This window comes from Aedes albopictus, chromosome 2 (assembly GCF_035046485.1).
Source record: "Aedes albopictus strain Foshan chromosome 2, AalbF5, whole genome shotgun sequence".
NCBI lineage: Eukaryota > Metazoa > Arthropoda > Insecta > Diptera > Culicidae > Aedes > Aedes albopictus.
Window position 1 is genome coordinate 459,099,223 of NC_085137.1, and position 576,716 is coordinate 459,675,938.

A 576,716-nucleotide genomic window follows, 5' to 3' on the forward strand; every position below is an offset into this window, starting at 1 on the left:
AATTTTGCTGCTACACATTTTTTGTTCTGGGTGCAATGGGAAATCGCTCATCTGTTTTGTTGGCCGTTTTTTTTACTGTCCCTCTATGATTCCGAGAAGAGAATGTGAAATTAGTTGTTTTAATCGCCGTTTGTGGAATACATCTATTCATTCTTGTTTTTAAATTTTAGTAATATATTTGAAACAAATTGATGTTTCATGTTTTTTCTTAGATTTCTCACAAGCACAAATCAAACGTCAATGAACTTATCCACCGATGAACAAAATTCACTCTGTCCGAAAGTTTTGACACTAGAACGGGACCATTCCTAATCAGATTTGTTCAGTTCAATTCTGATTGGGAATCATTCGATTCTGATTGGAAGCGACCCCGCTCTAGTGTCAAAATTCTTGGACCACGATGGATTCGGTTCATCGGTGGAAAAGTCCATGGCTTTATCCACCGAGAACCGAATTCACTCGGTCCGAGAATTTTATCACAAGAGCGGGGTCGTTTCCAATCAGAATTGGAAGATGAATGAATTCGGATCATTGGCGGATAGACTAATGCCGTTTTTCTTTTTGAACCTGGGTTGGAACTGGACTGGCGGAAAATGTGTAAACAAACAACATCAAACAAACTTTAGTACAAGTGAAATCGAAGTCGGGTTGGGGTTGAAACTGTGATCTGATCCAGTTCCAACCCAGGTTGGAACTGGATAATGAAGAAAAACGGCATAAGGCACCGATGACCCGAATTCATCGCGGTTCGAGAATTTTGACACTAGAGCGGGGCTATTCCCATTCAGAATTGTTCAATTCTGATTGGACATCGTTCAATTCTGATTGGAAGCGGCCCCGCTCTAGTGTCAAAATTCTCGGTCCGCGATTAATTAAGTTCATCGGTGCACTCGTCTATGTGCTATGGCCTTATCCACCGATGAACCGAATTCACTCAGTCTCGGTTCGAGAATTTTGACACTAGAGCTGGGCCGTTTCCAAACAGAATTGGATCATTTTGATTGAAAACGGCTCAGGTATCAGAAAGCCATCTCCAGAGACGCGTTATCCTCCATTTGGGACATTTGTGTCATCGCAATCAGGTTGCAATCAGAGCCCGAGAAAAAAAGCTGCGTTGCGTGTGTCTATCCAATGCCGACCAGGAAGTGCCATCAAGTGACAGCATTTTTTTTTTTCGGTGACAGTTATGCGCACACGGACCCGGTCCGGTGTGCGCTCCAACTGTGTCTGTGACGTGCGCGCGCAAAATCGCCCAAAAATATCATTCGTCACCAAATTTCTGTCCATCTTCGCCCGCCCGAAACTCAAAGCAGGAAGTGCGACGGTGCGGTGTACCGTTCGCTGTGTAGTCAGTCGATACGCATCTTTTTTTTTCGACCCACGGTATATGTTCATTATCGGAGCAGGAAAAAAAAAACAAACAAAGGGTTAGCGAACCCCGAAAGCATTGCGGCGCGCACGCGGCAACACGCAGTAGGCCGCGATCTGGCGCTGCGCGGCAGTGTTGTTTTGGCAACACGACGACGACAATCGGCGGCAAACAATATTTTTTTCCGAGCGCGTAATGATCGTTTTCAGTTGTTTGAACTTGCTCGATTCCTATATCTGCGGGCGGCGAAACATTGATCCACAACGACTGGAATCCGCCGCCCAACAGCAGTGTTTGCGCACAGCAACCAACGATCGGAATGACGTCGATCGATGTTTGAAAAATAGCGCCGTGTGTTTTATCCAACAATTCCGGAACAATATAAAGTAACTGGGAACCCGGGTAGAAGGTGAACGGACCCACCATACAAAAAAATTAAAAATTTCAAATCAAATGCTTAACCTACAAACTGGCAACACGGCCAAGCCAACAACAAAATGTCCTTCAGCGATCTGATCGCAGCAAACGGGTATCATTTTCGACTGGTCTCCATTTGACAGTAAATTGGTCTCAAATTGACTGATTACATGTCGCATCCTCTCCTAAAATCGACGCATCATTTTGACAGCTAGCGATGCGATAGCTACAAAGTTGTTGCACTTGGAATTAAGCCGCTTGGAACAATTATCGAGTGTCTACTCACTGTAATGAAGTTTACAGATCGCGTGAACAAGTCCACTTTTACTCGGGCAACCAACAACTCAATCCAAGTAGGTTTTCCACGATTGTTCATTCGCGTCGATCGGAACCGTGATGTTTTGAATTCCGGTCCTCAAACATATAGCAAACAATTTTGGAGGCAAGAACCCCCTTGCTAGTACATGAACGGAAACAGAACGTGATTGTTGGGTGGTTTTGGTCGCGAAATTTTCTTCTATTTTGATTTGGGCACATGACTTAAGTAGGAAGTGGGTATACGATTGGGTTGTTTTAGCTGACGATGTTCGGTTGGTATGTGGACCTTCATCAAGCAGGGCAATTCGCTGTTCATTGACCGGGTCTGATGAGTGATATCTATGTGAGTGATGAGTGATTATCGCTTTTAGTAAGAATGAGCCATTTTACGAGACGTTTCGGATCAGCTGATCGCTCATTTTATGAATGAAAATTTGACAGGAGGTTGCGCCCAAGCCCGTGAGTGTTAATATCAATGAGCCATTTTACGAGACGTTTCGGATCAGCTGATCGCTCATTTCATGAATGAAAATTTGACAGGAGGTTGCGCCCAAGCCCGTGAGTGTTAATATCAATATCAACACTGTTGTCGTTTCGTAAAATAGACTATATCAACACTGTTATCGTTTCGTAAAATAGACTATAGGCCTTTTCATTTGACAGGTCCGTGTATGCCACTGTTTACAACTGCCAAATAATGGCGCAAAGACAGAGCTGTCATTTTCAAAGGAGAACTGTCAAAGGCCAGATAAAGGACTTCTGATTAGTTATGGTCGTCCAATTGTGAAATGACGGTTGGAAGAATAGTCCGCAGAAGATGGTCGAAGGCCAGCAGAATCGACCGAAACGTCCGGACAATCTGGTAACATAAAGTTTATCATTTCTCGCCGAAAACCAATCAATGAAAAGTTAGCATATCAAATCGCGGCGATCGAACAATTGGTACCATCGATTAGGACTATAGGATATTTATTACAATTTGAACGCAGAGCAAATTAATCCACCCATCACTAGAAATTGTCTAAATGATATTCTAAAATGGAACAATTTGCATTATCTTGAGAAGACAATGTTTCTACACTGTTTATCATTTTTTTACCATCGAACAAAACAACAACATAACAAAAATACTAATCAATGTATATTTCCAACTTATCATTTCAGGTAACTACAGTTTCTCGCCGTTTTGCCATGGATGGCAAACAGGTGAGTATTGATGTATCCTTCATACACAGCTCTGCAACTTTCGGATAACAATTACAATCGAAATATTCCCTATAAAATCTATCCTCAAGACTGATTTGCAGTTCAGAAACAATTTCTCGTCTATCGTAACCCCTCCCAACATTTTATAAAGCTTCTGTCAGGATCGTGGTCAGGATTTAGTCCGAAAAACTCTTTCTTAAAGCGCAGTTTCGAGTTCGAAAGGAATCGCTCAAGAAACTTTCTCCGGTGACTGCCATTTGAACTGTCATTTCTTCGCTACTGCGTACTGCGATCGAAGAAAACCCGGTTTCTTGAGCGATTCAGGCAAGGAATTTCCCATGCATCAAGATAGGCTGAAAAATTCCTTCTTATCTGCAAACAGCGCTTAAACGTCAAAACTACACGGCCATTTGTTTCCCGGGTTATTTCAAAACATTATTGCGGATTTTTAGAAAATTTTCTACTCTGCGGTAGCCGCCGAGTTCTACCGCAGCTGTCAAAGTCCTACCGCAGCCATGAAAATGATCGTATCATTGAAAAGTTTGGTCAAATCAAAGCATGCTTGCAAAGTGAAATGTTCTGAAAAGCAACAACAAACAATGATCATCGGCGTCGTATCCAAGGCTTGATCCAAGGTATCCTTGGACTGATTGATGATGCATTGGTGAAAATCATCAGTCTGACAGATGCGGTAGCTTTTCAATCTTCCGTAAAGTGGAAAGTTTTCTCTAAATTAGCAATACCAAGGTTACAATTACAACTTTGTTCATGATGTGGAGAATCATAACAATCCCTTTGAACGCTTGTAATATTTAATCGCTACTGCTTCAACTTCAACAACTGCTTCGAACGCTACTGGTTCGATTTCAACAATCCTTTGAACGCTGCTGGTTCGATTACAAAAATCCTTCGGATGCTTCTGGTTCGATTAATCCTTCGAACACTGTTGTTTCGATTACAACATACCTTAGAACGCCGCTGGTTCGATTATAACAATCCTTCGAATGCTGCTGGTTTGGTTTCAACAATTCTTCGAACGCTACTGGTAAGGATTCAACCATCTTTCGAACATTGATAGTTTGATTTCAATACTCCTTCTAACCTCACTGGTTTAAATTCAGAACTCTTTTGATCACTGCTGATTCGCTTGTAATCTTTAAACGCTCCTGGTTCAACTTCAACAACTGCTTCGAACGCTGCTGGTACAATTGCAACAATCTTTCGAACGCTGCTGGTTCGATTACAAAAATCCTTCGAATGCTTCTAGTTCGATTAATCCTTCGAACGCTGTTCGTTCGATTACAACAATCCTTTGAATGCTACTGTATCAAATTCTATAATCATTTGAACGCTGCTGGTTCGGATTCAACCATCTTTCGAACATTGCTAGTTTGATTTCAATACTCCTTCTAACCTCACTGGTTTAAATTCACAACTCTTTTGAACACTGCTGACTCGCTTGTAATCTTTAAGCGCTCCTGGTTCAACTTCAACAACTGCTTTGAAAGATGCTGATTCGATTACAACAATCCTTCGAACGCTTCTGGTTCGATTACAACAATCATTCGAACCCTCTTTTTTCGATTACAAAAATCCAACGAATGCTTCTGGATCGATTACAACAGTTCTTCGAATGCTGTTGGTTCGATTACAACAATCCTTCGAACGCCGCTGATTCGATTACAACAACCCTTCGAACGCTGCTGGTTCTTTAACAATAATCCTTCCAACGCTGATGGTTCTTTAACAACGCTGCTTGTTCGATTACAGCAGTCCTTCGAAAGCTGCTTGTTCGATTACAACAATCCTTCGAACGCTGCTTGTTCGATTCCAACAATTCTTCGAACGCCGCTGGTTCGATTACAAAAATCCCATGAATGCTTCTGCTTCGATTACAACAATCCTTCGAACGCTGCTGGTTCGATTACAAAAATCCTTCGAATGCTTCTGGTTCGATTATAACAATCCTTCGAACGCCGCTGGTTCGATTACAGCAATTTTTCGAACGCTACTGGTTCGATTTTAACAATCCTTTGAACGCTGCTGGTTCGATTACAACAATCCTTTGAACGCTGCTGGTTCGATTATAACAATCCTTCGAACGCTGCTCTAGAAGTGCATCTGGGAGTTACGGGAGTTTTCTCTGAGAATTCCTCCGGGAATTCCTCTAGGAGTTGCGTGAGTTTCCTCTGAGATTTTTTCCTGGAGTTCGTCCGGAAATTCTAGGAGTTCCTTCGGTAAGTCCTCTAGGAGTTCCTCCGGAGATTCCTCTTGCAGTTCCTACAGGAATTCCTCTAGGAGTTTTTCCGGTACTTTATCTAGGAGTTCCTGCGGCATTCTTCTAGAAACTCCTCCAGTAATGTTTATTTGCTCCGGGTTTACCTCTAGTAGTTCTCCCGGGAATTCTCTAGGAGTTCTTTCATGAATTCCTCCAGGAGTTCCTCCGGGAGTTCCTTTAGGAGTTCGCGTAATTCATGGCAGAGCTCATAAAGTTATTCTCGATAGAACTTCAGTGGAACTCCAAAAGGATTTCACAGCGAAACTTGTTTAGAAATTCCTAGTAAAACTACCATAAGAATTCCGAAACTCCAGGAATTCCCAGAGCAACATTTAGAGGAATTCTTGGAGGAACTTCTAGTTGGATTTACAGAGAAGCACATGGAAGAATTCTTGGAGGAACTTACTGAAGAAATACTTAGAGGAACTTCTAGAGAATTTCACAGTCGATCTCCAAGAGGACGTCCCAATGAAACCTCTGGAGGAATTTCCGGATGAACTCCTAGAGGAAATCCCGGAAGAGTTCTTAGACGGGTTATCGGAGAAACTTCTTCAGGAATTCTCCAAGCAATTACTCGGTGGAACTCCAGGAGAACATTTTAAAGAAAACGGCTGATATTACCAGAGGAACTTGTAGAAAAATTCTCAGAGAAACTCTTAAAGAAATCTCAGGAAGAACTTCTACACTAGAGAAACCTCCTGATATTCTTTGAGGAATTTTTAGAAGAATTCCCGGAGGAATGCCCTAAGGTACCCTTAGAGAAATTCCTGGAGGAACTATTAGAGGAATTCCCGGAGAAATTCCTAAAGAAGTTCCCGGTAGAACTTCTGAAGATATTTCCGCAAGAACTCCCACAGGGACACGCGGATAAACTCCTGGAAGGACGCATGAATTCCTAGAGGAACTATTAGACGTATTCCCGGAGGAACTCCTAACTCCTGAGGAACTACCAGAGGAATTCGCGGAGGAACTTCTTGAGAGATTTTTGGTGAAACTATTAGAGGAACTACAAGAGGGATGTTCCTCCAGGAATTTCCGGAGGAATGTCCGAAGAAACCCTTAAAGAAATTCCTGGAGGAATTATTAGAGGAATTCCCGGAGAAATGCCTAAAGAAATTCCCGGAGAAACTCTTAGAAAAATTCCCGAAGAAACTACCAAAGAAATTCGCGGAGGAACTCCTTGAGGAATTTTCGAAGGAAATCCCTGATGAAGGAATTAAGGAATTTCCTTTATTTATCACTAGTTCAGTTTCAGAGGCACGTTCTTCTCTATTAAAATGGCACTCTCCGTAGAAAGTATCTGCCAAAAATCATTCAATAAATACTACATTCCACAATGTTTCACTTACAAGCATTCATGTGTTTTTGAATAAGTTAAATATCGTTGATTCTGTTCGTTGAGTTCTGAAGCTAATCTTACATACGAAATCATGAAAACCCGGCCTTTGGGTGATCGAATCGAATCGAAGCGTATGGGACGATATCAGATCCACGAGGAGAACCGATGGCGTTTGTTGGAAACAAAGACGACATGAAGTTCAGGCGTGCTACCTAAATATGCGGAAAGAAAAGCCATCTTCAAAAGGATTGTTGGAAGCAAGATAGGAATGCGAATGTGGCAAGTGATTCCAGTTCCAAAGCGGACGTTTTCATGGCTTACAGCGACGTTGCCGAGGAAAAGTGAAAAGAGGTAACTGGACTCCGGAGCAAGCGAACACCTGGTGAGCCCGAAGAGATATTTGCCGGCATTAGGAAGCTTGACGAAGCCTGTAATTATCCACGTTGCCAAGGAAAGTCGAGCATTGCTCGCAAATCAAGATGGAGTCGTCGACGGAATAAGTGACCAAGGAGTTGACCTGCAAGCACCAGTCGTGAAAATTGCTGAAGGTCTACGGGATAACCCATATTGATAAGCAAGTAAACCAAGACAGGCGTAGAAGTATCGTTCAACGAACAGGTAGCAACGTTGAAGAAGGGCGGACATTTGATCGCAACGGCCTACCTCCAGGGCGACTTGTACGAGCTGGAGTTCAAGATACTTCTGGTGGTTGCAAGAGCGTCTATGAGCCTACGGAGACAAGAAATAATGATTATTCTTGTTTTCTGCAAAGTGGGAAAAAACTCGAGCTTGAGGACGAAGCAGATGATGTTCATATGTCGAAGAAGTCGATGAATCATATCCAAAAAAAATGAAGAAGATGATGATGCTGTACCGGTAAGTTCTCAATCGTAGAATGCCATTACTGCTGATAACGATTATGCTGCAGTAGATGCTCCTATGAAGGTCATTGTGGATAAAGGGTTTGAGTAGTCGAAGCCAGTGAAATTGAATATCCTAAACCCTGGACTGGTTCGGATGTTTTACTCTTAATTACCGCCATAAAATGTAAAATGTTTAGGTTCCAAATTAACGGATCCACCCCACCCAAATTCATTGCAACTCCTCTTTCGGAAAAGCGGCTAAATTCCAAGACATGCTCGCCTTTGACCGATTCCATTGCCGAAACATTTCCTTCCAAATGGAAAAATCAATGCCAGCAGACATATTTCCTATTAAGACAGCTGATATTGCACAGGCCTTATTTCCCACAATCCTCGCACTTCGCCGGACTAAGCTCATTATCGACCCCAGCTTCTAGTTGTATCACCACCTCGTACTCGCCTTTCACTACCTAATCCCAGAAAATTCTCGCATCAATCAGACCCGAACCAGAACGGTGGAAATTCGTCAACCTTTATCATTGCATAAGCAACCACCAATAAGCAGAGACATTCCACCTGTCGCGTTCCCTTTGCCGCGCTTCGTCTTCTCCATTTCCTTCTCCGCGCGCGCTTGGATTTACACTGAAGTTTTTTTTTACGCGGTTTTTTTTTACGCGGTTTTTTTTTACGCGGTTTTTTTTACGCGGTCCGTCCTAAAAAAAAACCGCGTTATTTCAAGACCCGTCGTAAAAAAAAACCGCGTTATTTCAAGACCCGTCGTAAAAAAAATCCGCGTTTTTTCAAAAACACGCGTAAAATAGTCAGCACCACATCTAACGTGACTTGACTTTTTTTACGACGTTTTTTGAAATAACGCGGTTTTTTTTTACGACGGGTCTTGAAATAACGCGGTTTTTTTTTACGACGGGTCTTGAAATAACGCGGTTTTTTTTTACGCGGTTTTTTTTTACGCGGGACCATTACCGTCGTAAAAAAAAACTTCAGTGTACACAATTGCCGATTGATTCATCGGTAGTCGCTTTACCTTTACGACAAATGCCTTCGCGTGACGCTTCCTTCATTACCCATCCGCTACGCTTCCCAACAACACCGTTCGGGAACAAAGAAACCAGCGACTGCTACGGAACTCGTCGCCTCGTCCACCAGCACCGTCACCACCACCGCCACGACCCCCTCAACATCATCGATGAATAATTAACTTCGCAGCGAAAACGCACATGATTCATTTATCTCATAATTTGCTTTCCTCTCGATTTCGTTCGCTATACGGTCGCGCTCGCACGACCCGAATCGGCACGCAACACGCCTCTAGAATGTGTTGCGTTGTGAACGCAACGACTCGAGCGCAAGCTGTGCTGTGTGAAGTGGGGAGCACGGCTTCCAGAGAGCGAGAACGTTCCGCGCGACGAACGGCGACCGATGGACGACCGAGAACGCGCTTCCTTTCGTTTGTGTGGTGTGTTGATCTGTTTCCTTCGCTGTAGGCGCTCCAGTAGTGGCAGTGCAGTGTGCTGTAATGGCAACTACAGCAGCAGCAGCTTGTACGATGAGCGAGGTTGTGTAAAGTATCCGCCTCCTTTCCTCCAGGTTTCTTCCATCCAACTGCCTGCCTCGTTGCCTAGCTCAACCGGGCACGACTTCGCGTCGCATCTAGTTGCCTAATCAGGATGCACCACCCCCTCCTCTCGCACGAAAGACTGCGCGACCGACCGACCGACCGACTGTTCTCTCGCTCTTGTTGGGTTGACTTTCATTCTCTTCTGCTACCCACTTGCAACGTTCTTGTGTCGTTCACTTCACACGTACGCGCAGCACATACACACGCAGATGTCATTATTATCCGACACATGCTTGCGGATTGCATCCGATTGGAAAGTCCAATTGGAATGGATCATCTTTGGGTTTGAAGATTCTGTGACCCCTGTTGGACCCCCATTCGGTTGCATCACATTCAACCGATTCCTGGAGACCCAGGAGATTCACCCGTTTTCGATGCCCACTACCCTGCAGCGAACGGGTGTGTATCGGAATCCCCTTTACGAGCCCGACCGTCTCTCTCTTCTTCTCTCGCTATCTGACAACCCACACTACTGAATTGTGTTGCATTGCATTCACCAAACGACCAGACGTCGTCGTTCCTGCATGTCTACCACCGACCGACCGACCCGCTGCGCTACTGTGTAAACGCGAATCGACAACGACAGCGAAGCGAGAGGAAATCATATGTTTACAACCCGCACACGCGTCTGCCGTCGCCACCCTCACCAGCCCTGTTCTATGCGGCAACATCACCGTTTGGGTGGCGACGCGCGGGACCTCGGAAAACAGGGGGTGTTGTGACGGAGATCAGGTTTTTCGCCCGTCCTCTTTGTGCTGCTATTCGGCTTGCGCTCTCTCGCGCTTCGCTCATTCTCTCGCAGTCGGCGGTTGCGCCAGTTTTCGATTTCGTTTAGGCCCCCCATCCCTACACGAACGAATGCAGCCGCCGCCGCCGCCGCAGAAAAGAATGCAAATTTTCCGTGTACGTACACGGAAAGTTTCGCTTTTAATACACCAACACTGATTGGTGTGCGCGCGTGTGTTGCGTGCGAGAGCGCGATGGGCGCTGGTTCCGCCTGGTGCATGACGGCCGTCGCGTCGGGCTGCGGCTGGTCAGTGCAACGCGAACGGGATGTGTGCTTGCTGGGATTGCAAATCGTTTCGCTTTTTGCTGCGATTTTCGTCTCTCTTGGTGTTGGTGGAAGAGAGGATTCTCATTGTTCGTTCGGCGGCGGCTCTCTCGGGCTGCCGTCGGGCGGCTCTCGCGCAACCAACTACCGTGTGCTGCTGACGACTGCTTTGGAAAAGTAGAGGAAGGTCGGAGTACAGAGCTGTCATTTCTTGTATCGTTTCGTCATTCCGCTTCGAGAACGGACCGCGTGAATACGCGTTTTGTTTTATATCGTTGTTCAAAACGATTTTTATACAATATTTTCCTCTTTAGTTGTTTGAAGAAAAAAGAGAACCTCGGGACAAATTTTGTCACGGTAACCGAAGAACAGTGCTAGAACCGTGACTTCGCGAGCTGTCGCAGTTCTGAAAAGAATTTCCCATTCGTGTTTTTGTTTTTTCCTTGAATCTTGTGTTTTCGTTCAGGTGCAACTAGAATCAATCCTAACCAAGTGACCAAACCTCGTCCAAATCAGAACGGACCGAAGAAGAAAATCAGTGGTTTCCCTAAGCAAACACAGAAAGCTACAAAAGAGTCTACCTCAGAAAATATTAATCAGAAACAACAGTGTTTTTACCAAACCAAACCAAATTCTCGTAATCAATACCCCCCGAATGTTGTGGAAGAAAATCGAATTTTCCCCGCGCACTTGACGTCCACGACGGGTGTTCTCGGTATCATATGACTCTGCTGCTGAAGCGGCTTGTTGAAGTGATCAGACAGACATCGGGCAGACGTTGAGTTGCCATCCAAACCGCCCCATCCCAGTCAGGCGGCGTGGAGGTGTGGGACTCTCAAGAACACAGTGAAAAGTGAAATTTTCCTCTGCCTTTGCCAACCCCGAGAGTTGGTTGGCCCAAGAGGCGCACGCAGACACAGACAGAAGCCCGTGAGAGCCGCGACCGAACCGAAAGTGAAAAGGACGACGTCGGATTCTGTCGGTGTCCTTAGCGCGAACTCGCCGCCGCCGAACCCAAGTTGAAAGTGAAAACTCTGGAAAATCGGGTGGACGGGCGTGAAGCCTTTGGCAGTCCGGTGTCAGTGCACAAGTGAATCCTAGTTCCGTCTCGCCGTACCACACGGCAGACGATATAAGTGTGAGGTTGAAGAGCAAAAAAAAAACAAAAAAGTGTAAAAGGATTATCATCGTCCTTTTTGGGGCGAGTGTTGGGCGGGCGGCCTATTTTTGGGGGCGGCCGCGTGTGCGTGTGCGAACGAACGAATGTTTTGTGTGTCCGCCGGCAAAACCGGAAGAACGGTGAAAAAATTATGATGAATGGACACACTTTCCGGTCCGCAAGTGAAGCAGCAAAAAGTGTGTCTCCATGACTCAGGGATTGTGGAAACAGCCATACAGTAGTAGTCCACGGAAAATCGAAATGACACAACCAGAAAGTGCTGCCGTAGCTCCGACTCGTCAATACAATAATTACTGAACGTGCTAACGAGGCGCAACCAGAAAGGTGTGAACGCGGCAAATGAAGCAAAGTGGTGCCCACCAAAATGCTCCACTTAATTGCAAGTTTATCGACTTGACATAATAAAGAAAAACAGCGGAGTATAATTAAAGTTATGTAGGAAAATGAACACCGTATCAATAATCGACCCCATAGTAGAATCATTATCTCTAGCCAATAGTGTTTGTAGTTAAGCAAGAAGAATGTTGTAGCCAATTATTAAACAGAGCCTCTACTAGTGAAAATTTATCTGTTGTAACACAAAAGTTTGTTGAAAACAATAGTGCAAAGTGTCAGTTCAAAAACACAAAACCAGAAAAATAGACCTATTTACAAAAAAAACGTATAAAATCCAATAGAACAAGGCAAGCAGTGAGCAACCAGTGCTGCCATCAGCAATGATGATGCTGCAGCATATGTCACCCCATTTTGGGGGTGGCCAGCAACCGGCCGCGGACCACGGTCCCGGATCGTCGCCACGATCCACAACTCCTTCACCATCAGCGCAGAGTCCTTCGCCATCGCCACCGATCCATCAGACACATCTTCCCGTCGAACGAGAATACCCGATCGAAGAACATCCATCATCCCGAATCATGTACCGTCGACCATCTTTCCACAGCGAAGATCTGCCACACTACAAACGGGAACCCCGCTCTCGACCAAGCACTCCACCAGCAACCTACATCGGACATCACGATCGCGAAGCCTCGCCCGAAGTGGCCGACTCCTACTACCGACCACGCTCGCAGACGCCTCCCATCACTCCTACGCACCATCAGCATCACCGAATCACGTCAGTAATCCAGGAACGGAGCATAATCCGATGCATCAAAGAAGAACGCCCTCTGCGTCGGGCGTCGATCGAAGAAGATCAACAACAGGTGGCATCTCAGTATTATCGCGATCACCACGCCCTTCGCTATGAGTCGCACCGCGACGCCGACGAAGACGAATACGATCGGGAACGGCACCACTACCTGCGCCGACCCCCTACGCAGTACGACGACGAAGCCCCGGAAGAGGATCGTCACCATCACTACAGCAGTAGCTACCACCGGCGGAGGCTCTCGGGACGGCGCGACAGCCGCCACAACGACCCCGATTCGGACTACAGCGGCGACAGTCAGGCTGGTGGCGCCGCCAGTGGCGATACCGACCACTACCCCAAATCGGAAGATGAAGACTGCGGCGGCGGCGGCGACGGTGACCGGGACGATGACCCGGACAGGCCGCTCGATCTGTCGATGAAGATCAAGCAACGGGCGCGGAAGGACTCTGGCGGCAGCGAATCGGACGACTCGGCGGGACCGGACTCCGACGGAGTGCACCGGGACCGGCAGGGGCGTGCGTACAAGAAAAGTCTGATGAAGCGATACCGTAAGTACCCTGTTGTCGTATCTGTCAATTAGAGCTACCAGTTTATTGCGACTAAACCGAGCTTTATAATTCCCTGAAAAGGTGTAACGAGCGGCGAAGCTTCGCTAAGTGAGAAAATAAGGTATAAATCCTTTAGAATCAAAGTATCTTGATAACACAGCGAATTCGGTTTACATGCTTGAAATGGTTTCAAAGGCCTCAAGGATTGTTAACACACTTACTTTACTCCAATTCCCCAATTTTCAGTGTTTTTTTTATTGAATTTTAGACATTTCATAAGCGGAAACTACTGTAAAATGTTAAAATTCCATAAGTTATGCTCAATTATGTCATAACTGGGCTTGTTAGTTGAATAATAATTGTTTCATTTAAATCAAAAAGTTCATAAGACACTAGAAATAGTGTGGGCAACACTATTTTGACTAAGCACACTTCTGAGGAGCTTGATCAACTATACTGCCGTGAATCGCATATCTGTCCCATTTGCATAGGATATCCAGCAAAGATGGGACTGATATGCGATACACGGCAGTATAGGTTGATTAGGTAGAATCTAACTTAGATGCTTGCCCTTGACGAAGGTCAAAAGTACAGAGTAAGGACAATGGGTATTTCAAAAGACTTTTTTGAATTCCGCAGATCGTGCTGGTTATACTAACTTTAATTGTATCCTTTTGTGATCAGTTAAGACCAACACAAAAGTTTTAATCATTTTTTTTTTCACATTGTTCATTGTTACTGGGATTGACATAATATACCATGGACTCCTCATCTCCTAAAACTCTCACTGTTTACATCTTATCCATGATCTGATTTGTTCAATTTGCTTCTAATTTTCTGATAAACTATTTAAAACCTAACTTTTTGCAAAAGTGACGCTGCTCAAGTTACCTTTACTAGTCAAATAATTTCGAAGAGGTCTTTAAAAGCATCTCAAAATCAAAATAAAACGAACTAGGTTTTATGACGGTTAGGAAACCCTTCCTAAAACTAATTGGATTTTTCTTAGTGGTTATGAATCAGTTTGACACATAACCAGTGCTGAAAATGTCATTTGGCTTTTTCGAAGGTAGTCCGTGACATTCACCTTAAAAATCGAAAAATAGCGTTTTTTTCGTGACTTGTACAGCTGGTCTAGCCGCACAAGTTTTTCATATACCATACTCTCAGGTCCAGCTACTAAAATGAGCTGTAGGTTGTTGAATTTGGAAATGTCGAAATGACATTTTCAGCACTGCATATGAAACATTATTAGAAATATACTTTTCAATCTGCAGCCTCGTTTTCAGGGATACTTAACAAAGATTTAACTTCTCAAAACAAAGAATTTCAAGTTCGAAGCTTTCGACTGATTCCATAACGAACCTATCGAGAGCTGGTACAAGAATTACTTGCCATATTGAAGCCTTTTGGCCATCAAAGGCGTTCAACAACTCACGCTGGCCATTCCCAATGTTCAACATTCTTCCGTTCCCAACAGTTTTCCGATACTGTTCAAAGCTTGCGACAATCGTAGCACCCTCTTATGACCCACATTATTTCTAACTATGTATTCCCCTAACCCACATGGTTCACTACCCGCTGTGCGCACCATCAAAGGCTTACGCACTCACAAAGAGACGCGGCTCCTTTTAAAATCGGCAATCCCTAATTGAAGTCGGATATCGTTGTTTGCCGGAAAACAACCGTGCTCCGTGAGGGGTTCCACCACTTACAGAACGCGAAGCAGCAACCCTCCCGGAGTTGTTGTGAACAATTTTTCGCATCACCGAATCAATCAATCGATGACGGCGACGAGTGGCATTAGCATAATTGATACTTTTCCGCATAATTACATCGGTAAAAGGATCCGCACGCCATGAGAAGCTTAGATACAAGTCGATCCGGCTTCCCTCGGAAGAAGTGACCTACTTCTAGCGTTGCGCGGTGGCTGCCACGCCCTGACAGGCCTTCCCGCACATCAGCTTCAGTGTTTACTCACGACGCCACTGACTGCCAGGTTCGGAAGGCAGGAAATGTGATACATCATGTCTTCTCGGATGATGATGCCTCCCAGCTCGGAAAAGTTCTGTCTCCTCTTTCCGCTAGACCTGGCAACACGCGCACGGTTGAACAGCCGGCATCCGTCCGTCCGTCCGCCGGTAGCCGTGGTGGCAACTCTTGAGCTTTCAACTCCGACAGTGAAAAATCAATAGTCGTCGAGAAATTTCTGACTGCGAAACCATTTCTGTGTGGCTATGACAGTCACCGGAAAACAGCGGAAAAAGCCCCCCAAGGGTAAAGGAAAATCTTCCTAAACTTTCCTGACACACTTTGGGCTACGGCAACTAAAAAGGAAGCCGGCCACGGCTACATGAAACATGCGGTACAACAACACACACGTACGGAACACATAAGAAAACCGTAAATAATCTACGAAAATTCCGCTTCCTTGCTTCCGTTCCGTGTCAGCCGCCATCGCCGTCGCCGCCGCGTCATCCTTGTTCAGCCTCTGGAAGCACAACTTCCTACACATCAACGTTGTATGTTGAAACCCACCTTCTCCCGTGTACACGGAGAGCTCTCCACGCCACACTCCTGCTATTGATCTGCCTTGGTGTGCCCATTACACAACCCAGGGCTGCAAGTTTAAAATGCCTTTCCGTCTTTTCTGTTTCCTCTTCGCCGTCTCCCGTGTGCTGCCTCCACCTTCGCTTCGCCCGCCAAACCCCCTGAGAAATCCGCACAAGAAAAACTTGTCCGTCTTCTTGGGATTTGCATCCGCCGCTCGTTCGTCTTTTCGTTCGTTGTCCAAGCATTTGCCCCAAGACACCTTGTGCGTCCCTTCTCCAACGTCCACCTCTCAAACAATCGTTAGAGGTTTCTGGTCCCAATCGTACGTCTCGTAAATGTGTTGCCATTTTTTTTCTTGTTTCCGACGTCCCGTTCCCTTTTGCATCACCTCCCCAAACTGGTCCAACAACTCACATCGGTCCCCACCGCCCCAAACGAACGAACGCGAGAAAGTGTGTATGCGTCCGTCCGGCCTCTTGCCGTATATGCTTCTTGCCTGCCGGTTCCTCGAGAGAGAGAGCGCGCGCACAAACGAGAGATTGTACCGTCGTTTCAAGTTCAAGGTCTTTTTCATTACAATAACACTATCGCCACCGCGCGAAATACACACACCCAGCCGAAGCGGAGGCAGAAAACAGCGCAAAACTTCACTCATCGTCGTCCGTCCGTCCGTGGACGCTTTGCCGTCATCGCCTCTATTGGCTGTGCGTTCGTCCCGGCCGTCCGTCCGTCCGCATCCGTTGCTGGCTGTCGGGAAGACGGGAAGAATCGCCAACGTTGTTGATGCAGCAACATACACACAACAGTCGACCGAAGAAGGCGGCGAACCGAGCGAACGTTGATGACCCAAGTAGGCGCAGGAAAGCCAAGAAAATGATTGCTTGTTTGTTTGTACGATTATTCTGTTCTTCCATCGAAACGGGTTATTTCTTACGAGCCCCCATCGCCGCAGCTCCTGCTGGATGCTATTGATAGGACGCTCGAACACTTGTCTCGTTATCTATCTTTTCTTTGTCGTCTTCAAGAAATTTTAACAAATCGCTTACCTGCCAGCAGCCTCCACCACACGCGTCCCAATCCTTCCTTTTCAAAATTGCATGTCGGAATTCCAACGCTCCTTTCAGCGTGCACTTACTATTGTAGAAAGACAGTTCCGCTCGGTTGACGGATCCCCAACTATCAGATTTCCCCCGCGCCAGTTGTTCCGCACCCAACACCAAACCAAAAAAAAAACGATGTTTTGCTCCTGAACGCACAGTAGCGGAACGCGCTCTTCAAATTAATCTCGCAACGCAACTTTGCGAACGACCGCCGCCCAACCACCCGCGGCTGCCAATAGGTGTCCGGGCGGCTGTTTGCCTACACATAAACAAAAGGAGCGAACTTCGAAGAAACCCACAACGAAAACAAGCACAAAAAATACTCACACGCATTGATCTGCTCCATGTGCGGCCGATGAAGGGCGGCCGGTTGCGACGGCGACTGCGGCGGATGCGTCTTTCAACAATTTGCACACATTCCATCGTCGTCGTCGTCGTCGTCGCCTGCCTTCTGATGAACTCCGTGTGTGTGCGTGCGTGCCTGCTGCTTCAAACGATGTTTTCATTTCATTATTATTTATTCGCTCCAATTCTGGAAGTTGTTTTTGTTTCAACTTCTGCTGCTGCTGCCGCCTGTCTGTGATGATTCCAAAGCCTGTTCGGTTCCGAAGAATTACTGCTGCTCGTCGCCGTTCGTTGTTGTTGCAATCGAAACAGAATTTTGTCATCGCCGCCGCGTCGCGCACAGCCCGCAAGAATTGCGAGAAACCGTAAAACCGGGTCTTTGATTCCTTCTCTTCGTTTCTTTTATTACCAATTGAGCCAGTTGTTCACTTTTTTTTTGTCGCCGAAACTGTCGCACCAATTTAATGTGAAAAGATGTCCCGTTACGGCGGTCTGTTCGATGGCTGTCGGTAACAGTTAGATGATTTCCTTTTCTTTCGGCAACCGACGACGCAAACGCAACGCATACTGTGTGGCTTGATTTCGATTGGCGTCTCGCCGCCCTAAGCTCGAATTACCGGCGATGATAAAGAAGAATGCACCGATCGAATTTCGCACCTACAATTGCAAAGGTACCTGAAATGAAAAAAGCTGAGCTGTAAATGCGTCGAAATTCACGGCTTTGCATCGGGAACAGCGTTTTCCCAGACAAAACAATGGATTTTGGAAGTCTCAGATGAAATCGACCAGGAAATCGGGTCCGGAGGAAAGGAAAACCGAAAAGCGATCAGGTTTGCTACCGCCACCGTCTAAGCAGGTATCGAGAAGCTTAAGGGGATCAATGGTTAATCAGATTAAACAGATTCAGCTTCTGTTTTTTTTTTCTACATCGTTCAAACAAACTATCAAAACGTGAAGTGTAATAAGCGCGACGGTAGGAACACAAACACCTCAGGTGACATAAACATCACGTTCGGCTATTTTCCCATTTGGCATTTATTTACCCATTGGCCTCGTCGTCCACCAGGGGCCTACATCGTCGAAACCAAAACATGACGCTGAAAGCGAGCGCCCATCAGCATCGGATGGACGCCGACGACAGGAACATTCACAACAACATCCAAGCGCTTCGCTTCATCCGTTCTTCTTGTCGCTTTCTTCGACGCAACGACGGGCGGCGGTTCATTTTCACACCGACTGGGCTTCAATTGAAATTTTCAAATCATCTAAGATGTATGTTTGCTTAATTTTTTTATGGGTAATAGACTATTTCAGTAAAATATGCATAGCATACATCAACATTACACAGATTTGTCGGTTGTTACACTCATTAATTGAGTTACAACAGAGAAATTCATTTGATGTCGAACGAGCGTGCGTGAGCTTGTGAGTGCGAAACAAAGCAGCATCTGCGACGGCGCAGCACCGTCGGTTCATCGGTGACGATGACAGTCGGTCTGGGCGACGACGACGGCGCCTTGCTTCCATTGACGATTGAAAACATTGTTTACAAACTTCACCTGAAAATTTCAATTGAAATTGAAAATGTAGGGCCCTGTCGTCCACGCTCCTCCACCCAGTAATTTAGTTTTCTTTTTGCCCCGGACAGAGGGCGGACACGGAGAAATTTCGCGACATTTACGACACCCCCGGCGGCGGCACGGTGCAAATCGTGTCGCGTTCGGCTCACGTGGCCGCGTTCCTCCTTGAAGTTATTTTCCATCGATGTTGTCATCATCGGCAGCACCCCGGACTGCGCGGTCCGGCAAAACATCTGATTAGTAAATTTTAACACGTACCGGAGAAATTGACATTCGTTCGGAACAGAATATTGAAATGCTCGCTCACAAAAAAGCACACAATTCGTGTCGATGAAACAAGCGAGCGGCCGCCCGAGCAAGAGGTAGGTCATGGTCGATGAGTTAACAAATTAATTTGTGTGTTACGTATTCAAATTTTTCCTCATCGTCGTTTCCTCCATCCGCTGCACATTCGGCCTACTACGCGCCGGTTGACGTCTCCATTGTTCCACATATTCGTTGGTTCGGTTTCTTCAGTGGAGCATCTTTCCGCTCGAAAAATTAGAGCGACGGACGACATTGCATAACCCGAACGCAACGTGGATTGTGTTGACTTCCCACATGCATCGGCGACCGTAGCGGATGACCTGGCCGGTTGCCGCAGCACAGCGCCGTTATGACATCCGACTGCTCGGAGGCGCTAATTGATTCGGCAGGCTTCACTTACCTGCCGCTGAAGCGTAGCCGTTGTCCGCGGTGAAATGGCGTAATTTGATTCTGCTTTGGCTCGCCTCGAACGATTGCTTCTGTTCACAACGAAGTGCTAAACGATCGCCCAAATCTTGCCCGCCTACTTACTAAGCGCGCTGTAGCCAAAACTGTCACTTTGACCTCTAAACACTGAACGTAAACAACGGTTAGCTTTCGATTTCATTAGACCGATTATCGGGAAACTGGATTGGAATTTCAATCTGTCAAATTGACGGTCGCTTCAACAGTCAAATTCTCCGAAACGTGCGTTCACTCGCATCACTGTACGCCGCGCCGAAGCGGATGAGACGAATTGAAATGACATTAAAATGAAAATGAAATAAAATTGCCGTAAAAGCATGTCGCCTTATGTGGTAGCGGGCTGGCGAGCGGCTTCCGTTGCTGCCGCTTCATGAATTGTAAATGTTGTACATTCGCAGGAAGCGTACTATCTCCCGGGCCAGCGTCACCAGACGGTGGATTTCTCCGGAAAACTTCTGGTGAAAGTTTTTCTCCGATGTCGGGAGGATGGTCTGGAAATCGCAGTGAAGGGTGTGCATTCCAGGTAGCGAGTGTGGCATTGCCGCCAGCGCCAGCTTCGATTCTCGGTACCGATCCAGAATGATGTCGTCGTTCTAACCACTCTCTGGTCAGAGTAGGCGCCGGCACTCAGCGCGTTTCCATAGAGTGTCTCGTGCTTCTATAGTGTCGTTATATAACCATACACTACTTGCTTTTCACGCTAATAAAAACAATCCAGGACAAGGTTGTTTAACTTTTATATAAACATCACACGGCCCAGCAGCAGTGCATGAATGTTGTCTCGTCGCTCTAAGATTGCTGGTGCAGAAGCACACAGCGAAAAAAAGCGTTTACTCACTTATTTTGCACACAGGGAGGCCTCTCAGTATGTTCTCTCCGCGTCGTTACCGACCGTCGCCGTCATCGTATTCTTCTCGCTTGCACAGAACTGCATCCGACTTGCGTCTCCTCCATATGCCGGCGAAGTCGTTGTCTGACAAATATCTTATACAGTCGCTTTCCGATAATCTGACTTTATCGACTTCGACGCGAATCAACAAGTGGAAGTGTGTTATCAGCTCACTGCGATCGAAATGCAAATTCCTCCACAGACAGCACTTGCTGACAATGTCACGTGTCGAACTATTGGGGACAGACTGTACCAACTTCGCCAGAAAACGGTCGTCCGGCTCGTTCGCCTTCACACACCGCGCGATCCGGCGACCAACTTGTTGTAATTCAATTGTCATCCTTGACGCTTCCTACCGTAATCTTTCTTCCGTTCCGATTATGAAGAAGGAAGAAAAAAACTTTAATCAAGATCCTTCGGCTGCCTCACGCTTTCTTTGTGTGAATCTTCCCGCTCGTAGTAAGTTGGTTTCCTGAGGATAGGAGGAAGTCTCTAAATCTTTATTACAACTCGTTGCAAGCGGGCAAGCCGCCACTGTGTAAAAAAAGAAAAACTTCCGAACCCGGATTTCACTTTCCACCGCTGCTAGCGCTCGTCGGAAGGTTCTTGATATCAAAAAGCCATAAAAAAGGTTTCAAAAACAAACGAAAAAACTTTGATTCATTCATCTAGTGGAGACTTGCGCCTTTCTCGTGATTAGGTTCTTTTAATGTGTGTGAAATTGTTTGAACACACATTCTCAAAAACAATAATCTACCTTCTCACTATTAAATTTCACCAGAGAACAAACACTTTCACACGCGTTAGCACTTTCCGGGTGACGTAGCACCAGTCAAATCATCAGCGGCATCACAAAAAAAAACCGAAAGGAATGCGAAAAGTGGTCTGCTCGCGGCAACGCCTACTGCGCTGTTTTCATCTTCTATTGAAAATTCGAATTACGTTGAAACTATGGCCTTTCCTGTCAGCTATATCACACGAAAAAGGTAAAACAGTTGCAGCCACTGTCCTCGGATCCTTACGGATTCATCGTGATTTCATTACACGCGCTTTCTTCGATGGGATCCGGTACCCGTCTCAGGAAAACAGTAAAAAACATAACGTCTCAAACATCCTTAAGCATAATAAAAACATAAAAATATTTGTTATTTTTATTCTTACCCGTTTCATGGCTCCATTCACGGTCGCAAGTACAAGCCTGCTGGCTGACTGCAACGACAACGACGGTGGCGGCATTGTCCCCGACCACCTCAACGTCACTCGCCTGCTGGTGGCTGCAAAAGAAACAAAAGTCATAAATATTAAATATTTAGTCATAAAACCTTTTCCTCCGCCGCTCGCAGTGCTGCCTGCCGTTTATCCCGCGCGATCATCGCCGTAAGCCCCGAAAAGGAACTCTTTCCCCGCCGCACTCGAAGCAGTCGCAGCAGGCCGCAAGGAAATTGGAAACTGCACTGGATTAAAAAGCCGTTACAAATTTGCACTCGACTCAGCAACAATTAACACACTTTTTATGCGGCGTTGCTTACTTACCTACATGTATGGGAATTCGTATCCTCACACTTGAGATTTTATTGTTTTTCGTATTTTAACAATCCCCCGAAGAAACGGCCGGAGCGCTCAATTTTACGACCTTTTACGATCCTCTGATCCTGATGGCTTCTGGAACCGATATAAATCAAACAAACGGTGAAGGAGAAAAGCTCTGTTTTTGCTACTGTGCCGGTGGCTACTGCCACCGGTAACGCAGGGCAAGATGTCATGTAAAATATGATAGGCCCATAAACGCACTTGGGACGGCCTCACGTTCGTTCCCTACTGGGCTCGGAAGTTGTTACACGGTAGCCTAATTTTACGACTGTCGTCGATTGCGCGCAGATTTACCGCGTACGAGACTTTACGATCCGATCCGGAGTTGTTTATTCTGGTGCGAACGGTAAAAAATCAATTTTGACAGTTGCGTGGCATTTATCCCGCCGTAAATCCCGCCCTGCGTGTTGCGGCCGCACGGATGGCTAGACGACAGGAAGCGATCAAATTTATTCCAAGCCTGTCACGTCCAACCAACCGCAGCAATCCATAAATTCTGTCGTGGAATCTTCGATGAATTTCACATTCTTCCGCTCAACATTGCGCGGGTTGCGACAGAAATTGAATGAATCACTCACTGCGGCGCTCGCTTCGGAATGCGCTGCGCTTGTGTCTGTGTTCAGCGTGTTCAGGCTTCATGTCCCGTCCCGTTCTGACAGTTGTGCGTCTGAGGCAACTAACGAGAGAACCGCTGCGAAATGATCCATTGATCTTCGCGCTGCGGTGATTTTTCCGCCATGTCTTTCGATTGCGCAAAATCAATTCATGATTGAAAGCTAGCACCGCGCTCGTCGGCGACCAAAGCGAATGCGCACGCTACGCAGAGGGCCCTCTCAAACCGGATTAATCTGCATGTAGTTGCTCGCCACGGAGCGCAGCGCAACTCGAGAATCCGGTCCGATTGCGGCACTCGAAGCGGAAATTTACGCCACACACATTGGTCCGATTATCAAGAGCAATTGAGATCCGATTAGGTTCGGTTGTGCGCTGCCGCCTTCCGCTAATTGTCATTTCGGACCATTCCCACAACGGGCGACCCAGATTCAGCCCACGCGGGTGCCATTAAACCCCGCCAGAGCCCTATACCAACCAATCGTTTGTCGTGATTTGTGTCGTCCACGCACACTCGCATATTGCCAGTACAGTAGAAAATTGCATAATATCCCGCTAGGCACCAGCGCAGCCATTCGCGCAATCCAAATCAACAATCGTCGCTCGTTTTTCGTGTGTACACACTCCAACCGCGCGCATACCCGTATACACACAAAAAAGGTCCAAATATTTCGCAATTCTTTCCGCCACAACAGCGCCGCGCAGACCATCATTAAAACCCATCATCGCTGTTCGTACGCGCTCCGCTCCCGCTTCTTGCCCGCCATCCGCCGTGTGACGCGACGCGACGCGTACATGACGTTAAAGCATAAACTGTTTTACATAACCCCACGAAAATTACCTGCCTATATCGTCGTACCCGACCCAGCCGCGAAGCGACAAACGATTGTCTCTCAGAACTGGGCAACGAAACTTCCAAAACAAGGCGACCAGACCAACAGAGTCATCGCAGCAATCAGCCACGCCACGGAATCAACGCGCAGCCAGCCAGTCAACGATTGTTTTGTTTGGCCGTTCACGACGGAATCCCGCACTCTTGAGAATTATTGACGAAAGGACGGGCGGACAGGCGGGATTGCAAAATCGCCCCCCTGTTGCCACTTGTGGCGCGGTCCATTGAGGCGGTTTACAAGGGCGGTGTGCGGCAAATCGATCAAGTACGCATTGACGCGCGATGCACTCTGCACTCGCGCCTGCTCACCCGCCGGCTTCCCCCTCGAACGAACCGTCCGACTGACGACCGGGGTACGTTTAGCGATTGTCAACGGTTGGTGGGCGGGGGCGGGCACGACGCCGGCAGACACTTAATCATATTTTAATATATTTGCGCCACTTTCTGGGTCAGTTTGAATGTGGTGGTGCCGCTGTGATTCGTACATACAGCCCTCGTCGTTGTCTGCTGTGGTGATGAGATGATGATGCGAGATGCGAGCGACTGCGACGGTGGCGATCGCGAATACGATTGCGGATGCGCCAGGGAACATGAAGGGCAAGAGCCGCAATGGCGGCGGCGGCTCAGGCGGCAATTTAAATTTTGATGGATCGAGTAGCGATCGTCGTCGGCAGCGGCGGCGGGAAAATTCGGTAATCGTTCGAATGAAATCGAAAGTGCGAATTACCGCAGCAACGCACTGTTGTTGTTGGTGCCGGGTGATTGGGGCGAGAGGAAATGAGCATTTTTGATTGAGCGCAGACAAACAATAGGAGTCAGAGACTGGCCCGCCGGCGGGTTCGTTCGTTCGTTGCGCGCCCTCTGTTTTGGTAGATTTCCGTTTTCACGGGTTGCTTCGTCAGGAGGTTTGTTTCGACATTCTTCTTTTTCGCCGCCGTCTTTGGCGACGGATGAGGGGCAAGTTCGCGGACGTGATGTAACTACCGAATGAGTGATTGTTGTCGGGCAGATAAAATCTTCGCGAGAGTCCGTCACTCAGCGGATGACCGCCATTGACTGGAGTCTTCGTTGATGAAAAAGGCATATCCTGTGCGGTTAGGTTTCGTAACGCCGAATCCAAATTGGTAACGAAATGTTATTCATCCCCCAGGGTAAACCCCGGTAGGGAAATGGTATCTAGAACTGCAGCTCCCGCTGGTTATAGTTCATTCATTTCAGTATTCTCATCGACCAGCACGACATCCGTAAAATGCACTTGCCCGCCTGTTTGTGCCGTGTGCTCTGTGCGACCTGCTGCAGTAGCAGAGGGCGGTAACATGCGCCAGTCAGCCAGCCAGCCAGTAGTGCTCCCCCAGTGCGAATGCGAGGGAAGCATTTTTAGTGAATAAAATAGTAAATAAATTGAGGTAAGTAGGACATGATGCATTAGTTGTATTAAAAATAAACGTGCACGATTGTGCCGATGCGAGCCAGAGACACAGAGGCAGAGGCCCCGCCGCAAGAGCATATGCATATCCTCACAGAAGCGGTCGAAGTCGATGCAAAGTCAACGACGACGCGTTTGCAATGCAGGCGAGGAAGTGCCAGCGGTTTGCCACTGCATATTTTATTAGGCTTTTATTCGCACTGCTACCGGTTTCAAAGTGCAACCAACACACAGCGAACGATGGCCCGCCGCAGAGCTAATACCCCAGACAGACATGTGATACGAGTGTGATTCCTGTACAACGGTACGCAGTGTCAAGAAAATTCTAACAAGACTGACTTGAACTGAGAGAATTTTCAGTATGGCACTCATTTCAAGCGCAATTGTACAGTGATTCTTGTATCACATGTGTGTCATAAGTATATTGCTTATCCAGAGAAATCTTCCAACCTGGCGGAGTGAAGAAGACAAAGAAGACCTGTTCCGCAAACGTCAAACTGCTGCACACTTCAAAAAGTATGCACACAACCTTGAAACAAAAATAAATAGTTGAGAAACTAAATTATGTTTAATGGCGTACAGCTGTATACTAAAGTACTAAAACTACACCTAATATAGTTTAGAAATAAGTTAGATGTTGTGGCAGCAATTGCGATTACATAAACCATAAATGAAACAATTTTCATTATTTTTTAATTTTATGGCAACCAAGTGAGTGAGAGCTTTTTAGCGTGAACCGAGCACTTTTGACGTTTGCGGAACGACTGCGGCGGTCGAAACCACCGCAACCCCGTTGGATTTTTTCTATTTTACCGCAGTAACTGCAGTCGGTGGCCTGTACGATTGACAGCATTTATAGGAAGTCGAGCCTGGTGGCGTTTCACTTTCACGACAACGAAAGTGACACTATCTGCGTGCACGGTTGAGCTGAGAAGAAGGGAGCTGAAGAAGAGCGCAACGGGTATCGTTGTAAAGTATGTCACTTGGTATCTTTGCATCGCGCTCTGCACCCGCCTTCTACTACAATGTTTACCGATGGTGCATGTAACCGAACGCTCGCACGTACTCGACAACAGCTCACGCTCGCAGCGCTAGCGGCAACTGCTTACGTATTCTCAGGGTCAACGAATCAGTAATTCAGAAAATCTTGACCCGTTCTGCTGAGCATCGCTGTCGCTGCCTGCCTGCAGCAACTCATCTAGCAAGCCCGGTCGATGAGTGTGCGTGAGCGTTTGGACTCTGATCACAGCCCATCATCCAGAGGAATCTGGGACACGTTCGCCGATTCTTTGTGCGCGCACCAGAACACAAAGATCCATTTAGGCAGCGAACAGCTGCGAGCGTTGACACTGTCCGGTCCGGATTCTAAAAATCCGCTTCCTCCACGCAGTGATGCGCTAGGTCCCTTTATTCGCGCGCCGCTTCGAGTGTCGATTGCAAATTTCAAAACAACCGGTTCGCGGCACCAACAGCGGGCGGGCAAAAACGAAGAATTTTAATTTTATTACTCACTATGACGATGATGGCACTATAGCTAGCGTCAACTTTATAATAAAGTGCAAACAACAATGGCCGCTAGTGGCGTTGACAGAATCGGAATGGCGACATCTCTGCCCGCATTCTATTCGAACGATGCTAATTGAGGGTTGAACGACTTAGGGCATTAATCACACCGGTGTGGTGACGATCGTGACCCACGGAAGAGAATAATGAATCGCGCCTGGCTTAAGCCAAAGCTTGAGGTTTACAAAACACTGTCGTCAAACTATCGAGTTCAACGTGCCCGCAATTGGTAGCAAAAATGCAGCGAAGCTTCATCTTTGTTTGAAATGTCAAAACATTTTCCGAAAATGACATCCTTTATCCCGCCTCGAGATATAAACAGGAACCATCTGTCGCTTTGGTGTTTAACTATAGCCAGATGACAAACTTGACGAGTTCCTATCGTTTACTCAAGCGGAAATAATGCGATGAAATTGTTTGAAGTGGGAGATGCATTGTCCAGCGTCTGATTGGTCTGACTGTTATGAAAATGACAAACCAAGATTGTCAAGAGTGAAACTAACGCATCGAGATAGGGGCGACTTACACTTTCACGCGCCCCTAGCTTCCTTCGATCCCGCCTTGGATCCCGCTATCAGCCGCCGTTGAATCACCACGCGGTCACAGCCTACTTGCTGGCTGCGTCGACTTAAACGGCCGTAATGGCGAATATGGGTCAAAGTATGTTGTTTTGACAATCTCCTCATGGTTGCATCTCTTTATTTACATTCGCACACTGACGATGCCCGCCCGGTGACTGGTGGCAAGTGACGACAGACGGCTCGGTTTCTAACCTCGCTTGCCTCCGTTTGCTCTGTGTGCAACTTTCCTTTTTCTATGTCGCATGACGACGACGGTAGAAGTGAAAACATATAATTTAATGCAATTGCATCTCTTGCTCCTTGTCGGCTTCTTCCTCAGCCGGTGAATTGCATTTCTACATGGGCATTAGATTGACTTTTTACTCGTCGCAAAACCCGACACGGTCCGTCGAGTCTGCAGCAGTGATCACCATTATCGTAAATGACCCCAATCATAACTTATCCTCGTTTCTGCTTAAATTAAATAAACTTCGGTATCTGCAGTCTACCCAGCCGCGACCAACCAAGGACTGTCTCCATGATATTTTGGATCATGGCTAACTGCGATAGCGCCGTCCAATGACTAGAAAACCCGAACTGTCACTCCGGCGGCGACATTTCAATCATGCGGAAAAGAAAGCCTCGCTCCAATGACAGCACATTTACCTTATTTCCTTTCCCGTGCGCAATCGGTTCGTAGGAAGTAAAGAGGAAAAAAACGTCAACCAATAGTTCCAATCACCGGTTCGTCTCTGGCACCCAATCCCTCCTTCTCTACGGATTTTTTCGTCGAACTACTCATCGATTCAACGCTATTATTACTATTCAGCCACCGCGCTCACCAACCTGTTCCCGTGCACAGCTTGCTCAACTCCACCGCGCCACTATCTTTCTCTCTTTTACTGCTATTATTTATGTATATCTTGCTGTAATACAATAAGCCTTGACCCACTTTGTAGGCTCGACTCACGCGGCTGATGCGAGCGACGGCGGCGGCGGTGCCGCCAAGCCGCCCACCCGCTCTCGTCGCCTACTTTGCGCACTCAACCCGTCATCAACTCGAACTCGACTCGACTCCACTGTGTGCGATGACTGGCCGGCTGACTGGCTGACTGACTGACTGTTTTCTTCATCTTGCTCTTCGCACTCTTTCGGCCCGGTCACTTCATCCCGCATCATCGTAGGTTTTTTTTCGGTTTGTTGTGTGCATTCATATTCATCAGCAGCAGCGTTTTTGATGTAATTTAATCAGACACTTCCACCCGCCGCAACCTCGTCAGCGCGCACGATCCGGACGCCGTGTTTGTTCGTCTCCGAAAAGGTGAGAAAAATCTGCCGGCTGCTGCTGACCAACAAACAACAATCACACCCATAAGCGCCGGAGTCATCCGCCAGAGTATAGGATTCTTCGACCCGAATAGGCACGATGACGAAATAGCGGAAAACGACCGCTGCTACCCCGATCCGAGCGACTGATTCACGCTTTGGGAACTGACTGAACTGTGTTGGAACTTGTTTCGCAGCTCTGAATTTGCATGCACCGCGGCGGCTGGCTATTGCCTTCGCCGCCGCAACATGGTCTCCTTGGCGGCAATTTGTCACTTTTAGAGCCGATGCACACTAGCGTTAATTGACGCCGCGTGAATTCACGCTGCGTCGCCGCAGCGTTCCTGTGGAGCATGCGGTGACATTGCGTGCCGCACACGGTGCGGCGCGGTTGCGGTGCGGTAGCGTTGCGTTCTCGTGTGCATCCTCCCATTTGATTGTGTGTAACTCAGGACGCACTTGCGTGCACGCTGCGTGGACGCGCCGCCCGTGTGCATCGGCTCTTATTGGCCATCAATTGGCCGTCCGGGTCTGTGGGCTATTGTTTTGTGGCTCAACGAGAACGCAATGTTTACAAACTTTACGGGTTTGGCGAGATTTGACAGTTTCTGTGGGGTCCAATTTAAAGAGAAAAATAAGGAAATTCAATCGAACGATTAGCAGCACCACCAAATTATTCTTTAAAACCAACTTGCACTTCCAAATGACACCTTTGGTGCACCTTTCTCGACCTTTTTCCATCTCCGATGGTTACCGACTACTGTGATTGATTTCCGCTTACTAATAACGACGGTGACATGTTTCGGTACACCGAAGTAAATCATCAAGTTGATATTATAGACATACATCATCAAATTTAAATTGCTATAGTTTTCGTAGGAATTTTAGTCGTTGTCATGACAACTGATTGATTTCGAATGTCTGCTTTCCGAAGGGGACCAGCGTAATCAACTCCGCCATGTGGCGGCCCTTTTCCCACGCGCGTTCCGTTGAAACAAAACCAAAATAAACTATCACTTATCTCGGGTAACTGCCTGCCCGTCGGAGATACAAATGTGTAAAATCTGTCAAATGCAACCTTGGCCTAGATTGGGGCCTCACTTATTTTGAACTAACAAACATAACATAACAAACGTACGCCGAATGGGCGTCTATTTCCTAATCGTAACAGAGCCGTGAACGCGTGCGACTCGTCACGTGGACTTAATTTTTCCCGTTCTTCACCCGCGGCCAAGTTAACAATATTTTAAATTCAATTCTTGACGAAAAAAACAACTGACTGAAAATTTTCACGGTTCTTCACCTTTGCCTCGAACCAGCTCCTTGGACCACAGATGGATGGCAGTAGGATGAGAACCAACCCGCAAACAAATCAAACATTAATTAATTTTCTGTTCAAGCTTTCTCGCTTCGTATTTCAATTCCCTGATGAAAGCATTCACATTCCGGACCCCACCATACCCGTGAATCCCTTAAAACCAGATGCTCGCCTACTTGGGTGAAGTAGCCAGCGTTCATTTACTCCCCAATAAAATGGCAAACAAAATGGCGTTCGCCAACCGTTTCACTTTCCTAACAACAACATCGTAGCAGACAGCTCCAGAGCACCAAGGAGAAAGAAGCATAAACGTCTGCTTAATTAAACACTGAATAAATAATTAAAGCAAACTTTAATTCCTGCTCCGATCCGACTGCCAGCCAGTCGGGCTGCATCGGTCCTGATGGGTATTTCCACCGAAAAGGATCTCCAGAAACCACAGTCACTCGCCTCCATTTCTGTCAGCGCTTAACTTTCACTGTCAGTGGGTAGTGGTGTGAGTAAACAAGGCGTCATAACGAACTCAAAACGAACCACTCGCCTGTTATGATGGCGATGACTTTTCACCAAAAACTAAGCATACATTTTATGCATTTTGCTTCGCCCTTGCTGTAGCTAAAAGCGAACACAACATAACGTCTGGTTGTCGGAAAATTGCATCTACGGTTTATGTTTCTCGTTGCAGCACTAAAGCTAAGGAGTACACACCCCCTCCGCCGCCCTGTCAACCCAAGCAGAAAAACAGCATCGTTATCGTAAAAAATAATCTACAATATTTTCTCTAACCTCACTTTTCCGCCGTCGCAGCAACCGACGACGACGAACGAGAACGCATCGTCCGTCGTCCACTTTGATGCGCTCTCGTCAATGTTTGCTTTGATGCCGGAGCACCACCGATGTGTTATTTTTCACTGGGACGCCCTTGTGCGGCGCTGCCACTGGCTGGTGTCGTAAAGTGGGGTGTGCGAGTGGGCGATTCCGTTCCTGACCTTTTCTCTGGTGACGAGAATCGAACGGCCGTCGCCGCCGGATGGATGGAATTGTTGCCGCCCGAGTGGATTCTCGGTATCAGCTCCTCCTTGCTCGTCCACCAGCCACGTCACGCCAAACGAATCGATGTAATCCTTCCGACCGAACGAAAATCCGTCACCTTATCGTCAATCAGCAAATTACTTAGTGTGCTCGGTCTTTCCCTCTTACCTTTTCCCACTACAGAAGCTCAGCGACTCAACACGGTAATCCTGAGGAAATACCCCCGCTATTAGTCTAGTGGTAGATTGAGAGGAAAAGGTGATAACTCAGTCAATCATTGTCATTCAGCTCGGTAACAGGAGCGAGGTGGTCGCTCAATATCACTTTTCTCAAGCTGACGAAGAAGCAAGATGTCTTCTCACATCTCCTTCCACGGTTGCATCTCGAAATACGCACCAAAAACTAGCTTTTGGTCGGCTGCCGTAATGTCTCTCAGTTTCCCAGAGTAGTATGAGGGTATGGGCCCACACATGCACACGCCAACTGAGCTAGTTGGCGTTCCTCTTCGCCGTGCAGTGGTCGTCTTCCTCCTCGTTGCACCAGTCTAGCCATATTGATCCGTTTTCCACTCGGTTCTCCAAAGCTCTCTATCATCCGACTCAGCAGTTGTAGTGTGCAGTAGTGGTACCACCAGCAGCACCAACCATCAGACCAGCGTCAGCTTTCCCAAATGGAAGGATTTTCACTTTCCTCGTTAGTTTTCCACGGATGCCTCTCGGTCGTCGCTTCCACTACCGCCGCATCGCGTGCTCAGCTCATGCGATGGCAACGGAGAAAGTGTATTTTCACTTTCACCGCTCGCTACTGTGGTGGTGGTGGGTGATGGCACCGAACAACACCCACCCTCACCCACTGGAGAGGTGGCGACGGTAGGAAAAGCTTATCGCGCTCCTTTGCCAATCGTCAGCAGAGCACACCACTGCTACACCGTATGTTGCAAAGCGCAACGACGACGGTGGCTAATCCTTATTGTCCCGGTGTTAACTTTTCTTCGCTCTATGGGAGGTACTTACCCGGATGTTCACGTCCGTTCGGTTTCGGTGCGATGATTGTGGAATTGTGTTTCGCGAGGCACATTCTTTCAGACTTCTATGGGTGTGAACCATTTCGCTTGTTCGTTTAACTTTTAGTTAAAATTTGACACTTGGATAGTTATTTGCCATCGAAAAGTTAAAAAATAACCACGACGGTGGCCCATTTGAAATTTGACAGAGGAGTAGTTATTTGGAACAAAATACAGTACGCAGCCAAATCATTGCGAACAAAAAATAACTATCGAACTGTCAAGACTAACCCTGCTCGCGAGTAGGGTTATTTTCAAAATAACTATCGAAAAGTCAAATTTTAACTAAAAGTTAAACGAACAAGCGAAATGGTTCACAGCCTATGAACACTTTTCAAACACGACTTTTATCGGTTGTAATTTGCGATCAAACTTGTCACCGTCGATCAAGGAATCTTCTTTATCGATGCATTGCAATCAGCTGTCAAAAGCGATAAGGTACACTGAACCAAAAAGTCATTTCTAACTCAGTTTAAAATTAAATTAATATTTTTATTTTGACAAATAGAAAATTCAAATAGCACTTGCATGATTCGTGAATACGACGAAAAAGTTATTTTGACATTTCAATAATTTGCAATTCCCAAAGAAACCGCTGAAATGTGTTACCGAGTCTGTTACACTCGATAAAACAGCACCACTTCACGATAACATCTTCTAGGTACAATCATCTTCCTCGTCATCTTCTTGTCCCCATGTTGAGCAAATCGGCAAAATAATTTCCGACTCACTCGATTAGAAGAAGAAATTTCCATGCCCAATTCGACTTATCCACTGCGCTCGCCTGGAAGAGCATCGCCTTTCGAGTTGAAGTTCACTCGCCACGAAAGGATTCAATTCGATGATTCAGTCGCCGGACGTCCTGTGGCTTTTGTTTAGTCCTGCCCACCATCAAGAGCAGGAAAACGGAAATGAAAAAGCTATCGATTTTCCTGACAGCCGACTCCGACCAGTGGAAGGACAGCGCAATAGACCCTTCCCGATGAATCAATCGCTCGTTTTTTACTCGAAATTTGATAATTGACGTCTTCATATGTGTTTGTATGATCCTTTATGATATAAGATTTACGAAGATTTCATACAAAACTTACGATTTTTTGAATGACTTTTCTAACATAATCAAGATTTGTAATTCAAACATCGGATTGTCTTGAAAAATCACTTGAAATTTAGCAGTTCTTCTCTGTTTTTCATTGTGAACCATTTGAAAAATCGGGATTTTTAAATAAAAAAAATGAAAACCAGAACAGTAACGAAAAATTGTTATAACCAGAAAAAGTGGGGGTTTTCATCTTACCGGAATGGCCTATTGGTAGTTGTGGTATTCCCACGCCCTCCTCGCCGATGATCAATGCTTGCAATGGATCGATGTCTCCCGTGAAGCTTTTAGTGGCTTTTTAACACATCGTAGTTTTTCTCCTTCGTTTCGTCTTGTCATCGACGTCGTCCTGAGCTTGGTCCTGATGGAGTACCTGTTCGGAAGCACGACGGGCGGGCGGTAGCTAGCAGAGACGCCGGCCGACGACCTGTCCCAAACTTTTTCTCCCATATATTTTATTTATTATTTATATTGCACCATATTGTCGTCGTCGTACTCAGCTCAACACAGCGACGGATCGACCGGCGAGTTCGTCGACGTCAACGCCGTCCGTCCGTCGCGTGAAGCATATTTCCATATTCATGAATAATGGGGAGCAGCTCCACATTGGCGGAAAAAAGGTCCTCGCGATTAGACGGCGCTGACGTCGCCGTCGTCGTCATCGTCCTTGCTCGCTATCGTCTAACGACCATAGCGAACGGGGTCTACTTCCCCGTCGGGTTTGGGTTGTGTATACACAGCTATCAGGAAAAAAAAACGTCTGGATATGGCAAAAAAAATAGTATCGGACCTCCATATTGGAATGGTAATTAAAATTTGTTACAACGCCAGAGGGCGATGGGACGTCTGGGGAGGAAAAATATGCATGATTAGACGGGCGAGACTGTGATGGGTTCGATGTTTCTTGCACGGTGATTAATTTCACGATTTCCATATACTGCTGGGACACGTTTGCATGCTTTACGGTTCAAATTTTCTGATCAGAGTTATTAGGACATTTATGGCTCCGTACAGCATAAAAACGATTGAGCTTCAAACTTCGCTTCAAACAAATGAATAAAAATGAAAGTTAATTGACATTTATTTGTTTTAGTATAAAAATAAAATTAGACAATTTCGCTCAGTGTACTCAAGTTTCGGATGAAAACATCGGTAAAGTAGATTTTGATTCAAACGCTCTGCACACTAAACTAAATTCACTATTTTTCTTCCAAAATACAAAACACCGAAATGTTTTTAACCGAATTAATTTTCTTTCTGTCGGTTATCTTTACATTCAGACAGCCACTTTACCTGACCTAGTCCAACAGTCCCCGAGCAATCCAATTATGCCCAAACTTCACCGAAAATTGATTCCGAACAATTTCACACCCAGCCCCGTCTGGACTAGTACTCCGATCCCGCCTCAAACAAATTACTAAGCCCTGCTTAATTTCCATACCAACAACGGCGAGTAAAATGATCCCCAATTATCCCACTAATTGCAAACCAATTTCCATCGTTCAACCATCATCGAAGGAATCCTCGTCGGGTTTTCATCTCTCGCCAAACATCCGCACCGAGAGGCCACACTTCAGCTTGGGCGCCTCCTTTGTCCTCGTCGCGGCTTCTTCCTTTTCGGGAAAAAGACTGTGGAGGTCATTTCCTTTCTCGACGGAGCATTTTATTTTCGGTTCATATTTTCCTTTATTGCCCCCTTCCACGTGTCCCACACCGCACCGGCTGTCTCATCCGTCGCCGTCAGTTTGTTGGGTCGTCTGCTGCAATGATTACGCGACAGAACCAGGACTCGGAGACGCTTCCTGCAGTGAACCCTAGCCTAGCTTTATGTAGCTGATGGAAGGACCTTCCTGCGAGGCAAATCGCGTGTCGTCCCCAGTCGAAGCGAAAGCTCTCAAAAAGTCACGAACTTGTTCGCTTTTATTACTAAATAATGTGATGGCGAATAAAGTGAGAGTTTTGGGGGGGTGGGGGTCAGGGTGAGCGAGTGAGGACTTTCTTGGTCGTCCTGACGAGCGCACAGTATGTCTGTCAGTCTGATTGTCGTCCTGGCTGGGTCGTCTCTGCTAAAGTGTGTGTCGTCGCAGCAATATGACGGATGCAGTAGCAGTGATGATAAAATTTGATGATAACGATAATGGCAGAATGAGAATGATGTCGGAACGAGTCAGAAGATTGCGCAGGGAGGGTGATTTTCACTTTTCCGGCGAAGCGAAAACTTGTTCGAATAAATCAAAGGGGTGTGTCCGTCCATGTCTGTCTGATCCGCAAGCTGCAATTGTGGACTAGTCCATAAAACTGAATCGCCGGGAATCGGTGTCTAGACTGCTCTCCTATAATAAGGTTTTTTCTTTCTATCCTCTCGTTACAGTGGATACCGAGATACCACTACCGCCTCAGACGCCAAGCCCGCCACCTCAGCAACGATCTTCGTCACAATCCCACAACCTCCTTCACCACGGCAGCAGTCATCACCAGCAAACGTCCAGCAGTCTGCTCGTCAGTAGTCTCAGCCAATCGTCCCAACAGTACAGGCCTCTCCTGCATGGACTACTCAGCGGAACGCACATATCTCAACCGCCCTACCACAGTAGGGGCTACAGCACGTCCAGCACAGGTTAGTGTGATCCAAATAGTGGCCACTTCGAAAAAGGCCCAACTCATAATCGTACCTCATAATCGACCAACGCACTTCGCCACTTCTGTTTCCGTTCCGTTCCGTTTCGTTTTCCATCAGCACGCCACGCGCATGACGCACTTCGATTTCCCACCAACCATGCGGCCGTTTTTCACGCGACGCAACGCAGTTCTGTTTATTTAAAAGCAAATTTAGGGATTATGAATAATTGAGCTGCCCCTCCTCGGGCAGCTGTCAAACGGCAAATAGCCCCCGGGAACAACCGAGCGATGATTGATGGTTCTTCTGCGATGCCTTCATAAGAAGATAGAATCGTCAACTGACGAACCCCAATTCCAAAACTGACCATCCAAACGACGGACCACATCAATACCTAGTCCCACAATAACTCATCACCCCTTGTACGATCCAATTTCACCCCTTAGTAGGCTCTGAACCGACCGACCGACCGACCGAGATATCGCTGCTGGCCACCTCGTTGGATCTCCTTCGGTTCGGTTCGCGCGCGCACTTCTCGATAATAATCCCAAGGACCTCTCGTTCGTCCGTCAAGTTTCACGCACCGTTCCACCGGAACAATAACCGCCAGCCAGCCAGAGAGTCCAGCAACCGGCAGCAGTGGTTCAGGACAATAAAAATAAAAACAAGCTGCAAACTTTCTTCCAGCCCCTTCTTTTCGGCTCATCTTTCGTCGTTTTTTATGAAGCCAAACGATGACACTTTTGCGCTTCCTATCTTGGTCCCAGTCGACCGAACTCCGCTGCTGCGACCTCTTCTCTCCTCTCCTCCTCTCGGCTCGGGTCGGCTTGTTTATTATGCGGAATTATTACATGCGACGAGTTGTAATTATAAATCCCCTCGCACCGTTCCCTCTCCGTATCTTCCGCGGATGGCATGAGGACCCGGGGAAAGGTAACATGCGGTTTAATCCCGGTGCGCGAAGCAAGTCCAGCAGGTCCTCGGGTATGTAGATCTCGCGGACTCGCGGTGGTGAAAACATTAGGAAGCCGCCGCTCTCGGTGCGCTTCTTCAGGCGCAGGCACAAAGGAATTCCCTTACGTAATGGTTTCAACAACTGGTTCGCTGCCGTTGCTTTGCTGATATTCTCCGGGTTTTGTGTTTTTTTTTATGATTCTTCTGTGAGAGATGTAGAAACGCGGAACAAGATAATGAGCGGTCAACGCAAAGGCATCAACCGCGCGCTGCGATTTGGATGTGAATTCAGCTAGCAAGTCACGCACGGCAAGGGACGGAGGGTGCCGAGGGATACAAGTCCTGGGGAAAGGGACAAACGGAAGGACTAAGAGTGTGAGCGGTTGTTGAATTTATTTATTTTTATATGAGGAAATGAAAATAAAAGGGTTTGACGGAGCGTATCATCCTTGTTGTCCACCAACGAGGTCCTACTCTGGAGGTAGCCGAGAGCAGCGCAGCTCATTGAAATGCGACGTGCCAGTGTGAGTGAGTCAATTGGGTTGTTTTTCTTTCTTGATTTGAGCAAAGGGAAACAGGAAGATCTTCAAGGAGCGATGGGAATCGGAGATAGGGATCGGTTATGAGGAATTTTACGGGAATTTGCAGTACAACCTGTTCTTAAGATACGATTTGCATCCGTAGTCATACTTTGGTAGGTTGATGAGGGTTGATGAAACCACTGCACTGAAGCTTTGGTTGTCGAAATTCTACTGTAAGATTGTCATTTTCCACAATGAACTTTTGGCGTTAAAACTTTACTAAGGAGATTCAGAAGAAGTAGTACGATTTCTACTACGAATTTTTAGAACATTTTGTTGATAAGCATCCTAATAAAAAATACCAATTTTCAGCAGAAAACTATTTACTTTTACAGTTTTTGCTGGCATAAACACTTCACGACACACACGAGATGTAACGCGAGAAACACATATCACTTATCGTTCTTACAATTGGCTTCTTTAGCGATGTTGAGATAATTCCATATTCTGAATGTACATGCCAAACTGGGCCGAAAACCAAATTTTCATGAATTTTGGTGCCCAGGAACCTATTTAAAAATCAATTTGAAGTTTGTATGGGAGCGATTTGATGAATCACCCCTCGTCGGATTTTGTACTGGGCGGAGCTGTCAAACAGTTGCCCAGCTGTCAAAAGGTGATTTGAAATAATTTTAGGTATCAAAATAAAGTTCTAAAAATCTGAAAAAATCATAGTGGCTCAGAAAAAAGTGCTCTTTCATTTAAAAATATAAAATCATTGATTTTTTCTTAATTTAAAAACCCTATAGTCAAGAAAAGATTAAAATTACCTTTACGTCGACCGGTTTCGGGTGTGCCGAAAATTGTTCTATAGATGTGCCAAATCATGCCCAAAACCAGTCGGCGTAAAGGTAGTGGTAATCTTTTCTTTAAGATTGTAAGAAAAAATAAATTTATGTCTTGTCTCGCGTCACGCATCGTGTATTTCAACAGAACAAGATCTTTGTTGAACTCTTGGTAACATAATAACTTGGACTGTTCAAAATTTAGGTGTACTGAACGTTTTTCTATTGTATTTGTCTCAGTTTTACTAACATTTTACAGCCAACTTTCGCTCGTTGGGCTACGTTTAGGTGGGCTACGTTTAAACTGGGCTCCCGTTAGATGAGCTATAGCCCAACTAAAACGAAGATAAATGTCACTTTTTGACGTGCAGCACGATTTGTCGAGGTTGCTAGCCCTGCATTCTTATTGATGATCAAACGCAAAGCTAAATTTCGCAGATGGCGCTTTAAAAAATTATTTTTGTGTTACTTAACCTACCATTTGATCGTCAATTTTTAGAAATTATTTGACAGATAAAAAACTCAGCCCAGTTAGTGCAAATCTTTCTCTAAATGGGCTAATATTAGCTTTGTGCAACGAACGAAACTTGACTGTAGTTATCTTTCAGGTTTGATTCTGGAAGTTTGTCGAGAATTGTGCATTTAATTGCAAAATTATTCGGTTTCGCACCTTAGATTCGTGATCTAGATGATCGTTTTAGTGAAATTTGCAAACATTTCTGGCATTTGATTTCAATAGGTCGAATCTGCATTGGAATCACCGAGGGAATCACAGCAAACTTAGGACCTATCTAAATCGAATGTCAGATTTGATCGGTAAATAAGTTAGAAGTGCATTAGAACCACTCTAGCGAACTCAGAACGATCATCCAACTATTGTCGCACCGCCACCAAACCGGACGTCGCACAACTGAGTCGCGACGCGACCCGACTCGTGACGTTGTCTGAATCATTTTGGGAGAAGTGCGCATATATCTCGTTGTTATTAGCAACACAGCGCACTAGTCGCCACAAAGTTGCGACACTTGTGGACCAAGAAAATGGCAATTTTTGATTAAATGTCTGTCTTGATTCCAAGCTGATTGACAATAGTTTTAATGTTATCAAATCTAAATGTCGTTTGGAAACAGTGTTTTTTCCTAATCGCCGTCCGTCAAATAGTTCCGAATGCCCGAATATTTAATCTAAATCTGAGGGATGCGGACTCAACTTTTTTAGTCATTCAATTTGAGCACGTATCTTTTCTTCCTGTGCTCCCCGTTGTTGAGTTGCTTATATCTATGGAGATCAATTTTACAGTGCACGCATGAACTACTCCACACAAAATTTAAACATACTCATTGCAGTAAAAGTTACAATTAAACGTAATTTTGGGTAAGTTTTACACGTGATTTTCACACGTTTCAAACGTTTTTTGTATATGATGACAAAGTTTGTGTGTCATTGAACGTTTCACTTGCTTTAGCGTGACTCAGCAAACAACTTGTGTATCCAGGCACACTCTGATCATTTTGGAGGTTTGGCAGCAGCCAGGCTGCTGTCAAATTTCAGTCCGCAATCCTCAGAACTAAATGTCGTTTTGAAACCTGTAATGCTCTTTTGAGCTACTTATTGTCTATCCGGTTGGAATCAGGACAGACATTCAATCAAAAAATGCCATTTCCTTGGACCACAAGTGTCGCATCTGTTTCGCATCTAGTGCGCTGTGTTGCTGACAACAACGGGAAGGATGCGCACTACTTTTAACATGATTCAAAAACGTCGCGAGTTGGGTCACGTCGCGACTTGATTGTGCGAAGTCCGGTTTGGTGGCGGCCCGACAATATTTTTAATATTATGTTTCCAGTTCAAAACCGAATTAGCGACATTTTTCTTTTACTTCCGCTGCTTTTGACTTGCGTTAAACACAATGTCGGAAGTGGGGCGCTGTTTTGTACACCTGGTATTCTATACAGCGCCCCATTTCCGACATTGTGTTTAACGCAAGACAAAAGCAGCGGAAGTTAAAAAAAAATGTCGCTAATTCGGTTTTGAACTGGAAACATAATAAATAATCTCTTTTCATTTTGTAAGCGATAAAGTTTGAAAATTCACTTTTTGTGGAAGAAAATTTTAGAGTGTCAGTGTCATCAGGTCGATAAAGAAGTTTGATTTGAAGTGCACTGAACAAAATTGTTCAGTAAATTCCAATGAAAAATGTTATTTTGTTTTTGAATGATTTTTTTTGCGAGATTATGTCCATAAAGAAGAATATTTGATGTGCACTGAAAGTAATTGTCATATAAACTTCAATAAAACTATGTAACATTTTATTGTATCATAGTTACATGTAAAGCAAACTTTTTTACTTCAAATCCCCGTGAGAAGTGTTCTCACCCATCACCCTTCTAACGCAGCACATTATCATTTTCGTCTTCAATTGACCACGAAAATCACTTCCTACTGGATCTTCTTCATAAACAGCTCGCAAACCTTCTCTGCTATTTCAAACAACATTGTATCATTCATTCGACAGCCAATCCTTTCCGCGTCCACGTCCAAATTTAAGGCTGCCATCTATTCATGTATAACCCCGAAAAAAAAAGGAAACTGATGCCATCATTTCAGGAAAGCGTATCTAATCGCTCGATTTGATGGACTGGTTTTCCTCCAAAGCAAACCGCTTTTATTGCGCGACTATCTTCAGCAAACCGAAATCTATTTGTCGGTATTCCCTGACGACGACGATTTTTGCATGAAGATTTTCGAGGAAGCTCTGCTTCTACCGCAGCATCCCCTTTCTTCTTTTTCCCGTGTGTTCCCCCCTCTCGTATCTATACCGTCGAAAAAAGAAGGAAGTGAAATCCTAGCTAAATAATAGTTCCAGTCCAGTTGCAAAGGAAAACAACTAACCAGATAGAAGAGGTACCTCTGATGGTAACGGTCAGTCTCAGTCTCAGAGCCGGATAGGGTCAATAAATTTATCTATTTTCATTTCTCACGAAAATCTTCCAGTCTTCCACAGAAGCACAGAAGAGATGTGTGACCATCATTTTCGTCACCCGACTGACCAGGACTCTCCCCGCCCCGCTCCGCTCGCTCACTCACTAGTCCATCCTCGCCCCTTGAAGGTGATTTATTTATTTAGTGCACTCTTCTTGTTTTTGGCGCTGCGCGGCGCTTCGCGCTACGAAAGGATTAGAAAAAGGACACCTCACGACGCGAAACAAAAAGACGCGCGCAAAGGCGAGCGAGGGAATTATCTGTCGCGCTGCACCCTCCTCCCGAGTCGAGTCGGAACGCGCATTATTTCCGATTCCGTTGTTGGTTTGGATTTGATGGCCAAGCAGGAAGAAATGTCACCATAATTTATTGCTTTTCGCTTGATTTGCATCGGGGCTTCACTTATTCGTGTATGTACCTACTGCAGCGCCGCGGTTAAAGAGCGGCCTCGCATACAAAGTTGTGTTGTCCTTCCTTTGACGGCAGTTGATGGTCAGTTTTAATGATGATTTGAACCCAGAAGCCAGTGGTAGCGTACACGGGAATGTCGAAAAATACTGCGGAAGAAAGTGGATTTCTTGTACTTGTGAGCACATTTAAATTCAGAAGGGAAGAAAGGGGTACGAGCGACGAGCGGTCGTAATTGATTCATCTGTCATTGCGACCTGGCTGGGCTCCGATGGGAACTGGTTGCCAGGAGAGGTCCTTTGTGTGGCAGCTGCGATGCTCTGGTTTGTCTTTGATGAGCTTGACTCGGATTTAATTGAGACAAGCGTGAAAAAGAGGATGTCCATTTCCGTTGGCTATTATTGGGACACGACTACAATGTTTGGGGCGACCCTAGAAGCGTAAATGTTTGTGTAATGAGTTGACAGTTGACATGGACAGAATACAGTTGGCAGTTGACAAAACCCAACAAGAGTTCCCATTGCGTTCGAATTTCCGTTTGGCTGAATGTGCAAATTTCGATCGGGGAACAGTCGCAACCCTTTGATTGAGCAACAGCTGCCGCTTGTATTGAATTTTCGTCATGTCATTCAATATTGCCTAAGCTTCCACCCGCACATGTGAATAATCAGGGTCCGAAAATGTTGTCGATTCATCCCCCGGTGTCAGCTCGTCCGGCGCAACAAATGTGGGCAGATGCCCGAAGTTATTATTTGCCAAACAGTTGCAAAATCCATCATCTCTGGTTGCATCGGAGAGGACCCTTTTCTCAAAAATCCGACAAAGGTAACCGGAGAAAGGATAAACAGTCCAATTGTTGATCCTTTGACCCCGAACCAAGCCTGCCGAAAAATCCTCTTTTGCCTCACTCTCGGTTCGACTCGAACGGCGATGATGACTCAATACGGTGGTACAACACGTGTCCTGATTGGTACATTGATCCACCTCTTTTCTTCCTTTTCTCTAGTCAATCAGTCTCGCTGAGTGAGGCTGAGTCTCGCTCCTCGTCAATGGGGTCGGAACGAAAGAAGCTTAGCTTCTAATCCTTTCCATTGTGTTCCCTTCTATCTCCGCCTGGCTCCGGGTTGTATAACGATGAATGACAAGGATCATCGACGCCGTCGTCGTCGCACACTCGATGAAGGATCAATGGCCAATGCAAGGGATACCCCGAACGCTCCTGAAAACAGAAAAGATTCAGAGTGTTTCACAATATAAGGGTTAATTATTGAATAACATTTGTGTCCTTTTCTATCCCAATTTCGGTATGCATCAGTTTTCGAGTCACGCTCTGGCAGCATCACCGGCAAGGTGGTAACTCCGACAGATGCTACGCCCGTCAATTTTCATCTCTCGCTCAATACAGATTACAAGTCTGCCCCGACGAAATTATGATTGCATCCATCATTCCATTGAATCACCCAATCGATTCAATCCCGCAAAGCATTGCCACCACCACCACAAGGTGCAAAAGTGTGTGGTTTTGGAACCCTTCCTTTGTCCATCCGCATCCTGGTGAGTTGCATCCAGCTTGCGACGAAGTACCTGGCGAATCCTTTCTTGTATCTGCGCTAACTACGCTGAGGCTTTTTGCTACTCGATGAGGCGTTGGTCAAAGGGGTTAGCATTGGTTCTTCTCAATCGTTGTGCAATTTTTCATGTGTAAATGAGCAAATGAGCTCCTAAAAGTCTTTCTAGATTCTTGGTTCAAACCACAAAATATAATCCAAGAGTGCATATCTACTCATTTTTTTACATTTTTACTGACCGTGGTTGAAAATATATAATTTTCAATTATTAAATCTTTTGCCCCGCCCCTAGCCTATAACACATATTTTGAATGATTTTTTTCACCGAGTATGTCAGGTTGGAACATTTTTGCATCCCCAGTGCGGAAAATGTCGAGTTCCATCACGTCAAGGTCGACCTCAAATGTCAAACTAGAACTGTTTACCATTTTACTTATTTCGAATTTCCTCATTATTCCTTCGTTTTTTGAGTTCGAGTAAAGTACAATAGGGTCTTAAAATTAAAGACGAAATCTCGCTTACATTGAATAATACGATCAAGCATGGTATTCTAATCGGAATTGTACTTTACTCGAACTTGAAAAACAAAGGAATAATGAGAAAATTCGAAATAAGTAAAATGGTAAATAGTTCTACTTTGACATTTGAGGTCAACCTTGTGTGACTGAGCTCAACATTTTCCGCACTGGGATTTCAAAAATGTTCCTATCTGACATACACGGTGAAAAAAAAAACACTCAAAGTATGCGTTAAAAGCTAGGGACGAGACAAAAGGCTAAAAAAATAAAAAATATATATTTTCAACTATGGTTAATAAAAACGTCAAAAAATGAGTAAATATGTACTCTTGAACCATATATTATGGTTTAAAACAAGAATCCCGATAAAACTATAGGAGCCTATTCCGATTAGAATACCATGTTTTATTGTGTTATTCAAATGCGATATTTCGTCTTTAATTTAAGGACCTGTGTCGCCTCTCGATTTATTTAGAAATGTTCTTCGAAATGCTTATGTTTTGAGAAAACACATTCTGATTTTTCCAAATTTTTCTTCAACGCGACAAATTGGTTCATTTTTGAGGCTGTTTTTGAGCATAAAACGTTTAGCGCTGATGAAGTCGATAAAGAAGAGTGATTTACAAACGACGGTACACTGAAAAAAGTGCTCAATGCACGTCATTATACAAGACAACACAGTTTATCAAAACTGAATTTCTTGTAATATTTCAGTGTTCCATTAAGAGTGCTCTGTTCGTAGAAAAAGTAATCCATTTGATCTATGCTACCCCACCTCACAGTAGCCCGAAAGGATTTCTGCTTAGCTGTTAATGTAAATATTTGAAGAGCAAACCACACACATGTGCGTCTCGTCCTCGGGGTCCTTCCTTCGCTCGTTCACTCGCTCGTAGCCACCACCGAGAGGCATTAGAAAACCTGAAAGCACGAAACGAGATCCTCTTCCACGGGTGCCCGTAGCGCACCTTGGCAATTTACATAAACACATAATTAAACTAGTTTTCCTCCGGAGCCGGAGCCCCAGCAACCAGTGTCCACGTCCTGATGGACGACCGGCAAACTTTATGGTTATACCGTGCGGCGAGGAAAGTGCGTCTTCCGGGATGTTTTGCTCTAAGTTCATTAAATTTTCCGTTTCACTTTTAGCATCCGGTTTTGTTGCGTTTCAACCGGACGACCTTCGGGGTCTGTTGGCTGTGCCAATTTTCCTCCGCCTACAACGTCCGTTAGCGTCCGCATCCTTTCGGCTCAGTTCTGTTCTGGTCCTTCTGTTGGAGAAGGAAATGAGGAAATCATTTATTCATGGAATGGCCTTCGGGTAACGCAAGAACAAGGCACCCGTGTGCTGCTTGCTTACTTGGCTCATTCTTTGGGTGAAATATAGAAAATATCGATGTTTCGCCGGAGCCGGAAAGTCCTTTCTGAAAAGCGGAAGTCGTTCCCCATCGCCGTCGTCGCCGCCGGTAGCTCGCGCCATTGTCCGGCCCGGAGATAAACCAAAGACAAGATAAATAATGTTTTATGCTCTCGTTCTTTCGGGGAGTTTTCGACCCAGACCGGCCTACCCTTGTAAATTTTTCAAGGAAATCCATTCTGCTCGGGTTGGAAGGAGAGTCGAGTGTATCCAGCTCGCAAAATGTTTGCCCTCTGGCGCTGGTTTTGTATATCGGCGGCCGTAACGACGACAACGACCACAATGGCGAAGGACGTTCGGAAACCACCAGCCAGAAGCCACGTGTTTGATCCACCAGCTGAATCCACTCAGAATCCACCCATTCCACGAACTGTGATGGTGGTGACTCTGTTTAAACAGACGCGCACAACCTTGAAGATGGGCTTCTTTCAGCGAAATTGACAGACGGAGCACGGGGAATTGCAAACTTCTCGCAAACGAAATGCAACTTCAGAGAACCCACGCGGAACCGCGGATCCACCCAAACTCGGAAGTATTTCTGGGAAAATTCGCTGATGCGCTCTGTTCAACGGAATTGCCAAATTGTAATGTTATCATAGGGAGATTTGACTTAAATTTTTGACATGAGTTCTTGTGTTTTTGATAGTCTTTCAAGATCTGTTATGTTACCATCTGTAGATGAACTTCTAGGACATAGCCGTTACCGCACATCTCCACGAGACAGAATTGATTTGTCATCTTGCTGTCATTACAGAAATGTTCAACAGCGTTTCTTTTCTTGCAAACGTGGAGACAACATTTTTGTCTTAATACATCTGTCAAGGAAAATGTCAAGACATTTATCTGTTGTGGAGGCGTCGGGTAATTAACATGATCGACTTTTGTTAATTCTTCACCTCTGCTCTAAATAATAGAGTAGAAATGCAAATTCGATTGTTTTCATTTGTTTTATGCTAATTAATCCATTATTCTTGAAACATCGTTAAATATTTCATTCAAAATTAAGGCAAACATTTTCCTCAGTGCACGCGAGAACGCGCGACAGCTCGGCTCTTCTTTATCGATCTTCAGAATCATCGCGATGCACACACTGAACGAAATCAACATTTTCAATCGATTGCTTATTCTCACCATTATTCAGTTATGCAAATCATTCAATTTTCGCATCAGAAGTTTCAAATCATTCACTCAACACACTAAATTCCCATAAAATCGAAACAATATACCCACCACCCGACCTCGCTTCCAATTCGCAGGCGGTACAGGCACCGAAGTGGACGATGACGGTTTCCTGGAAAACATCCTCCATCTGCATTCGATGGAGAAACTGAAAAAATCGCATCGCTTCCTCAGCCTGACAAGTACGTATCCTAGCAAATTTGACAATTTTGTCCCTATTTTTTTCGTTCGATTTGGGATTTAAAATCTCCCCACGTCAGCCCATCGATCGGAAAATATTATAATTAATGGTTACTTTCCTGGCTGCGATGGCAAACCGCACTGAATCAAAGGGTGTGGGAACGTTCCCACACTAGTTGCAAACAATGGGAAATGTCAAGTCACGTCACCACCGGGGAAAGGATCAAAATTTTCTGATTTTTCTTCGACTACTTTCTTCTGGGTTTCGAAAACGACAGACTCCTTTCGCTCCCACACGCACATGTTGCTGCTGGCATTACCAAGCATAAAACTCCCTTTCGGTTCCGATCCGATCCCACATCGATGAACTAATTTTGCAAACCTTCAATTAATAATATGAGTTCTTTAATACAGCAACAACCCTGAAGAAAAGAATTCCATCCAGGGTCAAAATAAATATTATTGCAATTCCAAACCCCGATCGCTGCTACTGAATGAAATCAATCAGCTGCCTTCTCTCGTCCTGAATCGAAAAGGAAAAAAATCAATTCACCAAAAATCGAATTGAATCAAGTAGCTTTTTTCGGCCTACTCTTTTGTATATCAAAAAATGCGAAAAACTTCGAACCCAGCGTCGGTCGATCCCATCCGGCCTACTTCGGTGATGATCCCTGTGAGAGAGTTTGCGCCCGCTTGCTTTTGCAATTGTCGTCGTTTTCGTTCCCGCTTCATCCCACGTTCCTCCACCGCGTCAACTTTTTTCCCTGCGATCCTTCAAGCTAAAAAAAAATGCTAGTTTTTATATAAAACTGATATCACCTGTGCGGAGGTTATACCCTTCAACAACGTGTCCCTGTGCGCTGTGCGAATCCGGGAAAAGGATCGGTTTTGATCGTATCTGGAGCGCAGCATGCGAACAATCGAAATCCTTTTTTGCGTTCCTTCGTTGCTTCATCTGCTTCTTCGCCACTAGAGGGTCAATCCCGATTCCGCCGTGGCTTTTCCTTTGTCCTTTGCTTCAAACTCCCCGGGCAACTGCATACTTTCCGACTCCATCCAACAACCCATAACCTCTAATTGCCATTGTTCGCCGCGCGTTCTTCTCTTCTAATGCGGAAACTCTCCGCCAGGGGCGCACGTAATCCGGCGATGCACCCGCTGCGATTGGATGGCTGGCTATTGTTGTTGCAGTTTTGCTGCAATTTTCGATCCGAAACTGTTGTTATTCCATCGTTGAGGTTGGAACCTGCAGCTTTTGTTCGTTGGCAGAAATGATTGACGGATTAGGACCGGGATTCGCGGGAAATAACCCTTATTAGTGCTCTATGGCAACCAGTAGGCTGGGAAAGAATTTAATTTTCCTTTTTTCGTTCTTTATCTTTTTCTTGTGTTTGTGCAGGCTCACTACCTCCAAGTCCCGCCGACAGTGGTGTTTCGGATGTCGATAGCTCCAGTAGCGGCGGGCAACCGGCCTGCAGCGACGAACTCAAAGCCCGCCTTGGAATTCCACTCACCAACGGCGGCGGCGCTGGCAGTGGCAACGGCAGCAGTAATAATCCCGCCAATTCCGGCTGCGGTACAGTGTTACCACCGGGAAGCGCAGGAGGCGATGGGGGACTACCATCGCTCAACACCTCGTCCTCACCTACGTCCGGTCCCTCGTCCCTGTCCTCATCGGTGGCTCTCTCGGCGGCGGCAGCAGCAGCGGCGGCCGCTACCCAGCAGCATCTACAGCAGCAAGCACAAGCCCACTTACCGCCGGGAACGTTCCTGCGGCCCAACTTCTACCATCACAACTCTCCACCACTCAGGAATATCTGGAACCAGCGGAGCGTACCACGTAAGTACTCACTTCTTCCTTCTCTACTCACTACAATCATGTGTATATTTGCAACGGCTTATCAGCGCGCAGAAATTTGCATAATCGCTTATCAGTAGGCCTGTGCAGGAGTTTTCACAGCGACGCGACGAATCGCGATTGCAACGCCTCGTGCGATCAATGGGCTCCATTGTAGGAGATGGGCCATTCCATTCGGTCAGCAGACGGGAACAAGTTTTTGGCTGTTTGCCCTCCTAATGCATTCGTCCGATCACTTCGCTTTCAAAAAATTGCACTTAGCTCGGCAAATATTTACCCAGACGGCTGGCATATCGATCAAAGATTTCCCGATCGAACGCAACCCATTCTATTTTTGGATCACCCTTCCCCGCCACTGCGATGCTTATCAGCCCGCCCCATCGAACCAAATTCTTTGACAATTCTAACGGCATCCAAGTGACCTTGAGCGCCACGCGAACGCCAAAACGTGTCCCGGTGATTAAAGAATCGTTGCACTCTTGTTTACCACGCTAAATACTCGTGAGCGGTTCTAAATGAACGAATGCGTTCCTCATTCGATGACAGCATCGTCGCGCAGCTCATTCGCCCTGATTATTATTAGCATGCCATCGTGAAAATTACCCGCGCCATCTCCGTCCTATTCCCCGCCCACCCGCGGTCGCGGTCAGCTGAGCCGGCGGCGGCGGGATGATGCATCATCGAGGCGGGATTCGTTCTCGATACCCGTTGCACGCTGCTGGCCTGCCTGCGCAAGTCGCTTGAAGGCATGCAGTGACATAAATTTCCCGCACCTCGAAAAGCGGAAATGTGACTGACATGCCTGCGATTTTTTTCCCCACTCGCTGCACTGTCGAAGAAAAGAAAAATGTAAACATTTGTTTGGCAGGGGCACTAAACTGACAGCGTGAGCCGCGAGTAAGAAAAAGAAATCCACTGTTGCACGCATCACCGTGTGCATTCTACCGCAGTTGGCCAAAAATAAAGATCCTGTCATTTCGGCAATAATAGAAGATTAATCTCGCCCGTGGTTCGAAAACATGCACGCAGATGCACAACGAGCAGGACGCGACGAACACGGTGATTAAAAAGCAATCTCGTAAAAAAATTCGCGCACAGCCGCTGCTACTTGCAGCGGCGCGGCAACCGCCAGAACGCGAAGCTCGAATGGGCTATTTTTAGACCCCCCGTTCTCAGTGCAGTGCAGTGTGCGCGCGTCGTCGTCGTAGCCTACTGTTGCGTCCAGGAAGGAAGGCAAAAAGTTATAATTTTGAAGCTGATGAATGTCAGTTCGCAGCGCATTTGTTCCTCTTGTTTGTGCGTTCGCGCTGGAACGCGCCAATGCAATCAGGCAGAGGTGTCTGTTTGGAGAAGAGGCATTCTTTCCATCATGGAGGGGATCGCGACAGGCAAAGCAAACATGGCGCCCGTTCGATGACCCCGCGTCATCGTCGCCACTGCGCTGCGCGCTTATCGCTCATTTTTTTTTCTAAATCGGTGAGCTCGATGCAATTTCTCGAAATTGGTCGTCAAGCTCGCCGCGCTTGCTGCGCTGCCGCCTAGCACACAAAATTGGACTTCCTCATTGTCCAGCGGCTTACTATGGGGCCACACATTTTTGTTTGTGTAAATGTGTGGCGAGTCGGTGTGCATTTTACGCGATTGTCAAAAAGTGACGAGCGGTAATAATTCAATTTGATACGAGGGACCGAAATGATAAGCAGCGAGTCGTAGTCGTAACTCGCCGGCACGGAAAAAATGCATACGTGACGTGCCAAATGGACGTATTATTCCATTATGCACTCCCCGAAAAAAAATCAAATCAAAGAGGGCGGGGAGGCGGGCTTGTGCGGCGAGCTTGGTCGCCCGTCGACGGAGGGAGAGGACAAAAGTGCAAAAGATTATTTTTCGTATAAACACACATCCGCGATAACGGGCGCCTCCGTGTTTGAAAACCGAATCGCACTCGTGCGGTGTGAGGCCACTCTGGACCGACCGGGTGTGTTGATGCAGGGCACTTGTACGCATTCTTTTCTCGGTTATACAACTAGCACAGAGATGCTGATTGTGCATGACCGGCGAGGGTGAGGTCGGCGAGAAAATTCGCTGGCAAAACATCAGGAAAACGAGTGGTGCAATGGAGGGTCGTGACCTTTGTTGGGGGTAGTTGTGCTTCCTCCTTGTTGTGAAATGTGCAAGCGACTGTCAATGTCGAGGTGGATAAACAATGAGTTACAACATTGTTAGGGTTTTTAGTCTTTTCTGGTAAACAATAGAAACACTTACAATACAGCTGACCATGGAAGATGACCACACTTTAATTTTGGGAAACCCTGGAAATGTTATGTGTTGCTTAGCATTTTGCTGGATCAATCTGAAGCACTTTTGCACGATTTTTTGTCTTTTAGGTACGTTTCTGATATATTTTGATAGTAGCTCTATGTTTTTAATAGGCTCCTAAAGTCGTATCGGGATTCTTGTTTTAAACCACAATATATGGTTCAAGAGTACATATTTACTCATTTTTTGACGTTTTTATTAACCAGAGTTGAAAATATACAATTTTTATTTTTTTTAGAATTTTGTCTCGTCCCTAGCTTATAACACATACTTTGAGTGATTTTTTTTCACCGTGTATGTCAGATTGATTGATGCACAAAGCGAAAAGAAGAAGAAGTTTTGACATCCAAGCGGTGTGCCGTCGATTAGATCCTCGTCGCTGATTGGTCGATGGATGTAAACGGCACACCGCTTGGATGTCAAAACTCTTCTTCTTACCGCTTGGTGCATCAATCAATAGGACCTTTTTTTAAATCCCAGTGCGAAAAATGTCGAGCTCAGTCACACAAGGTAGACCTCAAATGTCAAAGTAGAACTATTTACCATTTTACTTATTTCGAATTTTCTCATTATTCCTTTGTTTTTCAAGTTCGAGCAAAGTACAATTCCGATTAGAATACCATGCTTGATCGTATTATTCAATATAAGCGAGATTTCGTCTTTAATTTTAGGACCCTATTGCTCTAGATTGTAGTGTCGTGCCCCTTGGACGTGCCCAGGGCAAATCTTACAAAAACGTCATATTTTGTTTGACAGATGTGGAGGAATCGCAATACTGAAGTGTCTCGAGTATGCCAAAGTGGCGAAGTCTTGTCAGTTTGACAGGCCTCCTGCTCGATTGGAACTACGTGGATGTCAGAAAGTTGACTCTTCCGATAGGCTCTTAAAACCTTATGTAGATTCTTTGTTTAAACCACGAAATAAAATCCAAGAGTGCATATTTACTCATTTTTGACGTTTTAATTGGTAGTGGTTGAAAATATATAAGTCTAGATTGAGTTTAAATAAGGGCGAAAGTAACATGAGAGAGTTCTCTTCATCGACTCTCTCTTCTGCAAATTAAAGTGACAAGATGCAAACTCAATCGAACTTTTTTACACTTAGATGCTTGATTGCATTGCAACCTAGCGATTTATGATTAAAAAGTGCAACCATACTTGCATCTTGTCACTTTAATGTGAAGAAGAGAGAGCCGATGAAGAGAACTCTCTCATGTTACTTTCGCCCTTATTTAAACTCAATCTAGAAGTTTTATGTTTAAATCTTGTATCCCGCCCCTAGCTAATAACACATACTTTGAGCGATTTTTTTCACCGTGTATGTCAGATAGGAACTTTTTTGAAACCCCAGTACGAAAAATGTCGAATTCTATCACGTTAAGCTCGACATCAAATGTCAAACTAGAACTATTTACTATTTTACTTATTTCGAATGGTTTTATGGTTTCTTCGGTTTACGAGTTCGTGTGAAGTACAATTGATTCGGATTAAAATACTATGCTTGATCGTATTATTTAATTAAAGTGAGATTTCGTTGTTAATTTTGGAACCCTATTTTGACGTTTCTCCTTTTAGTTTTTTCCAGGCTTATTACGCAAAACAAACAATTTTTAAATTGTTATAGAACACAGTTTGAGAGGAATTGATTAATTTCGGATTTTGTAGTGAAATGCCCAGTCTTAAAACAATCAATCCCGCCCGCTCGTCATCTCTAAAGCTCTAGCTCGGGTGGGCGGGCTTTATCGGAATTCCTTCACAATGACCCGCAGGAGTGCAACAACCCACTTGAGCTTAAGAATGCCGTTGTCGTTTCTTCATACTGGAAATTTGCAAGCCTAAACCAACACCAACTGGGGGGCGAAACCTCCGCTGAAGGTCAACTTCGTGTACATATGGCCACTGACTGACTAGTGCCGCTGCCGCTGCGGTTTATGCACCTCGCTTGCGGAAAGAATTGTGTTGATGACTATATGGTGGCGGCGAAAAAAAAACGGCACCAAAGCAAAACATATGTAACCTCGTAGACCAGCACTGTGCCGCGCCAGCCCCCGATAGTGCAGTAGTAAACAAAAAGGTACCCGTGTTCTGTATGACGAACGATACGATAGAACAATCCCTCGCGAGAGGGCGGGCAAGGAGGCGGGCGCTTTATTGCAAAACTAAACTCTTCCGGTCCGGTCCACCGCGCGCGCGCGCAGTCCGTTTGTCTCTATTCGAATTCGAGCAGGCCGGCCGGTCGAGGCAGCTAAAGGGAAATCGAGTTTTATGCAACCACCGGTCCACCGTCGAACCGGTGTTTGTTTGGGGCGACTGGCAGCGTTCGTTGTACTCGCGAGTACTCGACCGACAATGATGAAAGAGATTCTTTTGTTTGGCTAGAGTGGGCACCGAAGCGGAAGTAGTCGACCGATCTGAATGGCTGGAACCGCGGTTTGAGACGTGTCTGTAAGCGGGCCCACGTTCGCGGACGCAATCTTTCCCAATCCGAAACTAATTCGGGTGCCACCATCGTTCGATGAATGGTTCATTAAACGCAAGAATAGACCATAACCTATTCAGCGTGTTTGGGTGATTTATGTCCCATTTTGACAGTCGCGCATCGAGCGTACGTGGTGAAATGCATCCGCGCGCGATGACAAAACGTGGGGAGAACACACGCATCGCGCTCCGCTGGCGCTTCATTCGGAATGCAAAAGATGCGATGCACCTACATATGGATTTCCGTTCGTAATCATAATTCTAGGATGCACATTTGCGCGGCACCTCGGTCCCGGTATGGCGTGCATCGCGCCATGTTTCAAAACTGACGTTTCCGCCATATTGACGCACACAGTAGGCGCTTGTCGGCGCAGGCGGGCACAATGACCCCGCTTTCTTTAAACGGTTTCACGCGGACTTCTGCGGGATGCGCACAAGAAATCGTCAAATTGACTCAAATTAAGTAATCACAAAAAATCGTCCGAACAGACTGGGCAGAACCGCAGAAGGCAGCAAACAGCAAGAGAAAAAAAAATGAACGCTCGTTCTAGACCGTGCACAGTCGAGAATTTTTATTAATGACAGTTTACCCCGCCGGTGTTTGCCTCGGTCGAGAGTCATCAACAAGCGCACAAACAGATGAGGATAAAGCGAGCGAGTTAAGCGAAAAATTGCCGAAATGACAGTTTTATTTACGTCTTTCAGGAAACAGGCGACCGGGACGAAAGTCATAAAAAGACAAATCAACTTGCACTTGGGCCCGCGCCGGAGCTCTTCGTTCAGTGCCAGTTTTTTTTATCTCTCTGTCCCAGCACATGTGCAACACAACAAGCCTCTCCGTAAGTGTGGGCGGGCCTTAATATTTTCTCAAATTAACTTTTTTTTTTTGCCCATCTCAATATGTTAAAGATCTTGGCAAATTTGTTACGGCTCGGGTTCCCGGTTTCGGTGCACGGGAACAATAATGCATTTTTCCCGTTTCGTCGCTCCGCTTGACGGCGACGCGGAAGCCATTCAGTGCGCGGTGATTTTTGCGCGCCTCCTACGACTTCCTGTTTGCGCTGCCCGCTTTTCCTTCACCGCCCGCCCGCTATCGATTAAGGCACCTTCACATCAGGCAGGAAGTATCGCGGGCGGGCAGCACACCCGTTGATGGCGGCTCCCGAAAATGGTGCCCGTGCCTTCGCCAGCTCAACTCTTCCACGATAATCGCGTTCCATATTTGAAATTTCGGACTGCAAGGCCATAAAATCGCACTGAATGTCCCTTTGTCATCGGCGCTTGAGAAGCGCGTGCCCGGTCGCACACGCCACGCGGGCTTCATTACAATAATTTCGCGATTTAATCAATATCAATGTGCCGATTTTTCTCTGTTTCCTGAATAGGGTTCTGAAGTCCTGTCTGGATTCTTGGTTTCAATCGTGGGATATCGCTTGTTGTTAAAATAAATATGTTTTTTAATTTTTATTTTGTTTTTGATCTTGTATCCCGCCCCTATTTTCAAACTCATATTTTGATAGAATTTGTTTTACCGTGTATGACAGATACACTGAAATAAACTTTGTTGAACTTTCTCTACCAAATTCATTCGTTTTAGTGCACGAAATGAAATGCAATGTTGCGATCAGAATATACTTTAGGGCCCAATTGAACGACCTGAATTGAACAGACGACGCGACGCACTTCCTTGTTTCCCCAAAATTCTTTGCCAAACGCCTGCTTTGTTGTCACGCTGTTGCGCGCGACAAAGTTTCCAGCGGAACAATCACGCGTGTCGTGATTGGCGGCGGTAGAGGGGAAACCATTTTTCGCGCGAAACAAAACGGACAAGGGCACTAAGTTAATTAGCAAAATTCAAATTAGTAGGCCGGATCATCTGCTTGCCCCTTTCGGTGGCCTCTTTCGCGCTACAAAGTGGTGTGCCCCTCTTCCTGTTTAGGTCTCATAATTTGATTACGCAACCCACTGATGGCGCTGACGAATGGCGGTCCTCATAGTTGTTGCCAGCAACAATGTAAGTGCGCCTCAACGAACCCACAAGTCGCCAGCTTTTCCCGTCTAGTGCTGCCAAACCCTGGTAATCAGGTGACAAAGAGCTCCAACCGGCGTCGCGTGGTTCTTTGCCCCCACTTTTCCGCCATCCTCGCGCCATTGTCGCGCGCAGTCAAACCACACATCAGCAGAGATTTGCTCTCTTCTCTTCCGCTTTCGCCTGCGTTCTACGTATAGCGCTTCCAGTCGAGTACCCCTCGCCGCCACACCACCATACTAGTAGCGCGCCCCTCGTTCAATGTTTGTTTATTTGTTATACACGGTTAGATTGAAAAATGCTAAAATGCATATAATTCACACTAAAACCATATTCGATCTGCCCACCCCTTGTAATGCATATTTTGAATTTATTCAAGCAATATATTGATGATGAAGGCATTGAAATGCATATACCAGAAATATTCGAGGTTGAATGCATATTTGATTTTGTTTTTGTTTTTTCTCGATTATCAAAACAAAAATAGAGGAAACGATAACTTTAGCTCGCAATAAACAAAACGGGAAATTATCCTTTTATTTCCATCTCCTTATTAAAATACAATTTAATATTAAAATAGAATTCACTTAGCACTTATTTTTATTAATCGACGACGTCGGCGATATGCATAGCCCATCGATGGGATGTACCGGATATTCCGTGTATGGTTCCTCCACAGTTTCTTGTTGTTCTCACTTCTCTGGAATAATTCAGCAACGGCATCTGGAACGGCATCCGTAAGCATGTCAGGAAGTCTGCTGCGCTCGCTGCTACGGAAATAAAGCATTTTAATTTCTCCTAGAAAAATGTTCAACTTATACTTACTTAAATTTAATAAATCACGTTCGGTGATAGTCCACGGTCTTCCTACAGTGTTGATGGTGGATCATGTAGTACACCGTCCACAAATTGAACTTTTGAGCACACTTTATGAAAAAATCGCGGACAAGGAGAACAATTTTGAACGACGCGATGGCGGCAGCTGTCGGTTGGCCGATTAAAATTTCAATTAAGTCCAAAGTGTAACTATAATGACTTGATATTCATCAAAACTGTAATAAATGCTAGATATCCCAAGAAATGCATAATAAAAATGATGCTATGCATAAATTTTATGCATTGCAACGGTTAAAACAGCTAAATGATATTTTTGTATTATATAATAAGCTAAAAGGCATATTCGGTTTTCTCCGTGTACATTTTAGCGAGCGCGCGATAGAGAGGAGGCCCCCCCTACCGTGTCACTGTTGCACCAGCTCTGTTGTTTGGCTGACGGCGATGGGGCAGCTGCATCTATACCGTTTTGCTTTGGCTCTGACTGACTGTTATTTGTTGGCCAAGAGCAGCAGCAGCGGCAGCAGCAGCAGTAGTTGTGACCTTCAAAAAATGCACCAAAGACAATGTGTCGATGACCACAGCAGCCGAAGTCGGTAGAGCTTTCGCGTGCCCGTTTGTTTTTGCGAGATTTGTTGCTGTCGGTTGTCGACCGTTTGTTTGATTGAGGACAGGAATGGTCAGTGCGGGAAGGAGTTGTGAATGGATTAGCTGGGAATGCTGAAATTTTGGAATGCAATTACTGTTGCCCCTTTTTGTGTACTACGCCCATGTAATTCAAGGGAGTTCTTTCACAGTTACAGAACAAGGCCAAGAAACGTCAAAATCCCATAAAAAATCAGAACAATTCAGTGCCCTATAGGAGCAAGGAAGGCTGTTTTCGCATCATTTATTCGAACATTCTGAATATAAACGTCAATAGTCTATTTCATGAAACAACAACAGTGTCCTCCTGTCAAATTTTCATTCATGAAATGACGGATCAGCTGATCCTAAACGTCTCATAAAATGGCTCATAACGACCTACGGTAGGATATGATCGAGGATGTTACAACTCTAATATAATAGACGTTCGATAACTGCAACAATGTTACGTTTCACTTTGCGAATATAATTTGATAACAACTACTGACAGACGTCAAAAGTCTGTCCCCCGTAGACTTTGGAGGTTTATATTAAGCACTATCCAGAAATTTACGAGCGCTAATGGCCACCTGAGACGAGACCGGACAACTGGCTTCTTATTGATCTTCTTTTCTTCCAAAATGTTTGTTGTTTATTTACGTTTCGCTCCGATCGTCGTTCGGGCTAGTGTTGCCAAACATTTTATGTTGCTTCAAGATTCAAGTTTTTTACGGGTGAAACATGAATGCCCATAAATTTTGTCATGAGTTTAGGGAGACGGGCAAATGAAGGAAACTTCCATAATTAATTATCCATAGCGTGTTCAAAACTAATGAAGGATTAGTTGTAAATGATATTTGTAAACATAATTCTTTGGAAAAAAATACCTTAACGCTAAAGCTAGATTTTCTTCAAAATTGATCACGTATCACGATTTTCATACAAAATAGTCACCGTTGAGATGCTGTAACTCTGCTTCCTGGTGAAAGATTAGGCTTACATTTTGACGAGAAGAAAGGTCTTCGTTTTTGATTTAAAATAAATATATTTTTTGAAGCATCAGCTTCAAAACAAACAAGGTCAAATTGTTCACTCCCAAATTCATCATCGAAAAGAAGCGAGAAGGCACCGATTCATTGCCTTCTTTTGGTCTTATTATAAGTGCTTATTCCTAACAAAAATACAAAAAAAAAGTGAACATAACAAACCGTGCTTCAATCTTTCATTTTGAGTAGGATTGAATTGATAAAGCAACAGTCGAAACAATCTCCGTAATAACAGTTTTTGAATGTTGAATTTTTTGTTAAATTTTCAATACATTTAATTAATTATTACGAATGAAAAAAATAATTCTCTTTCATTACTATAATGCACTTTTACCATAATGAAAATGTATGCGGGCCGTATTTTCCATCGCCTTTGACAACACTGTCCACACGTGGTCTGGAACGGCCGGATGGTTTTTGCTTTTTTCTAATTGGCTTTCAAGGGCAAAACAAAACATACTGTTACCCATCTTTGTTTCGGTAGCGCAACTACCGAACTGATGATGTTTACCTCTTTTTACATACCTATCAACATAATCTGTTGGGGGAATTATTTTATTTTTCCTACTTACAACCCACATCCGACAATTTTTTTTATGTGGGAATGGTAGAACTTTTGATTCCCTCGGTCGCACGTACATTAGTTTTGCATTTTGTTCCACCATTTCCGTGAAAAATGAGATCCGGCTTGTGCAAGTGAGGAGTTGAGGTTAGAATTGTAGGATATTCTAGGTTAGATTTGCTATCCACTTCGCCTGAACGATTTTCAGACCCAGAAATATCGTACTTCTAATTAGTTTTCACTGCCGTAAAAAATACTGTTATGCTCAGAATAAACAGTTATACCTTCGGATCACACTCATTCACTCGTAAATCTCAATCTGACTGTAAAAATAATGAATTTCTTTCCAATGTTTTGAAACCCCGAACGAATTTGACATTGCTTTCGGGAAGCATCATCACGACGACGACAACACTCCCAAGCGGTCGAATCGTCGTTTTGGGGGCGAATAGCATGAAGTCAATCAATCAGCAGCTGGTCCGTTTTGGCCCCATATCAAGCTACCTATTGACTGGTCTCGTTTCAGATGGCCACCACATTCATACTCACTTTCTGGTAGGGGTAAGCCGATCTGTCGTTTGACTTGTGTCATATGGCAGCTGGTCGATAAGATCGATAATAAAACTTATCGATCAGCTCTCAAACGACACAAGTCAAACGTTAAATTGTTAAATCCCCTGGCTGAAAATCTCGATAATAAAGATAAAACTAATATTTGATAATAAATGATCTTATCACTACCAGAAAGTGAGTACGATTGTGGTGGCCATTACCGCTCATAAATAGATTTCTAAAGCTCTATCAAGATTCTTATACCACAAAATATAATCCACGAGTACAAATATACTCATATTTTGACGTTTTTATTGGCCGTGGTTGAAAAACACATTTTTTATTTTTTTTAATCTTTTGTTCCGCCCCTAGCTTATAACAACACACACTTTAAGTGATTTTTTCACCGTGTATGTCAGATAGGAACATTTTTGAAACCCCAGTACGAAAAATGTCGAATTCTTTCACGTCAAGATCGACCTCAAATGTCAAACCAGAACTGTTTACCATTTTACTTATTTCGAGTTTTCGAGTCATTATTCCTTCGTTTTTCGAGCTCGAGTAAAGTACAATTCCGATTAGAATACCGTGCTTGATCGTATTTTTCAATCAAAGCGAGTCTTTAATTTTAGGACCCTATTGAATAAACAGCTGCCGTTAATTCGTACTAAACTCGTTCATTGCAACGATTTTTAGTTGCAAGTCCCCTAATGGATCACTAAAATAACTAAAACGGCCGCTATGAAATGAACAGATAGCGCCACCGTAGCCTTGTGTGTTTGACGTAACTCGACTGCTGTCACTGTGTTACCGTCCATATATGGTGGCGCTTTTGTTTTGATGCGGTGAGTAGCGGAAAAGTCGGCTTCAATGATCCTTTGACAAGCTTTTATCAATATTCTATATGAATATCAATATTGTGCTGTCAGTTATGCTGCCAATGCATTTCGATACAGTTTAGTGTCAAAGTGACGTTGCAATGTAAACGATCCCATAAGTTGCAACGAGCGAACGGTCGCTGTACTCCAGAACAAAACAAAAAAAAAACTACTAAAAAAGTTATACCGCGGCTGTTCTCTCGTATTTACGTGTTTGCATTGCAACGAGTGAATGCCAATCATTAATTGAAATGCCAGTTTAACACTAAAATTTATCAAAATGCACTGACAGCACAAATTTGACACTTGATTGCTTGCTTGATTGCTTTTCAATTACAAAAACGTGTCAACTTTTGTAATGAACCTTTTCATTGACGTCTCAAAACAGCTGATTTTTCGGACCTTTGACAGTTCTTCTTCAGATGACAGGTTCGTGTTAGCACACACTGACCTGTTACATGAAAAGGCTTATAAGCGGACTTGCAACTGAAAAGCCCTTCACGCAGAAAAAAAAAACTATGTTAAAATCAAAAATAATTGAGGTAAATTCAAATAAATTGTCAATTTGTTCAGGCCACAAAAATAAAACTGTTTGGAGGAAATCGAACGTCACATTTGAAGCAAATTCAATCCATGTTTGAAACAAAAATGCATGTTCTGACAGATTATGTTAGAAATATGTACATAAATGTAAATATTTTCGTTTTTTTTTTTCTTTGTGGCAGGTCGGCACTACGGAAATATTTGTTTTCCCATTAAACTTATAAAGTCATTTCCTTAAAACTCACCTCCCGTGTTGTAAACCTTGCTTTTTTGCAAGAGGAAATCTTGTTTGATGATGCAGCTGGAGCTTGTGAGTTTTGTTTATGTTCTCGACGGCAGAACGGGGGGCTCCTCAATGGGTATTGTCGAAATAAATGTGTAATTGAGTTAGTTTTAAAAATTAAAATTTTAGTTTTAAACATTTTATCAGTTTACCGAATAAACATGATTATTTTTGTTTCAAACGAACGAAAGCTGTCTCCGTGTTTATCAAGCGGGTTTGTCGCTGCAGATTGACGTTTGAAGTCAACTTTGGCGTTTTTTTTTATATGAATACTTTGATGGATGCCAACGAACCCATTCATCGTTATCGATGAATCACCCCTCGTTCATTTTCATCATTTTTAGATTTTCAACGATTAACAATTGCAATTTATTTCCAAAACAATACTCAATGCAGCCAGTCTAGTGCGTCTACACAATCAACAATGCACAATCGCCCCTCTCTTCAAACACCTGTTCGACCGATAAGCCCTGGCTATCGCCGCTGCCGCCTTATAGATGGACAGCCCCAGAAGTTCCAAAATAAAACAATCAGTCTATATCGCGCGGAAAATTGCTGACGAAAGCGGCACCACAACGGCCCCAATCTAATCTCGGTTGCAAATGCAATTTTTGATAAGCCCCTGGCACTTTGTTACCCGCAGACGTGGGCTGTCAAAATGCAAAATGATAACCCCCTCGCGCTTCCTGCCCCTGACTGATGTAACGACTCCAAGCGGGTACGTGGTTTGAATCCCACGGGCTTACGATTAGAAACAAGCGCTCCTTTGTCTGCGTTCTCCAACCCCGAATTCAAGGTGACACTGCAGCTGCATCGCAGTAGAACGAACTGCAAGAACTTTCCCTTTTTCCTGCGCTAAATTGCCCTCCCTCTGCTTCTGTTTCTCTCGTTCTGTTGGTTTTCCCATTAAAGGGCACACAAGCGCCGTCGAAACCTCGGTCGAAACCGGGAAAGAACAACCAACCCAAACAACGGCACAAGAAGAACACAAAGCTCCTCCCCATACATTGTCCCTCTCTCGCTCTTGTTTTCTAGTTTTCCTAAACTTGTTCTACACGCGCTTCCTTACTCTCGCTTTTTCCACCCCTCCAAACAGTCTGACTGTCTGTGTCACCAACAAAGCAGGCCTCTCGCTTCCCAGCTGAATTCCTATAAGAATGAAGTCGCGCCAACAATGGCGCCTCCACCACCCTTCGATGCGCTTAGAACAAGTTCTGGCGGAGTATGGGCCCACACCGCCTAGGTTTCGCCATTGCGCAACCACCTCATCAGATGGCAGCACCGCGGCAGCGGTCGGCGCTGATGCTTCCTTCATCATTTTCCGGTTAAAAAACCACAAAGCCAACACGACCCCAACCACAAAACATAAAAGTAGCTTTTTTTAACTGCTCTTGGCTTCGGATGGCGCGCGGATTGGAAACGAGAGAAAATGCATAAAAATAGTTATTTGTTGATGGGGAGGCTTGCAGCCATCAGCCAGCAACGACGAAGGCGCGCGCGACCCGAACAAAAACACCGTTCCTTTGCTTCTTGTTGGATGTTGGTTGGAGCCCTCTCAACCTGCCTGCCAGCCTGGAGCTCAAGAAGTGTGGTGCAACCGAAGAAGACCCGACCGACACAAAGAGGCGCGAGAGGCACACCAAAACCAAAGCGATGACGATGACGATGGTGGTGCAATGCAAGCGGAAGACGATTTGCAATCTCCGGCCTCGGGGCTTCTCCCTGACCGCGAGCTTCTCCTCCTCCTCCTCCGCCTACTTCTGCAACATCGCTTTTCATAGTTGCATATTGCTGCAGCAGAGCGCGATGCAGCAATAGCGCAGCACACCGTCACTGCTGCACTGGAGCGAGCAGGTATTAGAGAGAGAGGCCGAGAAGACGGTCGGTGATGATGATGATGACGATGAATATTTATGGGGCAACTCTTTCCATCAAGCGGTTTTTAGACTTTAGAACATAGTCCTCTGAGGTTAGATTCGACGGAGGTTGTCGTCGACTTCTTGGAACCACCGCTGCATCCGGAGAGCGCGATGAAAGACGACCCGAAAAGAAGGAACCGGCAGCAAGCGGAATCGTTAACTGCGATGGGTGGCGGTAGGCTGCCGAAGGGTGCTCGGCCCCAACGACGAGAGGAGGTGGCGATGCACAATTTCAATAGAGCGCAACATTGGCTGATGGCTACAGTGCACCGTGCGCTCGGCTCTGCACATGCACAACGATAGTTCAGTGGATTTGTAGGGTGATCGCTCGTTTAGAAGGTCACCGGTGTGTAATTTGGTTTCGCTCTCACTCTCGCTTGTTTCCACGTGAAATTAGCATAGTTTTTCCGCTCGCGCGATAGTTGCATCGCAACCGAACCACGCGGGTTACTATGATGCGTGGCAACACCGCGATGGATGCACTCTTCTTCAGGTGACAGCGTCACAGCTGTTTGCATTTTAACGCGTCTAGGCGTGCTCCGATTGGAGTGGGGCTTTTTCTGCGCTTCAAATGGCAAACCTGTCAGCGTAGACCTGTGCGACGTGGAAGTATGGCGACCATTATTCAATTGTAGCCAATTACTGGCGCGCGGTTAGCTATTTCTAGATTGAGTTTAAATAAGGGCGAAAGTAACATGAGAGAGTTCTCTTCATTGACTCTCTCTTCTGCAAATTAAAGTGACAAGATGCAAATTCAATCGAACTTTTTTATACTCAGACGCTAGATTGCATCGCAACCTAGCGATTTATGACCAAAAAGTTCAACAATACTTGCAACTTGTCACTTAAATTTGAAGAAGAGAGAGTCGACGAAGAGAACTCTCTCATGTTACTTTCGCCCTTATTTAAACTCAATCTAGATTTCTATTTTTCCTCCCGCGTATAGATCTAGCTGAGCCGCATTGTGAGCGCAGACTCACAAATCATAGCATTAGCGGTCGCTTCTTTTCCATCCAGCCGCCACAACCGAAGAAAGTCTTAAAACATCGCTCCCCGTATCACTCCACTAAATGCCATTCCGGTGTGTTATCTGCCGCTCGCGAATCCATCTTCCGCTGCCGCCGCTGCCACCAGTTGACGCAAACTGGTCTTTGAACGCTCATCTCACACGTACACAAAGACACGGTACGGGAGCCATCCAACAGCAGGAATCCCAGATGCAACCGCAAAGATTAAGATAATGGCTTTTAAGGCATAATCGTCGAACTCCGCTGCAACAGCTTCCCTTCGATTCGCTCCCTATAGTCCCTAGAGATAGCGCACAGCCCTTTTTCCCCGCCCTCCGTAAACCAACTCCCAACGCCAACTTGGACCGAAGAAAGAAGATGCGCGCATCCTCCGGTCCGCGGACCGGAGGAGCAAACAACCTAAGCATTTGAAGGTCATACCTGACGATGTCTGTTTCCTGGTCATTGGCTGCTGTTGCATCTGTTATGCACCAGCCACTGGCTGGGGACCGCGCGCGAGTGCATCAGGTATTTTTTCCTGGATCACGGGACTCTCGTAGTCGTCGTCGTCGTTGCCGTTGCATATGCAACGGACGAGCAGCGCGAACGCCAATCCAGTCCTCCAGTCTGACTTGTTCAATAAATTTGCTCTTCCGCTCGCACCTTGCGCGAGCGTCCTCCATTCCTCCCGCCGCTGGCGGGATTACGACGGGATGCGATGAATAGCGATTAGGCAAGGAACAGAAGAGGAAGATGCGCGAGCGAAACTATCATCATCGTATCTTCTCGTTGTTCGTCCCATCGCGTCGCGTCGCAACGTACGGAGCAGAGGGGGAGCGGCGGACACAACGCGGTTTGATGCACTCTCGCGCGTCGTCGAGTCGTGGCTGATGGTGAACCGAAAGCGAAATGCATTTTGTTAGGCAGCGAGGCAGAGTTGTGTGTGCAATGTGCATGCAACCTGGTCGCGACGAACCTGGCAATCTTCTCGTTCATTATCCTTTGCTTCCTCTCCGGTTCGATTCTGGGGGCTGGGTGCGTTGTTTAGCAATTCGTTCAGGTTTCGTTCGGGTAGCAAGGTGATTACACTTCTTTGCAGTCAGCGTTGCAAGGCACCAATTCCTAATTGTTTTTGTAGATACTGCTGAGAAAAACTTGCATTATGTCCAGAAAACCATTAAAATGCGATCGAAATTCAAAACTAACTTTGAATAGCCCCTCGGTAGATTTTGGGTCGATTTGAAAATCAAAGCAGCCCTTCCATGTCTAGAGACTGAGATGATGAGTGCCAGCCAAATGAGTTACCCTCGATATTCAACTCACAAAGAATGCGTTCCATTCTTGAGCACAGTATCCCAATTTCCATCCTGCGAATACAGGATATGTTCGACCTTCATTGCACCACGATAAATTCTCCGAAGGGATTCTAATCCATTAAATTTTGCTTCGCCCCTCTCTTATCATCAATTGATACCCATGCGCGCGCGGAAACAATGCCGGCAGTTTGCGGGTGGTGTCAATAAACGCTATAAGCTCTTTTTCTATTTTTTCCCCTCTTCGATCTAGTACGTGTGTTGCTACTACATGTGTAGGTACCTACACCTAAATATATGCATCCGATGCACCGGTTGTAAAGACCGCCCGCCCGTTCGAGATAAGCCTTCCCCCCATTTACTGGTGCTCGTGCTTTTGGCTGCTACTTACTGATAAAAAACGGCAATTTCCCCTTATCATCATTGTTGCATTGTTGTTACCGCCACGGCCACCACGAGCATCGCACTAAGGCTGAGCCTCATCAAATGCATACATTGTATGGTGATGAGCAGTGCAAAATTACACAATACTCTTCGGGGCAGCTTCCATGTTGGGTGTTGAAGTCCTATAGGGCGTGTATTAGGCCATCCCTATTTTTGTAAAAGTTGCAAATATTAAGATTAATGGGATTTCTCCAGAAGTTCCTCCGGGAATTCCTCCTGGGGTTCTTCCCCCAGAAGTTAGACCAGGGATTTCTCCAGAAGTTTTTCCTGAGATTCCTCTAGGAGGTCATCCTGGGATTCCTCCAAAGGTTCCTCCTAGGATTCCTCCAGGAGTTTCTCCTGGGATTCCTTCAGGAGTTCTTTCTGGGATTTCACCAGGAGTTCCTCCTGGGGTTCCTCCAAGCGTTCTTCCTGGGGTTCCACCAGGAGTTCCTCCTGGAATTCCTCCAGGAGTTTCCCCAGAAGTTAGATCGGGGATTTCTCCAGTAGATCCTCCTGAGATTACTCTAGGAGGTCATCCTGGGATTCCTACAAGAGTTCCTCCTGGGTTTCCTTCAGGAGTTTCTCCTGGGTTTCCTCCTGGGATTCCTTCAGAAGTTCTTTCCTGGGATTTCATCAGGAGTTCCTCCTGGGGTTCCTCCAAGCGTTCTTCCTGGGGTTCCACCAGGAGTTCCTCCAGAAGTTCCACCAGGGATTCCTCCAGAAGTTCCTCCTGAGATTCCTCCAGGAGGTTCTCCTGGAATTCCTCCAGGAGTTCCTCCTGGGGTTCCACCAGGAGTTCCTTCTGGAATTCCTCCAGGAGTTCCCTATGGGATTCCTCCAGAAGTTCCACCAGGGATTCCTTCAGAAGTTCCTCCTGAGATTCCTTTAGGAGGTCATCCTGTGATTCCTCTACGAGTTCCTCCTGGGATTCCTTCAGAAGTTCTTTCTGGGATTTCACCAAGAGTTACTCCTGGGGCTCCTCAAAGCGTTCTTCCTGGGGTTCCACCAGGAGTTCCTCCAGGTATTCCTCCATAAGTTCCTTCTGGAGTTCCTCCAGAAGTTCCACCAGGGATCCCTCCAGAAGTTCCTCCTGGGATTTCTCCAGGATGTCCTCCTGGAAATCTCCCAGGAGTTTCTCTTGAGATTCCTCCAAAAGTTCCTTCTGGGATTCCTCCTGAAGTTTCTCCAGGAATTCCTACTGGGATTCTTACAGGATTTCCTGCTGTGGTAGTGCTCGCAGGGTTCTTCCAGGAGGGTAGTTTAATACCCATATTTTGGGGTGCATTCTACCCAAAACAACTTTCAATGGCCATACATATCGACTTGACTTTGAAAATGATAAAGTTCAATACCAATATAGGTAAGCCTAAGGTTATGCACTTTTCACAGAAATGGATACTTGTGGCCTCGGAGGGTCATCAGAGCTGCCCCAAGGATGGTAATTGCACTCCAAGCAACATCCATAATTCGACGTTTATGTATCATGTACACCTAAACTACCTAAAAATGAACATTTTGACCATTTTTTGAGATCCCTAAGGAAACCTGCCATATTTTGTTCGATAACTCAAAAACGAAAAGAGATATCGCAACTCTGAGCACATTTTTATATTCTATACTAAAATCATCGATTTTAGTATAGAATAGTGCTTTTTACGTCGAAAAAAAAATATTATTTTTCAGACCCCATACATTTTTTGAGAACTTTAGGCTCCGTGGGAAACCTCTTAGCCTAGAGATACGGACTTCAAATTTTGGCATGATGGTTTTTTAGCTAAAATTATCGTTTTGCAATATTGAACTTTTAACATTTTCAAATTTTGCAAAAATAGGGACGGCCTTGCGTGTATGCTTCCTTTTGGAATACCAGGAACTCATTCGGATGTTTCATTATGGTTTTTTACTATAATCTTCTTTAAATCGGATTTTTATTCTTAATCACTTAACCTAATTTACAGCTCTATTGTCCACTGGGGCACTACGTGAGCAATTTCAATTGACAGCTGCACTTATATTTTTGTACAGCGCCTAGATTCTATTCTACTTTATCGAACTGGTTGTTTTTCTGCTGCTTTCACTTTTTCTACTTTATACCTAGTAGAATGATGAGCACAAGGATGATGATGGATGGCCGTTGTTCCTTTCCAGTCCGATTGGGGGTCCATTATGAGTAGCAGTTCGCCGATGTCCAGGTATCCGGGTTCGTTTGAGCCATGGGGCTCAGAAGAGGGTCAGTGTCAGTTGCTCTCGGGGGAAACGCAACGAAAAATTGCAAGTGCCGGGGCTGGGAATCAAACCCACGACCTTGCGCATATGAAGCGAACGTGTGACCAACTACGCCACGGGCCCCGGCTGAAATCGGATTTAACGGCTACGCAGTCTTAATGAATCAAAACGAGTTGTTATCTAACCCAACGTTTCGACACTTTGGATGGTGTTCTTCTTCTTCATGACCTAACGTCCTCACCGAGACAAAGCTTGCTTTTCAGCTTAGCACTTTCAGAGTTTTTTAACTGAGAGTTTCTATCACAAGCCAGTTGTCGCACACAGTATGAGCCCTTTTCTTGAAAACCTTCACTAAAAGATGCCTTGCATCCAGTCGGGCGGAAAAGTCGCGGTGTGCCAGATAAATACACAACAATTGATGTAACATTTGCTGATATGCGATTGACCCCAGTAGCCGCGTTGGACTTCATGTTTGCGATAAATGTTTTTATCTCCTGCAAAGATGAGACTTTGTCTATGATGAGACCTTAAAGTGATGTGCTGCGTCCTAGGCGGATCATGCCTAGATGTTGATGGCAAGGATGTTTTCGATCACTTGGCAATAATCGTTTGACTCATTTGTCTACAACTTACTACAGAAGCCTAATATCAAAATGTGATGTTCGGCAAACTTGTTGGTTAGTATTTTTCCTATAAATTATCACCAGTGACGCCATATTCTAACTCTCATATATCCGGCGCGAGAGCACTAGTATCACCTACTCATACTAAACGATAGAAAAATCCGATAGTGTTAGTATAAGTAGGTTGTACTAACACTTTCACGCCGAAGATACACACTTAAATTCAGAAATTGATCTCGGTAAACGGTTTACCGAGAATCTAACAGCTGATATCTCGGTAAAATATTTACTGATTCTCGGTAAAATTTTTACCGAGATTTCGGTAAACTATTACCGAGTATCGGTGAACTTTTCCGAAATCTCGGTAAAAAGTTGGATTACCGAGATCTCGGCAAAGTTTTAACGACATCTCGGTAAAACTTTTACCGAAATTCAGTGAAAATTATTACCGGATTCTCGGCTGTTGGATTCTCGGCAATCCGTTTGATGAGGTCGGCGATTTAATTTAAGTGTTTATGAGCGTTGGAATATGGCGTCCTTGATGATAATTGTAAGAAAAACACTAACCCACAAGTTTGCCGAACATTACATTTTGATATTTGGCTTCTGAAGTGAGACAAGTGAGACGTTCTGACAAATGAGTGAAACGATAAATATTATATTAGCAAAATGATTCTTCTAATAAAGTTAAATAGAACTCCTTTTTATAGTTCGCACTAGAAGATGTCAAGTCCATCATTATTCAAATGCGCTTTGAGAATTTTCCAGAACGGATTGGATAACTTTTCATATATAGGATCGCCCACGTCTAAATCTGGGTAGGCTCTCATGCCCCTTCTGCCAGATAACTGATGGGTTTTGCAAACTTAGCATTATTTGTGGCAACACTTTGAGCGGCATGATGGAGCTATGCCGAGCGCGCTAAGTGTTATTAGACCACTAATGTAGTTGCATGAAAAGGGTGACAAGGTGCATAAGTAACATTAGAGAGTGCCTAACCGTTATTGCAACATTTGAGGCATCCGTTTGATTAAAGCTTTGAATAAATAACAAACTTTAACGTCATATTATATGGTAGTTTAGTCAGAGGTTAACTCATGAGAAAACTGTCAAGTTCGATCCAAATTTAATGTGTCCCAGGCAAGGTTCCAGACTTAAAAAGCGAACCTATTTGGTGTATTTTGTGTATGTTAGTTGGCCTTTCAATAAATAAATTTACTTTGAAAATCCTAATTACAGATGTGAAATGAATTGAATTTAATTTTGTATGAGAACTTATTGGACACGGTGTACAGACGAACCTACAGTGTATCAAACAATTGTCCGTACAGCAACTTTTTGGTCAAAATAATTTTTTATTCAAATGTTCATAACTTTTTTATATGTCAATCAAAAACGCTGAAATTATGACCAATCATGAACCATATATCAAAGCTCCATTGGTAACATTTTGAGCGAGATCGAATAAGTTTTCTGAAAGTTTTAAAACTTTTAGAAAAAGTTGTAAGATTTTCGAACACATTTTTAAAACAATATATATCAGTATGTACTCGATGAAACTTTTTCAATTTTTTTTTTATGATACAGCTGATACCTAAGGCTTTCATATGCAGCTACTTTAGAGGTTTTATATTCACTACAAAAAATATGAAAAATGTGCTTATGTATTTGACAATGTTTAAAAAATTACCATATTTTGCACATATAATCTGCCAAACATTTTCCACCACTAAAAGTGCATTAACTGAATGAAAAACACATAGGACCTACTATTTATATGTAGTTTAGTAGGTCCTGTATAAAAAAATTACATTGAGAGTTTAAAAACGTTGAAAACACTTGGCACTTTTATTGATCAAAATATGATGAATTTCCAAATGACACTCTGAACGTATACAGATTTTTCATATCTTTTGTAGTGAATATAAAATCTCAAACGAAGCTGCATATGAAAGTCTTAGGTATCAGCTGTATTATAAAAAAAAATTGAAAAAGTTTCATCGAGTACATATTGAGATATAATGTTTTAAAAATGTGCTCAACAATCTTATAAGTTTTACTAAAAATTCTATAACTTTTAGAAAACTTATTCGATCTCGCTCAAAATTTTACCAATGGAGCTTTGATATATGGTTCATGATTGGTCAAAGCTTCAGCTTATTTGATTGATGTATAAACAAGTTATGATCATTTGAATGAAAAATTATTTTGACCAAAAAATTGCTGTACGGACAATTGTTTGATACACTGTATATTAGAAGTCATTTCAGTGTCCAGTCCATATGCTAAACATGGCTCTATGTCGAAGATAAATTTTGTCAATCGCATTTGATTCGGTTATGTACCCTAAAATGTAAATATAAAAAGGTTTAATCTTATCCAATCGATTCACGGTAATCTGATTTATGTGTCTTTCTGGATTGACCTTGGGATTGACCTTTATGCGCTTTCCTCTCATCGCACACTACATACCTTGCCCACCATATCTTTTGTAGCTGTAGTTCTCAGGGAATCTGGCTTATCACTTATTACACATTTTATTGAATTTCAATCGATTTTTAAACTGATTAACGTTTTCACTTAAACAAAACAAAAACTCTAAATTGGAAAAAAAAACGAAAAAAATCACCGAAAAAAGAGAATGGTTCAAACGTAAAGAACACAGTATAATATTTGATTAGGTACATAAAAAAGTGTTGTAAAGGTCGAGGTAAAGGTATAGTTACAATTACAATACATTTCATTGGAGATGGTACACTGTATAGTGCAGGAATTGTTTTCACCAAACATCCTATGGTTAGTTTTTATCCGGGTGTGATCAGCGCTGTGTTTACCGAACAGAAGGCTCCTTTTTCCATTTTCGTCTGATACAGATGTGATTGATTTGGTTTCCAGAGACCCACGTGACGTTGTACCGTTGTACACTGGTCGATGGGGAACGAAAAGATCGTTGTTGGCACAAAATGCTACAAACAGCTCTCCGTTCTCGCTCATTTCTCCAAGACCATGACGATGGTCCATGACACGCTCATAATCTGTGTTGTCGGAGCCGATCTCTGCATTCGAGTCGCGATATATCCCATTGGAACTTACCACGATGCTATAGGGTACTGCACTGTTGATTTTCTACTAGATTTTGACGTTTCTTGGTCTTGTTATTTACAAAATTTCTGAAAGAGTGAAAGAGAAGGAAGAATTAACGGCGTCGGTGGTGTTGTGGGGGTAAGCGTGGTTGCCTCTAATCCCAGTCGGAGTAGGTTCAATCCTAGTCGACGCCGTCAGTATTTCTGAGACAAAAATATTTGATCACCCCTTCCCTAGGATAGGAAGTAAAGCCGTAGGTCCCGGCCCATGTGTTGATGGGTTCGATATGTAGGGTGTCAGGTGTGTGTGTGGATGTCTCTCTGACCGTCCGTGTTTAGGATTAGTACCAGAAATAGGCGGACGTTAAACTAGAGCTGATGCCAAACGGTGTCGATTCACCAGAAACAAGAAGAAGAAGAAAGAGAGAATTTCCTGCAGTGTCAGGGCTACAGGTTCCAAGAATGCTGTTCAGGTCCTTCTTCAATTCCTTTTAGGGATGTCAGAAAAGATTTACTCCAGTTGTCGAAAGGACAACCAGAAATTATACGGACGTCTTCCAGGTACCGAATCTGCTTCAACTCCTCCGTTAGGTCGTGGTACTTTGTTATCTTGCCGGATAACGTTGCTTGAACATTATGGTTCAATCACAACGGTAACAACGATTTCGACGAGAGTTATCCGCTTCAGCCTTTTGTCGTAAACGACAATATCGGGCCTGTTGGCACGAATAAGTGCGTCCGTAATGATATCGGCTCGGCTGACAGAAAGCTCCTCAGAACACAGTTGACACGAAGCAGTAACCTCCTTAATCGCTGTGTGGCGAATACCTACCTCTAAGCTGCAGGAAACCGAGGTATTTGTACCCTTCGCCTTCAACCATATTCAGAATCTCGTCCTGTTCATTGACGCGGAAACAAGTGGCATCCACTGTTTGACCCTGGCGAAGATGGACTGATCGATATTTGTCAATTCCAAAATCCGTCACAAGCTGCAACAGTTGAAGCAGCGTCTGTACTGATTCCGCAAACAGCTTCAAGTCGTCCATAACGAAATGTGGGTTATTCTTGTGCTCCTTCAATTCCTTTTCAATTGATAGTCATAGTTATATTGGTTGAATGCTCTGCTGAGGAGGTTCATTACAAGACAGAACCATAGGGGACGAAAGGTATCGTCTTGAAATATCCCCCTCCCGATGCTGAGAGTTCGATGAACGTCATGCTCAGGTTCCTCTGCTTATCGGTAGCTCGACTCACAATGATTGCATCTACGATGAGCTGATCTTTGCAGCCTTGAGTGTTTCTTCTTTAGTCATCATTGTTGTTGGCATCGCAGTGGTCTTGTATCCTCCTCGTTATTACCGACGACAGCAACTTGTACATACTCGAAAGGCATGTTATTGGTTTTCTTTTGGCTGGATAAACTGTGTTTTTGGTCCTTTGGCAGAAGATAAGGGGGCACGTTCGGTGTCGTACTAGATTTGTAGTAATGAGCTGAATTTTTGTATGGTGAGAAGTTCAACTCTCCGTTTCTGCAATGAAATGGTGCAAAAAGCGTGGGTATTATGATTCCTTGGATACTTATGTTGTTTATGTTGCAAGAAATGGAGAAAACAACAACAACACTGTTACCCAAAGTTTTACTCAAACAGCATCAAATTAGGCAAGGAATCATAATACCCACGCTTTTTGCACCATTTCATTGCAGAAACTGAGAATTGATCTCCTCACCATACTAAAATTCAGCTCATTACTACAAATCTAGTACTACACCGAACGAGCCCCAATGATACCAAATGGGCCATGAGGCCAAAAACAAACTCAATCATTGTTGATCGATTCTTAATTAGACGGGAATTAGATAAAAAAAAACCCTAGTATAGTAGTTTCTCGAATGAATTACCGAATGAAGCTCTTAGGTGCAGTAAATTCAATGCCTCCGATCAAGGACTTTCTGCCCTTATGGCGACGAGGAACTCGCACGCCCCCACCTACTGATAACACGATTACATGCACTGTTACCAAACCATCCGACCCACTCGAGAAAAGACTAAAAATAACCACCTCGTTTATTTCCCCCTTCTATTCTCATTCCAGTGTCCGACAACTATCACTACCTGCACACGATGAACGCGGCGGCGGCGGCCGGCTATCCGTCGTCCCATTTCTCCTCGCCGGCCCCGTCGCAGCGGGTACAACCGCTCTCGTCGGCCGCCGGCAACGGAGCAGGCCTCAGCGTCATGAGCCAACATCACCTGCATCCGCACCACCCGCATCCGGGCCAGCATCCGGGGGCACACGTAGGGAACGCCATGGCCAACGGGCTGGTGAACGGCCTGCATCACCACTCGCAGAACGTTTCGTCCAGCTGTCCGGACGAGCTGTCCTACATGCTGGAGCTGGGCGGATTCCCGCCGCGGAAGCTGAAGAAACCCAAGAAGCCCAAGCTGGAGATGGGCGTCAAGCGCAAGTCCCGCGAGGGCTCCACCACCTACCTGTGGGAGTTCCTGCTCAAGCTGCTGCAGGACCGCGAGTACTGCCCCCGGTTCATCAAGTGGACCAACCGGGAGAAGGGTGTCTTCAAGCTGGTCGACTCGAAGGCCGTGTCCAAGCTGTGGGGCATGCACAAGAACAAACCGGACATGAACTACGAGACGATGGGCCGGGCGCTGCGGTACTACTACCAGCGGGGCATCCTGGCCAAAGTCGACGGCCAACGGTTGGTGTACCAGTTTGTCGACGTACCGAAGGATATTATCGAGATCGACTGCTCGGCGACATAGAACAGGTACGAGAAGCGACCGGCCGCGGCGACCCGGTCGTTTCTGGAACGATAAGCAAGTAAAAACGTGTTCATACATACACAAACAACTACAACATAAAATGACACTAGTCCGGTTTCCGCGGGCTGTTGCCCGTGTTGGGGCAACAGTCCCCCCACGCCCCCTCCCATCGCGGTCTGGCTTCGAGATGTTGAAGCAATGACAAAGCGTGGGAAAATCTACTACTTCCCCCGAAAGTTTTTGTTTTACGCTCCCCCCTTCGTGTACATAAGGATCTTCTGTTCTTTTTTTTCGGTTTTTATTGCGATATTTATTTTTAACAAACGATCTTCTCTTTAGTTAAGTGTAAACATTCTCTGTATCATATTAGACCAGGTAGCCGTGTGTATAAAGTTATTTTGTTCCCCACTTTTGTAAATTATAATTTATTTAAGTTATGTGAAGAAGGAAAACAAGGAAAATGAGAATCAGAATCATCTCCCTCGGCAGCGCAGAAGACGAGCAAGAGGGAAGTACTAGATTAGGAAATGGAAAATGGTTTGAAATCGCAAGAAAAAGACAATAAAAGGGGATTATTTTCTTGATTGCCGGACAAATTGAGGTCAGATGGTGTTGGAATTTGATGAGAGCTTAGCGGAAATTCAGACAGGCATATTTAGCGATTAACTTTTAAGAATTATAACCTTCATGGTAAAGCAAAATGTAAACCTTTTTTCAAAAGTTTCAAAGAATAGATTCAGTTAAATCACTTCAAATTTTCAGGGAATAAAACAAATTAATCGTATGTTTTCTGTTAAACGGAAAAAAGTGAGACCCTTTGACCTATTAAGTCCGGCAATAAAGAAAAAAACCCTATAAAAGAAAACGAAAAATAGCTATAGAAAAGGACCACCTTCCGCTTTGTTTTGTTTGTTTTTTAATGATTGATGATTTTTTATGACAAATGATAAAAAAAAGTTGAAATTCATTTCGGTTTGCAACCGCTCGCTTCAGCCGAAAACAAAAACAAAAAAAATACACAAGAAACAAAAACGAGAGAAGTACAAATCAAACACAAACAAATCAAATCAAATTATACACATACATACAAGGCAAAGTGCAAAGTTTGCTAAACAACCGTCAACCTCGCGCTGGCAGTACTAGATTATCACTAGAAAAAAAAGCGAAGCGACTCAACGAGCGGTTCTCTCCTCTGTCAGTCGGTCCGTCTCCATGGAGTCGGTGCTGTCGACGACGAGAATCTAGTACCTCAGTAGTGAGCGATACTTTTTTTGTGCGTGCGTGTATTCTATTAAGGCGAGTGTATACATATATGTAAATGGTTAAAGCGAGATAGTGTTTTTTTTTTAAATAAGTTTGTTTTATTATTTAAGAGGAACATATTTCCCGGCTAAGTTAAGGACAGGACGCAGCAGCAACTGTACTACTGAGGATGTAAATTTTCGTGTAAATTTTTTGTACTAAATTTTAAGAGCTAGGTTTTAGGTTATGTTTTTTTTTAATGAGCTGCTACATGCAATCAGCTGTATAATCAAGTGTAAAAATTTATCTTATTTTTAAGCAAAAGTATTTCGTGTTATTTAAGAGGTTCGCTTTCTTTCGTAAACCTTCTTTTTCTATTGTTAGACGGTAAAAATGCTATTTTATTTCTCTTTTTAAATCTAGACTACCTACTTTTTTTATTATAAACGAGAACTACTCACTGCCCTTCCCGTGTCGTAAGTGCTGTTTTAGTTTTACCGATTTGTGTTTTCAAATACTTTTACCGCGTAAGCCTTCGTTCTTGTGTAAAAAAATGTAAGAAAGAGGAATGTTTGTCCAAACGACAAGGTGATATAAAGGAAAAACGGAAAATCAAAAAGAGCTAGGAAAGAAGCAGAATCGTACCGCAAATGAAGACACTCACACACTACTCACTCATACAAAGCGAAACACACACTCACAAACACACATACACGACCACACAAAATCGACAAGAATTTTGAAAGAGAATAAAGGAAGTTTCTTTAAAATCTTGATCTCATTAATTTATTGTTTATTGATGCAAGCAAAATCTATTTTTGAAGCGGAAAATTGTATGGTTTTCTCCCATTAAGTGTAAATATGCTTGGACATTGAATTTTTAATATGATTTTTACATTGTTTACGTGTTACCTAATGTGATCCATGGGATTGGGTGGATGAACCAAGCGAAAGGAAGTACTAGATTCGATCAATCGCCTTTTAGTAGAATGAATTACTGCTTACCAATTGAATCCACTGCCATCTACATGTCAAAACAGAATAAAGCGAAATGAGAGTGAAGAAATCCGACAAATTGGGTGCATTAAATCAACTAGTTTAGTCCAAATTCATTGAACCATTGTGCTAGTACAAAAAAAATCTCGCCACCATATCGAATCTAGTACTTCCCCGATGCACTACCCCCCATTCCTTCAAACAAATTCGACCACGCATGTATTTCTCGTGCTACAGTAAGCTTCCCTTCCCTGGGAAGCTGCAAAATTCCACCACCGCACATCAACACCCGAGCGCCCCCCTTCCCTCTCGACTGCCTGTTCCCTCTTTGGATTTAGAATGAAATAAACGCGATGAAACAAGGACAAGAAAGCAAACATCAAAACAACAAACCACAAACAGCTGCAATCTTCTTTAGTTTTCAAGTGTAAAATGATAAAGCAAATAGATTAAATATTAAACTATAGAACAGTGTAAACAAATGTGCAATGAACCAAACTCCCGGTGGCGGCGCAAGCGGTAAAAGCTCCGCTCGCAGAAACGCGGACGCCCTAACCGTGTGCCGTATCCAACGTTCTGTCCCCGACTGTTCTCCGAACAGGAACGGGCGAAGTACTAGCTTTTCAGAAAATCGCGCAATCACTCGTAACAAATGTGTAGCTCTACAATGTCGATGAAACAAAAATTCTGAACAACTGGGAGAGTCCAAAAGTAAAAACACAATGAAATGAATTTCAAAACGTTGCGGTAGAAGATTTTTTCACTGGGCAAACGAAAAACAAAAAAAAAGAGAACTAAAAACCGATGAACAGAAGCGAAGAGAAAAGGTAAAAAGGCGAAACATAAGAAAAAAAGAAAGGAAGAAAGAGAGAGAGAAACACAGATAGACAGACGGACAGACACACACAGCTCTAGAAATCATTTGTTATGTGTATTATACTTTAAATGTTGCAAATTTTATATATAAAATTTATAAATCTAGGAAAAAAACGAAAATAAAAATCATATAATTTAATTTGAAAAACTTTTCAGTTTGTTTATTTCTTTTCCCTGAATTTGTCCCTTTGAGTTGGTTTCCCTTATTTCACACAATTTTCTTCTATCTCTTCGTTATCTTGGGTTGGATTGAATCTTGGTTTGATTTAAGTTTTTGTTTTTCTTGATTACATTTCATTTTATTTCATATCGTTGCAAACAAACTTTTGTTTTAGATAATTTCTGAACCAACATGTGAAAAGGCAGTAACAACAATAGGAGGCAATCAGTGAAGTACTAGATTGAAAGTAGTGAGCTGGATTTTTGTATGGTGAGATGATCAATTCTCCATTTCTGCAATGAAATGGTGCAAACAGCGTAGGTTATATGATTTATTGGCTAATTTGATGCTATTTGAGCAAAAGTTTGAATAACTGTGTTGTTGTATTATTTTTTCCTGCAACTTCAGCAACACAGTTATCCAAACTTATGCTCAAACAGCATCAAATTTGTCAATAAATCTATACCACGCTGTTTTCTATACCTTCTATACCTGTTCTATACCACGCACCATTTCATTGCAGAAATGGAGAATAGGGCACGTTCGGTGTAGTACTAGATTTGTAGTAATGAGCTGAATTTTAGTATGGTGAGAAAGTCAATTCTCCGTTTCTGCAATGAAATGGTGCGAAAAGCGTGGGTATTATGATTCCTTGCCTAATTTGATGCTGTTTGAGCAAAACTTTGGATAACTATATTGTTTATGTTGCAAGAAATGGAGAAAACAACAACACTGTTACCCAAAATTTTGCTCAAACAGCATCAAATTAGGCAAGGAATCATAATACCTACGCTTTTTGCACCATTTCATTGCAGAAACGGAGAATTTACCTTCTCACCATACTAAAATTCAGCTCATTACTACAAATCTAGTACTTCACCGATCTGTCCTATTGATCATCTCGCCATACAAAAATCCAGCTCACTACTTTCAATCTAGTACTTCACTGATTGCCTCCTATTGCGAAATTCTACCTCTCTTGCCTTTGCTAGGCGTATTTCTAACAGGACGCAATCAGTGAAGTACTAGATTTGAAGAATTGAGCTAAAATTGTGTATATGATACCATCGGAGGAGTACTAGATTTGTAGTAATGAGCTGAATGTTGTAGAAGGTAAATTCTCCGTTTCTGCAACGAAATGGTGCGAAAATTGTGGTTTTCTTGCAACTTAAACAACACAGTGATCACCTCACCATACAAAACTTCACCTCATTTATACTAAAAATTTTGTACTTCTCTGATTGCGTCGTATACTCATGTAATCACTTACCAGTGACTCTTCTCTATCAGTTAGCGGGGAAAATGCAAGAATAGGACACAATCGGCGAAGTACTAGAATAGTACACGTTGGGTGTAGTACTAGCACCGACGAACCGACGTGACAGCTAGAACAAATAAATTCAAATTTGTTGTCCCCGACGCCATGATGAAAAATAGCCGAACACTACCGCCTCCTCTATAATGGTTCGCGTTGTTTTGTTAGCTTGACTCCAAACCCCCGTGTATTCATATAGGAAAAGGTTCGCGCCTGTGCTGATTTGACAGAAGCGTTCGCTCGCTTTGCTGGTCGATCGTTAAATTTAGGGGGGACACTTTTGAAACACCACTGTCACGTCGGTTCGTCGGTGGTACTAGATTTGTAGTAATGAGCTGAATTTTAGTATGGTGAGAAGATCAACTCTCCGTTTCTTCAATGAAATGGTGCAAAAAGCGTGGGTATTATGATTCCTTGCCTAATTTGATGCTCTTTGAGCAAAACTTTGGGCAATAGTGTTGTTGTTTTCTTCATTTCTTGCAACATAAACAACATAGTTATCCAAGGTTTTGCTCGAACAGCACCCAATAGGACAGATCGGTGTTCTGGCAGCACTGCCGAAACCCTAACGCCTCGCGGTAGGCGTTTGGCCGATGAGGAAGTGTAAGTGTCTGTTGATAGGTGTCAAAATGACAGGTGAGTAATGACAGAGAAGATGACAGAACGAAGAGAGACGGAAAGCCGTCAAAGGTTAGTTTGAAAGGAAAACAAAAACAAAGGAAGGATAGGAGACTGCTAGTTGAGATCGAGAAGAATATAGTGGAGAAAATTGAATTGAGTTGAATTCCGTAAAGAAATTTTGTTTGTTACTATTCAGGGAAGAAGTGAGTGGGAAATAAATTGCCGGTTAATTGAAGTTAACGACCACCACGAGCAAGTTGAATAGGCATACAGTGAAGGTGTCCGGTATTAGTACAGACGTACGGAAGATAACGGTAGAGGAGACAAACTTAACAGTTGGACTGGACAGATTGACTCGGACTCGTAGACGGGACTATAGCCACTCTCGCGGAATAAGACTGTAAGTAGAAACTTTATTGACGACTATCGAATGGAATTTGTAACTGGTGATAACTAATCATGATTTGGTAGGAGCTCAGTTACCTTGGAAGAGACGGAAGAGGAAAGTCAAGAGAAAGTAAACAAACTAAAATGTAAGTTATTTGAAGAAACTGTTATGTTTAATTTATCAATTTAATGTTCAATTTGTTTATACATATTTACAGTTTTGATCTCCCTGACAAGGTAGATTTACAGAAACGGTTTTGTTTCTTCCTGATCCGAACAAAATCAAAAATTTTAAGATCGGATTCTTCGGAATGGCTTCCTCACCCTCCAAGACCGAGCAATGTTTGTTCTGCTCGATGTCGGAGTCGATGTCTGAGGACGTAAACTGGGTCCAATGTGGGAAGTGTCAACACTAGGCACATTTTTCTTGCGCTGGTGTTGATCAAGGGGTTGTCAACAGTGATTGGCGGTGCCCACAGTGTCTCCCAAGTAGTGCGCAGCAGCTGAAAGTTCCGGATGCAGCGGCCAAGAAGCGGAGCAAGAAGTCCGGCCAAAGAAGCGATGGAGGGTCCGAACTGGGAGCTAGCTCTGATGTGGATCCGATTGAGAAGCAGTTGGAAGAGGAGCAACTCGCCAAGGAGAAGGCCTTTGCAAAGCAGATGGCGGCGCGGAAGAAGCTACTTGCCCGGCAGAAGGCATGGAAGGAAGAGCAGCAGAGGCAAGAACAGGAGATGCGTGAGCTGGAACTCCAGGTTCAACGCGAAATGGAGGAGCAGCAGTTGGAGCACGAACAGAAGTTGCTGGACGCCCAACTGGCAGCAGAGCAAGAGTTCGTGAAGAAGCGCGAAGCGATTCGAAGGCAGTTTACGAGCAGCGTCAACCGAGTCAACGCGCTGAAAGACCAAGAAAGCGCTGTTGGCGAAGCTTCGGAGGACCATCCGAAGAAGAGAGTGAAGGAGTGGCTGAAGGATCAGTCAGTGGCAGTCGACAAGCCGTCGACCGCGGATTTTCGGGGAGCGTACCCGAAAGGAGACGAACCATTTGGAACGGGATGCTCGAAGCAAGTTGGCAAGCCAAAGCCAATGTCGAAAGTGCCGGTGATCACGGAATTTGAAGATGGCTCAAGTGAGGACAGCGACAGTGATGGCGACAGCAGCAGCGACGAGTCGTTCAAAGACGTTCGTGCGGAGAGCAGCCGACGAGGCAGTCTGCGAAGGAGCAGAGTTGCTGACGGGCCGGGGCCAAGAGTTGGCCGAATCTACGGAGAGCAGCTAGACGATCGAGCGGAAAGCAGCCGGCATAGCAGTCTGCGGAGAAGCAGAGGTGCTGAAGGGCCAGGGCCAAGCGTTGGTCGGATCTCCAGGGAGCAACTAGCTGCTCGAAAAGCAGTGTCGCAACACCTTCCAAAGTTTCGGGGAGAAGCAGAAGTCTGGCCGCTGTTCATTAGCAGCTTCGAATACACGACGGCGGCGTGCGGATTTTCGAATCTGGAGAACCTGAAGCGGCTACAGGACTGCTTGCAAGGCGACGCACTGGAGGCTGTGAGAAGCAGGCTGGTTCTACCAGACTCAGTTCCGGACGTGATTGCAGATTTACGGAACTTGTTCGGCAAGCCGGAGAAGCTGCTGAAGACGCTGCTGACGAAGGTGAGGAACGCTTCAGCGCCGAGAGCCGATCGGCTGGAAACCTTCATAAGTTTCGGCATCACCGTAAAGCAATTGTGCGATCATCTCGAGGCGGCACAGCTCAACGACCACCTCAACAACCCGATGCTAGTGCAGGAGCTGGTCGACAAATTGCCGCCGAGCTACAAGCTGGATTGGGTCCGGTATAAGCGCGGCAGAGTGGACAGTCCGCTGAGGATGTTCACTCGATTCACAACCAACATCGTTTCCGACGTCTCCGAGGTGACGGAGTTCTCAACGCTGTCAGTGAATGAGCGAGCGCGGCCTGGGAGAGAGAATCCGAGGAGAAAGGAGTTTGTACATGTGCACGAATCCGAGCGGAAGCAGAGCGAAGGTTCTCGCAGCGAGATGGCCAGCCGGCCATGTTGGATATGCAAGCGAACGGATCATCTCATCCGTAACTGCAATGAGTTCAGACGAATGAACGTCGTGGAGCGGCTACGTGAAGTCGAGAGGCAGAAACTTTGTGGAATCTGCCTGAACAAGCACAGTGGAGGTCGGTGTTCGTCGAAGATCCGGTGTATGATGGGGAATTGCCGGGGCGGTCATCATCCTCTGCTGCACCGAGTGGAAGAATCAGTGCAGCTGCAAAAAGCGAAGTCGGACTGCACGGTTATTTTCCGAATGATGTCAGTGACGCTCTACGTCGGCAAGCGACAGTACGATACCGTCGCGTTTCTGGACGAAGGTTCGTCGGCGACGCTGGTGGATGATGCAGTGGCAAAACGGCTGAAGGCAGGAGGAACACTCGAGCCGCTGATAGTCACGTGGACCGGCAATATCAACCGGTTTGAGAACGAGTCTCGGACCGTAGAGATTTCCATGTCGGCGAAGGGCTCGAAGGAAAAGTATCCGCTGTTCAATACGCGAACGGTATCAGAGTTGCAGCTGCCCAAACAGAACATTCGGTACGCAGAGGTGGTCAAGCGATACTCACATCTCGCGGGAGTGCCGGCAAAGGACTTTCCCTCAGGTGTGCCTACGATCCTCATCGGACTGGATAATCTGCATTTGTTCGCGCCGCTGGAGTCACGGGTTGGAAAGCCGAATGAGCCGATCGCCGTTCGGTCGAAGATGGGCTGGACGATTTACGGCTCCGAGAAACGGAGGCCTACTGCGCAGACGTATTTAAATCTTCACTCCGTCACAACGGTGAGCAATCAGGAGCTCCATGACCGGATGCGGGAGCAGTACGTGCAGGAAGAATCGCCAAATACAGCGGTCGCCGTGCCGGAGCCGACGGAAGAAAAGCGGGCTCGACCGATTTTCGAGTCAACGATGAAGCGAGTAGGCGATCGTTTCGAAACGAGTCCAATGCTGAAGGAGAACGTGTGTCAGCAGATAGAAGAATACCAGTTCAAGGAATACGCTCACAGAGCAACTGATGCGAAGCTCTCGAATACACCACAAGCAACTGTGTGCACTTGGGTGCAAGGACAACGGTTTCGGTATGAGAACGAGGAAGATTGGCCGAGAAAGAACTTGCCACCGACGAACACAGCGAAGGAGCTACGGGTGCACCTACTGTTGCATCATGTGAAAGTTGCAGCGATTCTTGTGGATGCCAGCCGCTTTTCGATGTGGACGACTCTGGTGCGAATAGTGGCCTGCGTGTATCGATTTGTGTTGAACTGCAGGCGAAGGAAGGAAAGGCTGCTGGCTGAAACACCGCGAGCAATGAGTGACCAGCTGAAGGTGTGGATGGCATCCTCAGGTGCGTCGGTTCGCATACCATTGAAGCAAGAGGAGTACGAGAAGACGGAGCGGTGGCTCTTCGAAGCAAGCTTCGAGGTAACGCAGACGGAGAGCTTAATCGACGAGCGGAAAGTGCTGTGGAAGAATAAAGACCGACCGGTGGACCAATGGATGGCGATCGAGAGGTCCAGTCCGCTGTACAAGCTGACTCCGATGATCGATGAGGATGGATTGATTCAGATCGAAGGCCGAACCAAGAGGGTGGAATTTCTGCCACTCGATATGCGATTCCCGGTGATTCTACCGGATAACCACCGGATTACTCAGCTGATCTTTCAGGATTATTATGAGCGGAGTCACGGATACCACCAGGCGGTGAAGAATGAGTTGCGGCTGCTGCGCGTAGATGCTGTAGTCCGGAAAGTGGCAGCTTCCTGTGTATGGTGCAAGGTACATCGATGTCGTCCGGAAACTCCAAGAATGGCGGCACTGCCAGTGCAGCGACTAACGCCGAATCTACGGCCGTTCAGCTACGTCGGAGTCGATTACCTGGGGCCGTTCGACGTGACCATAGGGCGCAGAACGGAGAAGAGGTGGATCGCACTGTTCACCTGCATGGTAACACGCGCAGTTCATTTGGAGGTGGCGTTTGGACTAACGACGCAGTCTTGTTTGATGGCGATACACCGGTTCATCGGCCGCCGTGGCTGGCCGGTCGAGTTTTTCTCGGACAACGGGACGAATCTCCGAGGAACCAGCAAGGAAGTAGTTGAGTCTGTGCAGGGCATCAGCGATGACTGTGCAGACCAACTGACGAACACGAGGACGAAGTGGACGTTCAACCCCCCGGCCGCACCGTACATGGGTGGCGTTTGGGAACGGTTGGTACGTTCGGTGAAGGAAGCGCTCACCGCGCTCGATGACGGAAGGCGATTGACGGACGAGATTCTGCAGATGGCGATCGTTGAGGCGCAGGACATTATCAACTCCCGTCCGCTGACATACGTGTCGCAGCAGTTTGGTGAAGCAGAAGCGCTTACTCCGAACGACTTTCTGAGGGGCGTACCTCCGAACCAGCCGTGTGTGACGGGGCTACCTCCCCAACCAGTGGAGGCTCTTCGGGACGCGTTCCAGCGTTCGCAGCAGTTAGCCAGCGTGATTTGGGAACGGTGGATTAAGGAGTACGTGCCGTCATTGAATCAGAGGACGAAATGGTTCGGCGAATCGAAGCTGTTGCGAGTCGGGGAGATAGTGTACGTGGTCGAGGGTGCTTACCGGAAGTGCTGCGTCCGTGGAGTAATCGAAGGGGTCATCGCGTCCGGCGACGGAAGGATCCGTCAAGCGTGGGTGCGTACCAGTACTGGAAGGTACAAACGTGCGGCAGTGAAGCTGGCCAGGATGGAGATCGACAGTGGTAACCCTGAGCCGGAAGTGGCTTCCGGGACAGAATTACGGACCGGGGAATGTTCTGGCAGCACTGCCGAAACCCTAACGCCTCGCGGTAGGCGTTTGGCCGATGAGGAAGTGTAAGTGTCTGTTGATAGGTGTCAAAATGACAGGTGAGTAATGACAGAGAAGATGACAGAACGAAGAGAGACGGAAAGCCGTCAAAGGTTAGTTTGAAAGGAAAACAAAAACAAAGGAAGGATAGGAGACTGCTAGTTGAGATCGAGAAGAATATAGTGGAGAAAATTGAATTGAGTTGAATTCCGTAAAGAAATTTTGTTTGTTACTATTCAGGGAAGAAGTGAGTGGGAAATAAATTGCCGGTTAATTGAAGTTAACGACCACCACGAGCAAGTTGAATAGGCATACAGTGAAGGTGTCCGGTATTAGTACAGACGTACGGAAGATAACGGTAGAGGAGACAAACTTAACAGTTGGACTGGACAGATTGACTCGGACTCGTAGACGGGACTATAGCCACTCTCGCGGAATAAGACTGTAAGTAGAAACTTTATTGACGACTATCGAATGGAATTTGTAACTGGTGATAACTAATCATGATTTGGTAGGAGCTCAGTTACCTTGGAAGAGACGGAAGAGGAAAGTCAAGAGAAAGTAAACAAACTAAAATGTAAGTTATTTGAAGAAACTGTTATGTTTAATTTATCAATTTAATGTTCAATTTGTTTATACATATTTACAGTTTTGATCTCCCTGACAAGGTAGATTTACAGAAACGGTTTTGTTTCTTCCTGATCCGAACAATCGGTGTAGTACTAGATTTGTAGTAATGAGCTGAATTTTAGTATGGTGAGAAGGTCAATTCTCCGTTTTTGCAATAAAATGGTGCAAAAAGCGTGGGTATTATGATTCCCTGCCTAATTTGATGCTGTTTGAGCAAAACTTTGGGCAACAGTGTTGTTGTTTTCTCCATTTCTTGCAACATAAACAACATAGCTATCCAAAGTTTTGCTCAAACAGCATCAAATTAGGCAGGGAATCATAATACCCACGCTTTTTGCACCATTTCATTGCAAAAACGGAGAATTGAGCTTCTCACCATGCTAAAATTCAGCTCATTACTACAAATCTAGTACTACACCGAACGTGCCCCATAGGAGGTAATCAGTGAAGTACTAGATTGAAAGTAGTGAGCTGGATTTTTGTATGGTGAGATGATCAAATCTCCATTTCTGCAATGAAATGGTGCAAACAGCGTAGGTTATATGATTTATTGGCTAATTTGATGCTATTTGAGCAAAAGTTTGATTAACTGTGTTGTTGTATCATTTTTTCCTGCAACTTCAGCAACACAGTTATCCAAACTTTTGCTCAAACAGCATCAAATTAGTCAATAAATCATATAACCCACGCTGTTTGCACCATTTCATTGCAGAAATGGAGAATGTGGCACGAACGGTGTAGTACTAGATTTGTAGTAATGAGCTGAATTTTAGTATGGTGAGAAGGTCAATTCTCCGTTTTGTGCTATGAAATGGTGCAAAAAGCGTGGGTGTTATGTTTCCTTTTTTGATTTGATGCTGGTTGAGCAAAACTTTGGATAACTATGTTGTTTATGTTGCAAGAAATGGAGAAAACAACAACAGTGTTGCTCAAAGTTTTGCTCAAACAGCATCAAATTAGGCAAGGAATCATAATACCCACGGTTTTTGTACCATTTCATTGCAGAAACGGAGAATTGACCTTTTCACCATACAAAAATTCAGCTCATTACTACAAATCTAGTACAACACCGAACGTGCCCCATACCCACGCTTTTCCCACCATTTCATTGCAGAAACGGAGAATTGACCTTCTCACCATACTAAAATTCAGCTCATTACTACAAATCTAGTACTTCACCGATCTGTCCTATTGATCATCTCGCCATACAAAAATCCAGCTCATTACTTTCAATCTAGTACTTCACTGATTGCCTCCTATTAGGCAAGGAATCATAATACCCACGCTTTTTTCACCATTTCATTGAAGAAACGGAGAATGGACCTTCTCACCATACAAAAATTCAGCTCATTACTACAATTCTAGTACTACACCGAACGTGCCCCATTCAAAAAAGAGCAGCACGTTTTGTGCAGTGTGAGACATTTCAGAGTAAGATCGATACAGCCTTGGAGTAGAAATCTTTTAGAGTGGCTGGCGAATGTGCGCGAGTGATCAGAGTTGCATACTTTTGGGCTCAACTAAGAGGATTACCCATTAGCACATTACCTACTACAGGTAATCCATGGATTCTGCAGAATACATGCAATTAAATTGCATAACCAAAGGCGCATATTATTTGGATAGTGATGCACAGCAGGAATAAACCAGGTCAAAAAACAAATCAGTTGACTCAAGACAAAAATGAGAGGGCTTCAGAGTGAGTTGACAAAGCTGGTTATTATCATCGGAGTATCTTCATTGTTCGTGAAGCATGAGCTTCGAGGAAAGCACAAAGACGCTTGTGTAGCTTGAAAATAAACCAATCAAAAAAGAAACAAAAATTACAGTGGTTCAATTAGATAACAGTTCGTTTTACACTCGGAAAATGTCTCCTGCACTTTTCCTTGAAGCGCTTCGTGAATTTCATCAAAAATATATGAAAGCAAGGAAGTAAAGTTTCCATTCTATTTAATACATTATGTTGTTTATTTGTATTACGTAAACAATATACAAAAAATAACAAGTTTGTGTTAAAATTGAAACAAATCGAATTCAATGACTAATGATTAACGATCGATAGGCCGGTACAAAGTCAATCTATTTTCTAGATTTTCAAGACTTTCTTCCTGTCCATGTCATAGTAATAATAATCTCTCTCTCGACATTAAGAAAAACGCTTAAAATTAATCGATGATGTTTCCAAACCGAATACACCAATCGAGCCTTGCCTCAAAAGCCTCCCCCCTTAACGCATCAAATACTGATTGCTCTCCACGACCTGCGCCAACTCCCCCTCGAAGCGCACGTCAATCGTTAACGCCAGCTCCTTGTTCATCCGGTGGCCGGTCGTTTTCATCGCAAACCGCCCGCAAATTTCCTCGCCCTTCTTCGCGGTCAGATACTCGTCCAGAAAGAACACCGTCTGCTTCCAGTGGGTGTACGGCGATTCCGGCGAGGTGCTGAAGCCCAACCGCTGCTGGCACTTGGTGAACTCCACATTGAAGTAGGTGATCAGCGCCTGTACGAAATCGTTCCTCTTGGCGATCAGATGGAACGTCGATTCAAAGTCAATGTCCTGCCGGACCACGGTGTACATGTCGATTTCCTTGATCAGATACGAACTGGTGACGATCTGCCGGGGATCGATCACGTCCACCAGCGGTTCGTTGATGGCGTCCTTCCGGATGGCACTCATGTTGAACCCGTACACATCCTCCCACCAATTAATTCGCTCGTCCTTACTCTGGCGCTCTTCGATGGCCGTCACGAACAGGGTGCACCGATCCGGAAACATCATGCCCCCCTTCGGCTTTAGCCACTTGTTGCGAGCGTAGATTACCGCATCCAGCATCGCCTCGTGGAACAAGCAATGCCCCATCCACTCCGACAAGATTATATCCACCTTTTCAATTCCGTGCGGAAGCCGATCAACGGCTTCCACCTTGGACCGAATGAGTGTAATCACATGATCAAGATGGTTCGCCTCCACAATCTTACGGGCATGGTCGATGATGTTCGAGCAGTCGATGGCGATGACCCGTGCCGCTCCGGCTCGGGCCGCGAACAGCGACAGAATACCCATCCCGCAGCCCACATCCAAGACGGTTTTGCCCCGGAACAGATGCTTGTTGTGATACATGGCGTTCCGGTAGGTGAGCGTTCGCACCTCATCCTTCAGGGTTTCCTCGTGGGAACCGAAATGGGCATACGAGTCCAGATAGTATTCGCGAGAGGTCATATCTTCCGGTTTCATCCCAGTAAAAAACTTTTCCGGGTCATCATTGCGGGCGGACGACGACGACGATGACGATGAAGTAGATGGCTTCATGGCCGGTGTAATTTTGATGTTCTGCTGAGAGAATATATGCGGTAATCTGGAGGAATTCAGTAGCCAAGAGATAGTTTTGCATTACCTTAGACAAGAATCACGAAAATAATCGCGGAAAAACCTTTTTTGCGCAGAATTTTACGAAAAACAATCCCAGGTTTAAAAGAAGATCAAAGAAATCGACGTATGTAGTAAACAATCGAACTGACAGAAGTCAATCAATGCCCACCATACACTGGGCTAAAATCACATCTCGAAACTGAGACAAATATTCTCCGTGCATCAGTTGAAACCCGGAATTTTCAACTAGCGAAGTTGCATTTTTCTCAAAATCCGTACGTCGGACCTAACTTCGGAAGTGATGCGCTGTAGCGGATCAGGTTTACTATACAGCGCACTACTACCGAAGTTTGGTCCGACGCACGAATTTGGAGAAAAACCCAACTTCGCTATAGTCGAAAACTCCGATTTTCAACTAAATTGAGATTTCCTAATGAGCCATTTTACGAGACGTTTCGGATCAGCTGATCGCTCATTTCATGAATGAAAATTTGACAGGATGTTGCGCCCAAGCCCGTGAATGTTAATATCAATATCAACACTGTTGTCGTTTCGTAAAATAGACTATTCAAATTTCGATTTTAAGGGAGACGACACATCTCTGGAATTGGCTTCTTTAGTGGTGTTGAGATAATTCCATATTCTGAATCTGCATGCCAAACTGAGCCGAAATCCAAATTTTCATCAATTTTGGTGCCCGGGAACCTATTTAAAAATCAATTTGAAATTTGTATGGGAGCGATTTGTCGAATCACCCCCCGTCGCATTTTGTACTGAGTGGAGCTGTCAAGCAGTTGCCCAGCTGTCAAACGGTGATTTCAAAAAATCTCTTTGATATTGATTTTAGATACCAAAATAAAGTTCTAAAAATCTGAAAAAAATCATAGCGGCTCAGAAAAAGGTACTCTTTTGTTTAAAAATAAAAAATCATTAATTTTTTCTTAATTTAAAAACCCAATTGGATTAATATATATTAATCCTCGGATATATCAGAATATTTACTGAAAAACTGTTTGATGTTGAAACTACTATTCTGCTGGATCAATTTAAATACATAACACCACTAAATTTGCGCAGACTGAGTTTCGTTTTAATCAACAGATTAATGTGTTCAATTGGGTTGTTTAGTGAATAAAATATTGCTATTTTCTATAGCCTAATCGAAAGAGCTCTCTTTTCTGAGTATAACGTGATTTTATTAGATTCCAATACCTTAGTTTTGATGGTTAAATTAACAAAACCGTTTTCATTTTTGTGGATTGAATGACAGTTCAATCGATAAAGTGACAGTTCGACCCGAACAAACTTTAAATGCATTTTAAAAATAGTTCTCGGACTCTGAAAATTATGAAATTTTGGATTTCGACTAATTAAATATTGGGCGGAGAATCCGATTATGAAATAATCCGGATACCCCTAAAGAACCCAATTCCACCATGGATCTGATTAAATATCAATTGAAACAAGTTTCCATTAGCAATCGGATTCGAACCATGAACCAGGGGTGGAAAGCATCATGCGATTGTTGGATTTTTGCTTCACATCGAATATAAACTTTGTACTCGTGCTCGCGAACACAAAAAGTGAGAGCGGTTCACGGTTTGCCGAAGCGAAGAACCGACACAAAACAAATGTCAAACGAGCCGGATCGCAGTTGGTTCGCCAGAAGGATCGCAATTTGCTCACACTTGGTTCGTTGCCTTTCTTTGCCCCTAAAGATAATTAATTTGGTGTTTTATGATTATATTGGACAACTAGGGTAAGAAATCAAACTTTGAACTAGTCAAATTGTAATCTTAATTTGAACCATTTCGAAATTCATTAAAAAGACGTACTTTTTAGGCAAATATTGTCCCGAAAAAGATGTTGAACAGCTTTCCGTAATATAACCTGGTAACATGGACTTTAAAAGCATTGAAAAAAGCGTTTTTGTCATGGAAAACAGGCAATTGAAAAATCACTGTGATTTCACCTTTTTCCCCCCAGAGAAAGCCCATTTTCGGTGCACCCGTACAGCTCATGCATTTGTATCACTCTTAATATGTGAACAAGTTAAATGAAAGCTTATTTATCGTAGAATCGACCAACCGAATAATATTCCGCATTATTTGTCATAAAATTATCAAATTTAAGTGATTCTTACTTGGAGAATGTTATCTTAAGTTGAACCATTTGTAATCTAAATTTGAACTAGTAAACGGGGGTGAGCTTCTAGTGTTGGCCTGTAGATTGCGCTAGTGGTTGCTTTGTTTACTCTTGGGGGATGAAAAATTCCAAATTTAGTTTCCAAATTCCTAAAGAATTTCGAACATTCTGAGGTGAGATTCCACTGCCTAATGAAAAATAGGTATGCGAATTAGCAGATTCATGTGATTTTTAATTGTTTAGCATGGAATTGGCTGTTTTGTGAGTTGCTCGAGCTGCTGCCGCCAGTAGTTCAAATTAAGATTAAAATTGGTTCAAATTATGATTACGATGGTTCAAATTAAGATTAAAATCACTGTTGACGAATAATCAAATTTTTCAATGAAATTCGGTGCAAATACAAACTTTTTACCATTTAACAGAAAGCTTATACCCGTGGCTTTCATGTACATACGATTTTGCCGTAGTAAATTATTTCCATGTGGGAGAAAAAATCACTTGAAATTTGCACTGCTTCAGAAAGCCGCAATTTGGTTCAAAGTTTGATTACCTACCCTACCATTCCAATAAATCATATCAAAGCATTGGTTTGTATTTTGGTCAAATGTTTGACCCTATGTATATTAACATCATAACACTTCAAATCAAACGCTTCCGGGTTAGAGTTGAGCTTAGAGTTCTTCACTGGCCCGCGGATGTAGATGAGCCGCCTTTCTTTTGGTGAACCGAAAAACTGTCGTGAGCCGCTCCTAACCTGGAGAACAAACGCTCAGACTTGCAAAAGCAATCCCTGATAACCTTCTAACAAAGTCCCCACTGGGGTTGTTTACCGATTTCTCTTAAGGTTGCTCGCAGTCGGGCTGGTGCCATAGTGCCGTTCTACGCCCGATTGTCCCATGCTATATTGGAATCCAATCATGGAACCATGGATGTTTTCCATCACTTGGCAATCGTTTGACTCATTTGTCCATAACTCAGTTCAGAAGCCCTATATTGGAATGTTGTATTCGACAAATGTTTGTAAGATGTTGCCCAAGTAACCACGAAGCCGTATATTAGTGCATCAATATTGCTATATATTTATATTTAAAATTGTGTATATAATGCTGCATTACTTTAAACACCTCATTGAAGCAATATTAAAGTCGAAAAGGGCCCCACTAAAATCAAATTAGTGCCACACATTGCAGCACGTTGACAGCCATTGCTAAAGTGACATAAATGCATGTGCTGTACATTTGCATTTGCACATGCTTAATACGTGCAACACGAAAAACCAAAACAAAAATCTATTTTTAGCACCGTTTCGTTATCGACGGTGACTAATGCCCCCCACATGAATGTTTTAACCATCATTTTTTTTTGTTGCCGGGTCGGGAGTCGAACCAGAAGTGTTGAAGACCGCTAGATGAGTTCCATGCGCGCTGGTGCCGTGGACCGTTTCTGCTGCAGTGATAAACAACAGATATTTCATTAACTAAAAGGAAACTGTTCTTCTGTCTCAATCATTGCTGTAGAGGGCAAAACGACTATGTCATATGTAATAGAATCTCTGTAATTGCATTCTGATAAATCACTGAAAAATATATAATGCATTTTGGAATACATTTATTCAATATAAGAAAATTAAAACACCCTTCGCACACTACTCATATGCTAATTGTTATTTCCAGCATTAGGGACCATTCATAAACCACGTAGACTTTTTGGGGGGAGGGGGGGGTTCTGGCCAAAGTCTACGCTCCATACAAATTTCAAAATTTTTGTATGAACGAAAGTCTACGAGGGGGGAGGGGGGGTCTGAGATGACCAAAATTTGGTCTACGTGGTTTATGAACAGCCCCTTATTGGCATGCGATAGCAAGGAACAAAAAAGATAAAAAGTTATCTCCAAAAAGGTTTTGCTGAAGAAAGTCGTGGATCGGTGATTCAAACGGGGATTAAGTTGATCGGGAGTCGAACCAGAAGTGTTCAAGACCGCTAGAGTTGACCGAAAAGTTGTTCACTCTTCTTGATTTCATTTGTTTACCATTAGAGTCAAGCTTTAATAATTGTATTGTTAGAGCAACCTTTGCTAGTTTGTACATTGCATTTATTCAGTTTTTGAAGTGTTGAATTATTGAATTATCGTATATCACCTTTTAATGCACCCTAATGTAAAGAAAAAATGTAATGCATCAATACATTGATAATGCCAATCTAAAGGATTATTGCATGAGAAGTGTGGAATTACTGCATTTTGCATTGCAAAGGTTGATGTTCAGTCTAATTCGTGCAATGATATAATGCTTGTGGTTACTTGGGTGTAGATTAATGTTTTTCCTACAATTATCACCAAGGAGGCCATATTTTAACTTTAATATTTACGTCGTAAAAGTGTTAGTACCAGCTACTCATGCTAAACGATCGAATTTTTCGATCGTCTAGTAGAAGTTATAGACACTATAGATTCCATAGACTCGCAGAGGCGAAGACAACTGTAGCCAAACGAACTGTCAGTTCGTGTAGCCAAACGAGCATGACGTCACGATTTGAATAGCGACAATGGATTGCGTGACGTCATATTTACTCGGTACACTCTAAATTCATGGTAAAACACACTAAAGTCGTATTGCTCAACCATGTCTCCGCGAGTCTATGGAATCTATAGTGTCTATAGTAGAAGTAGGTGGTACTAGCGCTCTAGCGCCACATAGGGTAATTCATGTATTTTGGACAGGCTGAGGACAACGTTGGAAGCATTGTCCCCTAAATTCCTCAGAAACCAATTGAATATTTTGCGAAGTTACTTATACGCTTATAATATGACTGTACTTTGCATTTCTGGTGACTAAAACTTTAACGAAAGCATTTTAAGCTGAGAGAATCACAATTTCCAATCGCCTGTTAGAATTGCAATTTGAACACCGAATATATGTTTTGGACACCCTCACCTCTCCTCTTCTTGGCGTAACGTCCTCACTGGGACAAAGCCTGCTTCTCAGCTTAGTGTTCAATGAGCACTTCCACAGTTTTTAACTGAGAGCTTCCTCTGCCAATGACCATTTTGCATGTGTATATCGTGTGGCAGGCACGAAGATACTCTATGCCCAAGGAAGTCAAGGAAATTTCCTTTACGAAAAGATCCTGGACCGACCAGGAATCGAACCCGTCACCCTCAGCATGGTCATGCTGAATACCCGTGCGTTTACCGCCTCGGCTATATGGGCTATATTGGACACCCTCAGGTAAATATAATTTGGACAGCCCGCATAACCACAAACTGTAAATGCAACGTTTCTCATACTGTATATGACCATTAGCAATTGTCATTTAACCATTTCTCAGACTATCGGAGATAACAGTAAGCTAACCATTCCATGTACATATTTGCCTGTTTGACAAACGGTAATCCGCCAAAAAACAGTATGTGGAATAGACGGTTAAGATAGGTTACCATAAAAAATCGCTCGTTTTCTCGAACAAATTTTTCGCAATACAGTAAAGGATATGGTCAATATATTATCCAGTTTTTCAGACAATTCACTGCATAACAGATGGTTATAGATCAGTTTAACAATAAATCTAGAAGAAAAACGAATACCGTATGTGTTACTATTGATTTATGGTCTTCCATTGTATTTCAAGCTTATAATATATGGTCCGGCTACATTTGAACTATTAAAAAATAAAAGCTTTTGTGCGTTCATTGGATATTTTTTATTAAACAAATCCAACGCCCTTATGCTGGGCTTGTTAATACCTACGGCGATTAATCGAACATCTGGAAATTACTGTGGTGAGAGTGCATTTTTAATTGCAAGGAGCATTGAATTTCCGCCCCCAGCAGGGCGAATCTTTCGCTGCTCTCTTTTGCGGGACCCCTCGCACAGTCAGGCCGGATCAGGTTCCTGGGATTGAATTGAAGTTTCGGCATCCTGCAAATCAATTAGTATCCGATGAGATATAGCACAAAAATTAAATTTATAAGTCGTGCAAAACTTACCCTTGTTCCATCCAAATCGCTCCAAGCGCTTCAAGCCATTTTCCGAGACAAGTTTTTGGTTTGTTGTTCACTCAACTCGCGGGCGAAAGATTTTGTTTTTTTTTCTTCTATATGCAAACTGAAAAGTTCGATCGGTACAGATACTAATAAAAGCTACTATTTGACAAACTGTTGAATTCAAGTGGCATACAGTGAAATGCACATGTGTAAGTGTGTTGCGCAAATGAAATCGCAAACCGTTTGAGAAAAGGTCACACTGCATTGCCACCATGCCTCTTGAGTTTTTAGTACTATATTGTTCGATAATTTCTGCACAATATGACAAATTGTTACAACTTGATATGGTCTTCATAGACCGTTCTTTATGGTCGGATGCTTTGAGTTTCAAATTTTCAACAGAGAAACACCTGTTCGTGGTACAGTAACAGTAAGTGGTAAAGGAGACATACTGTGTGGAGATTAACACAAACAGTATTTTGTTATGCGGGAGGGCCATTATCTCAAAATTTAGCCATGATTAATGTTAAATCATGAAAGTAGTATAAATTAAAAAAGATTTTCTTGTACATAATCAAATTTCTTCGTTTAACAGGCATCTATTTCGAAAATTAATGCAGTTTTTGTTAAAATCGAAGAATTACCGCCAGACCCACATAAAACGCCTCCAAGTATGCAATCGCACGGCATCCCCATAGGGTATCGGGATGCTTCGTTGGCATAGTCCCCTCGTTCGGCCTATCTCAATGTAAACCAAAAACACAAACAAACACGCATAACTGGATATCGGAAGAGCTATGTGCAAAACAACTGTAACATTTTGTTTCAATTTTAGCACTTTGGAACATTACAATTGAATGAAAATGTCAATTTGTTTAGCTTTTGTAGACGCCATGATTCTTCGGCTTAGTGGGTAGTCTATACACATCCCAAGAAACAATTTCTATACCTTCTGCTCTTAGACATTATTTATCAGGGTTTTGTTATGGATGTGGTAAAACCTTTTTGGTTTAATGAAGTAGTTTATTTTGTAAAACAGCTTTAGCGACACAAGCAACTTTATAACAGTTTGTAGATACTTACAAGTCTATAGAATAAAACTTACCTGTTTGCCTTTTTGCCAAGCAATAATTTAATTGTAAGCGAACTGTTAAGTGCTTATTAAAGCTTGATCATAAAACTTCTTTCAGAGTCGTATATATGTCATATCTTATTGGTTTTTAAGCCTAATGGATTGCATATAGTCATGATAAAGTAATCATAAACATTTTTGGAATTAACACTGAAGTATTAAAACTGGCTTAAGAGTAGTACTGAAATGTGATCTTTTTTTGTTTGACATGCTACACAAACCAAAAAGTGTTAAACCAAACATATTTATTTTTCATTCTATATGAAGGAAACGTAATCAGAACAATCTAAGATGGATAAAATTTGCCATTCGAGGCAACTTAACTAAACTTCCCCCCGCCAGAGTCCAATTGAGACCGGGGTGTCCAAAGGAAATTCTGAGTGGTAGTGAGCGCATCGTTTGCACAGGTTTGCACTGGCTCCGGCATCATATTTTCATTCGCCCGCAGCCACAGACGATGTAGCAAGATCCTGTTTTATTATCTCTTTATACTTACCAAACGCTTGAGCGGATAAAGCGGCCTCGAAAACCTCGAAACACAACTAAAATACAACAAAAATGCAAACCTTTCTGTTTGTTTACATTTTTGACGGCTGCCGGCCAAGCAGCGAGTTCTTAAGAGCATTTAGTATGAATCCGCATCTACTTAGGGCCAAACAGTTTTTGAATAGCGCATATAAGTATGCGTTAAGGATAAGAAGGTTTATATCACTCTTTGCATCGCATCGATAAAGAATAAACACTCTGGATCATGTTGTTTTTACTCCAGCTTATCTTAAATAATCGCAAACAAAACCAGGAGGATTTAACTTGGCGGCATTCATGATTTCCATCTCGATAATCAATTTCTGCTAGTAAATTCTGTGCGCCATGTTGATATTCGGAAGCATAGTTTTGCAAGCAGGATCAAAATTGTTATTTTTGGTATGCCAAAAAGCTCAAAATGACGTGGCGGTGCGCTTTATTCAGGAAAAATGTATTAGATTATGCCAGTAATTTTTTTTCGGCATGATTTTTTTTTGTCATAGTAGCCGAGTTCTTCTCCGGTGGAATTTTCAACTAAATCTTATTGACCTGGATGATCGACTTTATTATTATTAATTATTTTGTATTTTGCTGCCGCCAGTTAATGTAATGATTTTAGTTTCAGATTTGTTTTAGGATTTTGGTTTTAATATTTCATTTAAGGTAGTTTTCGAACTTCAACACGGCATATTGCTCTTTTTGCGACCTACACAACATATCTTATTCATGCTTTGTAGTACACTACAAGAACATGTCACAAAACTCAGTAGCATACATAATGTCTTAAGAAATGGTTTTAACAACCTCCTGTAGGGTGGGCCCTTTCGGGTTTTATAGGGTTTTATCGCAGTTTTATTAAAGCTGTTAAGATTAGTAACCTTTAAAATAAGTTTTATTGGTTAGACCGTAACAACAGCTTGTAGGCTATAAGAAAACTAAAAATGTTACTTGGGATGATCATAAATGGCATGATTCTGGAACATTTCGAATTGACTTTTCAATAACTGAACATTTGATGCGACGGTCAAAGACGCTATTTTGAGCTTGTGTATTTGTTTTCTACGAATAATAACTATTTTACAAATTGAATGTGGGCCGAATATTGAGGACATTTTTTTTCACTATGTACCCAAATCTTGGCCCATCAGTAAAGTGACGTCAAAACAGCGATAAAAAGACGTCAACAACATTTCCTGCGTAAGAACCAGAAAGAACGAACAGGAAGAAAGATTTTGTGTGCGGTGACTATAAAAATATAACACAATAATAGGGTTCCGTTGTTTTTGTTACATAATTAAGAAAGAACTTTAGTTTAAGTGATTTATTTATAGTTTTTTGAAAATTTGGCTCCGAAAATATAATTTAAAAGTTAGATTGGTGAACAAACAGAGATGATACTTCAGCAGAAATATTGAAAAAATGAGATAATTAGTGGTACTAGTGCATGGAAATCAATAGGCCAACGTTGTATCCACTAATAGGCCAATTTGTGTACCATAGACCAACGTTGCATACTATCGCATCGAATCTTTTCAACTTAATTAAGTAAATTCTTGAATATTTAGGTTAGTTTTACTTTCAGTTGGTAAAACATGCATTGCCTAGAGTGTGTAATAGGGTCGACATATTATTTCTAGTGCTATTAATTCATGAGTTATAGTCAAAATTGTCAAGGTGGCTTGCAAATTAGGCCAAGGAATGGTACATATACCCTATGTAGTTTATCAAATGACCAAAATATATCAACAGCAGAAAACCTGTAATATATTTTGGACACCACTAATTTTAAGCGTTTCAGGTGAATGATAAGCGATTGGCTGCCGAATTCTTCTTTATTGAACATTTCTCATTGCAATATGGCTTTCAAATTTCTTACAATTATTAACTCAACGGTTTTGAGTTGTATATTGTATGTGACGGTAAAGTGTATGTCCTCTTGCATACCTGCGCATTTGAGGGGTTTTAGTGGCACAGTTTACATTTTCGATAATTTTGAAGTAAATGCTTAAGAATTAAGTATTTTGAACGTAAATCAACAGAATAGGGTCTAATTGATCCAATAATCGATATTGAAAAGCATCAACTTTTATAGGCTCTTCGGAACAAGCCAAACATCACCGTGCCTGTCCAAATTACATACATGTCCAAATTATATTTTTTACCCTATATAAAAGTTAGAATATGGCGTCCTTGGTGATAATTGTAGGGAAATCACTAATCTACAACTTTGCCGAACATCACATTTCAATATAAGGTTTCTGAACTGAGTTATGGACAAATGAGTCAAACGATTGCCAAGTGATCGAAAACAATTATGCGTAGAACGACAACATAGGAGGTAGATGTGGGAATTGCTGGTGAAAGGCTAAATTAGCCTTCAATGGTGTTCCTACCCTACCCAGCCTTTACCGTACTAAAAGAAAAAAGAAGTCGTTATGAGCAACAATAACTCACAATCACCACTGCTACAAAATCGTCACCATATTTGAAGCTCTTAGCTAACTCAAGCAAATCATTTAAATCAGAAATTATTTTATATTTTGATTCATGTTATACTTAATCGTTTATTTCATAGATCTGGAGTGAAGGGTATACCCAAAAAAAAAAAAACTAAAACCATTACACAAGAGGAAAATGGAAGACTTGAAAATGAAACTATACTAAATCTTAGCCCTTTCGGCTATAAACCTTTGTAAAAAAATGGTCCGATTTTTGGTCTAACTGTATTTATCTGGTCTCACCACGTCGATGATTATATAATATACGTCTCATTCGAGAATCAACCTCATTAGACATATGGAAATTACAATACTGTGTAGATCTTATTAGGTAGCATAAATAAATTGGCATGCGTATTGACAGAATAAAACAGAAACTAATTAATTAATCATTTCATAAATTAGAAACAAGCAAGAATCGTTAATAAGGTATAAGTCTCTCTTTCTGTAAAATGCCCCTTAGCAAGGAAATGACAGAAACCCGCAAAAAAACAGGTGATGGAGTTAACTTTTGGAAAGATGTGGGAGTACAAGTATGCCTCATTGGCAAAATCGTTAGGCTGGTGTATTATGTTTTCGTTCTTCATTTGATATGTGGTTAGGGAAAAATTGGCAAATTATTCAACTAGAATCGTTTCACCATGAAAAAAAAATGGAACCGGGATAGAAAGTTGAAGACACACGATTGGCATAAGACTGACACTAAAAACCAAACATTAGGCAAATCATTAAAAAAAGAGCTGAGTTTTAGGAGAAGTAGATGAAGAAGAAGAATCAAACGATCCAAAACGAACTGATTGGCTGTGTAGAGCGAGAAAAATAAGCAAAATTGGCTAAAAGCTAAAAGCAAAACCCAGAAAATTAAATCAAGGTAAATGAATGTGATAAACGTTTAACTAAATTTGGTATCAAAATTGTAGGCTAGAGAAGAACTTTTGTTTTAATTTCGGATCCGGTTTTGATTTCAGTTTCAACAAGTATCAGAAGAGAAGCATAAAGGTTTCGAGACGAAGAGAAGAAGAATTAACTCCACACCGTCAAAAAGTTTCATCGTAGACTGCGCATTGTATCCGTGAGTAAAGATAATAGATCAATTTCTGTCATTCGCTACTTCTAAGTAAGTTAATCCCAATAAAAAGAAAAAAAACTCATCGCAATAAAGAAAATTACAAGGATAGACGAACAAAACTTCATTTGTGTGGTCCAATAAAACTTATATGAATAACATGCCATCGTAAAATGATTATGGATAGAGCTTATCCACGATGGTAACTGTTACAATTGTAAATAGTTTTACTCTTAAACTTAGTAAAACAGACGAACAGCATTGTACGTCGAAATCTTGAACTGAATAAATCCGCTCTCTTTGTGCTGTTCTTAAAATTAATCGATTGGTCAGACATTGTCATTAGGAGTACGGAAGTCTAGGAAGATTGAAGACAGAGTTTCTAACATAGATAAATTTAATAATTAGTTCTGCAATTAGTTGAATTTTATTAAGAAAATATTTCATCATCGCAAAAGCAAAGTTGAATAAAATGATTGATAGTAAAATTGTGTATTCATATAACCTTACAAAAAATCTATTAAAACTCTGATCATGTTACAAAGAAAATACAAGAACCATAACTATATAGTCCAATTGAACGTTTACAAACACTTACAAAATGGCAAACGGAAAGTACACAAACGCAACGATTCCAACTGAAACAAAACAAAATAGATAAACTCAAAGTTACAAAATGGCCAGTACCTCACAACCACAAAGGAAAAACAAAACATAGATGTAACATTTAGCACAATTATCATGATTTTTTTCTTCTATATCAAGAAAAATTACGAAAAACAGAAGGTGGGACTGCCGAAGCAAGTCAGACGATTTTTATAGCCACTCTATGCTCTAAACAAGAAATACAAAGTATATTTTCCATTCGATACTTCTGTTTAAAAATCTGATAAAAATAGTAGATGCTTCCACTATTTGCATGATCGCTACTTTGGCGTAGCTCTTGTCGCTTTGAATTACCGTTTCCCAAAAACAACCAAGGATGCTATTATCAATTTACTATGGTTTTTGGTCACATGAACCATTTCTATCCATTGAACAGAAGTTTATAAGAAAATTTTGCATCTGCACAGGAAATAATTTTGAATAACAATCTAGGTCGAAACCAAGAACTGATATAGATCTATAGGACCGTACAGCGTCGTGTGTAAGTATGTATTGTACGACACCTTGTCTTCGCAAAGTCCTTCCTTCTGCCAGTTATTATTTCGTTAACGTAGTTTCTGACGGAAATAATTCTACTGATTTTTCGAAAAAAACACTACGGTGTAGAAGAGCTAAGGATTGGAAGCTATTTTCATTCCATTACATCTAGTAATCCACAGCTCGACCTATTTTTGATTTCTTTTAACATGTCGTCAGTGACGCCATAAAACCTAGCCTACTCAACAAGCCATGTATCCATCTCGGTATCCATCAGAAACTACATATGCTGAATTTTACACAAACATTAGCAAAAAATCTGTTTAAACCGATCAAAAGAGAGATAACGTATATCATCTTCTATCTATATGTCTCAAGACAAATGTTGTATAGGAAAAGAAAACATACAAAAAAAAACAAAACAAAACAAAATGAAAAACGATGTACATCTTTGAAAATTACCTCAGAATCAGAAGTTTCACTAAAAACAATTAGTCAATAGTGCAAAGCAAGATTTAAGCGTTAGATATTCATCTAGTCGTATGAGCATAAAAAAAACAAGCAAAAGCTAAGCAAAAGGCAAGTTTTACATCATCCACACCAAGCCAAGTAGACATAATAAAGCATAAACATTACTTGGCTAATGTTTGCCCGATTAGTGTGAATTGTAAGAAGATGAAATTTGCACGAATAGAAGCCATCTACAGTTAGTCAGTAGTTAAAATGTATTGAAAACAGGAAAAAAAGTGTTGCGACTTTATAAAAGTAACATTTTTTACTAATCTACTTTTTCCTATGATATTACTTTCAGTTAAAAGCAAGGGCTCAGTTATAATCAAGCACGAGAAATTATGGCAAACTGTTCGAAACTTTTGTATGCGATAATTATACGAAAGCAGACATCAAATCAAGCAAGCTATGCGAACGTCGTCAAGCCCCATGATAGCGAATGAGAAAAGACTTAAATAAATTTAACCTTAAATCAAAATATACCTTATACCCTAAACCGACACATAGCCGAAATGCATGAATGATGTAAATTCATTCCAAAACTGAAAACAAAAAGACAGAAAACTAAATTATATTAACTATTCAATAAAAACATTTACAGCAAAACAATTCTAGCATTGCTGGAAAGCGCGGTATATAGATAAAAGGTTGCAAGCAAAATGTGATGGATTGTTTCGGTTCAATATTTTATTCAAACCCACTGTAAGGTAAAATATACTTAAAGCAACTGCATCATATGTTTCTTGCATTTTTTTTTTTTAAATTCAACTACAGATGTATCTCTATTTACAAACTGCAATGTTTCTGTTATCGATGTTTCACGAGGTAAAACAATAGAATGAAGATAGTCTATATCGGATTCTCACGTTGGAATATGTTACTTCATATCACATTATAGTAAATCACTGAACAAACTAACATGATAACATTTATGATACACGTTTGTGTAGCGTCTAACTCTATCGGTATGCTCTGCTGAACCATAGCGTAGGCAAGCCATAGGTCAATCCGCGCTTCAATGAAAAAAAAACTGCCAACAGTGGGATGGATTGACACACGTAAGCGACGAAGTGATATTTACTTTTAAGCACATCCTTTCGTGAGCAAAGCATGCGAATTCATCTTCTGTTTTAGTGAAGAACGAAACTTATCAATTCAAAAAACGTAGCAAAATTAGTTATCCTTTTGGCAAAACCCTAGTTTAATTACGATCACCGAAAAATGTAGCGTTATCATAAATCATTAGATACTTTTGCTAGACTGCGAGTCAAAAAAAACACGATCAAATCGGTAAAATGAGCAATGAAGAGCTGGCAAAACGAATGAATCATTCAAAAAAAAAAAAAAACATTGGTAAAGTTTATATCAAAAAATATGAGCCATACATTTCACGTGAAGGGAATAGCAACATGTGAAGCAAAATACATACACATACACAGACAAGACTAGCATTACCGAGAAATTGGTAAATTTAAGCAGGCAAACATTCTTACATGAAAAAAAATAAAACAATTACGAAATTATCAGGAATAATATACATCTAACGTCATGTAAAATACATAATTGAAATAAATTACCAAGAATTAAACTTCTTAACAAAAAAAAAGTTCTTATGCGTTATCGACCTGATGACAATATTCTTTTTGGGTGAGTGAATGATATTACAGTAGACGTTCGCTCGGTGCAAACACTTTAACTGCAATGCTTTTCAACTGCAAGTCCGTCAAGTGCAACAATTTTGCAGTTACTGCACCGCTATCCTTCAAATCAAAATGTCAACAGCAATGCGATGTTTTTCGCATGCACTTTTGTTGCAGTGCGGTGTTTCCTGAATGCACATTGGCTGCATTTTGCAGCAACTGACAGTTCTTTGATGTCTGTCAGTTGTTGCAGTTATCGAATTTCATTCGGTAAGCGAAACGTAAACATGTTGCAGTTACCAAACGTCTACTGTATAAGGAAGAGTACAGTTCCAGTTTTATTTATGGCAGTTATTGAGCTTCTCGAGAATTTTTAGCATTTCGACAAGTTTCTCTTCGACCTCTTGGTTGCGCGCTAGGGTATAATGTGTGTTGTGCACTTTGCGACGATTAAGGTGTCATGATGCATCACTGAGCTTTCAAACGAATCATTGACTTTTTGCTTTTCAATGATTGTTTTCCTCGCGTTTTTAAAGTGATAAAAAAATAATAATTCTGCAGTAACGCAGCTGAAAAAGTATCATCGCAACCATTGCGAGTGGGCATATGGGATGATACTTTTTCATACGAATATTCGCTTTCGTGGCTGAGAACTATCACTTTGAAATTTCGAGCCACATATCCAACATGGCTGCCGGGGCTGATGATGCCGTAAAAAGCCTTAACTCAAATCCACACACCAGTGCACAATTTGCGCGCCGATTGCCTACGCGCCAAGTTTTTCACTAGCTAAATCACTATTAAAAAAAAAAAGACACTACACCGTCTTCAGTGCCCGGATAAAAAAATACCATTCATTACATGGTAAATATTATTAACATATGACTGGTTTTATTGTTCACAATAAAACACATAGTAGAAATATTGTTACTTTTTACAATAGAAATCAAGCACATATAGTTCGTACAATAAGTGTACATTAGCTTTATTAGTGACTAATTGATTCGATTGTTTTTCAATGGTTCTGTAATAATTTAAAGTTAATATCAGTAAAAAATTAATTTAAGTTGTTTTTAGTTCTAGTTTTCTAGTTTGTTCTAGTTGCAAAAGTGCCTGCAAAGTTCTCATGGACTTTTTATTTAAAAAAAGTTTATTTCTCAATTACACTTAAAAACAATTCGTAACATATAAATAACAATAAATATTGTTGCTTGGATCATGTTTGTATAATCAAATACAAAAACACTTGATATATTTTTTTTTTAGTTTTCGTTTTAAATTTGAGTACAGTAGATGTTTCGGTTTTCGAATGTTATTCGCTAAAACTTCAACGACTGACAGACGTCAAGCCGTGTTGGCAGAGGAAGCTCGCAATGAATAACTGAGGAAGTACTTATAGAAAACTAGCTGAAAAGCAGGTTTTAGCCAAGTGAGGACGTTACGACAAGAAAAAGATGAACAATGATTTTCTAATGTTTTCCAATAAATTAAAGGAATCTATAGTAAATAGTAAACTACCATTGATAAACAATACAAATACAATTAGTTTAATGGGGTCAATTGAACCGATGTAAAAATAAACATGCAATAATATTTGTTGTTATGTAAATAGATTTCGCCTTTGAAAAACCAAAGAATTCATATTTCTCGGTAATATTTTTCTCCAGCATTTACAGATACTAATGGCCACATGAATTGTGAACGATTTATGGTATATGGATCATACGACCTGAGGTCTGACTTGTGACATTTGACAGTTATTTGAAAAGATTGATGATAGATCTTATCAACAGCTGCCAAGCAATACATACGAGACAGACATCAGAGTGTTTGATTCTTATCATAAAATGTGCATATCATTCTGGCGGCCGTTAGTGCTCGTAAATGCTGGATATAAATGTTAGCGAGAAATATAAATTCTATGGATTTTCAGAAGCGAAAACTGCTTACAAATAACAACAAATATTATTGTTCGAATGAGTGTAATCAGTTTCGTGCCTTTTAATTCCGCCCTATGTTGCTTATCCTTTGACAGATACGCGTATTTCGACTACCACTTGTAATCTTCCTCAGTGTCAGTTATCCAAGTGACGGTACAAGAAATATTATTGTATTTTTATTGTAACAACGATTCATTTGACGCCATTCAATTAATTATATTTGTATTGTAAGAACAATGAAAAAACATTAAGATACATTGTTTTCTTTCGAAAATTGCCCTAAAAATGTCTCATAAAAACACAATACATTCTATTGTTTTTCGTGAAAAAGTGTATTTTTATGGTTAAGATCCATAACGACCACCATTTTTTATTGTAAAAGTGCCATTTACCATTCGCCGAATGGTATAGAACAATAGGGGTGATGGTGAGTGTGCCGTGTAAATTACAATACGTTTAATGGTGAATATTTTTCGAAAAAATGGTGTTGTAACAATAAAATTTATCGTATTTTTATGATATTTTTTATCAGGGTGGTTTAATGAAGTAAAAGCGTTGTTACCGTCAATAATATCTTTGTTGTACCATATTTCCAGACATAAGGAAGTTCAATGTTTTATGTCGAATTCGTTTATTCCCGACGGTGCACTGCACCGGTGTAGCAATTGACACCGGAAAAACGAACGGTTTCGGTGCAATTTGTTGACAGCTTATGATGGTATTAGTAAGAGCGCGTGAGAGCGCCAATGAAAACAATAAAGGATATCAAAAATAAACATAATCAATGTTTTCATGATTTCCGTGATGAACAAAATTATTTTTATTTTTTACTATCTATATCCAATTTAACAATTTCAAAAGTTTTCAGTAATCCACTTGTACATGATAAACTTGTAATAATAAATGTTACTTGAAAATTGTTATCCAATGTTTTAGCACTCCTACATTATTTATCTTCTTCAAATTCTCGTAATATCATAATTTTTCAATTAAAATCAACTTTTTAGAATTTAACAATTTTCGTTGCCTAGTAAAAAAGGATGCTAACATACAATTGTAAACGATCTACGTGCACAAATTTAACACAAAAAATGTTAAAGGTAGTTCAATAGAAAACGTTTAGCTACAACGTAGAAGAAAAATAAATAAACGTATTTTAGAATATAACGTTATTGAAACTGTAATGTTCAAGCTCACAACCGATCAAAATTTAAAATCTCTACCGTCAGCATTGAAGCATCCTAATAGAAGGACTGCCTCTTTTCTCTTAGCCATCAAAATCAGGTCAAAATTTCTCACACAATACACTACCCCTCAGAGAAAAAACACAAAGTTTTGTACTATAAAACTAGAGGCAAAACAGCATTTAGACTCATTAGTTTCCAGTCTTTGGATCGAGCGAAAGCACCAGGGAGCAAACAACAAAAATCGTGGACCGTTACCCATATATCCCAGGCAAGCCATCGATTAGCAAGCAAGCAAGCGAGCAGCAGAGTGGATGATCGATTCCCCGGGTAGACTTCAACCGAACGGCCCGCAAGCGTGGCTCGAGTGACTCGCCTCTTGCAAATCCGTACGACCCGTAGTGCCAGGCCAGCCGACCTGAAGAAGTCGCATTAGCTTGCTTGATCGCATGTTGCTTGACTGCCAATTGCAATTTTCATTGCAACTACCCTGCCACGTCTACTAAAGAGTTTTTTCCTATCGGCTCAAATCTGTGCGCTTTGGTTCCATCCAACAGACCGTAAGTGCAGTGTGTCGAATTTCGACAAACAAGTCTAAAGTTTTTTTCCACATGCAGAAACCGATAGTACCACAGTAGAGTGCCTAAAAGCAGTAGCCGTATAGAAAGTATCACCGCGTGTGCCGAGGAAGAAGAAAAACCGATGTAAGATGTGAAGTCTATTGTGCTCGCTGCTAGAATATTCTAGTAATAAATATCGTTCGTTTCGATAAATATAGCTCCCACGTGAGATCGGTTTTTTGGTGATACGGTTTCATCGAGAGATCAGCAGTGGTTGGCGCGCAAAATTGGCGGGAATCAGACTGCACCGACGTCGCAGCGGATTGGATGGAGCAGTGACCAATAGCTAGCTAGAGTCGCGTGTGATACAAGCCAGTTTCCGACGTCCAGTGAAACGGTTTTGGGACAATAGAATGTGCACATGAAGAACAGTGATCGATCGAACTTTTGAACAGTACTGGCCAGTGCGTATGATAGGTATATTGTAGGAAGTTAGGCATAAGCTGTAATCTAGGGGTAAGTGATTAAAAACCATACTCTCGGCCGAGATTCTGACAAGCGAATAAAATGTTGGTAGATAATAAAAGTTTTGAATTCGTTTTCGCCAAATTTAGTGTGTGAGATTTGTTGATTTGAGAATTGTTCTTTTAGTTTTTATTTTTATTTTTATACTGAATTTCTTTTCTTTGGTGGTGGTAAAATTTTGGAATTTGATCGGTTTTCTATTTATTCATTTTCGAACCTGCGACTTACCGGCGGGTGTTGCCGGGCAAAAGTGTTTGTGCGTAACAGGAAGGTCAGCATTCGGGAAAACCCGATTGGCGCTTAAGCTGAGTTTCAAATAACGAGAACGATTAAAATTTCGATTTAGAATCCACACGTTGGTGGAAATTTCAGTGGCCCACCTGGAGAACGTTACAAAACACAACTCAAAAATGCTTTAACCATCCTTTAGTAACATTTGTTTGACTTTCAATGTAATTCAAAAAATCAATATTTGTTATAAGAAAAAAAAAAGAATTTACGGTTTTTAAAACTGTTTGTACCTACAAAATGTGACTTCAGTAATATTTCAGTCCAATTTAAACGAATAGATTTTTATTCTATTGTGGCTTACCAAAACTTTATTACGTCTATTTTTTTCATAATTAATAGATCACCATGCGACAGAAAATTCTAATGATTAAAATCATTAAAAGTAATCCACATATTTGCGATAATCAAAAAAAAAAACCCAAATTAATCCACCTAGCGGTGATAGTGCCTTTCTCGTCGAATATGCTCTCACGATCTTTCCGTCAGTGTAAGCCAAAGTGTACTGAATCCTGATAAAAGCAAGCATTTTATCAAAGCCATCATTGAATTTACTTAAAACTTATTGATGGTACATAGTCCGACGTTATGTTCAACGTATAAGCAGAGCTCAGTTGACTGCTTGAGCATCTTCACTAACACTAAAGCCGATCAGTATCAAGACGATACTTACAAGCCAAGATATAACTTTTTACACAATCACAGATCACTTTGCGATCTTTGCCAATGTTTTTTCTGCACATTTTAGGCCAGGCTTGTCCGCACTGAGCGCATGAAAATTCTGCTCTTTGGATTTAAACCATCAAACACATCATTGATTAGAAATTTTTTCATCTTATCAGATAGAAGGATGTTGAAATATGCTAAATGTCATTTCGAACTGTCAAAAAACCGCACCGCAGAGCCGCACGGGCCGTTCAAAATGAAATTCACTGGAGTGTTTTCACCCGGGTGAAAATCTCTTTGCGCGCTCAGTGTGGCTCTGCGGTGCGGTTTTTTGACAGTTCGAAATGACATTTAGCATATTTCAACATCCTTCTATCTGATAAGATGAAAAGATTTCTAATCAATGATGTGTTTGATGGTTTAAATCCAAAGAGCAGAATTTTCATGCGCTCAGTGCGGACAAGCCTGTTTTAGGCTATATTTTATTATCATATCAAAGGTTACAAAATTCATGTAAAATTTGACAAAAAAATGCAAGCATGTGCAATTTTCCATGTAAAATTCAACCACTTACAGAGCGCGAGGGCGCAACCAGTCCATTAAAATTTTACCCAGTAATTTTATACTAAATTTTCGCGCCCCAGATCACTTCGAATTTCAATTGTGCGATTTGATGAGCACAGCACAGATAAACAGACATATCACTTGCAACAAATTGCGATCCGCTAGCTAGACGGCGGTAGTGAATAAACGTCAAACAGGAGCACGAACGTTTGTATTGATTTTGTTCACCGGTAGTCTCTAATGTGGTGTGAGCCTATTTTATAGCTAACCGTTCCTCAGCTTATTAAAAAAAAGCTGTGGTTTGATGTGTCGCACGGTACATTTGGTCAATTTCGGTGGGACACCCGAAACTGGTTCCGGAGCACTACCGGAGTCTCCCGAGTATTTTTTTCCCTGTAGGGGTACACAACCCTGCGATTGATCTATTGTGGTAAGACCCAGTTGCTTTATGCAGTACATTAGTACACTTACTAGTATTAAGAACTCCCGAATATAGTCTGAGACCATTTCATTGCTTATGTTCATTAGGTTACTTAAAAAACCACGATTTCATGTATCGCGTGCATGGGTATGGATCACTTCTACGTTTGACCACTTCCAGTGGGACACCCAGAACCGGTTTCGGGACACTACTGGATGTCTAAAATATGGTCTTACGGATCGATCATAGATCGAAAAAGCTACTATTTGATGTACTGTCAAAACAAACAGGCGCAAACAGGGGGAGGGGGGAGTATGGCCGAGCGATACGGCCCATACAAAAATTATCGGGTTTTCATACAAAAAAGCGTTACGGAGGGGGAAGGGGGGGTCGAAAAATGTTGATTTTAGCGGTACGTAATAAATGGTTGCTGCCTTTGTTGCAAATTCTTGCTTTCTCACACACACTATGCCCAAGGAGTCGAGAAAATTTTCCAGATCGGAACAGGAATCGAGCCCGCTGTCTCCGGATTAGCGATCCATAACCATAACCACTAGGATTACCGGAAACCCCAATTGTGAATCAGTTTTCCTAAAAAGTCGCGAATTGTTGTACCGTATGCATGAGTGTGGTTCATTTTTGCATTTCGTCAGTTCCGGTGAGACACTCAAAACACATTCCGAAACTCTACTGGTAGTTTTAAATGTGACCTATTTTCTTGCTGACCGTTCTTAGCGTTATCGAAGAAGCCGTTATTTAATGTGATGCGTGCATGCGTTTGGCTTCGTTCTACATTTGACCACTTCCGGCGGGCCACCTGTAACCGGTTTCGGCACACTAATTGTATTAAAAGTTATTTTATATATCGCATTTATGGGTTTAGTTCTCCTTTACATTTGACCACTTGCGGAGGAACACCCGTAGTCGGTTACGGAACAGTATCGGTTGTCCCAAATATTGTCGGAAACTTTTTTTTTGCTAAATCAAGACACTTAAAAAGCCAGGATTTGATGTGTCGCATGCATGGGGTTGGTTAACTTTTATATTTGATTACTTTCGGCGGGGCACCCGTAATCGATTCCGGAACAGTACCAGTAGTTTCTGATGTTGGCTGAGCCAATTTTCTTGCTAACCGTTCATCAGGTTGTCTAAAAAGCCGCGGTTTGATGTGTTGCATGCACGAGTTTGGTTCAGTTTCTTATTTGCCCATTTCCGGCGGGGCACCCGGAACTGGTTTTGGATTACTACTGGTTCAGATAAGTTCTGAGAATATTTTCCTGCTTACTGTTCACAAGAATATCGAAAAAGACGCGGTTTGATATGTCGCATGCATGGGTTTAGTTCATTTTTATTTTTGGCCACTTCAGGCGGAACACCTGGAACCGGTTCCGGATCACTACTGGTTCCGATATGTTTTGAGAATATTTTTCTGCTTACTGTTCATCAGGATATCAAAAAAGCCACTATTTGATATGTCGCATGCATAGGTTTGGTTAACTTTTATACTTGGCCACATCCGACGGGACACTGGAACCGGTTCCAAAACACAACCGGTTCAGATATGCTCTGAGACTATTGTCTTGCTTACCGTTCATCTGGTTTTCAAAAAAGCCGCGGTTTGATATGTCGCATGCATGGGTTTAGTTTGCTTTATGTTTGGCCACTTCCAGGGAAACACCCGGAGCCGGTTCCGGGACACTACCGGTTCAGATATGGTCTGAGACCATTCTCCTGCTTACAATTCATCAAGTTATCGGAAATGCCGTAGTTTGATGTGTCGCATGCATGGATTTGGAGCGTTTTCATATCTGGCCCCTTCCTGGGGTACCGGTCCGGAACACCTAAATGGCCATAACTCCGGAACGGCTGGACCGATCCGAACCATTTTCAATAGCAAAAAATGGGACCAGATTCCGCGTCGAATGAAACGTCGGTCATTGAAATCGGTTGAGGTTTACTGCCAAAAAGTGATGTGAGTTTTTTTGTACACATACACACACACATACAAACACACAGACATCACCTCGATTCGTCGAGCTGAGTTGATTGGTATATGTGACTTGACCCTCCGGGCCTCCTATCAAAAAATCATTTTTGGAGTGAACATATAGCCTTTCCAGTACACTTGGTGTACGAGAAAGGCAAAAAATAGTAATGGGAAAAATATACGTTGAATCAACTCTTTGAAATTTCATGTTACCGATAAATTTTGAAGATTCCTCAGAAGTTGATTGAAAGACGTGATAATCATCGATCAAGTTTAAATAATTTTTTAAACGCACAGATTTGCTGTTAAATGAATAACCAAGAAAACTGTTTACCTAATGCCGAAGAGAAAATCATCATTCCTACCAAACAAACAAAACCACGATACAAGTCCAGCGATATGCATGTATTCGTAAAACTAGCTTTGTACCTGCTACACCGCGCTCAAACTGGGTGTAGCATTTTCTTGCACCGGTGCCAATCGGGTGTCAAAACAGAACAGTACCTGCGAATAAACGAACGGTTTCGGTGCAAGTTTGCTACACCCGTTGGCATAGCGGTGCAGGCGGTGCAAATAAACGAATTCGACATTAGACAAAACATGGATCCGAACCCTAAGAGAGATAGTGCTCTTGGCGCGAACCATTTTGACACTTGTTTATTTACATTTTGTATGGCGCACAACCCGGCGCATGGGCTGTCGGCGCACAAGTTGTTGGCTAGTATGCGAATTTCAGAAAAGATTCGCAATACAAATTACACTCACATATCAGTCTCGTTTAACTTTGCATCACGTTTGGGTTAACATTATGCTACAATTCTACATTGCCAGTTGGTGTAAGAAAAATACCAAATCATGAGCATCCCATATCAAAAGCACACTTCAAAATTATTCATTCGTCCTAATTCGCATCGCGGTGGTAAAGGAGCTGTTTTCCATGTCCAAGTGTACTACACCTGAAGTGGAAGGAGGGGTTGATTGTAGTCGCCTAGTAGAATATGAACATCACCGGCTGGCGGCCTGGCTGATGCTACTGTATTGACGGCAGATCAAGTTCGATCACCGACACATCACTGGACATGTGGAAATGTCTGAAGGTAAGTACGTAAATACAGGTAAATACAAGTACAAGTTAACGGTTAACGAGAACTATCCGTTAAGCGTTAAGTTGCGTTTGCCTTTCATAAACCGAAAATTAAAAGTTCAAATTAAACTTTTTTAACCCTCAATAGAAAGGTACTGTTGGGGTATGCAGTAATCTTCGGAGCGGTAAACCAACTATCGAAAGCAGCTTCCTGATAGCAGCTTCAATGCTAAAATTAATTTATTTAATCTATATACACACATTTACAACTTATAATAAAACTTAACTTACGTTTTGGTATTCGAATTGCCGCCTTTTCGAAGCACTACCTATTCGCCCAACAATATACAATTTACTTCTGCTCTTCTTACTAATCAGTGTTGCCAGTTCCACAGAGAATGCTAAGTCACCACAACATACCCCCACCCATGAAACTGGTAACGGAATAAAAAAATATTTACAAATCCAAATTTATTTTGTTACTTAATTTGCATGGAATTGCTACCTCTACCTCAGTGCTATCTACACATGTAGAAAATGGAATGTGAACAATCGCCACTACTGCGTGTACATAAGTACACAATCCATTCAGATGTGTACCGCCTGGATCGAAAACCACGAGTATAATTGACGCTGCTACTCTGCGCTGCTACTATGGTCCACTGCATGAATTTAGGCCAGCCTGCTTACTCTCACAGAAAATTTGACGTTTGAGCGGTGCCGACACTTCTTAAACGTCAAATTTTGTGTGAGAGTAAGCAGGCCAGAATAAATTCGTGCAGTAATCCATTGTTGTATCGGAGATTTCACAATAGGGAATCGCGCCACTTGGGCGGTGATTCTATATTCGTCTGTTTTCCACAATATCTCAGTCAAATTTGAACCGATTGGCACAACTTTTGGAATGTGGTGAGATAGGTATAGTATTTACCCGTGTACAACATTTCAAGTCAATTGGTTCAAAATTGACTGAGTTATAGTGGCAAACAGACGAATATAGAACCACCGCCCAAGTGGCGCGATACCCTAATTGTTATTCATCTCGTATTTCAAAGCGGCATGCAATCCAGTGTTTGATTTTTGACCATCATTAGTCCCGAGCTTGCGATTAAATGGAATTTGGCTGGCCTGTTGACCACTAGGAACCGATGATACATGAACAGTAAGGTGGCCCACACTTATATGAAAAACAAAAAATTAAAAAAAATGCCAAGTCTTACCTCCTCAATCAGTTGTTTTGGACTCCCAGAAGCTACGTTCAAAATTTGAGCAAAATCGGTTGAGCCTAAGGGGGCGCTCAAAACGATTGAAGTTTGTATGGGAAAACTTGGCCAAATGTATGCAGAAATTTTAAGTTTTCGAGCTTTGCCGCTAGGTGGCGCTGTAAGCGTTCAATAATCAAACCCTTTGGTATTATTGTAGGTGACTATATGCCAAACAACTTTGTCGAAGACCGCAAAGTGACCCAACGTCTGTGAAAAAAGTTCTACCCTAGTTATACTGCCCATAACCGCATAACAGTAACATTCGACAAAAGTAGGCATTGGAGAAAATGGAACCCAAAGTTGCAACTTTGAATAGTATAGGAATGAATCGAAATTTTAAAAAAATCTCATAAATTTGTCATCAGTCGTATAGCAATCAAATTTTCTACAGCAGTTCCTGTATGCTGGGGGAATTGTCAAAAAATAAATCGAACCTCAGTATGATTGATGTCACGCTTTAAAGCCAATCTATTTTCCTAGTGTGACTGTTATGCGGTCACATTGCTCAATGAGACAAAATGACTTGGTATTTTTTTCATAAATCCTAGAACAAACTTGATTTTTTTATTCAGGTGGTCGAAAGCACTTGTGATTTGATGATGATCCCCGATATTTACTCAATACCAGTAAAATATGCAAATGTTACAAATATGCAGTTATGGGCAGTATACCCTCTGCTCTTCCACAGCAGTTTTCTTTATTGTGGTCATGGCGCCATTGTTGTTTTAACTTCAAAATCATTGAAGTTTGTTGGGGTATGCAGTCATCTTCGGAGCGGTAAACCAACTATCGAAAGCAGCTTCCTGATAGCAGCTTCAATGCTAAAATTCATTTATTTAATCTATATACACATATTTACAACTTTTTTTTGCTAGGTTTCTAGCTGCACTCTGAATAGAGTTGAAACCTCTACACTAGACCCGAAGATAGAAAAAAAGTACGTAATCTTTCAGAAGCAGTTTGCCAGCCGTACGCGGAAAATGATATCCATTAGGACACTGTTGCAAACCGACTCAAAAAGTTACGGTAGAAGGTTGGAAAGTTTTCAATTGGTCAGTCAGTCAGAATTTGCCTATGCATAGGCGCCAACTTAGGGGGGGCAAGCATGGTTTTGCCCCCCCAATAATTGACGATTTTTCGATTTTCCCATACAAAAAATCAGAAAAATCAGGCTTTGCCCCCCCAATAATTTGGCCAAGTTGGCGCGTCTGTGCCTATGTAGTGTTATGGTCACACGGTTTGTGTTTGTCTTCTTGTTTGATTTTGTGGTATGGTTCCGTTCAATATGTATTTCTCCTCGTTAAGTCAGTTGTAGTATGTTTGTTTTTTTCATCAAATCAATTGAACCCCGTATGCTAAAATACAGTCGATCCTGTGTTAAATTGATTTCTTGATTTCGCTAGTCGTTTTCTACTTCTCTGTGTTCATCTCTTGTGTTCTTAAGTTGTCATCGGTCCAAAACCCACAGAAACATAAACTGAATGAACTGTTGGTGTCATAATACCAGCTAAGAGACGTCAACAATGCGTTTAAGTGTTCGCACGTTAGCTTCGAATCTATCAGCACAATTAAGTGATGCAAAACTCCTTCCCATTACTTCTTCGGTCGATTTTAATTGCTTTATTTAAAGAAAATAAGACCAACTAACATTCTAAAAATTCGAAAAAGCGACTATGACATTAATAAATTACTAATCAAAATCAACCGAGAAACGTGGGAAATAGAGCCCAAACAACATTTTGAAGTCAGCTGGCTGTAAAAGGTTCCAAAACCTGTTACAAATCCTACAATACTTTTATTTCCCATACAAACTTAAAGCGGTGGAGCGGATCTGGTTGGATGGTTAGAACACTTGACTATCACGCCGAGGACCTGGGATCGAATCCCACTCCCGACAAACTCACAAAATGTGAGTTCAACCTTCGGAAGGGAAGTAAAGCGTGGGTCCCGAGATGAACTAGCCCAGGGCTAAAAATCTCGTTAATATAGATAAAAAAAAAAAAAAAAAAAAAAACTTAAAGCGTTTTGAGCGCCCCCTTAGGCTAAACCGATTTTGCTCAAATTTTGAACGTAGCTTCTGGGAGTCCAAAGCAACTTATTTAGGTGGTAAGACTTGGCATTTTTCGAAATTTTTGTTTTTCACATAAGTGTGGGCCACCTTAATCCTCACACAAAAAATAAATAAGTAAATAAATAAATGGTTTGACTTACCGAACTGTTCTGCCTCTATGCCGATGACAGTCGATAACCTATTGACCGGGTCGCTTATTTTACCGCCGACTTCGTTGATTGGCTCGTCATCGTGGGATCGCAATGACGGTTGAGTAGACCTTTGCGATGGCAGTTTCTAGTTGTTGAGAATGCCCAGCTGGTCAGTTGCCGATCCAGCAATTGGACCTCGTCCATTCGAAGGTTCCCGGGCCTTCTCGGACTGATATGGTAACGGATACGGCTTGGCCGTTGTTCATCGCCTGTTGAGCAAGTAAGATGTCGCTTGGTCGCGAAGATCTGCGGATTGAAGCCCGAGCTGGCGGGTCAAAGAATTTAAGGACTGGCACAACGAGCCCATTGAGAGCACGATTTCTCACCTTGTCTTGGAGCTTTCTTTTTTTCACAATCGCACGCACACGCTCTTTGCCTACTATGGAACGAAACACACAGATTAAACTGTTAAACTACATTTAACATCACCTATTTTTGGTACACAAAATACCAAGGTTGCGATCATTCATTTGCAAAGATTTACATTCATTTGCTATTATCTCAGTTCAGAAGCATCTATCGAAAAACAATGTAAGGATAAATTTAACCTTGTAGTTTTATCTGAAAGTTTGCCGAATAACATTGCACACTGGGCCACGAGCGGGATCTAGCAAGTAAAAACCTCTAGCGTTTTGGGAGTACATTTTTTTGAGTTAGTGTCTTCTGAGACTTATATTAATTTTACCTGTACTTTTATGTGGTGAAGAAATTTAGTTGGTAATTTTGCTGCATAGGTGGCGCTGCGATACTAACTTTTTTGTCTTACGTCCTAGAGGTTTCCCGTCTTCTGCAAAGTTGTAGAGCGTGCAAAAATAAGTAAGGTTGCCGAAGACACCAAAGTTGTATGACTTCAAACAACAAAGTTATATTAAAAATAGTAAAATTTACGTGAAAATCACGTTTTTATGACTATTTTGAATGTTTATCGCAAATTTATCAATTTTAACTCATCACACGTGTTAATCAAAGTATCCTGTGTCTGATGATACCAGCTTTACAATTTTTCGGGATCTTTAAAATGGTTTTTTGAGCAAAATAGTAAAAATTACTATGATTTTTACTAGCAGTTTTTTCAAAAAGCTGCAAATTTCGGCTAAATTTGATGCTTGCTTCAAAATATACCACTCAAGATCTATTAAATCTGAAAGTTTGCCGGAGGTATAATTTGGTGTTTTTGAGATATCTTGTTTTAAAATAATGATGTTTTTAAATCTGAATTATTTTGAAATAGAAGCAATTCTTTATTCCGGAGTTTTTTTTGTTGTATTAACGAGATTTTTAACTCTAGGCTAGTTCATCTCGGGATATTCCGGAGTTGTCCTGCCAGTAGATACTCATGGATCACTTTTCAGTTAAGTGTTTTATGTTTACCAAACGCCCTGATCACTCAAAATTAACGTTTTGTGTTTTATTGTTTAGTGTTTCAATTTGTTGAATCAACAGTACTCATATATTTATTGGTATATTGAAAGAAAGAAATTATAATGGTTTTTGGCCCTGTGTTAGCGACTCACACAAGTGCGAAGTTTCGTAATACCAATCCGTGTGGTCAATAATGATTTTCAGTTACCTCAACGTACAAACGTAAAAATGAATAAATTATTGGTTATATGTATTATAAAAAATACCTTCAGCTCAAGATGAGATTTGAATTCACGACTCTTATACAAGTGCTTTACTTACTAAGTCACAGTGCCAATTAATGACATGACAATTAATGATAAACTAAGTTTTTTTCATAATTTCATCAATATCCATCTAAACATAGGGTCTGGGACCATTTGGACAGGAGCACCTATTTTGGGAACTTGCTGCTGTAACTCAGTCAATTTTGAACCGATTGGCTTGATTTTTGAGACACGATCAGCTAGGCACAGTAGCTAGTCATGTTTCAAAATTCAAGTCAATCGGTTTGAAATTGACTGAGTTATAGCAGCAAGTGCCCAAAATAGGTGCTCCTGCCCAAATGGTCCCCAACCCTATGTACGTTGAGTTAACTGAAAATCATTATTGATTCCACGGATTGGTTTACCGGAACTTTGCACTAACGTAAGTCGCTCACACAGGATCAAAGAGCATTATATTTTTTTTTCTTTCAATAGACTAATACATATATGGGCATTGTCGATTCAATACATTGATGCGCAAGACAATTGAACACAAAACGTCAATTTCAAGTAATTAAGGCGATGGGTAAACATAAAACTTTTTATTTAAAAGTGATACGTGAGGATCTAATGACAGGACAACTCTGGAATAAAGAATTGCATCTCTTTCAAAACAATCTATATATATAAAAATGCAGTGGAATACGTGGGACCGCGCATAACTCGCGAACGGAACGTCCGATTTGGGTCGCCTAAGTTTTGTTCTGTTAGTTATCACTCAAGGAAGGTTTATGAACCAAAAAACATGGGAAAATTGGGCGTCTTTGAAAATCGGGTTTTCATACATTTTGAACGGGGACTTGGGCTTGGATAGGGACTTGAAACGTCAAAAAACGCAGTAGGCAAGACAAAGTTTGCCTGGTACAGCTATCAAAAACATCAATAGGGGTACTCACTTAACAGATTAAATGGCTGCGTAAGCCATGATTTTCTGCTTATTTGAAATGTTTCATGATTTTGCGAATGAAATAATCAAAGATTGCCTTGTTAATCAGTTTACGCTGTTAAGTGAATCCCCCTAATATTTTAAAACAAGATATCTCAAAATTACCAAATTATACCTCCGGCAAACCTTCAGATTTAATAGATCTTGAGTGGTATATTTTGAAGCAAGCATCAAATTTAGCCGAAATTTACAGCTTTTTGAAAAAACTCGTACACAGCTAATCGCGTTCGGTAATTTTTACCGAAATCTCAACCGCTGAGCGTTCGGTAATGGGTTTTTAACGAAATTCGGTGAAAAATTACCAAATTTCGGTAAAATGTTATCGTTTATCTGTCAAACTCTAACGAATTTCGGTAAAAGTTGCTACCTTTACCGAATTTTTCCTGTAAAACAAACTTAACGGTTGCGATTTCGGTGAAACATTACCGAAGTCGGTGATTTTTTCTAACTGTGTAGTAAAAATAATAGTAATTTTTACTGTTTTGCCCAAAAAAACATTTTAAAGGTTCCTAAAAATTGTAAAATTGGTATCATCAGTCACAGGCTACTTTGATTACCACGTGTGAAGAGTTGAAATTGATAAATTTGCGATAAACATTCAAAATAGTCATGAAAACGTGATTTTCACGTAAATTTTACTATTTTTAATATAACTTTGTTATTTGAAGTCATACAACTTTGGTGTCTTCGGCAACTTTACTTATTTTTGCACGCTCTACAACTTTGCAGAAGACGGGAAACCTCTAGGACGTAAGACAAAAAAATTAGTATCGCAGTGCCACCTATGCGGCAAAATTACCAACTAATTTTCTTCACCACATAAAAGTACAGGTAAAAATAATACAAGTCTCAGAAGACACCAACTCAAAAAAATGTACTCCCAAAACGCTAGAGGTTTTTACTTGCTAGATCCCGCTCGTGGCCCAGTGTGCATTGGGGTCGCAAACGTATACCAAAGTCGTAAGCGAGCTGTGAAGGCAACTCTCCACGCGATGAATGTAAATTTCATTCACGCTGTGGAAAGTTGCCTTCACAGCTCGCTCACGACTTTGGAATGCGTGTGCGACCCCAATGTTATTCGGCAAACTTTCAGATAAAACTACAAGGTTAATTTCATCCATACATTGTTTTTCGATAGCATGCTTCTGAACTGAGATAATAGCAAATGAATGTAAATCTTTGCAAATGAATGGTTTCAACCTTGCAAAATACTCACAAACGCGGACATTTTCAAGTATTTTAACTATCATGGACGAAATGGTCGAGTCTTTGAAGCATAGATAAGGGAAAGTGAATCTCACACCCGGTACACACCTGGAAGTACGTCATTTCCCGAAATCCTTCGTGTTATCTCGTGACTATACCGCTATGTGGATAGCTTGGACGATAATCGTGCTGCTTTTCCTTTCCATCCTTAATCCTTATCCAGAAAACAAATGGCCTCGACGTAGGGAAGCGTGCGCTAATGGATGTCTTTTACGTATTGTACCGTGGGGTGCCCTAATTTCGTGCGGGCCCAAACTTCGTTAACTTCTGACATCTGAGAGCATAATTATCTAATTAACAGCGGAATCATCCAAAATTAGCTAAAACCTCAAAACTGCAGTTGATCTCAATTCAATTCACAAAAAAAGAAATGAAAAATTTGATTTATGTCAAAGATTGAAAAATAAATTGCAAATGTATGCAAATAGCAGGTGCCATATTCAGAGATACGAGAAAACCAACACTCACGGAAGTGAACAAATATTTCGATCTCTATCAAAGGTAAATATTCCAATTTATGTTTGATTATTTCAATTCAATATGTTTTATTATAATACGGAATAAAATTACTTAAAAATGTTATTTTCTTATTTTGTTTCAACATTTATGTTGTTGGCGAAATTAGGAACCCACAATTTATATGGGTCCCTAATTTCGTGCACTCTTTTTTATAACTTTGACTATAAAGTCATCGCATGATTCGGTTATTAATAATAGTTCTAATAACTATTTTGATTGGTTTCAAATTAGCTAGGGACTGCTCATAAATTACGTACAAAGTGAAAAAAATAAACAAATTTTTAAATGTGGGAATACTAAGTAAGCTCGGGATGATTTTATTTACCCAAACATTGGGAGTAGTAGCTCACAGCCGCTAGTTTCATTCAAGTAAATTATTGCCGTAAGCCTTATTGCCAGAACACAAATTTGGAATACGACACTTTACTAGCCTCCCGAGGAATGTGCCTATTAATGGCACATAATAGAAAGGTAAAAAGCTACAATTAAAAAAAATGAATTGATTCACATTACTGACCATCAGTAAAGTTAGTGAACATTTGATTCAAATAGCAAACAATATATTGTTTATTTTAGATTTCAATAAAAGAGCAAAACAAACGTCAAAAACAATAACCCTTAAATCTACAGAAGCATTTTTGGAAAACGTAATGTAAATATCCGGGACAAACATGGAAAACAACAAATATTCACTCATATTTCGTCACAGACATCGATTTTATCTACACGTTATGGTTTCTTGGGTATTATACGAGTATGCTATGTTTTCAAAATTAATACATAGTGGCGAATTTTACGTCTTTTAGAGTGAGCGAAATTTGGACCTTTTTTGAACGAAATTTGGAACCCGTGCACGAAATTTGGCACTTTCAAACAAATCAAAACTAATGCTGTAACTATCTTGTATAATGTGAAGTTGCCTAATTTATATTTTTCTTGAGAGCTACAGTGCCAGCACTAAACATTATTGAAGAAATTAATCTGATATACTTTATGGTAAATTTTCAGTCGTTTATCAAACTTCGAGAATTCTTAAGTGCTCGAAATATGGGCACCTCACGGTAACAATGCTATAACTCGGCTGAATTTTCATCATTTCCGGCAGTAATCCAATATATTACTTTACTGAAACTATTAGCACAGACCACAAAATATTGGAAAAAAAGACGTAAACGAATAAACAGATTTATGTTTGCGTGAATCATGTATATTAGGCTCTTTAGGATTTTTCCCATAAGATCATAATTATAATTTAGCAAATTTTATCGATGAAATATACAATTGAAAAATTTATAAAGATCACAATGATAGACAACATTACAAAATAAAAACATAAATAATCTTCTGAACATCAATCACACATCTCTAAATGTACCAGCTCTACACAAAAAAGAAACTTATTGCCGAGCCACTGCCACAGGAGCACAATTTACTTGAATGTGGATCAACAGCTTCGGTCGGTGCTAGACTGCAGGCTTACCGTCGATTCACCACTTTCAGCAGCGGCAACTGGAGCTTCAACGATCGATACAGCGCCACTGCAATCGCCACTAGCTACTACTATTTCCACCGTCTGTGCTACTTCACCACAACCTTTCTCGTTGGCCGATGAACAACTTACCACAGGGAAACTTACATTGCTAATATCCGAAGAGCTAGTCGGAAAGCTGCTGCAACCACTAGTGCTGGCACTGCTTTCTGACGGTTGGGTCTCGTCCATCGACGACGATACACTTAGGTTCGCTGATTGGTTGGGATTGATTTTGGGACTCGATGCAGCTACCGGTTGTTTCCGCTTCACGCCAGATCGACGAGTCCTCAAAGCTGGAGTAACCGTTTCTCCGTTCAGTACGAGCTTGCAGGCACTGTTGCATCCGGCTACTGAACTGGCAATATTCGCAGGAATGGCTGATCTGGTATTGATGGTTAGGCATTTCAACTCCGGCAGAGCTATTACGCCTCGCAACAAGCGGAAGTTTGTCTGAAAAAAAAAATACGGTATGACAGATGTGGTGAACCAAACCTCAAATAACCACACGGTTGAAGCTGTACGTATTGGCAGGGCTGCACACCATTCGAAAGGTTGATCAAACCTCGTGTGGCCAACGACAAACTCGTTCAAAGGCCCGGAAACCAACTAGTTAACGAAGAGATTGTGAACGCTTGTACATGCTCGCGTTTTTTGACTTACATATTCTCTAAACCAACTCCCCATAAATGCCCAACAAGGGTATACAACTCGAGTCTTCAATTGCAACTTACCCTGGCAATCATGTGTGCATCGATAGTGAGTTTCCTCAGTCCAACCAACTGTTGCATGTGGTTTACCATTTCGGGCGTGACACGACCGATATCAACCGACAGTTCCTCCAACAGCGGTACCGTTTCGTGGATAGACTGTAGCTCATCGCCGTGCATTCGGAACGAAAGCGTCTTCAGATTCGGAAATCGTTTCAGAACATCGCTGAATCGGTTCGGTCTGATGAATGAGCACACTGAAAATTTTTCCACCGTCGGCATCGGCACGATACGTCGCTCCTCTTGGAAAAGGAGCAAGCAGTGCAGTGAGAGATCCTGCAAGTGAAATTGCATGCTAATTGGTTATGTATCTCGAGAAACACATCTAACTTACCTTTAAAACTTTCATACGTTCCATTCCGTTCAAAGAGAACCGTTCGGTGGCTAAACCCCCAGAAAGCTGTAACTTTTCGACCCACGGAAGATTGGTGAATATGGTGGTTAACAGATGCTGGTCGTATTCACAGCGAAACGAGAGTAAAGCAGTCTTCAGCATACCGCAACCAAGTAAGAATTCTCCAAAAGATTTCGCTTGGAATGTTCTCCTTTTACGCCACTGTTGTTCCGGCTGCAATAGCGTCAGATCTAGGTGCTTCAAAACTGGCAATCGCACGCCCAGAAAATTGTTGATTGCATCGCAATAGACCGTCGCTTTCAGGCTCTGCAGGCGAGGGGCCATCCACACGAGCAGTCCAAGATCTAACGGACGATATACGACCATTTTTAGCTTCTGTACGTTCGGAAACATTCGCAGGAATGCCATCTCAAAGCTGAACAGATTGAACGTCGAGACGTAGTTCTCGATATCAAAACTCAAACATTGAACCGCCTTGAGGTACGGCCCAGGTTCGTAAAGGGTTTCGTCGCACTCGAAGTATTTGGCCTTGATTTGCAGTTCTGTCAGTTTTGTGCACATCGGCAACAATTGCACCAACGTCTGACATTCCAGCGAAACCAGTTCCAGCTTTAGGGATACCAAATTTGCAGCCAGCTGTTTAACAGTATCCAAAAGATAGGCCGGGCTGTCCAGCTTGAACGACTTGAGGCATAGATGTTTGTAGTTCCTTTCCGGTATCATACCAATCCCTCGTCTGGGATACTTCCGCTGATCCAAGTCGAAGCTCAGCACGAACCGATGCGACATGTGTTTGAAAACAAGACTGTTCCAATGTTTGCAAACGAGCGACAAATCGCGCAGTTGAGGCGTGTCCACTTTTTCGAAAATCTCGAGCCATACCTGATTGGATGGAAATTGAAAGAAAGCTTCATTAATTCTTCTAGTGCTGTGATGATTAGCGATAGGTGGGAAGACGTTTGGAGACATTTGAACTTTATTGAAGACAGTGTTAGTTTTGTGAAGATTTGTATAAACGAAACTTGAACTAAACCAGACGAGTAGATTCTAGTTTAGTTGAGGCATTGTTACGTTCGTAATTTGTGAACCTTTTATCAGTTAATTTTATGAACTACACTGTGGTTTGTATATCTGTAATTGTAATTGTAATTGCTCAGTCCACACCCAGGCCGACAACTGTCAGCCCATCTGCTTGTAGGCAGATGTGGACCTACTAAGCCACCCCGGTAACATGTCCTACACCGAATTAGCACACCGGGATCCTCCACAGGCAGGCGCTGGCGTTACCAGTCCCAACAAGTGTCAGATACATTAAATAGATGGGGTAGAGGATGTAAGAAGATGTGGGAATAGGATGGGAAGAGGCAGAAATGAAGAGATAGTAGAGAGGTTTCGATTTTGTTGCTGAAAAAACAAAAAAAAAAAAAGAAAGAATGATAAAGAACATTAGCGATATGTTCATAGATTTTGATTTGGTCGATAATTTCTCATCTATTTTGTTTCCATATCGTTGCATCGGTGACCATTTTCATCGCCTTTCTAGTTTTTGTTAGGGCCATCTCGCGTTTTTTCGTCATGTGCTCTTTGCCGGTTGGCGATGCTCGGGATGTAAGTAGAAAAGCATGCATTTAATATGATTAGTACGACAGTAATTGTGATTGCTCAGTAAATCCAGCGCATTTGTCCGCAGTACATATCAGGCATCCCGTTTTAACAAGTCCTACACAGAATTAGAAACCCGGATCTTCCACAGACAGTCCTAACTAGTGTCAGATAAGTTCAATTGAGGATAGGAAGCGGCAAAATAAGAAGACAGTAGAGAAGGTTTGGTTCATTGGTAGCTGTGTTCATGTGATGTTTGTCTGACATTGAAAAACTATTTTTAACTCTCCACCCCAAATTTACTACCGGAAAAATATCTGATGAGATGTATAGTTTGGCAATTCTATGTCCACATTGAAATGCTTTTGTTAATACATCTTTTATCAAGAAGGGATAATGTTGTTTACTGTTATAAAATAATTCAGTTAAAGGACAGCTAATGTATTGTAATCCAGAATAAACCTACAGAAAATGCCTCAATGAAAAGTTAACTCTAGTTCAACTAACTAACTACACAAACTAAAAAGTGTTATAACATGTTGCCAATGATTTCATCCTAATCTTGACCCTAACATAGTTATGCGCTTAGTATAAGTGGACGCCGCTTATGATTTTGGTTGGACAATGACCAAAAATAGGGTTGTTTCGACAATAGTCACATACTATGCCCTACGACATTGACGATTCTATTGTCTATGGCTCACCTATTTAGCGCCACCCAGCAGGGACTTGGTCTGGTACCCAATTCAGTATATCCGCTCCACGTAATGTACCGCACCTCTTTTGATTTGTGATATATTACGCGGAACATTACTCTCTTCATTCGGATAGCGGCTATGTAACCCATTGGATTAAAAACCTCCATCAAACATGAAGCGATTAATCGGAGACTGAAGACTCTATACCAAATTTGGGTCAGAGACAGGTAATCAGTGAGGTCAGTTTTTTCTCGTTTGTCAGAGACGATTGATACGTATTAAGACAAACTTTCCACTGCATCTGCCAGCAATAATCGGTGATCGATCAACATTTCGAGTACCCCAATTTACACAAAAATGCCAAGGATCACCGCTCATGGTTCACAATACAGTTGGAAAAACTAGAACAACACCTGGCCACAATGATGCATAAAGCACTAAAGCGGACCGGAAGTGTTGGTGAGCCAGCCCTACCAACTACACTGTGTTTTGTATATCTGTCCCTGAAATCAATTAGCATTTACAGTCATGACCCGCTGGTTGGGGGCTAAATAGTTGGGTGGCTTTTTAGTTGGGGCTCCGTTAGTTGAGCTGTCAGCCAACTAAAAAGTACCTGGATGTCATAATTTAATGTCAAACTGAAAATGACAACCAATCTGTAATTCCGAGGGGCGAGCTAATGAGTTTTTGGTTTCTTAAACTTTACTTTTAATCGAGAAGAATTTTTATTCCATATTTCATAAAAAAATAACAATATGTACAATTACTTGGAAACAAATGCAAAACATCGGCAATCTTTATTTTGTCGATCATTGAAAGCGTTTTGTGCTTGCATTTTGGTCCGGGTGGTTTCATAAACATCTATATTTTCACTTCACCGACTAAAAATGGGTGAAAATAATTATTTCTCGCATTGGCCATATATGTGTCTTGCAAAACGTATCAGTTTTGCTCTAAATGTAACACAAATTGAAAAATTTTGCTCTTTACTTCCAACCTAAACATGATTTAAAAAAACAATGCGCACGCCCCTTGTGCTGCTGTCACTTCACCCAACTAGCGAATCGATTTCGTTGGTTGGGTGGAGGTTGTGACTCAACGAGCGGGTTCCGACTGTACCTATAGTCAGGCAATTTCGGGCGGGTCTGTGTCATTTGGCATAAAGTCATTTGGCATAAGGCCGTTTGGCATAAGGTCATTTGGCATAAAGTCATTTGGCATAACGGTCATTTGGCATAATGGACACTTGGCATAATAAAGTAGGGTGCATTTCGGTTATGCCAAATGTCCATTATGCCAAATGACCGTTATGCCAAGTGACCTTATGCCAAACGACCTTATGCCAAATGACTTTATGCCAAATGTCCCGCTCCCGTTTCGGGCAACGGTCCAGTGCAAACACGCAAGGCATAAGCTTTCCCCTAGCACGGACATCAAAATGTAGACGATCTTATAAAATTTCTGCCCGAATCAGGATGTCTCCTGAGGATGACTGGTTTGGTGGTTTGAGGCGTTGCAACGAGCGGGTTTGCAACGAAAGAACGGCCGCTGTTTTAGGTCTGATGTGGATACATACGATTGCAATCATCATTTCCTGCCCCTTCCCCACATTGATCTGCAACCTGACGTGGCAGACGCCATTGTCGCCTAAAAATAGAAGATCACCAACGCTCACACACGTTCGCTCGATATGAATCTCTGAACAAGTGTCACAGATCGATAGAACCGAAAGCAAAGCCGAACAACATTTAACAGATCACAACCACGATTTTTTTGCCTGTCTAGGGCTAGTAGTCATCATCAAACTACTAGTACCTAGCCGTTCAACACGAGAACGTTAGGCAAAGGGGTCGTCGTTGTGATTGTGTTGTTCAATTATGGCCCTCTGTTAATTTTCAACTTCTATTCAATTTCTCTCGTCGCACACTTGCGATTCTATCCACCGTTTCTTTCATTACTTTCGTTACTCCCTCCTTCTTTGAGTAGTATTAAGTTCACCGAGAAAAGCCAATAAAATTCAATTATGAATGTTCCATTTTGTTTTTCGGAAATGCAATTTTCTCATTTTTTGAGCTGTTCCATTTTAGTTCAGTTTTGTGTGAATCTTGCTGATTTTAGAGTAATTTTTTCTTAGCGTGCATCAAAGTTCCCAAATGTGGGGCTCGATACACACTCAGCCAACTAAACTTAAAATTTTCATAAGACCTAACTTATGAAATAGCCTTTAAATTATTTATAATGATTAGAATGAATTTCATAAGGTCGCTCTATGACGCAAAATCCCAGAGCTTGGCTTTTATATATGTTTAGCAACATGGTACAGCATCCGCTCGATAAATGGCTGTTGTTTAACTGGACTGCTTTTTAACTGGGCGCTCGACAACTGGGCCAAAGTTCAGTTAAAAAGCAGTTGTCTGTCAAAAATAAACGAAATCTGACCTCACATTTTGCAAATTGATAAACAAAACAAATTATAACAATAGCCTCCGGCTCCGGAAGCTTAGTTCAGTTATCGAGCGACGCTCGCTAACTGAACTGTCGTCAAAACCCAGTTATCGAGCGGAAGCTGTATTCTCAAGCGTCGGTAGCCGAGGGGGTTATAGACGAGCTTAGTGATCCCAACGTCCATGGATCGAATCCAGTCTGCATCATTTTAAGATTTTTTTTCATAACAATATCTTATGAAATTGTCATAACCAGTACGATCAATTTTCATAAGGTATTCTTATGACACCCATAATTTTTACTTATAGCAAAAAAACATAAGGGCCCATTCAAATATTACGTAACGCAATGGGGGGGAAAGAGTGGGTCTAGCGCTGTGTTACACTTCATACAAAATTTCAAAATCTTCCATACAAAAGTTATAACGTGAAAGTATAGACACTATAGATTCCATAGACTCGCGGAGACATGGTTGAGCAATACGATTTTAGTGTGTTTTACCGTGAATTTAAAGTGTACCGAGCAAATATGACGTCACGTAATCCATTATCGCTATTGAAATCGTGACGTCATGCTCGTTTGGCTACACGAACTGACAGTTCGTTTGGCTACAGTTGTCTACGCCTCCGCGAGTCTATGGAATCTATAGTGTCTATAGTCTAAAGATGTCCTATTTTGCATTACGTAATATTTGAATGAACCCTAAGGTATTTTGATAAATTTCGTTAGTTTTTTTCGCTGAATGCAGAGGATGAAATGAGCAATAGTAAGGTTCTAATTTACTTCGGTTATATTAACGCTTAGCGTGAAGCGCGAGGCATTTGTAGTGTTCCGCCACTTTTTTTTTTGTTACAGCATTTCTAAATAAATATTATCGATGTATTGACAAGGCTGGCGGTCTTTTGCGCTAAATACTGTTAACAAAAATTAAAAAAAAATAAATTATTGCAAAGGATTAATACATCACGACACATAGAACCTTACAAATGCACAAATTAGGAACATCACAAATTGACGCAGCACAACACATAACATAAATGTGCCCTGTTATCCAGATGGATAACATCTTTCGATCACATGATGACGAGGTTTCATGTATTGGTTTCTTGAGGAGTTACTTTAGGATGTTCCATTTCCAATCCCTACAAACTTCTGAAAAAAAAAAAATTATATACTTAAAATACTGAACTCAGTGAAAAATTACTGAGCTGGAACATCTGAATCTTAGTGTGTGGCATTTAAAAAAATTGGAAATATTGATTTTGTATCTTGTTACAGCACTGTATAGCTGCTGATGGGAAAAGTGCTGAATTTTTTTATAAAGAACACAAACAAGTTCAACCACTACAAAAGCCTATTGATATAAGTAATACAATTGCTTTCAAAAGTTTATTTGTAAGTTCTTGTGTAGGGGTAGGCGGGCATTATGGACACCTGGGGCAGAATGGACACTAGGGTGGCCCACACTTATATGAAAAACAAAAATTTCGAAAAATACCAAGTCTTACCTCCCAAATCAGTTATTTTGGACTCCCAGAAGCTACGTTCAAAATTTGAGCAAAATCAGTTGAGCCTAAGGGGGCGCTCAAAACGCTTGAAGTTTGTATGGGAAAACTTGGCCAAATGTATGCAGAAATTTTAAGTTTTCGAATTTTGCCGCTAGGTGGCGCTGAAAGCGTTCAATAATCAAACCCTTTGGTATTATTGTAGGTGACTATATGCCAGAGAACTTTGTCGAAGACCGCGAAGTGATCCGACGGCTGTGAAAAAAGTTATACCCTAGGCAAAGTGAGGCAAAGTATTGAGATTTCATTATTGATATTTTTCCTTTACATGTATTGGAAAAATAACAATAAAGTTTATCCTCACTTTTCCTAGGGTATAACTTTTTTCACAGACGTTGGATCACATTGCGGTCTTCGACAAAGTTGTTTGGCATATAGTTACCTACAATAATACCAAAGGGTTTGATTATTGAACGCTTACAGCGTCACCTAGCGGCAAAATTCGAAAACTTAAAATTTCTGCATACATTTGGCCAAGTTTTCCCATACAAACTTCAAGCGTTTTGAGCGCCCCCTTAGGCTCAACCGATTCTGTTCAAATTTTGAACGTAGCTTCTGGGAGTCCAAAACAACTGATTGAGGAGGTAAGACTTGGCATTTTTTTGAATTTTTTGTTTTTCATATAAGTGTGGGCCACCTTAATGGACACCCTCAATATTTTGAAATATGCGAACTTTTTTGAACTTTTAATGAATGGAGAATATAGTCCATTTGTCTAAAACGTAGTTTCAGGAAATAAACATTCAAAATTAAAATTATACTTGATTTTACTCGAAAAAATTGCGTCCTCCGTTTTTTGTGCACGGAAATTATAATTTTTACACCATCTAAAATAAGATTTAGTGATTAATTTATTACAGGTCGATTAAAACCTGATATTTCTAGAACACATGCAAGTAGTTTTGCTGTATCTACATGCTTAAGGTGAAACATCAAGAAATCCTTTTGCAACTTTTCATACAAACTTTAGAGGCACAAATCTAACGAACAAAGCATCGAGCCAAGCCGCACTTGTTTTTCCTGGCTTTGCTCACTTCCAAAAAGAGGCAGCTTTTACTAATCGAGAGCATATGTTTACAAATTTTCAAGATTGGTGCTCTTGAAAACGTGAGTAGGGGTCCAAGTCGGCCATTGTGGCAGCCATGTTTGTATTCTCTGAAGTTTCTCCTTAACATGTTTATATTTTCTTCTTTCTTATATCAAAAATCAAGTTTGGAAATATCTTCTGCTGCCGGGGCAAAATGGACACTCACCTTTTTGAAAGAAGCGGCAAGGGAAAAATATAACCTAAATCACAAACCAACCAAATTCTTCGATTTCAGTATATTTTCGGTTAAATGTTCACTATAGTAGACATAGGGTGAAACAAATTGGTCAAAAAACGACAGAAGTGGAAAATAGTTGTTCTAGGCACAGCTGTACATGCCGAGAAAAATGAAGCTTTATCCAAAACAGCCTGAATTTAAATGATCTGAACAAAAATGAACTACTTCGGCGTATTATTCATCCATAATAGTTGTTTTGTAATGAAATGACTTTATAGGTGTAGATAATGTACGAAATTCGTAAAAGTCTCATGGTGTCCATATTGCCCCATGGGGGTGTCCATTCTGCCCCGTATGCTTGAAGACGGTCATGAAAAACTAACATTTTTCATAACATTTTTTGAAGTGGATAAATCATTTTTCTTCCTGAGCATTCTTATGCAATAGATGCTAAATAGACTTTAAAAGGATACATGTATTAAAAAACTAAACTTTTTTTACATCTTGCCAGGTAAAGTTGGCAAAAACCTTAGGGTGCCCATATTGCCCCGCCTACCCCTATATCAGACATCTGCAATGGAGCAAGAGATTAAAATAACACTTTTGGCTTCAAAATTGACATTACATGTCATTAGTACGAGAAATTCTTACAGTTTGACTTCAAAGTGTCTTACAAATCGCTCCCCGCTACTCCCCGCGGGGAGATTCCGTTCAAATGCTCGTTTATGTATGCAGAATCGGTTAAAAAAAAATGCAACTGCCAAGAGCTGCCAACACAATAGCGCCATGATGATATGTGTATATAGTAAAATTGTATGAAAAACATCAATTTTGTTTGAAGAAATTACATTCATATAGGCTAAAACTAGCAGACTACTATGATTTGGCCATTTTTGCCAGGTATTTTCAATTCTGGACCACTGTACAACGTATACGTAGCGCTGTACAGGAATCAAGCTGTCTGTCGACGGAATAGGCAAAGACAAACAGACGAAATTAGGCCAAACATGTCTAAAGGTCCAATCTGCAGAAGAGAGGCTCTCTTTGGTTTCTCTCTCTTTCGTTAGTATCTCAGCTGTTTATTTGTATTTTGATTGCCTCCTTGCATTGAACGATGGTCAAAACAATCGTCTTTTGATTTGTACTGCAAAAATAGTTTGAAAAGTGTACCATAACATTGCAATAATTGAAAGAGAAAGTAAACAAAGAGAGCCTCTCAAATGCAGATAGGACCTATTGAAATGTTCGGCCTGAAATACTGCGTTGTGCAACGGAATACAGGACTAATATGAACGTTTTTAATGATCCTAACAAAGTAATGTGAAGATGTTGAAAAAAGATATTGTTGAAATGGATGAGCCATACAAAGACAGAAGGATGTTTGTTTGCAAAAGGACAGGCCCTTTTCAAATGTTAGGCCAGATGTGTATACATCCATCACACAATACGAGAGTTTACTGTATCCACAGAGGCCAGCTTATTTTCATAATTTTTGATAAATTATAGAAAATTAAATGAATGTCTGTCAAAATTAAAGTCCTGTCGACCATTGGTCATTCGACCGGTCTTTGGCGAAGTTACCCCAGTTACCCTCCCTTACCGAACCGAATCATACCCTAGCAGTCATCGTGAGACGAAAGCCCTCATTTTCGTACTTACTTCATTTGGAAGCTGGTAGAACGGTTTCCTAGCATTGTCGCACTCCATTTAGGCACAAATAAAATAGATTTATTACGGCAAAACAGGAACTTTTTCACTTGCAGAATGATAATTTTTTGCCACACGGCGCCTTGCCTTGCTTTTTCTTTTGTTAATTTTTTATGTTGCCTGGAAACAGAGATACGGAACGATGTGGCTGCGTTCTATGATGAAATATTTCAAAATTAGCTTGCGCGCATCAAAATTCTTCTACACACGCTTGCTTAAAACTACTCCATGGTGTTTTCGTTTTTGCTTAACTTTTGTAATATCACACAACTCTAGATTTAAATAAGGGCAAAAGTAACATGAGAGAGTTCTCCCCGAATAAAACGGTATTGTGGATTTACCGGCTACTTGTATTCTACCGGTTACTTAAGTAGCCGTTACAAAGTAGCCGTTTTCATATAAAAATCAACTTGATTGTCAAAAAATGAATGTCGCTGAATAGCTAGTGGCAACGAGGAATAGCGCATACAATAAAAATGTTTAAAAACATTTTTAAGTTACTCTTTTTATAAAACGGCTACTTTGGAGGCCATACTGAAGTGACCGGTAGAATACAAGTAGCCGGTAAATCCACAATATCATACATAAGTTATACGGGATATCATTTTCTTATTATTCGTGTAATCATAAACTGGATTATAAATCGATGATACAATTAATCATATCGATACTACCTGTTATCATTTATGGAGTTTTAATGATAGACCCAATGGGTTGTTAAGTATCGTTACCATTCAAAAATGCCATTTTTCTCGAACAAAATTTTAGCAATATTATTCATACTATAATCGCTTTATCATATTTTTTACGATACAGTGAATAATTAAAACAAAATGGAAATATTTCATGAAATTTTCTGTCGACCAGAAAAAATACACCCCTGCGAGCATTTGCTGGGCACTGTCAAGTTTTTGTATCATTATATGAATCGTTGTTTACATTCGTGGTGTTTTTTAGTTTGCTGGATCGGGAATCGAACCGTGTTGTTAGTGCTTGCTTCTCGCGCGTTGCCTCGGTGTCTACATACTAGACCAAATTGAATTGGTGGTCGCGAGTATATCAAAGTAGTACAGGTTCAAGAAGTGAAAACTTCGATCAAAACACTTCCGAATTTATAAACTTGTACGTGGGAGGCCGGACAAGAGGAAAGGATCTTCCTAGATTACGTTTCACCAGCATTGACCGCATTGGGAGGTAAGTTATCAAGTGACCTGTAGTGATTAGCTGGTTGCAACGGCTCACCGAAACCAGTAACGGCAGCAGTTATCAGTCGTCATAACTAGATACTGAAACTGACAGCGCTACAGTTAGTTTCGTGATTGTGGCATTGATTCCTAAAATGAATAGAACCTGCTGCTGCCAAGGGATTTTGGAGCTACGCTCGCGGTCGGGGAAGTGCTAGTACATGCACGTAATCGTGGTGGATAAGAAGTGATACACATGTTTGTGCCAAAAATGCTAAATTACGGCATTGAAAATAAGATAACAATGAATAATAACATGATGATGTCTTAATTTAGCCATTAAATACCAAATATAGTGAAAAAAATAGCCGAAACGGTATTTTTGTCGCTGTAATTTTGATTCACCCGATTATTAAAAATTATTGATTCGTCATTCAACGTATCATTATGATCTGTTCAATGATACTAGAACAATTCTGAATAATTTGATTTTTTCAATCCTTATCATTTCAGCATAAAACGAATACAGATTGTATTGTTATCATTGCATCAATGGATATCGTATAATATGAACGATGCCATGAATAGTATTTTTCTATGCGGGTCTTCATCAACTCTCTCTTCTGCAAATTAAAGTGACAAGATGCAAATTCAATCGAACTTTTTTACACTTAGACGCTAGATTGCATCACAACCTAGTGATTTACGACCAAAAAGTGAAACCATACTTGCATCTTGTCACTTTAATTTGAAGAAGAGAGAGTCGATGAAGAGAACTCTCTCATGTTATTTTCGCCCTTATTTAAACTCAATCTAGAACTTTTCCATCAGGTGATGATATTGACGGTTTCCCCCCTTATCGAACGCGACGATTTGAATTCGTCGCGGATGAAACCGTCGCCAGAGCCGTCGCAGCCAATCAGCAGTCGTTTCTCTGATCTCACTAACACAAACAGCAGCTGAGGTGGTGATTGATTCGTTGCGATGATTCAGAAATGCCGACTGGAAGTTCGCAGCGCGTTTTGTTATGAAAGCAACACATAATAGTATGAACTCGATTTCTCCCAACGGGCCAACCCCCTGAAGAAAGCGTTAGTTCGTGAAGCCGCCGCCTTTGGTGGGGCGCCACAGGTTTGTTTACGAAATTTCAGTCTGCTGGCCAATCTGCTACGTGCGGAAGCGAACTTTGTCGTGCGAAGATAAATTCGTGAGCGAAAAACGATCATTTCCACATAATTGTTCAATGGGTTTCGTGTTCTTTGTTAAATTTACAAGATGCACAAGTATGAAAATACATTTAACCCATTTAAAACAACACTTAAGTCAATTAAATTTGAATGTCGCACCTGCTCCAAAAGAAAAATTCACTGTGTTTTCAGCCTTATGCAACCGCCGATTCAAATTAGCACCACGTCCAGCACCATATTTTTGGCTTCAATCCAGTTGTATGTGGATGACAGCCGTTTCATGGGGTTGCTCTTAGCCACCAGCTTTTTGCGAAGACATGTCCAAATGTTAGGATCTACAACGGATTAAATGTTATATCTATATCTATAGATACAGCTACCTATTTGAATATTTATTTATATGATTCGTAGATGCTTACCTTCAAGGGTGGCACTTAAGGCGAAACTGGATCCATTTCCTCACTTTTTGGTTTTTGATTTTTTATAAAATAACGAAGCAATATTTTCAAAATCAGTTTTCGTGCACATGTAGAGTATGGATCAAGGTATCTCCTGATTTTTTATCGTGGTGGAAAATGTTTTTCGTTTTCGCAGAAACCATTTTTGAATAAAAAATCACAAAAAATGGTTTCTGCAAAAATGGAAAACTTTTTCCACCACAAAAAATTCAGAAGATACGTATCTATCCTTGATCCATCACATCCTTGGTACCTTGATCCATACCCTACATGTGAACGAAACCCGATTTTGAAAATATTGCTTTGTTATTTTATAAAAATCAAAAACCAAAAAAATGAGGAAATGCTTCCAGTCTCGCCTTAATAGAAAACTCACTTTTTTGCACTTTCAACGCGAACGTACATTGCAGTCAGCCATGATGATAATGATCGAACGGCTGTGTTGACGATGAAAAAATGTAACAAACCAAAGTTTGGTTTGTTCGAATCAACTTTCAAACTATAATATTAGTTGTTTTTTCTCCAACCCAAATGTCATTTTGATTCAACCGCCACGATTGTTAAACTAACGGAATATGCTAGTTGTTGTGTATATTTGTAGGAACAACTAATTGACTGGTTTGTTTCAAACTGAAAACGTTGATTAAAAACAACAAAACTATAATTTGAAACAACTATTTTTTTAGTTTGTAAATCAACAAACGCGTTTGTTGATTTAAACTGCCCTGATTTATCTCCGTGTATAGGAAGAGCTCATTTTTCTGAGTATAACGTGATTTCATATCGTTCCAATACCTTACCTAAACAAAACAGTTTTTATTTTTGGGGATAGAATGACAGTTCAATCGATAAAATGATAGTTCATCCCGAACAAAAAAAAAAACCCATACAAACTTCCTATTTGCATTTGAGAGGCTCTCTTTGTTCACGTTCTCTTTCAATGGACTACCCGCTTTGCGCGCAGCCGCAGTTGTTCAGCAGAAATCAATTTAATTTTGTATGGCGAAATCAGGCCAAACATTTCAATAGGTCCTATCTGCAATTGAGAGGCTCTCTTTGTTCACTTGCTCTTTCAATTATTGCAATGTAATTGTACACTTTTTAACTACTTTTACAATACAAATCAAAAGACGATTGTTTTGACCATCGTTCAATGCAAGGCGATAATCATAATACAAATTAACAGCTGAGATATCAACGAAAGAGAGGGAAACCAAAGAGAGCCTCTCTTCTGCAGATAGGACCTTTAGACATGTTTGGCCTGAAATGCATCTAAACTTGAACTACTTTAAATACGAAGCTTTTCCCGAAAAAATATTTGGTAGGCTTAATAGTGGTCACCATTGTGCACAACCACTACCAAATATTTTTTCGAATAATGTGTTCCACTTTGAAGAATTTGCCTTTAGATGGTATTCGCCATACAATATTTTTGCGATTTACTTTTAGCGATTTTTCGCGCATAGAAGCTAGCGCCACATTGGTCGATGCGGAGAGTAGGAAAACAGCCGATGTAGTTAATTCATTATTGCAATGTAATGGTACACTTTTCAACTATTTTTGCAGTACATTTCAAAAGACGATTGTTTTGACTATCGTTCAATGCAAGGAGTGAATCATAATCAAGGGGTGGATCACTCTTTGGACATCTGATGCATCATCAAAATTGTTTGCATTCAAATGCATTTGAATGCATTCATTCATTCATTTAATAAATTGTCTACCCATGGCTTACTACAATGATTGACTGTTGGCAGTTGCCTGGGCAGTTGTCAATATCGATCTTCACGAGTTTCAAATAGTGCTAATTGACTAGCACATCGACACATCAATTTACTTTTGCCACCCAAAGATCTAGTAATATTCTATAAGCGTTCGATAATACTATTGGCAGGACGGTTATGTACTGATAGTAATACGATAATTGAAACAAAAACCCAGGCAAAAACCACCGGGTTTGTTTAGCCCGGCCGGTTCCTCGAGGGAGAAGAAATACAGGAAATTAGGCAATTGCTAACGAGCATTGGTGGCATGCGCAAATGAGGCATATTTTATTCCTTCAGATAAACGTTACCCAGCATTTTTCGTGCAAACTGCAGACCTTTTAGATGATTCTGTCCACAGGTATCATGTATCAGGTGTAATAAATTCCCTATTAGGCCGAATCATGTGCTCGGCAATTATGCTAGTTCAGATATATTATCAAAGGCCAATTGAATGGTAAGCAAATTGCCAAAATGGCATTGACTTTTCCGAAGTAATAAAACAATCTTTCCCTACTGCGTGAAGAACTAGCCTGATGTTCACTTAATATTAAAAGATTCTATTTTACTGTTTTATTTTTTGTTCAATATTACTTCTCATTCTATATATGGTTCTTCAGTTTAACTCCAGTTTAAGAGTTTCTATGTTCTCTGAGAAAGTTGCCCCAGCCAGCAGGTCGCAGCCAGACCCTCCCTGGACGTCCAGCACTACAGTCGGAACCCGCTCGTTGAGCCACAACCTCCACCCAACCAACGAATTCGATTCGCTAGTTGGGTGAAATGACAGCAGCACAAGGGGCGTGCGCATTGTTTTTTTTTTAATCATTTTTAGGTTGGAAGCAAAAAGCAAAATTTTTCAATTTGTTTCACATTTAGAGCAAAACTGATACGTTTTGCAAGATACATATATGGCCAATGCGAGAAATAATTATTTTCACCCATTTTTAGTCGGTGAAGTGAAAATATAGATGTTTATGAAACCACCTGGACCAAAAGCAAGCACAAAACGCTTTCAATGATCGACAAAATAAAGATTACCGATGTTTTGCATTTATTTCGAAGTAATTGTACATATTCTTTTTTTTAAAGAAATATGAAATAGAAATTCTTTTCGATTATCATTAAAGTTTAAGAAACCAAAAACTCATTAGCTCGCCCCTCGGAATAGGCTCCTAAAGGCCTATCTCAATTTCTGCATAATTCGATCAAGCATTAATTAAAACGACATGTTTACTCATTTTTTAAGTATTCCCGAATAGATTTTTACAATTCGTGGTATCGTGCATACTATAAGCTTTCTATTCACTGAATGATAATCATACAAGTAATGATTGCCCAATGATTAGATGATGTAAACTATAAAAATAGGATTTTTGAATATTGTTCATATATCATAGAACAAATGATAATGACACACTCAATGATAAATATACAATTTTGAATGGTTCGATTTGCCCAAATTTACTGGTTTTGGGTAAACAGCTTGGGTTAAACGGATGCAGAGGAGTTGCATAACAATTAGTGTATGCTATGCGCATGGTAGTGGTCATGGAAACCGCACAACGGGCTGCAATTCGATCACTCCGCAGCATATTTTGTCGCCCCTGTGTATCGTCTGCTAACTAGTAACTATCTCTTTGTACTGCAATAATGCATTCCTGATTGTTTGCAGGTCATCACCTAAGTATAACTCACCTTTCATGAAACAACAAAGTAGTGTGCGACCCGCATTGAGGCCCAAGACAAAAGTACCATCGTATCGTTCTCTGCATACTTCAACTTTTAAACTTTACAAAACTACCTTCTAAACACTCGCGAGCACATTGTCGATGTGGTCCAACAAGTAAAACACCTCACGAGAAAATAAAACGGAGTCACCATCAGCCCAGCAGCAGCCAACAGTTCAATTCCCAACTGTGTAACAAAAAATTCCTGCAGCACCAAAATAAACACAACAGATGACGTCACGAGCTTTGACAGAAGATGGATCTGCAGCAGGGGTGTATCATTTTTTAAGTCGGTAAAGCAGAGCTGTGGAATATTTCAGTTTTTGTTTTCATTATTCAGTGTATCATAAAATCAATGATAAAGTGATTATAACGTGTATAATTTGATGAAATTTTTGTTCGTGAAAATTGCCGTTTTTGAATGGTAACGATACTTAACAACCCATTCGGTCTATCATTCAAACTCTGGATATGATTCCTGGTATCATTAATATCATTCACATAATCATCAGTTTATGATCCATTTTCTGATTCCACGAATAATCAGAAAATGATTTACTGTATCACAGTCGTATGATATCGTTTTATTCGGGAGCCTAGTTAATACTCACGATTGTGGTCCAAAATTCATGTTTGAACTGCAAACAATAAATTGGCAAATATAGATCCTATGATCCTATCCATCACAACGGAGTTTTTATGTTTTGAACACTTTCGGTTTGACATTCGCGTATGTATTTCAATGCTAAGTTGATGAAAAAACATAAAAATGCATTTTCATGCATTAGATGCAAATCAAATGCATATGCAAAGAGTGATCTGCCCCTTGATCATAATACAAATAAACACCTGAGATATTAACGAAAGAGAGGGAAACCAAAGAGAGCCTCTCTTCTGCAGATGGGACCTTTAGACATGTTTGGCCTGAAATGCATTTTATAAATAGTTCCCGCACAGAAAGAAGTAATGTAATATGCATCGATGTAATTGATGCCGATGTACCGATTCACCGATGTAAGCGTGATTTTCAGATACAAAATCACACAAGTTCGATGCTATTTTACATCGGACTAAATATTACACATAATCAGAACCACCAAGCTCCTTTACACAAAATCTGTGTAATTTTCACATCAAGTGAATGTGAATATTACACACAAACAGCTGCAACTTACGCTGACTGTGTTGAAAATTACACAAAAAGATGCCATATCACAATCATTTTCGTGCAATATTAAATCTAGCAACACTTCCAGTCTTGTTTTGATTGTTTGCTCAAAATGGCAGCCGGTTGGTCGAGTTGAAGTTTTTCCGAATCTTTGGTAAGTTTTTTAGCATAATATTCTTTTGAAAGAAGTTTCAAACTTGCAGAAATTCATAAATTGTGTTATTATTCAACAGATGCGTCCACTGCTGCCCCGATAAAATCAGCAAAAATCAGCAAAATTTTTTTTTTAGCTGTGAAAAAAGTTTAGGGTGTGGTACGCTAATTAAAGTTTGATCCATAACAAGATGTTTCAGTATTTTTTTATTTGACAAAATTTTGTCCAAAATTTAATAGTGGACCCTGTGTACTAACAGCTTAAATTTACCGTGCACCGTTTACCGAAATCAATCTCTTGTCCCAACGATTGATTCGTTCCATGTCTCTGAACAATGTCCATACATTTTAAGGTCAGCAATGTAATGAGACAATCATGACGTCATTGCTTTGTTTTTGTTATACGATGTCACAAACACATCCTAGCGAACTGTCAAAATATAACACGCACACACACCAAGCGCATCACGAACAACGGACGGACGGACGACAAAACATTGATTGCGTTCGTGTAGTGAAGTGGAGAAGAAAATAACAACTCCCGTTTATCGGTTTGTTTTTCGCAAAAATAGTGTGTAAAAGTTAAGCTTATGGCTGCCAATTTGTTCCGAAAAGTAAGTGTGCAGTGTGGCGATCGCAGGAACTGTGAAATTCTACGGATGAACGCCCATTTCATGGCCGTATTCTGCTAGTGAAAATCGTCATCATGTGTGTGAGGAAAATTTTCATCTCGCTGATGGACGGTCGATGTGTGCCTGGCCTGCACGGTCTGCTCTGTAGGTGGGGGGTGGCAGAGCCCGAAACGGGATCGATACTGTTTTGTGTTGTTATTTGCTACCCACCGTTTCGTTTTGCTGGTTTCCGACTGAGGAGGATGTGCAGATGTGGCTCATGGGAAGACGGATTTATCAGTATTTATACTGTACGAAACTGGAATGTTGTTTTGCTGTTGACCTCCACTCAGTAGCGATTCTGGCTGTGACGTCTAGATGCAGACTGGGAATATTCAATTTCATTAGTTCAATCGATAGATTTGAGATTCAGATTTTTATTTTCGTTTACGTAATTCAAAGATAAAGCTATTTCTGTAGAATGCAGATGATAGTGCAGTGCTTTGGTCACATGCAATAATCTTCCGATTTTGGACTGGTTTGCGTTCACTTTGAACAAAGAAAGCTTGTGTTCTATAGAAACAGTGAGTAATCACAATCTTCACCACGGGAAATTGTGATAAAGTTCGCTCGCAAACATCTTTGAAACTTCTCCTTCGTTGCGTACTATGTAGTGTTGTTGTGTTGTGAAGCATAGTTAGTTCAGCTTGCTATATCATTGAAGGTCGATAGAGATTAATCCGATTGTGCGGCCATCTGCATGTGCGCTATTTGTAAACAAGATTTTCAATTACTTTCCTGGTTAGGCATTTCCAGTGACCTCATTCCCTCAAGGATGTTTGTATTCTGGTCGAACTTGCTCGTGTTTGCTTTCTTTCAGCATTCACCTGACAGGTGTAGGTATCGGTGCAGTGCCGTTTGGCAAACAATCCGCCGAGTGTGAGCACTATCGTATCAGACAGTCCCTCGGTGTCGTTATAATGTTTGTGTGCCTTTCCGTAAAAGTAATAAAATCAATATAAAACCGTCATCAAATATGAACGTGCATATCGGTGACCGCGACCACCGAGGCACCGTAATTGTTTGCATTACATCAGCAAGTAATCATTATACTCGAGTAGGTACCTACATCAATGGAAACACATTAGGAAGATTCTTACATGTACGGTGATTTCTCTTAGATTTTTTTTTGCAACGCATATTGTTACAGAAACATGATAATTTCTTTGTTGACAACAAGAGTTGCAGGTTTCTGATATTTGTGTGGCAATATTTAGCCATGGGCGAGACATAAAAGTGCTTTTATTTAAGTCATTCTCAGATTTTTTCCAAGATCTTCTAAAGAAATTCCATCAACCCTGCAGGTTTCCTACACGGAAATCTTAGAGAATTGTTTGAAAGAACTCTTGCAGCATTCCTAGAAAGAACTTCTGAAGGATTCCCACAAGGAGCTCCAGGAAGATTTTCAGAAAACTTCTGGAAAATTCCCAGAAATAACTCACGGAAAATGTCTATAAGGAACACCAGGAGGGCTCCACGAAGAACTTTAGGAGGATTTGCTTAACAAAAACTGGCAGATTCCTGTGAGCAACTCCTCGAGGACACTCAGAAGTAGTTCCTAGAGGATTCATAGAATAAATTCTTGGAGGATTCCTAGAAGGTATTATTGGAGGAAACGCAGTAAGAAATCCTGGAGGAAATACCGAGACAAACAAAATCTAGCAAAATTGCTTGTAAGTATTTGAAACCAAAGTTTTAGAAGGAACACCTGCTGCAAAATTTTGGATGAGTCCCAGAAGGGTTTTATGGAAAATACTAGAAGTACCTTACCTTGATACCTTGTTGGCTACAAAGTAACTTTACTCCAACGCCGAGCGTATAGCAGAGCACCATCTTCGTCGGTCTTGGGCGATGTTCGTCCAGTTTCCCCGAACGTAGGGATCGTAGATCTTCTTCAATCGCGTACAGCCGGCGAGTTCTCGGCCGCCCACGAAGTCGCCTATCTCTACCGGGTTCTCTGCTGAATATTGTTTTCGCTATTCTTTCTTCCGACATTCGCACTACGTGTCCAGCCATCTGAAGTCTGCCGTGGTATTTTATACGTTTCGCAATATTCGCATCTTCGTACACTTGGTACAACTCGTGATTCATGCGTCTGCGCCACACTCCATTTTCTTGTTTCCCACCGAGAATTGTCCGCAGCACTTTGCGCTCAAAAACTCCTTTAACGTCCACGCTTCGTGACCGTAGAGGGCAACCGGAAGAATCAGCGTCTTATACAAAGCGAATTTTGTTTGCGTGTGCAAGTTACGGGACCAATCACTAGGGTCCTAAAATCATCGGTTTTAGTAGAATGGCGTATTTGTTTTGTCGAAAAAAAATTCATGTTTTTTTGGTCCCATACCTTTTTTGACAATTTTAGGTCCCTTGAGGAACCACTTAGTCTTGAGATACGGACTTCAAATTTTGACACGATCAACTTATATCATTTTTTTTTTTGCAAAATAAGGGACGGCCTAATCCTCCTGCTTCAATCCATCCAAGGTCCCAAACGACGTAGACACTTCGTCCGCGATTCGAATACTTGATTTGATCCATCTTGCGTTGCGCGTATCAGCCTAATTAGTTTCGCCGGAAAACCATGTTCTGACTTTATCTGCCAAAGTTCATTTCTTTTCACTGAATCGTACGCTGCTTTAAAATCAATGAACAGATGGTGAGTCTGCCTGATATATTCCCGAAATTTATCTAGGATTATCCGCTCCGCAGGATAAACATTTGATCCGTCGTTGATCGGCCGTCACGAAAACCAGCCTGGTATTCGCCGACGAAGGACTCCTCAAGAGGTCGCAGTTTGTAGGACACGCGACAGCATCTTATACGCCGAATTTAAAAGAGGAATCCCTCTATAATTGGCACACTCCAGTCTGTGCCCATTCTTGTAGATTCTAGTGTGATTTTATGCTGAAAGTTAACATTATAAGTGAGCATCATGTGTACCATTTGTAATACATTAAAAATTTGTAACTATCAATATGTATATGATAGAATATACCTCCAGCAAGCTTTAGCACAAGCAGATGGAGGTGATCATTGCGATACACAAACGTGAAAGTGTTTTGAGTTATCAAATAATCCTTATTAATCTTCACAACATGTGCATTTCTTTGCATTGCTCAACCAAAACTCATAAAAGTTGTCAAAAAAAAGTACATCCCTGCATGTCTGCAAGCTGAATTATTGTTATATTGTAGATTAATATCATTCATTCTTGCTAATAGATAGTTTCTGTAGTATAGGAAAATTTTACCCATTATAGGGTGTCCCAGAAAGTATGGGCACAACTTTGCAGCTCTGCCATTTGGGAATGGATGCATAAACAAACTTTATTTTCACACATATCCTGCCTTAATATATCAACATCAAAAGCCAATCATTAAAATTTGCTTTTCACACTTCGTTTGAATGCGGTAGAACATTTTCTGAAAGACCTTTTAAAGTTTCTGCACAAATTTCTATATTTTTCAATAACATCGCTTAACAAATTGTTTTCTACGCATGAAATTAAGCTCGATAAAATTTTCAAAAAATATATCCGTGTATTTCTACATGCGTATCTATTATACAACCCTTAGTTCGAATTGAAAACAGATATGTTTGAACCTGAAAAATAAATTTAAACACCAAAATCGATATTTTTGAAAACCCGTTTTTCTAAAAGTTGTAAACAAGCTTCTGAATACATATCACAACATGCAGAAAATTACATTTTGATTTCACTATAAGTTAAATATATTCTCCAGCTTTATAAAGTGTAGAATGAATTGTTTTTATTCTCGTCAAAACATGTTTTAAAACTCGAATGTCTGTGGGCGTGTCTTATCCAGAAATAGAAAAGGCGAATTTTTCAGTTTTCTCAAAATTTTGATTTACCCGTACGCACAATCAAAACATATTTTTATTAAAAAAATCAATCAACCATCTGAGGAAACATGTTTTCGAATGTATCATGTGAAAAAAAATCGAAAAAAATGTTTCGAATTTGGATATTTGGCAAAACCGTAAAAAAAGTAGTTTGTGCAGAAGTTTTAAAAAATGTTTTTTCATTTTAATCATTCTGCATATAGAAACCCTTTTTAATGTATAAACTCTTCACAGGTGTCAATTAAAATACTCTGAATAATTATACAAAAATATAAAAATTGTTGTTTGTTAAGAAAATGATTGTATTTTCGCTATACAAAGTTGTGCCCATACAGGGGCATTCTGGGACACCCTATATACTAACCATGAAAAATAAAACTTATAAAACTCATGTCAAAATAAATTTCATATGTCGAAAACATCACAATAGCATATAGAAGCAAAACGTGTGAAAAATTGGCGAAATTTTGAAGTTTCAGAATTAATTGCTAAGTGGATCTTTTTTTCTATCGTTCACAATTTTTCAGCAATTCCCCCAATATTATCAGAAACACTATTCCTCAAAAGCCAAATATTTTTTAACACAGATTACTAAAACAATGTAAAATGCATGTAGTGCATTCATTGAAAGGTATATTTTATCATTTTTGCATGTAGCTTCCATGAGAAACTGTTACCACTATATGGTGGGTCTTTTTTTGTGCAGGTCACTGTATTTTTCGTTACAAATTCAGTTATTATTTTTGTTCTTTTAGCTCTTATTCCCAACAAACCAATAACAAGTTTTGCTATTTAGCTTCTAATGGCAAAATTTGATCTTCCCTAGTTATTTTCTATGACAAAATAAAAAAAAAATACCAAATAACTTATCAAAACCAACCCGGGCAGAAAAGAATTACAAAACAATTGCAAGTTTTACCATTCAAAAAGAATTACTGAATGGTAAAATTTGCCATTGATTTGTTTGAAATAAGTGACAAAAGGGAGAACATAATAACTGACATTGTTCTATTCTATGAAATAACTAAAAAATGTCAAATTTTGACATTACAATGGCAAACCAAGAACAAAAAAATAAGGTTGAGAATTGCAAAATATAATATTATTGAGTTATTCGTCTGTCAACCAAAAAAACTATCTAAAGTTACCATTAGAATAACCAAATTTCAAATTTTGTCATTATGTTGTTCTTAATAAGTACCAAAACTGCGATGTTTCATCAAACTCGTAAGAGGTCAACAATATCTCACCAATTGCAAAATTTGTTATGGTAGCAAAATAAGAAATTCAGTAGTTATTCTTCAAAAATTGATAAATGACAAGCGAATGGCATATTTTGATATGATATCATATTATGCTATTGACATTTTGTTTTAAGCTCTTCATGAAGAACTCATGGATGACAAAATAAGTTATGACAATAAAATTAGCTATTTCTTTGTTTTTGGTTTGCCATAGTGGTTTCGCAGCGCGGCGTCACGAGCACTAATGCAAATCTACTGGTTGAAAATAGGCCCATTTGATTTTGCTGGAAACAGCTGATTTTTGTTTACTATTTTCAACCAGTAACTAAGGTAGTGTTCGTGTAATGCAACGTGTACGTACGCGCAACACTACTAAAAGCAGAAACCACTATTCACCTCTACCCGGGAAAGTAATGACATATATTGCAAAATATGCCATTTAGATGTTATTTTACTTACACTGCAAAAATATCAATATTTTTTTATATGTGTGAAACCTAATGAAAACCTATAAAACCCTCTTCATACGCCTCATTAGCGAAAATAATCTTGATTTAAGAGTACGAGTTTTTAAAAATATGTGTGAGATCTTATAGTAAAAATCCATAACACCTCACACATAAAATTGAAAAATGTTGAAGATACCGTTGATGTTCAATACCAATGACGAAGCGGGAAGAAAAAAAAACATTCAATGGCAGTTGAAAACAGTTTGTTTTTACCAGGCAAGATTGAAGATAATACATTTCAATGAACTTTTTCAAGTTTTTTTTAATCAAACTCAGATCAAACTCATTGTTCACGCTTCACAGGTAATTCGGATGTAGATTGTTAAGTGCGTCCGTGAATATTCGATCGGTAAGTTAACATTGTTTATCGTATTCTCTACTTTGCGTTTTACCCAAGTACTCGCATTTCAGTTTATTATTGAACAGCATCGGACCGGAAACTGCAGCGCAGCCGCCAAACGCCTCCCTTGGAATTCAACCACACGGAAGGATTGCCCCATTTCCAAGGCAGATCCAGTCACGCGGATGAGATACATTTTGTCAGGAACTTGATCACATGCGGAAAGTGTGGTACCGGAAGGATTATAGCTGCACACAGGAGCTGGGGCACCGGACCGTTGAATCACGAGGGGAATCGGACGAGAGCCATTTGTCGTCAGCATAGAATCCGAGATAAAATCAAAGTTAATGGTAAAACGTGTACTTGATCGTGTATTGTGTTGCTAATTTCAATTTCAAATAAATTCAATGACAATAAATAAGCATTTTTGAAATTTATAATATTTGTAGAAACTTTTCATTTCTATAATTATTTCTTATTTCTGCTAAAAATAAGCCTAATAGTAAGTATAAATCAAAACATTAAAATTTTATGTGTGAGACTTATAGATGTTTTATATGTCGTACTTATAAAAAGTATTGCTGTGGTTCTATTGCAAATATCTATATCGCTCACACATAAACCCAATATGGATTTTTTTCTCAAGGATGCTCAGAAGAACTCATTCTGCTATGATTGCATATTTTGCTATTAAGGTATGCACACAGAAAAAACTGGCCAAAGAAAATCAAGCAGTAATAATTCATTTCAACTTGTTCCCAAACCAAAAGCAATTCATCGTAAAAAAGCATTAATTTACTTTAAATCAACATCAAGACATTGCTGATTTGACTTGTTATATCCGTCATCTCGAGTTTTGAGCTTGAGCCCTTCCGTAAAGTTTTGCACAGTACCTTAGACCGAATGCCAAGAAATTTTTACCACCTTTGTGTCAAAATCAATCTTATTTTTCGATGAAAGCTGTCATTCTTGACATTTTTTGAAGGTTCCAATTCACGGTCACTCAATATTTTTCAATTGGGTTGAGTTTTGAAGTGTATGAGATTTTACGTTTTTTGGAAAAATGCAGTTCAATTTCTACATAGTTTTCTGCATACAAACGCAAGCATTCTCCGCCAAAAACAGGAGACAAAAATCAATTCAAATCAATACACAATATCTAAGCTTTTGAATAAGGGGTGCCAGCCATTTTTCCCGACATTTCCCGTAGTGAAAAAGATGATTTGCTGTACATGTATTTCTAAAAGTTCGGTTTTTCAAACCACAAATTCATATTGTTGACCAAACTATGTATTTCTTGCCAAACTTCGATTTTTTCTTGCTCTTAAGTTGATCTGCAATCTTTCCAGGTTGTAATGATGTATAGAACCGAATACTTGAAAGCTAACTGAGGTCTGCGGGGACGGTCGCTTTAATGTACATTGTCAGATTTTCAGCACGTTTGTGCAAAAACTTTTCGAGGACTTCTTATTCCCTTGACTCTATTTTAAACACAATGTCAAAATATATCCCGAAATAAATATTTTTCGATTCCTTACACAATAAGCTTTCATTTGCGCCAGAGATTGCCACGATTCGTTGAAAATAGAGACATTCCTATCCAAAATGCGGTGGCTAGATTTTGCTGTGTGCATACCTTATTCAGTTATAATAACTCAGAAATTACAACTTTAGCAATAGGAGCGGGCCTGGTTGGATGGTTAGAACACATGACTATCACGCCAAGGACCTGGGATCGAATCCCACTCCCGACAAACTCGCAAATATGTGAGTTCTTCCTTCGGAAGGAATGTAAAGCGTAAGTCCCGAGATGAACTAGCCTAGGGCTAAAAATCTCGTTATTACAGATAAAAAAAACTTTAGCAATAATAACATTATTTCGCCCCCTTAATGCTAGAACTAGGTAACTCGTTTTGGATAGTACGAATAAAAATGGCTGATAAAACATATCCTGCTATAGAACAAACACTTTGTTAGTCTTAAAAGAAGAATCATTATGTGTTTTTGTAGTTTCAATCGACAAACTTTTGTTTATTGTGGTGAACGTTCAGATGTAAACAAATTGCTCGCGATTTCGCAAAACCAGTTACCTAGTTCTGGCATTAAGGAGACGATTTGTTCTTAGCGAGTTATTTAGTGCTATTCATAAATAACATAAGAATAATAAAATGAGATACGATGGCAAAAATAGTTATTATTTTATCCTTGGTTTGTTCTTTCAGGATGTCGACTACCTGAAAAAAAACCTGGAAAATCAGGGAATCTATTTCTGGACCTGGAAAGTCAGGAAATTTGGTTTATGGTCAGGGAAAATTTTTCACGATAATCATAAAACGATGTAGGTATTTGAGTTATACAAGTTTCTACCAGTTATGAAATTTGAAAAACTAGCTAAATTGTTCCTTTAAGCTGTTGAATCCATGGTTCTGACTTCAATGATCAAATCAATGTAGTATAGTATTCAGTTAACGTAATTCTGTTCTGAATTTTAGCATGAAACCTTATTTCATGTTAAATAAGCAAAAAATAATGATAATGAATTTATTGGCGGGTTCAGTCTTGAGAGACATTCATTGTACAGACCACTGATGTTTTTTTTTGTTTCTGGAGAAATCTTTGTTGAATCCTCAGTAATAATCTCGGAAAAATCTTCCGAAGACGATTCCCTAGCTCTTCTCCTGATCCATTCTGGATCTTACCTTACCTTACCGATCAGGCTAAGGCCAGGGTGGCCTCTGCTGTACATAGTAGCCGTCTCCATTCCACTCGGTCCATGGCTGTTTGTCTCCAGTTCCGCACTCTGCCTAGGGTTCGCAGATCGTCCTCCACTTGGTCGACTCACCTAGCTGCGGATGACTCTTGAGAACCATTTTAGTCGGGTTGCTGTCCGACATCCTGACGACGTGACCCGTCCACCAAGGCTCTCGATTTTCGATGGTTGGCTCTCCCAGTAGCTGTTGCAGCTCGTGGTTCATTCGCCTTCTCCAAGTCCCGTCTTCCATCTGCACTCCGCCGTAGATGGCACGCAACACCTTTCGTTCAAAAACTCCAAGGGCGCGTCCTCCTCACGTAGTTTCCATGTTTCGTGACCATAGAGGACGACCGGTCTAATCAGCGTTTTGTAGATAGTTAACTTCGTATTACGGCGAACTTTATTCGATCGTAGAGTTCTGCGGAGTCCAAAGTAAGCACGATTTCCTACCACAATGCGCCTCTGAATTTCTCTGCTGGTGTCGTTGTCGGCGGTCACCGGTGAGCCCAAGTACACGAATTCTTCAACCGCCTCGATTTCATCACCGTTGATATAAATTCGGGGTGGCGGGCGCGGGGCTTCCTCCCTGGAGCCCTTTGCCATCATGTATTTTGTCTTTGACACATTAATGACTAATTCGATTCGCCTGGCTTCACTCTTTAGTCGGATGTACGTTTCCGCCATCATCGTCTCAAATTTACGAGCAATAATATCAATATCATCAGCGAAACCAAGCAGCTGAACGGAGTTCGTGAAAATCGTTCCACTCGTGTTTATCCCCGCTTATCCCAGCAAGCACGAAAGATCACCCATCACCTTGCCATAACCCTCTGCGAGATTCGAAGGGACTCGGAGAGTCGAGAGTGTCCCTGATACTCGACCTACGCACATCACTCGATCCATCGTCGCCTTGATCAATCGTATCAGTTTATCCGGGAATCCGTATTCGTGCATAGTCTGCTATAGCTGCTCTCGATCGATTGTATCATACGCCGATTTGAAATCGATGAACAAGTGATGTGTGGGCACGTTGTATTCGCGGCATTTCTGCAACACCTGGCGGAGGGCGAACATCTGGTCCGTTGTAGCGCGTTCACCCATAAATCCAGCCTGATATTGCCCCACAAACTCTCTTTCAATCGGTGATAGTCGGCGGCATAAAATTTGAGAGAGTATTTTGTAGGCAGCGCTCAGTAGCGTGATCGCGCGGTATACCTATAATTGCCGCAATCCAGCTTGTCGCCCTTTTTGTGGATGGGACACACGATACCTTCCATCCGTTCCTCCGGAAATACTTCCTCCTTCCAAATCTTGGTAATGACCCAGTGAAGTGCTCTCACCAGTGCTTCTCGACCGTATTTTAGAAGCTCGCTTGGAAGTTGATCTGCTCCAGCGGCTTTGTTTTTTTTTTCAACCGGCCAATCTCCTCAATGTCTTGGAGGTTAGGGGCTGGAAATCTTTCGTCGTTTTTTCCATCACTACTGAATACTAATCAGACGCGGTAGTCACTAAACCATCACGTTCGTCAACAATATTTTTGACGTAATAGCACAATTTGACTATGCCAATCATATAATATTATCATATTATGCATCTAGTGAATAGTATTTCAAAGTCATTGTGGCCATGCAATGGGCGGGTGATTCAACGTTAGTTTTGCATTATTAATCAATGTTTCTAGGCTGGCCTAATTGCCCTATTTTACTCTTATCCATATGATAGTTTTGATAATTATTCCGTTTCTTCAGTTCACCAAATTTTCATGATTGCAGAATGTTTCCAATATTAATCAGTATGGAGCATAACAGCACACTGTGTTCGATAATCGATATTTCTAATATTTTTGCAACAGAAAAACATGGTACAAGCTTTTTATCCTCTATAGTCATTAGAGTGGGTCATCGTTTATATGGAAAAATTAAACATTCAATGGTATCCCATCAGATCAAAGCTTTTTTGATCCCATTTCAGGGCCCAAATAAGTGTGCAAAATTTGGGCACGATCGATTATGTCTACTTTTTGCGTATCGCGTTTGAAGTTTGTATGAGGTTTTACATGGGAAAACACACTTTTTTGCATTTCTCTTATAACAAGCTCGATTTTTTTCTAAAACTCCCTGCCCTTCGGTTCAGAAAGGGGTATGGGCGCGTTCTGCCAACTTGGTCGAGGCAGATTTCTTGTGAGAACAAGTTGCATACGGACATTCAAAAGTGCCTGAAAGATGCTAGGTACTTGTGAGGATCACTTGAAGATCGGATGGAAGATCATTCTTTTTTTTTTAGAATATTCGCGTTCGTCTATTTGTTGCTCTTCGTGTTCGTATATTTTAAGTTTCATCCTCAACTGAATTGATGAACGCTGCTAATCAGCAGGGATGATCTTCGCATCTGCATCCGTTGAACCATTCTGAATGGCCGTCGTGAAAGTATCACCAAAAGCGCTACTAACATTTCTTTTATATTTTCATGTATCTGAGTGTCATGAGTGATAGCAGTGAAAAATGGAAGTAATGCAGTACGACGGTGGTGCGATGCTGGTTAAAAATATCGCTGGAGATGAGCGTTGTTTGTACTCAGCCATGTCTAAGACTCTCCGAAGTCTCAGGAAAGGAAGCATGCATAAAGCACTAATCTACAAAATCCCGGGAAAAAGTTGACAGACCTTATTTCACGTGGAAATCCGGCGGTAGACAAGAGGTGGATATGGACGGATGTTCGTTGGAATTGGAAGGACATTGGTAATGACAGCCGAATTTAAGAAAGCGACGAAGCGATTGTAGCAGGAGATAGTGAAGTTGGACTACGAAGACGATTTGCTAGAAACCGCAGACAGCAAATGACATAGGCTTATCGTATTTCGATGGAGATGGCGATGAGGACAAAGCAGCATTCCAAGAACATAACCAAAATTTAATCACAACTACCTACCACAAAAAAACAACACGATCCAACGAAAATAGGAAAGAGCAACCCAGCAAAACCAGTATGTATGTTCAAAACGCTTACCCCAAACAAGCGACCCAAAGGTAAATTACGTTGACCATTTAACTAACAACACATTCCCTTACAGCTCAACACACCACATCGATTTCCCACCTTTCCCAATCCTTAAGGCCACGCAAAACTTAAAAGCCGCAGAGCTAAAGAGGTTGCTATGCCTACTCCCAAATTCAAAGGTGTATTATGGACAATGCAAGTTCTCGGACTTGCATTGGAGACTTGGCCCTATGACCCCCTTGTGCATCAATAAAAAAAAAAATAAAAAAAAAAACTAGCTCGATTTTTTTCTAAAACTATGTAAACGATGAAGTAAAAACATAGCTTAGGGTGTCCTGAAAAACTTTGTCGAAGACCGCGAAGTGATCTGATGCTTATGAAAAAAGTTATAGCGTTGGCATTGCTTGGCGAAACAGCATGATTTTGTTGCTGTTGTTATTCCTTTACATGTTAAAACATAAACACATGCATGCGGTTCGTATGATTATAACTATTTTCACAAGTATCGGATCGGTTTGCGGTCTTCGACAAAGTTTTTCAGGACACCCTAGGCTATCATTTTACAGTATTGGTTAAAAAGTTTTAGACAAACTTTTTCAACTTATGATAAAAATGCAAAAAAGTATGTTTTCCCATACAAAATCCCATACAAATTTCTATTGGAATGCGCAAAGTGTAGACGCAACCGATCGTGCTCAAATTTTGCACAGACACTCAGGACCCGAAACGGAACCAAAAAAGCTTTGATCTGAGAAAACGGTTCCGATGACCCACACTAATAGTCATTATGATAAAATCTCAAACTTTTATTGTCTCTTATTACATTTCAGACGGCAGATATAAAAAATGTGAAACCTTAAAGTGAAGTAAAATACTCTTCAGGGCGTCTCTCAAATAATCTTCAGAATTGTAAGAAGTAACACAGTATCGATTTGTTGATCTGCTGCTTCACTGAAAATAAGATCAGAACCTATACAATGGAAAATGTCCCAACAACTGGTTCCAGTAATGCACCGGCGTCGATGGCAACCGCTGAACTAGCCATCAGCCCATCTAAAGCGGACGATAATCTCAGCATAAAATCTTCCGATTCGGTGACCACCAGTGGCGAGTACGAAATCGTCCCCGAAGCGCCATCCCCCATGGATGCGGTGGACGGTTCCGGTCCAATGACGCTTCCCTCGCCGATAATGAACATTGTCAAAATAGTTCCCAGCTCTTCGGCAGGAGGTGGCGGATCTAGAAAGTCCCAGAAACAAGAGAAGGCCACTTCCGACCTTGGAGGTGAATCTCTGTTGAATTTGAGCGAATGCTTAGACGACGAAGAGGAAGGAATGGTAAAGCTGGTGGTTGCGCCTGGGAAACAGAAGCTGGATGCCATTTCGCCGATACTGAACATCGAGGGAAACGGAAATGTGAAGGATCTGGAGAAGAACATGGATGAGGTCATACTGGAGCTGGATGAAGAACGCACGCTGAGTGCTAGCGATGGCGGTGAGGCGAGTGGCGGCAACGTGAACAAGGGTAAGTTTTGGAATAGGGGATAGGGTGTATTTAGACTTTTGATTTTAGTTAACAATTTACGTTTAAAAAGAATTAAATAATGCGTGTAAATAATTTAGCAACGCTGCAGTTTTTACAGTTTTATAAGTCAGGTAACGTCCAAAAATTACATTACGCAAAAAGTAGGCATTTTTAACCATGCTCCCATGTTCCACTGAAACCTCTGAAATTTGTGTATGGTTCGTCACTCATTGAAGAGTAATGTAATTTATGGACGTTCCTCATTCGTAATTTATAGACGTTCTCGACGTAGACCCGCTACCTGCTGAGAATCAAATTAGTGTATTGTTTGTGGTGATACTGTAGGGTAAAATGGGGTAGTTTGGCCACCCTAAGCAAAAGTCGGTTTAACATGCAGAAAACAACGATAAATCTCTCGTTTATCATATGATCATAATGATTCTGATAATACTACGCAAGATACATGAAAATATCAAAGCCAATTCGTGTTTATATGCCAAAAAATATTTTTGAAAAAAGTTGGATTTTTGCGTCGATTTTAAACCGTCGGGGTAATTTGAGCACCCTATCTTTAATAAAGATTTTTTTCGCCTAATGTAACACAAACCTAATATGCACCGATAGACATTGAATTGTAGTGTATCAACTTGATGTATACAGAAAATAAACTAATTTTAAAGCTATCTAATGTATTTGAACAACAGGAGTCTTATGTGGTGTTTTTATTCAGCCCTCTTCGGGGTAATTTGGCCAACGTTTTTCAATTTTATTTTTCTAATTTAATGTGGGCTTAAACTAATTCGTTCTAACATTTCAATGGCTTCCATATGAGACCAGTAGTAGAACTGTAAGGTTGGTTTGTTAAAAATATTAGATTTTAGATGATTTTTATGAGGTGCTCAAATTGCCCCATTGGCCAAATTACCCCGACTACCCCTAAGCATTGAAAATGTTTTCCAAACTTTGCTTCTTCAGGTCTCGAAAAGTGAAACAATCTACCAGCACTAAACCCGGTACCAACTTATGCGTTGTAATATGTTTCAATCCATATCGTTTAAACATTCGCCGTAGATGTAACACCTGTCCTAACAAACATCCTCGCTTGCTCTCTTTTCAGACGTTTCGACAAATAGCAACAGCGGCATCAATCGAGGTTTGGTATCGCAGTTGTCCTTACGTGGCCTGAAGCCGCGCAGTACTCCGGCGGTAATCGTAGCCGGCAGTGGTGGGCCACCAGCTGGGGACACACCCAATGTGCAATCCCCGGAGAATCGCGTCGGACAATCGGTGTTCTACGATTGTCTAGATGCCAGTCCAATGGTGGACAGGAAGATGGACAAATCTCTCGGCTGCCTCGCGTCGGAAACGGACGAGGATTTGTCCGATATCGATCAGGAGTGTACCATCTTTAGTGGGGTGACGTATTTGGGAGCCACCCGTATTAATGCACCCAAGTCGGAGAAGGAAATCTTGCAGAAGGTAGCGGAAATGAATGCTAGCTCGAGCGTGTCACCCCTCGGGATGAAGGTGTCCGTCAGTATTCCGACCCGGTCCGAGGGATTGGTTGTGTAAGTGATTGTGTACGGGAAACGTTTTCAGAATCCTAATCAATAACGACTTTCGCAGGTTGTACGATGGAGAAACCAATACCGTTGTGGCGACTTACGAGGTTCATCGGATTTTATTCTTCGCTCGTGGACCGGTCAAAACGGCCAATCAGGCGTGCTTTGCCTTTACCTGGTCCCACGGGGAATCGCAAGAAACTGCCACGCACCAGTGCCATGTCTTCAGATGCACCATCCCGGAAGCGGTCACCCAAGTTAGCGGTTGGTATTCAACTGTTGTTTCAGTAAAAGTTCAATTATAAAGCAACGTTCTTTCATCCACTCGAATAGCTTGCTTCGCGAAAGCCTTCCAGCGTATTCTTCCGCCAAGCGTTCCACCCATTATGACCACCTCGCTGGCGGACAGTAGCGCCAACGTAATGCTGTCCTCGATCACGTCGGACATTGGCGGTAATCCGATCCAGTCGGCCATGTACGAGTTTAGCATTTCGCTGGAGATCAAGGAGAAGGAGAAAAGTGGCTACACGACGGTTCCGCGCGACGCTAAGTCTAGCTTTAGGCTACGGTGCAACACCGACAAGGAGGTGTGCATTGTGGTCAAGCAGATTCCCTCGGAGCAGTTTCCTCCGTTGTACATCGAGCGGTGCTTTGGCGTGCTGTTGAGCCCCGGGAAGATTGTACGGCAAGCCGATATGCAACTGCTGGATATGGTATGTACGGCATATTTTTTGATAAGCATTGACGTAGGGCTACGTCTCTGCTTTCTATTTCCGTTGCCATTTTCATTTCCGTATTTTTCACATTATTTTTCTTGGTATTCATATTTGATTTTCTCCCGGACATTCTTCCGAATTCCTATCGGCATTTTTTAAAGCTCCGATCATTTTTTTTCGGTATTCTTCCTTGAGAATCCTTGATCCTGAATTCCGGCAGATTTGTCCTGGAATTTTTCATGAGAATCCAACAGAATTTCTCCCGTTTGGATTTTTCCCGAAATTTCTTTTTCGTTTTACCCAAAGAAATTTCCGGATTTACCGAAAGGTCACATTGGCGACAAATACCTCAAATACCTGAAGAGTAAGAGCGGTTTTGCATCAGGTCGAAAAGGGTGCTGGTGCACATACCGACTAACACTGTTAGGTAGTCGTCGGCAAAACCATAAGTAGGAAAACTGCTATTATTGAGTTGCCTCAATAGTGTATCTGCTACGAGATTCCACAAAAGTGGTGACAAGACTTTACCTTAGGGGCATTCACAAATACTCAATTTCCTAATCGCCGCTTGACGCAATGTCGAGAAGAGATAACGGTTCCAGATTGGTAAGCATGGTTCACATGACCGAGGCACATTGACCAGATGAACATCACGGATCACCGACAATGCGTTCTAAGCATTTCAGAAGAAAAGAAGTCAAACTGATAGGTCTGAAACTCTTTGCTTCGTCATACGACGCACGGCACGACCCACTTTCGGAATAGACTTCACAGTAATATCCCGCCAGGATTTGAGAATATATCCTGTAGAAAACTGTAAACAAGTAGTTTTTTCAAATCATGTTTGAAATAATCAAATCCCTTCTGAAGCAAAATAGGATATGTCCCATTTGCTCCAGAAGATTTGAAAGGAGCAAAGCTATTTAGTGCCCACCCAATCGGTTCTATAGTTATGATACTCTGATCCGAAGCTAAAGAATCATAACTACAAGGAAAGACATCATTGCATAAACATTCTAAAACTTCCTCATCACTTAGAAATCCTTAGATATTGCAAGGATTTTGTTCAACCGACTGACTTCACTCAAACTGGAAACATTTTTTCCAGCCGGATCGTTCAGCAGACCGGAGAGCTTTTTGGTAGGCCCTTCGAGCTGACCTAAAAGTATCCGATACAACCGAACGTCGTCTGTTCCAACTCTTTCTACATTGTTTCCTGAGCTTGGCAAGATCTGAGTTTCCACCTTGTGATCTTCACAGACCGTAGAGGGCAAGCTTCTTCAAAAGCTTCCATGATGAGGATTCCAGAATTCCGACCGATTCCTTCTGGAATTTTTCACAGGGATCCTATAGATTTTTTTTTCGGAATTTATTCCAGAGGATTTTGTCGGTATTATTCCCTGAGTTCCCCTCATGGATTTTTTCCCGGAGATCATCTTGCGTTTTGTCCAAAGAAATTCTATTGGGATTTCTTCCAGGGTTTATCCCGAGAATTTGCTTTCAGAGCTTTTTCCAGGCATTTCCTCATAGTTGTTTACTGCATTTCTTGCAGTGTTTTTACAGATTTTCCCAGTCGTTATTCTCCGAGCTCTACCTGGAATCTTTAAACACCTGAAATTGTCCAAAGATTCTGGATGCTCTTTTTGGCATTTCTTTAATAGATGCTTCCAGGGTTCTTACAAGAGTTTTTCCAGGACTCTCTTTTTCAGAATGTTTTCCGGATAAATATCAAAGGAAGGAATTCTGCTGAAAACTTGTGAGAACCCCGCAAAGATCTATAGGAGTAGTCTCCAGGGAAATTTCAGAAGAAATCCCGCGTGGGACCTTGCGGAAAGAAATCTGGCAGTTATCACATGAGGAACTATCAAGAAACTTCAAGAAAAAAAAAACCTGAACACCCTTGAGAGAAATCCGGGAAGGACCTACGAAAGAAATCTCGCGGGGAAATCCAAGATAAATGTCGTAAAACAATTTGGAAGAAGTCTCTAAAAGAATTTCTACAAGAACCTCATCAGAATCCCGAAAGAAACTGTCGGAAAACCACTAAAGAGAAATTCCTGAAGGAGCTTTGGGTAAATTTTAGAAGGATTCAGCGAGAAACTCTGGAAGCATCGGGCAATCCTCTGGAAGAAATCCCGGGAGGTACTTCAGCAAAGACCCTGGGAAAGACTCCTGTAGAATTTCTTGGAGAAACGGTGATATAAATCTCAAGAACAGCTCTCGGAGAGAACTATTTATGGGAGCAAGTGCGTTAAAATCCTCTGGATAAAACCTTGGGTGAACGGAAGAAAGCCAAAAAACGGCAAAACTCTCTGGAAAGAGTTCTGTGAGAAACTGCGAAAGAATTTATAGGTGGAATCTTAAAAGGAGTTCAAAGGAGAATCATGGACAGAGTTTCGAGAGAAATCCTCAAACGAACTTCGGAACGAATTATGACAAGATTTTTAATAAAATTTCTAAACGAATCTTTATTTTAGAAGAGCTTTTTAGAAGTATTCAGCGTAATGTCCAAAATAAACGGTACCAATTTTTTTTTTATTCAAAATGTTTGATTTCTATAGTTAAATCCCAGTCTTTCATTTGTTTTTCAGCTAAATCAAATTTTAGAGTGTTTGCATGGATTATTTTTTTGAAGAATTTTTCGGTCGAAACCATTTTTTTTACAATTGACTTAAAAGAGCTCTAAGAAAAATTTAGAAATATTCCTTTATCGAATTTTGTTTTATTTTCGAAGGAGTATAGCATAAAAAAAACTTCTTACAAGAATTTAGCCATTTGGTGGTACTTATTTCTTAAATAACAAATCTTACACATTTTCCCATAAGATTTTTACATTTGGTAATATTTCTGAACTATTTTTTAAATGAACATACATTTTATAAAATTTGGGCTATTTGTTTAATAATAAACTTCCCACTTTCCCACTTGGAGAACTCCGGGAGTTTTATTTTGTCTCCAGTAGACACGCTATTATTGTTCCCCGCAGAGAAAAGTTAACATTACCTTAGGGTCGAAAACTCCCGATGCTCTTTGACATATCTCGTAAATTTACCAACAGTCAGCCGCACACTTCCACATTGGACAAATTCGACTGGATCTCATCCTTTTAAGTTTTTTTTTTATCTGTATTAACGAGATTTTTAGCCCTGGGCTAGTTTATCTTGGGACCCACGCTTTACTTCCTTTTCAAAGGAAGAACTCACATTATGTGATTTTGTCGGGAGTGGGATTCGATCCCAGGCATGATAGTCAAGTGTTCTAACCATTACACCAGGTCCGCTCCCATCCTTTTAAGTTGGCTCTCTCGCTATGCTCGTCCTTTCTAACAGTATCACTGTTTTCAGCTTTTATAAAGTCTTCATAATAGCAACATCACTCAGTGTTGGTGAAACACTTGACCGCAATCATCTATGTGATTCCCGTACTTTTGCACGCCTCCGTTGCAATCATTCAAAAATCATCGAGGTGTTTCTTCTATATGTCATATAAATTTCCTTCCCGGTCTTTGAACGTTGAAAAGACTGGCGCAGTATTGCACCGCATACTAGCGAGATTTGCATAAAACCTTCGCATATCGTTCCGATCCATACGTCCTAACATTGACCTATGAAAGCAGACCTTCAATATTGAATTATTTATTCATTCTTTTTTTTTTCTCAGGTTACCATGGGCTACATCAACACGGATGTAGCAGCACCGCCACCGGCACCGAATCCCATGACGGCTTCGATCACATCACTCGCGACGGCAGTCAGCTACGCCCAGTTGCCGTACCAGATCCGTGCGGAGTGGAAAGCCAACGACAAGGCATTCGAACAACTCAACACCGAAACGCAAAAGAAGTCCCTAACCGTAGCGGTCGATCTAGTCATCAAGGGTATCCAGGAGCCGGTACGGTTCGTAATCGAAACGTCCGTGATGATCCTGTCGCAAAGCGAGCTACGAATTATGCAAAATCTGTTTACGAACAAGCGACTTCTGGTGATGCACTACTATCTAACGCTGAAGGAGAGCGGCGAAGGCAACTGGAAGGTGGAAGCGATCGATCACTCGGATGAGATCGTCGAACCTACTCCGCCGGCGTCGTTGTCGTTGAACCTGAACTTCAAGACCTGGACGACGTTCAAAACGTCCGCCAGTGTGCAATCGATGGAGTTCGATGACTCCAGTCCGGATTACAGCTCGGACGGGGATGAGCCGCTGCTCAGCGGTACCGGTGAAGTCTCCAAAGAATGTTCCACCGCGCTGCTGGAAGATTGGAACGAGATACTGGTCGAATGGAATCGAGACAACTTGGACAAACGACCGAAGAATCTGGCGTACCTGGTGCGCAGCGGTATCCCGGACATACTGCGGGGTACAATTTGGCAAAAGCTGGCCAACGTGGAGAACAAGACGGAAATGGCGGACTCGTACCGCATACTGATTACCAAAGAGACGAGCTGTGAGAATGTGATCCAGCGAGATATCAACAGAACATTTCCGGCACATAGGTACTTCAAGGACAGCGGTGGCATGGGGCAGGACAGTTTGTACAAGGTTTCGAAGGCGTACGCAGTGTACGACACGGAGGTTGGCTACTGTCAGGGATTGAGCTTTATAGCGGCCAGCTTGTTGCTTCATGTAAGTATTTTTTGCGTTTCTGGTGTAAAATGGGTTAAGAACCAAATTGGATTTTTCTTCCAGATGCCCGAGGAGGAAGCGTTCTGCGTCCTGGTAGCACTGATGTACGACTACGGACTTCGCGATATGTACAAAATGGGTTTCGAATCGTTATACCTGCGGTTGTATCAGCTGGACCGACTGTTGAAAGATCAGTTGCCGGATTTGTACGAGCACTTCCTCAACACGGGAGTCGAGTCGCACATGTTCGCCAGCCAGTGGTTCCTTACGCTGTTTACGGCCCGCTTTCCGCTGTATTTCGCTTTCTCCATTCTGGATGCGTTTCTTCTGGATGGAGTCACGGTGCTCTTTCAAGTTGCCCTCACATTGCTCTCCGTGTGCAAGAAAGATCTCCTGGAGCTGGATTTTGAGGGAATGCTGAAATACGTCCGTGTGACACTGCCGAAGAAATGTCGAAGCGAGAATCAGGCCAAAAAGATGATGAAGCTCTCGATCGAGTGCAAGGTGAAGAAGCTGAAAAAATACGAACTCGAATACCTGGCCAAGAAAGAGGAAAGCGAGCGTAAAGAACGGGAGCTGAAACAGTATGAGCTGCGCTTCCAGGAGGAGCGGACCAAACTGCAGCAGGAGATTGTGACGTTGAATGAAAAGATGGAAACCCTGGCCAAGGTGGACAAAAAGAACAACGGTATTATTGGAGATTATAAGCAGATCATACAGCGACAAGAGCACGAGAACAACGAGCTCCACCAGATGTTGGAGGATTTGACGGTGGGAAATATTGTTTCATTAGCTATAACATAGACTCATAAAAACTTGCTTCACAGAAAACCGTATCCGGCTGTTCGAAATGTTCCTCCAGTATACCGAAGTCTTCTCCGTTGCATAAATCGTACGGCAAGAACCTGCAGCATGCCAACAACGAGAACAACAATGACCAAACTACGCATCAACCGGAGAGCAATCTCGGCCCGTTGGACCCCCTATTGATTGCCAAGCAGAGGATACTGGAGCTGGAGCAAGAGCTAGCTCAAACCAAGCTGGCCCAAGTGGAAGCCGAATGCAAAAATCAGGTTTGTTCGTGGGATTGCTACCTGAGAACCGAATAACTTTCATCTCGTTCTCTCATTCTCTGTTTCAGGATCTTCATCATCAACTTACCACCACGTTGACCGAGCTCCAGACCAATCGTAGCAGTTGGCAGCCATGGTTTTCCAAAACCCTGAACTCTATCCAGGAGAAAGTGGTAACGAGGCGCGATGTCAACGCTCCGATGGCTACCTTCCAATCTTACACGGATTCAAGTGTGAGTATTGCTCGTCTAGTGGGCCACTTTTAACCTTTGGGGAATAAAGACTGAAAAGGATTTACACCTAGAAACATTTTCAGTTTTATAATGGTCAACGGTCAAGAACACTGGTAATTTTCGTGACACTGAGTCGCTGATTGAGCCGTCCTTAACGGAGTTGATCCATAACTTGTTTGGAAAACTCAATTCACTTTCTGTAATAACACAAAGATAACATCAACGAAGAGAAATCGATGTTATTCTGTTATTGTTCTGTGGCGTAGTTGGTTAACGCGCCCTGTCTAGCAAATTAAGGAGTCGTGGTTTCAAATCCTACCAGAACTCCGAAGATTTTTTTTTTCGAATTTTTTTCATTACTATTGATTGATTGTCTAACGAGATTTTCAGATTGTACGTATGTTCCACTAATCAAAGTTTTTATTACCTACGTAGGTAAAACATCGTGAACATTCCCATACCCTGCCGGCACAGACGCAACTGCGGAACAAGCTGAACCAACGCCACAGCCTGGGCCAGGTGGGTTTCGAAGCGGCATGTGGCGATGATCTCGTTCGTCCGGCGAATACCGCAAGCAGGGGCGCCGCCGGCGGTGATGGCAGAGGATCGTCAGGTAATAAAGAGCACCTCATATTTAGGGACTCGGCACAAAGGTGTAACAGCCTTAAGTAGAGGTGGTAATCTTGGAAAACAAAAGTCCAGCCAGCAGCTAGTCGTCGTGGACCAGACACTGCATTAATCTCGCAACAGTTATTAATCTCCACATAGAAGGCAAATTTAAAACCACCCATGACTGTCTTAAAACCAACCAGAATATACCAATACCTAGTAGCAGCAGAACAGACTTGGGGGAGTCATGATATTGGATCAGTTTGCCTAGCATTGTTTGGTGCTTAAGCCAGCGGCTTTCGCTTAATTTGAAAACTTCGGAAAACAGCACTCGATGCTTAGACGTAAGATTGATCGTTAATATTTGGTTTTATCGTACTGTGTTATTACTCCTAAATATCCTAGTTTTTATCGGCCTTCAAACGATTATCTCTCTGTTTTCAAAGGTAAAACACATTCTTCATTGCATGTGAACGTATTCATCAAGTAAACCCTGTTAATGTTAGTAAAATCCCTGTATTTCGTGGGTTTAAGTTATGTATTTTATATAGTGCTTTTGTTTTCAAAGCAATACTCCATTTATTCAAGCAAATCTCTGCAGAACAACAAGAAGTGGAATATCTCTGCTTGAATTACAAAGAACATTGCATTTTTGTCACTAATTTCCTAGAATATACGAAAAGGAACAAAACAAAATAATGCTTAGTAGAAGGCAATAGGTAAAGCATACACAAACTGAGGACAGCACTGTTTCAACTTTTTATATCAACCATAGTATACAATATTAACCGGTGAGGATTTCCTGATTTCTGTCCTTTCTGCGACATTTGCGAATGCATACCAAGCCTACCAAACTACGTAGAACGAATTTAGCGAAATTTTAAACCGTAAATCGACCGACTTCAAACTAGTCCGCCTGTGAGGAAGTTCACCCGATCTGCAGAAGTTCTTACACAATATCCTCGAAATTAACTTTGTTCGTCATCATACCTACCACTACCTAACACCGTTGTATGCAGGACTTATCGAGAATCAGCTGCTAAGATATTAATAATCGATTCTGAATCCAAGTCGTCGTTGGAGGTTTATTTACGAAAGAAAATCCCTGAGTGTTATGTTACAGCACGAGATCCAAGGGAGATAATATCACATTACAGAACTGTTGCGTTTCAATTTTATCTTTGCTTTACTTGTGTCTTTTACGGAACTAAAGAAATCCATCCTCAATTTTTCACAACCAACAATGAAGCTTGGATTGAAGAGGTATGTTCTTCTTCTTCATGGCTCTACGTTCCCATTGGAACTTAGTCGAGAAAATTGTCTCGACCGGAACGGGAATCGAACCTGCCGTCCCCGCATTGGCGATCCATAGCCTTGACCACTAGGCTAACTGGAGACCCTAAAGTCTGGAACAGGTCTGTCTCTTTTGCATTTCTTGCATTTTAAAGAAGTGTATCTAAAAGATGTTCACAATAAGTTGTGTACGTGCACATAAAATTTCAAGTTTTTTTCAATACCCACCTTGATACCTTGTTGGCTACAAAGTAACTTTACTCCTACGCCGAGCGTATAGTAGAGCACCATTGGGTGATTTTCTTCCAGTTTCCCTGATCGATCGCAGATCTTCTTCCACCGCGTACAGTCAGGGCGTTCGCAGCCGCCCAAGAAGTCGCCGACCTCTACATGGTTTCCCTGCTGAATATTGTTTTTGCTATTATTTCTTCCGACATTCGCGCCACGTGTTCAGCACACTGAAGTCTGTCGTATTTTATACGTTTCACAATATTCGCATCTTTGTACACTTGGTAGAACTCATGATTCATGCACCTGCGCCACACTCCATTTTCTTGTTTCCCACCGAGGATTGCCCGCGGCACTTTGCGCTCAAAAACTCCGAAAGCTTTTCGATCTACCTCCTTCAACGTCCACGCCTCGTTACCGTAGAGGGCAACTGGAACAATCAGCGTCTTATATAGAGTGAATTTCGTTTGCGTTTGCAAGTTACGGGACCCAAGCTGGTTACACAAACCGTAAAAGGCCCTTTTCGCAGCTGTAATACGCCTTTTCACTTCACGGGAAACGTCATTGTCACATGTCACAAGTGTTCCAAGATTCTTCAACTACTTCAAACATGTCGCCATCAATCACTACCTCTGCACTAACACTACTAGTCCTGCCTCTGTCTCTACCCGCTATTATGTACTTCATCTTGGTGGAGTTGATAGTCAAGCCTACCCGGGTAGACGAGAATATCTAAATCATATCTCAAATCGAACACTTTTTGCTGTCATAGCTCGATGTGATTTTGATGAGTTATTCAAAAATCTAGTGAATAGGGTAAGTGTACCAATTATGGCTATAGTACCAATTATTCGCCATAGTTGATTTTCACCCTTTAACGATGTCAATCAACAAGAAAAAAATTGTGAACAACAGATCACGTTCACAAAAGATGATCGCACTCATATAAACTCCACATTTTGCTCAAATGATGGTAGAAATAAATCATTTTCCTTAAAATTTCGGCTTCCTTGCACCCTTTTTCGCCATAGTGTACCAATTATGGCTAACCCCATAAGGAATGCATGGAAATAGTGCGAAAAGGAACCGAAGTTAAAAAATGTAACCATAACTGGTGCAGGGTTCCTATCATTGGCACACGCTGTAATAAATACTAAAAGTACTTTTGGCTCCGTTTCTATATTTATCCTGTAAAGTATGGAAACTAAGCTATCTTTTAACATATTGATGACATTCGTTGGTCTTCTTCTTATTTTTGTATAAATAGCTTTCCTTAGGTAGTGCCATAATTGGTACACTTACCCTATCTCACGAATAGCTCAAAGTGATATGGTATCAGTTGTTATTCTTGTCGAAATAGCTGAAAATTTCTACATAAGAACAAGTTTAGCTCTTCTGCACGAAATGGAACACATACACCCATAGAGATGGCTCAATGTTAGTGAAATGCCATGTGCCCCTTTCTGAGCTGTGGATACGAAGAACCGCATGCTCTTATTCCCATGTCATTTACAACAGCGAGCCACAGTTGAGTGGTAAGCATCGCCGCCTGTGAATCCTAAGGTCGTAGGTTCGATGCTGGATGCTGCCATTTTTTTTATTTTTTTTTTTTTCTAGAAAAAAGTGACAAATCTTGTCTGCTATTGTTTTGATCTTGTAATATCTTAATGAGCTATTATTGAGTATTTCACCATATTAGATTTTGCTATTATTCCTGTTCTTTTACCTCTTATATCAATCAAACCAATATCAATGTTTGCTCTTCAGTAATTCAATCAATCATAACTGAATATTAGGCCTGTCCACCTTTTCGAAAATTTTCTCTGATTCTCAAGTCCACCCTCATATTTTGATTGACATCTTAAAAGAAGTAACTGGTCAGAATTTCAGCCAAATCCATTGAAATTAAGAGGTGCATCAAATCAATTTTGTGTTTTTCGACTATTTTTGAACTTCAAAAAATCATAACTACACTAAAAATTGTCAAAACTTAATTCTTCAGGCAGAAATTGAAAGCTATACTTGTTTGCTACAACTTCTCCGAACAACGTGTGCCAACATGTGGAAACATGTGTAATCATCACATTTGTAATCAGAAAAACCTTAAAAAGTTGATTTTTTGATAGATTTTGTTCTTGAACACCCTAATATACGTTATAAGTTGGATTTTTCATAACGGCATCATATTCTCCAATGTTTTTTGGTTATTTGCTTCTCTGACACCAATGCTGTAGGAGTTGAGCAAAAATTACTAAAATTCGTGAAAGCCAAATGTGGCCCAAAAACTAGCTTTTCGGGTGCAATCACGCTTTGGCGCGCAAAAAGTGGCATCGCGTCAGCACTGATATGATAGCCAACACCTGTCATCACGCTTGTTTGTTATCACCCGTGGTAGGGGGTAGCCAAGGCAAAGTACAAGGAAGCAAAGCTACTACGCTCAGTATAATTTCGCGCCACAGCGTGATTGCCTCCAAAAAGCTAGTTTTTAGGCCACATTTGGCTTTCCCGAATTTTAATATTTTTTGCTCAACTCCTACAGCATTGGTGTCAAAGAAGCAAATAACCAAAAAAACATGAGAGAATATGATGCCGTTCTAAAATATCAAATTTATTATGTACAGTATCGGACAATAAAAATGCACCAAAACCGTTTTCCCATACAAAATGGTCAACTTTTGATTGCCATATCTCTGTTATCTCTCAACCGATTGTTTTCATTTTTCTGTGACGAACTACAAAACATTTCAATTCTCAAAAACTATTCAAAAAGTTCAATGATAACTATTTATACAAAAGTTACAGATAGGTTGAATTTTGACAATAAAAATGCACCAAGTCAAAAAGTTTTATAGCAAAAAATTGTTACGTCATATCATTATGGTATCTTCGGCAAATATGTTTCTTGTGTAATGACGAATACATTTGCTAAAGAGACGAACATTATATGACTTCATCATTTTTGCTATACAACTTTTTGTCTTGGTGCATTTTTATTGTCAAAATTCAACCTATCTGTAATTTTTGTATCAATAGTTATCACGGAACTTTTTCAATTGCTTTTGAGAATTGAAATGTTTTGTAGTTCGTCACAGAAAAATGAAAACAATCGGTTGAGAGGTAACTGAGATATGGTAATCTAAAGTTGACTATTTTGTATGGGAAAACGGCTTTGGTGCATTGTTATTGTCCGATACTGTATATTAGGGTGTTCCAGAACGATATCTATCAAAAAATCAACTTTTTAAGGTTTTTCTGATCACAAATGTGATAATTACACATATTTCCTTCAATTTTATTGGCACTCGTTGTTCGGAGAAGTTGTAGCAAACAAGTATAGCTTTCAATTTCTGCCAAAAGAATTAAGTTTTGACAAGTTTTAGTGTAGTTATGATTTTTTGAAGTTCAAAAATAGTCGAAAAACACAAAATTGATTTGATGCACCTCTTAATTTCAATGGATTTGGCTGAAATTCTGACCAGTTACTTCTTTTAGGATGTCAATCAAAATATGGGGGTGGACTTGAGAATCAGAGAACATTTTTGAAAAGGTGGACAGGCCTACTGAATATGCTATTCATCAGATTTTTCCACCTACTCGGGTATCCTCGCTGTCTCTCTATTCAGAGGAGCATAGGCCTAATAAGGATGAATATGGACACATTTCCCTAATGGAGGAGAGCGTGCCTCTGGGGCCGACCTACTGATACTGTGCTGTACATATGGATGGAAGCTTCTATGCAAGCCTTATACCAATGAATCTGGCGAACTTAATCCACATGTATATGCTGTGCGAGCAGCTTCTATGCCACCAAGTCATAGCTTTCCATTGGTTCCATTGCTTGATCGTCATCCATTATGGTAATCCTGTTCCTGGATGATCCTTCACTGCTACCATTCAACAGATCTTCAAAGTGCTCCTTCCACCTGGCTGCCACCATTGTTTTGTCTGTCAGCAAATTTCTTTCCCGTCAATTGCACATGGCGGGCATTGGCGCAATCTTGTGTCGCGCACCATTAACAGTTGCATAAAACCTCCGCATATCGTTCCTGTTCATACTTTCCTGCGCTTCAGCAATCACAATCTCTTCGTGCTGCCGTTTTTTTTTTACTGCGGTGGATTCGTTTCTCTGCTACTCTTGTCATCCTGAAACCGCTCTCTGTTGAGCCGATTATCGGCCACTAGCATTCGACTTCTGGCGGCATTCTTTTCATTCGTCACTTGTTGACACTTCTCGTCGAACCAACCATTACGTTGGCGTTGCTGAGCTGTATCTATCACCTCCTGCGCGGTTGTTATTCTTGCTTCATGAATAAATCCCAAACTTTTGACATATTTAATACACATTGTATTTACTAAAGCTATTGAAAAGCTACAAAATATTAAAAAAATCAATTTGTGCAAAATTGTGGTTTTGTGAGCTCACCAACTAGCTGATTAACCGTAATTTCAATAATACTAAACATTTTCTGCACCCTTTCAGCATGATAAAACATGATTCAATTTTGAATGGTTTATAGACGAACCGAAATGAAAAGATCAATACGTACAGCTTCGAGAACATTGCTAAATAACTACTTTTCTATGTAAATAGTCTTTTTAACTTCTCATTAAGGATGAAGAAGTCGTCATTGATATAAAGGTTATCATTGAACATTAGAAAGTCGTTTTCTAGTTCAATGCTAAAATGCTTGGACTGAAAATATACACTCTGTATGTATGATAGAATTTTTAAATTGTTTTTTTTTTCTTATTGAAAAAAAAATACATTCCTTCACATATTTTTGGAACATTTGCTAACATTCAAGGAAATCGTCCCTAAAACTCGCCAATATCTTGAATTTCATCAATCTGACGCAAAACCTACCTTCAGATGATCGAATGGTATTATATTCAGCTTTTAATTTATGGAAAAAGATTTGGATTAGGATGAACAAAACGCAAAATCTGGAGCAACATTTGAAAAGGGCATACAAGCATTGGTAAACAATGACTTCACACGTCGCTCCTGAGCCCCCATCAGCTTATTCACACAAACTAAGACCGTTATTAGATAGAGCGAACATCGATCTTTCGGTGTTCATTTGCGTTCATTTGCGGAGCTTTTTCGAAAAAAGACACAAGACCTCTTGGGCCCTTTTCAAATGTTGCTCCAGAAATATTTGAATTTTAGTAAATTCCCTATTTTGAAAAGTTGTGAAACTCGATATTGAGCTGAAACTCAAAAACTGTTCTACCTAAAAATTTTTGACGTGCGGTTACGAAATCAGCGCTAAATTGTGCTTCAAAAACTTTGGTCGTTGATAGCAGTTCACGACTTTCGTTTTATTATGCAAACTAGTGTAATACTTCCATCCTTAAACACACAAACGAAAAATGTAGTTAATATTAATCAATTCCTTTCTTTCCTTTTCCTTTACCTCTAGGGATCCGCAAATTGCTTGTGACACGTTTCTGCTGCTGCAATTTAGCATCATGTTCTTGTACGAAACGAAAATAGTTTTTATGTACTTTGTCAAACATTCTTAATATGAATTCTTCAAATTCAACATTCCTTAAATTAAGTAAAAACTGTACAACTCACTTAACAAGCAAAAACTGGACAGTAACTTATCGAATGATGCCACGCTATGTATCCTGCAAATTTCGAATAGGTAAAATAGGGTAGTGGAGGTATTTTGGACCGGGCAGGTATTTTGGCCCACCTAGGGAGTTTTATGATATTTATCACATAATCTCTACTAAATCTTGGTAAATTTTTATTGAAACACGAAAAGTATTCAACTGTGTGATGACCTTTATTTTGGATGTCAGTTAAATATGCTGTTCAGTATCAAACATAGAGAAAATGTTTTCACTTCCAATGAAACGCACGGAAAAGCACCAAAAACAAAAGAGGTGACAAATTTGTAGTCGGCTTCGAAGAGGTATTAAATTTTACAAATAAATATTTGTTTCATGTGAATGTAGTTAGGGCCATGTTAGAACTCAAAATAAACTGTTCTTAACCTCGGCGGAGCGATAATATTCAATAAAATGGTGGTTTGAGGTATGGCCAAAATATGTTCAACATAATCAGATGTGGACATATTTTGGACCACCTGCCAGATCCATCTCTCCAGTTCCTTCTAAAGGGAGTAAACATTCATGCCAATCTAATGTAGTCCGAAAACAGATGAATAGAATAAGTTGGGACCTCCCGTGATCTGAGTTGTTATACGTTTATTTCACAATGAGATTGTTGTGGGTTCAATTTGTTCTAACAAATTTTCGCCAAGTTGTTTCATTTCGATTCGATTTGTGCCCTAACAACTTTTCGACAAGTTGAAGTTTTCAGGTGTTCAGTCGTCCAGTTTAGAAAAGTTGTCCTTTTCGGCAATTAGTTGATGACTGAGACACTGTGTTATCTATTGTATGTTTGACAAATTATGTATCATTCAAATTTCTTTATTTTTGATGGCCTTTCCACTCATTACAATATGTGTGGAACGCCTTTATATTTAGCAAAATCACTAGACTTTCACACTTCCTATGAAGCGTTACGTAATTTATACATGGTGACTTACGTCATGAGATAGTTATACGTTTTGCGTAACATTTTTTATGAAACATCATACTACAATGCGTAAAAACTGGCAATAGCAACAAAATTTCATCTTTTTTTACCGTTACGTAATTTTTAAACGTTCCCTGCCTCAAAAAATGAATAGAAAAGATGTAATCGTCACGTAGTTTTAACTATGTTTAAATTTTTGCTGAGGTGGCTTTCATTTCATCAATAAATTGAAGTTTAATTTGGTGGGCCAAAATATGTGCACTTGGTGGTCCAAAATAAAGTCAGGTGGTCCAAAATAGAAGCCCGAGATCCTTCAGGAGTTTTGATATTTCTTGTATTTACTACAACAATTTTGAGTTCTGTTTGGCCTTTTTCGACAGAAAACATGTTGCTCTACGTAATGCCTACTGAAATTATCCATGTTCAGAAGTGGGGACCTTCTTTCTTCGCTGAATTGTTCATCCACTTCCTAAAGCTGTCCAAAATACCTCCCTTACCCTACATGTTACAAGTTTGAAACATAAAAACTAAAGTCTCTGTCCTGTAGTCCAGTAACGACCAGTATTTATACCACTGCGCTGTAGGATCATTATCATATTTCGCCCGGTACCTAAACGACAAAAATGAAACCTCCGTAGGAAGATATTACAAGTTTGAATATGTCAACCAAGAATATTACAACCAGGGGCCTGTAGCATAATCGGGCTAATAATATTAGCTACAAGTTACAAGTTACAATACTAATAATACAAGTGCTAATAATTTGTGTTGCATGAAGGCTCAAATTTCCACTAATATTATTAGCACTTGTAATATTAGTGACCATGAAAATACAAGTTGTTTTGGTTCATTTACCTGTCAAAATTCATCCGACAGTTCACTATTAATTTGAAATGGCAGTTGATGTTTGTTTATTTTCTGCATTTTCCGTGTAACATTCGGAAATAACTTTATTTATTCCGAAGTTTTGCATTATTTATACGATACATGAAGAAAAGCATGCGCTGTTTGGATCATTTTCGGCCGCTCTGACGAAATATTTTTTTACAAAGTATGGCACTGCAAGTATTTACCTAGATGTTTAGTTAAATGTCCCAAAGATTTAATAGTACTGGTTGAAAAACAATGTATAAAGATTTAGCAACATGTATTATGCTTCTTGTTAAAATCAGAAGTGATCTGGGATGCAAAAATTGAGCTTTTGCCTACTTTTATATGTCGCAACTCGATTCGAGTTAGTGTATGTATATTGTAGCGTAATGATGCGCAATACAAGCAATTGATTCAAATTTATTTCGCATCTGCAACTTTACCTGTGCTTATGCAGTGACCATAATATATAACTTTACCAAGAACCTCCAATCAAAGATGGGTATTGTAGAAACTTTGGAGAACTTGAGAGACTCAGCAGAAATTATATTTTGGATACAAAGTGTACATCAACGCAATTTTCTCTTCAATGAGTTTCGAACACATATTGCCAAATTTAATCGTCGAAAACTGGAATGAAAGGTTGACATGTTAGATAAATAACATCTTTTGAGTTCATCAAAATGGTAAATCGATATATTCAGAACTAAATATGACTTCTGCAATACTTTAAATCTAACTTGTAAATTATTCTACAAGACCTTTGAGACTTGTAATCAAAAGTACAAGTCATAGCTAATATTTTATACTTGTAGTTTGTTTATGCAACATACACTTGTAGATTCTACTAATAATATTAGTCCAACCGACTTGTAGTATTGGACTTGTAACTTGTACTTGTAGTATTTTTATGCAACAGAAAATTATAAGTTGCAAGCTACAAGACTAATATTATTAGTAAAATTTTCATTATGCTACAGGCCCCAGTAGGTACAGTAGGACACTAAAATGTCTTTGAAGGTAAGGTGCTGCGAACGACACCGGTCGGTAAATAAGAAAAGGGCACTTGAAAACGTTGAAGCAATCACGAGTTATACTAAGTATATGAATATGTGGATCTTATTAAGCTCATCGAACAAATGGCAGAAGAACAACAGGTGACTCTGGGGCATGTCGTGCATACGATGGCTGCTGGCGATTGAAAAGGACCTAAGAGCACTTAACGTTCAGCTCCAGGGTGTCTAGAGGCGACTGGCGCAGGACTGGGCCCAGTGAAGAAGGATTCTCCATTCTGCGTAGATTCAACGGATCAAATTATAGCTCACTTGGTGCTAGGTAAGTACCGAAACAACTCATGGTACCGTGAGGTCGCCATTCACCGCTCACTATGGGTCACTCATACAAAAACTATCAAAAGTTCGTGAAGTAGTATAACAAAAATGAATGTAACATCCCGAATAAAAAAATACAGTAGAAAAACCGAATGTTGTATTGTAACCGTACTATTTATAACCATATTGTTACAATAAACACCACTGTAAAAATAAAAAATACAAAAACAATAAGATTTAATGTAGACACCATACAGTGAATTGTAAATAAGATTTTTACAATATACTATACGGGTTGTTAAGTATCGTAACAATATAAAAAAATATTTTTCTCCATATATATTTTTTTACAAAACCATACATTTTATTGTAAATGAATTGTTAGAAATACTGATACGTGGGCTTCAATATACCGTACATTGTATGGTACACGTATGGTTTAAAACAATAAAATGTACCATAAATATATTGTTTTTAATTGAATTTCTCTACTGGTTATAAATTTAATCATGGTTTTGGAATGGTTCTCTTTTGTTATGTTGTATTGTTTTACATTAGATAAACCATATAATGTTATATTATCTCGTCATGTTCCTTCGTTAATGGCAGTTCTAGCCAAACTAACCTAAACTCGTCTAAGTCTGAGTAGCCTCTGATTGTATTAACAGTTGAAGCTTAAGCTCCCATGTCCCACCAGCCAAATAACTGGGTTTTGCAAACTAAGCATTATTTGTGGCAACACTTTGAGCGGCATGATGGAACTATGCCTAGCGCGCTAAGTGTTATTAGACCGCTAATGTAGTTGCATGAAGTGGGTGACGAGGTACATAAGTATCATTACAGCGTGCTTAACCGTTATTGTAATATTGAGGCTCCAGTTTGGCTGAACTATGAAATATGTACATAACAACTCATGAGAAAACTGTCAAGTTCGATTCAACTATAAGTTAGGTTAAAAAGCGAAGACGAACTTATATCAGAAGTCGTTTCAGTGTCCAGTCCAGTCCTTATGTTAAAAATGGCTCTACATCAAAGATATATCGCATTTAATTCGGTTGTGCTACAAGGCAAGTTCACATGAGAGAATAAGAGAAAGAATAGTGTTGAACTCATCCACTGATTTACGGTAATCTGGCCTGCGTCTTTCCGGGTTGACCTACATTCGTATTCCTCTCATCGCACTCTACATACCTAGCCCGCCATATCTCTTGGATATGCAGTCCTTAGGACACCTGGTTTACCACTATTTAAACATTTTATTGACTTTAAATAGATGTTTCAACTTATTCACTTTTTTCTCTTTCATTTCCTTTGCAACAAAAATGTCACGAACATGAACAAAACAAAGCACGGAAAAAATCATAAACTGAATAAATAATTAAAAATGCACGGGAAAAGATTGGACCTGATTACGAGTGTCACTCCACGGTGAAAACAAAAAAGTGACACCGGTAATAAGGACGGTGAAAGTGATTCCCCTATGATCAACCCACAACTTTTTCACCGTGGATTCGCAATGTGCAACCGTGATCGATTTTCACCGTGAAGTGACTCATAATAAGGGCCTGTTTCGGAATAGTGAATGGTTCAAACGTAAGAAAAACAGTATAATATATTGTTACATAAAGATCGAATGTAAATGTATAGTAGCTACCAATGTGTACAGCTTTTAGCGAACCATTCCATTACAATACACTATATTGTAGCTAGTACACTGTATGGTACAGGAATGGTTTTCACCAAATACCCTATGGTTATTTTTTATCCGGGATGTTTCCACGCAAAAAACTTTAATTTCTTCAAGTTTTAATATGGGCGTACCTCAAATCACCTTCTTAAAAAAAATATTTCTCACACTGTGCCATAGGGCAGCATGGGATGCCTGGAACTGTTCAAGACAAACAACGGGGAAAATATTCAACAGTAAACACATAAAAGATTTCATTTTGACAAAATATAACATCGTGATTGAGTAAATAATGATTATGTATTTTGTTTTTTATAAATCAAAAGTTTATGTGCAACATGCAAAAATAATGCAGTGAACGGTGGATGGATCCATTATAAGCGGTTCTTTCTCAATTTTAAACACAAATAATGATGGTATCGAATGTAATAATAGAGAATGATAGTTCGAAGATGTCATTAACGTAACAATATTGTCAACTCCGCCCACGGCAACATTTCCTGTGAAATCGGTTAACTCAATTGAGCAGACCAAATCCCAGTTTGTCGATAACAAGGAAACAATCGCAAAGAAACATAGTGGAGCAGGGCATTAGCGCTTCAAAATGCTTGTTGGTAGGAACAAGTAGAGCAGAGGCTTATTGATTTCTTCAAATTCGACTTAATGCCTAGGCAATCATCAGCATCGGCAGCCATGTAGGATATGTTACTCGAAATTTCAAAGTGATAAATGTCACTCAGTCTCTAAAGCGAATATTTGCATGCAAAAGTATCACAGTGAGTGGGATGATGCACGTTGACTGCAGAATTACTTGTTTTTTATCACTTCAATAACGCGAGGCAAACAATCATTCAAATCCGAAAAGTCAATGATTCCTATGAAAACTTACTGATGCACCATATCACCTTAATCAACTACATTTGTCGACGACTGACAGAGAAACTCGGACCCAAATGGTTTAAATATAAGCAGCAATTCCAGGGCTGTTACAACAGTCGCAGAATTCGCGGTTTTTGCGATAATCGCGATTTTCGCGGATTTGTAGCGGATCTATGTAGCCCGACGTGGATTTCGCGGATCCAACAAATTTGGTCGCGATTTTCGCGGATTTGTCTGAATTTTGTCGCGCATTTTGCGGATGCTTATATGTATGGCTTTGTACAATTTAAAACCGCATCGCAGTCGCCTTCCAGCAAAGTTGTTTTTTAATTTCTCTCAATCGCATTTCCTTCGAAGCTTCTGTCAAACATTATCTTGTGCAGCTTCCATGTAGGGTAGGGTATGTGTATCATCAGTAATCTCACGCTCCCAAATCCATCCTATAGAACTGTTATAAGGTACACCGGGGCAAGTGCAAACGGGTGGGGCAAGATGAAACGCGAAGTTTTGAAATAGATTTCAATACAATTTGGAAATATATCCTTCGCTAAAAGATTGTTTGAATCAAAAACTATGTGTAATGGCGATCGAACTGTTTATCATCATTAGAAAACATCATGTCAACCCGCTGTTTCATCTTGCCCCACCCGTTTTAACTTGCCCCGGTGTACCTTAATGGAAAACAAGCGATTACGGCACCAATTGATTCCGTTCTTTTTGTTTTCATGCGTGCTAACTTCTAACAAAAATACAAAAATATGAAACAAAACAAACCTTTGTTTTTCGTAGGAAAAAAATGGGAGCCACACAGGATGAAATACCCTAGTTGATGTTCCAAAACTAAAAAATAAATTGAAATTAAAGGGAAAAGTTTTCTAAATTGGCTTCTTTGACGGTGTTGAGATAATTCCATAATTCTGAATCTACATGCCAAACTGGGCCGAAATCCAAATTTTCATGAATTTTGGTGAACGGGAACCTATTTAAAAATCAATTTGAAATTTGTATGGGAGCGATCTGATGAATCACCCCTCGTCGGATTTTGTACTGGGCGGAGCTGTCAAACAGTTGCCCAGCTGTCAAAAGGTGATTTGAAAAAACTCTGACATTTATTTTAGGTATAAAAAAAAGTTCTAAAAATCTGAAAAAATCATAGTGGTTCAGAAAAAGGTGGTCTATCATTTAAAAATATAAAATCATTGAATTTTTCTTAATTTAAAAACCCAATTGAATAATAGCAGATAATACTATTTTTTTGCGAAGAATAGGTCACGCAATTTTATTGAAACGATCTTATGGCTTCGAAGAAAATACAATGTAAGCAGATAAGTGGTATCTCTGCCATTTCTCGAAATGGTATTTTTCAGAAATTAGGGGTAGGCGGGGCATAATGATTTCCTTCAGCATGTTGTCATCAAATAAAGTAAATTAAGCGAAAGTAATGTGTAATTTCAACGTCTACTCCTCATTTGAACCTTAAGGCTTTTTACGGCATCATCAGCGCCGGCAGCCATGTTGGATATGTGGCTCGAAATTTCAAAGTGCTGCAGAATTTACAGTTTTTAATCAATTTAAAAACGCGAGGCAAACAATCATTGAAAAGCAAAAAGTCAATGATTCGTTTGAAAGCTGAGTGAGTGACGCATCAAGACATTTTAACTAATAAAAGCTAATCGTTGAAATCCCAGAAAAAGGTATAAACATTGCAAAATTTCATGTTTTTCCAAAACGTAAAAAACCGTGAATTGCGTTTAGGGGGTGGAGCATAATGAGCTCCCTAGGTGGGGCAGAATGATCAATCCATGTTTTTACATAACCAAATGCTAATTGACCATTCTTGTCAATGATAAGGCATACCTACAAAAGCCCATGAACATTTGAGGGGATTACGGGGTTTGATTTGTAGGGAACTGTGGGGTTCCAAAAAGTCTACTGTTAAGGAATTTCTATACGGCGATAATATATAGAAACTGATTTTTTCAAGCTAACAAATAGGAAATTAATGACAAAACCTTATATGCCTCAAAACAGAGAAAATCAAATCTGAAATTCCTTTGGTTGAAATGTTTACCATTTTCATTATTTTTTTCACTAGTTGCTCAATTTACCCCACCCTACTATGAAGTTTTTAATGTATATTTTTCAACAAAATATTTATATAATACATTTCATTGACCCAGAAAATATCAATAAACTTGATAAATAGCCAGTACGTTGTTATTTCGGTTCCCAAAATCATATTTTAGTTTTTTTTTCATGAATTTCGGTGCCCGGGAACCTATTTAAAAATCAGTGTGAAGTTTGTATGGGAACGATTTGTCGCATCACCCCTCGTTGCATTTTGTACTGGGCGGAGTTGTCAAGCAGTTGCCCAGCTGTCAAAAGATGTTTTTAAAAAAAATCTCTCTGAAATTGATTTAAGGTGCCAAAATGAAGTATCAAAAATTTGAAAAAAAAACATAGTGGCTCAGAAAAAAATTCTCTTTCGTATGAAATCAAAAAATCAATACATTTTTCAAAATTGACGTCAAATATTGGTACCGTAGATTTCTTTGTGTTAAGTCATTAACATCATATTTGATAGCGTTATTTAGTTGTTCATGCATTATTCATCTTAGTACATTACGATTACAGCTCGCTAATGAATGGTTTGGGTTAAGAATGACCCTTATGCACAAGAAGGATATAAATATTGCTACAAATTTGAAGAAAACTTTTTGAATCAGTTTTGATTTTCATCAACAACATTTCACCACAGACAACAGACGTAAAACCTTGAACGATTTTCATGGAAATCCATCGCCCAGTTCACACTACCATCACCTGGTGGAAAAGTTGCACGAATCACTGTGTTGTGCAATATCGTCAACAGAAGGCGCTAGTGTGAAACGTCAAACGCATAAAAAAAACGATGCTCGCGCCTCTGGTTGTGAAAGCGACAACTATGAGAATTTAGAATGATCGTTAAAAGCGTGGTCGATGGAAATTTTGCAAGTGTTACGTCTGTTTTTTCTGTGAATGTCACCATCAACATTAACCCATCCAACTACCTGTGTGGTAGTGGTTTGTGTTCAAATTCTCCTTCTTAAGAATTTGTAAGAACATCTTTTGTTTCTCCGTATATGGGTAGGCTTCCAATAGGTATCGTGAGGTGAGATATAATTTGGAAAACTATAGCGTCGAACACGTGGGTATTCAGTACAACTATCTTAAAAGTAACTATTATCAGTGGATCTTTCGTTATAAACGAACACCATATATGGACCGTAATGTAGACGGGTCAACAATACCGCATACTGTTCGAATTGTATCCCGAATGGGTGGTTAAGCACGTTTTATGGTTAAGCCTGGAACACATAGCGTCCGTTCCGTCGAGGTTTGCGTTTTTTTGACAGTTTTCCCATTGGAAATCTGTCAAACTACTGTCACGCACACGCAAACGTATGCATTGTGTGGGGCACTTTATCGTTTATGCGGGTACAAATATTCTGATTTTGACTTCCTTGGCCAGTGTCGCCTTTTGCACTGATTTTGTGGGTTCTACTGTGCGTAGCGGACAACCCTATTTTAACTGCCCAGCAGTGCTGCATTATGTTAGTGTCCTACTCTGACAGTGAATAATATTGTGTAGGAAGGAAAAAGGAAGATACGCTTTAGACCCTATGGGCTTAGTGGGCTTCGTTTTGTGATTGATTTTTTTTTATAGTGAGTATTGTAATAGTCCATTTTACGAGCCGATTTTATGAATGAATTTTGACAGGAGGTAGCGTCCAATAACCCGTAAAAATCAATATCATCATCAACATTGTTGTCACTTCGTAAAATGGCTCATTGACAAGAAAATATTGCCCGAAACTTGATTTATTTTCGAATTATTCAACAGATCAATACAACTATGAATTTGAAAAACGTGCTCCTTTTCAAGCTATGAAACCACAAAATTGTTGATATTGCTATTGATATCCACGTGTTAGGACGCTACCTCCTGTCAAAATTTCATTTTTTAAAACGGCTCGTAAAGTGGGCTAATCCATCAATATTGTTGTCGCTCATTGTAGAACTGACACGCTCTAAATCCTATATCCATCGAGTAATATCCCTATAGGGTAGAAGCATCAGTTTTGGCCGGTCAGGTGTTTTGGCCATAGTGCGCGTGTTGCAAATTAAATTAAATTTGATTAAAAAAATCAAGAAAAAATAATTTTTCTTAAAAAATCAGCTCTTATATGTCTGTTTTGGCCAGGGTGTTCTAATTTGGCCACTCCAGTAAGAAATACATGTGATTAGCCAAAATAGAAATCAAAGTTGAAAATATGGCCAAAACTGACGCAGTGCTTCTATTACTGCAATACTGCAAAGCAACAGTTTTCACGAAAAAGTCATTTCGTTTTTTGTGCTTCGATATAACGTACACTTGCGCCGATTGCGGAAACAAGGATAATTATGCAACAAACCATTGATTTGAGTGATTTCGTAGTTTATGTGGGGGTTATTACTAGAAATAATGAAATTTTTCAATGTTTCACGTTATATCTAAGCAAAATGTAAGTTATATCGAATTCACTACGGGAGAACAAAAATGTTATTTAAGACAGTTCTTACAAATTCTTAGCACGGTGAATTTGAACACGAATCACTACACCACAAGCATTTGGATTAGACAATTAAGTTTATATTGAGTTCTCCAAATTTTATCTCACGAAACCTATCACAAGCCTATCCATATACGGGAGAACAAAAGATGTTTACAAAGTTCTTACAGTTTTTTATGCACGGTAAATTTGAACACAAATCACTACCAGGGAGGCTTTTTGATAGGTCAATATTTGAACTTGAAATTCAATTGAATAACGGCTTTAGAGCAATTGGGTTGTTTAGTGAATAAAATATTGCTATTTTCTGTAGCGTAATCGAAAGAGCTCATTTTTCTAAGTATAACGTGATTTTATCGGATTCCAATACCTCTGTTTTGATGGTTGAATAAACAAAACAGTTTTAATTTTCGTGGATAGAATGACAGTTCAATCGATAAAGTGACAGTTCGACCCGAACAAAAAAATTTCCCCATACAAACTTTAAATGCTTTTTAAAAATAGTTCCCGGATTCCAAAAATTATGAAATTTTGGATTTCGACTAAATTTTGGGCGTAGAATCCGATTATGAAATAATATGGATACCCCTAAAGAACCCAATTGGTGCTCTTTCTTTCTGTCAGGCAAAATTATTCAAAAACGTTACTGCTCGGAATCGGTCAACAAATTTCTTAAGCGATTCTTCTTAAACACAAAACCGGGTTTATAGTAGGGTAGCGAACCACTTGGGCAGCGGCCGGCACTCTGAAAAGTTTTCACGTCCAATCTACATGAAAAATCACGTGGACGCCATCTTGCACTCACTTTGCCCTTCTTACATGATTCATGTGACTCTTACGTAGAGCCACGTCAGAGTCACCTCGATTTCACGTACCAGTTACATGATTATCATGTGTGAAAAATTGAGTGGCTGCAGAAAGTTAGTACACAACATGGCGGTCATCATTGTTTACCTACTAGTTTTGCTCGTTTTGCTACTCGTTGATTTGATTTTCTCGGTAAAAATCGAAATTAAAAGGTATGTAATAGATAATAAATCATACACACAATTCAAAAATTAATATTTTGAAAAAGATTCTTCTTATTAACTGGTATTTGTTCTTAGAGATAAAGTGAAGCCATCGGACATACCTACTTGGAGCACAAACTCAGTCGACGCTTGGAGCTGAAGCATGAACGATGTAAACAAACTAATCAGTGAATTATTTGTATTACCGAATTTTTGCAGTTTTTACGTATAATATAATATGTATTACATAATTGAAGGATAGCAAAAATAAAGTGGCTTTTTTCTTGATTGTTTGAAAGAAATCAGCAAAAACATTCAAACAAGGCACCGCACCATCGCCGTAAAGTTCACGTGATAATCATGTAACCGTGAGTTCCTCATTTGTGAGTGCCGCCACATGCTAGTCAGGTCATTGTTACATGAAAAGTTAGGTGGACGAAAACTACCAATGTTTTCATGTAACTTGGACGTGAAAACTTTTCAGAGTGGGTATTTTGGGCACTCTTCGCTATAACTCAGTCAATTTCAAACTTCAATTCAACTTACAATTGACTTGAAATTTTGCACACGGCTAGATACCTACTATACGTATCTCATCGCGTTCCTAAAATTGTGTCAATTGGTTCAGAATTGGCTGAGTTATAGCAGAAAAGTGCCCAAAATAGGACCCCTGCCGAGATGGTTCCACTTCCCTATCAAGTTAAACAAGTTATAGTTTTTGCATAATTTTGCCCCACTGTACCTCGACTATAGAGGCTTGTAGCAAAAACCTAACCTCATCGAATTTTCATACGATTTGTAAACATTGCCCACAAATTTTTTTTAGGGCAAGGACGGCTTCATGGACCGCCGCCGAAGGAAAGAAAGAGAAGGAGATAATGATGACGTCAGCGTGCAAGCACTCATCGCTTTAGCATGTCTAAAAATAGCGCGTGACTTAAATTCCCGTTTTCATTCTTTTCCCGTTACTTTGTTTCATTCATGCACTGGATTACATCGGCTCGCTCAGTCTTCTGTGTAGGAGTGAGCGAGCGTTAACAATTGATATACCATTCGAGAGCGACGCCCTTTGATGGTGTGGGTGTCGCTGCACCACTATCATTATTCGCAATCGTAAATACGCGCAGAGTAATCGCTCGGCTCGTAGTAAAATCCGTCATCGTGTCGGCGGACGAACGGTTCAACACTCGGCAAAATCAATCCATTGATTAGACGATGGTTACACTTGGTTCACGTCGTGCGCGTTTTCCGTGTTCCCTCTAGCAGACCTCAAGGTTTTGGATTTTGTTTTGTGTGCTCAGTGCCAAAGTTGCTGATTGTCGGAAGAAAAATATTGCTGCCCGTATGTAGAAGAAAAGAGTGCGTTAAAGTCTATCTCGCTGTTCAGCGTGGCATTGCGGATTATCGTTTCTGAATCAGTGGTCCACAATAAAAAGGTGGAGAAGGTGCTAATTTTTGTCCATTCGTATGCTTCAATTGATGCGAGACAAAATTGAAAAATAAGTGACTCGATGAAGAACGAAGAAGACGTTGAACGGCGAAATAGAGCACACACGCGGTTTTTTGGTGGATTTATTGTGACTTGACCTCGGGAGTTTCGGTTCGCTTGGAAAGATTTTATGCTGCTTGTGGCATGTGAAATTCATAAATGCAGGAAATTATACCCGGAAAAGCTACAAATATACCATGTTCGACGCCCGAATAGCAGTGTTTCTTTTTAATTAATACGTAACCAAAGCGGTGCCGCAAAGTGTATCTCTTCAAAGACTGATAAGGCGTTATCGCGATTTTGAAGTGGAATATTTCTCGTTTCGAACAAAAAACGAAACTTCATCGCAACAATTCGTTTTGCCTGTGTTGAATGCGACAGCGGTATTGAATAAACTTACGAACAATTTGCGATCTGTTTCAATGCGTGGCGGAAATCGACATCGGCACCCTATAAAGTTTTTGCCAGACATCCGCAAAAAAGCACTCCGCGAAGAGACTGACAAAATTGTTGAATGTGGTCGGTGAAAAATAATATGTATAGCACGATGGCACACATTTCAAAAGAGAAGTATCACGCGGTGTCTCTATAATAAGTAGAATTTTAAGTTAAATGGAGCATTCTCAAGAATAAGAGCTTTGGTCCCATTTTTGAGTAACCCCAAGTGTTCCATATGATTGTTTTAGGAAGACGCCCTACAATATGATAAAAAGTGTATTATATACCCCTCGATCGGATCTAGACTTCGGTTTTAAACCTGAATCAGAGCTGACCCTGACTAGCAATAAACGAAAGAAAACGAATTTAGCTCCGACCCAAATTGGGTCCATAATTGTTTGTATGGATCGTAAAGCTAGACTTGACTTCCCCTTCCCCCTTATGCGTTTTGTAATTTGTATACGATTCTTTAGCAATTTACTTGTAGACAAAAAAGATCCGAGATCTTTTGTGGATTGTGGAAAGATCTTGAAATCCTTGCAACCCGTCTGAGCTCTTGTATGGTGAGAAGGTAAATTCTCCGTTTGCGAATAAATAGTGCAAAAAGCGAGGGTATTATCATTATGATTCCTTGCCTGATTTTATGGTGTTCATGCAACATTTTTTTTACTGTTTTGTATTTTGCTCAAACACCACCAAATCCTTGCCTCATTTATAATACCCAAGCTATTAATCACTTCTATTGAATAGTCTCTTTCTATCAATATTTGCGCTGCAAATCCCTTCCCAGGATTTCACTTGGGTCCATTATTTCCAAGGATTCTAGCAATTAATAACATATCAGGAATTGATCAAGTAACTTTTTGAGACAACAGAGATTCCTGCAATTCTATAAGAAATAAACTAGGTGTTGCAAACCAAGATATTTTTCTAGTGTCGTATTTCCTACAACGAATGAAAAGCTCGCTCACAGGTCGTTTTATTTAGAGAATTATTTGAGGAAATATTTAGTAAATACCAAATACCAAGGTATTCAAATCTCGGCAGTACAATTCATACGTTTTCTTGCAACAAATTATCAACTAGAATCATATGTAGGATAAGACAGAGATGCATGTTGCAAGCTCATGATCATTAAGCGTTCCGAAATTATTCCAAAAATGATCATGTGTTCATGTTCAGTTCAACTGAACAAAATCCAGGCGACTAAATTGCTGGCGGTGTTCAACAGAGACGTCCATTTTTTCTGGATTTCGTAATCATGTTATGCCTGGTTTAGACTGCATCTGCGTTGCAAACTTCTCAAACTTGTTCAATCCATGACGTGTTTAGACAGAGCAAATGACTTGACTGTCCACTTGCATGCTCTTAAGGGCTGTTCGGGCTCGTTTGGAAGTTAACCATCAATGTAAACTTCTTTTCCCGATCAGCCTAGATAGCTGTGTAGTGTCGGTAGCGGTTGTCTCAATTGGCTACGAATAACACTACGGACCGCCTGATCCAGTGGTAAGAGTCCACTAAACAGGTGACCCCTAATTCATGGTGTTATGCGGCTTTATGCTTACCGTGCCAAGGAATGAATGGTTAGGGGGGTCTAATAAAAACCTAACCACAAACGGAGCCTGTGGAGAATTAAGGTGTCCTCCACAGTATTACGCCCTTACTGCGCTAACCGGAGCAATGGCGCAGTGGACCTTGCGTTTCTCCGAGATAATCAGTTGCCCTTCTTAAGTCTCAAAATTGAGGCTAAATAAGGGCGAGGTTATTCAATTGTTGTTAAATAGCTTACATTAATACCTATATGGGTTCGCTTAATGCGTTTTCGCCATTGGCGTTTTTCAACTGACACCGATTTGGTTCGTCGTTGATGTTTCACAACGACAAAATGCTGTGATTGTGAAGAGTGTAATCCTGTCTAGTTTGGGTAGTGGCTATGGCAGGGAAACCTCAGATCAATTTTCAGCGTAAAAAAACGTGTGTAGCCCAAGTGGATCTACTTCAAAAACTTCAGCTTTGTTTTTTTTATTATAGATGAAGTGTCGTGCCTCGAGCATGCTATATTTTAGAATAACGTTAACAGTATGTTTCAACCTTTCCTTATGGATGCCTTCAAGCAAGCTCTTGTTTTCAGCATCTTTTTGCTGATATTTGGCAGTATTGCTACGATCATTATATCATCTGAAGTAGCTCCAACATTGATTTGAGATGCTTCAGTTTGATTGAATACTTAGGCAGTACTGTTCATGGGTAACTTAACATAGAATTGCACCTAACGCAACTCTGCATGAGCAGAATTTGTCATGAGTTGACTGATTGGCATGTGTCAGATGAGGAATCTCCATTTGACCTTCTTTGCACTTTTGAGTGTTCCTTCGCAAACTTTGCGTATTCAGGCGTCCCTGCTCAACAAACTAGGGCACCTGTAATAATTGGTTGCGATCTCATTTTATGGATAACTCGCTTCCATTGCTACTCCAAGAGAGTTTCATTGTGGTTTTGTACCTACAACGCACTTCATTGTGGTATACCATAGCTATTGCTTTGAACGAAGCTTGTCCTCTGCGGTCTGTGCGGACCGCAAGAGATATTCCTGAATGGAACTTGGACCTGTTCCAAGCTCTAAATATCTTCGGTTAAACCAGTCTTTTGTATTGCTACGAATCTTTAGCTTCTACCCCGAAGATTGTAGCTATAGAATCGATTTAGTGAGCATTAAAAGCTCTGCTTACTTCAAATCTCCTGGAGCGAATGGGGCTTTGTCCTATTTTTCTCCAGAAGGATTTGAGTTTTTCAAACATGTTTTGAACTCTTGTAGTTTTCTATTGGGTATTTTCATGGCGTGAAATTACTCTGTAGTTTTATCCCGAAAGGGTGCGTGCGTTGTAAAAAGAAGGAATAAGTTCCAGATTTATCTGGTTACCTCGTTCTTTCTGAAATGCTTGAAACGCATTGTCGATTATCACATCTGTGATGTTCGTCTGGCTAACATGCCTGTTCATGTGAACTCACATGTCTCCCAATTTGGGATGTCCACAGTGACTCTTTACACAATGTTGTATACGTTTTCAAGAAAGCACTCGCTCAAACGTAGTTTTTGCTTGGGTGATTTCTTGAATATTGAGGATGCTTTTGATGACGTGCCTTTCTATGTCATATTGAAAGTCGCATGACGTCGCAAGCTACCTCCAATGAGCTATAGGCTCTCTTTCGCTTATGCGTTTTACAGTGTCCTTTTCAGGGCACTGATTAACCCCGTTGTGGTATGGGCTATGAGCTCTCGTTGCGCTTATGCGTTCATTCCCTCTTCTAGGGCATCCCTTCCTATTTCATCACCCTTCCCGTTCCCAATTCCCATCCCTTGTCCCATTCTCCCTCAGGTAAATGATGAAATAGGCTCATATGTATGGCGATGGCACAAATGTCCCAAATGGAGGATAACGTGCCTCAGGAGCCGGCCTTCTGATACCTGATACCATGCTCTTGAATGCATCTCGGTTGAAGCAAGTTTTACATTGTTCAACTCGTGCGGCGCGTAAGCAAACTGAATTGAATTCATCTAAGTTGACAGATGCTTGAATTCAACTCACATGAACCGCGGGCTTAGACGAGGCAAGTGAGATGATTTTGTTTGACTTGAATGAAAAAGTTCAACATGTTCAACTTTCGTTCAAGGCAAGTCAGTTGCTCAAGTGAGATGAATGGTGGTGTTTACACGTTCAATTCGCATTCAATTGGGCACTTTCCATCAGATTGAATCAAGTCACTTGCACTGTCTAAACCAGGCATTAGACTTCGATTGAAACGGAGAAGGGGCCCTCAAATTGATAAATGCTAATGGCTGACGATTTACTGCTCACTATCAAACACTTGTTTACCTGTTGATCGAGCACATCACAGAGCAAAGACATATGCAGTGATATTGGATGGTACAGAAAAAGCTTTTTTTTGCACTAGACAGGAGACGTAATAGATTCTAAGAAAAATATAAAAGTTTCAATATGAAACATCAGTGAATACAAATGTGGCAGCCACAAGGCCGACTTGAATCCCTATAAGCGCGGATTACTCACGCACTAATCTTGAAAATTGGTTAACAAATGCGCCTTCGTGCAACCAAACCAGGATAAACAAATGCAGCTTTGATCGATCGCGTTCAATGCTTTGTTCGACAGATTTTTGCTTCTAAATTTTGTAAATTGAAATTGGTTTTCATTTTCATGACTTACAATTTGAGAACACCAAACAAACAAAAATTATAAAGAAATGCTTCAATTATTGCCAATTGCAAATCTTCAAGAGTTTAATTGCGAATACATAGTCTTCAGTTTTGGAACTTTCTTGTTAAAGATTTTGGATTTGAACGCTTACCGCTGTTACTTACTTTTCATCCTAATTGTTTTAGAATGTTTGATGCTGCGCTTGTTGTGTACATAAATTGAAATCATTTTTTGTGAATTTTGCAACTTGTTCTACTCAGGTCGTTGAACAAACTTGGTTGCATTGCGACCGAAAATCTAAATAGGAGCTTAAACTTATTTTTAACAAATTCCCCCTGGCTTCTGTGCTTTATGGTTACTTTTTTATTTTCTTGGCTACTTTTTCAAGTATTGTGTTGGGTGCGAGATTTTTTTTTTTCCTCCCCTGTTGGGGAAATTAAGCCAAGGGTGAGAGATACTTGACATATTGCTAGAAAAATGTGAAAAATTGAAGTTATCTCAGCAAGAATCCAAAGATATTTTTTTAAACTAGCTTAGAAAGTCACCAAAGATCTGAAAGATTTTATCACACATTTTGAGTAAAACATGAAAAGGATTTAGAACCACCAGGCTTTTTTGAAAACTAACTTTTGTTATCAATTGGGGAAAATTACAATGTCAATTGTATGAAGAACTAGCTTTGAGTTAAAGTTCATGCAAATTAAAATAATTAAAAAGGAAAGTCAATTTGTCTTGTTTGGAGATAATGAGAAACAAGAATTCTTAATCATTGATTACTGCTCATTTACCCAGTTTTTTATATGTTGCTTCATTGTTAATTGAACTCTAAAGGGTAAAATTGCACGTAAAATACAGTTCATGAATACATTTTGGAAGAAATTTCTGTCAGAATACCTGCTGAACTGCTCCTGCTCATGTAATAATGAAATGGTTGAAAAGCTATAGGGCACTGCATGAAATTATTCCCTTCTCTTTCACTCTTACAGAAATTTTGTAAACAACAAGGCCAAGAAACGTCAAAATCCCATACAAAATCAAAACAGTGCGGTGCCCTATAGAATGTTATGGTAGATCTTTGACACCTCTTTCTGCCTCGTAGACTCCCCATTTCTCCCTTTAAATGTTGCACTTTTTTGTGGTTTCTCCCAGGACAATATGTTGCAAGTTCCATACGTCCACGTGATTCATGAAATCTCATACAAATTTTTATACATACTCAAAGGCACAAATCAAACAAATAATGCAACGACTTGCAAAAAGAGTCAAATTACCCAAACTAGGCGCAGTTTGTTCACAAATTGTTCGAGTTTAGTGCCCGTGAAAACATGAGTAGAGGTTCAAGACAGAATCCGTTCACATATTTGTCCAGGAATATTTGGAACTGATTAACACTGGGAGTTTTTTTTTCAAATTTTGTTCACATCAGAGACACCGCGTCGTGATAGTAAAATCTCGCGAATGCGTGAGCGCGAATGTGTGCGTACTTCACAATGAAAAACAGTGCTCTCCTTCTCTATCCTGTTCACCTTCTATCGCCGTCGCTCTCCCGGTCGCACTCGCACTCTCGCGAACCCTCCTCCCATTCGCGACTCGCGGCGGGTGCTGCATATGTGTTTGTGAGAGCGACGCAACCGACGACGGTACTGTGACAGCGACAGGACAGCAGCGGAAGAACGTTTTTGACAACGCAAAAAAGAAGAACGAAAACAGCCTTCGTTCGTCCGTCCGCGCGACGTCGTCGACGAATTTCACCACAAACAAACCGCGCCATTATTGAGAGCAAGACGTGTGTGCTTTTTCGGCTCGGTACGGGAGGAGATTCGCATTCAGAGTCAGTCAGATCAGAAGTTGGTCCGGTCGGTCGTCGGTCAAGGAAAAAATCGAGTGTTCAATCAGAAAAAGCAGGAAAAAAAACTCAGGTTTTGTCCGAGGGGAGGACGATTCAGGTGTGTTCATTAACGGCATTTATTTTGATATCAATCTGTAGGATTTTCGCCTGGAATAAGGTGTTTGTAGCTGAAAGTGAAAAATCATCAGTAGAACTTGTTTTTATCGGGCAGTGGGAAATCCCGCATTGCTGAGCTGCTGTGGATTCCCGGAATTTTTCTGGTGGCAAAGTGCTGGTGTGGAAGCAGGAACCGCCGAAGGAATGTGAAATTGCGGAGTTAATAAACTAGTGATGTGCTTGAAGTTAAATTTTTGGTTCGTGAATTCAAACTACGAAAAAAACTCACTAAAAAGCAAGGAGATTGAGTGAAGAAATCGGTGTTGTGGAATCAAATCAGTGCGAAAGAAAGGAGAATATCGAAAAAATCTATAAATTACGCCTGCAGGAATTTACCTCGGAGGCACAGTGAATAAGAAATAAGAAAACAGTAAACACAAGGCGGCGACACCAAAATGGCTGGTGTGTTCGATTTGGAGCTGCACGATGAGGATAACATTCGTGACTCAGACGATGATGTGATCGAGGTCGATGATGTAAGTACCTGCACTCTAATGCTGGATTATAATGTAGCTATAGCTCTTGTCCCAAATCCTATGTCCCTGTAATATGGGAAATCAGGTACCTGCTCTATCACTGTTTGATATTTTGTTTTTACTTCGTACTGTATTGACGACTCCTCCAAGGCCAAAGAAAATCGAGCTTCGGGAAAACAATGTCTTCCTTTTGTGGGGGTTGTTCGTTGTGGCCTCGAGTTGCGGTATTAATCCGATTCGGGTAGAATATCATGTAGGGGATTCTGGGGTAATACGCACCACTTAAGGAAGATGCGTCCAAATGCATAAAAAAGGCAATAATTTATTGGTTTAATGCATGCATTCATTGCATATACTTTCATTCTAAGAGAAACCAAACAAAATTTCAGCCTTAATACAGTTCAGCTCTTGAAAATAACGTTTTTTGTAAAGACTAACATTACGGCTTCGTATGTTTATGCGGGGCAGTATGCACCCTTGCTCGGGGTAAAATGCACTACAACAATGGGGCAGGATGCACTCAAACAAAGGGGCAAGACGCACCACAACATTGAGGCAAGATGCACCGTTGAGTTTAGAAATCTTTTTACTTCTTAGACAAAATGCATGTTTTATAAGGTTTTGAGACAAAAAATAGCTCAATTTAGTTTGCGATTACTTACAGAGCACTCATAGATATTATTACAGCTTGTTTTCTATAGGTGCGTTTTGCCCCAACCAATGGAGTGCATATTGCCCCAATCAATAGCAAAAAATAAAATAGTTTAACACATATAATTTACGTAGATTACTGTTTAAGTTATTTTTCCTCTGCTTAGCATTGCCCTCAATGAACTGAATAAACACAACAGCATTAGATGTTTGGTCGGTTTTCACCATCAAATCATTCGACAAACGATCGGGGAAATTACATCAGAATCGTGCTTTTCAATTTTATTCATTTTTCTCACTAATTACGTAACGCAGAAATGTAAAATTTTCCAGATGCTCATTTTTGAAGACGTTCTATTAGACTGATAAGGTTTCAAAGCTCTAAAACCGATAATCCCTGAAAAACAAAGGGGGTGCGTTTTGCCTCGACAGTGCGTATTACCCCAGATGCCCCTATGTTGCTCCTACTACACACACATATTGCTGGTTTATATGGTTCCAGTTCGGTCTTACAAAAAAAAATTTTTTTTGACCCACTCGCAATGTTCTGCGTATTATGATTGAACCTTTTTTACAAAATGAAGTTCAATTGACTGCAGCTAAAGATATGCTGTCACTCTCTCGGATTGTAATTATTATTGAATTTATTGATCGAACGAACATAAGATCGGGTCAAGGAATTTCAATTCTGATTTATGATAGGAATTTCCATGACTGTGAAAGAATTTTCTGACTATTTCAATGAGTAAATTATTACCACTATCCATGAAACAACTTTTAGAGAATTCTTGCTGAAATCTATAGAGGAATCTGTAATCCTAATGATTAAATGATTTCTGGAAAGTATAGTGCATGTAGTTCACCACTGGACTACCGCACGAGTTTTCAAGAGTGCGAAAACGTAAATAAAAGTGCGCGATTGCAACAAATCAACTCAGTGTGTTCAGAGCACTTATTCAGCTTAAATCAAAGAAATAGTGCGCCGAAAACATCAACTGGATTTGACTTTTAATGAGAATTACACAATTGAAATATTCGAATGTGTTTTTAAGAAAAAAAAAAACTCTGAGAAGTCGAAAACCCAACGCCAAACATCATAAGGATGTAAACCTAGATCGATGATGAATGATTCTGCGGAAGAATTCGACAGGGGCTTGTGTCCCACGGACCAATGGCGATCTACTTCAGGTAATCAGGGGTCATGCTATGCTCAGTATGATGTTTGTATAGTACAGCATCGTAAAAGAAATCGAAAGAGAAGTGTTCGATATTCCGAAAGATGAGGGCTGGCAGGGGCCCGTAAGAGGCCTGTCGTCTTCAGCGGATCGGCTTGGGATCGATTCCAGGCAGTTAGACTCTATAGCTACCTTCAGTATGGTACAGTATTGTTCGATAGATTGCCAAAAAAGGGCTCGCTGTTCTGAAAGAGGTTGTCACAACAAGTCAACAAGTTTTGCAAATTCCTATTAGAAAATTCACAGTAGAAAATCTGGGTAAACAGTACATCCACCCAGATCGGAACAATTTTGTTTCTTTCTTTTTCCTCAGGAGGTAGTATGTTTATATCTCAAATATTATATGAAATAGGAAGCCAATTCAAAAGTTCTGAAATAACAAGTAATTTAAGCTATTTTAGAGTGTGTATGTAATGGCAGCTATATTATCAAATAAAAAAAAAACTTGAACGGGTGCTTCTGCGTTTTTGAATAATTTACAGGTACCACGGTGAATTGAAGTTGCCATTTTGTTTCATATTATGAATATTTACCAAAGGTAGACTTTGAATTGGAAAACCGCCACCCAAAGTTTGTTTGCGACGCAAACTAGTGATCAAAGAACAACAAAAGGGGCCCGGTAGGGGCCTATCGTCTCGATCGACTCCAGGCAGTAGAGGCTGCAAGCTACCTCGAATACTGTGTACAGTACAGCACAATATAACATCAGATACGATTTCCGTAGAATCCTATTATTACAAAACTACGTACTAAACATGTCCGAATTTTTCGCCACCACGGAAATTTTTGGTTGGATTTCAGCGTTTTGAATGTTCGCCTTCAGAAAGAATTAATTAACAAAATTAGATAAAAAAGGTAAACTCTGCTACTCCTAGAAAATTCGATGAGGTTTATGTATGATTTTGCCTAATTGTTCAGGTATTTCTTCACCAGATTCATACAAGTAAACGAAAACTGTGACAAAATAAGAAAATGACATTTGTTCTAGCCTTATTACAGAAAGAAATAACATAACTTTTGCGATAAACTAGTAGTGCCAAGTTGAACTATAACAACGCTGCAATGATTTCTCTCATTGAGCTCTTTCAACTGTTTTTTTTAACAAAGGAAATATTCTTGACTTCCTTAGGCTAAAGTATCATTATGGCAAATGGCAAAGAAAGCTGCCAATTCATAACTTTGGAAATATTCATAGATCACTATACTAAGAAGTAGGCAATAGGCCGTATGAATAAAGTTGAGTAAATGCTCTTTACTAAATCTATGTGAAGCCGTAGAGCAAATCTCTGTGAATCTTCACAGAGATCTGAGTAATGAGTATTTACTCAGCTTTATTCATATGGCCTAATGTCTCAGTTTTAGCATAACGTCTAATGCAGAAGAATAGGGCACTGCATTGTTTTGATTTTGTATAGAATTTTGACGTTTCTTGCCTTTGTTACTTACAGAATTTGTTGAAGAGTGAAAGAGACGGAGAGAATTCGGCGCTTTCTATGATAAACTTTTCTTTGCCGTTTGTTGTTTACAGTTTGAACCTCGGGAAATTTTGCTGATTTCTAACATTATAGCGTGATTGAAGTCGGTCAAAAAATGAGGTGAAACAGGTTCCCGAAAATAAACAAATAATAAATAAAGCAAACCATTGATCGTTCTGGTTACTAGCGAAGAATAGAAAGTTGTTCCTAATACAGCTCATATAAATACCATACACTGATAGGCAAAATAAAGTGCCCACCCCATCATTTTTAGAATTTCTACCATTTATTTGGTTGAAATTAAAGTAAGCACACTGCAGTTTTTTTTCTAGAACTTCTTTTTAATATTCTTTTCAAGTTTTACTTACAGAACAATGATTAAAAAAAATTAGACTCAAAGAAAAAAAAATCAATTTGTATTATAGAAAAAAAAAACAGTGACAAAAAAGTGCCCACTTTATTTTGGCTCCCGCGAAAATAAATTTAAGTAAAAGAAAGGCGTTTTAATAGTTTATGTGTCCTCCTTTGCTGCAGCAATTCTGCAAAGTGACGTAAGCGACATTGAAAGTTTTGGTCCATTTTTTAGTTATGATGCATAAAACTCTTACTTGTCCTCTAAGTTTCTTTTCATAGATGATAGATTACGACTAGATCTTGCATTCTAATACAGCAGGAATACCACAGTGTTATTCTTTCCCCAGATATTATATATAATATACCCGAAAATATCGAAATTTTGAATGGCGTCTATGTCACTATGCAGAATTACGGCAGTTTGGCCTTCAGGACCAGCCGCAGGCGCTTTGGGATGCTCTTCACTAGGTTCGTTCGGTGCTGTGGATCAAGCTCTTCTTAAGAGCTTCAAAATAGTTGGACTTGTTAGTAACGCCAGTTTTGTCAACCCTGGTATCTAGAGTCGTCCACAAATTCTCGTTGGGGTTGAGGTCCGGGCTTTGTGGAGGCCATTCCAGCGGTTTGATCCGGCAAGACCGGAAGAAAGACTTGGTTTTCTTGGCAGTATGCTTCAGGTAGTTGTCCTGCTGATATGAAAACTTCTCTTCAAGGTCCGTCTGGATCAGCGAAACCTCCAGATTTTCCCGCAGGATGTTGATGTAGGAATCTGCAATCATTATCCCATCGATTTTCACGAAACTACCCACTCCACTCCAAGAAAAACACCCCCAGACCATCACATTTCCTCTTCCATGCTTCACCGTGCCTTGGATGTGGCGATCCTGAAGCTCTTCACCCGATCTGCACCACACACAAACCGGCCGCTTCCGATTGAAAAGCTCGAATTTCGATTCGTCCGTCGTCTAAACTCCTCCTACTGAGAAACCCTCCTTCATCCAGAAATTCCTCTTGAATTTCTTCTATTGCTCCCCCACCCTGAAATTTCACTAGGAGTTTCTTCGGACATCCCTCCAAGAATTTCAACCGGATTTTTTTCCTCCAGAAGTTCATTCCAAGACTCCTCCAGAACCTCCTTCCGGGATTCCTTTAGGTATTTATTTCGGGCTTAACTCAGATATTCATTCCTAGATTCTCTCAGGAATTTCTTCTGGGATTTTTCCAGGACTTTCATCCATAACTTCTCCACAAGTACCTTCTGGGATTTGTACAGAAATTCATTCAAAGATTCGTCCAAAAGTTTTTCTAGTGATTTCTTAGGAAGTTCCTTTTGAAATGTGTTCCTATTCTGGAATTCCTCCTTTTGAGAATTCCTCCTTCTGTGAGTCCTGCTACAAATCTATCCAGGATTCATCCAGGAGTTTCATCCGAGTTTGATCAGGAACTCCTTCTGGGTTCACTACAGAAATTCCTTCTATGATTCCTCCAGGAATTCCTTCTGAGATTCCTCCAGGTTTAAGACTCCTCCAAAAATTACTTCCGTGTTCTCTCCAGAGTTTATTCGGGATTGTTCCAGGAGTTTTTCTCGGGATTCCTCAAGGAGATTTGTTAAGAAGTTCCATCTGGGATTTTTCCAGAAATTATCTCCAGAAACTCTTCACGAGATTCCTTATAGAATTTCTCTAGGAATTCTTTCTTGAGGAGTTCCTTATACAATTCCTCTAGAAGTTCCTTCAAGGACTGCTCTACAAGTTCCTTCTGAGATTTCTCCATACTTTTTGAATGTCATCAGAATCAGATTTTTTTTGGGAAGATACTTCTGTTCTACAAAACTGTTGATATTTTTTGAGAACTTGGCGGAGGAATTCCTCAAGAAAGTGCTTTAGGAATTTCATTATTACGAACTTACGAGAGAATTACAGATGGAAATCTTAGAATACTTCTAAAGGGGTTTAAAAAAACTGCTTTTGGATCCCCATGAGAAACATGTAAGAGAATCAAAACTGTTGATATTTTTTGAGAACTTGGCGGAGGAATTCCTCAAGAAAGTGCTTTAGGAATTTCATTACGAACTTACGAGAGAATTACAGATGGAAGTCTTAGAATACTTCTAAAGGGGTTTAAAAAAACTGCTTTTGGATCCCCATGAGAAACATCTAAGAGAATTTCAGAAAAATTCCACCATAATCGGCAGGAATCCCGGAAGAAGTTCCCGGAGGAGTTACGCAATTAGTTAATGAATAAATCCAGGAAGGAGTTGCTGGAGGATTACCGGAAGAAGTTCCTAGAGGAGCCCAAGACGGAATCCGGCAAGAAACTCTTGGAGGAACCCCAGAAGGATTTCATGGATGAATCCCAGTAATTATTTTTGGAGAGTTCTAAGAAGGAACTTCCTGAGGAATCTTGAATTTAGGAGGATTGCTTAAAGAATACCGGGAGCAAGCCCTGAAGATACTCTTTTCTTTAATAAAAATAAAAAATAATCCTGAAGATACCCCGAAATTAATTACTGAAGCATTCATTAAGAGAACTTCTGAAAAAAAAAATCGGAAGTCATCTCGGGTAAAATTTACCCAGATGTCACTGCTGGTGTAATCTCAGAAGAAAATCCTGATGGAATTGTAGAAGGAACTATGAGAGGAACCCGTGAAGTAACTCCTGGAGGAATCCTAAAAGGAGTTCCTGAAGAAATCCTGGAAGAAATTCCTGATGGAAATTTTGTTTAGGAGAATCTCTTAGTACATTCCTGAATATGTTTCTGGAGAAAGTCCATTATGAACTTCAAATTTATCCCAGAAGAATTCCTGCGGGAATCTCGGAATGAATTGAGTGAATCCCGGAGAAATACTTTAAGGGATCTCGGTAGGAATTCCTGACGGCATCCTGGTAGGAACCTCTGGGGGGAATTCCCGAAGGTCCTGCGTTTTGGCCAAAGACATTTTCATGGGATTTCTACCAGGATTCATCCAGAGAGCTTCACAAGAAATTCTCTACACAGCTAGTCGCGTTCGGTAATTTTTACCGAAATCTCAACTGCTGAACGTTCGGTAATGATTTTTTACCGAAATTCTGTAAAAAATACAAAATTTCGGTAAAATGTTATCGTTTATCTGTCAAATTTTGACGATGTTCGGTAAACGTCACCGAATTTTTCTACAGGAGTTTTAGCTAGGATTGATGGATTGATTTAGCTATTATATTATACAGACTTTCAGCCCTTGGCTGGTTCGTCTCTAGCTTTAGTTAGGATGTTTCCGAAAAGTTCTTGCGGGATTTCTTTTGAAGTTTCATCAGAGATTTCTCACGGACTTTCAGATGTCTCTCAGTATTTCTAATTTTAGCTTGTACTTCCTTCTAAGATTTTTTCGGAGTGCCTTCTGGAATTTCTGCAGGAGCTATTGCTGATGTTTCTCATTGATTTCTTTCAGAGATTTTCTAGGTTTTTCCTCATAGTTGAGATTATCCCAGATTTTCTCAGGAATATTTACAGAGCTCTTTTCGGAATTCCTGCTAGAAATTGTCCCGAGATGCTGGATGCTCCTTTGGGATTTCTTAATTAGTTGCTTTCGAGGTCCTGCAGGAATTTTACCAGGAGTTTCTCTTCGGAATGTCTCCTGAAATTACTTACCGAACTCCTTGTATGATATTCAAATAACGGAAGGAATTAAGGTGAAATCTGGCGAGAAATTCCACAAACAAAATTGAGAGGAACTTCAGAAAAAAAAATCCTGAGATCCCCGCGAGGAAATCCAAGAGGAATATCGGAAAACTTTTTGGAAGAAACCTTGGAAGAACTTCTACAAATCCCGAAACTGTTAGAAAGCTATCCCGGAAAACCATTAAGGACAAACGTCTTGAAAACCCTGCTCAATATTGCACCAGAACTTTCGATGCACAAATCTCAAGCAGTGAACTTCTAACGATAGTGTATTTTTTATTTTGATCTTGTTCACTTGTAATAAGCTTAAACAAAGACCCGGTACGCTGGTGTGATTTTCAATGGGATTTGTGCGCTCAAAAATTGTGAGTAGGTGAAAAAGTCGGCCATTGTGACGGCCGTCTTGGGATTCTAACGAGTCTGTCCTTAAGATAAATTTCTGAAGTAACTTTTGATAAATTGTGGAATTATCTTCGAACGGCATGCAACGATTAACTCTGGAACATTATACGGTCCAAAGATGATGATTCTTGATCCTGCTTTCCAAAAGTTGTTTCCGAGACAAGGGTCTTTCATCAGTGATTTAGCATATAGAACGATTTTCCTTATTGAACGCTACTACTACTTCGTAGGTTCAACATGGCACGGTCAGTCGAATTTGATGGGAACATGATTTGAGTTTGAGTGGGCAATTCTGCCCATCCATTTTTCCTTGACCATATTGTCGGTTCCCCATTTTCTCTGACTGACAACGTCCATTCGCCGGCATTGTAATAATGCTCTCGAAAAAAATGATGAAAATTTCCTCCTTTTGGATCACGTACCAGCTCCCGACTACGCACGGAGACTTCACCCGAAGTAAGCAAATGACAAGTGGCTCTGAACGAATTTCTGAAAATTGCATTTTCCCCCTTGAATCATCAACGTCTAGCCAACCAGTCAGCCGGGGTTCCTTCGTGTGCCGGACCGTCATGCATCCATTTTCATTTCTGTGCCAAAATACAAAAAGCGGTCCGGTGGCGGTGATTCAACTTCGAGCTGAGCGGGGGCGACAGCTGACTCGGTGTGGAACGAAGACTGTCGCCGTCATCGTCATCATTATGCTTGAATGGGAGGAAAATATGGAAAGCGGTCGGCCGCGACAGCCAGCAGCGTTGTTGAGACGACACGAGGGTTAAGTTAAGAAAATGCAATCATATTAGTCATTATTCAGTCTCTCTCAGACACAGGAAAGTCGGCTGGCTGGGATCTTCCCAATGATTTATTGGATTTGCGGTGCGGTGTGATGGTAGGGAAGTTGTATTGTAAGAAAAGTAAGTTCAAACAAGCACCGCCAAGTTTTTTTTTGCTTCACAGGATTTCTTTATTGATGTTTTTCTTATGATTTTAAAAAGATCTTTTTCAGATATTCAAACAAGGAATCTACCATAAGTCTTGTCAGTAATGTAGCGAAGTTCAGCCTTCCCAAACCTGGCATGAAGACATAATTTGAAGTTTATGGCAACATACCTTAAAAGACACAAACTACAAATCATGCAGAGTTAAATGCAGGCCTTTGCCTATGTTCTCGTTAGGAATTCATAAAAAAATACCAATAATTGGCTTCTTTAGTGGTGTTGAGATAATTCTATTCTCTGAATCTGCATGCCAAACTGAGCCGAAATCCAAATTTTCATGAATTTTGGTGCCCGCACGGAAAAAAATCCATTCCCAGGACCATGAATATGACTCATAGTTTCCCGATATTTTTATGATTTTATGTTATAAATATACACCATGATTAAATTTTATGATCTTATCACCATAACGCTATGCACCCGTTATTGTTTTGGCTTTCGACGACCAAAAATGGAAAATATAAACATGAAGCTATGATTATATAAGCTGGGATCATGAGTAGCATTCATGAAGCCAAGAATAATTTTCATAAACCTGGATTCAGATCCTGATGCTTTACCACCAGATTCATAAAATTATGGTTTCGTGAGGTAGAACCATGCATAGAATTCATGGAATCAAAAAATACTTTTATGATTCCGTCGTCGTCGGACCTATGTGCTTCTCAGTCAAATTCATAAAATCATGGTTGAATGCATAGAATTCATGGAATTAAGAATTACTTTTATGATTTCGTCGTCGTCGGTCCCAAATGCTTTTAATTAGATTAATAAAACGATGCAAGCTAAAATCATAAGAAAATAAAATACGTGATATCAGAGCCCATTTCTATGATTTTGGGACCTATCCATCATCCTTTTTTCTATGAGCAAGCAGCACTTTTTAGTTGGCCTCTTGTTAGTGAAGATATGTAATGTTCAAATATAAAAGAGAACAACAATGATCGAACTCACCGGATAATCATATTTAGCTGGTTTACTATTTTTGTCTTTGGCTACTACATCCAACAGGTTAAGTATGCCCTCCAAACCACATCAATTGTTCACTAGTTCACATCACTTGATGAGTCTCCGAAGTCGTCGAACGATGGATAAACCGGAAAAATAGAGAGAATTACCGAAAATTAACGCGCGATTCTCACTTTGCTTCACCCTCCGTACATAAACTCGTAACTACGACGGATGGCACAGCGAAAACGCGAACTGGGCACTGTTTACTTTTTGCGCGTTTACTTTTTAGTCAATCAACTCCCAACAAACTGCCGAATCTTACGGGCACACTGTTTCGATGTTCTATTTCCTCATATATGCACATTTATTACTCTAACCAAATAAAAACTTTGCAAAAATAGAAGGTTCAACTTTTTCCACATGTCTGCGATTTATATGACCGCGCGATTTATATAATTGCATATGGCAGATAAGTGTAACGCTACGAAGCGACCATGAATATAATTTATGAAAATGCTTGTTTCTAATCATATTTCTGGTCAACTCATTCATGATATTATGAATTTTAATTATGATATTATGAGTTGGCAGACATCATAAGAACATGATTTTTTATTCATGATGAGGGGAATGGATTTTTTTCCGTGCGGGAACCTATTTAAAAATCAGTTTGAAGATTGTATGGGAGCGATTTGTCGAATCACCCCTCGTCGCATTTTGTACTGGGCGGAGCTGTCAAGCAGTTGCCCAGCTGTCAAAAGGTGATATCAAACAATCTCTTTGTAATTAATTTTAGGTATCAAAATAAAGTTCTAAAAATTTGAAAAAAAAAATCATAGTGGCTCAGAAAAAGCTGCTCTTTCGTATAAAATCAAAAAATCAATACATTATTCTAAATTTAAAAACCCAATTGCAATGAATCTGCTCAGAACTCACTCAGCATCCCGAAAGATCTTGTGCGGAAATTTCCAAAAAAATATCTTCAGCTAAAACATTACAGGCCGAGTAATCGGCCACCATAGTTACAAGAACTGAGGATGTGATTAACACTTTTGAATTGTTTAAAATTATTTTTTAATTGCTATTCAGCGTTTCATGGGTGTTTCAGGAGGTTTCAAAAGACCCCATGGTCGTTCCAGAGAGTTTCAGGAGCGTTCCAGGAGTCTTCAAGGACGTAGATGAACCTGGGCGTGTTAGTGGAATATCTGTAAGTAATAGAAAATCGGGCTAAGTACTGTCCCTTTCAATTCTACTAAAAAAATTCATCCTTTGACAACTACAATAGGTGAACTTACGTATTTTTGGCCGTTTTGTTCTCTTCGTCATAGGGGTTTTTTTGAAACCTACTGAACTCAAAGTTGGCCTCAAATCTTTCCCAATCAAGCTGAATGATACACACTCAGTTGAGCTCGGCTAATTTACATTATTTTGCCGAGATTTGCACAGCCGAGCGCTCGGCAATCGAAATTTAACTGAGATATCAGCAAAAAGTCAAGTTTATTCATAGCAGCACCCATGGGTGGAACTTCCAGGTCACATTCGCTCCCGAAATCAACGTAATTCCTGGAAATTTTTCCAGAAATTTAACATTTTCGCAGGAGGGAAACTTCTTCAATCTTGCAGTGTAAACTTGTGAGGTTTGTTTATGTCCTTGGTGGCGGAGCGAGGGGCTCCTAAATGGGTATTGTAGAAATGTTGAGCTAGATTTAAAAATTAAAGCTTTGGTTTAAACATTTTATCAATTGAAAGTATATACATGAGAATTTGTGTTTCAAATGAACTCGGAGGCATCCCAGGGGTTTTCAGAGACGTTCCGCAGTGTTCCATTGGGTTCCAGAGGGTGTTCTAGGGGTATTGAAAAGATTTCAGTGGCGTTCTAGGGAGCTTCAGTGGTATTCCAGGTTGTTTCGTGGATCCCAGAGAGGCGTTCCTAGGAATTTTAGAGGGTTTTACGGACGCTCCTGAGTGTTTCAACGGGTTTCAGGTGCGTTCTAAAGATTTTCAATGGGTTTCAGGGGCTGTTACGCGACGAAAAAAAAAGAAAGTTTGTCCAATTCAACAATTGTTTCCAACTACAATATTGAATTACTATAAAAAAAACATCAAATTTATCAATTCCGTCGTTAACTGCCTAAATATTCCCTAGGTTTCAGTGTTTGTTCCACTAAACTTTACGAACCACTAAACAATAGGAAAAAATCACTTTGCCTTTCGTTGACAGATGCATTCTTCTCTTCGTAGAAGCCTTTGTTCGCTATTTTGCTTTACATGATCATATCGCTAGCCAGCGGTTTAGCTTTCAGAGGCGTAGCCGTGGCCGAAATAGGATATTGTTGCATAAGTTGTCGTGGCGCGCGCAACAGGCGCGTTCCATGGGTTTTCAAAAAGTTTCAGGGACGTTCTAGAGGTTTTAAGTGTGATTCAGAAAGTTTCAGGGGCGTATATGGGGCTTCACGGAAGTGTCACGATGTTTCAAGAGCGTTTCAAAGGTTTTCAAGAGGTTTCAGAAGCGTTGTAAGGAGTTTCAATAGTGTTCCGAAGAAATTTTCCGGGATCAAAGGCTGTTTCAGAGATTTCTTAGGGGTTTCTGAAGCGTTCCAATAAATTTGAAGGAGTTACAGGGGTGTTTCAGAGAGTATCAGGGTGTTCTAACGTATTGCAGAGGGTTTCAGGAACGTTCCAGGGGTTTCAAGGGTGCTCCATTGTATAAATCTCTGATATCACCTGAAACCTTCTGCAACACGCTGGAACGTCCTGAAACTTCCTGAAACACCCCTGAACACCTTCATGTAATCCCCTGAACATTCTTGAAACTCCTATAAAACATCCCTGAAACCAGCTTAGAAGCCCGAAGGAACCCCCAGGACCACCGGGAACCCCTCCGAAACCCTTCTGAATCTCCCATTTAACATGAAAATGAAAATATGATAAATTTGTAACCTATAATTTAAACTTCGACTTACGGAGTGAACTGTTCAACAATTAACAAGAATGCTCATTAGAATTTAGCCAGCTTAACGATGCGTTCATTGTGTGTTTTTTTTTCAGTCATCTTGGAATTATAAAGACACGGACAACGTCTTCAGCTTTCGACTGTACAGACTGTTTTAAACTTAACATTAGACAACGGACAACGGAGCATGCACCAGTGGAAACGGGGAAGGAACTATTCTCACGAAAAGTTTCAACGCCCGAAACGGGAATTGAACCCTCACCCCATAGCATGGTGCGATTATAAGCTTGGTGACCCTAACTGCACGGCTACGAGGCTCCACAATGCGCGGAAAAACAAATTCAAACAAAAAAAATCAGTTCTAACCGTTTAAGAATTGACGAATTATGGTTCTTCTTTGAGGCTCTACGTTCCCACTAGAACTTAACCTGTCTCTCTGCAACTTCGTGTTGTTTAGGTACTTCCACAGCTATTAATTGAAGGGTTTCCTTTGCTTGCCATTGCACGAACTTGTATATTGTGAGGCAAGTATAGTGATGATACACTATGCTCAGGGAAGTTGAGAAAAGTCTCCGGATTGACGATCCAAAACCTTATCCACAAGGCTAAGCTGTTAGTACACAAGGTCAAATATTTGTCCAAAAAGAAACCTATACTCAGATGTTTTTTCTTGAGTTCTTTCCTTGTCAAATATTTGACCTTGTGCACTTCAGGTCTAACAGGAGACCCCAATTATCCTATATTGGTTAAGATACTTTTTTTGATTAAATCAGATCAAAAAGACTCTTAAAAACCAGGTACCAACCAGGTTCTCAACGATTTCGAACGCTTTTGTATTCCCTCTCAATGACAAAGATAACAAAAAAATTCGTTTAAACAACCCAATGATGCAATCGGGTGATTGTCACTTCGGATTCAAGGGCTTCTTGACGCCTGCAGCAGGTGTCCTTCGAAGTTCGCATACTGTCGCCACGTGCTTTGTTTCGAGGAGAGATTGATAACTCTCGTCAGCACAGCTGATCGCCCCGCAGCTCAAGGCTCAATGAGTTGAAAAATAAAAACAAGAACATTATCGCTGGTGATGATGTGAGATGGTGACGGTGCAAGGTGCTGCTGAACTGTGAAGCCAACCTGCGCGCCTGGTTAGTCCCTGTGTGATCATTATAAATGTTGAGGAGAGGTTATCAATTTATGACAAGTGGACAAGATTCGCTTTCTTGGTGATTTATGTACAATTTCGTTTGATTGAAATAATTACTTACCAAGATGAGTCAGTAAACCATAGTTAGAAAATGTGATTTTATGGAAACAACTAGCAACAAGCTAAAGATCAATCAATCCCGAGAATAAAATCTTGGCGAAATTTTCAGATTGTTGCGAGTCAAAGGCGCAATTGAAGCGTTACATATGCTAATTTACGTTCGATTACATAAGTTGAGATCTCATCCTAGCAACTTCAGACGTAATTTGACAACATTTTAACTTGTATATCAATTATAACAATATCACGTTTTGATCGTGAATACTTCACTTCTTCTCTGGGACAGACGCTCCAATGCTACCTACATGCTACCTTGTGAAATCAGTCAATCTTTAAAAGAGTCATAATGCTACATTTTTCTTTGGTTCACAATTGTAACGAGATCAAACTCCCCGACACACATAGATACGATAAGATCCTGACAGCCACCAATCGTACCGTGCACTTCGCATCATATCCAATTCACATCCACTGCCAAAATGTCAATGACCGCATGGCCAAACACCCCTCCTGTTTTCTGGAGTATCTACTGTAGTAACTACACTACATCCATCCCAGAATGCACACGGGCTCGATGATGTTGCGGCGGTGGTGTGGTACCGAGCAGCGCAGTTACAATCGCTCAGCTCACTCCTCGGGCAAAGGACGGTTAAAGTCAGAGTTACGGTTGGAAAATATGAAACCATGGAGGAGAGACAAAAACCGAACAACCTAACTAGGTATATTGGGAAAGTCAGAAGGGAACAACGAGATTGGATCCGGAATCGTGTGTGATATCATCACCGACGAACCGACGTGACAGTGGCGATCCAAAACTGTCCCCCCCTAATTTAACGGTCGACCAGCGAAGCGAACGATCGCTTCTGTCAAATCAGCGCAGACGCGAACCGTTTCCTATATGAACACACGGGGGTTTGGTGTCGAGCTATCAAATCATCGCGAGCCGTTATAGAGGTGGCGATAGTGTTCGGCTATTTTTCATCATGGTGTCGCGGACAACAAATTTGAATTTATTTGTTCTAGCTGTCACGTCGGTTCGTCGGTGATATCATCGCGCCCACACACACGATATGGTTGTGTCTATTTTTGATGTGATGAAAGAAGGGGGCTCGCTCATGTGAGCAGCGGTTGACTCAATTCGGCACCTTCCTCCACGGACAGGGTGGCCAGGAAGGATTCCTGATGAAATTCTTGATTGCCCAGAATCATTGAAGAGTTTCTCACAAAGTCACAGAGAATTTCGGCTCAGATCTGTGGAAAATATTTGACAAGATTTGTTAGCGATTCTCTTGCAAAATCCTTCAAGGATTTCAAATGTATTTAGAACCAGGTCGTTGTTAGACCTGTAATGAACTTCTGGCAATTTCTGGAGAGGTTCATTCAAAGCTAGGGTAGTTTAAATCATAAATTGTTTTAAAGTTCAAACTCCCGTAGCTTCATTACAATATTTGCTGCAATAGCACACTGAGTCTTGTTAAAATTTCAATCATTTCGGTGGTTATTTGAGGTTCCGCAGCTTAGCACCTGAAATAACTCCTGATGAATTACATAATTCATAAGGCGCTTAAAGCGTGAGACATTAGTCGTCATTACATTACAAGACAGTTGACAGTATTGTGATGTCCTCGGAAAACGTTTTCCAGACTCCTTAGCATAACATTCAATCGTTGTTTGACGTTTTTAACAAATCATTTTTGCGCAGTCTACATTTTTTAGTTTATTTTTTGCTGACGCCGACCAAGAAGTTATTTCTGGAATTTGTCTATGTTATCTCGTACTGCAAAGTTATCTCTTGGAATTCGATGACATTTTTTCGAGGATATAATTTCTAGCCCCTGAGATTTCTTCAGGTCTTTCTTTTTCATATTAACCCAGATGTCCCTTTTCAAATTTATTTTTCATCGGGGATTTTTTAAGGAATTCTACCAGAAATCGGACCAAGACAACCTTTTGTAGTTCATTCAAGAGTTGCTTTTTGATTCACCAAGATTTCCCTTCTGCTATTTCTACATTTTCAACGGGAATTCATCCACGATTATTTTCTGATATCCATCAAGACATTTGTTCGGACACGGAATAGACGTACTAATTTTTGGAGCAGCGCGTGTTCAGTAATCAGCTCAAACTAGAAGAAAAATGTATTTCAGTGGGGTTTCATGGTACATAGTATTTCAATCTTACAGATTTAGTATCTTCCCGTATTTGCTACTTGTGAAGTACAACTGGGGATCTCGCAACCTAGCCTAGAAATCTATTAGTTTTGCCGGTTAAGATTGCTAATAAGGCACTTATAATCGTCATTCTAACTTACGTAGGAGTAACTATTTGCGATAGGAGTAAGAATTCGTCATACATAGGACGTTCTGAAGCGGACAAATGATAATATAACCTAAAATGTTCACCGTATTATAGAATTATGGCAATTAGTTTTAATTTACGTCACTCTTCATGTAATTCATTTACCATACAGCTCAATAAATATCACGAAGCGATCACTGTAGTTTACAGGCATTTAAAGGCGCACAAATTCAATAAATAATCGCCTAACAATTTTCCCGAAACCACGTTTGCGATATCAACCAGCTGCTATCATGGATTCTTTGATTCTGCTCACAATAGTAGCCTTATAATAGATGTCAAAAAAGACTCAACGTAGCCTACACCGCAGGTACGCGTGCATCGACGATCGATGGTAGTGGTTGTAACAACATTATTTCAAATAATCCCCCAGAATTTCCTTCTCTCGTTATCCTTCAAGGATTCACCCAAAAACATTTCTGGCACTGTCCATAAACTACATAGACTCATTTTTGACCATCTCATACTCCCCTCCCCCTCGTAGATTTTTGTTCATACAAAATTTTCGAAATTTGTATCGAGCGTAGAATTTGGCTCTTTAGATTTCTCCTGGAGCTCCCTCTGAAAATCATCCAGAATTTTCTGCTGGGGAACCTCTTGGTGTTTCTTATGGAAATCTTCCGGGAGTTCCTCAAGGGATTTCTATAGAAGTTCTATCTAGAAATGAAATATACAGGAGTTTTTTGTTTTTTGACGAAATCCTTGAAGAGGTGTTGGCCTGTCTTACCGAGGACCCAGGATCGAATTCCACTGCCGACATACATTCGACACTTTTTTTTAGCACAGGACGCCTTTTTGCTATAACTTAGTCAATTTTGAGCCTATAGACTTGATTTTCAAAACACGAAGTAACCGCCTCTCCCTGTGTAAAAATTTTCATGTATATTGATTCAAAATTGACTGTGTAAGTGCAAAAAAAAGCCAGTGCAAAAAAAAACAAAATTGTATGTACTCTCAAAATGTGAAATTTTCTTTGAGAGGAAGCAGGCCCAAAGTAGGGCCAAGGGAAAAAACAAACCTCAATAATACAGATAAAAACAGATTCTTATGAGGGGTTCAAATTTGTCTTAAATCATGCAACGAAGGATGTGGAATTTGAGGGATCTGATCCTAGAATTTGCCGAAAAACTCTGTCGAAGACCGAAAAGTGATCCCACGCTTGTGTAAAAAGTTATACACTTGGTACTTTTAGCTAAAAAGTGAGATTTTGTAATGTATGTGCTTAACATGTTAAATTTCATCGATTACATTGTTCAAAATAAATGTGAGCTCATACCACAGATAACAGATGTTTATCCAAGTTCATTTTTTTCAAATTCTGTGTGAACTAATTTATATATAAAAAAAATGCTGTAAACTATGTTGCTGCAGCCATTTTTACAATGAACTGTTGCAATAACTGTTATATGCAGGGATGGCAAAAATACGTTTTTCTCTTTTCCGTTCATCGATACCGACAGTAAAATAAAAACAAAACAACGGCAGCACCAATACCTACCATCAGCAGCCGCGCCGTCGGCAGTCAAGCTGGCGCTTGATAGTTTTCGCTTCCCCACAAAAATATTTATGAGCAGTCATGCCGAGGCGGGTGATTGCGAAAAATGTCAAATATTTTCAACTGCTAATAACTCACTTGTTTTAGTGAATAATTTGAATCTGTTTGCACAAATAGCTAGAACACACTCCTAGCTTTGTGATGCATATAAAGAAGTTTGTCTAGAAGCGGTTTGAATCGGAGAAAAATGCGAAAATGGGAGAGACAGAAATTTCTGTCGTCGTTGTGCTCGAGTACCGGCGCTCTCGCGCTTGGAAACCGTTTCGAGGAAGAAGGCTGCTGGAAAAAAAAATGTTATGACATTTATTTTTCGAACAGTTTGAGTTTAGCTGGGCCTGTGATGTTCGTGTGGAAAAATGTCAAATGTGCAGCCGGTAACCGTTTTTTCCAGTACATTTCTCATCCCTGGTTATATGTAGCCACCAAGTTGCACGCGCGACATACTTGACGAGACTTAAGTTTGTTATCTATGCTACACACTTAAAAAATATTCGCGGGCTCGGCTTTCCGCGCACAGCCGACTACTCAGCCAACTCAAAAACTGATATCTCAGTTAAAACTGCATTTGTTAGCTGATTCTCAGCAAAACAGCAGCCGACACTCAGTAATGAACTGTCAAAGTTGCCGAGATCTTGGTTATGTTGTTGTTTGCCGAGCGCTCGGCTGTGCGGATCTCGGCGAAAGTTTGAAAAAAAGGCTGAGATCCCGACATTTCAAATTAAGTGTGTATGCTTCTCGTTTGTTTTGTTTATTTGCGACATCGTTTCATCGCTGTCAATGCTAGAGCATATACAACACTAATTTACACACTACATATCCATCTCAATCACTACACTTTCCAATAAAATTTCTTAAACTTCATTTGTGATTAAATACAGAAAAAATGCTAGACTATTTCTGATTGCCAAAGATCTTGCATTCCTTAATAAAATGCTTGAACAGTTCTGAGGATTTTATTGAATAGATCAAATCAAACCCCAGAACTCAAAAGAAATATCATAAATCCCGATATATATTTCTTCAATATATCCACCAGAGCTGTAAAATATCAGTCTTGTCAGTTACCTACTGATATTGCCAACCACTGTCACTATCACTCTAGGCCGATCAATATCAAGATAGGTATCGACTTGATTCAGATTTTCTGATATATTGGTGATTGTGAAAAGTGAGCCGAAATTCAAAATTTTTAATGATTAACACTTATAATTGGGTTCTTTAGGGGTATCCGAATTATTTCATAATCGGATTCTCCGCTCAACAATTAGTCGAATTTCAAAATTTCGCCATTTTCTGATTTCGGGAACTATTTTTAAAATGTATTTAAAGTTTGTATGGAGATTTTTTTTTGTTCGGGTCGAACTGTCGAACTTTATCGATTGAACTGTCATTCTATCCACAAAAATAAAAACTGTTTTGTTAATTTAATCATCAAAACAAAGGTATTGGAGTCCAATAAAATCACGTTATACTCAGAAAAATGAGCTTTTTCGATGAGGCTATAGAAAATAGCAATATTTTATTCACTAAACAACCCAATTTGCTATGTTGTAATACATTAAGAAATATCATCACGTTAACCCTTTATAAGGCTTGCCACCTTATACACATATTTTTTTCTGTTCGTTTAGAAAAATTTTACAACTTCTGTTCTAACTGATGGACACATCAGGCCTTTTTGAACACTCATGATTTTTTTGAGCCATAACAAATATAAATGGGCTTTTTTAGAACAAAATGTCTCTCCTAAAACTGCCATTTTTGAGTGCATGAAGGTTTATAAGCTCGAAATTCTGTTGTGGTGAGCGAATTGAAAATTAAATGATGGGGAATGAAAGGCCTATGTTCCTTTTGCTTGTGGACAAAATTTCAACTTGATTGCTTCATAGAAACTCAGCCTTTTGAAAAATGTACTATTATAAATGGGCATGTACTAAAATTGCAGGGCTGTTACAGGTGGCGCGGATTTTGCGTTTTTCGCGGTTTTTGCGTTTCGCGCGGATTTCGCCCGTTTTTGTTAATTTTGGCGCGGTTTTTGCGGAAATGGTTTTCAACTTGGTTTTCAAATGCTCTTACCTTCAATATTTAGACATAAAGCTTAACACAATTAGAAAAAAAAAAATAAAAAAATGCATATTGGAGTTATGAATTTTGTGATTGAGTAAAAATAATGTTATTAGTCTCTGGCTTGGAGTGCTAGATCACGCTCAGTTTGTGAAAACAGAGAAGTTCCTCTTATTCTCGAATTTCTTTGTCAATCATTTTGAATTTAAAATTTTGGATAGGGTTTTTTTATGGAATTTATACAGTAATGTCTGCGGTTCGAAAAAAAAAACAATGAATTTCATGGCTAGATTTCTGAAAAAAATGCCAAAGCTTCTTGCTGATTCTGAAATCTGTTTTTGTGGAATTTGCAAAAGACTTGAATAAACATTCAGTTGAATTTCGTAGTTAATTTAATAGAATCTCGTAAAGAAAAATCATTGGTCTTGTAGACTGTGTGTGTCGTGAAATATTAATCTGATTGGTTCTCTGACACAGTATGTCTTAGAATTTCTGAAATTTTTGGAAAAAATAGACGGTAATGATAAGAAATTTCTAGCGTTTTTAACATTCAGGTTTTTCTTGGTTCATTATAGATGAGTTTTTGAATAAGGAAATTGGCGAAATTCATGAATCAGTCACATATTTGTAGAATTTCTGTCGAATCGATTTCTTTTAGTTGAAAACGATGATAGAATTATCCTAAAAATACGTAAATGTCTGCTCAAGTAACCAAAAGTTCAGATAAGAGGCTAAGCAGCTTTTTCGAGGTGGCTCATTAGCCTTCTAAGCAGCTTCATTTTTAAGTAATTTTGGAACTTGAAAGTTCACATAAGGTAGCTAGATAGCATTCTAAGCAGCTTCTGACAGAACTTCAACAAAATTCATGCAGAAACAAAAATGTATTTTTTAATCCGATCGTTTAGTATGAGTAGTTGGTACTCTCCGTGATAGTCTGCTGACTTACCGCTGCGCTGCTGAAGATACTTGACAAAGTCAAGCTAACGTCAGTACTGTACAAGTGTGCAAAACAGCTTTTCATTCAATCTTAACTGTAGTAACGTGGTAGAGCGTACGTCTCTCACGCAGCGACTCACCGTTCGAATCTGGTGGGTGACATATTTATTGATTTAAGCCTAATATTTATTGGTTTCATAAATTTAAATTTGTATTTTATTTCTGTATGCTCAACACAGTTATTTTCTGCAAAAAAAATACATTCAATATTTATTGAAACACAAAACTACTGAACTTTTATGAACTTGAAAGTTCCGACAAAGTTCCGAGTAGCATCTTAAGAAGATTTAAAGTTCCATGAAGCTTAGATAAAGTTCCGAATGGAACTTTCTGGCTGCTTAAGAGGCTAACTATTAGCCTTGCCGGAACATGTGACCGAAGTTCCCGCAAGGTTCATCGTTAGCCTCTTAAGCAGCCAAAAAGTTCCATTCGGAACTTTATCTGAACTTCACGGAACTTGAAAGTATATTTTGTCATGGGAAGCGGAACTTTTGTTTACTTGGGTGTTGTCATGGTAAAATTTATCTTTGATTCGCAATCAGAGCGTTCGTTGATAGGAGAGTTGAGAGTACAGTTAATAGAGGGTTTCTTGGTAGAATTTCTGGAGGATTTTTTTACAGAATATTTGAAAACTTGAAGCTTTTGGAATCCTATGGAGGATACATTTGCTGAAATCTTTACTAAATATCCAAGATTGTGGTGTGGCGAGAAGCTCTTCTAATAAATTAAAAAAAAAATAATACTTTTCTACATACCTTTTTCTCAAAGGTCAGATCATTTGCCAGACATTTTTTTATTAAATGTTTCCTTTTTAATGAATATCTCCCTTAGGAATAAAATGTATTCATGACTTTCTTAATGAATAAATTATGCTAGCATCAATCACTCCATTTGTATCTTCACAAAATAAGTTTCTGTAGAGAATTATCCATGAGTCTTCGAAAAAAAAATGAAAATTTCCTTGCAGTTTTCTCGAACGATCTTTTGAAATTTACTGCAGATTTTATTTCAGGATTTCTACAATGATGTTAATTATAAATTATTTCAAAAGATTCGAAAAGATTGCTCCTGTTTCGGAATTAGATATCTCATTCCCGTAAAATAATAGTTGCCTTTATTGAGAAGCAATCAATGAACTGTTGATCCAAAATCTTGTAACCGTTGTTACAAGGTTCATATCAGTTTTTTTAAATTTGCGCCATGTTAGTCGAAGGTTCAGATACGTTACCAAACTTCAGCGATTAGAAAACCACTGGGCTGCAACCTAAATCTACAGCTAAACATGGCGTGACCCAAGTCATAGATGATGACGTCACGGAACTTAAGAGATGGCTGAAGGGTTCAAAGGACTTTCAGTGGGCGGCCATCGTCCACTTTGAAACAGGCGAGCGTGTAGATCGGATGTGCTAACTAAAGTAATTGTGAAGTGTTCGAAACAGTTGATTGTGCCAGAAGTGAGGTGTGCCAGAGTTAACCAGCATTCAGATAACTAAGCCCTCGAAAATCCTGATGGATCTTAACTGACCCTGGAATGTCCTTCAATAGGACCTTTTTTCGGTTTCTTTAAAAACCAGCCTTCCGATTGGTGCGTCCGAGTATCGCCAGTGCACGCAACGGTTTGGGTTTCTGTAAGGTGCCCAAATCTAAAAGTAAAGGATTACCATTGTTCCTCTGGCTTCGGGCCATAACCACCAAGGAGGACAAAGCTCTCGGGCAAAAGCCCTAAATCCCAAGGAGAGATTCCCTTCTCGGTCCGACAAAGGGCGGCCTTGCCGTCGTCGACCGACTAAGCTTGAAGGAAGCGCCTGTAGTCCGGAACCATCTCCACACACCGCCATTCCAGTCATTCTCCAAGCGCCATTGTACGTTCCAGACGTCGCAGATCGTCGGCAGCTGTTCCGCCATCTTGCCACAGGACGGCATCGAGTCCAGTCAGCCATCGCTGGAACAGAGGTCCCGCCGCGAGCGCTCGCAGGTTTGCAGTCAGCCAAGGTACGTGCCGTGAACCAGTGACAAACTACAGAACAACAGACAACTGAATACACCGTAATTTCGAACCGCTTTAGTGTAGTTTATTTGAATCTTTGAGCGCCCTAATAGATCCGCGAAGCCCCTCCGGTTGCCCGGTAGCGCGCCGACCCTGTGACTACGTCCGAGTCTCGCGCTGCTGAGTTGTTGTCGGGCAGAACATTAGTTTCAATCTTTTATTCCAATTTAAAAAAACTGTCCTGTTTGCAACATTTGTGAATTCTTGGTAGGTAGGTGTAGAAGTTGCATTTTATGTCATTGATTAATAATAGTTAAAAATCAGTTTCAACATTAGAAATCTTCATCTGAAGTGCAACAAAAGTCATGAATAGTTGAATTTTTTGCTTTTTATGAGTTTGAGTCATCAAATCCATATGTTTTTGTACTGACGCAGATTTGAGGACCTCGGCGCGGATTTCAAATGGCTTGTCGCGGATTTTGCGGTTTTCAAATCGACACTTTTGTAACAGCCCTGAAATTGCCATATCGTCCAAAATAATCGACCAATCGAGTTCAAATTCACACAAGTTACTCATGAATATTAGGGCAATAACCTGTCAAAAAATCAGCATGATTGAAAAACGCATCACAAAATAACAACATTTTAAACTTTGTTGACAAAAAGTTGAAACTTAGACCATTTTTTTTCATACAAAATCAACCATCGATTTTTTTGAAAATAAAAACGTTTTTGTTCATTACTCCACATGTACTTTATATTCCAATGTAAAACGAGTGGATTCCGTGCCTAGTTCTCTCGGCCTTATAAAGAGTTAAGTCTTCATTTGAATTTTTAACGAATTTTAAAGATGGCCTATTAGTGATTTGTGACGTTCATTTTAAGTAATTTAGTATATTATTGACAAGATTTTTGATAAAAAAAAAACATTAGATTTAGGGTCTTGTACCATTTGGGCAGGTGTACCTATTTTGGGCACTTGCCGCTATACCTAAGTCAATTTCAAACGGATTGATTTGAAATTTTGTATAGAGTTAGGCACGTACAGTATCTAACTCTATACAAAAACTCAAATCAATCGGTTTGAAAATGACTTAGTTATAGCGGCAAGTGCCCAAAATAGGTACACCTGCCCAAATGGTACAAGACCCCATTCTGAGATTTGAAGATTCATTGCAGATTCCTTGTAGGATGCTTGTGACTATCTATGGCAGTGGTCCTCAGCCTTAGTGTCTATGCGGGCCAAAATAAATTTTTACATGGGGACTGCGGGCCGCAAGAATTCAAAATTCATTTTGAACCAGTTTCATTAAATCTTCGATAAAATGGCGATCTACAAATACCCCTTTTCTCTGAAAGTCTGTTTCCAAAATTCACCATTTCTTTAAAAAGAGCTGTCGCTTACCACAAAATTCAGTCAAGGATCAATATTGTATGTTGCTTTCATAGAAAAACGTGCTGCTAACTTCCATTTGGCATTTCTGAATCATCGCGACGAATCAAGAACCACCTCTGTTTGTGTTAATGAGATCGGAGAAACGTCAGACTCCCGCCTGCTGATTGGCTGGCGACGACTCTGGCGATGGTTTCACCCGCGACGGGTTCAAATCGTCACGTTCGGTTATTCCCCCTTATCGAACGCGACGAATAATATTTCGAAACAAAAAATGGTCTAAGTCAATTTCAGAAATAATAATACTAATTCAGTTGAGCTTTGTAGAAAATATGTATTGTAACAAATCATAAAAAAAAATAGAAAAATGTTATATTTGGTTATTCAATGTTTCAGCGGGCCACATTCTGACATACTTGAAAATCAGTTCGCGAGCCGCAATAAATCACCTCGAGGGCCGCAGTTTGGTGATCACTGATCTATGGCGAGTTCTTGGTAGAAATATGATATGAATATGCGTGAATATTCTGATGTGCCGCGGTGCGCTTGTCATGGCTTCGCGATGCACGATCTAAAAACCCCTGATTCAGAGGTTCCGCCAGGGTGATTTTTGAAAAACTATTTTATGAAATTTCTGAAAAAAATCATTTTTTCGTAATATATTTTTATTTTTTGATTGTTTTTTTTTTTTCAATATTGACTGCCGTCAGACGTATAAATGTCACATGGTACATTTCGACATTTTTGAAGTTTTCTTGTGAAATGTCATATTTTTATACGTATTTTTGGAATGTTTTGTCAACATATGAATTTATATATGTTTTGATAGTTGAATTGCGTTGAAGTCAATCAAATACGAATTGAAATATTAGCAAAACTGTACATATTGGAATATGATATAGTCTTTGTGCAAGATTAATTTGATTTGACCATCTTTTTTAATGATTTGCATGGCTGCGGTAGGGCTTTGACAGCTGTGGCTGAACCCTGCGATAATTACAGTGTTCTTTTTTCTAAAAATCCGCAATAAGATGACGGTAACACAATAGAGCGTGCGGCGACTTGAATCGCATTTGGCCTATCAACATCGGCGAGTAGCTTACCAGCGATAGTGACAGAACCCAACTCTAGTTTCCCGTTTCCGGAAATCCTTCAAATCTTCAAGAATTTTTGAGAGAAATAAACAAGAATATTCAGCCTGAACTTTGGAACTTTTCATTGTAAAGAGTTTTGGATTCATTCAGGAGTTCCTCCAAAATTCAGGTGGATATTTACTTGAACAAGCTAAACTGATTATTTCAAATGAAAATTATTCAACCAGTTTTACAGGGTGTTTAAAATTTCACAAGTTCCTGGAAAGATAGCGACAAGTTCTTTTGCGGCAGGTAGAAGTTCCTATGTTGAAAATCAAATCAAGATTTTTTCTTGTCTCACATTCTAATTTGTGGAGTGACATTTAATGGGGACTACTGTAATTCGGGGGCGTGGGGCCAAGGTCCCAAATCCGGGCTTAAACGTAACTCTATATATCGAAAGAAGGGTTGGTTACGGATGCAAACACAAGTTCTGAACTCCAAGGTTATCCAAATCAACCTAAAACAAAATGGTTTCAAAATGTTTTTTTTTTTTATCTTCTGGAAGGTTATTCGAACATGGTAGAACATACACTACCCGTCATAAGTATAGACTTACGAAAAGTATTGTATGAAGTATAACAATATTGCTTCACATTGACTGACTCCGATATCTCCAAAACCTAAAGACTTACAAAGGTGCTGTCTTTAGCAAAGTTTTTCAGAAGCGCAAAAGCAACAACGAAAGAACAGCCTATGATTCAAAAAAGGGAAAATCTTTGATAAAATATTGCCAGTTTCAACGCCATCTAGTTCCCGAATGTCAAAACTAGAAAGAATAGCCTATGATTAAAAGAAGAAAATATTTCTGAACATCGTATTTCTAGTCAGAATGTCAAAAACCTCCTCTGAATTCATTTGATCATAATTCGGCCAAACGGCATTCGGCCAAACGACCCTTTCGGTCAGTTGGCATTCGGCCAAATGGCGTTCGGTCAAACGACATTCGGCGGAATGGCTGGACACCGAAAAAAGTTACTATAACAGCTGTAGAATTTATGCTCCGAGCTCAAGAACAATTTGGATATTTTTGTTATTGTGTGTTTTTTTTTTGGAATTCGTAAAATCCACTTTCGTTATGTTATAACAGCTAACTCTGACCACCCTAAGCTCTGCGAACCCCACCTCTGAGAATGATGTTGGTCGAACTTGTAGATGAGAGCACCCCGAGTTCATTCCGGCGTAACGACGATTCTTCGGGTTTGTTATTGTTTCTTTCGTCGACGTTGTCCGGTCAGTGGCCCGGCCGGGCAGTAGTAAGTAAGTAACCAACAACGCAACGCAAGGCAGGTGTCAAGGAACTCTCCTGCTGCACGCACATTTCGCCATATCATACACACCTTACCTTTGTGAGTGGCGGCTGCCAGGGCTGGTTGTTCTTTCTGGTTTTGTTGTTTCCCAGTTGGCTGGTTCTTGGTCGGCGGCCGCGCCGTCCGGCTTTTGGTATTTAATACCTACATCCTCCTCATCATCATCATCTGCTCTTGCTTCATTCAGTTCAGTCAGACCGAGGAGAGACCGATCGGTCAGTGCCTTCTCGGTTCGGTTCAGTTCGATTCGCATGCCGTTTTAGGTTTTAAGTCCATTCAGTTCCGTCAGTCGCCGTTGGCGTTGTTGTTGGTGTTCTTGTTGTTGCGAATTTATATATGGCTTGTTGCCTGATGCCGGCCAGTCGATGATGGTAATGGTGCTGAGCCGATGATGAGTGCTCTTACTTTCGATATGAATGTTTCGCGCGTCGCGGTCGTTGAATTGGCATCATCGTGTGTTTTTGCCTTTCATTCGTAATATATAGGTGGTATTCAATCATTCCTCGGTTGTATGTCTATATAGGTACCTACCTACGTGCTGCAGCAACCACACGCAAGCAATAAGAGTCCCAATGTGCTTCCAACTGTAGCAGCAGAATGGTTACTTAGAACAGCGAAGGAGAATGGGGATCATTGCCCTCATTGCCAAATGATTACAGGTGCGCGAGTTGTTGAAGGCGATGTGGTACGATGACCGAATCAGTTCAACGAATGAGTTTGTGTTGATGTTGATGTTGTGAAATTCGCGAGAACTGATTACTACCGGCAGGGAACGGCTTCATATGAAAGACGTGCATTTAAACTTGTTGGTGTTTCTAGTTTTTTTTGGTATCAAATTTTGAAAACGGAACTTCAAACTAGTACAAGATAACGAATCCGAATCTATTTATGCTATTCTTAAAAATTTCCAAATTATTCAAAGTATCTGGTGAAACATCCTCCCAGAAAATCTGCCTAATAAGATTTCAGTAGTTAGCTTAACTGAATGAATTTTCCTTTGGGAATTTCTTCAGTAAATCCTTCAATTTAGTTTTAAACATTTTGCACTTCTTTTTTTCAGGTAACTTTACTCGCTATCCGCCGCAGAATCGCCCAGGTATTCGAACGGAATTTTCGCCAAAAAGTTTCGTTAAAAATTGCTTCACGAGTTATTTTTAGCGAAACTTCTTCGTAAGGATAAGGACACAGTAGTTAGAATCGAAGGATGGCCTGTTCGATATTTTAAGAGTACAAATCTGAGTGTCGAACAGGCCTGCCTACAAAACTGTTTTTTTTTATTACTTCCTCACTTATGATATTCACTAATAATATTACCGTGCATGAACAAGGAACTTCCAAAGTTTGTTTGTATTGTAGTAATACTGATTAAATTTGATGATTTATTTAGGATTTCCCCCAGGAGTTTTTTCAGGTATGTATTCGGAAATTCAATTCAAAATGAACAAACTCAAAATGCGCCGGCTCAAAATACCACATGTCAAAAGGTTCGATGGGCCCAGCTTAATTTAATTCTAAATGATGTCACTTTCTCAAATTTTCATACAAATCCGATAACATTTTTGCGATGCTATACTCATTTGAAGTTTGTATGGGAAATCAACAAAGAATAATGGCAATAAAATCGCGCCGATTGGGCATGCAATGCCTCGGGTATTATTTTTTCATAAACGCCCGATCACTTTTCGGTCTTAGAAAAAGTTTTTCGGGATATCTTAAATCTTAAACTATAGTTCTATATAACATAAATTTTAACGGCAGTTCGGGCGCTAAAGAAGTTGATCATCAATATTAATTTCTATTCCCGATCAGCCTAGATAGCCGTGTAGTGGTGGTAGCAGTTCCCTCAACTTGCTAAGAATATTACTACGGATTGCCTGACCCAGTGGTAAAAGCCCACCAAACAAGCGACCCCTAATTCATGGTGTTAAGCGTACCGTGCCTAGGAATGAATGGTTAGGGGGGTAATAAAAACTTAACCGTGAACGGAGCCTGTGGAGTACCAGGGCACCCTCCACAGCATGTTGCCCTTACTGTGTTAAACGGAGCAATCACGCAGTGGACCTTATTTGTCTCCGGGATAATCGGCCACTTTTCTTACGTCTCAATTCCGAGGCTTAATAAAAGTGGGTAAATGAAATTTTTTATGGCAGGAATTAAGTTCGTACAGGTTAATCTTCATCACGCAAAAGGTGCTTCTGCTGTGTTGAGTCGAAGGTTTAAAAAAGAAGGACTGGAAGTGGCACTTATTCAAAAGCCATGGTCCAATAAACGAAAGATTCTTGAAGTTCTGACACAAAATAGTAAACTATATTATGATGAGCAACAAGATTCTCCCAGAACCGCTGTCTTAGTAGGGTAAGTGTACCAATTATGGCTATAGTACCAATTATTCGCCATAGTTAATTTTCACCCTTTAACGATGTAAATCAACAAGAAAAATTTTGTGAACAACAGATCACGTTCACAAAAGATAGTTGCACTCATTTAAACTCCACATTTTCCTCAAGTCATGGTAGAAATAAATCATTTTCCTTAAAATTTCGGCTTCCTTGCACCCTTTTACGCCATAGTGTACCAGTTATGGCTAACCCCATAAAAGAATGCAGTGCGAAAAGGAACCGAAGTTAAAAAAATGTAACCATAACTGGTACAGGGTTCCTATCATTGGCACACGCTGTAATCAATACTAAAAGTAGTTTTGGCTCCGTTTCTATATTTTTCCTGTAAAGTATGGAAACTAAGCTGTCTTTTGACTAATTGATGACATTCTTTGGTCTTCTCTTTATTTTTGTATAAATAGTTTTTCTTAGGTAGTGCCATAATTGGTACACCCACCCTACGCAAAACGTTAAAATGCTATCCTATTACAAAGTTTATCAGAAAAGGACATTGTTGCGATCATGGTAGAGGTACCAACCACTAGGGGTAAAACTGAGATCGCTGTGGCTTCAGCTTACTTTCCTGGTGATGTTCCTGAGGTACCTCCTCCTGAGATCGCATCATTTGTTCAATTCTGTAAAGAAAAACACAAATCGTTTATCATTGGAGTGACGCCAATGCGCATCACACGGTTTGGGGTAGTACGGATATTAACAGTCGAGGTGAGTCACTATTAGAGTACCTGTCTTCCAACAATATAGACATTTGCAATAATGGTGATAAACCTACTTTCTCAAATGTAATCAGACAAGAGGTCTTGGATCTAACACTGTGCAAAGCTGCAATCTTTGACAAGATCACAAACTGGCACGTGTCAGATGAGATTTCTCTATCTGATCATAAACACATAGTCTTCAATTGGAGTGGTGGAGATTATTCTAGAACCGCATTTAGAAATCCCAGGTGGACAAACTGGGATCAATATGTAGAATTGTTGAATACGCATTCATTTACAATGGGAGAAACTATTGATTCAACCCAAAAGTTAGAATCATTTTCTCAAAGGGTAAATGAAAGTATCATCAATTCCTTTAACAGTAGTTGTTCCACCATACAATCGTCTTCTACTAGAGCCGTGCCATGGTGGAATTTTAAACTGGATCGCCTTAGAATTTTTTTTTCGTAAAATGTTCAATAGAGCGAAAAAAAACGGGAGATTGGACTCAGTACAGGAAAGCCCTGACTGATTACAACAACGAAATACGAAAATCGAAAAGAATATCTTGGATGCTGACATGTGAAAACATAAACAGCACTCCTGTAGTTGTTAGACTACAGAAAACGCTTGCAAAAGATCATTCAAATGAATTGGGAAACCTGAAGCGCGACGATGGAGCTTTTACCAAAACTCCTCGTGGAACTTTGGATTTAATGATGGAATCCCATTTTCCAGGTTCGGTTCTAAGTGTGGATTCCAATGATACTATATCTCTGGAAGGTGAAGGATGTCCTAGTATAAGCTCTTCGGAGTTAACTAGTACAATAAACACCGCCTCAGATTTAGCTGATGAAATCTTCACGAAGGCCAGAGTGGAAAATGCAATTAGATCTTTTCAGCCTTTTAAATCTACAGGAGTTGATGGAACAAAATGGAGAAGCGGTGTTGGTTCCATCACTAATTGTAATGTTCAAGGCTAGTTTAAGATTGAATTTCGTTCCATCAAAATGGAGACTTGTAAAAGTTATCTTTATACCAAATAAAGGGGAAGCGAGACAAGACGCATCCCAAAGTATACAGGCCAATTAGTCTTTCTTCAGTTTTGTTGAAGCCTGTGGAAAAGGTTTTGAAGGATTTTATCAATTCTCCTTACATAAAAGAGCATACCCTATCTGACTTCCAGTTTGCTTATCAATCCGGTAAATCATCGGTTACGGCACTTTATTCGCTAGTAACAAAGGTGGAAAAAACGTTTTCAGCAAAAGAAATAGCTCTATGCGCCTTTTTAGACACAGAAGGAGTCTTTGATAATGCCTCCTATTCATCTATGAAGCGTTCCATGGAGAAGAAAAACTTCGACCAATGTATCATACATTGGATTTATACTGTGCTTGCAAAAAGAGAAATCACCTCTGAGCTGGGAAGTTCTTCTATAACAGTAAGGGTCCATTTCTTCACCTCGGCTTAACCGGTAAGCCAGTCTTACCCATATAGTTGAGCCTGGTTTAACGCTTAAGCCATAAGGGCAACGAAAGGTTGCCCTCAAGGAGGAGTCCTCTCACCACTAATGTGGTCCTTAGTTGTGGACGATCTACTAAGAAGCTTGAAGGAAGAGGGTTCGAAGTTGTGAGCTTTGCAGGCGATATAGTCATAATAGTGAGAGGAAAGTATGACGAAACTGTTTCGGAGAGAATGCAAAGGGCCCTAAACTATACACATTCATTGTGTATTAAGGAGAGCCTTAGCATCAACCCGTCAAAAGCCGTATTTGTCCCTTTCACTAGGAGAAGGAAGATCAACCTAAAAGCTTTTCGGCTTGGAGGAGTACAAATTTATCCTAGTGATCGAGTCAAATACTTAGGTTTGATACTGGATGCTAAACTGAACTGGAATGCTCAAATTGAGTCCGTGAGTAAGGCAACAAGTGCGTTCTGGCTATGCTCCAAAACTATTGGCAGGAAGGGGGGCTTGAAACCAAAAATGATAATGTGGATTTATACTGCCATAATCCGCACAAAAGTGACGTATGCTTCGTTTGTCTGGTGGCCAAAAACAAAAGAGGCTACCATGCAATCAAAGCTTGCGAAAATTCAACGTCTTGCGTCCATTGCTGTTACAGGAGCGATGCGAAGCACTCCATCAAAAGCTTTAGATGCGATTCTCAATCTCAATCTATCTTTGCACGAGTACGTGCAATTAGAAGCAGAAAAGGAATTGCTGAGACTTGAACGAGTTGAAAAGTTTATGCCAGGTGATCTTGTAGGTCACCTGAGCATTTCACAATACTTCCAAAATAGGCCAGTAATGAAAATGATTAAAGACTGGATGAAACCTGTGGAGAACCATGATGTTCCTTACAAGTTGCACGAAACAACTCGTGCAGATTGGGAAGTCGGAGGTCCCACTGTTCGTCAAGGATCAATCAAATTCTATACAGATGGCTCAAAAGTTGGAATAGAAACGGTAGCAGGAATCTACGGCCTTGGAATACAAATTTCAGTGGTGATGGGACACTATCCTATGGTGTTTCAAGCACAGATTCTTGCTAGGGTATGTGTGCCATCAATCATCTCATGCTCCTATATTCATCCTATTCGAAAACAAGCGATTACGGCACCGATTGATTCCGTTCTTTTTGTTTTCATGGGTGCTCACTTCTAACAAAAAATACAAAAATAAGAAACAAAACAAACAGCGCCTCAATCCTTTGTTTTTCGTAGGATGAAAATGGGAGCCACATGCTTAATAAGGGAACCAATACCCTATTTTGAAATGCGCAAATATCTGCCTTGAGAGAAAATACAGATATGCAAATATTTGCATTTTCTCAGACAAGGATGGGAACACTCACTTGCAAAGAGTTACACTCACTTGCTATTTGCTCAGCTCAAAAGCGTGCAATCAAGAAACGATGTTTGGACGACTTTTGCCTTGTGGTTTTGTCTAAAACTTTGCCGAATAGAGTAGGGGTCACACACGCATACCGAAGTCGTGAGGGAGCTGCGAAGGCAACTCTCCACGATGTGAATGTAAATTACACTCACCTCGTTGAGAGTCGTTTTTACAACTCTGTCACGACTTTGGTATGCGTGTGCGACCCCTACTCTATTTGGCAAAGTTTTAGCCAAAACCACAATGCAAAAGTCTCCATACATCGTTTCTTTATTGGAAGCTTCTGAGCAGAGAAAATAGCAAGTGAGTGTAACTTTTTGAAAGTGAGTGTTCCCATCCCTGTTCTCAGATAGTCAAGCTGCACTAAAAGCATTGTGCGCTTACAAATGTAATTCAAAGCTTGTCTGGGAATGCATTCTTTCACTGCGAAGGCTGTGCCAAGGGAATTCAGTAAACTTATACTGGGTTCCAGGTCACTGTGGCATTGAAGGGAATGAAATGGCAGGCGAGCTTGTTAAACGTGGTTCCAAATTACAGTTTGCTAGCCCAGAAACATTCTGTGGTATATCAAACTGTACAATTAAAATGGACCTGAAACGCTGGGCTGAGCAGAGGGTGATATCCAATTGGATGGATGTCAAAAATTGCAATCAGTCAAAACGATTTATAACACCAAATGCTTATAAAACCAAAAAGCTTTTAGAGATCAACAAGAGAGCTCTATGTACATACACTGGCCTAGTAACTGGACACTGCCCGAGCAGGTATCACTTGAAAAATATTGGCCATATTCAGAGTGATATCTGTCGTTTCTGTAATACGGATCATGAAACCTCGGAACACCTGCTTTGCAGTTGTGGTGCTTTATACACGCGCTAACAAAGATTTCTAAATAGTGGTTGCTTGCAACCCAGTGAGATCTGGTTTGCAGAACCTGGGAAGGTCTTGGAGTTTATCAATTCCATTGCACCTGACTGGGAGACGACGCGCCGTGGCTAGATGCGAATATCAAAACGGGACATGCCACAAAAGTTCAGCCTATTTGACGCAGTGGCTTACTTTCCCCAACAGGGGAGGAAAAAAAAAAGATAAATTTGTACTGGATTTCTTACAGTTAATTCCAGAGTTTAAAATTTTCATTTTCAATGAGTGAAATTCTACGTGAAATTTGAAAATTCTCAACTAAGGGATCAAAATAAAATTCATTTTGATGAATGAATTTTTTCACCTATTCAATATTCATTCATTTTTCTGTCACTGACAATTTTCACTGAGAAATATAACTGGACCGTAATTCCCGATTATACTTCTAATCTCCTCAAAACTTGTGTATAGTAGTTAATTAGAATATTAGTTATCATCTCCATTCGTCCATTAAGTCGGATTGTGCGTCTGTTAACAGAAATTGGACATTTTACGACGTGCGAAAAAATATTCGTGACAGAGAATTGAATGAAAAAAAGAGAGGCATTCAGCTGACAATGAATGTGGCCAAACGCGAATGAAAAAATGAGAATGTCAATCTTCACTTTCAATCTTCGAATTTTTTACTCTCTTGTTAATTCTGCTAATATTCCTCGAGCAATGTCTCAAGTTGCTCTAGATAGGATTTACCCTCCCCCTGGATATTCGATCTTGACGCGATGGGAGGGCTTAACCCATTAGCACTTTAGCGCCAGTTTATTCACCATCGCTTGGACTTTGAGCTAGATATATCTGGTTTACGAGTTAGCGCAAGTGAAGGAATCGGCCGTAAGTGCTAATGGGAACCAAAGGAGTATCCGTTGTGCATTTATCACAAGTTATAATTCAGCTTGCATAGACCTACTCTTTGCATTCTTTGAATTTTTGAAATTTAACAATAATTGTTAAATTTTATGTAACGCAAGAGTGGGTAGGGGAGGTCTCTGCGTTACACTCTTCATTCATCACTTGAATTCGAAAGTACCGAGGACAGGGGACGCTAGGATAAGTTGACTTACAGCCTTACAGATTAGGTTATGTGAACAATTAAATACATTACCATTAGAAAATTATGGACTGATTAGGTATAGACTAAACTGTTGATTTTAGAAATGAGTTTATATTTGTATTTCTTATTTTTATAGGTTTTGTAGGGATGAATATATAAAACTAGACAAACAATCTTTATCATTTTAATTTTTGACACAAAGATCAGCTGACTGAACTTTTTTGTTTTTATATCCTAGACGGTATTATAACACTGATCAAAAAGAAAGCAGGAATTCAGTTACATGTTTCTTTAGGACTTAGGACGGTTGACAATGTAAAGGGTTATGGTGGATATAAGAATACTTTGGACTGAGATGATCACAAATATGCAGAAGACGACTAGCGAAATCAAGAACACAATTTGACACATTATAGACTATATTTTGACATATAGGGTTTGACTGATTTGCAACATCGAATGGAAGCTCAAAAAGTGTTATCTAACACTAATATGAAAGTTATTTGGGGATGATGCTGGTGCTGTCAATGACCAACATCGGTTATTGACACTATTGGTAATCAGCTTGAAATAATTTTCAGAATATATTATAAAATAACTTAGGATATTATTTGATTGTTGTTTGGAGAAGCTGTCAGAAAAACTAGTTGCCCATATCGGCAAAAACGCTAGCTCTGGTAGGTAGCTGTCTCCGAATAATTTTCAGAAATATCAAATCATTAAAAATTAGCTATGACATATATTTTTTTGCTCTACTTTGAAGCGTTAACATAGACAGCCTTTTTACTCTCTGAATGTTGTCCAGTGACCACGGAGATTTTCGATTATTGAATTATTGTTCAATTATCAATTCATCTTTGGAGCTTCCATTCGGGCAAAACACTAGTGCGATGGGAATAGTTAAAACAGAGCATTTTTTAAAAACTACTACGACCCAATACTAATTACTACACACTTTGCTCAAGTTGACGACATCGTCTAGTCCATCGTGAGTATTGGTCGTAGTAGGGGGAAAGTTGGGAAAGGGTCCAGGCTTTGCTATCAGCTGTCCTGCAGCTCCACCTGGTCACTCTTCAAAAAAAAAAAAAAAAAAAAAAAAAAGTTGCTCTAGATAGGATTTCTCCAGGAATTTTTCATAGGATTCCTCCAGAGATGCCCACTGAGAATTTTCCAGGGATTTCTTCGACAATTCTTAGGGAGTAATCCCAAGGAAAATCCTCCATGGATTATTTGAGATTAATTCCTTCAGTGTTTTTCCCAAAAATTACTTATGTAATTCCTACAGAAATTCTTATCGGGATTCTTCTTGTTATACTTGCCCGGATTCCTCCAGGAATGCCTGCTTAAAATGCTCCAGGAATTTTTTCCGGTATCCCTAGGTATCACTGTTTATGAGATTTCTCCAGAAATTCGTCCTAAAATTCTTCCAGAAATTCCTATAATTTCTCTAGGGGTATCTCCTAAGATAGCTGATGGGATTCCTCTAGAGTCTAGAGATTCTTCCAAGGAATTCTCCCAGAAATTCCTCCAGTGATTCCTCCGTAAATATTTGATAGAATTTATCTAGGAATTTCTTTTAAGATCCCACCAGAAATTTCTGCTGGAATCCTTCCAGGAATTCCTGATAGCGTTCCTCCGGAAATTTATGATTGGATTCCTAGAGCAATTCCTGCTCGGATCCCTCCATTTTTTTCCTTGGGATTCCTCGAAAGATTTCTCCTGCAATTTTTCCAGGGATTTCTTCAAAGATTGTGTGTGGAATTTCTCCTGTTTCTTTTTCGTTGATTCCACTTGTGATATCTCTAGAAGTTTTTTATAAGACTCCTCCTTGGATTCCCGCAGATATTCCTCATGTTACTCTTCCAGGAATTCCTCCGGATATTCAGGAGTTTTTTCCAGGAATTTTCTTCATGTTCGTCCGGGAAAATCTAATAGGATTACTCCCGGAATTTTCCTGGTGGTTCATGCGGGTCCTTTCCAGGGTATTGTGATGAAATTCCTCCAGGAATTCCTGCAGTTTTTTATTCAGAAATTTTATATGGGATTCATTTCAAGAATTCATCTAAAGATACTTTTGGGAGGTTTTCTTGGGATTTGTTCGGGTTTCGTCCAGTGATTCCTCAAGATATCGCCTAAAACACAATCAGGAGTTCGTGATGGAGTTCCTCATGAAATACCTTCTGTCATTTATCCTGGAATTCTTTAAGGAGTTCCTCCAGAGATTTTTTCCAGAAAAAAGGGGTTTGCCACATGCATTTAACGATAAATAAAAAAAAATCATTTGATTTCTGCGATTATTCCACCAGAGGCGATGTTGAATGATACAAACGAAGATAGTAGTGTAAAGTTTTTTTTTGCGCGGTTCTACCAATAGGTGGCAGCATATCATGAAAAAGACAAGGGCAAAATTTGTAATTTTCAAGAGATACATCTGTTTGTCTGTGCTTCTACGATTCCTCCATAAATTCCTACTGGGTTTTTTTATTTGCTAGGATTTCATGCCGCGAGCCGGAATATGCAGGAATAAAGAAGTAGGCCTCTTGACAGACGGACGTGAGGTGATCGAAAGGTGGAAGCAGCACTTCGATCAGCACCTGAATGGCGAGGGTGACGTAGGCACGGGAGGTCACGGCAACGGAGGAAACGACGGCGTCAGTGCAGCGGAGGACGGAAATGAGCCAACTCCAACACTGAGGAAAGTTAAGGATGTCATTCACCAGCTCAAAACCAACAAAGCAGCTGGTAAGGATGGTATCGCAGCTGAACTTATCAAGATGGGCCCAGAAAATTTGACCACCTGTCTGCACCGGTTAGTAGTCAGGATCTGGAAAATCGAACAGCTATCAAAAAAGTGGAAGGAAGGAGTAAAGGCGACCATTGGGAATGTGAAAATTTCAGTGCGATCACCGTTTTGAATGCTGCCTACAAAGTGCTATCCCAGATCATCTTCCGTCGTCTGTCACCTAAAACGAATGAGTTCGTTTAGGCGTTTAGGGGAAAGATGACGGAAGTTAACTGGAAGCTAGCTGGAAGCTACACACTTAGAATAAATTACAGTATTCGGTGAAAAAATCACCGAAACTGGTCTGTAAACAAGCAAACTACAGTATTACGGCGAAATCGATGAAATTGCAGGAGAAAATCGGTGAAATCTAAGAAATCACCGAAGAACCGGTGAAATCAGACAAATTTACAGGAGACCTGTGAATATTTTACCGAACAGATCGGTGATGGGACTATTTTACCGTACTACTGTAAAATGCGTTTGACAGCCACGCCGGCAGCTTCGAGCATCAGTTCTATTAGAATTTGCGCATCATCTCCAAGCAAGACTCTCTTGTACAGTGGCAGCAAGTGTTGTTCCTGATCAGAAGGTTATATATTCAATCCCATCATCGACGTTTTTATGAAAATATTGTTTTTTTCGCTCGCATAAAATCGCCGTAAATTTGTAAAATTTACCGTACGTTCAGTGATATTGAGAATTCATTTGTAAACAAACATACCGAACGTTCTGCGATTTTTACGGTAAATTTGTAAAAAGTACCGAACGTTCCGGTAATTTTGACAGATGCATTTTCCTGAGATTCGCAGTACGTTCGGTGGTTTGGAAAATCACCGAACTTTTTACCGTACGTTCAGCTGTTGAGATTACGGTAAAATTTTACCGTAATCCGTCATTTTTTATAAGTGTGTAGTTGGAAGCTAGCTGGAAAATCATGGACGAAAACGGCTTTCCTGGGAAGCTGACTAGACTGATTAAAACAACGATTATCGGTGTGCAGAAGTGCGTAGTAGTTTCGGGTGAACTATCCAGTTCATTCGAATCTCGCCGGGGACTGCGACAAGGTGACGGACTCTCATGCCTACTCTTCAACATCGCTCTGGAAGGTGTAATGAGATGAGCCGGGCTCGGGCGTAACAGCCGGGGTACGATTTTCACAAAATCCGGTCAATTTGGGTGCTTTGCCGACGATATGGATATTATAGCCAGAACATATGGAACAGTAGCAGAACTGTACACCTGCCTGAAACGCGAAGCAGCAAAGGTCGGACTGGTGATGAATGCCTCAAAAACAAAGTACATATTGGTAGGGGGAACCGAACACGACCTGTGGGATACCTTCGAGGTGGTGGAGGAATTCGTCTACCTTGGATCCTTACTGACGGCTGACAACAGCGTGAGTCGTAAAATTTGAAGGCGCATCATCAGCGGAAGTCGGGCTTACTACGGGCTCCAGAAGAAGCTGCGGTCTAAAAAGATTTACCCACTCACCAAATGCACCATGTACAAAACGCTAATAAGACCGGTGGTTCTGTACAGACACGAGACATGGGCCATGCCCGAGGAGGACCTGCAAGCACTCAGGGTTTTCGAGCGACGAGTGCTAAGGACGATCTTCGGCGGTGTGCAGGAGAACGGTGTGTGGCGAAGAAGGATGAACCACGAGCTCGCTGCACTTTACGGCGAACCCAGCATCCAGAAGGTGGCCAAAGCCGGAAGGATACGGTGGGCAGGGCATGTTGCAAGAATGCCGGATAACAACCCTGCAAAGCTGGTGTTTGCTACTGATCCGGTTGGCACAAGAAGGCGTGGAGTGCAGAGAGCACCATGGGCGGATCAGGTTGAGCGTGACTTGACGAGCATTGGGCGTGACCGAGGATGGAGTGCGGCAATCACACACCGATTATTGTGGCGTACTATTCTTGGTTATGTCTTGTCTTAAATGTGATGTTGAGCAAATGATTTGATAAAACCTGGAAAGAAGCTGAAAAATCAGAGAATTTTATTTTCATAAACAAGTAGACACCCTGTCTTTACCGCTCAACCCCAGCTTGAAACTAACTTTCCTAATACTTTTGCTTAATAATACCAACTGCAATATGTATGCGATTACATTCAACTCATTCGCAGCATTTTCTGCCGACACATCGAGCGTGGCGTCAATTTGTCGGGCACATTTGTTGCGTTCTTTGTTGTAAAATTACAGCACTCTTCAGCGTCAGACAGGAAGATAGTCCACATTGACTGACTCTGTTCCCCAACATAAGAGCTCCATCGCTCCATCCTACTACAACCAGCAGTGGCTCGATGTTGAACTATTACAAGGAAAGTCACTCTTGTAAGTCCTATCTGTACTCTGTAGTAATGCTGGAGCTGCTGCAACACATTAGACCAGTAGACAGTACTTAGTGGATGGCAAGAGAAAGAAAAGTACTCTGGCTGGCGCTTGCTGGCTGAAAGTATTTCATTTTAGCTTCAATGCAATATACTCTTTATGGTACAGTGGGAAGTCGACGTTCAGAATCAGCGCCGAGTGGCGCCTCTTTCTGAGAGGAAGCGCATTTCCGCCTCCCTAGTGCTTGCGTTACTTGTAAATAGATACTTACATATAATCCGTTTGATGTTTCTGGGAAGGAGTCTGAATTCAAAATTCATGCTTCGTTACTTAAACCTAATAAACTAAACAGTCGCGACAAGAGCTATATTTGACTTAACAAACTTCCCACAATCTACTAACTCGATTCGAATATAAAATGTTAATTGATTTAATCATCTCCATAAGTTTACGCAATTTCGGCAATTGATTTTCTTTGCCTCATTAGCGAAGGCTGATTCAACTTTGAAAGAAGGACATTTTAAAATAGAGTGCTGATCACCGAGTCCGGATGTGGGTGGATACGTGAGCCTACCCAGGAACACTTGACGCCTCGGCCCACGCCGCCGCCGGCCGGTTCGCCGGTATCACCGAATAAATTGACCGACCGACGATGATGGTGACAAAAGTTTGCCAATCTTCTTCCATCACGTACGCAGCCCACGCGAACCGATATTTAACAGGGCGGCCGGTTGGTTGGTGGTAGGGATTTCCTTCGGATGATGGTTATCGGATTTAGCAGTCAGTCAGTCTGTTTTGTACGAATAACCTTTTCTAGACATCCTAACCTTCGAAAAGCCTGTGGAATGTTCCCGAAGTCATCTAGCGAGTGACAATCACGTCTAGTCTGGCGCTGTTGTCATTCCCGATCAGAGTCAGATATTTAAATATTATCAAATTGGATCCGGCCATTTGGCCGAACGCCATCTGGCCGAAAGGGTCAATTGGCCGGATAGGGCACGTTCGGTGTAGTACTATATTGGTAGTAATGAGCAAAATTTTTGTATGGTGAGAAGGTAAATTCTCCGTTTCTGCAATGAAGTGGATATTATGTTTCCTTGCTTAAAGTGATGCTGTTTGAGCAACAATTTGGGTAACTGTGTTGTTTAAGTTGCAAGAAACTGCTCAAACTGCATCAAATTTAACAATGAATCATAATACCCGCGCATTTTGCACCATTTCATTGCAAAAACGAAGAGTTTACCTTCTCACCATACACAGATTCAGCTCATTACTACAAATCTAGTACTTCACCGATCATGTCCTATTATGACGTAAAGAATTTAAAGGCGTGGACAATTTCTGGATAGTATTCTAGTTGCCATTATGATCATCAGAAATATTTCTTCTTTTAATAATAGGCTATTCTTTCTAGTTTTACCATTAAAATATAGGCTGGCGTTGAAACTGCGAATATTTTTGTCAAAAATTTTTCCTTTTTTGAAACGTTCTTTCGAGTTATACTGATATTTAAGTTCATCATTCTTTTTTGGCGAAACGACATTCGGTCAAACGGCGTACGGCCAAATGACCCTTTCAGCCAAATGGCGTTCGCCCACATTGCATTCGGCCAAACTACCCGGAACCCAGACAAAGTTATACCAAACTAGCTGTCCCCGGCAAACTTTGTCTTTTCTACTGCATTTGTTTGACGTTCCAGATCCAAGTCTCCGTTCAAAATGCTTGAACAAACACAAGATAAGAAATATTCTTCTACACTCTACATCCCACGTCTATGCGAAAAGCTATCGAAAATGCTAGACAAACAAGACATTAAATTAGCCTATCAACCACGTAATAAAAAACAGACAATATTTAGTAAACTTAAGGACCCAATCACGAAAGGAAAGACAAATGTTCGCATGTTTTTGTTCCGATTAATCGATTTTTGAATCGATGTTGAAGCCCCACTTTTTTCTCAAAATGCACTATAGAATTTAACCACTAAAAATGTACATAAAATCGGGGTAAAATGTACATAAAATCGAGGGTCCATATAATATAGGGTCCACTAAATCGAGGCATACCTCTCTATCAGGTTTCTTGGTCAATCTCTCCCAGGAGTCCAATTGGGTCTTTCTCAGGGTTCTAAAGGAATCCTCCTTATGGTCTAGACTCTAGAGAGTCCCTTGCAGGGTTCTAGCGCATCCTTCTCAAGATTCTAGGTCAGTCCATCTCTGGATTCCTCTCAGGATTCTAGAAGAATTTCTTTTAATAATGTGGAGCAGGGGTTCTCAAACTTTTTCAGCCTGCGACTCACTTTTGATTTTCAATGAATTTGGCGACCCACAAAGCACGAAAATTTGTAAAATAAGTCATTTTTGCAAATTTGGACTGCCTTTTTAAATAAATAAATTTTATCACTTTCATAGGTTGTGATAAACTTACGTTACGTAGCCCTCAAACTAAAAAAAAAAACTTTTTTCATAGTGCTCTTTCAGTTTTTTTTTTGAAAAGTCTAAGAAAGGTTATGGTACCCAAGTTTGCAGCATCAGTTGATTCTTAGTCTTAAAATTTGAGATAAGATTCCAAGTTTCTAATATTCTAATATTTTTATGCTTCTGTAGAATTTCAGTCTACTTTAAAATTTAATATCGGTTGAAAATGCTATAGATATTCACAGCGAGTGGGTGAACATCAAGTAATTTTAAGAATTATAGTACTGCTGGATTGTCAGATGAGTTCTCTTGAAATTTTTAATGATGCCCTTCATGCACACTTATTTTATTTCCATTTTTATTGAAATCACTTTTCAGTTGTTCCGTTTAAGTTCAGATTATCGAAATCCATCTGAATTTTATAGAAATTTAGATTTACTGAAGTTCGGTCGAAGTTTGAAATTTTTTTTGCTGATTTTTTATGTTTCTATTTTTTTGGATTTCAACTGCTGAAACTGGCGTGTAAGTCTAACAGAAAATGCTAACTGTAAGCAACAACTTGAACTCATTTTTTTCCAGAACACAAGTAAAATCTAAAATTTTAACCAAACTTCCTATTGAAAACTCATAGTTTTTGAATCAAATTCAGAACGAAGACAGTAGTTTCAATATTCAATATACTCCAGACAAAACTTATAATACAAAATTATGAATAAAATTTAGGAGAAGCCGAAATTCTAGAAATAGCTCTTCTGGAAATGGATTCTCAAAGTGAAATTTAGAAAATGGCTGGCAATAACAATAGCAATAATTCGACATAAGTTAATAAAGACTTCGCGACCCTCCAAAAATCAGCCCGCTACCAACTAGTGGGTCGCGACCCATAGTTTGAGAAACGCTGATGTGGAGAATCCCTCTCAGGGTTCTTGGGCAATCTCTTTCAGGATTCTAACGGGATGTCTTTCAATACAATACTGCAGGAGAATGCCTCTCAAGATTCTGGAAGAATCCGCCAGGGTGTTCTGGGGATATCCGTTTAAGCATTCTGGGAGAATCCCGAGGAAAAACTTCTCTCAGGTTTCTGAAGCAATCCAGGATTGCTGCAAATGCAGGATTCAAGGAGAATTTATCTCGGGAATCTGAGGAAATCCCTAAAGATTCTGGAAGAATTTCTATTAAAGATTCTGAGAGAATCCATCTTAGAAAACTAGTGTAATCTCTCCCAGGATTCTAGGGAAATCTTTAATAGAATTCGGGGAGAATTCCTATTGTAAAAGACTTTCTCTCTTTTCCAGAATAAGGTTTCTCAGGATGCTGGTGTGATAATTTTCAACATTTTGAAGTAATCTCACATAATTTTAAAGGATTCTTCACAGTTATGGAAGAGTCCCTTTAAAAATTCTGAAGGAATATTTCTCAGCAGTATTATATGAGAATACCTATCAGAGTTCCTGGGAATCTCTGGATTCTGAGGGAACTTATTTCTGGATTATGGGGTTTCTCTACCAAAACTACCTATTAAGGGTGAAATTCCTTTCAGGATTCTGAGAAATTTCTGGATGATCTGGGTTTATTCCCCTAAGGATTCTGGAAGACCCTCACTTAGGATCCCACTCAGAATTCTGAGAAAATCTTTCTCAGCATTCTCAGGAACTCCTCTCAGACTTCTTGGAGAATCATACTCAGCATTCTCAGAGTTGTGGCGAAATTCCTCTCAGAATTCTGGGGGAGTATTTCTTAGGATTCTGGAGGAATTCTTAACCGAATTCTAGTGATATCCTGCTCAGGACTCTGCGTTAGATCCTTTTAAGATTCTGGGGGAATATCACTAAGTAATCTGCGGGTACTCTTCCCAAGATTTCTGGGGTAATCCCCGTCAGGATTCTGGGGAAATTTTTCTCAAGATTCTGGGGAATTCCTTGGAATTCTATGGCTATATTTTTCATGATTAATTGAAGAATCTCTCACGAGATTCTGGGCAGAATTATCAAGAGAAATTTGCATTTTGGAGAATCCCTCGCATAGATTTTGTGATTCCTGTTAGGGTTCGGACGAAACCCTTTTAGCATTCTACGAGAATCCCAGTAGAATTCTGTTTTCTGTATTATGGAGCAGTTGCTCCCAGAAACCCCTTTTAAGGATTCTGGGAGAGTCACTCTTAGTAATCAGGAAGAATCCCTGACAAGATTATGGAAAGATTCTTTCGAGATTCTGGTGTAATAATTTAAAGTATTCTAGAGGAATCACTCTCAGAGTTCTGGGACAATCCCTTCCAGGAATTTAGGGGAGCCCTTTCAAAGATTCTGGGGGAATGTCTTTCAGGAATCTGCGGTAAGTGTTCTGTTTTATGTGGGTATACCTCTCAGAATTGCAGAGAATACTTCACAAGATACTGGGGAAGACCATTATAGAAGTTTTCGTAATCCCTTCCAGGAAAAATCCTTATCAGATTTTCGGATAAATTCTTCCTAAGTTTCTAGATATATTTCTCTTAAGAATCTGGAAGATCCCTTCATATGATCCCTCTCAGGATTCTGGGGGAATCACTCGTTGAGTTCTGGGGAATACTTTTCGGGATTCTGGCAAAATTATTCTCAGCAATTTAAAGGATTCTAACCAGGATTTTTAGGGAACTCTGGGAGAATAAAAAGGATTCTGGAGGAATTCTTCTCAGGATTCTGAGAGAATCCTATCTCCTAGAATTCTGTGCGAATATATCTCAGGTTTCTTTGGCAATCCTGCCCAGTATTTTGAGAGAACCTTTCTCACGAAACTGGAGTAACCCATCTTAGAATTCTAAGCTCCCCTTTTCAGTATTCTGGGTAATTCCTTTTAAGTTTCTTGGGAAATTAGTCTTAGAAATCCGAAAATCTTTTTTGTGAGAATTATTCACAGTATTCTAGATGAATTTATCTCAAGAATGTGGAAGAACCGCTTTTGGAATTCATCTTAGGATTCTGGAACATTTTGGGAGAATCCCAAGGGGAAGCTTCTCTTAGGATTCTGAGACAATCTATCACATGATACTGGGAGAATTCCTCTCGGGACTCTGAGACAATCCGTCTGATAGATATGGAATAATCTTTCACAGAAATCTAGGAAGAATTCAGAGAGAATTTCTACCAAAATTCCGGAAGAGTCTTGCTTTTTTTAGATTATGTCACTTAGGATTCGGTTGTAATCATTTTTGGCATTCTGAAGAAATCTCTCTCATAATTCTAGAGGAACTCCTTTCAGAATTCTAGAGAAGTATATTTAAAAATTCTGACTCTCAGAAGTCAGAACTATATGGGAATACTTTTCAGAGTTCTGGGGAATATCAGGATCTCAGGATTTTTCTTTCGATTCAAAAATATTAAGTTTCATTTTTTTTCAGAATTTATTTAGACAAGTATAACATACCATGAACTTGAACTACATGCAGCAAACGAATCATTTTATAGTTTTGCAATATTTTATAATATCGAATCGATATGAAAACATCGATTCAAAGCATTCGATTAAATCGGTGAATCGATTCTGTTGATCCGATTTGAATCGATTCACAAAAATCGATGTCTCAGTCAGATTTGCCCAACGCTCATGCGGCTCGGACAATGGAGAGATTTACGTACGTGGGACAAACAGGTAGGATGTTGGAGACGCGGCTAAACAAGCATAAAAATAACATAAACGAGGCTAAAACAGTGCTAGTACAACACCACATTGAAGAAGGACTTCGAGAACACCGAGATCCTAGAAAGAATTGATAACCAGGAGAGCAGACAGATCGCAGAGGCCTTCCATATAAAGCACAACATCACTCTATAAACCTACAGCACGAGTGTGGTGGTATAGGCGCAGCGTATAACGGACTAGTGTGCAAAATACGAACGTTGTCGATGCGCACACATTCGAGAAGAGCCGAATGCCGTAATAAGATGAGAAAAACAAGAAAAAAATGTGAACAACAGATCACGTTCACTAAAGATGATTGCACTCATTTTCGCGTATCACATGCAGATGAATCAGCTTGCTGAATATTCGCCATGTGATAGCTGAGTCGGCAGTGGCCAGTCAGTACTTTGACCAGCATGCTGCAATTCTGCTTTGACAGATTTGTTAGATACTTCGCCACCCCTAGAGATGGCTCAATACAATACAATTTTGTTTGACGACATGACTCCAATATTGTTTGTGCTGAGTGGCAGCCCAGGTGTCAATCTGAAGCTTTACCCAACACTTGGATACCGGAATAGCTGGCTCAGGGCCAATTAAATCATGTAATGCTCTAGTGCGATCTAACTCATCGGCCTCATTTCCTGTAATGGAAGAATGGCCAAGTACCCATACAAGGTGTACAGCGTTTGCTGAATTCAGCTCCTCGATTTGAGTTCGACAAGCGATAACTATCTTCGATCTGGGGTTGGCCGAAGCAAGTGCTTTATTAGCAGTCTGGCTATCTGAACAGTTGTATATCACTTTGCCCATTACGTTTTGTAAGTACTGATTGTGTATAACAGCAAAGATATTGACCTGAAAAACGGTGCAGTGGCTACCAAGTGAGTAATACTGATGCAGCCTTATTGTTAGCTCACGAGAATAAACACCAGTACCTGCTCGACCTTCGAGAAGGGAGCCATCAGTGTAACATACGATGCCGTCTGAAATACTTCTCTCCAGATATCCAGATGTCCACTCTTCCCGGGAAGGGATTTTCGTGGAAAATGTCCTATATGGAAAATTACAAGCAATTGTAATATCACTTGGAGCAAGGACAACTTTGTCCCAATTCACCAAAAGTGGAAACAACGAGGTGTGTGTTGAACTGCGGTTCACAGGAGTTTCCTCTAGTAAACCGAGTACCCATAGGCGGTAAGTGCAAGAAAGTGCTTCTTGTTTGAGATGAATGTGTAGTGGAGCAACGTCAAAGAGAACTTCGAGCGCTGCCGTGGGAGATGAAGAGAACGCTCCAGACATCGCCATTAAGCACATCCTTTGGAGATGGCGTAATTTCGATTGAACCGTTCTCATTTCACCCTTCTGCCAACACACAAGACATCCATAGGCCAATATTGGTCGAACAACAGTTGTGTACATCCATTTGATATACTTGGGTTTTAGACCCCAAGTTGTACCAAAGGTTCGCTGGCATTGCCCGAAGGCCATACAAGCTTTCTTGATTCTGAACTCAATATGAGCTGTCCAGGAAAGGTTGGAATCAAGAATGATTCCAACGTACTTTACCTGTTCAGTCACATTGATTTCAGAATCAAAGAGATGCAAAGGTCAAACACCATTACGGTTTCGCTTTTCCGTGAAAAGAATAATAGTTGTTTTATTCGGATTAACCGAAAGGCCATATTGGCGACACCAACCCTCAACTACCTGAAGAGCGTTTTGCATCAGGTCGAAAAGGGTGCTGATGCACATACCGACTAACAATGTTAGGTAGTCGTCGGCAAAACCATAAGTAGGAAAACCGCTATTATTGAGTTGCCTCAATAGCGTATCTGCGACGAGATTCCACAAAAGCGGTACTAAGACTCCCCTTTGGGGACATCCACAAACACTCAATTTCCTAATCGCCGCTTGACGCAATGTCGAGAAGAGATGTCGGTTTTTTAGTATTTGGTGAATCCGATTGGAAATCATTGGAGATATACCATGACACCGTGCGGCTTCCAATATGACATCGAAAGGCACGTTGTCAAAGGCACCCTCGATATCTAAGAAAATACCCAAGCAGGATGCTTTTGAGCGAATGCCTTCTCGATATCGTAAACAACTTTGTGTAAAAGAGTCACAGTGGACTTTCCAGATTGGTAAGCATCTCAACTGAGCAAATCTCAACTGAGCTGTGTATTTTTTCACGCACCCCTGAAGCTGGCCTATTGATACCTGGTACTTCAAAATCATTTTTATATAATTTGTTTTAACATTCCGCTCGGGTTACGATTGCGTACTACCGGTTAAGGAAATGAGAAGGAGTATTACCTATCAACATCGGTTGTGATGCAGTGTGTACTTTGGACCGGGATTTTGCATCCGTTCGTAAGCAGAAATTGCGACAACGGATAGAAGGGGTAGTTTGGTCTATTTTTAGGCAACGGAACGTAAGTGAGAGTCTATTCCTGTCGTCATTGTTGGTATGACCTTCCACTTCTCCGAACTGAGTAGAGTTGTGAAGCGATGAGTAAAAGTAGTAAGAGTCGAGATTACGGTTCATTTCCATTGATTTGTCTAGTTTCAAGTGTTGTAGTATGAAGTTTGTATTGTCAAATAGTTATTAATAGAAATAGTTCTCAGGTAGAAGTGAAATACTGGCGATAAAATAGTGATGTTATACATATATAAATGATATTAAAGAATTATTCCTGCAATATCTTAACAGAAATAAAATTTGACATAAAATAAATAATCCTTTGCGATTTATTAGAGAGCTGCTTTGAGATGAGAATGTTCTAGAAATAATTCTATAAAGTAAATAACTAATTATAATTTGTATCTCTTTTATGCAGTAAACTTATGCAACACCACATTTTGATCTTCATGCCAAATATACTACAATTGAGCTTTTTCCATTTACCCGGGTGCTGTGTTGCTTCTAATACAATTAAAACTTTAAACTATCGGAGAGTCACTGTAGCCACCCTACCTATTGTAAAAGGATACCCGCCGGTGAAATGCATCCCACAACCTCGTTTGACGTCATTTCCCTGGAAATGAAAGAGCAAGCTGCTCTGCCGGGAAAAGGCTGCATAATCGAATAATTGAGCTTTTCAACAGTGCGGAAACTTGATGCTGCATTGGTTAGCTGCATACAGAAAAAAAACTCTGACGTCTATTACTACGATAAAAAAAAACCCTTCTCATCCATCGCACCGCGTAGTAATACAAACACAAACAAATGGCGGTAAACACATGCCACGTGTTTGACCTACATTTATCAATGCGGCCGTGCCGCCGCCATCGACAATGGTGCAGAGTGCAGTAGGTACCTACCTAAAGGTTCGCATACTTTTCATTCATGAATTCTTCGGGCAGGGGAGGAGAATAACGGCATCATTAATAAGTTGTAAACAAACACGCGCTGCCGCGGTGGGCCGCGCTCGGCCCTTGTGCGGCACCACCGATGATAACTGCAATTGCAGCAGTATGGTGCATTTTTCTTGGAAAAGTGCTAGGTTGTTTGCTTGCTGAGTTACTATGGCTAATAGTGATATGTTGGGCGAGTGGAGTGTGCATCAGTAGTGTAACTATGAGGCGGCCATAGGTTTGAAACGAGTCAATATTAAAGTTTGCATTTCCTTCCACAAGGCTCTCATACTATGTTTTTGTAGATTATCACCTGAACCTCAAAATTATCCTGTTATCGCTCGGGAGGGATTAGCAAGGCTAAGCTACGCCTCTGGAACCCACTACCATTGAATAACTCATTACGGATGAAAGGTATGCATGTATGAAAGTATGCAATGACACGCCAAATGGTCGTTATGCTGTTGCTGCTTCGCAGAATGGAATTTGCACTAACTATTTGATCGTGGAATAGTTTTTCTCAACACTAAACAGGTGCTGTCCTAATTACGACTTATTGTTTGGCGTAAAGGATAAAAAGATTGTGGACAAATATCCCCAATTTACTGAACGTCAGACTCAATAGTTTGGTTATGTTATTGTTAAAATTTACCCCTGCCCTTTTTAAAGAACAAACGTCTTGAAATTCCGCTTCTACAGGGTTCCGGGTCATTTGACCGAACGCCGTTTGACCGAACGCCATTTGGCCGAATACCGTTTGGCCGAAAAAGGAATGATCAACTTAGTGATCATGCAATTGTTCTCTACCGCAGTATAACTCTAAAGAACAGCCTATGATTTAAAGAAGGAAACATCTCTAAACAATATTCGTAGTTTCAATACTAATTCTTTAATGGTAAAATTAGAAAGAAAAGCCTATGATTAAAAGAAGGAAATACTTCTGATGATCATATTTGCTTAAATAGCAAACAGTTTCTATAAATAGTTTTGAACACAATTCGGTCCAATGGCCTATTCGGCCAGATGGCATTCGACCAAATGGTGTTCGGCCAAACGGCATTTGGCCAAATGGCCGGACATCCTTCAACAGTGCATTAGAACTTCAGACGCACTCAAGAAGCAAGCTTCAAAAAACAGTGAATTTTATTATTCTAATCTTGCTCACTTGTAACAAGCTTAAAATAAGAAGATCATTTGCGATCGAAATCGTGAGCAGGTTCTAAAGTCGGCCATTGTGACGACCATTTTGGGATTCTAACAAGTCTGTCCTTAAGTAGTTTTGTTCAGTAGTAAGTGTTGTCAAGCCTTTTTCTGTATTGATTCTGTTTTTTAATCAATAATTGCATTAATTGCACTATGATGGTTTGGCCTAGCATTCTGAGGGGAGATAGAAAACTCTGGCTTTTTCTCGATGTTTTGGTCCGTTGAGAATTATTTTCAAGGATTCAATTCTAAATAATTAATATCTTTAAAAATGAGTGTGGCTTCGTTTTATAATCACCTTAAACCAAGGCTATTAAAAATTCATGTTATAATAATCATTTGTGGGTATATTGTAATGGATAAACATAAATTGAGTGCAAAATATATTCTGAGATTCTTATTATTTCTACATTATTGTTGGCGAAAATGTGGCCAGATATGCTTATTTTATTTTAAAAATCAAAATTATAATTATAGAAAAAACGTCAACTGAAATGAGGATCATTAAATAGAGACATTTTAAACTTCAAGTTTGTGTTGTTATCCATTCCAGTATACCCAAAATTGATGAACTGGCAACACTGACACATTTATCTTCTTTATATATGAAAATGCAGTGGCATACGTCGGACCGCGCATAACTCGCAAACGGAACGCCCTATTTGAGTCGTCTTTGTCTTGTTCTGTTAGTTTCCACCCAAGGAAGGTTTATGAGGCAAAAAACATGAAGAAACTCAGTTTTTGAAATTCGATTTTCTATGAATTTTGAACAGGAGAGTTGACGGGGGCATTGACTTGAAGCGTCAAAAACGTAGTAAGTAAGACTTACAGTTAGTTTTATTTAATTTTCTATTTAAAGCATTTGAATTCAGCTAAAATCACCATAAAATTGCATCGGACGGTGATCCGATTTGCATTATATTTTTTTTCTCTATTTGGCGATTTGGCTCAAATAGTTTTTTTTTTACTTTTTCTCGGTCACTTCATATGTAATAATCCATTACCGTTTTAAATTAGCAATGAAACAACCAGAACTCTCAACAGATGGCGTTCCATCCGATTAGTAGATAAGTAAACCTGTTGGTAGCAAGGCAAAAGTTATGACAACACTGGCCATTTTTCTTACCTACGATGTCCGCTTATCATAGATGTCGCCATATTGAAGAATCAGAGAACATCCCAAGTAATCAAAAGTTCGGATTAGAGGGTGCTCTATGAGCTGAGCAGCTTTCTAGAGGTTGCTCTTTAGCCTTCTAAGCAGTTTCATTTTTAAGTAATTTCGGAACTTTAAAGTTCACATAAGGAAGCTGAATAATCATCTAAACAGCTTCTGATGAAACTTTCTCGTAATGTACTTTTCAGATTCACCTCAGCCTCTGTTTTTGGCTTGCATTGCGTGAAACATGACCAAACTTGCTATGCCATGACACTCTCTTATGAAGATTTGAACCGGGTCCACCTGCGTGATAACCTGTTGTCGTACCGCTGCGCTACTAAAGACTCTTGATATGATGAGGTTAACTGAGCTACTGTACAAGTGTGCAAATCTAGCTGTCGGCAGAGCATTGATTCAAGTCACATTTCACCCGATGTGTATTTCATCGCAATTGTGGTGCTGGGGTAGAGTATAGGGTTCCAATCCTGTGGGCGTTATATTTTTATATGCCCTCCAATTCATTGATTTTAACTCACCCTGCTACAACAAACCATCAGGATCATTTCCTTTCGGAAAGATTCTGCAGCCATAGGTAATCCTTGCGCTGATGGTGGGTACACTTTCATCATCATCAAGTATAAGAAAGTTGCTAACTGACAAATTGAGAGATGCCTTTGTGAAAAAAACGCGTTCTGGTAGATGATTCGAACCCACGACTTCGTATTCGCTAGACCGGCGCTTTAACCAACTAAGCCACAGAACAGGAATAGAAAGTCAAACTGACTCCGAGCCCAAACCATGAACATTCTTTTTTTCACAAGTAATTTTTAATAAAATAAAAAATAAAAAAATCTTAGCACATCAAGTTACTGAATTGTACTTCTAAGAACTTGAATGTTCCAATAAAGTTCCGAGCAGCAACTTTAGCAGATTTCAAGCTGCACAAAAGGCTAACAATGAGCCTTCTCGGAACTTATGTGCGAAATTCAAGCAAGGCTCATTGTTAGCCACTTAAGCTTCATTCAAAACTTTGTCAGTACTTACTTCGTTGAGCTTAAAAGTGCATTTTGTCATGGGAAGTGGAACTTTTGGTCACTTGGGTTGATATCGTGATAAACTTTGCCGAAGATGGGATTTTCCTATTAGCTCTGAATCTCAAGATACCAATTCAAAAGGAAAACTTGGAGGAATCCTAGAACAAATTTTCGGAGGAACCCCAGCAAGAATCCCTAGAGGAATTGTTGGAGAAATGTTTTGAAAAATCCTCTTGAAATTTCTCCAGGAATACCTAATGGGATTCTGCTAGAAATTTCTGCTGCGATACTTCCATAGATTTTTCCAAGGATTCCTCTGTAAATTGCTCCGGTGATTTCTTTAGGAATTCCTCAAGAAATTCTTAAAGGATTGCTTTATGAAATTCGCCAGGATTTCTCCATGCATTGTTACTCAGAGATTACTTTAGCATTTCCAGATGGTATTTCTTCTCTAGGAGTCCTCCTGGGTTTCCTGGAGGATTTCCATTAGGAATTGCAAGAATCCCAGCCATACTTCTTGGAGGATTCCTACCACGAATGCCAGGAGAAATCCCAGCACCATTACAAGAGCAATTTCAACAAAAATTCTCAAAGGAATCTGAATACGAAAGAATGAATACGAAGAGAAATCCATAGAAGATCTTAAGAGAAATTCAGAAGGAATCCCTGGAAAAAAACTCGGGGTAAATTTCTAGTGAAATCCATAATCCATAGAGAAGTTACAACAGGGATTGCTGGATGAATCCTCTAAAAAACAATTGAATGAATGCCAGCAAGTATTTCTAAAGAGGTAATTCCGGAGGAATTGTTTGATAAATTCCAAGAAGAGTTCCTGGAGGAATCCTTGGGAAATCTCTGGAGGTACGAAATGACGAATATTTTTTGAAAATAAAAACCCCCAGCAGGCTTTCTTGGGGAGTGTTGAAATCTTTTGGAAAATGCCTGTAGAAATCACAGAATGAACTTCCCTAGAGGAATCTTGGACTCTTGGAGAAATCCACGAAGAATTGCCAAGCAGGGAGGAATCCATGGAGATATCTTTGGAAAAAATCCTCTTGGCATTCCTCCATAAATGCTTGATGGGAAATTATTTTTGAGATTGTTCCGTTCTGTGAATTCTCCAGGGATTCCCGGAGAATCCCAGCAAATCTCTCTGGTGTGTTCCATCTGAAATTCCTGAATGAATAGCAGCAGCATTCCTGTAGCAACGCCCCGTAAGAATTATCAATTAGGTTGCCTTTACCAGTTATCGCCCTATCCAAGAAGAACTATTTCTACAAAAATAAGAAGAAGTCCTTCGAATGTCATCGATATCTCAAATGATTGATTAGTTTTCATACTTTACAGGAAAAATATAGAAACTGGTCCAAAAAAACGTTTAGTATTTATTACGGCGTGTGCCAATGATAGGAACCCTGTACCAGTTATGGACAGATTTGTTAATTTGGGTTCCACTTCGCACTATTTACATGCATTCCTTATGGGATTGGCCATAACTGGTACACTATGGCGAAATAAGGTGCAAAGAAGCCGAAAAATACGAAGAAGCCGAAAAACGTGATCTGTTGTTCACAATTTGTTCTTGTTTATTTGCATCATTAAAGGTTAAAAATCGACTATGGCGAATTTGAGGTGCTATAGCCATAACTGGTACACTGAGCCTACAAGCTAGAATTACTGGATACATTTCTAGGGGTCGCCCACAAAAAAACGATACAACTCTTAAAATTGAGAAAATAAGGTAATGGTTTGTTCGGATAACTTTCCATTCCAACAATATATTTTCCTGCAATTTTGCAGAAGATATCAAGACTCTATCTTCATTTATGAAAAAAAGTCTATCGCACCTTTAGGTGGATTAGTCACAAAGGTGGGAATTCCAAAATAAAGAGTTAAGCTTGGAACTTTTGAATTGGGTTCGACTGTAGAATGAACTGTTTTCGGGTGGCTTTTTAGTTCAGCGTAAAAACAAGACAAGCGCTAGGGAATCGCGCCACTTGGGCGATAGCTTCTATATTCGTCTGTTTTCCACTATAACACAGTCAAATTCGAACCAATTGACACAACTTTTGGAATGTGGTGAGATAGGTATAGTGTACAACATTTGTACATTTCAAGTCAATTGGTTCAAAATTGTTATAGTGGAAAACAGACGAATATAGAAGCCACCGCCCAAGTGGCGCGATACCCTTTTGTTTAATTCCGTCGTTTCGGCCATTTGACTCAGCCTTCCTCAGGCGATATTCCTGGACACCGCATTTGGTTTGGTTTTGCGGTTGCGTTGGTGGATAGTCGTACGAAACACACGAAAACTAAAAACCCTGACTAGCTACTATGGCACAAAATGGACACTCAGACAAGTTTCATTTTCATTCAAGATTTACAACCATTAGCACTTTCTTCTACTTTAATGACTATTTATAGTATGAATAGTTTGTTAATGTTTTTTTATTTCTGTTTCTTTCCAGGTACGTATTATAAACTACGATTATCATTAATTTTTGTGTGAGTAAATCCGGTGTTTGCATACATTAAAACAACTAACACAATTCTGCCTTAAAAGTAAGAAATGAAGTTATGGAAGCTATCCGACGAACTTCCTCTTCTAATTGAGTTTTGTTTTAGTGACTTTTTTGAAGATGCAGATGATTCCACAATAAAGCCCCAGGTTCTATTGGTTAGATATTATTATCATGACATCTACAGTATTTTCCCAACTGCAAAACTGTTTGACGATTATTGATAAAAAAAAAATATTATCTTTATGTAACTCCGATACCAAATCTTAAATCGAAAGTCCCTTTTTCCCTAATGATTTTGACTTCGGAATTCACAAAAAAAGACGTAGACGTCTACCGTTCGCGAAACAGCATACCTATAATTTCCCAAAGCTCAGACAGTGCGCGTGAACCCGGAACCATCCTCCCAACGCTGGACCGAAACAGACAATCGCACGCTTTTTTTTGCGAATTAGAAACCTCCAAAACGTCTGAAGGCTCCTCAACCCGCAGCCGATCACCGGCAAGTTGACCGCGGCTAGCCAGCCACAAACATCAAAAAAGTGAATGTGGTGTGACGTCTTTGGCTGCTGCGTCTGCATTCCATCATCGTCATTCGCCCATCACACCGCACCAACAACCAGTGCGTCCGTCATCGTGAACGTGACTGGCCTTGGTTTCGCCGAATTCGCACAAATCAAAGCTCGATACGTTTCGCTTTGCCGGGTTTACAATGGTTCCAGCAGCAGAGTTTAGAGCACGAACGTGACGTGCGCCCTGCAGCAGCAGCACCACCCGGCCCGGCGGCGGCCGGCCGAGGGTATTTCCAAGGCTTTCATAACGGCATCTTACCTAGCTACGCGCAAGTCCCGTTTGGGGTACGCTCGCTCTCCAACAAACCTCTCAAGCTCCACACCGATCCTATCCGGTAAACCGGTTTTTCGCCTAGACCAGCCTCCACTTTCATTCATCAAACTCAAACTCGTGGAGGGCGTCTACTAGTCCTCTCCAAACGCCGCTTCTGGCTTGGGCAGAGTGCTTGACTATTGTCTGTCTGCTGGTCGATTCATCAAGCAAGCAAACGGTCTCACGGCATGCCAATTTCCATATAAGGTTTCCCCGGAAACCGTTCGCCAAATGCGGTGCGAGTGAATTTTTCAGCTCTGGCGAACGAAACTCCCACGAACGATCTACTACTGTTGTGCGAGAAACCATGTGGTGTATCTTTGACAGTGATCTACTTTCGTTTTCATTGGGTTCACACAACTGAGTGTGAATATCCAAGATCAAAATCAAGGACTTTAACAAACTGCCCGTGTATCAACGGGATTACTTCACTACATCAAATTTTATATAATATTTTTGTGAAGTATCATTTAAACATATGATTACAGAGCGAACATGTTTTGCTCCCCGAGCAGAAGATAATATCAACGGCATAATAAAATATGTTATTTTGACATAATAACTGAATAATGGAATCAGTCATTTTTATGGTATTACATAACATTCCTACGTTGAAATCTTGTTGGCTACAAAGTGACTTTACTCCAACGCGTTACGAAACGTTTCACAGCAAAATCAAATGAGTCTGTTGGACACACTAAACAAAGCCAGCAAGTGCCCTATAGTAGAACACCATCTTCGTCGGGCTTGGGCGATGTTCCTCCAGTTTCCCCGAACGTGTAGGGATCGCAGATCTTCTTCAACCGCGTGCAGCCAGCGTGTTTGCGACCACCCATGAAGTCGTCGATCTCTACCTGGTTTCCTGCCGAATATTATTTTTGGTATTCTTTCTTCCGACATTCATACTACGTGTCCAGCCCACTGCAATCTGCCATATTTAAGACGTTCCACAATATTCGCATCTTTGTACACTTGGAACCTTGCCCTACCTTAACGGTCAGGCTTAAGGCCTGAGTGGCCTCTGTTGTACATAGTAGCCGTCTCCATTTTACTCGCTCTATGGCTTTGTGTCTCCAGTTTCGCACTCTGCGAAGGGTCCGCAGATCGTCGCCCATCTAACTCGCTGCGCACCACGTGTACCGGGCGGATGACTCTCGAGAACGCCTTCTCCAAGTCCCGTCTTCCATCTGCACTCCACCGTAGATGGTACGCAACACCTTCCGTTCGAAAATTCCAAGGGCGCGTTTGTAGATAATTAACTTCGTGTTACGGCGAACTTTATTCGATCGTAGAGTTCTGCGGAATCCAAAGTAAACACGATTTCCTGCCACAATGCGCTTCTGAATTTCTCAAACGAATTCTTCAACCGCCTAGATTTCATCACCGTTGATATAAATTCGGGATGGCGGGCGCGATGATTCCTCCGTGGAGCCCTTTGCCATCATGTACTTTGTCTTCGACACATTAATAACTAATCCGATTCGCCTGGCCTCACTCTTTAGTCGGATATACGTTTCCGCCATCGTCTCAAATTTACGAGCAATAGTATCAATATCATACCAAGCAGCTGAACGGACTTCGTGAAAATCGTCCCACTCGTGATTATCCCCGCTCTCCTAATTACAAAAAAAAAAATGTTGAAAAGCAAGCAAGAAAGACCATCACCTTGCCGTAGTCCTCTTCGAGATTCGAAGGGACTCGAGAGTGTATCTGTTACTCGAACTACGCACATCACTCAAACCATCGTCGCCTTGATTAATCGTATCAGTTTATCCGGGAATCCCCATTCGTGCATAATCTGCCATAGCTGTTCTCGATCGTTTGTATCATACGCCGATTTGAAATCGATGAACAAGTGATGTGTGGGCACGTTGTATTCGCGGCATTTCTGCAACACCTGGCGGATGGCGAACATCTGGTCCGTTGTAGCGCGTTCACCCATGAATCCAACATGATATTGTCCCACGAACTCTCTTGCAATCGGTTATAGACGGCAGCATAAAATTTGAGAGAGTATCTTGTAGGCAGCGCTCAGTAGTGTGATCGCGCGATAGTCCCCGCAATCCAACTTGTCGCCCTTTTTGTAGATAGGACACACGATACCTTCCATCCATTCCTCCGGTAATACTTCCTGCTCCCAAATCTTGGTAATGACCCAGTGTAGTGCTCTCACCAGTGCGTCTCCACCGTATTTTAGAAGCTCGCTTGGTAGTTGATCTGCTCCAGCGGCTTTGTTGTTTTTCAACCGGCCAACCTCCTCCTCAATCTCTTGAAGGTCAGGGGCCGGAAGTCTTTCGTCCTGTGCACATACTCCTAGATCTGTTACCACGCCACCTTCGGTACTTGCAACGTCGCCATTGAGGTGCTCATCGTAATGCTGCCGCCACCTTTCGACCACCTCACGCTCGCTCGTGAGAATATTCCCGTGATTATCTCGGCACATGTCGGCTTGTGGCACAAATCCTCTGCGCGAGCGGTTCAGCTTCTTGTAGACTTTCGTGTGTCCTTAGCTCGATACAGCTCTTCCATCGCTTCGCAATCTCGTTCTTCCTGCTGGCGCTTCTTCATCCGGAAGACTGAGTTCTGCCTGTTACGCGCCTGTCTGTAACGTGCCTCATTCGCTCTCGTACGGCGTTGCAGCATTCTCGCCCATGCTGCATTCTTCTCGTTTTTCAACTGTTCACATTCGCCGTCGTACCAGTCGTTTCTGTGATTCGGAATCGCGAAGCCTAGTGCTGTAGCCGAGGTACTACCTATGGCGGATCGGATGTCCCTCCAGCCATCTTCAAGTGTAGCTGCGCCAAGCTGTTTTTCCGTTGGTAGGGCCACTGCTAACTGCTGCACGTAGTCTTGAGCCACTTCTACGTTACGCAGCTGCTCGATGTTGAGCCGCGGCATTCGACTTCGACGCGTGGTGATAACTGTTGAAAGTTTTTAGCGCATGCATACAGCGACTAAGTAGTGATCCGAATCTATATTCGCACTGCGGTATGTGCGGACATTGGTTATATCCGAGAAGAATTTACCGTCGATTAGAACGTGGTAGATTTTGTTTTCTGTTTGATGGTCGGGTGACCTCCAGGTGGCTTTGTGGATAGCTTTGCGGGGGAAGAAGGTGCTTCGGACTACCATACCTCGGGAGGCTGCAAAGTTTTGTACACTTGGTACAACTCGTGATTCATGCGTTTGCGCCAAACTCCATTCTCTTGTTTCCCACCGAGAATCTGTCTCTATCTCTTCAGATGAGCATAAGCTTCCTTCACTCTCCTACGATCGATGCCGATGAGATCAACATCGCAAAGCCGAGGAGCATGTGCGACCGTGTGATGTTAGTGCCATTCCTCTGCACGCCACACCTTCTAATCGCTTCTTCGAGTGCAATGTTGAACAGCGAATTTGAAGGTGCATTACCCTGCTTCAATCCGTCCAAGGTCACAAACGAGGTAGATACTTCGTCTTTTTTTTTATATAGAATGAGAAAATCTGCAACAGATACCCAAGAGGTGGTTCCTCGGGTGATGTGGGGATCGACCCACTAAAAACTCATTCTCTCTCTTCCTTACCTTCGCGGTACGCCCGTTAGGGATGACTTCGAGGGGACCGTACATAAGTACAATCTAATAGTAAGCGTTCCACCAGCTACCGCCTTAAGTTGTTCACTCTCCCCTGGAGGCTCGGGTCCTGGCTAGTACTTAGACTACCCGTTGAAGTCAAGCTCCTGGATGGGGAAGGGGGGCCAACTCAACTAGCTGTTGTTCGGCTCGCCATTTACTCTGTAGTTCAAGTACGATTCGAGAAACCGTGGAAGTAACGGAGTCCCACTTGTCCGCCCCATACACATCCTTTCAACAATGTTGTCAGGCGTGATATCTCTACCGCATACCTCCTGCATACTCGACCCTTGCTCCACGAAACGTGGACATTCAAAGAGCACATGCTCCGCGGTCTCGTCGCAGTCTGCACACTCCGGACATGCGGGGGAGCCTGCGTGTCCGAATCTGTGCAGATACCACCTAAAGCACCCATGGCCTGACAGAAATTGAGTCAAGTGAAAATTTACCTCGCCATGGGGCCTGCTCGTCCACTTGGACACGCTCGGTATGAGCCTGTGTGTCCATCTACCCTTGCTGGAGGAATCCCATTCGCTCTGCCACTTCAGCATAGACGAGGTTCTGGCGATACGCCTCGCGCCTCTTATGCCGCGTCGCTCGAAGCATTCTTCATCCTCTGCCACCACTAAAGCTATGGGCATCATGCCCGCTAGCACACATACCGCGTCTTTTGAGACCGTGCGGTACGCGCTCACCACCCTAAGGCACATCAGCCTGTGGGTACTCTCAAGTCGCTTCACGTTTCGATTAACCACTAGCACCTTCGACCATGCAGCGGCGCCATACCGTAGTATGGAGACCGCTACTGCCGCGAGCAGCTTACGCTTACTCGAGACTATTGCCGAGCTGTTTGACATTATCTTTGACAATGCCATTATCGCCATGCTTGTCCTTTTGCAGGCATATTCTACGTGGTTTCCGAATTTCAGCTTATCGTCGATCATGACCCACAACTTCGTCTGTGATCCGAATATGTACTTGATTTTGATCCATCCATCGTTGCGCGTATCAGCCTTATTAGTGTAGCCAGAGAGCCATGTTCTGACATTATCTGCCAAAGCTAATTTATTTTCATGGAATTGTACGCTGCTTTAAAAACAATGAACAGATGGTGAATCTGGAAGTTATATTCCCGAAATTTATCTAGGATCAGTGAAGAAAATTGTCAGACAAAAGAGGCACAAAACAAGCAACAAAGAAGGCGCAGCGATTACTCTTTATCCCAACTGGTAACAGATAATGACATGATCTCGAAAATTTTTGTTGCAGACAAAATGTAAGCTGAATTTGTTGCGTACTTTTCAACTCGTGAATAATCAATTATTACCAACCCAAAATCGAAACTTTTTGATGATACATCTTCAACAGCGTTGTAGTGTTTACCGACTTGAAGTTACCGCTCGAAAATCACGATGCCAGGGTTAAAAATCTCTAAACTCGTGGTGCATGATCTTTATCCTATTCTGTTCAAGTTGGGACAAACCTATGTCGCATTGGGTAGAATGTCGCAACAAATACAGGTTGCGACATTGTCGTTATTGTTACGCGATGGTTCAATTTTGATTCACTGTCTAGGATCATCCGCAGGTTATACATTTGATACGTCGTTGGTCGGCCCTAACGAAACAAGCCTTGTATTCACCGGCGAAGGACTCCTCAAAAGGTCTCTGTCTGTTGAACACGCGACAGTAGCTTATATGCCGAAATCAAAAGGGTAATCCCTCTGTAATTGGCAATAATCTGCTGGATTGATTAATGTAGCTACTCGCTTCCGTGCTTAAAAATTTCCCTAACCCCGTCCACTGTTGTGGTTCCACTGCTTGACCGTCATTCATTATGGTAATCCTGTTCCTGGGCTCCTTCACTGCTGCCATTCAACAAATCTTCGAAGTGCTCCTTCCACCTGGCTGCCACCATTGTTTTGCCTGTCAGAAAATTTCCTTCCCGGTCATTGCACATGGCGGGCACTGGCGCAGTCTTGTGCCACGCACCATTGACTGTTGCATAAAACCTCCGCATATTGTTCCTGTCCATACTTTCCTACGCCTTAGCAATCACACTCTCTTCGTGCATCCGTTTTTTTTAAACTGCGGTGTATTCGTTTCTCTGCTGCTCTTGCCACCCTGTACCGCTCTTTTGAGCATTCGACTTCTAGCGGCATTTTTCTCGTTCGTCAGTCACTCGTTGACACTCCTCGTCGAACCAACCATTACGTTGGCGTCGCTGAGCGGTACCTATCACCTCTTGCGCTGTTGTTGTTACTGCTTCATGGATAAACCCCCATAAACTGCTGACATCTTCAGATCCGTTGGTCTCTCCTATCCTCTCGTCCAGCTTCTGATGCTACTGTGCAGCAACCCCTTCGGCTGACAAGCGTTGAATATTGAAACGCATCGTTCTGTTGTTTCTTGAACTCGTAACGCTGGATAATCGCGCCCGGATTTTTGCGACTACAAGATAATGATCCGAGTGAATGTTCGGGCCTCTGTAGGACCTCACATCTATGACGTCCGAAAAATGTCGCCCGTCGACCAGCACGTGATCTATCTGGGAACAAGTTTCACCACTGGGGTGTCGCCAGGTGTGTTTTCGGATATTTTTACGTGCGAAGTAGGTTCTGCTGATTGTAATCCCTCTAGCAGTAGCGAATGTCACAAATCGCAGATTATTATCGTTGGTAACGGAATGAAGGCTTTCCGTTCCAATGACAGGTCGAAAGAAACTTTCTCGTTGGTGCATAGATGCTGATCAGGCTGCAGAGGAATTTGCCCTTCATCCTGAACTCACAGATTCGGTCGCTAATCGGCTTCCACGGAATAACTCGCATCGTCTGCTTTCCGATCACTATGAAACTCCAACTCCACGTTCTGCCTTATAGCCGCCGCTGTAGTAGATGTGGTACTGGAATGAAGTGTCGGTGATGGGATCCACCGCTCGGAATTCGCGTTCTCTTGGGCCAGCGCATCTCCTGGATAGCTGCCAGTAGACTAGACTAGACTAGCGCATCTCCTGGATAGCTGCCACTTTTACGCCGACATTCTACAGTTCACGAGCCAGGAGCTTAACACGTGCGGGTTCATTCAAAGTTATCACGTTCCAAGATCCAACTTTCCAATCGTTGTCCTTAATTCGTTGCCGAGTCTGTTGTCGTTGAATCAATCCGTTTACTCTACTATTGCTTTTCTTGATGTTTGAAGGTTTTCAAGGCTACCTTATCGGGGCCGCGCTGACTACATCGCGTTGAAGGGGCGTACTTATACCCTACGTAATAATAAGAAGGGGGTACTTATACCCTACGTAATAACAAAAACAATTTTTATGTTATGAACATCGCAAATTGAGCGTTTTTATTTCGAAAATCAAATTTAGAATTTGTTTCTTACGTTTTACATAAGTTTTCGGAAAATTAAAATTTCTCCGGTATCCTGGAAATACCCAGGAATTGAAAATTAAAAATCCCGGATTTCGGGAATATATTTCAGTCCGCGGTCTCCAGTTAACCTAGTGGTTAAGGCTATGGATCGCGGCGGGTTCGATTCCCGTTCAGGTCGGGAAAATTTTCTTTGGGTACCAAACAATGTACAAATTAAGGCAATGGCAGGCAAAGAAAGCCCTTCAATTAATAACTGTGGAAGTGCTCTAGGAACAATAAGTTGAAGAAAGGCAGGCTTAGTTCTAATGCGAACGTCGAGCTATAAATAAGAAGAAGAAGAAGACAAATTTCAGTCCGGGAAAGAAGACTCTTTAAATTTAATTATCCACCTATATCTTTCAAACGAAATTCGAACCAAAACGCTTCAAATAATCCATCTGAAACTCTTACTAAAATTCTCCCAGACATGTTTAAAAAGTTGTAGAATTCGAATTGTATAGGTAGTATGTCCTTTGTCGATTACTTCCTATTATAACTCGGTCAATTTTATACCAATTGAGTTAATTTTAGTGTACACAGCTAGATACGTACAGTATCTTCCTAGCCATGTACACATTTTTTGTCAATTGGCATGGTCATAGCGAGTAATAGCGCCCTTGTCAAAATGGTCCCGTACCCTGAGTTTGCTAAGTGAAATTGAACCAAAATTCCAAAAAATATTCTAAATTCCAATAGAAATTCCCGCAATTTCTCAAAGAATACGGGTAGTATTTTCCTGTCAAGGGTATTATCGGCAGGTTTGTTCTCTTCGTGATGAGGGGTTTCTGTCGGCCAGATTTCCTAAAACATGGGGAAGTCTTGAGGCCAATTTTGAGTTCAATAGGTTTCAAAAAACCCCCCATGACGATTAGAACAAAACAATCGAAAATACGTAAGTTCACCCAAATTCAAAACTAAAGAGGTAATCAATTGAAGGTAGATTTTTACGCAGAACAAAATGTGATGAATGATCGATGTCTCAATCAATTGAACTTGTTTTTATTTTCACTATATTATTGGGTAATACTCATTCGACATTAAACAACTACGAATACCATTTCGTGTCATGTACCAGCTGCCGGTACTTGGCCCGGCAAAAACAGCGAATTATTCGTCGGTTCAGGCTTACAATCGCTGCACCACACATAAGTCCAACGAAAACATACAACTAGCGCACCGCATTTGACCTAGTTTAATTAAATTTCGCGATCCGATGCCGGCATTGGCCAATGGCCATCGTCGCGCGCCGGTAGCCGGCTTCACTTTCTTTTCCTCGTAATAGACATATACATATACCTAGGTATTGGCACGACCAACCAACAACGCGACGGCGAATCGACCGAAGACTATTCCTTGTCGATGGTTAATTTGGTTGAACCAAGCTTTTAAGGTAAACGGGGCCTCTCGTCTCTATCGCGTTTGTTTACCTTCTCTATAGCGGTGGGACGACATGGAGAAACACACATGTAGGGTAAGCACATGTGCCGTTTGCAGTTCCGCGTGTTTTTAACTTTTAAAAGACCTGCGAGAAACGGCAATAAAAATGGGATCATCGCGGAGTTAGTTGTGACAGTTTCGTGACATTCGGCCGAGGTAACGTCTGGTTCTGGAAGATATAAAAATATCTGAGTAAAATTTTTCAAAATGCGACATATAGCAAATCTTATTTAGTCAATTTCAAAGCTATAATCGTAAACCGGCCTGAACCAACTTTTGCTGGTATGACAATAAAATTTGTTTTTATTTACTCGATGCATTTTGCTCAGTCATCGTGATCAACAGTATTCAAACCTGGAACGCTTGTGGTAGAAATTTGTATCATATGTTTTCATTGTCATCGTATGCATTTAGCATATCAATATGTATGACGTTTGCTTCAGGATCAATCGATAAATTTTGACAACAAATTGGTGTTTGTTTGTCATATCAAAATCGAAGCAAGTATCTTCAAGAATGTTAGGTCTCGTGTGTTTCTTTGAGTTAAGACTGATATCTCAGAAGAGGATTAAGCTATACATTTGAATTTGCTACCTACATATGTTTAACTGTGAGTGGTTCTCTGATTTTAACCTTACAAAATCTGGGAAATGCCCTGAAGCGATCTACGGATACTATTACACACTCCGGCTTTTCCACACCATGAATGAAACACACCTCTAAAAAAGCGTTTCACGTATATCAACCGAGCGGATGACACAGCACAAATGGGAAAACTATGTCGTGACCCATTTTACGATGTCCCCAACCGCCTTCCTCATCGTTATCTTACCCCAACCAAAAAAAAAGTACGTCCACATTCATATCAACACAGCCTGCCTACACTGGCAATGTTTTAAACTCAATCCATACAAACTCATTTACGCGTCGTCATTAGGAAATTAACCGATGACGACGACGGCGGTGCTATCAGTTTCGCCGATGACAACACAATAATATTGTCTTGCACCGAAGAACGCAACTAAGCTTGTTAACGCCACTACTGACTGTAGGCAGGTACTTCACCTGCCCGACCATTGCGTTATCTCCATCGTCTCAAGAAGCGAGGGGAACTTTTCCCAGTTCTTCGGAGTTCTTCGTTACCTACCTTTCACAGGCCTTTGGTTGCTGCGCAGATGCACACGCCGCCGCCGCCCCAAACCTGTTTGAATAAGCAATGTTGTTGGTGGTGCTGCTCCCCGACCTACATAACACACAACATTATTGTGTGAAGTTCCGTTCTGCCGCCACCCGCCCTCACGCAAACCAAACGACCTACCGCACACGAACCAAACCAACCAACGAACCATCAGTGACCCTAATTGGAAAACTATCGTTGGTGGTGGCGGTTGTTGTTGTTTTTATGGTTGTACATATTCTTCGGAAGGGGGGTTTCACTATCCCACAATGAATTTTGATAGCATCGTACTCTGTCTTCTCAATGAGATTGTACTATGTACTACGCATATCTTTTATCTCGACAGGAAGATATTATGACGACAATAACGTTGATAACAAATCTCTTTTTAGTAATTTCAAATATACATAATATCCATTCCAATTCTTTTCAATCTATGCCTCAGCGGTTGGTCACTTTTTGATCGATTATTAATATCTAACATAGGACCACACTCATAACGAGAATTGGTAATGTTTTAGAATTTTTGAAGCCCTCAATACATAGGGAAAGAGGAGTGAATTTTCGATGTATTCCGGTCTCTTCGTTTTGGGGTGTTTTATAAAAATGTTTAACTCAAAATTGGTTAAAACCTTTCCCAACCAACGACAAAAACGACGATGCTAACAAAACTGTCGAAAATACCCATACTCACTCTATTTTAAGTGAATAAGATTCATTAACCCAAGGTATCTCACAATTCAAATCTTCAAATAAATTTGTTATAAATTGTCAAATTCCAAAAAAATTCATGATAATAAATGGATGCCTATGGTGTAGTTTCAAAAATCTTCAATGTAAGACCTCGGATAATTTTATCAGCACCACTTTTAATCTACCATTACATTCTGATCCCTATAGATGCAAGGGGTTCGATTCTTGTTCCGATCGGAAACTTTTCTCGAGTTCCCTGGGCATAGTGTATCATTGTACTTGCCTCACAATACACGAATTCATGCAATGGCAAGCAAATGAAGCACATATCAATTAATAACTGTGAAAATGTTCAAAGAACACCAAGTTGAAGGGAGGCAGGCCAAATCAATTTTTGATGTTCATCTGCCCTTTGTAGCATATTTTCAATATTTAATTCGTAGCTCGTCACACTATCGAAGATACTGGTTTTCTCACGTGGAGTAATCTGGGATAGCAATCCCGGGAACATTTTTAGGAGGACTGTGGTCTCAGGAAAACTCCAAGGAATACATCCAAGGAGGAATAATCATGGGAGGCATTCCTAACAGAATTCCGATGCAAATCACTAAAGGACTTCAGAAAGTATACCTGGAGATCTCATTGAATTTCGGAAGCATTCCCTGAAAGAATGCCGAGAGAACTTCTTGAAGGAATTCTGGGGGAGGGATTCTGATAAGAACCAATGATGGAGAAATCTCTAAAGGAATCCTTGCAAGATTCCTGGAGCTATTCCTATACAATACATAGAATCCCAAAGTGAATATTGGAAGCAATACCTGAAAGAATGTCGGAAAGAATACTGGGAGAAATCAATGAAAGGATATCATAAGCAATCTTGGAAATAATCATTGAAAGAATCCCTATTTGTTCTTGATAAATTTCTAAACAAAGTTAAGGGAAAATCAATGAAAAAATCTCGATAGGAACCATATCGGAATTCCTGAAAAAAATCCCGCTAGGAATCCCTAATGGATTCCCAGGATAAACCTCAGGGAAAATCATGAAGTAATCCCTGACGTAATATCAGAAATAATCCTAGAAGGAATCCTAAAAATATTCCTAAAGAAATCCAGAGAAAATATACTTAAAGTATACCGGGAGAAATCCTGAAGAAATACCAAAAGAATTTACTTAAGGAATGTATGACGGAATCCCGACATTAATACCTAACGGGATTCCAGAAACAATTCCCTGACAAAACCTTGAAAGAATCCCTTTGAAGAATCCCGAAAGTGATCCCGAGGGAAATTGCTGCAGGAGTCCCGGGAAATCCATAAAGAAATTCATAAAAGAATATAAGGAGAAATGAATGAATTCTGAAAGGAATATTTGGAAAAAAACTAGGGCGAAATCCCTGGATAAATCCTTGACAGACATCCAGGAATAATTTCTAAACAATTCCTAAAATAATACCGAGGTAAATCGTTGAAAGAATCTCGGAGAAAAAATCCAGCAAAAATCCCTGAAATAATCCCGAGAGTTATCAATGAATAAATCCCGGGATGAATCTCTGAAGCAGTCTCCCGAGGAATCTCTGAACCAATCATTGACGGAAATCCACGAGAAATTACTATATAATTTCCGGAAGAAATTTTCAAGGAATCCCGTGAGAAATCAATGAGGCAATCCCGGGTAGAACCCTCTAGGAGAATCCCTGAAAGTATTCTGGGGGAATCCCTGCGTGAATCTCGAGGAACCCATTGGGAAGAGTATCGGGGGGAACCCCTGAAAGAATCGCAAGAGGAATTCCTGGACGAATCTCGCCAAAAAAACTTGTGTCGATTTCAGAAAAAATCTGAGTGGAATACCGGTAGGGATTGCAGGAGAAAACCAGGGACGAATCCGTATAGGACTCTCGACAAGAAATACAAGATGAAACCTAGCAGGCAAGAATTCTCGGATAAATCCATGGAGAAATATCGGAAGAACTTACTAAATAGTTTCATACATAAATCGCTGCGGGAGGCCTTTTATATGTACGAGATATCCGTGATATCGTGATATTTATCCGTGATAAAGAAATTGAGAATTTGAATCTCAAAAACGATCACTGAATCATCATTTCTCAGCGACATTTCACACTAATCAAACTTATTTTGTATACCTGTTGTGCATTCGACGCCCCTGTCATGAACTCTACCGCACTTGTGTATGCTCGCCGCTGCGAATAGCTAATGCAACAGTGTCCCAGGGCATTTCTATACACAATCCTGAAACAATTCCCAACGGATTTCCGAAAGAATTCCCGAAATGTCGGATTGAGTAATGAGCTCTCGAAGGAGTTCTTAAAGAAGCTTACGAAAATATTCCCAAATAAATTTCCACAAAAATCAGAATCAAATGTTTGTAGGAATGTATGGGATGAAGAAGAATATCTGATCATTTGTAGCATTTGCTACTGCCAAACCGTAAATCATCCCAGTTTTCAAGATTCTTTAATCAGTAACTACCCCTAAATATATAGGATACTAACTGATCCAGCAAGCCTTGTACTGCCCATTTTAGTTGCCTGATCTAATTTTATCTAAGGCTTATTTTCTTCAAGTAAAGGTCTCCTCCTTCTTACAGTGTAAGGCGAAAGAACATCATATTTTTAAAAGAAGGAAACATCTCAGATGGTATTACGGAAAAATGATAACAACATAAAATATAATAGTGGAACCTTACAAATGCGTAGTAAATTAGGACATTACAAGTGGACATTTACAACAAAGAACATATAGGGTATCGGGATGCTTCGTTGGCATAGTCCCCTCGTTCGGCCTATCCCAATGTAAACCAAAAACTCAAACAAACACGCATAACTGGATATCGGAAATGCTATGCGCCAAACAACTGAAACATTTCGTTTCAATTTGAGCATTTTGGAACATTAAAATTGAATGAAAATGTCACTTTGTTTAGCTTTTGTAGACGCCATGATTCTTCGGCTTAGTGGGTAGTCTATACACATGATCATAAATGGCATGATTCTGAAACATTTCGAATTGACTTTTCAATAACTGAACATTTGATGCGACGGTCAAAGACGCTATTTTGAACTTGTGTATTTGTTTTCAACGAATAATAACTATTTTACAAATTGAATGTGGGCCGAATATTGAGGACATTTTTTTCACTATGTACCCAAATCTTGGCCCATCAGTAAAGTGACGTCAAAAACAGCGATAAAAAGACGTCAAGAGCATTTCTTGCGTAAGAACCAGAAAGAACGAACAGGAAGAAAGATTTTGTGTGCGGTGACTGTAAAAATATAACACAATAATAGTGTTGCGTTGTTTTCGTTACTAAATTAAGAAAGAACTTTAGTTAAAGTGATTTATTTATAGTTTTTTGAAAATTTGGCTCCGAAAATATAATTTAAAAGTAAGATTGGTGAACAAACAGAGACAATACTTCATTAGAAATATTGAAAAAATGAGATAATTAGTGGTTCTAGTGCATGGATAACAATAGGCCAACGTTGTATCCACTAATAGGCCAATTTTTGTACCATAGACCAACATTGCATACCATTGCATCGAATCTTTTCAACTTAATTAAGTAAAATCTTGAATATTTACGTATGTTTACTTCCAATTGGTGAAACATGCATTGCCTAGAGTGTGTCATAGGGTCGACATATTATTTATAGTGCTATTAATTCATGAGTTATGGTCAAAATTGTCAAGGCGGCTTGCAAATTAGGCCAAGGAATGGTACATATACCCTATTTTGCCCTGTTACCCTAATGGATAACAATTTCCGATGACAGGATGACGAGGTTTCATTAATGTTGTTGGTCCATCAGTCAATCCTGTAATCGTATTTTCTCTGACAGGTTGCCTGTCGTTCGCAGCATTAGTTGCTTTCATAGCTTGAGTTTTGTCTAGGAATTTCTAATCCTAAGGGGCATCCCGATTCGGGTTGTATCACTAGAGTTCTATGACTTGAAGTCTGTGCCAGGGTAAGGTTTACATCTCTAGTACTTAATCACGGCCCAAAATGGCCTGAATGTTGGCAATCGAAATAGGATTGCGGGCTTGCAATGGCTTGATTTTAAAGTTATGCAAAAATTTTCGTTTAATTTATGTGAGAGCCCCCTTTTTAGAGGGGTAGGAGCCTTACATCACTATAGGAACATGTATTGCCTCCTGAAACCCCGTCATGCAAATTTGGGTTATGCTTGATTATTTCTCGAGCTCTGCTGAAATATTTGTTTCATTTTGTGGGTGCCTCCCTTTTCAGAAGGAGAGGGATTCAACACTTCCTTAGATACGTTCCTTACCTTCTAAAATCTCCACGTTTCAAATGTTGTCCCACTTGCTTAATTGTTTCTCAAGTTATTCAGGAATTTCTGTTCCATATTTGTGGAAATCCCGAAATATTTCTTGTCTTCTAAAACTTCCTCATGTCAAATTTGGTTCCATTTGCCTGATTAATTCTCGAGTTATGCATAAATTTCCGTTTGATGATGCATTTTATCTGCATGAGATTTTACAACTTTTTACATAGGGTATCGCGCTACTTGGGCGGTGGTTTTCTTCGTCTGTTATTTTCGTCTGTTATCCACTGTAACTCGGTCAATTTTGAACCGATTGACTTGAAATTTTGTACACGGGTAGATACTATACCTATCTCACCGCATTCCAAGAATTGTGTCAATTGGTTCAAGATTGACTGAGTTATAGTGGAAAACAGACGAATATAGAAGCCACCGCCCAAGTAGCGCGATTCCCTAGTTGTCTCCGACATTTGAACATTTAAATTCTCTGTTATGTATGTTAAATAATGCATTTAGCACCCATTAAATGATGGTTCCGTGACCCCACTCTTTGCATTTGTGGTAAATGTTGCCGTGTCATTTGGATGTGGTACATTAACTTCAAGTTATCCCAATATTTCAAATTGTTTAGATCACTTCTGTTGGATCGAGGATAATAAACACCACAAAAACGAAGGAATGCGTGGATAAAATGCATTTTGCTTTCTTGGTTCTACCGTCGATAAAGTAGCATACAAACCTGCCAATAATGGTCTACCTACAGTTTTGAATGTCTTACAGTGTGTTATGGGTGTCTCAGCATACTCCATTGATTCTAAACCCTGTCGAACTCAACACAGTCCCCGTAACAGTCTATGAGTGGGAGACAAAAGTCAGATAAACCCCCGTTCTGTAGACCGTCTATCATGGGGGTTGACGAAAGGTGTCCGAAGACAGGACAGGGCAGGGCACCACGCCACCGAGGGTCGAGGGAGAATGAATAAACATCTTTTCAACTTCTAGCTCCAACTTAACCAACAGTCTGTGCTTTGCCTCCCAGCAGCGCATAGATACTCAACTCACTCACACGCCGGCAACCGCCAGCACCGTCTGTATGCTGCTTCTCGTCATTGACCTACTTTTCGGAATGTAGGTACTGGTGGTATCTACACGGTGGTAAGACTGGGTTGGGGAAGGCCAGTAGAAGAATTAGGGGGACCTATTTCTATTTTACTTGCTGTCTCGTCGTCGCAGCTACTCTCGTTCTTTGAGTCGGATACATACATCAAACAATACTGGCACTAGCTACCAGTTTCGTTTTTTTTATTATTATTTTCGTACGGGATGGTGTTTCATAAACGCAGCTAGACGATGTATTTTTGCTCCATGGGCATGGCTCGGATAGTTTCGCAACATTAGTCATCGCAACAGGGACTAGAGCAACATCGAATATTTGACCGATAAAATTAAAGAAGGAAACTTCTGCTTATGTCTATTTGCAGTATCTGTTTAACATTTTAAGAACTTAAAGCTTGATGTTATTCTTTGTTTTGGAAAACGTTTACTTATTTGTGAGATATAGACTGTTTAAATTAATGCATGACTTTTGATTGCTGATATGCTATACTGTATATGGATCCTTATCTTCGTAACTCTTAATCTCCAAAACTGAAGAGCTCAACAAGTGCCATCTTTTCTTTTCATTTGAACTCATTGTTCCGCTCTACAACGTCTAACCTATTCCATTAATTTCCGCTCATCATCATTCACATAAACCGTAACTGTGGTCCACCCGTGCCACATGCACCTATGCAACTTTATCTCTACCCAACCTATGCACGCCGTCGACCTAGTAGCAACCTATAGCGAAGCAAAAATCTGTGTCAAACACACGATCCTACGCACCACACGTACCGCTCTGCTCTACCGATTCCTAGTGCCCTAGATTAAAAGAGCAAAGAGTGCATCGACAACGACAACCGTCAACCATGTCGCACTGCACTGCTCTGCTCTGCCGAGTGCCGTCCGTAGTAGTCACAGAGAGCGAATGCGAATGAAGACCTCAACCGGTTGCAGTGCAGCTTGCTGCACCACGTCTCAGTCCTCACCACCGTCAGTTCTCAAGGTTGTACGGGACGACGATGACGGTGGAGATATCAAGACCTACCACTATACCTTGCGTGTGCGGTGGATTAGAGCTACGGCTGCGTGCGGAGATCTAATCACACGCTCACTCTCTCGCGTCTTGTTAACTGCGCGCGCTGCACTACAGTAGTGTATGATAGACGCGCAAGACAGTCTAGGAAATTGACGGTGCTCCAGTTATTCAGCTTTTTATGTAACTTTGAGATTGGTTGTGCAGTGTACACAGTAAAAAAATACGATGGTTTTTTAGGCTCTGAAGCCTTTAAAAGCCGTCAAAAATTGGTTTTTGGGGTGCTTCAAGGCATTTGTTCCTTAGGAATTCCTGAGCGTTTAATAGTATTTCAGGGGCGTTTCAAGGGATTTTCAGGTGAAAGTCGTATCAGGGGATTAGGAACACTCTTGAATCAAAGAGGTTTCAGGGTTCATTCAAATAGGTCACGGGGATTTCAAGGGCATTTCAGGGCGTTTCAGGGGGTTTCTGGAAACTTTTAAAGGCGTTCCAAGGGGTATCAGGATGCATTTCAAATTGATCATGATGATTTCAAGAGCGTTTCAATGGGATTATGGGGTGTTTCGAGGCATTTCAGGTGAGGGTTCTATTATCAAAGAGGTTCATGTGCATTTCAATGAGATAATGGAGGTTTCAGGGGCGTTAAAGGGTTTTCGTTAAGAGGTCTTTTAAAAAGATTCGTTCGTTTCAGAGGGCGAGTAATGGCGCCTAAGCCTAGGCTTTCGAGCCTGGACATGAGGGTTAAATTCCTATGTCCCATCCCAGGAAAATCATCAACGGAGTGACATTAACTTTCTTAGCAAAGTCACTCCCAACGTATTTACTTCTCATTTATACTTACTATGCTGAGCGGTTGGTACGAGATGTCCCCGTCTATAGCAATATCCACAACAAAACTCTGCACGGTAGGCCTGGCCGCTTCAATTCTTGTACTGCATCTCCGTTGTGCTGCAAGCATTGATAATGACAAGAATAATGATAGAAGTAGTCGATTCTATCATTTTCCAGGATTCTTTCAATGAATGGCTGTGTATGTGTAGACTAGACTAGACTAGACTAGAGGTCTCTTAAATCTTCTGAAACTTCCTGAAATGCCTACGAAATACCCCTAACACCTCCATGGATCCCATGTAACGCACCGGAGACCCTCCGACGCCCCTGACGCCTTTGAAACTCACCGAAAATAGGCTGGAACTTACTGAAATGCTTCTAAAGTGCCCCTTTAAATCCCTTCGGACCCCATGTAACACACCTTAGAACCCTCCGACATCCCAAAAAAACCCATCGGACCACATGCAACGCATCTGAGACTCTCTGATACCCTCGAAAATGCCTGCGTAACGCCTCTGAAACCCGCCGAAAATACTTCGATACTTCCTAACATGCCTCCAAAATCCCCCTGAAATTCTCCTAAACTTCCGCAACTCAGAAACACGTGTGAAACCTGTCGAAGTTGCTTTGGAACTTCCTGAAATGCCTTCGAAATTCCCCTAAAACCTCCTCGATCTCCATGTAACGCTCCTGAGACCCTCCGAAATTGCCGAAACGCCTCTGAAACCCGCTGAAACCTCCTCGGACGCACTCGAGACCCTCTGACACCTTCTCGGACGCACTCGAGACCCTCTGACACCCCTGAAAACGCCTAAATAACTGCTCTGAAACCCACCAAAAGTGCTATGAAACTTCCTGAAATGCCTCCGTAATCCCCCTAAAACCCCTTTGGACCTCATGTAACGCACCTGAGCCTGAGACCCTCTGAAACTCTCGAAAACGCGGGCGTAACGCTTCTATCGCCTGCATAGAGCAAAGTTAATTGTTCGCATCTTTTGTTGTTTTGTTATTTTGACTTCGCATAATTATAATAATATGTTTGAAGAGCATATAACAATATATAAGGAAAGGAAATTCCAATGTCCCGAGATAAACATACTATACCTATGTTATATATTTTATATTGTTTGGATTCCAGTTGCGGTTTTGAGGTACATCCTAGCAACTTAATCGGATACTTAAGTCGAGTATGATTATAAAACTATAGATATATAATACTAATCTTCGATGTCTAAGATATTCAACCCTCCTTGTTTTTAAATCATCGCATTAGAATTCCTGGCTAGTAAGTTGATAAGAATTTTAGAATTTGTCAGCAGCCAGAAAAAGTTGGACAGGTGTAGTGATTAACAGGGTATCTACTACCTGCAAAAACCTAGAAAATCGGGAATCCTCAGGGAAAAACTTGGAATGCTCAGGGAATATTTTGAATACTCAGGGAAATTTTACACCGATAAAAAAATAAAAGTTAAGTAATGAACCTTACTACTTGCAGATCTAATCAGAAGTAGAGTCAGGTCAGTTTTTCTTTCTGGAATTACTTTAGAAATACCCCTTGGAATGCCTCCTAGGATTTGTCACAAAATTCCTTCAGAATTTTTCCATGAAAAATGTTCTTGGTATTCTTTTTTTAACTCCTTCCGGATATTTTTCCGGATCCATACTGGCATTTTTCGATTCGAACATTTTTTTCCCATGGGAATCTTTCCATGAATTCCTACCGATTTCTGCTAGTGTTTTTCACAAGATTGTTTTCCCGAATTTCTTTTAGAGCTGTTTTCGGTTTGCCCAAAGAAATCTTCGCGGGATTTCTTCCATGATTAATTCCGAGATCTACACAACAGTTTCTCAAGATATATCGCAAGTGTTTTAATAGTTTCTAACGGAATTCCTCTTAAAGATTTTTCGCGATTCCTTCCAGTGTTTCTCATGAGATATCTCCAGTAGATCTTCCCCCGGGATTTCTTCCAGAGTTGCTGCAGGATTTATTTATGGGATTTCTACTAAAGCTCCTGCAATGATTTCCTAAGGAGTTTTCCTGCAGGAGCTCTTATCGGGATTTGTTTTAGAAGTTTCTCCTAGAATTTCTTCAAGAAATTTCCGTTAGCTCTCTTCAGAGTTTCGCCTTGGATTTCTATAGGTGTTTCAGCTGAAATATTTCCTAGAGGTTCTTGTGGGATGTTTTTTTTAAGTTTCACCTGAGATTTCTCTCGGAGTTTCGCCCGGTACTTCTCTTAGAAGATCTTCTAAGGTCTTGAGGTGTCTTTTTCTGAATTTATCCCGGGCTTTCACCTAAGCTTTTAAGTGCCTTTCGGGGCAGAACTAGGAGCAGAAGCTATTTCTCATAGAGCTCTTCCCGTGATTTCTTTCAGAGCTTTTCACAAGCCTTTCCTTGAAGTTGTTCTCCGCATGTCTTGCGATGATCCACATGAGATTTTTTGCTGATTTTATCGAAATCATTCCCTAATTTCTTGGAATTATTGCTCCAGTTTTCCCAGGGATTTTTCATGAGTTTTTCTTGGAATGTATCCTGTGATAACTTACCAAATTCCTTGTAAGAAATTCCCGGAGAATATCGAAGAATATCGAAAAATCTTACAAGGCGAGAAACCCCTCAAAGATCTTGTTCCCGAAGGGAAACCAAAATTTTTAGAGCGGCTCAGAGTTTTTGATGCAACGCTTAAAACTGAAATTTATTATACAAATTATTACAATAACAATATCTAACTTAAACTAAATACTTACAAGAAGTGGTTTCCGTTCCCACCGCTTCTTCGATTTTTACCGAGATGGTATTTGGTGCCTTTACCCTAATCTGATCAATGGGACACAAAAATAATTCAAGTAACAGGTAAGTATGTTTTTAGATTTTCTCTATGCTTCTACTCACAGTGTACCACAGTGGGCCTTTTTCCCCTATTGGCTTTACCGGCTTCTGTTGTGTGCTGCAGCAAATTCACCGCGGCTGAGGAAGTGTTATTATAAACATCATTTCTCCTACACTAAGCACTTCATTTCATCAGCTTACCTACAGGATAATTTTAACGGCGCACAGCAGAGTTTTAGACCTTTCAGCTCACTATAGTCCCCAATATACTCAAATCAAAAACTAGAAATCAAAAGCACTTTAAAACAAACTTTCTGTTGATTTCTCTACGGTCTTTCGCGATGGCGCTATTCGCATAATATAACTCTGAATTCTGTTTTTCTCCCTCTTTCTCTACACTATACCTACTACTACTACTACCATGTTGCGTAATGCTGCAATTAGTGGTGTTTATGATTAGGCCTGTTCAACGTCGTTTTCAAACTTTTTACGGCGTCGCAACAGATCTATTTATTGGAAAAACTCGAGAGATAGTTTGGAAGAAATTCAGAGGAAAACTGGGAGATATCGAAAACAAAATCTGGGAATAATTCCGGCAGAAAATTTGAAAATCTCTAAAAATACTAAAGAGAAAACCTGGTAGGAACTTCCGGTGAAATCCCGTGAGGATATCCAAGAAAAACTTCGGAAACCCGAGAAACGGTTTTTTTTTTTTAAATTCTCCCTAGAAAAGCCTGGAAAACCTGGATTTTTTTTTGTCTTATAAAGATTAAGAACCCTGAACCCTGATTAAGATACCCTGATCGTATGTATGTTAAGTACATATGTCACTATGCCACTCACGACATTACACTTGAACATAGTTGTAATTGACTTTTATAGATTGACGTAGAAAACATTTCGATTATCCTGTAATGAACGATCAAGCTGCTAAGACGTGTTGTGTTATTCTTACTTGGTGAACCACACATCAATAGTGGGATAACTCAAAACGCCAACGATCGGATCTCGATATGCCGGAGGATATCGGAAGAAGTCTTCCTCTTCTCCATGATGGAAAAAAGAAATAGAGATGCATAAAACAAAATAATACCATGGAACGAGCTCACCGGTTCGTAGCGAAAGCTACACTCAACCGAACAAACTCCGATCATTGAGCTGGATTAAAAGTCGTTAAAAGTCAGGTAAACAACTTTTATTCATTTATTTTTCATGTGCAAATTGTAGCTGACGATATCGCTGTTTTTTTTTTATTTCTGCTTGTTTTTTGTCGATTCTCTTTCACTCTTTGCCATGGAATCTACGAGAGGACAACAAGCACAATGATTTGCAACATTCCTACCAGTTGTTGCGCATCGGTTGCAGGTGTGACGTTTCCACCTAGAGCTGATCGAAGCGCTAGATGTATGCACTTAAAGGGGGAGTCTAGGAATGCTGTCCCAGCGCGCGTACGGGAAGCTGCAGTCCTTTCAAACAGGTTCAGCTGTTGCTGCCTGCAATCTAGCGATGGACACAACCTTTACGGTGGTGACAGGTTGACTCGGTGAACTAGTTTCGCCGCTTCATGGAATTCCTTACATATAATAGCGCAAATGTGTGTAACGTACAACTAGTAGTAACTCGGCAGTTATATAGCTTCCTTCATTGGATGGAACAGCGCTTGGTTTGGTGCCGGTTTTCTAGAGCGAGACGAGTTTTCGGTCTCAATCGGCCCCGATGATTGGATTGAAGTATCAATTAAAAAAAGAAAAAAAAAGAGATTACCAGCGACTGAATCGGCAATTAACTAACTGTGCTCTTTTCTTTCTTTCTGTTTCTTTTCAGGTAAGTTGAAATACCGAACATTTCAGATGGCTAAGAAAGTAGCGGAATCGTAGGTTTTACTACAGACATCCAGCAAGCACTGTAACGGATTCAACCGATTCAACAGCAACAATGATAACAGCAAATGGGATGCCCCGTGTGTGCCACTTCGCCAACGCAAACCCACCCCCGCATAAGAGTGTGTTTCTTCCTGTTTATCCACAACATCCGGTCGCGTGTAAGGTTTTCGTTTACCACACCGCACCGTAGCTCAGTGTGATGATGCAAAAAATGTGCAACACACAAGCCAGTTGTTGGACGTTTGCGTCACATTAGTGCTTCCAGTTTGTTTTATTAAACACACGTAGGGTAAACAGGTATAATATGCCCTCCCTAAGCAGAAATGGCAATATATCTGAAACTGGCGCCTTATTCCATCGATTGTTCACTGCAAATCGTTCTTACTAAAGCTAGTGAAGTGTTGCATGTGAACTTTGCCTTTGGAGAGGCGGCTATGGAAGCTTTGAAACGTTTTTCGAAAACGTTCCAAAATTTGCCTTTTCAAAACAAACGGCGCAATACGCCCCATCAGAAACGTTCAGCCCCGTGATAAAACTGTCAAAGGGGATAATTCCACCACTTGCTTATCCTAGGATGGTCTTTCAACAAGTGTTTAACTGCATAAAAGTTGCAAAGTAACACAAGCGAACAGAACTAGCTTCGTTTACAATGAAGTCAGCTTACAAGAGGTAAAATATTACGCCAAAAGCCTCGATTTCAGACTTTTTGATATTTTTATTGCTTTTATGTACCAATCCACCAACGGACCAGCTTGATGGCAATTATTCTTCAATATTTGAGATTTCTAATCGATCAAGCATGCGAAAAGCGCTTGAATCGCTAGAAAATTAAGGGGGGCGTTTTGCCCCGGTGGGGCGCATTATACCCTTTTACCCTAATACCACTTGCAGGGTACCCGGGCGGGGGTATTGCACATGGGCGTCAATGACGATGACGACGACGGCGAGAGCGACAGGGCGGTGAAGGCTTTGAGTACATCATCAGGACGTGTTCACTCGTGGCGGTTGTTGACGTAGAATACAGTCTACAAGAGAACAAACCTTATCGGAGCAATGTAAACAAATGCCATCGCTCCACCAACGCGCTAACCAGAGCACGCAAAAACGGCTACGCTCAAAAATGTGTTTGACCTGCACATTTTTAGTAAACATCCATGCCGCACATGACTGTGTTGGAAACACACATTTTTTTAAAATTGCTCGTACGCTCACATGAGCATGTATTTTGAAATAATTTCGACATGGCAGCTCACTGGGTTTATAAACCACCTTCAAATACCGAAAAATATTGATATTTTGCAAAAATGTGAGCGTACGAGCAATTTAAAAAAATGTGTGTTTCCAACACAGTCCCTGTGCGGCATGGGCGCTACTCAAAAATGAGCGTTTTTATTTTAGAGAGAGGTTAGCTAGTGTAACTTAGCAGTTTCAGTGACCGACAGAACAAAGCGTCCCACCGTTCACTAATCATTTATTAATGATTAAACAAGAAATTCTGTAAATAATCTAATTAGTTGTGGAAGCCGTGATACACCAAACCAAAGGCTTAGTCTCGGTTAAGATGTCCTACCAGGAAGAAGCAAATTTTTAAAAATCTTTACGCCATCTGTTGCCAGTCACTGTAGAACCGCAATTAATCGGGTTGCAAATGTATATCCAGGTATAATAAACTAGCTATACTAGAACAATTTCCAGTAGACCTGTACCATCCTATTTGGTTCTGCAAATTTGTCTACGGAACGCACCCGTTCATGTATACACTATACATGACCCACACGTGCCCCTCCTTCCAAGCAACATCGTCGTAGATTATGTTTCTGTTTGTAAATGCTTTCCAGACCTCCTGCTGCCGGTTGGAATCGTGAATCGGTTGCAATCGTCACGTCCTGGCATTTTTCCCAACACCAACCACCCCCCGCACCATCGCAGAAGTAGCGCACACGTGGACCCGTGGAGGAAACGAAAACCGCGCGCGATGTTATTGTTTTTGTTGTGTGCGACTCAACAGAACTCTCGCTCGAGAGCTACTGCTGCCGCTGGAGTTTCTGCCGTCATCGCATCCTCGCCGTCGCGCCGCCACACTTTTGCTGCGTCTTTTTTTGATAAATTTATTGTTATTATTTACGGTTGCCCCTGTCCAGCCTATAGTATTTATAGATAGACGCTCCATGTGTCGTTTGTACTCGCGCGCGCGGATGTAATCTACACGCGCGGTCAATTTGTTTACATGCGGGACGCCACTGCCCTTGCTGGCGGTAGTCGCTACATCGCTCACTCGCTATTACTGACCATCATCTCCCGAGCAGAAGAAAATAACAAGAGAATAACATATCATGGTATTTATCTTAAATACTACCATACCTTGATATGCCCTTCATTAGGTGGTAATAAGAGGCAAAATAACAAAAACCAATACCAAAATTTTATATAAATAACACCTAGAAAATAACAAGTCTTGTTATTTAAATAATGAATGCATACCTAAAACTTCAAGTGCTGTATCTGTTATCCCAAAGTTATTGAATAGCAAACTAATAACATTTCTTGTTATTAAATGTTTTATTTGTTCGATGACTTCATGATATAATAGCAAATCTTGTTCTTCGGCTATTTTCACTGCTAAACCAACAAATACTACATCAATACCAAACTCTGCTCAAATACCTCCAACTGTTATTGTGATGTTCTCATAACATTTCGTAGAATAACGCAGCAATAACAATTTTAGGTATTAGAGCACATGTTGCTCTTCGCATGGTATTTGTAAGGTATGCCCTTCTGCTCGGGCTGCCGCCGTGTATGGTGGTTAACTGCGATTCGCACGATAGATGAATGAATTTGTTAGCAGTTAGCGCATTAGCATGTGGCGACTTTGGCGGTTGTAGTGCAGCGATAATACCGCGCATTACCTGGTTGACTGGTGCGTAATAGAATAAAAACAGTGAAACCTAAAACTTCATGATTTTATCTTAGGGTTGCTGTTGCTGTGAAAACTAAAACAAAGTTTGTTAAGGTGGCACTCAACGATCTTCGAATTTGTATGATGAAATGAGGTCAAAAATGCAGTAGGTGCTCGATAACTGCAACTTTAACAGTTATTACACAACTATCTATTTATAAACAAATGCACACTGAACACATTAGCCCTGTTCAACGACGTAGGTTGAACTTGCTCGAAGTTGCTGCATCCTACTCTTACCCATTTGTCAACAAACGGGAAAAAGCGGGATGGAGCAAGTTCGAGCAAGTTCAACCTACGTCGTTGAACAGGACTATTGTTTACGTCTTTGTGGATATTTGATTCCTTATAGCATACTATTGTCTCTCTGGGACCACCAGAATGTATTACTTCGGAGCGGGTCTAGTGTAGTTCGCACCATGGAAGATAGCTGCCTAATCTGGCAGCTACGGACTCCGTGATTCGATCTTTTAGGAGGACACCAAGGCCGGTATATTTTCGGCTTCCTAAGTAGCCTTACCTCTTCTTATGTCTACGAAAGGCGAGGAAATGTCGATACCACGCCTGCATTCTCGTTTACTTACAACATCAAGAACTGATACTGCGTGCAGCGTTATTTGGCTTCCCCGCAAGTAAACCCCTATCCGCTTACACCACAAAAGTACTTGCCGGAGGATGACCCCGGCTTCCCCTTGACCTTACCGGGATCCCATACCACGGTATCGGATCCAACGTGGTGGACGTCCGCAACGGTGACGTCTAGAAGTCACTACAGCTACAATGCTCACCTGAGAAAGGCGTCTAGCAGATCCCTAGACGTGAATCATACGCAGGAATTGATAGCTGCAAGTCGAGCACTGGTTTGCAGGAACTTCCGGAACAAGCTCGACTGCCGTGGAGGATCTAGGGACTTCCATAAGGCTTCGCTGCGGGCACGCCGTTGTACGAAGGTATGTAGTCACCCTCGAAGAAGGGCTAGCATCAAGGTGGGGGAAAATATCCGTACGTATGGTAACCGAAGTATATATCATGATTACGATATAAGCTGAAAGCGGGCCGCATTTCAGGAAGAGAATTGGTCTGAAGCAATCATACTTGCCTAGGTGTGCAAGCTGGAAGTATTCTCCGGTTCCAAATACAAGGTTTCCATGCCATACCACAGATTTGGCTTAACCTGGTAAGCTACCGCCACGGCGTCTACATTCCAAAGAGTTGTCCGCGTTGCCAACTGTCTGACAGAAGGGTCGAGTTCAACCGCAGGGCACCGATATGAGATACGTAGCAGACTTCTGAACCCTGAGACCACCTTTGGATTGCGGCTGACCTAGGTACTCTTCAAATCTACGCGTCACCTTCTCTGTAGTTTTGTGGTAAGCCTGTTTGTTGGTTACGCACTTTGCAAATCCGCATTCACACAAACAAAACGTGTACCGCAGTTTCTTCAAAATCGGCACAAACGGCAATCACGAGAAATAGCACGACCGTAACGGAGGAGTAGATACAGCCATGGTAACTGCAGTCCTGCATCCTCGATCGCGTCCCATAGTCTGCCCTTCAGATCTTCTAGTAACATCCGGATTTCTTGTGAATGCCCGCTTTGCAGGATTGTTGCCCGGCATTCTCGCAACATGCCCTGCCCCTCGTATCCTTCCAGCTTTTTCCACCTTCCGGATGCTAGGTTCGCCGTAGAGTGCAGCGAGCGCGTGGTTCATTCTTCGCCGCTACATACCGTTCTCATGCACACCGTCAAAGGTGATCCTAAGCACCCGACGCTCGAACACGTGGAGTGTTTGTATTCTTCATTACACCAACAAAGCTAGCCATGAAAATGTTTGACAATTCACAGGTCATTTTGACAGTTCAGACTAATGCACGAAAAAGACAGATAATATATTCTACTTTATCGATCTTGTTGCCGCCCTTTTCATGCTCATGTTACATCTGTCAAAATGACCTGAGAATTGTCATTCATTTTGAGGTTAGGGTCGTTGGTGTAATGAAGAATGTCCTACTCGTTTGAATTACGAAAGGCTGAAAGTTTCAAAAGGCTGCAACAGCGGCAGCATAGAAACTGTCATGCTAATGACCACCCAAACACTCAAACATAGACAAACAGATGTATGGCTCCAATTATTCCCATCGTACATTGATTCAATGGTATATTTGAAAATTTGCTAGTTGGTCGGCAACCAAGCCATGGAATTTATATTGGTTTTGTTCAAGCATTCAACCCTAGTTTAGGGTTGGCTAAACTAATGCCGTTTTTCTTTTTTAACCTGGGCTGGAACTGGATTGGCGGAAAATGTGTAAACAAACAACGTCAAACAAACTTTAGTACAAGCGAAACCGAAGTCGGGTTGGGGTTGAAACTGTGATCTGATCCAGTTCCAACCCAGGTTGGAACTGGATAATAAAGAAAAACGGCATAAGTCGTTTTTATCATTGGGCGAACATGCTTCCGTTACTGTACTCTGCATCGCAAAGTGTTAACCTAGAAGCACAGATGACACAGAGGAGTCACGACAGCGCATTTTTGGTTGCAAAGGAGCGATTGCAACCCAATGAGCCTCTGCACGAATTTGCCCTGTCCTGCTCACTCCCACAGAACATTTGAAAACAGCGCGCACAGTAAAAGTCAAATTTGACTTTTACTGTGCGCACTGTTTTAAAATTTTCTGTGGGAGTGAGCAGTACGCCAGATTCGTGCAGAGGCTCATGCTAGAAAAACTTGGCATTGAGTAGTGGGCAACGAAAATCCTGCGCTACTGTGACTCTTTTGTGACAAATGTACAATTGTTTGTCAGCGCAATCAATTCCATGCTATATATTTTTGATGTTATAAATAACTACGACAGTATTTTTCAAGAGAACAGTATATTTTTCAAAGAAGGGAAAATCTATTAATTTTTCAGCAGCTGTGCATCAATCTCCATAACATCAAAACTCGGAAGAATAGCCGATGTTTAAAGAAGGGAAAAACTGAAAAGCAGGCTCTGTCTCAGTTGGCAAGATAAGAAAAAGTGCTGTAATTTTTGCGTTTTCAGCCTTTTCAATGTTGAGCCCTTTGTAATTTAAGCCTTATGTAACAGTTCCATAATCTCATCCTTTCGTATTCAGCCTTTTGTGATTCAGCCTAATGTTAGCGTCCGCCAGGTCTCGTGCCCGTAGAGAATGAATCACCGGTCTGATCAGTGTTTTGTACATTATACATATGATGCGAAGGTGACTCTTCTTCGACTGCAGATTCTTGTGGAGCCCATAGTAAGCCACTGTGACTGACGATGCGCCTTCGTATTTCATGGCTAACATTATTGTCTGCCTTTAATGAGGACCCGAGATGGCCGAGATAGACGAAGCTCAATGAGAGTATATTACAGGTGGGGAAGAAGAAGAGATGGCTATGTATTAGTAAGCAAAGAAAAATGTAAACACAAATAGTGACGTCACTATTTGACACGCGTTCTTATGGGAGCTCGCTTTGCTTGTAGTAGTGATATGTTTCGCACCAAACACGGATCTCACGCACACGAAGTGTCTCTTCCACACCTTCATTAGACTCTCATTGGACGAAGCTCTCAACCACCTCTAACGTGTCACCGTGTATCGTAACACTGCTGCCTAGGATTGCCCTGTCGTTCGTGGTTGTGCCTGCCAGCATGTACTTTGTTTTCCACGCGTTCACCATCAGTTCGACCTTTGCTGCTTCACGTTTCAGGAGGGTTCTAGTTCTGCCACCGTTCCATAATGTTCTAGCAATAATATCCATGTCATACGCAAAACAGACGAATTGTCCGTATTTCGTGAAAATCGTGTCGCGGCTGTTGAGCCCGGCTTGTCGCATAACACGTTCCGGGGCAATATTGAATAGTGGGCATGAGGGTCCATTACTTTGTCGCAGTCTCTGGCAAGATTCGAACGAACTAGACAGATCGCCCGAAAACCCTTACGCAGTTTTTAGACGGTTCATCGTCGCTTTGATAAGTCTAGAGAGCTTCCCGGAGAAGCCGTTTCTGTCTATGATTCTCCATAGCTCCCTGCGGTCGATACTGTCATACGTCGCCTTGAAGTCGCTGAACAGTGACCTAGTATGTATTTGCGGCATTTTTGGAGGATTTGCCGCACGGTGTTGATCTAGTCCATTGTTGAGCGACTGTCAACGAAGTCGGCTTGATAACTTCCCACAAGCTCATTTACTTTTGGTGAAAGGCGATGAATGATGATCTGGGATATCACTTTGAATGCGGCATTCAGAATTGCGATCGCTCGGAAGGTCTCCCCTTCAACGTATCACCTTTCTTGTAGATGAAGCAAATAACTCCTTCCTTCCACTACTCTGGGAGCTATTCGATCTCCCAGATCCGGACTATTAGCCGGGGCAAGCAGGTGGCCAATTTTGTCGGGCCGACCTTCATGGGTTTAGCTCCGATGACATCCTTACTAGCTGGCTTATTATTCTTGAGCTGTTGGATAGCATCCTTAACGTCCCTCATCATGGAAGCAGAATTGCGCATCCACTTCTCCACAACTGCGATTTAACACCTCCACTATGAACGATTTACCGTAGACCTCCAGTTCAATACTGTTAGAAAAGACGTTAATGGCCACGCCACGCTATTTGGGAACTTCAATCATCACCTCGTCATACATGATATTCCATAACATCGGATCCATGATAGAACCTTGTGGTTATCCTGAAGTTATGCGAAAGCACTTCTAACCCACCTCTGTGTCGAATATCAGTACTTAATTCTGCAAGTTACTTCCGAGAGTCTTGTACAGGTATTCGGGTATACAGGTAATCACGTTCAAATGTATGCGTGCTTTTTTTGTAGATGTAGTTGTGAAACTGCGAACAAAATATTTGCGCTCTTACCCCGGATGTTAGTTTTATCATTATTTACCCGTTTTACCCAATTTGATTGGGTAATATTTGCATATACAATCTGAATAGCCTTTGAATCGGCGTGCACTTTTGTGTGAGGAAAATTCGCGCTAGTGTTCGTGTGTTGAAATGTCACTTATCTCTATACTCATACTTTGGAGCGCTTAGGCAATAGCTACCCAACTGACGGTGATCCCTTACGTCACCCCTTCCGGAAGACGAACTGGTTGCTCGATAAATCTTTTAAATCCTCAGTGTACTGTACTTCAACAGTCTATTTTGGATTCCCCGCCATGTACAGTAACCAAACAGACTCGTCTATATGCCGATAATCCCCTAGTGATTTGCCCGCCATTGGAAACATGATAAAGCTCTGCCTCTTCCAAACCTGGGAAGACTCCCTGGTCTAGACAACGTTGCAACGTTGCATAGCAGATCTGAACATCTCTGGAGCTTCTGCAATGGTTGTTTTTATATCCAAGTCGGGAATTATATCCGAAACTGAGGCCGTTTCCACGTTAAAGGATTCTGCAAGTTTCTCATCAGTTACCCTTCATCGCCCGCCTCAGTCCCGATTCAACGAAAGAAAGCCAAATGCTCGAGTCATGACGTGAGAAAAGATCTTCGATAACCATCTCCAGCACCTCTTAAGGAAGCTTTGGAATTTTGAACACCTGCCGGAAGCGTCTAAAGTAAAGTAAGATCCGTCTTGACCCAAAAAGCCCAAAACTCTGGACCGCTCTCCTCAAATGCAAAAAGGTAGCATGTGTAGCACTGTTAAATATCATGCATTGCACGTGACGTTGACAATTGAACGTTGCTCATAGCATGCTCTCGCCGTTACCCAGTGCTGTGAAATTTCAGGATGGTTAATGCTCAACGACGCTCACTGTGAAGTGAGTATCAATCACTAACGCCGAACGTCGAAGCAGATACGAGCCACGCCAAAGCAACTCACTTCTGCTACGTCAAAGGGCTGATTAATGTGGAAAGGCAAAGAAATTGATTATGCATTCGCTCTTCCACTGCAGACAGTATATATAAATGCGTTTTCGCGAGTTCATGCGGATGCTGATTATAGTGGTGAGGGCTACAGCGGCACAGGTTCGCTTTGGTTCGTGAAGTCCCAGATCAGTGGTTTTCAGGCTGTGAAAGGTGAGTTTTTCCTTTGGAAGGGAAAAAAGCATAGAACCAAGTTCTACCTCAATACCCCAGAATAATATCATAACAAACAGTGCAGATTTTATCAAAAATATTTCTCAAAACAAGAAACCCTCTGGGTCAAAAGGCGCCTTCCACGTCCTTTCCCAATCCATGACCTATTTCGCTGGTATGTTTCCACTTCCCATTCCACGTTATGAAACCGACTCCAAGCACCTGGTATGGGTGCAGCCCCCCAATCCAACCGAACAAATATGGTAATATTGTTATCCGAAAATTGCTACAATAAGAGTTTTACTTTCTCTTCAACTCCTTTCTCTCTTGCTTGTGAGTTGCCATTGCAGCTTTGCATCATTCGCAATTCGTCGAGCGACAACACCTATCATCATCGTCATCATCACCATGATGACCATCATTGCCTCAGCCAGGTCAGACACCACCATCGGTGTATTTATGTAGGTATAGCTGTTGCTTACAATCATAACGATCGTACGTGGTGTGCGGTAAAGAAAAAGTCTGCAACAACAACAACAACCGAAACCGGCTGGGTGTGGCGTGGCAGGCCAGCAGGAAGTAAGCGATCTTTTCGTCCAATCTGCTGGCGCTGCTATACTCTGAACATGACCTACCTGACAATTTTTTTGCTTATGCATCATTCCACTTTCCCGGATCGTTCGATTTTCGAGTTTTTTTTTGTACTTTCGCCCCCAAAATAGAATGTCGTCGGGCGATGCATTTTAATGCGTTTTTGGCACAGCTGCATTTTGGTATTTTTATGATGATTGGACAAGAGAAAGTTGTTCTGAGCGGGCGGTGGTAATTGGTTTTGAAAAATGTCGAATTGTTTTTTTTTTACTTTTTTAGTCTATATGTAGGTAAAACAGTATTTAGCCAGGTATGAATTAAGTAAACCTTCTTCTGTCTTCATATTAAAAATAAATGGAGATATTACCGTCAAATAACATCAAATCCATCGTAGAGTAATGCAGTGTTTACTGCCTTAAAATTTCTGCAAAAGTGAAAAATGTAAATAATAGCAAAGAACGAGCTCACCATGCGAGTTCTAAGCTTTAGCCTGCAATTCTATTCGTATGAACAGTTTCTACGCTACATGATACGGACGCATATTTTTGTTATATTTCTTCGACCTGAAATATCAACAGCTGCGGCTATAATCTGAACATGACCTACCCGCTATTTTTTTGCTTATGCATTTCACTTTCCCGAATCGTTCGATTTTCGAGTTTTTTTGTTTTTCTTTTGCCCCTCAAAATAGAATGTCGTCGGGCGGTGCATTTTTTGTGCGTTTTTGGGGCCTTTTGATGCAAGCTGCCTTATGATTATTGGACAAGAGAAAGTAATTCTGTTTTTAGGTGAAGGTAATTCGTTTTGAGAAATTTCTTAAACTTTTTATATTTTTTCTTTTTCAGCCTATCGGCAAAACAGTACTGAACATCTTTAATGGAGCAATTTAAAAAAAAACAGCCTTCTAGGTTCACATAAAAAGTCATATGAAAAGAGAAATGGCGATATCAATGTCAATCAACATCGTGTTCGCTTTCATACTTTGAGTGAGGCAGGTTAACTACCAAGATTTCTTCACATTGGAGATGGATTTTTTTTTAGAAATTTCTGCAACATTGTTTTATGGAAAGATAAAATAACAATATAGAACGAGCTCACCATGCACTTTTGAAACATTCGTTTTGTCCAAAATCCTTACGAGTTATTGATAGTTCTTTCGTTTCATGATGCGTTCTTCTTTGTGGCTCTACGTCCCCACTGGGACTTGGCCTGCCTCGTTTCAACTTAGTGTTCTTTGAGCACTTCCACAGTTATTAATCAAAGGGCTTTCTTTGCCTGCCAATGCATGAATTTGTATATTGTACAACGATACTCTATGCCCAGGGAGTCGAGAAAATTTTCCCGACCGGAACGGGAATCGAACCCGCCGTCTCCCGATTGGCGATCCATAGCCTCAACCACTTTCGTAATGCGTATAAACGTTTTTATTGTATTTGTATATGAGTATTCCAGGTCAACTTTTTTTTTTTTATTTATGTGTATTTTAACATAACGCTAATTCTACACTTAAGATCCAGGTCAACTAATCGTGAAGTTAAATTTTATTAAAGACATTTAATATCTTCACTATTCGCTGCTGGTCTTAGTTTGCTGGTTATCTCCGTCATTCTCAACATATTTTTCAGAAAAAATTAGAAATACAAGTTTTTAGCAATGTAACACTTATAACAGTCTAATTCTCTATCAAAACCATTCAAAAGCCAAGTTCATCGAGTGAAAATGAATGGAAAATTCCATCAACAAAACAAACCGCCGGCCGCTCCGACGTCCCATCCTCGGAAGTTTCCCAGTCCCACCATGGAAAAAGCCACTCCGCCCGTCATGACGATAAAATATGCGCAAGCACAATGCAACCCTCAAAGGCCAGTTTGTAGTAACGTATCTGGTCGCCGGCCCTGTCAATGCCGCGCTGGGAACTATGTTTTAAGGTCGCGCACTGTGCTGCACTTTCTTCGTCTTTCTTCGGTTTGTTTGCAATTGCAAGTAGGTACATTGTGTTGCAGCAGTCGGAGCGGAGGAACGAGGAAGTCTTACAAATTCTCTTTCTCCTTTATGCACCGGGTGGGTGAATGTGCAGCATTCCAACTAACATTTTCTTTGTCGATGTTGTTGCCGCAATAGTGAGTACAGTACCTTTAGATGACGACAGACAGGCGGCCGGCGGCGGTGGTGTATGAAACACTCATAGTGCAGTTACTTGGCTCTTTGTTTTGATCGCAGAATGGTTTGCAATTTATGCAACGCGAGCTAGGGTTGATCAGTCGGGTTTGTTTTGAAATATCAGTAACAGAGAGCCGGTATACAGATCATCGTTCAAGGTTGTTTTTGTCTTTAAAAATTAACTTGGGTTAAAGGATAACTATTATTTATCAATCATTTTTGGTCTATTATTGATGATTGGTCAAAAAATCTACCGTATGTGGAAGCATTTCGACAGGGCTTCTCTTTTGGGCACTTTTCTGCTATAACACAGTAAATTTTGAACCAACTTATACATTTTTGGAACGCGGTGAAAAACGTATAGTATCTAGCCGTGTAAAAAAAAATGCAAGTCTATTGGCTTTGGAATTGACTGAGTTATATCGAAAAAGAACCCAAAATACCAGCCACTTCCCAAGTGGCTCGGTACCCTATGAGAAAACTAAAAGTTTATATTTTTAAACACATCTACTTTGTCAGAAGAACTAAAAAGATAAATGTAGTTTATATTTTCGAGGATCCCTCTATAATAGTGAAAAAAGCAAAGTAGAACATGACACCAAAAAAGCAAACTAGAACTAGACAGTTTATGATTGACCATATTGTCCGTTCTTATTCGTAATGACGAAAAACCGAATTGGTGAGCTCGTTTCATGCTATTAATTTTGGTCATTTTTTCTGTTGCCATGAAGGTCTTTTCATATGCTCTTTATTAATTGATTTGGAATACAACAAACATTATGATAATTGTAATAAAAATTGAGCTTTCCAACAGATGAAAAAAAACTATTGAACAACCCTCAAACTGACTTGATTGGAAGCCTTCTGGCTACATACGCCGTACTTGAACTGCATAAGTTGGAGCACACTTAAGCATGACTACTTGCAACTAGTTATTATCTTAAAATTTATTATCTATCAAAACAGCTTCTACTTGAAATAAATATGGAATGATGTATAGTATTAGAGACTTACATGATCTCAAAGGCTCTTTTCCCTAAGGAAAAGATATTCGACGACTCATTTTGTCTATAGCATTAAATAATATCGACAGTGGTTTTGATTTAGGGTCTAACTGACTAGCCCGTTTACTTTGCCACGATTGTTTTATTTGTACAGTTAACTAATATTTTCATTTTCTTTTTTTTTCACAGGTATGTATAAAAGATTTCCCATGTCGCACTTCGATTTTGAGTAAGTAAATCCAGAGTTATGAACGCCTCCAGCTCCACTCTCTAGTAATCGCACATTATAGATCATGATGTCTACTCAATTGCTGAAAAAATTCTTGATGGTTTTCTAGAATTATTCCGGGTTCAAAGCAATTAAGGGATTCGCAGAATTTTTATTTTAATTTCATAAAAACAAAAGTTTTGCCAAATTTAAACTCGATGCAGGAATTCTCAAACTTGTCCAGCTTGTGATCCACTTTTGATTACAAGTATATTTGGTTACCCACCTTCTTGTACTTCCATTAAAATAGTGAAAATTCTGACTTTTTTTGCAATAAACACGTGAGCCATTTGCAGTTCGATCTAAAATGCACCACAAATGGCGTAATGTACGTTCAGCGAGCCTGTCTGGGTCATATTGACCCCAACATCCTACTAGGGTCAAACTTATTGACATTTTGATACTGGTGTGATTTTTCAGGCACAAGACGTTCACGCTGAGAACTTAGAATCGAGTACCTCCTCCAATAACTCACAAAAAGTGAGTTTTTTTTTGCTCGGAAGTCGGAAGAGAAGTGAAGCCGTGTGTTCCGTGATAAGTTTGCACAAGGCTAAAAATCACGTTGAAATATATGAGATTATGCCATTAACGAAAAATATTAGTTGTTCTAAAAGGAAGCCAATTTCACGTAAAACTGTTGAAGTTTGCTATTGTAGAATGTCAATCTGAGTAAAAAACTAAAAGGAATTTCGATTGTTTTCAATACATAGGTACTTGAACATTCTGATTCAGTAGGTTCCAAATTTTCTGAATTATAATAAACATTTTGAGATTTAAAAAAAAAATCTAAGAGAAGCTTCAATATTCCAATTTCAGTTTGTTGCTTCCTCATAATCTTTAGAATTCATTTAAAAAAACCGAACCAGAATTGTGAATTACATACAGCAACTTAAGGGAACATCCTAACAAGGCTGCTACATTGGCCGACTTTGTAAAATGCGTTTAAAATGCTCAATTAAAAACCGTACAAAGTACTTGCTTTGTTTACTGCCTCTGAAATTTGGATGCAAATATTCAAACTGGATTTCAAGACGTTCCATCGTAATCGTGTTTAAAATATTCCATAAATTGATATGGAAATTATGAAGTTTAATCAATATTTTTAAGAAACTTTCAAGAATGGAATCTCACAAAACAAATTAAAAAGTCAATAAAGATTACTAAATTACAATAAAATTATTTTAAGCTCAATGTTTCGCGACCCACTAAAAATCAACCCGCGACCCACCGGTGGGTCGTTTTTTTTTTGTTTTAAACCGGCTTTATTTATTTATTTATTTATTTATTTTTTCAAATATACATTTGAAGTTCCTCTAGGTGTAGTTTTGAGTATGAAGTGTTTGAGTAGGTGCTATTTTAAACGCTCCTTAATGTTATCTTATAATAAGCCGGAGATAAACAATCTTAGAACTTCAGAGGAAAACCTAAAGCTACTTCCATACAGGTGACTCACATTATGGAAAACAAAATGCCAGTTATGGAGAAATCCTAAAATATGATGTGGAAATGGAACGTAATGAGTAGGCTATACTGTAAACTGTCAGGCAACGAATACTTCATCAAAGCTTCAACCAGTTTCTAAAGGTCCATTTCAGCAAACCTATTGCCTAATATTATTGATAAATTCTGATCCGTATAGAAAAGACACGGACACGTTCAAAGCTTCCAGTGAGTTATTCGCTCTTTGAAGGAAGCACGACACTAGACAACGGACTAGCATGCAACGCCCAATGGCACAGCCGAAAACTTTTCCTGACAGCTGCGGGAGGAATCGATCCCGCACTCATCAGCATGATGCGACTAAGTGCTTGATGACACTAGCTGCACGGCCACGAAGCCATACATACCCGTCATAAGTACGGACTCACAAAAAGTATTGCAACAATATTGCATCACCCTGACTCACCTCGATATCTCCAAAACCTGAGGACTTACAAAGATGCTGTCTTCAGGTAAGTTGTTCAGAAGCCCAAAAGCAACAACTTTTCTGAAGGCGGCATTCTTGTAGGTGCTCTGGTTTTAGAGATATCGAGGTGAGTCAGAGTGATGCAATATTGTTGCAATACTTTTTGTGAGTCCGTACTTATGACGGGTAGTGTAAATACAAGACAACTCTAAACGAGTGCAAAAGATGGTAATTACTCAAAACGAATAGAAAAATGACTGCCAAATTACATTACGCCACATTCATACACGCAACAGAAACACGTGTTTGATGAACAAATTGAGATTTGAATTATGAAAAGCTCCGGTGGGAATCGAACCCACGACTCCCAATTCGCTAGACAGGCGCTCCTTTCGTCCAAGCTACGAAGCTACTTGACCCGTCCCCTGAAGGCACACAGAACTAAACTCGATTCCGCTAATGCATATGATTTTTTTTTTCTTTTCACAATCCAAATCTCCTTTGGATGGAATTAGATGAACACGTCTCTGTTGTGTGCGATGTACATAAATGTCAGATTCCCACCGGAGCACGTGGATTTATTTTCATGATTAGTATGTTTTACCATACCCAATATATGACTTGTTACGCTATTAAAGAATTCCCCTTTCTCTACATGGAGTAATCCTCGCAGGAAACCCGGGAATATTATTTGGAGGAATCCAGTTTTAGGAAGAATTCTTGGAGCGATCCTAGGAAAATATCGCAAGAAATCACTGGAGGAATCCCAGGAGGAATTCCTGAAAAAATCCTGACAAAAATCTTTGAAAGTTTCGAGAGAGCAATCCATGATAGAATCCTATTGGGTATTGGTTCAATTATTAAGCATGTGGCTCCCATTTTCATCCTATGAAAAACAAAGGATTGAAGCGCTGTTTGTTTTGTTTCTTATTTTTGTATTTTTTGTTAAAAGTGAGCACCCATGAAAACAAAAAAAAAGGAATCAATCGGTGCCGTAAACGCTTGTTTTCGAATAGGATGAATATGGGAACGTGAGATTACTGATGGCACACTACACAGCAAAAAGTCTTGAAATTTAAACGACATGTAAATCATGATGCCTGTGTATTTACATGGATTGAATCAGCAATTTCATTTAAAATTAAGCTATTTTCAATGCACACATTTGGAACATGAACATACATTCAAATTTCAGCACCCTCAATAAATATAAACAAATACGCATTTATTTTTCAATTCATTCGGCTTTAAACCTCAAGCATCCGTCATCATTTTTTCGGAAAATAAAAAGCAGTTTTCTCTCTGCAAATCAAAACAAGGATCATGAAAATATATTCACTGCATTATATTCCTCATGTGGAGTACAGTGAATATATTTTCATAGCAAAAACTTTTGTTGTGAACGAAAAAACTGCTTTCAAATGTTTGATGATGACGATGATTTCAATGACGAAAAGTTCAACGTTAAAATTCAATCATCGCGTAGGAACACAAACTCATTTTTTAGTAGAAAAGTGTGGCCGTCGCGCAGAGGCTCGGTAAGCAGTGCGATTCCTATGTTTCTCATCAAAGTTGCGCACTTGTGCCAATAATTGTATGGTTTTGCTGTTTTGCTGCAGGTAAGACCAATTAAGGTGGCTTAAATTGTGATCTGTGATCGCTCCCGTGATGAAGAACTGAGCAGTCTGTGTATTTGCAGCTACCCGCACAACCCCGCACTTAGCCGATTATGATGTCATCGTTGTCACCGTCGTCCATCACCCCAGCAGCAGAAGGCATCGGCTCGCATCCAAAAAATTACCAGCTCCGATAATTTCGTGATTGGAATTGTTTTGTGTATAAAGAAAACAAATTTCTGTTCAATAAATTAATAATTGAAATGATCATTGACACGATATGGAGTGTTTGTGTTTGCTTTTAAGCTGCTTTAACTTGACGGCAGAAGAAAGGATCCAAGGGAACAATCGGAAATGGGATAAAAGTCAACAAAAGCGAAGCGCGTGCTCTGTTCAATGTAAAATTCAACGACCTTTAATATTACACGTCGGGTTCTTTGTTTAAGGCCATTTAAATTTAAAGCTCGGTGTAATTTTGAGTTTATTTTCATGCTCCAAATATGTGCATGAAAATAAACTTAATTTAACATTTTTATTTTAACTGTAGTTAAAATAAAAATGTTCAATTAAGCCATTAGCACACATATCCCGAGCAGAGTCTAAAAACAAAATGATAGCAAATCGAAAACTCGATTTGTATTCAGCAGCAAATTCATATCACATTTTGATATCAGATTGTCTTGACTACATTTGATTACAATTTTAGATTTCTTTTTGCTGTCACTTCAAACTTTTATAAAAAATAAGTTGTTAAGATATTTCAAAACTTCTTAGCCAATCTTGTACAATAACTCTAAGAATATACTACATATTGGTGTTATTGGGTTCTTTAGGAGTATCCGGATTATTTCATAATCGGATTCTCCGCCCAAAAATTAGTCGAAATCCAAAATTTCATAATTTTTGGAGTCCGGGAACTATTTTTAAAATGCATTTAAAGTTTGTATGGGGATTTTTTTTTGTTCGGGTCGAACTGTCACTTTATCGATTGAACTGTCATTCTATCCACGAAAATTAGAACTGTTTTGTTATTTAACCATCAAAACAAAGGTATTGGAATCCAATAAAATCACGTTATACTCAGAAAAATGAGCTCTTTCGATTAGGCTATAGAAAATAGCAATATTTTATTCACTAAACAACCCAATTATCTTATGGCATTTGGAATTCCATATCAATCGAAAAACCTCTATATTTAACGATTTTTCATTTTTTTCTTACTGATAGCAAAAACAGTTATCAATTTGCTATCACTGATAGCAGGATTTGTTTTCAACTTGCTGTTACGGGAACATTTTTCTGCTCTCATTTTTGATGAAAACAAAAAACCATTAAAACGACCAAAACGACAACAACCTGAGTTATTATAATTTGCAATATCACAACATCAAACTTTGTTTTCAATTTGCTGTCAGACTTTGCTCGGGGTCCTAGTAATCCCTGGAAAAATGTCAATAGAAGTCCATTAGAAAATCCAGAATAACTCTTTTGAGGAATCTGTATCCTATTTAAAAAAAACAGCTACACTAGCTAAAAAATCTGTATTTCACTCAATGTGCAATAATACAGATAAATCTTTATTTATGGCATCTCTACTCTGGAGAACTACATGAAGAAATCTTGGAAGTAATTCCCGAAAGGATGGGAAAAGCCCCTGATGAAATTAAGGGTTATTACTCAGGAAAAAAAATCTGAATAAATCTTCGAAGGAATCTTGTTAAAAATGTCGAAAAGGATCCTGGACAAAAACCCTGAGATTATCCCGAGAGGAATTCTGGAAGGAGTCTGGATGAAATACCAGGGGAAACCTCCAAAAAATCCAGGGAGGATCCCCGGTATGATCCCTTACATAATAATTTAAACATCTCGGAAGGAATCTCAAAGAAATACTGGAATCAATTCCTAAACTGCCGTTCTATGCGCGATTGTCTATGTTATATGGGATTCCCATTTAACATGGGACAATTATGCGTAGAACGGCAGTAAAGGAAACCCGGAAAAACCAATGAAGGAATCAAGGGAGAAATTTCTGAAGGAATTCCTAAATGAAAATCTGGAGGAATCTCCAAGTAAACCTGAGAGAAAACAATGATTTTTTTTTTAATTAATGTGTATTTTAACTTAAGCTAATTCTACACTCGGCCGAAATCAATGAAGGAATCCCGGAAGGAACTATTGAAGTAATACCGGGAGAAATTCCTGAAGGAATCCCAGAAGGATGTTCAAGACGAATCCCTAAAGGAATCCGGGGAAACCCCATGCGCAATATGGGGAATAATCCGTGGAAGAATCCCGAAAGGAATCTCTAAAGGAATTCCACGAAAAATGCTAAAAGATATTCATGAAAAAATCTTGGCAGAAATCAAAGAGTATATCCCGGAATCTTTGAAGGAATGCAGGAAGAAAACCTTAAAGAAATCCAGGAGGAATCCCTAAATAAATCACAATAAATCTCAGAAAGAATACTTTTTAGAATGTTGGAAAGAGTTCCCGGATGAATCTATGAAGGAATGTCGGAATGAATCCCGGATGATATCTCCCAAGGAATCCCCGGAAAAGTCTTTGACAAAACATCTGAATGGTTTTGGGAAGGATCTCTAAAGGAATCCTGGTAAAAATGAATAATTTAAGCCCGGGAGATATCAATGAAGGAATTCTGTGAGAAATTCCTAAAGAAATCCTAAAGGAACCCCGGAAGAAATTCCTGAGAGAAAACTAGGAAAACTATGGGAAGCCTTTATGAAATTTGAGAAATTATCCGAGAAAAAATTCGGAAGCAATCTCAAGAGGCATCAATGAAGGAATCCCTGGTGGAATACCTGAAAATAAATCCTTGCATAAATCCCGGGAGAAATCTCTATCTATGGAAATCCCAGGAGGAATCATTGACAGAGTCCCGGGAGAAGTTCCTAGCGGAATTCCAGAAATAAAAAACCATGGACGAATCCTTCACAGAAACCTGGAGAAATCCCTGAAAGAATCCGGAAAGAAATCCTGGGGTAAATCGCAGAAGTAGTCCTAGAAGTTTCTAGAGGAATTCTTAGAAGGATATTATTCCTGGAGAACTCCCTGGTGCCACTTGTTCAAAGGATTTCTTACCAATAACCTGCCTGCAATACTTGGCCAAAATTTAAATTTTTAAAATTTTCGATGTTCAGAAATTTTCTGGAAAATAAATTTGAAATTTCTATGGATGTCATTTTTAGAAATAACCCTGAGCTCGCAAGCACTGATCAGCTGTAATCAAAATGAAGATATGAAATACGTAGCGATGGTGAAAAAGTACGTAGTGATTCTTGTTATTATTAATTGAATTATTAGAATTGTATAACTCAATTTTCAAGCGTTTATTTTCTCTTTTCTTAGCGTTGGAATTTGGTCCTGTTTATGCATCACAAGCTTCGAAAACGTTATAGGGTATTGGTTCCCTTATTAAGCATGTGGTTCCCATTTTCATCCTACAAAAAACAAAGGAATGAAGCACTGTTTATTTTGTTTCTTATTTTTGTATTTTTTGTTAGAAGTGAGCACGCATGAAAACAAAAAGAACGGAATCAATCGGTGCCGTAATCGCTTGTTTTCGAATAGGATGAAATTGGGAGCGTGAGATTACTGATGGAACACAAACCCTACAATCCAGAACTGATTTGCTATTGCCGGTGATGACCTAGGCCATCGCCGTTAGCGTTGACAAACGCGAACCAGTTCACTGCTCTCAGCCGCCCACCCACAAAAGTTAACCATTTGGGACAACATGTTTTGACTGGACCTCTCAATTCCTTTGTACCGCAGCACAAACTGATAAGCCCGGCGACGTCAATTTACATTTCGCCGACCGATGTATGATGACGACGACGACGACGGGTTGTCACACAGTTTCTCTCGGCGCGACACAATCATCGAAGATTGTTTCCTTTCCCAATTGCAAACGGTTGCGCTAGCTGCTGGCTGGCTGACGCAGAATTCGCGATGTCTCCGATCGCGTGATTCTGCTGCGTGGTGGTCTATTCTGAACGAAAATAACCTTACTGATGTGCCTTCCGGGCGAATAACAGGCAGGCACAATACTTAATGTTTGCTCTCCAAATAGAGCAGCGTCGTATATTTCTATCTGGTTAGTATGTGGGCATTGGCATTGAATTTATTAGCGATGATGGTGATTCGTGCCAAGCTCTGGATTCGAGTTTTATGATTTGGTATCTAATAACTTTTATCAACATGTGCGCTTCGCGTCCTCGCTACCCTACTGCCACCTTGGCGTGGTTTAAGGGGCACACCAAATACATGTAAGGTAGGCATGAAGTAGCACTTGACGGCCTCTTTGGAAATTTCTTCTTTCGAAACTGTTTTGGGAATTCGCTTCGTAATTTATTCATAAAACTCTTTAAGTAAATTCACGTGATTGAACCGAACCATTACACCAGGCCCGCCACATTTACGGTATTGTATGTAATACAAACTCTGGTATTTTTTAACAATTTTGCAAAACCAGTGATTCCTGAAACAAAAAATGATATATGTAAGGTAAATCGCCAATTATTGCACACTTCGAAAACTCGCCACTTGTTGCACACCTTATAAGAAAAGCATGGCGTGTGCAACAATTGGCGATTTACCCTACCTACTTAGTTTTGGCAAAAACGTAACTTCAGATGAACTAGGCATTTTCTGGAAATTCCTTGGAGAATTCCTCTATTTTTTCGTCAACTCTTCTGGAAACTACTCCAGCATATATTTTTTTTTGACAATTGACCAGGCAATTGTTTTTGTATATCCTTTGGCAATTTCTTTGGATACTGCTTCAGCAATGCCTCTGGGAATTTTTATCCCTCCTCTGAGCAAATGGTCTAACGAAACGCATGATTGAGTAGTCGATCCAAATTGTCGAAGGAATTCCGTACAGGAATTTGCAAATAAACTGGCTGAGAATTTCCCAAAAGAATTGCCGAAGAACTTACTAAAGGACTTGATGAATAAATTACGAAACTAAATCCCAAAAGTTTCGCGAGAAAAGATTTCCAAAGAATTTGCCGCAAAAAGTCATAAAAACTGAAGGAATTCTTCCCCAAGAAATTACAGAATCAAGTTTTCACAGCGATTGTCATTAGGACTATCAAAAAAGCATTGTAAAACGGGGTATCAGCGGGGTTTGATCGGTTTGACCCGCCTCACGAAATGTTCAAACAAACAATTTCCCTTTACTCCATGTTATTCTTATGAGGTGTGCAACAATAGGTGAATTTTTAGCCGTGCAACAATTGGATAATTACCCTAAATGAATAAATTTTTCTAAACCTAACACATATTATAGACCACAGCTACAAACCGACAATACTACCATTCCTTGAAATGTACCACATCACGAACACAGACCATACAGACAGGTAATAAGCGAACAGACATTGATAGGCTCATTAGTACTATACACCTGACAGTATTGCACAGCATCAAGAATATGACCAAATGCTACAAACCGAAAACACAAGACAATTCTGTAGAGTAGATCAAACAATTATTAAGATAGGGCATTATCGCTACTAATCAATATTCAATCATGACTGGGGATATTCTAAACGCGAAATTGCGCCATTGTAAATTCTCCGTTGAAAGTTAAAACAATCCACTAAGTGTAAGATATTTATTTTCCATTGATTTCAAAAAACATCAAACAGAAAATTAGACTAATCTTATACTGACAATAATTTTACAGCATGTACCAACAAATTATTAACAGGACAGTTAGAGTTAGACGAAACACAAGACCAGAACGACCAAGTTAATATAAGTTACTTTGACAAAATTATGTAGTTCCCCTGAAGAAGACTGCGTAGCCGTTTCTAAGAGAAAGTTGAAAATAATACTTTCACTATCGTATTAACAAAAAAGTTCAAACCAAATTAATTAATTTTAAAATCAAACTGATAAATAAATTATACGAGTTTACATTTACTTATAAAGGATCGAGCTTAAAACAAGGCTTTGGAAACCCTGTCACACTATATCAAATCCCTCGTGCTCGGTGCCGTGCTGCTTATCGAACTCATTGATATGCACACCGACATTGAACCAGTTTCAATTCCAGCTGGTGATGATAATAGAACGCCCTGAAGTGCGTATTATGTGTATACCGTAAAAAGGAGCAACCTTGATAGTGCTAGATGAAATTCTAGTCCAATCTGATAACTATGAATCTATTAATATATGAAAGTTCACCGCAGAAGTATTTTCATTTAAATTACCCAAGTAACCAGTGAGCATTTTAAATTACACCCCTTCAACATTATAATTGCCTGTACGACAAGGCGTTAAATGTTAATTGGCCATATGTACGCCTATAGTGTTACCTCACTGCAGGTTTTGGCAAAATAAAGCCAATCATATGAGAAATTTGTAAACAGAACACATATAATGCCAACTCAAGGCACTTATGCATTCGAGTTGCTTATATAGAACAGCAAGCTGTACAAATGCTTAATACGGGCTGCTGTTCGGCTTATTAAAATTTTCAGTGGTTACCTGGACACTCTACACACATTTCTGAATCATATTTGTACTTGAGAGATTTACCAAATGGAAAAAAAGTTATCTTTTCTCACGTGATGGAATATGGGTCACCCAAAAGTCTGAACTTATTCGAACATTGAGTTGCAATTGGTCGGCGTTAAGTCAGACCGGACAATCTGATTTTTAATGATTTTGGAAAAGTGTCCTGGAAGCACTTGAGATATCAAATCAAACGCATTATTTACTAAAAAAAAAGCTATAATTCTTCTATGAAATGAAACATCTGCATCAAAATAACGTCGAAAAGTTCAGAGTTATCAAATTTCTTCGTTTGTCTTTACCTGCCCAAAAAGTCGCGTAGTCCACTCTGACTGAACGCCGAACAATTGATAACTAACATCCCAGTACTTGTTTTAAAAATATGAAGCTAGAGAAAATACTGCCACACGGAAGAATTTTTTGAAAGTCAACAGAGAAACTATTAAAATTATCCCATTTCACGGTAAGCCAAACGAAGGTAACACCAACGACTGAGAAACCATTCACGGTGCGTATACGCGCGAAACATTTAACCACATCTCAATGGCTATCGAAGTCAGACAGGCCACCTCTCTATAGGTAACTGACGGGTTCGGTTGATCGCGTCGTCGGTGCTCTGAAGCGCGTTGGCTGGCTGATTGAACTCGGGAAGTGAATAAACCTCTCAAGGTTTTCCGATATTTTGGAAACGTGTTATCACCATTATCGAGAGGCGCCGCCACTGACTGAAAGCGCGGGAATTGCTTTTGCCGGTGGCTTCCTTCAAACAGCAATTATTTAAGTAGGTGATTTTTATGGGTTTCCTTGGTTGGGATTTTGGCTTCCATATCGGGAAACAACGCTGAAATGACGACGTATCTTTCTAAAATTGATAATTGGCGTTATCAGGCCGTTTGAGTTCGATTCGCCATTTGCGAATGCTAACTGGGTCAGTCGAGTAACGCAAAAACAGCAGCAAACATGATTCGTATCATAGGCAAGGCAGTTGTGCTCCACCTTTGCGATTCTATCTTGCTTCAAGTACGGGTTATTCCTAATTTTGAGCAAACAACTTGTGATTCGCGAAATTTCTACATTTGTCGGATCTGGTATCATACGGTCTGATCGATCCTATATATGGCAGAAATTGATGTTTTAGTTTGACTACTACAACGTACAAGCAGCAGTCCAATTAGCTTGAAGGAGATTCTGAGAGCCATCATAAAACCTAAATTCTTTTATTTAGGTTCTATGATGATTCTGAGGTCTTCATCGAGTGTTTTTGACTTCAGAATTTGACTCAAAATCGATAATATCCAATACGGATCGGAAATAAATGATATCTCCCTTCTTCCGATGAAAATTCACTCTCTTTGCATAATGTTCTGCCCCAAACCCAACATCATGGACTATACCAACACCCTGGTCCTTGAGAACTTGATTCATACACTCGCAGCAACAACCCGTCACGCCATAGCAAAAAAAAAAAGAAAACACTTCCAGACGTATCGTCTTACCCTCTTACTCCATAACAAACATTCTCAACGACCCCAGCGCTCTTCAAAAGCCGGCATTTCCCAGATTCGCTTTTTTTTTGGTCTGCACATACAAAAATCCTCCCAATTTCCGCTCGCACGGTGTCTTCTCGCGAGGGTAATGGTGTGCTCGAGGGGTTGGTGGTAGTGAGCCAGTGAACGTACCGAAGAGCTCATCGAGCAATCATTATCATCGTCTTCGTTTACCATCATCAATTGCCAAAAATGCGAATAACTTCGGCTTTTCGGCGACTTCTTCGGGTGGAACACAATACTCGCACATTCTGTATCGGTTATGTATGTATTCAGACTCGAAAAGATTTAACTCATAAAAGTTAAATGATTTGCAACAGAACACTTTGTAATAAAAAGTCTTGGGCTGAAAATCTCTATGATGAAGAAGCAATAATAATAATTACTATTCAATGATCAAAACGAAATAGTATGTTTACTTAATTTAAATTCCATTTGCGAACATGAATTACTAGCATTTTATATGAATAATTCGTTTAGTTCATTTTGTAATATACATAAAAAAAGATAATGTAAGTTTAGCTGGATTATCTTTTTTTCATAAGAAATTTCTAGGTTAAGTCCTAAAAAATGAAGATTTCTCCAATCAAAACAAGGTTAAGATTACGTCGAGTGTATAATCACGCATCCAACGTTCACAAGAAAGAAACGGACAACACATAAAACGGAACAGGCCCAGCAGACCCGCGTACACCAGTCCTATCCCCCACAAACTCGTTGTCGTCGTCGCCACAGCCAACCCCGGGTGGGATCCACCGAAATGTGGGTTCAAGGTAGTGCAAACTAAATATTTTGACGAACACGAAGACGACGACGACGACGACGACGATGTCCAGCGGTGGCGATTTTTGGATGTGCGAGAACGCTTCCGAGACTCTCTTCTTCGAAGCGGACTTATCACGCTCTATTCAGCTGTTCATAGGTACAAGATGCAGGGCTTATCATTCGCGGTTAGGCGCACACCAAGGTTACATACATTCGGCGAAACGGAGATCTCACAAGAAGGGAGATTTGACTCATTTTAAATTTCATTTCTCTTTTTTTTGCTGAAAAATCTTATCAACGGTGCATCGTTGTTGCCGAGGTCAGCTTTTTTCGCCGATTTCGAGGGCAATAAATTTCACGTTGTGCGGTCGTTGTCCCTGTCGCAAGTCGTCTCAGAAATTGACGGTGTTGGAGGGTAGTCAGAGAGTGTGGTTTTTTTTTTCTTGAACTCGAAGTAAAGTATTACAATACATTCGAAACTTGAACCGAATGGATATGCTACAAAACAAGAAATGAAACGAATTGAATGAATTTTTACCAACGGTTGTGTTGTTTTGCTAATCACTTCATGGTTTTTTTTCTGATTTACGAAAAGCGTTGCTCTTCGCTAATTTAGTAGGGAAATTTGGGCACTTTTTCAAAAATTTTCGACCAATTTTAAACGTACAAACGCATGTATAACTGTCCCATATAAATACGAAACTCAGCAAAGATGGGCCCATATAGCCACAGCTGTAAAGGCGTGGGTATTCAGCATGCTCATGCTGAGAGTGACGGATTCGATTCCCGATCGGTCCAGAAACTGGAATTTTTCTTAAGTTCCTTGGGTATGGAGTATCTTCGTGCTTGCTACACAAATGTGAAAGAATTTATAGCTGATTAAAAAAAAAATCTTTTAGCAGAACTTTTTCAATTCTTCCAAGATCTGTTAAGATTTCAAAACAAATTTCTCTTGCAATTTCTTTTAGAAATCTTAAAAATTTCTCCAGAAATTCTGTTATAAATTACATGTTCAGTTCAGGAGGATAACTACTTGAAGGAGAAGTCATTGAAGTCTTCTCCTTCTTCTTCTTCCTCTTCTTCTTCTTCTTCTTCTTCTTCTTCTTCTTCTTCTTCTTCTTCTTCTTCTTCTTCTTCTTCTTCTTTATGTCTCTACGTTCCCACTGGCACTTGGCCTGCCTTGCTTCAACTTAGTGTTCTTTGAGCATTTCCACAGTAATCAATTGAAGGGCTTTCTTTGCCTGCCATTGCATGAATTTGTATATTGTGAGGCAAGCACAATGATACACTATGCCCAGGGAGTCGAGAAAATTCTCCCGACCGGAACGGGAATCGAACCCGTCTCCGGATTGGCGATCCATACCCAAGTAACATTCTTGATTCTATTTGGTTTTATTTGTTTTTATGAAAGTTTTATCAAAGCATTGCATAGCCTAATTGATCTTATAATAGCTTCTACTGAGCACAACTATTCTTTATCAATCTGTGGTTTTACAAAATCTCCAAGAATACTTTAGATTCAGTGCATAAACCACAAATACAACAAGAACTATTGACCATAACGTCTGTTTTAAGAGTCTCTTGTAGTTATCTTCAATCAAGCATTCTTGAGCAAGAGTAACTGTTCTTGAATAAGAACAGTTTGGTAGATGATAAATAAATAAAAAATCCACAAGCATCAAATTCTGGGTGTCGATACGTTATCGTCGCCAACCAGGAACATCCGTCCCGACAACTGACCCTGACGCGGCGCAGTGCCAAACTCCTCTGGTTCAGCATCCGAAAAAAAGGTTTGTTCGGTTATCCGGGATGTCGATTCCTGTGAAATCGGTGGTCAATTCTTCAAACTGCAGACAATGATGAACATTGTGAAACTCAACACTAACTTACCTTTTGAGTACGCTTACCGGTGGATGCTGGCACTGCACCGTATCAAGGCTGGTTACCGGTTGGCGGCGATAGCATTTTATTCCACAATTTACCGCGGTGCATGCAATTTTTTGTTTGTTTACAATTTGATTTACAACTTTTATGATGTTCTCGACAAAGTTTGCATAAATACTCATCAAGAACGTCATAAATCAGAGTACTCTTGAGTGACACTTCTTACCCTTTGTTATGTTGAAATAAATTAAAGACGGTTTTTTGGTGTTTTTGGTGGAGAACGGTTAAAATCTAAGTACTTTAGAATTACGCTTGTAACTCTTGCTTCAATAGAAAGGAATTTAAGGCGTTCTTATGGCGATGTTGGTTAAAATCACCCAAAAAGGAATGACGTCTCTGTGGACTGCAACGGAAGCCATGTTGAGAAAACTCATGAAAAATGCTCTCGTGACCTGAAATAATAATTTTAAATATTCGATTATCGCATTTTTATCTAAGCGCGTTGCAATTTTTGGAACCATCTTGCAACACATATACGATAAATTCCGCTTGGCAGTAGACAACCTTGTTACACTACGGAAAAATCCCCAATATGTATTAGAAACTAATCAGGATTAAAATATTGTATCATTCATTGATGTTTTTCCCAACTCAATTTAACTTATCTTCCAACATAGAAGCTACTGCAGCAACAGAAACTGACAATGTTATAATCGTTTTATCGTTTACTTGAAGATCTCTACAAGTAGAAACCAATTCGCCTAGAGAACATCTTGTGAAGTACAAAAGATTTTAAGAGAATCTTAAAATCAGTTCTCCAAGACTATCTTAGGATGGGCCTCTTTAGTCTTACAGCGGGTTTATGGTTGGTTTGACATAGTAATGCAGCGCAATTTGGTTTTAAAGAATAGGTGTTGAAGGATTCTTCAAAAGCATTATAGAATTAATTTTGTTACTTGGGTACCCGAGCAGGAGAAAATATTTGAAGAATACCAAACTCAGGTATGGAAAACCGAATACCGTAAACTGGGGTGTAGTTGATCAGTGGGGTGAACCTGATCACTCAATTACCCACGGATATCGACTTTCTAGGAAGTTACCATTCCACTTTAATGTTACGTCATTGGATTGCGAATAGTTCAAATATAATTGTTGCTTCCTTGAAAGTCAATATCCGCGGATAATTTAGTGATCAGGTTCACCCCACTGATCAACTACACCCCAGTTTACGGTACCTACAACCTGAATGCGGTATTGAGAAGCCCTGCATAAAAGGTAAAATAGCTAAAATAATAACTGGTGTGTATTCTGTGCATAAAACGTGAATAATAACATAAGATATAGCAATACCTCAATAATAATTATAATCGGCGCTTATTTAATACAAATTTTTCCATAATTGAATAATACCTCAAGCAGTCCTCAACACCAAACCAATAACTCGTCGAGGTATTTTATCAATACCTACAAAATATCAAAATAAGTTATTTTCAATACCTGGGTAACCGACCAATACCTCGTTTTGGTATGATACCTGATTTTGGTATATTAAAGTTATGTGTCAGTTATTCTTTCCTGCCCGGGTAGCCTTAACCACTAGGCTAACTAGAGACAAATTTATTCTAGGATTCCTCTAGGATTTCCTTTTGAGATTCCTAAGGGAGTTCCCTTTGAGGTTGTTTTTGGGGTTTCCTCAGAAGTTCCCTCTGGGATCCTTTCTGAGATTCATTAAAGGTACCTCCCGGAACTCCTTTCAGGATTCCTTCAGATAATTCTTCTGGGACCACAAGGGATTTCTTCAGAAACTTCGAAACCCTTCCATCCTAGATTCTCAATAGTTTCTTTTGGAATGTCTTCAGAAGTTTACCTTCCAGAAGGTATTCCTTGAATAAACATGTGTATCTAGCCCCAAGCAGCATTATTTGGTGTGCAACTTTGATTGTTCTGGTCAATCACGGAGTAGCAACTACGATGTGTACGGTTATCTTTACTTTGCTTGCTTTGCTTTGCAGGAGGTATTCCTGGGAAATATACCTGAGAATCACAGCAATAACACCCGGAATTTCTTCCAGGATTCCTCAATGAGTTCTCTAGGGTATTGCTTCAGGAAATCCTTCCAAGATTCCTGCAGAAACTCCTTCCAAAATTCCGTCCAGAATTTCTTCCAGAAATTTCATGCAATATTCCTCCCGGAGTTCCTTCGGAGATTTCTTCAAGAATTATTTCTATGCCTTCAATTTTCCGTGATTCTTACAATAACTACTTGTGCAACTGCTTTAAGTCGAAAATTTTTACTGGGAGTCTGTCAGAAATTGCTTCTATGGAATTTCTTCAGGAACTGCTTCGTGGATTACTTCGGGAACTCCTTCGTGTACTCCTTCGGGAACTTCTTCCGGGACTTCTTTGGAGACTCTTGCTGGCATTCTACCGGAAATCTTTCAGATACTGCTTCCTAACATTCTTCAGGAACTCTTTCCAGAATTCTTCTAAGAACTCTATTTTGGTTTCCTCCAATAGTTCCGTTTGGTAATCCTGCAGATCCTGCTAGAATTCCTCCAGAAGTTCATTTTGAAATCCTTTAAGTTGTTTCTAATGGGCATCTTCCAAGAGTTTATTAGGGAGTATTTTGAGCAATTCCTCCTGCAGTTAGTAAGGTGAAACATCCAGAAATCCCATTGTAATTTGGCATGAAACTTTAGAGGTACAAATCTGAGTAACGAAGCCTCCAGGCTGGACTTGTTTATCCTGGCTTTGCTCATATGCAAAAAGAGGCAAGTTTTCCAAATCGTGCAATTGTTTTCCGAATTCTTAGGTTTGTTGCTTTTGAAAACGTGAGTAAGGGCGCAAGTCTGCCATTGTGGCAGCCATATTTGTAAATTTTGATGTTTCTTCTTAATAGTTTTTCCGACTTTTTCAACCGAGTTTACTTAACAATGGAAAAAGACGGGCTTGGTGGTCTAGTGACTACCGATTCTGGTTCGTATGCAGAAGGTCATGGGTTCAATCCCTGGCCCGTCCCTTTCATCCTACTTTGTATCTTTCTATCCACTTTCTCTCTCTCTCTTTTCTCTGTGTTCATGGCTATGTGTTCATAGCCATCGCTAGAACCAGAAACGAATTGCAAAAATTCGTTTCCCTTCCTTCCAACTTCCACAGCACAGTGTATATAACGCCTACAAGTTATGCAACCAAAGCGAACTGTGCCGCTTGTCCTTCATAGTAATCACCACACAATCTATCACCTTACGAACATCCCCAATCCATGGATCGCATCACCGACCCAACGGTGACTCCCAGATCTCCCATCCTTTCCGTCTAACAAATACCCCAGTCCGTGCTGGTTGTGGGGATGCAGAGGTGATCTCGGTCTTTAGTAGCAACAACCAGCACACTCTAACATTGGGAAAGGCCCTTCCCAACTGACTATAAGGACGTGGCCGGCGCCGTGATTGATCCAATATATATGAGCTGCTTAAATTGCACTTTGAGAATAAGTGGAGTGTCCCAGCCCTTATTCTCATTTGGATCTCAGTTGAATTGGTACCAGCTCAGATTAATCACAGAGGAGCAACCATTGACATGTATAGTCAGATTTGATCGTTTGATCGTTTTTGATCGATTTTCCTTAACAGTGAGAATTTTTGTGAAAACAATTTTCACTTTGTGTTTTTTTTTGGATTGCTAAGAAAATTTGCTTACGATTTCGCAAAGAAACATTGTGTCTACGATGGTTAGTTCATGAGTTATGATTTTTCAAAGAGAACGGCTCATATAGCACATATGGACAATTTTCACAAAATTGGTCATAACTCAGGAACGGAGAAAATCCACATCTTGAAAATTTCACAGAATATAGCTTACCGTAAAATGGGATGTTAAGAACTCATGGGGTGTTAAGGGATTCATCTTCCCACACTTCTTTGAAAAATCGCCAAACCGTATAAAAAATGATTTACTAATTCCAAATTTGCTTCAAATGTCTGTTGGAAATAAAGGCTTACTATAAGGAATACCACTCATGAAAGTACGTTTTTAACTAGACACTAGACATCAAAAATAGAACGGCATTGCTTTTTCTCAATTTCGCTACCTTTGAAACATTCATTTGTGAGGACAGAAATATTATTAGGAAAAATATGTGAGTAATCGTAAGGTGTTCTACAACTCATTTCAAACGAAACTAAGGTAAAATATTTGATGTAACTAAGGTGGTTTTCGAACACGGACATTTTTTTGTGAAAAAAGTCTAGTTTCATAAACTAGTAGGGTGTTAGGGGATCAAATTTCTCATATAACTTTTTTATTTGTATCATGATGTTTTGAGGCGATTGATTAATTGTATTACAGTTACTATTCTGAATGACGTATTACGGATTTCATTTTGGGTCATAGACATCCCAACAGTTGCTATGGATGATAAATTCAACTAATACAATATAGATCTTTAGAAACAAGCGCTAGATTGATACATATAATTAGAATATTGGTCAAATATTTATTACTCAATACCGCAGTAGTCCCCTCTTTACAGAAGTTTGTGTTCTTTAGGTGTTTTGTTATGTTTTAACGAAGGCGTATTCTTCAAAATAGATTTTGCGTCTGTTTTCTTATTTAAATATTATTTTGGCGCTAAAACGTGACAGCCTCTTGAAAATGTGGAATATGCTCACTTGTTCTATATATTATGCAAACCAGACTGCCACTAACTCTTGCAAACCCGAGCAGAGGAAAAAAGCTCAATAATAGCATATTTTGATATGGAAAACAAAAAGTGATATTTGTTTGTTTGAGATAAGAGGTAAAAGTACTGAAAATAATTTCTCAATTTTACTCCTGGAATATCATCATCATAGCACATTTAGCTCTTGGTAAGATCTAACCAATAGCAGTGAGCTGTTTGATTGATCTTCAAATATCATATTTTGCTATTGATTAGACGGTTCAAGAACAAATTTTTGCTATTATTTTCAGTACTTTTACCTCTTATCTCAAACAAATCAATATCACATTTTGATCGTTAGTACTTGAACTCTGCTCGGGAAAGAAAGTATTTATGAAGATAACTCATGGCTGCTGAAATACTAAAATACGAACTCATGGCTGCTGAAATACTAAAATACGATCTATCAGCGATGCTCCAGAGTAGAAATATCAGCATTAAATACACAGTTTACACCATGGGCCATCTAATGATGCTTGCATATAAAACATTTCAATATAAATGAGTTTTTAAGTGAACAAAAAACTGTAAATACACATCCTTAGTTTACAACCTGTTTATCAATCTGAACTATTCAATTTAGTTACTCTAAATAGTAACTGTGAATAATGTGTTTGTTAAAAATTGAAGCTACTCAGGTACAATATTTTTTCAGATTTCGCGGCTATAACATAAACAACTCATATACAAAGGAAGATGATAATGAAACTGTTCCTGCACCTTCAGGACTATGATAATATTTTTCGGCGAAGTTCAAAAAATATTACAGTCACTGTTTACAATTAATCAATTTTTATCTTTCTTTGAAATATAAGAACTTTTACATTCATTTCCTTAAATTCCTTAACACCCCATTTTCATATATTCCAAAAATTCGCACATTTTGTTAAATATCTTCAATTTCTCCATAGAATCGTCAAATTTTGTAATCTATATGAGCAGCAGGCAGCAAGACAATGATCGCACTGCTTTTCCTGAAAGTTTTAAGAAGTAGAACCCATGAATTAATGGGGACGAAAAAATTTTCCGTCCTCTAACACCCCATTTTACGGTATGTAATTTCCCTCCAAAAAAATTTTTTTTGAGAATTTCTCCGGACTTTCTAAACAGTTTTTCCGACTTTTCTAACCGATTTTCCTCAACTGTGGAAAACAATTTTCATTTTGTAGTAATTTTTAAATTGCTGAGAAAATTTGCTTATGTCTAAAAAATAATATGTCTACGATGCTTCGTTCTTCAGTTTTTAAGTAGCTGATGTCTGTGAAAAATGTGTTCCACTGGAGTTTTCCGGAAAATTAGGCGACTCTGATTTGTTTTCAATTTAGTTTTTGTTTATATATATATGTGAACCCTACCTGTAAAAATAATTTCATTAATTCTGAGAACCTTCGTACCAATTTGTACGATAATAAAAAAAAATCCGATATGTCGAATAAAAACTGTGAATTGTTCATTTCTGTATAGAATTTGCTTTGTTCTTCCATTTTGTCGCCGCAGTGAATAGGTGTCACGCTTCCTATAACGACTCAATGATATCATTTCTCCTCAAAACGACAAGGGTTCAACGGCACCATCAGACGCGCTTCTTCCCGTCAACTTGCGAGGTCCTTGACCCGGCGGCAGAAGAATCCCCAGATGCGCTTCACGGCTGTGCGTTGAATGGAAAAAGCCGTAAAAGTTAAAGACAATATCTTTCTGAGTGCACCTCTCACTGCCTCACCGCATGTGATCGTGATGCACAGCGAACACAACAAGAGCATAAAACGAACCGCGTTGAACTCTGAAAGAGGGGCAAACGCACATTACAACAATAAATACATATCATGTCAAGATCATGTGCGTAAAAGGACAGCCACAACTGTTGCACTTTCCGGCAGCGTTCGTCAACCTTTCCTCACCATCGCACACCAACCATAACAACAACAGCAGAGCAGCCTCAAGAACGATGGCATCGAAAACAAAAACAAAACAAACCGCTCCCCCGGACTCGGTCGAGCGAAGTGCATGCCTCTCAGCCGCAGACAGACATACAGGGGAATGCAATCAAACGACGAACCATCAGAGCAGAAGGTGAGGAAAACAGCTGCAACTTGCTGCTGCAACAGTACAGACAGCCACCACCACATGGAGGTTCCTTCCCTTCTTGTTCTTAGGAAGGGACCGACCGACTGCGGGATGGCTGGGGGAGTTCAATGACTCGACGGGTGATGGTGTAGCCAGCGATGACTCTCCCCTATAGGAAGTGAATCGCCACAAATTATTGTTGATCCACTTTAATCTTTCGCTGGGCCGCGCGGTGCTTCTTGTGGGATTCTAGCCGGGGAACCCCGGCAAGCGAACCGATTCCATCGATGAATTTTCTTTCGGTGGTAGCCCGATCAAAAATGTACCTTATATGATTGCATGAGATTGTATTGTAATACATACTACAATAATCCTTTATAAGTAGTTGATCAAGTATGTATTATGCCTGTAAAATTTCATGGTTATTGAAATAGTACTCTCAGCATCAGCAGTACAATCGTATTATTCCGGGGGTGCTCACTATAAGTGCTAAAATTGCCATGAGTCCCAATACATGTTTTGACTATAAAGTTGTTGACAGAAGAGTTTCGTTATTATTTTAATTTCGCCTATGCAAAAAATGTATATTGAGAAGTTTGTGTTCAAAATGTCACCAATTTCCTTTACCTCGAGCCGCCAATTTTTTTTTTCTCGCGTTTAAAAAATTTATTGCAAAGTTCCGATGACCCTGGAGGGATCGGTTCTGCTTGTGCCTCGCACTGAGCCGAAACATACTTATTTATACAATAAATAGAAAACATATCTTTTGATTTTATTTTCGTTCAACTCGTCTTACGTGATTTTTTTTTAATTGAGATTTTTTTTTTTTGTAAATTGAGGTTTTCTTTTCTCGGACCGCCAACTCTTTTTTCTTTTTTTTTTTTTTCACGCGTTTCAGACATTTATTGTAATATTCCGATGACCCTGGAGGGATCGGTTCTGCTTGGGCCTCTCACTGAGCAGAAACATAATTATTTAAACAATAAATAAAAAAAAACTCTTTTGAGTGCCGGATTTCAAAAGATTAAATTTTAACCATATAAACAACCAATGCCGTGGGTCCATCGCCAGCTTTTCAGGCGAATCCTTGACCTACATAATACACCTCCCAACCACCCACTCCGTAGTACTTATGAGTACACTGAGTCGGAGGCCTCTTAAATAAGTGCTACATCAACATTTCCTTCCCCTATCCCAAGTTACGGTAAAGATGGGCGTGGCCGGGAATAATGACATTTGTGCTTTTGGTATTCTTGCATAAGATTGGAGCAAAGTTAACTCCCCGGCCTTTTTCCGAAAAGCAATCCGAGCAAAAGGTACATAAATGTTGTTAGTATCCAATCTACGAAGTATACCGTAACTACGCTAACGCTAACGCTAAAATGTCAACAATTTCCTTTACAAAATTCAAAAGTTACAGCGTTGACAAGCTAAACTAGGAGTTGTCGAAATTCATTCGCGCACGTTATACTGTTTCATTGCTACAACAAATAGTACTGCATTTATTTTCATGAAATTTTCCTGGATCAAATTTAAGCCATAATAATGTATCCGTTGAAGAGTTGCAGCTGTATTTCTGTGTCTCGATTATTGTGGATACATGCTTGTTACAAAAATAAAATAAAATTGATTATTACAAAGGATTGACAACATCACAGCGCATAGAACCTTACGAAGGCACAAATAAGAGACATCACAAATAGACACAGTACAACATATAACATAAATGTGCCCTGTTATCCAGATGGATAACATCATTCGATCACAGCATGACGAGGTTTCATATATTGATTTGGATCCATCAGTCATTCTGGAATTGTATTTTAGTTGGCATTTTGCCTTTTAGTTCAGTGTTGCAGTGTTCATAGCTTGGTTTTGTCCAGGAAAACTTATCCTAATTGGGCATCCCGTTTCGGGTTTCGATACTAGAGCTCTATGACTTGAAGTCTGTGTCAAGGAAAGGTTTGTATCTCTAGTATTTATGCGCTGAACGAAATAGTCTGAAAGTTGGCAATCAAAATAGGATTACACTTCATGGACCACTATTGTTCCAGAACCCTAAAAAAGTGCACTAAAATTAGGCGAATATTTACAAGTCAAGTTTAAACATATAATACAAAAAACTCACGAAGGTTACATTTAGAACACATTAAACAATTATTTTGTCTTATTATTGTAACAAAAATTTATACCCGTAACACAATCCAACGTTTGAGCAAGAATTTTTCGTGAATCGTTCACCGATTCACGAAAAATTCAGCTCCCATATGCTTCATAACCTTCAAAACCATAGTGTTAAGGCCATATACTTAACACAAAGATAAGGATGAATAAATAGCTTAACCTAAACTCAAAACAAAACCAAAACGAGTTATGCTACCCGAAAGCCACAGTAGTTCCCAGAAACGTAGCGGTGAACAGGACTAACAAATCCTCAGAAAATGCTTTACTAGAGAACTTCCAAACCAGACCTGGCAAAACTAATTCCTGGCGAAAATTTTGGAAGAATTTTTGAAGATTGATTTTGAAGGACTGAACAAGGGCAGTGGTGTTTCTGGAGATTTTTTTAAATCATTATGCTTTGATAAAGTGTACGACGATTTGCTTGAGAAATCTCGTTGATAATACTTTTTTGAAAGTCTATGTCACGAATTCACATGGATTTTTCTAGGGGGATTGTTTCATTTCATTTGGTTATACTACTACTCTGTTCTAAGAGAAACTGAATCTTTATAGAGTCGTCAAATATCAAAGACCACACGCTCGCTCGCGAATGATCGTGCTTTGAATTCCCAATACCGTACCCAACAACTTTTCGTCACGTAAACTTTTACTTTTCTCTAAGCAATTGCTCTAACCACACATGCCCTTCATTCTATCGTCGAAAATAAAACAAAATTGTTGAACATTACCCAAATGTTGAGCAGTTCTTGAAAATCGGGTTTGTAAATCAAACCTAAGTAATTCTTGCTAAATTTAAACGACTGATATAGAAGCGTATACATTAATGCCATGATGTGGTGCCGATTTGTTTACAATATTATACATATTTTTATTACAAAAAATCACTGAAAATTTTGTTTCGCTGATGACACAAAATCTGCACAATTCTTAAAATTAAATTTATGAAATTGCTGTTATTGAATACTAAAATATCTCTTTTTTTCATCACACTTTTATTATGCATCCAATTTTTGAACACTGACATTACCTAAACTTTAAAGCATGTCTACCACATTTTTTTTATTTCAGCGGCGTTCCTATTCCAGGGGTATTCCAGATGGTCTCAGGGGATTTTAAGGGGCTTCAGGGTCCTTCCAGAAGAATGCAGCAGCGTTCCAGGCGGGAGTTTCAGGGAATTCCAGGAGTATTTCAAAGGATCCCAGGGAGTTTCGGGAGGGTCAAGGGCGTTCCAAAGGGTTTTAAGCGCTTTCAGAAGAGTTACAGGGTCGGTTCAGGGGGTTCCGGGAGATTTCATGGGCATTACAAGGGTCTTCCATGAGATTTCAGGGACGTCCGGGGTTACAGGTGTATTCCAGGCGGTTTTGGGGGAGTTGCAGTGGTGTTCAAAATAATTTCAGGGATTTTCATTCAGTTTGAGGGGTTTTTCAGGAGGGGCATTGCAGGAGACTTTAGGAGCCTCAGGGGTGTTCCAGGAGATGTCTTGGAGTTTCAGAAGAGTGCAGGACGCTCCAAAGGGTTTCAAGCGCTTTTAACGGAAATCCCTTCGAAATCTTCCAGATATTCCCAGAAAAGCCTTCTGATACATACCTAAAATCCCCCTTGATAGCTCCTCCGAAACCCTTATGAAACTCTCATGAAACTTAAAAATGAAAATATGACATAGGGTGACTTTGGGTTTATCGGTAGGTTTGTTATCTTCGTCATGAGAGGTTTTTGTCGGCCAAATAGCGAGTTGGTCGGATAATTCAGCTTGGTTGGGAAATATTTGAGGCCAACTTTGAGTTCAACAGGTTTTATAAAACCCCCATGACGAAGAGAATAAAACTGCCGAAAATACATAAAATTGCCTATTTGTAATAGATAAATTAAAATTTTAACTATCAGTTTGAGCTAGTTAAGGAGCTAGTTAAGGATGCGTTCAGCATTTGGATTGCTGACTTCCAATACAAATGTTAAGGAATTTGTAGGAATTCGAATTGAAAGGGAAGTGTAAGAAATGATGGTATCTGGACGATCAATGATAGTTTTCTACTATGGTCCACTGCACGAATTTATTCTGGCCTGCTTACTCTCACACGAAATTTGACGTTTGAGCGGTGTCGGCACCTCTCAAACGTCAAATTTCGTGTGAGAGGAAGCAGGCCAGAATAAATTCGTGCAGTGGACCATGGTGACTAAGGGTATTATCGGCAGGTTTGTTCTCTTTGTCATGGAGGGTTTTTGTCGACCAAATAGACTGAAACTTGGTAATATAATTTAGCTTGGATGAGAATGATTTGAGGCCAATTTTGAGTCCAATAGGTTTCAATAATTTAATTATTTGGAGATCTACTAACATGCATAAACTTACAATACATGTTTGCTTAAAATTCTGTGAGAAAAACGGATCGTGTTTTGTGTTTTTCTTAAACTTCTTCAACTTTTAACAGGCAAATTAAGAAAAAATGATCAAGGTTGTTCAGTCTCGCTTAAAAAACCATTGTAGCTGTACGAATTCGGTGCATAGTTGCGCTCTGTTACCATCCATCGTAAGCAAATCACTGATTTTGATAGGCCGACTGTGATTCAGTCAAGGAATGCTTTTTTGAGTCACCGTCACTTTCCTGTTTTTCCATCAGAACTGAACTGATGTGATAGTGTGTAGATAACACTGGTAAATGAAGACCTACCAGGATGATATTTTAAAATGCAGTACATATAGCATAACTGTTATTGTAAGTTAGTCATTAAAAAGTTTGAGATTTGGCTGAAACCACAAAAAATATCAGATTAGTTGCAATGATACGGATCTAGTAGAGTGCGGGTCAATATCAATTCGCTGCCTGTCATTGTAGTCTTGATATTGATCGACACGCGCAGTGATAATGACGGTGACACAATATCAGTAGTCTACTGATGACACTGATATTGCACAACTCTGGTGCGGTAATCTGCTGAGTTTCTTCAAAAACTTGCAGAGCTAGTTCGTGTAACTAAAATGATTTAGTTTTTATCAAAAACTTTTCAATTTTTTAACATTGTCGAGTGTTCTAAAATAAATAGTCAAAAACGGCAATCCTGAGTGTTCTTACCTTATTTTGTATCAAGTGTCATAAAGTTCATGAGTTTGAGTGTAATGTGCAAGCTTACCGCAACGCTGAACTGCCTATGAAGAAAATTCACTTGTTTACCAAGTCATACAACCTAAATTATTTTATTATAATTATTTATTGATTATTGAAATTCTATATAGAATACTGTCTTATGGTAGCTTATTATACTCTTTTTTTCTTCGGGTTTCTCTAGTCGGGATGTTCAACTCATGCACCCATATGTGCCTACATGTAATCCAGTTGGGTGTCGGACGGGATCAACTCAAGCGGGAAGTCACGCACGTACTCGGAGAACGCATACATCTTCATCACTCCATAATTTCCTGTCATTGACCCCCATAACAGCGTTTAAATTGACTACCGCACAGAGAACACACCCCTCTTACAATAGGAATTGTAATGAGATATGTTTTTCAATCCCATATAGGGTATATGTACCATTCCTTGGCCTAATTTGCAAACCGCCTTGACAATTTTGACCATAACTCATGAATTAATAGCACTAGAAATAATATGTTGATCCTATTACACACTCTAGGCAATTCTTGTTTCACCAATTGGAAGTAAACTAACGTTAATATTCAAGAATTTACTTTATTAAGTTGAAAAGATTCGATGCGATGGTATGCAACGTTGGTCTATGGTACAAAAATTGGCCTATTAGTGGATACAACGTTGGCCTATTGCTTTCCATGCACTAGAACCACTTATTATCTCATTTTTTCAATATTTCTGCTGAAGTATTATCTCTGTTTGTTCACCCATCTTACTTGTAAATTACATTTTCGGAGCCAAATTTTCAAAAAACTGTAAATGAATTACTTGAACTAAAGTTCTTTCTTAATTTATTAACGGTAACAACGCAACTCTATTATTGTGTTATATTTTTAGACTCACCGTACACAAAATCTTTCTTCCTGTTCGTTCTTTCTGGTTCTTACGCAAGCAATGTTGTAGACGTTACTTTATCGGTGTTGTTGACGTCCTTTTAGTGATGGGCCAAGATTTGGGTACATAGTGAAAAAAATGTCCTCAATATTCGGCCCACATTAAATTTGTAAAATATTTATTATTCGTTGAAAACAAATATACAAGTTCAAAATAGAGTCTTTGACCGTCGCATCAAATGTTCAGTTATTGAAAAGTCAGTTCGAAATGTTCCAGATTCATGCCATTTATGATCATGTGTATAGACTACCCACTAAGCCGAAGAATCATGGCGTCTACAAAAGATAAACAAAGAGACATTTTCATTCAATTTTAATGCTCCAAAGTGCTAAAATTGAAACGAAATGTTACAGTTGTTTGCCGCATAGCTTTTCCGATATCCAGTTATGCGTGTTTGTTTGAGTTTTTGGTTAACGTTGAGATAGGCCGAACGAGGGGACTATGCCAACGAAGCATCCCGATACCCTATATCTTGAAGAAACTTATTTTTTTCGATTGTGTCAGTTCATGTTTCAACTGCCCTCTCTCTGTCGTCTGGATTTTGCCCTTCTAGATATTTACAACCGTCGCGAGACGTCTCCGATGAATAACAATGAAACATTCGTGGAATGTTGCGGTGGGGCCCTAAAAATAGTTCACCACCAATTGTGAAGTAATTTCCGCGTCCACACGGTGTGCTATTTTTAAGCTATTCGTTCACCAACGACGGCGGCGACGAAAATCCTAAAAAAAAGCGCCGCGCCGGTCGTGTCGCGTCGGTGCAAGCTTGGTTGAGAATAATGTAATTACAAAATCTCGCGTACAAATCACAGACGCCATCCGTTGGTTCCGTTGGCTCGGATTAACGCCCCGGTGTCGGTAGTTTGTGTTTTTATGGTATCTGCCTACAGAGACTCGAGTTTCGAGTTTTAACTGAGACGATTGCGATGGTCTGGTTTAATTTAGCAAGCCTTTTGATGACACAATGGATGTGATTTGGCAGTCATTAAATTTATCTGGTTATACGGTTATTTTTTACGAAATTCTCGTAAAATATTGTTTTTATTGTTTCATAACTGTTATGGATTTCTAAATTTAACATGGACTATTTGCTATTTGAGTTTGAATATCAAGCTGAAAATTTTCATTTCATCAGCGTCCAGGCGAATTAAAAGAAGGAAATCTTTCTATAGTTGCCAACAAAATCTGAGTTTTGAAGATTTTGCCAAAATCTCACAATCTCAACAAAGTTTTGTCGAAATTTTCAGTGTCAGTGTCATAATTCATTTTTTTTAACTTCAGTAGAATTAAAACCCCTTAAAATCAATTAACACAGTATCATTAAAGTTGAACTTGTTTAATGTTCTTACTGAAATATAACATTTGTTACCGTTGAATCGTTATCTCGAAGTTCGTACAACTTCGAAGAACCTTAGAAGCATCAAAGGAACAGTGTTCGGAATACATCAAGTTTATTACCAACAACTTCACTGTCAACATTGTTGTCCTCACATGTTTACTAACGCGTCGAGATCATCATAAATCTGACCTCAATCATCGCGAGCAAACACAGAACTTTCATTGCCAAAGTCACCCATGGAAAAGTTGTATGAATGGGATACATAAATAAAGAGCGCCAATCAAAACAAATGAACCCTGTCAGTCAGTACCTAGTGGCGACAGACTGACGACGAATACAGCCTTTCTGATGGACAACCGTCGTTGTATGGCGTTGTCATACCGTGATTGCTAGTCAGTGTCAGTAGGACAAACGTTGAACTTTATTTCACGAGCTAAGCTCGAACTTGGACTGTGCGGAATGGAGGGCGGCCGGCACAGTTCGTTTCCACTGGAAATGACTTACATTTTATAACTTAAGTTTTTTTTTTCGTTTAGTATAGTTTGAACCGAATCACCATGAATAACTGTCATCAGTTTAATCAGTCCGATGTTAAAATACAAACATATGTAATATGAACATAATATGGAACGAGCTCACCAAGCAGCTGCATATGTTTGCTCATTTTCTCAAATTGGTCTTCCTCAATATTCTTTTATCTTTGAATCAATGAAACATAACTTATACCGTTCCCATCATAACAATAACGAACAGCCAACGTTGGCAATAATGCTTACATGAATGAATGAATGATTCATTGTTCTTGGTGTAGGATTCGCTGCGGAGAAAACACGATACACTGGACACGTCATTGAGCCTTTACGATTTCGTCATTTAGCGTAACGACTCATCATCCACCCACAAGAGCACATGTTGTAGCCATCGTCGTCATCACCGTGAATTACGCCAATTCGTTCACCTGTTTCTCGTAGTTCTAATTCAGTGATGATGAATTGCACTCCACGTGTGAAGATGTAGGATATCACTTTTTTTATTTCAAGTCATATCGATCGAATCTTTTGGTGCTCAAATCAAAAGTAGAACGCAAAATGTTTATGCCAAGACTTGCATCGAATATTTACTCAATGGAAAAGGTCGAAGGTCAATGGCTTGCTGGATCTGGAGGAAACCAAAACAAAGGCGAATGTGTGTTGTACACTCACCGTACCGTGCGGTTGCACCGGCTTCGTCGTTGTTCGTTATGTCGAATTCGTTTATTTGCACCGCCTGCACCGCTTTGCCACCGGGTGTAGCAAACTTGCACCGAAACCGTTCGTTTATTCGCAGGTACTGTTCTGTTTTGACACCCGATTGGCACCGGTGCAAGAAAATGCTACACCCAGTTTGAGCGCGGTGTAGCAGGTACAAACCTAGGTTTACCAATACATGCATATCGCTGAACTTGTATCGTGGTTTTGTTTTGGTAGGAATGATGATTTTCTCTTCGGCATTAGATAAACAGTTTTTTTTGGATATTCGTTTATTTTGAGATGTTTTAATTTCCAAACAGCAAATCTGTGCGTTTAAAAATTATTTAAACTTGATCGATGATTATCACGTCTTTCAACTTCTGAGGAATCTTTAAAATTTATCGATAACATGAAATTTCAAAGAGTTGATTCAACGTATATTTATCCCATTATTTTTTTTTTTTGATTATCGCAAATATGTGGATTACTTTTAATGATTTTAATCATTAGAATTTTCTGTCGCATGGTGATCTATGATATATGAAAAAAAATTGACGTAATAAAGTTTTGATAAGCCCAGAATAGAATAAAAATCTATTAATTCAAATTGGACTGAAATATTACTGAAGTAACATTTTGTAGGTACAAACAGTTTAAAAAACCGTAAATTCTATTTTTTTTTCTTACAACAAATATTGAATTTTTGAATTACATTGAAAGTCAAACAAATGTCGCTAAAGGATGATTAAAGCGTTTTTAATATGAGTTGCGTTTCAATAACGTTATGTTTTAAAAAGCATTTATTTATTTTCCTTTTTACGTTGTAGCTAAACGTTTTCTATTGAACTGCATTTAACAATTTTTGTGTTAGATTTGTGCACGTAGATCGTTTACAATTGTATGTTAGCATCCTTTTTTATTGGGCAACGGAAATTGTTAAATTCTAAAAAGTTGCTTTCAATTGAAAAATTATGATATTACAAGAATTTGAAGAAGATATAAACATTGGATAACAATTTTCAAGTAACATTTATATTTACAAGTTTATCATGTACAAGTGGATTACTGAAAACATTTAAAATTGTTAAATTGTATATAGAAAGTAAAATATCAAAATAAATAAAAATAATTTTGTTCATCACGCAAATTATGAAAACATTGATTATGTTTATTTTTGATACCCTTTATTGTTTTCATTGACGCTCTCACGCGCTCTTACTAATACCATCATAAGCTGTCAACAAATTGCACCGAAACCGTTCGTTTTTTCGGTGTCAATTGCTACACCGGTGCAGTGCACCATCGGGAATAAACGAATTCGACATTAAGTCACAACACATACCTAGCCCTGCTAGAATGCGCAGAAAGTCGACAGATGTTTTTATTGATGTTTTAGTCGACAACGTGTTACTATCTATATGCGGTCCAACGTTATGGGAATGACGCGTCAGCTTTTTGTTGTCATCGTGCAGTGATGCGGTTTCTTTACCAAAAATGAACTGGATACGGACCTTACGATTTCGGATAAAGTTTTGGGCAATGCCAAGTACTTATAACCCGAGAAAAGTTTCATAACAAACGGATATCATATTGTGTTATCTGATATCAAAAATAATTACCTAAATTTGTTCTCATTTTGGCTGAATAAACAGGCAACATAACAAACATGATAAAAACCAAGTATACCCATGATTAAAATATCTCATTATGTTATCATCGAAGGCACCCTGAAAACAACTTCTGGAAATCAATCAGTTTTATCCATTTGAAAACTCATTTTGTTATCAGAAAGATATTTGCAAAGGTCATTGATAACTAACTTCCGTTGTTGTTGTCATCGAAGATGCCCCCAGTTTGACAGGTATGGTAACATGAATAATCAAGTTGATAACACAAAATTGTAAAATGAGTTCTGGAGCGAACACTAGCTATCAGTTTGTTACTGGTCAGTTATTGTACTTTGCTCGGGAATTCAGTTTGTATTCACAGAGCTGTCATTTAAAACCGCTTGGAGTAAGAATCTCCAGGTCTGAGTGAAAAAAAAACGATTCAAATTTCAATGACTTAATTAAAATCAAAATAACAAATCTTATCTATATAAATAAAAATGGAATGGTGTTTGTATGTCACGAATAGGCTCGGGAACGGGCGAACGGATTCAAACAATTCTTTCACTAACGCATTTGTGCATGGCTCTGATGTGTTCGTACGGAAAAATAATTATGAATATCGACCGGGAAAGCAACGAAAATGAAGAAATTCGAAACTTAATTTTTCGTGGCATTTTTCCATCGACCTACATGCCAAAAAACGCAGTAGGCAGGCAGTACGACGTTTGCCGGGATAGCTATTTTTAATAATATATGTATGCTTAACATTTCAAATGCTGTATCCTCGATCAAAGTTTCATAATAAACAGATAACATACTGTGTTATCTGATATCATGATATGATGGTTGAATAAAAAGGCAACATAACAGACATAATAACAACCAACCATATCGATGATAACATTAAAAGTATCCAAAAGGCATTGAATAACTAAATAATAACATACATTTTTATTTTATAATAGCAAAAAAATGTTATTTTCACAGTTACCCGAGCAGGAGAAAATAGCTGAAGAATACCAAACTCAGGTATGGAAAACCGAATACCTACAACCTGAATGAGGTATTAAGAAGCCCTGCATAAGAGGTAAAATACCCAAAATAATAATTACTGATGTGTATTCTACAAATACCACGTGAATAATGCCACCAGGTATTGCAACGATTTTTCCATACAAATGGGATTTTTTTTTTCATAATTGCATAATACCTCAAGCAGTCCTCAATACCAAACCAATAACTCGTTGAGGTATTTTTGGTCGACATTTGTAGGTATTGACACAATTCCAAAACAGGATATTTCCAATACCGAGATAACAAACCAATACCTTGTCTTGGTATGATACCTGATTTGGTATGCTGCAGCTATGTGTAAGTTACTTGTTCCTGCTCGAGTAATGCAGCAAATATTTACCACAGTAATACCAAACTCTGCTCAAATACCTCCGGTTGTTATTGTGATGTTATCATGATATTTTTCAGAATCACATAGTAATAGCAGCTTGAGGTATTAGAGCACAGGATGCTATTGGCATGGTATTTGTAAGGTATTCCCTTCTGCTCTGGAGAAGATGGCATGGTTGGAAGTGTTCCTAAACACGATTGTCGGAACAATCTAAAGAATGGAGAATTTAATATTCTAGAAGTTTCCGCCAGGAATTGCTTCAGAAATTTATTCAGCGATTCCTCCATGAAAGTTCTGTCAGGAAGTTTATGCAATCATTTCTGCAGAAATTCCTTCATGATTTTCTTCCCGATTTCTTCAGGATTTTTTTCAGAGATTATTTTAAAAGCTCCGTCAGGGGTTTCTCTTGGAGTTCATTTAAAAATTTGCTTCTTTTCAAGGTTGCAACCATTCATTTGCAAAGATTTACATTCATTTGCTATTATCTCAGTTCAGCAGCATGCTATCGAAAAACAATGTATGGATGAATTTAACCTTGTAGTTTTATCTGAAAGTTTGCCGACTAACATTGGGGTCGCAAACGTATACCAAAGTCGTGAGCGAGCTGTGAAGGCAACTCTCCACGCGGTGAATGTAAATTTCATTCACGCTGTGGAAAGTAGCCTTCACAGCTCGCTCACGACTTTGGAATGCGTTTGCGACCCCAATGTTATTCGGCAAACTTTCAGATAAAACTACAAGGTTAAATTCATCCATACATTGTTTTTCGATAGCATGCTGCTGAACTGAGATAATAGCAAATGAATGTAAATCTTTGCAAATGAATGGTTGCAACCTTGCTTCTTTTCTTTAATGATTACTTCAGGAATTCCATCACTGATTGACTTAAGACGTTCTTCATTGATTAGTCCAGAAATTTATTAAGGAGTTCCTTCAAACATTCCTCAGACGTTCTGGCGTTTAAACAGACGTCCAGGCGTTTAAACAATGATTCTTCTAGACGTTCCTTCATAGATCCTCCAAGATTTTTTTTCTCTCTAATTCCTCCAGAAATTCCGTAAGGGATTGATCCAGAAATTTCTCCATGGCTTCCTCCAAGAGTTTCTTCAGGTATTTATTCAAGATTGTTTGCGGAGATTTCTCCAGAAATTTCTGCAAAGATTCCTCCAGGAGTTTTTTCGGGAATTTCTTCAGAAACGTCTTTATCGATTACTATAGAAATTTCTTTGGATATTCCTCCAGCAGCTTAGGGATTCGTCTAGAAAACTTATCTAGGAATTCCTTAAGAGATTTTCCCTGGGATTCTTTGAGGTTTTTTTCGCGAAGTTCTTTGAGAAATTTCTCCAATAATTCTTTAAGGGCTTTCTTTAATAATTCTTCCAGTGATTCTTCGAGGAACCCTTCTGAAATTCCTCCAAGGATTTCTCTTTGAATTCCTTAATGGTTTTCTTCTGGAATTTCTTAGCGGATCTCTACAGGAACTTCTCCAGAAACTCTTCAGGGATTCATGCAGGAATTTCTATCAGATTTATTTTTTGTGGGATTCTTCCCGGTTTTCATTGCGAAAATGATTCATAAGCTCCTTAATGGATTCCTCCAGAAACTTCGTCAGTCATTTCTCCAGGAATTCTTCGGGAAGTCCTCTAAGAACTCAGGGATTTTCCTGTCAATCTTTGAGAAATTTCTCTTGTAATTGCTGCACAAATTTCTTCTTAAATTCTTTCTTGAGGAATTTACTTTCAAGAACTTCTTCAGTGATTTCTCTAGTCTTTTAAAGGCTTCATCTAGGAAGTGTTGAAGGAATTTCTTCTTGAAATCCTTCAGGGATTTTTCCTTGAATTCTTTGACAGATTTCTCCTGAAATTACTGGAGAAATTTCTCCTGTGATTGCTGCAAAAAAAATTCAGTAATTCCTTCAGCGATTCCTTTCAGAAACTCTTTCAGAGATTTCTTCAGGTACATTCTTCGGCGATTCCTCCAGGAATTTCATTGCAGATTTTTCCTGAAATTAATGGAGAGATTTCACCAGGACTATCTTCTAAGATTTCTCAATGAGTTTTTAGAGAGATATCTCATGGAAATCTTGTAGGAATTTCTTTTGGATTTCTCAAGGAACTCCTTGAAGGATTTCTCAAGGAACTCCTTTCTAGAGATTTTGTGGGATTTTTACTGGAATTTATTGAAGGATTTCTTAACAAACTCCTTAAGGGATTCTTTCTTCAGTATTTTGTATAGGAATTCATTCTGGAATGTTACGGGGACTTCTACACAACTTCTTCAGGGATTTTTCCTGGAATTGGTGGAGAGATTTCTTCAGGATCTTCCTCAAGGATTTCTTCTCAAATTCCTTCATGAGTTTCTCCAGGATCTCCTTCGTGGATTTCTACAGGAGCTCCTTCAGGGACTTCTTCTGGAATTCCTCCAATAATTTCTTGAGGGATTTTTCAAGCAATTCTTTCAAAAATTTCTTCTGGAGTTTTGAGTTATTTCGCCTGGAGTATTTTGAGGATTTTTTTCTGGAATTTTTCAGGGACTCCTCCAGATACTCCTTCACAGATTTCTCCGGGAGTTTCTTCATGGATTCATCAGGAAGAGCTTCAGGGATTTCTCCAGGATGTTTTTCAGGAATTTCTTTTTAGAATCCTTCATAGATTTTTTGCTGGAATTTTTCTAGAGATTTCTCCTGAAATTGCTGGAGAAACTTCACCTGTATTTGCTGGACAGATTTTTCCAAGAACTCCTCCAGGAACTCTTTCAGGAATTTCTCCAGAAACTAATTCGGGAGTTTTCCAGAAACTGCTTCAGGGAAATCCAGGAACGCCTTCAGGAACTCTTCGTAGAGCCCTACAGAGATTCCTTTAGAAATTTGTTAAGAGTCCTTAAGCGATTTCTCCAAATGTTTCTACATTCATTTCTCCAGGAATTTCTTCAAAGATTTCTCCAGGATTTTTTTCTTGAAATCTTTGAAAACTTTCTTCAGCAACCGCTCTAGAAAATCCAACAGGGGTTTCACTTGGAGTTCATTCAAGGATTCGTCCATGAATTTCCCTGCTATTTTTTGAGAAATTTCTTCTGGAATTGCTGGAGAGATTTTTCTAGGCATTCCTTCAGAAACGTATTCTGGGATTCCTGTCGGAACTCTTTAAGGCATGATTTCCCAACCTGCGTTTCGCGACCCCTCAATTGCCCCATACTGCGATTTTTCTACGAAAAGCGGGGTGACAACAGATTGAGGGGTCGCGAGAGCCAAAGTTTGGAAGCGATGCTTTAAGGGTTAACCCTTTCAGGACGGTTGGGTCATTTGCACCACGCTGGTGCGTTCTACAGCGGCGAGCTTGGTGGAAAAAGTCGTCCCGAAGGGGTTAAGGGATTCTTCCAGGAGTTTCTTCTTGAAATTCATAAGCAATTTCCTCAGGAACTCATTCGTGACTTCCTTGAAGGATTCCTTTTGAAAAAATTTCAGAGGTTCCTCCTGGAGTTCGCTCAGATTCCTCTAGATATTTTTTCACTTTCTACGGAAATACATCAACATGGTAATACCTTCAGAGAAATTACTCTTGGAAATGCTGAAGGCTTTCTTCTGCAATTGCTTTAGAGATTTTGCCAGGAACCCCTTCAGAGACTCCTCAAGAAACTCCTTCAAGAATTCTTCAAGAAACTCATTTTAGGAACTTCTTCAGGAATACCAGAAACTCTTCCAGGAGTTTTTTCAGGGGTCCCTCATGAAATTCATCTAGCGATTTCACCTAAACGTTTTTGTTTGTGATTTCTCTTCTGAAATTTCTTCAGTGATTTCTCCAAGAGTTTTTTCCAGGAATTTCCTCAGGAACTACTTCAGGGATTTTCTCAGGAGCTCGTTCCGGAATTCCTCCAGGGATTCCTTCATGGATTCCGCCTCGAGTATACTCAGGGATTCCTCTAGAAGTCCCTTCGGCGATTCCTCTAGCAATCTCTGCAGAGATTCCTTTAGCTTCTATAGGATTCACTAGGAGTTTTACTTCGATATTTCATACGGAAACGCCTTTTGAACTACATATCCGTATATGTTAACAGAATTGTCTACATAATATCATCGTACAGCTTCCTCTTCCGTAAATTGTATTGGTTCCGAATTTCCCCGAAGTCCACGAATTGCATTTGCTCGTCACTGGAATCAATTACTGTGGAAACGCTCATAGAAAACTAAGTTGAGAAGCAGACTTTGACCCAGTTGATACGTTACGCCATGGAGAGGGGCAAGTCTTGTGGAATTCATTTTCAACGATCAAGATTAAGGTGGCCCACACTTATATGAAAAACAAAAATTTCGAAAAATGCCAAGTCTTACCTCCTAAATCAGTTGTTTTGGACTCCCAGAAGCTCCGTTAAAAATTCAAGCAAAATAGGTTGAGCCTGAGGGGGCGCTCAAAACGCTTGAAGTTTGTATGAGAAAACTTGGCCAAATGTATGCAGAAATTTTAAGTTTTCGAATTTTGCCACTAGGTGGCGCTGTAAGCGTTAAATAATCAAACCCTTTGGTATTATTGTAGGTGAGTATATGCCAAACAACTTTGTCAAAGACCGCAAAGTGATCCAACGTCTGTAGAAAAAGTTATACCCTAGGTAAAGTGAGGATAAACTTAATTGTTGTTTTTTTTTTTCAATATATGTAAAGGAATAATAACAATAATGAAATCTCAATACTTTGCCTCACTTAGCCTAGGGTATAACTTTTTTCACAGCCGTCGGATCACTTCACGGTCTTCGACAAAGTTCTTTGGCACATAGTCACCTACTGAAATACCAAAGGGTTTATTTATTGAACGCTTACAGCGCCACCTTGCGGCCAAATTCGAAAACTTAAAATTTTTGCATACATTTGGCCAAATTTTCCCATACAAACTTCAAGCGTTTTGAGCGCCCCCTTAGGCTCAACCGATTTTGCTCAAATTTTGAACGTAGCTTCTGGGAGTCCAAAACAACTGATTTAAGAGGTAAGACTTGACATTTTTTGAAATTTTTGTTTTTCTGTGGGCCACCCTACTCTACAACTTACAACGCACTGGTGGGACTTCGATAGTCTAATGCTTCTACTTTGACAGATAGGCATATTTTTTTCAATCCTTTCATTTTCGTGAAGATAAACCGAGCCCATGTAGCTATAAAAGCGTGAGTATTCAACATGGTCCAGCTGAGGGTGACGGATTCGGTTCCCGGTCGGTCCACAAACCTTTCTTGAAGGAGATTTTCTTGACTTCCTTGAGCATAGAGTATCTTCGTGCCTGCCACACGATATACACGTGCAAAATGGCTATTGGCAGAGGGAGCTCTTAGTTAATAACTGTGGAATTGCTCATAGAATACTTATCTGAGAAGCAGTCTTTGTTCCAGTAAGGATGTTACGCCAAGAAGAAGAAGCTATTTTTCTCATTTTTTGTGTAACTTCCATTTTACGAGCCGAAATGTTGACAGGAACAGGTGTCTACGAAGTGGAGCCTCGTAGCCGTGCGGTTAGGGTCACCAAGCTTCTAATCGCACCATGCTGTGGGGTGAGGGTTCGATTCTCGCTCCGGGCGATCAAACTTTTCGTGAGAATAGTTTCTTCTCCGTATTTACTGGTGCTTGCTCTGTGTGTCCGTTGTCTAGTGTTAAGTATCGTTCAGTCTGTACAGCCTGTGGCTGAAGATGGTGTCCGTGTCTTTCAAAATGGATCATTGGGATGTGAAAGAGCCTGTGAATATTTCGTAACTCACACAGTGACTAACTCATCATGATGCTTGCTGTCACCGATGCTTACTAGGGAAAGGACACTCAAGGGGAATGTCACTAATCATTATTCACAGCCTACAGCGCCTGTTTCTCAGTTTAGTATTATATGAGATCAGCTAATTGAGAGTTGACAGTTGACTATTTTGGCGTTCGTATTCCATGTGGCAGGTTAAATTTAGAGCCTCAAAAAACACCAGCTCAGTAAAACAACACATAAAGCATCATTGTAACTTCCACAATTCAGAATTTTGTAATATAGCAAAAGTTTCGACGAAATAAACCGCAACCACGACTAGTACCGATATAGTGCAATCTGCAAAAATAGAAACTCATTTCGTTGCGTCCCTCTAGTGTCTAGTCTGCTCCCCACGCTTCCCGTTTCATTCCAACTTTTCTCACCGACCAACGACGATGGCGACCACTTCGCCACAACAAACTTTTTCCTCCAAACACTACAAGTACCTGAGTGAGTACCACCAGCTGCAGCAGATAACTAATTGCATTTTCGTTTCTTTTTTTTCTCTTATCACGCGCGCAGGTCGATCTGGAACCGGAGCTACACATCAACAGCAACCTCGATGCCGAAGGTTCGGAAACCATCCCCCTGTCAGAGGAAATCGTCAACCCGGGCCGGATGAAGCTCGGTCCCCAGGACTTCGAGCTGAAGAAAGTGCTGGGGAAGGGCGGCTACGGCAAAGTCTTCCAGGTAAGTTAGTTATGTTGTAGTTTTCTTTTAGGATTGATGGGGTGGATGGGTGCGCTTGGCAGGGCTTCTTGTCCCATTACGAGTGGGAGGGTAGTAGCTGCAACGTGCAGCAGTCTGCTGCACCGGTACAAGCTCGGCTTTGTTGTGATATTCAAGGTCACATGGGCACAGAGGATTACAAGTGTACCTATGGATGGGTACTGAACAAGGTAATTGCAATAAATTGAACAATGTGCGCACGTTGCAACGGGGGCAGCGGGACGAAAGTGATAAATCTTGTTCGAGATGGAATCTCAACATGGGTATGACAAATTCATGGTCAAATCTCTCAAAGTTTTTAGCCTTTTGGAATGGATGATTTCCAAATGAAGCTCCCAGAGTTCCTGATTAATACCTGGCTACCCTACGGATTCTTGGATGGTTCGACGAGTAATAGACATATAAAAGTTAAAATACAGTTGTTTTTTAATAATACCAAATATGCAACAAATGAATGGTCTTCGTCAGCTTCCAGTAGATCGATTATGTCATACAGGGGATAGACAAAATGATCGGGACAAGCAAAATTTTCACTTTTTAAAAAATGTTCAACTAGCTGTAACTTTTCGAAAAGTGCATCAAATATTCTCAAATTTTTACTGTGAGTGCATCAACTAGTTGTGCATCAGTGGTTCAAATTTGAAAAAGATCGGGCCATTCTCCACGAAGTTATACAGATTCTTAAAAAAGGTAAAATTATCCGATTGCCAACTTTGAGCTGTTATGGATTCAATGAACCGATTCAAATGAAATTTTGACCATTTATGACTTATATAATGAACTCTGGAAAACATTTGACTTAACTTTAAATTTTTAACAAGAGACAAAATTATAGCGATTTTAATTTTTTCACGATTTTTTAGTAAATTGGTCCATTTTTAATATGCATTCTATAACTTTTTCAATTTATTGGTGGCTATGTTGTTACTTTCCTTTAAAACACATTTATATATAAGTCAATTAGAGGGGAATTAAATGAACTATAATTTGCATCTTTAATTTTGAAACGATGTTAATATTTTGTAAAATTTGGTGTTTTAGAAAAATAATCAAACCGTTATAATTTTCTTCCGTGTTAAAAATATTATGATAAGTCAATGGTTTTTCATAGCTCAATAATTTCATTTCAATCGGTTCATTGAATCCGGAGATATAAAAGCTCAAAGTTGGCTATCGGATAATTTTACCTTTTTCAAGAATCTTTATAACTTCGTGGAGAATGGCCCGATCCTTTCTAATTTTGAACCACTGAACTCATTTGGTTGATGAACTTACACTAAAAATTTGAGAATATTTGATGCACTTTTCGAAAAGTTACAGTTAGTTGAACACTTTTTGAAAAGTGAAAATTTTGCCTGTCCCGATCATTTTGTCTATCCCCTGTATAACCTACATAGTTTCCTATCTTCTGTCAATCAATCGTTTCCCTAGATGAAACGTTGAAATGTTGCCGATATGTTAACCTCTTCTAATGATTGATCAACGAACGGCACGAGCGTCAGAATCTAGCTAAGTGCATATTTAATTAATTGCTTTGGGTTTTATGACCAACCACAAACGAAGAACTCTAGTATCTAACTCATGTGTTAGTGTTCATTTGAAATGGCATGATTGTTCACAGATTACGTAATCCTGCAATATGTGTTCTTTATGAGTCTCTATCGGAAAGCTTTTTGTATTAAAAATTGGATGTATGATTTATTAATTTTCAAAATATTTTTCCTATATAATCAAAAATAAATTATAAGAATGATTCAAAATGCTACTTTGCTAAGAAACGCTGTTACGATCCATCAAAACTGTCATGTTTTACTAAGTATTGCAGCCAGGGATGGGAATGTCACAATATGAAAATATCATTTTGTTATTTGATCATTTCTCTGTCTCTAGTAAGAAGCGTAAATTAATGACACCACCAACTTCCCATAACTAACCTGCATTACAGATTGGTGTTGCACACGGACAGGAAATGGTGGAAACTGAAAAATGTCATGATATTTTTTCCATTCCGTGACATTTCCCTACCCTGATGGTAATGTTGTAGTAACATGTTTTTGCTCAAATTTCATCGTTTTGCTTATCATCAATAGTTTTGACTGATCCTTGACATGCAATGTATCACTACCCATCATAGTCTGTTGAAGTTTTCATCCCAGAGCTATTCTAAGGCCTCCAAAGTACTCCGAAGTTTGTATCACAAATTCATCATTCTAGACCAAATTTTATACACGATGAATGATCACAGAACATAGTCTACGGTACCGTAAACCGGGGTCAAATTGATCTTCGGGTCGAAATTGATCACACGTTCTTCGGTTAGGTTTAGCATAATTTAAATAATTTCCTTTCTACTATCGTGCAGTTGGGAACCGATACTAAACGATATTTGCTTGAAACTATTTGAAGTATGTTTTATCTAACCGAAAATCGTCTGATCAATTTCGACCCGGAGATCAATTTGACCCCGGTTTACGGTACTCAAAAAGCCTCAAAGCATCCCAAGAAAATTTATGGTGCATGAATAGGGTGATTGAGGTCATCCAAACTACTCTGGAATTTATTTTCTTAAGATATACTGGATCTATCATCATTTGTAATCACTCTGTTCAAGAAATTTAGTCACGTTGATGTCCATTAGACCTCGCAATGTTACAAGCAACTTCATATTGTGGTAGTTGGACAATCCGTGAAATACAAATGGCCTCCAATACACTTTGAAGTTTGGGTTACGATATCTACATACTGTATCATGATTTAATTGTAAAAAAGAAATCGTGGAATGTAGTCTATAGTTGTGTCTCAGTGCATTATTTGCATCATTTTGGTGCATTCATGGGTTATTCCAGGCTTTCCAAACTATTCAGGAATTAGAATCTTCAAGGTCTACATGCTCTACTCTTGTATCTTTTCACTCTATCGGCATAATTCTTTCACGATTATGTCTGTTGCACCTCATAATATTGCGAGTATATCTATGTGTTGCTAGTTGGGTGTCTATTGGCATATAAATGGACCCCAATGTATTTTGAAGTATCGGCCGCAATATCTGTAAATCTTTGGATGTTTTTATTGTAGCGAATGCTCGCGAAATATAATCTACGCTACTCTTAGAGTCTCAGAGTGCAATTCTGATAACATTACAACATTCACTTGGTGATCTAGGTCATCCAAACTATTCTGGAATTAAGACGTTCAACGTCCGCAGGCTCTACTCTTATTTCTCTTTACTCTATCAGTAAAATTCTTTCACGATTCTGTTGTACTCCAAGAATGCCTCTAAAAATTCCTTCAGGATCCACCGTGAAATTCTTCAAAAACTCCCTTAGTATTTAGTTATTCCTGGCATTACTTCAAAAATTCTCCGGGATTTTTTTAAAAGTTCCTTCAGGAATGGCTTGAAAATTTTATTTAGGAAATCCTCAAAAGTTACTTCAGGAATTACACAAAAAATACACCACACCGTCTTCAATCAGAGGTTGTACAGACTGAACAAGCACTAGCATTGAACAACGGACAACACACATAACACCCTGTGGTCCAGTGGAGAATTTTTCGTTTGACGAAAAGAATTTCCCGGTTGGAGCGGAAATCGAACCCACATTCCGAAGCTAGATGACTAACGCCTCTAGATAATTCTGAGAATAACTCCATGAATTTATATCGACATTATTCCGAAAATTTCTTCAGGGATTCTTTCGGACAAACCCTCCAGAAATGCCTACAGGAGTCCGTCCTGGAATTCCTCCAAGATTTTTTCCAGGTCCTCCAAGACTCCTGCCAAAAAATTCTCCAAGCATTCCTCAAGAAATACCTCTAAGATGCCCTCTAGGATGTTCCTCAAAAATTCCTCGAAGAATTCCTTAAGAAACCTGGGGGAAATCCTCCAGAAATTCTTCCAAAAATTACTCCTGGGATTCCTCCGAGATTTCTTTTAGGCATTTCTCCAGGAATTCTTTAAGAAATTTTTCAATGAATTCCTACAGAAATTACTTCAGGAAATCCTCAAGGAACTTCTTCAGAAATTCTTCGAAGAATACTTCCAAGAGTTTCCTCAGGGATTTTCAAAGATTTTTTTAAGAATACCCCTAGAAATTTCTTAATGAATATCACGAGGATTTTTCAGGAAACCTTTAAATAATACAGCTGGAGTTACTCTAAGAAATCGTCCGAGATTTCCTTCAGGGATTTCATTAGAAAATTCTCCAAAAATTTCTTAACGAATTACGCCAAAACTTCCTCCCGAAATAACTCCAGGAACTCCTTCAGGAATTTCTTCGGGAATTCCTCCTGGAATTCCTTAATAAATTATTTTTGGAATTATACCATGATATCCTCCAGAAATTGCCCCAGAGATTATTCCGGAAATTCCTTCAGGAAGTCCTCCGGAAGTTCCTTCAGAAATTTTTCTTACAATATCTTCAGGAATTTCACCAAGAACTTCTCAAGTAATTTCTCCAAGAATTCATCCAGGAATTCCTTCAAGACATCTGCCTAGAATAATTCTAAGAATTCCTACAACAATTTCCCCAAGAATTTCGCCTCGAAAATCCTCCAGAAATTCCTCCAAGATTCTTCAGGAACCCTCTAGAAATTTCTCAAGAAAATACTCCTGGGACAACTCTAGCGATTCATCCGAGAATACCTTTAGGGAATTCGGCAGGACCTGTCCGTGACTTTTTCCAAGAATTCCTCCAAAAAAATTTCAAAAAATTACTCCACGAATTCTGTGCAGAATTCTTCCAAAAATCTCACCAGGAATTTCTCCGAGAATTCATCCAAAAGTTTCTCCAAAACTTCCTCCAGGATTTTTTCCCAGGATTTCTCCAGATAATTCTCCAACACTTCTGTTAAGAATTCCTCCAAGAATCCGTCCAGGAATTTTCAAGTATTCCTATAGGAACACTAATTATAATTTCTCCAAGACCTGCTCCCATACTTCTGTCAAAAATTCCTTCAAGAATCCCTTCAGGAATATGGCCAGGGATTCCTTTATATACCCATCCAAGAATATCTCCAGGCAATTTTCAATAGATATCTTCGGGACCCCCCCCCCCCCTGGAACTTCTCCAAGAATTTCTTCGGGAAATCCTACAAGAATTCCTTCAAGACATCCTCCAAGGATTCCTCCAACAACCCCTTTCAGAATACCTTTCCAAGATTTTCACCAGGAATACCTTTCACGAATTCCATCAAGAATCTCTCCAGAAACTTATTCAGGAATTCCTTGACGAATTCTTTCAGCAATTTCTCCAAGAAATCCTACAAAAATGCATACAAGAATTTCTTCGTGAATTTCTTGGAGGAATTCTTGGAGTACTTTCTGGAAGAATTCATGTAGTAATTTATGCAGGAATTGTTACTGAACTTCCTGGGATATTTCTTAGAAGAATTCCTGGAGCATTTCCTGTAATAATTCATAAAGTAATTTCTGGAGGAATTCTTAAAATAATTCGTGAAATATTTCCGGGAGGATTTCTTGAAGTATTTCCAGGAACAATTCTTAGAGTTATCCCTGGAGGAAATCTATAGGATTCCCAAGAGTAGTTCCTGGGGGATGTCTTGGAATAATTCCTGGAGGAATATCTGGAATATTTCTTGTAGGAATTCTAGGGAAGTTTCCCGGAACAATTCCTAAATAAATTCCTGTAATAATTACACAGCGTAACAAAAATTTACTTTTTGTCTGTCTCAAGAGCAAACTTATGATTTTGAGCCGCTGAATCCGAATCCGGGCTCAGATTTGCTCTAACACGTCACAATTTTGAGCTATATCTCAATTTATAGGGCAAAACATGCGATTTTGGGCTTTTTTGACAGCAAGTCATTAAGCAAGGAAATATTTTTTTAAGCAATCAAAAGGTTAATTGGTCAATTAACATCTAAATTAAGGACTCATGCAAAATATTGCGTTTTACCTAATCAAATTTGATAGTTTTAAGCGATTTATGTTAGGTACGATATTTCCCATACAAGTCACCCTCCAAAAGTTGCATGCAAGTTTTCATACTAACTTAAAATGCTAAAATCTATCAAATATGATTAGGTTAAACGAAATATTTTGCATGAGTCGTTAATTTAGATGTTAATTGACCAATTAACCTTTTGATTGCTTAAAAAAATATTTCCTTGCTTAATGGCTTGCTGCCAAAAAAGCCAAAAATCGCATATTTTGCCCTATAAATTGAGGTATAGCTCAAAATTGTGACGTGTTAGAGCAAATCTGAGCCCGGATTTGGATTCAACGGCCCAAAATCTTTCGGAGACACATAAGTTTGCTCTTGAGACAAAAAAATTTTGCGCTGTGTTAGTGGAGGAATTCATAGAATAATTCCTGAGTAAATCTTGATGGAATTCCTGGAGTATTTGCTGGATGAATTCCTGGAATATACCCTGGAGGAATCCTTGGGGAGAAATTCTGATTGGAATTTCTGGAAGATTTTCTGGAGGATTTCATCGGGAAACTCATCAAGATGTTCTGGAGGAATCTCTAGAGAATTTCTTGAAGCTGTTACGGGAAGAATTCGTGGACGAATCTATGGAGGAATTAGTTGAGAAATTCCTGAAGGAGTTTCATGAAATATTCCAAGTGCCAGTCTTGGAGGAATGCCTTGGTGAATTTCTTGAGAAGTCCATGAAGGAATTTTTGAATGTATTTGTGCTGCAAAGGCATAGGTATTTTTTTCTGGCACAACTGATAGAGAGGATAATACAGAATTAATAATATAAGATTCGAAACTTTCCATGTGTTAACCACATATTTTTAAACTATTTTGATCGTTCTGTGTCAATAATGGCAATTAAGTTGCATTTTGCTTGTGGAAACAAATTGGGAAATTTGTTTAAATTTCTAGGAAAATAAGCCATACTTTTCACACAGTCTCCAGCGCACCAACTGTTGCGTTCAATTTCCGGTCAGTCGTAAATTTAACGCCGTCTCGTCTCGAGCCGAAGACGACGACTATTTTCTTCCAGCACCATCGTATAAACACGGCACCAGTGCCGGCGCCCACTTGACTTGAAATCGAATGTATATGGACAGTGCCCACACAGTCAAACGGACGTCACACTGGCGAAATTGTCATCGATTACATTACATAACATCCTTTTTTAAAGTTTACTAGTTGTGAACATCAAAACTAGAGGCGCACCGATCGTTTTCGCAACCTCTATGTGGACTAGCAACTCCATCTGGTAGACAGACACATTGCTCGAAACGATTAGCGTTCCGAAAAGTATCACTAATGCTGCATATTCCAAAATGTTATAACACTCAATCGTATTAAAATTGGTTTAAAAATCACAATAATTTATTGAAGAAATGTGAAAGAGAACATGGTGATTAAAGAATCGTTTCTATGTTAGACGGAATATGTTCAAAAATCCATTTTCATTCACCAGGCGACCACAGGCTAATCCTTGGGCTTGAGCGGATAGTTTCAAAGAAAATTGTTCCAACTGCTACGTCTCTTTATCTTTGATGCATCGGTGCACCAGGGCTTAACTTGTAATTCGCTCGAACCTCCCCCTGACTGGAAGCGGTACAGTGCACAAAGCACGACGGCGCGTGTTGGTCATAATTATCACTTTGCAATATTTATTCAGCATCAATAAAACTCGTCCGGGCGTTGTTCTAAAATCTATTCCACCAATACTTACCTACTGTTGGACGGTTTCGAGTTTGTTTGTTTGTTTTACTGCTGGCGATGTTTACAAACCAAGAGATTATACCTATTACTTACGGCTAATCCGTTGATTGCACCTTGACAATGTAAAGTGCATTTTGTGCACACGCAATCCAGAGACAACCGAGAGGCCGTACATAGTTTGAACTCGACTTGGAATGGGTAGACTAAAAGGTTCAAGACGACCGAATATTCTTTCTTTACGAAAGATATAAAAGGGTGAAAGATCGACTCTTGTTATTCCGTAGTCTGTGGAACAAGACAGATTCTTACTGGTGGTGCAGTAATGTAGGGATTCCTGTGGAAATCTTGAAACTTACAGGAAATCTGAAAAAAAGGGTGGAATATTAGCAATTTTGAAAAAAAAAAATAGTGAATCAGATATAGTTCTGATTATTCTGATGTGTTCTAGTAAAGTCAGGAGAAATCCTGTGTTCTCAAGAAATCTTCCACGGCACATTGGTCGGGCTCAGTGGCGTCTCGTAACCTCACTTTTTACCTGTTCAACGGCCCTAAAACTTACATTTGTGAAGAATTCAGGATCAGAATCAAATTGAAAATAGATGTAAACGGCTATTCTTGTCATTTTCTACTAATTACAAGCTAATTTGTTGAGAAAATACAAAAATGTACAATCGTTGAACAGGTAGATTTGAGGTTAGGGAATCGCCACTGGTCGGGCTCCATACAAAAAGGCGACCAAAACTCTGAAAAAACGGAATTGATATTTATTTTTTTTCGCCTTATAACAAAGATAATGCATTGTAGTTTTATGATTCTTAATTAAAAGCATACCAGCTTTTGTATTTCAAAGACATTTTCACTGCCAAAGTGGCCTAAGTCATAAAATTAAAAATGAATTATTAGAAAAAAGTAAAATATTAATATTTTGAGAATGGAATATATGTTTTATGTTATCCAGCATATGAAAGCTTGTTATTGGACTGTTTGAATGTACGTATGGTGCAAAATTAATATGTCACAAAACTTTTCAAATTCTCATATATTGTACCTTAGGAATTTTGGTAATTTTTAAGTTAAAAAACGGTTCGTGTCGTCACGTGTCGCCGCAATTTCGAATAGTACTTCTTAAACATCATGCTTAGGGCTGCATAAAAACGTTTAAACTTTTTGCAGAAATTTGCAGTTTTTCAAATTAGAGCTATTTAAAATAGTAATGTTTTTTCATATGTTTTACGTTATTTTTTCATTTTTGACTGAAATAAAATTTATCTTCCCACATTTTTCCCACATTTTTCACACGTTTTGAACAAACTTGATTGGATTTGATCGAAAGATGATCATTTAATTAAATGCAAATTGATTTTCTAACAAAAAACGCAAGAAATGTGGGGTTTGCTGATTTTTACCGTTTGCGAAATTATTGAAGTTACGTAATTTTTTAATACCCCTTTTTAAACACTAAAAATACTATATAACATATCTAGATAACTTATAACTTCGATTAAACACATAAAAAGAGTTTTGGCCGAACTTTATCTTTTTCCGACCATTGTGCACGGGTTGGAATTTTCTTTAGGAGTTTGTTTAGGGATTTGCTTGAAGATCCATCAAAAATTCTTACTGAGTTCTTCCTTGAATTTATCTAGAGTTTTTTTAGAAGTTTGCTAGAGTTTGTTTCTAGATTGGACACATACTTTCTCCAAAGATTCCATCTACTTTTGTGTCTCGTATTTGCTGCTGGTGTTCCTTCTGGGTTTTCTAAGATTATTTTCTGGGATTTCTACCGGGAAACCGGATTTTTGTAGAAACATTGCTTCAAGAGATTTCCCCGGTTTTACTCTCATTGCTTCTTGTGGTAGTCCATCCAGAGTGTCCTTCAAACTTTCCCAAAACTTGAATGAATGATTTCTCTTAGTGGTTTTCCTGGATACCTTTCCAACAGTTTCTGCGAGATTTCTCTAGATTTTTTCTTTACATGCCTACCAGGGAATTTTCCAGGATTTCGCTTGAAGTTTCTCGTGCGATTTCTTATGATGCTTTCAGAATTCAACCCGAAATTACTCTCAGGAAACTTTCCGAGAAGTTCTAGTTTTTCACGGGAATTCTTCCAAAGCTTCTCTCAAAATATCTTCAATTGTTCCTCGCGGAATTCCTCACCAGCATTTCATCTAATAGGGTATTGGTTCCCTTCTTAAGCATGTGGCTCCCATTTTCATCTTACGAAAAACAAAGGATTGAAGCGCTGTTTGTTTTGTTTCTTATTTTTGTATTTTTTGTTAGAAGTGAGCACCCACGAAAACAAAAATAACGGAATCAATCGGTACCGTAATCGCTTGTTTTCGAATAGGATGAATATGGGAGCGTGAGATTAATGATGGAACACATACCCTATTTGTCAGTGAATTTCTTATATATAGAAATTCCAGGAATTACTTTGGAATAAACCCTGGTTAAACTTCTACAGAAATTTCAGAGGAACTGCAGGATAAATCCTGAAATAACATTCGAAAAAAATATTGGTAGAAACTCCCGTAAAGTCTAGCTGTAGCATTAGCATTGAGCAAGTCGCACAAATTTATAGGTTGTACAGTCTCAGATCGCCGGTATGCCTCCTTTCCGTCCGTTACCAAAAGCACAACCTTACCAAATTATTGGCAACTTCCGTCTCTCAGACATCCAACAGCAATATCACCAAAAATTACACGCGAAAATTAAAACGAATTCCGGCACCTCGATGGAATTGAGACAAACTCTCACAACAATCGCGAATCATCCTGCTCAACACTACTAAAAATCAATTTACAAACACTTTTTGAGGTAAAATTTGCGAAATGTATGGCGCCACTATCCATTTCTCAATTCGGCCGGCAATATTCAAAACATCGCGGTGCAAAGAAAACGCGTGACAACGCAGCCGCTCGCGCACACAGTCTGCTACAATCCCCGGCAGAAACTCCCGTAGTCTGCGGAAAAATTTTTGGAAAAAAATCCTGAAGGAAGGAATCTTGGAAAATCATTCAAAAGGAATCCCGGGAGAAATTCCGCGGCTACCTCTGGGAAATATTCTACATATTTCTATTCTTTCCTAGTCTAGCGCTTACACTGCCAGAAGCATCCTGGAAACACCGGAATTTCTTCCGGCAACCTCGGAGAAATATTCTGAGGTAAACTGCTATAGAATTCTCGAAGTAAACGGTACCAGAAATCCAGTGACAATTTCTTGAAGAAAACGCCGAAGACCCGTGAAAAAAACAAGAAATACTGAAAGAAATGTTGATCGGAATTCAGGAATCCTGGAAGATTCTCTAGGAGGAATCCCGGAAAGAATTGCATGAATTTTGAAAAAAAAGCCGGTCGAAATCGATGAATTTTTTAAAACATCCTTGTAGATGAATTTCTGGATGAGTTTTAACTCCTAGATTCATCCACGTCCTCCTGGAATTTGCAAGATCTGATCAGAATCATAAGCTTTCCGGAAATATCTGCTTGATCTAGTAGCAGGAAGATTGTACCTCTAGGAGCTCTAGAGTCCTAACAGATATAGCTTGTTGGAAAGTTATGACTTTCAATCTTGGAAGCAATAATTCAAAAACGTTACCTTTAAGTTATCGTCCAACGTTTCGGTCACATTATTTAGTCAAGGAATTGACTGCTCCGGTTTATCGTGATGGGCGGCCCACAGCATAGGCATTGACATTGGCGTAACTAGAGGGGGGCCTGGGGGGGCAGGCCCCCCCCCCCAGAAACCGCCAGGCCCCCCCCAGAAACCGCCAGGCCCCCCCCAGGAATTTTTCATGACTTTATATATGGAAATTAGAAAAAATCTGAAAACCACTGTCGTCCACTGTGGTCCGACGCACGGATTTGGAGAAAAACCCAACTTCGCTAGTTGAAAATTCCGGGTTTCAACTGCACGTACAGTAATAGAAATTTATTTGGCATAATATGTGTTTAAATTGACAGTTATTGGAGACAAGCAATACTTTGTACATCTTCTTTTTTAAATCGCTGAGAAATTAAATCTAAATGATAATTTCCAGGAATTCCTGGATGGGTATATTTAAGAATCTTTGAATTTTCTAGCATTTTATGGAAATCAAGTATCATGTAGGAAAAAAAACTCTGGTTGAATTTGCAATGGAATTCCAGCAAAAGTTTGTGAATTCCTAGTGAGAATAGATGTACGTAGCTGAAGCGTAAACGAGAGTGTATTCATTAAAACCATGCTGGAGGTGATTTCTAGTCGGACACTATTAATTTCTTTTATTTCGTGGGCCAGGGGTATTTTTGCGTCTATCAAACAACGCACAAGTTCAAATGATCATTGAGGAAGTTTTAATGTATTTAAAAGCTGGTGCTGCAAGATGTAATCGTAAGTTTGAAGGTATTCATGATTGGACTTGTAAAAGACTTGGTATTCATGAGATAATTGTGAAAGAATTCCTGGATGACTTCTTGGAGATTTTTTTGGCTTCTATGTCCCTCTAAAATTATCTAAAAGAATTTCAATACAAATCGCTGGAGGAATTCCTCTAGAAATCCTTCAAATTATTCAAAAAATCTACAAGTAATCCTGAAAAAGCCCTGGGGTGAATCCCTGAAAAACATTAAGAACGGAATACTGAAATTTTTTAACTAACCGCTGAATAATTAAAAAAAAATCCCGAGAGAAATCATTACAAGAATTCTCGAAGCAATACCTGCAGGAATCCCTGGAGTAATTTGTGAAAGTATACCTGGAGGAATCCGAAAAGCAATTATGCTAGGAATTTCAGCAAAAAAAAAAATCTGAAGAATCCGCATCAGAAATCCCTGTAGAAATTACTAGAAAATTTTTTAGATGAATGCTTGGAGGAATTTCTGGATGCATTCCTGGAGGAATCCTTAGAAGAATTTTTCAAGAAATCACAGGAGGAGTTCCTAGATGTATTTCTGGAGGATATCCGGGAGAACCTTCTGGAAAAATTCCATGCGGAATCTCTGGAAAAGTTCCTGGACTAATGCCTGGAGCATTAGGGGATTTTTTTTTATTATCGTACAAATTGGTATGAAGTTTCTGAAGGTTAATGAAATAAGGTAGGGATCATATATATTTGAAAAACTAAATTGAAAAAAATCAAGGTTGCCTAATTTTCCGGAAAACTCCAGTGAAAATCAAACATTTTCCACAGACACCACCTACTTTGAAAAATCATAGGCACATTTTTTTTTGTGAAATCATAAGCAAATTTTCTCAGCAATTCCAAGATGGATTTCTGGAGGAAATCCTAGAAAATTTTTTGGACAAATTCCTGGCGGATTCCCTGGTGTTAGAGCAAGACAAAATTTACATCGATGCCAAGTTTACTTGCGCATCCCTAGGTAGCCAACCGTGTCCAAACTCTCACTCTCTCTGAATCGAGCCGAATCTAAAAACCTTATTTACCTGCAGCTAACGATCGTGTCGATCGCGTCAGCTGTGTATCTAATACATAAGCGATCAGCAGAGTAGGTAGTGTAGGCAAAAACAGCTGTTCTGTAAATTAGTCAGAATAAACCGCCGCGGAGGAAACATCTCCTCTTTCGATCCATACCGGAATAAATGTAGTTAATTTCTGTTCGCGTAATAAACGGTGTTTCGTTCATTAATTATCGAGTTTTTAACCAAGTGTCCGAAAAGAAACCGCGGCGGGCGCGAACATTTGGTCCTTCGAACCGGATTGGTTAAAGGGACACTTGTGTGCGGTTCCGTGTTGGAACCCGGCAATCCCCAGTGCAAAGTGAGCTGCTGTTTGCCAGCGCAGTGTGATAACGGACAAAAAGACTATCAGTGCGCGAAAGCCGTCGGCAAAAAATTGCACGGCTCGGAAGATGCGGGCGGAAGGCAATTCCCGCCGGTTTTGAGTGCTTAAGTGAAGAGAAGTCTGGCCAGCGCCAGTGAATGTTTCCGGCGCCATCGCTGCAGCTGTGGCGCGAAGGTTTGTGTGATAACCAGCCAGGGAAGTGCGGCGCCATCGCGAGGAAGAGCGCGCTGAGAACAGCGAGGACATCTTGAGGGACGACAAACGGGACGAAACCAAAGCGCTATCATCGAGGCGAAGGAGCCCAGCGGAGGACGGACATCTTACTATTGGGAAGTATAGTGCATGTTGGGTGGATTATTGCATGTGGCTTTTGGTGATAATAAATGATTGAAGTGCATGCGAGTTGCTACTTATTTTGGAGCATAGCCCTGAGGTGTCCGCTAGTCGTTGTTTGTCTCGGTGTTCGCTGGATTTCGTGGCTTGTTTGGTCCTCCCTGGTCGTAATTCCCCTCGCTGCTGTCTACATTGTCGTCGAGCAGTCAAACTGTCTCTCGAGGTCGCGATTTTTGTGGAACGTTGAGTCGATCGCGAGTGTTTTGGTGCAAGTGCTAGTGCTGTGCAGTGTGTTATTTTGATTGATTGCGTTTTACGCAGTTAATCGCAGTGCAGTGCTGTGTTCAAATAGTTATCAATGGCCGATCTACGCGCCCTTGGTAAGAGTGAACGACGTGTGTTGAATACGTTGGAAGGATTGGAGAATTTCGCGCGAAGGTACGATCCTACCCAGGACGAATCTCAAGTAGCAGTGCGCCTGGAATCCCTAGAAGGAATTTGCAAGGAGTTCTACGCGATTCGGGAACGGATTGAGATGCTAACAGATGAAACCTCGGAAGATGAAGATGACAAGGATGTACGAGCGCGCGAAAAGGCCAACCTGGCGGCGCTTACCGAGTTCGAGGAGCGGTATTTTCGCTTGAAGGCCAGTCTCACATCGAAGCGAGCTCCCCCACCACCAATCGCGACGACATCCGGAATCGGTCAACCTGGTGACCGGTCAGAATCTTCTTTTTCAAAGGTGAAGCTGCCAGAGATTCGCCTTCCGTCGTTCGGTGGGAGGATTAAGGAGTGGGTCCCGTTCCGAGACAGCTTTTGCAGCCTGATCCATGAGAACAAGCAACTCAACGACATGGACAGGTTCAGCTATTTGAAGTCGGCTCTTTCTGGAGAAGCGTTGCAAGAGATCGAGTCTGTGGAGCTTTCAGCTGCAAACTACAGCGTGGCGTGGAAGGCGCTGGAATCCCGATACGAGAACAAAAAACTCATAGTGAAGGCCCACCTCGATGCTCTGTTTGCCGTGGAAGGTATGAAGCGCGAGAGTTACGACGGCTTGAGCAACCTCATCAGCGGGTTCGAGAAAAACCTCCAGATGCTGCAGAAGATTGGAGAAGACACCGCTGCGTGGAGCACAGTTCTGGCTTACATGGTGTATTCCCGGCTGGATCCTGCCACGCTACGGCAGTGGGAAACGCAACACAACTCCAAGGACGTGCCAACGTACCAGAACATGATCGCTTTTCTTCGCAGCCATTGTGCAGTACTGCAATCCGTCGCTCCCGTGAGTTCGAAGCCGAGCGGTTCCGACTATCGCTCATCGAAGCCATCCGTGTGCCATACCACCGTCAAACCGTCGAGGAAGTGCCCATTCTGTGGAGATTCGTGGCATCCCGCCTTCATCTGTGGAAAGTTCCAGCGGTTACAAGTTGCGGAGCGGCTAGAAGTTGTTTCGAAGGCAAGGCTGTGCCGAAACTGTCTCAGCCTTGGCCATTGGGCCCGATACTGCGATAAGGGAACCTGTCGTCACTGCCAGCAGAAGCACCACACTCTTCTGCATGGAGCACCAATCAGATCCTCCGTTCCACAATCGCAGTCAAATCCTCCGACACAAACCAGACAACAGCCACAATCCTCGCAACCAAGACCGAACCCGAGACCACAGACATCAAACGCTAGCAACACTACACCCAGCAACTCTCAACGACCGAGCACTCAGTCACCAGCCACCAACACAGCCACATCCACCACTCAAACACACATTGCACTCCCAGTTACTCCCACACACAACATTCTGCTCTCCACCGCCCTTGTGAGGGTCCAAGATCGTCACGGCAATACTATGCTAGCACGAGCCCTGCTGGATTCGTGTTCCCAGCACTGCCTGATGACGAAAGAGTTCTCCAGCAGAATGCATTTCCAGGCGTCGCCATCACTTCTCTCCGTTCAAGGGATCGGTTCGTCGATCAGCACGTCGACGAAACTCGTCAGCGCTGTAGTTCGGCCAAGGTTGGAGGACATGTCGGCTTTCTCGCAAGAGATGCATTTCAACGTTCTCCCGCGGCTGACTGTTTCGCTACCGACAGCCAGTTGTAGCATCAGTGGATGGAACCTTCCCGAAGCAGCCTTCCTCGCCGATCCGCGTTTCCACGAACCAGGACCGGTAGACATCATAATCGGAGCAGAGTATTACATGGACCTGCTTCGAAGCGAGCGACACAAGGCGACTGAAGATGGACCTACGCTACAGAATACTGAGTTTGGCTGGATCGTCTCCGGCAAGATACCCGATCACCCTGTCGGTGGATCGCCATCCTTAACTTTCGTCTGCTCCACGAACGATCTTCAAGACCAGCTCACGAAGTTCTGGGACCTAGAAACCTGTCGAAGTCACAGTACGCAGTCACTGGAAGAGTCAGCTTGCGAGGCGTATTTCAACCGGACAACCGTACGAGACGAGGCTGGCAGATTCATTGTGACCCTGCCGAAGAAGGAGAGTGTAATCAGTCGGCTAGGTTATTCCGAGACAACAGCGATCAAGCGACTGATGGGAATGGAAAGACGATTCGCAGCTAATCCCGAGCTGAAAGCGATGTACGCCGAGTTCATTCGCGAATACCTCGAGCTAGGGCACATGAAGGAAGTGGAAGGCGATGCTGAAGATGTCAGGAGGTACTTTCTGCCGCACCACGCAGTTCTGAAACCGGACAGCACGACCACAAAACTGCGAGTGGTTTTTGATGCTTCGTGCCAGACGTCGACCGGTGTTTCCTTGAACGATGCGTTGATGGTTGGTCCCGTCGTGCAGGACGACCTATCCAGCATCTGTCTACGGTTCCGAACACATCGCATAGCCGTGAACGCCGACATTGCCAAGATGTACCGTATGATCCGAGTCCAGCCCCAAGATTACCCGTTGCAGAGCATCAAGTGGCGGAACGATCCAAGTGAACCGCTTCGAACGTACGAGTTGACTACTGTCACGTACGGCACCTCGTCCGCTCCATACCTGGCTACAAAATGCCTACAGCGTCTCGCTGAAGACGGAAAGGCGTCACACCCCGTAGCGTCAGAAGTAATCGAGAAAGACTTCTACGTGGACGACATGCTCACAGGAGTTGACACAGTTGACGAAGGTCGGCAGCTGGTGAAGGAAGTCATCGAGCTGTCGGATTCAGCGGGTTTCACGTTACGAAAATGGAACTCCAACAGCGCGGAGCTTCTCGAAGTCGTCCCGGAGAACTTTCGAGATGAACGTTCCATCCTCGCACTAGATTCCGCCGAAACAGCGATAAAAACCCTCGGTTTAGCGTGGGAACCAGCTACAGATGTCTTCCGTTTTACCTTCCCCTCGTTCAACGGGACTGCGATGATCACGAAGCGCATTGTAGTCTCCGACGTTTCGCGCCTGTTCGATCCGCTAGGTCTGGTCGGACCTGTCATCATTCAGGCCAAGATTTTCATCCAGGAGCTGTGGAAGCAGAGTTGCGGCTGGGATGACCCTCTGAGTCCCGAGTTACAGGAGCAATGGCAGGAGTACAGACGCAATCTAGCTGGATTGGAAAACCTAACTGTTCCCCGCTGGGTAGGAACCGGCGGTCATGCTACTGCTATCGAGCTACATGGCTTCTGTGATGCGTCAAACAAGGCGTATGGTGCTTGCTTCTACGTGCGAACCATCTCCGAAACGGGGGAGGTGTGTGTGAGGTTGCTGACGGCGAAGTCACGAGTCGCCCCACTCGACAACCTGAAAAAGGGGAACAAGCGTCTCTCGACTCCACGGTTGGAGTTATCGTCTGCGTTGCTGCTAGCCCACCTCTTCGAAAAGGTCGTGAGCAGCCTTGGCATACGTGCAAGGTGCTTCTTCTGGACGGACTCAACCATCGTCAAGTGTTGGCTATCGTCATCGCCGTCAAGATGGAAGCAGTTCGTCGCAAATAGGGTTTCGGAGATTCAGCACATAACGAAGGACGGTGTCTGGAATCACGTTGCTGGACTGCAGAATCCGGCGGATATTATTTCCCGCGGAATGGCTCCCGCACAGTTGCAGTACGAATCGCTCTGGTTCAGTGGGCCGTATTGGCTGAGATTGGACGAGTGCAACTGGCCATCAGCCCCACCGATCAGCGAAGACGATTTCGATCCGGTGGATCTCGAAGTCAAGAGCGTCTCTGCAGCACTTCCGGTAATCCAACCAAGCGACATTTTCAGCCTCCGGTCATCGTTCAGCGACCTCCAGCGCATCACTGCCTGGATGTTACGATTCCGCTACAATACGCAATCGGCCAACCGAAGTACGCGACGACAAGGACCCCTCAAGAAACTTGAGCTCGAGGAAGCGACAAAGGCGTTGGTTCGCCTCTGCCAACAAGAAAGCTTTCCGCAGGAGTTGGCAGACCTGACGAGCGGTAGAGAAGTTAGAGAGTCGTCGAAGATCCTAGCTCTAAACCCGCAACTCGAGGACGGAATACTGTGCGTCGGCGGCCGGCTGCATCACGCGTCAATCACAAACCGGCGCAAGCATCCATACATCCTCGATCATCGACATCCGTTCGCGTACATCGTTGTCGCCCACTACCATCTGAAGCTGCTGCATGGCGGACAACAGCTGATCATTTCGACCGTCCGAGAGCGTTTCTGGCCGACAAGTGTCCGGAATCTCGTGCGAAAGGTGCTTCACGAGTGCGTGCCCTGCTTCAGGGTCAGGCCAAAGATCCAGGATCAGCTCATGGCAGATCTCCCACCGGAGAGAGTTACTCCTTGTCCACCGTTTCAGCGCGTAGGAGTCGATTACTGCGGCCCGTTTCAAGTCGCTTACCCGCACCGACGTTCTCGGCCAGTGAAGATCTTCGTTGCCGTCTACATCTGCCTCGTTACCAAGGCTGTACACTTGGAGCTAGCGGCAGACTTGTCCGCTCAAGGTTTCATTGCGACCTTGAAGCGCTTCTCCTCCCGGCGTGGTAAGCCGGAGATAATCATGTGCGACAATGGCAGAAACTTCGTTGGAGCGAGACGTCAACTAGACGAACTTCGTCGGCTGTTCATCAATCAGCAGTTTCAGTCGGACGTAGTCAGGGAAGCGAACGAGGAGCAGATAGAATTCCGCTTCATCCCAGCGCGGTCGCCAAACTTCGGCGGACTGTGGGAGTCAGCAGTCAAATCGTTCAAGATGCTGTTCAAACGGACGATCGGCACGCACACGCTCCTGTACGACGAGATGGCAACGGTATTAGCCCAGGCGGAAGCAGTTTTGAATTCCAGGCCGCTGACTCCGCTTAGTAATGACCCGGACGATTTCGAAGCGTTAACTCCCGGGCATTTCCTGATCCAGCGTCCCCTCACGGCCATTCCGGAACCAGATCTGGATGGAATTCCCGAAAATCGACTGTCAGCCTTCCAAAAGGCTCAACGGTACACACAGCAGTTGTGGAAAAACTGGTCCAAGCTTTACCTGTCGGACCTCCACAACCGGACGAAATGGACTGTACGTCGGAACAACGTTGCGGTAGGGACCATGGTGGTTCTGAAGGATGAAGAACGACCGCCTCTGAAGTGGCAGCTCGGTCGGGTGACAGACGTTCACGCTGGCGAAGACGGAAATGTACGGGTCGTAACGGTTAAGACCAAAGACGGCAGCTACCGCAGAGCAGTATCAAAGATCTGCGTGCTGCCCATCCGTGACAATATTGTATCGTCGAACGGGGAGAACTAAATCTCCTCCACCGGCGGAGGTCGAATCCATCGGCCTCCGCATACCAGTTAAGTCGTTTGTATATTGTGTTTTTCCAAAAAGTAACCCGCTCATTTTTCCCAGTCACGATCGCCCCTGGCTCCGGTCATCCGGAGCAGTCTCCGACCAAGATTCCAATCGAGCCCGTCAAGCGTCATTCGAGGTCTGTATAGTTTCGGTGGTGGTCAGATGTTGCATGGAATGAAGTTCGTCCAGCATGAATGCTTCAGCGGCGTTCAACGCCAGCGCTCCGGCGCCCCGTTAGTCCCGTACTTTATTTGGTACCACCCTTGACTATTTTGAGGTAACCTGCAACCGCATCTGGTAGAGGGCAAAAGTGCACATTTTGCCCTTGGCGTGCTACAAGTGGTCGTCATCTAGCTTGGCCAGTGAGATCGACGCTCGCAGTACGTAGCTTCGTCAAATCAGTAGCAGCCCGTAGGTAATCCCCAGAAGTCATCGTAGCTGAGTAGTGAGAGGGATTCCGATGCCACCCGGCGTCCGCGGAGGCCATGTTGGCCTCCGTTCCAGGCAAGTCCTTTTTTTATTCGATTATAAAGGTAAAAAAGCACCCTCTCATCTGTTTCAGCGATAGCGATCATGCAACATCACCACCGAATTACGTCAACCGAGCAGCCGAAGTTCCGATGGCAAACCGCCATCCCAGCACGACAGTCCGTCGTCGCAGTTCCATTCAGCAGTTCCGACGGCAGTCCCGTCCCAGCACGACAATCCGTCGTCGCCTTGGTCGTCGCAGATCCGCAGCCATAAGTTCCGTTATCATTCCCGTCCATACGCGGCAGTCCGTCGCGGCAAATCAGGCAGTCCCTAGTTCCGACGGCACACTACCGTCCCAGCGCGGCAATCCGTCGTAGCAGTTTGCAGCCCAGTCCGCAGATCCAGTCAAGTTCCGTCCGATACCGTAGCACCAACCCAGATCCAATGCTTCGTCTATCCAGTACGAGAGTGAGAGGGACATCGGTACCGTCCGGTACCCGCGGAGGCCCGCCGGCCTCCGTTCCAGGGAAGTCTTTTTATAATGCGATTAACAAGATTAAAAAGCACCCTCTCATCTCTTCCAGCATTTGTATTTCACTGATCTCCACCAACAATTGCAAGTTCCGACGGCATCCGGCCGTCCCAGCGCGACAATCCGTCGCGGCAGTTTCGACAGCCATCCGTACCAACGGCATCCCGCTCGATTCCGTCGTCCAGTGCGACAATCCGTCGTCGCAGTTTCGTCATCCTCCATACCGACGACATCCAAACATACAGGGCGATATTTCGTCGTCGCAGTTCAGCCAGCATCGTTCCGTCAACGTACTCCAGTCAGCACAGATCCCACGGCAGTCGCCGAAAAATCGCCAATCGAGAGTGAAAACAGAAGTAGAACCTGGAAGAAACGTTCATCAATCAACCCGATGCGGAGTGGATATGTCACCAGTGCTACCCGGCACGTACGGAGGCCAGATTGGCCTCCGTTCCAGGCAAGTCGCTTCAAATTTTGATTATAAAGGTAAAAAAGCACCCTTTCATCTTTTTCAGCGACTTGACCTGCGGCCAGCAGCAGACAGCCCCGTCCGATCGGCGAAACTTACGCACCTCTACTCACCCGATGCACAGTCCAATGAAGAATTCTTCCAACGTCGTCGTCAATACCCAATCAGTTCTCCACGTCCGTGATATCAGCAGCAGCAGCAACTTCAATAATAGCATCAGGCTTATGTTCATTTGTCCCGGTTCGGTGCACCACAGATTAACTCCGACGGACTGCAGCAGAATCAACAACAAACAGTAGATCACCAAAACTAGGTCAAGTGTGTTGACAAATCAGAATGTAGGTCAGTAGTGTGACGATCAATCCTGCACCGAGTCGGCTCCAGCTACATAATAATTGTTTTGTATACCTACCAAAAATTGAATTTTGTATATAGGATATTGGTTTCGGTCCATCTGATCAAAACAAACTGTATTGTTCGTCACGGACGCTTGTGTTAGAGTAGGACAGTTATTGTAATCAAAGATTCCAAGGCGGCCGGCTAATGTTAGAGCAAGACAAAATTTACATCGATGCCAAGTTTACTTGCGCATCCCTAGGTAGCCAACCGTGTCCAAACTCTCACTCTCTCTGAATCGAGCCGAATCTAAAAACCTTATTTACCTGCAGCTAACGATCGTGTCGATCGCGTCAGCTGTGTATCTAATACATAAGCGATCAGCAGAGTAGGTAGTGTAGGCAAAAACAGCTGTTCTGTAAATTAGTCAGAATAAACCGCCGCGGAGGAAACATCTCCTCTTTCGATCCATACCGGAATAAATGTAGTTAATTTCTGTTCGCGTAATAAACGGTGTTTCGTTCATTAATTATCGAGTTTTTAACCAAGTGTCCGAAAAGAAACCGCGGCGGGCGCGAACACCTGGAAAAGTTAATGGATTGATTGATTGATTTGTCTTTTTTAAAGAGACTTTCAGCCATTGGCTCCAAAGTTAATGGATACATTTCTGAAGGAGGCATCCCTGGAGAAGTTCCTGGAGTAATGCCTGGAGCATTAGAGAAATTTCGGATGAAATTCCAAGATAAACTTCTAGAAGAATTCCCAGAAGAACTTCTGGAGGAATTCCAGGAGGAATTCTTGGAGGAATCTCACGGAAGAATCCTTAGAGGAATCCCTGCAGGAATTTCTGGTATATTCTTGGAGGAATTCCTGGTGGAATTTCTAGAAGAACCCGTGAAATAACTCCTGGACGGATTTCTAGAGGAATCCCTGAAGTTGAAATTCCTGAAGAATCTCCTGAAAGAATATCGGAAGCAATCTCTAAAGGATTTCCTGCAGAAATTCCTGGAGGAATGCTGTAGGAATTTCCGAAGAAATTCCTGGAGGGATTCCTGGATCAATTTCTGAAGAAATTCCTGTAGGAATTTCTGAAGAAATACCTACGGTAAATCTTGGTGGAATTTCTTGAGGAGCTCCTGGAGACACTGCGGTAGTAATTTCTGAGGAATTCCTGAAGGAATTCCTATATGAATTACTGAAGGACTTTCTGAAGGAATTCCTGGAGTATTTCTGAAGAAACCTCATAAGGAATTCCCGCAAAATTTCTTAGAGAAATTTCTACAAAAATTCTTGAAAGAATCCCTGGAGATATTCTTGGAAAGAACCCTGGAGAAATCTCTGAAACTCTGGAGGAACCTTAGGAGGGATTCCTGGAGGAAATTCCGGACAAGTTTCAGGTGGAATTTCAGGAGGAATTTCTAGACAAATCTTTATAGGAAATCTTGGGGAAATTCCATGGAACTATTCATGGATTAATTCCAGGAGGAATCCTTTAATCAATTTTTTGAGGAATCGTTCAATGAATTCCTGGAAGAATCTCTAGAGGAATTCTGGAAGGAATCTATGGAGAAATTTCTGAATATATTCATAGAGAAATTCCCAAAGAAATTTCTAGAGAAATTCCTAGAGGAATTCTGAGAGGAATTTCTAATGGAGTTCCAGGAGAAATTTCCAGAGGAATTTCTGGAGGACTTACAGGAGCAATTTCAGAAGGAATTTCTGGAAGAATTACTGGAGAAATCATCGGAGGAATTTCTGAAGGAATCCATGAAATAATTCCTGGAGGAATGTGTAGAGGAAACCTCGGAGACTAAATTTCTGGATTAATTCTTGGGGGAAACCCTGGAAGGATTTCTGGAGGAATTCCCGGAACAATTCCTGAAGGAATTGCTGTACGAATTTCCGAAGAAATTCCTGGAGGAATTCCTGGATCCATTCCTGAATAAATTACCGAAAGTATTCCTGAAGAAATACCTGGGGTAATTTGTGGTGAAATTCGTGGTAGAACTCCTAGAGGAGTCCCTGGAAAAATGTCTGGATTAAATCCTGGAAGAATCCCAGGAGGAATAACTGGAATAATTCTTGAATAAATTCCAGAAAGAATTTGTGGGGAAATTTTTAAAAGAATCCCTTGAGGATTTCCTGGAGGATTCCTGAAAAAATATTTGAAAGAATTCCTAGAGATATCTCAGGAGGAAATCATTCAGGAATCCCAGGAAGAACTATTGAAATATTTCTTGGATAAACTCCGAGAGGAATTCTTGGGGTAATTTCTAAATGAATCCCTGGAGGATTTTCTAGATAAATTCTTGGAGAAATTGTGGTAATAATTTCTGAAGGAATCCTGGATTAATGCCTGGAGGAATCCCTATAGAAATCTCTGGAGGAACTTCTGGAGGAATGCCTGGAGTAACCCCTGGATAAATTCCTGGAGACATGCCTGTATCAATTCCTGGAGGAATCTCTCGAGAAATTCCTTAAGAAATCCCTGGAGGATACCCTGGGGAATTGCCTTGAAAAATCCCTGGAGAAATTCCTGGACTAATGCCTGGAGTAATCTCTGGATACATTTCTAGATGAGTACCTGTTGGAGTTTTCAAAAGAATTCTGGGAGCAATCTAGTGGAGTTTAGAGTTTTTAGAAGAACTCCCGAAGCAATCTCTAGATGAATTTCTGGAGAAATCCTGAGATGAGTCCATGGAGAAACTCCCTGGAGAAATTTCTAAAGAAACCTCTCGAAAAATTCCTAGAGGAATCCTTAGAGAAATTTCTAGAGAAATTCTTGAAAGAATCCCTGGGAAAATTCTTTGAAAAATCCCTGGAGGAATCCCTGAAGCAATTTCTGGAGAAACCTCAGGAGGAATGCCTGGAAAGTTCTGGACAAATTCCTGCAGGAAGTTCTGGATAAATTCCTTGCGGAATCCCAGGAAGAATTCCTGGATTAATCTGTAAAGGAATTTTTGTGGAAATTCCTTGGAACTATCCTTGGAAGAATTCTTGAATGAATTCCTGGAGGAATCTCGAGAGAAGTTCTGGAAGCAGTTAATGGAGGAATTTCTAAAGAAACTCCAAGAGAAATTTCTGAAGAAAATGCAAGAGAAATTTCTAGAGGAATTCCCAGAGGAATTTTTGGAGGAATTCCAGGAGGAATTCCTGAAGGAATTGCGGTAGGTAGTAATTTCTAAAGGAATTCCTATGGGAGTTCCTGGATCAATTCCTGGAGGACTTTCTGAAGGGATTCTTGGGGTAATACTTAAGTAATCTCTTGAGGAATTCCTGGAGGCATCCTTAGAGGAATTTCTAGAGAATTACTTGGAAGAATTCCGGGAATTCTTGCAAAAAAAAACTGGAGGAATCCATGAAACAATTTCTGGGAGAACCTCAGGAGGAATTCCTGGACAAATCTCTATAGGAAATCTTGAGGAAAATCCGTGGAACTATTCATGGAAGATCTGCAGGAGGAATCCCTAAATGAATATCTTGAGAATCCCTGAATGAATTCCTGGAAGAATCTCTAGAGGAATTCTGGAAGGAATCCATGGAGAAATTTCTGAAGGAATTCAAGGAGTAATTTTTAGAGGAATTCAGAAAGGAATTTCTGGTGGAGTTCCAGGAGGATTTTCTGGAGGAATTACTGCAGGAATCATCGGTGGAATTCCTGGAGGGATCCATGAAATAAATCCTGGAGGAATGTGTAGAGGAAACCTTAGAGAAGAAATTCCTGGAAGAATTTTCGGAGGAATTTATGGAAGAATTCCTGGATCCAAACTTGAATAAATTCCTGGAGTAATTCCTGAGGAAATACCTGGGGTAATACCTGGGGTAATACCTGGAGAAATTCTTGGTAGAACTCTTGCAGAAGTCTCTGGAGAAATGCCTGAATGAAATCCTAGAGGCATGCCAGGAGGAATACCTGGAATAATTCTTGAAAAAAATCCGGGAGGAATTTCCGAAGGAGTTCCTGGAGGAATCTCAAGATTCATTCCTGATGAAATACAAAGTTCGATTTCTGAGGGAATTCCAGGAGGATTTTCTGAAGAATTCTCAGGGGAAATACTGAAGAAACCGCTGAAATTCCTGAGGAAATCCTGAAATCCTGGATAAATTCCTGCGGGAGTTTCTGATGGAATCCCAATAAGTGTTCTTCTAGAAATGTTAAAAATAATATCGGAATTCGTTTTTGTAAGAATAACAGAAGAAATTTCCGGTGAATCCCTGGAGGAACTCTTGAAGTAATTTCTGAAGAAACCCGATGAGGAATCCCGAAAGCAAGCCCCATTAGGAACTCTTTATGGAATCTCAGGAGAGCTTTCTTAGCGAATACCTGGAAGATTTTTTGTAGGAATATTCCTGGATAAAAAAAATGAAGAAATCAATGTCTGCAGTAATTGTTGAAGGAATACTAGGATCCCTAGTGGAGCGGACCTGGTGGGATGGTTAGAACACTTGACTATCACGCCGAGGACCTGGGATCGAATCCCACTCCCGACAAACTCGCAAAATGTGACTTCTTCCTTCGGAAGGGAAATAAAGCGTGGGCCCCGAGATGAACTAGCCTAGGGCTAAAAATCTCGTTAATACACATAAAAAAAACAAGGATCCCTAAAGGTTTTTTGTACAAATTTTTCAAGCAATTCTTAGAGTGTTTTCTTAAGAATCTCTAAGTAAAATTTTCTAAAAGAATTTCTGGAATACATTCCTGCAGAAATACTTCGAATCATTCCAGATGTAATTATTGGAGCAATCTCTAGTGGAATTTTGGAAGGCATATATGGAGATATCCCTGTAGAAATCTCTGAATACCTGCAGAAATACCTTAAAGGATCTCTGGAGAAATTCCTGAAGGAAACTTCGAAAAAAAGCACTGGAACAATTACTGGAGGAACCTCTATAGATATCCCAGGACAAATCCCCGAAAAAATGTCTAGTGGAATCCCTAGATGAATTCTTGATTGAATTTCTGGAAGAAGCCAAGATGGAATCACTGAATTAAGCTATGAAAAAAAATCTTGGAGGAATTGTTCGTACTCATATAGTTTACAAAACTATGAACAAATCTGAAACAGTCATTTTGATTACTCAAAACTACAATACTGATTTGCATATTCACTTATCGGGCGCCCATCCCGCTTAAAATTCATCTCAAGTCAGGCCCCCCCTGGGCCCCCTCCAGGAAAAAATCCTAGTTACGCCAATGGGCATTGATAAGTTCCAGACAAACGTTTCGTCTGCCACCGGCGGCGGTGTTCCGTTGGAGTGAAAATCCAAAAATGGTTTGAGTCGGAGAGTTAAAGTGGCGCCACAGAGAAACAGACGTGATGCATGGAACAACAAAATTCAGTTAAAAATATCGTCACGAAAACGTACCCAACTAACAATCGCAAGCCGCAAACAAGCATACATGCTGAATTGTTGCTGATAGCTGAACTAAAATTATGCTGTACACATTGCTGTTCAAATGCTTTTTCAATTGAAAAAGTAGTCAATGTTCAACCTTTCGTATCGGTAATAATTTTCAACTTTTGTCAAGCGTTTAATAAGATTTTGTTTCGACTAATTCCTTCAAAAAATAGTTTAACAAGACCTTTTTCTGCTTCTTGTTAGGCTCATGTAAAAATTAGCACATGTATCTGTATAATGTGTTTTTCACAAGTCAAATGAGCGCTTTCGTTTCATCATACTTCAACTCAGAGTACATGATGAAAAACACGTGTTCATAATGATCTGTGCTAATTCACCACTGCTGAATAAGAGTCGAAGTGTGATCATTTTAAACCTCGGGATGTTTATGTTTTAATTTAAGCGCTTCAATTCATCATCTTTAGGATTGAACAGATAGGCTGGCAATCGTCGGGTCCTGAGTTCGAATCTTGATTTAGGTATATTTATGTGTAGTTATTATTTCACAATAGTTATTCACAGCATATGTTCTTATCATAAATTCTCGTGGAAATTGTAAAATTTTGTTTAATAATTTTTGCTAAAGCTGAATAACAGCTTTACTATACAGTTGTAAAACGCTTCAACAACAAACAGTTCACTATGCTTTATAGTTTCTTCAAATTTGTGTGAACAAAACCCAAACAACTGTTGTGTCTGAAAATTATCCAAATGTTATGCAGCATCATGCTGAATTAATTCGTTGTAAAGATGCTCGTAAAATAAATGATTGTTAATTGGGTAATCGCTCAATTTCATGCTGTGCTTAGCCGTGCAACCACTAGAAGGCGGTAGTGAGCAAAGGTCAAGGAGCAAAAACGATGTAAGCGCCGCGCGTGGCCAATCGTCTAACTAGCAAATATTTGAATTCATGATTTAAAATGTGATGTGTTGCGAGTAGAGTGGACGTATGTTTATCTGTGGTGGCGTCAAATCTGGCAACTGCATCATACAACTTTCCATCTTTAGATTCTTATTACTTTTTAAATACTGTCCAGCATTTGGAATTTTATCACGGGTTACTCAACTTGTGTCACACTCGGCAACTGTTACAATTATTTTTGTTAGAATATTATCATAGCTCTTGATTTTTATGGCACGAAGCCTGCAACATCATTAAAAAAATTAAATTAAATGGTATGTTTCGTTTCTAGAGCAAAAAAGCGGTAAATAATGATAAAAATGACAAAATTTCATAGTTCAGAGAGCATCAGAATCAGTTATTCATGCAACAAGTTGCAAAATGATGACTTTTCAGCACGAGTACATTTATTCAACGAGGCTTGCAATATTTCCTCCTGTAATACATCTACAAGTTTTTCTTGGGATTCCTTCAGAAAGTTCTGCCTAGATTTCTTAAGAAATTCGTGCTGTTATTCCTGCAGTACTATCCCAAGGAATTCCAACAGGAACAGCTGTAGATATTCTATGACTGCTCCTAGAATTACTCCGTTGATTTGTCCAGGAATTTATGTAGGGATTTCTTAAGGATTATTTCAGAATTTCCTGTTAGGATTCCTTCAGAAATTCCTGCTGGGAATCTTCCAGAAATTCTACCGGGGACTCATCCAAGGATTTCTTTAAGCAATTCTCTATGGGTGCCTTCAGCTATATTTCCACAAATTACTCAAACGATTTATCCAGGAATTCCTCAGAGGATTTCTCCAGAATGTGTCTACAGATTTCTCTAGAGGGCTTCTATGGATTTCACTGGTATTCCTCTAGAGATTTCATCAGGATTTCTTTTAGGTAAAGCCTGTATCCGCAATAATCGGGACACAGAAATATGGCTGTAACTCTGCAATAGATACATTAAAATTGCTCATATTTTGCCTGATAATATCTTAAGGTGTGTTCATTTCACCTGCAAAATTTCATGTGAATCGGTGAAGTACCTTTTGTTGTAGCAATGAAACAATAGAACGCGAGCAATTGAATTTTGTACAGCCCCTGGTTTAGCTTGTCAGCGCTGTAACTTTTGAATTTAATAAAGGAAATGGCTGAAATTTTGTACACAAACCTCTCAATCTACTTTACTTGCATAGGCAAAATTTCAAAAAAATCGATGCACTATCAACAATTTTATAGCCGAAACATATATTGGGGCTCACCGTGATTTTAGCCCTTCAGACAACAATTAGTGAGCACCCATTATTGCTTCGATTGTATTGTTGAAAGTGCTACACCAATAATCATCAAATTTTGCAGGCATAAAATACACATAATCAACTACCTTCTGTGAAAATTTCATGAAAATTGGCAGAGACATTCAAAAGTTATGCATAGGCAAACATCGCACATAAAAAAACATGGAACATTTTCATTAACACTATCCCCTACCAGTAACTTTCAATCCAATTGATGAAATTTGGTGAAATTTTGCAAGAAAGTGTCTCTATAGGTATCATAACTGCTCACGAAGTTTCATAATTATTCTCACAGAACATTGAATTGTAGCGGAAAAAAACATCTAGCATGCGAATGAAAATTGGTGATAATTGTACAAAATCTTAAAAACCACGTATGTTTGTTTCTCATCCACAGTTAAAAGTATCGCATCGATTTTTATGAAATTTTGCACAAATAATAAACATACACCAAAGAGCTCTCAGGTAGCTTTTGGTCAATTTTTATTGATTCAGTACAGAGTTACTGCCGTACTTGTGTGTCCCGATTATTGCGGATACAGGCTTTATTCTTACAAGGATATCTCTAGGCATTGCAAATTTGTCTTGTAATTTCTTCCGTGATTCCTGCAAAGATTCTTCCAAAAATTCCTGCTGGGAATTCTTCTGCTAGATTTTCTCAATCCAATTCCGCCATGAATCGTCCTTGATATTTCAGTTTTCAGTTATTCCATCCAGGATGGATTATTTCATCAAAGAAACTCCTCTAGAGATTTCCACTGAAATTACTTACGAAATTCCTATAGGAACTTCTGAACAGTTTCGTCCTGGAATTTCTCGCGCAATTTAACCATAAATTCTTCCAGGGATTCCTTCAGAAATTACACCTACACTTTTACCAAGGATTTCTACGGTGGCTCCCCTTGGAATTTTTAGAGGTTTCTCTAGAGTACCTTCCACTAGATACCTCCAACGTGTTTTCCAGGGATTCCTCTATGAATTTCCCCAGGGATTCCTTTTGGAACAATACTTACTGTTTTGTGGTACGCGTGCTTCTGCGTTTCTGGCGTAGCCTCTCCTAGTATCAAGTGTTTGTCGTGGACAATTCTATAACGCTAGCTCGAATGTCACTAGCCCGAATGACACTAGCTCAAATAGCTGCGAAACATGTTGGAAGTTACTTTTCAAACCACTAATAACCGACTTGTACATAGCTCCACATTCGAAAGAACAGCAGCAAAGAAGAAAAAATCTTTGATATAAAATTACCCGATTGATCATTAGTTTGAAATCAACAACATTCATAAGAATAGTATATTTTCAAAGACGGAATCGCATATCATTCCCATGTTCGCTGGATTTACTTTGCAAATGGGACAGATATGCGATTCGCAGCAGTAATATTCATAGCTTATGTTATAAGCAAACCATTCAACTAGACAGCAATACTGTACTTACTCTCCTATCAGAGATTTTCCTTCTTTTATAAATTGGCAGCTCTTTCTTATTATAACCAAACCAATCAACAAGTCTTGCGGGTCCAGCGATTGGTTCTACTTTCAAATCAAAAAGCTCTTTGGCTGCACTCTGGCGTGATTGCTTCCGATTCTTTAATTAGTCAAATTAAGAGTGAATCCAGTTTGACTTTCTAGCATTAGCATTAAGCGAGTTGCACAAATTCGTAGATGGTAGGGTAACCAATATAATTTGGACCCCCATATATTTTGGACCCCATGTGTCCTTTGATCACAACTTACACAGGTTTAATGATGAGATGACGGAAATTTTTAGGATCATTCGCTAAATAAGATCGCTCTGCACGGGCAGCAATCATTTCCTCACTGGAAATATCCTTATTTGCCTTGAAATTATTTTTTGCCAATTTCGTCATCCGAGCGAGTGTCGCATCATGTTTACAAAAAGAGATTGCGGTGCTGAGGAAACTTGCAGATGTAAACAAAAACGTTTATCATTCTAGCGCATTAAATTCGCAAAGTTCGTCTTATCAGCCTTTGTCAATCAAGTTATTAGGATGTGATCCAGCATATTCAAGCGGGAAAATTCTTCCAAAATAGTTTCAAACGACTTTAAACACCGGGGGTCCAAAATATATACTGAAGAGGGTCCAAAATATATTGGGGTGTCCAAAACAATGAAAACAGATGCTTCAAAATCAGTTATTTTCATCAAATGTTCAGCCAGAAATGACCTTGTGGGTATTTTTAACGGACAATAGAGACTTTTACGAACATACTAACATCATCATTATGTGTAAATACCCTCTGAATCTGTTTGTTTTTGAATTAAATTCAAACCAATGTCCTCTAGGGGTCCAAAACTCAACCGTTACCCTACAGTCCTAGACCGCAGTTCTGAGGGTTGTCTCCTTCCCGTCCGAAACAAAACACAAAGATTTGGGACTAATCTCTGACTCTTAGAAAAGACTGACGCGACTACTAAGGAATGGGAAAGGATGGTTAGTTTTGGACACCAATGAAAAATGTAGACAACTCTACGATCTCACAGGCCTAGGTGTCACGGGAATTTGGGTGTTTGTTAGTGGAAGGGTAAATTTCAAAGGATACGCTTGGTCAACGTTCAGGCACACCATTGTTAGACTGCTTCGAATCAGTTGTCTGCCCAATTCATCCTAGTTTCCTCGTCATCTTGATGGCATTTGGTTGAATTACTAGATTCTACGGTTGATAATCTGAAATATAAAATAATATTAACATCGTATGTCAAATAAGCTACATATTAGTGATACGCTCGCCACAGTTACATATTTTTACAATATTATTTATAGCATACAATAAATTCATCTGAATCCTGCAGAAAAAAAAAATGTTAATTAGCAGTACATTGAAACAAAAATACTACAAAACACGAAAAAGTGCATCAAACTTTGATCTTGGAATATTTATAAAAACGGTAAATATCAAGATCAAAATTTGATTTGGTAGATCTTACACCGCAACGCACCATTCTAAGGTGATCTACCCACGTTACGGGGTAGTGAATCCAGTTTGACTTTCTATTCCATAAAATCTTGCTTAGTTGGTTAAAGCGCTGGACTAACAATACGGAGTCATAGGTTCGAATCCCACCAAAATAAGTGTTTTTTTTTAATTTCTTATTATATGATAATTAACCCTTCAGCACGCGCGCTGTTGTAAAAAGTACAACACTACCGAAAAACCTCGCACGTCGTATACAGCGCGAGCGCGGTGCAGTTACGGTTGCTTTATGGCGCGCATCCTGAAAGGTTAAACGCATTTTACCTTCAAATGCCCCAATTTTGTACGTTTATTGAATGTATCAAATCATAATAAAAACAGGTGTTTATAAACAAACAAATGAAGGAAAAATGCGATACGCTTAATTTTGATAGTAGCTGTAAGTCTAAATCTATGTCTACTAGGGCAGTTCAAACTTTAAACATGTCAAAAATTCAAAGCTCCCATATGTTCATTACAATCCTTGGTGCAAAACTAGAGCCCTGTCTAGAGCCCTGTCAAATTTTCAGCCATTTCGGTGGTGATTTAATGGTGGCCCAAAAGCAAAATAGGTTTATATGGGAATTACTATGGAGAATTTTCGAAAAAGGTTCTCCTCGTTGTAGAGCTTCACCACATGGATGAAGTCATAGGGTCAAAGCCGTATTGAATTCTTCAGACCTCAATGATGAATGTTGCTGAAGACCGCAACTCGTTTCGACTCACGAGACAGAAGTTATTAATCGATATTTGTTCATGCATGCATGAACAGAAGACCACAGCTCGATCGACATGCTTGACACGCAATCATAGTATGCGTGTTACCTTCTTGCACACCTTGAAGGGCATCGTGTATGAAGATGCGCATGCGAGTGAGAATTTGTTTAATACCCAACTAACATTTTCAGCGCTATAAGCTCCAGTAATTTTCTTTCTGTTGTGTAACCATCGAATAAAAGCAGTCAACGCTGAATAAACAGGAAGCTAATCAAATATAAATCATAAGCTAATACACGACTGCAAAACAAGCACCATACAGCTACCAAACTCGGTTTTCAGAAATCCATCGCTTGTCACTGGGGTTGCCTTTACTCCACTCTATTCCAACTCCGGGAGATTTCCCGGAAGATGTGAAAACTTGAGCACATCGAATAGGAGTCCCCACTAACAAAACAGCTGCTACTATACAGTAAATTCGTTATACTGACAAACCCTAAAACCAGCAGCGCTTTGAAGGCCGTTATGCGATTTCACAGAAGCTGTAATAAAGAAACTGTTGGCACACCAACACGGCTCGTCAAATGTAAACATTATTGTCAAAACAAACTTAAAGCGGGATATATAGCTGGTACACAAATTCTTTACAGCTATCCATCTCTGTGCTGTGAAATTATTTGGGTTACTTTTATTGCACTTTAATTCAATGCCGGAAGATGTGCAAATCGAGTAAGAGTCCCAGCCAATACAACAGCTGCTTTTATACAGTACGTTTTGTAATGTTGCCAAATACACACAACAGCAGCGCTTTGTAGCTGTTTAAAGAACACTCTTTCAGTTAGAAGCTGTGACGAAGAACCTGCTGGCGCAACCACACAGCTTGTTCAATGTAAACATTATTGCGTTTGACGTTTCACAAGCTTTTGCAGCAAGATAAAGTTGGGTAAGGTTTCTTGTGGCACAATTATGAAGCCTTGTCTGGAGTAAAACAAAACGGGCTATTTTCTGTGCTATTTATATATAGCAGTGTGGCAGCGAGGACATCATCGGGACCAGTGGATACGGAGATCGGGAGTTCGATTCCAAGTAACGGCAAGTACTTTAATTATTCAATTTTAAAAGCGAGGATTCCAGTTCCACATGTATTGCGTCACGGTATCCACAACCTAACTATATTTAATCGATTAATTTGGGGATGCCGTATAACTATTATTTAACAACTGTGAAAAGGCTGGAAAAGCGCCTTCTCAAGATGTTATTCAGTTAGTGGTTACATAGGAATCGAGAAAAGAGCTATGACTTGGTGGCATAGAAGCTGCTCGCACAGCATGTACAAGTGGATTAAGTTCGCCAGATTCATTGGTATAGGGCTTGCATAGAAGCTTCCGTCCATATATGCAACACAGTAACTCAGCATCAAGCCGTATTGAGAACGCTTTGATGACGTTTACTTTCACAATAAATGTTAGTTGGGTAACTTTTTACCCGATTGTCGAAATGAGTTCCGGTCTTCGGCAATATTCATCATTGAAATCTGAAGAATTCAATTCGGCTATGACCCTATGACTTCATCCATGTGGTAATGCTGTACAACGAGGAGAACCTTTTTCTAAAATTCTCCATAGTAATTCCCATATAAACCTATTTTGCTTTTGGGCCACCATTAAACCACCACCGAAATGGCTGAAAATTTGACAAGACTCTAGTTTTGCACCAAGGAATGTAATGAACATATGGGAGCTTTGAATTTTTGACATGTTTAAAGTCTGAACTGCCCTAATGTCTACTCGTGACGACCATATACTTCGTTTCTCTTTCAAAAATGTACTAATTACATATTATCTTACTCTCTTCCACAGGTCCGAAAAACAACCGGTGCCGACTCAAACTCCTACTTCGCCATGAAAGTGCTGAAAAAAGCGTCCATAGTTAGGAATCAAAAAGACACAGCCCACACACGTGCGGAACGGAATATCCTGGAAGCAGTGCGGGTTAGTATGCTTTCCTTCCTCCTACGTACTAGGTATTTGTATCAGAATCACAAAACTAATCTCCCGTTCATTCCCTCTCCCCATTCGCAGCATCCATTTATAGTCGAATTAGTGTACGCCTTCCAGACAGGTGGAAAATTGTATTTAATCCTAGAGTATTTGAGCGGCGGCGAGCTGTTTATGCATTTAGAACGGGAAGGAATATTTTTAGAGGATACCACTTGGTAGGTGGCACGCGTGCCGTTTTCTGCGGAAGTTCTGTTAAACTTATGTCGGTCATGGATTCATTTCAGCTTTTACCTGTGTGAAATCATCCTCGCGCTAGAGCATTTGCACAATCTCGGTATCATCTATCGGGATCTTAAACCGGAGAATGTACTACTAGACGCCCAAGGTCACGTCAAACTGACGGACTTTGGCCTCTGCAAGGAACACATTCAGGAGGGAATCGTTACGCACACTTTCTGCGGTACTATTGAGTATATGTGAGTATAGGATTGTTAGGATTAGGATTGGGATTAAAATAACGTAAATTTTTAAACTAAATATTGAAATAATTTTGTCTTGTTGTTTCATTATAGGGCTCCTGAAATTCTAACTAGAAGTGGTCACGGTAAAGCCGTTGACTGGTGGTCCCTTGGTGCTCTAATGTTCGACATGTTAACAGGCATGGTAAGACCCTTCTGGAAGGCTACCGAAGCTCATCGCACAGTTCTAAAAATTGACTTCTTTCCCGCTTCTAGCCTCCGTTCACAGCAGACAATCGAAAAAACACGATAGACGCCATTCTCAAGGGAAAACTAAACATCCCCGCATACCTGGCGGCAGATTCCAGAGATCTTATCCGTCGGCTCATGAAGCGACAGGTCTCGCAACGTCTCGGTAGTGGTCCCTCGGACGGTCAGGCAGTGCGATCACATTCGTTCTTCAAAAATGTTAACTGGGACGACGTGTTGGCTCGACGGTTGGATCCGCCGATCAAGCCGGTTTTGGTAAGTTGGATCGGTGGCCATTCAGTACGAGCTGATGGGGTTCTATATGAAAATTTTCCTTTTCAGAGAAGTGAAGATGACGTCTCGCAGTTCGATACCAAATTCACCAAGCAGATACCAGTCGACTCACCTGACGAATCGACGTTGAGTGAGAGTGCCAATCTAATCTTTCAGGTACGTAAAACCATTAAAAACATAGTAAAAACTAGCATTGATGTTTACGAGCTCGTTATAGAACGAGAGTCCATTTAATAATATTCTGATTTAGTCTACTTGGTTTAGAATAACATTCAACTGTTTGATAGCTAGTTTGCTGATACCATAGTTATTAGTGATCTATGAAATCTTTAAGTAATCTGAGGCAGAAAATTAGTTGAATCTCTGTTTTACGAGTAAAGTGTCTTCTAGAAAATTAACAAATAATCCAACTATTAAAAAAACTAACGAAACAGCTTTTTTTCTGATCTAATTTACAAACGTTAATGTTGATCATCGCTTCTCCCAGGCTTTTCGGCAAGAAGTTCCTCCGAAAAGTTCCTCCGAGGATTCGCTGAGAGTTTCACAGGAATTCTTACAGAAACTCATTCAAGAGTTTCTTTAGAATATCCTAAAACTCTTCCGAGAGTATGCCTTTATGGTCCTCCAGGAGTTCTCGAAGAAGTTCTTCTAAGAATTTCTCCGAAGATCTCTTTGAGAGTTTCTTCAGGAGTTTTCCCAAGAGTTCTCAGAGTTTTCCTGAAATTGATTGACGAGTTCATCTGGAGCTTTCTCCGGAAGTTTCAATCCCACCCAATATTACAATTTCTGTAAGGCAAGTCCAAGCCTTCTCTACAAATTTCCATAGGAATTTCAGATGTTCTTAACAGTTTTCTATGGGATTTCCACTAGAAGTTCCTTCAGATAGTTTCCCAATCATTCAAGAAATTCATATAGAATTCACCCAGATTTTTCGAAAATTCCAAGTATCGCGTTATGAATTGCTTCAGGAGCTAAACTAGGTGACGCTCTAGCAACTCCTTCAGTCGCTCTTACAAGTTACTCAGGAACTTGTTGGGGATTTTTTTTCGGGACGTCCTTCAAAGAATTCCTTTCAGAAGTTCTCGCGAGAATTCTCCCAGCAGTTTCTTCAGCGATTGCTCTGAGAGTTCCTTGTAAAATTATTTCAAATTTTTTTCTTAAATTTTTTTCCCCAGATTACTGTTACAAATTCCTTCAAGAGTTGCAGAAGCATTACAGCATTGAAATTTCTCCAGGATTTCATCTAGATATTTATCCCCGAGATTGTACAAGAATCTTACAATTAGTTGCAGTTCCTTTGGGAATTAACAATTCTTTTCGTGGCACACAGCAATTCTTACAGGAGTTATTTAATTGTTTCTGCTATTCTACCGGGCACTCTCCAAAGATTCGTACAGAAGTTCGTCCAAGGGGCTACAATAGATCTACGAATTCTGTAAGGATCCCTTCTATCTCTGGAATTATTGCAAAAGCAGCTCCAGAAGTACATCAAGAAGTTCCTCGAAGGGTTTTTTTTTTCCAAAGATTTCCTCCGAGGAGTTCTTCCAATGTTTTCATTCAAGGAATTTCTCTGCAAAAGTTTGTCCAAGAGTTTATCCAGAATGCCCCAAGGCTCCCCCGAGAGTTTCAAAAATGGTCCTCCAAAGAGTTTCTCCGAAAGCTGCTCTAAAAGTTCCTCACAGAAATTGGTCCAAGGAGCTTCATTGAATACCATCAGAAACTTCTCCCGGAAGTTTACTAAATTACTGTAACAGCTCCTCCAAAAGTACATTAAGAAGTTCTTGCAAGGGTTTTTTTTCAAAAAAAAAATACTCCGAGGGATTCCTGCAGCAGCTCGTCCAAGAGTTTTTGTAGAATGTCAATGTCCTGAAGTTCCTTCGGATGTTCCTCCGAATATTTCAGTTTCTCAAAAGCAAGTGAAAAGATTCCCACAAATTTCCGTAAGATGTTTGGAAAACTTACAGGAATATCTCAGGTATTTCCAAAAGATCTTTCAGGTTTTTGTTTTTACTTTCCTCCAGAAGTTTATCAAAAATTCCTCTAGTTCCTGATCTTATTATTCTATTTTTCATGAATCCCTGAAAGATTTTTCATAAGTTCCTCCAGGACTCATCTGATTATTTCTCCCGGAGATCTTCCAAAAAACCTTCAATTGAGTCTTTGGAATTTTTTAGAGTTTTTTTTAGCCGTTTCTTCGGTGCTTTTCTAGGAGTTGTTCAAGTTTTTATACAATTTCACCAGGTGCTCCTAAAGGGAGTTCTTTAAAGATTCATATAGAAATTCAAGGGTTTACATTGAATCAAATTTGTATCCAGGGATTGAAGAATTTTTCAGGTGTACTTATTTTCAGGGACATATCATAGGATCCCTGAACGGTCGTAAAAACTTGAAGTATTTTTAGGCAAAGAACGTTTAATTGGCAAATTGAGAGATAAATTTGTGAAAAAATTACCACTTGTTTTGGTGGGATGTGGTCATTTCGTCTCTTAGTAGTGCTTGCAAGGAGTTCTTATCAAAGATTTTCTCCAGAATGTCCTAAAACTTTTCCAAGAGATGCTCCTCTAAGAGCGAGCTCTCCAGGGAGTTCCACCAGATTTTTTTTAACTGTTATATGTAAATAAAACTGATTTTATTTCTGTGTATTTTACCTACTGCTAATTCTACACTTTGTTCCATAAGATGTTTTTACAAGAGCTTCTCAAAAAGTTCTTGAGCAGTTCTCTGGAAATTCCTCCGGAAGTTACAGTTCCTACGTATATCAAAATTTCTTTAAAATAAGTCAAAAACTTTGCCACAAATTTCCGTTATAATTTCGATGGAGTTTCGCAGGGAGTCCCATCTTTAAAAGTTAGAAAAAATCCTCGAGAAGTTTATCAAGAATTCTTTCAGAAGTTGATTTTCAAGGATTTCATTCTTTTTCTCCGCTATGTCTTTCCTCGCAATTCTCCCAAGTATTCCTTTAGAAATTTCGTCAAAAATAGATCGTAATTTTTCAGATAAACTTTAATTCTACGCTCATGGGTTGCTTTTGAAACACGAGCTGCTTCTGCTACACTGAGGGTATACTAAGAGCTGCTGCAGCAGTTTCTCTTTAACAAATTAAGGTCAAGAATTCCATAAGGATTTTTTAAAGGATATTCTTGGGAAATGTCTCCAGAAGTCTCTACAAGAATTCCTCTAGGAGTTTCTTCAGCAGGTCTATCAAACTTTTCCAGAACATGCACAGGAAATTCAATCAGAAGCTCCTTCAGAAATTCAACAAAAACTTCTTAAAAAGTTTATTAAGAATTCCTTTTGCCTTTTTCTCCACGAGTTGGTCGAAAATTTTCGCGAGTAATTTTCACAAATATTCTCTTAGATATGAGGTGCGTGGTAATAAAACGCCGCGATTAGAACAAATATAAAACGGAGTATTTTATTCTCTGATCTGAACGTGTTGACAATGCGATACAAACTGAGCGTAGCTCGGAAGCGGGTCGTGTGTCGATGCTGCTAGGCAGTGTATCCAGTTTTGCTGCGCACCGCAGATACCTTCAGCAGTTGAATTAGAAGTTGCCGTTGGAACTTTTTCAGGAGTTGTGTTACAAGTTATTCAAACAATTCGTCGTTCCATCAGAAATGCCTCCAATAGAATTCCTAAAAGAACTCCTTCAAGATGAATATACTGAAAAACTTTCTATGAAAAAACTTCTAGAGCAATAACTGAGAGCTTCTCATGAAATTTCTGAAGGGACCCTTAGAAGAATTTCTGAAGATACACTTAGGAAAGTTTTTGGAAACTTGTAATTCATAGAGCCATTCTCTTAAACATTCATCACAGAATGTTTAAGGGAACTGCTGGGGCAATTGCTACAGGGACTCATATAGCAAGGAATGCCGACAGACACGTCTTAAAGAATTCTTGAAAACATGCAGTAAATCTGTACTGTAGGAACTTTTTAAGGAGCTCATTTACAAATTACTCAAACAATTCTTGAGGATTTCATTCTTGAATGTCTTTAGAAGTCCATGCTCGAATTCCTCTAAGAATTTGCGCAGAAACATTCTTATGGGAACACCTATTTCCCCTCAGTAGTTGATCTGTGATTTTTTTGTCAATACCCCAGCAGTTGTTCTAACATCACTAAAAGTTTTTACAGGAGTTCTTCTAAACACCTTCCAATAGCAAAACAATAAATGTATCTACGAGTTTTGGCAGCAATTCCTCCAGGATACTAATAAGGATGCTTTCACTCACTTGGTAATCGTTTAACTAATTTATTTATAACTCAGAAGCTCGTTACTACAATATGATGTTCTGCAAACTTGTATGGTAGTGTTCTACAATACACGCCATATTCTAACTCTATATTTACTGCGTAAAAGTGTTAGTACCATACCTACTGTTACTAAACGGTTGAATTTTTCGATTATTTAGTATAAGTAGGTAATACTAGCGTTCTCAATTGTATGGAAACACTCTACTCTACAAGTCTGCCGAACATCACATTCTAGTAACAAGCTTCTGAACTGTGTCTTAGACAAATGAGTTAAACGATTGCCAGGTGAGAAAAAGCATAATTGGATGCACATTTTACTAAAATTTAAGTGCAATTTAAAAAATAAAAATAAAATTCTGAGAATTTTCAAAAGACTTTCCTAGAGGAATCTGAAAGAACTCCCAGAGGAATTCCTTACTTATTGAGGAATTACCGAAGGAACTCCAACAGAGGTTTCTGCAAAAAAAACGTCTACAAAAAGTTTTGAAGAAACTCCTAGAGGAATCTCTGCAGTATCTTTTAGAGGCTACATTCTTAGACTCCAGAGAAATTTATATAGGAATTGATATAGACATTCCAGAAGGAACCTCATTAAGGATCTCCCAGAAGAATCTCTAGAAAAACAGTAGAAAATTCATATTAAAATTTTAAGATAGCTATTTAAATTCGTATTCTTTTTAAGTTGATCATGTTGTTGTTCATCAAAACTTGTTCTTCATCCTAATCATACTAATAAACACTTTTTCCCCCCGAAAACCGCAGGGCTTCACCTACGTGGCCCCCTCTGTCCTAGAAGAAATGCAACAGCCACGAGTGGTAACAGCCCGGTCACCCCGCCGGACGCCCCGACAACACCACGGCGGCCACCATCATCACCACCACCACCACATGGGCAGTCACAGTGGTCACGGTCACCATCACGGCGGTCACGGTCACCATCGGTTGGGCGGCGCGATAGAAAACGGAGCCATCACCCTCGAGGACGAACAGATGCTCAGTATGCCCCGGTCACAGGCAATGCCCTCGAGTCACCAACCGCAACCAATACCGCACCATATGGTGTTTCAGCAACAACAGCATCAGCAGCAGCAACATCAACAACAGTCACAACCTCAGCAGCAACCGCCACAGCAGTCCGCAGCAACAGCAGCAGCAGCATCGTCGAGAAGTACGCAGTTTGTAGCCGGACCCAATGCTCGGCATACGCCGGCGCACCTGCAACCGTTTGCGCCACGGCCTTCGCCTCAGGACGAAATGATGGAGGTGTATCCGGAGCTGCCGATTTCATAGTGAGTATTTACTTGTCGATAGTTTCTTCTGCTAGCTTCATTTATTCAGTATTACATCGAATTCAGGAGATAAAACTTGATCAACAATATTTCTCCTTAATACACGGTCCGCTCTCCATTCTCGGTCACGCCCAATGCTCGCCAAGTCACGCTCCACCTGGCCCGCCCATCGTGCTCTCTGCGCTCCACGCCTTCTTGTGCCAACCGGATCAATCGCGAACACCAATTTGACAGGGTTGTTGTCCGGCATTCTTGCAACATGCCCTGCCCACCGTATCCTTCCGACTTTGGCTACCTTCTGGATGCTGGGTTCGCCGTAATGTGCAGCGAGCTCGTGGTTCATCCTTCTCCGCCATACACCATTCTCATGCATACCGCCGAAGATCGTCCTTAGCAAGCGTCGCTCGAAAGCTCCAAGTGCTTGCAGGTCCTTCTCGAGCATGATCCATGTCTGGTGTCCGTAGAGGACCACCGGTCTAATTAGCGTTTTGTACATGGTGCACTTGATGTGTGAGTGAATCTTTTTAGACCACAGCTTCTTCTGGAGCCTGTAGTAGGCTCGACTTCTGCTGATGATACGCCTTCGAATTTCACGACTCATGTTGTTGTCAGCCGTCAGTAAGTATCCCAGGTAGACGAACTCCTACACCACCTCGAAGGTATTCCCGTCTATCGTGACATTACTACCTAGACGAACCCGGTCGTGTTCGGTTCTGTCTGCCAAAATGTACTTTGTTTTTGATGCATTTAACCACAGTCCGACCTTTACTGCTTTGCGTTTCAGGCGGGTGTACAGTTCTGCCACCGTTCCAAATGTCCATGTCGTCCGCAAAGCACACAAATTGACCGGATTTTGTGTAAATCTTACCCCGGTTCGTTGCATTACACATTCCAGAGTGTCGTTGAAGAGTAGGCATGAGAGTCCATCACCTTGTCGCAGTCCCCGGCGAGATTCGAATGAACTGGATAGTTCTCTCGAGACCCTTACGCAGTTTTGCACACCGTCCATCGTTGCTTTAATCAGTCTAGTCAGCTTAACCGGAAAGCCGTTTTCGTCCATGATTTTCCATAGCTCTGTACGGTTGATACTGTGCTTTGAAATGCGATGAACATGGTGTGCGTTGGGACCTGGTATTCACGGCATTTCTGAAGGATTTGTCGTTAGGTGAAGATCTGGTTCGTTGTCGACCGGCCGTCGATGAAGGCGGCTTGATAACTTCCCACGAACTCATTTTTTTAAGTGACAGACGACGGAAGATGACCTGGGACAGCCCTTTGTAGGCAGCCATCAAAATAGTCAAATCAAAAAATGATCCCTCGGAAGTTCTCACATTCCAAATGGTCGACTTTCTTGTATATGAGGCAGATTACCCCTTCCTTCCACTCTTCTGATAACTGTTTGGTTATCAGGATCCTGACTATCAGCCGGTGCAGACAGCTGGCCAACTTTTCTGAGCCCATCTTGATGCGGTTCAGCTGCGACCATCCTTACCAGCTGCTTTGTTGGCTTTGAGCTAGTGAATGGCATCCTTATCTTCCCTCAGCGTGGGAGTTGGTTCATTTCCGTCCTCCACTGCACTGATGGCGTCGTTTTATCCGTTGCCTTGGCCTCCCGTGCTTACGTTCTCCATGCCATTCAGGTGCTCATCGAAGTGCTGCTTCCACCTTTCGATCACCTTATGTCCGTCCGTCAAGAGGCTCCTGTTCTTATCCCTGCAGGTTTCGGCTCGCGGCACACAGCCATTGCGGGATGCGTTAAGCTTCTGGTAGAATTCCCGTGTTTCTTGGGAACGACACAGCACTTCATGTTCTTTTAGCACTCCGCTTGTTCCAAATTTCGCTGGTTTTATCCGACAGATGTGGGTCTGCTGTTTCCGCTTCTGTTTGTAACATTCCACGTTCTGTCGGGTCCCTTGCTGCAGCATTACTGCCCACGCTGAGTTCTTCTCCCCCAAAGCCGTTCTGCACTCTTCGTCGAACCATTCGTTCTATCGACTCCGTTCCACGTACCCGATGGTGCTTTCGGCTGTTGATGGCTGCTTTCACTGTACTCCAGCAGTCCTCTAGAGGGGCCTCATTGAGCTCGCCCTCGTCTGGCAACGTGGCCTCAACGAACTCGCCCTCGTCTGGCAACGTGGCCTCAACGAACTCGCCCTCGTCTGGCAACACGGCTTCGAGATTCTGCGCGTATGCTGAGGCGACATCCGGTTGTTTTAGTCGCTCTAGGTTCTACCGTGGCGGTCGTCGGTACCGTACATTGTTGATGACGGAAAGTTTTGGGCGCAGTTTGACCATCACCAGATAGTGATTGGATTCGATGTTGGCGCCACGATAGGTCCTGACGTCGATAATGTCGGAGAAGTGCCGTCCGTCAATCAGAACGTGGTCGATTTGAGATTCCGTCTGCTGTGGTGGTCACCAGGTGTAACGATAAGGGAGGCTATGTAGGAAAAAGGTTCTACGTATGGCCATATTTTTGGAGGCGGCGAAATCAATGAGTCGTACACCGTTTTCATTCGTCTGCTGGTGGGCGCTGAACTTTCCAATCGTCGGTCTGAATTCCTCCTCCTGACCTTCCTGAGCGTTTAAATCTCCTATGATGATCTTGACTTCGTGGCTTGGGCAGCGGTCGTACTCGCGTTCGAGCTGCGCGTAAAATGCGTCCTTGTCATCATTAGTGCTTCCGGAGTGTGGGCTGTGCACGTTTATTAGGCTGAAATTGAAGAATCGGTCCTTGATCCTCAACCTACACGCTGCACATTCTTTTGTCGATCGGCCACCAACCGATCACGCGCCTCTGCTTATCACCCATCACGATGGAAGCCGTTCCCAGCTCGCGTGTGTTGCTGCAGCTCTGGTAGATGGTATGATTACCTCTAAACGTTCGCACCATGGATCCTGTCCAACACACCTCCTGCAGCGCTACGATGCCGAACCGGCGGTCCTTCAGTAGATCGGCGAGTATGCGGGTGCTCCCAATGAAGTTGAGAGATCGGCAGTTTCACGTACCGAGTTTCCAAACCGCAAGTCCTTTTTGTTCGCTGGGGTCGTTGCCGTTGGTCTCGGTTCGTATTATTCTGTTGCTGATTTTCCGTTAAAATGTGTTTTTTTTTTACGGCTGGCTCGTAAGGCCTGACACCAACGAGGACAGCAACCCCCTACTTTCCGGAGGACCATAGTGCACAGTTGAGCTTAGAGTCCTTCCCTGGCACTCGGACGTAGAACAGCCGCCCCTAACATGGGGGTCAGACACTGTTGTGAGCCGCTCCTCCTGGAGAACAGACGCTCAGGTTTGCCGAAGCAAACCCCCCCCTTCCCTATCAGCCTACGACCAAAGTTTCCACCGGGGTTGGTTACCCGATCTTCCCTAAGGTTGCTCGTAGTTTCCGTTCGGTACCACGAGGAGGTAGGGATAGGAGTTGCTGGGCAGAGGCTAGTGGATCACAATGGGATCTGTATTGCGCAGCATACCCAGCCTTTACCGTGCCGTCCACACACCTCCTGCAGCGCTACGATACCGAACCCGTGGTCCTTAAGCAAATCGGCGAATATCCGGGTCATGATGCGGGTGCTCCCGAAGGAGTTAAGACCGATGAGTATCGCAAGTTATTTTTGTTCGCAATGATCGTTATCGGTGGTCTCGATTTATATTATTTTATCGCTGACCTTCCGTTGTAATTGGTTTGTACACCTATCTCGCATGGTTCCTGAGAACCATGATGGACAGTTGTGCTTAGAGTGCTTCACTGGCACTCGAACTTTGGTCAGCCGTCCCTAATATGTGGAACAGACGCTGTTGTAAGACGCTCCTCCTAGAAAACAGACTCTCAGGCTTGCAGAAACCAGCCTCTCCTTCCCTGTTAGCCTATGATCTATGATCAAAGTTTACACTAGGGTCGGTTACTCAATCATCCCGCAAACTCTAACATTCATGTCATTTTTCTTTCTCTTTCATTGCAGGCCTAGAATGGAATACAACAATTTTAGAAGATTTATAATATAATTAAAAGAAGGAAAATACTAGTAGTCTAATTACCCCTTACCAACCCTCAAACCCCTACACAAACAAAGAATACGGAAGAGCAGACAACTAAAAGCAAACAAGTAACAACAAGGATACCAGCGAGAGAATCCCGAACAGCAAGAATAGTCAACTAGAAATCAATCAAGCTGGCCGACGAGTGATGACGGTTGAACGGAGCAAAGTAGGAGCAACGCGTGGTGATCACCAGTAAGTGAGAAAGATTTTGTACAGGGCGTGTCGTGTAGTAGCAGTAGCTCCATATTTCGAACAGTTTAGGATGTTTTGCCTCGTTTCAGATGAGGAAAAAATCGGGTTTGATTTTTTTTTACTATTTCTACATTACATTTTGTGAATGGTTTCCCAAAAGTGCAGGAAAAGTGTTACCTACCGCCCGCTATGCAAAAACGACGGAATCCGATTTAAAACATTTTGGTTCGACCAGTTTTGGGTCCAACTGTCTATGATGTTTCGTATTTACCAGTTTTAGAGAAAACGACGCAATACTTATTTAAATACTTTTGATTTTGATACCTTTACACAATTTGTTTAACATCGATGTAATTTCTATAAACTGTTCATTACTTGTTTGAAAACCGTTCTACTGAGTGTAGCGACGACTAAGTAAGGGCCATTTGTGCCGCAATATGATCATTTATTGGTATATTAAGCCTTCCCAATTAGGTACATGATTATGTAGATAGTAGTTTACAAATTTGGTCGGAATTCATCATCAGAATAAAACAGGCATGAATCGAGAACGAACACGCTGAATCAATCCGCGTCATACACCAATCCGCCATTGTTGGGAATGTGGCGCATTTTGGCGGTTGAACAATAACATGTTAAGTTAGCGAGAGTATTTAGCAAGATTGAACAGAAGGATTAGGCAATATTTAAATGCGATTGACCATTATTGAAGGAAAACGTACTCCCCCGTATATAGCAGGACTAAGAAGATAAAATAAAAGAATGAAGTGTGTACATTGTGAAATACTGTTAAAGATTCGAGTGGATTCCGTTTTCTTAAACGTTTGATCGTTGTTTCTCACTATATATGTACCACCCGTGCTCATGAACTGGCGAGGGGTCGAAAGGCAGAAGACCGAAAACACAAATTGGCGAATGACAAGGGTCGGGAGGTATACCAAGAACGGGCAAACGATTGAAATCCCTTCAATCATGAACATTCTTCTATCATCCCTACAGAAACAGGAAAGAATACTTTCCCAATCCTTGTGAAGCATTTTCGCAGGTAAATATGATGGTTGAAGTGAACTTTTGGTGTATTTTCTCGACCTTTCGTTTTACGACTTTTTGACCATAAGCTCCCCTCACTGGCCAAACCTTATTAATGGCCGTGAGCAACTTTCAACAGGGAAACCTAGCTAAAACCTATATCATGGCAACATCTCGACACTCCCACAATGTATTAGCAATGTTCACTTGCGATTTATGTTCCCATTTGTTGTTACGATCTTTGTAAAATTCAACGGCATCACTGGGATGGGAAAGCGCCTCACAGTCAACTTGCCATAAGACGATGATGTCCCCCAGTAACCTTATTCAACTCATAGTTAGCAAATTGATCCACATCAAGAACATCGGGTTGACGACACTGGTCGATTCAATGATTCAGACATTCATTTTACCGCTATTATTTTCCCTTTCAAAACGAGAGTATGCTCTCGAAAAAAAAAATGTAAAAAGTTTAGAATTGTTACAAACAAATTTTCTACGTGGTACAGATGTGTATAAAACTATAAACTAATAAAAAGAAACGCTAGGATCATCCCACGAAAAGAATAGGTTGAAATCGAATGAGCGTTGTCCCGTACGCGGACTAGGCGAAAAACAGTCGATGTATAGCTTATTTTTCGTTTGTGTAGTGTTACGCGAGTGGAAAAGCTTGAATGTTCCCAAGCTGAGCAGTGTTGCTATTCATTGAATTTCAAATGTTCAAATGTTTGTATGAAACCCCTTGTTTGTCAAACATTTGCATTTGTTTTTTTTAAGTTGATCCAACATATTCAATTTTGATTTTCTTAACAACTACGCTATTTTTCTGAGTTTTACGTAACAACTATTAGATACAAAGTACCTAATCAGTGTTGCCAGGAATCGAAATTATCTGATACTCTCGTGTCACTCACCTAATTCAAAGTAATCCGCCGTAACAAAAAAAATAAGCTATACACGAGTGTTCGTCTCAGTACCGGAAAACGCTGATGAAAAATGACTTAAGTTTTAAGAAACGTACAATGTTCGGGTGCGACAAAATCCTCGCCATCAAGTGGAAAAAACACACACACTAATAACTACAATTACGACTAATACTATTACTAAAACAAAAACACTATTTTATCGCTAAACATTAAGTTCCTCAACCGTGAAAGATTGGAGTGGGAAGAAGAAAACAGAAAGAGAAAAGCAAAATCCCGAACCAGGGAACGTTGTTCAAAACACATTGAAACTAATCTAAATCTTAAGTAAATGGCACACAGAAAAAAAAGAGGTAGGATAAATAAAATCAAATGTAAAAAGGAAACGCGCATCAGGCAGCAGAAGACGTTGTCGTTCAAAATTAATCCGGAAGTTCCGAAGAACCGAAATCCCCCCCATCACCTATTAAGAAAAGGCACCGTTGAGATTTTTCTGTTTTGTGTTGATTAGGACAAGAGTGGGCGCACGCATGCAAAATGGCATGATTTATTTTTGTTACAATGGAACCGTTACTAGCAGAAGCTGTACCAAGAGGGAGAATAGGAAATGAGACAAACGAGATTAGAGAGATACACACACCCATAATAATTATGTGACCACGGAATAACCTTTTTTAGCCAAATATCCCTCCAAAAATTGAAAGTAATAGTTATTTTATGACAAACAATCACACACAAGATATAGCTCGATAACCGACGGAAAGGTAGAGAAACGTATAAGAAGAGGAAGACAACAACTACCAAGAAACGAATGAGTGGGTAATGCCTAATAGTTTTATTGAACTCTTAAAAGAAGAGCATGCGACCATTCTCATCAGATATAACCTCTTTGTCAAGTTCAAATATTTCTTCTGATTAGCAACGCTAATTATCATTCATCAGAAGTTTCTTTTGCAGTTTTTTTAACCTGGTTTGGAACTGCATTTGTTACAATAGTCTATTTTACGAAACGACAACAGTGTTGATATTGAAACACTCACGGGCTACGACGTGACCTCCTGTCAAATTTTCATTCATGAAATGAGCGATCAGCTGATCCAAAATGTCTCGTAAAATGACTCATGGATCACTAACATAACTAAAACGGCCGTTGTGGAATGAACAGATAGCGCGATAGTAGCCTTGTGGGGTTGACATAACTCAGCTGCTGTCACTATGTTAAAGTCCATATACGGTGGCGTCTTTGTTTTGATGCGGCGAAGCCTAACACATTTTGCTTCTTTGATCTATTCAAAAAGATTCATAGAGATCACAGCAAGCTGTGCACGTTGACTTCATGTGACCGATGGTGTGCTTCACTAGCCAGGATATGAAGACCATCGACACGAATTGCTTCCCGCTGTCGGAAGTCAGCCTTGGTGGACGAGAGAACTTCAGACAAATCTCTTCTTCCAAAAACTCCACCATCTTCTGCGAATCTGCTGCACGCATGAGTTGACACAATTCACCGGTTTGTCCTGTAGTTTTCGAATCAGCTGAATCTCTCTTCTTTCGAAACGACTTGCTTCCGCTCGTGGTAAACTGCGACGTTTGCAATAAAGAAGTCTGGGAACATATTTTCTACGCTCTTCACTCTGTCCACGAGCTTTCTGTACCATGAATCCTGAACCTGGTCTACCGTGAACACTGCTTCAACTCAACCATCGTTCTGAAAAGCGCGTCTGGAACTACGTTGATCGATTCCTTCCTCTTCCACATTGATTCAATGTTCGTACAACTTTGTGTGTCCTAGCCTTCCATATACTGCTTTCGGAAACTTCTGCATCATTCTTCCTGCTTCATTTCGATTGCGCAACATGTCGTTTTGAACTCCAAACTTGTTTCAGAAATTCATTCGTAGAATAATGTGCAATTAATGCACCAACTGCACTGTATGAACTTCATTGCTGTTTGGCACTAGAAGGATATTTGAAATTTACGATTTTCCTCCAAAACTGTTGTTGGCACGGAGCTCACAAGAACACGTGAATCCAGACCAAAATGCTGTTAATCTCCGCTGGAACGGAGCTCCGCACGTACACGTCTATTCGTCTCCAAATCCGTTAAAAGAAGGACGAGCAATAAATAACCAAACCCGAGCCCACCTGAAGCTTGGCATGCTTCGACTCCTTCTTTTTATTTGGCACATCTGTCATTCCACTGATTTGTTGTGTCCTGTTATGTCAACTGTCAGTGTTGGAAAATGCACTGAAATAAACGTGCAACTTCGAACCGAATAATTTTTTGCTCAATTCTGAAACATATTTTTATTTCCTACGTGTAGCGTCTTGTGTAGCGTACACTACATCATTCTCAGGTTTGTTCTTGTACAAATAATTCTCGGATACTTATTCAAAACGACGTATCAACATAGGATTTGCGTGTATTATACGTCGTTTTGAAAAAGTATCCGAAAATTGACGGAAGAAACGTCTTTCCCGTCTTGTTTGGTTAAATAGATCGACGGGACATTCAAGGCTAGATTCAAGGACAACTCAGCAGCTGAACAATTACTGGAAACCATGTTGCTTGCACTGGATTTTCGACATGAAACATTTGTTTTTTATTGCAAAGAAATTTATTTCCAGTTTTGATTCGTCGGATATTTTCTTAGACTGAATGGCCTAATCCAATTGGGGACTACGAAAGTTGATGAGCCGGGAAACACTCTTTCTTCCTACGGGGTTTCTTATGAGAGTATGAGTGAAAAAAAAGCAAACAATCTTCCCTCCTTCACTTTCCCACAGAAAACCGCAAACAAAATCATCACCTTCGTAGTCCCTAATTGGAATTTGGAGAACATAGAATATGTGATACACATTGATGTAGTAATACATTTGTTGTTCTTGCCTTTATTTTGCACAGATGAACATTGTAATTGTACATGCTTTGATTGGTCTTATGGAATCATAAAGTTTAAATCTAACGGGAATGGTTCGCGCAAGAAATTGAAACAGAAAGAGACAGTGACAGACATATGACTTAATTTTAAATACCATCATCCTAACCAACAGAACAATACGCAGCAGTCATATTTTTTATGAAGATAATGTCTTGTCTTAAGCTACTTTAGTTAAATTATTAAACAAAAAATCAAACTAATTATAATCGGGCAACCGGGATACTGAAACTAAAAAACCACAACAAAAACAACAATAGTCTGTTTTTTTAAACAACCGATACACATTTAAACTTTAATAATTTGACGACTGATTTTAGGGTAACTGTTCAAACGAAACAACTATAGGCTGTAAGTGGAAACCTCCATCGTGAAACAAATGCATGCAAACAATAGAGAATTTTTCTGTACCATAAACCTGATTACGAAATAAGCCCTGTAACTAGAATAGACCAGTTGCGAAAACAAAAAAAAAAACAAAAACGATACCAACCAACAACTAGCCCAACAATTATACAGCCGCATATTACTTGTGTATGTAGTTCTTTAGCCGATTGAGACGGTAAAGCGCCTACTTCGATTGTATAGTTTTTATTATTATTTCCTCCCCAAGGTAGCTCAATTATCAACCAAGCCCTCCCCCTCTCCAAAATAGAAATTATAAAAAAAATATCTTTCAGCAAATCACTTACCAGCACTGAACGAGTGCGCGTTCCGCAAAAGACGACGACTGCAGAAGCATTGAGGAACGAACTTAGGATCTATTTTTTAAAATTCTTATGCATAAATAATTTACCATTGTGTTTTATTTTGTTTTTAAGGTAAACAGAAAGAAAGAGTAAAAGCTTTTCTATTATTATACTTACGCGTTAGGAAGAAAGAGAATAAAAAAAAAACAAGAGGAAAAACGTGAAACAAAACGACAAAAAAAAGAACACTAATCAAACTAAGGAAGAAGAGCGGAGTTATTGGTCGACGAATGAACAACAAATGTAAAGTTATAGAGGAAAATGCTACGAAAATGGACAAGATCATGTAAATGCGCTTGATTTAAAAATTGATTCCGCCGCGTTTATGGTTTCTCTTTGGCAACGATGACATCCTTGCAACATGTTCGGTATAAGGGTAACGAGACCAAGCTAATCTCTTCAAGTCCAATGAGGGCAATGTCGAAAATCCACGGGGTTGAGAAGAGGAAACAAGAACCCGTCTACGAACCACGTTGGCACTAAGGCAGAAAAGAGAGCAAAGTCTGAACAAAGGTGACAGGGTAAACGCAGAATTAATTCGTGAATGACATGATTTTTGTTTTTGGTGGCAGCAACAGTACAAAGAGGTGATACAGAGGTATTGTTCAACGACGCGAAGGTTCGATGAGTGCCAAACGAATGATGGAAGAACAAGAAGATCGTCACCGGAGCCGAATGCTAGTGACCGATACCCGTCTCAACGAGTGGTATAGGGTAACAAGAGCAGCATGGAACGGCAGCACGAAGAGAATGTAATTGCTGAAATACAGAGAAGTATGGATCGGAATAATATGCGGAGATTTTATGCAGCAGGCAACACACTTAATTCAGATTGCCGGGATATCAGTGTTTTTTCATTCTTTTGCCGAGATTTGCACAGCCGAAATCTCAGCAAGTTCGTTACTCAGATTTAGCAAAGGTTTTACTGAGTCAGTTCGTTACTCAGATTTAGCAAAGGTTTGGCTGAGTCAGTTAACAAACATCGCTCTTTGCTGGGTCATCAGTACCTTACTTACCTTACCGATCAGGCTAAGGCCGGGGTGGCCTGTGCTGTACATAGTAGCCGCCTCCATTCCAGTTCCGCCGTTTGTCTCCAGTTCCGCACTCTGCGTAGGGTCCGCAGATCGTCCTCCACTTGGTCGACCCACCTAGCTCGCTGCGCTCCACGTCTTCTTGTACCGGTCGGATGACTCTCGAGAACCATTTTAGTCGGGTTGCTATCCGACATCCTGATGACGTGACCCGCCCACCGTAGCCTCCCGATTTTCGCGGTATGGACGATGGTTGGTTCTCCCAGCAGCTGCTGCAGCTCGTGGTTCATTCGCCTTCTCCAAGTCCCGTCTTCCATCTGCACTCCGCCGTAGATGGTACGCAACACCTTCCGTTCGAAAACTCCAAGAGCGCGTTGGTCCTCTGCACGTAGGGTCCATGTTTCGTGCCCAGGACGACCGGTCTAATCAACGTTTTGTAGATGGTTAACTTCGTGTTACGGCGAACTTTAATCGATCGTAGAGTTCTGCGGAGTCCAAAGTAGGCACGATTTCCTGCCACAATGCGCCTCTGAATTTCTCTGCTGGTGTCGTTGTCGTCGGTCACCAGTGAGCCCAAGTACACGAATTCTTCAACCGCCTCGATTTCATCACCGTCGATATGAATTCGGGGTGGCGGGCGCGGTGATTCCTCCCTGGAGCCCTTTGCCATCATGTACTTTGTCTTCGACACATTAATGACTAATCCGATTCGCCTGGCTTCCCTCTTTAGTCGGATGTACGTTTCCGCCATCGTCTCAAATTTACGAGCAATAATATCAATATCATCGGCGAAACCAAGCAGCTGAACGGACTTCGTGAAAATCGTCCCACTCGTGTTTATCCCCGCTCTTCTTATTACACCCTCCAAAGCAATGTTGAACAGCAAGCACGAAAGACCATCACCTTGCCGCAACCCTCTGCGAGATTCGAAGGGACTCGAGAGTGTCCCTGATACTCGAACTACGCACATCACTCGATCCATCGTCGCCTTGATCAACCGTATCAGTTTATCCGGGAATCCGTATTCGTGCATAATCTGCCATAGCTGTTCTCGATCGATTGTATCATACGCCGATTTGAAATCGATGAACAAGTGATGTGTGGGCACGTTGTATTCGCGGCATTTCTGCAACACCTGGCGGATGGCGAACATCTGGTCCGTTGTAGCGCGTTCACCCATAAATCCAGCCTGATATTGCCCCACGAACTCTCTTGCAATCGGTGATAGTCGGCGGCATAAAATTTGAGAGAGTATCTTGTAGGCAGCGCTCAGTAGTGTGATCGCGCGGTAGTTCACGCAATCCAATTTGTCGCCCTTTTTGTAGATGGGACACACGATACCTTCCATCCATTCCTCCGGTAATACTTCCTCCTCCCAAATCTTGGTAATGACCCAGTGTAGTGCTCTCACTAGTGCTTCTCCACCGTATTTTAGAAGCTCGCTTGGTAGTTGATCTGCTCCAGCGGCTTTGTTATTCTTCAACCGGCCAACCTCCTCCTCAATCTCTTGAAGGTCAGGGGCCGGAAGTCTTTCGTCCTGTGCACATACTCCTAGATCTGTTACCACGCCACCTTCGGTACTTGCAACGTCGCCATTGAAGTGCTCATCGTAATGCTGCCGCCACCTCTCGACCACCTCACGCTCGCTCGTGAGAATATTCCCGTGATTATCTCGGCACATGTCGGCTTGTGGCACAAAGCCTCTGCGCGAGCGGTTCAGCTTCTCGTAGAACTTTCGTGTGTCCTTAGCGCGGTACAGCTCTTCCATCGCTTCGCGATCTCGTTCTTCCTGCTGGCGCTTCTTCATCCGGAAGACTGAGTTCTGCCTGTTCCGCGCCTGTTTTTTTTTTTCCTCCCCTGTTGGGGAAATTAAGCCACTGCGTCCAATAGGCTGAACTTTTGTGGCGCGCCTGTTTGTAACGTGCCTCATTCGCTCTCGTACGGTGTTGCAGCATTCTCGCCCATGCTGCATTCTTCTCGTTTTTCAACTGTTCACATTCGCCGTCGTACCAGTCGTTTCTGTGATTTGGAGTCGCGAAGCCTAGTGCTGTAGCCGAGGTACTACCAATGGCGGATCGGATGTCCCTCCAGCCATCTTCAAGTGTAGCTGCGCCAAGCTACTCTTCCGTTGGTAGGGCCACTGCTAACTGCTGCGCGTAGTCTTGAGCCACTTCTACGTTACGAAGTTGCTCGATGTTGAGCCGCGGCGTTCGACTTCGACACGTGGTGATAACTGTCGAAAGTTTTGAGCGCATGTATACAGCGACTAAGTAGTGGGAGATCGAAGTAGACGGTGACCGCGAGTGCAGGTGCTTTTGCGTTTGACAGCAAATTTTTTGAGTGATTTTTTTTTTCGCGATTTGGCTGATGGTCCGGCTGGCCCTACGCCACCCGGATTATAGATTCAATGGAAGTTGAATGTTTCGGAGGGTGTTAGCCGTTGTAAGCCGAGTATTTCGTCTAAATGTCTTGAAGAGTATGCTGATTGCAAACGGGCTGAAGAGGTTACTTGGTCCACGATGATTACATCGCGTGTGTATACGTATCGGGTCGTGATAACTGCTTCTTGTTTTGATTACCGGATCGCGGTCAGTCTCATTTTTCGCCGGTGAAAATGAACCACCATGGTATAAAGTGAACGTACTATCAGTGAGCAATTCAGTACTGGTCGCATGGTGCTTTTTGTTTGGTTGGACATCGGGCCGAACGGATGTGGCTGACGGTCATACGTCTTGCTGTGGAGCTCTCACTCGGAAGCTGTGGACTGATTTCTCACAATAATCAACTGTTTTATATGCGTATTCAATTGAATTATCCAATCGTATCGTAATCAATCTTTTGTTAAGTTAAATCATTATATTTACTACTAATATTTACTCTTTCAGCGGTAACCAGGTAAATGATTAAACTAAATTTTTCGCCAGAGAAAGCTTCCCATAACACCCCATCCACATCCAACTCCAGATATCTATGAAGTGGGCCAAGTTCTTGGACATATTCTGAGTAGATATCTAATCAACATTTCCTCCCCATCCCCGCTGATCGTAAGGACCTGGCCAGGTGTCGAGAGTTCGTTAAATGAAAGGTTTGTCAAGTCCCAGGCAACTTTTCTGGAGCATTAAACTTCTCTATCGACAGCTACCCCAGGATGTGTACGGTCGGCTATGCTATGCTATGCTATGCATACAGCGACTAAGTAGTGATCCGAATCTATATTCGCACTGCGGTATGTGCGGACGTTGGTTATATCAGAGAAGAATTTACCGTCGATTAGAACGTGGTCGATTTGGTTTTCTGTTTGATGGTCGGGGGATCTCCAGGTGGCTTTGTGGATATCTTTGCGGGGGAAGAAGGTGCTTCGGACTACCATACCACGGGATGCTGCAAAGTTTACGCATCGCTGGCCGTTTTCATTCGATACGGCGTGCAGGCTGTTTCGCCCGATTACCGTTCTGTACATTTCCTCTCTTCCTACCTGCGCGTTCATGTCGCCGACAACGATTTTCATGTCACGCGGCGAGCAACCATCGTATGTTTGCGCAAACTGCGCGTAGAACGCTTCTTTCTCGTCATCGGGTCTCCCTTCGTGTGGACAGTGGACGTTGATGATGCTGTAGTTGAAGAAACGGCCCTTAACTCTCAACATGCACATCCTTGCGTTGATCGGCTGCCACTCGATCACACGTTGTCACATCTTGCCCAACACTATAAATCCTGTTCCCAGTTCGTTGGTGGTGCCACAGCTTTGGTAGAAGGTAGCCGCTTGATGCCCGCTTTTCCACACTTTCTGTCCAGTCCAACAAAGTTCCTGCAACGCCACGATGTCGAAGTTGCGGGGATGTAGTTCGTCGTAGATTATCCTGTCACATCCTGCGAAACCTAGTGACTTGCAATTCCATGTTTCAAGTTTCCAATCGTAGTCCTTATTTCGTCGCGTGGGTCTTTGCCGATTGTATCGAGGCGTATTTTCTCCTATGTTATTCGTAATGGGGATTTTTACGGGTGGCTTATTGGGCCTACGCCAACACTCCTGTCTCGCCGGAGGGCCATCGTGCCAGTTCTGTTTAACGTCCCAACCAACACTGGGACGACCACGCTGATGGGGCTACCACCTTGGATCTAGCTGGGCGTGGTGAAGCGTTTCTTACTCAGCCGCTGGATGCCAGAACAGACGCTGTTTGAGCCGCACCTCCTTGGTGAACAGACACTCGGATCGTACCTCCTCAATCTAGCTGAAGTCAGAAGGACAACAGTGCCCAGGCTGCACTACCAGCTAAGCACACAACTCTTAGCTGGCGGTCTTTGTCATCGCTTGACCCGTGGAAGCATGAGGTAGGAACTTGTGAAGTGACCTGGGGTGCAAAAATTGAGTTTTCACCCACTTTTATGTGTCGCAACTCGACTCGGATGAGTGCATGTTGTAGCTCTCGATAAACTGAATGATGCGCAATGCCAGCAATCAGTTCAAATTCACTTCGCATCTGTAACTTCGCATGTCGTGCCAGTCGCGACTTCGATTTAGTGCTGCGACGATAATACAACTTGTAGATTCACCATCTGTTCATTGATTTTAAAGCAGCCGTACGATACAGGTAAAAGGAAGGCGCATTGGCGGGTAATGCCATAGCATGATTTTCCGGCAAAATCAATTAGGTTGATACGCGTAACGCTGGATGGGTTAAAGCCTAGTGTTCGGATTGCAGACGATGTTTCCATCTCGATTTGAGATTTTTGTTGGATGACGTTCTTTAAATTTGATTGTTTAACATTGCACTCAAAAGAGTGATATGAATTTTAGGACAAAGTAACAGGTCAATAAAGAAGCCTCATTTATATATTTTATCGGATGTCTAATTGCTTCGAGCAAAAAAAAAAAATACAAAACTCATTACATTCATTATAAATATAAAACTTAAAAACATACATGAAACACGAAGCACTGTAAATGTTCAACAATCGATTTCACACTGAACAGCTGATGGTGCTCCTCATGAACCCGACCACCTTACTTGGAAACATCGAGGAACATGCGTTTACCTTCGGAAGGTGATGAACACTTAATCGACGAAGAACTGACACTTAACATACTGCTACTACCACTAGCGCTAACATCGGTTGACACGGTACTTAGGTCGCTGCCACCAGATTCCACCTCCTGATCCGAACGCCGCTTTCGTTTATTTGCAAGACGTGGTACGGGTGGTTTCACCAATTCCTTATTCAGCAATAGCTTGCAGGCCGGGTTCGTCGCGGCAACGGATCTGGCCATTCCAATCGGAATGTTCGATGAAGTTTTCACCGTCAAAGTCCTCAGTTCTGGGAGAACAATGATTTGTTTGAGTAAACGAAACTTGTCCTGCAAAAAGCTTGGTTGGATTAAATCATTTTAATTGGGTAGATTTAGGCAAGAATTACTCTGCTGAAACTGGTAACTTCTATGGTAACTGTCCGTAGGCCCACCATTTGCTTAATTTCTTCTAGCAAATCTATCTTAATGAGTTTCAAACGATTCACAATTAGATGCTTTAGTTGTGGCGCATGCTTGGGAATAGCTTGTAGCTCGCCTTTTACGTAATTACTGCCAGGAAGTGTGAGATACTTTAGGTTCGGGAAGCGCCTCAGAACTTCGATTAAATCATTACGGTATGGAAAGCCAGTAAAGCCCAGGCTTTGTACAGAGGGCGATGGCAGAAATGACTTGCTTGCAATATTTTCCGTTATAACGAGGCGCTGGAAAGAAAATACAAAATACAAGAAAAGGAAATTTTAACTAAGGTTGTTCACTGATGATACAAAATGCTATAAAATGTATATTTACCTTCAATTTTTTCATCTTTTCTATCCCACTTAGAGACAACATGTCCAACATCAAATAACCATATAATTCCAACGTCTCCAGTTCAGGAAAGTTATTGAAAATCATGGGCAAGGGTTGTTCATCGAACTCGCAGTGCTCGAGTGTTATGCTTTTCAAGTTCTTGCATTGAAGCAAAAATGGCTGAAAAACTGTTCGGCCACAGAACACCTGGTATCTTTGTTGATCCAAGTTCTCCACGGTCAGATCCAATGATGTTAACGCAGGCAAACGTATTTGAAAGAACAGGTAGAGGGTGTCGCAATCCACAGAAGCCTTTAGAACTTTTAGTTGCGGTGCCAACGAATCGATAATGGGAAGGTCTTGTGGACCATGTACGAATATTGTGAGTTTCTGTACGTTTGGAATGCACGATAGTAGAACCCACTCAAGGCTGCCCAGTTTGTAGATTGAAACGCGATTCGCGATGTCCAACTTCAAAGTTTTAACTGTAGGAAGCGTAGGTTTTCGGTAAGTTGTTTCTCCGTTCTCTACATATGTGGCTTTGATGTCCAGTTCATTCAATCGTTTTAACAGAGGCAACAGCAGCTCCAAAAGCTGACAATCAAGCATCTTCAAGCGCAGCTTCAGTGAGTCCAAATTCCCGGCCAGTTGTTTAACAATTCGGAACAGGTAGTTCAAACTGTTCAGTCTAAACGAATTGACACAAAGATGTCGATAGTGTCGATCGGGTACCATTCCTATGACCTCCTGGGGGAACATGAGCTGGTCCACATCGAACGAGAGCACAAACCGACCGGCCATGTGGGAGAAAATGAGCTTGTTCCAGTGCTTACAAACCAGCGTCAGGTTCAGAAGGCCTTTGTAGTCGATATTGTTGAATATCTCCAGCCAAATCTAGAAAACAAAGTATACGACAAATGCTTATTTCATAGGATATCCCGTGTTTTTATCTACTCCACTAGCTACTACTATTCCCGAGACAATCACAAAAACGCAGAGGTTTCCACTAACAACAAATGTTCGAGTTAAAAATCGAAAAACATAAATCACTGTACTTTAATATTCATTCCAGGGTACCGTTACAATTTAACAAAAAAACGGCTTTTGAGTAGAAACACAATTTATTATATTATGTCATGTTAACAGCATCCATTTATTTCACAGCGTAAAATATTACATTTCGTTTATTTTTTGCATTACTCAATAGCTTACAAAAAACTTTTCTGCCAATGACCCTTTAGCACATTACCTCATTTGGCAAGGCGATATCAACTGGTTTAGAACGGCGTTTACTAGCCATTTTTCTCAACGTTATCTTCTATTTTCCACGCCACACTTGCAGCACATAAACGCAACACAAAAGTTAAAACAAATATAAATTATTTCCAAATATTCACTATGCAAAACTTATTGATTAATTACTTTTCACTTAACTTAAGCAAGATGGTGACCTTTCGAAATAAACAGTATTGACGACAATGTCACATGTTGACCCTTTCCTTCCCAAAACTTTGAACGACTATTCGGATGTCAGAATATAAAAATATGAATCAATCTAAAAAGTTAAGTGGTTCATTTTTTCAAAAGTTTCGCTTTTGAAACAAATATTTCGATGTTTGCTGTACCACATAAGCGTAAATATAAAATAAAGTTATTGTACTAGGATGTACTAAGTTGGATTTAGGTAGAAATAATGCTCGACGAAAATCGGTGGACCACATGTCCTACCATGAGAAGCAGAGGGTTTACCTACACCTAGCAATTGATCGACACCATAATGAATAAAAAAAATCGCAATAGAAGTAGCACAGCAGCAGACAATAGCAGACTTTCTGTTCTACAGCACAATGGTTCAGGAAGCAGATTTACGAGGACAGATGCGTATTTGAAGCCCGAGAGTTGAGTTCAGCTCAATGGAAAGTTCAAATGAATTTTTAGACAAAAGTTTTTCTACATTTTTTTAAAAGGTTTTTCAGTGGTGGCAATCTCCACCCGTTTGACTTTTCATCACTTTTTAGTTAATATAATATAAAATGGTATTAATTTAAAATATACATTTAAAATCTTACGGTAACTTCTTTCATAATACAGTGGTTTTTCGGTTTTATCACGATCAAAAAAAATTTTACCGTGATATAAACGAAACCGTGAATTTGGTGAAACGAGAAAAAAATGTAATTTTTTCATTCAAAATCGTTCAGCTGTAATATATATGAGTCGTAGTTCACATTTTTTAACAGTTTTGGTGGACTGGGCAATGCAGTATTGATTTTGTTTTGATTTCGGAATGTTTTAGAACAAGTGTGATAAAAACGAAACGGAAATCGTGATAAAATCGAATAGAAAAGCGTGAATTCGGGCGAGTAGTGATTAAAACGACTAGTGATAAAACCGAAACGCCACTGTAATTGTAATAATGTAATCTACCATGTCCAGTAAATCTTCTGAAAGTTCAATAGGCAGTACCAGATCGTTTGGGATATACTAGGTCATCCAAACTTTTCTTGAGTTTAGATCCTTAAAGTCTACGGGTTAAATGGCAACTTTTTTCAAATCTTCTAAATATTCAACGGACGTCATCAGATCAGCTGGGGTCAGCCAAACTATTATGATGATTAAAACCTAGCATCTACAGCAATTGAAGCTTCTGTTTTGGCTATGAGCCATTTTACGAAGTGACAACAATGTTGATGATGATATTGATTTTCACGGGTTATTGGACGCTACCTCCTGTCAAAATTCATGCATAAAATCGGCTCGTATAATGGACTAGAGAGTTATGTTGCTTAATATATTACAGTGAGGACCCGATTTTGTCAGCCTTTTTTTAATATAAAAAAGTGTTTGCCAGTAATTTACTTCTTCTTCTTTCCGGAATTTTCGGGATTCCTTCAGGTTTATTTATTGGGATTACTCCAGAATATTATGATGAGATTTAAGATGTAGATTTGCTTGGATTGCCTCAGGAATTCCTTTCGGGATTCTTCCAGGAATTCTTGCTGCAATTCCTTCAAGAATTTCTGCTTTACTTCTTGTAGGTATTTTTGCTAGTGTTTCTCCAAAAATTCCGCTGGAAATTCTTCCAGGAATTCTTCGACAATTCATTGACCATCTATTCAAATGCTTCCCTATAAGATTTTTCCATGCATTCCACCTGTGATTCCTCCAGAAGCTTTTCTTGGAATTCTTTCAGGAACTCTTTCTGAGATTCCCCCAGAAATTCTTGCTTGTATTCCTGCAGGACTTTTTCCAAGAAAATCTACATGAACTTCTACAGTGATGTATCCAGGAGTTTCTCTAAGGATTTCTTCAATAATTCCTCCTTGAATTACTAGGTGAATTCTTGTTGATTATCCTGTAAGACTTTACCCAACTAACATTTTCAGCGCTATAAGCTTCAGTCATTTGCTTTCTGTTGTGTAACCATCGAATAAAAGCAGTCAACGCTGAATAAAAGGAAAGCTAGTCAAATATAAATCATAAGCCCATAAGCTAATACACGACTGCAAAACAAGCACCATACAGCTACCAAACTCGGTTTTCAGAAATCCATTGCTTGTCACTGGGGCTGCCTTTACTCTACTCTATTCCAACTCCGGGAGATTTCCCGGAAGATGTGAAAACTTGAACAAATCGAATAGGAGTCCCCACTAACAAAACAGCTGCTACTATACAGTACAATTCGTTATACTGACAAATCCCCAAACCAGCAGCGCTTTAAAGGCCGTTATGCGATTTCATTACAGCTAGAAGCAGTAATAAAGAAACTGTTGCTTTACTAACACGGCTTGTCGGATGTAAACATTATTGTCAAAACAAACTTTAAGCGGGATATATAGCTACTACACAATTTTTTTACAGCTATCCATCTCTGTGCTGTGAAATTATTTGGGTTGCTTTTATAGCACTTTAATTCAATGCCGGAACATTTGCCGGAAGATGTGCAAATCGAGTAAGAGTCCCAGCCACTACAACAGCTGCTTTTATACAGTACGTTTTGTAATGTTGCCAAAACACAAAACAGCAGCGCTTCGTAGCCGTTTAAAGAGCACTCTTTCAGCTAGAAGCTTTGAAGAAGAATCTGTTGGCGCAATCACACAGTTTATTAATGTAAACATTATTGAGTTTGACGTTTCACAAGCTTTTGCAGCAAGATTAAGTTGGGTAAGGTTTCTTGTGGCTCAATGATGAAGCCTTGTCTAGAGTGAAACAAAACGGGCTATTTTCTATGCTATTTATAAATAGCAGTGTGACCAGTGGATACGGAGATCCGGAGTTCGATTCCAAGTAGCGGCAAGTACTTATTCAATTTTAAAAGCGATAATTCCAGACCCACATGTATTGCGTCACGGTATCCGTAACCTAATTGTATTTAATCGATTAATTTGGGGATGCCGTATAATTATTATTTAGCAACTGTAAAAAGGCTGAAAAAGCGCCTTCTCAAGATGTTATTCAGTTAGTGGTTACATAGGAGCCGAGAAAAAAGCTACGACTGCTTGGTATAGAAGCTGCTCGCACAACAAAAACATGTGGATTAAGTTCGCCAGATTAATTGGTATAGGGCTTGCGCTTGCATAGAAGCTTCCATCCATATGTACAACACAGTAACTCAGCATCAAGCCATATTGAGGACGCTTTGTTGACGTTTACATTCACAATAAATGTTAGTTGGGTATTCAGTAATTTCTACAGAAACTCTTCTTGCGGTGTATTCAGAGAATTCTGTAGGTATTTCTGCAATAATTCCTCTGAGTCACTCCGTGCATGCATTCATGAATAAATCTACGGATGGACAGTGGTAATAATGAACCCGAAACACGACTAAATTAATTTTCTCAGCTGGGTAACGGGTTCTGCCAACGACTGATACTATCGCTTGAACAAAAAGGTGCTGAATCGATTGGTGGTGGTCTCGTTGGCCAGAGACCTTACCCTGGTCAGCTGGAGGGCCGGAATCAACCCGATTTCCTTACGGAAAGCACAATCATGTCATCAAAGAATACTTTCGCACCAGATATTCATTTCAAAGCCGAAAATCTGAATTCCGGATAATATCAGTTGTATATTATGGTCCAATTGTGGTTCCGGAACAACCCGGAACATTTTTTTTATCTGTATTAACGAGATTTTTAGCCCTAGAGACGGGCTTGGTGGTCTAGTGGCTACCGCTTCTGATTCGTATGCAGAAGGTCATGGGTTCAATCCCTGGCCGGTCCCTTTCATCCTACTTTGTTTCTTTTTATCCACTTTCTCTCTCTATCTTCTGTACATATACAACTCATGTATATTCATATATTCATAGCCATCGCTAGAACCAGAAACGAATTGAAAAAGTCGTTTCCCTCCCTTTCAACTTCCACTCACAGCACAGTGTATATAACGCCTACAAGTTATGCAACCAAAGCGTGCTGTGCCGCTTGACCTTATTCACCACAAAATCTATCACCTTACGAATAGTATAAATAACCCCTTATCCATGGATCGCATCACCGACCCAACGGTGACTCCCAGATCTCCCATCCTTTCCGTCTAACAAATAACCCAGTCCGTGCTGATTGTGGGGATGCAGAGGTGATCTCGGTCTTTAGTAGCAACAACCAGCACACTCTAACATTCCTTTCCCTTCCCAACTGACTATAAGGACGTGGCCAGCGCCGTTATTGATCCAAAATGTATGAGCTGCTTAAATTGCACTTTGAGAATAAGTGGAGTATCCCAACCCTTATTCATTTGGATCTCAGTGCAATTGCTATTAGCTCAGATCAATCACGGAGGAGCAACCATTGACATGTATAGTCAGATTTGATCGTTTTTGATCGATTAACGAGATTTTTAGCCCTAGGCTAGTTCATCTCGGGACCCACGCTTTACTTCCCTTCCGAAGGAAGAACTCACATTTTGCGCGTTTGTCGGGAGTGGAATAAGATCCCAGGTCCTCGGCGTGATAGTCAAGTGTTCTAACCATCACACCAGATCCGCTCCACTACCCGGAACATCCGTATAAGCGGGTATATAGAAGATTTACTCTAATTTACATTTACATTACATTCACAACCCATACTGAAAGGATAAGTAAATCTGCAAATCTGCTATTTATAGGATTGAAGTTATATCAGATAACCCTGGCCAGTTAGAAGGTGTGATCAGGTCAGTGCTAACTCCGAGTTCCTCTTACCTTTACTATGAATATCTAAATTATGCTGCAGCCTTATAAATACTACAGAATTCAAAATCAAAAGCATTCAGGTGGACCAAAACTATATTGGTGGTCACTAAACGGCAATCCGGAATGCTTCCGGGATGGCTCAAGAATCATTCTGGGTTACTTCCAAAATACTTCTCAGATGCTTCCGGATTGCTTATAGAATGCTTCCAGAATCCCGCTGGATTTGTTCCAGAGTCCTTTTGGGATGCTACCGGAATGCTTCTGGGAAGTTTTCAGATTCCTTCTGGGATGCTTCTAGAATCCTTCGGGTATGCTGGCAGAATCCATCAGGGATGCTTTCATAATCCTTCTGGGTTGTTTCCTGAATCCTCCTGGGCTGCTTCCAGATTCCTTCTAGGATACTTCCAGAATTCTGCGATGCTTGAAGATTTCTTCAGGTGTGGTTCCAGAAACTATCAGGGATGTTCCCAGAATTCTTTTGGGTTGCATCCTCAGGGATGCTTCAAGATTTCTTTTGAGATGCTTCCCGAGATCTTCAGATTCTTCCTGGGTTGCTTCCAGAATTTTTCTGAAATTATTCCAGATTTTTTCTGGGATGCTTCCAAATTCCTTCTAAGATACTTCCACAATCCGTTTGGGATGCTTCCAGAGTCCTTCAGGGATGCTTCCAGAATCCTTCTGGGTTGCTTCCAGAAATCTTCTTGGTTGCTTCTAGAATCTTTCTGGGATAATTTAAGTTTTTTTTACGGATGCGTCCTGAGTTCTTCTGGGTTTCTTCCAGATTCCTTCTGGGATGCTTTCCATTTTTTTTTTCTGTGATGCTTCCATATTTCTTTTGAGATGCGTCCTTATAGGATGCAGATTCGTGCTAAGATGCTTGCAGAATCTTTCTGGAATGCTTCTAGAATATTCCAGAATCCTTCTGGGATTCTTTCAAAATCCTTCTGGGTTGCTTTCAGAATACTACCTTATGGGAAGCTTTCAAAAATCTTTCTGGCATGCTTCTAACTTCCTTCAGGTATGCTGTCAGAATCCTCAAAATCTCAGGGATGCTTTCGGAATGGAATCCTAAGGGATACTTCCAGAATCATTCTGGAATGCTTCCAGATTCCCGCTGAGCGGCTTCCAGGATTTTTCTGACTCCTTTATGATTGCTTCCAGAATTCCTCTGGGTTGCTTCCGGAATCTTTCTCCGGAATCTGGGATGTTTTCAAATTCCTAATAGGAAGCTTCCAGAATAATTCTGGGATGATTCCAGAAGCCTTCTGAGTTGCTTTCAGAAATTTTCAAGGTTTTTCTTAGCAAAATCAGTTGGGTATTTTACGGTATTATTGAACATTTGGATTATTTTATGCCGAATTCCTTAAAATGTTTTGTGAAGTTTTTGGAGAAATATCCGTTAAAAATCACAACACATCACAGAAAAAAATCCAGAAGAATACTGGAAGCATCTCCAGGGTTTCTACCTATATTTTGTCTCAAGTTATTTGAGTTTTCCTGGTTTTTACAGGGTTAATTTTTGTCATATTTCCAATTTGTAAGTCAATTTATTGTTTATAAATTCTGGAAACAAAAGGAATTTGTAGGCATTCCTGAAGAAGCATCCCAGAAGGTTTTAGGAAGAATATATGAAAGATTTTTAAGCATTCAATAAGAAATTTCAAAATACATATTCAGGAAGCATTTTAAAGGATTTTGGAATCATCCCTGACAAAATTGAGAAGCGTCTCAGAAGAATTCTGGTAGCATCCCAGAAGCATTTCGGTTCGGATGCATCCCAGAAGAACTTTATACAGGGGATGGCCAAAATGTTTGGGATAGGCAACTTTTTTTTCACTCACAAACAAGTTCAACAAGCTATAACTTTTCATAGAGCGCATCAAAAAATCTCAAATTTTGACTGTTTGTCAACCTATTATGTGTGCATCATTGGTACAAATTTGGGCTCGATTGATTAATATTTCGCAAAGTTAGTACCGTTCGGGTAAAACACTATTTTTCAAACAACTCATTTTTGAGGTGTCATATCTCGGAAACCAGTGAACCGAATTGAATGAAATTTTGAACGTACACTAACAATATGTAAACTATTAAAACATAGGCACTTTTTAAACGTTGAAAAAAGTTATCATAGATTGACACTTTTTGGATTTTTCTTGAAAAAATGTAATTTTTTTACATCAATGTCAATAAATTTTAGTGTTGATATCCAAAGATTTTCCACTTCTGTTCTCAAGTTATCTCTAATCAGATATATTAGAGCCTATTTAGATTGAAGGAAGAACACATTTAATAATTTTTGTGTGGTATTGTAAATTTGACTTATTTTCCTCTATATGGGTAAAAATTTCAATCCGGTAAAACTTAATTCGCCGTGAGAAAATATTACATTTTATAACGTCGTATTAAGTATCAATATTTTTTTTTTTTTCCTCATCTGTAGAGCCTTTTAACCACTGCGTCCATTATTTAGGAATATTGTGGTATGACCCATATTTAATTTGGTGCTAATCGATTATCCTGTCACAATTGAGCTGTGATGGACATTTGTTGATATCGCACTCGATCCCAACTAGGCACAACTCGTTTTATAAAGTCTATTACCCTGTTAGGATTACTTTGCCAAACTTCCAAGGGCTCTAATAACCCTTTTCCAAATATTGACAACCTTTGATTGGATAGCTCTCCACAGCAGCAGAGTAAATGTTCAGCGGTTTCGTTTTCACCTTGACAAAAACGACACTCAGATGATTGGATTTTTCCAATCTTGTGTAGATGGTACCTACTGGGGCAGTGACCGGTCATCAGGCCCGTTATTACCCTCAGGTCTCTCTTGTTTAAATTTAGTATGGTCCTGGCTTTTGCTGCACTAGGTCTTATAAATCTTTTTGCTTGTCTGGATGTATCCGTGGCATTCCAATTGGTTTCTCCCATAGACATTTCCCATATTTTTAGTTTCGTCCTAAGAGTACACTCAGGAACTCCACAGAATGGTTCAGGGCCTACGAAGCTCGATGCTGCACCCTGTCTGGCTAGATTGTCGGCGTTTTCATTTCCCTGAATTCCGCAATGGCCGGGCACCCAGTATAATGTTACTTCGTTCCTACTGGCCAACTGCTTCAGAGAAAGAATGCATTCCCACACTAGCTTGGACTGGCACGTGAATGCCCTTAGCGCATTTAGAGCAGCTTGACTGTCTGAGAAGATGCAGATTTTTGCAAATCTGTAATTTCTCCTCAGGCAAGTATTAGCACACTCTAATATGGCTTGAATCTCTGCTTGAAACACAGTGGGACTACATCCCATTGGTATAGCTTTACTTATACCTGGGCCAAAAACTCCAGCACCAGTATTTTCCCCCATCTTAGACCCATCAGTATAAAATACAATAGAACCTGGACGTAAGCTTGGCCCACCAGAATCCCAAATATTGCGGCTTGGTTTAACCACATTAAAGGGAACATCATAGTTGGTCTTCGTTATCATCCAATCCTCTACTGTTTTAATATCTGAGTTTAAATTGAAGTCTTTGACGATCTTCAAATGTCCTACTAGATCACCTTCTAGCAGTTTGTTGTGACGCAGAAACTGCAGGGCACTTTTTGCCGCTTGCAGTTGAACAAATTGGTGCAATGGTAACATATTGAGAAGGGCATCTAATGCAACCGATGGTGTGCTTTTCATTGCCCCTGTAATTGATATACAAGCAAGTCTTTGAAGCTTGCTTAGCTTCTTTTGAGCGGTTACCTCGATTGTTTTAGGCCACCATACAAGTGAAGCATATGTAACTTTTGGCCGGACTATTGCTGCATAAATCCAGTTTGTCATGTTTGTCAAGTATCAATATATTGTTGATGTTGTTAAGGGCACGGTAAAGGCTGGGTATGCTGCGCAATTCAGATCCCATTGTGATCCACTAGCCTCTGCCCAGCAACTCCTATCCCTACCTCCTCGCGGTACCGACCGGAAACTATGAGCAACCTTAGGGAAGATCGGGTAACCAACCCCGGTGTGAACTTTGGCCGTAGGCTGACAGGGAAAGGGGGGGTTTGCTTCGGCAAACCTGAGCGTCTGTTCTCCAGGAGAAGCGGCTCACAACAGCGTCTGATTCCCATGTTAGGGGCGGCTGATCTACGTCCGAGTGCCAGGGAAGGACTCTAAGCTCAACTGTGCACTATGGTCCTCCGGAAAGTAGGGGGTTGGTGTCAGGCCCTACGAGCCAGCCGTAAAAAAACATTGTACCGTCGTGCGGGGTTACTTTTGAAATGCGGGGCTACTTTGGACACTTTCAAATATGGATTTTTTGAATTCGAAATATGGTTCAAATCTGTTTGATGTCTTTGGGACTATTACGAAGCAATAGTTTTCCCTCCATTTGGTTGAAATTATTTTTCAAACAGACCGTTTATTGCTTGGCAGGACGCGAAAATACATCGAATAAATCAATAAAATATACATAACGTATCAGAACATTTGGTCTGTAAGCATTGTTTCTACAGTTCATAAATTTCAAAGGGTTGATCAATTCATTCAAAATATATCAACGTAGCATATACAATCGAATATTTGTATCGTTATACATTATAAATGACCATTTCACCCAAATAAAGGATTGATGGTCCTTTTTTCAGGCTATTTATATAGCAATATCACGCTGCTCATAATACCAAAGGTAGCACGGAACCATCTTCAAACGCATAAATTTATTGAAATCATGTCTGATACAGTATACTACAGTATTGGTACAAAGTAGTTTTCTAAATAAACCTGGAATTTGAAATGCAATTTTGTTTTAGATAAAAATGTCCAAAGTAGCCCCCATCTGGTTCTATATGAGATGTGTCCGATTGGTGTATGAACAACTTTTTTGTTTATTGATGGATTTAGTTCAAATTTTGCATACATCCTACATACATACTCACAATTATTATCTGTAAAAATTGTGGAAATCCATTCACTAGTCTGGGAGTTATTATGTCATAAAGTTGAAAAATCATGAAAAAGTGTAAAAAGAAGCCCCGCACGACGGTAACGGAAAATCAGCAACAGAATGATACGAACCGAGACCAACGGCAACGACTCCAGCGAACAAAAAGGACTTGCGATAGGAAACTCGGTACGTGGAACTGCCGATCTCTCAACTTCATTGGGAGCACCCGCTAACTCGCTGATCTACTGAAGGACCGCGGGTTCGGCATCGTAGCACTGCAGGAGGTGTGTTGGACAGGATCCATGGTGCGAACGTTTAGAGGTAATCATACCATCTACCAGAGCTGCGGCAACACACGCGAGGTGGGAACAGCTTTCATCGTGATGGGTGATATGCAGAGGCGCGTGATCGGTTGGTGGCCGATCGACGAAAGAATGTGCAGGTTGAGGATCAAAGGCCGATTCTTCAACTTCAGCATAATAAACGTGCACAGCCCACACTCCGGAAGTACTGATGATGACAAGGACGCATTTTACGCGCAGCTCAAACGCGAGTACGATCGCTGCCCAAGCCACGACGTCAAGATCATCATAGGTGATTTGAACGCTCAGGTAGGCCAGGAGGAGGAATTCAGACCGACGATTGGTAAGTTCAGCGCCCACCAGCAGACGAACGAAAACGGCCTACGACTCATTGATTTCGCCGCCTCCAAAAATATGGCCATACGTAGCACCTTTTTCCAACACAGCCTCCCTTATCGTTACACCTGGAGATCACCACAGCAGACGGAATCTCAAATCGACCACGTTCTGATTGACGGACGGCACTTCTCCGACATTATCGACGTCAGGACCTATCGTGGCGCCAACATCGACTCCGACCACTATCTGGTGATGGTCAAACTGCGCCTAAAACTTTCCGTCATCAACAATGTACGATACCGGCGACCGCCACGGTACAACCTAGAGCGACTGAAGCAACCGGATGTCGCCTCAGCATACGCGCAGAATCTCGAGGCCGCGTTGCCAGACGTGGGCGAGCTCGATGAGGCCCCTCTAGAGGACTGCTGGAGTACAGTGAAAGCTGCCATCAACGACGCAGCCGAGAGCACCATCGGGTACGTGGAACGGAATCGGCGGAACGAATGGTTCGACGAAGAGTTGTAACGAAAACATTGGAACCTTATAAATGCGCAAGGCCCCACGTTGGGCGCCAATGTAACGAAAACATTGGAACCTTATAAATGCGCAAGGCCCCACGTTGGGCGCCAATAAGCCATATGAATAAAGCTGAGTAAATACTCTTTACTCAGATCTCTGTGAAGATTCACAGAGATTTGTTCCACGGCTTCACAAAGATTTAGTAAAGAGTATTTACTCAATTTTATTCATATGGCCTAATGTAACGAATAAATTGGAACCTTACAAATGTACATTATATTTTCCGTATCGGGCCCCACGTCTGGGAACTTAGATACGCAAAATAAAATGGAACATTACAAATGCACAAAACACGGTTTTGGAGGAGAAGAATGCAGCGAGGGCGGTAATGCTGCAGCAAGGGACTCGACAGAACGTGGAACGTTATAAACAGAAGCGGAAACAGCAGACCCGCCTCTTTCGGGAGAAAAAGCGCCGCCTGGAAGAAGCGGAGTGTGAAGAAATGCAACTGCTGTGCCGTTCCCAAGAAACACGGAAGTTCTATCAGAAGCTCAACGCATCCCGCAACGGCTTCGTGCCGCGAGCCGAAATATGCAGGGATAAAGACGGAGGCCTTTTGACGGACGGACGTGAGGTGATCGAAAGGTGGAAGCAGCATTTCGATCAGCACCTGAACGGCGTGGAGAACGTAGGCACGGGAGCCCACGGCAACGGAGGAAACGACGACGCCAGTGCAGCGGAGGACGGAAACGAACCAACTCCCACGCTGAGGGAAGTTAAGGACATAGTTGCAGGGGTTACAAAATGGCAGCGAGTATGGCCGCCACTCTCTCCCTTATACCTCCCTCCCCTCACCATAGTCATCGAGAAGCGCGGAAGTTAGCGAACAATTTCTCAAAATTATACTTGCTTACCTTCTCAAATTGAACTCAGGTTGCTACTTGTGGTAGACAACTATATTTTTCATCCGCCAGGAAGTACTGCTTTGCAATTTTCACTATATTTTCACAATTTCGTGCCAAAATGTAGCACTCACTGCACTTTTTTTTCTTCGACAAGCGCGTCACCCTTATTTTCAAATCACTTTTTAACAGTCTTCTACGCAACACAGCACTGTAATAAGTTGATCGATTACGTGAAATTGTCCGCACTTTCGCCTAACCTACCGTTTATCGCGAAAAACTTACGCGTTTTCCACTTTTGTGGTCGAAACCCCGGATCAATTTACATCGCGGTTCGCTAAAATGGAAAAGTGTACCGTTAAACTGAGTGGTGTTGTTCAACGTACGGTGAAATTGATTAAACCGCAGTTCATGTTTATCACGAAACAAGGCTGTTATTTTGTTAATCTTTTTAACTATTTTAAATATCATACTGCCAATATGATTTCAATAGATAACAGAACAATCGTTCGCTGTTTATGAGTTGAAATTACATCAATTAATGTCACCCCATAACACGGTAGTTTCCTACGGTCAGTGAGAAAAAGTACGAGAGAAGAGAGGAGAGAGTTGTCAACAAAAACGTAAATCAAGTGGTGCATAATGGGATTATTGGTGAAAATATTGGGCAAAGTAGGGATTTAAATAAATTTAAAAATATTTTATAAGAACAAATTGTGTTGGTGGGCATATGCAATAAATCATATGTGTGCCAAAATTCAAAGGTACAACTGCTACTTTAATACAGCTCATTTTGGAACGTTTTTGTTAGTTTATTTGACCAAGTCACACTACACTGTGCACCGTCTGACTTGTTTGTTTTGAGTGGGTGGTTGAGAGGGTTATTAGAGCGGGAGCCAAACTTATTATTATGATCTCGAGCAACCTTCACCTTAAGGATGCCATTCACCAGCTCAAAACCAACAAAGCAGCTGGTAAGGATGGTCGCAGCTGAACTCATCAAGATGGGCCCAGAAAAGTTGGCCACCTGTCTGCATCGGCTGATAGTCAGGATCTGGGAAACCGAACAGCTACTGGAGGAGTGGAAGGAAGGGGTAATCTGCCCCATTCACAAGAAAGGCGACCATTTGGAAAGTGAGAACTTCAGGGCGATCACTATTTTGAATGCTGCCTACAAAGTGCTATCCCAGATCATCTTCCGTCGTCTGTCACCTAAAACAAATGAGTTCGTGGGAAGTTATCAAGCCGGCTTCATCGACGGCCGGTCGACAACGGACCAGATCTTTACCGTACGGCAAATCCTCCAGAAATGCCGTGAATACCAGGTCCCAACGCATCACCTGTTCATCGACTTCAAAGCGGCATACGACAGTATCGACCGTGCAGAGCTATGGAGAATCATGGACGAAAACGGCTTTCCTGGGAAGCTGACTATCAGTCTAAAGCAACGATGGACGGTGTTCAAAACTGCGTAAGGGTTTCGGGGGAACTATCCAGTTCATTCGAATCTCGCCGGGGACTGCGACAAGGTGATGAGCTCTCATGCCTACTCTACAACATCGCTCTGGAATGTGTGATGCGACGAGCCGGGCTCAACAACCGGGGAACGATTTTCACAAAATCCGGACAATTTGTGTGCTTTGCGGACGACATGGACATTATTGCCAGAACATTTGGAACGGTGGCAGAGCTGTACACCCGCCTGAAACGCGAAGCAGCAAAGGTCGGACTGGTGGTGAATGCCTCAAAAACAAAGTACATGCTGGTAGGCGGAACCGAAAACGATCCGTCTGGGTAGTAATATTACGATAGACGGGGATACTTTCGAGGTGGTGGAGGAATTCGTCTACCTCGAATCCTTACTGACGGCTGACAACAACGTGAGCCGTGAAATCCGGAGGCGCATCATCGGCGGAAGTCGGGCCTACTACGGGCTCCAGAAGAAACTGCGGTCGAAAAAGATTCACCCACGCACCAAATGCACCATGTACAAAACGCTAATAAGACCGGTGATCCTCTACGGGCACGAGATATGGACCATGCTCGAGGAGGACCTGCAAGCACTCGAAGTTTTCGAGCAACGCGTGCTAAGGACGATCTTCGGCGGTGTGCAGGAGAACGGTGTGTGGCGGAGAAGAATGAACCACGAGCTTACTGCACTTTACGGCGAACCCAGCATCCAGAAGGTGGCCAAAGCCGGAAGGATACGGTGGGCAGGGCAACCCTGCAAAGCTGGTGTTTGCTAACCATCCGGTTGGTACAAGAAGGCATGGAGCGCAGAGAGCACGATGGGCGGACCTGATCTGGCGAGTGTTGGGCGTGACCGACGTTGGAGAGCTGCAGCTGCAAATCGAATATTATGGCGGCAAATTGTTGGTTCAGTATTATCATGAATTTGATGTTAACTAAATAAATGAAAAAAATGAAATTTGCTTGAATTGCTTCAGGAATTGCTTTCGGGATTCTTCCAGGGATTTATCTGTTATTATTAATCCTTAAGGAAATCGTGGTGGGACTCCTCCAGGAATTCTTGCTGCAATTCCTTAAGAATTTCTGCTTTATTTCTTGTTGGTATTTTTGCTAGTGTTTCACCAAAAATTCCGCTGGAAATTCTTCGAGAATTCATTAACAATCCATTCAAATTTTTCTAGGCATTCCTCCTGTGATTCCTCCAGAAGCTTTTCATGGGATTCTTTCAGGAACTCCTTCTATGATTCCCCCAAAAATTCCCGCTGATATTTCTGCAGGACTTTTTCCAAAAAAAATCTACATGCACTTCTACAGCGATGTATCCGGGAGTTTCCCTAAGGACTTCTCCAATAATTCCTCTTTGAATTACTAAGTGGATTTATCCAGCAATTTCTCTAGGGATTGTCCTAGGAATTATTCCAAGAAATCCTGCTGGGATTTTTTCATTTATATATGCTTTTATTAATCCAGGAACTTCCGCTGGATTTCCTCCAAAAGTTTTTTTTTGGAAATTTTTATAAGAACCCATTCAGACATTTCCCCAAGAATTTTCCATGCATTCTTCCTGTGATACCCCAGGGATTCCTGCAGGAATACGGAAATGGTCTCACACCCTATGCGAATTAACTTTAATAACGATAAGCTCATATTTACATCAGATCGTTGATCAAACGTTTGTGAGATGATAAGTGATTTTTCGATGTTTTCAAAATCTCAGTCCGATCCAATTTGCTGTATAAGCTTCCTTTTAAGGCAAGAAAATGTTTCGCTCTCATATTTGGTTATATTATTGAATGATCTTTTTAAAAAAGTTTTAATAAAGAAAAGTGGCAAATAAAAACTGACCCCTTAATCAAGAGGGAGAATCTGTAATGCATTTTGGGACAGTCCAACCCCTACCTACTTTTCTAGATATATAAAAAAAAGATAAAGGACCCTTTCACTAAGCAAACGGATAACCGTAAACGTTGCTCATAGTTACCACGCGGCTTGTTTCGTTGTTTTTGCTATCGATTACTGCGTTCAGTCAAACATTAGCAAGTCGGTAAGAGAACGTTATCTTTTTGCTACAGTCCTCCCGTGTGATGATGTCCCGCCGTCACTGCGATGACCTGGCCAATCAAAATCTGGTCCTTTTTGGACCAGGTCGTCCCAAGTACACGCCACGTGATTGGGACCTCAATAATCGCACCAAAAACGTGTTTTCGCTCAATCAACAAACTCTGGCCGAACGGGTTATTTGGTAAGTGGCCTTCTGCAATCTTTGAGTGCGCAGAAATATATGTTGACCTAAAATCCCATTTTCCATGTGCTTGCATTCTAGCGAAAGTGAACGGCTGATTGATGAAACCAAGTTCACCACCGAGCTGAATAAAAACGAGTCCGATTTCCGGCTGAAGGAACGCATCGAGGACATCCGGTTCCGGCAGGATGAGCTCAAGAAGCAGAAGAAGGACGCCCACATCGAGGAGGAGGCCCTCAAAGTGTACAAGCAGCGGACGCTCGATGCGATCAATACACTGCAGGAGATTGCCGTGCCGATATGCCAGAAGTGTGTCATCATGCGGGAGATGCGCCAAGGGGTGGACCTGGTGCTGGACGACGTGCACAGGGAACTGCGCAAGGAGCTGGACGTGATGAATGGGGCTATTGAACTGTTACATAAACTGATGGAGCAGGGCGTCGAGCAGCTACGGCGACTGAGGGCAACCATTTACCTGCTGGACAGGGATTTGTCCAACAAGGAAAAGTCCATACAGATCGATGAGAAGAATGTCGAACTGAGACATAACCAGATGGGGATGAAGGTGTACGACGGGACGGTGCCGTTGGATCCGTAGTAAGTGTGCTTTAATGTTTCTTAACCGTTATGTGTCCGACAAACTTTTTGCTTTTTTCTACACCGTGCTTTTTAAATGGGCGCTGGGTACCCGGGTACCCTGTCGGCCACATAAGGGCTAACCTTTACAGCCTAACCCCCGAACAATTAGTTTTCGGAAAGTTCATTCAAATTTTTTGACATCGCCCTCAATTGATCATAAATTGGTGCAAGTTCATTACACCCAAGTGTCCATGCAGTTCCCGGCACCATTCCGGAGTTATTCCGGATTGTACTGGCGTCAGGGGAAGTGCCAAAATGAAGTGATTGTTTCGTATGTTTGTACCATTAAGTTTTTAGTAGATTTGTTTTGAGAACCATAAAACATAACTGCAATAATCGGATTTCAATGAGCCATCCGGAACACCGTGACTAGTTCCGCGGGGGTGTCGTTGGAACCACTTCTGGTTTTCAACTAAATCATGTCGTGCGACGATGATTTTGAAATGAACCAGAAAAGGTAGGCCAAAGTCTGTATCAACTGAAATAGTCACTCCGGAACATCTGGTGCAGGTTCCGCCGAGTCTCTTGTGCCAGATGTTCCAGAGGAGCCATATCAGTTGATCTTGATACAGATTTCAGCCTACGTTTTGTGACTCATTCTCTCGGAATCATGAAGATTGATACGTCGCCAGATATGATTTAGCTGAAAACCAAAAGCGTCCCCAATGAGGTCCTTGTGGAACCTGTCACGTTATTCCGGGTCGGTTAAAGATGTAACCATGAATTCTTTTGGCTTCATTGCAAGAAATTACTTTGACATTTTTAACGAAAATGTTATTACAAGAGTAATGACATCCACAACATTTCACAGCTAATATCACTGAAACCACTCATTCAGCGGAACTATGGAGAAAGGTCAAAGTTGCCAGTGGTAAGAACAGACACACGGAAAAAGTGATACGAGTAGAGGACAGTTTCACCAATAATCCATGTACGGTGGCTGATGCCTTTGCTGATCAATTTGCCTAGGTGTCGGCAAACCGCAATTTCAGTGAATCGTTCCTGCATGGCAAACTCCAAGAATCCCATTATGGATTCCTCTAGGAATTCCGACCGGGGATTCTTCCACGAATTTTCACCTGGTATTCGTCCAGGAATTCCCACCAAGGATTCCTCCAAGAAATACCCATCAGAGAATCCTCCAGGTATTTGATAACCGGGGATTCCTCCAGAAATTCCTTTTGGTATTTCTAAAACTTTTTTTTGGGGGATTCTCCCAGGAATTCCTCTGGGGATTCATCTAGGCATTGGCGTACCAGGATTTTTTTTTGGAGGGGGCCCAGGGGGGGCCTGACTTATAATGACTTTTAAGCGGGATGGGCGCCAGATATGTGAATATGCAAATCGGCATTGCAGTTTTGAGGAATCAAAATGACTGTTTTAGATTTATTCATAGTTTCGTAAACTATAATTTAATATGAGTATAAATAATTCCTCCAGGATTTTCTTCCATAGCTTGTTGCAGCGATTCCATCATGGATTCCTCTAGAGATTCCTTCGAGAATTCATATATCTTCGAGGATTTGTCCTGGAATATCTTCAGTGGTTCCTCCTCTTTGAGGTTTCCTTCAGGAATTTCTCCAGAGATCCTTCTGCAGGTATTCCTTCAGAGATATCTACAGAAATTTCTCCATATATTCGTTCCGGAATTCCGCTAGAGATTGCTCCAATAATTCCATCTGTAATGATGCGAAGTATTTTTGCAGGAATTTATTGAAAAAAATATTTCAGAAAATTATACTAGCAATTATTTAAAAATAATCCAAGAATTGCTTAAAACATTTGTACAAAAAAAATCTATAGGAGTCCATACAAGTATTCCTTCAAAAATTCGCCCAGAAATTACTACAGACACGGTTTTCTTCAGATTTTTTTCCAGGGATTCCTACAAAAATGCTACCAGAAATTCACTAAGAAAGCTTTCCTGAGATTCCCTAAGGAATTCCTCATGGGGTTTCTTCAGAAATTTCTCCAAGAATTCCTGCAGGGAATCACCCGCGAATTCCCTCTACAATTCTTTCAGGAACAACTTCCGGGATTACTTTAAAAATGCCTGCAAGAACTCTTCTTGGAATTCCTTCAGAAACTTCTCCAGGAATTAATCCACGATTTCAGGATTTCCTTAGGAATTTCAGCAATTTCTTCAGAAACTTCTTCTGGAATTCCCTCAGAAATTAAACTTTGTATTTCTTCTGGAATTCTTCCTGGGATTCCTCCGGGAATTCCTCAAGGGACTCAAGCGGGAACTGCTCAAGGGATTTCTCCAAAAATTCCTCAAGGAATTCTTCCAGGATTCCTCTGAGAGTTCTTGCATGGATTCCTCTAGAAAATTCTACAGGGATTCGTCCAGGCATACCTCTAAAGATTTCTCTAGGAATTCCACCAGGGATTCCTCCTGCAGTTGTTCCAGTGAGTCATTAAGAGAATTCTCCAGGAATTCATTCAGGGATTGCTCATGGAATTTTTGCAGCGAGTCCTGAGGGGTTCCTCCTCTAGAAATTTCTCAAGGAATTTCTCTAGAGATTCCTCCAGACATTCTTACAGGCGGCATGCTCCATCAGGCATTCCCCCAGGAGTTTTTTCAGGGATTTCTATAGGGATTCCTCCAGAAGTATCCCAGGAACTCCTACAGGAATTCCTTCAAAAATAATTATCGCAGTTCCTCCAGCAATTTCTCCTGGAAATTCTCCAGGGATTTCTTGAGAAACTTCCCCAGGGATTTCTTCAGGAATCCAGGGATTCCTTCAAAAATTTCCCCAGAATTTATCCAGGAATGATTCAAGGTATTCCTCCAGGCATTCCTTTAGGATTTCATTCAAGCATTTCTCTGTGAACTCCTCCAGGAATTCCACTAAGAATTCCTCCAGGATTTACAATTTCTTCAGGAAATTTTCCAGGGATTCATCCGGAAATTTTATCAAGAATTTCTCCTCCAGGGATTCCTCTAGAGATTCCGCCAATATATTTTTCATGGATCCTCCAAAAATTGCCCCAGGAATACACCAGGAATTCCTTCAGGGATTCCTATGAGGATTCTTCCAGAGATTCTTCCAGGAATTCCTCCGATGATTCCTTTAGTATTTCCTCCAGAAATTCCTCCAGATCTCCAGATCTGGGAATTCCTCTAGGAATTTCTCCAGGGATTCCTTCCAAAACTTATCTAGAGATTCCTACAGGAATTAATTCAAGGATTCCTCCAGGAATTCTTTCAGGGATAGTTCCTGTTGGAAATATGCAATACTGTTTCCTTTCAGTGTGGCATTCGGCGAGATCGAAGGCGAGATCAACCCTGCGAAAACTTTCCACAGCAGAGCCGAGCGAGCGCGCCACGCGTGCATCATTGAGTAGCATTATTCATTCAGTCCCTTACGTTAAACCCGTTCAGACGTGATTAACCCTTTCCCGCCCATGGTGTCTGTAGAGCACCATAAATTTCAACCCTTGTATCTCTGAAACTAATGAAGTTTTTTGAATATTTGAGTTGTAATAGCCTTAAACGATAATTTTGGCATAGAAAATAAGATTTTGTTCTACCATTATAAAAACTATTTTTAAACACTAAAAGAAGTCATGGGATTTCCTCCTGGGTTTCCGACAGAAATCTATCCAGAAGTTGCTCCAGGCATTCCTCCTGAGGTTTCTCCAAAAATTGCTTCAGGGATTCCTCCAGGGTTTTGTTTTCAAGAATTCCTACAGAGATTCTTCAAGAATTTCCCTAGAAATTTCTCTGAAGATTCCTCCAGGAATTCATCAAGAGGTTTCTTCAGAATTACCCCAGGAATTCCTTCAAAAATACCTCCAGACATTGATCCTGGACTTCCTCCTGAATTTTCTACAGAAATTACTACCGCAATTTCCTTCAACAATTCCCTCAGGAATTACTTGAAGAAATCCTCCAGGGATTCCTGCATGAACTCCTCCTGAGATTCCTCTAGGAATTCCTTCAAGGATTTCTTCAGCAATCCTCCAGGAAGTTCTCCACGGATTCCTTCAGAAATTACCCCAATTCTCCTGGAATTATTTCAGATATTCCTCCAGGCATTTCTCGATTGACTTCTCCAGGAATTCCACCAAGAATTCCTTCAGGAACTACCCCAGGTATATCTTCAGTAATTCATCCAATAATTTCTTCAGAAATTGGTCCAGGAATTCCTCCGCGATTTTTTTCAGAAATTCCTACAGCGTTTTATCCAGCAATTTCTGCTGGAAATCTTCCAAGGATTCCTTCAGAAATTGTTTCAGAAATTTATGCAGGAATTCCTCCAGGATTTTTTTCCAGGGATTCCTCCGGAAATTCTTCCAGGAATTAATCCAAGAATTTCTCCTCAAGGCATTCCCCCGGAAATTATCACACAGGTGTTTCTCCAAGGATTCTTCTAGGGATTTTTCCAGGAATTCTTCCTAGGTTTCCGACAGGAATTTGTCAAGAAATTCCTCCAGGCATTCCTCCAGAAGATTTTCTAGAAATTGTTCCAGAGATTCCTTCAGGGATTTTGCCAAGAGTTTCTCTAGAAAGTTCTCTAAGGTTTCCTCTAGGAATTCCTCAAGAGGTTTTTTCAGCATTAGCCCAGCAATTCCTTTAGAATTGCCTTCAGGAACTCCTCTAGGAATTGATTCAGGGATTTCTTCGGAAATTGCTACAGCAATTCCTCCTGGAGTTTCCCCAAGAATTCCTTTAGGGGTTTATCCAGGAATTCTTTCTGGGTTTCCGACAGAAATTTGTCCAGTAGTTCTGTCAGGCATTTCTTCTGAGGTTCCTCCAAAAAATTTCTTCAGGGATTTTTCCAAGAATTCCTAAAGGGATTCTTCCAAGAATTTCTGTACAAATATCTCTCACGATTTCTTCTGGAATTCTCCAAAAGGATTCTTCTGAAATTTCTCCAGAGAGTCCTCCTAGAATTCCTCTAGGGTATTTTCCAGGAATTCATCCAAGGATTCCTTCAGGATATCTTCCAGGGTTTGCTCCAGAAATTCATACAGGAATTTCTACAGGGAGTCCTCAAAGAATTTCTCCAGGAATTTTTCCAGGGATTTCTCCAGATATTCCTGCATGAATTCCTCCACGGATTAATACAGGAATTCTTCCAGGGATTATTATAGAAATTCATTCGGGAATTCCTCCAGGGGATTACTCCGGGAATTTTTCTAGAGGTCTCTCCCAGAATTCCTCTAAAGGTTTCATCAGAAATTCATCTCCAAGTAATCCTTCAATTATTTCTTCAAAAATTCCTCCAGGGATTTGTCCAGAAGATTCTCCAGGATTTCTTTCAGAGATTCATCAAGGAATTGCTTCAGGGATTTGGAGACGGAATTTTCACCTTTCTGAATGCAACCTCGCTGATCTAGAAAACTTTTGTGATGGTCAATTTTCTCGGCTGTGCAAATACGACCCATCTGTCCCCAAAGGGTATTCATTCAGAAATTCCTCCCGAATTTTCTCCGGTGATTCCTCCAGAGATTCCATCAGAATTTTCTCCAGGTATTCTTCTAGAAAGGAATCCCCATAGCAATTTCTGAAGCTATCCCTGGAATAATTCCCGGAGGAATTTGCAAAGGAATCCCCGGAGGAAATCCTGGAGGAATTCTCGGAGTTATCTCCAGAGGTATTCCTGGAAGAATCCCTAGAAATATGGCTGGAGGAATACTTTGAGGAATTTCTGCAGGAATTCTCGGAAGAACCCTTGGATGAATTCATGCAGGAATACCCGGAGGAATTTCTAGAGTAATCCCAAGAGGAATTCCTGGAAGAATCACCGGAAAATTTGAAGTAAGAACATCCGAACGAATTCCTGGAAGAATGCCCAGAGAAATCGCTGGAGGAATTTTTGGAGTAATCCCCAGAGGAATTTATGGGACAATCCCCGGAAAAATTGTTCTTCCTGGAGAAATCCCCGCGGAATATCTGGAGGAGTCGCCGGAAGAACTCCTAAAGGAATCCGCGAAAAAAGAAAAACGTCTGAGGAATTTATTAAGGAATCTCCTAAGGAATTCCTGGAAGAGTCCCCGGAGGACTTTCTGGAGAAATTCGAAGAGGAATTGCAGTAGACATCCCCAGATGGATTTTTTCAGGAATCTCCGGAAGAATACCCGAAAGAATTTCTTTGCAGGAATTCCTGCGGAAATCCCCGGGGAAATTCCTGGAGGAATTTCTTAAGAAATCCCGGGAGCAATTCGTAGAGGAATTTCCAGAGGAATTCCTGGTGGAATCCCCGGTGAAATTTCTGGAAGATCCCAGGACGTAATTTCTGTATATTTCCTATAACATTTTTGAAAATGGGACTGATGAGCGATTCAGGGCAGTACATTGCTTGGGCGATCGTGATGTGATATTCCTCTGCCAACCAGATCTCCTTGTAGCTTCATTTAGTACATACATTATTGAGCAGAACATTCTGAATAGTTTCGCCAGAAAACCGTATTCTAACATTGTCAGCTACAGCTCATTACTTTTCACTGAATCCAACACTGCAGCCCACTTTTAAAAATTAATGAACAGATAATGGGTGAACAAGATGGAATTCCCGAAATTTCTCTAGAACTATCCGCAAACTAAAAGCATCTAATCCAGTGATCCTCGGGCCTATTTGTTAAACTGCTTGTACTCCTACTCCTGGATTTATTTGTGAAACATTTAACACGTTATTCTTAAGTAGACAGACCAACTTCCATGACGAACAATGCAAGAAATGCAACATAGAGAACTCGGCATCACATGTAGCCCGCGGGCCGCACTTTGGTGACCACGGATCTAATCCATCAGTGGACCAGATGCTTACGAAAACTAACTCGGTATACGCCGACGAAGAGCTCCTGAAGCGATCTGGCTTATTGATTGTGTTATGCGATTATAGGCAGCATACATTTACATTACACCCATTGTATTCCTTTTTTCAGCAACAATACCGATCCGGAGTGGATCGAGGTCACCAACACAAACATTGAAAATACCGCCAAGGAAATCAACTCGGCCCAAACGTTGCGATCGTACATCGACCAGGTGCTCAAACAAGCCGCCGAGGACATCCGTCACCAAGTGGGCCGTACCAATGCGGCCTTCTGCAAACGAATCGCCGAGGTTCGCTATACCAAAATCAAGTTGGAGAACGTCCATAAGGAAACCGTGCACCAGGTTAACGAACTGACCCGTACGGTGACCAAGCTGGAGAAGGAGATTGCCGAAAAGGAGGGTTACGTTGCGTTGGCACAGGTGCGGATGGCAAACCGAGCGCACCGGCCCGGGATCGAACTGTGCAAGGATAACGTTTACAACAGTCTGAAGAAGGAGCTGGCCGCGCTGCGCGAAACGGTCGCCAAGCTAGACCACATGTTGGTACAATCTCGGGCTACGCTCCGGTATCTGTTGAACACCCAGGTTATGCAGGAAGAGGAAATCAACTTGAAGACGAATTCTTTGAAAATCGACGAAGTGGATTGTATGACGCTGAGGGAGAGTTTGAATTTCCAGAATTTTTAGAGAAGCGATACCCACGGGAAGGGCAGTGAATCTAAGCATTGTATTAGAATGGTAGAGTGTGCACTGGAGTTTCTTTCGTGTCTTCTAAAAATAAATTGACTAGTTTTTGCAACCGACAGTCTTTGTTTTTTAAAGGATTTATTTAGGGTATGTGTACCGTTCCTTGGCCTAATATGCAAGCCGCCTTGACAATTTTGACCATAACTCGTGAATTAATAGCAGTATAAATGATGTGTTCACTCTATCACGCACTCTAGGCAGTGCATGTTTCTGCAATTGGAAGTAAACCAGCGTAAATGTTCAAGAACATACTTAATTACGTTGAAAAGATTCGATGCGATGGTATGCAACGTTGGTCTACGGTACAAAAATTGGCCTATTAGTGGATACAACGTTGGCCTATTGCTTTCCAAACGCTAGAACCACTTATTCTATAATTTTTTAATATTTCTGCTGAAGTATTATCACTGTTTGTTCACCAATCTTGCTTTCAAATTACATTTTCGGAGCCAAATTTTCACATAACTATAAATATATTACTTAAACTAAAGTTCTTTCATAATTTAGTAACGATAACAATGCAACCCCATTATTGTGTTATATTTTTACAGTCACCGCACACAAAATCTTTCTTCCCGTTAGTTCTTTCTGGTTCATTCGAGAGCAATGTGGTTGACGTCACTTTTTTGGTGTTGTTGACGTCACTTTATTGATGGGCCAAGATTTGGGTACATAGTGAAAAAAATGTCCTCAATATTCGGCCCACATTTAATTTGTAAAATTGTTATTTTTCGTTGAAAATAAGTATACAAGATCAAAATAGCGTCTTTGACCGTCGCATTAAATGTTCAGTTATCGAAAAGTCAATTCGAAATGTTCCAGAATCAGGCCATTTATGATCATGTGTATAGACTACCCACTAAGCCGAAGAACCATGGCGTCTACAAAAGCTAAACAAAGTGACATTTTCATTCAATTTTAATGCTTCAAAATGCTAAAATTGAAACGAAATGTTACAGTTGTTTGGCGCATAGCTTTTGCGATCTCCAGTTATGCGTGTTTGTTTGAGTATTTGGTAAACGTTAAGATAGGCCGAATGAGGGGACTATGCCAACGAAGCATCCCGATACCCTATCTATTGGAGTTTTGGTTAAAAGTCAATAGTTTTCAAGACTTTTAAATGTATAATAATAAAACAACTTTCCAGTACTTTTGTTGAGTGAGTTTCTGTTGTCAATATCCGTCTATATTGACGTCGCTAATTTACGGATCGCATGGGTAGGTAATGGGTTAAATTTGGGGTTCAATGATTTTGCAATTGGGAAAAGCTTAATTTTAATAGAATTCCTATATTACACTAAATTGAATAATAAGAACTATCACTTAGAGAACGGACATAAAAGCTTAATACCGGTCACAGCTACAGGAACATTAGGCACAGTGGGAGAAAAAGTAACCCAAAACGGCATCAAAGTTATTTATTTCTGTTGATTGCGGAAGGAGTGTATGCGGATGCCCACAAGGGGGAGTTTTAGTTTGATCATCACTTTTGATACGCAGTTGAGTTTACTCAATAACAACGATTTTTTCTACTTACTGCGCTTTTCCATCAAAAAGTCATATTGTTTCAGGGCTGTTACATTTCGCAAATCACGATTTTTCAAATACCGTCAAGGCGCCATTCACCGTGGGGGCTCCATTCACCGTGTGCCTTCGAATATTTTTTCATTATTTCTATATTATGATTGAATGATATGACAATTTCCTTTTAATTTCACCAATACAACATTGTATTGGTGAAATTGAAGAGAAATTGTCATATCATTCAATCATAATATGGAAATAATGAAAAAATATTCGAAGGCACACGGTGAATTGAGCCCCCACGGTGAATGGCGCCTTGACGGTAAAATCCGCGACTAGGGAACAATTTCGCGACATATAATTAACATTAATCTCCGCTTAATCAAATTTCAAGCAAAATACGATAATGTTGCGTGTAACGTATCAACCTAATATGTATACGAAAACCGCAACAACTGTATCAGCTCTGGACTTAGATAATGTGTATGTGTCGAATGAAGTAGTTGCCGGTTTGGTACACTTTCTCCCACTGTGAAACGGAGTATACGCATGTAGTAAGTCACACGTTATCACCGTTTATGATCCACTGAACGAAAGGGATTTCTGAAGTATGAACTGAAAACGCTGCACTGAGTGGGATGGTATCTCGTAAAAAGTGAGACAAAGATCAATGTATTTTTAACATCATCGTCCGCAGGATGACAGAGAACACAATCGTAACACAATTTTATTGGGTTTTGAGAAAATTCACAATTTCGTATCTCAAAGAATGCATAAAGCTACCAGCTATGCATCGCCTTTTTTCGTTCAAGACACCTAAGAAATGCACCCCGACAAACTGAGGGGGCGAAACAGCATCATCATATACAGAAACAAAAAATCTTAAACAAAAAAAGTCTGTCTATAAATAAAGAGTTGGCATTGGAAGAAGATAAAGGACAGAGACTAACCTCCTTACGTCGACAAGTACAACCGGTGGTAGTCGTTGGCGCCGAACGCACAATTGCACTTGGGGCACTTGCGCTGTCGCGTTTCGTACCGGGTTCGCAAACAGTCGTAACAGAACACGTGGAAACACTTGGACAGTACGGCATCCTTCCGTTTGACCTTGCAGGACGGGCAGGTGAGCGTTTCCTTGTACTCGCGAATTTCCTCCAGCATGACCTCGTCGATCGTGGTGCCGGACATTTCGATCTTCTTCATGCGTTCCGCCTTGCGCTTGAACTGGGCCAGTTCCTCCTGGAGCCGTTTGGTTTTGTACGCTTCCGCTTCCAGAGAGCTCGTCTTTTCGGCCACCACCTGCTGGGCTTCCTTCATTTGGGCGTGGTACTTTTCGAGATGCAGCTTCAGATCGGCAGCCGACTGGGCGGACTCGATTGCTTTCCGTTTGTGCATTTCCATCGCCTGTTGACGGGCGACCAGTTCCTTCTCGATCGTGGTCACCGTGTTCTGCAGGATTCGTTCCTTTTCCTCCAGCTTACGCAGTACTACATGCATTGCTTCGATCTGGGTGTCGCGAGTCGTGACCTGGTGGAATGTGAGACGAAGATAGGTATAAGAATTCTAATCTTTTGGAATGACTAGTAGCATGCCGTAATGGCGTTGAAAGCACCCAGAATCTAGGGATAATTTTCGGTGGTGATTCTGAGAAGAGTTTTGGGTACATTCCCATTCCCGAGATAAGGTGTGAATAAAATAATCTCAGGACGATCCCTGAAAAAAACCGATTGATTACTAAGAAAAGCCTGGAAGAATTTCATGAGAAATATTAGCAATAGCCATACAGGAATTCCAAGAGGTAGGGTTTGGGTACTAGTAGTGGACCCCCTAAGTCATCGACATTTACTTCTGCGGGTTTTTAGCTATGTTACGTCAGTGGATTGTTCCAAAGTGGAATTTTATGACAAGTTTCATGTCCCTTCTTTATGTTAAGATCATCAAACATACAACAATAATAAATTATTCCAGTGAAATGCGCATTTGAAAATGTGCATCGATGTTGCCTATAATGGACCCCACCGGGGTCCACTATAGGATTGTTTACACATATCTCGGCGCCTATAGTGGACCCCCCCATTTGATTTCCATGTTATCTGTCATGCTGCCGATGGAGCCTATACACTCTAAAGAATTTTCACGTCCGATTTACGTGAAATATCACGTAGCTCATCCTTATTCTCAAAATCTCAAAAGTTACGTGATGTCAGTAACTGTCACTCGAAAACCACGTCGTGTGCACCGCCCTGTTTGGTTAAATCCACCTTAATTTCACGTAAATCGTTTCAATGCGTTTGTGTTGGTGTACTTCCGACTTGGAAGTTTCCGCGAAACGAAAGTTACGTGAATTTTCAGGTGTGAAAAACAGTTCAATATGGCGTCGAGAAGTAGGTTGGCGTAAGAACTGCATGCTGAGTTTCTGTGCAAGTTGGTGCAAGTATTGAGGTAATTTAATAGTTATTTATTATAAGCAGTTGTGTATTTTTATATTTTCAATCATTTCAGGAGCTGGAATAGGTGTCTGACGGTATCGGAGGTCCAGTTCAACGAGTGTTTGAAACGGCTGGACTTCGAAAATTCTGCGTTAGAACCCTGAGATTAGTTTTCTGTTATCTAATCACAGACGATTGGAAACTAATGTAGATGTATTACTTTGTATGTAGGTGTACATTTATTAATTACACCAAAATAAAAAAAAACTAATTAAGAGCCAGTTCGCGAGAACCGCGACCCCCTTTCCAAAGGGAGTGGAATCGATGTGCTCCGATTGAGCTGAAATTTTCAGGGTATGGTTTTCCATATAAAAGATTATATCTGGCCGATTTTCAGATTTTTCCGTTAGGGGGAAGTGGGGTAAAATAGCCCTCAAAAATTTCATGTCTAAAAATAGGTAAAATCACTAAAATCGCAATAACTTCCGCAAACGTTAATGGATTCAGCTGAAATTTTGCATGGACACTCTACTCCTATGGCACTTCCATTTGAGCCAAGCGTTGGATATTCTTTGATATTTAATTTGAAGAAATAGGTTATTTTCATAATTTTTTTGACGATTTTCAGGGCGCCTGTTTTCGTACCAACAGAACTAGGATGAAAAACTGAATACTACGTTTTGAAGGATTACCCAAGAGCTTTAATTTGATATGTGACCCAGAGGCGCCAACTTAAAAACTTTCGAAAAAAAATTTTTTTTCTCGGGGTATGCATTTTACCCCATATTTTCAGTGTCTAAAGAAGTGTTGTAGCAAATTATGACAACGTTATTTAACTTTCAAGGGTTTTTCTTCAATATTAATTCAACAGAAAAATGATGACTAAGAAATGCAATTATTAGATTTTTTCATTTGGGGAAAGTAGGGTAAAACGGACTAACTCATCCTCCTTTCGAAATATCGTTGCTATGATGTTCTCTGATCGGACTCGAATTTTCAGAGTTCTTTATTCTACTCAAGAATAGATGCTTCATCACATATCAGTTTTTTATTCTTGAGAGGATAACGGGGTAAAACAATTCTCAGAAAAAAAATGTTGAAAATAATCAAAATTTCAAAACCTACAAATGCTTTGGTAAAACTTGGCGAAATTTCATGAAATTAAAAAAAAAAATCTTATTTTTATTGCATATTCAAATGAGCAAGTCTGACAACATTTTGACGTCGAGAAATGTAAAAGATTAGCACGTGTGTGATTTACCGGATTCTTTCTCGATTTTTCTTTCGACATGCATCTCCGCTTCAATTTTCTCTCTTTTTTTCTCGTGAAAGTTGCAGCAGTGCACAATGGTCCACGAAAAAGATTTACGAGGAAAGATGCATTTAGCGCCTTCAAATGATTTTTTGGAAAAATATGGCCTTCTACAAAGTTGTTCCCAAAAATCAGGCCTTCTTTACAATGTACATAAAAATTAGGGTGGTCCATATTTTTAAATAAATTTGGAACCAAACTTTTTTAATTGCTAGAATAACTGTATATATTCTTCGGGAAAGTTGTAGATCTATCAACTTTGAGCAAATTTCTTGAAGACACTTTTTATGTAGCTTTAAAATTTACCGATCTACAGACATTTTTATGAATAAGCTTAGGGTGGTTCAAGAAAAATCAGCTTTCTGGCGTTAACTGTTCCGTTTCGATTTTTCATCAAAGTCACCCAAGAAACACTTGTACAGTATAGTTTTTTGAAAAGGTGTTATGACGGGTTGGGGCAATCATAAAAATTATCTTTTGCCCGCATTCAAAATAAAAAACGTTGTTATAAAACACATCAAAAAATTAGAAGGTTTTTTTTGTAACTCAAGTGAAAAATACTTGAAAAGTACCTATTTTTTCTAGATAATCATCAATAACTTTTGAACGGAATGACGTAGCAACATTCTCAGCGAACGAAAATGCGCTTTTTTGGAAGCTGTAAAAGTGGTTCATACGCGACTTAGACGAGAAATTTTAAACAAAAAAGATAAAGCGATAAAACTATTTGTTCTAGCGTCCCCCTTTATCTTTATCTTTTTTGTTTCAAATTTCACGTCAAAGTTGTCTAAGAACCATTTTTAGAACACAAAAATAACGCACGCGCTGGGAATGTTGCTTCGTCATTCCGTTCAAAATATATTGATGATTTTCTAGAAAAAATAGGCACTTTTCAAGTATTTTTCACACACCAATCGATCATATAACCTTTTCAAAAAAAATATATGATTTTTTAGGAAGAACACCTGTATCTATTGAACCAAAAGAGATAAAGACCATTTCAGCGCATGAAACGACGCGTCTTCAAATGCTCTACAAGTGTTTCTTGGGCGACTTTGATGAAAAATCAAAACTGAAAAAGTTATCGCCTGATTTCTTGAACCACCCTAAGCTTATTCAGAAAAATATCTCTAGATCGGTCAATTTCAAAGCTACATAAAAAAAAGTCTTCAGGAAACTTGCTCAAAATTGATAGATCTACAACTTTCCCGAAGAATGTATACAGTTATTCTAGCAAATAAAAAAGTTTGGTTCCCAATTTTTGGGAACAACTTTGTAGTAGACCATATTTGTCCAAAAAATCATTTGAAGGCGCTAAATGCATCTTTCCTCTTAAATCTTTTTCGTGGACCATTGTGCACTGCAACAACTTTCACGAGAAAAAAGAGAGCATTGAACCGGAGATGCATGTCAAAAAAAAATCTAGAAAGAATCCGGTAAATCATACGCAACGTGCTAATCTGTGACATTTCTCGACGTCAAAATGTTGTCAGACTTGCTCATTTGAATAAGCAATAAAAAATAAGATTTTTTTTTCTAATTTCATGAAATTTCGCCAAGTTTTACCAAAGCATTTATAGGTTTTGAAATTTTGATTATTTTCAACATTTTTTTTTCTGAGAATTGTTTTACCCTGTTATCCTCTCAAGAATAAAAAACTGATATGTGATAAAGCATCTATTCTTGAGTAGAATAAAGAACTCTGAAAATTCGAGTCCGATCAGAGAACATCGTAGCAACGTTATTTCTAAAGGAGGATGAGTTAGTCCGTTTTACCCTACTTTCCCCAAGTGAAAAAATCTAATAATTGCATTTCTTAGTCATCATTTTTCTGTTGAATTAATATTGAAGAAAAACCCTTGAAAGTTAAATAACGTTGTCATAATTTGCTACAACACTTCTTTAGACACTGAAAATATGGGGTAAAATGCATACCCCGAGAAAAAAAATTTTTTTTCGAAAGTTTTTAAGTTGGCGCCTCTGGGTCACATATCAAATTAAAGCTCTTGGGTAATCCTTCAAAACGTAGTACTCAGTTTTTCATCCTAGTTCTGTTGGTACGAAAACAGGCACCCTGAAAATCGTTAAAAAAATTATGAAAATAACCTATTTCTTCAAATTAAATATCAAAGAATATCCAACGCTTGGCTCAAATGGAAGTGCCATAGGAGTAGAGTGTCCATGCAAAATTTCAGCTGAATCCGTTAACTTTTGCGGAAGTTATTGCGATTTTAGTGATTTTACCTATTTTTAGACATGAAATCTTTGAGGGCTATTTTACCCCACTTCCCCCTAACGGAAAAATCTGAAAATCGGCCAGATATCATCTTTTATATGGAAAACCATACCCTGAAAATTTCAGCTCAATCGGAGCACATCGATACAAGAAGGGGTTGCGGCTCTCGCGAACTGGCTCTTAAGATTTTTCCTTGTTACATATTGGTACCAGCTTGTAGCGTATTTGAGGAGGCAAGAGTTTTTAAATCCCTACAAAATGAAACGACATATTTATTAACCGGGAGACTTTTGCTTTTAATGCTTTTTCCTCGGCTTTTTAACTGCATTTTGGAAGGATTTAAAATCTCTTGCCTCTTCAAATATGTTGCAGGTTGGTGCAGCTGCTTTATTTTCATTCAAAACATGAATAAATTACGTGAGGTTCGTGTAGAACTAATCATGATTTCACGTAAAATTTACCTAAGATTCCAGTAGCTCTCACCCACATTTCACGTAAACGATGCATAAAATTCATGTCAAATTTACCTGAATCATCACGTCGATTACCCAATCTCAAATGAGTCCAGCTACCTGAAATTCCGGCGAAGGCTACGTGAAAAATATGGTGGACGAAAACTACCTATCTTTTCACGTAAATCGGACGTGAAAATTTTTCAGAGTGTAGTGGACCCTCCTAAATGTGCCCTATAGTGGACCCTTTTGAGTGTTTACATTCATTAAATAGTTAAAATAATCGATTTTTGTGACCACTTGGCAATTTGTTTGTCAGGAACTGCTGTGGAACAATGTAATTGATGTTCCCCCGGTGGAAGTTGCCTCGAATCAGTTGATTTGGGCATTCATATTTGGGTTTTTCTGTAGGGGGTCCACTATAGGCGCAGGGTCCACTACTAGCACACAACCCCTACGCCGTAAAATATAAGCTTAGGAGAAAGTTGAGGGTAAAATAAGAAAAAAACTTTGAGAAACATCCTAGGACCAATCTGCCGTGAATCGCATATCAGTCCCATCTTTGCTGGATTTCCTATGCAAATGGGACAGTTATGCGATTCACGGCAGAATACCGGAAGGAATCTTTTGAGAGAAGTCCTGGGAGAAACTCCAAGAAAAATCCAGACTTGTCAGAAACTTTCTGTCTGAGCAAATGAGGAAGCAATTTCGGCGATTTTCTGAGCAGTGAAAATAACTCAGAAATCACAACGCAAATCCTCAACAGCACCGAGTGCGAGTTTGTCGCACAGGGAGGAGTTTGTCCTACACTCATATTTGCCTGTTGTGTTTGTCACGTTTACTCACACTCAAAAAGCACTCGCGGGTTCCACACGGAACCGCCAAACAACCCAAAATTGAGTTCTTTTGACGCAATCCCATAGTTCCGCCCAATAAGCCAAATTTGAGTAAATCGATTAAACTCACACTAGGTAAATTGCCTTCACCTCCAGCAAAAACATTTACTTAAGAGTAGGTAAATTCAACCCAAGACCCCCCCCCCCCCCTCATTCAACCCAAATTTGAGTAAACCTGCATTTTGCCCGTGTAGCTGCCGGCTTAGAATAGCACTACGGACCACAGGTAACCCCAATCCAAGGTGTCAGGCGACCCGTGCTGAGGGATGAATGGTTGAGGGGGTTTGAAAGATGCTCGATCTTTAACGGAGCCCGTAGCGTGGGTAGATCGCCATTTAGGGTTGCGTTGCGGTGATAGATCTACCAAACCGAAATCTAGTGTCGTCCTATTTTTCAATTTTGGAATATGTGTTCTCTTAATTCAAGGAATTATAGTATTTAGTCCTTACTGCTGGTGTTTTGGTGACTTCCAGTTTTTGAATAAAACTGAGTTTACCAACTTTACTTTGCATATAGTTAAAAACCTCACCATCTGAGGCTGAACTTAATGCAAAGGAAATCAAATTGGGTTAGGGATCCATGTATGTACTAACTCTTCGAAGACTGGAAAGTGCTAGTACGCATGGAACATACTAGAATCCTTATTACTGAGCACATGTCCCACCCATTGTTGAAATGATATTGCTGCTAATGTTAAAACCCGGGTCCTAAACTTCCTACTGGGGAGAATTTAGCAGTGAAACAAGGGTGATGCTAGGTTTCCGATGCATGGCCAATATCAGTACTCTTGTTTTGTTTTCTAAGAAAACAAAACAAAAACTGTATCAAAATCGATACTTTATTGCCCCTCAATGGCAATTGAGTAATGCGACATGCACTACACTAAGGATACGGGTAATGTCACAATAGATCTAAAAACTGGTCGCAGTGACAAACCCGAACAGGAATAAAAAAAAAACCTGCATTTACCCAAAATTGGCTTATTGGGCTCAAGGACCCCCGTTGGGTAGATGCATCTCTGTTTGTTTTTGACAACATCGGTGAGGGAAAGAGGGAAAACAACCTAATTTTGGGTAACTAGTTTATTCGATATACTCAGCTTTGAGTAAAATCGACCCAAAAATTAGGTAGTTTGATTTCTCCGTGCACTGCTATACAATGAAAGACTCAAGGCAAAAAAACTCACTCCTCTACCCGTCATCATCTTCTTTTTTCGTTACCCTCTTCCTCGCTCAATTTTTATTGCCTTTTTGTTTAGAGTTCGTTCGCTTCCTCGCAAAGAGGCAGAAGCAAAACACCGCTCTAGAGCATGTTGCAAAACTCTTTCGATTTTAAGAAGGATAGTCAAGCCTGGAGAAATGTCAGGTGAAGCTTCTGCAAGCTTTTCTGCAAAAACGAAAAACATTTTCCACTACAAAAAAAAATCAGAAGATACCTTGATCCATACTCTACATGTGCACGAAAACCGATTTTGAAAATATTGCTTCGTCATTTAATAAAAAAATCAAAAACCAAAAAGTGAGGAAATGCTTCCAGTTTCGCATTAAAGAATCCTGGGTGGATCTGCAGCTCTACAGGAATAGTTCCTGTACTGCTGTAATTCTGCAAAGTGACGTAATTTCGACATTTTTTGGTACATTATATAATATCTGGTGTAAAAATAACGCTGTGGTATACCTGCTGTATTAGAATAAGAGATCTAGTCGTAATCTACACTGAAAAAATAAATCACATATCCAATGGAAAATTTCCATTAGTTTGGCTATATAACTGTTATTGGATTTTCCGATGAAAATTTCTTCGGAAATATCACATGAAATCAATACGGTCTATGGAAAACATTAGGAAATCACATAGTTTCTATTGGAAAATCACATAACTTCGCAAAATCTATGTGATATTCCTATAAAATTCAATGGACACGCGTATGAAAACAGTCCATGTGAAAATCAGATGAAAACAATGTGAAAACTTTTTTCAGTGTATCATTTATGGAAAGAAACTTAGAGGATGACCAAGAGATTTATGCATAATAACCAAATAATGGGCCAAAACTATCAATGTCGCTTACGTCACTCTGCAGAATTACGGCAGTGTAGAAACTTTACACTGAAAAAAGTTTTCACATTGTTTCTATCTGATTTTCACATGGACTGTTTTCATATGCACGCCCATTGAATTATATAGGAATATCACATAGATTTTGCAAAGTTATGTGATTTTCCAATATAAACTATGTGATTTCCTTATGTTTTCCATATGCCGTATTGATTTCATGTGACATTTTCGAAGAAATTTTCATCGGAAAATCCAATAACAGTTATATAGCCAAACTAATGGAAATTTTCCATTAGATATGTGATTTATTTTTTCAGTGTAAGTGAAATATCGAAAGATCTCTCGGAAAAGTCCCAAGAGGAACACCGTAAACAATCGCGTATAATCTTCAAGAGAAATCCCGAGAGAAACTCTAGGATGAATTCCACGACAACGTCTGAATTATAAGTCTTGTGGTCTCAGGATAAATTCTGAAAGAAACCCATGACTTCTTCTTCTTCTTTATGGCTCGACGTCCCCAATGGGACTTGGCCTGCCTCACTTCAACTTAGTGTTCTTTGGGCACTTCCACAGTTATTAATTGAAGTGCTTTCTTCGCCTGCCATTACATGAATTTGTATATTGTGAGGCAAGTAGGGTAAGAAATCAAACTTTGAACTAGTCAAATTGTAATCTTAATTTGAACCATTTCGAAATTCATTAAAACGACGTACTTTTTAGGCAAATATTGTCCCGAAAAAGATGTTGAACAGCTTTCCGTAATATAACCTGATAACATGGACTTGAAAGGCATTGAAAAAAGCGTTTTTGTCATGGAAAACAGGTAATTGAAAAATCACTGTGATTTCACCGATTTTCCCCCAGAGAAAGCACATTTTCGGTGCACTCGTACAGCTCATGCATTGTATCACACGCAATATGTGAATACGTCAAATGAAAGCTTATTTATCGTAGAATCGAACAACCGAATAATATTCCGCATTATTTGTCATAAAATTATCAAATTTTCACTTAAAGAATTTTATCTTAAGTTGAACCATTTGTAATCTAAATTTGAACTAGTAAACGGGGGCGAGCTTCCAGTGTTGGCCTGCAGACTGCGCTAGTGGTTGTTTTGTTTACTCTTGGGGGATGAAAAATCCCAAATTTAGTTTCCAAGTTTCTGAAGAGTTTAGAACATTCCTAGTTGAAATTCCACTGCCTAATGAAAAATAGTGATGGGAATTAGCAGATCCATGTATTTTTCTATTGTTCAGCACGAAATTGGCTGTTGTGGGAGATGCTCGAGCTGCTGCCGCCAGTAGTTCAAATTAAGATTAAAATTGGTTCAAATTATGATTAAGATGGTTCAAATTAAGATTAAAATCATTGTTGGCGAATAATCGAATTTTTCAATGAAATTCGGTGCCAATACAATTTTTTACCACTTAACAGAAAGCTTATACTCGTGACTTTCATGTACCGTGACCGGCCCTAATTCTGCGCAGTCCCTAATTCGGCGCACTTCCTCGAATGTACCACAAAATCATGGACGCTAGTTCAATATTAGCTTCAAATATATTTTTTGAATATTGTTTCAATAGTTATGAAAAAGTTTGTGAAGAAAAATTTTTCAAAATCACGACCATTATTTTGTAAAAAGATAAAATGGTATTGCAAGTACTGGAAATTGCCTGAAATCTGAGTCCGTTAGCGAAGCTGCTAAAAAGTTGCCTCATGAGCTGAAGCATTTTGCGACATAAATAATAAAGAGAATGTCTGCTTTTCCATGTGCATCCTGTGCTGCTGTCTTCGAGGAATCAGAATCGGCAAAATACAATTGAGTTTTCTTCTTGTTTTCTTAATCTTCTTGTTCTTCTTAGGTGCGCAGAATTAGGAACCGGTATTGAATGGTGGTCCTAATTCTGCGCAGACATTTCAACACTAAGTTTTGAGCATATAATTAATAAACAAACATCATATAAATGCCACCATAGCTATAACTAGGATATTTTATGTTTCTAGCAATCCGGTGAATGTAATTACGTTTCATCAAGTTAGTTTATAAATTTTAAAGGCTAATTTACGATTCTTGCATTTTTGATCTGGTAGTTCGACCGGAGTAACCAGTTGTTTTACACATTTGCTATCAACCTCGGGATAAATTTTATGTATTTACGCAAGCATTCGTCAAATGCGACATGGAATTTTCTTAAACAGAGGATACCTTGGAGTTGGAAAAGAAAGAAGTCTCAGTTTGCAAACAAAGATTGTGCCACCTTGTCATGGCGAAAAATTTTATATTGCCTTTAGAAATGAAAGTAAATTTTACTATGTACATATGCGGATAACTAAAAAGCTTTACATAGTAGTATTCGATAATCCTACAAAATCCTTCTGTGTATCATGATTGAAATTCCCTTTGCTTAGTAATAAAAGTAGTAGTATCAATGTTGGGGACATGCAAAGTTCCAATATGGTCGTACTGTTGTATAAAAGTTGAACACGCAGAATTCAATTGTATTTCATCTATGAATCATGTTCTCATTATAATATGTTATCTTTCTAGAGTTTTTCCTATGTGCGCAGAATAAGGAACATTTCAAGAAAGGGTGCGCAGAATTAGGAACAAAGACATACTTTAGAATTTTCATGATTTTATACATATAAATTGAGTGTTTAGTATATGAATTATATTTTTCTCTGATTTACAAAGCTCATAACTATGCGTGGTCAAAAATTCAGGCAAATCGGTTCGATTTGGAATTTATTACAGCTGATTGAAATGTAAAAAGTCTTAGGTGCGCAGAATATGGGCCCTCCACGGTACATACGATTTTGCAGTAGTAAATTATTTCCATGTGGGAGAAAAAATCACTCAAAATTTGTGCTACTTCGGAAAGCCGCAATTTGGTTCAACTTTTGATTACCTACCCTACAATGATACACTATACCAAGGGGTCGAGAAAATTTTCCCGACCGGAACGGGAATCGAACCCGCCGTCTCCGGATTAACGATCCAAAGCCTTAACCATAGGCTAACTGGAGACCCCATCGAGAAGAATCATGCCGGTTGATTTGCCTGTTCTAAATCTGTGTTTTACCTTTTGCTTGATGTGAGCGAGTTGGTGCACCGTTGAGTGTTCTGTTCTGAAACCGAACTGCTCCGCTGGAATGACTTCTTCCGTTTCCAGGTGACGTTTTAACCGTTATGTGTCCGACAAAAGTTTTGCTTTTTTCTACATCGTGCTTTTTAAATGGGTGCTGGGTACCCGGGTACCCTGTCTCCCACATAAGGGTCAATCGTGCGAGGATTACCCTTTCGAAAACTTGGCTTAAGCTGCTCAGCAGACTTATCGGTCGGTAATTACCTAGATTAGTGATATCCTTGTTTACCTTCGTCACGTTGGCGTATTTCCAACCGGTAGGGAAGTACCACAAGGACAGGCACGCGTGCTGATAACTTTGTCAGCACGACCAATCATTTTCTTGGTAGGTGCTCGAGGCAGGTGTTCCGATTCCTTTCGGTTTATCAGGGCAGCGTTACGAATGCGAGGGCTTGCACCGCGAATTTGGTCGAATGCAATATCCACCGCCGCCGAAGTTTCCGGATCATCTGGCTCTTCGTTGTTATGAGCAGCAGCAAACGTTGCAGCGAACGCTTCCGTTTGTGTGAGATTACCGTTGACGTTCAGAGGGGGGCTGTACTTGACCGTGTCGGAACACGGCTGCGCGATAGCTTCTAGAATTTATTGCGATTATCCAGGTTCTTCAGCATCGAACCTACCTAACCTGGATTTGCTGCAGTACCACATTCTGTGCCGCGCGTTCATATCGCCCACCAAAAAGAACGGTTCGTCAACGCAGCACAGTTGGCGAATATCCCATCTAAACTGGCAGAGCGTTATTACCCTGTGGTTCGAGCCGGGATAGTAGGCAGCGATGATGCTAACTGGTGTTGAATCTGCTACCACAGTAATGCCGACAGTTTCGATGGTCCGCGTCGAGGTTTCCCGCTTGGAGTAAGATATTCCGTTCCTCATCAGAATCACTACTCTTCCCCCACGGCATCCGGCGAGTCTCGATCCGCCCTTACAATAGTATAGTTTTCATGGTACATTGAGTTGTTGAGATGGAGCCAGGTTTTCGTGATCACAGCGATGTCGATTTCGTGGTTCCCAAAAAAGTGGAAAAATTCCTTAGCCATGTTTCGGATGGAACAGCAATTGCAATTCAGCACCTTGAGTGAGCTAAGATTGGCCATTGTAGACGTACTTGATGATAAGCTCGGTAAGAGCGAGGAATTGCATTGCCTTCGATTGGCAGTTCGAGAGGCTGGCGAAGAGCTCATGTGCGAGGCACAAGAACTCGTCAACGGTGAACAGGTTGTTTGACAACCCAGGCTGAGGGTTCCCCTGGACAACTTGGGAATACGAAAGATTGGGCTTCGTGATGCTGGCCAGCAGATGGCTCAAATCACCACCCGGCCGACTGTGGGCGATCACAGGCACTGTTGAAACTTTCACTGAGCTCCTATTCGTTCCTCAGGTTCGGTCTCGTTCTCCTTTATGGCCTTCAAATCCTGCAGATGCTTGAGGCGAGCAGGGCAACCTTTGTAGTACGCAGTATGGTTTTGGCTGCAGTTGGCACAGCGGATTTGCGAACGATCCTCGTTGACAGCAGTGTCGCCTCTTGCTGGTAAGATGCACTCCGATGTCTGGTATTGTTTACCGCATTTCACACACTTCGCCTCCAGGTGGCAATTCCTCATTCCGTGACCGAACTGTTGGCATCGAAAGCACTGGACGATGTCGGACTTCTTCTTGGAATAATGCCTCCACCAAACAATGACGTTGAACAACGCATCTATTTTCTGCAGGTCCTGCAGTTTGACGGCACCATGCGGAAACTGCAGCAGATATAGCGCGTAATCAACGTGTTTCGATTTTGATAGCTGGCGGACACTGCTCGGATGAACATTCACCGACGCAAGCTCCTGCTTCACTTCTTCCACGGGAAACACCGGCAGCCCAGAGAGAACGATTCTCACCGGAATTTCATCACTAGTTTCATGTGTGTAGAACTGGATGTCCGAAGCTTCCAGTATACTGCAAATATCAGAAAAATGCGGTTTCGATTTCGCACTGATCTGGATATGGCTTGGTGGTAATCACTTTTCGTCATCGATGTCGCAGCAATCATTCGGTTGAGCGCGGGAACACTGGAGCCGTACACAAAAATCGGCGGACATCTTATTTTAGTGGAAGCGGAACCCGACTATTTTCCGCCACCTTCACACGTTTTTGACCACTGTGTAGTGGCAGCACTATCATCACCACAGACATTGTTGACATCTTAATCACCGTCGTCAGAGAGCAAAGCAAAGCAAGGATCGAACCCCCTTATAACTCTCCAGACGGACTCCCCTGCTGGGTTAGTGGCAGCTGGTCAGCTGATGATGGTATTCCACCGAAGGAATTTCTGCGACGACGTTTTGTCCCTTGATCTGCAAGCGGGGGTTTCACCACTGTCTATTACTGCTGTTTGCGGATCTTTTTCAAACTGTAGTTTAACCGAACCACGATCTGCGATGACCCGTGTCCAATGTCCATCGCCTGGCCGCGGCGGCGCCTTAGTTGACCTCTCCTTACCCAGGGCGTTAGCGGCACACCGAGAACACTAGGTAATAAAAAAAACTTCTCGAGAGCAACAAAAATGATGTATACACACCGTGACACTATGGGCTAAAATTGATTTTATCAATGTTTCCTGAGTATTCGAGTTACCTACTCCAGGTTTTCCCTGTTGAATAAAATTCCTTGAGGATTCCCGGTTTTTCAGGTAGTAGATACCCTGTTACATTACATCCTGTATCTTACCTGATCTTCCAGCACTTGCTTTTCCTCGCGCAGTAATTTATGCATCTGATTGGCTTTTATTCGATCAGACATAAGCTTAAAGTTGGCATCATCCTTTTCGCGCAGTTGCTGAATTAATCTTGAGTTTTGCTCCTGCATGTCCTCGAACGCTTGTCCCGTAACTTCCATCTCGTTAAGCAACGCTTCTTCTTCCTAAAAAGGCAAAAAACAATGCTGTAATAATCATATCCTTAGCGAAGGTTTCAGCCGATAATACTACATGCGATCCAACGAACGGTCGGTAACCGCTACTCCACGCACTGTCGGGTTGCTTTTGGTTTTGAACCTGCTTTTGCAACTCATACTTTTGCTCCTCCAGTTGCTTGATCTTCCTGAGAGCTTCCTCGTCGGCCAGCTTCTTCCTGTCCTCCCGCTTGCTTTCCTGAACCTTCTTCAGTTGGTTCTTCAAGTCTTCGATTTCGGCGCACTTTTTCTTCTCCGATGCCATCAGTTGAACTTTATCTCGCTGCTCTTTTGATACTCCTTTGTACATATCCAGCAGCAGTTTCATCTCCTTCTGATCGTTCAGCGCTTTTTTCAGCTGATTCCTCAAGTCACGAACCAAGTCTGACTCGGCGCTCTTGGCCCGTTCCTTGCTGTCTCCCTTGGGCGTTCCGGGAGCTTCCGATTTGATCGGCTTTCCATCCGGACCGATCTCTTCCTTTTTCACACCATTTGGATCGCAGCCATCCCCTTCTTCGCCGGATTCTGATTTGATCGCTCCAGAAGTCGGATCATTTGGGTCCTCCTCCTTTATCGAACCTTGGCCGTCACACGATCCAGGTTCTTCCTTGATCCCTGAAGCAGCCGACGCTTGCTCGTTTTCTTTCTTCACCTCTGCCTGCTGTTGCTCCTGAAGAGTCGTCAACTTCGCCGTGGTATCCTCGAGTTCCTTTCGCAGCTTGACGTTGTCGGCCGAAACTTCCTTGTACTTCTTCTTGTACCGTTGGACTTCTCCCTTCAGTTGTCCGTTATGGTTCTGCAGCGACGTTATCAGATGACGCATCTCCCGATTGATTGGCGCCGTCTGCTCATTAGCCGCCATATTCTGCTCAAACTCAATCCTTAGCATCTCGTACTCTTTGCGGATTTGCGACAGGACATCTTCCATTTGGATCATATCGCTACGGACACGCTTCTGTGCAATCAGTTCCTCGCTTTCCATCATCTCGATCTGCCTCAAATGCTGATTCTTGCTCGTCTGCAACTGATTCCGGCTCTCGTCCAACAGCGTCTTGATTTGCATCGACTCATTGTACAGAACGGAGAACTGCGACTGCAGGCACTTGTACTCCGTCGTCTCGACGATAACCGACTCGGGCAGCTGGCGGATGTCCATCTTGAGTTTTTCGACTTCCTTCAGCGCTTCCCGATGCTGTACGTGCAGTTTGTCCAGCTCCTGCAGTCGATTGTTCGCTAGCTCTTTGTATTCTTCCAACTCTTTCTGCAGATCTTCCAAATGCTGCGCCGCGACGCTGGTCATGGATCCACCTGTGGGAATTCAATAATAATTTGTAGTTTCATAAGTACTAATCAACGATACGTCTCAATTCACACATAAAAATTTAAACCATAAGAATGGTACACATCTCGTTTATCACCTTACCTTTGGTTGAACTAGACGTCGACGTCGAATGTTTGTTCTCGTCCTTGCTGGAGATATCGCCATGCAACTGGTGGTACGCCTTCAGCTTCTCGATCGCCTCCGCCAGATGGTTCTCCAGTTTGTCGTTCCGGCAGCGTACCTTCTCCAGCTCGTACTGCAGGTCGTCGATTTGATTCTTCAGCTCAGCCGATTCCGTTTCCTTGCCGTTGAGCATGTCCTGGATTTCGCTCATCTTGAGCGAAATCGTGTGAAACTTCTCATGCAGCAGCGTGTTCTGCGTCTGCAGGTTGCGATTCTCCGCCATGACCTCGGTGTAGCTCTGGCGCAGCGTTTCGTCCATGTCCGGAACGTTTGCCTCGGGATCCTCCGATTCGCCATGCATTGCACGAGTAATCTTCTCATTGCGCTGCATGAGGCGATCGAACACCTGCACGATTTTCGCCACGGCCCGTTTGGACACCTGCACCCGGTTGGCCAGCTTGTCATCCAGCTCCTCCTTGTCCCAGGTGGACAACTGCATCAGGAATGAGGTGGTGACCTCATTTTCGTCTGAAAAGAAGCAATGAACGCGTTGTTACGTGTGGAATTTGGTAAGTTATGGCATGAACATGAACGTTAAGTGGTAGTCTTATAGGACACAATCGATGAAGCAGGTTTGTAGTTATGCATGGTTGCGGTTTCTACACATTTTTTTCCAGGACTTCCCTAGGAGTATCTTATAGAATTCCTAGAGAGTTCTTGATGAGATTTTTCCAAGGTTTTTTTTAAGAATCCTGTAGAATTTTCTTTTGCGATTCCTCATTTTTTCTGAGATTCCTAAAAGGTTACATCAGAGATTCCTTCGGGAACTCCTTTTGGAGGTAAACCAGAAGGAACTTGTTGGAATATTTCCTCAAAGAAATCCTATAGGAACTTCATGAGAAATGTCATGCAAGAGTAATTTCTAAAAATACTTTTTAAAGACGGACACGTTTGATGCTTCTAGTGAGCTATTTGCTTTTTAAAGGAAACACGACACTAGACAACGGACTAGCATGCAACGCCCAGTGGTAAAGCCGAAAACTTTTCCTGACAGCTGCGGCGGGAATCGAACCCGCGCTCCTCAGCACGATGCGACTAAATGCTTGGTGACCTTAGCCGCATTCCTAGAAACAAATCCCAGACGGAATTCCGGAAGGAGTTTCTGTAGGAATTTTGAAAGGAATTTCTGAAGAAATTTCCTGAATTCTCAGGCACATTTTCCAGGAATACCTTACTCAAGTTAAAATCTATTATGGAATTGCTGAGGGATTCCCGGAACTCTTTGAGGAATCCCGAAAGAAATCTCTGAAGGAATCCTGAAACGAGCTCCTGGACTAACCTTTTAGGAATCATTAGAAGTAACTTCTCGAAGAACTCCAAAAACAATCTCACATGGAGCTCCTGAGACATCCATCACAGTAGAAAATCTCAGAGGAATCCTAAAATAAATTTGTGGAGAATGGGGTAAATCTAGAAGGAATTCCTGGAGGAATCTCGGAATTAATTTATTAATTTCTGTAGTAATCCCAGAAGGTATTTCTTAAGAAATTCCAGAAAAATTCTCTCGAAGAATCTCGGGAGTACTTCATGAAGGAATCCTAGGCGGAATTTCTTAAGGAATCTCATTAGAAACTCCCGAAAGAATCCCAGACGGAACTTCTACAGAAATCCTTAGTAAATTCCCGGAAGGAATTCATCAAGAACTCCCAAGGAATCCCAGAAAAAACTTCTGGAGGCTCCCTGGAACAAATATGTAGAAAAACCACAATATTTTTCCAGAACTCTTTCCAGAGGTTTTCCCGGTGTGGTCTGCAGGATCCAAAGTTAACGCACCACCCCTGTAACCCAAAACGCATTTCTGAACCCGAACGGAGTTTCTCTCAAAATATTTAGTTGTTGTTATCATCGAATTGACCTTAGAGTTTCTCTCGGGATTCATCTTAAATGATTTTCCGCGATTGAGACCGGTGTTTCTCTTGGGATTTCCCGAGGAGTTATAATTCCAGAGATTTCTCCCAGAATTTCTACAGGAGTTATTCCCGGGATTTCTACTACAGTTCCTCTCGTAATTTTATCTAGAGATTTTCCCTGTATGGCTCTCAGTATCTTCACCAAATTGCATGCGCAATTCCTCCTAATCATAATTTTTCCCTGAGCATTCTTTTAGAGTTTCTCTCGACATATTTTTTCAGGATTTATCCTGGACTTTCTCTCAACATTTTTTCCGGGATTGAGTGAAATCAGTGCTATATCTTTTAGTTCCGCCCTCTATTGCGAATCTTTGACAGGTACGCGTATTTCGACTACCACTTGCAGTTGCAGGCTAAGAGCCGAAAGAGAGATAAAGTTGTGAAAGACGGACCCGGTTTAGGGTGGTGCTTCGAATCCAGTTTGACTTTCTATTCTGCAGAGTTGTAACTTGTTGTGTAGCTTAGTTGGTTAAAGCGCCGGACTAGCGATAACGGAGTCGTGGGTTCGAATCCCACCAAAACAAGTGGTAATTTTTTCACAAATTTATCTCTCAATTTGCCAATTAAACGTACTTTGCCTAAAATACTTCAAGTTTTTACGTCTATTTCAGACATACTAGCCGACTGGTATAGCCGGAAAAGGGCAATAAAATCATTGTCATACATGAGTTGCGTTCTCTCTAGCGCAGTTGGACGGCCGTGCGTCCGTCCGCGTTGAGCGCTCAACGCATACTGAGTTTGCACCGATCATATGGTTGGTGACGAAGTATGTGTCAGTCGAGCTTCAATATCAACATTCTAAAAACAATACGCGCACACTTGTTGTTGGTAGGCCGCGAGAGTGCGGGAGATTGGCATCTAAGAGCCGAAAGAGAGATAAAGTTGTGAAAGACGGACCCGGTTTAGGGTGGTGCTTCGAATCCAGTTTGACTTTCTATTCTGCAGAGTTGTAGCTTGTTCTGTAGCTTAGTTGGTTAAAGCGCCGGACTAGCGATAACGGAGTCGTGGGTTCGAATCCCACCAAAACAAGTGGTAATTTTTTCACAAATTTATCTCTCAATTTGCCAATTAAACGTACTTTGCCTAAAATACTTCAAGTTTTTACGTTTATTTCAGACATACTAGCCGACTGGTATAGCCGGAAAAGGGCAATAAAATCATTGTCATCCTGATGAACTGTCTAGACAAAATCAATGATTGCTTCGACTTCTTGACAGATTCTTCTTATCTCCTAAAACAGGTGTGATTCAAATCTGGAAGGCATCCGAATTATTCTTTAATGGCAGCTTGATCTTGCTGATGCGAATTAATTCCGACCGGTGGGTGGATCATTGCTGGATTTTATCAGTAGTTCCGGTTGTTCGGTACGACCATGCTCTGTCATTAGCTCGGAAGTTTCGGGAACCGTCCACAGTGCGTCCTTGTTGATTTGAAACTGCCGATAGTTCTTCATCAATTTCAGACATTGGTTCCACATGAACGTTGATGGAATTGGAATCGCGGCTCTTGTTCAAGTTCAAGAATCCTTTGGACTTGCGATGCCAGTGGTCTGGTTTGAAGATCAAACACAAGGCAAGACCGTTCGCAATCTTCTTCTTTTGTTGGGTTCGAGGGACTTTAACCCGAAGGTCATTCGTCCCTAGGACCGTTCGCAATGCTGTTTTATTTTGTATGGCGAGTTTTAAAAAACAGCATTGCGAACGGCCTAAGTATACTTACCTTGATCAAACATGTTCAATCCGTTGCGACCGATGCTTCATTGGAACGGAGCTTCATTTGAATGCGACCTTATAAACTTCGTTCGTCCCTGCGAGTCGTTTAGTAACACGTTAAGATTTACTCGATCGATGGCTTCAATCATTTTAATAACTACTCCAGTAATTTACTGCCACTTGCAGCTGTAGACCTTATCACCTCTATGTCTGGTGTAGCCACTCCATACGTTCTATTGAACCGCCCTTCTTGGTCGTGATTGCGAATTGCTGGTTCTGGTTGGCCGTGATGCAGGACACCCAGAGTTGTCCTTATGTTCCGACCAAGCAATCAGCTGCGATGGAGTTTTGCCATGACTTGGAGAGGTAAGGTATACTTTAAGGAAAGTCTGGAGCGTTACCGACATGTTTTTCCTCTCGTTGTTTTTTTTTGTGCAATGATCTCTTCGGAGTATCAACGAATCTTTTCCACCTGCCATTGATTGTGTTTGTTTGTTTGTTTGTTTATTTCCGACATTTTACACCGGAACCATTGATTGTGGGTGATACGGTGAGATTCGGAAGTGAAAACAGCTTGTTCAGGAACTCGGCCGAATTTCTGGCCACTGGGAATAAGCGTCAACAACTACACACCTTTAACCGTTACGCATCGACCTGAATGTCACGAATAGCGATCTGATAGCTTCTCGAAGCGGAATTTTGATGTCGTCTTCTAATTGAATGGAGGCGATGATGAAATCTTCCTCTGGTTTGACGTTGTAATTATCGACGAGGCGAGAGAGAACGTCGGCGTATTCACATTGAGGAGTTGTGGACACGTTCTTGATTTCAAAATCATAACATAGGAGCGTCAAAGCCCAACGTGGAATGCTCTTCTTTTGTCCGAATATTCGCAAGAGTTGTTGGTGATCTGTCTGGAAAGAGAATTTGCGACCTATCAGCATTCGATGGGATTTTGTCACAGCGAACATCAGTGCGAGTCCTTCCTTCTGATCTGGAACCGGTATTAATCGGTCGGGGTTTGCTTAGCATGACTGCACAGATTAAGCTTGCCGATTTTCTCTGCTTCACCATGGCCGTATTGTGCTAGAGGTTCTGCAGGCGTTGGCACTTGGAAATGAGTGACTTCAGGGCGCATTCATCTTCTGTGTTTGCCTTTAGTAGGTATACTATATAATAGTTAATATAGTATATTTGCCTCTAGCTTGGACAAGAGATTTGTCCGTATGTCAGCGTCCTTTGATGATCGCAATCCGCAGATGAAGAACACTAATTTAAATTGGTTCACCGTAATGTTGTTGAGCTCGAAGTCTTCACAGTACCGGTTCACCGTTCCAGCATACGTCAGAAAGTCGTCCGCTACGTTCTTGGCAATTTGGAAACACTTGTACCGTTGGCTGAACAAAGAGATTCGGGTAATGAACAGCTCTTTCAACTTCTTCACCGTTTCTCCGAATGAAAAATCTCGAAGGACAAAATTGACGTATTCGTCATAGCCCTTAAGCTTTAACAACCGAGCTTCATATAAATTTGCTCCGTCCTTCGGGAAGAGGTCTTCGTATTCCCTGTACCAGCGGACGAAAACAAAACCATTTTCAGGATCGTAGACAAATTCTTCGATGTTGGATGCCAGAGCTTCAATGATGAATTGAGGGTTGCTCGATAACCGAATGAATCAGCTCTCTTGAAAGCGTTCCAGCATCTGGACCAACCGAGAGCTTTGCTCCGCCCTCTGCTGGTTCTACCATAGGAACTGTTGGTACAGTTCTTCCTCTAAAGCGAGGAATTCGTTGTGAATCCTCGTCACAGCTTGTCACCAACTGTTGTATTTCACTTTGATTACAAATTAAAGGTGTTTATTGTTCAACTTGAAGATACAGAATTAATCTACCCAGCACAGGACCTTACTTTATATGCAGAAAGGTGTGTTACAAATTCAATCATTGCTTCGACCTCTTAACAGTCCAATAGAAATCTTGCGAAAATTCCGGTAGAAACTATACAAAAGCCTTCCCAGAAAACCACAAGGATAAAAATCTGTAGGGACCTTTGAAAAATGTTGGAAGAAATCCGGAAGGACTTCAGCGAGAAACATTGAAAAATCTCTGTAAAAAAACCAGGGAGGTACCCTTGCATAAACTTCCGCAGAAATACCGAGAGCAACTCTGATACAAATCCCGGAAGGACTATCGGAAAAATCTCGGAAGGAACTCAGTGATGAATCTCTGAATAGAATCTTGGAAAAAAAAACTCCTGAAGAAATCCAGGAAAAAATCCGCAAACCTCTAGGAAGAACCAAAATTGAAAAAAACATGGGAAAATTGCGGAAAGAATTCTGTGACAAACTGCAAAAGAACTGGATGAAATAGCGCTATAAATCCAAGGAGAAATTCCAGAATTTCTGGAATTCAAAAAAGAATCAGAGATAGAATTTTGTGCGAAACCGTAGAAAGAATTTCTGGAATAATTCCCAAAGCGAATTCCTAATTCCTTGGGCAAAGAAACTATGTATAAGGGATTCCTGCCAGAAATGCCTTCCACAATCCTTGACCTCATATAAAGTAGCAACTAAACTGTTATCATTTACAATAAAACAACAAATTACAATCCGGTCATCAACTCCCCTCGAAGATTTTTGAAATTTAGTGACTTTTTTCAGAATCTTCCAAGGAATCAGGCATTTATAACTAGATGTCGAATTACGGTAGTTAAGCCGAATAAAGTTTGCAATCTATCATAATATGATCAAGTTACTCACTCTTATTCTCCGACTCGTCGGCCGTCTCCGCGTCGAACCGCTGCAGCAGCACCCGGATGTCCTCGTTCAGCTGGTTCCAGTACCGGTTGACCACGTTCAGGACGGCGTCGTCCTGCGTCTGGCGCTTCTCCAGCTGTTCGATCCGCTGCCGGAGTTCCGCCTCGCAACGGACCCGCTGCTCGATGCGCTGGGCCAGCTTCTTGTTCTGGAACTGCAGCACCTTGATGTCCATCTCCTCCAGGGTCGAGATCGGCCCGATCAGGTGGGGCTCGAAGTGGACTTTCTTGATCGGAGGCGGTGCTCCGCCCCCGCTGCCGGGAGTGGCACCACTTCCGGCAGCGTCGTCTGCCGCCCGTTTTGACATCTTGCCAAACCGACGGTTTCTAGTGGGGATCGGTTGCGAGATGATCAACTAGAACGAAATACTGCGGTTTTCAGGGGAAAAATCGTCCGAAATCCGCCCAATAGACGAAACCAAATTTTGATTATCGATTTTTCAAAGCTCTTGAAATTGAAATCTCCATTGAGAGGCAAGGGACATTAGCGCAGCTAATGTCAAAAAGAAGAGGAAAAAGTGAAATTGTTTTTGGCTGAATTTACCCACAAAACCCACTCAAATTCAAGAAATGTTTATCTACAAATGATACTTACCTTTTCGGCAACATAAAGAATACGTTTTGAACGAAATTGTAACAATTTTTAATAACTTTCTATGGAAATTTGTGCGGCACTCTCCCCTTCAGACCGACTCGACACATACACAAAACTGGAATGAAAAAGCTTCCGAAGTGCGCTGGCAGCACTGCTATCATTTCGCGTAGCGGTACACCCCAGTGTGAAACAAATGGAACTTGTGTGTCAGTGCGAGGGGTGATTATAGTAAAGTTAGGGTGTGAAGGAATGGTGCAATAATTAAATGGAAACGAAATAACTCAAAATTATTGAGACGAAAAGTATTGTGCCTTGCAAGATAAATCCGCGAAACGCGTTTGTCTTCTTCTTTTCCATCAAGTTGCAAAAAATATGACCGCACCACTATGAGCGTCCTGATGGTCAGAAAATCTGCATGCGGCGCTTATATCAAATCCATCGGCTGTGCACACTCAGATTTGATTACCGAAGTCGGTAAAATTTTACTGGGTTTTTGAACAGCAGAGTTAAGTCGGTAAACGGCTGTGAGTACCGAAAAGTCGGTAACTCATAAAATTTCGACCTGTCAAACAAATACTGATTTAGTCAGTAATAGGTACAATACATGTTACTGTCTTTTTCGGTAATCTAAAATTTCAAATTAATTGGATTTACTGAGTTTTTCAGTTTTGGAAAATATTTTGTTCCCTCCCGGTCTGTCCCATTTTCGGTGTATTTTGAATCCGCCCATATATAGGTGCTTCCAATTCATGTGCCCCTGCCGACCGCTTTTGGAAGGATTGAAAATCCACGACGCGACGCAATGCATGGTTCATAACAACTCCGGCAGAACGGGAACGACCTCAGGGCAAAGCTCGACGCGCGGGAGAATCCAGTCGGTGATCGAGTATTGTTCCATTTGGAGATGCGGCAAAATGTATATAATCTGCTGAAGGATTGTCCAGCACATAAGGCCATTCCAGTTTGCTGGTGCAGAAGATTTCCGAGTACTTACCATACAAGCAGCAAGGGCACATGAATCGATGTTGAAAATGTAAAATCATGGCGATAGCTCTGATGATCAAAGCATCTTTTCTATTTTTGACAGTTAGGAGCACGCGCGGATTAATGTTTACATTTTACTTTAACGAAAGCTCAGTAAAAACGAATCGATGCTGAAAAGTCGGTACAGTTTTTTACTGACATTTGACTAAACTCAGTAAATATTTAACTTTGCTGAACCCTCGGCACAAACTATAACCGTGTTCAGTAGAATGTCAAAAAATATTACTGAACATCAGTGACGTTGTACGAAAATGCTGAAAACTCAGTAGTTTTTGTATTTTACGGTTCAAAAACCGTAAAATAAATTACCGAACAGAGAAATCGAAATTGAGTGTGTGGCGATGTAGCCGCGAGGATATGCACGCGATACAGACGCAATGTGGAAATGGAAAAGATTATTATTAGATTATTATTATATGTGCATCATTGGTATAAATTTGGGCACAATTGATTGTGCCGTTCGGGTTAAACACTATTTTTTAGTCAACTCATTTTTGAGCTGTCATCAATAATGTATAAGAAAGAAAAATAAATGTTTCAAAAAATTGCAAATTAGTTTATTAATATTTCGTAATAATTGTTTTGGGGGAAATTTCAGGAACAACAAAGGGGGAAGGGGGAGAGGTGAAGAGAGGGGGGGGTGAATGGACTGGTTTGTAATTTCAACTTAGTATTTGGGTTGTTCTAAACGGGCATGACGAGTTAAATCAAACCAAAGTTTTTTCAAAACAAACTGTAAGTGGCAGTTGAGAACAACAAACAAAACGTTTGTTTTTAGATTGTCAAAATAAAACAACCGACGGAATGGTATTTTCAAACGGATGTTTGTAAAATTTAACGGTTGGATTGGTTGGATAAACAACCCAAAATATTGGTTAAAAACAACTGCCCAAGGTACTAAAATCAAACCAATATTTTGTTTGTGCCCAATTCAACATAAAAATCCGATTAAATCAAATTAAAATTTGTTTGTGTTTACTAATTATTTTTCTCCGTGTTGCCGTTCCGCCTTTGCTTGAAATAATTTGAATGCCGCCAATGTCTCGCTTTTTGCCTTCAGGGAATACGGCCACTTTCTTGCTAGCGTCGTCCACAAACGTGATAAAATATCGGCTGCCGCCGTATTTCCGAGCTTGCTTACTCATCGAACCGCCTTGGAAATCTACACCGTCCGTCACGTCCTGGAGTTGCTTCGAACTTGTTTCATTTAGATGTGCCATCCTTCTATGCCAAAGCCGGATACCGTTTGCCAGAAAAGTTCGCTCCGGCTGGTTCACTCGGTACAGGCCGCCTTCTTCGCTTGCAGAAACAAGTTCACATCCTCGTTCAAAACTTCGCATTTATCCACTGTAAAGACCATGGTATGCCCACGCGTGCGATCGCACTTACGGACAACAGGTTAGTTGCCAAATACGGTATCTTCAGTACACCATGGGCATCAATCGTACCTTCCGGAATCTGCATCGCAACCTACCTTTCGCCAACGCCTTCATGCTTCCGTTATTCGCAGTCCCAACGGCATGTTTCATCGGTGTTTCTTCAGTGTACTTCTGATTCGGCCTGGCCATATGACACGTCGCTCCCGAGTCAAAATACCACGCTCCAGCTTGAACATCGCCAATCGCAAAAATGCTGCACAATCCGTTCGATTTCGGTTTCGCTCTAGTTGAAAATTTAATTTCTCCGGACACTTGGCTGCGAAATGACCAGCCTTTCCGCAATTGAAGCACGTCTTCTCAGGTTTCTTCTTCCCCTGCGTCTTCAACTTGCTTGGATTTGCGTTTCGCGTGTACAACGCTCCATCGTCATTACCAGGCCCCTGGCACGAATGAAATTTATCGTAGCCAACATTTAACTGCCTTATACTCATATTCGTGCAAATTGAAACGAGCGTGCAATCAACAAACGCAGCTTTTGTTTGATGTTGTGAGCCACACACGAAATCACATTCACAATGCGTGTTTGTTGGGTTGCTTTATTCAACTAATCGCATGCTCATCTTACCGTACATTAGTATTAATGCGAGTTTGAAGTGTTTTGTGATCATAAGAGGTGGAAAAAATGATTCCAAAAACTGATCAACAAACCAAAATAAACGTTAAACAAAATATTGTTGATGTTTTCGCATTTGACAGTGGGCGCTATTCATTAGCGCCCAGGACATCCTGTCTACCATGATTCCAATGCATTGATAAAGGCCATGTCAGGGGCCTGGTCATTACCATTTGTAGGCCCTCTTTCGAACTTCACAACTCGCAAGATCTTGGCTTTCACTGCATCTGAGGTTAGGTTGGCTCCCGAGGCTTCCATCCGGTCGTTACTCGAACGCTTCCTGCTTCGCTACGACTTCCGTTTCCGCTGCCGACGCAACCTCCTGTCAAATTTTCATTCATAAAATTGACTCGTATTGTGCGTTCTGCGAATAAACCCTTTTCAAATGTATCGTCTGTCGTCTGATTCCCTAGTCAGCCCAGTGTAAAAAGAATGCGCAGAATGACAAAGTGACAAACCTGACAAACAGTGAAAGAGCGAGCGGCTGTCAAAATATTCTCTCGCATTTTTGTTTGCGCGATGCTCCGATCCTCTCTCGGCTGATCTTCGGCTTTAGTTGCATCGCATCGGCATCGGTTGCATCTGCAGGGCTCGCAGTCGGTCGCGTACATTGGTGTACGATGATATTTTAATGGTCAAAACTTAAATTTTACAAAACGATGAACAATTCAAGCATAACTTTTCAATCTGACGTAACTCGAGAATGTAAACAAATCCGGGTTAACATCTGCATGCATGATTCATAAAGCAAATTGAAGAATCCACATCACTGTTTGACGATTTATTGCTTAATTTGTTTAACTAAGCATATTATTTGAAACGACGTATCTAACTATTTTGATGTTTACAAGTTTACTGAGAGATACACCGTTTTGATATATGAGAAAACCAAACGACGTATCTAGCCAAAATCAAAAGTAACAGATACACCAAACTGGCACCATACAAAATCGACGTATCGGGCATGACGTATCTCGAACCAACCCGGTGTATGTGTATTTTTGTCAAAATTCATTGTGAAAATGATATGGAATGAGTAGGTTTTGTTTCTTACCTAGTGCGTGCAATATCCCTGGTGATGTTAAGCACGAAAGAACTTATGAAAAGTCTTTTTATAAAAAACTATTTTAGTGAAATGGTCGTCAACATTGACCATGAATTTACTCAGATCAGTGAAAAAGTTAGATACGTCGATTTGAAAAATTATGCTTATTAAATAACAAATTTTGCTAATTACATTTCGATGAACGGTTCTCGCATGGTTTTCTCATATAATTTCTAAATTTTAAAAGCTCGCCCGCAAATATTATCATCATAATGTATTTAGGCAAAAGTATCATTAACTTTCGTCAAAAATGTAAATTCTGATAATGTCTCACTGTGCAGCAGCGCCAGTGCCGGTTGCGTGCGTTGCGTTCGTCTTCCCATCTGTCATTTTTCGCGCTTGTTTCGGCGGTACTCGGGATTCTGTTGAACGAACGAACTAGCGTCGCGCGGCTCACGGTTGGATCGGATTCGGATCGACGGCGACACGACAGTTGCTTTCCAGAAACCGTTGAGAAAAGTGCATTCGGAAAATCAACCTCTCCGCGGTGAGGATTGGCGCGCGCGTTTTTATGTTAACAATCCGCTGGGGTCATTTTTTTTATCATTCTTTTGTTGGGGAACTTTCAGTTTCTGAAGAAAACGGACATTTTTGTGCAGTTGTTAAAAACGTGATTTTTCCGTGTTCTATTGCTTTATCATTGTGAAACTGTGCTTTCGTGAGAAAAAGTAAGCATCATTCAAGGTGGGGGAATCGAGGCACCAAGTACACACGCACCCATCGAAGAGAAGCGAAGCGAGTGTAAATGGAGAAGGAAATGCATCAGTTGTTGCAGTGAAACAGTTTTTTTTTTCCTTTTATTTGAGGGAGTGATTGTAAAATTTATTCTTTGCGCGATTTCGGTTTCGATCGACCGAAGCGCGACCGCGCGGGTGTGTTTCTTTTTTCGTGGGTTTCGGCGGTGAAGAAAGTGTTTGCGGCCAGGCCACAACCAGGCTAGTCAACCAAGCGAGAAGCGAAAAGGAAGTTTCATCCACGGACGGAGGAAAAGCTTCCTCAACCAACCAGCAGGGCTGGGGGCGTGCGGTAATGAATATTGATTGAATTAATTACAAATTGGGTTTTTAAATTTTGAAAAATATATTGATTTTTTGATTTTATACGAAAGAGCACCTTTTTCTGAGCCACTATGATTTTTTTCAGGTTTTTAGAACCTTATTTTGGTACCTAAAATCTATTCCAAAGAAATTTTTTGAAATCACCTTTTGACAGCTGGGCAACTGTTTGACAGCTCCGCCCAGTACAAACTGCGACGAGGGGTGATTCGACAAATCGCTCCCATACAAACTTCAAATTGATTTTTAAATAGGTTCCCGGGCTCCAAAATTCATGAAAATTTGGATTTCGGCTCAGTTTGACATGCAGATTCAGAATATCGAATTATCTCAACACCGTTAAAGAAGCCAATTGAATGGAAGAAAAATTTTCGGAAAAGAGAAGGTGCATTTTGGTCGTGCAACAACTATATACGAAAGTTGAAGCAATTCCTGCAATTCGAATAAGCCGGAGGAAAGTGTGTGGTATTGTGTAACTAGGAGAAATAGAGCTTTACGGTGGAGTTACGATTTTTTTGGGTGGATAGTGACAGTGCCAAGAAAAAAAGCGAACTCGGGATTTTACGTTCGTGCATAGCAGCTGGTGGTGCCGCGACAAACAATCAAGTCGAGAGAGTTGTGTCTGTCTATGGTAAGTTACTTTTCGTTCTTGACAATACATGATAAACTTCTTTTTTAATATATCTATGGAGCCCGTCTATTAAATACGTAGAATGAGACGGGAAAGAAGGGGTACGGCTGCCCAAAGTCTGCCGGATACACACAACAAAAACCTGAGAAAGAACTGGAAGAATTTCCAAAGAAATCTCCAGACGAATTCTTAAAGGAATTCTTAGATAAATTTATGGATATTTTTTGTTTAATTCCTGGAAGAATTCCCGTAGGAATTTCTACCGCAATATGCAAAGGTATTCCTGGCAAAGTTTCTAAAGTAAATAATTAAATAGTCAGATGAGTGGTCCCTGTAGAAATCCCAGGCGATGTCGCAGCAGGTAGGGTAACGGTCGAATTTTGGACCCCTAGAGGACATTAGTTTGAATTTAAGTCAAAAACATACATATTCAGAGGGTGTTACACATTATGATGATGCTCGTATGATCGTTAAAGCCTCCACTGTCCGCTAAAAATACCCTCAAGGTCATTTCTGGCTGAAAATTTGACGAAAATAACTTATTTTTGAAGCACCAGTTTTCACTGTTTTGGACACCCCAATATATTTTGGACCCTCTTAAGTATGTATTTTGGACACCCGGTGTTTAAACCCGTTAGAAACTATTTTCTGCCAATCTGCCATTTGAATATGCTGGATCACATCCTAATTACTTGATTGACAAAGGCTGATTAGACGAACTTTGCGAATTTAATGCGCTAGAATGATAAACGTTTTTGTTTACATCTGCAAGTTTCCTCAGCAACGCAATCTCTTTTTGTAAACATGGCACGACACTGACACGGATGACGAGATTGACAAAAATGAATTTCAAGGCAAATAATGCTATTTCTAGTGCGGAAATGATTGCTGCCCGTGCAGAGGAATCTAATTTAGCGAATGATTCTAAAAAAATTTCGCCATCTCTTTATTAAATCTGTGAAATTTGTGAAAATACGACTCAGGGGGTCCAAAATATATGGGGGTCCAAATTATATTGGTTACCCTATTTCTGTAGGAATTCTAGCACAAATAACTGGAAGGATCCTAGTCGAAATTTCAGGATGAATCGCAGCGAGTATCCATGGAAAAACAAAACATCAAGGGGAATTCCTTGAAGAATTATTTGAACATTTTTTGGAAAATTCTTGCAAGTATGCTAAGAAAAATTCCTAAGAAAATTCAAACAGAAATCGCTGAATGAATTTTCAAAAAGAAAAAAAAAAAATTCCTGGTGGAATCACATTAGGTATTCCTGAAGTATGAAATCCTAGAAAGAATTTGCGGAAGAATTACCGGTGAAATACCTGGACGAAACCTTGGCAGAATCTCAGAAGAAAAATTCTGAGGAATCTTTCAATAAACCCCTGGAGAAATCACAAAAGTTTTTCTGGAGGAATCTGAGGAAAAAAATCTACCAAAATGAGAGTAAGTTTTTGCTGGAATCTTCCCAGATAAATCTTAGCAAATACTTCTTGAGCAGAAATAGTTGAAATGTTGTAGCTTTTTTGGAGGAATCTTAGCAAGAATGACTGGAAGAATCGCAGTAGAAAGTTTTATAGGAATGACAGATTGAATCCATGGAAAAGTCTCTGAAATACCTTGGAGAATCCTAAAGAAACCACAGAGAAAATTTCTGGAAAAATCATATCAAGAATTGCTGGAGAAATTGCAGCAGGTGTTTCTAGAGGAATCCTAGCAAACATAAAACCCAGTAGGAATGTATCATAGAAAAATACTTAGAAAAATTTGTGGATGAACTCCTTAAGTTCCAAAATAATTCACAAGAGGCATTTCATAAGGAACACCATCAAAAACTGATATCGAAATTCCCTAGGCAATCCCTGGAGAAATACATATGCAAATCCCCCTGGAAGAATCCCTAGAGAAACCTCTGAATTTCAAAAAGAATCACTGGATAAATTCTTGGTGAAATTCCCTAGGGAGTCCCTGAAGAAATACACATACATTTCAGAGACGAATGCCACAGAGGTAAAATCTCTCTAATAAAAAAAATACACATACAAATTTTTGTGGAAGAATCCCTAGAGAATCCTCTGAATCTCTAGAGGAATCCCTGGAGAAATACTTGGTGAAATTCCCTGGACGCATTCCTGGAGAACGAAACCCTGCCGGATTTCCTGCAGAAATCCCGTAAATAATTTATGTAAAAATCTCTACCGAAGTTTCCGGATTTCCTTTTGCAATCTCCGAAGAAATCCCTAGAAGCATCCCTAGGGGGACTCCCGAATAGATTCAGGTAGTAATTTCTACAAGAACCTTAGAGGAATTCCTATTGAAATTTCTGAAGGATTTCCTGGAGAAATACCACAAGGAAATCCTGAAAGAATCCCTAGAGGAATCCTCGGGAAATCCTTAGAGGTAGTCCTATAGGGAAATCTGTAAAGTAATACTAGAGAAATTGCCAAAGAAGTTTCTGGATTAATTGTTTCAGTAATTTTCGCATAAAAAGCTGAAGTTCTAGAGATTTTTTTTAGAGGGATCTCCAGAAAAAACCTCTAGATGAATCACCGGTTGAATTGTTGGAGGAATCCTAGTAGAAAGAATCCTAAGGAAAACTCCTGAATGAATTCCTAGGTAAATTCCTACAGAAATTTGTGGATACATCCCTAGAAGAGTTCTTGCAGAGATTTCAGAAAAAAAAAGTCCTGCAGGAAAACCAACTAGGATTTCTGGAAGAACCACAGCAGGAGTTTCTGAAGGAATCCCGATAAAATCTGCTGGAGGTTTCACAGAAGGAATGCCTGGAAAAAATCTCAGCTAAATCTCATAACAATTTAGCATTCTCGGATTTACCAGCAGAGAATCCTGGAAGAATCTCAGCTGAAGTTTCTCGAGAAATCGCAGGTAGAATTTCAAGAGCAATCCCACTACGAATTCCAGGTGAGTTCCCAATAAGAATTCGAAGGAAAATTTAGGTGGAATCTTAATACAAAACTTTGGAAATTTTGGAAAAAGAGATCCCGGCAGCTACTCCTGAAGTAATCGCACCAGATAAATCCCAGCAAGTGTTCCTGAAGGAATACTGATGTTGAAACTGAGGAATAATGGAGAAAAACTGATGTGACATACATATCCAATAACAAGCTTTCTTATGTATAATTTCATCAACAGGCATCGTTCGACGTTTGCTCTGTTACAGAGATAACTAAGAATAGGGCCCATATAGCCGATACGGTATGCGCACGGGTATTTAGAGCAAGACTATGCTGATAGCTATGGGTTCGATTCCCAGTTGGTCCAGGAATTCTTCGTAAAGGAAATTTCCTTGACTTCCAGAGTATTCTTCGCAAAATGAAGCGCTCATAGAACATTAACCTTTTCTGAAGACTGTTTTTTTGGGTTTTAATTTTTTTGCTTCTAGAAATTGATGATTTTTATCGTGTAAAACATAACTATTTGCAACGTGCGATATTTTGTCGAAGTATATCTGTCGTTATCAAATCATAAGATGGTAAATTATATTTGAGAAATTGAGTTCCGAAATTTACCAAGGGAACTATTAAGTGAGCAAATGCTTTTACTTTGCTAAAATGCATGTGTCAAACCTTTTACTTGAGCATTTACTTAGGTTGGTATGATAAAACTAAAAGTATGAGCATTTGCTTTTCGAACATCGTAGTCCGTATGAATAAAATTGGGAAACATGAGTAAATGCTTACAAAAGCTTGGGTCACCTACGAACCATGCTACAGTTGAAAGTGAACACATTTACATACATGTTACATAAACGTCGAATTATGATTACTTTATGTTGCTGTTAGTGCAATTACCACCTTAGGGCAGCTTTGATGACCCTCCGAGGCAACAAGTGTTCATTTCTATGAAAAGCGCATGTCCTTAGGCTTACCTATACTGCCGTGAATCGCATATCTGTCCAACTTTTTTTTTTATCTGTATTAACGAGATTTTTAGCCCTAGGCTAGTTCATCTCGGGACCCACGCTTTACTTCCCTTCCGAAGGAAGAACTCACATTTTGTGAGTTTGTCGGGAGTGGGATTCGATCCCAGGTCCTTGGCGTGATAGTCACGGGCTTTAACCATCGCAACAGGTCCGCTCCACTCCTGTCCCATTTGCATAGGAAACCCAGCAAATATGGGACTGATATGCGATTCACGGCAGTATCTATATTGGTATTAAACTTTGTCATTTTCAAAATAAAGTCAATATGTATGGCCATTCACAGTTGTTTTGGGTATAATGTACCCCAAAATATGGGTATCAATGGGAACCCTACGAGGACTTCCAGCAGGAATCCCAGTCGGAAGTCTTGGAGGAATCCCAGTCGGAACTCCTAGAAGAATCCCAAGAGAAAACCCAGGAGAAACTCCTGGAGGACTTCCAGGAAGACTATGTGGAAGAATGCCAGGAGAACCTCCTAGAGGAATCTCATGAGGGACTTCTGATAGAATCCTTGATGGAACTCCTGGAGGAATCCCAGGAGGAACTCTCGGAGGAACTCTCGGAGGAACCCCAGGAGGAACTCCTAGAAGAATCCCAGGAGGCACACTTGTAGATATGTCAGAATGAACTCGTAGATGAATCCCAGAAGGACTTTCTGGAGGAATCCCAGGGACCTCCTGGAAGAATTCCAGAAGCACTTTCTAGAGGAATCCCAGGAAGAACTCCTGAAGAAATTCCAGAATCACAGGAATAACTTTTTGATGGATCTGGAGGAATCCCTGGAACAACTGCTGAAGGAAACCTAGGAACTAATCCTACATAGGAATCCCAAGCACAGCTCTTGGACTGCTTTCCAACTTCTGGAAGAATCCGAACTCCTGGAACTCCTGGAGAAATCCCAGAATCTCAGGAACAACTGTTGGATGGATCTGGAGGAATCCCTGGAACAACTGCTGGATGAAACCTAGGAACTAATCCTTTATAGGAATCCCAAGCACAGCTCTTGGACTGCTTTCCTAGAGGGTCTCGTGGAGTAATTCATAGAAAGTAGTATAATAAATCTCAGGAGGAATCACCAACATAGTATCACGGCCACAGATTGTTCCGGTTTCTCCGTACTATTAGCTGAATCCTCAGCTGCTCATCTTGAATTTTCTGATTTTCATTCACGTGACCCGAAACCCAAAACGAAAACATCAGTTTTGACAAAGTAAATGCTATGTTTGAAATTTTAACTTACTCTGTGTGAAGTGATTTGTCAGTGAATTGCTCAAGTCAGTATACCCTTGAGTAAATACTCATTTTTATTCATATCACTTATTGTGATGCAAAAGATTTGTGTATATTAATGCTTGTATGTTCTTTCATTACACTTCGCTTGACTACCATAAGCGATCCCGCACGTGTTGTTGTATTTATCTTTGTGGACTACAGTATATTCGATACGAGGTGGTCTTGACTGACTTTTTTGAGCGTAACAGTCAAAAAACCCCTAATACGAAATGTCGAACAATAATTGTCTCGATAATTAATAATCGACTCTCTCTTCTTCAAATTAAAGTGACAAGATGCAAGTATTGTTGAACTTTTTGGTCATAAATCGCTAGGTTGCGATGCAATCTAGCGTCTAAGTGTAAAAAAGTTCGATTGAATTTGCATCTTGTCACTTTAATTTGCAGAAGAGAAAGTCGATGAAGAGAACTCTCTCATGTTACTTTCGCCCTTATTTAAACTCAATCTAGAATTTTTGCAGATTGAAGGGACCGATCAAACCATCGAGAGAGATAGAACATCAATATATGGAGAGTCGACTGTAGTATATTGTTCCTGTGTTGGTAATATTGGGGACATTCAACTAGAGTATCAACAAGGCTTTTGTAAGGCAACTTCCATCCTAGTTGCTACCGATATGTTTGAGGAGGTGTTGGAACTCAATCAATATTTTTGGTTATGCTCCTCGTGTAAGTCGCTTATAAAAGGCATGCGTTTCGGAAATACAGCTCGTGCCGTTTATGAAGTAGATGAAGAGCATGACCTCAACTCTCACAACGATATTATGAAATACCTAAAAACCAAAAGAATGGATAAACTTAAGGCCGAAACTCGAACCAACTTCGCGAAGCTGATTAATTCGAGTTCATGTACTCCGAAGTCCTCTAAACGTGTTGGAAATGATCCAAGGCTCACAAGAAATAAGAGACTGTCCATTGATAAGCAGTCACCTTTGCTGCTAGGAACTCACGAACTCTGTCTGGGCAGATTTTTGGTACGGAATACGAAGTTTCTCGCAAGCGATCGTGTATCTCGAAACTTAAAACAGTCGCAAATCAACTGGTGACGGCGTTTTCATCGCTACTAAAAAGATGCTCAAAGTCAAGACATCCATTGGCCGATATTGGTCGAACAACAGTTGTGTAAATCCATTTGATATACTTAGGTTTTAGACCCCAAGTTTTACCAAAGGTTCGTCAGCATTGTCCGAAGGCTATTACAAGAAGCTTTATCAATGCTGTACTTAATGTGAGATGTCCAGGAAAGCATGATATCAAAAATAACTATTGGCGACACTAACCCTGAACTACCTGAAGGGCGCTTTGCATCAGGTCGAAAAAGGTGCTGATGCACATAAAAACTAGCAATGTTAGGTAGTCGTCGGCAAAACCATAAGTAGGAAAACCGCCATTATTCAGTTGCCTCGATAGCGTATCTGCTACGAGACTCTATAAAAGTGACGGTAAGACTTCCCCTTGGGGGCATCCACAAACACTCAATTTCCAAATCGCTGCTAGACGCAATGTCTAGAGAAGACATCGGTTTTTGAGCATTTGGTGAATTCAATTGGAAATCATTGGAGACATACTATGACTCCGTGCGGCTTCCAATATGGAACGTTGTCACCCTCGATACAAGACAACAAACAAGGAGGCTGGTTTTTGAGCGAATGCCTTCTTGATATCGTAATCAACCTTGTGTAAAAGATTTACAATGGACTTACCAGATTGGTAGGCATGTTGGTTCACATGCACAGGCACGTTGGCCACATGAACTTCACGGATGTTATGATCCACAATGCATTCTAAGCATTTCAGAAGAAAAGACGTCAAACTGATAGGTCTGAAACTCTTTGCTTCTTCATACGATGCACGACCCACTTTCGGAATAAACCTCATAGCAATATCCCGCCAAGATTTGGGAATATACCCTGTAGCAAAACTGCAAATAAGCAGTTCTATTTAGTGCCCACTCAATTGATTCTATAGTTACAATACTCCGCGCCGAAGCCAGAGAATCATAACTACGAGAAAAGAAAAGTTCATCCGAAGATGTAATATCCACACATCCAAGGAACGATTTCATTATTTGGCAACGGAATTTTGTTCACTCGGAAATCCTTAGAATTGCAAGGATTTTGTTTAACCGACTGACTTCATTCAAACTGGAAACATTTGTACAAAGGTTTTTCCAGCCGGATCGTTCAGCAGACCGGAGAGCTTTCTAGTAGGCCTCACAAGCCGACCTGAAAGCATCCGAACAAGCCGAACGTCGTCTGTTCCAATTCTTTCTACATTGTTTCCTGAGCTTGGTCAGATTAGAGTTCCACCAAGAGGTTCTTCTTGTGGTCTTCACAGACCGCAGAGGCGCAAAGGGCAAGCTTCTTCAAAAGCTTCCATGATGAAAGTCGCTGTAGTATCAACGGCATCATCTAACTCACTTGAAGTGTCAATAGATGGTGAGTATCCATGAAATTTGACTGCAACCATTTGACTGACCGGGGATTCCTGAAACGCAAAACTTGCGGCTAAAAAAAGATGTGGCGATGGTCGGATAAAGATTCTTCATCTGACACTTGCCAATTGGTCGGCTCGTGACTAATTCTGCTAGAGCAAAGTGTTACGTTTAACACTTCCTCTTTGGCAGATACCATGAAGGTTGGGCGGTTGCCTACGTTAAGTAATTCAAAATCTGTACTACTTAAGTACTCCATCAAACTGGAGCCTCTCAAGTTAATGTCTGAGCTGCCCCAGATGATAAGGTGAGCATTAGCATTACTGTCAACAAACAGCAGAAGGCCTTTTGAAGTACAGTATGCAATGAATTGTTTGAAAGCATCCGTGGAGGATGGTTCATCATGTGATAAATAAATCGAACAATAGACGTATTCCTGTTGAGGTTTTCAACGAATGCATGGATTGTGACAGCACATACATCTCTGGTGGTTAGTTCAGAGATGAGTGTAGCAACTATTGCGTTGTTGACAAGCACACAGGCTCCAGGCATGACACGCGAGTTTGCCATTTCATGTTTACTGAAAGTAGCAAAAACCGGGTTCACAAGGTTTCCTAGATAGAAATTTCCCTTACGAAAGTAAGGTTCTTGTACCAAGGCCACTTGGGCTGTACCATTTTGCATAAGTCTGCAAAGATTGATCGTTGCTGTTCTTTTATGCTGAAGATTGATCTGAGCTATCCTAACCGTAGCCACTACCCAAACTAGGTAAGATTAAACTCTTCGCAACAACAGCACAACAAAGAACAGCAACAATAAAACCAAATCGGTATCGATTGGAAAACGCCAAAGGCGAGGATACACAGAATACACTGTGTAAATCTCATAATGCGAAATCATATAGGTGAAAATTTAAACTAATTAACAACATCTTCATAATCCCGCCCTTATTCAGCCTAAAGTATGAGATTGAAGAAGGGCAGCTGATTGTCTCGGAGAAACATAAGGTCCACCGCGCTATTGCTCCGGTTAGCACAGTAAGGGCAAATACTGTGGAGGGTGCCCTGGTACTCCACAGGCTCCGTTTGCGATTAGGTTTTTATAAGACCCCCCTAACCATTCATTCCTAGGCACGGTAAGCGTAAAGCGGCATAACACCATGAATTAGGGGTCACCTGATTAGTGGATTCCTACCACTGGAACAGGCGGTCCGTAGTGCTATTCTTAGCCAGTTGAGATAACCGCTACCGACTCTACACAGCTATCTAGGCTGAACGAGAAAAGAAGTTAATATTGATGATCAACTTCATACTGGCTCGAACAGCCAAAGAATATCGGTTTACCGAGTTCAAAAATGCTGTATACCAGTGATGTTTGCAGAAATGTTTTAAATGATTCAAGTGAAGGACATTGGTAAAAATCTGTGAACATTTATTTCTTCTCATTCTTCTCGTTCTTCTTAGTATAACGTCCCAACTGGGACATACCCTGCTTCTTAGCTGGATGTTCTATGAGCAATTCCACAGTTAATGGCCGTTCCCGAGTAGGTGGAAAAATCTGATGAATAGCATATTCTGTTATGATTGATTGAATTACTGAAGAGCCAAAACTGATATTGGTTTGATTGATATAAGAGGTAAAAGAACAGAAATAATAGCAAAATCTAATATGGTGAACTACTCAATAATAGCTCGTTAAGATATTACAAGATCAAAATAATAGCAGACAAGATTTGTCACTTTTTTCTAGAAAAAATAAATAAAAAAACGTCAGCATGCAGCATCGAACCTACAACCTTAGGATTCACAGGCGGCAATGCTAGCCTCAACTGTGGCTCACTGTTATAAATATCATGGGAACAAGAGCATGCGGTTCTTCGTTTCAACAGCTCAGAGAGGGGCACATGGTATTTCACTAACATTGAGCCATTTCTATGGGTGTATGTGTTTCATTTCGTGCAGAAGAGCTAAACTTGTTCTTATGTAGAAATTTTCAGCTATTTCGACAAAAACAAAAACTGATACCATATCACTTTGAGCTATTCGTGCGATATTCATAAGATTTTTGAATAACTCATCAAAATCATATCGAGCTATGACAGCAAAAAGTGTTCGATTTGAGATATGATTTAGATATTCTCGTCTACCCGGGTTATTGTTATTATGTACTCTCGGACATGGTTCAACTCTTATCTAGTGATACATCATAACTCCCGGATACATTTTAACCGCTGATGTAACTGCAACAGCAAGCGGAAACATTTCAACAACTCTAGATAAGTTTCCAGCCCGCCTCAGGTCGATTGATTTAGTGATCCTAAAGCGGCACACGGACAATGAATCGGCCTGATGATTTCAGGAGCCCAAGTTTGCTTCCTTGTCCGAAATTCGCTTCTTCTTCGCCAAATAGTGCTGCTGGGTCTGCTAAACTGAAAACTATCAAAACGTGTTGAACTGACCCCCCCCCCGACCGCCATGAAACACTGACATTTCTTCCGGGGGTTTCACAATCCGGGCGGCACGGCAAGTTGATAATAATGGCTGTTGCACGTTTCGCGTCTTATCATCACACTTTCCTCTGGCGAGTCGGCACTCGGCAGACAACAACGGCGCAACACCATGGTGGCCGACGCTGGCTGCGCTGACTGCACTATTGGTTGCAGCATGAGTAATAAACTCGCGAATGAGTCATTAGCCGTGAAGCGCTTCGTCGGGTACTCTTACCGGAATTGAACGAATGCGCTCCTTCCAGGCGGCAGCAGCAGTCAGCAGCGTGTAGATACCATTTTCGGAAAGTTGCCCGTACTTTTACATCTCGCGCGATTAATGGTTACAAGCGTACTATGGTTGCGCCAACCAGTTCACCGGGGTCAGCTCAGCAGCCAATATGCAAAATTTAGTTTCGCTCAGTTGGGTTGCGCGATTATTCGAGAATGGAGTGTGCTCCGGTGCGCGATCGTGGCGAACAACGATGAGGATGCAGTGCGCGAAGTTAGGAGGTGAGTATGGGCATTTTGAAATTTAGCACCTCGGCAAAGCTGAAAGCGCCCAGATTGGATTGTTCCAACTCCATCGCTTATGAACTATTGCCAATATAACATAACCAACCGATTCCTTTTCGGTTTCACTGATGACCTTTTTGGCGATCCGTTTTAACTGTGCTAAGTTAATAAATACAGGCGAGATAATTCGTACCTGCATGCCAATAGGCTCTATCTTTTAGACCCATGGTACAAAACGCCTCCCAATTACGGTTGCTGTTAGGTATCGAGTTAATGCGTTCGACATTGATCGACTGCAGTCAATAGGGCACGCGCTCTTATATGCGTGACTTGGCTAGTTGGGATTTCAAACGAAAAATCTAATGAATGATTGAATGTAAGCCATGATCGACCAATGCGCTAAAAAGCCAGCTGAAACTAATTTCGAATCAAAGGCATGTTTCTAAATTTGAATGCCAGGTGAGTCCAGATAAAACATCTGTCAATTATCCATTGAATGTCAACTTTCTTTGACATAATAGCGATTTGTTTCAGCGGTGTTGAAGGTCCAGTAAATTTGGCTTATCCTGCTACAACAGGCCAGCAGGTATTAAATCATTTCCTTCCGGTTAGGCCTGTGCGCCGACCATATTTTGCTCGGCGGCGGCGTGAGGGCCACTTTTTGCCGGCGGCGGAGGAATTCTAGGGGAACCTTGATGGAGCTGCAGGAGGAATTCCTTAAGAAACTCGGACTAATCACTGTAGGAACTGCTGTATGTCACCCTGAAGGAACTTCTGCAGAAATCTGTGGTGGTTCAAGAATCTCTCTTAGAGAGATCCCTACATAACAATTCTAAAGAAATCCCTTATTGGAATTTTAGAAAAAAAAATCCAGAAGGAATTCCAGGAAGAATCCTCGATGGTGGAATCCCCGAAAAAAATCCAGCAGAAATCCCAAAGGAATTCCAGTAAGAATGCACAAAGAAAATCCCAGCAGATACCCTCAAAAGAATTCCAGCGGGAATATCCGAAAGAATTCGGGAAGGAATCCCCCAAAAGATTTCTAGGAGGAATTATCGAAAATCATGCAGGAAGAACCTCGGAGGAATTCCAGGAGGAAACCTTGAAGAAAGTCTAGGAGGAATCCCCGAAGGAATTTCATGAGGAATCCCGGTAGGATTTCCATAAGAAATCCTCGAAGGAATTCCATGAGGAATACCGAAGAAATTTCAGGCGGATACCTCGAAGGAAGTCTAGGAGGAATCCCCGAAGAAATTCCAAGATGAAGCCCTGTAGGATTCGCTGGAGCAATCTCTGAAGGAATCACAGGTGGAAATCCCGAAGTAATTCCAGGAGAAATCCATGAAGGAAGCCTAGGAGGAATCCTCGGATGAAATTTCAGGAGGAGACCCCGAAAGAATTCCATGAAAAAAATCTCGAAGAAAGTCTAGGAGGACTCCCTGAATCCTCGAAAGAATTCCATGAGGAATCCCTGAAGAAATTCCAGGAGGAATCCGTAAAGGAAGTCCAAAAGGAACTCCCGAAGGAAGCCCAGGAGGAATCCCTAAAGGAAGCCCAAAAGGAATCCCCGGAAAAATTCATGGAGAACACCCGAAGGAATTCCATGGATGAACCCTCGAAGGAAGTCTAGGAGGAATCCCCGAATGAATTTCATGAGGAATTTCATATGGAACCCTCCAAGGAATTCCATGAGGAATCACCGAAAGAATTCCATGAAGAACCCCCAAAAAATTCCAGGAGGAATCCTCGAAGGATGTTCAGGGGGAATCCTCGAAGGAAGTCAAGGAAGAATCCCCGAAGGAATTCCATGAAGAAATCCTCGAAGGAAGTCTAGGAGGAATTCCTGAAGGAATTTCATGAGGAATCCTCGAAGGAACTCCATAAGGAATCCTCGAAAGAATTCCATGAGGAATTCCATGAATCCCCGAAGGAATTCTTTGCGGAATCCCTAGAGAAATTCCTGGAGAAATCCTTAAAGGAAGCCCAGGGGGAATCCCTAAAGGAAGTCCAGGAGGAACTCCCAAAGGAATTTCAGGAGGAATCCCTGAAGAAATTCCAGAAGGAAATCCCAAAGGAAGCCCAGCAGGAATCCCCAGAAAAATCCTGTAGAACACCCCGAAGGAATTCCATGGATGAACCCTCGAAGGAAGACTAGGAGAAATCCTCGAAGGAATTTCATGAGGAATCCCTGAAGAACTCCATGAGGAATCCTCGAAAGAATTCCATGAGGAATCCCCGAATGAATTCCATGAGGAATCCCTGAAAAAAGTCCAGGAGGAATCCTCGAAGGAAGTCCAGGGGGAATCCCTAAAGGGAAGTCCAGGAGGAACTCCCGAAGGAAATCCATGAGTAATCCCCGAAGTAATTTCAGGAGCAATCCCCGAATCAATTTCAGGAGGAATTCCATGAGGATTTCCCGAAGAAAGAATCTCCGAAAGAATTTCAGGAGGAATTCCTTGATAGGGATTCCCCGAAGGAGGAATCTGCGAAGGAATACCACGAGAAATCCGCGGGAGTATTTCAGGGGGAATCCCTGAAGGAATCCCAGGAGCAATTTTCGAAGGAATCACAGAAGAAATCCCTACAGTGATTCCAGGGAGAATCCTCAAAGGAATTTCCGAAGAATTTTCAGGAGCAATCCCCGAGGGATTTTCAAGAGAAAATCCCGAACTATCCTGTAGGAAACCTTGAATGATTTCCAGAGGGAATCTTTTCAGATAGGGGGAAGTATTTCCAAGAAGATTTTCAGGAGGAATCACAGGAAGAATTCCTGGAGAAGGTCCAGAAGGAAATCTTGGAGAAATTTGCGTAGAAACTCCATGATAGTTGCTTCAAGGAAACCTGGAGATATGCCTGATTATAGTCCTAAAGAAATTCTTGAAGGAACTCCTGCAAGAATCTCTGTAGAAATTCCTGAATAAGCTACTGGTGAGATCTCTGATGTAACTCCTGGAGGCATCCGTAAATCATCCTCGAAACCTAGGAAAGAATCCCTGGAAGATTCCCTAAAGGAAGTTCTCGAAGAATCCCCTTAGGAACTCCTGAAGGAATCTTAGAAGGAACTCTTGGACTAATCGTTGAATAAACTTCTGTAGGTATCCCTGAAGAAGCTTCTGGAGGTATCCTTGATTTCTCCTGAAGGAATGCGTGGATCATCCTGTAAGAATCTCTGAAGCAAATCATGGAGAGATCTCTGAAGGAACTCCTGGAGAGGTTTCTGAATGAAATTTTGGAGTAATCCCTGAAGGAATTGAGGAGGGATCTCTGAAGAAGCATCTGCATGAATCCCTGAAACTCCTGGAAGAATCTGCAGGAACTCCTGGACTAACTGCCAAAGACCTGAAGGAACTTCTAAAGTGATTTCTGATGGATCTCCAGGAAGCATCTCTGAATTCTCCTAAAAGAATCACTGAAGTGACTTCTGGAAGAATACCTGAGCGAACTCCTGTTGCAATAGCTGAGAGAACTTCTGAAGGAATCATCCTGAAACTACTAGGGAGATCCCTGAAAGATTTCCTGAAGATACCTAAAGGAATTTCTGGAGCAATCCCAGGAAGAGCGACTGTACTGCAGGAATCTATGAAGGTAAATTCCAGACGGTATCCCAGAAGGGATTCCTGTAGAAAATCGTAATGGAACTCCTGGAGCGATCCCTGAAGGATCTCCTTGGACGATCCTTAATGGAATGTCAGGAGAAAACTTTGATTTGAATTTTAGAAGAATTCCTGAGAAGGGACTTCTGGAGGAATCTCTGAAGGAACTCCTGTATGAATTGCTGAAGGATCTTCAGAAGGAATCCTTAAAAGAACTCCTAGACTAACCACTGAAGGACCTCCTATAGGAATCGCTGAAGGTTCTTCTGGACCAATCACTGATGTGTCCAGGAGGCATCTTTGAATCCTCCTGAAAGAAATTCTGATGGAACCCTTGAGTTATCCCTTAAAGTACTCCAGTCGGAATTCCTGAAAGATGTTTTGAACAAACAAGTCCATGATGGAACTCTGAGAGGCATCCCTGAATCGTCCTGGATCAATCTTTAAAGGAGCTACTGAAGACATCTCTGCAGGAACTCCTGAAGATATCTCTAAAGGGACTTCTAGAGAGATCCTTCATTGGAGTTTAGAAGAATCTCTGAAGGAATCCTGTAGTTCCCACTTCATGAGCGCAGCGTGGTCGTGACCACTTCGCAGGAAACCAACTCCACGGTGAGCGTGTTCATTTTGTAGGCCAGAGTATAACAGAACTCGACCCGATGCGATGTCAATCTGTGTTCTCCAAAGTTCGGCCAACGGACTTCGCTCAGCCCTAGGATCTCAAGCTTCATACGGCATGCCTCATTGGTGCTCATTGGCTAGTTGTGCCAGTTTACCCTGCTGAGCTAGGGTTAATACATTTAAAGTTCCAATTCTTGTGCGTTGTTTCGCGCTAGAAGTCGTTGAATCAGTTCGTAATCTTTCATTGTCGGTTTCTGTAACGGTTTTTAGATTTCGGAAACAGTAGGTTTTTGGCCCAAGGTCCCTTATTCACCGTGATGGGACTGCCACCTTAGGTATATCTTCTGGTCCAGGGGCATTTCATATTCAGCCGCTGGATGCCAGAAAAGCCAGAATAGCTTGACATGTGGAAGCATGACGTAAGAACTTGTGAGGACCAGAGCTATGTTGAACACTTCTCACCATTTTGCAGCCCAAAACTCCCCTCAGGTCCAAACATTCTTCTTTGAAACGAGTGTACTTAAAAGAGAACCTCATGGAAAAAGTTCGTCTAGATCAAAAATAAAACTTTTTAGAATGAAGAGTCCAAACTTGATTTCTCTGTTCTAATTCAGTTCCCCCTAGCTTCGTTTTGCTTTCTCATGTTAAGTTTTTCCGGACATATTTTGGGCAGAAAATTCAAATGAGAAAATTCAAAGAGAACTTTGGGAGAGTTTTCTAAAATGTTTAAAATGTTGAATTTTTTTTTTAAATAAAGTTTGAAGCCGGAATTTTCCCAAACGTTATTATAGAGTTTTTTTCTACGTACATATTTCTGTGGTTTTGGTGCTCGACAACATGGGATGGGTAGAATATGATGCAGAATATTTTTTGTGGATATCCTAGGTCATCCAAACTGTTCTTGAGTTAAGATCCTACGGGTGTAACGGAAACTTCTTTCATTATACAAAGCTACGATTTGTAATCTATCATGTCCAGTAAGTCTTCTGAATGTTCAATAGACAGTATTAGATCAGTCGGGATATCCTAGGTTATTCAAACTGTTCTTGTGTTAAGATCCTAAGGCCTACGCGTGTAACGGTAACTTCTTTCATTATACAAAGCTACGAATTGTAATCTATCGTGTCAAGTAAGTCTTTTGAATGTGCAATAGACAGTATCAGATCAGTCGGGATATCCTAGGTCATCAAAACTGTTCTTGAGTTCAGATCCTGATGTTTACGCGTGTAACGGTAACTTCTTTAACCCTAAAAGGGATACCTTCATGGCCTCAATTTCGTCACCTCGCTGAGTGTGTTCCATCAAAGACGAGCTCTGAAAGGCGCCTGGGGTCCAATGGACCCCAGGTATCCCTTTTATGGTTAATTAAACAAAGATACAATTTGTATTTTATCATGTCCAGTAAGTCTACTGAAAGTTCAATAGACAGTATCAGATCAGTTGGGATATCCTAGGCAGTGGCGATTCCCTAACCTCAACTCTACCTGTTCAACGAATGAAAATTCTTGATTTTTCGCAATAAATTGACGTGTAATTTGTAGAAAAATGACGAGAATAATCGTTTCCGCCCATTTTCAATTTGATTCGGATCCTGAATTCTCCGCAAATGCAACTTTTAGGGTCGTTGAACAGGTAAAAAGTGAGGTTACGAGACGCCACTGATCCTTGGTCATGGTCACTAAATCTTCTGAATGTGTATTTAGTGTAGCAGTTTAAAGTTTACGTTCTAAGTTTTGAATGTGTATTTAGTGTAGCAGGCTAGCATTGCAAGCAGGGCTGAAAATCGTCGCCGTACGACCAAAAAAGTCGACGACGAGAACGAAAACTAGATCGTCATCGTTGCCCGTTCCATATCGGATGACTCATTCAAGCCAGCGAATCGTCGTGAAGGGCTTGCGTCGTGACGAAAACAAAACCTTCATTCGTTTTGTTTCGCTCTTCGTTCAAGTGCGTCTATCCGACGGAGTCAATGTTGCCACCAGCAACACACAAAAAAAAAAGATTTTAATAAAAAAATAATTGCACCTGGAATCCAACAACGAACCTCTTGATTGCCAATCCAGCACTTTTACCAACTGAGCTAGTGAGGTTTCACACCATCGTAAGTGCCGAAACGCCAATAAAAGCTATTCCCAGTTGGCGTTCGCTTGGCCCGTCGTCGCTCATTTTCACGGAACAAAGAGAACGACGAAAAAGTTGGTGGGTGACTATTTATGATTGAGCTTCGTCGTGACGCCCGTAGTCGGCGACGAAAAGGCTAATCGTCATCGTTGTTCATTCGGACGAAGATTGTTTTATTGTTATCTTCACGCAGTGGTGACGAGAAGGACGATTGTCTACCCTGTGCAAGTATAAATATAACGTTGTATACTCCAAGAAGATTAAATGATCACAAATCTATCATGAAGGTTTAAGTGGTTCATGGATCCTATTTCGTTGTGTAATGTTACTATTTAAAACGAAATCACGATATGTTACAATGGTTGTTTTTATCAACTAAGCTTAATAACAGTAAGGATGACCCATAATACCCCAAAAATATATAACAACGCACAATGATTCCTCGAACTACTTTGGTAAATACAGTAGATGTAACACTACTTAACGTACTGGAAAAAGCTATTATCACAAGTGTAGCTATGGTCTCCGAAGTAGTTTGGTTGATCTGGGATATCTCAAAACTGGAATGACTCATGAAATGCCATGGGGATTACAGGTTACAGTTGGATGTGTAATGTTACAGTTCTTTGTGAGAATAACTACTGTTAATGTCATGAGGTAAACTTCAGGACAGTTTGGATGAATCTTAATGTCCCAAAGGTTGATAAACATATGTAGTATAGACTTCAGGTTGGACCAGTAACAACGATTGATTATGCTAAGTTACTCAGTATATCAGGTATGGTTGCTGTTACAAATGTAGACCTGAAATTCTGAACTCCAAGGTAGTTTGGCTAACCTGGAACATTCCTATAGTGTCTCTAAATGATATTTGAGATTTCAAGAGCTTTACGGATCCGATCAGATTATGCAATGCTATTATTCACGGCGAAAACACATAAAAATTTCTTGTGGATTTGAAGAACTTTATTATAGAACAGACGACCCTGAATGTTCCAAAGGTTTAGAATAATATCTAGTAACCTTCAGGAATATTGGTCCAGTAACCGCAGTTGATCATGCAACGTAACTCAGTATAGAAGATATGGCTACTGTTACGAGTGTAGACCTGAAATTCTACACTCCAAGGCAGTTTGGCTGACCTAGAATATCCCTTTAGTGTCTAAATGACATTCGAGATTTCAATAGCTTCACGAATCCCTGCTGATTATACAATGCTATTATTTATGACGAAAACACATAAAGATATTCTTGTAGACTTGAAGGACTTTATTATAGGATAGTTTGGACGACTCTGAATGTCCCAATGGTTCATAATATTATCAAGTATACTTCAGATTGGTCCAGTATCCGCGGTTGACTATGCAAAGTTACTCAGTATAACAGATATGGCTTCTGTTACGAGTGTAGACTTGAAGTTCTGAACTCCAATGTAATTTGGACGACCTGGAATATCTATAAGTGACATTGTAGATTTTAAGAGCTTCGCGGATCCCAGTAGGTTATGGAATGATATTATTAATGGCGAAAACACATAAAATTATTCTAGTAGATTCGAAGGACTTTTCTACAGGACAGCTTGGAACAAGTCGAACATCGTAGAATGTTAAACACCTTTTGATATTCTTGACGAAGGTTAAATGAATACATATGAACGTAACCCATATCCAAATTCAGCTTTCAGGACAACTGGTATGCCAATTATATCATTTCTCCTCCTGGTGTTCAGGATGTTCTAGCAGGTTGTCAGTGAAGTCTCAAATGTAAATATTTGCATTTTTTCCTTATTAGAGGACTCAATTTGCAACAACTTTGTCGAAGACAGTATTCTATTTTATTGAATGTTTGAATGTATACAGCCGTTTCTATGTTGGGTTGGGGTCATATATGACCCCTTCGACTCCAAAAGGTTAAATTAGTGTATCCATTCACGAATCCATATGTCGGTGCTGATATCGATCCAAATTTGATTTGCACCTTCCACGACAGCGACCATCCTAACGATTACTGAAGGCAAGACTAGGGATCTGTGCTGAGGGCAGACGTCGGTATTGTTATTACGGCACGCAAACGAGAATTAAAGGGCGGCTTTTACTGTTATAAGCCTGTTTCAGAACCGGTGATGTGTAACTATTCCGCTTCCTGCTTACTTTTTTGCGCTTTCTACCTGCCCACGCAAACAAACGCACACTCCGAACACGTGTGCTTTGCTTATCAACCACGAGCGGCGGGCCTCGGTCTGGGATTGGGTCTGGTTTTTTTTCGAGATCCGTGGAAAACACGAAACGAGAAGGCATTATCGGAATGCACCTTTGCCGGTTTGTTTACTCGTATTCTTCGTTCGGCTTTCTTTACGACCACCACCGACCGTCAATGAAGTAGCAATGCAAACAAAAACTCGAAAGCATCCATCGACGTCAGTTGTGCGTCGGTCGTCGGGTAGCAGTGACCTTGGTATGGTATCCAGTTTCACCTTGTTTGTTGGATGGACGATGTGTTTGGAGGGATTCCACGCGCAGGTAGAGCGAGAGAGAGAGTAGTAAGAGATCGTTGCATTTAGATTTACCCACTGACGACGACCCAAATGAAAGGTTGTAAACGGTGAACGGGAAGGCGACTTTTGCAACGTTCACCCAACTCTACCAGGTACTACGAACCGTAAATCATACAAATGATGGCAAATTTGCGTGTTTTGCCCGAAGATTTGCGCTATAGCACGGGAACCCGGTGCTACCCGGTCAGGTATATGACAGTAGTGTCGTGACATCGAGGAATTAGTTTTCAGCTATTTACGGAATGGATCATCCGGAAAGGTCCGCAGGCTAATAAGCGGATCTCTCGCGTGTGTATTATGTGCGGATGGGAAATGTTTACCACGGGAGTCTCATGTTTCAGTCGTTCGTTGTATGATTATGATAAAAGGTGAAAGGTAGGATGGAGGAAGGGACACGCGTGATTGTGCTGGTAATTCTCCTCTAATTGGATGTATAGTAGGTTCCTTGGAGATTGTTACTTGGAAATATGCCAGGCATTGCTTATTTTTGCAACTAGCTAGGTACTTCCATATTGCTGAGCCGATAAACAAGCAGACTATGCTGAGGGTAGTGGACTGGTTCGATTCTCGGTCAGCCCAAGAAGTTTTTGTACTGAAAATTTCATTGTCATTTTTGGACAAAGAGCATCTTTGTGTCAGCTGCACGTTATACCTCGATATACTAATGCAAAATCACCAATGGTGGAGACATATAACTGGTCCTGGATGTTCTTCATTGAATTATAGGGGAATCCCTACGGATGTATATGTAAATGTATTTCGAAATAGGGTCCTGAATCTTGTTCTAACATGTCGCTGAAACTGTAGGGATAACTGATCAAACTAGGCCACATATATGTAGGAACCAATGAAAGGGGATGAATTCCGAATATATAGATGTGATGGTTTGGTGAAATGACAAAAGGGAGGGAAGAGACAATGAACCACACGAAAAGAATAGACAGTTAGATTGAGAATTGTGTTCGGGGTTTCTATCCACGATCCAGGATCTTTATGTGATTAAAATAACCTTGTCTTCCTTGGGCATACTTGTGGGCATACGATATATTTATTAACCCTCTAATACCCAAATTTTTGATTTTGATCTAAATATCATTTTTCGTCATCTAAAATCGATTTAAACATGTTTTGGAAGATGATTCTTTTTAATTCTCGATTTCGTGAATTTCAGTTTTTGATTTTTCTAATTTTTATTTTTTAACATCCCCACACTTTTATATTTTTCCTGGAAGCCAATTTGGGGAACGGATTTTTTGAGATGAAAACATTTTGAGATTTTATGATTATTGTTGAAATATTATTATTTTAATTTTTTTTCACAGGAAAAAATATTTTCCGTGTAATTTTAAGCAAAATAATTTTAGAGTGTATTCGATTCCCTTAAACTATTAAACAAGAATAGAATGATTTGGGAAAAATTTAAAATATGTTAATTGTAGCGATTCAATACAAAATAAACAATGACTTCTAAAAGGTGACTAAAGCATCAATTTTTCAAAGATTTTTAAAATATGTAAATACGCTTTAAAATACACCAAAAACCATTTTGAGATAAACAGAATAGTCCTAAATATCAGCCAAAAATATAAAAAAAATGATTTTCCACGAAACAAAAATTACAAAAATGCTCAAACTATACCCCGTCTAAAGGCGGGATTGGGTATTAGAGGGTTAAAGTGGGTAAATCGTTATATGGAAAAGGGAAAATTTGATGGCATCCCATCAGATAAAAGCTTTTAGGTCCCATTTTAGGTCCCAAATAACTGTGCAAAATTTGAGTCTTGGTTATGTCTACGTTTTGCGCATCGCGTTTTATGTTTGTATGGGATTTTGTATTTCTCTCATGAGAAGCTCGAACTTTTCTAGCCTAGGGTGTCCTGAAAAACTTCGTCGAAGACCACGAAGTAATCTGATGCCTATTAAAAAGTTATAGCGTTGGCATTGCTAGCTGAAACAGCATGATTTTGTTGCTATTGTTATTCCTTTACGTGTTAAAATTTAAACACATGCATGCGGTTTGTCAAATATAACTTTATTTACAAGCATCGGATCGCTTTGTGGTCTTTGACAAAGTTTTTCAGAACATCCTAGGCTATCATTTAACATCATCGGTTTAAAAGTTTCAGACAAACTTTTTCAACTTACGACAAAAATGCAAAAAATATGTTTTCCCATACAAATTTTAATTGCAATTCGCAAATCGTAGACGCAATCGATTGTGTTCAAATTTTGCATAGATACTCAGGACCCGAAATGGCTTTGATCTGCGTAATCGGTTCCGATGACCCACGCTAATATTTATTTATATTTGAAGCCTTATGACTTATAACTTGTACAAAGAAAACTTTTCGTTATTGACTGTTTAAACGGACATAGAGCTAAAAACAGATTTTATATTACGTGTACGTGCACATGTCAACAAGAAAAGTAACATAGCATATAGACTGTTACACACTACCCGAGCAGAGTCTGACAACAAAATGATAGCAAATCGAAAACTAGATTTGTATTCAACAGCAAATTGATATCACATTTTAATATCAGTTGGTCTCGACTAAATTTGATTTTAAACTTAGATTTCGTTTTGCTGTCATTTCAAACTATAAAAAAATAAGTTTTTAAGTTATTTCATAACTTCTAGACAATCTTGTATAATAACTTCTGGAACAAACCATTAATGTAGTTATCTTATGGCATTTAGGATTTGATATCAATCGAAACACCCCTATATTTAACGATTTTCCATTTTTTCGTACTGATAGCAAAAACAGTTATCAATTTGCTATCACTAATAGCAGGAATTGTTTTCAACTTGCTGTTACGGGAACATTTTTCTGCTCTCATTTTTGATGTTTTAACCGTTAAAACGACCAAAACAACCTGAGTTATCATAATTTGCAATATCACAACATCAAAATTTATTTGCTGTCAGACTTTGCACGGGTTCCACTACCTATTTCAGTTTGTATATACTACTTATTGTTAAAGCATCGAAGCAATCGGTGCTAATTTGAATTTGGCAACATCATGCCGTTGCTATGTATTTTCCATAGCAACCATACTTGTAGCTCATAGACCTGAAATAAAGATTTTTCATTAGTAGTTCAACCATTAACTGGACCACACGTGTTCAATTCATTTTCTCCCGGAAAAGTATCTTCCTTGCAGCCGAATCTCCAATAGGTTATAGGCCCAGCCGGAGGTTCCAGATCCAGAAAATTCAAGCGTGGACGTTTGCTGTTTTTCCCGACGGAATGGAGTGGGCGAAAATCGTGAAATTGAACAATTCGAACTACCAATCATGGTCGTTCTCCGTGAAGGCGTTGCTGCGAAGGGAGCAGCTCTGGAGGCACGTGGAGCCGGGTACCCCGCCGGTACCGTTGACGGACGCTTGGACGGAAAGCGACGAGAGGACGCTGGCCACGATTCACTTGATGGTGGATGAGAGCCAGTACGGGCTGATTCGTGACAAGACGACGGCGAAAGACACGTGGGCGGCTCTGAAGGAACATCACGAGAGGACCACGTTGGGGCAACGGGTGACCCTCCTCCGTCAGATCACGAACCAGAACTACAAGGTAGGTGATAACATGGAGGCCTATCTCGCCGAAATTGAAAAGCAGTATGCACGTCTCGAAAATTCCGGATTCGAGATGCAAGAGTGCCTGAAGGTAGCGCTGATACTGCGGGGACTTCCGGAATCGTTCAATCCGCTGACGACGGCGCTGGAAGCACGCAACGAAAATGAGCTAACGCTGGAGCTCGTTAAGGTGAAGCTGTTGGACGAAGCGGATAAGCTCCGGAAACGGTCCGGTTCCGACGAACAAGTGCTGCGAACGGGCGGAGCAAGTGCATCGCAGAAAAACATGGTGTGTTATCACTGCGGCAAGCCCGGACATCGGAAGCGAAATTGCAAGGCGTTTTTGGCGGAGAGCGGCGGCAAGATGGATCAGAAGCGAGAAAAGGCCAAGGCCAAAACAGTGCGCGAAAACGACGCAAAGTCGTTCACGTTTATGGTGCGGTCCGATAAGCAAGATTCGAGTGCGTGGGTGATCGATTCGGGCGCGACGTCCCATTTGGCGAAAAATCGCAGTTCTTTTACGCGTCTCGATGAAACTGTGCGTCCGATGATGTCGACCGCCGACGGTAAATTGCTGCATACGGCAGGTGTCGGTGACTGTGAAATCGAGTGCGTGGACGGTCGTAATGAAAAAGTGTCGATTACGCTGACCGGTGTGATTTTTGCCCCGGGACTTGAAGGCAATTTGATTTCTGTACCGAAGCTCGCGGAGAAAGGTGTGCGTGCGGAATTCGATGCGGACCAGTGTCGATTGGTGTACAACGGGTCGGTGATTGCGACGGCGGATCGCACCAGTGGATTGTACCGACTGAACGTGGCTGAAAAATCGTTGCAAGTGAGTAAAAAGCAGCACAACGGCGATTGTCTGCACACGTGGCATCGAAGGCTCGGCCACCGAGATCCGGATGTGATTGGCGATATTGAGCGGCGGACTTTAGCTACCGGAATGAAGATCAAGCCCTGTGGCATCCTGAAGACCTGTGAGTGCTGCGTTGAAGGGAAGATGGCTCGGCCGGCGTTTCCACAGGCAGCCGAGAAGAAGTCGAAAGCGGTGCTGGATATCGTGCACAGCGATGTATGCGGTCCTATGACAACATCGCCGGGCGGGTGCCGATATTATATGACGATGATTGACGATCACAGTCGCTACACGGTCGTCTATTTCCTGAAGGAGAAGTCCGAGGTCGCCGACAAAATCCGTGAGTATGTGAGGTTCACCGAAACGCAATTCGGGAGGAAGCCGAAGGTCATCCGTTCCGACCGGGGTGGCGAGTACACCAGCAAAGCTTTGCGCAAGTTCTACGAGGAGGAAGGAATCAAGGCTGAATTCACCGCTGGGTACGCTCCACAGCAAAACGGCGTGGCTGAAAGGAGAAACAGAACGTTAAACGAAATGGGACTGTGTATGCTGTTGGATGCTGGCTTACCTCGTCGTTTTTGGGCAGAGGCTGTGAACACAGCGGCGTACATCCAGAATCGGTTGCCATCATCAGCGATCGGTTCGACTCCGAGATCTGGTTCGGTGTGAAACCGGATTTGCAGCACCTGAAGGTATTCGGTTGCAGCGCCTACGTGTGGATCCCGCCACAGAAGAGGAAGAAGGTTTAAGAGAAGGCAACCAAAATGACCTTCGTTGGATACGCGTCCGACAGCAAAGCCTACCGTTTGCTGAACACTTCTACAGGCCAGGTAGTCATCAGCCGTGACGTGCGATTCCTGGAGCTCGACGAAAAAGGTAAAAGCGTGAAAGATGGCACCATTCGTGACCTACCAGGTGAGTGCTACAACGACGATGAACAGGTTGCAGTTCGATTGTACGATTGTGGACAAACTGGCGAGCAAGTTCCCCACGACGATTCCCAAGACGAGGAAGAATTTTTCGGATTCGAAGACGACGACGATGACGGTTTCATCGAGTCAGTACCAAGGCAGGAGGAGCAAGCTGTCGTTCCAGTTGCTCGGGATAATCTGCGGCGTTCACAGAGGACGAACTTTGGCGTTCCACCAGCGAGATACGACGGCACGATTGGGCTGGCCGTGAGCGAGTGCGCAGAACCAGGTACGTATCGAGATGCGATTGCGAGCCCGGAAAGCGAGAAGTGGAAAGCTGCCATGGACGAGGAGATGGCATCTCTTCGTGATAACGACACGTGGACCCTCACTAAAGCACCGCAACAACGCAACGTGATTGGATGTAAGTGGGTGTACAAGTGTAAACTGGACGAAACTGGGAAGACCGTGCGATACAAGGCCAGGTTGGTCGCACAGGGTTTTTCCCAAAAGTACGGAACTATTCTCGCTATTAACATTTTTTTCAATGAAATTTCCCTATATTCTCCAGTCCGCCACTTCAAGGTGCTGGCCACAGTATTTTCTTTTACAATATGTTTCAGTATTTCTTCCCTTGAATTATGCGGTCCGTCACTGATGGTGTCAGCACAGAGTTTTGTCTTAATGTATCAAGTCCATGGTATCAGGAGCAAGTAACACTATGCATTGGTTCACCAGTTCTCTAAATTGTGAGGTGACGCAAGATCTCTTTCGATTTATAAGACATTCTCTAGATTCCTACTCAGAATTTTGAAGGACTCACCATTCTTCCTAACTGTGAGGTGACACAACTCTGTGTATATGTGTTTAGTGTATGCTCACGGTTACATGAATTACATCGCTTACCAAAGCGAATCCAGATTTATGTAACTATTGTTCCCGCCAACTAACAAAAACTTTCCACATAAACGAATGAGTAAAAAAAAAACAACAAAAACTCGTTCCTGTGACAACTGTGGAGGGTCCAGTAGTACATACAACCTCTAGTAGCAACGGTTGTCGAACTAACATTCCTTTCCTTTCCCGGTAGACCGTAAGGACGTGGTCGGCGCCGTTATTGATCCAAAAAAGTTTGACCTCCCGGAACGTGTACATTGAGGAAGGTGCGCTAATCACAACCCCCTTCTATTGGTTCTCTGTGCAATTCCGCTAGCTCTGGTCAATCACGGAGTGCCAACTACGAAGTGTACGATCACCAATGCTCATGCTCATGCTCAAAAAATGTCGAGAACCATCATTAAGGTGAATGTATAACGAAGCCACACTTCGAATTTTCAAAAGCACAAATCTGAGGAACCGAGGGTTGGTTTGCGCTGAAAAGTTGATCGATTGGTCACCACCAACGGGTCACCAATCGATCAACTTTTCGCAACAGCGCAATCCGTCTCTTGGTTCCTCAGATTTGAGCTCTTGAAAATTTGAGGTGTGGCTTTGTTATATATTCACCTTAAAGGGCTTCATGCTGCAAACAAATTTGTATCAAAATTTTGAACAACACTATTTGCAGCAAACGTAGAACAAACGAATATCTTAACAACATTGCATTCGTTTTAATGGGATGTTAAGCTTTGCCATCTGAAGGATAAGAGCACTGCAAAAATAAATTAGTTATATTTAAACTGTGATGAAGTTCTCAAATCGTGATTTCTGAGTCATAATATCATGCCGCATGTACTCTAGAACCATGACGAAAATTTACAAAATCATGAGTCCGATTTATGAAATTAGTGCTTATCATTTATGAATTAATGATTTCCTATTGATGTTTTTTTTAAATTCATGATTGCACTGCTCTAAATTCCAATTACTCCTTGATGATTCTTAATTCTTATTCAGTTAATATTAAATGGTGCGAGGAACTCAGGTCCACAAAACAGTGATCGAAATCAGGCGTACTATGGCGGCAAAATGAAGATGAAAAGGTGAAAAGGGGGAGATGAAGAAAACAACTGGGTTCTTTCTTCACACTACGATTTATGTTTTCATAACACTACAAACACGAGGTGAGAAGAAGGATTGCAGCTGCAAATTGGGCCATTTTCTATCTGCGAAACCAGCTAAATTTCCATAGGCTGCAAACGAAGACAAAACTCGCGTTGTACAAGACTCTGATTCTTCTGGTTGCTTTATACGGTTATGAAACGTGGACGTTGAAAGAAGCTGATTGGAGAGTCTTTGGAGTCAACACTATAAAGTAACACTATAAACACTATAAACATATAGTTGATTATTAGTATGAAGTTCTGAGATAATTACACCAATATTTTGTTTCTTACCTTGAAATACCACCACTCAGACTGAGCATAAAAAAAACAATGGCTTCGCTTGTGTCGTTTGTGTAACGAGTAGAAAACTTTATGACTCACTGGCATGGTTCCATGACGCAAAGTGATGATGTTTGATAAATGGAAGCAAGCATAGGTTTGTCGAAACGCCTTTGGCAACCATTACTATTTTTTATGAAAAGGGCGCCACATAACGGTTAATTTTTCGTCATGAATTCGGTAACGGAACTTGTCCCGCAAGTACTTTCGAGGTAAATATCTTGGGAATTACAACATATTTCAGCATACTGTCTTCGGAGAAGTTCTCCAGAACCAAAATACTTCGCACATAGTGAACAATTAACTTCAGAATTAGGTCATTAGGTGCTGCAGATGTTGCTGCAAAGATTACATATGGCCGTGGTCGATGATTCCAATTTCAAATGTGAAGTTTTTCCTTCTTCAGACTCATGGCTTAAAATTTGAAGATGGTGTCTTTAGCGGAATCATTCTGTTGCAGGAATTGATCTATGAAAAAGTCCAGAAATTTCTCCCGACAATGCTTCATGAATTTCTCCTAGGATTCCTACCAGGTTTCAACCTGTAATTCCACGAGGTAATCCTGGAGCTTATCTATCCTATATTTTATTTCCTGTAATTCCTCCCGGTATTCCACTCAGGATTCCTCATGTAATCCCTTATATTTCTCTTCTAAAAATTACTTCAGAATTGCCTCCCTGGATTCTTCAAAGAGTTCCTCTACAATTCTTTCAGGGTTTCTTTCAGTTATTTTTCACGGGATCCTTCTAGGGAGCCCAGTTGGGGGTTTTGTATTGATTTCTTCATGGGATTCCTCGAGGGATTTCTTCAAGAATGTCGCCTTTGGCTTCCTTCAGGAATTCCTTCAGGGATTTCTTCATTCTGCCTGAGATTTTTCAGGGATTTCTTTCGGCAAACATATTTCTTGGGATTTCTTCGATTTCCGCCAAATTTTGTTCTAATATTCGTCACTTCGTACATAAAAATGGAATTTGTATGGAGAGGGCGAATACTAGAGCAGCGGCAAAGCCTAGTGCTCTTACCCTACTTCTCTTTCATTGATTCCTCCCGGGATCCTTTAAAGTATGCATCAGAGATTTCCCAACAATTCTCCCTGGGTTTTCTTGTGGGATTCCTTTAGATATTTCTACCGGGATTCCTTCAAGGATTTTTTCTGAGCTTCCTTTAGGAATTACTCCCAGGATTCCTTCATTCACATTGATATCTCCCGAGATTTTGTCATTTATTTTTACCAGGTTTCTTTTAGGGACTGCTCCCAACATTCATTAAGGAATTCTGTCAAGGATGTTTACAAGAATTCCTTTAGAGTTTTTTTAGGGCATTGATTTCGCTTGGGATTCCCTTGGTGATTTCTCACGGGACTCCTTACAGCATTGTTTTTTCAGGTATTCCCTCCGATATTCATCTAGGAGTTCTTTCTGGATATATCAGGGATTCCTTCAGCTTTTTTCCCTAAGATTTTTTTCGGAATTCATTTATTGATCATTGATTCATTCTGAGATTTCTTCAGAGAATTCTTCCGAGTTCCGAGGTCCCGAGATCCTTCCGGGATATTTCCAGACATTCTATCAGAGATGCCTTCCGGCATCCCGTCATTGATTCCTTTGGAGACTGCTTCCGGAATTTTTTGCCGGATTCTTTCTTGGATTATTTCCGAGACTGTATCAGGGATTCGTACAGGATTTTCTCCTGGAATTCCTTCCGGGATTTCTTTTTCAATTTCCCAGGTTATGCGAGGTATGGACTTCAAACGGAATCGCTCAAGTAATTATCGTTCAGTGCATTATTTTTCCGTGATTTAACACAGCAAACCCTGTTTAATTTGACGTTTCGTTTCAGCTACGTTCTAGGATCCGGAATAAAGCGACGCTTTTTTATTTCTTGAGCGATTCTTTGCCTGAATTTCCCACGCATCGAGATAGGCCATGAAATTTCTAGCGATCTGTGTACTTCCCATTACGTCTAAAAATCCCTCCCGATATTCAATTTAATTCAGAGATTCTTTGAAGGATTTTTCCCCGGGATCCTTAGGGGTTTCTAAAATTGCTTTTGAGATTCCTTCATTGATATCTTTCTGGATGTATTCTAGTTCTTTAGCATTCTTTCAACTATTCCTTCCAAAATTTGTTTAGGAATTCAAATCAGGATTCCTCTGAATCCTTTCAGAAATTCATTTTGAAATTTGTCCCTCGATTCCTTGCGTTGAATCTTCGCGGGTTTTCTTTATGAATTTATTCCAGTATTCTTTCGGGACTCCTCCCCACATTCTTTTAATCCTTCAGGACGCGCGCCGTTGTAAAAAGTAAAACACTACCAAAAAACCTCGCTTGTCGTATACAGCGCAAGCGCGGTGCAGTTTCAGCTGCTTGATGGCGCGCGTCCTGAAAGGTTGATTATTCAGGGATTCTTTTAGGGATTTCTTCCAGGATTCTTTTTGAAGATTTTTCCTGGAATTTCTTTTGAGATACCTCCAGGGATTCATCTCGGGATGTATCCTGGGATTTCACCCGAGATTATTTCAGGGACTTCTGCCGGAAATTCATCCACAGATTTCTCCCGGGATTCCTATATTCTTTTATTTTTTTTCTTGAGATTCCTCCAATAATTTCTTCAGGTATTTCTCCTGGATTCTTTCAGGTGTTCCTCCAAGATTCTTAAAGAGATCTCTCCCTACCAGGATATTCAAAAAGACACCTTTTGTGATTCGTTCAAAGATTTATTCCAGATTTTTTTCAGTTATTTCCTTTATGCATTCCTTCCGGAATTCTTCTCAGGGTATCTGTCACTGTATCCGACAGGAATTCATTCATTGATTCCTCTCAGGTTTTCTATAGCGGGTCTTCGGGTGCCAGTTCAGTATAATTTTTGACCACGATCTTTAAATAACGTGAATTTTAGTTTCACGGGTTTTCATTCCATTCCAACAGGGAGCAAAAAAGTTTCAGAGGATGGTGCAAAGAAAAAAGTTAGTAACCTAAGGAATTTTCGATTTTGTTAGGTTACTTATTTTTTTCTTTGAACCACCCTCTGTAGATCGTGGAAAAACAGCATTCGATTACTAACTTTTATCACCGACTGTATAAACAAAAGCATTAAGTTCAAAGTCCGCTACTGTTCTTATAAGCTTTCAGTTTAACCTAAGTGTTGTATATCTTCTCAGAAAATCCTTCGAAATTTTTGTTTTGGAATTTTACGATTATTTCTTCGGAAATCCCTTCATGTATTCCTTTGGGAATACATTCCAAAATTTCTTTGAGTATCCCTTCGGTAATCACTTTGAAAATTCTTCCGGCAGTACTGGATTTCTTTAAGCATTTTTGCAACTTTCCTCCGAAAATTATTTCTTTGAGAACTGTATCGCCAAGTCTTCTGAGAATTACGAACAATTCGTAATTGTTTTAGTAAATTCTTCGGCAATTACTGTGGTATTGCTTAGAGAAAAAAAAATTGGCTATTCTTTTGGGAAATTCTCAGACAATTTCTTTGAAAAGCTTTTTGTTCAATTTTTTAGGAAACTCGTTTGGCATTTTATATCCAGCAATTTCTTTGGAATTCTATTTGCCATTAGTTTGTCCCGCAATTTCGTAGTTGCTACTCCGTGATTGACCAGAGCTAGCGGAATTGCATAGAGAACCAACAGATGAGCACAACAACCTCAATGTACGCGTTCCGAGAGCTCTAACTTTATTGGATCAATAACGGCGTCGGCCACGTCCTTACAGTCAACCGGGGAAAGGAAGGAATGTTAGTTTGACAACCGTTGCTGCTAGAGGTTGTATACACTACTGAGCCCTCCGGGAAGGAGTTTTTGTTAGTAGGAAAATGAGCATATTTTTAAGTATTTTGAGAATATGTAGAAACATTTGCAAGTTCGTTGCAGCTGTGGATTTATAATAGAGTTGTTTTTTTATGAGTTTCGAAAAAGGGGTTCCTTAGAATGGAAATTAAACAAAAATAGTCGTTAGGGGTGACAATGGGTCAGAGGGGCGAGATTGGGTCAAAAGATTATTTGACATATCTCATCAAATATTGCGAATATCGAATCAAAAATTTTATGGTGTCATCCTCGTAGTTGTCAGCAGTTCCTGTCGAAAAGTTAGGTTTCTAGAGCAATTAGTTATTTTTTTGATAAATCATCGAAAAAAGTTTGAAAATAAGGCCTTTTTAAAATATCACTTTTAGGGCTCGGTGAAACATCACACTTTTAGGTGAATTGATACTTTTTAGAATCTCAAATTCATAACTATCATATAATATATTATTAGTAAGTAGTATCAACCTTGATCAGAACTTTATTAACTTGCTTTGTTATCAATGGGGAGCAAATTTGGTCCCCTTCGCCGCTTCTCACCCCCTCGAAGGGGTGAGAATGGGTCAACTTTCACACACTTGTAGTTTTTAGGAAAATTGACGAACTCCAAATACATATTGTTTCATCTTTTGCGTATGCATTACCAAAGATCAGATTACAGTGGTTTTTCATGCAAAGAAGCAAATGTTATAGAACAATGAATGTGGAAGTATGTATTTTTGACCCATTCTCACCCCCCAACGACGGTATGTGGAGAATAATACATTTACGCAATAAAAGGAAAAACATTCGATCATCGTCGTGCATTAATCGCAGAACTTTAAACATATTTGTTTTATATAAAATCGTTCCAATATACCATTGGAAGTTCCAATCTCTCGTTTGAGCCTTGATTACTGAACGCTAGTGATGATTGCGATCAATCAAAATTGCTAAGATTGCGTACTCTTCACTGCTTTAGTTCCCATCATATTTGAACCGCTAGAGCAGTCGTGGCCCGAACGTGGCATGACCTGGACGAACACACGGCTCGAATTAATCAAATTATGCATACACTTCGGCTTGTACTGAAAATAGGGTTAAAGTTCCAATACTCAACCAAAAAAAACTTGCTTTGAAGTAAAATTATCTCGCTAGATTCCGTTAGAGATAGTGATTGAAATTTCTCTCGAAAGCGAGTCCCCGAAACAAGACAGGTCGATGTTCGGTACCCTCACCCTACAGTCCGAAAATGTTGGTAACCGAACCGAAAGTGTTTCGATATAGCAGTAGGTAATTGATAAACTTTTTGTCTAACGAACCATTCAGCGCCGCAGGCCCCATTTTTTTTGTAAGTTTTTGGCTTTTCGAGCCTTTGTTTTACTCACGCCGCCTGCGCCTGCCTATACCAATTACCAGCATTGCATCTACCACCGTGACGTGTGGCGGTATAGCGTCGTCACTTTCTTGATGCTTGCGTCAGCTGCTGAAGCCGACAGGTTTGTTTCGGCTTTGTTTCGATCTCAGCTGTTGGTCTTCTTATCTTCTTTGGGGCATCTTTTGTGTGTGCGTTGTTGCTGTTGTTGTGGCTGTATATTAGCTAGTTTAGGCAAAAATTAGTCTATAATAATTGCAGCCTAGTGCACTGGTTGCAACAGTTTGGCGCTCGCATTTTTGTTTTCGATGATGGATGGGGACAGCGTGTGAGCGAAACCATATTGTAGGCCAAATTTGTTGCGAATCGGTGCCTATTGGATAATGTCGGCAAATGTAGATGAACATTTCTTTTTGTTCGAATTTATGATGTGGAAAGAGATTTCCCGGTAACTGAATTGCAACATGTAAAATGGCAGAGATGATGTTATAGATGCTAAAAGGCTGACGTATTTTTATTATATTTGCCAAAAAAAATTGCAAAAAAACGATAAGAGTTAGAAGTTTGGTGTCAAAGAACGAATTGTAGAATGGAGCAGGGGACACAACTTTGCCTAAGAAGGAATTTTAATTTATTACGCATTTTTCAAAGATAATTGACACAAACAAATTAAAACACACTACTTTTGAGCTATTTGCTCTAGGAAACTTAGTTATTTAACTAAACCAATCGATTGAAAGATGCCATTTGATAGAAAATTCAAAAATCTTTCGAATAAGGGTAAAAAAACTGCGATAAGTTTGGCAATTTTCAAGTTATAGCCAGTTAAGGCAATAAGAGTCAGAAACATGGGAAGTTCAATAACTACGTAACGGTTAAGATTTGATCATATGCGTAGAACATTTTTTTTCAAAGAACAATTCACATTGCAAGCATACTTTGATTAGACCATCTGTTTCAATAATATGATGATTTTCAGGGCTGCGGTAGGACTTTGACAGCTGCGGTAGAACTCGGCGGCTACCGCAAAGTGGAATTTTTTCAAAAAATCCGCAATATACAATATATATTCACATACAATATGTATATATTCACATGTTCATCAAAGCCATCACTAGAACCAGAAACGATACGAAAAGCCGTTTCCCTTTCTTCCAACTTTCACAGCAAAACGCCTATCAAGCGAACTGTGCCGCATTTTCTTTAGAGTTATAAACACACTAATCTTTCACCTTACGCCTGGCTTCCACGCACCAATGTGTGAACCCATTGCCAACCATATCCCATCAACACTCCGACATCCGCATGAATTTGTGTAGACGTAGAGGTATATTCGGTCTGTTGTGAATACAAACGATTGCAAACATCACCTCCTGCCCCTTTCCCACATTGACCTGCAACCTGACGTGGCAAGCGCCATTGTCGCTTAAAATAGAAGATCACCAACACTCACACACTGAAGATACCTGCTTAGTTCCCGGCAGTTATCTAATTAGTTCCTTTTGTGAGTTTAGCTGGGCTTTTGATACTTCAGTAGCATTCACGGGCGGTCAATCAATCTGAAGCTCAAGCTCCAGAAGTATGTCCAAATTCTAAGCCAAAGTTGCTTCCTTATAGGGTGACGAAGGGTATTATCGGCACGGCAGGTTTGTTCTCTTCGTCACGGGGGGTTTTTGTGGGCCGAATTGCCTGAAATTTTGGCATATAACTCTTGGTTGGGAAGGATTTGAGGCCAACTCTGAGACCTACAGGATTTAAAAAAAAAAACAATGACGAAGGGAACAAAACTGCCGAGAATACGCATGTTCCCCTACTTACCTACCTTGGTTTTTGTCTGTTTTGTTCAGCTAGGTCCTTGAGTTGAGAGCGTTGAGAGGGACATAAAAGTTTGAACAAGTAGGCTATCCAGACTGTGTCAGATGTGCCAGATTTCAAAAATGTTCTAGGACCTTAGCCTAGGCCATAATTTTTAGCATTTTCGGCCATGCAAATCTAAATTCTTCGTATAAATCCTTTGTAATATAAGCCTGCAAACAACAATAATGACAAATCAACAAGAAAGTGGGCTACTTTCCGGTATACAAGCCGTACGTTTGTTCTGGTCTGTTCACGACCAGAGACGCCGATCCAGTCAACTGACCCAGCTGGCCGTAAGTAACTGAACAATTCTACACGTCCAACAGATGTATTGATCAACTTAAAACCGTCAAATGTAGCGCAGCCAAAACCCTTCCTCGGAGGAGAACCGCTCGGATGAGGATCCCAGCCACGCTTCCGACGACGACAACTTCAACGAGCTACGGTTCTGTCGGATCTGTCGCCTCAGCGATGACCACCTGTTGGAAAATGTGTGCGGCTGCAAGGGAACGATGGGACAGATTCACGAACGGTGCCTTCGGCTGTGGACCATCTACAAGCGCAGCCAGATGTGCGAAATCTGCCAGTGCAAGTTTCGGTGGAACTTTGATCGAAAACTGTTGGTGAAATTGTACTTGAATGTGGGAATGGCCGGTGGGGATTGGATTAACATTGGTTTCGGTTTTGTTTTCAGGAGCAATTGGACGATAGTTTGGAACTTCTTCCGGAGAAAGTACTTCTGGGTACTGCTTAGAGATTTTCTCAATTTTATGGTCCTGTTTGGTATATCGGCAATACAGAATGCCAAAATTTTGACTATGGTTCAAGACGATACGCCCAATTTGGTATTGCCGCTTGCATTGATCGGGGCGTCTATGTATGATTTGTACTTCAGCCGATGGGTCATGGGGAGAACGCTGCGAGCCTATAACTTGGTTCGAGAGTACTGGATCCTGGCACATGACGATGAGTTCTTGGGGTATTTCAACGAAGAATACGCGGTATTTGGCGAAAACCAAAGCGAAATTGAAAATATGCTGCTGGCTGAGTATGATGCTCCGGATTAAATTAACCGTTTTTCAGTACCTCTCAATGATTCTTAAGTACTGTTTCCCGAAAAGCAATGTTAATCAAATCATTCAATAAAACCTCTCAGAAGTTTAACTTTTTCAATACTTTTTCATCAATAACGAAAGAACCATGATAAAACCGTGAAGAATAATCAGGCTGTCACAGTCACAGGGGAGCCAAGAGCATCGAGGCTGCTGCCTATTTAGGATTAAAAGCGAATAAACGGCTATTGCTTTTGACAGCGACAGCCGCGTTCGCCAGTCTCGGTCTGGATGGCATTATTTTTATGCCATGTAGTAGTAGGTAGTTGCCGGTGTGGTAGGTAGGTACAACTTTTCAACATGTGACTTGCGCCGGTTCAGTGAACTAATCACACGAGGACTGAGAGCGAGACTTCCTCCTCGTATCATGCACGGACTGTGAGTGAACCGATGCGGACGGGACGCACATGGGGGCTAGGCTAAGAGTTTGACAAATGAGTTGAACAAGTTAAATGAGGAGATTAATGCGATGGGAATTGAGTCAATCCGGTGGGCTGTGCAACTTTGTACATAAGTGGTGGCGTGAGTGGTATCAAGTGTTTAATTTTATGGCCGTTAGATGCCATTCGGATTGGAGCTGCGTGGTGGACAGATAGTGGATGATGTTGCAGTCGTTTTTTTGAAACTACAGGTATACCTCGATTTAGTGGACATTTCAGTTTTTGAAATGTCTATAAAATCGAATTTTACATAAAATCGAAGCAAATTTTTTTGTTTTATTTTTATTTAAATTTGATACGAAAATGCACCAAAACATTTAAAAACTGCATGAAAATTGAGTTTTCGATAAAAGGCTCGGAGTTTTTGGCATATATTAGTAATTCTCGCTAAATAACGAATAAACCAATATCTCGCTATTTTGTTACGATCGAAATCTTTTGTCTCCAAAACTATGTATGGTTGATTGAAAAGCCAATATTTTGAGCAATGCACATAAACAATAACGCTATTTGCATAAATATCCAAAAAAAAAAAAATCAGAAACACATTCAGGGATTCCTTTAAAAATGTCTCTGAGGATTTATTTACCCTGGAATTTGTTAACGAATTGCTTCATAAATTCTCCAGGGATTCCATGAAGGGATTCCTCGAGGGATTCCTTCGGAAATTTAGAGATTCGTGACAAGCACTTCATAGAGCATGGTTACTGGTTGTGCTGTATTTGACGAACGATCTTTCTGTATGAGTAGATAGTGTAGGCTTGTGCCGCTATCTACTCGGTCGCTTTTTGTGGCAATACGGAGGTGTTAAATAAAACTAAGTAAGCCAAGAATTTTCGGCCTCCCAATAACTTCCCACCTCAAACCATCATGTTACAGAATATTTCAGAAAATCTTCCATGTGTTCCTGTAAAAGAGTCACAAAGAATTATTTAACGAAATTTAACAAGAATTGCTTCACCAATTCCTACATGATTTTTCACAAATCATTTCATAGATTGTTTGAGAAATTCGGCCAGGGATTACTTCAGAAATTCCTCTAGTTATTTATTCATAAATATCTCTAGGCATTCGTACGGAGAATCTTTTGGAGATTTCATCAGAAAATCTTCCAAAAATTTCTTCAGAAATTCTTGTAAAACAGCTTTGTATTTTCGTTTGCGGAAACTTGTCCGAGTATTCGGTCAAAAAATCTTCCATGGATTCATTTGAAAATTTTCTTCAAAGATTTGTTTAGAAATTCTTTCTATTCTATAAATTTCACAAAGAACTCTTCCAGAGCATGAAATACCTCCAAGTTTTTCTCCAAAAAAATATTCATGAATTTGAATATTGGGAAAGGCAAGGATGGAAATCTAGTGATCATGATAAGATCCCGAATGTGTCGCGGTTGAACCGTATCGCGCGATCATAGCAACAACGATAGAACTTTGTCGTCAAGCATTATAACAAACCCCGCTCCGCTAAATTTGAATCACGAGGCATGTGCGGCCATGATGCGATCGTTATCATGAAGCTGGAATGATAAATGCCGAAAATCATTCACTTTTTGTGCATTCTTGTTACTTTAATATCAAGATATGCATATGGATGTATTGTTTTCAATCATGAATTCTGTTTAATGATTCATAAGTGGTTTAAATCGTGATGAATAAACTTTATCGCGACTTGTAACATGATCCGATAACGTGAGATCCCATGATAAAACGTACATCAGATCCTTTGATTGCCTGTGATCCCATGATACAAGCACGGGGCGAGGGTGTCGGCATTATGCTCTTGCAAGAGCAAAGGCAATCTTGGATTGTTCGTATCCTGTATCATTGTCACTAGAAGTGATTTTCTTCCATCCTTGAAAGGGAGGGACCATCAGGGCACCCGATTGAAACAATTTGGACAGGAGCTTGGAACTGCCTCCTCCTTGTTGTTAACATTTCGTGGATTGAGGGCGGGCTCTTCGACCCCATCTATTGGGAGTATTCTGTCAATCGAGGGCTTGATTTTGCAGTTGTTCGTGAGAACCTTCTTCTGGAAGGAGATTCTTTTCCCCTGACGCGGGTTTCGCGCAAGTGTCTCTGCTTGCGGGTCCGCACAACCCTTTTTTGCCCTTCATACAGGAGAATGACTGACCACTAACAACAGCACAATCTTGATCAAATCGCTTTTCAGATTATTCCAGTGCTATTGGCAGCTGCCTTGCTACAATAGATGGTAGAACAATATCATCATCAAAAAAATATTCATGAATTTGAGTAGGGATTCTTACAAAAATGCTTTCAGAGATTCTTTAGACATTTGTTCAGAAATTTCTCCAGAGATTCCTTTAATCAAACTTTCAGCGATGCCTTCAGAAACTATTTTTCAGAAAATGTTTCAAGAGTTCCTTCAGAAATTTGAACTGGGGTTACTTTGGAAATTCTTCCAAGGATTTTACCAAAAATTCCCACAGCAACTTCCAATTTATACAGAAATTCCACTAATCACTAGTGATTTCTCCAGAAGTTTCAGAATGAGTTATGTATGTTTTTATGTAGGAATTCATCCAGGGATTTCTTCAAAAAATTACTTTTTTAACGAGACTTTTTAAAATTTTTTTTCCCGAAAAATCCTTCGGAAATTTAAGCATTCTCACAAACGATCCCCCAAGCATTTACTTCAAAACATTCTCCAAGGTTTGCTTTAGAAATTGCTCCAGGGATTTTTTATGAATCTGAATTTCTATCAGAAAAACTTCCTGTGCTTTCTCTAGGAATTCCTATAGAGATTCTTTAAAAAATGTGAGTTCCATTCGGGAATTTTTTTTTGCAGGGATTCCTGTAGAAACTACTACCTGTAGAAACTGTAGATTCAGAAAATCTCCCATGACCTTTGTTATAAATTCGACAAATAATTTCTTCAAAAATATCTACAGATTTTCCTCCAGAGATTTCTTTACAAACTTCTCCATTACTTTTACTTTTCACAGATTTTTCGATACTTCTTTCATGGACCCTTGCTGAAATCCACCCTAGGATTCGTTTTAAAAATCTTTCACGAGTTCCTGAAAAAATCTTTGGAAACTGCTCATAGATTTACTTCAAAAATTCATCCAGGAAATTCGTAAGAAATTCAGTCAGATTTTTTGTCACAAAATCTTCTAGGGATTCCTCTAGACTTTAGAATGTTTTAGAATGTTTTCCAAGAACTCATTAAGAAATTCTTGCACGGCTTCCAAAAATGTTGCATGGGTTCAAAAAATCTTGGATAGATTGTTACAGAAATTCATCTACGATAATTTTTTGGGTTTCTTTAATAGAGATCCCTTCAGATTTTTTTTTCAAAGCATTCATCTAGAAAACTTTCCTTGAAGTTTTTCAAAAGTATTCCATGAACTTTTTTTATAATATGATTCACGGATACATTGAGAATCAGAAACTAAAAACTTCTTCAAAATTTTCCCAGAAGCTTTCGAAAGAACTGTCTTCAAGGATTGCTTTAGAAATTCTACAAGAGATTATTATTAAGGATTCCAAAATTCATTCAAATACCTTTAGATATTGCTTTAAGACATTTCATTGCCAGAAATTGCTCCAAGGATTTCTTAAAAAAGTCTTAGGAAATCCTCTAAGGATTATTTACTTCAGAAAACTTTCTACAGATTATGCAGACCTCCACAGAGGATTGCTATGGAAAGGCTGGAAGACAGGGATTTCTTAAAAGTTGTTCCATGGATTCTTTTAGAACTTGCTCCAGCAGTTTCTTCAAGAATTGCTCATGCGGTTACTTCAAATCCCTCCAGGAATTCATCCTTGATAATGTACACGTGAAGGGACGCTGAAGTCGGGGAACCTTGACTAACTAGCTCTGATTCTACCATGACAGCACTAGAATTTATCACACATTTTGTCAGTAATCAGTCGACGTATTACAATGACCTTTTTATAGAATTTGCTACAAATTTTGGAATTCAATCAGCAGGCATCTACCAAAACTATCGGGAATATAATACAATTCTTAGTGAGGAAGTCATAAGAAATGTTGAAAAAAGTTTGAGGGAAAGTCTGGCGAATGAGCAGTTTGCATGCATCCGCCAAAAATGTTGTTATTGCTAAGGAATCTGAAAAAAAATATAGCCAGAAAATCACCCTATGGCATAAATGTCCCAAATGGAGGATAACGTGTCTCTGGAGCTGGCCTTCTGATGTCTTGAGGTATGCTTTGGCGCTAATATGGGTGCTCCACAAAACAATTTATTGATATGAAGTGCTCCGCGTGTCAAAAGGCTGAAAACCCCTGCATTATAAGCCATCATGATACAAACTGCAAGTTTTAAACTGATTGAATATTTAAAAAAATACCAATAAAAAATGTACATAAAATCGAGGTAAAATGTACATAAAATCGAGGGTCCATATAATCGAGGGTCCACTAAATCGAGGTATACCTGTATTGATAATTCCAGATAGACATGGCTCTTGAACGCGGTTGGGTTGATGAATTTGAGTTGCCATTTGAAAATAAGTACCGTAAACTGGGGTGTTGTTGATCAGTGAGGTGAACCTGATCATTCAATTACCCACGGATATCGACTTTCAAGGAAGTCCATATAATCGAGGGTCCACTAAATCGAGGTATACCTGTATTGATAATTCCAGATAGACATGGCTCTTGAACGCGGTTGGGTTGATGAATTTGAGTTGCCATTTGAAAATAAGTACCGTAAACTGGGGTGTTGTTGATCAGTGAGGTGAACCTGATCATTCAATTACCCACGGATATCGACTTTCAAGGAAGTTACCATTCCATTTTGATGTTACGTCATTCAATTGCGAAAGGTTAAAATAGAATATTGTTGCTTCCTCAGGAGTCGACATCCGCGGGTAATTGAGTGATCAAGTTCACCCCACTGATCAACCACACTCCAGTTTACGGTATAAGTGTTATGGTCGTATAATTCTTAGTTTTTCCGCCTTGATTTCAATCGATCTTGTTCCAACTTTTCGAACCCTCTGAACGGAATACCCTCTTCAATTGAGTGTAATAAGTTGTTATTCCTTTTGATTCCGCCCTGATGGCCTCATAATGGACCCATTGTAGATCTTGAACATCTGACAATATTTTTACGTTCTATTTCAGCACAACCTCCGAGGAAATCATCGAAAGTATCTCTGCAGCAATCCTTATTTTATTTTCTTCAAAAATCTCGAGAGCAATCCATAAAAAAAAATATGGAATGATACCCAGAAAACATTCCGAGATGAATCCTTGAAGGAATTCCAGGAAGAATTCTTGACGGATTCCCAGGACTAATCCTTTAAGGAATCTCCGGAGGAATCCTTGAAGGAATCCCAGGAAGAATCTTTGAAGGAATCCCTGGAAAATATCCCTGCATCGTTGAAGAAATCCCAGAAGAAATCTTGGAAGGAATTCCGACAGGAATGTATCGCTGAAGGGGTGGAACCTTTCAAGGAATGATTGAAATTATCTCGGGAGGAATCCCTGAAATAATTTTGGAGGGAACTCCTGAAGAAATTCCAGGAGGTATCTCCTAAGGAATCCCAGTAGTATTCTCTAAATGGAGGAATCCCAATGGAATGCCGAGAGGAGTCTCTGAAGGAATCCAGAAAGAGTCACGGAAGGAATTGCTGACGGAGACCCTGGAGAAATCCCTTGATGAATACTGGAAGGAATACCTGAAAGAAGCCCGAAGGAATCAATTGAGGAATTCCTGCAAAAATGTCTGAAAAATTCCTGGAGGAATCCAGATCGGAATCCCTGAAAGAATGTAGGAAGGGAACCTTAACGGAAACCCAGGAGAAATCCCTAAGGAATTTTGAGAGGTCCTCAAATAATCAAATTAATTAATTACCAATTTTAGCGGCTTAACCAGCCGAGTGGATGTTTTACTTAATTCCAAAAGCTAGACTTCACAAGTACTCAAGTACTGACGTAGGTGAGAAATGGACAAATTGGAGTGGAATTTGCGAAAAAGTTACTCGTCCTCTCGGTGAGACTCGAACTCACGACTCCTACTCACTAGACAGGTGCGTTGCCAACTACGCCACGAGAAGACATCTAATTCATCCAAGGAATCCGGGAAGAAATGCTAAAAGGAATTCTAAGGATGGATTTTGCAAGAATCTGTGAAGGTATTCCAGGATAAATCACTAAAGAAAATCAGGGAATAATCAATGAAATAATCCCCGGATAAATCTTGAAAGAATTCTAGGAAGAATCGCGGTTAAAATCTCGGGAGATACCCTATCCTAGTGCCAGGAGGAGCCAATCCTGGGATGAATCCTAGAAGGAATTCCAGGGTAAATTCCTAATGGAAAAGGAAATTACTAGAGGAAACTCAGGAGGAATCATACATACATTCCTAGAGAAGGAATTCCGGAAGAAATCCTGGGAAGAAATCCTGGGAGAATCCCTCTAGAAGAACACTTGGCGGAATCCCAGTAAAAATCCTGCACGAAATTTCTAGAAAAACTCCGTGATAAATCTTGGAACGAATCTCTAAAAGATTTATGGTAGTAATCTTGAGATGAAATGTAAAATTTATTGAGAAATATTCATAGAACTAGAGATGGGAAAATGATTCAATTTATATATAATTTGAATATTATATATTCAATAAATCGCTACCGATTCACTCTCAAAAAAGAGTCGACTCTTTTGACCGATTCAGCAACTCTTTTCCGTAACTATATGAAAAATGCCATTTTTTGATGTTTTTTTTATTCTTCAATCACTTAACCTAATTTACAGCTCTGTTGTCCACTTGGGCACTGCGTGAGCGATTCCAATTGGAAGCTGTACATACACTTTGTACGGCGCCTAAATGTATTCTATTTCTAATTGTACTACTTCGAACTGGTTGCGTTGCGCTGCTTTCACTCTCTACCCTATCATGGTAGAATGATGAGCACGAGGATGTTGATGTGTGGCTGTTGGTTGTTCCTGTTTCCAGTCCGATTGGGGATCCATTATGGGTTGCCGTTCGCCGATGTCCAAATATATCCGGGTTCATTTGAGCCATAGGCTCAGAAGTGGGTCAGTGTCAGCTGCTCTCAGGGGGAAAGAGCAACTGACGAAAGTGCCGGGGCTGGGATCGAACCCATGAACATCTGCTTACGAAGCAAACGTGTAGCCACTACGCCACGGGCCCCGGCATTTTTTGATGTTATCCGACTCCTTTTTTTATATATCCAGTTTTCTTAGAAATCAGCTTGTAAGATATGGACGTCGACTAAGCTGTCGACGCAATAAATACAGCATACACAGATTTTCCTTCCGCTAAAGAGTCGAATCACTAGCGTGAGCCGGTAATACTATATACGAATGAAAAATGATCGATTGGCAAAGATTGCGATGTTCTGTGTCCAAACATCACTTAAGTACGCAGTCAATCCAACTATTTTCGGCACTTGTTGTACTCATAATTAACTTCAGCGAATCGTAACTCTTTTGAAAAGAATCGTGGTTCACTCAATCGGTTTCGCGAATCGATTCTTTGAGTCGACTCACGAGTTAGTTGTCTACATAGAACCCGCTAAATATTTTCATAAATATATATCTTACGTGGGCCCTACCATTTGTAGGGTTCGATGTTGAATGTTTGTAACAGGATGGTGCTCAACAAACATATTACAAAAATAAAAAAAAAATATTAAAGCGTATCAACATATCACGACACAAAAAAGAACCTTACAAATGTACAAATAAGAGGAATTACCATTTAACACAGAACAACAACACAAAACATAAATGTGTCCTATTATCCAGATGGATAACATCTTCCAATCACAGGATGACGAGGTTTCATAATTATTGTTCAAGATCCATCAGTAATTGTGGAAATGTGTTTAGTATGGCAATTCGCCTTATAGTTCGTATGTAGTATCTGTTGCTGCATGCATAGCTTGTTTTTGTCTAGGTAAACTAATCCAAATAGGGCTCCCCGTTTCGGGTTTCGATACTTCAGCTCAACAATGTGATGTCCGTGTTAGGAAATGATTTGTGATTGAACTTTGCTCGTAATTGCCTAAAAGTTTACAATAAAAATGAGATAGCATCTCTTCAGCACACATTCCGCCTGAACCCTATAAATGTGCATTAAAATTAGGAGAATATATATAAGTTAAAATAAAACATATAACACAAAGAACGCACGAATATTAAACTTATAACACATAAAACAATTATTATGTCTTATTACTGTAACAAACAAATAAAGTTTACATGATATATGGAAACTTACGTATTTTCGACAGTTTTGTTCTTTTCGTCATGGGGTTTTTTCTAAACCTGTAGAACCCAGAGTTGGCCTCAAATCCTTCCCAACCAAGCTTAATTATATAGCCAAATTTCAAGTAATTTGACCGACAAAAACCCCCCATGACAAAGAGAGCAAATCTGCCAATCATACCCTAAGTCACCTTATTATACAATTTACATGGCGTATCCTGTAAATGCCACGTCCCAATTTTGTGAATTTATGTCATTTTTTTTTTCGTTCTGTGTATTCACTGTCACACGCCTTAATTATACATTATACAATAAATGTAAACTTTATTTAATCAATTATTATTTTCTTTTACAGGTATGCATCTACATCAAACATAACACGATTTGGAGGATAGTTCTACCGATATAGCTATTGGAATGCCGATCGACAGGTAGGGGTTTTATCTAATTCCCGCCTAACGCTTCATGACCCATTTAGTATTAGTTACTTATTTATAAATTAGCTTCCTTCATCTTCTTCTTTATGCCTCTACAGTCTACATTCCCACTGGCACTTGGCTGGCTTCTCTTCAACTTAGTGTTCTTTTGAGCACTTCCACAGTTATCAATTGAAGGGCTTTCTTTGCCTGCCATTGCATGAATTTGTACATTGTGAAGCAAGGACAATGATACACTATGCCCAGGGAGTCGAGAAAATTTTCCCGACCGGAACGGGAATCGAACCCGCCGTCTCCGGATTGGCGATCCATAGCCCTAACCAATAGGCTAACTAGATACCCAATTAGCTTCCACAACTTGTAATTACAAGAATTACAATTTCCTTAGAATAAGAAGATTTGTCCCCCGATTTCTGTTACCGTCTAGTTCGCGTCTATTTCGGGCACAACCTGAATTCGATTCCCGGCACACATTTTACGTGACACTATGGTACATAGGATGGTCAATAATTATGATTTGACCGTAGGTGTTTATTCGAAAAATCGGTCAAATTCTTCACAACTCAAATGAAATCATGTGTTAAAAGTACGATTGAGCAAAAAGTTTTAAATTAAGATGGACGTAGCTTTAGAATAAGGACCAACATATTTCAATTGATATTTTTGTTCACCAGGTCATAATACGCCATCACAGTGCAACGAAGAAATCTTTCTCTGTGGTTGTAAAATATGATGTTTCGTATGCAGGAAATTCACGCACACATTTGCTTGCATCCTCCCTAGACGAAAAAAAATTGTAAACAAACATTTTACCGACGGAAAAAAGTGATTGATTTGATTAATTCTTCAACTTTCGCTGCATTTTGTTGCAGTGAAATCAAACTTTGTAGTGTCACAGAGGTTTGGTAGGATGTGAATTGAAGGTTGGTTCAAATTAAGTAAATATGGCAAAGTGAAAATAGAACGGTGATGAAGAACAATTCGGCTAGCTGCTACTTTGATAAGATTGCCTTCGTCGTACGCCAAATGAGAAAAAATGTCAACGTGAAATTTTGTGTAATTATTAGATTTCCAGTGCTACATCTTTTTGCTTCTATCTGATGAGCCATAGACAAGGGTAAGACGGAATATCTGCTATTATTGGCTATTTTCCACCTGGTATGACGGGAATTAGCGCATATGACGAAGTAGCTTTCTAGTAGATAAGCTGTTGTTACGTATTTGAATCCAATATTTAAAAATAGTACTGAATAATCTGAAACTTGTATATTGCAACATGGCTTATTCTTTTTACAAAGCCTAACCTTAAATAAACTTAGGATTACAATTTAGAATGAGGCTATTGTTAAAGATCATTTGATATATCCACCAGTTTCTGTGAAGAAACCATTGAAATCTAGCTTTCAGTTGTTTCGCCACAAAATTGGCTTTACCACAACCACTAAAAACACCGATGCGACAGACCATCTGTTGCAATTAGATATTTGGTTGGATGTAATTCGAAACCCCACCAATGAGTCTTTCGGAAGAAATCCTCTCGCCGCCAGCCCGTATGTTTATGTGTGGCACTCCAGCGGACGTGTGACAGACATCGAGTGATAAAATGATTGACTGATGGTGGCATCGAGCTCACCTTTCGCGCTGGCTCCAGCTTCAGCTTCGGCTTCCAGCAACAGCTGGAGCACGAGACGCACTTTCGTACCTACCAATAGAGACAGAGGATTATTGGGGGTACCTACTTCAATTAGACTCAATAGCTGTCAACTGCAAAACATACCGTCCGCGTCCGTTCGGATGACGAACGACGCAGGAAACGGGATGTACCTTAGCGATAGATAATTGCGGCAAGGTAAAATATGTATCTCCAATCAGACCGTTTACTGCGCTGTTGCCCATCGAGACACTGTCAATGGCATGGAGCAAGACTATCGTTGCATCCAGGTGGTGGCAGCGGCAGCAGACGTGAAGCGAAGAAGTTTAATCTGCATTGGCAATGGTTTTCCGCTGCTGGGAGGGTAGAAGGTACTAGTCTTGGCAATATACCAATTTTGGTCTCCTATCAATTTGAGTAATGCATCCGTCAAGTCGACCAAACACTTAACCAACACAATTTACGAAATTCATGGAAACCTTATGATTTTTGCCATAATTGTGATTAAATGAATGCCACACAGTTAATTTGGAATACCGTGTACGGCAGTTTTTGACGAAAACAGAACAGCTGGATACAGCTATACTGCATTGTTTACCTTTTGCACACGGTTTCGACAGTTGGTGTACTGAGCCTCAGTAAAATCGATTACCGAAGCTACCGGAATAGTTCTATTTTCTTCAAAAAAGTGCTGAACAGGCAATTCAGGATTGAGTGTGCAATGCAATGCAATGCAATGAGAATTACTTCTCATATGTTTTTGTCTTCTAATGATTACGTTTATGGCAAAATATCATAAGGTATTTATGAATTTCGTAAGTTTTTTTATTATCTCATCGGCTCCTTGTGTAACTGTAGCTGATTTGGTGGCACTGGAGTAGTAACTGAGTAGTTCTCGCTGAAGCAAATGTATTTTCCTTACTTTTTTGGCTAGGACTTTCAGAAAATAGCAATCTTAAGCATTTTTCAAGACAAGGTGTAAATAGTGGGCCGGTCTCAGCGGGAGTTACCTTTATGGCCACAACCGGTACGTCCACCCTAAACGCTGTCACTTTTACGCCGCACACCCCACTCACTGATTCGCGCAGCATTCAGACAGTCGTCGCTCTGCTTTAATCAACCCTTTCGAAGCGGATTAGTGTTGCATTGCATCGATCCATCCATCGCATCGGCTTTCCTTTCGATTTCTTTTAATTCGATCGACACGTGGTAGTGCGCTGCAGTGTGTGAGCTGGTATTGATTGGCGATAGTCTGACAGATATGTTTTTTCTTCAGCTGTACGGACGATGTGATCAACATCGCGTCGATCCGTCGCGCAACGCTTTGTCGACATTTTGACACGTATGGACTCATTTCTCTTTCACTGTGAGTTTTTTTTATTTCCTTTCTGGGTCAAATTGACCCGGTGTGCGGGAACAGTGGTTTTCAATCAAATGTGAACTAACAGCAACGTTTCTTGCTTTAATAACTTGATGATTTTGTGGCTATATCGGTCTCTTTCTACTCATAAGTATAAGGGAGTAGAGATCAAAGTGGATAATGAAATGATAGATATGATAGAATTCGCTAGGTAGCGAACAAGTGTGAAAATTTTATAGAAGGTGAAATTAGGCAAGTAGGCCATGTATTGAACGAATACATCGAATGCGTGAAACTTCTGCCGTGCGACCTGTGCTTTTAAACAGATCGGCTTGGTTGGTAGTTCATACCACCTTACCAAGACTGGCAAAAGTTTCAGGCACCCGACTGCCTAATGTATTGTTCTGTTTTCATCACAAATTCTATCGATCGGTAGCTTTTTCGGAATTCGCACTCCGTTCATAGAGGTATGTCTATATCGCGGCGTGTTCTTCCTATTAGCTTTTTCGATCTTATAGGATAGAACACTTTTCTTTTTGAGCCAAACTTTTCATATCATATGCTGATTTATCGACCGTATTCTATTAATAACTTTTTTGTGGCTATATCGGTCTCTTTCTACTCATAAGTATAAGGGAGTAGAGATCAAAGTGGATAATGAAATGATAGATATGATAGAATTCGCTAGGTAGCGAACAAGTGTGAAAATTTTATAGAAGGTGAAATTAGGCAAGTAGGCCATGTATTGAACGAATACATCGAATGCGTGAAACTTCTGCCGTGCGACCTGTGCTTTTAAACAGATCGACTTGGTTGGTAGAAGTTTCACTCATTCGATGTATTCGTTCAATACATGGCCTACTTGCCTAATTTCACCTTCTATAAAATTTTCACACTTGTTCGCTACCTAGCGAATTCTATCATATCTATCATTTCATTATCCACTTTGATCTCTACTCCCTTATACTTATGAGTAGAAAGAGACCGATATAGCCACAAAATCATCAAGTTATTAATATAATACGGTCGATAAATCAGCATATGTTTCTTGCTTTAGTAATCTTTTTTGGTATAACTTAGGCCAAAGCTAACTCTTATTAGTTCAATGTTTTAGGAGCAACACAGTTTTCCCTGGCTACTGAAATTGGCTCCCCAGCACTGGCTATTAAAGGGTGACCCCAAACCTTCAAGACGATATTTCCAGATTCCTGAAAGATCCGGGAAAGACTTTTGGGATGTCCTGTAAAGCCAATTCTAATAGCAGAAATCAAGAGAAATGTCTGAAGAAGTCCATTGGGGTGTTCTCCAGAATAGCCGAAGAAATCTTTGGTAAACCTGCTGATGTTATTTCTATAGAAAATCCTTGAGAATTGAGGCTGAGTTTTTTCCCCGTTGTGGGTGATTTAAACCACTGAGTCCGATGAGCTGTTTTTTGTGGCGTGAACAGGTTGAGTTAGAGAAGAGGTTTCTGACAATTACAAAAAGTTCATAGTAGTTTCTGGAAGCAATCATAGTGAACTATTTTTTCCGTCTGATCTCTTTCTCTTAGAAGTCTGCCAAATTTCATGAAAAATACCTGACAGAATTCTTCCTGATAAGTCTTTTCTATGCAGCATATTTGGAGGATTTAAGGTAAAAACCCAAAGAGAGAGTTCAACAGAAGAAATTATAGTAGCGAAACCCTTGTAGAAACTACTGAAGACGTCCCTTAACCCTTTATAAGGCAGTGGCAACTATATTGCCACCTACTGTTTTTATTTTTTTTTCTGTTTTATAACAATTAATATCGAACTTCTTTTTTGGTTTACGCAAAAATGGGATTACTAACAACGCCTGGTGAACAAAGCCTAAACAACAATTTGGGTGCCATTTGTAGTCTCAAAAAAATGGCTAAATTTGACCGCGTGATGAAAGTTATCTCAAACTTATTGTAAAACTAGAGATTTGGTAAATATTTAAAGAAACAATCAAATTATGGGTTGACATGAGCTGAACTACACAGTTTATATTATGGGTTAAGCCATAATCCACCGTAAAATCTGTTTTCCGGCTTTTTGTCGATGTCAAAAGAAGAAAAGTAATCTAAACGGGCAGTGGCAAGAATATTGCCACCAGCGCTGATGGCCTGAACGGGCAGTGGCAACTATATTGCCACCTTAAAAGCTCGTGTTTGGGCTAAACGGGCAGTGGTAACGACATTGCAACCAGCGTTTTTGGACTTAACAGGCAGTGGTAACTATATTGCCACCTAGATTTTTGAGAGTTTCTTTCAAACAAATATTGTTTTGTACATGTTATCATGTATATAATTATTTCTATAATAGTATGCTTTGACAACTCTTCTAGTTTTCTCGGCCTTATAAAGGCAGGGCTGTTACAGGTGGCGCGAATTTTGCGTTTTTCGCGGTTTTTGCGGTTCGCGCGGATTTGGCGCGTTTTTGCTAATTTCGGCGCGGTTTTTGCGGAAATGGTTTTCAAATGCTGTTACATCAAATATGTAGACATGTAGCTCAACATAATCAGAATAAATAAAGAACATTTCTATGTTGCAGTTATGAATTTTGTGATTGAGTAAAAATGATGTTACTAGTCGCTAGCTTGGAGTGCTAAATAAGTTGCACTGCACTAAACGCTCAATTTTTGAAAACAGAGAAGTTCCTCTTCTGAATTTCGTAGTTAATCTCTTGAAGTCATTTCTGTCTTAACCCGGCTAAATTTTTGGATAGAATTTTTTGGACGAAACTTATTTAGTAATGTCTGAGGTTCGAAAAACACTGAATCATGGCAAGATTTCTGCATAAATTCCTAGAGTTTCTTGATAATTCTGAAATCTATTTTTTATGGAATTTGCAAATTTCGGATAAACTTTCTCACTGGATAAACTTTTGATTGAATTAGAAGAATCTCGTATAGAAAATCATTGGTTTTGTAGTTGACTCTGTTGTTTGTAGATCTTTTGTCGAATCGATTTTTGTTAAAAACTCTGGTAGAATTATCCTAAAATTTAACTTCTGTTGTCATGGTGAAATTTATCTTTGATTTCCAATCGGAGCATTCATTGAGAAGGGAGTAGCAAGCACAGTTAATAAAGGGTTTCTTGGTAGAATTGTGGAGGATTTTTTTTTACATGAAAACATGAAGCTTTTGGAAACCTATGCACGACATTCTTGCTGAAATCTTTACTGAATTTCCAAGGTCGTGGTATGGGCAGAAACTCTTATCTTAAATTTCTAATAAATTAATACTTCTCTACATACCTTTTGCTCAAAGGTGAGAACATTTGCCTGACATTTTTAATGAAATGTTTCTAATAAATATCACCCTTAGATTTTATTCCTTTTGGAATTGGTGATTTATTTAATCAATGGATTACGCTAAAATTAATTAATCAATTTGTATCTTCACAAAAAATCTGAAAATTTTCTTGCAGTTCTCTCGAACGATCTTCTGAGACTTACTACAGATTGTATAGCAGAATTTCTACAATAATGTTGGTTATAATTATTCAAAAAAATCTCCATTTTTGGAACTGTTTCAGGGACCAGGAAATCCAATTCTCGTAAAATAGTAGTCACCCTGATTGACCAGCAATCTAAGAACAATTTATTCGAAACTTTTTATTCCAATTTAAAAAGCTTACCTGTTTGCAACATTTCTTGGTTGATGTGGAAGTTGCATGGATTAATAATAGCTAAAATCGGTTTTAACATTAGAAATGATCTTCATCAGGTGTGCAACAAAAAACATGCTCGAAAAATTGAAAAATTCAGGCGTTTCATGAGCTTGAGTCATCAAAACCATATGTTTTTGTACTGGCGCGGATTTGATGACTTTGGCGCGGATTTCAAATGGCTTGGCGCGGATTTTGCGGTTTCCAAATCGACAGTTTTGTAACAGCCCTGTAAAGGGGTAATAATCTGTGATATACAGAATACTATAGACGGCAGCGGAAGCGGAGTCGGTTAGTGCAGCTTGAATCATAACTCCTAGCTTTAGCTGCCAACGAACAAATATGAACCAAAATCTGAACGAATAGTATAGTATAACTCAAACTCATGCTATCCGCAATAACTTTGTTTGCACTGGTTTCTCGCTTTAATTTCCAAAGTGTAATCTCTAAAAAATCCCTAGAAGGATCTCTGAAGAGATCTTCGAAGAAGTTTCTGGAGGAATCTCTGGAGAAATAACCAGAGGAATGACTGGACCAGAGAAATCTTACAGGAGTTCGTACAGGAATCTAGTAAATAGTTTCTGTAAAACCCTCTTCAGGAGTTCCAGATTAATGCATTGAGTAATTTCTGAACGAATCACTGGATGAATTCCAATTGAAATGTCTGAGGAAAGCCCTGTGGTTAAAATGGTTTGAGAAATTCTAAAATGTTTTCCAGGAGATTTCTCAGCAAAAATTTCTTAAGGAATTCTGGAAGCAACACATAGAGATATTCCTATAGTAATACCAATATGGAACCCTGGTGAACTTACAAGAGGAATCACTGGGAAATACATAGAGGAAACCCTTTAGGGAAATCTATAGAGGAATCCTGGAGACATTCTCAGATGAATTCATAGAGAAATATTTTAAGAAATCTCTAAAGAGATCCATGAGAGAATCGTAAGAAAAAATCCTGAAATAATTCTTAGAAACATTTCACATCCATAAAGCAGTTGCTTTAAAAAATACTGGCTGAAGACTTGCAGGAATAAGAGCAAGAATTTCTGTAGGAGTCCCAACATGAATTCCTGAAGGAATCTCTGGAGGTATCACATGAATACATAAACAATTCTTACGAAAATATCTAAAGGGATTCTTATAGAAATCTTCAGAGTTATTCCTAGGAACACCAACAGAAATTCTTGGAAGAATCTAAGAAAAAAAAACAGTAGGAATCCTAGCTGGAATTTCTAAGAGAGTGCCTCCCAAGGTAAATTCCTGGATAAACCCACGTTGGGTACCGAACCACTTGGGCAGTGGCAGGTATTTTGGGCACTTTTTCACTATAACTCAGTCAATTCCAAATCAATTGACTTGAAATTTTGTACATGGCTAGATACGGCGTTTCTAAAACTGTGTCAATTGATTCAAAATTCACTGAGAGTAGAAATATTTCTCGTGGGATTTTGGCTTTCAGTCCCACGAGAAATAAGTCAACTTTCCAGTCGAACCTCTAGAAATCATAGTAGAAAAGTGCTCAAAATGGAAGCCCTGTCTCTTCCCTAGTGATTCCATCTTGAATTATTGGAGAAATCCCTACAGTAATCCCTGGACACATTTCTGAAGAAATTTCTTGAAAGCAAGTCCTGGTGAAATGCCTAGAGGATCTACTGGACATTTTCTTGGTGGAATTCCTGGAAAAATTCTTTGAGGAATTCCTGGAAGAATCTCTGAAGCAAGTCCTGGTGGATTGCCTAGAGGATCTACTGGACATTTTCTTGGTGGAATTCCTGGAGAAATTCAGGAGCAATCCCTGAAAGAATTCCTTGAGAAATTCTTGGAAAAATCCCTAAAGGAATTCTGGGAGAAATTTCTGAAGAAATCTCTTGAGGATTTCCTCGAGAAATTTCGAGAGGAATCCTTGGAGGAATTTCTGGAGGGACTCCTGAAGGAATCCATGGAGAAGTTCTTGGAAGAATTTCTGAAGCAATTCCTGGAGGAATCTCTGAAGAAAATCCTAGTGGAATGTCTGGAGGATCTTCTGGACAAATTCTTGGCGTAATTCCTGGAGATTCCTGGAACAATCCTTGAAAGAATTCTTGAGGAATTCCTGGAGGGATCCCTGAAGGAATTCTGTGAGGAATCCTTGCAGAAATTTCTATATGAACTATTAAAGAAATCCATGGAAAAGTTCTTGAAGGAATTCCAGGAGGAATCTCTGAAGCAAATCCTGGTGGAATGCCTGGAGGATCTCCTGGACAAATGTTTGGCGGAATCCTAAAATAAATTCCTGGTGCAATTCCTGAAAGAATTCCTTGGGGATTTCCTGGAGGAATCCTTAAAGGAATTCTGGGATAAATTTTTGAAGAAATCTGTTAAAGAATTCTTGGAGGAATCCCTAGAGAAACTTCGGGAGGAATCCTTGGAGGAATTTCTTTAGGAACTCCTAAAGGAATCCATGGAAAAGTTCTTGGAGGAAATCCTGGAAGAATCCCTCAAGCAATTCCTGGTGGAATTTCTGGAGCAAATCCTGGTGGAATACCTAGACGATCTTCTGGACAAACTTTTGGCGGAATTCCTGGAGGAGACCCTTGAAGTGATTTGTTTGTTGCTTATTTTTTATAAGACTCCAAAGGCACCAACAAAATTCTCAAATCAAAATTCAAAAAATGCTCATCAAAACCGGTCAAAAAACTGACAAAATCGGAGGTAGACAAAACCTGGGGCTGCCACTGTACAATGAATCAAGGACAGCGTTTGACTTAATTTAAAATTGATTATGTATAAACAAAAAAGTTATAGCGCATAGGCTAGTTTTTGAAGTAATAAAAAAGCCAAAACTTGAAAAGCGTATCAAAATTCAAGATAATGATATTAGTTCATTTGGTGGGATGAATAGAACACATGACTGTAACGCCGAGGACCTGGGATCAAATCCCACTCCCAACGAACTCACAATATGTGGGTTGTTCCTTCGGAAGGGAAGTAAAGCTGTGGGTCCTGAGATGAACTAGCCTCACGTTGTTGTTCCCTGGTGGACACAAACATAGATAATTATTGGTGAGCTCGTTCCATGTTATTAAAAAAGAATGTCACAGTTCTAGGTTAGACCTAGTTTTAACTGAAAACCTTAGTAGGGTATCGCGCCACTTGGGCGGTGGCTTCTATATTCGTCTGTTTTCCACTATAACTTAGTCAATTTTGAACCAATTGACTTGAAATGTTGTACACGGGTAGATACTATACCTATCTCACCACATTCCAAAAGTTGTGTCAATTGGTTCAAATTTGACTGAGTTATATTGGAAAACAGACGAATATAGAAGCAACCGCCCAAGTGGCGCGATTCCCTAATCAATTCAAAAACCCCATTGACAAATGGTTGCCAAAGACACTAAATAAAGAACGATTTGACTGATTTTTCGTTGAGGACGGTGGCATTCGTTATCGAAACGTAAGGACACATTTTAACCTATTTCGTTCTATAGAACCAACCCAGAACACAGCTCCAATAGTCGAACTCCCGCACAGTTTATAAATTACTTTATTAATACATTTTTTGATTATTATTGGAAAGTTGGTGACGTCAAGTGTCGGTCTAGAGTCATTTTACATGTTCACGTTTACAACGATTCACCTAACAAAAAAGATTGAAAACCGCTGAGCTAGGACGCTTAATTGAATTAAAAGTTCACGCGTTTTCGCTTTCTCGCAATGGTTTCGAATTCAAGGTACGTTAGGTAGCAATCCTCCCAGTTGAAACGCCACGATTTATCGCTTGTCACCCCGGAAGGTAATTAATAGGCTTCCCCCGTCAAAACAACCGTTGGCAAAGAACCGCGTGCAAAATGATAGCTTGTCGATTGAACGGCCATTGCATTGCTGTTGCTGCTGGCTCCTATGACCGTGGTAAGCATAAGAGACAGCTTATTTCATGCATAAAGCTGCCATTATACTCTCTATAATTCCGTTGGCACTGGACGCCTCCTCCTCCATGCTTTCTCCCATATAAATCGGCATTGAGGGTATCGCTCGCAACTACCCACCTAGGACCCACACAGGACTGGAAAAACAAACATCCACAAGATTCAGATAGAGAGCGCGAGAGAGACAAAGTGGGTTGTGGAAGTTTGGCCTGATGGCTGAAAGTCGCGAGGAAAAATCGATGATTTATAAGACACATTTGTTGTGGGCTTGAAAGCAGCGCAGGATTTTCTTTGTGTTGAAAAATGAGGTATAGAAAAACGACCGATGGGGACGACGATGGCTCAAAAGTAACAGATGTCGTAAAATCTAATCGCGAATAACGATCAGGAAACTTTTCTGCCAGCGCGCCAGTGCCACCCGTGTGAGCGCGATAAATGTCGTTGAAAGTGAAACTGACAGGCAAATGTGCTCTCCAATCAGTCTGGCTCCTGGCAGCTATAAAACGATGGTGGGACGTTATGAAAGTTGTCTCCTGAACTGGTGTGTACTAATGGCTTCGTTAGCCATAATGTTAGATTGAAGTTTCATTCAGTGATGTTGGCAAATTTATTGATTCCAACAGCTGATCGTTGTCTTCATATGCTAATAGAAATGCCGGAAGTTTTATCACGGTCGCAATGGCAGGAATACTAAAAACTTATTTAAAACCGTCCTAAAACCTAACATCGTTAGTAAACAAATCCAGAATTCGTAGAATTTTTTCTTGAGATTGAACTTTCTTTAAGGACAGACTTGTTAGAATCCCAAAATGGCCGCCACAATGGCTGACTTTGGCACCTACTCACGATTTCGAGGGTACAAATTTCTTCGTAAACAAAACCAGCGCACTTGATCTTCTTATTTTAAGCTTATTACAAGTGAGCAAGAACAGAATAATAAATTACACTGTTGAGTGAAGCTTGCTTCTTTAGATTCGTGCGTTTGAAGTTCTGATGCACTGTTGAAACGCGATTTCAAGACGTTTGTCCTTAACTCTCGCTTATACTGCTATAATCATATGTCAACATTCTGTCTCTTATGTCACCTGTCAACTTGACATCAGGTATCAGTAGGTCGGCTCTAGAGGCACGTTCTCCTCCATTTGGGAAATTTGTGCCATCGCCATGAACACGAGCCTATTCATCATTTACCTGACGGAAAAGGGAAGGAAAAAGGATAGGAGATGGGAAAGGACTGGTAAGGGAATAGGATCGTCATACTCGCAAAAGCGTACCACAATGGGTTCACATAGCGTCCTGAAAAGGACACTGTAATAACGCATAAGCGTGCCACAATGGGTTCGAACAGCGCCCTGAGAAGGGCACTGTGATAATGCATAAAGCGTAAAGAGAGCCTATAGCTCTTTACCACAGCGGGTCAAGAACAACAGAACGTCCTGAAGATTCAGGTTTCTGAAGTCAGTTTCACTTAATAAGTGTTTCCCGAGTACTCGGAAACGCAATTGCGCAAAAGCTGGACAGTTACATATTAAATGATACGAAGTTCCATAATCGGATTCACAGCTATCACATGCAAATGAATCAGCTTGCTGAATATTCGCCATGTGATAACTGAGTCGGCAGTGGCCAGTCAATGCTTTGACCAGCATGCTGCAACTCTGCTTTGACAGATTTGTTAGATACTTTGCCACCCCTAGAGATGGCTCAGTACAATACAATTTTGTTTGACGACATGACTCCAAACTATTCCAGTATTGTTTGTGCTGAGTGGCAGCCCAGGTGTCAATCTGAAGCTTCACCCAACACTTGGATACCGGAATAGCTGGCTCAGGGCCAATGAAGTCATGTGATGCTCCAGTGCGAGCTAACTCATCAGCCAATTCATTTCCAGCGATGGAAGAATGGCCAGGTACCCATACAAGGTGAACAGCGTTTGCTGAATTCAGCTCCTCAATTTGAGTTCGACAAGCGATAACTATCTTCGACCTGGAGTTGGCCGAAGCAAGTGCTTTAATAGCAGCCTGGCTATCTGAACAGAAGTATATTACTTTGCCCATTACGTGCTGCTGAAGTGCTGATTGCACTCCGCACATAAGAGCAAAGATTTCGGCCTGAAAAACGGTGCAGTGTCTGCCAAGTGAATAAGACTGATACAGCCTTAGTTCACGAGAATAAACACCAGCACCTGCTCGACCTTCTAGAAGGGAGCCATCAGTGTAACATACGATGCCGTCTGAAATACTTCTCTCCAGATAACCAGATGTCCACTCTTCCCGGGAAGGGAATTTCGTGGAAAATGTCCTATATGGAAAATTACAAGCAATTGTAAGATCACTTGGAGCAAGGACAACTTTGTCCCAATTCACCAAAAGTGGAAACAACGAGGTGTGTGTTGAACTGCGGTTCACAGGAGTTTCCTCTAGTAAACCGAGTACCCATAGACGGTAAGTGCAAGAAAGTGCTTCTTGTTTGAGATGAATGTGTAGTGGGACAACGTCAAAGAGAACTTCGAGCGCTGCCGTGGGAGTTGAAGAGAACGCTCCAGACATCGCCATTAAGCACATCCTTTGGAGATGGCCTAACTTTGATTGGACCGTTCTCACTTCGCCCTTTTGCCACCACACAAGACATCCATAGGCCAATATTGGCCGAACAACAGTTGTGTAGATCCATTTGATATACTTGGGTTTTAGACCCCAAGTTGTACCAAAGGTTCGCCGGCATTGCCCGAAGGCCATACAAGCTTTCTTGATTCTGAACTCAACATGAGGTGTCCAGGAAAGCTTGGAATCAAGAATGACTCCAACGTACTTTACCTGTTCAGTCACATTGATTTCAGAATCAAAGAGACGTAAAGTTCGAACACCATTACGGTTTCGCTTTTCCGTGAAAAGAACAATAGATGTTTTACTCGGATTTACCGAAAGGCCATATTGGCGACACCAACCCTCAACTACCTGAAGAGCGTTTTGCATCAGGTCGAAAAGGGTGCTGATGCACATACCGACTAACAATGTTAGGTAGTCGTCGGCAAAACCATAAGTAGGAAAACCGCTATTATTGAGTTGCCTCAATAGCGTATCTGCTACGAGATTCCATAAAAGTGGTGATAAGACTCCCCCTTGGGGGCATCCACAAACACTCAATTTCCTAATCGCCGCTTGACGCAATGTCGAGAAGAGATGTCGGTTTTTGAGCATTTGGTGAATCCAATTGGAAATCATTGGGGATATACCATGACCCCGTGCGGCTTCCAATATGGCATCGAAAGGCACGTTGTCAAAGGCACCCTCGATATCTAAGAAAACACCCAAGCAAGATTGCTTTTGAGCGAATGCCTTCTCGATATCGTAAACAACTTTGTGTAAAAGAGTCACAGTGGACTTTCCAGATTGGTAAGCATGTTGGTTCACATGAAGAGGCACATTGGCCAGATAAACATCACGGATGTGATGATCCACAATGCGTTCTAAGCATTTCAGAAGAAAAGAGGTCAAACTGATAGGTCTGAAGCTCTTTGCTTCTTCATACGACGCGCGACCCACTTTCGGAATAAACTTCACAGTAATATCCCGCCAGGATTTGGGAATATACCCTGTAGCAAAACTGCAAACAAGTAGTTGTTTCAAAACATGTTTGAAATGATCAAATCCCTTCTGAAGCAAAATAGGATAAATCCCATCTGCCCCAGGAGATTTGAAAGGAGCAAAGCTATTAAGTGCCCATTCAATCGATTCTAAAGTTATGATACTCCGAGCCGAAGCTAAAGAATCATAACTACAAGAAAAGACATCAGGTTCATCCGAAGATGTAATATCCACACATCCGGGGAAGTGTGTACTGAATAAACATTCTAAAACTTCCTCATCAGAGGAAGTGAAATCACCATTTGGCAAACGAAGTTCGTTCACTTGAAAATCCTTAGATTTTGCAAGGATTTTGTTCAATCGACTGGCTTCACTCAGACTGGAAACATTTGTACAAAGGTTTTTCCAGCCGGATCGTTCAGCAGACCGAAGAGCTTTCTGGTAGGCCTTGCGAGCCGACCTGAAAGCCTCCGATCCAGCCGAACGTCGTCTGTTCCAACTCTTTCTACATTGTTTCCTAAGCTTCGCCAGATCGGAGTTCCACCAAGGGGTTCCTCTTGTGGTCTTCACAGACCGCAGAGGGCAGGCTTCTTCAAAAGCTTCCATGATGAAGGCCGTTGTGGTATCAACGGCATCATCTAAATCACTTGGAGTGTCAATTGATGGTGAGTATCCATGAAATTTGGCTGCAACCAAATCGGTAAAGAGATCCCAGTTGGTTGACCGGGGATTCCTGAAACGCAAAGTTTGCGAAGTAAAATTCACATGTTCAAACAAGATGTAACGATGATCAGATAAAGATTCTTCATCTGACACATGCCAATTGGTCAGCTCATGACTAATTCTGCTAGAGCAAAGCGTTATGTCTAACACTTCCTCTCTACCAGATACCATGAAGGTTGGGCGGTTGCCTATGTTAAGTAATCCAAGATCTGTACTACTCAAGTATTCCATCAAACTGGAGCCTCTCAAATTGATGTCTGAGCTGCCCCAGATTATATGGTGAGCATTAGCATCACTACCAACAATTAGCGGAAGGCCTTTTGAAGTGCAGTATGCAATGACTTGCTTGAAAGCATCCGTAGGGGATGGTTCATCATGCGGTAAATAAACCGAACAATAAACGTATTTCCTGTTGAGGTTTCCAACAGATACATCTATTATGATAGCACATACATCTCTGGTAGTTAGTTCAGAGATGAGTGTAGCAACGATTGCGTTGTTGACAAGCACACATGCTCGAGGCATGACACGTGAGTTTGCCATTTCATTTTTACTGAAAGTAGCAAACACCGGATTGACAAGGTTTCCTAAATAGAAATTCCCCTTACGAAAGTAAGGTTCTTGGACTAACGCCACTTGGGCTGTACCATTTTGCATAAGTCTACAAAGATTGATCGTTGCTGTTCTTTTGTGCTGAAGATTGATCTGAGCTATCCTAACCGTAGCCACTACCCAAACTAGGCAAGATTAAACTCTTAACAATCACAGCACAAAAAAGAACAGCAACAATAAAGCCAGATCGGTATCGAATTGAGTGCGCCAAAGGCGAGGATGCACAGAATACACTGTGTAAAACGCATAATGCGAAACCATATAGGTGAAAATCTAAACTAATTAATAACATCTTCATAATCCCGCCCTTATTCAGCCTCAAGTATGAGATTGAAGAAGGGCAGCTGATTGTCTCGGAGAAACACAAGGTCCACCGCGCTATTGCTCCGGTTAGCACAGTAAGGGCAAATACTGTGGAGGGTGCCCTGGTACTCCACAGGCTCCGTTTGCGGTTAGGTTTTTATTAGACCCCCCTAGCCATTCATTCCTAGGCACGGTAAGCATAAAGCCGCATAACACCATGAATTAGGGGTCACCTGATTAGTGGATTCCTACCACTGGAACAGGCGGTCCGTAGTGCTATTCTTAGCCAGTTGAACTAACCGCTACCGACACTACACAGCTATCTAGGCTGATCGGGAAAAGAAGTTGATATTGGTGATCAACTTCATACGGGCCCGAAAAGCCGTCAACAGGGTACAAATTTCCCGAAAAGCCGTCGAGGGTACAAATTTCTTCGTAAACAAAACCAGCGCACTTGATCTTCTTATTTTAAGCTTATTACAAGTGAGCAAGAACAGAATAATAAATTACACTGTTGAGTGAAGCTTGCTTCTTTAGATTCGTGCGTTTGAAGTTCTGATGCACTGTTGAAACGCGATTTCAAGACGTTTGTCCTTAACTCTCGCTTATACTGCTATAATCATATGTCAACATTCTGTCTCTTATGTCACCTGTCAACTTGACATAGTTACACAAGTTGCATAACATTTCATTTTTTCTTTCCTCACATTATATCTTCATCCTCATTTTGTTTACCGATTGTCGTCTGTCTGCTTCATCCCAACTAGCTAAATATTTATGCTTGTTGATGGAAACATGGAATTATGGTAGGCAAGGGCGTAGCCAGAGGGGGGCAGGGGGGGGGGCCGTGGCCCCCCCCTGGCCGAAAGTTTTTTTTTAATTCGAGCCGACTCAAAAATTATCAATAATTAAAGATTTCCAGAAAAAAAATATAAAAAAAAAATCTATTCTCTAGACTATTCTAAAAATTGAGGTTTTTACCCACAATTATCAAACCTTTTTTTCTTGATAATCACAGGAAATTTTGCCAAGTATTTCTCAAAGAGATCAACTTTAATCTTATCATAGAATTTAACCAAATAACAAGCTTTAAATTTAACCATTTAAATTTTGAGATGTTTATTCATGGAATACAAAAACAGCATGCCAAATTTCCGGTAGGGAAAAAAGGAATTTGTTGAATTATATTCTGCTATAGAGTGCAGTTATGTGCTACTGCCAAACGAATTTTCACTTGTATTCAATTCAAACAATCGGCATGCTAAGAGAATAATGCCTGGGATTTCTTTACAAATTCTTTCAACGACATCTCCACAAATTCCTTTCGGCATTTATTCAGGAACTTCTCCAAGGATTCTTTCAGAAATTCCTCAAGGGACATGTCCAGGAGTTTCTCTTTCGTGAATTCTTCCATGGACATCTTGCGTGGTTCAGATAGTTTTTTTAGGGTTTGTTCCAATCAATGATTCAAGAATTCCTTCTACGATTCCTTCACTTTTTTTTCAAATATTCCTGAATTCCTTCAGGAATTTTCCATGGCTTTCTTCAATGATTCTAGTATGGATTGCTCCAGAGAGTTTTTCACGAATTCCGATATGGGTTTCACCAGACATTCCTCCGGGAATTTCTCCTGGGATATCTTTAGAAGCTCCTTCAGTGATTGTTCCAGTGCTTTTTTCGATGATTCCTCCAAGAATTTCCAGGAGTTCCTTAAAACATTGTACAAAACATTCTTTTGGGAGTCCATCCAAAGATTCCAACAATAATTCGTCCAAAAATTATTGCAGACATGGATGCCTTCATTTTTTTTTTCCTACAGAAATTCTTCCAGGAATTTGTTAAGAATACTTTCCTGGAATTTCCTAAGGAATTCATCATGGGATTGCTTCCGGGATTCCTCCAGGTTTTCCTTCAAGTATTCCTCCAAGGATTCACCCAGGAATATCTTTTGTATTTCTTTCTGAAACAACTCCAGGAATTATTAAAAAAATCCTCCAAGGGTTCCCCCAGCAACACTTTTTAGAATTCCTTCAGGAGTTCTTCTTGGAATTCTTTCAGGAATTCCACCAAAAAATAATCCAATACTTACTCCAGGAACTGTTTAGGAATTCCCTAGGATTTCTCCTGGGGTTTCTTCAGGAACTGCTACAGGGATTCCCCAAGGAGTTCTTCCACGAACTCTTCTTAGAATTCCTTCAGGATTTCTCCAAGGATTCCACCTGCAATTTCTTCAGATATTTTACTGGGATTTCTCCATGAATTTTTTCAGGGATCCTCTGGGAATTGTTGCAGTGATTCCCCTAAAAATTCATCCAAGGTTTAATTCAGAAATGCGAATAGAGATTTCTCCGGAAATTCCTCCAGGAATTCTTCTAGAGATTCCTCCAGAAGTATTTCTAGAGATTCCTCCTTTAATCTCTACTGGTATTCTTCTAGGATATCCTCCAGGGATTCCTCCAAGAATTTCTGCAGGGCTTAACTCGGGATTTCCTTCTGTGATTCTTTCTCGAACAACTTATCTTAAACATCCCCCAAAGATTCCCACGAACTCTTTTTAGGGTTCCTCCAGCAATTCCTCTTTGTATTTTTTTAAGGAACTTGTCTAGGAATTGATTCAATACTTCCTCCAAGAACTGCTTAGGAATTTCCTTAGTAATTCCTCTTGAAGTTTCTTCCGGGTTTCCTTCTGGAGTTTCTTCAGAAACTCTTCTAAGGATTTCCCCCGAATTTGTTCAAGAATTCCATCTGCGAGTTCTTAAGGAATTATTTGTGGTATTCCTATACGAATTCCCTAAGAGATTCATCCACGAATTTCTTCAGGAATTCCTCTAGGAATTACTCCAGGAAATCCTTCAGGAATTCCTTCAGAAGTTCTTCCAGGATTTTTTCTAGGAATCCTTCTGGAATTTTTCCAGAAATTCCGCCTAGAAATCTTCCAGTATGCCCTCCGGGAATTGCTACAGGCATTCCTCCAGGACTTGCACTAAAACTCTTCCAGGAACATTTTAGTGATTTTTCCAGGGATTTCTTCAGAAATTCGTTCGAGGATTTCTCCAGGAATTCCTCCAGAGATATCTCTAGAAATTCCTCCGGGAATTTCTCAGGCGATTTTTTCAGAAATTTCTCCCAGCGCTCCTTTAGAGATTCCCCCAGAATTTTATCCATAAATTGTTGAAGGACCCCCTACAGAGATTCCTCCTCGAATTCCTTCAAGAATTCCGCCAGCAATTCCCAAAGGAGAACCTCCAGCAATTCCTCCAGGCATTCCTCCAGGATTTTATTTAGGAATTTCTCCAAGAACTATTCCAGAAAATTCTTCAGGAACTACCCCAAGAATTTCTTCAGAAATTCCTCCAGCAATTTCTCTAGGCATTGATCCAGGAATTGCCCCTGGACATCCTTCAGAAGTTATGTCAACAATTTCTCCTGGAATTTTTTCCAGAAATTCTTCTGGAGATTTTTTCAGAAATTCTTCCAGGAAATGCTCCAGGAATACCCTCAGGAACTTTTCAGGGATTTCTCCAGGAAATCCTCCGAAGATTTCTCCAGGAAATCCTCCAGAAGTTCCTTTAAAGATTCTTCCAGGAAATCCTCTAGCGTTTTCTTCATAAATTCTTCCAGGAAATTCCTGGAGGAATACCATCAGTATTTTTTTCAGAGATTCCCCCAAGGACTTCTTTACAAACTTCTTCTAGGATCCCTCCAAGGATTTCTTCAGGAATTCCTTCGAGGATTTATTCAAGAATTCCTCCAGAAATTCCGCTAGAAATTCCTCCAGGATTTTCTCAAGGGTTTTTTTTTCAGAAATAGAAAAATAATAGAATAGAAATTGAAATTTCCCAGAATTCCTCAAGAAATTCATCCAGTAATTCTTCCAAGAATTCTTCTAGAGTTTCCTCCAGAAATTCCCAAGGGAATACCTCTAGGAATTTCTCCAGGCATTCCTCCAGGATTTTATCCAGGAATTTCTCCAGTTACTACTCTAGGAATCACCCCAGGATTTTCTACATGAATTCCCCCAGCAATTTCTCCAGGAATTTCTATAGGAATTGCTCCTGGACATCTTGCAGAAATTATGTCAGCAATTCCTCTAGGTATTTCTCCAGGAATTTCTCCCAAGATTCCATCAGGAATAGCTTAGGGGTTTCCTCCAGAGATTTCTCCATGGAATCTCTTCAGAAAATTCTTTGAAGATTCCTCCAGGAAATCCTGCAGAAGTTTCTCTAAGGATTCTTCCAGGAAATCCCCTAAGGATTTCTTCAGAAATTCTTGAAGAATATTCTCCAGGAATAACACCAGGAATTAATCAAGGAACTCCATCATAAATTATGTCAGCAATTCATCCAGGAACTACTCCAGGAAATCCTTCAGGGATTCCTTCAGAAATTCTTTCACGATATTTTCAAGGAATACCTTCTGAAATTTTTCCAGAAATTCCACCACGAAATCTTCCAGTTTTCCCTCCAGGAATCGCTACAGATATTTCTCTAGGAATTCCGTTAGAAACTCGCCCAGGAACTTTTTCAGGAATTTTTTCAGGGATTTCTCCAGGAATTCCTCCAGAGATTTCTCTTGAAATCCCTCCGTGAATTTCTCAGGGGATTTCTCCCACAGCTCCTCTATAGATTTCCCCAGAAATTCATCCAGAAGTTGTTGAAGGAATTCCTTCAGAGATTCCTTCAAGGTTTTCGCCCGCAAATCCCAAAGGAGAACCTCCAGCAATTCCTCCAGGCATTCCTCCAGGATTTTATCCAGGAATATCTCCAAGAACTATTCCAGGAAATTCTTCAGGAATTCCTCCAGCAATTTCTCAAGGAATTGATCCAGGAATTGATCCTGGACATCCTTCAGAAATTATGTTAACAATTTCTCCAGGAATTTTTCCAGAAATTCTTCTGGAGATTTTTTCAGAAATTCTTCCATGAAATTCTCCAGCAATTTTTCAGGGATTCCTCGGGGAAATCCTCCGAAGATTCCTTCAGGAAATCCTCCAGAAGAATTCTTCGTGGAAATTCTCTGGGGATTTCTTCATGAATTCATCCAGGAAATTCCTGGAGGAATACCATCAGTAATTTTTCAGGGATCCCCCCGGCGCCTTCATTTCAAACTTCTTCTAGGATTCCCCCAGAGATTCCTTCAAGGATTTATCCAAGAATTCCTCCAGAAATTTCGCTAGAAATTCCTCCAGGATTTTATCAAGGGATTTTTTTCAGAAATAGGAAAATAATAGAGTAGAAATAGAAATCTCCCAGAATTTCTTTAGAATTCTTCCGAGAATTTCTCTTACAGATTCCTCCAGAAATTCCCAAAGAAATACCTCTAGTAATTCCTCCAGGTATTCCTCCAGGATTTTATCCAGGAATTTCTTCAGGAATAACCTCAGTAATTTTATCAGGAACTCCCCCAGGAATTTCTCCAGGAATTGCTCCTGGACATCTTTCAGAAATTATGTCAGCAATTCCTCTAGGTATTTGTCCAGGAATTTCTCCCGAGATTCCATCAGGAATTGCTAAGGGATTCCTCCAGAGATTTCTCCATGAAAAATCTATTCAGGAAATTCTTTGAAGATTTCTCCAGGAAATCCTCCAGATGTTTTTCTAAAGATTCTTCCAGGAAATCCTCTAGGGGTTTCTTCAGAAATTCTTCAAGAATATTCTTGAAGATTCCTCCAGATATTCCACCAGGGGTTCCTCCAGAGATTCCTCCAGGGATTTCTTCATATTTTTTTTCAAGGATACCCCCAGGCATTCCTTCAGGAATTCCTTCGAGAATATCTCCAGGAACTCCACTAGCGAATCCGCTAAAAATTCCTCCAGGAATCTCTCAAGGGGTTCTTTCAGAAATATAAAAATAACAGTAATCTCTCAGAATTCTTCTGGAGATTCCTCTAGATATTCATCCAGTAATTCTTTTAAAGATTCTTCCAGAGATTTCTCCAGAAATTTCCACAGGAATACCACTTTGAACTCCTCCATTCATTCTTCCGGGATGTTATCTAGGAATATCCCCAGGAAATTTCTTCAGGAATACCTCCAGGAAATACCCTAGGAATTTCTTCCGGAATACTCCTGGCATCCTTCAGGAATTATGCCAGCAATTCGTCCAAGAATTTCTCCTGGAAATCCTCTTGGGATTTCTTCAGAGATTCTTTCAGGAAATTCTTTAGGAATACTATGAGGAAATTTGAGGAAATTCTGCAGGAAAACTTTGAGGAAATTTTCAGGGATTTCTCCAGGAATTACTTCAGGGATTTCTCCACGAATTTTTCGAGGGATATTCCCGGAGATTCCACCAGGGAATCCTCCATAAATTCCCCCAAGGGTTGTTTCAGAAAATCCTCCTGGAATTTCTCAAGGGTTTTTTCAGAAATTTCTCCAGCAATTCCTCCCATAATTCCTCTGGAAATTTCTTCAGGAATTTCTCCCGGAATTCTCGTAGGAATTCCAAGAATTTACCAGGAATTACGCTAGGAATTTGCTCAGAAGTTTCTACAGGCATTCCTTCAAGGATTCCGTCACATTTTTTTCTTAGATTTCCTCTTGGAATTTAAAAAGAGATTTCTTCTGTAATTTTACTAGGTATTCCTCCCATAATTTATCCAGGAATTCGTACAGGCTTATTTTCTGAAATTCTTACAGGAATTCCTTCTGGAATTCAAAAATTCAAACATTTCTGGAGGAATTTCTCCAGCAAATAGTATTGGAAGATAAATGGACGCATACAGGAACCAGGACATTCTGGGTTTATCCTCAAAAGAGTTCAGCTATAATTTCTGATGAATGTTTTGTGGACATTCACAAAAAAAAATCAGCAAAATAATGTACGAGTAAATAAAAATCCTTAATCTTCCAGAAATTGGTCACCGCTACCAGCACCACGTTGATTTGTGTAGGTCAGGCGAGCTTTTTTAACATATTGTACAAAATACAACAGGGTTAAGGGTTAAATAAAGCTTTTAGAATATAATGTTATTATTCTAATATTCAATTTCATTGTGTTGCGTTTAGTTATGAAAGCTAGTAGGTATATCTTTACTAAGGGTGCTTGCCCCCCCCTGACCAAAAAGCTGGCTACGCCCTTGATGGTAGGATCCACAACTCAATCAAATTCCGGAACGGCTAACAATGGCGACGACATCGGAAAAAGGATACGTAAGAAAAACCGACAAGAATCCATTATGAAAAGAACATCAATATCGACGTTCCTTTGCTAGAATCGGCACTTGGAGTCGTACCTATACTATACTGTGATGGGACGTCCAATGGTGAAAACGAAGACGGATTGCTTCCATGGCGCAAGGGCGTCACGTCGTCATCACGTCCGCCGTGCCATCAGTCGATTTGCGAAATGCAGTAACAACCTGGCACGAGCAAAAAAAAAAGACGCTGTACGTAGGAACTTGCTCCAATCGTCTCTAGGATGTCAAGAATGGAACAGCTAGCAGCTCCAGCAAAATCGATAACGAGGTTGATGGTGTTCTTTGTACACACAGTTGTCATTGCACTGCTGAGTGACGAGACACTGAGAACATCTTATTCGTCTTCTAAAGCCTGCGCACTTTAGAATCGGTACACTTTCAACCGGCTGCAGATCAAAAACGGTTTAACCTCGAAAACATTGTTTTAAGAAGCAAATGAAGCTTATTTATTGTATTTTGTAGGAAAAATATAAAAAATACAGTTTTTATTTCTTCAAGATAAAATTTTGACCTGATTGTGAAATTCATGCCATTTTATTCTGCACAAACCAATGATCGTCAACATTTGCGAATTTCACAGCTTACGGGCTGATATTTCCACAAGAAACAAAATTATATTCATCAAAGATATGCTCAAAACAAGTTACGACATCAAACTCTTGACAAATATGGTTCACAAGACCATAATAAACATATAGCCTTATTGTCCATTCACGCTATATTCAAAACATCATTTTACTCAAAGTAATTTTTTAAGAAAAAAATATTTCCTGGGATCGTTTTTTGGATCTACAATTCCCCAATTCAAGTGGCCCAACCTAATTCATATCGAAACCTGGTTTACTTTTGGAATTATTAGCAGTTTTCCCTCACAGTAAACGGAAATTAACAGTCATAAGGCTAACTCCTCATAATAAGCCTAAAATAAGATAGTTTTCATGGATAAAACACTGAAAACCATATAGATCAAGGAACTATAGATGTTATTCTATGATCACAAATAAAAAACTTTTGAGTAGATTCAGTTTTATTAAAAAAATCGTTAGATATTTCACGCCGTCAAAACATATCCAATGAATTTCGTCAACAATAGTCCATACAGCTTTCGAGCCACAATTCTTTATATTGTTCTGCATCAAATCATTGGTTTCTTGTATACCAATACTATTCGTATAGTATCCTTCCCGTATGCGTATTTGCCGAACTAAAGTTTATGCGAAAACAACTTTTTTGACCTCAAATATCTATCTTTGATTTTCTATAAAACCCTTCAAAGGTTTACCATAGCTATTTTGAAATTTTAAAACACTCATGGAATATTTTACCTCCCTTAATCAACAATCATAATACCAACAACTATTCTATACTGCGTAATTGGTGGGTTTGGTAATTATATATTCCTACACAAATCTTGAATCTGACAATGATTAGTTTTTGCTCAATGTGTGCAGAAAAAACTGGCACTATTTACGAATTCAGATCAATAGTTCATCTAAATATATAAAAACAGCAAATTTTATATTTTTCCTACAAACTACAATACAATACAAACTTCAATTGCTTCTAACAACACTTTTTTGCAAGTGACACCGTTTTTGAGCGGCAGCCAGTTGAAAGTGTACCGATTCTAAAGTGCGCAGGCTTTATGTCGCCGTTGCTTCAAGCAAGGATGGGAACACTCACTTGCAAAGGGTTACACTCACTTGCAGTTTTCTAAGCTCAGAAGCGTGCTATCAAAAAACGATGTATGGACGACTTTTGCCTCGTGATTTTGTCTAAAAGTTTGCCGAATAGAGTAGGGGTCGCACACGCATACCGAAGTCGTAAGGGAGCTGCGAAGGCATCTCTCCACGAGGTGAATGTAAAATACACTCACCTCGTGGAGAGTCGCTTCCGCAGCTCTGTCGCGACTTTGGGATTCGTGTGCGACCCCTACTCTATTCGGCAAAGTTTTGGACAAAACCACAAGGCAAAAGTCGTCCATACATCGTTTCTTGATTGCACGCTTCTGAGCTGAGAAAATAGCAAGTGAGTGTAACTCTTTGCAAGTGAGTGTTCCCATCCCTGGCTTCAAGTACCGCCAGAAGGTTCATGAAATCTAGATGAAGTTGTGCTTTTGCAACTGAGAAGAATAACGAACACCTTGTTCTAGAACATCACCCATTATTAGAATGGTATCCACTTTTTGTGGAATGCTATTGACAAGTGTCTCATGGCAACCGCTTGGAGCTTTGTTCTCCGGCGTTGTTGGGTACGTCATTTCCACCCCTTTGTTTTATTGATATGAATCGTTTATTTTGCCGACAGTTAGTTCCCATACAGGGTAATAAATACTGAAAAAAGCTGTATAAACAGTGACAATAAATTATTGTGGATATTCAACCCGGCTTCACTACATGTTACGTTCAGAATTCGTTTTCACCCCTTTGACGAACAGCACTGTAAAGGGGCACAGAAAACCTCTGAGGGTGTCAAATTGAATTTATTGCATCGAACGATCGTAAATAGTTTTAGGGATTTTGGTAATGATGATATTTTAAAAGCATTAACCCTCTAATACCCAAATTTTTAATTTTGATTTAAATATAATTGTTCGTTATTTAAAATCGATTAGAACATGTTTTGAAAGATGATTCTGTATGATGCGTGATTTTGCGAATTTTGATTTTTATTTTTCTAATTTTTATTTTTGAACCTACCTACACATTCATATTTATCCTAGAAGCCCATTCGGGATATCGATTTTTTAAGATGAAAACATTTTGAGATTTTATGATTATTGATGAATATTTTCAATTTTCCGTGTATTTAACCTTAAGGAAATTAAGTCTATTCCATTCCACTGAAAGAGTAGTGGTAGGCGGGCAGTATGGTTGGACACTATATTCGCCTCACTCCATTCATATTCATTCCTCTTTGCTGAACCGTATCGAGAAAGATGCAGCAAACGGATTGTCGTGATCAAACACGCAACCCCATCACCAGTGGCAAGCGATGCGCAAGCTGTTTGAGATGGATATTCGTTGCCGTTCGTTGCAGTTTGGATCGCAAGCGAATGAATGAATGGCGAATGGTGAAGAATGCTGGTGAGCGATCGAAGCGGCTATTATCATAACTAGAAGAGAATTTCTGCATGTAATGCATACATTTTTAGTGTATTGTTGTTGAAATGCTAGATTAGCAAAGAAAATAATTCGAAAACATCAAAAAATCGTATGCACAATATCAATCGTATCACTCACGAATCGCATCACCGCTCGATCGCTTGCGATGCGAATGTGGACGAATGAGTAATTTCCAAGTTTGGCTTTCCACCGTTCGCCGGAGTTTGCTGTCGTCGCAGACAAGCAAACACACAAACTAAACCGACAACCGTTCGCTGCTGACTGTCTTCGAATGTGGAAGAAGATGAAAAGTGGAAATCAGGAACCCTGTGTTTGAGCTATTATATCTCCGGAGTTAATGCACTGATTGCAATGAAATTTTGACCATTTATGACTTATATAATGACCTCTGGCAGTGAATCAAAATTCAACCATCGCGCAACAATAACGACAACGTCGCAACCTGAATTTGTTGCGACATTCTACCCAATGCGACATACGTTTGTCCCAACTTGGGCAGAATATGACAAAGATCGTGCATCTTGAGTTTAGAGATTTTTAAGGCTTACATTGTGATTCGAGCGGTAACTTCGAGTCGGCAAACACTGCAACGCTGCTGAAGATGTATGATCAAAAAGTTTCGATTTTGGGTTGGTAATAATTGATTATTCACGAGTTGAAAAGTACGCAACAAATTCGGGCTCCGTTTTGTCTGCAACAAAAAATTTCGAGATCATGTCATTATCTGTTACCAGTTGGGATAAAGAGTAATCGCCGCGTCTTCTTTGTTGCTTGTTTTGTGCCTCTTTTGTCTGACAATTCTCTTCACTGACCTCTGGAAAACATTTGATTTAACTTGAAATTTTCAACAAGAAAAAAGTTATAGCGAAACTTGAGAATATTTGATGCACTTTTCGAAAAGTTACAGCTAGTTAAACATTTTTTGAAAAGAGAAACTTTTGCCTGTCCCGATCATTTTGTCTATCCCCTGTATAAAAGTGTGAATATAATGCTGCATTACTTTAAACACCTCATTGAAGCAATTTTTTTTTGTTTTTATTTTTGTGTATTTTAACTTAGATGCTAATTCTACACTCATTGAAGCAATATTAAAGTCGAAAAGGGCCCTACTAAAATCAAATTAGTGCCACATTTTGCAGCACGTTGACAGCCATAGCTAAAGTAACATAAATGCATGTGCTGTACATTTGCATTTGCACATGCTTAATACGTGCAACACGAAAAACCAAAACAAAAATCTGTTTTTAGCACCGTTTTGTTATCGACGGTACTAATGCCCCACAAATGAATGTTGTAACCATTATTTTTTTGTTGCCGGGTCGGGAGTCGAACCAGGAGTGCTGAAGACCGCTAGATGAGTTCCATACGCGCTGGTGCCTTGGACTATTTCTGCTGCAGTGATAACAACAGATATTTCATTAACTAAAAGGAAACTGTTCTTCTGTCTCAATCACTGCAGTAGAGGGCAAAACGACTAGGGTATGTGTTCCATCAGTAATCTCACGCTCCCATATTCATCCTATTCGAAAACAAGCGATTACGGCACCGATTGATTCCGTTCTTTATGTTTTAATGGGTGCTCACTTCTAACAAAAAATACAAAAATAAGAATCAAAACAAACAGCTTTTCAATCCTTTGTTTTTCGTAGGATGAAAATGGGAGCCACATGCTTAATAAGGGAACCAATACCTATTTTGCTAGTTTCCTTCAGATTGAAAGCTGTTTTGATTTTGGATCCGACTCCAAGCAAAATACATGGTATAGGCGAGATATCGTAAACATTTTTGAAAGAAACAAAGCCAGAAACACTACAGTAACAGTTCAGTTTATGAAAATTGTTAAAAATATGTATGATATTCGTCGTTTTCGTCATGATATTATGACATGTAGTCATGTTACCATGAAGCGACATATTTTATGCTTGATTTTATGATTTTATGACTTTTTCGTCATGTTTTGGGTTAGAGTACACGTGGCATGGTTTTATTTCGCAATTTAATAATTTTTAGCAATAAATAATAAAATAATAATGACGCATTTTGTCAGGTTGTCATTTTGTTCAAGGTTTCGGATTTTACCCGTGTAGTGCCACTCCACTGCCATATTAGTGCCATTAAGGTTGAAGGATTTGTCATTGACATGATCGTCATCATTGAAGATTCGAAAGCAGTTTTCTCGTTCAAAGTTGAAGTTTCCACAATGCAAGTGTATTCACTGTATTGCGAGTGCATAATGGAGTACAGTGAATACATGTTCAATGCAAACATTCAAGTTTTGAGCGAGAAAACAGCTTTTGAATTTTTGATGACGATGATTATGCCAATTATGAATCCTTCAACCTCAAGTTCCATTTTAATGAGAATGAGGTGAAAAGGCATAGCGTTCATTACTTAGGATCCATGCGAAAAAGAATAGGAATAGCGTTCATTTCTTAGGATCCATGCAAAAAGGGTCTGGGTCCGATTCGGGACCCTCGGCAATGTCATCTTGCCGAATGACACTTTCGGCCAAATGGCGTTCGGCCAAACGGCATTCGGCCAAACGGCATTCGGCCAAATGGCGTTAGGCCGAACGGCACTCGGCCAAATGACCCGGAACCAAGGGGGAGTCGCTGAGCACATCTTTACTTGCGCCAATTATTTGCATTGTGCCACCGGGTATTGAATTGTGCCTCAGTGTGCCCCGAAGTGCCACTGCTTGATGATTCAGATTTTGCTTGGCAACTACCAAGACAACCAACTGTTTGTTTTCATTTTGCAGGTCAAATGCACATGGTTGCCTAGTTTTTTCACCCAAACTCAAGTGTCAAAATTGTGCCTCAGAGTGCCTCGGTGTGCCACACAGCGTATAAGACGGTGTGCTTGGCACCTCTTGGCACAATGTTCCAAGCGACTAGCCCCTTGCCCGGAACCATCTGAAGGCTTGTGATGATTTTTTTTTTCAGAATACACTCAGCTCTCGGAAAACACATGGATTTCCTTTACAAATTTCACATTTTTTCGTTGCAAGAATAACGTGTGCCGTAATCCCACGATTTGCGTCAAAAACTTGCAAAGGGCCTCACTAAACTGAATAAATAAATAAACAAATTCCTCATGGAATGTCTGAAGTGCATAAATAAATTTAGTGACTGTTGATGAAAAAAAGCCATGGTATTAATCACAAGTTGTTTGTAATAATCTGAAATTCTTCAGAAAATTCTACAAACATACACTAATAAATACGTTGCAAATTCTGGCACGGTTTCCACAATGAATAATGAAATGAAAATGAAAATATTTCACCACGAAATATGTAAAAACGAATGTGTGAAACCGGGTTGAGAAATAAAATCTGGGGGAACATTCAAAATGATAGGCTCAAGAGGTCGTGTATCTTTTTACGAAAATGCTCCGTAGGGACTAATAGCAGCCCGCGCACGCAAAACAAGAAATCCTACCAATAATTGAGATATGATGTTTCTATCAATTTATGTACGCAAACATTACAAAGAATGTGTGAAATCATCATCAGTTCGTTGTATTAAGAAGCGCTACACGGTTCTTTACCACTACAAACAAACACTTCTTTCCAAGCTGAGACAAACCAGGCCGTTTCTAGGAAAAAAAAAACTTTCGCTTTGCTTTGCGAACGACGCGCTGGGCTATGTCCGATGGTACTTTTCCGCTTGCAACGAGAGGAGCTCCTCGCCGTTGTGGTTTTGTAGTATGAAGTACTTAGTGTTTGTGCATGTACTTAAGTCGGATACTAAGCTACTCCCAATCAGTAGGCCTTGACTTAGATAGACTGACATCTGACACTCACACTGATCATTCTCAAATAAACGTTGATACTGAAAGCACGTATTTTCACTAAAGAAATCAGAAGTGGGATAGAGTCCAAGTCACTAAAGGTTTCTAGTGCACAATGGGTTGATAGCCGTATTTACGAAGACATAATGGTTTGTGCCTAAGTTTTTGATTTTAGATGTTGACTTTGAAAAATTCTTTCGTACCTATTTTTAAACATCGTTGTATAGATTAAAGTAGCTTGATGAATGTGCACCCTTTTTATTTATTTTGAAGTCAATGTTTATTCATCGCCGTCAAGACACAATGATGACGATGTTCTCAATTAGGTGACTTTTGCAGGTTTGCTTGTTTATTAACATCAACATTTGTCAATGAGTGACATTATTTTTATCCATGAATTAGCAACTTAATTGATGAACAGTGGCTCAAAATCCAATTCTTGCGAAGTTGAGAGTTTGTTGCGAAAAAATCATCTCATTCATTTGAACAACAAATCCTTTCAGGCATTTCTGCATTAAGTCATGTTTAAGGACAAAAGTCTTGAAATCACGCTTCAACAATGCATCAGAACTTCGGATGCATAAATCTCAAGAAGCAAGTTTCAAACAACAGTGAATTTCATTCTATTCTTGCTCACTTGTAATAAGCTTAAAATAAGAAGATCAGATGCGCTGTTTTCAAAGAGATTTGTGCGTTCGAATTCATGAGTAGGTGCCAAAGTCGGCCATTATGGCGTAAAGTTAAAGTCTGAGCAAATTTTACCAATTGTTGGACCACTGTTGGACCCACATTGGATAACTGTTGGGTCTATATCGGGTTTGGTGGCTAAAGTAAAAACAGGTGAATGATAGGTTTATGTCGGGTTAGACGTCATCAATGGCGAATAAACTTTTAAACTTGCGACATCACATTTTATACTTTTGCTTGCTTGGGTTGTTGTGAATTGAATGATCATAGTTCCTTTTTAACTAATTGTTGAAACGACTGACTAAATGACAAAATTATCCCTCTTTGGTTGGCCTTTCAGTTAGGATAAAATTATAATCGGGGTGATTCCGACTTTATCCTGACTAAAAAGCCAACTGAAGGAGTTCCTCCTTAACTTTGTAGAACATTTTGAACTCGTTTATTATTAGGAAGCCAATATTTAAATCAGCTAAATTGAAGGGACCACCCAAACATAACAGGGATCCCGGGTAGAGGTGAATAACAAACCAATAACTAAAGAATAACATATTTTGTCATCATATCTAAATTTGCAATTCTTTAGTTCTTTATAAATAGCTCAGGATCAAACATAAATTACAAAATATGTTATCATTGTAAAACTTGTAATTGACGAGTTATTATTAAATAGTATAATAACATAATAAAAACAAATGTTACTATCATACTATCCTGCCACAATATCAAAACAATAACATAATTTACCATCATAATAAAATATGTTACTATTTTGACATTCTTTTTGCTATTATGTTGTTATTATAATGGCAAAATCAGTCACTCTTAAGTTGTTATGCCATAGAAATTTAGTTATTATTTTTGTTATTTTAACTCTTATTTCAAACAAACTAATAGCAAATTTTGCCATTCAAACATTCTATTTTAATGGTAAAATTTGCCCTTCATTTGCCATTTCGCTCTACCCGGGATGAGGAATAAGGGCAACAAATAAGATGAAACTTTCTAAAAGACTAAAATTAACTAAAAATTAAGATTTACATTCAAACACTTTGTCATCGTAAACTCGGCTCTGGACCCATTGTACAGTGTGGCGGCTGTATCACTTCCATATCACAAGCCACGTTTGTGTTGTTAATGGTGGCTTTCAGCCTCTCGTCTATCCATGTACAGTTGTAGCCGTGCTGGTTAGAGCGCAGGATACTGTGTATCATCTTGATAGTGTCTCGGTTCGATTCCCGCCACCATCCGTATTTCTTTTTAAACTTTTTTTGGTAATTCGTGCCGCCGCTACTGCCATGATTAGTCTAAAATTAGAACAAATAATGATAAACCAGTGCGACAGATCACACGCACACATGCGAAATTTCACTTTTCAGATTCCAAGTAGCCAATACAATTTTTGGTATAATGCCAAGTTTTGTATTTGCAAGGCTTCAATGCAATATTTGTATATGTCTTATAGTGAATTTTATTAGAATCTATCAATCTCTTGTTGCGTGCGCCATTATCCGAAAGATCGATATTTGCACAGAATGTTGTAAATTAACAAATTTAGAAATGGATTTGTGAAGAAAATCGAGTTTTTGTTGGATTTGAACCCACGACTCTATATTCGATGGACCTGCGCTAAGCTACAGAACAGTAACAGAAAGCCAAAAAGAAACACTCCCTTTCTCACAATCGATCCTCTTTCGATTTATCTTGGCATCTAATCTCCCACACACTCACGTTTTATACCCACTAAATACAAGTGAGAGCGAATTGTTTACCGAAACGTACTCTCGCACCGATGTCAATTATTCACAGGTCCGGTTGAACGTATATGTTTGTCCGTATTTGTCGCTAAAAATATGTAAACAAACCGATCAGCTGATCGCGACGTCACATTCGCCAGAAAATTTGTTCGCAGCTTCTGGAACGTGACGTCACCTTCGGCAACTTCGTGCGATTTCGGCTTGCCGAAGTTGACATGCCACGACTACTACATCAATATTATCATATCACAAACACCACTTTGTCCGATGGCCCTTACCTGTGAAATTTAGAGCATTGCTCTCGCACACCACGTACCGTGTTAACCTTCACTGGCTAGCAGCACCCATGGGTGCCGCTATCATCAAACATTAAAGGGGGCATCCATAAAGTACGTCACGCTTAGAGGGGGGAGGGGGAGTTCTGAAAAGTGTGACAAGCAATGCATTAAGTATAGGAAAAACCCGTACGATGGGTGGAGGGGGGGGGTTGAAAATTCAAATTTTTAGCGTGACGTGCACAGCCGATCTCGGCATTCCGTTTTAAGTATGTATGTGCAAAGTTCAAGCAAAGCTCATTGTTAGCCTCTTAAGCAGTCAGAAAGTTCCACTTGGAACATTATCTAAATTTCATGGAACTTGACGTTCAAATTTTATGAGATTGAAATGCTCCTGTGCTTTAAAAATTAAATTTAATAAAATGTAACGTTAAATTTAGAATAACAAGTTATTTCAGGGTAAATCCTCTTAATGTAATATAATCCGCAACTTCACACACTGTTTGGTTATTTCCAACTGAAGATCAGTGGACCATTAATTGCGAGTAGTTTGCGAGACCAATGTAAGTACTTGAACCAGCAATTTCTCTAGAAAACTGAGATTTTATCACATCACTATCGTTAGTTCATAGGCAGCCGCACACACTACCAAGAGTTCTGATTTTCAATTTCGTTACACTCGAAAACTGCAGTTTGTGATTCGTTCCGATTCTTTCGCTGAGAACATCGGCTCACTCATCACTGCCGCCACCAGCAGTAGCTGAGGCAGTTGAGCCTAATGAATGTGCTGAAGTGGATAATGGGGTGCTTCTGCTTCGTTTTCTTCCCTTAAGTACTGTTACACCCAATTGAAAAATTGATACAATTTTGTCTAAAAAAAAATTAAAACACTATTTTACTTTTAGACAATTCTTTATTTTATTGGGACATGTATTTTTAACGTACCAAAAATTGTGTTTTTTTATTTTTTTTTTCAACAAGATTTTTAACCTGGAACTTGTTTATCTGTTCATCTCGGGAATCACGGCTTTACTTCCCTTCCGAAGGAAGAATTCACATTTTGTGAGTAGTCGGGAGTGGGATTCGATCCCAGGTCTTCGGCATGATAGTTACGAGCTTTAACCATCATACCAGGTCTGGTGCATGGAGTGCTTGGAGATTGTCATACAATTTCAGAACTGCATGACAACTGATCATTCACTTTTTGGGTGTGTGCACTCCGTTCGATGTTCACTACTATTGCTTCGTTCGAGATTGAAAATGCACGCGTGATTGCAATGTCCGTGGCAAATGTTGTACACTCTGTCCATTTTCTATAAGACCAGATGATTTTTGATTGCCATTTCTCAGAAAGAAAACACATCACTTCAATTTATACCACGACATGTTTGTGTGAATGAAACCTGTGCCATGCATAGGAATAATTGTGTTTGTGCGAAAGCACCAAGCAGTAACTACTGTTTTTGCGATTTACCGTGTCCATTTTGTATAAGACCACTCTCAGATTCGCGTGTTTTCATTTTGCTGCATCAAAATGCCCAAGGGTAAAGTGCTTACGGGGATAAGGAGAAGGTAAGAATCGAGGCATTTCACCAAGAAAAAGTTGGAATTAAGGTCCCTTTGGACATGACAAATCTTTGGTCAAACAAGCCCAAAAAAAGACCAACACAGCGTGAACCGTAGGAACCTTGGATGAATGTCGGGTTTCAATGGCAAATATTTGTCATAATAACAAACAGTCCAGTCCCATCAAGCAATTTTCTCACTGATCCTGAAGGATACGAAAAAAACACAAGAGCTGCACGGAAATCAAAGCTATCTGACCACGAGAAGAGGGCGATAGGTAGAATAGCTTAGAACTCGGCTAAATCCTTGATGTAAATCAAGCAAACTTTGAATTTAAAGCTTTGCCTGGAGACAGTTCAACAAGTTTTGAAAAAAAAGCTCGCATATTAAAAGAGCAAAAAAGGTTAAAGCTCATAACCTTACAGCTTCTTATGTTGAAAAACAGCTAAGTTTTGCAAAAACTCACATGAATCGGCAGTGGAATTTGGTAAACTTCTGTTAAATGTTATTTTTCGAAAACTTCAATATTCCAATTTAACTCCGAAACTTGTAAAATATTCTAGATTGTTTTAAAAATTTTAAGAAAATCTTCAGACGAAAAGAAGCTCAACCTGGATAGTCCGGGCGGCTTCAATGGATACTTGCGAAATTAAGGAAGGAAGAACATTTTTTTCAACTCGAAACTTCGGTGGTGGCTCATGCATGGTGCAATCGGAAAGCTGAAGATAGCGTTCACGTATTTCAAACTTAATAGTAAGGGCTACATAAGTATTCTTGAATGACATCTTCTCCCTTTTTTGCGCAAATATCATCGGAAAAAGTTTACAATCCAACAGGCATTATTCGCTATTCATACCAGCAACGAAGCAATGGTTCAGGGACCAAAAAATCGATTAACACGACGTGTTCACCTGGATCCGATCGAAAACCTTTGAGGGATTTTGGTTCGTAGGATATATACTGAAGGAAACCCAAGCAGCACACAAGTCACAAAGAAGTGTCGAGAGCGCAGGTTTTTGGTTGTACAGGAGGTACATTCATGTAATTCTAACTCAAAGGCAGAATAACTTGAAAATGACTCATGTCCAACCAAAAACCTGCGCTGTCGACACTTCTTGTGACTTATGTGCTGCTTGGGAAGCAGTATGTACCCGTTGATGAGCTGAAATCCGCTATAGCAACAGAATGGGACAAAATTGAGAAATCTGTTCTACTGAATTTAGTAAACAGTATGCCAAATTGAATTTTCCAAATCATTAATCGAAATGGCAAGTCTACGGATTATTGAACTTACAATATGTTGATTTATATAAGTTTAACTTAATTAAAATGTGTAATATTCGATATGGTCTTATAGAAACTGGACACCTCGAAAATATAAAGTCTTATCACAAAAGTAACAGAAGGAAATTTTAATCAAAATAAATTAAGGACCAAAAATAACTTGTAATGCATTATACAATTATACGCACATTGACCCGAAATTGTTATTATTGTAGTTGACTTGAAACAATTTGGGGGTGGTCTTATAGAAGTTGGACAGAGTGTATGTATCTGCCTGCCACGGAGCGTTGTTGTAAACTTCAGCCGCGCTGCGCTGGTGAAGGATTTTACCGCTGCTGCTGGTGATCGTGTTGTTCTTGATTTAATCCAATTATCTGCTCTATTAGAGGGCCTTACGATTTGCCATTCGCCACTCGCGTATGGTTTGTGTGAAAATTATTGGACTCGTAACTGGCAGTTAAGAATGCATAATTCACATCCTCCAGCAGCTCGCGGGAGTCGGATGATGCTCTCTGCTGGCTCTGATTGAGGGTTATGTATTGTGCGGTAACAGAACAGGAATTCACTCTCTTCAAAATCCACTTGATTCGTGTTGGACGTTCTTCTTCTTCTTCTTGGTGATTTAGTCGTTTAAAAATAAACTCATAAATGCTTGTGTATTAGGAGCATGCATGATGACGAGAACTGCCGTGCCGTGCTTATAACTCGTTTAGAATTGAAGCATAAGAGTTACGAATAAGGTAATAAGGAGAAAGTTGAAAGAATTCCACAAATGTTGTAAAGTTTTCCAAAAACCACATAATAAAACAAAAACAAACCGTATATTTTGTTTTTTTTTATTCTACATACAGATAAGACAACAAAAAAGACAGAGATTACAAGAACAAGTAAGAAGACAGAAAAAAAAACAAAGTAGACAAAGGCTGTCAGGGACAGATAAACAAATTCTGGGGATTTCGAAACCCACCTCCCCCCACCCCCCGCGTGGTCTTCTGTTCATACAAAAAAAAAATTTGTATGGACCATGGTCTTCGCACTTACCCACACCCCCCCCCCCCCCTACGATGACCACGTGGTTTATGGACGGCCCCAAAGCTGTTTTTCTGAATTTTTCAGTGAATCGTTGTGTATGTGTACTGTATCCTTGACTAGACTAAACTGGACTGGAAAACAAATATCACCTGTTCACCATTCGGTTTAACTGGCCCCGGTCTACCTTAATTTAATTCTGTAACGTTCTGTCGACTCAGATGCAAGTTGTAGCAAAATTATTCGAGCTGATGCGGGCCACATGTTGAAATCTCAGTCAAAACTTGCTGCATGTGGCTTCTACAGCAGCATTATGGCTTTCATCAGTGCGTGGCGCGCAAGCAATTGTGGTGACTCGTCGTCCCCTTCCAGAACGAAATTTATCCACTTCTCAAGATGTGACTGTTGTTGCGTAACTGTTCTCCTCCGGCAGACAGCTCGTCGGTGGTTTTCCAACTGACAACACTGTGCACTTCTCGGAACGTATCTAAAACGATACGCCCACCACGGTTTGTTCTCTGTCAAGCGAGTTGAATGATTGCAAGGGTTTCCGTTCTACCGCAATCAATGGTGATTCCCAGCCTTTTTCTATAGATGGCGCCACATGGCTTTGATATTAGGAACGCTGAATGTGAAAGAATAAAGAAAATAGAAAACTCGATTTGTTAGCCTTTTCCACACGAGTTCATACTCATGTTGCAAAAACATCTACCCCGGGGCAACATTTCTAACTGAATTCCGTTCCCTTTCAGCGACGACAAAGTTCTCCAATGTCAGCCTGCATGTAAATATAAGCATTCTGTCGCCACACACGTCACAAGTTCACCCTTTTTTGCTCCGAGTGTCATGAACAAGAGGAAATCCGATAGCACTCGACTCTAGGCAAGGGCAACCTAATACCACCGCGACGCTCGGAGACCACACTGACTTGGTTCCATCCACTTGGAAGGAACCACACAGCTCTCAGCCCAGCCCAGCCGACCCGAGGGAGATTGTCCTTGGATTAGTTAAGAAGCGAGATGGGATGCACTGGCGCTGGCTTGGCTGCATCTCGGCACCGCACCGTCCACTCCACACTACTGCTGAAGGCATCAGAGCGCATCCTACCGGAACGGGCAAGCACAAGGCCATGGTATTTAAACGTCTGCGGTTTTCATTGAGTTCTGTTCTGTCCTATACTGTTTACCCAAGCTGCGAAGCATCAGGAAGATTCGCAAGTGGAAAAAACAAGACTGAAACAATTTGTGCAGTGGAGCTCTATCTCGGCATGTGGTGTTTCCACAATGTGGGCATATTATCTTTTCTTCTGTTTCTGGGGCTGGTGAATCCTTGTGTTTCAAATTTGCTTCGGTTGTGCGGTCTCAAAAGCACTCCAAGCTGCTTCACTGAAGTAACTAACTCGTTTGCTACCGTGTGCCTACTCATGCATATCGTTTGGGATATTAATGGCAGGTGCTTTTTGGCGATAAACAGTTTCCTTGAGAATGTAAGGTATAATACTTGGGTGATGCTGTTGATAACTGCTTATAAATTTGATGATGAACATTAGTGTACAACGTGACACCTGCAGATGTTATTTTATGTGTTTATGTAACAAGCCTCAGTAGTACAACTGGATAAGAAAGAACTATATATTTAATTTTTATGATAGGGTGATCTGTACCAGTTATGGCACTACCTAAGATTAACTATTTCTACAAAAATAAAGAAAAATCTATGAATGTTGTCAATATGTCAAATAACACAGCGAAACAAAAATGAACTATTGGTCTGTCTCAAGAGCAAATTTATGTGTCTCTGACAGATTTTTGGCCGCTGAATCCGAATTCGAGCTCAGATTTGCTCCAGCACGTCACGATGTTGAGCTATAACTCGATTTATAGGGCAAGGTATGCGATTTTGGGCATTTTTGATTGCAATCCGTAAATCATACCTTTCATCAAAAATGTAAAAACAAAGCCAAAGTATACTAATTTTTCGATAATTTCTGTTACGTGATGAATGTGTCCCTGAAAAAAAAAACACGAAACTTGTAAAAAAAGTTCGCGTAACTTTGAGAGCCCGATTTCTCTAAGCTATGCACGCAAAACAAAATCCAAAGGGATTTTTTACGCGGTTTTCTTTCCGCAAATAGAAAAAATCGCGTTAAAAAGTCACGTAATTACAAAAACATCGTAATTAAGCAAAATAAAAAAAATACTTTATGAAATTTTCTGATTGATTTGAGATTTTTATTTATGTTTATTATAATTTGAGCAAATTTTAAAGTTTAAATGAATGCAAACATTTCATTTGGACATGATCTTTTGTTCACAAATGTTCCGTGTTTGCTTGCATCATAAAAAGTTGAAAACTGCTTTTATGAATTGATGGTGCTATAGCTATTTTGTACAGCATTTTTAGATACTTGAGGAAAACTCCAACGAAAAGTATAAATTTCTACAGTTGAGTTAGAAAAAAGAATGAAATGGGCTTAGTGGTTTAGTGGCTACCGTTTCTAATTTTTATGCATGTGGTCCTGGGTTCCATCCCTGGATCACCCCTTTCCTCCTATTTTGTATCTTTCTATCTAATTTTCCCCCTTTCTACATATGGGTCATTCCATATGAAGTGACTGTGAAAATGTTGAACGTATTCTCGGCCATCACGTATTTGAACCAAATTTGGTTGGAAAGTTTATTTAACCTATTACATATACACATTATTGGCCTTTGGTTTTTTTGAAGAAGACCAAAAGATCCATAAAAATATTTTTTTTCAGATGCTGTTGCCAAATAGGTATGTTATTTTTTAAATTTAAAAACTTTAAATCGCTTTTTCGTTGAATGAATATATTTCTATTTTTCAAATTTTGATTTCATCCTATTTTCCAGACGTTGTCCAAGCAGAAAAGTTGAATTTCCCGAGGTGCTTTGAGCCGTTCCCAAGATACAGGGTTTTTAAGCCAAAGACATGAATTTTGCATAAACAATTACGTGTTAAATGGATAACTGACACTGAGGAAATTACAAGTGGTAGTCGAAATACCCGTATCTGTAAAAACGTGATAAAAACTAATAAATTTGCATATTTTTTGCACTAAAACACAATTTGCCCATTCAAAGTATTTTTCCTGAAAACTAGCATTCAATAGCCTTCAACCAAAAAATAAAAGAAGTTTAAAATCGATTAACTGGTTCAAAAGTTATGATTTTTTGAAAATTTTTAGGTTTTAAAAACCTTGATGTTTAGGACCACCATATTTGAAAATTGGTCACCCTAAAGACGAAATAAAAAAATACGGGTCAAATTATTTTCGATGAACTACAAACCCACAAAGTTTCACGATAATCGGAGTTGCATTATTTCGTTTTTCTATGGAATGGCTGAAGATATTATCTCAGTGAAAACTGTCAGTGACGGAAAAATGAATGAATAAGTAAGAAATTTCATTCACCAAAATTAATTTTATTTTGACCCCTCAGCTTAGAATTTTCTAAATTCTCGGTAATGAAAATTTTAAACTCTATTGTTTACGGAAGTGTTGCCAAATATGTGAATTTTATTGTAGAAACCAAAATTTCATTAAAACTTTTGTATCAAATCAAGCCATCAAGCGAAAGTTGTTAATTCGTGTTGTGTTTTATATCGTTATCACATCTGGCAACACTGAGCCTCGTTAGTTTTCGTTTGGTGTGTGACTTTCTACTTTCCGTACTTATCATACCTTACAGGTCAGACTTGGGCCTAAGTGTCCTCGGCTATGCATTGGAGTAGTCTTCATTCGACTCACCTAATCACTCGACGTGATCGACCCACCTAACTCACTGCGCACCACGTCTTCTTGTACCGGTCGAATGGCTTTCAAGAACTATTTTAATCGGGTTGCTATCTGACATCCTGACCCGCCCACCGTAGCCTCCCGATTATCGCGATGTGGAAGATGGTTGGTTCTCTCAGCAGCTGATGCAACTCGTGGTTCATTCGTCTTCTTCAAGTACCGTCTTCTATCTGCACTCCGCCCATATTTACAATTTTCGGCGATAAGATCAATTGTTTTTTCCGGAATTTTTCAATAACTTTGCCAAGGATTTCTTCTGAAGTTTTATCAAAATGTTTCCCAGAAGATCTGTAAGAAAACTTATAATCATTAGACGAACCACGGACATGGAAACTCTGGAAGAAATCTTGCTGGAATCACTTAATGAAATTATACAAGAATCTCTGGGGAATTCCTGCATGAATATCCGGAAAAATACCTGACGAAAATCCGGGAGACATTTCAACAAGAATGTTAAATGGAATTAATGGAGTAATTCCTGGAGCAGTTTGTGAAGGAATCCCTCTAAAAAATGTGGAGAACAACTGGAAAAATTTCTGAAAGAATACATGGAATAATTTTTGAAGGAATCCCTGAAAAAAAACATAAGAAATCTCTTAAAGAATTTCACAAAAATGAGGTTTTATGAAAAAATCCTGGAGAAATTTTTGATGAAACCAATAGTAAGTTTTCTAACAGAAATTTCTGAAGAAATTGCAAAGTTATGACTTTCTGGAGGAAAGTCATGAATTTCTGGAAGGCGATGTAGAAGATTTCTTTTTTTCAGAAGGAATCAATAGAAGACTTTCCGAAGGAAACTTTGGTCGAATTTGTGAAGTAATTCTCATAGGCAATTCTGGAAGAATCACTAGAGGATTTTCTAAAAAAAATTCTGAAGGATTTTCTATAGGAATCCTTGGAGGAATTACTGGAATTCTTTTGAAGGGTTTCTTAGTAATCCTTGAAGCTATTTTTGCAGGAATCTCTATAAGAATTTTTAAAGGAAATTCTGGAAAATTGCTGAAAAAATTCATTTAAGATATTTCAGGAGAAACCCAGCAAAAATTTATAAGATATGTGGAATTATTGAGAAATTGAAGTATCAACCTTTAGACGAATTTTTGTAGGAATCTGTGGAGAAACAATTCTTGGAGTAATATCGGGAGAAATCCTTTGACTAATTTCTGAATAAACTCCTTTTTAAATTCCTGAAAGCCTCCATGGAGGAATTTGTATGTGTATGTTTGTGTGTAGGTAGCCACCATCCTAGCTTGAGTCTTGCAGTTCCACTTAACAGTGAAGAATAAATTTCATTACCACTCTGAATTCAACCGCTGTATGAAGGGTCAAAAGGGGGTATGGTGGACCCGTAAGTAGAGACACTTACGCGAAATCTGCGGGTTTATAAGAATCTCCTTCCAACAGTATGATCCAATAGGATGAATAATGAGATTCACATCACTTGTAAAACTTTCTACGGGATGGTTTGTCACAAGAAGGGGGCGTAAAATCCATTGGAACTGTTGGGATAGAAGAACCCATCTACAAGGATGTTATAGTTTCTTCTCACCTTACTTCGGCTAGCAATCCACTCCGTAGTACAGTTTCAACTTCATGGAGCCTCCATGGAGGAATTTCTATAGAAATCCTTGGATGAATTTCGAGAGGAATCTCCAGAAGAATTGATGTTTTGATTTTTTTAAGAATCCCTGAAGGCGTTTCTGCTAGAATTTCTGGATCAATTCTTTGATATTGTTTTCAAAGAAATCCGTAGAGAAGTTTCTGAAAAAAAAAAAAAAAATTGAAAGATTTTCTGAAAGAAATCAGCAAGACATTACGAAGCCGGGGCCCGTGGCGTAGTTGGTCACACGTTCGCTTCATATGCGGATGGTCATGGGTTTGATTCCCAGCCCCGGCACTTGCAATTTTTCGTCAGTAGCTTTTCCCTCGAGAGCAACTGACACTTGACCCTCTTCTGAGCCCCATGGCTCAAACGAACCCGGATACCTGGACATCGGCGAACCGCTACTCATAATGGACCCCCAATCGGACTGGAAAGGAACAACGGCCATCCATCATCATCCTTCTGCTCATCATTCTACTAGGTATAAAGTAGAAAAAGTGAAAGCAGCAGAAAGGCAACCAGTTCGATAAAGTAGAATAGAATCTAGGCGCTGTACAAAAATGTAAGTGCAGCTGTCAATTGAAATTGCTCACGTAGTGCCCCAGTGGACAATAGAGCTGTAAATTAGGTTAAGTGATTAAGAATAAAAAATAAAAAAAGACATTACGATGAGATTTTGGTGAAATTTATAAATACATTCCTGGAATATATAATTTGTTTTAAGGGAATAAAAAGAAAAAGAACTCACTGCCCATATACTGAAAAAATAAAAACAATTGTATGAAAATCTCTAAATTTTAAAAAAGTAAAAAATGAAAGAGCATCATCTGAATATTTTCCATTTAAAATACTTTTTGTCATTAGTGTAAAATATTTTAATAAATGCGAAGATAATCCTCGGGACCTCGAAATATTCCCCAGCGAGAATGTTTAGGAATTTTTAAATGATACTTTCAATAGATTTCGAAAGCATATTGATATTGTTTTGCTGATTAGAAGAACTAGTTTCTCAAAACAAATTCCCAGGTAATATCCTGGTAATAATCAAAATAATCTAGAGAAATCATAAATTTTTGAGAATACGAATAGTGAAATCTTTTCAACATTCAAGAAAACAATATCATCATGCTGTTTCGGCGCCCCTCTGAGACTGGTGCCCTTGGTGGGGGCCAACCGCATCCTACAGCTGTGCATGCTTACAGCGACTAGATAGTGATACGAATCAATAATTACATTTATGAAACAACGCCTGTAAGATAGGCTAAAACTTTCAATAGTAAATAAATCAAACTCGTTCTTTGCATTCTTTATTACACCAACGAACCTAACCTCAAAATGGCTGACAATTCTCAGGTCATTTTGATAAGTGTAACACGAGCATGAAAAGGACGACAACAAGGTCGGTAAAGTAGTAGATATTTTTTGTCTTTTTCGTGGATGTATGTGAACTGTCAAAATGACCTGAAAATTGTCAATCATTTTGATGTTTGGTTTGGTGGTGTAAAAAAGAATATATCCGTACAAATGGAATGCATAGATTAATGATTAGTTTGGTAGCTTCGTTGGTAGAGCACTTGTCTAGCGTATAAGGCAGGGCTGCCCAACGTACGGCCCGCGGGCCGCATCCGTTCCGCAAGGACATTTCATGCGGCCCGCGGCACGAATGAAGAAAAGTCATTTTTTTTTGGCCGGTGGAGTAATAAATTTTAATGTTTTCTCTTTTCCAATGAATTATAATTTCAAAGCAAGCTTATCATTTAAAGTCAGTATAGGTATTTTCAAAGATTTTCAATCAGTTATTTTGAGCTTCTTATAGGTTTCGTCCGGGAGAGGCATTAAATTTTCGCAATTTAGAAAACCAACGTTTCAGCGTAACCTCAGAGTAATTCTACTCATTTTCAGAATTTCCATTGTTGGGGGAAATTAAGCCACTGCGTCCAATCAGCTGAACAATAATTCAGCTTATTAGATGCAGTGTCAGTGACAGCGGAAGGAAAATAAAATCTTAAAATGAATAGAAGATTCAATAACGATTGTTGTGTTTTTTAGAGATCGCATTTATGTGTAAATAAACTCAAAATTCCGGCATGTTCTGTGACAAAACAAAAAATAAGAATCTTCGTTTGATGAATACCAATTTTTACAATATCGACACGTACTCAAAAATTCTTCCAAAATTTACAAAAACTCAAAAAATTCCATAAGAATTTGTCTCGAAAAGCAAATAGGAAGAAACCATAATCTCGCCAGAAATGTTTAGAAAAGTTTCAGGAAAACCTGTAGGATTTGAAAAAAAAAAAATCAACTCTGGCCCGTCAACTGGTGTGGAGTGTAATCAATGGCCCGCGATCGTTAAAGGTTGAGCAGGCCTGGTATAAGGATTGTGAGTTTAAATCTCACATAAGCTGCGGTTTTTTTACATTATCTCACCCATTAATTTGCCTATCTGTTCTCATGTATGAACGTTAAGTTAATTGGAAAACATAATTGACCACACGTATTGGTATTGCAAATCCCAGCATCACACATGTCATATAAGAGTTACGGCAGCGCAGATTTTGGTTGTATAGAAGTTGATTTGACGGAATTCCAGCATTATGTTAGAATTTCTTCTATACAGTTAGAACTTGCGCTGCCGTAATTCTTATATGACATGTCTGTTGTTATGTTTACACTCGATTATCTTTACTGAATAAACCATTTCCAGTGTACCTACCTCACATGTATCCTAACGTTCTTTTTTTTTGTTTTTGTCTCTTTTCAGGTAAGTTTTGCATACATAAGTTATCGGAATGTGCGGTAACTTGGCAGCTGAAGGGTTGCATTGACCAATCCAAATGCCTGTGTGGTAGTGATTTTCAAATTTCCCGTGTTAAGAGTTTGTAAGAACTTTGTAAGCATTTTTTGTTCTTCCGTTTATGGATATGCTTGCAACAGGTTTCGTGAGCTAATATTTGGAGAACTCAATAAGCATGAGTGTTCGGATCAAAATCGGCGCAAACATTTTTTGTGAATCGGCCTTGTATTGTGGCAGATCAAACTGTAAGTAATAAATTTGACATTTTCGTCAATGATAATACAACTTGTTTAGTATGAATTCACTTACAATTTTAGTTTGATTTTCTCCTCTATTGGCTTCCCTTCTACCTTCCTTTGCAGGCAACGTAGCCACGAATTTTGTCCTCGAAATACTCCGATTTGGACCACTGTGCAAAGTCTCGTCCTCGTCGTGCGTCGATATCTGGTTTCTCAAGTCTATTGTCTAAACCAGGGGTTCCCAACCTTTTTGAGGTGGCGGCCCCCTTTAAGAATTGTCAATACATCTGAGGCCCAATGAAAATTTTTAGAAAAAAAATATGAATTAAATGAACGAAACCGAGTTTTTTTTTGGATACAGTGACGTAGCCAGAAATTTGGGAGGGATTTGTGACGATCAATAATACGTTTTTTTTTTATTCGACACTAACATTTCGTTATCAATAATGTCATGTACATTAAACTTAAGTCGTAGCTGTAAAAAAGCGGCGCAGCCCAAATTTTTTATCTTCTGAAGGCGTTTTATACTGAAAATGTGTTCCTGAAAATTTGTGGCTTTTGGTGATGGCGGTGGCAATTTGCACAAAATAGAATAAAAATTTAACAATTGTTTTGGTAACATCGCGGCCCCCCTGGATTCTCTTCACGGCCCCCCAGGGGGCCGCGGACCACCGGTTGGGAACCCGTGGTCTAAACTGTCTCTTCCCGTCGGGCCTCCAGCTCATCAACCACTAAATTTTACTCCGCGGCTTGGAAATACAACGAAATATTTTTGATACTTTCCGCTCTAAAACGCATATAAACTTTCCTACTTACTGTATTAGTTTGTGATCATCTGACCAAATCTGATCCGAATTCAAGAATCCACCAACAAATCACCCGCGGAACTATTCTATTTCAAGTTACTTTCCTTAAACTGCCCTATCATCAAATTTCGCAAAATGGTTACTAATTCAATTTTCTTCCACTTTATTCCTCTTATCTCGACCACCTATCTTCTATGCACTACCTTTGTTTATGTTTTCCTTTCAACTCTCCTTTGACGGCTTTCCATCTCTCTTTCAATACTGTCATCTCTTCCGTCACTCTGGCACCTGTCAACCGACACTTACGCTCGCTGCCTCATCGTCCAAATCATGCCGTGTGGTAACCGGCGCTCGTGCAGTGCTGCCAGAACAATGAGCTTGCTTTCAGTGATTCAGTGATCAACCATGGGAGACTCAACGAGTAGAACGAATCTTGCGTTCGATTTTAACAGGTCGGATCTACGTAGGAATCACTGCAAACTTACGACTTATTCAAATCGAAAGCCAGAAATGCAAGTAAAAAATCCTGCTCGAAACCCTGAAAAACAATAAAAACACGAAATCGAACGTAAGTTTTCGCAAAATAAGGCAAACACCAATCATATTTTTTTCATCAAGCTTTTAAACCACTTAACCTCATTGCAGGCATGTGCAACCTGTTACAAATTTAGAGCTATTTTGATACCAAATATTGCAATATGGCCAATTTGGTATCAATTTACTGATTTATAAATTAGCTCCCAAATTATGTAAAAAATATTATAAAAGAACTAAAATTTCCTTATAATAAGAGTGAACAATTGTCCCTTGAATTCTGTTTCCGTCAGGTCCACGTCTAATTTGGGCACAACCTGAATTCAATTCCCGGCACACCTTCTACGTGACACTATGGTACATAAGCGGGGTAAAAATTATGATTTGACCGTAGCTGTTCATTCGAAAATTCAGTCAAATTATTCGCAATCCAAATCAAATCATCTGTTGCAAGTGCGATTGAGCAGAAACCTTCAAATTGTGATGGATGTAGCTTAAGAATAGCGACCAAAATATTTTTATTAATATTTTTATAACGAAGTAAACTTTTGACCTATCCCTTTGAAATTTTGGATTTTGACAAATGAAACAGTGTCAAGAAGCATTTTGATTTTTGAGATTCCAATCATTCTCGTGTCAATATGCAATTTGCTAATATTTGGAGGCTTGGCAGAGCATTTTTGGCATGCTAGGGTGACGCAATTAGTGGTGAACACATAGAATCATCTTAATGAAATTATTCGGTGATTTTTTCCCCTTGTTTTCCCTTACTTGAACGTTGGTGTACCTTTAACCAAAGAATGTTGTGCCACTTACAAACCTAGAGTTAAATGCAACTTTCAATACATGCTTGGTATTTGTTGTCAATATATTAAAGCAGAATATGTGTAAATATACATTAATTTTGTTCATATATCCATCCCCAAATAGCAGAGCTGTAGAGGAATTCCACGGAGTCATGTCAGTCGATCCTGAGCGACCATTTCAAAAATATCTGAAACTTTGCACAGTTTTTCAATTTCATATAAATCGCCATTTTTTGATATTAAACCTTCATATTCACTCACGACTAACTTTTCAAAAGGGTGTATGCGAAAATAGTTCTAAAATATTCTAAAAGCTGTACAGCAAAAACGGATTGTTCGATTGTTATAAATTTTTCAGCAAAGTTAGATAACAAAATGATGATTCCTTAGAAAATATACACTGTAAAAAATTTCTTTTTCTACTTTGAAAAAATATGATATTTGTCACAAAAACTCAAATATCTCAAAACCCTATCTTTTTACCAACTTCAATTTTTTAGGGGAAATAGCCCATTATATCAGCTATCTACCATAAAATTTTGGTGATGGTGAACTGATAAACAAAAAAGTTATGACATTTCAAACATTTCACAATTTTTACATTTAGTAACAAAAAAAAATTTTTTTCTGTGTAAATTATTTCGAGAATTATATTTTGATGCTGATTTTTTTGTAAAGGCTACCGCCTGAATTAAACAAGTTGTTTTCATGATACTTTAGTTTGATTATTCGTAATTACTATAGTATCTATTTGAAACTTAGACGCGATCCAGTGTTGTGATCAAAAATATTGAGATTGTCATACTTTTTATTGTACGTGACTGGTGAAAAAATCCCTTGATAGTGTTGAAAAGCTGTTGATTATAAGAAAAATGGAATTGAATTTATTTTTAAGACAAAAGCTGTATAATAAGTTTTTTTTATACGCGTATACGTCTAGTTTATCCGCAAAAAAAATCCCTCTTACACACTTATTTCTGAATTGCCTGTTCGGTACTTTTTTGACGAGATTATAACAGCAGTACGATCTCGGTAGTTTCGGTAATCGATTTTACTGAGGCTCAGTAAAACAACTGTCAAAATCGTATGGAAAAGGTAAACAATGCATTTTTGCTGAACGAGTTCGGTGCTCAGCAGTTTTAATCTCGTCAAAAAATTACCGAACTCGGTACACGGCGTGTGTATGGGAAAGGTTTATAACAAAAAATTGGGCATCGCCAAATGTTTCGCTATTCAAAAATAGAGACTTCCAGCTTTCATTTGCACGGTCCCTCAAAAAAATCCACCGAGGGATCTCGAACAACTTTTTCAGAATACTGTTTTTCCCCATACAAAATGAACGGTTCCAAATTAATCCCTATTTCTACTTAACAAACATACCCAATTTTTGTATGAAAAAGTTCCCCCGATGGAATATTTCGATGTTGGGCTTGAATGAAAGCTAGTAGCGTCAACTTTCACGTAACGTAAAAATTAGCGATGCCTATTTTTTTGTAATAAATTTCTTATACCAGACACACCGTGCGGTAATCAAAATTAAGTGTGTAGAGAACAGACTTTATGATCGGAAGAATGCGAGTAACTTCAACAACAACAAATGCATAAGAGGTACATACCACAGACAAACAGACGAAACGCCTAGAACAATTTTAGTGAAAATTCATCGCCCAGTTCACACTATCACCACCTGGTGGAAATGTTTCACGAAACACTGCGTTGTGCAATATCGTCATCAGAAGGCGCTAGTGTGAAACGTCAAACGCAAAGAAAAACGATGGGCGCTCTTCTTGTTATGAAAGCCACAACCAAGATTCAAAATGATCGTTGAAGGCGTGGTCAATGAAAATTTCGCCAGTGTTACGTTTGTTTGTCTGTATACATACCTGACAATGCTCACGAAAAAAACAAAAAAATACTACCGCTATGAATATTAAAAATTGTATAGTATTTTTTTTCTTCAGCCACCAACACCAAACAAGTAAGTTAAAATTAATAAGTGATTTTGTTTATTATAATCTAACGAACAAGATGAACAGTCGCTTTCTCAAAGGTCTTCAACTCAACGCTCTCTTGTAGACCGTTTGATGAAAAAAAATGTTCGAAAGAGTTACGAAATCTCACCGAAAGCACCATAGATAAACTGAAAGAGACTGGTTATGCCCAAATGTCCACATTGTGTACAAAATTACGCATTTGCACGTCCTGCCGTCTAGAATTTGACAAACGAGCCATCTGTATATCATCGGTAAAGCAGGGCGCAGGAAGTTCGAAAACGACAACAACTGAGAAATTGCCATCAGCGACATCTGTTTAAACAATTTAATTACGCCCCTTTTCAAAAATGCCCTGTAATATTCTTCAACATCTATACCCATTTCAATATTTTTAACGTTGCAAAACACGCTTTCAACATTCATCTTGAAGAAGAGGGAAAACACTTGTCCTCAAATGTAACAGCAAATTAATGAATAAACGACTAATGCGCGGAGGGCGTGATAAAATCGGAACATTACGGTACATAGTATATTATATTATATGTATATATAATATATAATAAAAACAACTTGTTTTACTCACGCAAGGCCATTAACAATAAAATCAGCATCAAACTTCAATTTCCGGCCGAAATAATTTACACTAAAAAAAATTATTACTAAATGTGAAAATTGTGAAATGTTTGAATTGTCATAACTTTTTTGTTTATTTTCATGGTAGATTGCTAATACAATGGACCGTTTTCTCTAAAAAATTACGTTGGTAAAAAGATAGGGTTTTGAGATATTTGAGTTTTTGTGACAAAAATGATATTTTTTAATGTTAAAAAAGATTTTTTTCACAGTGTATATTTTCTTAGGAATCGCCATTTAGTTATCTAACTTTGCTGAACAATAAAATCAGCATCAAATCACGATTCCCGGCCGAAATAATTTACACAGAAAATTTTTTTTTTACTAAATGTAAAAATTGTGAAATTTTTGAAATGTTATAACTTTTTTGTTTATTAGTTTACCATCACCAAATTTTTATGGTAGATTGCTAATACAATGGACCGTTTTCCCTAAAAAATTCAAGTTGGTAAAAAGATAGGGTTTTGAGATATTTGAGTTTTTGTGACAAAAATGATGTTTTTCAATGATAAAATAGATTTTTTTTCACAGTGTATATTTTCTTAGAAATCACCATTTAGCTATCTAACTTTGCTGAAAAATTCATAACAATCGAACAATCCGTTTTTGCTGTGCATATTTTTGAATATTTTTGAACCATTTTCACATACACCCTTTTGAAAAGTTAGTCGTGGCTCTAAATAAAAATTTGATATCGAAAAATGGCGATTTAGATGGAACTGAAAAACTGTGCAAAGTTTCAGTTCAATAGAAAATCATGAATTAAAATTTTTCCTTAATTTTGATGCTGTTGCTTGGAATCGCTCTGTAAAGTTGTGCCTATACTTTCTGGGATACCCTATAGTTTAAACATTTCGTAAAGGAAATTTATTTAGTTTCCTTGGGCATAGTGTATCTTCGTTCCTGTCCACGATATACAAATACGAGAGGGGCATTGGCAGATGAAGCTTTCAGTTAATGACTGTGCTGAGAAGCTAGTTTTGTTTCATTGGAGATGTTACGCCAAAAAAAGAAGATACCTAGTTTACAAACGTTCAAAGTTCAATTTTTCACGCGTTCTGTGTTTACACGAATGTACTCAATGCTTACTGTGGCAGCCCCCAAAGAGCAGCTTGTATCGCTAGCTACTGCAATAAACCAGCTTCAGACTGCACATTTTTCATTCCGAACTATTTGGCACATTTCCATTTATGCTTGCCCCTTTTCCTTTGATCGGGCATCTGTAATTAGTTTAAACTTTTCCACTCCCTCTCTGCCAGGTTAAGGCACTTGCCACTGTTGCAATGTGTATCTAGTATACTTCCTCGTTACCCCCCGCCCAGGATCATAATTTATGTAGCCCTCCTAGCTTCCGAATTGAGAACGGATAGAACTGGCTTTCCTTTTCGGTCGGCTATCTGTGTCTCCTACCTACGTTTTCCTCATCGACACAGTTTGGTGTGAACGAACAGGTTCCCGCATTCAACACCCATCTACGCACGCACGCTTTGGCCAAACCTACTCGGAAAAAGTGGGCCTCATTTTTCACTGCAATCCAGTGCAGCAGCAGTGCCCCTGCCTACACTGCCGACTGACTGCATCCGAGAAGAAAAAGTGCACCAGCATGTTCGGCGACGGCATTCACCCACCATCATCATCATCATCATCATCGTCCAAGCTGAGCTGCCGTTTCATCTTGCCTTTCGGTGGGTACTGCTTTAATTGCATTTCGTGATGAGCTTATTATAAATCCTCGCCCCAGCCAGCCAGCCAGCGCCAGCGACCAGCGACCAGAGAGTTTTCAGGAAAAGAAACGTAACGTATTTAGCGATTAATTGGTGCCTGATGGTCACCAGTTGAGGCTGCAATACCAAGTGGTTCGGCCATTACCACAATTTGGAGGAGGAGCAGCTCTGCGCTGCTCTGCGTTAGCCTTTCGACGTCTATTGCGCGCGCCCATATTTTTCTTTTTTTTTTTTTTTCTTTTTTTTGTTAATGCCATTTTCGTGCTGCACGGTTCGGCGGTTGCTGTCTAATGAAATCGATAGCTGGGGTCTGAGCTCACTCCATCAGTTTCGGCCGTAACTTTTCAGATACGCCACCGCAGACTGAACATTAATAAGGTAGAGCTAGGAAAAAACTAGGTACTTCTCATTCCGAAATTGCCATTTATGTAATAAAACTTTAGATTTTCGTTGCTTGTACAAAAATTTTGATGTTCTTGTAAGATAACCAGATAAAAATTTTAATTCTAGCAAGAATTCCTGAAAAAAATCTTGGTAAGAATATCTGTAGGTATCCTAGCAAGAATTTTAGCTGATGTTCCAACATAAATTCCTAAAGGAATCTTTGAGAAATCTCTGTAGAAATCGCAAAGGGAATTTCTTTTGGAACCATTGGTGAAATTACAAGCAGAATTTGTATAAGAAACTTTCTAGAGAAATCCCACAAGGAATTTGTAGAGGAACTCCAAGAGGATTTCTCCACAGACTTTTCCTTGGATTTCTCCAACAGTTCCTTTTTGCATTTCTCTGCGGATTTCTCCAAGAGTTGCCTCAGGAACTCCTTTAGGAAATACTCTAGGAGTGCCTGGAATTTCTGCATAAGTTTATTTTTATGATTTTTACAAGGATTTGGCAAAAGACTCCACGAATTCCACTTCAAATTTTCCCAAACATGTTTTCTGGGGTTTCTCCAGAAAATCCTCATGTCGTTCCTCCAGTAATACCTCTTGAAATTTATGAAAGAATACTTCTGAGATTACCTATAGACATTATTGTTGAAATTTCTCCGCATTATTCCTGATAGGATTCATCAAGGAACCATTGCTGTAACTTCTCTATGGGTTCCTCAAGCAATTTACTCAGAGATTTTTTTTTTTGCAGGAATTGCTTTACAATTTTACTTGGAATTCTTCCAAGAATGCATCTAGGGATCTTTTCAGGTATTCCTCTTTGTTTCGTTTGAGAATTTATGTTGAAGTTGTTTCTGGAATGTTGATGGGATTTCTCTAGGATTTCGTGGTGGGAATCCTCTAAGAATTCTTGCTGGGATTCCCCAAGCAATTCCGGACAGACATTCTTCAGCAATTCCTGGAGGATTCCTTTGGATTCCAATAACTGCAAAAATTCCATCAGGGGATGCTTGTAAAATCGCAGCAAGAATACTTGGGAAATCCTGGTGAGAGTTCCTGAACGAATCCTAGCAAAAATTCTTGGAAGTTCGAGAGGGATTCCTAGAGGAATCATTGAAGAAATCCCTAAAGGAATCATCGAAATAATTTCAGCTGACATTTCTTGCAGAAATTATTAGGAATTCCTGGAGAATTTCTCAAAAGATTATCCAGCAATTCTTGTAGAGATGACTGCTGGCGCCTCACCGAAAATTCCTCTTAGAATTCCTTTAGGATTTCTTCCTGGGGTTCTTCTCCAAGGATTGCTCTCGGAATTCCTCTTGCAATACATCCAGTAAACAGCAGGGATTCCTCCAAACACTAGAATTTCTTGGAAAATTATTACTGAGATTTCCATGTATTTTCAGCAGGAATATCTCCAACTATTGCTCTTGAGAGTCACAGAGGATTTCCTGGAGGAATCTGCATATATTGCAGGGTAGATCCAGAAAAAAATCCTGGAAAATTTCTACCTGAAATTTATACAGAAACCCAAGTAACAGTGCTGCAGCAACCTCAGCAGTAGTTCCTTAAATAATTTCAAGAGTATTCCCAGTAGGAATACTGAACTGTAGGAGAAGTAGGCGGAATCCATGAATAAAATTCAGCAGGAATTACTGGAGGAATCCCAGCAAGAAATTCCTAGTAGTCATGCCAGGAGAATTCTTGGGTGAGTCCTCCCATTCAACCAGCGATCGTATAAGATGTTGCATAAGATGTTAAAGTGGAGGCGATATGCGTACATTTTACATGGGCCTAAATAGAGGTATGCACGTATACGGCCTTAACTTTATCATCTTATGCAACGTCTTATATGATTACTGGTTGTCTGGGCTTGCCAAAGTCCTCGCTGAAATTCATGGAGGAATTCCAAGAAGAATTTCTGGAGGAATCTTTGTTAAAAATCTGTGAAGGGATCACAGGAGTAATTTCAGGAAGGTTTCATGGAGAAATCCCTACAAATGTCTCAATAAGAATTTCAGGACGAATTCCAGAAGACATTCGTGGAGGATTTTTGAGAGCGAAATCTGAATGTACCCTTGGAGAAATCACTGGAGGAATTATTGTGCAAATGTTTGGGACAAGGGGTCCGAATTTGTTCCGCATTGGCAACAATACAAGTTAATATAGTTCTGGTCAAGGTTGGTACTACTTACCAATAATATATAATACTAGCTGTCCCGGCAAACGTCGTACTGCCTGCCTACCGTGTTTTTGTCATACAGCTAGAGAAGTCAACCGCATCTTCATCTGTATAGGAGCCCCCCTTTCCAGAAATTGGAAGAGTCTCACACTATGCTAAGAACTTTCCCCGGCCTCAAAAATATCCACATACAAAGTTTCACGCCGATCGGTTCAGTAGTTTCCGAATCCATAAGGGACAGACAGAAATTCATTGTTATAGGGTCTGGGACCATTTGGGCAAGAGCACCTATTTTATGCACTTGTTGCTATTGACTCGATTTTTGAGACACGATCAGATACGCACAGTATCTAGCCAGCTGCAAAAAATCATGTCAATCGGTTTGAAATTGACTGAGTTATAGCAGGAAGAGCCCAAAATAGGTGCTCCTGCCCAAATGGTCCCAGTCCCTATATATAGATGAAGACTATGAGATTCAAAAAAGTATCAATACATCTAAAAGTGTGATGTTGCATCGAGCCTTAAAAGTAGCTTTTTAAAAAGGCCTTATTTTCAAGCTTTTTTCGATGATTTATCAGAAATTAACAATTGCTCAAGAAACCTTTTTTTACAGGAACTGTCGCAATATTTGATGAGATATTTCAGATATTTTTTTTTTATCTGTATTAACGAGATTTTAAGCCCTTGGCTAGTTCATCTCGGGACCCACGCTTTACTTCCCTTCCGAAGGAAGAACTCACATTTTGTGAGTTTATCGGGAGTGGGATTCGATCCCAGGTCCTCGGCGTGATAGTCAAGTGTTCTAACCATCACACCAGGTCCGCTCCGTATTTCAGATAATGTTTTGACCCAATCTTGCCCCTCTGACCCATTGTCACCCCCAACGACGGTACAATACCTGGCGTAGATTCCCTGGAGGAATCCCCTGGAGAAACCCATCAGGTATTCCTGGAGGCATTCATCTTGGATTTTTCCAAAGAATTTTGAACATATTCTTGCTGTGATACCCTCAAGGATTCCTCCGGAAATTTTTCCAATGCAGTTTATAGAAATTGCTCTTGCGTTTCGTCAGACATTTCTCCAGACAATTTTCTTTGACTTTCTCCAATTTTTCTAAGGCACAAACAACAGTTCAATCCAGTTTTAGAAAATAATGTCAACAGGTTTACTGCGAACATCTCTCAGACGTTATTCCTGTACAGAAAGAAGTTAATAAAAACCGTCTGATCTTGCAAGTTTGGACCCTTCTAATCTGAACACTTTTTAATTTGACTTGACCACTAATCTGCATATTGTTCAATCTAAAAATGGTTCTACCGTAGTTCTGGAATGGAGTGAAACGGAACACAAAAACAAAACAGCAAATAAAGTTACCAGCATTGTGTCTTCCGATGCTCGTAGTGTTACCAGAAGTTCGGTATTGCATTATCAAACTATTGCCTTGGGTCATTTTGAATCATATGCGCATTTTATTTCGATTCCCCTGTAATAGCAATTGGCAACTCTAGCTCAAGAAGGTGAACAGTTGTAGACGTAAAAACGTGAAGTATTTTTAGGCAAATTACGTTTAATTGGCAAATTGAGAGATAAATTTGTGAAAAAATTACCACTTGTTTTGGTGGGATTCGAACCCACGACTCCGTTATCGCTAGTCCGGCGCTTTAACCAACTAAGCTAAAGAACAAGTTACAACTCTGCAGAATAGAAAGTCAAACTGGATTCGAAGCACCACCCTAAACCGGGTCCGTCTTTCACAACTTTATCTCTCTTTCGGCTCTTAGATGCCAGTTGTAACTTGTTCTGTAGCTTAGTTGGTTAAAGCGCCGGACTAGCGATAACGGAGTCGTGGGTTCGAATCCCACCAAAACAAGTGGTAATTTTTTCACAAATTTATCTCTCAATTTGCCAATTAAACGTACTTTGCCTAAAAATACAAGTTTTTACGTCTATTTCAGACATACTAGCCGACTGGTATAGCCGGAAAAGGGCAATAAAATCATTGTGAACAGTTGTTGTTGTAGGTACTGAACTGATGGCTTTGTCACTGCAGCAGTTGGTTCTCTTGTTACGAGGGCAATCAACATTTCTCATGAGACTTTCCTGACAGAACCCTCAAAATGAATATTCCTCAGAATCCGATTTATTTCGCCCTTTAACAGTTCAGAGATTTCTTCAAGAATTTATCAAGATTCTTTACAAGTTGGCAGATTTCGGAAACTATACTTGAGAACTTAAGTAATTTTGCAAAAGTTTCACAAAATAATTGCATATATGTAGAAGAACATAAAAAAAAAATAATTTGTTGCGGTAAATTTATTTTCTTAATAAATCATGATCATTTATAGAACTACAAAACCAAGATATGGAAATCTCAAACGAATTCTTTATCTTTATTGCTTATCAATCAATTTTCTGATTGTCTCCAGACTATTCAAAGAATTTTAGAATTTTTCCTAGTAAAATCCTCTGATAACATAGGTTTTTCAGATTATTCCAAGAATCGTGTTGGATTTCTTCTATGAAATGCCCCAGAAATGTTTTGATTATAGGATTCGACTGGATGACTGTTGAATTTTCCTAGAGAATTTCGGCTTGCAGTCTGATAAATTGCGTTGATTAATTGTTTATCATCGCCGACGTTTCGGTCCGGCTATTGGACCATCTTCAGGGCCTACATATTTCATTAAAATTGGCACAAATTAACATTAAACACATAAAAATTACATTACACAAACTCACTCGATACGCTAATCAACAAGTTACAAAACAATTTTGTTCAAATTTAAAACTGTCGGGTTGAAAAGGGTCACGCCGTCTGGTACACGTTTGGGCCATTCGTTCCGATCGGATTTGGGAAATCCCTAGCTGGCGCACGGGTACTACCTGCCGGTGCAGATGGTCGCCTCTACTGATCAGCTGTTTATCCGTGTGTACTGGTATTAGCCGACGGTGTCATCTTGTGTTGTGTGTCTCGCATCATTGTATTGGTTTCTCGATCCATCTGTGCGTCTGTTTTCCCTCCGGAGATCGTCTACCGATGCGATGAGAAAGCTGTAGGTAGCGCTCATGTCTTCCGTATCAGTGCGACGGTTCACTGTTTGTGGAGTGGTGAGAATGTGGCACATTTCCAAAACAGGGAGAGCCTGAGTTTTGAAGCAGCAGTCGATGATTGTAGGGTTGGCTACGTCAAATCTGTGCTGTTGTTGTATACAGTGCTCCATCAAAGCAGTCTTTTGAGATAGCAGCTGTATCTCTGGATCATCGTATGAGAGTCCAGCTGAGAGCTTCCTATCCAACGTGTTTATCAACGTTTGATGGCCATACATTCTCGTTCTCAGTTGGTTCTTGGTCATACCAATGTAGCAACCGGAGCAGTCTCTGCATGTTATTTTGTACACGACATTGGACTTCTGCATGTACGGAACGGGATCTTTTGCTGTTTTATACAGCTGCTTAACTGTGTTGGTGTTGCTACATGCAATGCCAACCGACGGAACATTTTGCCTGAGCATTCTCTTGATGGTTGGTGTTAGACCGGGGATGTGCACCACAGATCGGTATACGTTCGGCGTGTCTGCTGCTTCGGGTGGTCTTGATTGATGCAGCATTCTGTTTATCAGATGCAGTGGGTAGTCATTGCTTGAAAGCTGTCTCCGGATGAGTTGATTCTTCTCCTCTTCTGTCCGGATTGTGCTCAGGGTACGAACTCGATTGATAAAGTTCGTTGCAACCCCGATTTTTTGATCAATGGGATGGAAGGAGAAAAAATTTAGTATTCTGCCGGACGATATCGGCTTTGAATACCAGTCCGTTTTTATTCTTCCTTCACCCGTTTGGATCAGTAACATATCCAGGTATGACAGGTTCCCTTCCTTTTCAACCTCGCATGTGAACTTGATGCTTTCGTTTTGTCGGTTGAATATTTCGAGTACCTCCTGCACCCGATCTTTGTGGATCAGCAAAAATAGGTCGTCTACATACTTTCGGATGTGCTGCGGTGGAATGTTTGCTGCATTGATTGCTCTGCTGATGATGCTATCCATCACGATGTCCGCTAACACCGGTGACAGTGGGCTGCCCATTGCCGTACCGGACCGTTGATGGAAAAACTTTCCTCTGAAGCAGAAGAAGCTGGCATCCATACAGAATGTGATTAGTTCCAGGAATAAATCGAGGTTGATTCTGGTTTTTCCCCGGATTTTGTCCCAAACCATGAAGCTGCCATACCTGGATATGTTACTGATCCAAACGGGTGAAGGAAGAATAAAAACGGACTGGTATTCAAAGCCGATATCGTCCGGCAGAATACTAAATTTTTTCTCCTTCCATCCCATTGATCAAAAAATCGGGGTTGCAACGAACTTTATCAATCGAGTTCGTACCCTGAGCACAATCCGGACAGAAGAGGAGAAGAATCAACTCATCCGGAGACAGCTTTCAAGCAATGACTACCCACTGCATCTGATAAACAGAATGCTGCATCAATCAAGACCACCCGAAGCAGCAGACACGCCGAACGTATACCGATCTGTGGTGCACATCCCCGGTCTAACACCAACCATCAAGAGAATGCTCAGGCAAAATGTTCCGTCGGTTGGCATTGCATGTAGCAACACCAACACAGTTAAGCAGCTGTATAAAACAGCAAAAGATCCCGTTCCGTACATGCAGAAGTCCAATGTCGTGTACAAAATAACATGCAGAGACTGCTCCGGTTGCTACATTGGTATGACCAAGAACCAACTGAGAACGAGAATGTATGGCCATCAAACGTTGATAAACACGTTGGATAGGAAGCTCTCAGCTGGACTCTCATACGATGATCCAGAGATACAGCTGCTATCTCAAAAGACTGCTTTGATGGAGCACTGTATACAACAACAGCACAGATTTGACGTAGCCAACCCTACAATCATCGACTGCTGCTTCAAAACTCAGGCTCTCCCTGTTTTGGAAATGTGCCACATTCTCACCACTCCACAAACAGTGAACCGTCGCACTGATACGGAAGACATGAGCGCTACCTACAGCTTTCTCATCGCATCGGTAGACGATCTCCGGAGGGAAAACAGACGCACAGATGGATCGAGAAACCAATACAATGATGCGAGACACACAACACAAGATGACACCGTCGGCTAATACCAGTACACACGGATAAACAGCTGATCAGTAGAGGCGACCATCTGCACCGGCAGGTAGTACCCGTGCGCCAGCTAGGGATTTCCCAAATCCGATCGGAACGAATGGCCCAAACGTGTACCAGACGGCGTGACCCTTTTCAACCCGACAGTTTTAAATTTGAACAAAATTGTTTTGTAACTTGTTGATTAGCGTATCGAGTGAGTTTGTGTAATGTAATTTTTATGTGTTTAATGTTAATTTGTGCCAATTTTAATAAAATATGTAGGCCCTGAAGATGGTCCAATAGCCGGACCGAAACGTCGGCGATGATAAACAATTAATCAACGCAATTTATCAGACTGCAAGCCGAAATTCTCTAGGAAAGCCCCAGAAATGTTTTGGCAGAAAAATCAATGTATAAACAGTTATTGAAAGAAAACCTTTTTTTAAGGATGTCACCACATAACATAAGTGGAACTCCATAGTCAGAGCGAAGGAAAAAGTTGTGGCACGCGAAACTGTTGTCTTTTATAAAGAGCGTCGAACTGTCATTTATTTTGGTGAACAAAAAAACATCTGATCCAAGATCCAATCAGTACACAGTGTACAACCTCGAACAACAAAACGAACGCAATTCAGTTGCGGCCGCTAGCAAATGACAAGTACCCATTTCTAAGCAAAAAAAACTCCAGAGAATCGAATGGTGCTAATTCCTTTCCTGGAAAAGATCGCCAAGTGTCTCATTTTGGCTATTTTCCCCTAAATATGTCAAAAATACATGAATATATCGAACTTAAATCCTGAAAAGGTAGGAGAAACCGTGGATATTTAGAAAAACATGTAGCAATGTCAGACAATTTGGTTTAGTAAATGTTTATCACTTTTTATCACATTAAGTGTCTCATTTTATTCAATATCCCCTATAAAATGAGAATATTTGAGAATTTCGAATGAATTTGAACAAAAAACCATGCAAAATAGTTCAAAACAATGCTACTGCATGGAGAAACCCCAAACAGGTCGTGTCTTGTGCATCACATTCAGAGTTGATGTCTCATTTTGTCCAATATCCCCTATAAATTAAACATATTAGAGAATTTCGGATGAATTTTAATTAAAACCATGCAAAGTCGTTCAAAAGTCGTGCTACTTAATGCTAAAATTCCAAACGAATTGTCTCTTGTCCATCACATTCAGAGATGATGTCTCATTTTGTTCAATATCCCTCATAAAAAATATAATTGAGAATTTCGGAAAATTTTCAACAAAGTCATTCAAAAGTCGTATTACTGAATGGAGAAACCTGAAACAAATCATCTCTTGTCCATCACATTCAGATATGTTGTCTTATTTTATCCAATATCCCCTATAAATTAAAAATATTTTAGAATTTTGGATAAATTTCAATAAAAAAAACCATGCAAAGTCGTTCAAAAGTTATGCTACTTAATGGTAAAACCCCAAACGGATCAACACTTGTCGGGTGTATAGCTAAAACTAATCATTCAGGCGTTATTAATTTATTCCACTTAAATACGACCCACTGACAATTGTGCATTGACATGTACAAGTCAGTTTAAGCTTAGCTAAGCGTAAAGTGGACAATTTTCTCTAAATAGCAATAATTACAAATATACTCAAAACAGTTCTTAAGATGACAAACATCTATTTAAAAAGACACTACACCGTCTTCAGCCAGAGGCTGCACAGACTGAACATTACACATACACGAGACAACGGACAACACACATAACACCCAGTGGCCCAATGGAGAACTTTCCGTTTGACGAAAAGTTTTCCCCGACTGGAGCGGGAATCGAACCCGCACACCGTGGCTTACGAAACGCCTAGACGACTGACGCCGCTAACCGCACGGCCACGGAGCCCAGCATTCATTTTTTCATTTTGACCCCAATTTACTCTGGTAATGTGCAAAATGATCTTCATCCCGGGTAGAGGTGTAACCGAAATACTGACGATCAAAACGAGATATTGGTTTGGTTGATATAAGAGATAAAAGATCTGAAAATAATATTTGAAAAATGTTCCTGGAACATCTGAACAATATCAAAATTTGATATTTCAAGATCAAACGGATAGCTTGCTGCTATTGGTTAGATCTTACAAGATCTGATCATGATCTGATGATGATTTTTCAGGAGTAAATTTTAGATATTATTTTCAGATCTTTTATCTCTTATATTAATCAAACCAATATCACATTTTGATTTCAATATCAAAACATGCTATTATTGAGCTCTTTTCCTCTACCCGGGATCAAATGCATTGCCGGCCGGTTTATTGACAGTCACAAAGTCGGAGTTCCAAAAACTCGCTCCGGCTATTCAGAGCTGATGATGTTCGTTCACCAATAAACGTAAATGATGACAGCGCAGTTGCAGTAGCACCGAACACCTAAAGCCTTCTACACACTCAATCGAGGTTGAATGCACTTAAAACCCGAGAGCCGCCTCTGCCACCGCCGCGCGCCGTTCGGAGACAATTATACTTTTTAAATTGAGGAATTGTATGCGAGCGCGCGCAGCAAAAATGCATAGGGGGGCTTTTCGAAGCTCATCATCACAACGCACGACGGCGACGACGACAACGTGACGGTTCATTGATGAAGAGTTATCTAAATCGGGCAAAATCCCCCTCGGAGAAAGCGTCGTGCCTGTAACGTTGGCGTTGTTTTGTAATTCAATCTCGTGTGGCTGTTGGAGTTTCGGAAGGTGACTGACTGGCGACAGGCTGGGTGTGAAGGAATTGTTGTTGTCAGTTTTTTTTATAACTGGTATGGTTGTACCTTTTCTCCTCAACAGTTTGTTTAAAAAGAGTTTCAGGAATTGTTTTCCATCAATCTTTAATCTACACAAATGTACAATATTTAAATATTTGAACTAATAAAAAAAACTAATACAAGAATTTTAATGAATATTATATTCCATGGCAAACAAAATTGAAATTAAAAAACAAAATTCAAAATTCAAAAAAAGTACACATAAAAATAAATAAATAAAATGTGCATTAAACAAATGTAAAAGGAACCAAACTTAAAGTTTAAAATAGAAAATTAAAAATATATCAAAATCAGTAACTCAGTCTGCATTTCGCATGCCTCTTACAACCGTTTGCATCTGTTTCACTCCAACAGAAGCGTCTGTTCGAAGTGCAGATCAAGCCAGGCACAATTTTCTACATAACCCTTTTATAGCCGTGGGCCCTGCGACTAACGTCAGTTCAATTTTAGTTCCTACCTGCTTAGTTTCGTTTAGCTCCCCAATGCTGATGGGGTCGCTGGATTAAAAGGCAAATAAACAATTCCCCAAACTGTCTATGCTTGCGGCGCACATACACAGAGCGTCCATAAAGTGATGCAGCCAGCATTTGCAGCCATTATTGCCGGTCGAGTGGTGCACTGTGAGCGCCGATAGCAGTAGAGGAGGAGCACATCATAAACACCAGTCGGTGCACATATACCGAACCGAATGATTTAAACTTAAAAATAAACCAGTGACTTGCCTGCGCCATCCAGCGATGGCGTTATGGCTAACGGGCTGCCTCCGCTGCGGAGTTCGGCTTAGATATTCATTATAGTTGGTAGTAGTTTGACATTCATGATAGTTCACCAATATGTGATTGACAACATACATTCTAAATCATTCAACAGTTATTGGAGCCAGGAAACATCCTGAAGGACGAGGTAAAGGATGCTCCCGATTTTCGTATTACCCTAAAGTCAGATACAGCATAGCATGGAAAGAAAATGTTTTTGTGTGTTGTGTATGGGCAACTATTTCTAATGCAGAAGAAAGATCTACATACAAACAAACTTAAGGTGTTCCTATGAGAAATCCCCTATACTTAATGTTGTACGAACTGTTATGGCTGACCTAGAGGTCAAGTGGAAGGATCAAGGTTTACTTCCGGATGTATGAACGTCGACGATATTTTCAGCGTAATTGAACGGGATGTTTTTTTTATAAGTATTTGGAGATCATTTGCAATGTCATAGAGTATTTAGATTTAGGTATATCTTTGAGGAGGAAAGAGATTTTAAACTTTTATATAAGTTTTATTATTACTGGAGGTTAGATTCAAGGGAGATATGCAGAGTGTTTACTACCTTTAAAAACCTAGAATCATCGAAGAATTTCGTTTTACTTGGGAAAATCCTGGAATTTCTGATTAGCCCAGAGGCGTCTCGTGACCCGTACAAGTGACTGTGCACTTGAAGAGTTTTCACATGGGACTGTAGCGCAAATGGAACACATCAGGAACCTGCACTCCGCTCGACGAGCGATTCTATCAACGACTTCGTCGATAAAACTGCTTTGTTGTTTCAATTGATGAAACAGGGTTTTTCTACCACCATCTGTATAAGCCACTTCAGCCTTCGCTCGCCCATTGTAACGGAAGATAGGTACTTATTCCTTTGTGCCAGAGGGGTCAATATTACTTTATCGGAATTGGGGAAGCAAGAGTAGGCATTATCCACCTATTATTTAGGAAATTTTTCGGAATAGCTTTTAAACTTCGAAGTATCCACTCAGAAAAGGATAATTGACACTGAGCAAAAAGTGGAAGAACCATTACACAATTATAGGTCACTCTGTAACAATTATTAGTCATTCAGTTCTCCACGCTATATTACCCATGTGATTGTGCTATGACTGTAGTCTATATACGCGTATCTGTCTAAGGATAAGCATTCGAGGACGGAATTCAAATTACATATCTGAGACCTGAGTACACCCAATCGAAGAGGGTATTCTGCTTACATTGTTCAAGAAGCCGGTCTAAGTTTTTCCATAATTAACCGCCTGGGAGTAGATTGTCTTACGATATCGAGCTTAATTTTCTTTTGAATATTGCTGAAGAAATGAAACCGTATGCGACGAGCAAAGTACTGAATGAAAATGCCACCCATTCAGCTCCACCCAAAGACATGCACGCATGCCGAAAGAGTGACTGGGCGGCCTCCTGGGTACAAGCTCTCTCGCTTTGCTCTCTTGCTAAAGCTATCGTAGCTCTAATGCGACATTGCCAAACTTAGCAGCTACCCCGCGAGCCGCGAGCGCAACCAAACTATCTTTCCTTTCCTCCACCGCCGATGAGGCCCACGTCCACTGGAAGAAGTGAACAAATTTTTTTACTAATACATTGCCAATGCACCACAGAACAGTCCAACACAAGTAAACGCAGCTCTTGTATGCATATACAGCGATCCCGTGTACTGCTGGAAGTGAACTGAGGCGAGAGTTATTTTGGTGACGCTCTCACAAGTGCGTTTCGCATGCTCAGCGTCGAGCTCGGTGGCAAAGTGAGATTAAGTTGGAAAATTGAATAGATTCCTATTGGATACGTACTGGTATCTCACAGTGGTTTGTGCACTTGATGATGTGAACATCAAAAGGATAAATTAATATTTTTTTTATCATTTGTAGGATAATGTTGAAATTATAGTGATTTATTTTACTTTTTATCAACTGTGTAGTGAACGCAGTGGACCTATGGACGAGACGCCACTGGATTAGCCTCAAGAATATGGGAATCTCCGAAAATGTTTTAGGTAAAATATTTAGCAAAATTTCCAGAACAAATTTTTTTGGAAGATTTTTTTATTGCCTCCATGGAGGTATTGGGGTTCTCAACTATCCTAGTGAAAAAGGTATTGAATCTTTAATCTAATTTCAGTGGGAACGAAGAGTTAGATAGTAGTAGAAGTATATGAAGAAATAGATAGGAAACTTTATTTTAGGTATTCCCTCGCTGGAATCAGAAAAGCAGAATTTTTAAAGATACTGATTAATTTGAAAACGCTTTGAATGGGAAATCCTAAAGCTTAGTTTCCTGCTCCCAAGTAGAGCGCTCAAGTAAAATTCCTCCTTTTTCCGTAAGTAATTTTGACATTTGTTTAACTGACAGCATTTAACCGAAACGATGCTGTAAGAAGGATGTGAAAGAAAGGGGCACCAGGTTGTTTACGATTTGGACTTGAAGAAATTTCGTTCATTTCTTCAGGAAATATTATTTATTAAAATTGAAATGTACTTTTTCGCGCGCGTGTGGGGAAAATGATTTAATTTACAACTTTTGGGTGGGCTTCTGAGGAAAATCAAGACTACGGATTCGCAATACGGTGGGAGGAATTCTGCTGGGTTACTTCATGAAGTTCTTGAAGAAATAGTGGAACAAAGCTTCACAGGGAATTGAATGGAAATTTAATGAAGATCCACGAAGGATTCTTTGTAATGAATCTTCTGGCATTCCGTACGAAGGTTTTTCTTTGAGGTTTCGCAGAAAATTCTCTTGAAATTCTTCCAGGAGCTCCACCGGAAAATCCACCAGGAGTTCGTCGGGGATTGTTTTATAATGTCTCTGAGATTTTCGTTAGAAGTTCTACAAAAAATCCCTCCATGAGGGATTTCTGTAGTATTTTTTTCGGGGTTCACTCAAATATTTATTCAGATTCCCGCAGAAATTCCTTCCGGGATCATTCCAAGAGTTCCTTCTAGGACTTCTACAGGAATGCATTCTAAGATTTCTCCAATAATTCCTCCGAAGATTCCTCCAGAAATTTCTCTGGAGATTCCTGCAGGAACTCCTCCGAAGATTTTGTCGGAAATTCCTCGGAGAAAACCTTTCGGAGATTCCTCCAAAAGATCCCCCTAAAAATCCTCCGGAGATTTCTTCGGAGATTCCTCCAGAAATTCCTCCCGGAATTCCTCCGGAGATTCCTCCTGGAATTCTTCCAGAAATTTCTCCGAGGATTCCTCGCGGAATTCCTCCGAGGATTCCTTCAGGAATTCCTCCGAGGATTCCTTCAGGAATTCCTCCGAGGATTCCTCCAGAAATTCCTCCGAGGATTCCTCTTGGAATTCCTCCGAGGATTCCTCCAGGAATTCCTCCGAAAATTCCTCCCAGATTATCTCCGCCAATTTTTCCAGGAATTCCTCTGAGGATTCCTTCAGGAATTTCTTTGGGGATTCCTCCGGATTATCTTTGCTGATTTCTCCAGGAACTCTTCCGAAATTTCCTCCAGGTACTCCTCCGAAGATTCCTCCAGGAATTCCTCCTGAGATCTCTCCAAAAAATATTCCGGAGATTCCTCATTCAACTCCTCCGGAGATTCCTCCAGAAATACCTCCTTGAAATTTCCCCAATAATTCCTCTAAAGATTCCTCGAGAAATTCCTCCCAGAATTCCTCCAGAAATTCCTCCCGGAATTCCTCTGGAGATTTCTCCAGGAATTCCACCGGAGATTCCTCCAGGAATTCCCCCAAAGATTCCTGCAGTAATTTCTGGAGGAATCTCCAGAGAAATTCCTGGAGGAATCTCCGGAGAAATTCCTGGAAGAATCTCTGGAGGGATTCCTGGAGGAATCTCCGGTGCAATTTCTGGAGCAATCTCCGGAGGAATTATTGGAGGAATCTCCGGAGGAATTATTGGAAAAATCTTAGAAGGATTTTTTAGAGATTTGCTCCAGAAGATCCTCTGGTGATTGCTCAAGAAATTGCTTCGGGTATTTCTCCGGTAAATTTCTCCAGGAATCCATCTGGGGATCCTGCAGGAATTCTGGAAGAATTTCACGAGAATTGCAGAGGAACTCCTGGAAAATTTCCCGGAGAAGTCATGGTGGAATTATTGGTGAACTTCTGGTGGATTTACCCAGGTAATTTTAGATGAGTTCCTTGGAAACTCCTGGGGGAATTTCTTGGAAACTCATTGGGGAATTCCAGGGGATTTTCTGCACGAATTCCCGGGGAACTCCTACAAAAAATTCTCGAAAATCCCCTTGATAAATTCCCGAAGAACTCCTGAAAGAATCTCTGGGGATCTCCTGGATATACTCCTTAAGAAATTAACGGAGAACTTCTGGAGGCATACTCGGAAGTTTTATCGGGGATTTCCTAGAGGAATTTTCGGAACACTCCTTGAGGAATTCTCGGGGAACTCCCTGGAGGAAAGGCCGGGGAACTTCTGGAGGAATTTCCGGAGAGCTCCTGGAGAAACTCCCACGGGAATTTCCGGGAAACTCCGGAGGAATTCCTGATAATCTTCTGGAGGAAGAACTGGAGGAGAACTTCCGGATGAATTCCCGTGAACTCCTGGGGGACATTCTGGAGGAATTATCGAGGAACTCCCGATAGAATTCTTTTAGAAATTTTCGAGAACTAGCCAGCTTGTTCCTAGAATTAAGAGCTATTTTCATGAGGAACTCTTAACACCATCTTTCCAAAACTCCCAGATTCCCGAACTTCATTTTGAAATCATTAGCTTCTCTTGGACCGACAGCTTGAAGAACTTTTAGAGCTTGTCCGAATTATTAGTTTTTTTAAATAGTATTTCCCGATTCTTGCAGAATCTCGGACAATACCCGGACTCCTATAAAATCATAACTTTCTTTTATGAGAATGGAATTCTTGGAATTTCCTTCTGTATTAACTTCTTTATATCTCATGGATCGACAAGGTAGTTCGTTCTTAAAATCTTTGGATTTTTAATGCACTAATTTTCTCTCTATAACCCCATTATCGTCCCCAAGATCGTCCCATAAATACCACCGATAGAGCGAAACAGAGCAAGAGCAATGCTGCAGATTCTCACATAATTACACTTTCTTCCAGGAAACAAACTTATTGAGTAGTGTGCGGTAGTTCTAGTTCGGCAGCAGCAAAGCATCGCGCGCTGGCTTTGCTAGATTTTTGCTATTTTTTCCTCTTTTCTCTGTGAGCTCCGACGACGGGACGCCAAGCAGTCAGTAGTGTGCGGTAGTTCTAGTTCGGCAGCAGCAAAGCATCGCGCGCTGGCTTTGTTAGATTTTTGCGATTTTTTCTCTTTTCTCTGTGAGCTCTGACGACGGGACGCCAAGCAGTCAGTAGTGTGCGGTAGTTCTAGTTCGGCAGCAGCAAAGCATCGCGCACTGGCTTTGCTAGATTTTTGCGATTTTTTCTCTTTTCTCTGCGGGGCTCCGACGACGGGACGCCAAGCAGTCAGTAGTGTGCGGTAGTTCTAGTTCGGCAGCAGCAAAGCATCGCGCGCTGGCTTTGTTAGATTTTTGCGATTTTTTCTCTTTTCTCTGTGAGCTCCGACGACGGGACGCCAAGCAGTCAGTAGTGTGCGGTAGTTCTAGTTCGGCAGCAGCAAAGCATCGCGCGCTGGCTTTGTTAGATTTTTGCGATTTTTTCTCTTTTCTCTGTGAGCTCCGACGACGGGACGCCAAGCAGTCAGTAGTGTTCGGTAGTTCGGCAGCAGCAAAGCATCGCGTGCTGGCTTTGCTAGATTTTTGCGATTTTTTCTCTTTTCTCTGTGAGCTCCGACGACGGGACGCCAAGCAGTCAGTAGTGTGCGGTAGTTCGGCAGCAGCAAAGCATCGCGCGCTGGCTTTGCTAGATTTTTGCGATTTTTTCTCTTTTCTCTGCGGGGCTCCGACGACGGGACGCCAAGCAGTCAGTAGTGTGCGGTAGTTCTAGTTCGGCAGCAGCAAAGCATCGCGCGCTGGCTTTGTTAGATTTTTGCGATTTTTTCTCTTTTCTCTGTGAGCTCCGACGACGGAACGCCAAGCAGTCAGTAGTGTGCGGTAGTTCTAGTTCGGCAGCAGCAAAGCATCGCGCGCTGGCTTTGTTAGATTTTTGCGATTTTTTCTCTTTTCTCTGTGAGCTCCGACGACGGGACGCCAAGCAGTCAGTAGTGTGCGGTAGTTCTAGTTCGGCAGCAGCAAAGCATCGCGCGCTGGCTTTGCTAGATTTTTGCGATTTTTTCTCTTTTCTCTGCGGGGCTCCGACGACGGGACGCCAAGCAGTCAGTAGTGTGCGGTAGTTCTAGTTCGGCAGCAGCAAAGCATCGCGCGCTGGCTTTGTTAGATTTTTGCGATTTTTTCTCTTTTCTCTGTGAGCTCCGACGACGGGACGCCAAGCAGTCAGTAGTGTGCGGTAGTTCGGCAGCAGCAAAGCATCGCGCGCTGGCTTTGCTAGATTTTTGCGATTTTTTCTCTTTTCTCTGTGAGCTCCGACGACGGGACGCCAAGCAGTCAGTAGTGTGCGGTAGTTCTAGTTCGGCAACAGCAAAGCATCGCGCGCTGGCTTTGTTAGATTTTTGCGATTTTTTCTCTTTTCTCTGTGAGCTCCGACGACGGGACGCCAAGCAGTCAGTAGTGTGCGGTAGTTCTAGTTCGGCAGCAGCAAAGCATCGCGCGCTGGCTTTGTTAGATTTTTGCGATTTTTTCTCTTTTCTCTGTGAGCTCCGACGACGGGACGCCAAGCAGTCAGTAGTGTGCGGTAGTTCTAGTTCGGCAGCAGCAAAGCATCGCGCGCTGGCTTTGCTAGATTTTTGCGATTTTTTCTCTTTTCTCTGTGAGCTCCGACGACGGGACGCCAAGCAGTCAGTAGTGTGCGGTAGTTCTAGTTCGGCAGCAGCAAAGCATCGCGCGCTGGCTTTGTTAGATTTTTGCGATTTTTTCTCTTTTCTCTGTGAGCTCCGATGACGGGACGCCAAGCAGTCAGTAGTGTGCGGTAGTTCGGCAGCAGCAAAGCATCGCGCGCTGGCTTTGCTAGATTTTTGCGATTTTTTCTCTTTTCTCTGCGGGGCTCCGACGACGGGACGCCAAGCAGTCAGTAGTGTGCGGTAGTTCTAGTTCGGCAGCAGCAAAGCATCGCGCGCTGGCTTTGCTAGATTTTTGCGATTTTTTCTCTTTTCTCTGTGAGCTCCGACGACGGGACGCCAAGCAGTCAGTAGTGTGCGGTAGTTCTAGTTCGGCAGCAGCAAAGCATCGCGCGCTGGCTTTGTTAGATTTTTGCGATTTTTTCTCTTTTCTCTGTGAGCTCCGACGACGGGACGCCAAGCAGTCAGTAGTGTGCGGTAGTTCTAGTTCGGCAGCAGCAAAGCATCGCGCGCTGGCTTTGAAAAGTGTACAGGCCGCGTTTTCATTCGGATCGTCCGCGTGCACGTCGTCGTCGTCGTCGTCTATTTGACTGCTCATCTTCGTACGGGGCGATTTATGATACGATAAATGCAACATCAACATTTTTTGCGATTTTAGTCAACAGACATTGAAATGTTCGTCACGTCAAGTGTCGGCCCAAGTTCTAAAGCCACGTTGATTCAAATCACTTTATTTTCTCTTTCGTTATTTTTCGCACTTCGAAAACTATCTGAATGGTTCGTCATCTTCGATGTCGGCATGTGTTTTGTTTTAGTCCAAATGAAAATAAGTGGTTTGATATTAATAGGGTTGCATGAATCACTCCACTTACCAAAGTGAACTCATATCAAGCGCCCTTTCCCCTCCCCACTAACAAAAAGTCCTTCCCATGACAGACGTGGAGACGCAGAGGTGATCTCGGTCTTTAGTAAGCAACGCACGTCATAATAACATTCCTTTCCTTCCTCGATGACCGTAAGGACGTGGCCGGCGCCGTTATTGACCTAATAAAGTTTGGAATTCTCGAAGATGCACATTGAGGACGGTAAGCTACTCCCAAGCTCCGTCTGTTGGTTCCTTGTGCAACTTCGATTGTTCTGGTCAATCACGGAGTAGCAATTACGAATAGTACGGTCATCTATGCTCATGCTCATGCTCATGCTTTCTTCCAGGAAACAAACTTATTCGTCTTGTTTTGAAATTAACCGTAGGAAATCCACGCTCATTACGTTTTGCCGCAGCGGCAGAGTTGCGGAATTTTTTTTTGAGTACATACCACAGTGCTTCCGCATTCCGTTGCACTTCAAACCGATGTTTTATCTTGAGATGTCTGTCTGTCTGTCTGTCTGTCTGTCTGTCTGTCTGTCTGTCTGACCCTTATGGATTCAAAAAATACTAAACCGTTCGGAGTGTGATTTTGTATGCAGGAGGGTTTGAGGCCGGGGAAGGTTCTTAGCTTGGTGTGAGACTCTTCCGGTCTCGGGAACGACGGGGTTCCCACACAGATGACTTTGCAGGGGACGTCCCTATGGAGCTGCATGTCAAAAACACAGTAGGCAGGCAGTACGACGTTTGCCGAGACAGCAGTAAGATATAAAATTTCGATTTCGATTCAAACGGTTCATCATCTGCAAGCGATATTGCCCTTTTACTAGCATTAATCAGATTTGCTGGTATGTCTGAAACGTACTGGGAGGGAAAGCTTGTAATTAAAAGGCACGAAATGTTGCTAATTGACAAATTGAGAAATGAAATTTGTGTAAAAATCACGTTCAGGTGGGATTTGAACCCACGACTCTGTATTTGTAAGACCGGCGCTTTAACCAACTAAGCCACAGAACAAGTAACGATTCTGCGGAATAAAAAGCAAAACTGACTCCAAGGCTACACAGTAAGTGCCATAGATTGCTGAGTGTTGATAAACGTTAAAAAATTTATTCAATTTGGTTCACTGGTTTCCGAGATATGGCAGTTCGAAAATGTGTTGTCTAATAAGTGTAGAATTAGCATAAGTTAAAATACACCAAAATAAAAATTAAAAAATATTGTGTTGTCTAAAAAATAGTGTTTTACGAGGACGGTTCTAGCTTCGCGAAAGATCAACCAACCGAGCTCGAATTTGTAAAAGTGATGCACATAATAGGTGTAGTAGGCTAATATACGTATTACAGCAGGCCATGCCAAGTCGCAGTAAAGAAATAGACATTCTATTCTGAGCTGTCATCGCCTACGGACGTGCCTAGAGGGAATACTACAATGGCTGACGAGAACGGGATCGAGCTTGCAAGATTTATCAGAAGCCAGTTACGTTTGCTTGAAGACTCGAAGAAAAATCAGTGAAGAAAGCACAAGAAAAATAATGTGTTGGAGAATTTAAATGAATAATTGAAAGAATCTGAGCTGAAGGCATACTGAAGCAAATACGACTACGGTAATTATGGGCGTCTTTGGGTTGTGGTATTCTTTGGTGCTTGGAAAAAATGTTTTCAGACATTTAATTGTCATGTTTTATATTTCCTGTGAATTCCCAGAATTCAAGGAGTTGTATTTACCAGGTCATAAAGAGAACCTAAACGAAGGGATTTTAGGATCTAGGCCATTTAGGTAGATAAATGTAGGGAACGATGATTCCAGGCCATTTATCTGAATGCCCACATCGATGAAGCAGCTTTAGAGACTCTAAGTGAAGGGAACCTAAGTTCTAGGCCACTTAGAGAGTCAAGTGAAGGGAACTATGATTCCAGACCATTTGACTGGTCCAGTAATGGACAAAGTAAAGCGAAGGGAACTTAGGGTTCCAGTCCGCAGAATGTGTTAAAATAAGATAGTAAAAGATAAATCAGTCGAATTGGGAATCTAGTAATTGATCTAGATTGCTAAAAAAAATGAGTTTGCTTAAAAAACGGAAAATATGTGTTAATACCAAAAGCAAACGATTGTATTGTAATCATTTTCACTACTCCAAACATATGTACTCAAAACTGGTGGCTGTCGGAAGATTCACGACGCCAGTGAATGTAATGCAAGATGGAATGCCGTATGACTGACCAGCAGAAAGGTGGTACTTGGGCCATCGGTCTGATGCGATCAGTCCAAATGTGGACGCGCCGGACCAGAGGATGGTCAATTGGTTTGGAGATGGATTCATCGGTTTCGGATTTGGACACGGGTACGCATGGACAATGTACCGGTTCAAGGACGGCTTGCATATTCCAGGGGGTCCGAACACACCGGTTCGAAGGATACATTCGCTCAATCTTCACGTAGACACACCGGTCTGGGAGGAGAATTCGGAAGTAGAGCGATGCTTTATCATTCTGGATGCAAAACACTGAATCCTGAGTGGCTCTTGCGCCTCGAATTTATGAAACAGATTTGAGGGTTTCGTTAAGATCCCATTGTACATAAAAAATGTTTAGCCAGGCAAGTCAGATTTTTGCTTGACACTTTAGAAACCATATAGATGGTGACCTTTTCTGAATGTCGGTTTACTATGACACATGTTTATCGAAGTTTATTAGATTTTTTGTAATTTCTAACAATGGGTAAAATAGGGCAAAACAGTCGAATATAACGTTGGACTTCGATTTTGTTCAAGAATATTGTAATTTCTTGGAAAAAAAAAACGAGGGTAGGTATATTGGTACATTGATACAATTATGAGTTTATGATGCCTGATGAAAATGAAAGATTTTACCATGATCCTACTTTTATCAGTGCAAGGGCAATAATAAAAAAAACAACAAATAGAAAGGAGGAGAGATGTAGTAGGCTAATATACGTATTACAGCAGGCCATGCCAAGTCGCAGTAAAGAAATAGACATTCTATTCTGAGCTGTCATCGCCTACGGACGTGCCTAGAGGGAATACTACAATAGGTTGACAAACTATGACTAACTATGAAAAGTTTTAGCTTGTAAATTTTTTTGTGAGAGAAAAAATAGTTGCCTATCCCAAACCATACTCTGTAGATTGGGAACCCCTGAAGATAAAATCAATTCAAAACAAACCATCAAATCAGAACTGCAGCAGCCACCCCGATCCCACTTGCGGGGAGCATAGACGCAAACAAAACATTAATCTTGACTTTCTCACCCACTCGGAGTGTTCGACCGTTCGTTGTTGGTTGCGTTGCTTCGGTTCCTAGTGCGAAATTGGAGCAGGAAATGGGGAAATCGTTGGCAAGCCGAGACAAACGAACACGCGGGGGATTGCAATACATACCTAAAAGTTAGTTTCCATCGGCGGGCGAGACCAAGGTTTTGATACGACGGGGTCTGAAGTCGGATCTCTTTTTTCTCGGTGGCCGTTGGGAGATGTAGGTCAATGATGCAGACGGAGGCGACACCGGTTAGCTGCTTGGCTCCAGATAGTCCCCAAGCAATGAGACCGAAGAAGGCGTTCTGCTGCTCCGGGCGTCGTCGCTAAAGAAAAACAAAGAAACCGCATGAATAGAAGCAATCGCTTTGCCGCGATTTTCCGCCATAAACAACGAGAGAGCTCGACGGAAAAACAATAAATTACCATTGCTCTATTATGGTTATTTGTAAGCTATGTGAAACTAATATCCATTTTACATGCGCAAGATTGCCACGACGTCAAAACAATGTCGTGGCGGGGCTTTAGTTGACGTGCCTCGCGAAGCGCCGTGCTGCTCGCTGACCTCGATCATCGTCGTTGACGTCGGCCATCGTTGTTGGCGTGGCCCGTTGATAGGTTGCAATTAAAATCGCATCCCCAACAACCGATTTAGAGGTAGGTGGCGGACTAGCGGCGATGATGCTGGTCCGGTCATCACGCCAAACCATCCATGGCATTAAGAAGGGGGTTCCATACCGTTCATGGACAAAGCAAATTTATCACGCTCCAAAGAACGTCCCAAAATGCTCGCCGACGCTGGCTGGGTAATGAAACTCGACATCATCGGGTGCTCCACCGCTGCCGCCGCCGCTTATGGATTAGTGTCTTTCATCGAATCACCATCGGCGGAGTTGCAAAAGCAACCAACCCAACGCAACGTCGACAGCATGTCGAGAACCCAGTCAGCCATCAGCAGATGCATAAATTCCGCCCGGGGTATTAAAAATATACCGCCCATCGCTGGTTAAACATACATTTCGGCGGCTCAGGAATGCGAGCGATTTTCGGGGTTCGGCGAGGGTACGGACGAGGCATGTTAACCGTAAGCCGGACGACGACGACGGGGACGGACGTGGCCAACGCGAACATTCCAATGTGAAAATGGTCCGTGTGAGACGCGATGCATCTACATCGGGTGATATTTATGCTCCTCGTTCTGGGGACCACCACATTGCGAATAGCTAGTTGGCTGCTGTAGAACGTTTCAGTACCTAGTCGCACTACTACATAGCCACCATCATGTTATTCTACCATAGTTTACGTTATGGGTGATGCTAATTTAAATGGATCATCATTTTTCATGGGGGGCCTTAAGCATAGGTGTTTCACCTTTCGTGATTGTAGCACCGTGAGCGTCGTTGATGAGAATGTGAGAAGAGGATGCAGTCGAATCTAATTTTAGAAGGTGTCATAAGCAATTCAAGAGGACCGAAGTGATATTGTTCATGAGCATTTTTGATAGCATAACACTATGTTAAAATTATAAGAGTTGATTGCAGTTATAGAATATGATTGTTGCAGGATCTTTAATTGGATATGAAAACATGAGACTATGACCTGATTTTCTTTCAAACATTCAAAGAGAACTTACGGTCTTAACCCTTCGGAGCCGGAGGGGTCATATATGACCCCAACATAGAAACGGCTGTATGAATTCACACATTTAATAGAACAGAACACTGTCTTCAGCAAAGTTGTTGCGAATTAAGTCCTCTATTAAGGGAAAAATGGAAATATTTGCATTTCAGACTTAATTGAAAATCTAAAACATCCTGAACACCATGAAGTTTGAAAAAACGAAATAATTGACATACCAATTGTTCTAGAAGCTGAATTTGGATATGGGTTACGTTCGTATGAATTCATTTAACCTTCGTCAAGAATATCAGAAGGTGTTTGATATTCTGGGATATTCTAGGTGTTCCAAACTGTTCTATAGTCAAGTGCTTAAAATCTTCAAGAATATTTTTATGTGTTATCTCTAAAAATAAAACCATTTGATTATCTACTGGGTTCCGTGAAATCTATAATATCATTTATAGATACAATATGGATATTCCAGGTCTGACAAACTAACTTGGAGTTCAGAACTACCAGGTCTCGCCATTAAAAGACACTACACTACACCGTCTTCAGCCAGAGGCTGCACAGACTGAACATTACACTAACATGAGACAACGGACAACACACATAACACCCAGTGGCCCAATGGAGAATTTTCCGTTTTGACGAAAAGTTTTCCCCGACTGGAGTGGGAATCGAACCCGCACTCCGAGGCTTACGTAACGCTTAGACGACTGGCGCCGCTAACCGCACGGCCACGAAGCCCACGAAACCCAACACACATTTGTAATATACCAATAATAACATTGCATAATCTGCTGGGATCCTTGAAGCTCTTGAAATCTGAAATGTCATTTAGAAACACTATAGGGATATTCCAGGTCAACAAAACTACTTTGGAGTTCAGAACTTCAGGTCTACACTTGTCACAGCAGTCATAGCTGATAAAGTTGCATAATCAATCGCGGTTACTGGATCAATATGAAGTCTACTGGATATTGTTATAAACCTTTAAGACATTTGGAGTCGTCTAAACTGTCAATGTCCTGAAGCTTAGGTCTTGACAGAAACAGTAGTTATTCTCACGATGAACTGTAACATCCCGAGCAGGAACAGATAACTAACAAATAACTGCAGCATATCAAAGTGAGGTGTAATAGCTTATTTTGGTATTGTGCAGGTATTGAGTCACCGACGAAAAATACCTCAACGAGCTATTAATTTGGTATTGAGGACTTCTCGAAGTATTATTCAGTTATGGAAAACACTATTTGATTGGAAAAATCGCCGATTATTATTTAGGTGTTTTACTTTCTGGATACGACTGAGGTTATGTACTGTTACGGTTTGGCTTCGCAGTCTTAAGGGGAATGGAAAACACTAGTTTTTGATTATTCCCGACGTTTCGGTCCGTTTGGGACCTTGAAAATAGTGTTTTCCATTCCCCTTAAGACTGCGAAGCCAAACCGTAACAGTAGGTGTTTTACCTCTTATCCCGAGCAGAAGGGAATATCTTGCAAATACCATGTAAAGAATATCCCGTGCCCTAATACCTAAAATTGTTATTAATATGTTATTCTTCAAAATGTTATCAGAACATCTCAATGACAGTTGGAGGTATTTGAGCAAAGTCTGGTATTGAAGTGGTATTTGTTGACTTAACAGTGAAATAAGTGAAGTACATGTTTTGCTATTACATCATGGGGCTATCAAACAATGCACATTTTAATAGTAGGACATGTTATTACTTTGTTATTCAATACCTTTTAGATATCAAATTTAAGTGTAGAATTAGCTATAAGTTAAAATACACATTAATAAAAACAAAAAAAAGATAACAAATACAGCACTTAAAATGTTAGGTATGCATTCGTTATCGTAATAACATTACATGTTATTTTCTTGGTGTTATTCATACACAATTATGGTATTTGATTCTGTTATTTTGCCTCTTATGTCTACCTAATGAAGGGCATATATAGGAATGATAGTATTTAAGCAGGGCCTCTTATTAAATGAGACCTCATTCAGGTTTTAGTTATTGGGTTTTGCTTATCTGAGTTTGGTATTCTACAGCTATTTTCTCCTGCTCGGGATTACAGATCCAACTGTAATCTGTAATCCCTCTGACATTTCAAGAGTTATTTCATGATTCTTTTGAGATATTCCAGATCAACCAAACTACTCTGGAGACCATAGCTTCAGGTCTACACTTGTGGACTTGTAATGATAGTTTTTGCCACTACGATACGTTGTGTTACATAATCAATTGTATCTACCAAAGTAGTTCGAGGAACAATAAGTGTTGTTATATATTTTGGGATATTATGGGTCATCCTTACTGTTATGGAGCTTAGTTGGTAAAAACAAACACTGTAACATGAGGTGTTTTTTCGTTTTAAATAGTAACTTAACACAACCAAATATGATCCATGAACCTCTTAACTCTCAAGGGCCACTCCATGATATTGTTTTGATGAAGTACCAACTATCACGTCTTCTAATAGCTCCCAATATCTTCTTGACTGTATTCTAGCTGAAACAATATACATTGGGCGCCTCACATTTTGAGAAATGGTACCCAAGGTATTCAAATTTCTAGCATGAACTACTTGCTTCCTTATTTAGACGTTCTTTTCAAATTAATCATGTCAAAAATGAATGTGGTTCAAAACCAACAAACATTTAAAATATACCTACTTGTTCAGATTCGATAAGAAAATACCATTTGTTTGACTATTCTAGGTTTTTTGTATAAACTTCTATTTTAAAATAAACAGGATACAAAAATTCCGACTTTTCTTGCAGTTTCTTGACAGTCATCTAATTCATCCAATAATGCTAATATTTATACAGTTATACTTCAGAGGCAATAGGATCCCTCTTTATACCCACTTAGAACAACTCAATTAAGCTTTTATCAATCCCATGTTGGTATTTAACCAACCGGAACCCTATATACTTCATTTTCTCACGAAATTTGATGCAATGATTGAAACATTTACAGCAATTTTTCTGTGCCACATTTTCAAAACAACTAATCTAGCTTAATGACTAGTAACTAAGTGAATACAGAACCTATTTTCCTTAAATAAAGTTTTTTATCATCGTTTCTCATTATCGCATTTTTTTTTGTAATATTATTTCTCTGAATTTCACAAAGAAATTTTCATTTAATATCAATTATATTGCAAACACGTCATATACTGAAAGTCTTGGGGTATATACTCGAAATATACTCACGAAATTTCAATAATTCCATTGAAAACCACATTTTTATTTATCACGACTAAACGAATTTCTAGGAAAAACATTAATATTTAATGATTTTTTACCCTTGTTTTTGTTTCAGTGTATATGTAAGGGTGACGTATCCACCTTTTCATAAAACTGTTCTAGATATACTATCAATGCGATAAAAAAGTTTTATCATAAAATCTTTTGTATGAAATTTCTGACACTTATAAAAATTTTTGGGTCTCGGCTAAACGAATGTCTATCACTGTATAATGAAAGAATTTACCGTTACACCCGTAGACTTTGATATCTAAACTCAAGAATAGTTTGGATGATCTAGGATATCCAGAATATTCTGCATCATATTCTACTTTTCTTTTGGCCTTTCTCGTACACCGAAGTGTACTGAAATGCTATATGTTCACTCAAAAAACGAATTTTCGATAGAAGGCTCGGAGGGTCACGTCACATATACCAATTAACTCAGTTCGACGAATTCAGATGATGTCTGTATGTGTGTATTTATATATGTATGTCTGTGCGCAAAAAAAGTTCACTCATTTTTAAGGCACTACCCATTGGCCGATTTTTCGAATTATAGCTCGGATCGAACCGGAATTTTACCTCATTGTTTGAAAATGGTTCGGATCGGTCGAGGCGTTCTGGAGTTATGACCATTTCAGTAATCCGGACCAGCACCGGTGGAACTGGCCGTATATAAAACTGAACCAAGTCCCATCATGCCACACATCAAACTGCGGCGATTTTAGTAACCTTTTGCACGGTTGACGAATTTTATGCGAAAAAGAACACTGGAGATCAGAAATTCCAAGATGTCGGCCCAAAATTCAATATGGCAGCATAATATTCAAGATGGCGGCTCCAAATTCAAGATGGCGGCTGTTCAATATAAAACTCTATACTCGAAAACCATGCAATGTGGGTATATCTGTTGTTGGAAAGAAGTATGGAATCCAAAAATAGCGATTAAAATATCCAAGATGGCGGCTAAAATACCCAAGATGGCGTTTCAAAATTCAAGATAGCGGCATAAACTTCAAAATGGCGGCTGTTTAATGGATGTTTAGGTTCTTGAACAGTAATTCACCATGCAATATGGGTATATTTGGTATGAGGGAGATGTCTGGAGTCCAAAAATCGCAACTAGAATATCCAAGATGGCGGTCTAAAATCTAATATGGCGGCTCCAAATTCAAGATGGCGACTGTTTAATGGAGTTTTAGGACCTAAAACTATGCAATATGGGTATATTTGGTGTAGGGAAGAAGTCTGGACTCCAAAAATGGCGACCAGAATATCCAAGATGGCGGTCTAAAATCCAAGATGGCGGTTCAACGTTTAAAATGGCTGCTGTTTAATGGAGTATTAGGTTCTAAAACCAAGCAAAATGAGTATATTTGGTTATGGTGAAGATTTCCAGAGTCCAAAAATGGCAACCAGAATATCCAAGATGGTGGTTCAACATTCAAGATGGCGGATGTTTAATGGAGTTTTAGGATCTAAAACCATGCAATATGGGTATATTTGATATGGGGAGGAAGTCTGGCCTCCAAAAATGACAATCAGGATATCCAAGATGGCGGTCTAAAATCCAAGATGGCAGCTCAAAATTCAAAATGCCTTCTGTTTAATGGAGTTTTAGGCTCTAAAACCATGCAATGTGGGTAGATCTGTTGTTGGGAAGAAGTTTGGAATCCAAAAATGACAATTAAAATATCCAAGATGGCGACCAAAATACCCAAGATGGCGTTTCAAAATTCAAGATAGCGGCATAAACTTCAAAATGACGGCTGTTTTATGGAGGTTTAGGCTCTACAACCGTATACAGAAATATGTAGAAAAAACTCTATAATAACGCTTGGAAAAATTCCGGCTTCAATGGGTTACGCGCATAGCATATCAGCATTTAATGACCTGCTGTTACGGCGTTAGTGCTACAAAATGACATTTATAACTGCTTATTGGTTACCTGGGTAACTTAGAGTTTGCTCTGCCAATGACCATTTTGCAGGTGCATAGTGTGTGGCAGGTAGGCACGAAGATACTCTATGCCCATTGGCGTTGTCCAAAGAATTCAAGGAAATCATCATTACGAAAAGTTCCTGGACCGACCAGGCATCGAACCTGTCACCTTCTGTGTGATCGCGATGCATATTTACCGCTTCAGCCTAAACGGTCTCGTTTTGTTGAACTGTTATTTTCGTTAAATAATTATTTTGTGAAAAAAAAACTAATAACTTTATGATCCGTAATGCACAATTTTAAAACCACTGAAACTTGTGTTAGAAATCAGTAACAAATTTTGAAAACGACGTATAATCAATGGTGTAGCATTGATTATACGTCGTTTTCAAAATTTGTTACTGAAATATCCTCGGATGCAATTTTCCTGCATTAGAGGCTGACCCGTGACGCATAGTGATAAACTTTTCTCGAATGCGGCGTTGTAATTTTACTTTCGGGGACAAACAACAACGAAGTTTCGAAGTGGTTCTTCTATTTTTAAATCGCTACTAGGTAGTTTAGAACTGCACATTCCTGGCAGAAGCAGGAGATTCGGCATCGTTTACAACAACGCAACGGTACTCTGCTGGTGATTGCGATGCCAGTGACACACGTTTGGCATTTGCTTCCTGATGGGTCCGTCGCGTCGTCGGTCAGCTAAGGGGAAGGTCTTCCACTCGCTGGCTGGTGGCGAACGCGTTAAATTCATCAGACGAGGCTTGGCATGAGTTGGCAGGAGCTATTTTCGCCGCCGCACACCGAGACAGGTTTCGAGTAGTGCGTGGAGTCATGTACCAGTTGAAGGTTAGATTCTAAATCCGAATGGGTGCTGCTGTTTAACTTGGTTGCGTTTTGCACAGAACCTAGGTGCGATGCATTACGGAATGATGGTTCTACCCAGGCACTGCAGCTGTGCGTGTGGTCGGTCTGTGCCGGGGTTTTTATTTCTGTTGCTCACAATTATTTAAAATTGTGAAACTATTTGGGGCAAGCCCCTGGCTAAGGCTAGTAATTGCACACTCTCTTAGTCGGACGCTGCATCTTTCACCTTAGAACATTTATTTGTTTAACTCGTTTTCGTCTATTTTGAGTGCCTGTTTGACTGTTGGTCAGATGAGTAGATCTCTCTTCCTAATTGTTGTAAACATCGTATTGCATCATGCGTGAGAATAATTTGTTTACTGCTGTTTTGTTTATTTTCAGGTACGTACGTTTGTTCCGCGAGCATCAACCATCAAATTGTCTGTTGTTAGTTTACCATCACCACAGGAGATGAGAGGAAGAATTGTCGGGAGCAACGGGTTCTGGTTCTAGTCGTTAACGTAAGCAGCCGTCTATTTTCAATTGTTTGTGGATAAAAAAATGATGAATATCATTTCAAAGACGACATTGTTGTCGTCCCAGTAAGTGAAGATGACGCACTCGTTGGTGATCAGATGATTCTCTTAAATGCATTATATTTGTCTAAATATATACTCACAATCTAAAAATGTGACTAACGGTGACGGAGACTCCCTCTGCTACAATATCCTGCTGAGTTGTAATTTACTCTTGTTTTCCGTGAACAAATCAAGCCTAACTACTTACTTAATTTCAGTCCTGAGCATCGATGGTAGTGCAGAGGGCCGAATTGGAAGGTCCCCATTCTGGGCGATTGCCCGCCCTCGCCTTGACCTGTGGCTATAATCCAATTTCAGTCGACTTCCTTTATTTCCTTGTTGAGGCTGCGCGCCGCCATGAGTCTCTGGTTCTGCCTCTGTTGCGATGTCCTGCTGGGTTCTAATCTAACGCTTGCTTGCAGATTTCGTTCCCGACCTACCACCACTATCGCTCCCGAATTTCTGTCGCTATCATCGGCTTTTGGTGACATCGACGATGGAGCTCCACGTTGTAGATCCAATTGTGAAGCCACCATGCACGAATTATATACCGCAAGCATCTATTGACGAGGACCTTCAGATGTTGAGTGTTCTCCACTGATACATACCAGGTTTCACTGGCGTATAGCAGCACAGATTTCACGTCCGAGTTAAAAATTCGGATTTTGGTGCGTCGCCTGATCTGGTTGTTTTCCATACATTACTTAAACTCGCAAAAGCAGCCCTGGTCTTCTTGATCCGTGCACCTATGTCGATCTTGGTGCCGCCATTGGCCGCCATTTGGCTACCAAGATATTGGAAGCTTTCAACTTCTCCACTGATTGCCCAGCTACCGTAAAGCTGGAAGGGTTGACCGTGTTTACATCCAACGATTTGGTTTTGTTGACGTTGATGGTAAGACCTGTCGCTGAGGAGCGATTGACAAGATCATCGAGCTTGCTCTGCATATCAGAGCGCCGTTGAGCTAGGAGAGCAACGTCATCAGCCAGTTCGAAGCCATTTAGGTGCTCCATGGGAATGGGTTGCCACAGCAATCCACGATTTGATTCACGGTCAATCGCACCATCCAGGATCTCGTCGATTACCATGAGGAACAGTAGCGGTGATAGTATACATCCTTGCCTCACTCCAGCAACGACCCGGATGGGATCGGCCAAAACACCGTTGTGCAGTACTCTGCACGAAAATGTCCTGTACTGTGCATCAATGAGGCCGATGAATTTCTCAGGGAGATCGTTGGTGATCAGATGATTCTCTTAGATGCATTATATTTGTCTAAATATATACTCACAATCTAAAAATGTGACTAACGGTGACGGAGACTCCCTCTGCTACAATATCCTGCTGACCCTTGCGCCTGAGGGCTTCCCACATGTTTCCGTGATTGAGACGGTCGAAAGCTTTTTCGTAATCAATGAACACCAGGTAGAGAGACTCTTGGAATTCCTTGATTTGCTCCAGAATGATACGGAGCGTGACAATATGGTCCACACAGGATCGTTCGATACTAACAACATTCATGTACCTTTTGCTAATCTTGCTCGGATTGCTTTTCGGAACAAGGCCGGGAAGTTAACTTTGCTCCAATCTTATGCAAGAATACCAAAAGCATAAATGTCATCATTCCCGGCCACGCCCATCTTTACCGTAACTTGGGATAGGGGAAGGAAGTGTTGATGTAGCACTTATTCAAGAGGCCTCCGACTCAGTGACACTCCCATAAGTAACTACGGAGTGGGTGGTAGGGAGATGTATTATGTAGGTCAAGGATACGCTTGAAAAGCTGGCGATGGACCCACGCCATTGTTCGTTTACTTGGTTAAAATTCAATCTTTTGAAAGCCGGCAATCAAAAGAGATTTTTTTCTATTTATTGTATAAATAATTATGTTTCTACTTAGTGAGAGACCCAAGCAGAACCGATCCCTCCAGGGTCATCGGAACATTACAATAAATGTTTGAAATGCGTGAAAAAAAGTTGTCGATCCGAGAAAAGAACTGGTTTCGGATGCCCCGGAAGTATTTGACCAGACTACAATTCTAGTAACCAATATCTTTTGTTCAAGGTCAAAAGACCCAAACTTGGTTCTAAACGGGTAGATTTGGCAGCGCTTTAAATTTGTGGGTTTCTTTTGACCCTTAATGCAAAATTTGTAACTTTTTCTAAATGCATTAGAAAGGTTAACAACCGTTGATACAAAAATCAATGTAATGAAGTAACAGAACATGTTACAGTTTAGTTATTCCCATTTGGTCGAGACAAGCCCCCTATTCAATTTATCACAGCAAACATTCAGCAAAATAAACCACTTCTTGATTGTTATGTCCGTCGCAAGTTGCTAGCAGCCGTGTATTACATCGGCGCCGACCGACACTTGCACAACCGTGCCAAATTCTAAGCAAAAAAGAGCAAAGAAAATCGAACCCAGTCAGTGAAAGTGCAACACCCGCCTCTTTACACCATACCACATTTCGTGGAAGGTGCTAATTAAATCCAATTACCGTTTGCCACGAAAGTGAATGGCTGCGATGCGATGGATATATCGCTCACATATGACCACACATTCGCACTACATTCTTCAATTATTATTTTTTCCCTTGATGGCAAAATTGCAAGAAAACAAAAAAAAACCTTGCGTTGGGTGTCCAGCACCTTTGTCCACCACGTGTGGATCAAATTACGATGAGTGATGTGGCTACAATCATCAGTAAAAAAGTAGGAAGTTCAATCAATCAAGAATGGCTTTTGTGCGATCGTCGTTCGACCGGCGTTAATGAACTTTCTTGCGTGCGAAGCTTATCGCGATCATGATCAGCCATTACTTGAACGAGAATATCCCATAGCATCTCACCTTCCATTACAAGTGAACACCTATACCGGCGGAGTATAACATTGTTTACCATTGAACAAATTACCTTATACATCACCGAGTCTAGGTTACCCGATGAAGGGTAGATTGATTGCAACCTTGGATGGACGAAGAAAATGATGGATTCAAAGAGATTCACATCCAAGAAAAGAAGCACCCAGCACACCACAGATGCTCACTGCGCATTGCAATTTCTCCCGCCGACGACGCGACGTGTTGGTATGATGGTCACGAAGGAGGTACCCACTAGCCAATTCAATTGAATATTCAGCAGGTGATTTGCGTACTACATGAGTTTTATTGATCATTTGAATACACTCAGGTTTATGGCAGCCTGGACGTTGCTGTATTGCATTGGCAGGTGAGCCGACAAGGTAATTGAACTGTGATCAATCAGGCGGAGAATTGGTGAAAAAAGTTTTTGAAGAGGCTATTTGATAGCATTTTGCACCAAGACGTTTCCCATGAGGTCATTTAGCATAAGCAAATTTTCTAAATCAATTTTAATTCTGTCGGAGTCACCTAATTCTAAGTGTGCTAAATATCGTATTCGTAAATTGTATTCCAACTTAATCCTTTGGGGCCGGAGAGAATATATAAGCAGAGCCGTAGCGTGTGGCTGGCCATGTTGGCCCCTGCCAAGGGCTCCAGCCTCAGAGGGGCGCCGAAAAAGCCTAACGCTAGAAGGGAACAGGAAGATGCTATTGTTTTCTTGAATATTATCAAAATTTCATTACATATTTATAATTTCTAAGATTGATCACGTGTTTTTACGTTCTTCCGTATTTTCCAAAAAATCAGATTTCTCTAGATTGTTTTGAATATTTATCGTTGTTTTTTTCCCAGTAAATGTTTCTTTGGGTTTAAATTCTTGCAAATCTAGCAGATATTTTTAAGTCGTTTCCACAAAATAACTACCAGTGAGTTTTATTATTCCTATTCCCCCACAACAAATTTAATATTCCAGAAATTCTCCAGAGTGTTTTGCTGCGTTTGCTTGAAAAAATATTTCAAATAATATTTCAAATTTCTCAGGGGATTTCTTTGGAAAAATCTTTAAGAATTCCTCTAGAAATTCTCTCAGAAACTCCTTAAGGGATTCTTTCAAAAAACAATCAAATAAAATCTTCTGAAGATTTGTTTTGAAATTTTTCGAAGAAATTTCTATTTTTTTTTTCAGAAATCCTTTAGGGAGGATTCCAGGCAGTCAACTAGGAGTTTATTCAGAAATTAGTCAAAGATCCCTAACGATATTTTTCTGGATTTTATTGAATAATCTTCAACAATTTCTTCAAAGTTTTTTTTTGAAATTCTTCTATAGGTTCCTGCAAAAATATCTTCAAAGATTAGGTACCTAGAAACTCTTCAATAGATTTTCTCAATAATTCCTCCATGGATTCCTATTGGAAATCCTGCAGAGATTCCGTTAAAAATCCAAAGAATTACTTCAGAAATTTTTCCACGGATAAAAAAAAACCCTTTGGATTTCTTTAGGAATTCGACCAAAGTTTCCCTCAGAAAGTCATCTATAGATTCCTTTAAAAAGATGAAATCTATCACATCGCTTAAAAACTTTTCCATTGATGCCATCCGGCATAATTTCTTGCATACTAGGGACTGCTCCGTATATTTCTACCAGAATTCCGCTTTCATTTATTTCTTTATAAAATCATCCAGAAAAACATAAATTATAAATGCATGCAGAAATGGCTCCAGGTATTCTGTTCGAAAATCTGCCATTGATTCCATACAAAATTTTCCTAAAGGTTTCTTTGAAAGCCTTCCATGGATTCCTTCAATATTTCCTCCAAGGATTTCTTCATAAAACCTTCTAGGGCTTTTTTTTCTAAATCACCAAAAGATTCCTTAAGAAATTTTTTCAGGGATTCCTTAAAAAATCTACCAAGTATTATTTAAGAAATTCTTCCAGTGGTGTTACAAGCATTTCATCAGGCATTTCTTCACGAACTGCTCCAGGAACTAGTCCAGGAATTCACGCAAAAAATACTTCATAAATGCCATTGGAAATTCTTGCTAAAATTTCTCCAAGATTTTCATTTATTCCTCCAGATATTTTTGCTGGAATTCCTCCAGAGATTCTTGCATAATTGAATACAAGTGATTCCAGAAGGAATTCTTCCAGAGATTCCAACAAAAGACTTATGAAGAGTCCGTAATTCGTCTAATGATTACTAAAACATTTCTTACTGATCTCCTGAGAAATATTTTGATAAAAAAACCTTTGGTAAAATTATTGGTAAATTAAAAAAAAAAATACTATGAGATTTCCTGAAAAAAATTATGTATGATTTATGTTATGAATCTGAAATGTCATTTTTGTCATTATTGTGCTGGTCTTAGTATAGTGAGGTTCTTAAAATGCAAAATGTGTTCGTAGTTATACATGTATAAGAGAAATAGATTTTAAATTATTTTTGGGTGATTCCCATTGAAATTCCTAAAGAAATACACGAATGAGAAATATATTAAAAAATAAAACAAAATCGAAGGGAATTTGTTTCTTCGAAACCCCAATGTATAAGTTTTAAAGAAATTTTGAAAAAAAAAACTTTAGCAAATTAACCTTCCCATACCCGACCCCAAACATCTCATTTTCAAAACGCTGGCATTTCGTCAATTTTCATCCAATTTTTTTGAAGTCGCCCTCAATCGATCATGAATTGGTGCAAGTTTATTACACCCAAGTGGCCATGCAATATCCGGAACCATTTCAAAGATATTCCGGATTGTACTGGGGTCAGGGAGGGTGCCAAAAAGGCTAAAAATGATTATTTCGTGTGTTATTGTATTTGAACCATTAATTTTCAGCTGAATTTTCATTGTGAACAACAAATCACAACTGCGATAATCAGATTCCAATTAGTTGACCCATCTGGATCACCGTGACAGGTTCCGCGGGGGCCTCATTGGGAACACTTCTGGTTTTCATCCAAAACATGTTGTGCGACATATTAATCTTCATGATTTCGAATGAATGAGTCAGAAACAATAGCCTGAAGCCTGTATCAACTAATATGGACACCCCGGAACAACTAGCATAGGTTCGTTCCACGGGGGTGACATCGGGGACGTTTCTGGTGTACAACCAAAACATGCCGTGCGACATAACAAACTTCATGATTTTAAGAGAATGGGGTAGAAACAATTGATTGAAGTATGTAGCAACTGATATGGTCGCTCCAGAACACCTGAAACAAGTTTCGTGGGAGCCTCTCAAACACAATAGCACACGAAATAATCACTTTTAGCCATATGGCAAAACAAACCCCTCCCCCACCCCCTGACCCCAGTACAATCCGGAATATCTCCGGAATGGTTCCGGATACTACATGTCCACTTGAGTGTAATAAACTTGCACCAATTTATGATCGATTAAGGGCGACTTCAAAAAAATCGGATGAAAATTGAGGAAATGCCAGCATTTTCAAAACGAGTTGTCGTAGGGCGGGTATGTGAAGGTTAACAATGTCTATTTTTCGTAGGACGCCAACCTGGATGCTTGCCAAGGGCGCCATGGGACCACGCTACGGCTCTGTAAGACCCCAATATTAAAAATGGCTGCATATATAAATAGAAAAGAACGCTGTGAGTATTTGTGCTTAGAAGCTTGAGAAAACGAAGTGTTGGATTTCGATATGGGTTACGTTCATATGTATTCGTATAACTTCATTAAGAATATGAAAAGATGCTTCATATTCTGGGATATTCTCGGTATTCGAACCTGTCCGATAAGAATGTCCTTCAAATCTACAGGAATAATTTTTTCGCTGTAAATAACAATATTGCACAACCTGCTGCGATCCGCGAAGCTCTAGACGTTTTGAATATCTTTTAGGGACATAAAAATATTCCAGGACAGCCAAACTACATTAGGAGTTCAGAATTTAAGGTCTACACGTCAGTAGTCAGTCATATGGTAAGTTGAATTTCCTGTACTTATTGGCTATTTTGCGTCTGGTATAACGGGAATTAGCGCATATGACGAAGTAAATTTCTACCCTACAAGATTTCGAAAGTTCGGTTTTTTTCCGCACAATTCTTACTGGCAATGGCGCAATTGTAAAGACATAAACTTCGTGTTGAAACGTCGGGCAAATAACGTTCATTTTATGACTGCGTAGTCAAAAACAGTGAATTGTAGCATACAGTCGATTTAACACCAATTCCAATTAACTCTGCACCTTAAAAAATAACTTATGCTCTTATGTTCTTTTTGCTGGGCCTAAGTCCCCACTGGAAGTTCGTCTGCCTCTCTTCAACTTCGAAACCCTTATACACTAGGGGGTTGTCCATTTATAACGGAGAGAATTTTCACGATTTCTCGACACCCTTTCCCTCACGTTGTAAGATTTTTTGCATGAAAACTCAAATATTTTTGTATGGCGCGTAGGATAAGCGATAATAAGGCGAGCTGGAGACTTTACGACTAACTGGAATTCCAATAGGTATCCTGGACTTGCAGGAGATACAATCATTACGGTTAGTAAAGTTCTGTCACTAAAACCACCGAAAAAGCTATTATTATGACTGTAGATCCCATGAATCAATTGGATTGCAGGACAGTTTGCATGATGATAAATATAATAGATCATGCAATATAATTCTATATAGCCACAACACAAATGGTAACCGCTTTAGATGCTAGATTTTAACTTCATAACAGTTTGGATGATCTAGAACATGCCAACTGATATGCTGATGTCTATTGATCATTCAGAAGATTCACTGGGCATGATCAGATTATAAATCGTAGCTTGGTATAATGATGAAAAAATTACCGTTACACCAGTAGACTTTAGGATGTAAACTCAAGAACTGTTTGGATGACCTAGGACAGTGATCTTCAGCCTAACTGTCTTTGCGGGCCAAAATTGAATTTTGAAAAGAGACTGCGGGCCGCAAGTCATTCAAGAGTTTATTGTCAACAATTTTCAAGATTCAACACAAAATAATTTGTTTGATTTTTTGAAAATATTGAACAAGAGCAAAAGAGTAATCAGGAGATTTATTTCACTATAAGAAAAATTCTTAAAATCATAGGAAATTGAAAACAAGGTTATCAGCACCGCAATATTTAAGTTATCTATTTCTTGGTATTAATAATATTGAGCAAATGGAGTTTCTTACTGTAGCTTAGGGATTTACTGAAATGTATTTCTAATCCTTTATTTAAAAAAAAAACCTTAGAACTATGAGATTTTTTGGGACTTTTCGTGGGTATTGAGAAATTTCAGAATGATTTGTAGGGATTTCCGAAATTCCGAAAAACTGCCTGGAGATACTTTTCGGAAATCCATGATGATTTTTCAAAAGTTTTTCTTTATGGGACTCCAATGAAGAAAATCTAACAGACATCATTTTCTGCAAGTGTGCAAGTTTTTGTAGCCGATTTGAATAATTATTTAAGAGGAATTCCCAAAAGTATTGCTAGGGGAATGGAGTTTTGCTCAATCCCTGAAGTTTTTAGCGAAATTCCGAAAGTTTGGGCTCACTTCCTTTTAAAAGGAATTGTAAAGCAAATATTTTGTTTTTAAATAGTTTCTTGGTACAAGTGCTGAATGTAAAGTATATCGAATATAAAGAATATCGAATATAGGGATTTTTTCGCCGATAAAAACAAAATTATTTTAATTTAATTTTTGTGAAATCAATCAAATTATCAATGTCGAGTTCTGCCACCCAAAATCTATGGCAAAGAACCTATGGAATTTAGCCTAAACTCATTATTTGAGCGAAATACACCGTTCCTAACAACAGTTTCGAATATGGTTTTGAATATTTTCGAACCAAAATTCGTAAAGTAGTCCTTTACAGCTTGTGAAACTTTTGAAAATTCTTAGTTCTTTAGAAAAACTCTCCATGATATTGGCAAAATATTCATTCTCATGAAAGTTTTGAAATACAGTGAAATTTCTGATTTTTAATAATGGAATCTATGAGTGGGCCACTTTCTAATACATTCCAAAATCAGTTTGCGGGCCGCACAAAACCTGGTCGAGGGCCACATGCGGCCCGCGGGCCGCAGTTTGGTGACCACTGACCTAGGATATCCCAACTGATCTGATAATGTCTATAGAACATTCAGAAGGTTCACTGGTAGATGGTAGATAAGAAATCATAACTTTCTAGAGTGAAAAAGAGATACCGTTACATCCGTAGACTTTAGTATGTAAACTGAAGAACGGTTTGGATGATCTAGGATATCCAGAAAAAATATTCTGCGCCATATTTTACACATTTAATGTTTTTGAACACCTGAAAGCTCTAGAAATATAGAGCGAGTAATGGTGCTTAAGCGTAGGCACACCAGCCAGGACACAGGGTAAATACCTGTGTTTAATCCCAGGAAACTAAGGAAACTAATCCCAAAATGACCGCCACAATGGCCGACTTTGGCACCTACTCACGATTTCGAGCGCACAAATCTCTTCGTAAACAAAACCAGCGCATTTGAGCTCCTTATGTTAAGCTTATTACAAGTTTGCAAGAATAGAATAATGAAATGCACTATTGTTTGGAGCTTGCTTTTTAGGATTTGTGCGTCTGAAGTTTTGATGCACTGTTGAAGCGGGATTTCAAGTCGTTTGTCCTTAAAGGCTGAGCGGTTGGTACGAGATGTCCCCACTCTACAGCTTTCTTGTAAAACCAATAACGCTGCACAGTAGGGCTGGCTACTTTAATCCTTGTAATGCATTTCCGATGTACTGCAAGCATTAATAATAACAAGAAAAACGGTAGGATTAGTCGACTCTATTATTTTCCAGGATTCTTTTAATGAATGACTATGTATGTGTAGACTATACTAGATCAGAAATAAATAAAAAACTATATTGGAAAATTTCAGGCCCTAAAGGGTAAAGCCATAGATTTCATGCTCAAATACTGATGTACTACATCGCACCACAACTTAACCCCAATCGCGATCACGGCAATGATAAGCATAAGCAGTAAAGATGGGTTACGGAATAAATTGTAACGGCAACGCAAAACGGCAGTGAATGCGATAACCCATTATGATAATGATCATTGTGTACTATTATTACGGCACGCATCAACTCGAGAAGAGTTACAAGGGTCTCTACTCATCGAGATGCCTTAAAATATATGCACCTCGTTCGCTCTTCAAGGCGTACGCAGTAATCACTTCATTATCCGTGGTAATCGGACGGTACCACCCAGTGAGCAGCCATGGTTTAGCTATACCTACGACAATGAATAATGGGAATTGAGCACATTCCAGCTGCGAGCTTACCATCACTGTGCGATCTTGTCCCGTCCGTTGTGAATCTTGACCAACAATAACCACGATTGACTACAATGGGATGATTTGTTTTAATTCCTGAGCGGGGAAATTGTGCAATCTACTTCTACTAGACTAGAAGGCGTGCAATTGGCCGAGTTTGGAAACTAATTATGCCTGAGAAGTTGTAGCACAACCGGACCATGTCCGGCGACCCTTTTTGCGATTTGGTTCGACGCCTCGGATTCCCCTCCGCCGCCTGTGTTTTACGTTATGTGAAACATGAAAATGTGTTACAACAAGCAAAAAGTGCAGCCTAACATACATTTGTTTTTCTCGCAACATTGTTACGCGCGTTCATCTATCCGGCACCGACACACCGCGAGCGCGGTCATCATCCTGCCTGGCCGGCGATGATGAGTTCACGATCTGCGCTCATAGTGCATTTACATTATTACGAGACCATAATAATCCCGTACGGCCGTACGCATAGAAATGGGCGGCGTTCAGTCGGCGATGCGCTGGTTGACTGCAAAGGAAATGGTTATTTTCGATTAAAGTTCACCTGGGGCCTGATGGAGATGGCATTAGCATTCGGGTGCTTTTGAACTGGGGGTCACGCATTCAAATGCATTGAATGAAATGATAATAACATTGAACTAGTTTTCTGCTTAATATGAAAAAAAAAAATGTTCGGTATTAGGCGCTATCCATAAACTCAGTAAATAGTAGACTAAATCATGCCTACAAGATACTCTCTCAAATTATATGCCGCCGTCTATCACCGATTGCAAGAGAGTTCGTGGGGCAATATCAGGCTGGATTCATGGGTGAACGCGCTACAACGGACCAGATGGTCGCCATCCGCCATGTGTTGCAAAAATGCCGCGAATACAACGTGCCCACACATCACTTGTCCATCGATTTCAAATCGGCGTATGATACAATCGATCGAGAACGGCCATGGCAGATTATGCACGAATACGGATTCCCGGATAAACTGATACGATTGATCAAGGCGACGATGGATCGAGTGATGTGCGTAGTTCGAGTATCAGGGACACTCTCGAGTACCTTCGAATCTCGCTGAGGGTTACGGCAAGGTGATGGTCTTTCGTGCTTGCTGTTCAACATTGCTTTAGAGGGTGTAATTAGGAGAGCGGCGATAAACACGAGTGGAATAATTTCAACGAAGTCCGTTCAGCTGCTTGGTTTCGCTGATAATATTGATATTATTGCTCGTAAATTTGAGACGATGGCGGAAACATACATCCGACTAAAGAGTGAAACCAGGCGAATCGGATTAGTCCTTAATGTTTCGAAGACAAAGTACATGATGGCAAAGGGCTCCAGGGAGGAATCACCGCGCCCGCCACCCCGAATTCATATCGACGGTGATGAAATCGAGGCGGTTGAAGAATTCGTGTACTTGGGCTCACTGGTGACCGCCGACAACGACACCAGCAGAGAAATTCAGAGGCGCATTGTGGCAGGAAATCGTGCTTACTTTGGACTCCGCAAAACTCTACGATCGAATAAAGTTCGCCGTAACACGAGGTTAACTATCTACAAAACGCTGATTAAACCGGTCGTCCTCTATGGGCACGAAACATGGACCCTACGTGCAGAGGACCAACGCGCCCCTGGAGTTTTCGAACGGAAGGTGTTGCGTACCATCTACGGCGGAGTGCAGATGGAAGACGGGACTTGGAGAAGCCGAATGAACCCCGAGCTGCATCAGCTGCTGAGAGAACCAACGTCCAGTGTTGGTAAAATCATACTCAAAGCACACTCATGAACCGCTCCTGCGTGAGCAAACTCGCGCGCGATTCTGAATCATTTTCTCACACGCGAGATTTTCATGCAAAATCTCGCTCTCACGAGTCAAGCGCCGAAATCTCGTTCGCTTGTAAAACGATTCCAAATCAATTTGAACGACATCCAATGTTGTTGTACGATAGGTTTGCTTTTGTTCTATCATATAATCCTAAAAACATCGATGTTAGTAATAAGAATACCAAGAAATAAAGCAATGAGTGAAATCGCGAGTCAACTCATGCATGATTTTTTCGACGGTGAGTTTGGCGAGTCAAGAATCGCGCGTGAAACAACTCAAGCATGAGATTTGAGAATTTGAGTTTTTACCAACACTGCCAACGTCATGTCGGATGTCGGATAGCAACCCGACTAAAATGGTTCTCGAGAGTCATCCGACCGGTACAAGAAGACGTGGAGCGCAGCGAGCTAGGAGGGTCGACCAAGTGGAAGACAATCTGCGGACCCTACGCAGAGTGCGGAACTGGAGACAAACAGCCATGGACCGAGTGGAATGGAGACGGCTACTATGTACAGCAGAGGCCACCCAGGCCTTAGCCTGATCGGTAAGTAAGTAAGACCCATTTCTATACATCTCAGACCTCTCTCGTACACTTTTGTCTAGACATTTGTATGAAGTGTATACTTTGGCCAGACACTACCAAAGAGTCCCTAGTCCCCTCCTAAGAGTCTACGATGTTTGTAATTGATGAGCAGATCCTAAACTAGGTAGTTCAGCATGCGTGTTGAAATTGTGTAGATGCCGGATTCTGTCCGTTGCCTCTTTTTTGAGAATGGAAAGGAGGAATCAGAGTTCTGCTGGCATTTGCAGGATAAATAATGCCCGAGAGTGGCGTGCGTTTGCCAATTTTGTGGTGAGCTCGTTCCATATTACAGGGTTTTTTATTTATTTTATCACTAGTTGTCTTAATCAATACTCGCTAATTCCACGCTCAATTTTATCACGGTTTCTTGAAACATTTCCAGGAGTTTAGTGAAATTTTCATTAGAAGTTCATAATAGTACATGTTCATGCAATTTTCTATTTGTCTCGTTGAGTTCCTCCAGAACTGTTGACCGATTAGTACTGGAATATTTGTTTTCTCTTATTTCTGACTTGCCTGTTCGGTAATTTTTTGACGAGATCAGAACAGCAGTGCGGTCTTGGTAGTTTCGGTAATCGATTTTACTGTCAACATTGTATGAAAAAGGTAATGTAAACAATGTATTTTTTACGAACGAGTTCGGTGCTCAGCAATTCTAACCTTGTCAAAAAATTACCGAAATCGGTAATCAAAATTAAGTGTGAAGTGAATTAGATCATTTGTAACAAGTGCCTGGAATCCAAATGTTGATTCTAGAGCTGGCTTATCTTAATGTTGACCGATTCCCGCTTATTGTGGAACGGTTCGAAATTTTAGTTCATCTGTGACAAATTATTAGATTTTCATTTTCATAGGTTCCGGGGGATTCTTAGGGGCTCTAAGGGGATTTCAGGGTTGTTTCAGAGGAGTTTCAAAGAATGTTCAGCAGGCGGTCTTAAGGAGTTTCCAGGGGATTCATGAAGAATTTAGAGGGTTTTTATGAAAGTTTCAAGAGTTTTCAAAGGAGTTTCAAGGATTTTCAGGGTTTTAGGTGATATCAGCCCAAGTAACATTATTATTCAAATAGACTAGAAGTGGTTTTCAGAACCACCATAAAACCAAAATGAAAGATATAATGTTTTATGATGGTTCTCAAGCCCAATTGGTTATCAAAATGTTACTTAGGATGGATACATCCCCCGGAGCACCCTTGAAACCCTATGTAAAACCCTGGAACCCTTCTGGAACCTGCTGGAACGTTTCTGAAATCGCATGAAACGCCCCTTAACATGAAACCCCCTTAAACCCATTAAAACCCATGGAACACTATTGAAACCCCATGAAACTCGCTGGAACACCATGGAACGTCCCTGAAGCCGCATGGAACACTCTTCGGATCCCCTGAAACCTTCAGGAACACCCCCGAAACCCCTGAAACGATCCCAAAACCACATGAAACTTGCTAGAAAACCTTGGAACGTCCCTGAAACCAAATGGAATGCCCCTGGAATTTCGAACTCCTGAAACACTTTTGAAACTCACTGGAATGCCCCTGAAACCCCCTAAAAACCTCCGGGATGCTCCTGAAACTCCCTGAAACCCGCTGGAATTCCCCTGGGACTTAAAGAAACCGCCTAAACACCCCTGGAGCGCCACAGAAACCGAATTACTCTTTAAAACCTCTGAAACCGCATGGAACGCTCATGAAATCCCCTAAAGCTCCATGGTCCCCCTCGAACGCCACCGGAACGTCCGTAAAATCCGTAAAATGGTGTAAAAATGCTCATTTCATGGCCAAAAAGTTTTAACACATTCTAATGGTGTGTTATGCAGGTACCTGAGAGTAGGTAGTAGACTGGGTCAACAAAGTCGATCTTTCGGAACAAAGCTTTTTCGATTCCTTTTAGCGTACAAAACAACTGTGCAAAATTTGGGAGCGATTGGTTGCTTCCCCGTATTCCGCATTGCGATTGAAATTTGTATGGAATTTAGTATGGGAAAACGTGCTTTTTTGCATTTTTCTCATAAATTGGAATTTTTCGTCTGAACCGATCTAACTAATGAATTTAAAGTATAGCCTAGGATATGCCGAAGACCGCAAGGTGATCCGACACTTGTGAAAAAAATAATAACGTACAGATTGCCCGGTGGTGCTTAACATTTAACATGTAAAGGAATAACATCAATAATAAAATCTCAATTTTTGGCCTAAGTTACCAGCCGAATAACTTTTTTCACAAGCGTCGGATCACTTTGTGGTCTTCGGCAAAGTTTTTTGGCATATCCTAGGCTATACTTTAAGGTCATTAGTTACATGGTATTGGACAAAAGAATACAACTTATGAGTAAAATGCAAAAAAAAGTACGTTTTCCCATACTAACTTCCATACAAATTTCAGTCGCAATGCGGAATACGAAGACGCAACCAATCGCTCCCAAATTTTGCACAGTTGTTTTGAACGCTAATATAGAATGAAAAAGCTTTGTTCCGGGTTGATACGATCATATTTAAAGTTTCTCCATACAGCGTTGACCCACTCTAGTAGGTAGGGTATGTGTGCCATCAGTAATCTCACGCTCCCATATTCATCCCATTCGAAAACAAGCGATTACGGCACCGATTGATTCCGTTCTTTTTGTTGTCATGCGTGCTCACTTCTAACAAAAATACAAAAATATGTAACAAAACAAACAGCGCTGCAATCCTTTGTTTTTCATAGGATGAAAATGGGAGCCACATGCTTAATAAGGTAACCAATACCCTACTATAGCGATAAAATTTTGAATTTCGATATTGAGGATGCATCTTGGATTATAAATAGCCATATTAATCCACGAAAAGGTCAAACATTATTTCTTAAAATCCCTCTAGGGGCAACGCATGTAGCATATAGGCAGTAGAGAGAACTGTTTTTTTTTTATTTATTAATGACACTTTACACTAAAAAGTGCATTCGTGTCAAGAGAGAACTGAACAATAATTATATTTCCAAAAAATGTATTGTTTGGAAACAAGGGCAACCTCGTTTCAGAGTAAATTGCGATGATTTTTGGGGTGCACACTGTTTCCAAAGGCCCAAGTTCGTGATCATAATCATTTTGGAGCTGAACAATTGATTTTAGAGGTTTATTGTCTACGATGAAGTTGTTCAGTATGTTAGAACCCTTCTTTTGAAAACTGACCTTCTTCTTCTTCTGTATGGCTCTACGTTCTCACTGGAACTTGGCCTGCCTCTCTCCAACTTAGTGTTCTTTGAGCACTTCCACAGTTATTAATTGGAGGGCTTTCTTTGCCTGCCATTGCATGAATTTTGTACCTTGTGAGGCAAGCCCAATGATACACTATGCCCAGGGAGTCGAGAAAATTTTCTCGACCGGAACGGGAATCGAACCCGCCGTCTCCGGA

At 40.6% G+C, this 576,716-nt stretch overlaps 14 protein-coding genes, 3 long non-coding RNA genes and 1 other non-coding gene across 29 annotated transcripts in view; 10 read left to right on the forward strand and 8 right to left on the reverse strand.

The window, feature by feature from the left end:
* LOC109418953 (GATA zinc finger domain-containing protein 10) overlaps positions 1-3,458 on the forward strand; it is a 567,982-nt gene extending 564,524 nt beyond the window's left edge. Inside the window, exon 3 of the mRNA XM_062853956.1 lies at positions 3,269-3,458. Within this exon, the coding sequence (XP_062709940.1) occupies positions 3,269-3,321 (53 nt within the window). The 3' untranslated portion in view covers positions 3,322-3,458. The remainder of the gene's footprint in view (positions 1-3,268) is intronic.
* Positions 3,459-10,280: 6,822 nt separating this feature from the next.
* LOC109418949 (ecdysone-induced protein 74EF) lies at positions 10,281-76,907 on the forward strand. Its single transcript, XM_029877733.2, has 5 exons — positions 10,281-13,358; positions 35,449-35,694; positions 46,161-46,265; positions 47,663-48,103; positions 72,960-76,907. Exons 1-5 carry the CDS (start codon positions 12,377-12,379, stop codon positions 73,643-73,645), a joined length of 2,460 nt encoding a protein of 819 aa, XP_029733593.1. The 5' UTR covers positions 10,281-12,376; the 3' UTR covers positions 73,646-76,907.
* Positions 76,908-79,553: 2,646 nt separating this feature from the next.
* Positions 79,554-84,152, forward strand: LOC134286930 (uncharacterized). Its single transcript, XM_062848633.1, has 2 exons — positions 79,554-79,622; positions 79,722-84,152. The coding sequence occupies exons 1-2, from the start codon at positions 79,554-79,556 to the stop codon at positions 84,150-84,152; spliced, it is 4,500 nt and encodes a 1,499-aa protein (XP_062704617.1).
* Positions 84,153-85,551: 1,399 nt separating this feature from the next.
* Positions 85,552-91,970, reverse strand: LOC109418948 (protein arginine N-methyltransferase 1-like). The gene is made up of 2 exons (XM_062853953.1): positions 88,148-91,970; positions 85,552-88,083 (listed from the first exon to the last, which is right to left on the reverse strand). Exon 2 carries the CDS (start codon positions 88,060-88,062, stop codon positions 86,980-86,982), a length of 1,083 nt encoding a protein of 360 aa, XP_062709937.1. The 5' UTR covers positions 88,063-88,083; positions 88,148-91,970; the 3' UTR covers positions 85,552-86,979.
* A 13,913-nt stretch (positions 91,971-105,883) lies between these two features.
* Positions 105,884-107,149, forward strand: LOC134287415 (uncharacterized). Its single transcript, XR_009997293.1, has 2 exons — positions 105,884-106,591; positions 106,666-107,149. It is a non-coding gene; the product is annotated as an uncharacterized LOC134287415 (long non-coding RNA).
* A 13,983-nt stretch (positions 107,150-121,132) lies between these two features.
* On the reverse strand, positions 121,133-132,045 carry LOC109418947 (uncharacterized). The gene is made up of 4 exons (XM_019693167.3): positions 131,795-132,045; positions 122,540-123,442; positions 122,170-122,481; positions 121,133-121,888 (listed from the first exon to the last, which is right to left on the reverse strand). The coding sequence occupies exons 1-4, from the start codon at positions 131,840-131,842 to the stop codon at positions 121,352-121,354; spliced, it is 1,800 nt and encodes a 599-aa protein (XP_019548712.2). The 5' UTR covers positions 131,843-132,045; the 3' UTR covers positions 121,133-121,351.
* A 7,891-nt stretch (positions 132,046-139,936) lies between these two features.
* On the forward strand, positions 139,937-163,269 carry LOC109418946 (rab GTPase-activating protein 1-like). Its single transcript, XM_019693166.3, has 10 exons — positions 139,937-140,096; positions 152,690-153,383; positions 154,501-154,951; positions 155,010-155,209; positions 155,279-155,658; positions 159,322-160,284; positions 160,348-161,055; positions 161,112-161,357; positions 161,426-161,590; positions 162,026-163,269. Exons 2-10 carry the CDS (start codon positions 152,837-152,839, stop codon positions 162,260-162,262), a joined length of 3,897 nt encoding a protein of 1,298 aa, XP_019548711.2. The 5' UTR covers positions 139,937-140,096; positions 152,690-152,836; the 3' UTR covers positions 162,263-163,269.
* An 18,539-nt stretch (positions 163,270-181,808) lies between these two features.
* Positions 181,809-371,316, forward strand: LOC109418942 (ribosomal protein S6 kinase beta-2). 6 transcript variants are annotated; one of them, XM_029877748.2, is made up of 12 exons: positions 181,809-181,916; positions 188,774-189,267; positions 217,056-217,091; positions 319,776-319,943; positions 354,445-354,576; positions 354,667-354,800; positions 354,870-355,061; positions 355,158-355,248; positions 355,320-355,568; positions 355,635-355,742; positions 360,608-361,134; positions 365,095-371,316. In XM_029877748.2, coding segments are annotated over exons 2-12 (1,719 nt in total). In that variant the 5' UTR covers positions 181,809-181,916; positions 188,774-189,186; the 3' UTR covers positions 365,096-371,316. The 6 variants fall into 6 exon arrangements, with proteins under 6 accessions (XP_029733608.1, XP_029733603.1, XP_029733604.1 ...); XM_029877743.2 differs by having other exon boundaries at positions 181,826-182,087; XM_029877744.2 differs by having other exon boundaries at positions 181,826-182,078.
* LOC134288610 (uncharacterized) lies at positions 190,971-210,545 on the reverse strand. The gene is made up of 2 exons (XR_009998063.1): positions 205,663-210,545; positions 190,971-205,588 (listed from the first exon to the last, which is right to left on the reverse strand). It is a non-coding gene; the product is annotated as an uncharacterized LOC134288610 (long non-coding RNA).
* Positions 322,029-341,995, reverse strand: LOC134288609 (uncharacterized). The gene is made up of 2 exons (XR_009998062.1): positions 341,890-341,995; positions 322,029-332,931 (listed from the first exon to the last, which is right to left on the reverse strand). It is a non-coding gene; the product is annotated as an uncharacterized LOC134288609 (long non-coding RNA).
* LOC134288608 (uncharacterized) lies at positions 332,923-354,492 on the forward strand. Its single transcript, XM_062853944.1, has 2 exons — positions 332,923-343,339; positions 344,479-354,492. Exon 1 carries the CDS (start codon positions 334,103-334,105, stop codon positions 339,452-339,454), a length of 5,352 nt encoding a protein of 1,783 aa, XP_062709928.1. The 5' UTR covers positions 332,923-334,102; the 3' UTR covers positions 339,455-343,339; positions 344,479-354,492.
* A 5,559-nt stretch (positions 371,317-376,875) lies between the features above and the next one.
* Positions 376,876-379,344, reverse strand: LOC109407748 (uncharacterized). Its single transcript, XM_019680919.3, has 4 exons — positions 379,103-379,344; positions 377,854-378,747; positions 377,451-377,765; positions 376,876-377,391 (listed from the first exon to the last, which is right to left on the reverse strand). The coding sequence occupies exons 1-4, from the start codon at positions 379,151-379,153 to the stop codon at positions 377,041-377,043; spliced, it is 1,611 nt and encodes a 536-aa protein (XP_019536464.2). The 5' UTR covers positions 379,154-379,344; the 3' UTR covers positions 376,876-377,040.
* Positions 379,345-394,423: 15,079 nt separating this feature from the next.
* On the forward strand, positions 394,424-402,957 carry LOC109418945 (tektin-1). The gene is made up of 3 exons (XM_019693165.3): positions 394,424-394,726; positions 394,808-395,323; positions 402,260-402,957. Exons 1-3 carry the CDS (start codon positions 394,569-394,571, stop codon positions 402,837-402,839), a joined length of 1,254 nt encoding a protein of 417 aa, XP_019548710.2. The 5' UTR covers positions 394,424-394,568; the 3' UTR covers positions 402,840-402,957.
* A 2,100-nt stretch (positions 402,958-405,057) lies between these two features.
* On the reverse strand, positions 405,058-428,578 carry LOC109418941 (E3 ubiquitin-protein ligase Bre1). 2 transcript variants are annotated; one of them, XM_029877752.2, is made up of 6 exons: positions 428,422-428,578; positions 427,771-428,195; positions 421,310-421,858; positions 419,924-421,194; positions 419,665-419,856; positions 405,058-405,950 (listed from the first exon to the last, which is right to left on the reverse strand). In XM_029877752.2, exons 2-6 carry the CDS (start codon positions 428,132-428,134, stop codon positions 405,378-405,380), a joined length of 2,949 nt encoding a protein of 982 aa, XP_029733612.1. In that variant the 5' UTR covers positions 428,135-428,195; positions 428,422-428,578; the 3' UTR covers positions 405,058-405,377. The 2 variants fall into 2 exon arrangements, with proteins under 2 accessions (XP_029733612.1, XP_029733611.1); XM_029877751.2 differs by having other exon boundaries at positions 419,921-421,194.
* Positions 428,579-433,043: 4,465 nt separating this feature from the next.
* Positions 433,044-576,716, forward strand: part of LOC109418893 (uncharacterized) — a 270,718-nt gene continuing 127,045 nt past the window's right edge. The window contains exons 1-2 of one of the 5 annotated variants that reach the window (XM_062853947.1): positions 433,044-434,308; positions 478,757-478,832. The gene's annotated coding sequence lies outside the window, so the exon portion shown is untranslated. The remainder of the gene's footprint in view (positions 434,309-478,756; positions 478,833-576,716) is intronic. The other 4 variants (XM_062853948.1, XM_062853949.1, XM_062853950.1 and 1 more) reach the window with 4 other exon arrangements.
* On the forward strand, positions 468,455-469,787 carry LOC109407778 (uncharacterized). Of its 2 annotated transcripts, none has more exons than XM_062853946.1 (3): positions 468,455-468,916; positions 468,983-469,242; positions 469,318-469,787. In XM_062853946.1, exons 1-3 carry the CDS (start codon positions 468,809-468,811, stop codon positions 469,688-469,690), a joined length of 741 nt encoding a protein of 246 aa, XP_062709930.1. In that variant the 5' UTR covers positions 468,455-468,808; the 3' UTR covers positions 469,691-469,787. The 2 variants fall into 2 exon arrangements, with proteins under 2 accessions (XP_062709930.1, XP_019536499.2); XM_019680954.3 differs by having other exon boundaries at positions 468,464-468,916; positions 468,983-469,254.
* Trnat-agu (transfer RNA threonine (anticodon AGU)) lies at positions 476,154-476,225 on the reverse strand. Its single transcript has one exon. It is a non-coding gene; the product is annotated as a tRNA-Thr (tRNA).
* LOC134286931 (uncharacterized) lies at positions 535,829-536,971 on the reverse strand. The gene has a single exon (XM_062848634.1). It carries the CDS (start codon positions 536,969-536,971, stop codon positions 535,829-535,831), a length of 1,143 nt encoding a protein of 380 aa, XP_062704618.1.

What these genes read in the sequence shown, in the direction of transcription:
- LOC109418947 (XM_019693167.3), bottom strand. Translation starts at nt 131,842, where the DNA reads ATGGAGTGCGACAATGCTAGGAAACCGTTCTACCAGCTTCCAAATGAA. An exon ending in TCTACCAGCTTCCAAATGAA is followed by an intron (nt 123,443 to 131,794) that starts GTAAGTACGAAA and finishes CCATCCAATCAG; the next exon opens with GTATGGCTCGAGATTTTCGA. An exon ending in ATGCACACATGATTGCCAGG is followed by an intron (nt 121,889 to 122,169) that starts GTAAGTTGCAAT and finishes TTTTTTTTTCAG; the next exon opens with ACAAACTTCCGCTTGTTGCG.
- LOC109418945 (XM_019693165.3), top strand. Translation starts at nt 394,569, where the DNA reads ATGATGTCCCGCCGTCACTGCGATGACCTGGCCAATCAAAATCTGGTC. An exon ending in CTGGCCGAACGGGTTATTTG is followed by an intron (nt 394,727 to 394,807) that starts GTAAGTGGCCTT and finishes CTTGCATTCTAG; the next exon opens with CGAAAGTGAACGGCTGATTG. An exon ending in ACGGTGCCGTTGGATCCGTA is followed by an intron (nt 395,324 to 402,259) that starts GTAAGTGTGCTT and finishes TCCTTTTTTCAG; the next exon opens with CAACAATACCGATCCGGAGT.
- LOC109407748 (XM_019680919.3), bottom strand. Translation starts at nt 379,153, where the DNA reads ATGGCTAGTAAACGCCGTTCTAAACCAGTTGATATCGCCTTGCCAAAT. An exon ending in ATATCGCCTTGCCAAATGAG is followed by an intron (nt 378,748 to 379,102) that starts GTAATGTGCTAA and finishes TTTGTTTTCTAG; the next exon opens with ATTTGGCTGGAGATATTCAA. An exon ending in AAGTTACCAGTTTCAGCAGA is followed by an intron (nt 377,392 to 377,450) that starts GTAATTCTTGCC and finishes AGCTTTTTGCAG; the next exon opens with GACAAGTTTCGTTTACTCAA.
- LOC109418948 (XM_062853953.1), bottom strand. Translation starts at nt 88,062, where the DNA reads ATGAAGCCATCTACTTCATCGTCATCGTCGTCGTCGTCCGCCCGCAAT.
- LOC109418946 (XM_019693166.3), top strand. Translation starts at nt 152,837, where the DNA reads ATGGAAAATGTCCCAACAACTGGTTCCAGTAATGCACCGGCGTCGATG. An exon ending in AGCGGTCACCCAAGTTAGCG is followed by an intron (nt 155,210 to 155,278) that starts GTTGGTATTCAA and finishes CCACTCGAATAG; the next exon opens with CTTGCTTCGCGAAAGCCTTC. An exon ending in AATCTTACACGGATTCAAGT is followed by an intron (nt 161,591 to 162,025) that starts GTGAGTATTGCT and finishes TTACCTACGTAG; the next exon opens with GTAAAACATCGTGAACATTC.
- LOC109418941 (XM_029877751.2), bottom strand. Translation starts at nt 428,134, where the DNA reads ATGTCAAAACGGGCGGCAGACGACGCTGCCGGAAGTGGTGCCACTCCC. An exon ending in GACGTCTAGTTCAACCAAAG is followed by an intron (nt 421,195 to 421,309) that starts GTAAGGTGATAA and finishes GAATTCCCACAG; the next exon opens with GTGGATCCATGACCAGCGTC. An exon ending in AGCAAGTGCTGGAAGATCAG is followed by an intron (nt 405,951 to 419,664) that starts GTAAGATACAGG and finishes ACATTCCACCAG; the next exon opens with GTCACGACTCGCGACACCCA.
- LOC109418949 (XM_029877733.2), top strand. Translation starts at nt 12,377, where the DNA reads ATGATGATGCTGCAGCATATGTCACCCCATTTTGGGGGTGGCCAGCAA. An exon ending in AAGTCTGATGAAGCGATACC is followed by an intron (nt 13,359 to 35,448) that starts GTAAGTACCCTG and finishes CTCTCGTTACAG; the next exon opens with TGGATACCGAGATACCACTA. An exon ending in GAACCAGCGGAGCGTACCAC is followed by an intron (nt 48,104 to 72,959) that starts GTAAGTACTCAC and finishes TTCTCATTCCAG; the next exon opens with TGTCCGACAACTATCACTAC.
- LOC109407778 (XM_019680954.3), top strand. Translation starts at nt 468,809, where the DNA reads ATGACAAATCAACAAGAAAGTGGGCTACTTTCCGGTATACAAGCCGTA. An exon ending in GTCAACTGACCCAGCTGGCC is followed by an intron (nt 468,917 to 468,982) that starts GTAAGTAACTGA and finishes CGTCAAATGTAG; the next exon opens with CGCAGCCAAAACCCTTCCTC. An exon ending in CGAAAACTGTTGGTGAAATT is followed by an intron (nt 469,255 to 469,317) that starts GTACTTGAATGT and finishes TTTTGTTTTCAG; the next exon opens with GAGCAATTGGACGATAGTTT.
- LOC109418942 (XM_029877748.2), top strand. Translation starts at nt 189,187, where the DNA reads ATGGCTGGTGTGTTCGATTTGGAGCTGCACGATGAGGATAACATTCGT. An exon ending in TGCGGTACTATTGAGTATAT is followed by an intron (nt 355,062 to 355,157) that starts GTGAGTATAGGA and finishes GTTTCATTATAG; the next exon opens with GGCTCCTGAAATTCTAACTA. An exon ending in CGCCGATCAAGCCGGTTTTG is followed by an intron (nt 355,569 to 355,634) that starts GTAAGTTGGATC and finishes TTTCCTTTTCAG; the next exon opens with AGAAGTGAAGATGACGTCTC.
- LOC134288608 (XM_062853944.1), top strand. Translation starts at nt 334,103, where the DNA reads ATGGCCGATCTACGCGCCCTTGGTAAGAGTGAACGACGTGTGTTGAAT.
- LOC134286930 (XM_062848633.1), top strand. Translation starts at nt 79,554, where the DNA reads ATGGCTTCCTCACCCTCCAAGACCGAGCAATGTTTGTTCTGCTCGATG. An exon ending in CGGAGTCGATGTCTGAGGAC is followed by an intron (nt 79,623 to 79,721) that starts GTAAACTGGGTC and finishes CGGTGCCCACAG; the next exon opens with TGTCTCCCAAGTAGTGCGCA.
- LOC134286931 (XM_062848634.1), bottom strand. Translation starts at nt 536,971, where the DNA reads ATGGGCAGCCCACTGTCACCGGTGTTAGCGGACATCGTGATGGATAGC.